The sequence below is a fragment of the Eurosta solidaginis genome, chromosome 1, assembly GCF_040869045.1.
Source record: "Eurosta solidaginis isolate ZX-2024a chromosome 1, ASM4086904v1, whole genome shotgun sequence".
Classification (NCBI taxonomy): domain Eukaryota; kingdom Metazoa; phylum Arthropoda; class Insecta; order Diptera; family Tephritidae; genus Eurosta; species Eurosta solidaginis.
The window spans coordinates 270,052,238-270,616,297 of NC_090319.1; the positions used below are offsets into that span (position 1 = coordinate 270,052,238).

At 37.7% G+C, this 564,060-nt stretch overlaps 10 protein-coding genes, 3 long non-coding RNA genes and 1 pseudogene across 39 annotated transcripts; 7 read left to right on the forward strand and 7 right to left on the reverse strand.

Moving 5' to 3' along the window:
* Positions 1-7,463: 7,463 nt before the first annotated feature.
* On the forward strand, positions 7,464-30,839 carry Hr96 (Nuclear hormone receptor HR96). Of its 3 annotated transcripts, XM_067760718.1 has the most exons (6): positions 7,464-7,813; positions 7,875-8,580; positions 8,644-9,848; positions 28,054-28,263; positions 29,757-29,966; positions 30,049-30,839. In XM_067760718.1, exons 2-6 carry the CDS (start codon positions 7,890-7,892, stop codon positions 30,247-30,249), a joined length of 2,517 nt encoding a protein of 838 aa, XP_067616819.1. In that variant the 5' UTR covers positions 7,464-7,813; positions 7,875-7,889; the 3' UTR covers positions 30,250-30,839. The 3 variants fall into 3 exon arrangements, with proteins under 3 accessions (XP_067616819.1, XP_067616818.1, XP_067616820.1); XM_067760717.1 differs by having other exon boundaries at positions 7,464-8,580; XM_067760719.1 differs by lacking the exons at positions 28,054-28,263; positions 29,757-29,966; positions 30,049-30,839 and adding an exon at positions 16,398-16,532 and having other exon boundaries at positions 7,464-8,580.
* On the reverse strand, positions 16,439-17,599 carry LOC137237284 (uncharacterized). The gene is made up of 3 exons (XR_010948894.1): positions 17,461-17,599; positions 17,068-17,291; positions 16,439-17,013 (listed from the first exon to the last, which is right to left on the reverse strand). It is a non-coding gene; the product is annotated as an uncharacterized lncRNA (long non-coding RNA).
* LOC137237283 (WD repeat-containing protein 91) lies at positions 30,428-33,055 on the reverse strand. 2 transcript variants are annotated; one of them, XM_067760721.1, is made up of 3 exons: positions 32,742-33,051; positions 32,009-32,149; positions 30,428-31,451 (listed from the first exon to the last, which is right to left on the reverse strand). In XM_067760721.1, the coding sequence occupies exons 1-3, from the start codon at positions 32,983-32,985 to the stop codon at positions 30,895-30,897; spliced, it is 942 nt and encodes a 313-aa protein (XP_067616822.1). In that variant the 5' UTR covers positions 32,986-33,051; the 3' UTR covers positions 30,428-30,894. The 2 variants fall into 2 exon arrangements, with proteins under 2 accessions (XP_067616822.1, XP_067616823.1); XM_067760722.1 differs by lacking the exon at positions 32,009-32,149 and having other exon boundaries at positions 32,742-33,055.
* A 28,411-nt stretch (positions 33,056-61,466) lies between these two features.
* LOC137243026 (uncharacterized) lies at positions 61,467-77,965 on the forward strand. The gene is made up of 2 exons (XM_067770206.1): positions 61,467-65,736; positions 77,881-77,965. The coding sequence occupies exon 1, from the start codon at positions 62,014-62,016 to the stop codon at positions 63,244-63,246; it is 1,233 nt and encodes a 410-aa protein (XP_067626307.1). The 5' UTR covers positions 61,467-62,013; the 3' UTR covers positions 63,247-65,736; positions 77,881-77,965.
* Positions 77,966-78,117: 152 nt separating this feature from the next.
* Positions 78,118-85,782, forward strand: Smg6 (Smg6 nonsense mediated mRNA decay factor). 2 transcript variants are annotated; one of them, XM_067760723.1, is made up of 14 exons: positions 78,118-78,553; positions 78,618-79,135; positions 79,196-79,723; positions 79,808-79,918; positions 79,972-80,184; positions 80,258-80,319; positions 80,415-80,560; positions 80,642-80,768; positions 80,828-80,923; positions 80,989-81,505; positions 81,571-81,721; positions 81,863-82,013; positions 84,179-84,315; positions 85,162-85,780. In XM_067760723.1, exons 1-14 carry the CDS (start codon positions 78,280-78,282, stop codon positions 85,296-85,298), a joined length of 3,168 nt encoding a protein of 1,055 aa, XP_067616824.1. In that variant the 5' UTR covers positions 78,118-78,279; the 3' UTR covers positions 85,299-85,780. The 2 variants fall into 2 exon arrangements, with proteins under 2 accessions (XP_067616824.1, XP_067616825.1); XM_067760724.1 differs by lacking the exon at positions 84,179-84,315 and having other exon boundaries at positions 85,162-85,782.
* Positions 85,783-101,399: 15,617 nt separating this feature from the next.
* gukh (GUK-holder) lies at positions 101,400-465,550 on the reverse strand. Of its 2 annotated transcripts, none has more exons than XM_067760725.1 (6): positions 464,466-465,550; positions 199,230-199,594; positions 175,326-175,633; positions 169,881-170,111; positions 144,962-148,395; positions 101,400-111,659 (listed from the first exon to the last, which is right to left on the reverse strand). In XM_067760725.1, the coding sequence occupies exons 1-6, from the start codon at positions 465,538-465,540 to the stop codon at positions 110,380-110,382; spliced, it is 6,693 nt and encodes a 2,230-aa protein (XP_067616826.1). In that variant the 5' UTR covers positions 465,541-465,550; the 3' UTR covers positions 101,400-110,379. The 2 variants fall into 2 exon arrangements, with proteins under 2 accessions (XP_067616826.1, XP_067616827.1); XM_067760726.1 differs by lacking the exon at positions 101,400-111,659 and adding an exon at positions 125,074-125,247.
* Positions 465,551-466,016: 466 nt separating this feature from the next.
* On the reverse strand, positions 466,017-476,080 carry LOC137237288 (uncharacterized). Of its 19 annotated transcripts, XM_067760733.1 has the most exons (4): positions 475,119-475,375; positions 472,220-472,239; positions 470,401-472,087; positions 466,017-466,152 (listed from the first exon to the last, which is right to left on the reverse strand). In XM_067760733.1, the coding sequence occupies exons 3-4, from the start codon at positions 471,473-471,475 to the stop codon at positions 466,145-466,147; spliced, it is 1,083 nt and encodes a 360-aa protein (XP_067616834.1). In that variant the 5' UTR covers positions 471,476-472,087; positions 472,220-472,239; positions 475,119-475,375; the 3' UTR covers positions 466,017-466,144. The 19 variants fall into 19 exon arrangements, with proteins under 19 accessions (XP_067616834.1, XP_067616842.1, XP_067616844.1 ...); XM_067760741.1 differs by lacking the exons at positions 472,220-472,239; positions 475,119-475,375 and adding an exon at positions 475,932-476,080 and having other exon boundaries at positions 470,401-471,809; XM_067760743.1 differs by lacking the exons at positions 472,220-472,239; positions 475,119-475,375 and adding an exon at positions 475,932-476,080 and having other exon boundaries at positions 470,401-471,972.
* Positions 476,081-479,935: 3,855 nt separating this feature from the next.
* LOC137237291 (uncharacterized) lies at positions 479,936-483,528 on the forward strand. Its single transcript, XR_010948895.1, has 4 exons — positions 479,936-479,966; positions 480,073-480,109; positions 480,768-480,845; positions 483,401-483,528. It is a non-coding gene; the product is annotated as an uncharacterized lncRNA (long non-coding RNA).
* Positions 483,529-487,436: 3,908 nt separating this feature from the next.
* LOC137240484 (kinesin-like protein Klp61F) lies at positions 487,437-492,032 on the reverse strand (annotated as a pseudogene).
* A 549-nt stretch (positions 492,033-492,581) lies between these two features.
* On the forward strand, positions 492,582-493,547 carry Arl2 (ADP ribosylation factor-like 2). The gene is made up of 3 exons (XM_067760750.1): positions 492,582-492,774; positions 492,854-493,208; positions 493,283-493,547. The coding sequence occupies exons 1-3, from the start codon at positions 492,710-492,712 to the stop codon at positions 493,415-493,417; spliced, it is 555 nt and encodes a 184-aa protein (XP_067616851.1). The 5' UTR covers positions 492,582-492,709; the 3' UTR covers positions 493,418-493,547.
* On the reverse strand, positions 493,450-497,598 carry PNKP (Polynucleotide kinase 3'-phosphatase). 3 transcript variants are annotated; one of them, XM_067760727.1, is made up of 3 exons: positions 497,463-497,598; positions 496,183-497,397; positions 493,450-493,935 (listed from the first exon to the last, which is right to left on the reverse strand). In XM_067760727.1, exons 2-3 carry the CDS (start codon positions 497,369-497,371, stop codon positions 493,493-493,495), a joined length of 1,632 nt encoding a protein of 543 aa, XP_067616828.1. In that variant the 5' UTR covers positions 497,372-497,397; positions 497,463-497,598; the 3' UTR covers positions 493,450-493,492. The 3 variants fall into 3 exon arrangements, with proteins under 3 accessions (XP_067616828.1, XP_067616829.1, XP_067616830.1); XM_067760728.1 differs by having other exon boundaries at positions 497,494-497,597; XM_067760729.1 differs by having other exon boundaries at positions 497,469-497,522.
* Positions 497,599-499,458: 1,860 nt separating this feature from the next.
* On the forward strand, positions 499,459-500,470 carry LOC137243041 (uncharacterized). Its single transcript, XR_010950431.1, has 3 exons — positions 499,459-499,692; positions 500,086-500,259; positions 500,332-500,470. It is a non-coding gene; the product is annotated as an uncharacterized lncRNA (long non-coding RNA).
* Positions 500,471-526,382: 25,912 nt separating this feature from the next.
* Positions 526,383-531,415, forward strand: Tti1 (Telo2 interacting protein 1). 2 transcript variants are annotated; one of them, XM_067770218.1, is made up of 10 exons: positions 526,383-526,602; positions 526,662-526,982; positions 527,571-527,748; positions 527,822-528,925; positions 529,004-529,106; positions 529,691-529,846; positions 529,942-530,084; positions 530,156-530,859; positions 530,928-530,999; positions 531,100-531,415. In XM_067770218.1, the coding sequence occupies exons 1-10, from the start codon at positions 526,418-526,420 to the stop codon at positions 531,380-531,382; spliced, it is 3,249 nt and encodes a 1,082-aa protein (XP_067626319.1). In that variant the 5' UTR covers positions 526,383-526,417; the 3' UTR covers positions 531,383-531,415. The 2 variants fall into 2 exon arrangements, with proteins under 2 accessions (XP_067626319.1, XP_067626325.1); XM_067770224.1 differs by lacking the exon at positions 529,691-529,846.
* A 10,969-nt stretch (positions 531,416-542,384) lies between these two features.
* Positions 542,385-552,491, reverse strand: LOC137240487 (proline-rich protein 36). The gene is made up of 8 exons (XM_067766822.1): positions 552,459-552,491; positions 549,891-550,437; positions 548,005-548,065; positions 547,734-547,927; positions 545,557-547,084; positions 543,983-545,493; positions 543,081-543,952; positions 542,385-542,993 (listed from the first exon to the last, which is right to left on the reverse strand). Exons 1-8 carry the CDS (start codon positions 552,489-552,491, stop codon positions 542,493-542,495), a joined length of 5,247 nt encoding a protein of 1,748 aa, XP_067622923.1. The 3' UTR covers positions 542,385-542,492.
* Between the last annotated feature and the right edge of the window lie 11,569 nt (positions 552,492-564,060).

Below are 564,060 nucleotides of genomic sequence, written 5' to 3' on the forward strand. Positions count from 1 at the left end.
ATTGGTCTGATGAAACATTGCAGGCATTTGAGAAAGTAAAAGAGAGTTTTGCTAAGAAAACATTGTTAACACATTTCAACAGTGAAGCAATTCTTTCTGTTGCTGTAGACGCATCAAATAGGGCTATTGGAGGAGTTCTTCAACAGGAAATCAACAATACTAAAGAACCGTTAGCTTTCTTCTCTAAGAAACTTAGTCCGTCTGAATGTAAATATAGTACTTTTGATAGAGAGTTACTCGCTATTTATTTAACTATTAAACACTTTAAACATTGGTTGGAAGGTAGATCTTTTACGGTTTATACGGATCATAAGCCACTTACATTTGCATTGAATTCAAAGGTGGATCGAAGTCCAAGACAGACAAGACATTTGGAGTTCATATCCCAATTTACTAGTGACATTAAATACATAAAAGGGAAATTAAACTGTGTTGCAGATGCGTTGTCAAGGATACCCGAAGTTTTAACGTTAGAAACCATTGATATAAATTTAAAAGAGTTATTTATTGAACAAGGAAAAGATGGTGAAATAAAATCATTAGTAGAAAATCTAAATTGTAGACATAAATTAGAACTAATATCAGTTCCATTTTTAAATATTCAAATTTGGTGTGAGACATCACTTAATTTAACAAGGCCATATATACCTCAAGTGTTAAGAAAATTAGTGTTTGAGAAATTACATGGTATAGCCCACGTTGGTATTAAAGCAACACGCCGGTTAATCACTAATAGATACTTTTGGCCAGGAATGAACAAAGATGTAAACCAGTGGGCGAAAGAGTGCATTAATTGTCAAAAAAGTAAAATTTATAGACATACAAAATCGCAAGTTTCGAAAATACCAATTCCAAAAGGACGTTTTGAACATGTACATTTAGATATCGTTGGACCTCTTCCTCCATCACATGATTTTAGGTATATATTAACTTTAATAGATAGGAATTCTCGTTGGCCAGAAGCATATCCTCTTCAAAATATTTCCGCGAAAAATGTGGCAGAAACTTTCTTTCGTGAGTATATATCACGATTTGGAGTTCCGTTGACAATTACAACTGATCAGGGAGCGCAATTTACATCGCAGGTTTTTACAGAGCTCTCAAAACTATTAGGAAGTCATAAAATCATAACCACTGCTTATCATCCGCAAGCTAATGGAATAGTTGAACGCTTTCATAGGCAACTTAAAGCTTCAATTATGGCAAGTGGAAGTGCAGCTGAATGGTATGAGGAGTTACCTATAGTGTTGTTAGGTTTGCGATCATCCTATAAAGAAGACATTCAATCTACAGCTGCAGAGATGGTATATGGAGAAAATCTAAAGACTTCCTTCGCAAATGGTAGTTCGATCTGAAAATAACTTTGACTCATCTGATGTTCTGTTAAAATTAAAACAAAATTTAAAGAATTGTGCATCAAACATATCTCATCATAAAAATTCACTAGTTTATGTTCCAAAAGATTTATATGATTGCAAGTTTGTATTAGTTAGAGTTGATAGAAAGAGAACTGGATTACAAGAGCCATATGAAGGACCATTTGAGGTAATAGAGAAAACACCAAAGTGGTTCAAAATTAATTATTATAATAAATTCATGAATATTTCTATAGACAGAATTAAACCTGCATATTTGGATGCGAGTAAATATAATTGTTTGAATAAAACAAAAAGAGTTACATTTAATTTGTTAAATATGGAACAATTTGGAAGAGGGGAGTAGTGTAGGGATTTACTACACGTTGTTATGAAATACTTGTTGTTAAAACTTTAATTTTTCTTTAAAAATCGAGTTTCAAATTTTTATATTTCATGTTATATTTGATGTGTAAATTTTTATATTACTTTACTTTTGAATTTATCATTAAACGAATATATAATTAAAATGTATCGTGATTTGTTGAACAATTATAGATACCAGATGAGTTGAATATTCCATAATAACATATCCTGAATATCCAGATGAGTTGAATATCCATAATAACATATCCTGAATATCCATAATAACACATCCATAAAAGACATCACAATCATCGACACTAGCAAACTCAAGAGGACCAGAATCAACATTAGCGCGAATACAATAATTGTCAGCACATATATTGTCAGTTGAGATTGGCAGATTTACAAAATTTATATTTATCTCGTTAATGTCTACATCAGGAAGGACAGAAATATCACATTTGGATTTTCCGATACCAATATCTTTAATCGACTTCCAGGTTTCCTTCGAAATTAGATCAAAGTTGTCAGGGTGATGCACGTCTCTCTGGGGAGTCTGCTTTCCACAACGACGAGCTTCGGGTATTGGACGTTGCGGCGTGTATAATACATTGATATTTGTAAAAGGATTACCCTCGGGTATGTGGGACGGACAATTGGGTTGCGGAAGCTATAAAGCTTTCGCTTATCAACCCTTTGAATGATGAAGCCGAAAACTTCTTAGTTTAAGTGGGATTCAAGGGGTTGTGTAGCGCAATATATAGCTTCTCCAACCCAATTGTCAACCTCACCTTCGAGCGGCGAATCCCGTTTCACTAACAGACGTGGCTCTGGCGACCCCAAGCTCCTCATGGAACTTGGGGGTGGGGAGGGAGGGATAGCGTGAAGATTTAATGAGGCTATATAAACCATTCCCTATATGGTCGGGCTAGTACCTTAATGGTGCTGTGTTACCGGGGCGTACCGGATCTGTATCCGACAAAGGACCATCACACGATAACGCTCCCCTCGCCTTCGGGGAGTAACCTTATCGCTACAACAACAACAATTTAGTTTAAGTAGAGTTATTAGGTCTATATACATAAGATATTTATAATGAATTTTATTTACATATTCACACTATTCGAGAATATAAAATATATTAAAAATGTGACGCGTTATAAATTTAGCCATTTAATTATCCACTTCCTTTTTCCAAAGCTTGCTCAATTTTCTCTTCCTGCTCATGTATAGCATTTTTAAGCAATTGAGCTTCCGTTTCAAGCTCAAGTTTTATAGATTCTAATTTATGTTCATATGCTTTGATTTCAGCACTCAGCAATTTTAATTTTTCTTGATCAGCTACTGCTTGTTCAAAACGTGTCCACCAATCCAGGTGTTGGCCATCGGCATTGGCTTGATGCCGTCTAGAGGGCACTGTATTCAAATCTACGTGAAATGTTTTAAGATCTTCCAGTATTTCTTCTACCGTGGGTGGGGTAGGTAGTGGCGGCAACTTCGGATTTCTAGATTTTTTTAACATTTTATTCGTACGAAGTAAACAAACAATACGCCAATAAATATAATCAGCTGTAATTTTTGCAGGATTTGTGTATCATCGATTTCCATAGTCGATAGACTGGTATAAAAATCGATAGCATAGGTATAGCTGACCTCCACCACAAATCACTTAAGAAGATTGCGCATGTAAACATTAGATCAACTGTTTTTTATGACGTCTCAAATGACTCTTCCCTTAGCTCTTTTTTTCTCGCTCTTTTTTTGTTCGCTCAAGAGTCAACTATGACGTAAGTGCGCAGAACGAAGCACTTTTTCACCCGTGAATGCGCAATCTGGTTATGTGATTTGCGATAGCTAACATATTTCGGAACCACAAAAACTTCCAAAAACGTATCAGTCTGTTCTAATTTATACATACACATTCACAAGCCAATCTAATATAAACGCACGCCAGTCATTTTCTATCAAAAATGTCTCATGTCCATGCAACTTGTATGAGAGCAACCGAAATTGAATTTGCTGCGTGAAAACCTAACTCGATTTCCAATTTTTGTTCTGCGGTTTTCGCAGTACGTTTTGCTATCTGCTTTCGTATCCACCACCTTGAAATAGGTGAATTCGAAGAAATGTCAAAAAAAGGCAACGAACAGAAAAGAAGCTTTTGTATCTATTCTCTTTGCTTCTGCACATTTATCCAATTTTTGTTAAGCAAATTTACATTTGAACAATCACTTAACAATTTTAAAATTCATTTTGTAAAATTTTATTATCCACAGCAGCGCAAAATCATGATCGATCCATTGATTAAAAATCACTGTTTTTATTGGATAACCAAAATAAACTACATCGCTTCCCAGGGCCGTCGGTTCTATGTACCGGAGTGACTCGGGATTTTTCCCGACCAAGGATTGCCATTTCAGTGTAACCCCATTTAATTTGTTGCGTCACTCCCACAAATTGTCATCCTCCCAGAAGCTCCTTGCAGCGGGACTTTTCAATATTCTCTTGCTCCGGGAAGGTGTCGAGCCCAATCCGGGTCCGTATCCTGGCCCCTGTCCTGAGAAATGGTTTTTCTGCATCTGATGAAAAGAATCTTTTTAGGACGGTCATACTCTTGTCAGTGTCTCGTGTAAGGGATGGTTGCATCGGACAGGGCTAGACCCCAAAACCAGACGTCCACGTAACTTTTATAAATCTTTTGTGGCTCCTTGCTGTTCACGTCCTAGGACGTCCCGTAGTCTGCGCCTCAGCAACCCCCCTCCCCCCCCCCAGTGGATAACGCCCTGAAATCAGCGGCGTACTCACTGGAAACAATCGCATTATCTTAGGCGATTTCAATGCCCATCACGATCTATGGCATTCAAACTTGCGGGTGGACAGTAGGGTGAGATGTTAGCGGATCAAATAGAAGAAACGACGTTCTGCACTATAAACCGAGACGCCCCCATACGTATGGTAGGAAGCTGTCACAGTTCGCCGGATATTTCAATCGTGAGCGCAGAACTCGTAAACTGCGTCAACTGGCAGCCGATGGTAACATTGGCATCCGACCACCTGCCTATACTTATTTCGCTCGAGCGTCTCGCCGACTTCATCGTAGCAGAAAAACGCACTTTCATTAACTTTAAAAAGGTAAGTGGGACGAATACAAGACAGCCTATACAGACAGCCGCTTTGCTGCCCTCCCTATCCCAACTGATGCCCGCCAAGGGGAGCGTGCTTTCCGTAAGGTCGTTGAACCCGCCTTGGCTCGTTTCATTCCCGCCGGGAGAATACGCGAAATGCGGCCCCACTTCCCGGTAGAGGCCGCAAGTTTAGCGAGAGAACGTGACCTTATAAGACAGCTCGAACCCGGCGACCCCCAAATAAGGGATATAAAACAACGCATCAGATTGCTTATGGATGAACACAAGCGGGCGAAATGGGAGGAGCACCTAAGCGGTTGTAACCTCTCTACCAGTGTAGGTAAACTTTGGTCCACTGTAAGGTCCCTATGGAATCCGTCTAGGCACAATGACAAAGTTTCCATCGCCTTTGGCGACAAAGTGCTGTCGGATGCGAAAAAATGCGCGAGCGGTTTCTGCCGACAATACATAATGCATTCTACGGTCGACAAAAATAGGCGGAAGGCCAACAGACACGCACGTAAACATAAGTTCAGCGCGTCACCAATTACCATCACCGCCAAAGAGGTTGAGGATGCCATCGGTCATGCTAACTATCCAAAGCAGTGGGCCCAGACGGCATAGCCATGCCGATGCTTAAAAGCCTAGGGAAAGAGGGTTTCAAATATTTAGCACATGTCTTCAACTTGTCTCTTTCCACCTTTATCATACCCGAAAAATGGAAAATGGCCAAGGTGGTCCCGCTACTAAAGCCTGGGAAACCACCTAACATAGGAGAGTCATATCGCCCTATATCTCTCCTATCGCCAGAAGCCGCTTGATGCCATTTTGCCCCCCCCCCCCTCCACCGCCACCAACTACAAAGCAAATTTGCAGCTAGCCTGTCATCAGCATGGCTTTAGAAAACTCCATAGAACAGTACTCGTAGCGCTAGACCTGTCAAAAGCTTTTGATACGGTCAACCATGGCACGTTACTCCAAGACTTGGAAGGGTATACCCTTCCCCCATGTTTTAAAAGGTGGACCGCAAATTATCTGGGTGGTCGGCAGGCATCGGTGCAATTCAAAGCCAAGAATAATTAAACAATGGGTGCCTCAGGGTTGTGTCCTATCCCCACTTTTGTTTAATTTTTACATATCAAAACTACCTTCGCCACCAAAGGAGTTACTATCGTTTCTTACGCCGATGACTGCACAATAATGGCCACAGGCCCGGGCCCAAAGATCGATGAGCTTTGCAACAAAATAAACAGCTACCTCCCTGATCTCTCCAGTTTTTTCGCCTCGCGAAACCTGGCATTATCACCGACTAAATTATCCGCGACCCTATTTACAACCTGGACGTCCCAAATGTCGACCATTTTGAACATCCACGTCGATGGCACTACGCTACCGACTGTCCTACACCCAAAAATCTTGGGTGTGACGTTTGATCAGGATCTACATTTTGGTGAGCACCCAGCCGCAATTGTTCCGAAAATCCAGAGCCGTAATAAAATCCTCAAATCCCTTGCCGACAGTACTTGGGAAAAAGACAAAGAAAAAAAAAAGACAAAAAAAAAAAAAAAAATACTGCTCTCAGAATTGCCACGGGCTGTCTTCTTATGTCCCCAGAACACCATCTGCATAATGAGGTGAGAATACTCCCCATCAGGGAGAGAAATGAGATGCTAACCAAACAGTTCCTGTTGAATACCCAGAAACTTGGGCATCCCAACAGGCATCTGATTGATGAGCGAGCACCGCCTAGGGCCTTAAGGAGTCATCTCCGTAAGCATTTTGAGGAAATACGGCACCTGAGAACTCAGCCGTATGAAGCAAAAAAACACAAGCAGGTCCTTGATGAACTCCATAAACAGACGTCAGAACTTTTTTGCCGGTAATTGCCCGGTGAATCCAGTACTCGGGGAACAGTACCCAAAACTTGCGGAAGAGGAACGCATACTCCCCAGGGAAACGCAAGTCACTCTGGCTCAACTTCGTTCTGGATACTGTAATAGGTTAAACTCTTACATATCCAGAATCAACCCCGACATACAAAATGTATGCCCCGCTTGCAATGTGTCCCCACATGACACCAACCATCTCTTTAATTGTAATGTGGAAACAACGCCTCTAACACCCCTTTCATTATGGTCCACCCCTGTCGAAACAGCAAGTTCCTTGGACTCCCTTTAGAGGATATTGATGACAATTTGTGATCAATCGTAGCTATTAGGTGGAGCGAAACATTGCTACAACAACAACAACAACATAATTAAGAACAAAAACAAACGAATCTGTCAAAAATAGTCACGCGCCACGAATAAAGCAAGCAACAAATGAAAATGGCAGGCCAGCCTGGTGCGGACAGAATAAAAAAACCTGTGGTGAACTCCTAATCTTGATTTTCTAGAGGAACACCAACCTGTTTAAGCGCCATGTACAAACTCTCAGTGCGCCCTCTTGTATATCTATTCTCTTTGCCTCAGCCGAAATGAGTGTGCGTTGCTCCTTGGTATGGGCGTATGACAGAAAATTGCCGCAATGCGTTTTAATGATGTGTGCCTACAACTTGCTTTGCAAACGGGCCTTTAAAATTTATTTTTATCGTTCTGTGGCAACGTCCCTAGTTTTGACAATCTGTTATTGTTTTTTTTTTATTGCATCTGAATTACTGCAAAGATTTTAGAGATTATTACCAAAATTTTGCGAAACACTCGTGGCTTCATGGTTTATTTACAATTCATTATGGCTCGAGGACAGGTAGTGAGCATAAGAAGTTAGAAACCAAACGACTCTAAGGAACCTAACGCATAAACCTAGTGCAGCTAAAAAAAAACTTCGAGGAGTAGTAATACAATTGGTCAAAACCGCTAAGTTAATTGACGCGCCGAGCAAATAAATACTACATATTCACGACTTACGTACATAAGAAGCCTGGACAAGTAGTGCAAGGGATGGTCAGAATTTAATTTATGGAAAAATGTAAAAATTTTAATGAATTTGTTCTCGGGCCAATTATTACCTTTATAATATCTTTGAATAGAACCAAAGCAAGTTTATGGAAATGTCACCGCCAAAACGGTGTGCTGTTTGTGGCGATAAGGCACTTGGTTACAATTTCAATGCTGTTACTTGTGAAAGTTGCAAGGCATTCTTTCGCCGAAATGCGCTGTCTAAAAAAGAGTTTACCTGTCCTTTTAGTCAGAATTGTGAGATCACTGTGGTTACTAGGCGGTTTTGTCAAAGATGCCGCCTAAAAAAATGTTTAGACATTGGTATGAAGAGTGAAAACATAATGTCCGAGGAGGATAAAGTAATAAAAAGGCGTAAAATTGAAAGTAATAGAGCTAAAAGACGATTAAACGAAGAAGGAAAAACAGGATCAACAACTAGGGGAGAGAACAATGCCTTTGATACAGCTTCGCATGATTCTGAGAGTTCATATGATAGTGGAAAAGGTACTGCAAGTAATAATAGTGTGCCTGCTGCATTGACTAATTTGACATCACCAATAAATGTCAATGTGCCCGTTAATTCGCCATTGTTGTCCGAAGTTGATGCTGAAACAAAACATGAACTAATGACAAGCGAAGAAATAGTAGAATTTATTGTTGGAGATCCCGATCGTGCATCACAGGCAATTAGTAAGTTAATGCGTACGAAGGATGATGCACTATCTATTGTCGAGAAGATTCTTACATCGCAAAAAGACGCTTTGCGACTCGTATCACATCTAATTGCATTCCCAGGTTAGCTTATAGGAGAGAAAACTAAACAATTTAAATCTTTAAGTTTTTTACTTCTTTGTACAGGTGATGCACTAAAAATTATAAGTAAAATAATGAATTCACCATTTGACGCACTTACAGTGTTCACAAAGTTCATGAGTTCACCTACTGATGCGTTAGAAATTATATCAAAAATTGTTAGTTCACCTCAAGATGTTGTTCAGTTCATCAGAAGTCTAATGGAATGCCCAGAAGACGCGCTCGATATAATGCATAAATTTATGAATACACCAGCGGAAGCCTTGAGAATAATAAATAAAATATTTAATAAATTAAATCCCCCAAGCGACGAACTACATAAATTACTGATAGATGCATCAAAAGATAGTAAAGATTCAACATTCCAAGCAGCGCAGGCGCTGCGGATGGATGAAATATCAGAAGCAGGAAATGATTTGCTACAGTCAATACTTGATAATAGTCCAATTATGACACCACAAATGACAAACGAATTACCTCCACCAAATTCACAACAGGAGCAACAATCAATATTTGCCAACTCAAATATGATAGAAGGAACGCATATGAATATACCAACAACAGCAATCGGTGTTGGAACGGAAACATCCGGCCAATCAATATTACTATCTTCAGTTAATGAACTATCAATTTCAACATGTTTAGTTTCTTCAGCACAAGCAATGTCAATTAGTTCGCCATCATCTGTTGACGGTGCCACACAAGCAGACAGTATACAACAGTATAATTCGCCTGCAAGCATACATCATGAAATTGAATTTCCAAGCACCTCAGCTGCTCTTATGAATACGAAATCAGCAAGAAGTATGACACATGACAATACTGGTTATTGTAGAGATAATTTCGATATGAAAACATTCTTACAACAATCATATGCTGAAAATATAGTTGGTGAAGGAAAAGATAGCTTAAATTCATTGGAGTCAGTTCTATCAGAGGTAATACGAATCGAGTTTCAGGCATTTAGTAATTTGGCACCAGAGTCGCGGGTCAAAGAAGAACAACTTCAATCTAAATCAAATAATTTGCAAATGCCTGATTTCGAAGAACAACGAAAAAAGGCCTGCTTTAATGTTTGTAATACACAAATACAGCAACCGGTTTTTGCACCATCTAATGTAATGTGTGGGCGCGAGTTAAATGAGGCAGAGCAATTAAAATTGCGTGAATTAAAATTGGCCAGTGAAGCATTATATTATCCAATGGACAATGACTTATCTATACTTATGATGGGCGATGAAAGAATGAAAGTGAGTATATTTAGTAATAAGTAAAAGTAGAAAAACATAGACATATCTTATAGGTACAGTTGCTCGGGGGTCTGTCAACCAACGTTAACCGGTTATTGAGAATACTAAGAGCGTATTTTTGAGATTTATTGAGGCGGTTATCGCTTATGACTGTAGTTTTGTATATTTTCAATATTTTGACATAGCCACCTATTTACAAATTGCAAAAATACCAAAATTAAAGAAAGAATATTAAAAGAAAGAATACATAAGTTTATCTACTCTTCGTAAAATTCAAACGACATCTGATAGGCGGTATTGTGGTTTTGCAAATTTTGTCTCAATTGTATTGTGTGTATTGATACTCGAGAAAATTGCAAAGTTTCATGACATGTTTCTGAATTTCACTTCTTCATCAGCTAGCTTCTCGGGAGATGAGTATACAACTCGAAATCTCCAACATTCATACTTTATACTTGTGTAAAGGCAGATAGATGCCTTTAACCACTCAGCCATATGAATGCCCCGCTGTTCGCTTTGCAATTAGTCTCTAAGTATTGCCTTTTTGTATGTATTTTTTATTATTCTACAGTTTTCAAGCGGAAACCTTATCAGCTCAGATTAAGTTGAACATATAAAAAGTTTAACACCTGTTAGCCAAAATTGTAGTCTAAACGGACATACATAATCGTGTACGTTTAAACGTCATGAACTTTGTATTTACTTGGGAAAACCGATGTAGATCTTATTTATGTATTAACATATAAATGTTTAAAATAAAAAGTAAGATCTTATATACCCCAAACATCGCTTTATATTTGTTATGTTAGAAGTAGGGAGAAATCGTTATATAATAAAGTATGATCTTAGAATCACATTTTCCATGCAAATATTGTTGTTTACATCAAGCGCTATTTTCATTATCAAAAACTACCAATTACGCGTAGACAAGCGCTATATATAGCCCAAATTTATCACCTTTGTATGTACATATATGCGTACGCACTTAAATTTTTTTGATAGTATCCCTTACGTATATTTTATTTTAACCGTATTTCGTGCTGCTTACTCGGTACATGCAATCATGGAAATAAAATTTGTTTGGACATCGGTTTTCAGACCTGGTGCGGTCCAGCTTAAAGATAATCCAAGACGTAAGTTAAATCGAAAAACTTATGATTGAGTGACCCGGCATCAGTATTCTACAATACTGAGCATGCTTCATAGTGCTTAAGAATATTTGCAGACGCTATAGTTCTCCTCGACGGTTGACTCTCCTATTACCTTTGGTGCGTTGACTATTACCATTAATTAGATTAGATTATTTATTTATTACGGTCAGAAGCCTAATTCGTAAATTTGAAAATATTACAGTTTTTTATCTTATAGCTAAGGTTTTACAATATTCATATAATTTTGTTTTAAATACTGTTATTTGGTTGCAACTTTTTATATCCATAGGCAGATCATTGTAACTTTTCAGACCCTTGTAGAAAATGTTCTGTTGATCAATTTCAGTTCTAAAAAACGGCAATTTGAAATTATGTTTGCTCCTCGTATTTATGTTGTGAGTTTGCTCAACTAATGCTATATTTTTATTTAAATACTCAGGTACATTTCCATGTTTAATATTAAATATGAATTTCATGGAGTGGAAAAAATCTTTTGTTTCACACTTAACCAGTCTAAAGTCTTCAACATGTCAGCCGTTCGTGTATCTCTAGGTTTCTGAAGAATAAATCTCATGCATCTATTTTGAAGCTTTTGGAGCTTGTCTACTTCTTTATCCGATATTATGAATAGAATGGACGGGCAGTACACGAAGTGCGGTTCTATAACTGATTTATATAAGATTATTTTGTACTTTTTCTGAATGAATTTCGTTGTTCTCTGCATCACTCCTATTTTATTAGCAACTTTTTTAATTGTATAATTTATATGATCTTCAAATTTGAGTTTATTATCAATTATTATTCCTAAGTATTTTATACTGTTAACTCTTTGTATGATTTCATCATTTATTTTTAGCTCGGCTAAATCCTCCTCATTCATATTACTCCTTGTTATTATCATATATTTAGTTTTATTTATGTTTAGTTTCAGTCTATTACCACACAACCATTTATACAAGTTATTTATTTCATGTTGCATTTTGGCGAGTGCAGTATTAATATTATTTTCACTTATCATAATTAATGCATCATCCGCAAAAAGTCGAATTTCACAACCTTCGATAGCATTGACTATGTCATTTATGTATATAAGAAATAATATATGTGCCAATACTGAGCCTTGAGGTAACCCTATGGGTACCTCTAATTCATCCGACGTCACAGCCTTTATAACTGTTTTCTGCTTTCTCTGCTTCAAATAGTTGCGGAACCAAAGGAACTACAAACATAAAATCACCCCCATGCCGCCTCTCTGCTTTTAGTAACCGTAAGTAATTTATTCAATTCTGATTTCTAAATTGGCCTGTTTGGCCTTCCATTCAATATTTATACCTTGGCTAGAAGTGTACCTTCACCAGCGGAACTATGTCTTAGTAATAGACAATACTCATTCTAGCTTGTATTTTATAGCAACCTCCCTGGTGCCATAAGGTTTCCAATAAATACTTTTTGTAGTTTTTATAAACGACATTTTCCCCTGCTTGCAGCACTTTTTGTTAAAAGCCGATGACCTAGAGATTTTCATCATTTGAAATTCCTCTGATTCGGATACTATCGTATCTAATCTGGACAATGTGGTCCAAAGCCAATAATGATCTTTTGTAGTGCCAATAATCTGCCCCTGAATGTTGGACTTGTTACTTTCTCTAAATCTCGTTGCAATATCTCCACTCTCGAAATTTTGCTTCGATTTTTCTTGTTATATCGGCCTACTGATTTGTAAGATCGTTGGTTCGGAATCGGAATCAAGGCCTAACAATAATTATTTTATCATTATTATTGTAATGATACATTTTTTCTTAAATGAAAAAATGTTTAAATTATAATAGAAGAAAGAAAAAATTTAGACAACAGCCAAAGCCCGTTGTATAGATCCATTTCGGGATCGTTTATGTTCCGCTGCTATAACCATTCAGCTATCACAGCGGCTGTTTGTTTGTCTTCATTATTTCTTCTTCTATTCTTATTGTTGTTGTTGTAGCGATAATGTTGCTCCCCGAAGGCTTTGGGGAGTGTTATCCATGTAATGGTCCTTTGCCGGATACAGATCCGTACGCTCCGGTACCACATCACCATTAAGGTGCTAGCCCGACCATCTCGAGAACGATTTATGTGGCCACATTCAACCTTCAGGCCATCGTCTCCCTCCCCACCCCGAAGTTTTTGTCGTATTTGGTATAAAATTATGGCATTTTTTTCATTTTTCGATATCGATAAAGTAGGCGTGGTCATAGTGGGATTTCGCCCATTTTTAATACCAATATAAAGTGAGTTCAGATAAGTATGTGAAGTTCAGTAAAGATATATCGATTTTTGTTCAAGTTATCGTGTTAACGGCCGACCGGAAGGACAGACGGTCGACTGTGTATAACAACTGGGCGTGGCTTCAACCGATTTCGCCCATTTTCACAGAAAACAGTTATCGTCATAGAAGCTATTCCCTTAAAAAATTTCACAAGGATTGGTAAATTTTTAAAAGTATTCTAGACAAATTATGTGAAAAAGGGCGGAGTCACGCCCATTTTGAAATTTTCCGTTAATTTTGTATTCTGTTGCACCATATCATTACTGGCGTTGAATGTTGATATAATTTACTTATGTATATACTGTAAAATTATTTAATTTTTGTTAAAATTTGACTGCAAAATTTTTATTTTAAAGAGTTGGCGTGATCGTCATCCGATTTCTAATTCTTATTTAGAACACATATAGTAATAGGAGTAACGTTCCACCAAATTTAATCATGATATCTTAAACGACTGCCAAATTACAGCTTGCAAAGTTGTTAAATTACCTTCTTTTAAAAGTGGGCGATGTCACGTCCATTGTCCAAAATTTTGCTAATTTTCTATTCTGTGTCATAAGGTCAACCCATCTACCAAGTTCCATCGCTTTATCCGTCTTTGGTAGTGAATTATCGCACTTTTTCGGTTTTTCGAAATTTTCGATATCGAAAAAGTGGGCGTGGTTATAGTCCGATTTCGTTAATTTTAAATAGCGATCTGAGATGAGTGCCCAGGAACTTACGTACCAAATTTCATCAAGATAGCTCAAAATTTACTCAAGTTATCGTGTTTATGGACGGACTGACGGACATGGCTAAATGAATTTCTTTTTTCACCTAGATCATTTTGATATGTAGAGGTCTATATCTATATCGATTAGTTTATGCCGTTACAGGTTATGCGAACAAAATTAATATACTATGTGAGCTTTGCTCAGCTGAGAATAAAAACTGTGAATGAAAATTTTAACGGCCTTGCCTCCTCGAGAGCAATTGATTCTATTGCCGCTCATTGCCGAGTCGCGGGCAAAGAAACAATATTTTCTAAGTGGGATCGCCCCCTGGTTCGGCAAACACTCCGAGTGTTTTTCTGGTATTGAAAGCTTCGCAGAGAAAATACGTCTGCTTACAGCTGCCGTTCGAAGTCGGCGTAAAACATGTAGGCCCCGTTGAAAAATTAAAAAGGAGTACGACCCGAATAAGGAGAGAAGCTCCGCTTAATCTCCTCGGGAGGTAAATCGCGTCTAATATTTGTTTTTTTTATGTACTTAGTTTATTTTTATAAATCAATATTGTAACGAATTTTTAAATAACTCAAATATTCAGTATAGCAATATCTCCCTTATTATAAGTTTTTATTTACTTTCACTTGGCTGTTGTATGTAATGAAATCTTGCACGTTAAATTTGATACATTTCCCGTTGTCCGATTGAGCTGAAATTTGGCACACATGTATAACTCCGATGACAATGCAATATTACTTTGCGAGAATGCGATAAATTAATCGATAACAGATTTATCGGTAAAGATTTGTATTCACAAGGGAATAACAGCCTAATGCGGCAGTTACCCACCGACGTGTGCCGTACGTAAGGACGTTTGTCGTACGAAGCACGTTTGACCGAACTCTCAAGCCCGTAGGAATCAATGTGTGCGTCCGTGTACATGTACATAACATATTTGTGTGTGTATTGTTTACAGATAAGCACTGTTGCCACTGACCATTTTGCATGTATGCTTATGGAAACATCAACTTTTTCCAATTTAATTTTTGATATTGTAAAAGGCCGAAATACATATTAAATAAGTATAAATAGATTAAATATTTATAATCAGCACTTTTACATAATTATTTCGAATTATTTCCACAATTTTTCAAACTTTAATTAGGCGTTTTTGCATAAAATTGCAAACGGTCAAAAATTAGCGCACAAAAGTTTACTAGGCAACTCTGTCTAGTGAGAGAGCGATCAGCTGACACGTTCTTACGGAAAAAATCAAAATTGTTTTGATTTCTACGTTCCGGGCTACGTACGTACGGGCGTTGCACGTCGGTGAGTTTTCGTTTACATTGCACACTCATAAGATAGGTCGTGTCAGCTGACACGTTTTTCTACGTACGTTCGTGGGTAACTGCCGCATAAGTCGTCAAGAATGCAGGTAACTTCGCTTTGTTTGTGTATGCAACAAACGTAGAATTCCTCAATGTTGCATACTTTTTTTTACATACTTTTCTGCGCACTTGATTTTGTTTTACAGATTTTTGGCGATCACGGTTGCCACTTTGCGTCCATTTGGTCCAAAAATGGTCCCTTCCAACCCCATTTGGTCCACTGGTCCATTTTCTTCAATTTCCTTTTTAGGCAGTTGCCATGATTTTGGTACTTTTCTTTCTTTTTCACTCAGGTGAAAGTTCACAATATTGCCCAAAAAATTTGCAGCACATTCGTTAACCCACATATAATTTTGAATTTACTTGAATGGATTTCTCATCACAAAAAGTTGCTCAGTCAATAAAAATGTACGAGAACAGTGACATTTCACCTAGGAAATAATTTAGGCGACCCTGCAAAAATTGTTGGATTACGTGTTCCATTTTCTTCATGTTGGAGTACTCTAACAATACTCCTTTGCAATGCGTTTGCGGACCACCATCAGCCGATCATTGCTCGTTTTTTAACGACCGTGATCACAACACGATGACGATCGAACAGAGTTGCCAAAAGTAAAATATTGCATACAAATAACTGATAATAAAATTTTACTTTGGCAACTCTGATAAAATGCAATAGCGCACTGGTTTTATGTATACATACTATAGTATAGAGAAATATTCACCCCTATTCTGCATTTCGACTTGGATTGGAATTTTTTCGATTTGGCAATTTTGGTATTCTGTGTTCCAATCTCTTTCGATCCAACTTCGAATCGTTCGATTTTGTGTATTCTGCATTTCGATCGTAGTTCCGTTTTTCTAAGTTGCAAATTAGTTGGCGGAAAATATTTTTTTTTTATTTTTTTATTAATTTATAACAGAATTTTAACAAAAATGTAAGTAAAACTTGTTAAGAAACGTAAAAGGCTTGATGATGACTGTTTTTTATATGTTTCCAGGTCAAAAACAACATGTCGATGTCGCATATTGGGGACGAACCTTTCAAAACCACCTACATATCACAAATATTAACCGATTTTAATAATTTTTGTACAGAAATTTTTGTAATTGAATTCTGAAGAGACTTACATCGCCTGATTTTTAAAATTAATTAGAAAATAAAAATAAAAAAAAAACAATTTTGCAAAATGTTCTTTAAAAAATTGTTTAAACAAATTAATTTTGCAAAACGTATGTCAATTAGCAATACCTACTGTCTCTTAAAGTGTATATTATTCTCTTAAGTATTGAGCAAAAATTGTATGTCACGAAAATGATACATAAATACGTATTATAATATAAAGTTCTGCAAAGAATAGGCTATTTTGCAACAAATTGTTTAATAAACTAATTAATTTGAATAATCAAGCGATGTGAGTCTCTTCAGAATTCAATTACGAAAATTTCTGAGTAAACATTGTTGCAATCGGTTGATTTTTCGCACCTGTAAGTGGTTTTGAATGAAATTAGTGCTTAATCCCCAATGTGTGTCGAAGTCCTTGGACGTATTTGCCCCGCAAAAGTATCTAACACATACTTGAAAGCATCCTTATTAAGTCGAAAGGTTTTTTTAACCTAAATAAGAAAATAAGTCAGTAAACTTTACCACTTTTAAGTTAAATTTCTTACAATTCGGCACTCATCTCAAATGGATTACACAAATCTCGCAATATTTGCCTTTCCATTCTTGCCTGGCCATTTTCGTATGCGTTGCTTTCCAACTCCACAAATAATGCCGCGGCTATTGTTCCATTATAATAGACAGCTATAATTTGTGTGTGTTCGTTGGGTCCAGTTATATGTCAAAGCAAGTTGCCGGAGTAGAGGAAGGTGAAGCGAAAACGTAAACAATCCTTGCGGAAAGAATAAGTAAATCTTTATAAAGTATTTTAGGCCAGTGTAATGAAATTAGCATCCATAAAATTCAGAAAATGTCAACTATATTCATGCAGGAATCCGTTTTAACAAAACTTGGTGGCCGCGGCAGGGAATTGGCCAAAAGAACGACAAAAACACACTTACAATTATGAAAGCACTTCATTCAAAAAAATATAACACAGCGGCAATATATTATATTGCTTTTCTTTGTACAAAATGGCTTGGATAATAAAATATAAACGTTTTTCAGTGTTTTTACAAATTTTCCTCAATTTATTTTGTTCCAATGTTCACACATTCCGTACCAACAGCTGATTTCGAAAAATCATTTGCTCTTCCTCTTCTCTTTACGATTCCGTCGTAATGCAGAATACCAAACTTCGATTGAAGCGGAGCGTAGAACGGGAACGTAATCGAAATGCAGAATAGGGGTGATTAGTTTCTTTATTCACGCAAATGCTAAATAACATAAGAATATTCGTAGTATAAAATATAAAAGTTGTATTTCCCCTCTTCATTTACTTTCATTTTAAATTAAATTCACTCCGATAATTCTTTCCGACAACAGAATTCCTCTTTAGTACTTTGGCATATGATCCTCCGTGGGTGCTCCATGGAGTACTACAGTGAAAGTACTTTGGAATGTACTCTCACGTATGTACTCTATGGAATACTCACAAACAAAGCGATAGTGGGATCACCTACTCCTCCGTTAATTGGAGCACATTTTTTGTATGAATACAGATTAGATTTGGAGCAGTCCTATACTCCCAAAGGAGTATTCCTTGCGTTATTTATAGAGTACTCGCGTTTTTTGAAGGTGAGGCATTAAAAAGAAAAGTGTTGGCAAAAACACTGTCGTTAAATGTTGATGAAACAGCCGACTTATGAAAAAAACTCCTGTTTAATATTGTTACGAATATTAGCAAAACTAAGGGGTGCTGCCATCTCTAGGCCGATGTTAAGCAGTGACGTGAATTCACATCAATAATTCAATCTTTATGTATCTACATAAACGAATCAATAATTACGTCTACACATATGTACGAATATGAGCAGCGGAGCGGAAATGCACAAACACATGCATATATCTTATCTGAGTTGTCACAAGAGAGGGCAATAATTTGTGCAAGTATTACTCAAATGAGAAATTATACATCTGTAGTTGTAGTGGAGATATTTATAACTAACTAAGTAAAATTCTGGAAGCGCCTAGAAGATGCCACGAGGAAATCACAAAGTATAAAAGCATCAGCGGTAGAGGCGCTATGGGCAGTTTCGATTAAGACGCTATCTAGCGAGCAATAGCAGTATTATTTTGAAAGTCAGTTTCATTTAAGCTATCAGTTTGGTTATTAAGCCAGCTAGTTGCAAAGTATAAGTGTTATTGTGAAGTACTTTAATAAAGGCCATTTTTCCATTATTCAATATTGGAGTTATTTATTCAACAGTTTAGTGATACGAACGTTGGCAGAAGATTGCAAATAAGAGGATTTGCAAGTAAATTCGTTACAATTGGTGTCAGAAGAGGAATTGTTGAATAAATTCCGAAGATTGGGAATACAACTTGACATGGCAAAGTTGAGTAAATTGAGGATCCAGCAACTGAAAAAGGAGTTGGAGAACCGTGGATTGAATACAACCGACAATAAGATCGAACTTCAAGCACGGCTACGAGAGGTAATGGAGTCGCAAGGAATCGATGTGGACGAGTATGTCTTTTATCCTGATGGGGACGAGACAACAACAAAAATTGAAGAGAAGAACGAAACATCGCAGACAGTTACCAGCACAGACTTGAACACGATTTTGGCTGCAATATCTGCACAAACATCGACAGTAACATCCAAGATTGAAGCACAGGAGACACGCATAACAGAAATGTCATCACAAATATCCACAAATATGTCAGCACAGCTCGAAGAGCAGAAGACATATATGGCATCCCAACTGGAATCACAGGAGGCACGCATATCAGAAATGACGTCGCAAGTGTCATCACAACTGGAAGACCAAAAGACATATATGGCATCTCAATTGGAAGCGCAAGAGGCCCGTATATCTGAAATGTCGGCAGAAATTTTGGAACAGGTATCACCAAAACTCGAAGCGCGTATGGACGAGAAAATAACGCAGTTTGAGGAAAAATCGAATCCGAGGTGGATGCTTTGAGAGGTCGTGTACAGGAGTTGCAATTACATCGCCCAGCTGTTTCAGCGAGTAATCCAAAGGTAAAGACACCATCCTTTGATGGTTCTGTTCCTTTTCAGGTCTTTTAACTACAGTTTGAGAAGACCGCAGCAGTGAACCACTGGAATGCTGAAGATAAAGTTGCAGCTCTGTTCGTGGCACTGAAAGGGCCTGCCGCGGAAATCTTACAGACTATTCCAGAGTACGAACGGAACAGTTATGACGCATTGATAGCTGCTGTAGAACGAAGGTACGGAAGCGAACACAGGAAGCAGATACACCAAATAGAGTTGCAAAACCGCTACCAGAAAGCAAATGAGACATTGCAGGAGTTTGCTTCAGATATTGAAAGATTGGCTCATCTTGCAAATGCGGACGCACCCGTGGAATACACTGAAAGGGTAAAAATCCAGAGTTTCATAAATGGCATACGAGATGTGGGAACGAAGCGGGCTACATATGCGAACCCAAAGCCAACATTCGCAGAAACGGTGTTGTTGTTGTTGTTGTTGTAGCAGTTCTCGCCCCACCTAATAGCCGCGACCGATCACAAATTGTCATCAATATCCTCTAACGGGAGTCCAAGGAAACTTGCCGTTTCAACAGGGGTGGACCATAAGGAAAGGGGTGTTAGAGGCGTTGGTTCCACATTACAATTAAAGAGATGGTTGGTGTCATGTGGGGACACATTGCAAGCAGGGCATACATTTTGTATGTCGGGGTTGATTCTGGATAGGTAAGAGTTTAACCTGTTACAGTATCCAGAACGAAGTTGAGCAAGAGTGACACGCGTTTCCCTGGGGAGTATGCGTTCCTCTTCTGCGAGTTCTGGATATTTTTCTTCAAGTACTGGATTCACCGGGCAATTCCCGACATAAAGGTCCGACGCCTGTCTATGGAGTTCACCAAGGACCTGCTTGTGTTTTTCCGCTTCATAAGGCTGGGTTCTCAGGTGCCGTATTTCCTCAAAATGCTTACGGAGATGACTCCTTAGGCCCCTAGGCGGTGCTGGTTCGTCAATCAGATGTCTGTTGGGATGCCCAGGTTTCTGGGTATTCAACAGAAACTGTTTTGTCAGCATCTCATTTCTCTCCCTGATGGGGAGTATTCTCGCCTCATTATGCAGATGGTGTTCTGGGGACATAAGAAGACAGCCAGTGGCGATTCTGAGAGCAGTATTTTGGCAGGCCTGTAGTTTCTTCCAGTGGGTGGTTTTCTGCTTGGCGACCATATGGGTGACGCCTAGCACGTAATCGGCTGGCTAATTGCTTTGTATGTGGTCAAGAGCGTTTCTTTATCTTTTCCCCAGGTACTGCCAGCAAGGGATTTGAGGATTTTTTTACGGCTCTGAATTCTTGGAACAATTGCGGTTTCGTGCGCACCAAAATGTAGATCCTGATCAACCGTCACACCCAAGATTTTGGGGTGTAGGACAGTCGGTAGCGTAGTGCCATCGACGTGGATGTTCAATATGGTCGACATTTGGGGCGTCCATGTTGTAAATAAGGTCGCGGAAGATTTAGTCGGTGACAATGCCAGGTCTCGCGAGGCGAAAAAACTGGAGAGATCAGGGAGATAGCCGTTTATTTTATTGCATAGCTCATCGATCTTTGGGCCTGGGCCTGTGGCCATTATTGTGCAGTCATCGGCGTAGGAAACGATTGTGACTCCTTCCGGTGGTGAAGGTAGCTTAGATATGTATAAATTAAACAAAAGCGGGGATAGGACACCACCCTGTGGCACCCCTTGTTTAATTCTCCTTTGTTTTGATGTTTCATTTCTGAATTGCACCGATGCCTGCCGACCACCCAGATAATTTGCGGTCCACCTTTTAAGACATGGGGGAAGGGTAGACCCTTCCAGGTCTTGCAGTAACGAGCCATGGTTGACCGTATCAAAAGCTTTTGATAGGTCTAACGCTACGAGTACTGTTCTATGGTGGGGATATTGATTCAAACCGCAATTTATCTGGGTGCTAATGACATTTAGCGCGGAGGTAGTGCTATGGAGTTTTCTGAAGCCATGCTGATAAGGGGCTAGCTGCAAATGTGCTTGGAAATAAGGGAGCAAAATGGCTTCAAGCGTCTTTGCCACTGGCGATAGGAGAGATATCGGACGATATGACTCACCTACGTTAGCTGGTTTCCCAGGCTTAAGTAGCGGGACCACCTTGGCCATTTTCTATTTCTCGGGTATGACAAAGGTGGAAAGAGACAGGTTGAAGACATGCGCTAAATATTTGAAACCCTCTTTCCCTAGGTTTTTAAGCATCGGCATGGCTATGCCGTCTGGGCCCACTGCTTTGGATGGTTTAGCGCGACCAATGGCGTCCTCAGCCTCTCTAGCGGTGATGGTAATTGGTGACGCGCTGAGTTTGTGTTTATGTGCGTGTCTATTGGCTCTCCGTCTATCTTTGTCGACCGTAGGATGCATTATATATTGTCGGCAGAAAGCGCTCGCGCATTTTTTCACATCCGACAGCACCTTATCGCCAAAGGCGATGGAAACTTTGTCTTTGTGCTTAGTCGGATTCGATAGGGACTTTACGGTGGACCAAAGTTTACCTAGACCGGTAGAGAGGTTACAACCTCTTAGGTGCTCTTCCCATTTCGCCCGCTTGTGTTCGTCCACAAGCAATCTGATGCGTTGGTTTATATCCCTTATTTGGGGGTCGCCTGGATCAAGCTGTCTTATAAGGTCGCGTTCTCTCGCTAAGGTCGCGGCCTCCGCCGGGAAGTGGGCCGGATTTCGGGAATTCTCCCGGCGGGAATGAAATGTGCCGAGGCGGATTCAATGACCTTACGGAAGGCACGCTCCCCTTGGCGGGCATCAGTCGGGATAGGGAGGGCAGCAAAGCTGCTGTCTGTTGCAGATTTATATTCTTCCCACTTTCCTTTTTTGAAGTTTATGAAAGTGCGTTTTTCGGTGACGATGAGGTCGGCGGTACGCTCGAACGAAATAAGTATGGGCAGGTGGTCGGATGCCAATGTTACCATCGGCTGCCAGTTGACGCAGTTTACGAGTTCTGCGCTCACGATTGAGATATCTGGCGAGCTATGACAGCTTCCTACCATACGTGTGGGGGCGTCTCCGTTTATTGTGCAGAACGTCGTTTCGTCTATTTGATCCGCCAACATCTCACCCCTACTGTCCGCCCGCAAGTTTGAATGCCATAGGTCGTGATGGGCATTGAAATCGCCTAAGATAATGCGATTGTTGCCAGTGAGTAAGGCCTCGATATTAGGGCGGTATCCACTGGGGCAACAGGTGACAGGAGGGATGTAGATGTTGATGATTTCTAGATTTGCACGCCTGACCGGACAGATAGGCCTTGACGTTCTAAGACATTGTCACTGCGGTCGATGCCAGGATCAAATATATGATATTGCACAGAGTGGTGTATAATAAACGCGAGGCCGCCTCCATTTCCGCTCTCGCGGTCTTTCCTGTGGACATTATAACCAGAGCAGGTCTGCAATGCAGATCTTGCTGTGAGTTTAGTCTCTTGAATCGCAGCAATGCGGATGTTGTGCCGCTTCATGAAATCGACTATCTCCGTAATCTTCCCAGTTAGTCCATTACAGTTGAACTGCAGAATTCTGAAGTGCATGAGGGGTGACGCCGCCACTCTAGGGGTAAGTGAGGGGTGACTACGCCTAGGTTGTGGAAGGCCAGGACGCAATTGCTGTTGTGGCCTTGGGACTGGGCGCCCTTGGGCAAGCATTGGGGTACCCGGATGATTTGGGTTTGCGACCTGGCAACATAGCGCGATGAAACCCGTCGAGGGGTTGCCGTCGCGGAGACCAGAACATCTAGGAAAGTGGCAAATCCCAAGGCAGGAGCTGCATTGAGCGGATGTCGCAAACCTATATATTCTGTGCTGGCAGACGGTGCAAACGGAGGCAGGGACTAAGAGTCTGTTTCCCTGACCTGCACGATTGCTGCCAGAAAAGAGGGGGAGGGGGGGGGGGGGGGGGGGGAGAAGAAGACGGGGGCAGGGGCTGATGCTCAGCATTGCTACCAGCTCTACTACGAAGGTAGTAGTTATGAGTGGTATCAGCTGTTTGAGTTGTTGGCGCCGTGGGGCGCGAGCAGCAGCGGGTACTTGTTGTGGCTTGCTGAGCAGCGAAGCTGCAGGAAGGTAGTGGGGATACGCTTAGGCGTAGACTACGGGACGCCCTTGGGCGTGAGCAGCAAGGAGCCACAAAAGATTTATAAAAGTTACGTGGACGTCGGGTTTTGGGATCAAGCCCAGAACAACCTGTCCGATGCAACCATCCCTTGCACGAGACACACTGAACAGAGTATGACCGTCCTAAAAAGATTCTTTTCTGGCAAATGCAGCAAAACCATTTCTCAGGACCGGGGTCAGGAGACGGACCCGGATTGGGTTCGATACCTTCCCGGAGTAAGAGAATATGTAGCAGTCCTGCTGCAAGGAGCTGCTGGGAGGATGACAATTTGTGGGAGGGACGAAAAAAAATACAATGGGGTCACACTGAAATGACAGTCCTTGGTCGGGAAAAATCCCGAGTCGCTCCGGTACATAGAACCGACTGCCTTGGGAAACGGCAGAAACGGTGTCACAAGCTCTGATTCAGGAAACAGCGTCGCTTCTGTGTAAGCCAGTTTTCAAAGCACGCCGTGTGGAAGTAGAAAGGCCAGAATGGGTAGACGCAATATTGGAGGCGCTGAAAGGATCGCAAAAGCGGAGTGAAAACGTTATCAAATGCTTCAAACGCGGGAAGTCCGGTCACATTGCACGTCATTGCGATCTTGGTCCTGGTAGTTACAACTTGGGTGGCCGTAAACGCAAAGCTGGAGGAGATGAGCAAGAGCGTGCCAGATGGAAAAATCGAGGGCTAGCTCCAGCTATTGAATGTCCTGTGATATCTGTGTCGCAAATTGGAAGGAAATCAAGCAGTCTTACCGTCAGAGGGAATGTGGATGGCAAGGAGCGTGTACTGACTGTAGATACGGGCGCATCTCATTCCTTTATTCGATCTGATTTAGTCAACAGGAGAGTAAAACCATTACCTGGAGCGAGGTTGCGTACGGTCACTGGCGAGTATAACCAAGTCCGGGGAGAAGTGATCTGTGAAGTCTTAATTGGGAAGGTCATGGTTTTACACAAATTCGTTGTGGCGGAGATTGTTGATGAAGTTATATTGGGAGTGGATTTCTTGGTTGACCATGACATCAAGATCGATATACAGAGAAGGGTGATGCGTTATGAGAACCAAGATGTGCCACTTAACTTCAGTTTGGAAAAAGGGTTCAGCAGTAAGCGAGTGTTGGTGGAAGAGATTCGACAGAGACCACGAAAGTCAAGGAAAGTAGATCGAGCAAAGTTTGATGGATCGAATGGGCCAAATAAAGCGAAATCAATAGTACCTGCGAGAAAAACACTGACATTGACAAACCCTAATGGACGCACTAAAACGACTGAAAGAATTTTCCAGAAAGAATGCAAGGGTGGTTTCAAGCCAGCGCGCACTACTGTTGTGGAACGTCAAGATGACACTGATGATGCAAAGTCAATCCTTCAAGATCAAGCTCTGCGAAGTAGTTCTTCATTGGCCAAGCAACAGAGTGTGAGGGAACGATCCAGGATAATGAGTAGTAAGATGAAACACAGGTACGACAAGGAAAATAATTCGGAAGGTTTCCGGGAGGGAGATTTGGTACTGCTATACAACCCTCACCGTCGGAAAGGTGTTCCATCCAAATATCGGTGCAGTTGGGAAGGCCCGTACAGAGTTGTGAAGACGATCAGTGATCTCATCTACCGCATACAAGCAATTGGGGAATCACGAAATAGAAGAGTGGTACATTTGGCGATGCTCGCAGCGTTTAGATCGAGAGATTTGTCTGATCGGGACGATCAGACTTAGGTGGAGGGCAGTGTTACGAATATTAGCAAAACTAAGGGGTGCTGCCATCTCTTGGCCGATGCTAAGCAGTGACGTGTATTCACATCAATAATTTAATACATAAACGAATCAATAATTGCGTCTACACATATGTACGTATACGAGCAGCGGAGCGGCAATGCACAAACACATGCATATATCTTATCTGAGTTGTCACAAGAGAGGGCAATAATTTATGCAAGTATTACTCAAATGAGATGTTATACATCTGTAGTTGTAGTGGAGATATTTATATCTAACTAAGTAAAATTCTGGAAGCGCCTAGAAGATGCCACGAGGAAATCACAGAGTATAAAAGCATCAGCGGTAGAGGCGCTATGGGCAGTTTCGATTAAGACGCTATCTAGCGAGCAATAGCAGTATTGTTTTGAAAGTCAGTTTCATTTAAGCTATCAGTTTGGTTATTAAGCCAGCTAGTTGCAAAGTATAAGTGTTATTGTGAAGTACATTAATAAAGGCCATTTTTCTATTATTCAATATTGGAGTTATTTATTCAACAGTTTAGTCATACGAACGTTGGCAGAAGATTGCAAATAAGAGGATTTGCAAGTAAATTCGTTACATTATTTATAATAATAATGACTAGATATTTCCATCGTTTATTAAACACTTAGTGAAAGACTTTTGTCACTAGTAGAGCTAAAAGTATGTATTTCAAATGCACTTGCGCTTCTAAGAAATTTGACAAGGCTTGCAACTGATGAAGCGTGGAGTTTAATGAATTGAAAACTAAGTAAAAGAATGAAACTAATTTATTTTGTATTAAGTGTACTTGCCACTTACTTAATTCAAGCCTACCGAGAGATATTGAGAGTTTGTGAAGGCACGTCGATATTTAAATCTTTTTTACCCAGCACAAGAAATATTTTAACTGGAAGGCAGAAATACTTCTCGAAGGCGATAACTTTAAAAATGTACAACGAATGCGATTAAAAAAAATTATTTTTATATTTAGCTTTTGAAGCAAATGCAAAAGAGATTTGGTTTTGGAAGAAATATTTTGTGTAAAATTATCCCCGTAGGTGCTAGCATTAACCCCTGATGCCAGGTATCAAAACTCACACTTACTGAATCTAGGCTATGATATAAAGTTTAAACGTTAAGAGAAAAAGTAAGCATCTATAGAAATAGAACTAACAAAATTGCTTAGTCTCATTTATGCTCTATTGAGTTTGCCACATAGTTCGACCAGAACGCAAATTTTTGAACTCTTCCTTACTAAAACTTAACTGCGCTATACATTTTATTTCATTGCAACCAACAACATAATATAACTAAGAACATTCAGGACCTCCTTTTCTTGCTATCACAATGTAACACGCTTTTATTAGAACTGTGATATAAACTGTAAGATTTAGTAATTTAGGTGTAAAGTTTTAATGTTAAAAATATATAATTATGTACAATATGGAACTTTTTTGTCGCAGACGAAAAAGCCTAATTATCGTTAAAGGTTACAATGAACTTATAAAGTGTTATATTTCCTTACAGTCAATTTATTTTTTACTTTTTAGTTAATTTTATTAACCAATAATAAAAGCTTATTTTTAAAAGTTTTTGTTTTTGTTTAATTTTATTTACAACTCTACTATAGTAGTAGTATTTCGCAATTACAATACTCGCGGACTTTGCCAAAACCGTATTAAACTCAAACTGATCCATTATTCCTCAGTTTGCACTGCTTTTATACTCTCTGTTGCCTCGTTCGCATATTTCTCCTAAGGTCTACACTTTTCACGAACATGCCTTCAGGAACAGTTGTATCTCATACTTGGTTATTTAGCTATATGCGTATGTATGTGTGCGTAACAACTTCTGCTCTTAGCTCATGGCAACGTGATGTGTGATTGTTTCTCTTTCTTCTTTACTCTTATCTGCTGACTACATATGTATGTGTATGTCAAATAATCACTCTGCTGGTAATGTGTATGGAATATTCTTCGTTGCCTTGTACATAAGTGTGGCTGCTTGCTTTAATGTGTACATGTACATAAGTGCGGCTGCTTGCTTTTTGTTGTTGTGATTACTTACTAACAGCATAGTGATGTTAGAAATGCTAATATTCGCCACAATATATTAAAGTTAAGGTCTGAAATACCATGGACTGAAATAAATAAAGATAATATTCCTTTTTCGGTTTCGATTCCGACTTCGATTATGGTTTCAGTCATGCAACCAAGGAAAATAAACTTGTTCGCGAACCGACCTAGGGTTGACCTCCCGTTTAGGCTCGGTTTCGGTTATTTATTTATCTCGATTGTCTTTCCTGTCCTTTCCTCCCCTATGGAACTGAGGGATGTGGGCGCGATGGTCTAGAAGGTTCAATGTTCATATTAAATCGTTCCCGAGGTGGTCGGGCTTGTATCTTAATGGTGCTTGTTACCGCATCTATCTATCTATCGATAACACCCCCCAAAAACTAGTGGCAGTGACTTTTTCGCTTCAACAACAACTAAAACATGGGTTATTAAGCCTAATTAAGAAAATTCTTAGAATGATAAAAAAATAAGAAACTTCGGGGGACTATAGTTTATAATTAGCATTTAGTATTATGAGTGAGTATATAAAATGCAATTAGCAATGTTTTAATATGTTATCGCTGCTCTTTTTCTAGCCCGGGGAAACTAACCAGGATCCAAAGCTTTTGCAAGTTATTAATTTGACGGCAGTGGCCATAAAACGTTTAATTAAAATGGCCAAAAAGATCGGAGCGTTTCGTGATATGTGTCAGGAAGATCAGGTAGCCTTATTAAAAGGTGGCTGCACTGAAATGATGATAATGCGCTCTGTGCTAACATACGACAATAATTGCAATATGTGGAAGGTAAGATGTAGTGAGGTTGCAGTCAAACCTTCTTATAATAAATTTTAATGTAGCCTTTGCTGTATTCATTACCACAAAATTGTTGTTACAACTTGGCTTAATTTAAAGCTGATTCTATTCGAATAAATCCTCAAGACCTTACCAAATGGCTACCGCGGATTAAGGCATAAAATATTTATTGGAAGTATCGAAATATGAATATATAATTGGGTTGCCAGGTATAAGTAGAAAGCAACGCCTCAACACCCCTTTCCCTCTGGTTCACCCTGTTAAACTGTTAGTTACCTTTGACTTTCGTTAGAGGACTTTGATGACAATTTGTTGTTGACAAATTGGAGCGATGCACTGTTAACACAACCACAAAAACAATTCATCCAGCATCAAGCCTTAATATAAAGCCGAAACATTTCCGAAATGGTCCCGAAGACCACGCCAAGGCGTTCCAACATAGTCCCGATAACTATTTCGAAGCAGCACGCAAATGATACTAAAATTACCAAAACATCCCTGAAATTATCAAGAGATAATCTATTTCATGAAACAATTCTGAAATTATTTTAAAATGATCCTGAAATAGTCCCGAAACTATCCTTTAAAGACCGAAAAAAGGCCCTGTTCCCAGGCTGGTGTCAAAGGGTATGAGGTATGGGCACTGCCCGCTTTTTTAAAATCGATCTCGATTGATATGACCCATAGACTTCAACCTCGACTGTCAATGTGCTTAAAGTTATAACGATTTAAAAATAATTAAGAAGTAACTGTTCCCAGAAGCAGTGGAGGTGCCAATAAATGCTTACAGACTATGTTTGCTAAATTTCATCCAAATCTGTTCGGCCGTTTTGAACAGACATCCAAAATTTCACAAATGTGGTCGTCCTCTTCAAAACGCAACGCTTACAAAATTTGAAATATTTTACCTTTTATTACATATCCCTTCCACTTACAGATATCTATCGAAATCTCGAATGGCGAACATGAAAAATGCAACCAAGTCTTCATTACGTTGACTTGAAACCATCATGTATACCTATTTCTCACAAGTTTCCAATCAAAGTATAGATTTAAACTATTTGTTTACTAAGGTTTTATGACCCAACTACCAAATTCGCTAATATGGATGTTAAATAATTTTTGCAACAATTTTACTTTTTCGTATTTGTATGGAGATTCATATAAAACGACACATTTACATGGTGGTCGCGCCAAATATAATAATAGCTAATAACGGCTAAAGGGACATGTTAATCTAAAATACAAGTAACCGCTTCGTTTTATGCTTATTAAAGCAAACTTTCACCATGTAAAAAACCCAACTTTCGTTTGGTATCAATGGTAAAATAAATTTAACCAATTTTCTCGAAACTACTTATGATATAAATATTTCATTTTATTGTGGACCTCCACATATATAATATATAATAAGGTTATGACGTTTGTTTGCACTCATTTACATAGAACTATTTACTTACTAAAAATGTACATCAAATTTTCAGCTACCCCATGTTTCTAATTCAGCACATATACGCGCCGATATATTGAAACAAGCTAAAGGCAACATATATGAAGAAATTTTAAAATTTGTTAGTAACTTCGATGAAAAATTGCGCACAGATGAGAATGTCATATTGATTATGTGCGCCATAGTGCTGTTCACACCGACACGTAAGCGCATTATACATTCGGACGTCATACGACTAGAGCAGGTAGACAAAGCTTACTTGCTTTGATTAATTAAAATAAATCTTTGCTTACTTAATTTCATATTTTCGTTTTAAACTCTTTCAGAACTCTTATTTTTATCTTTTACGCCGTTATTTGGAGAGCGTTTATTCTGGCTGTGAAGCTAGATCAGCGTTTATTGGATTGATACAAAAAATTTCAGAAATTGGTCATCTCAATGATTTTGTAATTGGTGTTTATTTGAATGTGAATCCATCTCAAGTGGAACCGTTATTAAGAGAAATATTTGATTTGAAAAATCATTAGTATGCTGCCGAGAAATGTCTGGTGATTGACTTTCTAAAGTAGGAACAGTGTATCACTGCAAACTAGCATACGCTTGTTGTAGGTCTAAAAAGCCAGTCTGTTGTTTTTCATAAATATTTTTGAAGCCAGTGCTTTTAAATCTTTTAAATACTTTATCTTTTCATAATAAAACAAACTGTTGAATGTAAAGCGCAAGCCCTTATATGTATATTGATATATATGTATGAGTAAATGTATGGTTATTATGTTGTATTATATGACACGTTGAAATTGTATCAACTCGGGTACATGTGATAAATGTACAACACTGTTTAGATGTTTAGAAAAGCTTAAAGTTATGCTATTTTATAATATATTAAGTAAAACGTGTTAATTACATAAATATGTAAAAACAATTTTTTAAATTAAAATTAGCTAAGCTTACATCACCTGTTTGCTGTTACTGTAGATGCAACATACACGTTGATTGTTAAAATGTGCAATATCTAATATGTAGATTCAGTTAAAAACAATGTTAATAAATAGTCTATTTTGTATAATAATGCAATGAAAGAATAGCTTTATTACTTCTTGAATTTGGAATGAAAGACGCATACAACTGCTAAATATTTTTTAAAAGAGTTATTTATGCACAAAAATTCTAGCCTATATCCAATTACGTCCTACACTTCCAGAGCGCCGTTTATTTGATTTTTCATTATTCCCACCATTGCTAGCATCCTTACGCCCACCAGTATCTGGGGAGCCACCTGAACCAATATTGCGTATAAGCATTCGTAGACCACGCGCTTGTGCATCGCTTGCTTGAGCTACAATATTGACTTCTGAAGAAATAACTGAAAAATCATCAACTAAATGTCCGGGTGGGCTAACGTCAAAGGGTAAAATATCGCTAAGGCTCTGGTGTGGCTTATATGATGCACGACGTCGATTACTACTTGCTTCACTAGTAGCTGCATTTAGATTTTGGTTGCTATCAGATGTTATTTGTTGTAAACGTGTCTTCAATAAAGCATTCTCCTCTTGCAAACGCCTTATGTGTGCAGCTTCATATTCAGCGTGTACAAATGTTGGTTGTGGCAAGCATTGATATATTGTGGTAAGAAAATTACGTAAGGATAATTGTAATGTATCTTGCCATTGCTTCGAAAAGTATAATGCGAAAGTAGGAGACTCTTCTGCGTTTCTGCAAAATGGAAAGTCTAAAGGTACGATTTGTTAGTAAGTTTCCCTAAGAATATAACACCTCCTGTGTGAAATATTGTTTTTTCGTAGAAGTACATAATTTTAAATTATTGAGACAAATAAGCAAATTTTTATGAAAGGATATTTCGTTCAAGTAATTCAATAACTTGCTTAGTGCCGGATATAGTTGGCCAAACTAAAAACTGATATACGACAATATTTAACACGTTAGAGTACATATATTTGTCTAGGATGCGGCTACTCGCACATGGACATACTTGTGCAGGTAAGTAAAAATACCCGCGGCATAGGCCGTATTTTAAATAAATAATACTGACCTATACAAAGGGGGTACACAATCTAGTTACGACGGAAAGGTCTAGCCAGTTCAGCAGCAGGTACTCAATATTTAGTTTCCTTGTGCTGAAAACCTTTCGTCGTGGTATAAGAAATACCCCTGCCTATTTCTACACAATCACGCACTTGTACAAATCTACACCCAATACAGGATCAATAATAGCAATATGGCCGTGTGCGAATAGTTACTACCATTTTTTGATTATTATGAACTTACAAAACCAGTCCTTCCATTCACTTTGTTGCTGCAAGTCTGCTGCTAACTTTGAGAAAAATTCATTTATTTTATCAGCCCTGTTTTGTGCATAAGCAGTCACTAGGTAAAGCTTTAACAAACTGTTCTCTAACTTCTTCACAGCTATTAAAAGTGAAATACAAACAAAAAATGGTAATAGTCTAGTTGAGGGGTCGACTGCTAATACGCTACGAAAAATATCGAGAGAGGTGTCAAACGACGCGTCTTGACATCAGTATTAATAATCCGAAGGCGGAAAATAAAAATTTTAAAGCGTTCAAAAGATATTAACGAATAACCGAAAAGGGACCCGCGGGTACCCCCGAAACCGGGGGTCGGATCCATAGTATTTTTGCGCAGAACACCATTCTGCGTTGTCGAGCTTCGGCCGCGCTTATAAAAAATAACCCTGGGCTACGCCATGCCAAGTCCGGGTGTGTGGTTAACCGTGGCTACCGCCACGGTGATGCATAATTTTTTTTGTGGGTACGAACACAACAACCTCATGGAAATCGCCAACTTCAACTGCAAATATCTCCGGACAGAGATAAAATTTTTCTTTTCCGCCTTCAGATTATTGTTCTCGAGATTAATACGCGACACCTCAGTCGATATTTTTGGTAGCGTATTAGCAGTCGACCCCTCAACTAGACTATTACCCAAAAAATATTGAACTATTTAATGGTAAAGTAAGGTAGTAAGCAATTAAATTCACCTGTGGCATAGGTGTGCTCCAATTTGCTAAATAGATTACTGTCGAGATGCGTCCATAGCGAACGTAACGCAACCAAGTCATGACTTTGTATGGACTGGTTGAAGCTCTCTAACAATTTTTCAGCACGAAAGCTTTGATCCTTCTCCGTTTTTTGTTCTTGATCTAAAGTTTTTAATGTAGATGAAAATCCTCGAAACACCAAATATTCCTTTAAAAGATTGTCCAAAAACGCCACCTGTGACATATTTTTGCAATACAATTATTAACTTCGGAAAGTAGTGAAAATCGATTGAAGAATAAATTTACAGCTGATTTTGACATCATTGAAGAGAAAAATTTTTTTATTTATTTTTTATCGCATTTAAAGGCCCCATTACTTATACTTAGCATAGACTTGACTTGACTTGACTTGGCGTAAACTTGGCAACTTAGCCTTGATTATACTCCACTTAGCGCATACAATCTGGCATCATAATCAATAAATGTCAATTTGTATGACAAAATGTCAAAATGAAATGGAAACAAACAAATGGCATCTCAAAATGTAAACGTCACTTAGAACTTACATAGAAAATCAAAATTCAACAGACTTCTAAGTCAAGTTAAGTGTTGCTAAGTTTTGGGTAATCAGTAACATGCAATGTTCATTTAACAGAACTGTAAGTGACAGTTCTCAATCCAAGTCAAGTCTATGCTAAGTATCAGTAATGGGGCCTAAAGCTGGAGACATTGGTGCTTTATCGGTAACCGTATCGGTAACCTTATAACAGCTGATTCGACCAACCTTATGAGAATCAATGCAATCGATTATTGGTGCCGCTAAGATCGTAACCGTATCGTAGCCAACCAATTGGTTTTTGGTTTACCGTCGTAACGATAAACAGCTGATTACTGATAGGGATACGGATACAGCGATACGACATAAGCTGAAGTCATTGGTGCCGTATGTCGTATCGCTGTATCCGTATCCCTAACGTAATCAGCTGTTTATCGTTACGACGGTAAACCAAAACCCAATTGGTTGGCTACGATACGGTAACGACCTTAGCGGCACCAATAATCGATTGCATTGATTCTCATAAGATTGGTAGAATCAGCTGTTATAAGGTTACCGATACGGTTACCGATAAAGCACCAATGTCTCCAGCTATACGGCACCAATGACTCCAGCTTAACTTGACTTGACTTGACTTGGCGTAAACTTGGCAACTTAGCCTTGATCATGGTACAATTACCAGGTAAAAGCATCAGAGTTGCATTTTACATGATTTTTCATTCGAAGGTGGTCATAAAATGTCAAACTTTGTTTATGTTTACATTTTTTGTTTATTTACTTTTGATGTGAAAATTTCTTGATACGCAGTGGTTTTTAAATGTTTTGCAAATTTTTGTAAAGAAAGAAAACAGAATTTACTTGTGTTTTGTGCATATTTAAATATGGGAAAGTGTTGTCTGTGAAATATTAGAAGGGAGAAAGCGGGTGTGAAGCTTTTCACAGTCCCGCAAGATCCAAGGAAGATACAAAATTGGGAAAAGGCCTGTGGCGTTAAGTTTCCGCAAAACGGCTTCATTTGCTTGCTCCATTTTCAAGCCTCTGACCTAATTGTGGGAGCGCAGAGAGTAAATTTGATGCCCAACTCCACTCCGTCGCTATATTTACCGGCTTTTATGTAAGTATTCAGTTTCCCGATTGGTGCAAGATAAAAAATGAAATATAATTGTACCATGGCCTTGATTATACTACACTTAGCGCATACAATCTGGCATCATAATCAATAAATGTCAATTTGTATGACAAAATGTCAAAATGAAATGGAAACAAACAAATGGCATCTCAAAATGTAAACGTCACTTAGACGGCACATACATGACACAAAAGCCATGCGCAAATATAAAACGACGGAATTTGTGCAAATGAAAATTTTGACGTACACGGCTCAAAAACACTGCGCAATATTCATTTTTAATGTAGCGCAACAAATGAAACATGTGTTTAATTATATAAAAAAGGCCCTAATCGTATAAAAAAACACTATTTATTTTCCACAGTGCTGGTAATTCACAGTATAAGTCGAAAAACTCGCACCAGAAGCGTTTATTTTCCATTGTATTTATAATATATATATTTTAGTTGCAAGACCATCTCAACTCATTGCAGCACTGCGCAATATTCATTTTTCAACTAGTGCAACAAATGAAACATGTATTCTAATTGTATAAAAAATTATTATCAGACCAATTCTAAATATTCTCGCGGAATTTTGTTCTCGCGGATTTTTTTATTCCCGCGGAAAAATTCCTCCAATTCTGTTCTCCTAGGGAGAACAATAATTGGGGAATAGGAATTTCGAATTTTCGAAGTCAGCTGTTTTGTCAATTGAAATTTCGTTGCACATTTCTTATTTTGTTTAAAAAATTGAAAAGTTTAATTTTTGTTGCAAATTTGTTGGAAATTAAGAAATAAAATGTAAACATTGCACAGTATTTATTGCATTTCATGTGGTATTCACTGAAATGAGTAATGAATTGGTGCCACAGCAACATCAGCAGCGGAACATAAGAAGAAGACGGCCGCATAACACAAATCTGCCGGAGTTGCCTGCTTTCATTCAGCAAAGCAATTTTCTGGCGGCCAAGTTGAGTTGAATTCGTCCTTCATCATATGCCAAAATCTATTTAAGCCTTATTAAAAAATCCTTGCGCAATTTCTGGATGGCTGCATCAAATTTGTATACCAAGAGCTCTACCGTTGCTTATGATATACTTTTCAACTTAAAATAAAGAATATTGTGGTTGTAGTTGTTGTTGTTTTAGAAGTGAGAATATTGTGGTAGAATATAAATACATCTTTTAGCACAAATTTGTACAAATAAGTGTTCTTTCTTAAAATAACCAATTTCCTTTAACTATTTTGATGCATTCCCTTTAATTTAACAAGTGAAAAAACTGTCACGTACACCTACTTTCGGCTCTTTGGGGTACCCTTTACTAGCTCAGTATAACAATGGGTAGTGGTCCTTAACCCTACCCCCCAAAGAGCCAGACGGACACATATTCATATCTCCTCTTCGTTCATTTTTACCCACACACCTTCAAACCCCAAGAAGCCCACCCAACCTTGGACCGCTCGCCTCATTTTTGCGGTCACCCTAATGCCATGCTCCACCCACCTCTACTTACCTCTTCATCCTGCCATCCTCACACCCCGCCCAAAAAGAAATCAGCAAGCCATACTACTGCTCTTTTCAGTTCAATGACGTATTTTAATAATTAACATGATCTTCAACTCTACACACGAAGGAAATAAAATCTTACTCACAAAGACACAAGCTTCGTTTAAATTAAACAATATTTTCCTTCAAACACTTAACTTCCATATACATACATGCAAATTTGAATTTACCACATCTGGGTTTTTTGCTTTATCTCGCAAAAAAAAAACGTACATATATAAATTTACACAGATTTATAGGAGCAGAAAAAATAAACGTATGGAAACTGTATTTCTAACGTATACAAATTTTATAATAAACCAAAAAAATCACAATGTACATGTAAATTCCGTATATTATAAAAATATCTATGATCAATATCCTTTTGGGACTATGTTCCCGGGTCTTTCCGTCACCAAAAAATACCAAACTCTTGTCTAACCAGCTGGAGTTATGAGAAAAAAGGAATAGTTTTAAAACACACCCTAATGCCTACCTAAAAGAGCTCTTTTATGTGGGGATTGGGGGGCTTGTTGATGCAGGGTTCATAACCTCTGCCATAAAAAAAAAAGGTAAAACAAAAAAAAACAGTCTAAATCGTTTCGGTATCTATTGTGACTGACAGACACCTTACAATTTTCTAGAATTTCCGATATACTAGGAACATTATGTTTAAGACTAAAACGGACTATTGACTCGGACGCATGCCAAGGCACATCCAGATGATATTCAGATTTTTACAGCAAGTACAATTTGGGATACAAAAAGAACAATTTTAAGATTACCCTGACTTGTTTATTAATCCCTATCTCACCTAAAAAGCTTTTATACAAATTACACTATGGTAAACTTTTATGCTGCGTGCTATAACGAGGTAGGTCGCTCCAACGTTAAGGTGAATGGCGAGACGAACAAATAAATCCAATTGGATGCAGCTTTCCGAGATGCAAGATTTGTTGTAGGGTTTTGAATAAATCGGCGATCGAATGTGTAGCGGATTTGCCCGCAATAACGCCGAGTACGTATAAAAATGACGTCGACTACGTAGAACGAATAGGGACTTTGCATCAAAAAATGGTGTTGAATTTTCTCAAAAGGTTGATACTCGCAACACTTTGACGTCGAAGTTGCACAAAGAATTGTTGTATTTTAAAAAATTTTTGATGCCGAATTCGTGGAAATTCGTAGCTTCGTAAAATTGGATTTTTGTACGATACGTGATTCGCAAAGAGTTGTGATTTGCAAAAAATTCGTGATTTGTAGAAAATTCGTGGTGCGCAAAAAAACTGTGATTCGCAAAAATGTGATTCCCTGGCGCTTCCAGAAGGCTTCACTGGCCACTTCCGGTTCCCACTACGAGAATAAAATCTCAATTAGCGCCACTTAAAACAAATTTCCTTTTCTTTTTTCTCACTACGGCTCCCAAACACGATTTGGCGTTCACGCGCCTTATGTCCCACATGCATCACTGTTATATTGCCCTCATACCTACGCGCAATATGACATGAATGCATCCACAAAAATTTATTATTTTGTTCAAAAAAAAATCAAAGCGATAATAAATTCTAGAGTTTGGGATTATGCAAACGAAAACAATGCTTGAGTGGGAATCTTCACCCAAGAGAATCCGTGCGTGCGGATTTAATGAGGAGGCTGGTGACCGAAGTCAAAATTGAGGTCGCGTGAACCCCAAACGGCGCGGAAGTCCAGATGACAAAAAAAATCCTTTTACATTTACGGACTCACCTGCTTATTAATTATTCCACCTCTCTCTGCCGCGATGAATCCTATCCTGGTAGTTGGGTTTTGTGTTGCCCTTCTCCCTCCCGATTATCGACCGAAACCGCGTTCAGAACCGAAGGCACTTTGTCTTATGTCCAAACTACCGAATTGTTATTCTCGGCACTACACTGACCCTTTCTGGGTCTTCGCGCACAGGGAATGTTAAAAAAACTTAAACCACACACAAATTTTTCGAGTATATCTTACAAAAAAGCGGCGCGCGCACTTCAGCTTGATATGCTGCTATACTTTACTTTATTTTTGTTCTCCTTCAGTTACCCCCTTTTATACCATCCGAACCGCTGAAAAGAACCGTTTCCTTATGCCGTTTCCCACGGTCTTTCTTTTGTCTATTCCAATCCTGACCACCCTATATCCATCCCTCTCCTTATTCTCACCATATCAAGCACGCCCATCTGGCAATCTTCCAAATGAAGCTTTTTTCATCATTGTGAACTTATGTGAGTTCACCATGGTGTTGTATTTTGGGACATTTCATTTGACATTTCTCGTGTTTACATTTTTTGTAAACACAATTTTATAAAATTTTGTTAAAGTTTTGAGTTTAGGTGCGAGGTCGACTGCTACCTAGAAGGTCGAAAGAGGTGTCCCACGACGCGTATTAATCTCGCGGACAATATACCCAAGGCGGAAATTAAAAATTGTATCTCTATCCGGAGATATTTGCGGTGAAAGTTTGTGCTCTTCAGGTGCTTGTTGTTAAGTACCCACCAAAAAAACTGTGAACATAAGTGTGTTGTGCGGATATAGTTTTGGTCTCCAAACCGGTGTTGGCACCACCCAGGGTACTACTTTCTACGCGCGGCCGTAGGCCACCAACGTAGAGAGGTGTTCTGCGCAAACCTACTGTGGATACCACCCCTGGTTTAGGAGGGGGACCCGAGGGTAAATCTTTGGTTTATTTGTTCATATATTTTGAACAAGGAAAACTTTAATTCAATCTTGCTGTTTTTACCAGCGTACTCCACCTCGACATGCGAAGCTCCCTACATCCAAGCGGGCCAAGGTGTGAGTGAAGCCCAACGCGGGGACGACCCACGACCTGACACTGTCTCCTGCTTCGCGAGCTATGCCGGGCATTGTGTATATTCTGGATATTGGATCTCTCCGGACGACTTGACCCTCATCGCCGGAGATAGATTTACGGGAAGTATTATTGTCTCTACACTTCACATATAAGCGAGTTACTTTGTGGATACTTTGTTTATCCTTCTTTCAGGTTGGCCGACATCATCGATCGGTTGTTGCTCTCCGGACGACTTGACCCTCATCGCCGGAGATACATCAAAATGGACAGGAGCCTATTGTTTTAAGTCTTTGGCGTGCCAGGCGCCTAAACTACGTCCAGAAAGTGTTTCTAACAGGTACATGTTCTTCCCGAGTGCTTTCGTTATCCTGCATTTCGTAAATTTTTTACAAAATTTCGCGTTAATATTATTTTTGAAGTCGCTTAGCACAAAATTCCGTTTGTATACTTCCTGCCCGGGTACGAAACGCGTTTCGCGAATCCTTTTATTATACCGTGTCGCATTTGTTCTATATGCCTCATGTAAGTTATCCTTAATTTTATCCCGCATAATCCGAAGTCGATCAGTATTGTTCAGCGATAGCAATTCGTGGTCATCAAGTGAACTCAGTTTTCGGGCCAAAGCATAATCGGCACCACTGGTGAACATGTGCATTCCGAATAGGGCAAAGTAGGGCGATACACCCGTGGCCGAATGCACTGCGCTTCGCAATGCGCATTCAATTTCCGGTAGGTAGATATCCCAATCTCGGTGGTCTGTTTTCAAGTATGCGCGGATTGCGGCCAAAACCGATTGGTTGACCCTCTCCGCTGCATTAGACTGAGGCGAATAAAAGGCGGTTTTTAGGTGTTTGATGCAATACGTCTCTACCATTTGGGTAAATTGCTTTGACGTGAACTGCTTCCCATTGTCAGAATGTATTGTTTCCGGTACCCCGAACTTGTAGAAGATTTCTTCGGTCAGGAATTTCACGACGTTGGCCGCCGTTGCTTCACGCATTGCCTTTAAAAAGGTAAATTTAGAGAAATGATCCACAACTATAAAAATATACGTGTTCCCACTCTTAGATCTGGGGTACTTTCCTAAAAAATCTACATAAATCTTTTGGAAAGGTCGTTCCGTGATAACCTCTGACCCTATACCTGGCTTCAAAGTTACATTGCTAGGCTTACTTTCCTTGCAGACCTGGCAGTCACGGACAAAATTCCGGACTTGTACGACCATGTTAGGCCAGTAGTACATGCGCCTCAAACGATGCAAGGTTTTGGTCATTCCTCCATGTGCGGCTGTTTCAGCACAATGCGCGTTTTCAATTAGCGTCGATGTTAATGACGCCGGTACCCATAGCTTCCACTGGCTTTCTTCAAACTCGATATCCCTAGCTAGCATTTTCTTAAAAACAAAACCGTCCTCTACTTTTAGATCGGGGAATCTCTCAGCATTTTTCTCAATCGTGCCTATTAACCCTAAGTATTCCTCAGATTCGAATTCTATCGTATCCATGCCTGCTATTAACGATTGCGATATATCTTCTATACAGCGAGATAGCGTGTCAGCAACTATGTTTTCCGACCCTTTTCGATGTTCGATTTTGAAATTAAATGCCTGCAGATGCAGGGACCACCTCGCTAGCCTGCCGCTCAGATCTTTAAGTGACATGAGCCACTTTAGACTGGCATGATCCGTCACTACGGTAAATGGCATAAGTTCAATGTACGATCGAAATCTTCGCACTGCCATCACCGCCGCGAGACATTCCTTTTCGGTTGTGCTATATTTCCGTTGACACTCGTTTAACTTCTGAGAGAAGTACGCGATGGGATTTTCAGCATTATCATCCGTCTTTTGATACAGCACCGCGCCAACGCCATAGTCAGAGGCGTCACATTGGACCCAAAAACGTTTTGTGAAATCCGGGTGCTTTAGTACAGGTGCGCTCGTTAGTGCTTTTTTCAAATTATTAAAGCCCTCTATGGCTTGCGATGTCATTTGGAACTTATTCGATTTTTTTAAGGTATCAGTCAGTGGTGCAGCCATCATTGCAAAATCCTTTATAAATCGACGGTACCACCCAGCTGTTCCCAGAAAACTTCTAACTTGTTTCACCGTTTTCGGTAAGGGGATATTTAGGATAGCCTTCACCTTTTCAGGATCCGTCTTTAACATACCTCCGCCTACAATATAACCTAAATATGGCAATTCTTTGAAACAAAACATTGACTTTTCTAACCCAATAGTTAACCCTGCTCCTTTTAGACAACCAGCCACTTCTTCCAAAGTTTTCAAATGCGCGTCGAAATCTGGAGCAATGATGAGCAAATCATCCAGATATATAAAAACGTTGGACTTTAACCTCTGCGGTATGACGCGGTCCATCAATCGGCACAACCGCTGTGCCGCATTGCATAAGCCGAATGGCATAACTACAAATTGGTACAGGGGACGTCCCGGGACGGTGAAAGCAGTGTATGGTTTGCATTTATCCTCCAATTCTATTTGCCAAAAGGCGAACTTTAGGTCTACGCTGCTGATGTAATGCGTATCATCGATGCGACTGATTATGCCTTCTATGTTCTGTAACGGGTAGGCGTCTTTAACGGTCAAGGCATTCAACTTCCGCGCGTCTAAACAAAATCGGTTTTTTCCAGGTTTTCGAACAACAGTCGTTCTGTTACTCCAGGGACTTTCGCTTTCTTCGATTACTCCTAGTTCTAACATTTTGTCTATTTCAGCATATACAATGGCTTGCATGGCCGGCGACAATGGATAGTGACGATCTTTCACAGGCACGGCTTCGTCAACTAACTTAATGGAATGTTTTTCGAGCGGCGTGCGACCAAGTCCATCCTGTTCAAACGTCTTAAAACTATCTTTGACTTCTTGCAACCGTTTTTGTTGTTCAGCGGTTAAGTCATGCAATATGCGACGCTCGTGTCTATCCTCCACTGTCACCATCTGTTGTTCTAATCGCGAAAAATCAATCTCATCGATCCCTATAATGCTCGGAGCTAACTGAAATACACGCCAAAAGTCAATCCCCAGATATATATTTTGCTCGAGGTATGGACATAGATAGAATGTAATGTTGTTTTCTAAATTATTGTATCTTACAGGTACGGTTAGCTTTCCCAGTACCGTATGTGCGCCACCTCCCGCCGTCGTTACACTTGAGATAAACCTTTCAATAGGTACCCCTACCTTGCTGACTAGCTCGCGGCATCCCCGTCCTAGAATACTCACCGATGCCCCCGTATCCAACAATCCGCGCAATTTCATCCCCTTTACCTCTATATCAGCGTATACTCGCGGGTCATTTCGCTCTGCTCTCTTAACCGTGGCCACAACTTCCCGACGCACAAGCTTTCTTCGTTGAAACCGTTCTCTGGCCTTTTGTATCCTGCGCGATGCCACCCGTCGACCCAGCAACACGCTGTCGGCAAAAATTCGTTCGCGAGCTTCTCGATACCTTCGCAAACGCTCCTCAAGCGAAAGCGTAACTGGACGGTTAAGGGTATTTTTGTTGTTTCCATTTTTCTGTCTATCAGGGTTTTGATTAATTTTAAAGTTTTCTGCGACCTGTTCATTTTCACCTCTGGCGTCTTCACAATCTGTGGGTGTGTTGGTTGACTTATCTATTCTTGCGGGGATTGTGTGGAGCGCGACACCCCCGTCGTCATCGCGTTCCGTTTCGCGTTTCCCGTCACATTACATACGGGACATTTAGGTGTTATAACATCCGACTTTCCGCATTTAAAGCAAAATATACGTCGCTGTAGGGACATGCACTCAGTGAACAAATGACCCTCAATTCCACAATTCCAACATACTATTTTACGGCTGGTCTGGTCGCGCGCTGGAGGGTGTTTCATTACGCGCTGATATCGGACTTCCTCCACAGAGACTTGCCCCTCGTCTCTGGGAGCTTCCTGATCATCACTCTGTGTGAGTGTGACCTCGTTTACCTGATAAGATCGGGGCACGTATCCGCCTTGCGGCATACGTTCGCGACGGGGGAAACACCTCTCCACCTCCTTACATTCCATCCGCAACTGCTCAACGGAGTACACCGCGATGGGGTAAACCATTTTCGCCAACGATTCTCTTAAATTCCCCTTGACCAGACGTACCATTTCGTATTCGGGTATTTGGTTCCTTAGCCGAGAACGAAGTACCCCTATAGCATGAAAATATTCGTCAATTGTTTCTCCGGGCTTTTGTTTCCTTTCATTGATTTCCCTCATTAGTTCAAAATCTGTGAGTTGGGAGGCGAATTGTCGCTGTAACGCAAATTGCAAAGTTGGCCAATCTACGCTTCGGTTTGTACGAATGTACAACCAATACCACTCTCGTGCTTCGCCCCCCAGCAGACGATGGAAATCACGCAAAATATCTCCCCATGAACACCCATATTTTTCCTTTAAATATTCCAATCTAAATAGAAAATCCTCAATAGTCATGGAATCCCGGAATCCTTGAAAACTAATTCCCCACTTTTCTATGTTAAGTTCAGATCTACCAACTGCCGTTCTAACTTGACTTTCGACTGGGACGCTTTCCGAGAATGAATCCTGCCTAGCTGGCTGTGCTGCTTGGATCTGACGATGATGTATTTGCCCTGTAAACGCCGGCAAGGGACCCACCGCAGGCCTTACATGGTTAAGGGTGTCCCTATTATCTCTATTGCCATTGCTATTGACATTTTCATCGGCAATTCCATTTCGAGGAATCGACCGCCTCGACTCCATGGACTCACTGCTAATGTTGTGCCTCCTTCGCTTGTATGGAACACGCGATCTATTTCCTCCCCCAACAGCTCCCCCCTCACCGTTTGAGTTTCGCAAACTATTCATCATCTCCTGCATGTTGGTTCTCATTTCCCCTAAAAGGGCCTCTTTCGCTTCACCCATCATTTCTTTAATCATAGGTGCAACTTCGTCACGAATGTGCTGGGTTTTAGATCGCTGGGCTGTGGCGTGATTCGAAAAATTATGGAGGGGTGGCGGGCGCGGGAAAGATAATACGGGTGGCCGTACGAGCACGGATTGAGTTACCTGTGCTCCGGTGTTCTGCTTGGGCATCGTCCCGGTTATACTGCCTGTCATAGGTGTCGCACTGCTGGTTCCCTCCTTGTCCCTTTTCTCTCCCGTTTTATCCCCACTACTCTTCGCCCCTCCAAAACGACCTGACAAATCTATGAATGAGGCATCCTCTTCAACCGCGGTGTTCGCGTTTGTGTCATTAGATTCCATGGCTGCAATCTTTGTTTTGGCTCGAGTGTTATGTGCTGGTGGTGTATTACTCATATACAAGAAATTATTTTCCGTGTATCTCAAAACAGAATAATAGAAATTTTACCGACTATGGACCCCTATATTCTAGCTAACATTTGTATAAAAAACTAGAATATCTATGGTCGCCTATATGTGCTAAACGGCACGCCTCGTTCTCAAATATTTTAAAAGAAAAAACTCAAATATAAGTAGGACTAATCTTTCATAAATTCAAATCTATAACAATGTGCTAATTTGCGGGAGTTTGGATAGCATGACACCCGAAAAGGTTTTCCAATCGGAGGGTTTGGAGCATAGATTAACGTTCCTGGGTTATGTAGTGTGTGGCTATTTATCAACAAAAAATTTTAGGCATCACATCCTCTGCATGTTACCGCATGGTTGTGGTCACTAAACAACTTTGTATGTGTGCTTATGTATGAAGCATCACAAACTTAATTTCCAGTTTCGGTCTTCATACACAAGGACTAAACTGCAGACTCAAATTATCCAACTATGATAAAAAAATTGAAATCTAAATATGTATTGTATTATGGCGGTGCAAATAGGTTAATGTGCCGGTAGATACCTATGTCACCGATTGACTATTGTTGGGAGGACAGATGAGTTGACCCCGACGCACTAGGGCAATTGAACTTTAGCAAAAGAAAACGCTTAAGCAAGTCACCTGGCTCGACAGGATGACAGCTTCCATCCACCCCATTGCAATGAACGATTTGGATAAAAAGGTTTAAATAAAATTTGTTTGAAAAGCAAGGAGTAATAATTTAAAAAAATGTGTTTATATATACCTAAGGCATACTGCTTAGGATTATAATTGCTTTGTTCATGGGCGCCAATTTAACCCCTTTCAGCGCTGATTTCATTTTAAAAAGGACTAAGTGCTACTCAGCAGCACACTCGCGAAGTTTGCGTTTTAGTTTGGGCGCCATATAAATATTGTCACGTACACCTACTTTCGGCTCTTTGGGGTACCCTTTACTAGCTCAGTATAACAATGGGTAGTGGTCCTTAACCCTACCCCCCAAAGAGCCAGACGGACACATATTCATATCTCCTCTTCGTTCATTTTTACCCACACACCTTCAAACCCCAAGAAGCCCACCCAACCTTGGACCGCTCGCCTCATTTTTGCGGTCACCCTAATGCCATGCTCCACCCACCTCTACTTACCTCTTCATCCTGCCATCCTCACACCCCGCCCAAAAAGAAATCAGCAAGCCATACTACTGCTCTTTTCAGTTCAATGACGTATTTTAATAATTAACATGATCTTCAACTCTACACACGAAGGAAATAAAATCTTACTCACAAAGACACAAGCTTCGTTTAAATTAAACAATATTTTCCTTCAAACACTTAACTTCCATATACATACATGCAAATTTGAATTTACCACATCTGGGTTTTTTGCTTTATCTCGCAAAAAAAAAAACGTACATATATAAATTTACACAGATTTATAGGAGCAGAAAAAATAAACGTATGGAAACTGTATTTCTAACGTATACAAATTTTATAATAAACCAAAAAAATCACAATGTACATGTAAATTCCGTATATTATAAAAATATCTATGATCAATATCCTTTTGGGACTATGTTCCCGGGTCTTTCCGTCACCAAAAAAATACCAAACTCTTGTCTAACCAGCTGGAGTTATGAGAAAAAAGGAATAGTTTTAAAACACACCCTAATGCCTACCTAAAAGAGCTCTTTTATGTGGGGATTGGGGGGCTTGTTGATGCAGGGTTCATAACCTCTGCCATAAAAAAAAAAGGTAAAACAAAAAAAAACAGTCTAAATCGTTTCGGTATCTATTGTGACTGACAGACACCTTACAATTTTCTAGAATTTCCGATATACTAGGAACATTATGTTTAAGACTAAAACGGACTATTGACTCGGACGCATGCCAAGGCACATCCAGATGATATTCAGATTTTTACAGCAAGTACAATTTGGGATACAAAAAGAACAATTTTAAGATTACCCTGACTTGTTTATTAATCCCTATCTCACCTAAAAAGCTTTTATACAAATTACACTATGGTAAACTTTTATGCTGCGTGCTATAACGAGGTAGGTCGCTCCAACGTTAAGGTGAATGGCGAGACGAACAAATAAATCCAATTGGATGCAGCTTTCCGAGATGCAAGATTTGTTGTAGGGTTTTGAATAAATCGGCGATCGAATGTGTAGCGGATTTGCCCGCAATAACGCCGAGTACGTATAAAAATGACGTCGACTACGTAGAACGAATAGGGACTTTGCATCAAAAAATGGTGTTGAATTTTCTCAAAAGGTTGATACTCGCAACACTTTGACGTCGAAGTTGCACAAAGAATTGTTGTATTTTAAAAAATTTTTGATGCCGAATTCGTGGAAATTCGTAGCTTCGTTGTTGCTTTTTGTACGATACGTGATTCGCAAAGAGTTGTGATTTGCAAAAAATTCGTGATTTGTAGAAAATTCGTGGTGCGCAAAAAAACTGTGATTCGCAAAAATGTGATTCCCTGGCGCTTCCAGAAGGCTTCACTGGCCACTTCCGGTTCCCACTACGAGAATAAAATCTCAATTAGCGCCACTTAAAACAAATTTCCTTTTCTTTTTTCTCACTACGGCTCCCAAACACGATTTGGCGTTCACGCGCCTTATGTCCCACATGCATCACTGTTATATTGCCCTCATACCTACGCGCAATATGACATGAATGCATCCACAAAAATTTATTATTTTGTTCAAAAAAAAATCAAAGCGATAATAAATTCTAGAGTTTGGGATTATGCAAACGAAAACAATGCTTGAGTGGGAATCTTCACCCAAGAGAATCCGTGCCTGCGGATTTAATGAGGAGGCTGGTGACCGAAGTCAAAATTGAGGTCGCGTGAACCCCAAACGGCGCGGAAGTCCAGATGACAAAAAAAATCCTTTTACATTTACGGACTCACCTGCTTATTAATTATTCCACCTCTCTCTGCCGCGATGAATCCTATCCTGGTAGTTGGGTTTTGTGTTGCCCTTCTCCCTCCCGATTATCGACCGAAACCGCGTTCAGAACCGAAGGCACTTTGTCTTATGTCCAAACTACCGAATTGTTATTCTCGGCACTACACTGACCCTTTCTGGGTCTCCGCGCACAGGGAATGTTAAAAAAACTTAAACCACACACAAATTTTTCGAGTATATCTTACAAAAAAGCGGCGCGCGCACTTCAGCTTGATATGCTGCTATACTTTACTTTATTTTTGTTCTCCTTCAGTTACCCCCTTTTATACCATCCGAACCGCTGAAAAGAACCGTTTCCTTATGCCGTTTCCCACGGTCTTTCTTTTGTCTATTCCAATCCTGACCACCCTATATCCATCCCTCTCCTTATTCTCACCATATCAAGCACGCCCATCTGGCAATCTTCCAAATGAAGCTTTTTTCATCATTGTGAACTTATGTGAGTTCACCATGGTGTTGTATTTTGGGACATTTCATTTGACATTTCTCGTGTTTACATTTTTTGTAAACACAATTTTATAAAATTTTGTTAAAGTTTTGAGTTTAGGTGCGAGGTCGACTGCTACCTAGAAGGTCGAAAGAGGTGTCCCACGACGCGTATTAATCTCGCGGACAATATACCCAAGGCGGAAATTAAAAATTGTATCTCTATCCGGAGATATTTGCGGTGAAAGTTTGTGCTCTTCAGGTGCTTGTTGCTAAGTACCCACCAAAAAAACTGTGAACATAAGTGTGTTGTGCGGATATAGTTTTGGTCTCCAAACCGGTGTTGGCACCACCCAGGGTACTACTTTCTACGCGCGGCCGTAGGCCACCAACGTAGAGAGGTGTTCTGCGCAAACCTACTGTGGATACCACCCCTGGTTTAGGAGGGGGACCCGAGGGTAAATCTTTGGTTTATTTGTTCATATATTTTGAACAAGGAAAACTTTAATTCAATCTTGCTGTTTTTACCAGCGTACTCCACCTCGACATGCGAAGCTCCCTACATCCAAGCGGGCCAAGGTGTGAGTGAAGCCCAACGCGGGGACGACCCACGACCTGACAAAACTCCTATGAAATGGCAGATAAATCTGCCTCTCCCTCACATTCATAATAACTACTTTTCTCCCATAACCGGTTTCCGCTTTTTCGAACATTGTTCAGAATAGGAGGAAAGGGAGAAGTGAAAAAACTCACAAGGAATTTTTATTTAGAATACGAGGAATGGGAGAAGGGAGAAAACTCGAACGGAATTTTCGTTTAGAATTGGGCTGTATGTATTATTGAATTTGTGTAAATTCCTGTTACAAACTAGAGATGGTCCTTACGCCTTCGATGTTAACATTTTTAAGCAACAATTACTGATATTATATTATCAGAAACCAAAGGTAAACTGTGTAACATTCACCACACACGAAGAAAAAAGCATGTGCAATATTTGCAGACATGCGTAAATATCTCAATCGTTTTGATTTTAGCGCAGCTCTACGCAAATAGCGCAACCAGTGCACACACCAGGCAAATCCTTGTCCAAATTGGTAATTGGCACAAGGATACTTGAGCCGTGTAATTGGCGTATTAGAACTTACCCTGTTATGGTTAACGCATTTACAAGGGAAGCAGTAAGGAAGGCGGTCGGCATGATGTTGTGGTGCACAGTGGCTAGTCATTGTCGGCTGGGGTGGGTCCTTGCCAACCTTACTGTTCCTGCGCCATAAACAGAAAAAAGGTCATATCATGCCTATCAAAACGAGCAGCTGTCAAATTCAAAACAAACTGACAGAAGCGCAGAGACCGACTCAAAACGCTTATAAATTCAAAACAAAACAACATCCGGCCGAACCGGATGTCACGGACAGACCGTTGACATTCAAAGATTTAAAAATTCAAAAATTCAAATTCGGAAAATAAGAACTCAAAATAAACTAAACGCAAAAAAAAACTAACCGAACCGGAAACGACCGGTTACTAACTGCTGAAATAAAAAAAGCTGAAAAGTAAAAATAAAAAGGTGAAAAACAAAAAGGGCCGAATATATAGAGGGGCGCCGCGGGTGTTGTTTCGACGCCCGGTGCTATGCCCACCCTCAAAATCCATGGCCACCGTCGCACCTAAAATTCCGGTGGCCCCTTACCTGTGTGCCCTAAGTGCCTTCTAAACAAGTAAGGAAGTCAGCATTCTCATATTGTCAACAAATTTATTCAATGCTCATTATTACTACTAACATAGATTTCTCTTTTGTTTTCTCTTACTTCTTACTACACGGGTTTTGGAACCTATTAAAGCTTATAAACAAATTTTTTTGAAAAGAGTTTATAGCAATCAAAAAGGCTATATATGTACTAAAATGAAAATATACTATACATGTAATGAAAGAAAATCTTTTTTTTTTGTAGAACTTTGGTCAAATGCCCTTTTTTTCTCCTTTTTTTGTTTTTTACAAATCTATCTTAGGGCTGTACAGTTTGGATACAACTTCTGCTAATTGGGGCCCCCTTACAAAATGAATAGTTGTTGTATTAAAATTACTTTGAGTTTAACTAAACATCAATTCGGTATTACACATAGTATAATGACAGTAATATGTACTATGCGCTGAGAAATTAGTCATAAACGCACCTAGGACTAAACTTGGGGTAAATCCTACCCCTCAAAAAATATTGTTTCACAAGCTCAAGCAAAACGTAAGCTTTTAGCTTCATGGAAAAATTACCGAAGTCATTCACCTGTTTAGGTAAAACATGAACCTTTTAAACTTATAGTACAATTACTGAAATCGTTTTACTTGTTCAAGTGAAACGTAAACTGTTTTACAAGTAAGTGTTAGGGTTGGTATTGTTTCGGGTTTAGTTCGACTCAGTCACCCAAAAAAAAATATATACAACAAAAAGTTTTGTTTTGCTAGCGCAAGCCAACCCGCATTACTTGTTATTTGCGTCTCTTAATATAGAGTTAATGCATTTTACTGATAATGCAACTGAGTTGAATTACCAATAAAACTTTATTCCTTACCGAAACAATATCAACACCTTTGCTCACTCCAAAATCATATTCGCCACGATGGCATCAATAAAAAAAAATGTTTTAGTAAAATTTTACCACAACGCAAAGCAGATTTTAATACCTGAAACACCTTTTTCTTTGTTTCACAGGCAGTATAAATTGCACACCCATGACCATTAAAATATGCTTTGTTTTTTTGTTGGTTAAAATTTTTTCTTGTAGAAAAAAGGCAATTTACTATGACTTAAACATTACATAGATATATACTCGAATATGGTTTTTTTTTTCTTTTAATTAGCTTTATACCCTTTTTTGCAACACTAAATAGTTACGTTAAATTGATCTTCGTGGTTTTTAGTTATAGGACATAAACTTTACATTACTATCAATCTTGAGTTGTTTTTATGCCTTTTTAATATTAGTGCCTTTAACTACAGGGAATTCATTTTTCCATTTTTCTACCAAATTGCAATTCTATTTACAGTGCAAAGGTATTTAGCACATTGGTCTTTGTGTTTTATATAAACAATTCACTTTTAATTTAGTTGTGGTTACATTAACATTATATAATGTTGCGGAGTCAAAAATATAATTTAAAAAAAAAGGTTAAGGCTACAAATACATAATTTTAGTTCAGTAGTGGAACGAACTCACCGCTTTAACCGCTGATGTTCGTTATCGCAATTGGAATGCCCGCAGGCCTATATTCGCCGTCCTGTGATTGTCATTGTAGCAGGTTTATTGTAGCCCAATCTGGTCGTAGTTGGTAAGGGTTGCGCTAGTAGTGTTAGTGCCGGTATGGACGCAGTTAATAAAGATGCGCTAGTAGTTTCATTGCCGGCATGAGCGCGGCTAGCAAGGATGCGGCTGGTATTATTGCCGGTATGAGCGCGGTTAATAAAGGTGCGCTAGTCTTGGGGTCGGTGGAACCGCCTGTTGTTGGTGTTAACCTTAATGGCCTCAAGCCTATGTACGTGGCCCCGCTACGTGCGTTGCAACTGGTGTGGCGGTACGTCTGATGGTTGTTGCGCTCGTGGTTGCGCTTATGAAGGAGTTGGGGGAGGTACTACCGATGGTGATGCCCGTGGTAATAGTAGGCACCGTTGGTGGTGGTTGGCGCGGTGGTCCGAGGTGAACAAAAGACCCAGGTGGCGATAAAGCTTCGTGCTGGCCTTTACGCCGGTGGTAGTGTCCTCCTAGGTTAAGATATATTACCACCCAGTTCCCCCCTTTTTTTATTTCTGCGCAGCATACAATTGCCACTTGAACATGCCTAATGGTTGATAGGTTAAAATACAGATCTAATTCTGGCGTTGTTTCATTGATGGGAAAATGTTCACGTTGTAAGTCCCAATAATCATTTAAAAACACCATCGGTGAATACGTTTTACCACCATCATCTAATTTGGTGTCGATTTCGCCGGCAACTCGGCGATTTTTCTTGATTTAGTTTCCCTTACCAAATTTTTTCTTTCCTTATTTGTATACGGCGGAAACACAATCTTTAAAGAGCCGATTTTTTTCGTAGTGATGGCCGGTCTGTCTTTTTCTTGTTTTTTCGATATCTTTTTATCGCAACTTTCGCCACGTCGCTAGGTGTGTTCGCGTGAACACGCTCCCAAGTGGATCGTAGCCGTAGACCGCAGCAGCAGACCGTAACAAACCTGCTTCGCTTTGAAGACCTGACGATGAAGCGAACAGGAAGCCGGATCATCTGTGGTAAGCTATTGCCAGGGATCTCCGACGACAAGCAACGTGGGGCACGACTCACCCCTGAGATAAGAGTCTCAAAGTCCTACTACGAAGCCAGCCGGGCAACATAGGTCTATCAAAAAAAAATTTAAGTCAAGTTGGGAATATTTCTGTTTCCTAGTTAAAAGGGCTTTGCGGCAATTAGACATTTGTTATGGAGAACTCGTCAAAACTCCGAAAGATGATTCCTAGTGGGTATCGCTCCCACAGGAATGCAAAATGAAAAAAATGTAGACATTTTGATATGGAGAACTCGTCAAAACTCCCCGTCCCCGACCGCCAAAACGCCCAGACAAAAAAAAAGGTCCAATTGGTGGGTATAGAAATAAAAACAAATTGTAAATTGGCAAAAGAAACGCCCTTGTTGGTTCATTGCGGACGAATATCCGAAGCATGGAAGCGACCTATCAATTTCCCGTTTAGGTCCTCGAGATCATACAATGCATTGCCTATTTTTCGAAGCACGCGACACTTCAGGTATTTGGGTAGGAATTTGGCGTTAATGCCCTGTTTAAAGTTACTTAAGGCAAAGTTTCTTCGGAAAACTTCCTGACCTTCCTTGTAGTTGACTTGTCTAGAGCGCTTGTTATAGGTGGTTACTCCCCTATCCTTAGCCTGATCTAAATTTTTACGGATTTGCTCACGGATATTAGTCAACTTGTCAGTTCTGCTTACTACCGTAACCTGGTCTTCCCGAAGGCTGCCGAGTTTCCCTAAAATGTTGTACGTTGAGGCATGTTGGACCATATTTTGGCCATATAATGCAAAGTATGGAGAACACTGAATCGCCGTATGAAAATCACTTCTCAAAACTGACAAAATCTCGGGTATATGCTTATCCCAATCGGTATGGTCAGGTTTATCTTTCAGGAAAATCCTAATCTTCGAAACAATTTCTCTATTAACGCGCTCGGATGCGTTTGCTTGAGGAGAATATAACCCCGTCCTCACGTGCGTCACCCCGTAATTTGCAAAAAATTGGCTCATTTCCTTCGAGATAAACTGTTTACCATTGTCACTGTGAATAAACTCAGGGACCCCTACAGCTGGAAAAATTGCTGAAGCGAAGTAATTTATAACGTTAACAGTGGTGGCTCTCTGCATGGGCTTTAGCCAAACGTATTTTGAAAAATGGTCTAGTACTATGAAAAGAAATTGATTTCGCCGCATAGATCTCGGATACGGCCCTAGAAAGTCGCAATATAACCGCTGAAATGGCCTTTCGGATTCAAAGGTACTCCCTATAGGTGGTCTCGACTGCTGATTGGTGGGTTTTACCGTTTTGCAGGTGTCACAACGCTGGACGTAGTCTCTGACGTCCTTAGCCTGCTGCGGCCAGAAGTTCTTCTGCCTAACACGTTCTAAGGTTTTCTGCCATCCGCCATGGTAACTCCGGTTAGCGTCATGTGCTAATCTCACTGCTTCCTCAGTCAACCCTTTTGGCAACCATAAACGCCACAACGAGTCTTCTTCCCCTTCCATCCCCTTACGAAACTTAACTCTTTTGAAAATTACACCGTCCACAACTCGTAAATCCGGAAGTGATTCCTCGTTTTCGGTGACGGTCCGAATTAAGTCTAAATACTCGTTGCTGCTAAATTCGGGAGAGACTAAATCTATTTCTCCGGGTGTGGTAGTGAAAGACAACTCATCGGCATCAAAACGCGACAGCGCGTCTGGTACTACATTCAGGGTGCCTTTACGATGTTCCATTCTAAAGTCGTATATTTGCAGTAAGAGTGACCATCTCGCTAACCTCCCGCTTAAGTCTTTCTGTGTCATCAATCACTTGAGACTGGAGTGGTCCGTAATAATCCGAAAAGGTAATCCTTCGACATAGGGTCGGAAGCGCTTCACGCTGATTATTGCTGCAAGACATTCCAGCTCGGTTACTGCATAATTGCGTTGAGCATTATTCAGCTTTTTCGACACGAATGCGATTGGATGCTCAGCGCCCTCATCATCGACCTGGAACAACACTCCGCCAACACCTACTTTGGAAGCGTCGCATTGTATTACGAATTCCCTTGAAAAGTCTGGTTGGGCCAAAACAGGGGCGGAACTCAAAGCTACTTTTAGCTTTTTGAAGGCCTCTATAGCTTCAGAGGTAAGCTTGAACGGGCCTGCTGACTTACGAAGACAGTCGGTCAAGGGACCTGCCAAGTCAGCAAACTTGGTAATAAACGCCCTGTACTAATTCGCCATGCCCACAAACCTACGCACTTGCCGAGGGGATTTAGGGATCGGGAAGTTTTGCATTGCTTCTACTTTTCCCGGATCCACTTTCAGACACCCGCTGCCTATCAAGTATCCTAAGTAGCGTATTTCCTTCTGACAAAATTTACTTTTTTCCACATTGATTGTCAGCCCTGCGTCTCTCAAACATTGGGCCACTTCCGCTAGCAATTTCAGGTGATCCTCAAAATTAGTGCTAGATACCATCAGATCGTCCAGGTAGACAAAGACGTTCTCTCGCAGACGCGAAGGGATTGCCTTGTCCATCAGCCTACTCATAGTCTGCGGTCCATTGCACAGACCAAATGGCATTACTTTGAAGTGGTACAGAGTCCTCCCCGGAACTGTGAATGCTGTTTTTTCCTTAGAGGACTCTGTCAATTTGATCTGGAATAACGCGTCCTTCAGATCAATGCCACTAATAAAATGCGTATCTTTCAGTCTGCTCAATAAGCCGTTGATATGAGGCAGGGGGTACGAGTCCTTCTTAGTCACCGCGTTGACCTTCCTCGAATCTATGCACAGCCTAACTTTACTTGGTTTCCGGACCAGTACTACAGGACTACACCACGGGGAGTTGGATTCTTCTATAACTCCTAGTTCGAGTAACCTGTCTAGTTCTCTAAAAGCTTCGGCTTGCCTCGGTGGCGAAAGAGGGAAATGTTTGCTTTTTATAGGTACAGCATCACCGGTGTCGATGTGATGCTCCACTAATTTGGTTTGTCCTAGGCCTAACTTCTCGTACGAAGGGAACGTCTCGATGACCTTTTGCAATTCTAATTTTTTTGTTGGTGACAATTCGTGCAGGTTAAGTTCTTCTTCCTTCTCAAGTCTAACCTCTAAACACTCTACGCTTGGGAATATTTCGGGAGCTAACGCAAATGCTCTCCAAAAATCTACCCCGAAGTAAGCTTCTTGGAGCAATGAGGGAACAAGATAAAAACGAATAACCTTTGTGATGTTTTTGAAGGTGACTGGTAGGGATACTGAGCCAAAAATTTTTTGCTTGTTGCCGCCCGCGGTATATACGAACGCGTGTAAGGGCTGATATTCGAAGCCGTCATCCTCTAAGAATTCTACTCCATTTTTCCCTAAGATGGAGACGTTGGCTCCCGAGTCCAACAATCCTACAAGGAAACTGTCTTTAATTTTAGCCTTAATTAAAGGCCTTTCATCCTCGGTAAGCGTTAACGTGGTGGCTTGCAGCAGTCTACGCTCCTGTACTCTCCTGTGGTATCTCTTCCTACACTTCAAAATATTGTCCGATACCGGATATTGTTCAAAAATGGTATGTCTTATTTGTTTATACCTATGTTCTTTTTCTTCTAGGTTTGGTGAAAGTTGCGTTTGGCAAGCGACATCCCTATGCTGGTGTCGCAGAATTCTAATCGGCTCGCCCATCACGGATGAAGACGTTTGACTCTCGGCTTCAGAACTATTCGAATTGTCAGTACTGTCAGGGAAGGTTATTATTACGTTTGAGGGTTCTTCCGCCAGGGTACTACTGCACCTCGGAAGCTCACCATCTCCATGCAGAGGTTCGCCCTCTGGTTCGGTGCCTGGGACGACGCCTCGAGCACCGGCTGGTGTGGGAGCTATGAAGCCGAACGAGGTTTCCCCATCTTCTCGCTCGGGTACTGGTTTCCCTGCCTACGATGGTCCCTAGGGCATTTAGGAGTAAATACCCCCTTATACCCACATTTGAAACAAAAAGGATTTTTTATGGGTTCCTCACAATATATATAGGAGTGCCCATTCCCTGGCAATTCCAGCATTGGATTCCCGAATAATCCGGTCTTCTGCTGCGTCGATATTCCAGCGCCTCTATCTGCGGATCCGTCTCGCCGTCTTCGTTTTCCATCCTCATGTCCGGGGTTGTCACGCGTGCTTCGTTTACATGCCGTCCTGGGTAAGTAGCTCCCAACAGCTTGCTTTCTTTCAGCACTTGTTCACCTCTGCGTGCTACATCCCGTAGATCATGAAGGTTCCTTACATCTGCGTTGACAAGCATCAGCTTAAGGCTACTGTTGACGTTTCTTTTTATTATGTCAATCAGTAGAAGCTCCGACATTGGCTCTCTTAAGCGCGCGTTCAAGGAGATTATGTCCGTGTGAAACACGTCATAGCACTCACTTGCTTTCTGCTTTCGCATGGAGATCTCCATCATGATCTCGTGGTCAGTTTTCAAAGTGCCAAACTCTCTTTTCAATGAGTAGCACAAAAAGGCATATGTCGCATTAGGGTTTTGTTTTGTGAACAGCCAGTACCATTCTTCGGCCCACCCGGAAAGAAACAGGTGGAGACTAGCCATTATTTGTTCGTCAGGGCATTGTTTGCGCTCACACAAGGTGTTCAGTTTGAAGAGGAAATCGGCTACGCTCCCAGTGCCGTCAAATGAGATTTTCCACTCCTGCGGTTTTACTGCTGTGCTGCTTGGAGTCGGGTACATTGGTGGTACTCCCTTTGGAAATGGGTTACGGTCCATCCTACTTGCGTTCCTATTTTGCTGATTCGCTTGCTGCGTGGATTCGAGAGTGGCGTTGAGCTGGGCCATATTGGCTCTAATTGAGCCCATCTCTCTCCGCATTTCCTCCTGCGAAGCCTGGAACAGTTGGTGTAGCACGTCCACCCACGAGCCTCCACGAGTGGCTTCGTCCTGCATTCCTAAGGTATTCGCCCGATCACTTGTAGCGTCTCCGAAATTTCCAATCTCCTGATTTGGTGGTAAAGCACCAGCTCCTTCTGGTGCGTAGATCTGCACATTGGGCATTAGCCCCGAGATATCGTGCACGTTCACGTGACTGGTGCGTACAGGTCCGTCCAGTTTCTCGCGAGGGTCATTCAGGTCCGAGCCCATGTTTATTAACGCGGGGTCTCCATATTGTCCGCCTACTGGGGTGTGCACCACCAAGGGACGCCTGGCCTGAGAGAAGGCCCTTCTATTTTTACTGCCCCGGTTCTGGTTTCCCCGGTAATTCCCTGCACTCCCAAACGGGGTATTCCGGCCCGGTTGCCCGAACGACTGGTCGCGCGACATATTAAAAAAAAATGGTCAGTTATAGGTCAAAAAACTTTTGCCACGTAAGGCAGTTAAGAATTCAAAAAAAGGTTTGGGTATATAAATTTCTACACAACAAAAAAAATAAGTAAAACTTTCAAAAGCTGAAAAAAACAGAAGCGACGAAGCAATTCAAATGTGTCGTGCAATCAATGGGAATGCTGGCATCCCTTCCCGAAGGCACTCGGGCTACAGGCGAGAAAAAAAATTACATAGACTCATTCATGCTTGTCCCTAGTGCTCCTAACCGCAGTGCGAGGGGGTTTTAAGGCCCCCCTCCGAGACTGGTTGGGGTCACTAGGGTCACTCCAGGCACACACGGGTGGGTCTCAACAAGCCCAGCCGCAACGCAGGGGCAGTATCCAGGGGCTTGCCCCTGGGACTGGTTGGGGGTGTTGAGGCCTCCCGTCCATTCTCGCTGGACACCCCTCCTGCCTCCGCCGCAATGGGTGGAGCGGTTTCGGAACCGCTCCCCCAGTCTGGTGGGACAGGAAGGAGTGCCACTCTGAATCCCAGCTCAACCCGTCACAATCCAGGTGGCACTATGCGTTGCCACCTGAGACGTGGGATGAGCTGGGGTTCTATCAACACATACACACACTCCAGACAACACAAAACAAAACAAATTCGGCATAAAAAAAAATTTATTGAAAAAAAAAAATTTTAACATAAAAAAAAAAATTGAAACCCAAGTTAGCGGACATATTATTACCAAACCGACTAACGGACAACATTCCGGAAACACAAAACCCCACTTACAAAAAAATCAAGTGCGTTTAGCACTGCCTCACTGGGTGAAATAATAAAAAAAAATCCGGAGACTGACGTAAAGTCCGTGGCTCCTTCGGCCACTGCCTCCGATGACCAGCCCGGACAACCTGATCCGTCCAACCGTCCCACCGCAACGTAGGTGGCAGCTCTGTGGCTGCTCACTCGGACTGGTGGGATGGTCAACTTCACGGGTTGACCCGACTGACCCTCGCGGCCAGCGCCTTAGTTGCCACGTTGGGCGCCATCTGTTATGGCGCCCTCAGCAACTGTCATCGATGATCATTCTGGACAACTTGATCCGTCCAACCATCCCACCGCAACGCAGGCGGCTGCTCCTGCGGCTGCACACCTCGGATTGGTGGGATGGTCAACTTCACAAGTTGACCAAAATGACCAGCGCGACAGCGCCTCAGGCACCAAATCACGTTGGGCGCCATCTGTTATGGAGTTGCATTTACTATGGAAGCAGTAAGGAAGGCGGTCGGCATGATGTTGTGGTGCACAGTGTCTAGTCATTGTCGGCTGGGGTGGGTCCTTGCCAACCTTACTGTTCCTGCGCCATAAACAGAAAAAAGGTCATATCATGCCTATCAAAACGAGCAGCTGTCAAATTCAAAACAAACTGACAGAAGCGCAGAGACCGACTCAAAACGCTTATAAATGCAAAATAAAACAACATCCGGCCGAACCGGATGTCACGGACAGACCGTTGACATTCAAAGATTTAAAAATTCAAAAATTCAAATTCGAAAAAAAAGAACTCAAAATAAACTAAACGCAAAAAAAAACTAACCGAACCGGAAACGACCGGTTACTAACTGCTGAAATAAAAAAAGCTGAAAAGTAAAAATAAAAAGGTGAAAAACAAAAAGGGCCGAATATATAGAGGGGCGCCGCGGGTGTTGTTGCGACGCCCGGTGCTATGCCCACCCTCAAAATCCATGGCCACCGTCGCACCTAAAATTCCGGTGGCCCCTTACCTGTGTGCCCTAAGTGCCTTCTAAACAAGTAAGGAAGTCAGCATTCCCATATTGTCAACAAATTTATTCAATGCTCATTATTACTACTAACATAGATTTCTCTTTTGTTTTCTCTTACTTCTTACTACACGGGTTTTGGAACCTATTTAAGCTTATAAACAAATTTTTTTGAAAAGAGTTTATAGCAATCAAAAAGGCTATTTATGTACTAAAATAAAATTATACTATATATGTAATGAAAGAAAATCTTTTTTTTTTTGTAGAACTTTGGTCTAATGCCCTTTTTTTCTCCTTTTTTTGTTTTTTTACAAATCTATCTTAGGGCTGTACAGTTTGGATACAACTTCTGCTAATTGGGGCCCCCTTACAAAATTAATAGTTGTTGTATTAAAATTACTTTGAGTTTAACTAAACATCAATTCGGTATTACACATAGTATAATGACAGTAATATGTACTATGCGCTGAGAAATTAGTCATAAACGCAACTAGGACTAAACTTGGGGTAAATCCTACCCCTCAAAAAATATTGTTTCACAAGCTCAAGCAAAACGTAAGCTTTTAGCTTCATGGAAAAATTACCGAAGTCATTCACCTGTTTAGTAAAACATGAACCTTTTAAACTTATAGTACAATTACTGAAATCGTTTTACTTGTTCAAGTGAAACGTAAACTGTTTTACAAGTAAGTGTTAGGGTTGGTATTGTTTCGGGTTTAGTTCGACTCAGTCACCCAAAAAAAACTGTATACAACAAAAAGTTTTGTTTTGCTAGCGCAAGCCAACCCGCATTACTTGTTATTTGCGTCTCTTAATATAGAGTTAATGCATTTTACTGATAATGCAACTGAGCTTGAATTACCAATAAAACTTTATTCCTTACCGAAACAATATCAACACTTTTGCTCACTCCAAAATCATATTCGCCACGATGGCATCAATAAAAAAAAATGTATTAGTAAAATTTTACCACAACGCAAAGCAGATTTTAATACCTGAAACACCTTTTTCTTTGTTTCACAGGCAGTATAAATTGCACACCCATGACCATTAAAATATGCTTTGTTTTTTTGTTGGTTAAAATTTTTTCTTGTAGAAAAAAGGCAATTTACTATGACTTAAACATTACATTGATATATACTCGAATATGGTTTTTTTTTCTTTTAATTAGCTTTATACCCTTTTTTGCAACACTAAATAGTTACGTTAAATTGATCTTCGTGGTTTTTAGTTATAGGACATAAACTTTACATTACTATCAATCTTGAGTTGTTTTTATGCTTTTTTAATATTAGTTCCTTTAACTACAGGGAATTCATTTTTCCATTTTTCTACCAAATTGCAATCCTATTTACAGTGCAAAGGTATTTAGCACATTGGTCTTTGTGTTTTATATAAACAATTCACTTTTAATTTAGTTGTGGTTACATTAACATTATATAATGTTGCGGAGTCAAAAATATAATTTAAAAAAAAGGTTAAGGCTACAAATACATAATTTTAGTTCAGTAGTGGAACGAACTCACCGCTTTAACCGATGATGTTCGTTATCGCAATTGGAATGCCCGCAGGCCTATATTCGCTGTGATTGTCATTGTAGCAGGTTTATTGTAGCCCAATCTGGTCGTAGTTGGTAAGGGTAGCGCTAGTAGTGTTAGTGCCGGTATGGACGCAGTTAATAAAGATGCGCTAGTAGTGTCATTGCCGGCATGAGCGCGGCTAGCAAGGATGCGGCTGGTATTATTGCCGGTATGAGCGCAGTTAATAAAGGTGCGCTAGTCTTGGGGTCGGTGGAACCGCCTGTTGTTGGTGTTAACCTTAATGGCCTCAAGCCTATGTACGTGGCCCCACTACGTGCGTTGCAACTGGTGTGGCAGCACGTCTGATGGTTGTTGCGCTCGTGGTTGCGCTTATGAAGGAGTTGGGGGAGGTACTACCGATGGTGATGCCCGTGGTAATAGTAGGCACCGTTGGTGGTGGTTGGCGCGGTGGTCCGAGGTGAACAAAAGACCCAGGTGGCGATAAAGCTTCGTGCTGGCCTTTACGCCGGTGGTAGTGTCCTCCTAGGTTAAGATATATTACCACCCAATTCCCCCCTTTTTTTTTATTTCTGCGCAGCATACAATTGCCACTTGAACATGCCTAATGGTTGATAGGTTAAAATGCAGATCTAATTCTGGCGTTGTTTCATTGATGGGAAAATGTTCACGTTGTAAGTCCCAATAATCATTTAAAAACACCATCGGTGAATACGTTTTACCACCATCATCTAATTTGGTGTCGATTTGGCCGGCAACTCGGCGATTTTTCTTGATTTAGTTTCCCTTACCAAACTTTTTCTTTCCTTATGTGTATACGGCGGAAACTCAATCTTCAAAAAGAGCCGATTTTTTTTCGTAGTGATGGCCGGTCTGTCTTTTTCTTGTTTTTTCGATATCTTTTTATCGCAACTTTCGCCACATCGTTAGGTGTGTTCGCGTGAACACGCTCCCAAGTGGATCGTAGCCGTAGACCGTAGCAGCAGACCGTAACAACCCTTCAAAAAACGCGAGTACTCTGTACGAGATTGAGTCGGTGCAGTTCGATTAGTATGTGCTGACCGCCTTATGTATTACCGTCTACTCAAAGTATCATCTCTATGTGTTTTTCATTGTCATAACAGAATAATAATCATACGATTGTGCCGTTGTTTTCTTTGCGTATAAAAGGCCGGTTGGCTACAATAAAGTGTTCAGTTATCTTTTTATCTTGTCTAATTCGCTTCTTTGGATTTATCATACATTTTTTGGTGTCTCCTGTGAGGAGTGCAAACGCGTTAATTGTTTTCAGTATTTTTAAAATCGTATATGTTTGTATAGTCGCGTTTAGTTTACTTGTTTAATTTAATTAAAATTTGCGAACTACCAAATTTGCAAGCGTACAACCATGGCAGCAATCAACATAAGGAAATCCGCAAGGAGCAGTATTTTGCGCATCAAAGCAGAGGTGGACGCTAAAGGGTATAGCCCGGACGATGTACAGGTAGAACACACAATCACTAGGTTGGCAAGCCATTACAATCGCTTTATGGAAAACCACATGATTTTAGTGGGAGAAGCCACCTCAGAAGAGCTTGATGCACATGAGCAGCTACTGGCGCAGATGGAGACCATATGTGGCAGCATAGTTACAAAACTGCAGCGTATTCGTGTTGCTGCAATACAACAACAAACTTTGCGTCTAGTCGTTGCCAAATGGACCACCGGCTCGATCCTGTGAAGCTACCTACATTCGATGGTAAGCAGGAAAACTGGCTGATGTTTAAAGACGTTTTCGAATCAATGGTGCACAATCGTACTGAGCTAGACGATACCTACAAACTCAGCCGGTTGAGACAGTGCGTGGATGCCCAGGCCGTGCCTATGGTTGGTGGCGTATACACTGGAGGTTATGAACAGCTATGGGCAGAGTTGAAGCGGCGGTACGACAATCCAAGGCGGTTGGTTGAGTCTCATGTGAATCGTTTATTAGACTTGCCAGATCATCCAGCTCTAACGCAACGTAATATTCGAAATGTTATCGACGTTGTACGAAGCACGCTGCGTGCAATAAATGTGCTGGGATTGGCAACAGATCAATGGGTTGCCGTCGTATATCTCATTGTTCTCCGAAAGTTACCCACATCAGCGGCGACTCACTGGACTGTCCTCTACCACTCAGATACGCTTCCACAGTTACAGAAAATGCTAGAAGAGATCGAGACATGTGCTGACACATTGAGGATGAGCTCCACTGCGCCGTTAAGACATTCTGCAGCTAACCGTTCTGTACAGTCACATGTGATGACACCGAAATCTTCAACTGCCAATATGCGCTCTACGTGCCCACGGTGCTCCGAGTCACATCGCCTATTCAAGTGCCCTCAATTTCGAGCATTAAGTCTGGATCAACGCCTACAAATGGTACGTTATCGCTTTGCTTTAATTGCTTGGGATCAGGTCACTCAGTCAGGGATTGTACCTCGGGCAATTGCAACAATTGCAAGCAGAAACACAACACATTGCTTTGTAAGGGCAAGCGAGCGGGCACCAACAAACACAAGTACGGTATTACAATCATCATCGGGTGCCGGCACCACCGCTCAAGTACTACCCCGTATTGACGCTGTTCAGTCCCTCCTGGCACATTCCGAGGGAATCGTTCTTCTGGCAACTGCAAAAGCCTTAGTGGTAGATAGCGTGGGAGAAGAGGTGGAGTGCCGCGTCTTATGCGACATGGGCTCTCAGGTAAGCTTCATTACGGAGTCATTTTTTAAGACGATCCAAACTCATTGTGGAGGGTATCGGTTCACAGAGCTCCACTACATCGTGTGGACAGACGACTTTGATTATGCGTTCTTATCATGATGCGAAGTTCGAGTGCTGCTTTGAGGCACACATCTTCCCGGACATTACTTCAACTATTCCATCGTCACCAATAGACATTAGCCAGTACAAGCATTTACATGGTATTCCACTTGCGGATCCGGCATTTCACACACCAGGTATCATCGATGTGCTCATTGGAGCTGATATTTTGGCTATGCTTCTCCTGAGTGATACTATCATCGGTGGGCCCAAGGAGCCATGTGCTCTTCACACGCGTCTTGGTTGGGTCATTTGCGGACCTACGTCACCACGCTGTTCGCCACTTGTAGCCTTGGACAGCCAGTCCGAATTTAGTATATCGGAAGAGCGGCTTGATGAGCTTCTACAACGCTTCTGGGAACTGGAGGAAGCACCTCGTCCCAAAGCCACAGAAACCATCTGCGAAGAGATTTTTCAACAGACCGTATCACGTAAACCTGATGGTCGCTATAGTGTTCAGATACCGTTCGCTCCAAATGCGCCACGACTCGGGGAGTAGTACATCAATGCAATTTGTAGTATTTTCAATCTTGAGCGGCGTCTGGGCAAAGATGAGCAATTAAGAAGTAAATATGTAGAGTTTACGATCAGGAAGAATCCCACACATTCGACAACGTAGAGCAACAGGTACACAATTCTGAGCTGAGACCAATTCGAGCACTCCTCTGCACTACCACAACTCCGACAATACAGGTTCGGTATGCCAACCATTCTTCAGCCTTCATTCCACTTGTTGACCGGTTTAGCACACTACAGCGAGTTTTGCACACAACAGCCTATGTATTACGATTTCGACCAGCTGGTAGATCCCATTGGCGTACACCAGTGATATTAGCAGAAGAGATTCGCCAAGCATTGCTGCTGTTCGTTCGCGAGGCACAAGGTAAATATTACATGTCAGAAATTAATCGTTTGCGAGCTTCTTCAAGTGTTTCTGCCTCAAGCAAGTTGCTCCCTCTGAATCCCATGCTGGGTGACGATGAAGTTCTACGTGTTGGTGGTCGACTGAGAAACGCAGATCTCCCCTACGAGCAGCGTCACCCCATAATTTTGCCAAAGGAATGCACATTGGCTACCCTCTTGGTGCGCAACGCACACAACGTAACTATGCATGGTGGTATACGAGAGATGCTACAGTATCTTCGTCGGGAATTATGGATTGTGCACGTGAGAGCTCTGGTAAAGCGTTGTATACATCAGTGTAAAGTTTGCAGGTTACATCAACGGGCTATGCAACAACAAAAATGGCTGACCTTCCTCGTTCCCGCGTGTTAGTTGCTCCACCATTTTCCAACAGTGGGTTGGAATACGCTGGGCCTTTTCTAGTCCGTCATGGCGGCAAACGCTCTAAGACTACCACAAAGACGTATGCAGCGATTTTCGTATGCATGTGTAGCAAGGCTGTGCACATTGAATTGGCAGAGGACCTAAGCACCAGAGCATTTCTTGATGTCTTCGATAGGTTTGTCAGTCGCCGAGGTTATTGTACCAATCTCTATAGTGACAATGGCAGTCAATTTGTCGGTGCAAATCGTCTACTCCAATCTGACTTGGCGAACTGGAACAACACGTATTCCAAACAACGACTGTCGGATGCCGGTGTCCATTAGCATTTCATAACTCCCTCAGCGCCACATCAAGGAGGTTTATGGGAGGCTGCGGTCCGCTCCGCCAAGAAGCATCTTAAGCGCGTCACTGGTGACACAGTACTCCCCTACTCTCAGCTTAGTACATTGCTGAAGCGCATCGAGGCATGCCTCAATTCAAGACCGATTATCGCTGTCCATGACGATCCTGAAGGTGCTGTTGCGCTATCGCCTGGGGATTTCCTTATCGGTCGTCCATTGAATTCACGACCAGAAGCCAGTGATTCAGATGCACCTGACAACCGTCTCAAGTATTATCAGCGACTGCAGCGCATGCTCCAACATTTTTGGCAACGGTGGAAGGAGGAGTACTTGGTACAGCTGCAGGTTCGTAGCAAATGGGCGCGACCTACCCCTAATATGCAGGTTGGTGACATCGTAGCTATTCAAAATGAGCAACTACCACCTTCCCGTTGGCGAATTGGTCGCATTACTGAGGTACATCCGGGGAGCGAGGGATTGGTACGTGTGGTCACCATAGAGTTTAGCACATTCGAAAGAGGTTTACATCGCAAACATGTGTGTCAGCGCCCAGTCCAGCGGGTATGCCGCATTGTCGAATCTAGCGAAGGAATCCTAAGTCCACAGGACTCAGCCGGAGAGGATGTACGAGATTGAGTCGGTGCAGTTCGATTAGTATGTGCTGACCGCCTTATGTATTACCGTCTACTCAAAGTATCATCTCTATGTGTGTTTCATTGTCATAACAGAATAATAATCATACGATTGTGCCGTTGTTTTCTTTGCGTATAAAAGGCCGGTTGGCTACAATAAAGTGTTCAGTTATCTTTTTATCTTGTCTAATTCGCTTCTTTGGATTTATCATACATACTCTATAAATAATGTAAGGAATACTCCTTTGGGAGTATAGGACTGCTCCAAATCTAATCTGTATTCATACAAAAAATGTGCTCCAATTAACATTGCGATGTCCTAGGAGAGGAGTAGGTGATCCCACTCTCGCTTTGTTTGTGAGTATTCCATAGAGTACATACGTGAGAGTACTTTCACTGTAGTACTCCATGAAGCACCCACAGAGGATCATATGCCAAAGTACTAATGAGGAATTGTGTCGGAAAGAATTATCGAAGTGAATTTAACAATTGTTTTTGTTTTTGTCGGCCTATTGATAAATTATTCAAGGTTCGAATCGAGCTCAAGGCCAGAACAAAAAATAACAATAATTATCATTAGAAAAAAATTATTGTTCTGGCCTTGAGCTCGATTCGAACCTTGAATGATTTATCAATAGGCCGATAAAAACAAAAACAATTGTTACCCCTGTTGTCCACCCCTGTCGAAACAGCAAGTTTCTTGGACTCCCGTTAGAGGATATTGATGACAATTTGTGATCGGTTGCAGCTATTAGGTGGGGCGAAACGTTGCTGCAACAACAAAAACCACATGAACATCGCCAACTTCAACTGCAAATATCTCCGGACAGAGATACAATTTTTCTTTTCCGCCCTCTGATTATTGTTGTCTAGGTCAATACGCGTCTTTTGACACCTCTCTCGATATTTTTGGTAGCGTATTAGCAGTCGACCCCTCAACTAGGCTTTTACCCCGATTTTATTTTAACTATGACGATGTGCCTTAGTTTTTAAGGACAAAATCCAAATTAGCGGCCGCCGCGGTGTGATGCATAGTGTACCTATACAAGTGTGTCAACTAAGCGATAAACGTCAAAACTACAAACAGCCTCGCTCACCTGATGCAAATCTCAGGTCTAGAGTTACATAAGAGTACCTCAAACTGAGTTGCATTTGATAGTTTCCTAAAACTTTGTAGTATTCACAGATGAAATAGTTGCATATATTTCCGCGGAAATAAGAATACCCTGCAAAAATTGTTGGATTACGTGTTCCATTTTCTTCATGTTGGAGTACTCTACCAATACTCCTTTGCAATGCGTTTGCGGAGCACCATCAGCCGGACATAGCTCGTTTTTTAACGACAGTGATCACGACACGATGACGATCGAACATACGCCCCTATTATGAGACAAATTCGATCTTCGACTGTGGTCGAAAGAGCTGATCGAACGAACCTTCATTCGGTATTATGACGCGCGTTCGATGAAGGCAAGCGTTATTGTGAATTTCGATAAATTCAAAAGTTCACAATAGCACATTTGCTAGCACAGTGAGGGATGCTTCAAATCCTTTGGAAATGAATTCCACCACGTAAGTGTAGCTTTCTAAATAAGTTGTTAAATTGTTGAAATTATAAGTTTTGTTTATAGATTTATTCAAAACTTCAGACTGTCCAAAGAAAGGTTCATGGACTTGTTGTCCAGTACAGATGGACAGCTGCAGCAATGCACAAGGGCCAAGTCTATGCCTAATATCCTAAAATTGGCAAGAGTTCTCCGATTTTGTGCTCATGGATCCTACCATTTGGGCATTGGAAACGAAAATGCACTCGTACTTGCCCGCCCGACTGTATCTGTGGTACTATCAGAGGTTTTGAATGCCTTGGAAAATTTTATTTGTGAAAGATGGATAAAACTGAATTACGAGGAGGCTGAGCTGCATCAAGCCAAGTTGCATTTCTATAAGGTGCAAGTTCTTTTTGCTATATGGGGATTTTGTTCCATAATTGAAAGCAGTCTTTGAAGCTGTTGCTTTGTACTCACGACCTTGGACCTATATAAAATTAATTCAAATAGTTTAAAATTACTACTAGGTTGTAAGAAAGTAGAATATAAATACAAAAAACTTACATTTTAAACAATTATTTTTCTATTCGATACAGCGTCGACAACACGTTTCTATTCGCTTGAAAATTAGATACAAAACGAAAATTTCGACAGAGATGAGGTGTTATAATACCAATTTCAAATTCAATTTTCGATGTTCGATAGCCAGCGAAGACCGAAGATCGAATAAAGCTCATAATAGGGGCCATAGTTGCCAAAAGTAAAATATTGCATGCAAATAACTAATAATAAAATTTTACTTTGGTAACTCTGATAAAATGCAACAGCGCACTGGTTTTATGTATACATACTATAGTATGTATAGAGCAATATTAGTTTCTTTATTCACGCAAATGCTAAATAACATAAGAATATTCGTAGTATAAAATATAAAAGTTGTATTGCCCCTCTTCATTTACTTTCATTTTAAATTAAATTCACTTCAAGGTTCGAATCGAGCTCAAGGCCAGAACAATCATTTTTTCTAATGATAATTATTGTTATTTTTTAATTTTTCTAAATTTGAAAAATTGTATTTTGTTTTTGGAATATTAAGTAGAAAAATGTTTCAGACAACTTGCCATAGCTGCGCAGATGGATCCATTTCGAAGGGTGCTAAGCCTTCGTCATCAGTACGCTTTAAGCTGGAGACATTGGTGCTTTATCGGTAACCGTATCGGTAACCTTATAGCTGGAGACATTGGTGCTTTATCGGTAACCGTATCGGTAACCTTATAACAGCTGATTCGACCAATCTTATGAGAATCAATGCAATAGATTATTGGTGCCGCTAAGGTCGTAACCGTATCGTAGCCAACCAATTGGGTTTTGGTTTACCGTCGTAACGATAAACAGCTGATTACGTTAGGGATACGGATACAGCGATACGACATACGGCACCAATGACTCCAGCTTATAACAGCTGATTCGACCAACCTTATGAGAATCAATGCAATCGATTATTGGTGCCGCTAAGGTCGTAACCGTATCGTAGCCAACCAATTGGGTTTTGGTTTACCGTCGTAACGATAAACAGCTGATTACGTTAGGGATACGGATACGACATACGGCACCAATGACTCCAGCTTTAGGCATGCTGCGTTAACCATTTAGCTATACAGCGGTGGTTTGTTTGACTGGCAAATTTGCTACTTCTATTCCTTTTTACCAACTATATTTATTCAGTGTTGCGCCATCTGGTGCAAATCACTGATAATGCTGGATTTTTGTTTATTTTCAATTACTTTGTTTGACATTCCCAAGTGCTCATGGTTTATTAACAATTGTTTTTGTTTTTATCGGCCTATTGATAAATCATTCAAGGTTCGAATCGAGCTCAAGACCAGAACAATAATTTTTTTCTAATGATAATTATTGTTATTTTTTTAATTTTTCTAAACTTGAAAAATTGTATTTTGTTTTTGGAATAGTAAGTAGAAAAATTTTTCAGACAACCTGCCATAGCTGCGCAGATAGATCCATTTCGAAGGGTGCTAAGCCTTCATCATCAGTACGCTTTAGGCATGCTGCGCTAACGATTTAGCTATACAGCGGTGGTTTGTTTGACTGGCAAATTTGCTACTTCTATTCCTTTTTACCAACTATATTTATTCAGTGTTGCGCCATCTGGTGCAAATCACTGATAATGCTGGATTTTGGTTTATTGTCAATTACTTTGTTTGACATTCCCAAGTGCTCATGGTTTATTAACAATTGTTTTTGTTTTTATCGGCCTATTGATAAATCATTCAAGGTTCGAATCGAGCTCAAGGCCAGAACAAAAAATAACAATAATTATCATTAGAAAAAAATTATTGTTCTGGCCTTGAGCTCGATTCGAACCTTGAATGATTTATCAATAGGCCGATAAAAACAAAAACAATTGTTAATAAACCATGAGCACTTGGGAATGTCAAACAAAGTAATTGACAATAAACCAAAATCCAGCATTATCAGTGATTTGCACCAGATGGCGCAACACTGAATAAATATAGTTGGTAAAAAGGAATAGAAGTAGCAAATTTGCCAGTCAAACAAACCACCGCTGTATAGCTAAATCGTTAGCGCAGCATGCCTAAAGCGTACTGATGATGAAGGCTTAGCACCCTTCGAAATGGATCTATCTGCGCAGCTATGGCAGTTTGTCTGAAAAATTTTTCTACTTACTATTCCAAAAACAAAATACAATTTTTCAAATTTAGAAAAATTAAAAAAATAACAAAAATTATCATTAGAAAAAAATTATTGTTCTGGTCTTGAGCTCGATTCGAACCTTGAATGATTTATCAATAGGCCGATAAAAACAAAAACAATTGTTAATAAACCATGAGCACTTGGGAATGTCAAACAAAGTAATTGAAAATAAACAAAAATCCAGCATTATCAGTGATTTGCACCAGATGGCGCAACACTGAATAAATATAGTTGGTAAAAAGGAATAGAAGTAGCAAATTTGCCAGTCAAACAAACCACCGCTGTATAGCTAAATGGTTAACGCAGCATGCCTAAAGCTGGAGTCATTGGTGCCGTATGTCGTATCCGTATCCCTAACGTAATCAGCTGTTTATCGTTACGACGGTAAACCAAAACCCAATTGGTTGGCTACGATACGGTTACGACCTTAGCGGCACCAATAATCGATTGCATTGATTCTCATAAGTTTGGTCGAATCAGCTGTTATAAGCTGGAGTCATTGGTGCCGTATGTCGTATCGCTGTATCCGTATCCCTAACGTAATCAGCTGTTTATCGTTACGACGGTAAACCAAAACCCAATTGGTTGGCTACGATACGGTTACGACCTTAGCGGCACCAATAATCTATTGCATTGATTCTCATAAGATTGGTCGAATCAGCTGTTATAAGGTTACCGATACGGTTACCGATAAAGCACCAATGTCTCCAGCTATAAGGTTACCGATACGGTTACCGATAAAGCACCAATGTCTCCAGCTTAAAGCGTACTGATGACGAAGGCTTAGCACCCTTCGAAATGGATCCATCTGCGCAGCTATGGCAAGTTGTCTGAAACATTTTTCTACTTAATATTCCAAAAACAAAATACAATTTTTCAAATTTAGAAAAATTAAAAAATAACAATAATTATCATTAGAAAAAATGATTGTTCTGGCCTTGAGCTCGATTCGAACCTTGAAGTGAATTTAATTTAAAATGAAAGTAAATGAAGAGGGGCAATACAACTTTTATATTTTATACTACGAATATTCTTATGTTATTTAGCATTTGCGTGAATAAAGAAACTAATATTTCTCTATACATACTATAGTATGTATACATAAAACCAGTGCGCTGTTGCATTTTATCAGAGTTACCAAAGTAAAATTTTATTATTAGTTATTTGCATGCAATATTTTACTTTTGGCAACTATGGCCCCTATTATGAGCTTTATTCGATCTTCGGTCTTCGCTGGCATAGTGTACCTATACAAGTGTGTTCACTAAGCGATAAACGTCAAAACTACAAACAGCCTCGCTCACCTGATGGAAATCTCAGGTCTAGAGTCGCATTTTTGGTCTCAACGACAACATTTTTGTCTACCAATCGTCTCGACTTTTTCAATTTTTCATTCATTCGGCGCATTCGGTAATGGTATCCATTTTGAATTCGCTGTCATGCCGAATCCAGCGAGTGCCTGTCAGAATGCTTGACAGATAAGTCAACACACTTGTACTTGTACACTATGTTCGCTGGCTATCGAACATCGAAAATTGAATTTGAAATTGGTATTATAACACCTCATTTCTGTCGAAATTTTCGTTTTGTATCTAATTTTCAAGCGAATAGAAATGTGTTGTCGACGCTGTATCGAATAGAAAAATAATTGTTTAAAATGTAAGTTTTTTGTATTTATATTCTACTTTCTTACAACCTAGTAGTAATTTTAAACTATTTGAATTAATTTTATATAGGTCCAAGGTCGTGAGTACAAAGCAACAGCTTCAAAGACTGCTTTCAATTATGGAACAAAATCCCCATATAGCAAAAAGAACTTGCACCTTATAGAAATGCAACTTGGCTTGATGCAGCTCAGCCTCCTCGTAATTCAGTTTTATCCATCTTTCACAAATAAAATTTTCCAAGACATTCAAAACCTCTGATAGTACCACAGATACAGTCGGGCGGGCAAGTACGAGTGCATTTTCGTTTCCAATGCCCAAATGGTAGGATCCATGAGCACAAAATCGGAGAACTCTTGCCAATTTTAGGATATTAGGCATAGACTTGGCCCTTGTGCATTGCTGCAGCTGTCCATCTGTACTGGACAACAAGTCCATGAACCTTTCTTTGGACAGTCTGAAGTTTTGAATAAATCTATAAACAAAACTTATAATTTCAACAATTTAACAACTTATTTAGAAAGCTACACTTACGTGGTGGAATTCATTTCCAAAGGATTTGAAGCATCCCTCACTGTGCTAGCAAATGTGCTATTGTGAACTTTTGAATTTATCGAAATTCACAATAACGCTTGCCTTCATCGAACGCGCGTCATAATACCGAATGAAGGTTCGTTCGATCAGCTCTTTCGACCACAGTCGAAGATCGAATTTGTCTCATAATAGGGGCGTATGTTCGATCGTCATCGTGTCGTGATCACTGTCGTTAAAAAACGAGCTATGTCCGGCTGATGGTGCTCCGCAAACGCATTGCAAAGGAGTATTGGTAGAGTACTCCAACATGAAGAAAATGGAACACGTAATCCAACAATTTTTGCAGGGTATTCTTATTTCCGCGGAAATATATGCAACTATTTCATCTGTGAATACTACAAAGTTTTAGGAAACTATCAAATGCAACTCAGTTTGAGGTACTCTTATGTAACTCTAGACCTGAGATTTGCATCAGGTGAGCGAGGCTGTTTGTAGTTTTGACGTTTATCGCTTAGTTGACACACTTGTATAGGTACACTATGCATCACACCGCGGCGGCCGCCAATTTGGATTTTGTCCTTAAAAACTAAGGCACATCGTCATAGTTAAAATAAAATCGGGGTAAAAGCCTAGTTGAGGGGTCGACTGCTAATACGCTACCAAAAATATCGAGAGAGGTGTCAAAAGACGCGTATTGACCTAGACAACAATAATCAGAGGGCGGAAAAGAAAAATTGTATCTCTGTCCGGAGATATTTGCAGTTGAAGTTGGCGATGTTCATGTGGTTTTTGTTGTTGCAGCAACGTTTCGCCCCACCTAATAGCTGCAACCGATCACAAATTGTCATCAATATCCTCTAACGGGAGTCCAAGAAACTTGCTGTTTCGACAGGGGTGGACCATAATGAAAGGGGTGTTAGAGTCGTTGTTTCCACATTACAATTAAAGAGATGGTTGGTGTCATGTGGGGACACATTGCAAGCGGGGCATACATTTTGTATGTCGGGGTTGATTCTGGATATGTAAGAGTTTAACCTATTACAGTATCCAGAACGAAGTTGAGCTAGAGTTACTTGCGTTTCCCTGGGGAGTATGCGTTCCTCTTCCGCAAGTTTTGGGTACTGTTTCCCGAGTACTGGATTCACCGGGCAATTCCCGGCATAAAAGTCCGACGCCTGTTTGTGGAGTTCACCAAGAACCTGCTTGTGTTTTTTTGCTTCATTCGGCTGAGTTATCATGTGCCGTATTTCCTCAAAATGCTTACGGAGGTGACTCCTTAAGGCCCTAGGCGGTGCTGGCTCATCAATCAGATATCTGTTGGGATGCCCAGGTTTCTGGGTATTCAACAGGAACTGTTTGGTTAGCATCTCATTTCTCTCCCTGATGTGGAGTATTCTCACCTCATTATGTAGATGGTGTTCTGGGGACATAAGAAGACAGCACGTGCCGGTTCTGAGCGCAATATTTTGGCAGGCCTGTAGCTTCTTCCAGTGGGTAGTTTTTAGGCTTGCCAACCACATAGGGGACGCGTAGCACGCAAACGGCTGGCCAATTGCTTTGTATGTGGTAATGAGCGTTTCTTTGTCCTTTCCCCAAGTACTGCCAGCAAGGGATTTGAGGATTTTATTACGGCTCTGGATTTTCGGAACGATTGCGGCTGCGTGCTCACCAAAATGTAGATCCTGATCAAACGTCACACCCAAGATTTTGGGGTGTAGGACAGTCGGAAGCGTAGTGCCATCGACGTGGATATTCAAAATGGTCGAAATTTGGGACGTCCAAGTTGTAAATAGGGTCGCGAGGCGAAAAACTGGAGAGATCAGGTAGGTAGCCGTTTATTCTGTTGCAAAGCTCATCAATCTATAGGCCCGAGCCTGTGGTCATTATTATGCAGTCACCGGCGTAAGAAACGATAGTAACTCCTTCTGGTGGCGAAGATAGTTTTGATATGTAAAAATTAAACAAAAGTGGGGATAGGACACCACCCTGAGGCACCCTTGTTTAATTCTTCTTGGCTTTGATATTTCGTTTCTGAATTGCACTGATGCCTGCCGACCACCCAGATAATTTGCGGTCCACCTTTTAAGACATGGGGGAAGGGTAGACCCTTCCAAGTCTTGCAGTAACGTGCCATGGTTGACTGTATTAAAAGCTTTTGATAGGTCTAGCGCTACGAGTACTGTTCTATGGTGGGGCTTCTGATTTGAACCACAATTTATCTGGGTGCTAATGGCATTTAGCGCGGTGGTGGTCCTATGGAGTTTTCTAAAGCCATGCTGATGACAGGCTAGCTGCAAATTTGCTTTGAAGTGGGGGAGCAAAATGGCTTCAAGCGTCTTGGCTACTGCCGATAGGAGCGATATCGGGCGATATGACTCTCCTATGTTAGCTGGTTTCGCAGGCTTTAGTAGCGGGACCACCTTGGCCATTTTCCATTTTTCGGGTCTGACAAAGGTGGAAAGAGACAAGTGCTAAATATTTGAAACCCTCTTTCCCTAGGCTTTTAAGCATCGGCATGGCTATGCCGTCTGGGCCCACTGCTTTGGATGGTTTAGCATGACCGATGGCATCATCAACCTCTTTGGCGGTGATGGTAATTGGTGACGCGCTAAACTTATGTTTACGTGCGTGTCTGTTGGCCCTCCGTCTATTTTGGTCGACAGTAGAATGCGTTATGTATTGTCGGCAGAAAGCGCTCGCGCATTTTTTCGCACCCGACAGCACTTTGTCGCCAAAGGCGATGGAAACTTTGTCTTTGTGCTTAGTCGGATTCGATAGGGACTTTACGGTGGACCAAAGTTTACCCACGCCGGTAGAGAGGTTACAACCTCTTAGGTGCTCCTCCCATTTCGCCCGCCTGTGTTCGTCCACAAGCAATCTGATGCGTTGGTTTATATCCCTTATTTGCGGGTCGCCTGGGTCAAGCTGTCTTATAAGGTCACGTTCTCTCGCTAAGTTTGCGGCCTCCGCCGGGAAGTGGGGCCGGATTTCGGGAATTCTCCCGGCGGGAATGAAACGTGCCGAGGCGGATTCAATGACCTTACGGAAGGCACGCTCTCCTTGGCTGGCATCAGTCGGATAGGGGCAGCAAAGACGTTGCCTGTAAAAGATTTATATTCTTCCCACTTTCCTTTTTTGAAGTTTATGAAAGTGCATTTTTTGGTGACGATGAAGTCGGCGGTACGCTCGAGCGAAATAAGTATAGGCAGGTGGTCGGATGCCAATGTTACCATCGGCTGCCAGTTGACGCAGTTTACTAGTTCTGCGCTCACGATTTAGATATCTGGCGAACTGTGACAGCTTCCTACCATACGTGTGGGGCGTCTCCGTTTATTGTACAGAACGTCGTTTCTTCTATTTGATCCGCCAACATCTCACCCCTACTGTCCGCCCGCAAGTTTGAGTGCCATAGATCGTGATGGGCATTGAAATCGCCTAAGATGATGCGATTGTTGCCAGTAAGGCTCTGATATTAGGGCGGTATCCACTGGGGCAACAGGTGGCAGGAGGGATGTAGATGTTGATGATTTCTAGATTGGCATCGCCCGACCGGACAGATAATCCTTGAGGTTCAAGACACTGTCCCTGCGGTCGATGTCGGGATCAAATATATGATATTGCACAGTGTGGTGTATGATAAACGCGAGGCCGCCTCCATTTCCGCTCTCGCGATCTTTTCTGTGGACGTTATACCTAGAAAAGGTCTGCAATTCAGATCTTGCTGTGAGTTGCCGTCGCGGAGACCAGAACATCTAGGAAAGTGGCACCGTCCATGGCAGGAGCTGCAATGGACGGATGTCGCAAACGTATATATTCTGTGCTGGCAAACGGTGCAAAGGGAGGTAGGGAATAAGAGTCTGTTTCCCTGACCTACAAAATTGCTGCCGGAAAAGAGGGGGGAAGAAGACGGGGCAGGGGCTGATGCTCGGCATTGCTCCCGACTCTACTACGGAGATATTAGGTGTGAGTGGGAGCAGCCGTGTGAGTTGGTGGCGCCGTGGGGAGCGAGCAACAGCCGGTACTTTGTGTGGCTTGCTGAACAGCGGGGCTGCTGGAATTTAGCGGGGGCGCTAAGGCGCAGACTACGGGACGTCCTAGGACGTGAACAGCAAGGAGCCACAAAAGATTTATAGAAGTTACGTCGACGTCTGGTTTTGGGGTTTAGCCCAGAACAACCTGTCCGATGCAACCATCCCTTACGCGAGACACACTGACAAGAGTATGACCGTCCTAAAAATATTCTTTTCCGGCAGATGCAGCAAAACCATTTCTCAGGACCGGGGTCAGGAGATGGACCCGGATTGTGTTCGATACCTTCCCGGAGCAAGAGAATATGGAGCAGTCCCGCTGCAAGGAGCTGCTGGGAGGATGACAATTTGTGGGAGGGACGCAACAAATTAAATGGGGTTACACTGAAATGGCAGTCCTTGGGAAGCGATGTAGATGTTGTAATGTTGTGTACCCACAAAAAAAAATTGTGAACATAAGAGCTTTGCGCGGATATAGTTTTGGTCTCCAAACCGGTGTTGGACCCACCCGGGGTAATTTTTTATAAGCGCGGCCGAAGGCCTCCAATGCAGAAAGGTGTTCTGCGCAAAAATACTATGGATCCCACCCACGGTATCGGAAGGACCCGCGGGTAATTTTTCGGGTTTTCGTTAATATCTTTTGAACGAGTTAGAATTTGTATTTTCCGCCTTCGGATTATTAATACTGATGTCAAGACGCGTCGTTTGACACCTCTCGATATTTTTGGACGCGCATTAGCAGTCGACCCCTCAACTAGACTATTTGATCCCAGGACCACGAATCCGAAAGCGGAAATTCAAAATTTTATTTCTGTCAAAAGATATTTCCAAAAAACCGAAAAATGGGCCCGGAGCGCTCCGAAACCGGGGGTGCGATCCATAGTATTTTTGCGCAGAACCCCTTTCTGCATTCGCGGTAGGCCGCGCTTATAAAAAATTACCCTGTGTAGGTCCAACACCGGTTTGGAGACAAAAACTATATCCGCGCAAAACACTTTTACCCACAGTTTTTCTTGTGGGTACAACAAAATCATCAAAATTAAAACAACCACATAAAAATTTTCAATTTTGTTTCGTGATCCTGGGTCCAAAGCGCGCCTTTTGTGAGCTAAAGTAAAGAATTACCGCGAAGTTTACCTACCACAAGTCATGTGTATCAAAATATCACGAACTTTTCTTCTGAAGCCTTCCAATGACCTGCATTGAGCATTCCCGTGAGAATTGAACTTGATACCATAGGTGAATGGATTTGCAACTCTTTGTTTCGAGAGAGCGCTGTCAAAATGCACATGTTTTATAACATTTATCAATGATGCCACTCCAAACATAAATGAATAGATCTGAATATGGGTATTTTTGGCAAACAATGCGGCGATTAAAGTTTCAATCATTTAATAAAAGGATAGTCGTAAAATATTTATTTCTTCAAACCTTTTTTACAATAAAACGACTAGTTAGAGATAAATATAAACAAATCCAAGTACAATTTACATTTTGGTTAATTTAATTAGTCAAATATTGTAACGCATTTAAATCGCAGTGAAAACCATATATTCTTTTGAAATTTCAGTATATCGGACCTACGATATAATAGTTAACATCATTTAATGGAGGGCTTATCCTACATGTGTGACGTTCCAGGTTCTGTGATCAAAATGGGCTGGTTGCATCGGGACTTCATATTTACAAAACCAATTTTTAGTGATAACTTTTGAATGGGAAATAATATTTACCCTCCGCCATCGAACTAATAATATTTACACTAAAACAAATAATTTTATCCTTTTTCCCATAATTTTTGAACGCTATTCTACAGTTGTAGGTCAAACTAAAGTTTATCGAAATTGTTGGCCCGTTTTTCGTTTTAGCTTGCACATTTTTTGTTTTGGAACCCGCTTGAGCTGGCGCGAGGGATTTATGTGTGATTGTTGCCAACACAAATTTCAGATAAATCCCTCATGAGAGCGGAAAAAATGAGAGTGTCAACAAATGTTTCGTATCAAGTCATCTTTGCTGCTAGTATTCTTGCAGGGTTTAATGAGCCTCCTCACCTCTAGCTCAATTCATCTATCGATTAACCAACGATAATTACATCGCTATCATAATTATTTGACATTTTATTATGTGCGCATACATTTTTTGCCATTTGCAAATTTCGTATGAACGCGTGGAATTGTTTCGAAAAAAATTTGCTTTTTCATACCTAAATTGGTCGCAAATAAAGCCAAAATAAATGCAGCGGTTGGTAGAAACTTTTAAATTAAAATATGAATCGAAAGGGAACACGAGAACAAAATGATATATCGATAATACGGAATCTGCCCAAACGTCTGCAAAGGAGGATCGTTGAAGATGTTGGCGAAAACTCGTTGGTAACAGTTGTTGACACAGTTTACACACAAAATGATAGCGGACGACCTTCGACCTCGACGGATGGAAAAGTGGTGGCTGCGCACACAATGGCGAAAAAACATGAAGACGGAAGTTCTATTGAACAACTTGCGCAAAAACAGCAAACACCAACAAAAGGGATTGGGGAAGGTAAGTAAACAAATTAACATATGGCAAAGATATATCTCAATAATCATACATAAAAACTATTTAGGGGTAGGAGGCAGAGCAGCAAACGTTACGCACATTGGTTATTTCTTGCAGAAGAGTTCACTAGCTGTGAATGATGTTAGTAGTTTATACAAAAGCAGCTGCAAAGGAGAAGCCGAGCCCGTTTTGGAAACCAGCGGGAACGCTGCTAACAGTAGCATTACAGTAAAAATGAAATACGACGCAAGGAGCAGTAACCAAACAGAAGGGAATGTGGCTATACCAGGTATTCTGCGTTTAAATAACGTTAATCAAGTGCAATTGATTGCGGTAGAAAAAAATAAGAACTTGAATGAGAAAACTGATCGGGAGAACGATAAGAAACTGATAATGCGTTTTCCACAATTCAATGATCACTTTCCGAAAGTCAGTGGTATTCTAACAACACCCGTACGCCAAACACAACAACAACTAAAGCCACCCCCTTGGTTCGAGTTGCTTACTGATGTACAATATGCCCGAAGTCTACCAATACTTTATGAAAATGTTACTTTGATGATGCAGCAAAATTTAGTAGTCGAAGTAGGTTAATTTCGTCCCTATAGTAATAAATTGTTTTATTATATTTTTTCTTCAACTTAGCAATGGTCCGAATTTACCACAGCACGCCATGAACTCGAACGGATATTTGTAAAATTGCTACTGCAACAGCTAAAATTGTGCTGTGAACAAAAGATCGATACTTTCTTCTGGAAATTGCTATTTTACAATGTACGAGAATATTTTATATCAAAATGTAAATCCACTTGTGATGATGCACAAACACACTTGCTTGCGCTTTTTGACGAAGGTTTACATTTTTATACTAAGCTGCATATGCAATTGGATGCAAAATACATCGACATCCAACAGCAACATCACGAACAAAAAACAAATAATATCACTCAAGAAAAAATATCAACACAACGCCCAACGCACAAATTTGAATTTATTGCCAAGGTGGCCGCTCAAAAGCTACTTATTTGTTTGGGTGACCTTTGCCGTTATAAAGCGAAAGAGCTAAAATCCAATGATTACAATGATGCAGCTAAATATTATCAGCAGGCACAAACACTAATACCTACAAATGGTATACCCTACAATCAATTGGCAATAGTAGCTATTAATGCGGTTGGTGAAATGCTTTAACACAAAGTTATAGAAAAAACTGTATTTGTTAATTAAATCGAAATTTTGTTTGATTTATATTCCTAGCGCAAGAAATTTGATGCAGTTTATTTTCATATGCGTAGCCTAATGTCCTCAAATGCGATATATTCAGCACGCGAGAGCCTTTTAGTAATGTTTGATGAGATTCGTAAGAAGGTAAATTTAAATAAATTATTATTCGTAGTTCAAGCTGTTTCGATTTATTTTAGTATGAAGAAACTGAATTAAAGACATCACCGCTACATCAACATAGTCCACGACATAATAATTCAAGTACTTCCAAGTCGATGCGTAAAGAAGTGTGGATACATGTAGATGGTGTACGCCGACTACATCGTGCTTCCGAGTCTGAAGACAACAATAGAAGTAAAAACATTTTAATAAAAGAGGAAAAACGTTTAAATGAGCTGGATGATGAAGAAGTGAGTATATTGTTGTAGTTGAATATACTTAAAATTTACGGAATGCTTCTTGATTAATGTTGGCTTATTTTAGCTGGTTCGACGCTTTAAATCACTCTATTTATATGTTATTGGAAAAGTCTATACAGGCATAGGGTAAATACAATTTTACTACATATGACCCCTTCACTATTTGTTATTTTATATAGTTTATGCTAATTGTAATTTCGATTTCTTGGTATAACCTTTAGAATGGAAACAGTAATTGAACACCAAGGGAAACTTTTAGTACAACTAAATGTTTTGCTTAAGCGAAGCACATTGACCATAAAACGTTCTCGTCTACTCAGAATCGTAGCTTTAAATATATTTATACTTGAGCAAAATATGCACAAAGGTTAGTAAGCTAGTTGGGTTTTGATTTTTTGTAAATGTATTATCAGGTATTAATCACGTTATATATTTTAAACTACTGCAGAATCACGAAGAGAAATCCGTTATTACGCGTTTAACTTTTGCAATCAATTTTTCGGTCTGTTGTTAAGCAAATGTAATACATTATTTACAACATTCAATTCGGATGTTCTTGGCGAACAAGCTAAGAAGTAAGATTTATTATTTTATATAAAAGTATTTAGCATATACTATCAATATCGCTTTCTAGTCACACGGACCTGAATACTTTTCTACAATACATAAATATTTATACTGATTGGTTGGGACGCAACGTGGAAATATGGGAACCATTGCGAAATGAAGAGTTAGTGTTAATAATTTTATGTAATTGTTCACTGCATAATAATATATATGTACGTTTAATTAAAGGCACGTCATCATCGACACCTGGTCGGAGTGGGAATGCCTTTACGTATGGCTTAAGCATTTACTTAATAAATCAACAAGTGGCTTACCAGATAATATGCTAGAAGAAGAAATATACTTACTTGGATTCACGCCAATAATGTCAAGCAGAAATATGCATAATGCAAAAGCTCACGAAATCGTAGAAAGGAAAGATGATGGTGAACAATTTTTCGCACGCATTTTTAAAATATCTACGTTCAATGATTGTTATGCAAAGAACAAAAGTTTGCTTGCCAGTGATGATGCATTTACTTTGGAAGAGTTAAACGGCGCTATGGAGAAAATGTTATGTGTGGTACATAACGATGAAGATGATAACAGTGAAAATGTTTTTGTAAATGGTACAAATTCAGTTGGTTGCTCCAACGACACTAAAACCACAAGTTGCGAAGATATACAAATATCGCAATTAACGCAGAGAAGAAAGGAATTAGAAGCAAGAACAAATGTAAAGAAGCAATATAATGCGAAATTGGATGTAAGTTAAATTTGTGCTAAGTTTTACATTTTTTGTTTATTTAATATTTTTTTTGTGATTACTAGCAAATCCTGAAATTCGTAGATACGAAATTATATATTGAAGTGCGTCCCAGATATCTAATGCCTGATACCAACTGCTTTATTGATTGCCTGGATGATTTTCAAAAACTCATACAACAATATAAACGGTACATACTTGTTATACCATTGACAGGTAATTTTTGATAGATATAAAGGTGTCGTATATTTGAGCGCATAAAGGCTTTTTATTTTGACTTTTGAATGTTCTCAATTACCGTGCACGCGCTCTTATTTAAAACTCATTGCACTTACTAATTTTTACATAACATTTTAGTCGTCAAGGAATTAGATGGCCTCTCGAAAGGTGTCAAAGTGGATTCGTATCAGAATTCTTTACAAATGCATCGCATACATCACTATGATGACGTATCTACATGCGCTAAACGTTCTTTGGATTTTATACGTAGCGCAAAGAATAATGTGAAGTAAGTCAAACATTTAATTTTTTATTCGAAGGACTGTGGCTCTAAGAAAATGATCTCTTAAATGGTTTTTCTGGATGAAAATTATAAAAAGCAAAAACAATAAAAAAAATTACATTTGGGACATGATTCAATCACAAGAGGTTTGCTCGACAGACACATTTTTTGACAATTGCAGCCATTTTGCTCCCAAATCGAATTGGCAACCGTTAACTGTGTTGTTTCTTTGCGAATTTTCGAAAAATATTAGTAGTAGAAATAGGAAGCAATCAGTTTACAAATACCCGATAAGTTCTTAACTGCATAATTCCTTAGAACATTTATTTTAATTTTATGATGAATTTATTAACTATGCCACGATCTATTAGTGTGGCTGAACATAGGTTTTATGAAAAGTACGGACACCAAGGTATCGTGCACTTTCGTAAACCTGTGAACATACGAAACCTAAACCAATTCAAAATTCATCGTTCAACGTCAAAACCTCGACTATTAAATCGATTCACGTAAAAATGTCATTAGTAAATAATGGAGATGCCATAACGAAATGTACTCATTGGGCATGTTAACTTATTCAGGTAAAAGTCTAAAACAGGACTGCTAATACGCGTCCAAAAATATCGAGATAGGTGACCTCGACAACAATAATCCTAAGGCGGAAAAGGAAAATTGTATCTCTGTCCCGAGATATGTGCAGTTGAAGTTGGCAATTTTCATGTGTTTGTTGTAATGTTTTTGTGCACTGAAAAAGATGTTGTGTACAAAGGGAATTTTCACGCATTTAATTTTGATCCGACCTCATTGGTGGACCGGCCAGGGTAATTTTTTATAAGCTCGGCTGAAGGCCGTCAACGAAACCCGGGGTAATTTTCGGTTTTTCGAAAATATCTTTTGAACGAGCTAGAATCTTTATTTCCGCCCTCGAATATTGTTATCGAGGTCAATACGCGTCTTTGACACTTCTCTCGATATTTTTGGGCGCGTATTAAAAGTCGACCTTCTGATCTATTAATTCCGTATGTTCGGAACATCCGTCTCCATTTAAGAGGAGAATCTGTTTATATTTGGAATATTAAGTATATTCGGATCTCGTGAGGTAGTATCAAATGAACATATTCCGAATATTCTAAATTAACGGTTTGTCCGAAAAGCTTCCATGAATACTTAACGGAAAAGAGCTTTCCGAAATTTCAGAATAAAAAGGTGAATACTCCCTGTGTAGCGGCAGGACCGCACAAAAGCTTAACTCTTCTGTCAAAGTCAAGGTAGGAATATAAAGTTCTAAGACAATTAGCCATTTTCTTTTACTTTTGTTTTTGTCAGTTCATTGCGGCTGCTGAGTAGCGTATCACCCCATGTGGGCTGCCTGTTCAAAATCATGCTATCCCAAAATATTTTTCAAAAATTTCACAATTCAGGATTTGTCACAAAACCGCCCTATATTAGAGTTAAATTGAAGAACGCTTCATCTCAGAATGCTTTTCATTAACTCCCTCTTATAACAAAATGCATTGAACTTATGCTCATGTAGGGAGTTTTGGAAACAAATTTTGAGATAGTGCATTATTGAATAAAATTCTAACGTACGGCATTGTTCAAACAATTTCTGAAAGAATGATCAAACCAACATAACTTTATCAATTCACGAAATATTTCGTAGGAAATGAATTATTTTCCCAAAAAATTTTGGCATTTACAAATTTATTATCACTACTATTATCTACCAAAGATACTTGTCTACTACAATTTCACTGAAGGGGATTGAATTATTCCCCGTTTTCCTTACTTCGTAAAAGCAACCCGTCCAGATTTTTCAAGTTGGGAGTGTCAAAGATCTGTCATCATTGAAGAACAAACCTAGTAATTGAATCATGCATTTGGGATATTCACGTCAGCTCGTTATCAATTTACCTGTTTAAAAATTATTTGTTTCCAGTGTATTTTACTTTTGCAAACTATTAAAAATGTTACCACAGATAAGCTGTTAATCAGGATTACATGAATACTTTAATTATTTTAATTATTTTTAAAATCCGTGAATACTGATTATTTTTCCCAGAGCTAGATTTATTTTTATTGATCTAAAGAATGGTCAATCTGCAACGAAGTCCCTTATATTTATGTGGTATAAGAGCTTATACTTTTATAAACAAAACTTTCATTAACAGGTGTGCCACAACAAAAGGCTCATTTATTAATTCATCGCTGTTTGCATTGGCCGAAGAGGAGCACGTCTCGAATGATGATAAAATATTGGCAACTGCCATCGCACTTTCGAAAACCATGAGCACTGAAACCAGCAAAGGTACAAATGCTAAAGGGTTTTTATAATCAATACTTACCACCATGGTATTTTGCTAAAAAAGGACTTCCACAAATATTCGTTGAACGAAAGGTGTTGTTGTTGTTGTTGTTGTAGCGATTAGTTACTCCCCGAAGGCTTTGGGGAGTGTTATCGATGTGATGGTCCTTTGTCGGATACAGATCCGATACGCTCCGGTAACACAGCACCATTAAGGTGCTGGCCCGACCATCTCGGGAACGATTTATATGGCCACATTAAACCTTCAGGCCATCCCTCCCTCCCCACACCCAAGTTCCATGAGGAGCTTGGGGTCGCCAGAGCCTCGTCTGTTAGTGAAACGGGATTCGCCGCTCGAAGGTGAGGTTGACAATTGGGTTGGAGTAGCTATATATTGCGCTACACAACCCCTTGAATCCCACCACGAAAGACGATAGTGTTTCTTATATAAAGAAAGATTTTTCATTCTATTACTATTAACCGCCACTATAATTCCTGCCAGTATTTTGTGTATGGGTCATGCGTACATAATTTTTAGCAATATGTTGCATCAACATGATAATTTATGATGCTTTGAGAAAAATGCTCAAAAATTAATTTATTAAATAAGTGCAAAGAGAAAAATAACTGTTCTCTTCTAGAAAATACCATAATTACTTTATAACGAAACTGTTCAGTTTCAATTAGCAAACAAAAATAATAATTGAATATACAAATAGTATAAACCAGTGTTAAGCTTATGAATTCTTTAATACTAAGTAAAATTAAACACACCAATAAACATATAAACACAAAACTGCTTCACTACTTACAGTGCTATTAAATAAATAATTATTATTTTTTTTACAGATGGCAAATGCTTTATACAAACTGAATTGGTACTTATCACAACCGATCGCAATTTACGTGTAAAAGCATTAGCGCGTAATTTGACTGTTAGTGAAATGGGAGAATTTCTGCTATGGGCCAAGGGCTGTAATACTTAATGCTATATTATTATCGTTTACGTTTTATATATACATATATATATATATAATTATATTTTACTTTTGGACGATTATACTATTATTTACACAAGTAGCGTATATACGGATGTGTTTATGCATTTTTATAGTGAATGAAAAAACTGTTTTGCCGGCGTTTACATACGCAAGAAATTGTCTACATATACACACATTTATCTACTTACCTATATACAAAATTATATATCTCATTGTTAATTCATATAAACATATACAGATATACATATATTTGGTCAATACGGTGCTTTTATATAAACATATATGTACTTTCTATTTTGCAGTTAAATTCACTTACCTTCCACTACCCTCTAAGATATTTGAATTGTATAGTCTTATACATGCAATGTATTGTATGCTAAACTTTCATAAACATGTATTTGGTGCGGTTTAGTAAGTAATCTTCTATAAAACTTTTCTGTAGTGTGACATTTTATGACTTCCAATAAATGCAATTTTGCTAACAAATTTCATTTCATTTCATTTATTTGGGAATTATTAGTACAATAAGACCATCTTCCGGTCTTTTATAGTACAACACATTACTAAATGAAAATTTTTATAAACTTTTAAGTAAACAGGAAAAAAAATTTAAATCTTAATATTAACAGCCTTCAAAGAAGAAGAAGCACATAACATGATTATATCAGCAAATATAGATAAATAAAAATAAAGAAAAAGATATATAAATACTACAATATTACAATAGGTGGCCAATTCAGGTCGACTATGAGGAAAAAAAAATTATAAATAACTTGCCTATAATTTCTTTCGTTTATACAGTTTCTTACAGTAGCTGGAATAGAGTTCCAAGTGCGTATGGTGTTAACAAAAAACAGTCGAGTTGATGGAGCAAAGTTGAAATTTGGAACAAAGATTGTTTAAACGGTTAAATCCACTTCGTTTTGTGACGTAGCGTCAAGTTCGGTTTTCCCTACAACTCAACCGCGTGTTATAAAGGGACTATTCATGCGGTTGAGAATAAAATGGCGGATAGTGCGCGAATCGAAATGACAAAAAATTTAATTAAAAACATTTAAGTGCGCGTTATCAGTTCGTAAAAATATGCAAATTGTGCCAAAAAATCAATCGCTACCGGGCAAAAATCTTAAAAAATATTAAAATAAAAATACGTATTTTCTGCAAAAATATACATATGATTGCTATCGGGCAAAATCAAATTAACATTAAAATGTTAATAAATACATTCAACATATAAACGTCAATTATAATTATGTGAAGTTTTGTAACATAAGTAAAACTCTCGTTTTACATACATAAGCTCATAACTCTTTAATATCGTCGCCGAAGTTAAAAGAAATACATAACGGGTTAAAAAATTAACCCTATATATTAATTAAATTACAATACGAGTCGATGGCCATAGCTGCTAGTACTCTATATATAATTAAGTTTTATATTTGTATATATTAATAAATAAAAATAATAATAATAAATTACAATACATAATGCCACCGAGGACGATCAAATAACGGGATAGCAATTGCCCATTAACATAAATATACAGGTAGATACATATACCACCTAAACAAATAAAAAAAAAATTTTTTGCTAACAAATATTGGGAAAAATACCAAAAAATTTTATTAAAAAATGACAAATAAATATCAACAATTAATCGAAAATTAAAATTGAATATAACCTGGCGTGGTGCCATGAAAAAACCAACCCTAATTGAAAATACGAACAATTACAATAATTAATACCAAATTGCAAGCTGCTACACATGGTTCTGGCCACCTTGGTACTACCATTGTGGATTAGTGGAGCTAAAATTACATATACATAAAAATAAAATAAATGTAAGGCGCGATAACCTCCGAAGAGATCTAAGGCCGAGCTTCTCTTCCAATTTGCGTCGTGCTCCTCTTGATTTTTCCCTACAAATTGGCCGGACGGGACCTACATGTTTTCTGCCGACTCCGAACGGCATCTGCAAGGCAGATGAGTTTTCACTGAGAGCTTTTCATGGCAGAAATAAAATCGGAGCGCTTGCCAGACACTGCCGAGGGGCGACCCCGCTTAGAAAAATTTTCTTCTAATTGAAAAATCTTATTTCTAAAATTTTTGATGTTGCTTTGCCCGGGAGTTGAACCCAGGGCATACGGCGTGATAGGCGGAGCACGCTACCATCACACCACGGTGGCCGCCACATACATATACAGCAATCTGAAAAAAAGAACCATCCGACATACAACCTGGCGTTATGGACTAGCGTCCGTGCCATTCAACCAAACAAAAAAAAAAAAAACAGATAGATCTAGGAAACATAAGTTTATCGTATAAGTAGGATGGTGTTTTTGTGCAAATTAGTTTTACACGAAAAATACAACTCTTAGCCTTCAAGTAATTATGGATATCACAGCCCAGAAGCAATGACTTCCAAGCAGAAACATGGTCAAACTTACTTAGACCGTATACATAGCGTATTATATGATTGAAGGCTATATCAATTTTATGGGCAGAACAAGAATCTAGCTTATTGTATATTATAGAATACGTTGACACGGCAAAAAATCTAGGTATAGTTTTTAACAAAACCCTGACATGGAAAGATCACATCTTCCGCACAGTGGGAAAAGTGTATGGGATGCTTCGTACACTCTGGCTTACACAATATTTTACTCCGTTACATATTCGTCTACTAATAGCAAAAGCGTACTTAATACCTACGCTCCTTTATGGTTGTGAGGTTTACTCCAATTGTGACTATGTATGTAATAGGAAACTTAATGTTGTGTATAACAACATTGCTAGATACGTCTATGGGTTGAAAAGACTTGACCACGTCTCTCAACATGCTTACAGGTTGCTAAACATTTCTTTCGATAACCTTATTAAACTTAAAACGCTCACTACGCTACATAAATTAATATATATGAAGGAACCTGACTATCGGTATCGGAGGCTAAATTTTCTCCAGTCGTCTAGATCTGTTCTCCTTACCCACTTCAGACATCGTATGCTAATATCTGATCACCAGTTCTTCATTAATTCCATACGTCTTTGGAACTCGCTCCCTTCTAGAGTTAGGCTTATAAGCAATGCTCTGCTCTTCAATAAAGAATTAACAAGTTTCTATCATAACCTAGACAATTAAAATACTGATTCCTTCTAAGCAAATGTACTCTATCATTCCTTTATTTATCTATTTACTATTTATTAAATATATTATTTGTTGTAACCTTTTCTTAGCCATAGTCATTAGCTTTAAGTTTCAAGATTAGATTGGTCCTATTTTATGCCTTTTACCGACTAGCACTGTAAAATAATTTTTGTCAAATTGTTGTGCTGGGATGAATTGCCTAATAAATACAAATACAAAAAATATTAACTCTGAATAAGTGATTATCGGCAGCAGTAGCTGATGGGCCATTTTTTTTACGTATAACGGCTGGTGTAAACATTGACGATTGCCTTAAATTGCGTAGAGTGCCGTATACCCACCCTTCCATTAAATTAATATGATCTGTGCATGTAAAGCTAGAATTTACCATAAAGCCAAGATTTTTTACTTTGTTAAATATTTTTATCAAATTCTTATCAATATATATGGCTGGAATTACGCCCAATTACGCCCTTCCTTCTAGAGATTGGCAAAACATAAAGCTGGAGACATTGGTGCTTTATCGGTAACCGTATCGGTAACCTTTTAACAGCTGATTCGACCAACCTTATGAGAATCAATGCAATCGATTATTGGTGCCGCTAAGGTCGTAACCGTATCGTAGCCAACCAATTGGGTTTTGGTTTACCGTCGTAACGATAAACAGCTGATTACGTTAGGGATACGGATACAGCGATACGACATACGGCACCAATGACTCCAGCTTAACAGCTGAATTCAGTAAGCCGTCTCTAGTCACTATTAGAGACTATTTGGGGTGAAAATCACTTTTGAGACAATTTGCCATTCTGTAAACTGTCTCGTGTCTCCAGCCTCACAAAAGCAATCACTAATTTGTGAGCTGGGCCGGGGCAGATCACAAACGTGAAAATTTCAGAACAAGTATGAAAATTATTTGCGAAAAACGCTTCAAATATATTTTTTTATTCCTCAAATTAAAATAAGCATAGAAAAAATTAAAAAACTGAAAATACTTGAAAAAAAAAACATCGAACTCCATGTAGCGCCGCTGAGATTCGAACCTACACCCTTTGGGATTTTCTATAAAAATTCTGAATAGTTATCGAGCCCAGCCACAATAACACCTAACGTTATGCTGACAAAATGCAATGCTATAGTATTTGTTCAATGTATGAGTAAATTGTCATTTTGGTGAATTTCGTTGATATGGTGAATTGTTTTTGTGACTTTCGTTTACTGAATACCGAAATCATCTCAAGTCACAAAAATTGTCTCTAAAGGAAAATCTCAAATTTAGAGACTTGAGATGAGACTGAATTACAGAATTCAGCTGTAAGATTTATTAAGGTTGAGGCAAAGACCATTTTTAATAGCCCTGCGAGAAATAGTAATTCAGCATTTAATTTAGAGCATAAGTCATTGGTCCTGCTAAAATTATCAGCCAAGTACATTTGTACATCATCAGCATAGGCATGCAAGCTAACGTGGTTGCACTATAGAAAAATGTCGTTAATAAACAAGCTGAATAATAGGGGTCCAAGGATAGAATCCTGTGGAACTCCCATGGTCAATGGTTTTGGCTGAGATAAATCGTAGCCCGTGTCCACTCGCTGATATCTGCCGGTCAGATAGCTACTCATAATTTGTACTGCATTTTCACCAAATCCAAAATATTTTCTTAATTTGCTGCATAGTAAAATGTGATTAACGGAGTCAAAAGCTTTCGAGAAGTCTAAGAGGCAAAGCAATGTTAGCTCATTTTTATCAAAGGACAACCGTATACCATCTAAAATTTTTAACAACGCAGTTGAGAAACTGTGTTGGGGCCTGACTACCGATTGATAGGGGGGAAGTATTTTCTTATTTTGGACATACAGGGTAATTTGTTCCGAGAGTAGACTTTCAAAAATCTTTGACAGCGCAGGTAAAATACTTATGGGACGAAATCATTTGGTAAACTTGCATCTCTATTTTCAGGCACACACAGGCCAGGGAAGCATGATGTTGTAATACAGTGGTAAGGCAGCTTAATATATATGGCAAAATAATTTTAACACATTTCAATGAAATACCGCTCCAACCACTGCATTGGATCTTATTTTAAATATGCATCTAGCAACATCACTCTCAGATACAGTTGAAAACTCAAAGGATGTGTCTGAGTAGCACATAGATATAGAGGCCGTGAAATTATCAGGCACATTAGTTCGTGGAGTCCTGACAAACTCGTCATTTAGCACATCAGCATTTAGTTTACAGTCCACATTTTTCTTGCCACATACACGTAGGTTTTTCAGATTACGCCACAAAGTATTACAGGGGAGTGATGGATCAAGTTTAGACATAAAGTATTTACGCTTTTTTTTTCCTGTTTTGGGAATTGAATCTTTCAATTCCAATAAATGGCAAGAGGACCTTTAAATTGCCTCTTAAATCGCCAGGTTAACAAACGTATAAGGGTAATATACTTGCAACATTTAGACGTGCATAAGCAGCTAACATATGACGCACAGTAAAATCCCGTAGCACAAATTTTTTCCTTGTACTTATTAAATATATGACTTTTTGCCATGTGCTTTATCAAGATTTGTAAATCTTCATGAATTATATTTTTATGTCGGTACTATCATTTCTTTTGGGTAATTCCCAGTGATGACTTGTTTTCTTTATGTAGATTATTAAATTTTTAATTGTAATTTCAATTGTAGACTTATTTTTGTAGATGTATATTCGTCATATCAGGTATCGTATTTTCATAAATTTATATTCATTCCAATAATTTTCATTTTACAGTTTTGTAACTCCGTTATATCACGAACTTATGATAATTTTACCGCTTTGTCACTCCATTTTATCATACAATTATGATCATAGAAATTATATTTATTTGTATTTTTGTCCAATTTAATTTGTTTATATTTTCCATAGATATAAAGTCTTTTAATTAACCATTTAGCTTCATGCAAAGACTGGGAAGTTAAAATAAATTTTGTATTCATAAGTTATGTTGCAGTGCCAATATTTTTGTTTCACTTTCCATTATTCACCGTGTCTCCGAAATTTAGTTAAGTCCTTAATTTTTCCTTTAATTTACGTCGTATCATAGATTTTAAGTTTGGTAATTTTAGGTTATATAGTCATATGTTAATTTAATTTTTTGTTAAAATAAGTATAATGCATGTGCATGTACATCAGCTCATGTTTGTGATTACTAATGTCCTTTTGATTTATTAAATACTAGCTGGTGTCATTATTTATGTCGATTAATAATTTTTATAAAATATTTAATGTACTTATTTTACGTATTGTATTAAATGTTGCATATCTATTAATCACTTAATTTATTTTTCTTCCATTTTGATTGCTCCGTTAGTCATCCAATAATTTTCATTTTACAGTTTTGTAGCTCCGTTATATCATGAAATTATGATAATTTTACCGCTTTTCATGTACTTATGATAATTTTACCGCTTTGCATCTTCATTTTATCATACAATTATGCTAGTAGCTTTAGAGTAAATTTGATTTTAATATTTCACATAATTAAATTTTCTATTTTGTTATTCAACCACTAATATTCATTTTACAGTTATGTTTCTCCGTTATATCATGATTTTACCGCTTATTTCTCCATTATATCATACGATTATGATATTAGCAAAGTAAATTTGATTTCAATCTTTCACATAATTACAAAATTTTTTTATTAATAAACGAAAGTTTATTTAAATATCTAAAACATAATTCGGTAATAGTCTAGTTGAGGGGTCGACTGCTAATACGCTACCAAAAATATCGAGAGAGGTGTCAAACGACTCGTCTTGACATCAGTATTAATAATCCGAAGGCGGAAAATAAACGCGTTCAAAAGATATTAACGAAAAACCGAAAAAGACCCGCGGGTACCTCCAAAACCGGAGGTCGGATCCATAGTATTTTTGCGCAGAACACCTTTCTGCCATCGGATTATTGTTCTCGAGATTAATACGCGTCGTTTGACACCTCTCTCGATATTTTTGGTAGCGTATTAGCAGTCGACCCCTCAACTAGACTATTACCCATAATTCTTTAATCTAACACAAAACATATTTTCTTTACACGACACTACTACATAAAACTAATATGTACTTATTACGCGGACATTTCTAAAAAAACATGTATTTACGCTTTTGAAATCGAACAGTTCTGGTTGCAGTGTTCCTGGCAATTTTGAATAAATTCCAGTTATGCTCAGTCCTATTCGTTTTCCACTATCGATATGCCTTGTTGCTTTTCATTACTGTCAAAATTACTCTACTGTTATACCACGCACAAGAGATAGACTTACGGCTGAATTCTGTAATTCAAGCTGGAGACATTGGTGCTTTATCGGTAACCGTATCGTTAACCTTATAACAGCTGATTCGACCAACCTTATGAGAATCAATGCAAACGATTATTGGTGCCGCTAAGGTCGTAACCGTATCGTAGCCAACCAATTGGGTTTTGGTTTACCGTCGTAACGATAAACAGCTGATTACGTTAGGGATACGGATACAGCGATACGACATACGGCACCAATGACTCCGGCTTCAGTCTCATCTCAAGTCTCTAAATTTGAGATTTTCCTTTAGAGACAATTTTTGTGACTTGAGATGATTTCGGTATTCAGTAAACAGAAGTCACAAAAACAATTCACCATATCAACGAAATTCACCAAAATGACAATTAACTCATACATTGAACAAATAATATAGCATTGCATTTTGTCAACATAACGTTACGTGGTATTGTGGCTGAGCTTGCTAAGATACCGTTCACAACTTTTATAGAAAATCCCAAGGTGTGTAGGTTCGAATCTCAGCGGCGCCACATAGAGTTCGATGTTTTCTTTAAGTATTTTCTGTTTTTTTTTAATTTTTTCTATGCTTATTTTAATTTGAGGAATAAAAAAAATATATTTAAAGCGTTTTTCGCAAATAATTTTCATACTTTTTCTGAAATTTTCACGTTTGTGATCTACCCCGGCCCAGCTCACAAATTAGTGATTGCTTTTGTGAGGCTGGAGACGCGAGACAGCTTACAGAATGGCAATTGTCTCAAAAGTGATTTTCACCCCAAATAGGCTCAAATAGTGACTAGAGACGGCTTACTGAATTCAGCTGTTAGACTTACTTCGACATTCGGGAACATGGTTATTATACGCTTTTAGGATTTCCGTGTTTAAAAAACTTAGCTTATCATTAGCAGTAGCATAATACCAACATTGGTACCAGTATATATATAGTTTTTTGAAGTATATAAGTAGATTTTGAAAGCCCATAATTGTGTTTTGGAGGCGAACTTGGAAGAACGGATATATTACTTTTTTATTTATTATTTATTTATGGCTCAATTTCTTAAAAAGAAATTGATTTGGATCAATAACCAAGCGGGTGCTGTACAGTGTTATAATATAGTGAAGTGCTTACCTACATTTGTATTTTCTAAAAAATAGGACAACAATATAAGATTTTCGTTTATTATTTATATATTATTTTTATTGTATATTTGCTTAATATTCCTCTTTTACGCATTGCTTTATTTACTCTTATATTAATAATTTATAATTTGATCAACTTTTAAAAAAATATTTACTAAAATATGAAACCCGTTTATATATATTATTAACTTATATGTAGGTGCATATGAATTATAAATAGCAATAAATTATTAGGTTAAATCAAAGCAGCGCCATGAAAAGGCTGAACATCTATAATTTGTTAGAATAAAAACTTGCCATAGTGCCAATTTTCTCACAATGGAAATTCTGTTGCTTTGAGTTACAGCTTAATTTGTTAATAAAACTGTATGTATTTATATGTAAAAGCATATATGCAGTGTTAATTATTGTAAGCTCTTTGTATGTATGTAAATAAAATTTTTGTATTGTTTTTAAAATATTATATTTATTTTTTGTTAGCCAAAATTTTGTACGTCATCATATAACTAAGTTATTGCTAGAATATTTATTAATTTTGCAATTTGTATTTTTTTTTTATAACTGAAGAGAGAAAAGGCAATCATTGCAGCTTTTAATAGAATTTTTTTTTTCAACTAAAAAATAGAATACAATAAATATACTATGTATTTGTACAATATACATACATTTAAATAAATAGATGAATTAAATAGTTTCGGCCAGCGATGCAAACACATACATACATAGATTAAGGGCCAGTTATATTGATTTATTATTCTTTTGACACATAATATTCAAATTTTTTTTTAAATTTCCAAAATCAGCGCACTTCAAAAATCGAAGCTAACATGTTAGAAAGTTAGTTCAAGTATATATATGTTTTTTTTAAATTCATATCTAGTTTTTCTAAATTTTACGATTATTTCATGATTTTTGGCGTTTTCATTTTGTCTTACATTAAATATGCATGTTATATGTATGTAAATAGGTTTGTGTGTGGGCCCAGAGTATGAAAATAAACAAAACTATACGCGTTTTTATGGGAAGGCTGTGTGTTCGCCACGATGGTAGAGCTTCATGCGCGCGATTTTATTGTCCCATTGCTATTTGTCAAAAAATTTTTCGGTTAAATTTGCAAAAATAATCAGCTCAAAATTCTTGAATGAAACATGTTTTATCTAAATACATTCCAAATAACGGCACAATAAGATTTCTACATTTTTTGCAACTTTTTTAGGCTTTTTAGCACTTAAGTTTTCTTTCACATTAACTTTTCAATTTCGGACGCGGTTTCCTCCTATTCATAAATTTTTTTTGTTATATCTAATTTCTCAAAACATTATGCCACACTCAGAAATTTCTTCTTTTAATCGAATTAAGATATCGTAACGAATTTTGTGAAATTCCGCCTATTTGCAACTTTCTGCTTACGTGCGTGTTGCTGAACTGTGGAATAAATAACTCCAATATTCAATAATGCAAAGTGGTCTTCATTAGACTACTTTGAAAATACTTCGCAATTACACTTCACTTCGCGACTGATAGCGTGCTTAAATCAAAACTGATTGCTGATTACTCAGATTGCGCTGCTTTTATACTCTCTGCTGCTTCATTCGCATATTTCTACTACAGTCTAGACGTTTCGCCCGCTAGAACTGCTGTACATATCTCCTACCTAGCTATATACATGTATATTTGAAGTTTATGCGTTTCTCATAGTCATATGCGTGTATATGTGTAGGAACTCTTCGCTGATGACTACAAGTGTGTGCCCGTAATATCTCTTCGTGCCTTATATATATGGGTGTAACGATGATTGATGTGTTTATGTACACAGTGTGGCTCGCTTCAATGTTTTTGTGTTGGGAGTTTATTACTAGTGATGGTAATATTCGTCACAATATCATTTCCTTGCTATTGGAATAATTTTCTTTACAATGTAGACAATTTCATTAAAATAATCAATGTAACTGTAACGGCAGTAGTTTTCCAGTTGTTGTTGTTGTTGTAACTATAAGGGCATTACCCGAGTGTTTTTGGGAATGTTATCGATGTTGATGGTCCTTTGTCGGATGCAGATCCGATACATTCCGGTAACAATCCCATTAAAGGACTAGCCCGACCATCTCGGGAATGATTATGTATAACCTCATGAAACCTTCTGGCCAAACCCGCCTTCCCACCCCCTACATCCATGAGGAACTTGGGGTAGCCAGAGCCTCGGCTGTTAAAGATATAGAGTTCGCCACGGGTAGGCGAGGTTGACAAATGGGTTGGAGAAGCTATACATTGCGCTGGCCACCCCTTGAGGGGTTGCGCTATACAACCCCTTGAATCAGTTTGGTATTTTAGTCGCCGCTTAATTTTCCAGTCATTGTGTTCAATTATCACAGTCAAGAGCTTTTACCCACAGAGCTAACTCGCACATGTAAATATGGTGAGAATTATTCACACAAGCGTTCTTGCTAGAAGATCGCGCATGGCTCAAAGCTGATAGGTCACTTGTGTACAGATAAGTTCTAATTTTTTCCTCTTTGAAGGGTTAGTGATGGACTCTTATATTGTAGGTTAACCTATACATTGTGAATGATAACCAAGTGTGATATCTTCTGCATATACGTCAAAATTCCAAAGTGATTGGATCACCTCATTTGTATTTGACTATCGCTGTCTCATTATGTATCTCTTTCTATCACCCGCTAAAGATAGGCGCCGCCATATTGAACACCCTGTCAAAACGCTAAAAAGTAAACATATTGAACATCCTGTCAGGCATTTGACAGATAAGATATCACACTTATACTGTTTTCACACAGAAACTTAATGATCTCATTTCACCTTCTAATGAAATCGTAAATTTTTGCTTTCACACAGAAGTAACTGCTCGATTAGTATGAAGGATGAAATGTCAAGCGAATAAAATGACAATGCTATATGACAGACAAACATGGCGGAACGATACAAGGTGGCAGCATGGTGACATACCTACAAACAAAAAAAATTCCATGTATTTGTAAATTCGATGGAAAAATGTCAAAATCGTACTGCGCCGGTAGTTGATGTATCAAATCAAATAAAAAAGGTTATAATCAGCTGTTCGATGCGACCACCTTGTATCGTTCCGCCATGCAGACAGTGACATTTACTTTGACAAATGACATTTTTAAGCACTGAACACACCAAAACCTAAGAAGCGGAACGCGGCCAGCAGAGTTGCATTGTGCTTTTGACTTCATTAGGCATTCGATTAGCTACTAATGAAATAATTATAGATTCGAATTTTGTAGGGAAGATTGAGCTCAATAAGCGTCTTAATGTAGAAAACTGCCTTTATTATTCAATAAGCCGTCTGTGTGAAAATAGTATTAGTTATCATTCACAACGAATCTATATGTGGGTATATTGCAAAAACAAAAACCTTGTCATACGGCTTGGTTCAAGAGATACGCACAAATCGACAGCAGCTATCGATAAGCCGATTAACCTACATAAAGCCGCGGACATTGGTACGATATCGGTAAGCTTATAACTGCTGATTCGACCAACCTTAAGCGCCAAATACACGACACGAACATTTCCGCGAACATTCCGCAATCTTGTTCGCAGCTTTGGCCATACACCATACGAACTTTTGGCCGAACATTAGTTCTCTTTCAGACAGCGATGAATACGGACAACAATTGTGCTGCAGCAATATTGCTCGCTGTTAAGCGTAAAAAAAAGAGAGAAGATCGCAAAAAAAGAATTTGGTGCAAAGAATGGTTTAAAAAACGAGCAGTTCTTGGACAAAGTGAGCTTATTAAAGAACTGGAATTCACGTCACAAAATGATTTTAAAAATTACGGTCGTATGAGCAAGGCTCAGGATCTACTTCTTTTAATTTTTCGATTAAAGTCGCATAATCATTATTCTTTTTAATTCTATTACAATAATCTTTGCTTTTTACTTGCCACAATGATGGCAAAGATTTATACATTTCAATAAATTCACTCAGAAATTTTTTATTGTCCATTTTACTTTTCCGCGCACGTCTGTTCCGTTCAGAAATTACTACGATTATGAGCTATTTCGCCATACACGCACGAACAGTTCGCGCAAATGTTCGCCAAAAATTAAAATATTTTGATTTTTGGCGAATATTTGCGCGAACTGGCAAACACCACCATACACGACAGAAAAGGTCGCAGAAACATGACATAACGGGAATGTTCGCGGAAATGTTCGTGTCGTGTATTTGGCGCTTTATGGGAATCAATAGCCGAGTTTTCGTTTGCGCGTGAAAAAAAAAACGCCTATCCTCACTTAGATAATGCTTAGGAGACCCATCTAGCGGCTATGGTTAAACAACTAGCTACAGCAACAGGGTGTACCGAAAAGCGAAGACACAACGATCTGATGGCCATAGGGTATAGCATATAGCTGAATCAGTTGCGATGAATTGTGGACACACATAGAATACATAGAATTAGTGTAGAGGGTGAAACAAAGACACATATTTCAGTTACATCTGAGTATAATGCGTATTGAAATTTAGTAGGACAAAATTTATGCGCAGCAATTTCAGAGGTGTATTTAAAGTTTGTCGCTTAGCAGTCCATATCAAGTTTAAGCGTAAACGGATATACGCGTGTTAAAAAACACGGCTAATGTAATCGATTATTGGTGCCATATCGTAACCGTATCTTAGCCAACCAATTGGTTTTTGGTTTTTCGCCATATCCATAACCTAAAAATATTTGAGTTGGTGAATTTAATAACTGTTTGTAGATTTTATTCTTTGTTTTGGATACGTTATGACTAGGAGTCTTATTTTGGTGGAATATGTTTGTAATTTTTTGCGTTTTATAATATGATAATTTTACCGCTTTGTCACTCCATTTTATCATACAATTATGATCATAGAAATTATATTTATTTGTATTTTTGTCCAATTTAATTTGTTTATATTTTCCATAGATATAAAGTCTTTTAATTAACCATTTAGCTTCATGCAAAGACTGGGAAGTTAAAATAAATTTTGTATTCATAAGTTATGTTGCAGTGCCAATATTTTTGTTTCACTTTCCATTATTCACCGTGTCTCCGAAATTTAGTTAAGTCCTTAATTTTTCCTTTAATTTACGTCGTATCATAGATTTTAAGTTTGGTAATTTTAGGTTATATAGTCATATGTTAATTTAATTTTTTGTTAAAATAAGTATAATGCATGTGCATGTACATCAGCTCATGTTTGTGATTACTAATGTCCTTTTGATTTATTAAATACTAGCTGGTGTCATTATTTATGTCGATTAATAATTTTTATAAAATATTTAATGTACTTATTTTACGTATTGTATTAAATGTTGCATATCTATTAATCACTTAATTTATTTTTCTTCCATTTTGATTGCTCCGTTAGTCATCCAATAATTTTCATTTTACAGTTTTGTAGCTCCGTTATATCATGAAATTATGATAATTTTACCGCTTTTCATGTACTTATGATAATTTTACCGCTTTGCATCTTCATTTTATCATACAATTATGCTAGTAGCTTTAGAGTAAATTTGATTTTAATATTTCACATAATTAAATTTTCTATTTTGTTATTCAACCACTAATATTCATTTTACAGTTATGTTTCTCCGTTATATCATGATTTTACCGCTTATTTCTCCATTATATCATACGATTATGATATTAGCAAAGTAAATTTGATTTCAATCTTTCACATAATTACAAAATTTTTTTATTAATAAACGAAAGTTTATTTAAATATCTAAAACATAATTCGGTAATAGTCTAGTTGAGGGGTCGACTGCTAATACGCTACCAAAAATATCGAGAGAGGTGTCAAACGACTCGTCTTGACATCAGTATTAATAATCCGAAGGCGGAAAATAAACGCGTTCAAAAGATATTAACGAAAAACCGAAAAAGACCCGCGGGTACCTCCAAAACCGGAGGTCGGATCCATAGTATTTTTGCGCAGAACACCTTTCTGCCATCGGATTATTGTTCTCGAGATTAATACGCGTCGTTTGACACCTCTCTCGATATTTTTGGTAGCGTATTAGCAGTCGACCCCTCAACTAGACTATTACCCATAATTCTTTAATCTAACACAAAACATATTTTCTTTACACGACACTACTACATAAAACTAATATGTACTTATTACGCGGACATTTCTAAAAAAACATGTATTTACGCTTTTGAAATCGAACAGTTCTGGTTGCAGTGTTCCTGGCAATTTTGAATAAATTCCAGTTATGCTCAGTCCTATTCGTTTTCCACTATCGATATGCCTTGTTGCTTTTCATTACTGTCAAAATTACTCTACTGTTATACCACGCACAAGAGATAGACTTACGGCTGAATTCTGTAATTCAAGCTGGAGACATTGGTGCTTTATCGGTAACCGTATCGTTAACCTTATAACAGCTGATTCGACCAACCTTATGAGAATCAATGCAAACGATTATTGGTGCCGCTAAGGTCGTAACCGTATCGTAGCCAACCAATTGGGTTTTGGTTTACCGTCGTAACGATAAACAGCTGATTACGTTAGGGATACGGATACAGCGATACGACATACGGCACCAATGACTCCGGCTTCAGTCTCATCTCAAGTCTCTAAATTTGAGATTTTCCTTTAGAGACAATTTTTGTGACTTGAGATGATTTCGGTATTCAGTAAACAGAAGTCACAAAAACAATTCACCATATCAACGAAATTCACCAAAATGACAATTAACTCATACATTGAACAAATAATATAGCATTGCATTTTGTCAACATAACGTTACGTGGTATTGTGGCTGAGCTTGCTAAGATGCCGTTCACAACTTTTATAGAAAATCCCAAGGTGTGTAGGTTCGAATCTCAGCGGCGCCACATAGAGTTCGATGTTTTCTTTAAGTATTTTCTGTTTTTTTTTAATTTTTTCTATGCTTATTTTAATTTGAGGAATAAAAAAAATATATTTAAAGCGTTTTTCGCAAATAATTTTCATACTTTTTCTGAAATTTTCACGTTTGTGATCTACCCCGGCCCAGCTCACAAATTAGTGATTGCTTTTGTGAGGCTGGAGACGCGAGACAGCTTACAGAATGGCAATTGTCTCAAAAGTGATTTTCACCCCAAATAGGCTCAAATAGTGACTAGAGACGGCTTACTGAATTCAGCTGTTAGACTTACTTCGACATTCGGGAACATGGTTATTATACGCTTTTAGGATTTCCGTGTTTAAAAAACTTAGCTTATCATTAGCAGTAGCATAATACCAACATTGGTACCAGTATATATATAGTTTTTTGAAGTATATAAGTAGATTTTGAAAGCCCATAATTGTGTTTTGGAGGCGAACTTGGAAGAACGGATATATTACTTTTTTATTTATTATTTATTTATGGCTCAATTTCTTAAAAAGAAATTGATTTGGATCAATAACCAAGCGGGTGCTGTACAGTGTTATAATATAGTGAAGTGCTTACCTACATTTGTATTTTCTAAAAAATAGGACAACAATATAAGATTTTCGTTTATTATTTATATATTATTTTTATTGTATATTTGCTTAATATTCCTCTTTTACGCATTGCTTTATTTACTCTTATATTAATAATTTATAATTTGATCAACTTTTAAAAAAATATTTACTAAAATATGAAACCCGTTTATATATATTATTAACTTATATGTAGGTGCATATGAATTATAAATAGCAATAAATTATTAGGTTAAATCAAAGCAGCGCCATGAAAAGGCTGAACATCTATAATTTGTTAGAATAAAAACTTGCCATAGTGCCAATTTTCTCACAATGGAAATTCTGTTGCTTTGAGTTACAGCTTAATTTGTTAATAAAACTGTATGTATTTATATGTAAAAGCATATATGCAGTGTTAATTATTGTAAGCTCTTTGTATGTATGTAAATAAAATTTTTGTATTGTTTTTAAAATATTATATTTATTTTTTGTTAGCCAAAATTTTGTACGTCATCATATAACTAAGTTATTGCTAGAATATTTATTAATTTTGCAATTTGTATTTTTTTTTTATAACTGAAGAGAGAAAAGGCAATCATTGCAGCTTTTAATAGAATTTTTTTTTTCAACTAAAAAATAGAATACAATAAATATACTATGTATTTGTACAATATACATACATTTAAATAAATAGATGAATTAAATAGTTTCGGCCAGCGATGCAAACACATACATACATAGATTAAGGGCCAGTTATATTGATTTATTATTCTTTTGACACATAATATTCAAATTTTTTTTTAAATTTCCAAAATCAGCGCACTTCAAAAATCGAAGCTAACATGTTAGAAAGTTAGTTCAAGTATATATATGTTTTTTTTTAATTCATATCTAGTTTTTCTAAATTTTACGATTATTTCATGATTTTTGGCGTTTTCATTTTGTCTTACATTAAATATGCATGTTATATGTATGTAAATAGGTTTGTGTGTGGGCCCAGAGTATGAAAATAAACAAAACTATACGCGTTTTTATGGGAAGGCTGTGTGTTCGCCACGATGGTAGAGCTTCATGCGCGCGATTTTATTGTCCCATTGCTATTTGTCAAAAAATTTTTCGGTTAAATTTGCAAAAATAATCAGCTCAAAATTCTTGAATGAAACATGTTTTATCTAAATACATTCCAAATAACGGCACAATAAGATTTCTACATTTTTTGCAACTTTTTTAGGCTTTTTAGCACTTAAGTTTTCTTTCACATTAACTTTTCAATTTCGGACGCGGTTTCCTCCTATTCATAAATTTTTTTTGTTATATCTAATTTCTCAAAACATTATGCCACACTCAGAAATTTCTTCTTTTAATCGAATTAAGATATCGTAACGAATTTTGTGAAATTCCGCCTATTTGCAACTTTCTGCTTACGTGCGTGTTGCTGAACTGTGGAATAAATAACTCCAATATTCAATAATGCAAAGTGGTCTTCATTAGACTACTTTGAAAATACTTCGCAATTACACTTCACTTCGCGACTGATAGCGTGCTTAAATCAAAACTGATTGCTGATTACTCAGATTGCGCTGCTTTTATACTCTCTGCTGCTTCATTCGCATATTTCTACTACAGTCTAGACGTTTCGCCCGTTAGAACTGCTGTACATATCTCCTACCTAGCTATATACATGTATATTTGAAGTTTATGCGTTTCTCATAGTCATATGCGTGTATATGTGTAGGAACTCTTCGCTGATGACTACAAGTGTGTGCCCGTAATATCTCTTCGTGCCTTATATATATGGGTGTAACGATGATTGATGTGTTTATGTACACAGTGTGGCTCGCTTCAATGTTTTTGTGTTGGGAGTTTATTACTAGTGATGGTAATATTCGTCACAATATCATTTCCTTGCTATTGGAATAATTTTCTTTACAATGTAGACAATTTCATTAAAATAATCAATGTAACTGTAACGGCAGTAGTTTTCCAGTTGTTGTTGTTGTTGTAACTATAAGGGCCTTACCCGAGTGTTTTTGGGAATGTTATCGATGTTGATGGTCCTTTGTCGGATGCAGATCCGATACATTCCGGTAACAATCCCATTAAAGGACTAGCCCGACCATCTCGGGAATGATTATGTATAACCTCATGAAACCTTCTGGCCAAACCCGCCTTCCCACCCCCTACATCCATGAGGAACTTGGGGTAGCCAGAGCCTCGGCTGTTAAAGATATAGAGTTCGCCACGGGTAGGCGAGGTTGACAAATGGGTTGGAGAAGCTATACATTGCGCTGGCCACCCCTTGAGGGGTTGCGCTATACAACCCCTTGAATCAGTTTGGTATTTTAGTCGCCGCTTAATTTTCCAGTCATTGTGTTCAATTATCACAGTCAAGAGCTTTTACCCACAGAGCTAACTCGCACATGTAAATATGGTGAGAATTATTCACACAAGCGTTCTTGCTAGAAGATCGCGCATGGCTCAAAGCTGATAGGTCACTTGTGTACAGATAAGTTCTAATTTTTTCCTCTTTGAAGGGTTAGTGATGGACTCTTATATTGTAGGTTAACCTATACATTGTGAATGATAACCAAGTGTGATATCTTCTGCATATACGTCAAAATTCCAAAGTGATTGGATCACCTCATTTGTATTTGACTATCGCTGTCTCATTATGTATCTCTTTCTATCACCCGCTAAAGATAGGCGCCGCCATATTGAACACCCTGTCAAAACGCTAAAAAGTAAACATATTGAACATCCTGTCAGGCATTTGACAGATAAGATATCACACTTATACTGTTTTCACACAGAAACTTAATGATCTCATTTCACCTTCTAATGAAATCGTAAATTTTTGCTTTCACACAGAAGTAACTGCTCGATTAGTATGAAGGATGAAATGTCAAGCGAATAAAATGACAATGCTATATGACAGACAAACATGGCGGAACGATACAAGGTGGCAGCATGGTGACATACCTACAAACAAAAAAAATTCCATGTATTTGTAAATTCGATGGAAAAATGGCAAAATCGTACTGCGCCGGTAGTTGATGTATCAAATCAAATAAAAAAGGTTATAATCAGCTGTTCGATGCGACCACCTTGTATCGTTCCGCCATGCAGACAGTGACATTTACTTTGACAAATGACATTTTTAAGCACTGAACACACCAAAACCTAAGAAGCGGAACGCGGCCAGCAGAGTTGCATTGTGCTTTTGACTTCATTAGGCATTCGATTAGCTACTAATGAAATAATTATAGATTCGAATTTTGTAGGGAAGATTGAGCTCAATAAGCGTCTTAATGTAGAAAACTGCCTTTATTATTCAATAAGCCGTCTGTGTGAAAATAGTATTAGTTATCATTCACAACGAATCTATATGTGGGTATATTGCAAAAACAAAAACCTTGTCATACGGCTTGGTTCAAGAGATACGCACAAATCGACAGCAGCTATCGATAAGCCGATTAACCTACATAAAGCCGCGGACATTGGTACGATATCGGTAAGCTTATAACTGCTGATTCGACCAACCTTAAGCGCCAAATACACGACACGAACATTTCCGCGAACATTCCGCAATCTTGTTCGCAGCTTTGGCCATACACCATACGAACTTTTGGCCGAACATTAGTTCTCTTTCAGACAGCGATGAATACGGACAACAATTGTGCTGCAGCAATATTGCTCGCTGTTAAGCGTAAAAAAAAGAGAGAAGATCGCAAAAAAAGAATTTGGTGCAAAGAATGGTTTAAAAAACGAGCAGTTCTTGGACAAAGTGAGCTTATTAAAGAACTGGAATTCACGTCACAAAATGATTTTAAAAATTACGGTCGTATGAGCAAGGCTCAGGATCTACTTCTTTTAATTTTTCGATTAAAGTCGCATAATCATTATTCTTTTTAATTCTATTACAATAATCTTTGCTTTTTACTTGCCACAATGATGGCAAAGATTTATACATTTCAATAAATTCACTCAGAAATTTTTTATTGTCCATTTTACTTTTCCGCGCACGTCTGTTCCGTTCAGAAATTACTACGATTATGAGCTATTTCGCCATACACGCACGAACAGTTCGCGCAAATGTTCGCCAAAAATTAAAATATTTTGATTTTTGGCGAACATTTGCGCGAACTGGCAAACACCACCATACACGACAGAAAAGGTCGCAGAAACATGACATAACGGGAATGTTCGCGGAAATGTTCGTGTCGTGTATTTGGCGCTTTATGGGAATCAATAGCCGAGTTTTCGTTTGCGCGTGAAAAAAAAAACGCCTATCCTCACTTAGATAATGCTTAGGAGACCCATCTAGCGGCTATGGTTAAACAACTAGCTACAGCAACAGGGTGTACCGAAAAGCGAAGACACAACGATCTGATGGCCATAGGGTATAGCATATAGCTGAATCAGTTGCGATGAATTGTGGACACACATAGAATACATAGAATTAGTGTAGAGGGTGAAACAAAGACACATATTTCAGTTACATCTGAGTATAATGCGTATTGAAATTTAGTAGGACAAAATTTATGCGCAGCAATTTCAGAGGTGTATTTAAAGTTTGTCGCTTAGCAGTCCATATCAAGTTTAAGCGTAAACGGATATACGCGTGTTAAAAAACACGGCTAATGTAATCGATTATTGGTGCCATATCGTAACCGTATCTTAGCCAACCAATTGGTTTTTGGTTTTTCGCCATATCCATAACCTAAAAATATTTGAGTTGGTGAATTTAATAACTGTTTGTAGATTTTATTCTTTGTTTTGGATACGTTATGACTAGGAGTCTTATTTTGGTGGAATATGTTTGTAATTTTTTGCGTTTTCTTCGTTTTTATGAAATTTTCACGATTTTTAGGTTAATGCACCATTTATTGATTCGGATAAGATATCACACTTGTTTTATCCACAATGCTAGAGGTCGTTTTCAACAACTTCAGTTTCGCTACTTTATTTGACAGAAAACTTTCGATGATCTGTCATGTAGAGTATTAGGTAATGTTTTCAGCATGGTTCAATTATATGGTTGGCTCATTTCATCAGCTGATTTTATTTATTTCATTGCATGGTCGATGGGATTGTCAAAAGGAGATGGCAAACTCAAAATGAAAATAACACATTGGCAACATTTTCTTATACATACAAAAACTGCTAAGTTTTTCAACAGATATATTTGTTATTGTACAGATGAGCCGACCATATAGTTGAACCATGGTTTTCAGGTTCTTTCTTCTATTAAACTATTTCAACCTTGATTGAAAATATTTCATAATAATAATTGAACGTCAAAAGTTGGACAAACATTGTTTATCGAAAAACTGACGTATACCCATGGTACAGGGAAACAAGATTACTCCACTATAACGTATTTGGTATACACTGTGTTAGTTATCAGAGATATGTACAATTTATCAAATTATGAAAAATCATTGGCCCTCAAAAAAATAATGTTTTGGAAATATAAAATTTTTGTATATGATATTTTTTTTTCAACTACCAAAACCTAAAGGATAGATATTAAGAGAGCTGCTAAAGGGTATGAATTGGCTTAAGCTGCAGACATTTGTGCTTTATCGGTAACCGTATCGGTAACCTTATAACAGCTGATTCGACCAACCTTATGGGAATCAATACAATCGATTATTGGTGCCGCTAAGGTCGTAACCGTATCGTAGCCAACCAATTGGTTTTTGGTTACCGTCGCAACGATAAACAGCTGATTACGTTAGGGATACGACTACAGCGATACGACATACGGCACCAATGACTCCCGCTTTAATTACAACTAAAATGCCGCATCCAAAAAGTAAAGACATATCAGTATTCTTCTTTAAGCAGAATAGTGGTCCTTAAACTTTGACCTTATAAGTGGGAAAATCACCCTGCAAACCATTTCTAAACAAATTGTTTGTCCCCCTCCAACATTTCGGTCACTGTGACTACGTCTTCTTTATGCTCTGGGCACAACATATACTCTGTCTCTTTGCTTATTAAGAGGACGGATATATGCTGAGAACGAACTAGCTGTCTAAACTTTAACCAAAATCGGTGATGTCAAATCAATTGATAGATTGAGCTGGCATGGAAAGCTTCGTATATAAAAACAATAAAATATTTACAACAAGTCCCTATAGGCAAACCCAATAAAAACGCACTGCGTCTTTTCAATGCACGAATATGTACGAAGTTTTCTTGCCCTAACCGAAATGAACATGCCTTGTATCAATGTAAGCAAACGTCAAGCTGAAATGTCACGCAGAACAAAAATTTGTACGCAGTAAATTCAATTTCGGTTGATATCCAAGGCGAATTCAGTACCAGGTGTTGTTATCCCAACAGCTGACTGCTTCTTCTTGATTATTTTCCATACAACGTCTTGTACTTTAATATGTCAGTCAAGGCGAATTAAAAACCAGGTGTTACACAACGCCTTGTACAACAATATGTCAGTTAATCTAGATCAATGAAAATTTTCTTTTAACTTGAATTCTTCTGCACGGCGAATTGGTTGAATTCGCTTTGCTATCACCATTGTGAATTCATACAAGTGAAAAATCTTTCTATTCCTCCATTGCCATACCTACCTGTCAAATAATAACTGACAGGGAGAACGGCTGTCGCGAATGGCCAGAGAATGGAAGAAAGGCTTGTTTTTTGCTCGCGGTTATTAAATTGAAGAGAAATTAATTGCTCATTTGTGTTTCAAATCAGCTTTTCGTTTAAATGTGTATACAGAAAATCAGACTACATATTAATATTAATTTCTAAAATTTGGTTAATAAATTAAATGTGAGCAGCCAGTTCAGCAAACATTTTAAAATATGTAAATAATCCAATGAACCAATCGTTTACAAAAATGTTTGAAAAACATTATTGAGTAAATGATCTAAGTAATCGCACAGCGATTGAACAGGTGATCGAGGCTGTTTACTATTGTGAAAGTTTTTATCAAACATTCGCCACTTGTATGAATTCACAATGGCCAGCACCATGGATTAGCCTTGATGTCAGTTAATCGAAATCAATAAAAATTTTCTTTTCACTTGACATTCTTCTGCACGTTGAATTCGCCTTGCCACCACCTGGAATCAATTTGTATCTGCATGAGACATTTTTGACAAAAAACTGCCGCAGTGCTTTTTTATTAGTTTGTTCGGTTTGTCTCAAATTGCCAAATTAATCCCTTTTCGTATACCATTGTTCAATAATAATTCACAACTAATTTCTGTTGCGTTTGAGTTGGGTAAATTATAAATTTGGCGATTCATGTGATTAAAGTCCATACAAAGCATATTCCAACTTGACTAACTGTAGCGAATATGCTACAAATATGATTGAGTAGATAGAAAGTCTCGCAAAACGGGAACGCTCTGGTCAGTTTTTTGGCAAAGCTTAACTACATAACGTTAGCTTAATTCACAAAGGCCCTAACCAACAGATTTTTCGAAACTGTAAAATCGCGAGTTTGAATCGAGCTCAAGGCCTAACAATAATTATTTTATCATTATTATTGTTATAATATATCTTTTCTTAATTGAAAAAATGTTAAATTAGAATAGAAGAAAGAATAAATTTAGACAACTGCCAAAGCGATCTTACAAATCAGTAGGCCGATATAACAACAAAAATTGTTAATACATCCAAGAGCACGGGGAAAAATTGTCAATGAAATATGACACTATGGCATCATCGCCATAAACAAAGTCAAATTTTCACAACTATTCTGTAACAGACATGGTTCAATTATGTACAGGTTGGCTCATCTCATCAGCTGATTTTATTTATGTCATTGCATGGTCGAAGGGATTGTCAAAAGGAGATGGCAAACTCAAAATGAAACCAACACATTGGCAACATTCTACTTACACATACAAAAACTGCTAAGTTTTATGTTTCCATTCCATACCATTCGCACCAACACCAATACACAGATTTTGACAATTTGAACAGACATATTTTGTTGCTTTACAGATGAGCCAACCTGTATATAGTTGAACCATGGTAACAGATGTCGCAGTGCTGTGAATATCAATTGGCAAGAACCAGAATTGAAGTAGGAATAATGAAGACAAACAAAAAACCGCTGTGGTGGCAGCGGCGCCTAAACGTTGCCGATGAAGGAATTTAGCAGTTCCCGAAATGGATCTATACAACGAGCTTTGGCAGTTGTCTAAATTTTTCTTTCTTCTATTCTAATTTAAAATTTTTTCAATTAAGAAAAAAATATATTATAACAATAATAACGATAAAATAATTATTGTTAGGCCTTGAGCTCGATTCAAACTCGCGATCTTACAAATCAGTAGGCCGATATAACAACAGAAACTGTAAAATTTTAAATTTGTTGGTTAGGGCTTTGTGAATTAAGCTAACGATATGTATGTAACCAAGAAGAAACGTTCGTTTTATTTGCATACTCTGTATACGCCCAACGTGCTTTAATTGTTTCGTATTTAGTGCTGTCGAACGCCTAAATGTATGCTTTGCTCAATTCATTTACTTATGACTTCTGCATACACTTATGTGCATATTATTTGTGTAAGCATGTATACGTATGTGTAAATAAATGCATCCACGCAAAATGCTACTAATCTCTAAAAAGAGTAGTCACGAAAACGTATGAGTCTTACTTAACATGTGCGCTGTTAATCGTAAACGTTTGACGCAGTTTCGTTTTTTTTCTTATTTTTTTGCAAGTATGCAATTGGCAGCATATATGTAAATGTGTGTGTAGATGTTTATAAAATGCGTTTCATAATTTAAAAAAATTGGCATCAAGCGTCTCGCGGTTATCTATACGCCTACAGCTGATCTCATCCTCTTTTTTTCCGCGTTTAAATATTTGCCTCTAAATTCCATTCTCAATATTCGTTAATTGATTTCGAAATTCCTTTTCATTTGTGTTACATAGCCAGATAGTCAGTCAATGCAGGCATAACGGAAATTATTTATGCTATACAAAACAATCTCTCTCTCTCTCTTTCTCTCGCTTACCTAACAGTTTATAATACACTTAAAGTGCCGTCTCCAATGCTGGAATTGGTGTTACAGCTGCTGTCGCTACTGTTGGTAGTGTGGCAGTTAGTTTCGGTGATTGTACGCCATAATGACGATTGACTTCCGTAATAGAACGTAAGGGGCTGCTGTTAGCACTCAACAATTCTCCACTAACATATTTATTACACAACAAAGCTGTACCAGCAGCCATTGGCACTGAGTTTGTGGGTGATGAGCACGTCGTCGTAGTTGCATTATTTCTGCCGAATGGCGTTTTCATCTCGCCACGCATAAAGTTATTTTCCTCTGTTTGCAAGAAAAAATTACGCTTTAAATCGTACGATCGACTTATGTCGTTTTCCGCTGCCTCGGTGGCTCTACCAAGCGCTGACTTCAACTCATTGCCATCCTTCGAGCTATTTGTGCTAGATGCCGAGCTGGAGTGATCTTCTTCACTATTGACTTCTGGTATTGTCGTTGATATTATATTGGTACGTTGCACTGTACTCGATAAGCCAATCGGAGAGGAGTTCTTCAATTTGGGTGCAAAACTCTTGGATGGTGAACCGAATTGTCCTTGACGTAGCATACGACGATTTGCGAATGTTTTAGGCGAACCGCTTAGTTCGAGCAATTTCATGCTGCTATTAAGCGTTGGTGAGCTGCTGGCAGGCAATGGTTTATTGGTATTTAAAGTATCTGTTGAGTTGGTTGTAACATTTACCGGATTCGTCTTCTTTAGCAACTCCACGGCGGAGAGCTTTCTTTGCACTGGACTCGTTTTAGCGGATTTCGCTAGTAACAACTTTTTGAAATCCATCAGACTTGTTTTACTATGACCAATACGATCAGAGCAGGTATTAAAACGCTCTGGTGAATTATCGTTAGCCCAACTCGGATTACGGCTAAGTGGCTGTTTGCACGGCGAGTTGCTTAGATTGACTTGTGTTGCGTCATCGCCTCGTGAAGGTGTGGATGTTTGAAATCCATTACGATTACGTGGCACTATCGGTGATACATTTGTCGTAGCATCAACAATATTCATGCCATTTTGCGTTGCTGCTGCTGCGCGTGCTATACGCTCCGACCTCTTAATAGGTGTGGCATACAGATCATCGCGGCATGTCACTTTGCTTGGCGGTGACTTTTGCTGCCGACGATTCTGCAACGTCCAATAAACGGGCGTGTTCCGTTGGAATGGTGACGTCGTTTCCATTTGTGACTTTGTATCCGTTTGAACGGGCGGTTTTGGCAGTGGTTGTTGCTGATCACGCGTTCTATAGAAACGTTGAAAGCCTGCGAATGGTATAAATAAGGAGAAAGAGAAGGGTCAAATATGAAGGGAACATAACGTGAAATAGCTATAGATAATAAGTTAATAGATCTGTAGAAACAAAGTGGGAAGATAATATTAAAAAAAGCAGGTTGAACTTGCAAAAATTACATTGTTACGAAGGAACTACATGTGAACGAGTGTGGTAAGGGAAACACAAAGCAATGGTAAAATTAAAAAGTGTACGTACCGTAGTTAAGGTTGGCAATCATCCTCGGTTATATATGCGTGCTGGATTTACAAAGCTATAATGAGTGCTTTGGGTGAAGTGTGCTCAACCTACCTAAGTGCATTGTGAACTTTTGATTTATTTACAATGGTAGTGAGTGTGCCTAAAAAACTTTGTATGTATTGATGCGATGATACATATGTACAACCGGATTTCAATGACGCGATTGTTCGGTAGGTCAAATCAATAGAAAAAATCTATTTTAGGTTATGTAGCTCGGCAGCATGGTTCTATAAAAACGTCTACTAGGAAAGTTGCGTCGACGAAGTTCTGCACTGGTATACGGAACACACCCTGTGTGTAGGCTACGACTTTAAGATCTTGTTTCATTTGATACGTGTGCCGGAAAGAAGAGAAACGCGGTAGCGACTGGTGCTCGGGATTGCACCAGTTCGACCTTCGCAGAATTTATCTCTTCAAAAGAGACGTAAAAACTGGAGGCGCCCTTGGTGCAAGCAACAGCGCGAATTTTGTCTGGCTATCGGAGTAGGATTGGTATTATATGTTAAAACTGTGCCACGAGAGTTATGAAACTTGCTATACCTTGTTTTTAAGAAATCGCGCCGACGACGAATAATAGGGGTTAGCCCAGAACATCTCTTTCTGTACGCTTTGTTCCAGACATACAGACCAACAAGTGTCTGTTTTAAGTATATGTATTTTTTCGGAAGACGCGGCAGTACCAATCTCTAGGACTGACGGAAGAACAGTCCCCTCGCAAGAAGTTATTCCTTAGATGACACTTTTTGAATGATTCGCGCGAAATTAAATCGCGTTAAATTGAAATTTCAGCACTTGGTCCTGGAAAAAACCTCGAGCTACTCTTTTATATAGAACCGGATACCTTGAGAGGTCCAAAATGGTAAAAACGTCGATTTTTTCAAATACACATAAACTAAACCTCATCTTGTTGGAAGGCCATAACCGTTTAAACGGTTAAGCGCCAATTAAGTAAGTAAGCAAACCTCTTCTGAATATCACTTTTTTTAAATAAGAAAAGCAAATTATTTATGATACGCCGGCGTCGCCGTTACCCTACGAACCCTTCGCCGCCGCCGCTGAAAATGTTTTCTGTGCTAAAACCGTAGCTGATATCTTCAAGAGATGGCCCAACAAAATCGTGTACATCTCACACGTTGTGGCAGCGCACTGCCCTCAAGTGGCCCGATGAAACCAGGCTAATCCTGTTTTTTTTTTGTTTTTGTTTGTATTTTTTTTGTACTCTAATTCTTATTTATGTGTTATTTATAATTTTTTTGTTACCGAGTCTTTGAGAGGCAGTGGCTTCTTAAGCGCCGAGATCTAAAACCGCTCAGCTACAGAGAAACTCATCAGCTGAGAAATATAGATTCACAAAATACAATAGACTAAAAGTATAAATATAATTTTTTAATTATTAAGAGAAGATAGAACCGTCTTTTTTATGGCAAAGAGCGAGTCCGAAACATCAATTATACTCGAGTGAGAGTTATAATCTTCACACAAACATAGAAAAGGTTCGTGTAGTTGGAAATTGCTTCTGCATTGTTTAAGAATTATAGGTTTATAATGCCTTGAAACCCGGCATGGAACATTCAAGTTTACTTCGTTCAATAGAAATGGGCTTGAAATCGATCCATTTAAATGTCTAGCCATAAATAGTACACCTAGCATTTCTCTACGACTTGCAAGGGTAGAAAGATTTATTAGTTTTAATCGATTAGTGTAAGGAGGAAGATTATACGGAGAGTCCCATTAAAGATTTCTAAAGGCGAAAAGTAAAAACTGTTTTTGAATTGATTCTAGTCTATCCACATGAACTTGATAACGCGGATTCCAAATTATCGATCCATATTCTAATATCGGTCTCACCAATGATGTAAAAAGGGTTTTTGTAACGTAAGGATCACTAAACTCCTTTGCCCATCTTTTCACAAATGCTAAAACTCCTCTCGCTTTATTCACTGTGGCATTAATATGAGGGTTGAAACTAAGTTTGCAATTCATTGTAACTCCCAAGTCGACAAAAACATCAACGCTTTCCAGAGTTTGGCCATTAATTGTGTAGGAAGCTGGCTGTATTTTCCCAAGTGAAAAACACATGGATTTACATTATTCTATGTTGAGAGGCATAAAATTCGCATTACACCAAGTAACTAAACGATTTAAATCCGCCTGGAGTACAGAACGTTCTTCAACCGACGCGTATGACTTAAAAAGTTTTACGTCGTCGGCATACATTAAAATTTTAGAATATTTTATAGTTGTGGAAACATCGTTTATAAAGATCAAAAACAGAATAGGACCGAGATGGCTGCCTGAGGCACACCGGAGGGAACATCGATGACATTCGAACAAATGTTTTTGAAAATGACTCTTTGAGTTCTACCGCAGAGATAGGAGGATATCCAGCGAGTTAGGCCAGGTTGGAAACCAAGCAATTCGAGTTTATAAACAAGTAATGAGTGGCGTGCTTTGTCGAATGCTTTGCTGAAATCAGTGTATATAACGTCGGTATGATGATTGTTTCTAAACCCATTAAAGACGTGAGTTGTAAATTCAAGCAAATTGGTTGTGGTTGATTTGGCTCTACAAAAGCCATGCTGAGAACTATCTATCAATGTAGATATCGAAAATGTAAGGTGATTAGTAACGATTGCTTCGAAAAGCTTAGGGATAGCGGAGAGCTTTGCTATTCCGCGATAGTTTTCAATAGACGACTTGCTTCCTTTTTTATGGAGTGGGATAAGACAAGTTTCTTTCCAAGCCATCGGGAAAATGCCATTTTTTAAAGAGAGGTTAAACAGATCAGTAAGGGGCTGGTAAATGTATTCCGCACATTTTTTAAGAAAACATGTTGGCATCAAATCGGTATCGTATTTGAAGGATTCTTTTAGGGTCTTTAGATATAGTAGAACATCTTCAGGCAGCAAATGTGGGGCATATATTGAGTTACTAGAATGGAGCTCATACGGATAATTTGTAGGTGATGAATCAACCACAGCAGAGTAATTAGAGTGAAAGAATTGAGCGAAGAAGTTTGCAATCTCTTGATCGTCGCTGGAAATGCTATTTCTAAACTTCATGGCAGAAGGAAACCCGTTAGTTTTGCGTTTATAATTTACGAAATCATAAAAAGACTTCTGGTGGCAAATAACGTTTCTTATAATTTTACATATGTAAGCTTTATAACACTTTTTATTAAGTTCTAAATACTTATGACGGAAAATAGCGTACTGTGCATAATGAGAATGTAAACCGGTTCTCTTATATAATTTGAATAAACGTGATTTCTTATTTTTTAAAGCTTTTAAATCTTTAGTAAACCAGGCTTGCACTGGTTCAATGTACGAGCATGTGCGTTTGGGCACATGTTTTTCAAATAAAGTATAAATGGTTTTATTAAAATGTAAAACGTTTTCCTCTACATCCTCTTTATATCGAGGCCACGTTATCTCAGAAAGCTCTTTATTTAAATTGTTGTAATTAGTTTTGGAAAAATCAAAGCATCAGGTAGAGACACGTGTTTTGTTAGTGCAGCCGACTTCGTTGCTTATGATTTCGTAAGTTATCTCAAGAGAAGGATGGTAAACGTCTTCTGGCAAAACAAGAGGTTCACACCGATTTATAGAGAATATGAAGATATGTCGTCAACAAATGCTAAGTCTAAGAATTTTCCATACTTATTCGGAAAGAAGTTGATCTGATTAAGGCAAAGATCAGTAATTCCATCCAAAAAGTCATTGTTACGCATCTTGGATGATACGGGGACAATATTGTGATCAACGGTATTCCAAGATATATGTGGCAGGTTAAAGTCGCCTAAAATAATCATTGAGTCCGTGGGCTTTATCATCGAATTGACTGATTGTAACAGTGAAATATGGTGCATATACACTGATAGATCAGAATACGGTGGAATATAGCAAACGGCTAAGTAAATATGACCCCGGCCTAGTAAGATTCGGATGCATTTAAACTCGATGGAATCAACTTCGGCTAAATTAACATCTTCAGATGGAATTGAAGAATGTACACCTAGCAAGACACCACCTCCGGTCCTATTTAAGCGATCATTTCTATAGGTCTGATACTCACCGCACAAAATTTCGGAATTTAAAACATTGGGTTTCAGCCATGTTTCGGTAAAAGCAATAATATTATAGTTACAGTGAATGGTTTTCAAATATAAGTCAGTTAATTTAGTATTTAAGCCTCTAACGTTTTGATAGTAAATGCTTAAGCAAGATATTAAATTAAGTTTTTTGGATCGAAACTTTGAGGAGGAATTTTTGCTACATTTTGAGTAATTTCAATAGTCTTATGCACAAATTCGCGAAAAAAAGCCCCTGGCGGCCAAAATGCGCTGTCCAAAAGTTTATCAAAATCTTTTGAGTAGACATCAATTCTAAATGATGAAATGTTTCTTTCGTAATTAAATTTAAATTTTCTTAAAGTCATGCCGTCAGCCTTAATTTTCGAAGTGACATAAGACTTGATATCCTCAACGGAAGTGTCTTTGTCAAAGCGAGATACAAAAATCGATTTTTTGAGGGGGCTTACAACCAGCTTCTTAGCCGGTGCTACTGAATAAGAAGTCACGGATTGAGAAGTTACAGTTTCGAAAGTTACAGTTTAAGAAGTTACAGTTTGAGACTCTAAGGTTTTTTCCGCGGCCTTAGAAGTGGATGGAACCACAGCTTGCAGATTAGGGGAAGCCAAGTCTATGAGCTCCACTTGCGGAATATTAATGTTCTGAGCAGGATTAAGATTCAAAGCGTTAGGTGAGTCTGTGTTTTTGATTATCATCGCGATTGTCTTTATTTCTATTTAAACAATGCGGTAACTCATCCAAACACTTGAAGGATTTGAACAAGCTATCGTATTGATTGAACTTTTCCGTGATTATGCAAAACTCTTTAGCAATTTCAGAAAACGCATTTCGTGTTTGTCTAAACAGTTTAAATAGGTCAACCTCAGTTGATCTGCATTTAATGCATGACCAACGTACTCCCTTCTCCCCATCATTGACAGTGTCAACAACTCTAGCCGTCAGTCCCGCGCACTTTCCATGGGCGAGCCCATCGCAAAGCCAGCAAGAGACAAAACGTTCGGATTCGCTTTTCACCTGACAGTTTTTGAAAATGCAAGTCATTTTTTATAGAAAGGTGAAAATAGACTAGTATAAGAATATAGAAATGGTAAAGATATGTTTGTAAATTACAAAGAAAAAACAGTTGAAATAGCACTGAGAACGAGAAAGGTTATATATAAAGCAACTCTGAAAGTTTGGGAGCTTAGCGGTAGCCAGCAGTTTTAGAGTCACTGCCACTTGACACTTAAAAAGCGACGCAAAACAGCTGCGAAGACAGTAAATTGCGAGAAAAGCAAAAAGTGTGCGCACAAAAACAATTGCAAGGTGAAAAGGTGCCAATCAAAATTGCAACAAAAACACAAATGCACAATGACTCGGCAAACACAAAATGAATAATAAGAAATTGATTAAAAACTTTAAAAATTCACAAAATCTTAACTTTTCAAAGCAAACCAATTGTACTAAAATGAACTCTAGTTTTTCGCACTTATTTTTGTCACAAACTAGTATTACAATTTAGATATTATAATTTAAAATTCGCAAAATAAACACAGCAAAATAAAATACAACTTCACAGCTATAATGACGTTGCGTCATTTCTGGCGAACTTGCTAGATACGACCAAGCAGATTCTTCCTAACAAAAAACGCTTAGGTATACCCTTGGCCACACGCAAGACAATGTTAAAAAAGGATATCTAGAACAACTATGTAAGGCTGGGCAAACTGGGACCTTAAGATATCCGCACTTTTACTGTTGGAGTTGTAAAGATGACGGAAAGGTGGAAACGGTGGACGACCTCATCTGCAACTGCCCGGTGTTAAATAGCTACATATAGCACTGCCAGGGAATCCCCTTTCTTTATAATCTACGCCAGGTCGTGGTGTATGACACCAAGGTTTTGTTAGCCTTTATCAAGTATTCAAAATGATTCGAAGCGAAGGGGTAGCGGTGTCCTTTTTTATAACAACGGGCCTCCTGCCACTAGCCTATGTGTGCTTCTGCGGCTGACTCTTCAACCTAACCAAATCCATCTGGGAAAGCAAGGGAGAACTTAAATATTATACCGGCATGTAAAACCAATGAACGGGAATTAATATTTTAACCGTTTGAAGGACATAGTCAATGCAAAAGTTATAAATGGCCGATATACGAGGCACGCAAATGACACTGGAAATACATGTAAGACCAGCTTAGTACATTCGTTTAATTTCTGACTTTATTTTGCTCTGAATATTTTCTGGGATGAGGTCTTCTGAAGAGACCGACATACATGAAAAATTTTAAAGGCTGAAATATGATCATATAGCAAGCTGTTATGTTCGATCTCCTAAAAATTGTGAACGATGTTAGGGCTCTTCTTTTCTATAGACTATTCGGCTAGTCTCTTAGTCCTTTGGCGGGAAGATGGATTGAGCAGGTGTTACCGCGGCGATTACGATACGCCTCTGAAAATCGTATTTAAATATTCTTTCCGGAGTTCGATAAGTTTAGATTAAAGCTATTTACATGGCCAATTGGTGTCTTATATGACTCCTAATCAGTATTTTATGAAATCAAAAAGAGGAAGAAAGGGAAACGTATATATTATTGACATGAAGGCTTTGATCAAGACTGACGTCTCTGCCTCTTTTATGACACAGCATATTTACGTTGAAGCAACACTTCAACCGAATAAGTGAAAATTGCACCAAACTCCAAACTTCATAAATTAAACCCAAATTTTTGATGAAATGAATGTGTGATTTCTTTTTTATTATTTTATTTTAAAGCATTGGCAAGTAAAATGGCAAACAATTGAATAAATGAATGTACTTACGTATTTTATTTGTAATTTTTAAAATTTTTTTGAAAAGGTGATATCCCCATGGCGGAACCATACAAGGAGGCAGCAGAGTGCCATATAGACAAACAAATATTTAAATACCGTGCATTTTGTTTTTGCAACTCAATGGCCTTACGCCCAAATAGTTGAAATGTCGCAGAAGTTGAAATCTCAAATCAGATTAAAAAAAGTATCAATAAGCTGATTTCTGGCCCGTCACCTGTGTGGCTCCTCCGTGGTTATCCCATCAGCTGATTGCTTATTCTTGATAATTTAAATTGTGAATCCATACAAGTGAAAGTCTTTCTATTCCTCCGTTGCCATACCTACCTGTAAAATAATAGCTGACAGGGAGAATGGCTGTCGCGCATGGCCAGAGAATGGAAGAAAGTTTTTTTTTTTGCTCGCCGTTATTAAATTGAAGTGCCATGAATCGCCCATTTGTGTTCCAAATCAGCTTTTATTTTAATTGTGTATATACAGAAAGTCAGACGAAATATTGACTTAAATTTCTAAAATCTAGTTATTGGATAAAATATGAGCAGCCAGTTCAGCAAGAATTTTAAAATATACCAGTCGTTTACAAAAATGTTTAGCAAAAGGTTTAAGTAATCGAACAGCGATGGAACAGCTGATCGAGGCTGTTTACTATTGTACACGTTTTTTTTTTTAAACATTCGCCACTTGTATGAATTCACAATGATAATTTCCATACAACGTGTTTGTACAACAATATGTCAGTTAATAGAAATCGATGCTAAGTTTTTTTTTGACTTTGTATTCTTCTACTCGGCGAATTTAATTGAATTCGCTTTGCCATCACCTTGTATAGATTCGCCTTGGCTGCGAATCGTCACACAAGGCGATTCCATACAAGGTGAAGGCAACGCGAATTCTGCCAATTCGTCGTGCAGAGAAATGTCAAGTCAAAAGAAAATGTTCATTGATTTCGATTAACTGACATATTGTTGTACAAGGCGTTGTATAGAAAATAATCAGGAAGAAGCAATCAGGTGTTAGGATAACAACATCTGGTACTGAATTCACCTTGACTTGCAGCAATGACAAGTCATTTCGAACATAAAGTTTTAACTTAGAAATAGTAAACAAACAAACAAAAAAGCAAAAACTAGCTTTGCAAACAGAATTGCAATTTCTATCGAATTTTGTCAATTGATTTTTTTTATATTTTTGCATTTAAAGAAAAAACATTTGTGAAGTTTGTAGCTGAAACTATGCAAACCAATCTCAAAAATGCTTTTGGAAAAACTTGAAAATCCCAGAAAATTATTCGAAAATTTCGAACTTTTTTTTTTTTAGTTTCCCGAAGTTTTTTGAGTATGCAGTGTTACAGTTCAATTAGTTTTAGTCTAACAAGGTATTTTTGGCAATTGTTTTCTAAAGGGTGTTTAGATTTTCTTAAATAAAAAAAGAATCACACTTTGTATGGAAAAAAATCGAAAGCACCAATCGAAAAAAAAAATTGGCAAACATCAATGCGAGATACTTAAGGTTCACGATGGGCATACTGACTGGACACTGTCTTCTGGCGTCACATGCATATAAGTTAGGCCTCGTCAGTAACACCAAGTTCAGGAAGTGTGAGCTGCTGGAAGAAACGGTTGAGCACTTTCTGTGGCTGCAGCTATTAGCGTCGACAGAGTTGCCAGATCTCGAGGCAGCAATTAAGCTGGGTCTTAGAAAACTGCTAGTATTTGCCAAGAGGGCGGAGTTATTCTATAACGTATGTTCTGGCACCTGATTGGGGTTCTTCCGTTTGGTCGTCAAACAAATTCTGGTAACACTATGCACATATTCAGTCTATGTAAGGTCTTTATTGGCCGGCCAGTTCAACCTAACCTAACCTAATGCGAGAGACATATAAATTGTAGCTTGGTAGACTTAAATTCATTGAGTTACAATATTGCATACTCGAATAAAATTCAGAGAACTCCAAAAAATAAGGTACGATATTTTCGTAAAATTTTTTTCAAACTTTCCAGTTTTTTCAAAAACTTTTTTGAGATTAGTTTGCATGGTTTCAATTACAAAATTCATAAACGTTTTTTCTTAAAACATTAAAAATAAAAAAACGAAGAATTTAATCGACGAAATATTTAATTGAATAAATATTGCTGCTGCTATTTTTTTGTTCGCTACTATAAGTACATATGCACATGCAGTAAATTGTATATATGTACATAATGTGCAAACATAGTTTTATATAAAAATAAAAGAAAAATAAATACAAATCAAATTACAACAACATATTATGCACTATTAGTACAACAAACACAAACATAATTATAACATTGCTTAGCGAGGGATTGACACTAATTTTTCAAGCTACCAAAATGTATGTTAAAACAAATTTTTTTATTAGGGAAATTAGTAAAAGGGCTAAATACAACGAATGTTTTATTTTTTATTTATTTATTTACAAGTGTGAGGGTGTGCAAAAGGTGAAAAAAGAAAAAAAGCCAACTACTACCACACAAACACATACATACATATATACATAGCGTGTGATGTACATACATACATACATGCATGAAGTAATAGAAGTCTTTTGCACAATTTATTTGATATGAAATTAGAGGCAAACAAAAACAAAAATAACTGGCACTTGAAAAATTAGTGCCCATTATATGAAAATCTTAAATTTAAATGTTATACTTTTGTAATAAAAATTATTTACTTAATTTGTTTTTTATTTTTTTTTTTTTTTTTCACAATTTCAATGCCAGCAAAACATAAACTCAAAGCTTTGACAATTCGTGTTTACCCAAAAATGCTTAATTCACATAAAATAACAGTGCAAAAAACTTTAAAAATGTAATATGGTTTTAAATACATATGCAGTTATAATTTTTATTTATTTCGATATTTATAGATACGGTTATTTATTATTTGTTAGATGGAGGTATTGGATAAAAATACGTTAAACACATTTTTTTAATTGAGCGTATTAGTTACAATTCTTATTATTAAATGAATGTAATTTTTTTGACATAATGCGTGGATACTAAACGCAAATCATCGCTGGGTAAAATATTATCCTTATGCCTAGAATAGATAGATATGCAAAACTTCGGCGCAAAGAAATTGCCGCTGCATGCAAAGTCTGACGTGTTCCAACAAAATTTGCTGCATAGTTTTAGTGTTGGGTAACAAAAAATCCTCAACAATCACGAACAAGCATAAAAGCCCCGTCATATAAGGTTTTTGATGCAGCATCGTGCGCTGACAGATGAGAAAATTTCAAATTTGTATATGCATGGAGAGCGACAGATAGGGTATCATGTATTTTGGCTAAAGTTCTTTCAAATGTTGCAAGTGTAATTATTTTTTCCACTAGTTGATACCATTGCAGCATATTTGACAATTAAAAACTGCATCTTAACTAATGAACAGGATACAAAATATATTAGCAAGTATTTTTCCCGTATAGTGGGAATGTTTATAAAAGTTTTCGAGAAATTTTTTATGTGAATGAGCAAGTTGAAAAAGTTTCAACTGCTAAGTCTGAAGTTCTTTTATATTTACAAACGTAATATCTTGCGCGATTGTGACGTGTGTCCACAAAACAACGAAGCAGAACTAGCAAACAATGCTGCACATGTGTTTTGGGGGTCAATTTTTTTTATAAGAAGTGTTGGTTAACGGAAACCCAAACAGTCGTGAACAAGCACAGAAAAGTGCCAAATTTACTGAGTTTAAAATATATCATTGCACTGCGACCTTTATTTCGATCTTCGATGTGTTTGGCCCATAACCGTATGTGAAGGCTTTTAATGTATCTAAGTATTTCTTTAGGCTTTCTATTCCATATCACGAGAAGATTAAGAGTATCTATCTTGCCAGAGCGACGCAATAAAAATAATGTGAACCGGCGTTTCATTCTAAAGCTCACAGAAGCGACAGATTTGTGTATCGGATAGATTTCACTTACTTAGGTGATCCCGTCGACTACAGTGTCTCGTATAAAACAAAGTGAGAGTGTGTTCTTAAGACCTCTCTGCTTAGATTATTTTCTCGTTGCTGGGATTATAAATAATTTGGCCAGTCTTTGCCCTGAGCAGTCAATCCAGTGTGGTCCGAACTGCTTTGTTTCCCAGTTACTTATGGTTTCCGCAGTGTGTGCCTTTGTAGTCCACAGAAGGGCTCTGGACTATAGCTTGGATAGGTAGTCTGCCTGATCCTAACCTTAGTGTTCGTGATGCCCGGGAACCTGTCCTACCAAAACATTTTTTTGGCTCCCAGAGATCGTTTGCATTCATCCACTAGCTTAGACGTAATTGTGTAATACTGCAAGGCTGGCTGACATAATGAGGAGACTCCTCGAGGATTAGCCGCTCCGTAGACTCCCTTTATTTTATTTCTTGAAATTCGAGTCATCGATAGAAAATACCAGTAAAATTCGTATGCTTGTGAAAGGGTCATACATTTGAGAAGCAAACTTAAAAAGTGTTCCAAAGCTTGACAATTCAAATAAAAATTAAGTAGACTTGTTCCTCTTACTAGGTTTGACACCTTGTCGATGGTGGGAATATGGGCCTAAGTGGCTAAGAAGCCGGAAACTATGGCGCTACGCCCCATAGAAGGTGCGAATTGGATGGTTTACAGCCAGGAGGTATATGCGGCTGTAATTGTATGCAGCGTTATCGACGTTGATGTTGCGGACGGGGTTTCTTCCACATATTTACTATTTGACAGCTGAGTCCGCCCTGTCGTGCAGGGGAATATGAATTTGGCGTTTACTACAAAATCCGTAGGAAGGGTAAGGACGGCAGACATGGCAAGGGAAGACATATACTCGTGTATGCTATCAAATTTTAGCACTGAAGACCTAGTGGAAGAACACACATATACTTATCCTAGCACCATGTTACACAGCTTTAATCATGGAGTTCCCATCAGAAGAGTTCAAAAGGCTGGTGGCTGAAAGAGACGAATTCTTTTTGGGTTATATACATCAAAATATTTCACTAATTGTCAACCTCATCTACGCGAGGTGAGTCCTGTTACATGAATGTATAATATACATATTTAGCAGTTGAAGCTGTGGCGACCCCAAGTTTAGTGAAGTGGGGGTGGAATGACCTCAAAGATTTAATGCTGTCATAGCAAATCGTTTCCGAGGTGGTCGGTCTATTACCTAATGATGCTAGTTACTGGATTATACAGGATTTGGATCCAGCAAACGACCCTTAATATTGATAACACTCCCCACAACCATCAGGCAGTGTCTTTGTCATTGCACACACATCATGAGGAGTACTTCTACACCTGTTGGGCCATTATAAAGTGTGTGCTTGATATATGTAACATTGAGCTGCGATTATGTGATATCAACATAGGACGGAAAGGTGCCTGATAGACTACCATAATCGGATAATGTATACTATATCAACTTCAGTATCCATCTAAGAAAGGCGAAGAAAGGCAAAGCCTTAAGAAACCCTAGAGTAACAAACTGAACTGAATTTCACTTTTTTACGGAATTGAAGTCCGTGATGAGACTTGAGATAATGACAGCTAACGATTTTACCCTTATTTGAAATCATCATCGGTTGGCTAATGAAGAATTGATAATTCAGAAATATAGTTTTGTAACTTTTAAAATATTGAAACTCTCTGGCTTTAAATAAAACTAAACCAAAAAGTTTAAACGAATTTCTATTTGATTTGAAGAACAAAATAAAATAGATTTTTTTTATTTTATTCAGTTTTTTCTTGATTTCTACATACATACATATGTATATGCCAATAAAATGCGCTTGTGCACTAATTATAGCTACTTTATTGACCAGAGGAGGATGATTCGACTGCGGTGGTGGCCGATCAATAGTTGAAAGATGCAGTGATGGTATTAAATAGATTGGCGTTAACGCTGACGGAATAAAAAATTAGATCTTTGATTTTCAACGCTGGTTCAGATTAAGCAGTTATGTATGTATGTGGTTCTCAATGCCCGCACCGCTTCCCTAAAATTAGTTATTTGGGGCATTACCAATGTACCCGTGTTCAACTTGAGATGGAAGCAATTAGGCGGAGGCGCTGCATTTCTTGTTCTGAGATCTAAGGATACTTTTCCTCCCATGAACTCTGTCCTGCAGAAGCATGTGTTCCTGATTAAACTACAGTTTTGTATTGTTTGTATAGACAAACAGCAATTAGTTGTCAAATGAACTCGCACACATTTGACAGTTTTTTTCCCAAAATGTTGCAGTGCTGGAAAGTTCCAGTGGAATATTAGCTTAGGTACCTAAAATTTAGGTCAACTCGCAATTTGATTCGTGAAAACTTTTTTAGGCGGTTCAAAACTGTCGAGAGCACGAAAAAGATGTCCGATTCGAATATATCGCTTTCTAAGTAAATACTAGATTAGATATTGATTAATGTTGCCATCCCCAGATATCTCTGGAATAATAAATTAGATAATGAAGTTCGTGTTATATGAGTTGTTCCGAAAGTCATGAAATGTGATATGCGACAATTTTTACCCAGGTGATTGAATTAAGTATGTGTAGGTAAATGATATGCAAATACGGTTAATTAAATATTACATACAAACAGTGAGATGTCATATGCACACAAATATATTTAGCAGGTCTTAATAGCGAGGACTAAAAGCAAAAGTTTTGTTCTTAATTAGTTTCAGAGCCTTTAAATTGTAAATTATGTAATTTAAGTAGACTCTTTCAATTAGTGCTCTCTACTATTTAGTTGTTAATTAGTTATATGACATTGTGTGAATGCTATATTAGGTAAAACATGAAATATAAAATTTGCGCATAAATTTTTTTATTAACTGTGCTTAAAACTACATTAATTGAGTGTTTTTGAGATTAAATTTTAAATAAATTTGCTTATTTATTTTTAATAAAATTTTTTTGAACAATTATGTACAGTGGCTGTCAGCTGATACAAAACAGTCGTAAATTAAATAAATTGTATGTTCTATGCAGTCCAAACAAGTTGTAATTCAGAGAAATAAGCGAAGTGTTTGAGTATTATTATTGTGACGAATATTAGCATCACTAAGCGGTACTAGCATCACTAAGCTGATACTAAGTAGCCACTCGTATGTACGTAAACAAATCAATCATCATTTACACACATACATACAAGGCAGCGGAGAGATACTAACAAATGCATGTCATCATCAGCTGAAGTAGTACTCACATATACACACGCATATGGCTATAAACTACAAATATACATGTATATGGCTGGTAACCAAGCATGAAGTTCGCGAAATTACAGGACCTTAGGAGAAATGAGTGAACGAGGAAACCGAGACTATCAAAGCAGCGCAAGCTGACGCATGACTAATCAGTTTGATTTAAACGCGCAATTAGTTGTGAAGTATAAGTGTTATTGTGAAGTACTCTTAAAGTAGTCTAATAAAAACCATTTTGCATTACTGAATATTGGAGTTATTTTTTCGATAATTTAGCGATCAGAACGTTTGCAGAAGGTTTCAAATAAGCGGAATTTCCCAAAATTCGATATATTATTTTGCCATAATAGTGTGAATACCCCAAATGTGTAGCAGCGAACACGAAGCGATACCCAAGCCATCAATATCTGATGCTAAAACCGACATGGTAGTATACTTATTAGTTTAGTTTAGGTTGAACTGCTGCTTCTAGATCTGTTAGTGTATCACTCTGCAGTCTTAGCCTGATGAACGCAAGGCATGCTCTCAAAAAGTGCTCGGCCGTTTCCTCCTCCAACCCGCACACCTTACAGTCCTCTCTTTTTAATGGTAAGAGTGACTCTGTTAGTCTAAGGTTTTATAACCCGCACCTGATCTTCGACACATTGCAGCCCCGCGCTTGTTTTCACACCTTTCTTGCTTAGGCGATTATGTGCAGCTCTCACCTTTTTCTAATCTCGCTCAATCTGATTGGGAAGTCTACGGTATAAGCTTCGAGGGATTGCCCCTTTTTTAGCTAGCTCATACGCTTTTTCATTCCCATCTATTCGCATATGTACTGGGACCCTATCCCGATTCATTCCAGGGGTTACTTACACCCTAATATACTTTAGATGTGGTGCTATTCCAGATTATTGGCTTAATTGCTGCTTGGTTGTCGATATAAAAGTTGACGTAACTGCGCTTTAATCTTCCTAAAATATATTTTACATCTGTGTGTGTGTTTGTGAGTGAACACCTCCTAAACGACTGGACCGATTTAAGAATGCTTTAAATTTACAAGTTGGTAGACGAGGGACCGACCTCTTCTAAAAAATTCATAGTGCGACTTGATTGAAATTCGGTACATTGGTGTATGTTTATGTAGCTTAATATTTGAGAAGCACTTCTTCCGGAAAGTTGACCAGGATCCGAGTTATTGTATATTTTCTTATTTATGATGCGATTGGTTCATATAGAAGGCAACAGTGTGAGCGCGTAAGGACACAAACAATAGTTAAGTGGCAAGAACGGTGACAGGCCTCCAGTAAATGGAATGAGCGGAAGCACGGCGAACTGAACTACCATCTCACGCAGATACTGAGTGGACATGGCGGTTTCAAAAAGTATTTATGGAAGCGTAGGATAGCGGAATATCCTCTTTGCCCAAGGTATACCACGGAGTTAGAAAATGCAGAACACGTAAAGTTCCACTGCCCCCGTCATCTTGCATAGAGTTTTTGGGGAGGAACCTACCACGAGAAACTTAGTATCACAAATGCGTAACAGGAAGGAATGCTGGGCTGCAGGGAAAAAAATAGCATTTGTAGTCATGACACGTCTGATGGATGCTAAGAGGGAGCGCAGATAAATGCGTAGGCGAAGCAGTGGCGATTAAATCGACACTCAGAGCAAATATCGGGAACATGGAGAGAGAAATATGGAACGCCGCCCTGATGTAATGTGAAAGTGGTATCGGGGTGGGCGACGGTTCCAAAACTGGGGTTGTTTTTTAGCCTACGGACACACTGCGACGACAGCAATTATGGTGCATTAGGCGTTGTTCAAAACAAGAGCGCATAAGAGCTCAGACGTTATTATACATACATGTAAAGAACACCTAGAAGTGCAGAAGTTACTCACACACATACAAGCATATAACTACAATGAAAACGTGAATATAAGATACAGACATGAGGAATAAAAAAGCAACTATTCGAGAAGGCTGTTCGTGAAAAGTCTAAGACTCTAGGAGAAAAAGGCGAACAAGGCAACTGAGACTATAAAAGCAGCGCAAGCTGAGGAATAATCAATCAGTTTGATTAAAGATTAAGATTTTGTAAGTGAAGTACGCGAGTAATTAAATATGAAGCACTATTACCATAGTAGTGTTGTAAATAAAGATCATTTAGCTATACTGAATATTTGAGTTATTTATTCACAGTTTAGCGATTCGAACTATAACACACGGTGCATAAATTGGGAATTTCTCAAAATCCGCTACAATATAGAAGTCGATCGGTGAGGTTTAGCAAAAAAAGATTACATATAAGAGGAAATTGAGGGAAGTTCAGCGATTTGAACTATAACAGAAGGGGTAGAATAATCACGAATCATATATGTATATTAATTATAATTGCGGGTTTTATGTACGGGTCCCTTTTTCGCTCTTATTTAGAATCCAAATCTATAAATAAAGATTTGGTTGTAAAGATGGGGATTTGGGCTGTTGTTGTTGTTGTTGCTTCGCCCCACCTAACAGCAGCGACCGATCACAAATTGTCATCAATATCCTCTAACGGGAGTCCAAGGAAACTTGCTGTTTCAACAGGGGTGGACCATAAGGAAAGGGATGTTAGAGGCGTTGGTTCCACATTACAATTAAAGAGATGGTTGGTGTCATGTGGGGACACATTGCAAGCGGGGCATACATTTTGTATGTCGGGGTTGAATCTGGATAGGTAAGAGTTTAACCTGTTACAGTATCCAGAACGAAGTTGAGCAAGAGTGACACGCGTTTCCCTGGGGAGTATGCGTTCCTCTTCCGCGAGTTTTGGATACTTTTCTTTGAGTACTGGATTCACCGGGCAATTCCCGGCATAAAGGTCCGACGCCTGTTTACGGAGTTCACCAAGGACCTGCTTGTGTTTTTTCGCTTCATACGGCTGGGTTTTCAGGTGCCGTATTTCATCAAAATGCTTACGGAGATGACCCCTTAAGCCCCTAGGCGGTGCTGGTTCATCAATCAGATGCCTGTTGGGATGCTCAGGTTTCTGGGTATTCAACAGGAACTGTTTGGTCAGCATCTCATTTCTCTCCCTGATGGGGAGTATTCTCGCCTCATTATGCAGATGATGTTCTGGGGACATAAGAAGACAGCCCGTGGCAATTCTGAGAGCAGTATTTTGGCAGGCGTGTAGCTTCTTCCAGTGGGTAATTTTTAGGCTTGGCGACCATATAGGTGACGCGTAGCACGTAATCGGCTGGCGAATTGCTGTGTATGTAGTAATGAGCGTTTCTTTATCTTTTTCCCAGGTACTGCCAGCGAGGGATTTGAGGATTTTGTTACGGCTCTGAATTCTCGGAACAATTGCGGCTGCGTGCACACCAAAATGTAGATCCTGATCAAACGCCACACCCAAGATTTTGGGGTGTAGGGCAGTCGGTAGCGTAGTGCCATCGACGTGGATGTTCAAAATGGTCGACATTTGGGACGTCCATGTTGTAAATAAGGTCGCGGAAGATTTAGTCGGTGATAATGCCAGGTTTCGCGAGGCGAAAAAACTGGGGAGATCAGGGAGGTAGCCGTTTATTTTATTACATAGCTCATCGATCTTTGGGCCTGGGCCTGTGGCCATTATTGTGCAGTCATCGGCGTAGGAAACGATTGTGACTCCTTCCGGTGGTGAAGGTAGCTTAGATATGTAGAAATTAAACAAAAGTGGGATAGGACACCATCCTGTGGCACCCCTTGTTTAATTATCCTTGGTTTTGATTTTTCGTTTCTAAATTGCACAGATGCCTGCCGACCACCCACATAATTTGCGGTCCACCTTTTAAGACATGGGGGAAGGGTAGACCCTTCCAGGTCTTGCAGTAACGAGCCATGGTTGACCGTATCAAAAGCTTTTGATAGGTCTAGCGCTACGAGTACTGTTCTATGGTGGGGGTATTGATTTAAACCGCAATTTATCTGGGTGCTAATGGCATTTAGCGCGGTGGTAGTGCTATGGAGTTTTCTGAAGCCATGCTGAAGAGAGGCTAGCTGCAAATTTGCTTGGAAATAAGGGAGCAAAATGGCTTCAAGCGTCTTTGCTACTGGCGATAGGAGATATATCGGACGATACGACTCTCCTATGTTAGCTGGTTTCCCAGGGTTTAGTAGCGGGACCACCTTGGCTATTTTCCATTTCTCAATTATGACAAAGGTGGAAAGAGACAGGTTGAAGACATGCGCTAAATATTTGAAACACTCTTTCCCTAGGCTTTTAAGCATCGGCATGGCTATTCCGTCTGGGCCCACTGCTTTTGATGGTTTAGCGCGAGCAATGGCGTCCTCAACCTCTTTAGCGGTGATGGCCATTGGTGACGCGCTGAATTTGTGTTTATGTGCGTGTCTATTGGCCCTCCGTCTATCTTTGTCGACCGCAGAATGCATTATATTGTCGGCAGAAAGCGCTCGCGCATTTTTTCGCATCCGACAGCACTTTGTCGCCAAAGGCGATGGAAACTTTGTCTTTGTGCTTAGTCGGATTCGATAGGGACTTTACGGTGGACCAAAGTTTACCCACGCCGGTAGAGAGGTTACAACCTCTTAGGTGCTCCTCCCATTTCGCCCGCCTGTGTTCGTCCACAAGCAATCTGATGCGTTGGTTTATATCCCTTATTTGCGGGTCGCCTGGATCAAGCTGTCTTATAAGGTCACGTTCTCTCGCTAAGTTTGCGGCCTCCGCCGGGATGTGGGGCCGGATTTCGGGAATTCTCCCGGTGGGAATGAAACGTGCCGAGCCGGATTCAATGACCTTACGGAAGCCACGCTCTCCTTGGCTCGCATCAGTCGGGATAGGGAGGGCAGCAAAGACGTTGTCTGTAAAAGATTTATATTCTTCCCACTTTCCTTTTTTGAAGTTTATGAAAGTGCATTTTTCGGTGACGATGAAGTCGGCGGTACGCTCGAGCGAAATAAGTATAGGCAGGTGGTCGGATGCCAATGTTACCATCGGCTGCCAGTTGACGCAGTTTACTAGTTCTGCGCTCACGATTGAGATATCTGGCGAACTGTGACAGCTTCCTACCATACGTGTGGGCGTCTCCGTTTATTGTGCAGGACGTCGTTTCTTCTATTTGATCCGCCAACATCTCACCCCTACTGTCCGCCCGCAAGTTTGAGTGCCATAGATCGTGATGGGCATTGAAATCGCCTAAGATGATGCGATTGTTGCCAGTGAGTAAGGCTCTGATATTAGGGCGGTATCCACTGGGGCAACAGGTGGCAGGAGGGATGTAGATGTTGATGATTTCTAGGTTTGCATCGCCTGACCGGACAGATAGGCCTTGACGTTTTAAGACATTGTCCCTACGGTCGATGCCAGGATCAAATATATAATATTGCACAGAGTGGTGTATGATAAACGCGAGGCCGCCTCCATTTCCGCTCTCGCGGTCTTTCCTGTGGACATTATACCCGGAGCAGGTCTGCAATGCAGATCTTGCTGTGAGTTTAGTCTCTTGAATCGCAGCAATGCGGATGTTGTGCCGCTTCATGAAATCGACTATCTCCGTAATCTTCCCAGTTAGTCCATTACAGTTTAACTGCAGAATTCTGAAGTGCATGAGGGGTGACGCAGCCACTCTAGGGGTAAGTGAGGGGTGACTACGCCTAGGTTGTGGAAGGCCAGGACGCAATTGCTGTTGTGGCCTTGGGACTGGGCGCCCTTGGGCAAGCATTGGGGTACCCGGATGATTTGGGTTTGCGACCTGGCAACATGGCGCGATGAAACCCGTCGGGGGGTTGCCGTCGCGGAGACCAGAACATCTAGGAAAGTGGTACCACCCAAGGCAGGAGCTGCATTGGGCGGATGTCGCAAACATATATATTCTGTGCTGGCAAACGGTGCAAACGGAGGTAGGGGCTAAGAGTCTGTTTCCCTGACCTACACGATTGCTGCCGGAAAATAGGGGGGAGAAGACGGGGGCAGGGGCTGATGATCAGCATTGCTACCGACTCTACTACGAAGGTAGTAGTTATGAGTGGTAGCAGCTGTTTGAGTTGTTGGCACCGTGGGGCGTGAGCAGCAGCGGGTACTTGTTGTGGCTTGCTGAGCAACGGGGCTGATGAAAGGTAGTGGGGGGGGGGGGCGCTTAGGCGTAGACTACGGAACGCCCTTGGGCGTGAACAGCAAGTAGCCCCAAAAGAGATTCGGGCTATTAGCGAGCTTTGGGTAATTTCGGTCGTAGTTTTTTTGTTTAGCTATATTTTATTAAAACAATTTGTTAAAAATAAACGATTGTGAGCACACAAAGAAATCGATTTGTACTATGGCACTATTGTGAATATTTGCACTGTATTACCGGCAGTTGCTACCGTACGCCAGATGACAGCTGTAAGTTTTAATTTATTGATAGAAAAGCTGATTTATGTTGATATTTGATAAGAGACTTTTATATTGGTTGCGCAAGATGCAAACGGCTTGTTTCTCAAAATTTGCCACAATATTGAAATCTGTCCGTGAGGTGAAGCAAAAAGAGATTCGAAATTTGAGGAAGTTGAGGAAAGAGAAGTAGATGGAAGCGGAGTGGGAATGAGAGTGAGACTAGGAGTGGCAGTGGGGTAGGAGTGGTAGTGGCAGTTGAAGTGGGATATTTGTATGAACTGCGAAATCAACAGCTTACATTCATGTACACATAATAACTAAGCTAAACTTTCGTAGGTATGAATGTGTGTACCACCATTATTATAAAAAGCAAACAAATTAATCACGTTCTGCACAAACGCCTTCAGCAGATATCCAAGAGGTGAGCATTCAATGGCCAGGAGAAGGTCTTTCAAGTCATATTGTTGTTCCTATGCGACATAATGTTTATGATGCGCCTACTCGAGCCGGGATAGTTACTGACATATAAACATTATTGTATCCATACTCATAGTACATACATATGTATATGTATATGTATGTAAATAATCTTTTCATGAATTGACAAATAAATTATCTTCGTATGAAAAAGTGTACTTGTATGACAAACGTGCGAGAGGCTTTTTACTTTTTTGCTGTGAAAAAAAAAAACACTTTTTTTAATATGCGCTAGAAGTGCCGGTCTTGGAACTTTGACAGTACCGAATTTAGTCAATATCATAAACATTTGCGTATTCGAAAAAATCGCTGAAAGAAATTGGGTTAGGGAAAGTGATATGGATTGGGTTAGGGATAGGGAGAGAGAGAGAGTAAGACGAAAAAGGGCGGCGGAGAGAGAGGGAATGAGCTAGGAGAAAAAATAGAAGTTGATTGAAATGGGAAATGGAACAAAGAGAGGAAAAGAAAGAAGTGGATGAGAGAGCTATCCAATATTTGGTTGTAAGATCCTTTACGTAGGTGAGCCTACTACTCACATCCTGGGGCAAGGAACATCAAACATTAAAATTCTTCAGAAAAACGGTTAGTGATAGGGAAAGTGAGAGAGGTGAAGATGAAGATTGGTGGCGGTCGGAAGGGGAGAAGGGGGGGGGAGGGTGGAAGAGGAAGAATATGGAGAGCTAAAGGTAGAGATATAAGTTGATTCTGGGGAATGGAAGAAAGAGAGGCAGTTAAAGAAAGCCAGGGAGCATGGGGTGGGGTCTGGCGCAAGGAACATCAGGCATAATATTTTAATTTGGAAAAACGAAGTTGACCTGCCAGCGGTCTTCGCCTCCTTGGTGGTAAGTATATCTCTTAGAAAGGGTAGAGGGAAAAGCAGAGAAAGGAGAAGGGAAGCTGGAGATGGGAAGATAGAAGGAAGGGAAATATATGTATCAGGTCTGCTTTTTTTCTTCTTCTTCTTGTATCAGTACTTCGCCCCATCCAAGGAGAGGAATCATTCACAAATTGTCAGGGATATACTCTAACGGAAGTCAAAAGAAAGTTTGCAGATTCAATAAAAGTGGACCAAAGAGACACGGGTGGTAGAGGAGTTGGCTCCACATTTGAACTGAAAACCAAGCATTGTCATGTGGAGACATGGGGCATACAATGCTTAGGTCAGGGTTGATTTTGGATAAGGAAGAGTTTAATTTATTAGAGCATTTGGCGGGCACGGGATTTGCTGGACATTTTTCGGCATATTGCTTTGCCGACTCTTTGTGAATGACTCTGAGGGCCTTACGCTATACCAGTTTTATCAGTATTTAAACGCCTATGGGTAAGCTAGAGGAGATACTAGCGGCCTGATCCCACAACAATTGGGAGTCGAATTCGACCGAAACATGGCTGTTATTTAAAGTCTAAACTCGAAATTTATATTGTGCAAGCTCCGTACTTGCCCGCCATCATTTCTTATAGTCTAGGCAACGTTTGATAACTTTGTGTAAGATACTGATAACAGATTGTTGTGTTCAGTCTTTAGCTATATAATACGTACATTTGTAATTTTCTTAATATTTATAAGAGCCCACTTAGGTGTCATGTAAATTGAAAAAAGAACAAGTAAGGAAGGCTAAGTTCGGGTGTAACCGAACATTACATACTCAGTTGAGAGCTATGGAGACAAATTAAGGAAAATCACCATGTAGGAAAATGAACCTAGGGTAACCCTGGAATGTGGTTGTATGACATGTGTATCAAATGGAAGGTGTTAAAGAGAGAGTAGGTCATAGTTCTATGGATGGACGCCATTTAGGGATATCGCCATAAAGGTGGACCAGGGCTGACTCTAGAATGTGTTTGTACGATATGGGTATCAAATGAAAGGTGATAATTCGTATTTTAAAAGGGAATGGGCTTTAGTTCTATAGGTGAACGCCTTTTCGAGAAATCCCCATAAAGGTGGACCAGGGGTGACTCTAGAATATGTTTGTACGATATGGGTATCAAATGAAAGCTGTTAATGAGTATTTTGAAAAGGAGTGATCCTTAGTTCCCTAGGTGGACGCCGTTTCGAGATATCGCCATAAAGGTGGACCAGGGGTGTCTCTAGTTGTACGATATGGGAATCAAATGAAAGGTGTTACTGAGCATTTTAAGAGGGAGTGGGAATTAGGTCTATAGGTGGACGCCTTTTCGAAATGTCGCCATTAGGGTGGGCCAGGGGTGACTCTAGAATGTGTTTGTATGATATGGGTATCAAATGAAAGATGGTAATGGGTATTTTAAAAGGGAGTAATCCTTAGTTCTATAGGTGGACGCCTTTTCGAGATATCGCGATAAAGGTGGACCAAGGGTGACTCTAGAATGGTTGTACGATATGGGTATCAAACGAAAGGTGTTACTGAGCATTTTAAGAGGGAGTGGGCATTAGGTCTATAGGTGGACGCCTTTTCGAGATATCGTCATTAGGGTGGGCCAGGGGTGACTCTAGAATGTGTTTGTACGATATGTGTATCAAATGAAAGGTGGTAATGAGTATTTTAAAAGGGAGTAATCCTCAGTTCTCTAGGTGGACGCCTTTTCGAGATATCGCCATAAAGGTAGACCAAGGGTGACTCTAGAATGTTTGTACGATATGGGTATCAAACGAAAGGTGTTACTGAGCATTTTAAGAGGGAGTAGGCATTAGGTCTATAGGTGGACGCCTTTTCGAGATATCGCCATTAGGGTGGGCCAGGGGTGACTCTAGAATGTTTGTACGATATGGGTATCAAACGAAAGGTGTTACTGAGCATTTTAAGAGGGAGTGGGCATTAGGTCTATAGGTGGACGCCTTTTCGAGATATCGCCATTAGGGTGGGCCAGGGTGACTCTAGAATGTGTTTGTACGATATGTGTATCAAATGAAAGGTGGTAATGAGTATTTTAAAAGGGAGTAATCCTCAGTTCTCTAGGTGGACGCCTTTTCGAGATATCGCCATAAAGGTGGACCAAGGGTGACTCTAGAATGTTTGGGTATCAAACGAAAGGTGTTACTGAGCATTTTAAGAGGGAGTGGGCATTAGGTCTATAGGTGGACGCCTTTTCGAGATATCGCCATTAGGGTGGGCCAGGGGTGACTCTAGAATGTTTGTACGATATGGGTATCAAACGAAAGGTGTTACTGAGCATTTTAAGAGGGAGTGGGCATTAGGTCTATAGGTGGACGCCTTTTCGAGATATCGCCATTAGGGTGGGCCAGGGTGACTCTAGAATGTGTTTGTACGATATGTGTATCAAATGAAAGGTGGTAATGAGTATTTTAAAAGGGAGTAATCCTCAGTTCTCTAGGTGGACGCCTTTTCGAGATATCGCCATAAAGGTGGACCAAGGGTGACTCTAGAATGTTTGGGTATCAAACGAAAGGTGTTACTGAGCATTTTAAGAGGGAGTGGGCATTAGGTCTATAGGTGGACGCCTTTTCGAGATATCGCCATTAGGGTGGGCCAGGGGTGACTCTAGAATGTTTGTACGATATGGGTATCAAACGAAAGGTGTTACTGAGCATTTTAAGAGGGAGTGGACATTAGGTCTATAGGTGGACGCCTTTTCGAGATATCGCCATTAGGGTGAGCCAGGGGTGACTCTAGAATGTTTTTACGATATGGGTATCAAACGAAAGGTGTTACTGAGCATTTTAAGAGGGAGTGGGCATTAGGTCTATAGGTGCACGCCTTTTCGAGATATCGCCATTAGGGTGGGCCAGGGGTGACTCTAGAATGTGTTTGTACGATATGGATATCAAATTAAAGGCATTAATGAGGGTTTTAAAAGCGAGTGGCCCTTAGATGTATATGTGAAGGCGTTCTCGCGATATCGACCAAATGTGGACCAGGTGATCCAGAAAATCATCTGTCGGGTACTGCAAATTTATTTATATATTCAATACCACTAACAGTATTCCTGCCAAGATTCCAAGGGCTGTTGATTTCGCCTTGTAGAACTTTTTCATTTTCTTCTACTTAATATGGTAGGTGTCACACCCATTTTACAAAGTTTTTTCCAAAGTTATATTTTGCGTCAATAAACCAATCCAGTTACCATGTTTCATCCATTTTTTCGTATTTGGTATAGAATTATGGCATTTTATTCATTTTTCGTAATTTTTGATATCGATAAAGTGGGCGTGGTTATGGTCGGATTTCGGCCATTTTTTATACCAAGATAAAGTGAGTTCAGATAAGTACGTGGGCTAAGTTTAGTAAAGATATATCGGTTTTTGCTCAAGTTATTGTGTTAACGGCCGAGCGGAAGGACAGACGGTGGACTGTGTATAAAAACTGGGCGTGGCTTCCACCGATTTCGCCCATTTTCACAGAGAACAGTTACCGTTATAGAATCTATGCTCCTACCAAATTTCAAAAGGATTGCCAAATTTTTGTTCGACTTATGGCATTAAAAGTATTCTAGACAAACTAAATGAAAATGGGCGGAGCCACGCCCATTTTGAAATTTTCTTTTATTTTTGTATTTTATTGCATCATATCATTACTGGAGTTGAATTTTGACTTAATTTACTTATATACAGTAAAGATATTAAATTTTTTGTTAAAATTTGAATTTAAAAAAATTTTTTTTTAAAAAGTGGGCGTGTTCTTCATCCAATTTTGCTAATATTTATTTAGCACATATATAGTAATAGTAGTAACGTTCCTGCCAAATTGCATCATGATATCTTCAACGACTGCCAAATTACAGCTTGCAAAACTTTTAAATTACCTTCTTGTAAAAGTGGGTGGTGCCACGCCCATTGTCCAAAATCTTACTAATTTTCTATTCCGCGTCATAACGTCAACCCATCTACCAAGTTTCATCGCTTTAACCGCCTTTGGCAATGAATTATCGCATTTTTTCGGTTTTTCGAAATTTTCGATATCGAAAAAGTGGGCGTGGTTATAGTCCGATATCGTTCATTTTAAATAGCGATCTGAGATGAGTGCTCAGGAACCTGCATACCAAATTTCATCAAGACACCTCAAAATTTACTCAAGTTATCGTGTTAACGGACGGACGGACATGGCTCAATCAAATTTTTTTTGGATCCTGATTATTTTGATATATGGAAGTCTATATCTATCTCGATTTCTTTATATATGTACAACCAACCGTTATCCAATCAAACTTAATATAATCTGTGAGCTCTGCTCAACTGAGTATAAAAACAGAGCTAACAAAGTTAAAAGAAGAAATCAAGAAAGACAAAGTACAACAAGAGAGGGTTTCATACACATCAACACTACATACCATGTACATATATGTACATAAGTGTATGTGTGTATAATGAAGACGATTAACCAGATATTCCTTTTTGTGGCAGTGACAAAAAGGTCAAGTTTAGAAGATACTCTCTTGAAGGCCCAGCACGACAGACGATTAAATAGCGTAGGCAAAGTGTGAAAAGAAAACATTGCATGAAAGGAAGACGAAAAGGCGACAATTTTGTAAGTTCGCTAATTGCATCATAAAGCTATTTGAATGTGTGTGTCATCGTAATTATGTATGACACAATGTTGTTTTTGTCTTAGCCTTGCAACCAATATCATAGGGCTGACTTGTTAAAAGTGCTAGAGCCTACTATTGTGGGAGGGCACGTACATGAACGCACTTAGCTATATTTTTAAATGGATATCATTGTGTGGTTGGGTGTGAGAGTTTCCGCTTATAACGGGTTCATTGTGCATAGAAAGGTAATTAAAGAAGTTAAATATTAAAGATACTTAAGAAATAGATAGGACTTAAACCTGTTTAGCCTTTTTTAGGATTATCTGGGTTTAAGTTGTAGGCACTTCGAGAAGATAGTAGTATACGTTTGGTGTGGCTGTAAATATGTTTTTATACTCAGCTGAGCAGAGCTCACAGAGTATATTAATTTTGTTCGTATAACGGTACCCCGTAACGACATAAACTAATAGAGATAGATATAGACTTCTATATATCAAAATGAAGAAAGAAATCCATTTAGCCATGACCGTCCGTCCGTCCGTCCGTCTGTCTGTCCGTGAACACGATAACTTGAGTAAATTTTGAGGTATCTTGATGAAATTTGGTATGTAGGTTCTTGGGAACTCATCTCAGATCGCTATTTAAAATGAACGAAATCGGACTATAACCACGCCCACTTTTTCGATATCGAAAATTTCGAAAAACCGAAAAAGTGCGATAATTCATTACCAAAGACGGATAGAGCGATGAAACTTGGTATGTGGGTTGACCTTATGACGCAGAATAGAAAATTAGTAAACCTTTGGATAATGGGCGTGGCACCGCCCACTTTTAAAAGAAGGTAATCTAAAAGTTTTGCAAGTTGTAATTTGGCAGTCGTTACAGATATCATGGTGAAATTTGGCTGGAACGTTACTCCTATTACTATATGTGCGCCGAATAAAAATTAGCAACATCGGATGACGAACACGCCCACTTTAAAAAAAAAAAATTTTAAGTCAAATGTTAACATAAAATTGAATATCTTTACAGTATATAAGCAAATTATGTCAAAATTAAACTCCAGCAACAAAATACAAAAATAAAAGGAAATTTCAAAATGGGCGTGGCTTCCCCCTTTTTCATTTAATTTGTCTAGAATACTTTTAGTGCCATAAGTCGAACAAAAATTTACCAATCCTTGTGAAATTTGGTAGGTGCATAGATTCTATGCCGGTAACTGTTTTCTGTGAAAATGGGCGAAATCGGTTGAAGCCACGCCCAGATTTTATACACAGTCGACCGTCTGTACTTCCTCTTGGCCGTTAACACGATAGCTTGAGCAAAAATCGATACATCTTTACTAAACTTAGTTCACGTACTTATCTGAACTCACTTTATCTTGGTATTAAAAATGGGCGAAATTCGACTATGACTACGCCCACTTTTTCGATATCGTAAAATGAAAAAAATGCCATAATTCTATACCAATACGAAAGGAGGGATGAAACATGGTGATTGGATTGATTTTTTGACGCAAAGTATACATAACTTTAGAAAAAACTTAGTAAAATGGGTGTGACACCTACCATATTAATTAGAAGAAAATGAAAATGTTCTGCAGGGCGAAATCAAAAGCCCTTTGAATCATGGCAGGAATACTGTTCGTGGTATTACATATATAAATAAATTAGCGGTAGCCGACAGATGATGTTCTGGGTCACCCTGGTCCACATTTTGGTCGATATCTCTGAAACGTCTTCACATATAAGATTAGTGGTCACTCCCTTTTAAAATACTCATTAACACCTTTCGTTTGATACCCATATTGTACAAACACATTATAGAGTCACCCCTGGTCCACCTTTATGGCGATATCTCCAAAATGGCCCACTCCTTTTTAAAAAACTCTTTAATACCTTCCATTTGACACCCATGTCATACAAACACATTCCATGGTTACCCTAGGTTCATTTCCTACATGTTGATTTTCCCATATTGTGTTTCCAAAGCTCTCAGCTGAGTATGTAATGTTCGGTTACACTCGAACTTAGCCTTCTTTACTTGTTTAATAGAGTCTTAGTTACCAATTTATCGACAGGCATATGTTCCGCCATTCTCTCTCTACACAAGCGTAGAGAAATTAAACAAATTGATGCGAGTAGTACCAGGCTACGTTAGGTTGAACTGACCGGCCCCTGAGCACCTCACATATACTGAATACCAGAAGGTCCACGAGTTCTGTCTAGTTTGCTAGGTATAATTTCGAGAAAATCCTTCCCTATAGTAGGTCAACGGAGTTTTGATTTTCGTAACAAAGTTTTATGGGAATACAAGTCGACACTTCTGTGGTAAAAATTAGTGATATGTCAGGACGGACAAATTGAGTTGATGGCACAATCGTTCCAACGATCTTTAGCATAGAGGGAACGAAGAATGAATAAAAAATTGTGTCATAGGCTGGCGTCCTTTACCACTATTAATTACATTTATCCAATAGAGGGAGTTACCATAGTTTCAAAAGCAAACAACTATACCCTAACGTCTACGGATGTGGGGATGCCAATTCAATAATTTTCATCTAAGGGACTCAATCACTCCAGAATGGCTGGTGGGATTTTTAATGGACTATGGCATAATAATAGTCAATGCCTTTGAAAAGATCTACTGGCTAACACAAAGCAAAAGAAACCTGTTTATGGACGTCAGTCTATCCACAATTGTGTACGGCTCCGAACTGTGAGCAAACACACTTCGGAAGAGTAATCGTTGAAAGCCTTTTACAGCATATTTGAGAGTAGCCTGCGCTTAGCGCGATATATCAGGACCAGCCGTACAAGTTATTACCGGAACAGTCCGCACCAACCTAATAGCGCTGGAAAGAAGGTATGGAAAATAAAAAAAGCAGAGCGATTATTAGCGCATGAAGGCCATTGGTAAAGAGAGCAGATAATAAACGTTTAGATGTGAAGACAAGGACGGGAAAATGAACAAAGAGGCAATGACCAACGAAACTATTGACAGATGTTGAAGGATGGAGCACCAGAATCTTTAGTGAGGTAAATTAATACGTTATCCAAAAGTTTCCAGAGAAACGGGTAAATAGTCGGAAAAATCACTGTAGATAATGTAACACCAAAATGCTGAGCGGCCCAGAAGAGAAGTGAAAACAAATCAGCACTCGGGGTAGAAAGGCGGATGTGGACGCAGGAACCATCATCGCAGGCTCTTTAAAAACGAGAAATTTGGAATGCCACCCTCAAGTAAGGCAACAGCGGTCTCACGAGGGGCGATGGTTCCAAAACAGATAGTTTTTACTCCACAAACACACGGTTCCACGACGGCAGTAATAATGGTGCATTAGCTATTTTCTATGATATATATTTTTGAAAAAGGAGATGGGGGGGGGGGGGGGAGGGGATTCTGCTACCCTGGTTGTAGTTACTTTTCAATCGTTTTTGTGCCTCTATCATCCAAGAACGTTTTAACGAATATAGATGACTTAGTCAATTTAACCAATTGTTTACTAAAAAGGGGGTAGAGGGTCTTACACCCCCTGGGAGCAGTTACATTTTCATTACCTTTATATATAAAAATCACGTGTCACTATGTTTGTCCGCGATGGACTCCTAAACCACTCAACCGATTTTGAATTTGCACCCCGTGTGTAGTTTCATTGTGATATTCGATTTAGTCGCATCAACCTGGCAAAACTGATAAATATGCAATCGAAGCCGAAATAAGGACATGAATTAATAATACCCACAAGCCTATTTACATACGTCCTATGCGATCTGCCTGAAATTTGGTATATAAATTCGCCTGTATTAGTATTTACGACCCTTTTTTCCGGGAAGTAGACCGGAAACGGACTGGGACTAGAACAAAATACGTACCACTCTCTGGGACAGGCAATAAGGGATGAAGAAGAATGAGAAGACCTTGAGAGAAGAGAAAAGAGAGAAGGAGGAGACTGAGAAAGAGATAGAAAGAGACGAAGATGGAGATAGATGAAGCGAAAAAGACGGAGGGAGGAGTGGATAAAAGGATTAGGAAAAAGTGAAGAGGGGGGAGGGTAGAGTTAGACGGAAAAAGCTTATTAAAATTTATGCATATAGGCCAAATTTAGGGAAGAACAACGTCTGCCGGGTCTGCTAGTATATGGATTATTATCGTGAAGAATTCGGAACTATTTGGTAATAGTTCGATATTTTTTTTTTTCGAAACAACTGGGGTCTATTTTGGGGCTGTTTTTTGGCTACATTCAGGATTATCATGTTTGTGATTATTTCTTGACTATATCCGAAAAACTTTTATCTATCTCTGGAACATTATAGAATTGTTTTGGGATCACTTTGGAACGATTTTGAGGTTATTTCAGGATTGTTTTTGGATCGTTTAGTGTAAATATCTGGAATACTTCGGGACTGTTATCGAATCGTTTCTAGACTATTTCTTGATTATTTTGGGAGTGCTTTTCGTGATTGTTTTCAGAATAATTTTGTAGGAGATTAATTCTATACTATTTCGTGATTGTTTGGATTCTTTCTCATTTTCATTGTAATTTTTAGATTTTTGCCTCCTTATTTTGTACTGTTTTCAGGACAATTTGGGGATTGTTTTAAGATTTATGTACATTCAAATTTGAGTACGTTTTTTTTTCTTGCAATTTAAAACTTAAAGCTTAATCGACTATGAATATATGTTTAAATATTGGGCATGTGTGTGTCATACATAGATTGAGGTCCAGGCAATTTTGAAAGCTGAGTGGAATATGATCCGATCTTGGCTGCCGTTTTAAAAACGCAGAGTATGGGAGCTCGGTTGAAGTACGCTGTATATGAGTTTGAAACAAATCTTAAAATAGGGTGTTTTTCAAAAATAGTCTCAGGGGGGGGGGGGGGGGGCGTTTTCGAAAGGCAGCCGTGATAGAGTGATCTACTCAGCTGTCGAAAAAATATTGAACCACTAATTCATCGAAATTTTAAAAATTTTTTAGTGCCTGCGGGGGCGTTGCTTGAGGATATTAATAATGAAGCCTAAATTGACAATAAATTTAAAACTAAAGAAATATTTCAAGTTGGTAAGAATCAGCTCAAATATATTAAGGAACAAATATAATGAAAACAAAGCATCATAACATAAAATAGATAAAACTTAAAGAAACGGACGAAAACGAAATTTTAGGTTCTTTTAATCTACCAAATTTCGGTTACCTCGAACTTTTGCAGAATTCTACGACGCCTCAAGTCATTCTCATCAGTTGGCCTTATCACTTTAAATGGTTTCAATAAGACATTTTCCACAAACGACTTATGAAACTTGGTATGCGCCGGTGGAGGCGACAATTCATTTTCCCACTCACTCTCATTATCGGAGTCCTCACCATCACCACCTTTTGGCTGCATTTTGTGTTCACCAATATTATTATTTAATACAAGAATTTATGGTGAATCATCGAAATCCTCCAATGATTTATTACGTAAATACGAAGAATCAATTGAGGTGGTGGACAATGAAAACTCATCCTCTAAACGTTCAAAAGATTTCGTAATTTTACGCTGGCCATTGGCCTTTTCGACGCCGCCCTCATTGTCTGGCAATTTCGAATGCAAATTGTTGGAATTTTTACTGTTCTTCATGGCACCTGATGAATGCGGTAGTGTATGGGAATTAATACTCTGTGTGGTACTGGTTTGTGTATTTGGTTGAATTTTGTTGTTATGCTGTGATGTTGCAGTGGTGGTGGTGAGTGGGAGGAAAGTATCTTTTGTTAGCTTAAGCGAACTATTGTCTTCAGCATAAATGAGCAGATTCTCTTTGTTCATTTCCAACTTAACTTCATCGTTGGCAAGACGATAGCTGTTATTGCGTTTTAGAGGACGGCTTTGCATAGAAGGGGTAGGGGTGGATCTGTTAATGGAAGGAGAGCTCGTGATAGAGTTGGAAGTTTGACGCAAAGTGGATGTTGTCATAAAGGTAGTTGTAGAAGTGGCATTCAATGACAGTGCCATTGCTGACTGTGCAATTAGACTCGTACATGTGGGCGAGGGCAGAGGTGGAGGTGCTGGTGGCGTTTCAGTCGAAATGGAAAACTGCCTTGTTGCAGTAATTCGGTCAACAGTTGTAGAAATCGATATTACTTTACTATTCACATTCGTTACGCCAACGAAACAAACGTCATCATTACCACCCACCCCACTTGTGGCTGAGGAATTACAACCACGCTGTATTGGCAGCAGCAGAGGCGTGTGCCTACTTTTTGCTTGCGAGGACGTCACATCAACAGACGGCAACGCATTACAAGTATCTGTTATGCCGTTACGAATATGTTGTGGTGCCCTTCCTCTGGGCGGTAATGGTGGTGGTGGTGGGAGCATCATTTCCTTTAGCAGTTTGGGTGTCGTGGGGGATGTCATTGATTCGTAATATTCCACCACCGTAATCTTGGGTACATCATAGTGGTTGGGTGTTTGTGCTACTAAGGGTTGACTATGTGAAGCTGAATTTGCACCAGGTACACTGTATGCTTCTGTTAAGGGAAAATCTACTAAACTTTCGCTTATTTTCTGCGTTACATCTTGCACGGTACGAATACTGTCTGTTGTTGTTGGATTGTTTGTTTTTTGGGTGGGTGCAAAAGCATTTTGGGCTTTAGTAAGATTTTTACAATTATTATCATACATAATTTGCTTACCTTCTTCCTTATTGGAGGATGCACTCGATGTGCCACTAGTACTGGTGTTCGTTGATGCACTCGACGATATTGTGGAGCCCGTGGACGAAGTGGACTTTGCGGATGGTGAGGGCATCATTAAAAGCGCCGGTTTCGCAGCTGTCGCAGCCAAAGGTGTTGCAGCAGTAATGATATTTTGAGTTTGGAAGAATGGAGTCGTATTGTTAGCTAAAAGATTTTTGTTATCCTGATAGCTGCTGACCATTTGTGCGACCGTATGCGGTTCCTCATACAAGCCAGACGACAAAGACATATTTGTTGGTGAATTGGTTGAATGCCCAACACGAAAATGTTGTTGTTGTAACGATTGCTGTTGCTGCTGCTCCCGCTGTTGCTGTCTGGCTAGCGTTAAAGGTGATGCTGCCACAATAGGACGCACATTCGCAATTTTACGTGTGGCCGCTACACCACCATTAAGTACAAGTAATTTGGCAGCAGTTGTTGTTGGCAGTGTTGTTGTTTTACTCAATAACGAATTATTCGCTTTCGTTATATTAACACTTTCACTACACAATTGTGACTGCGTTTGAGTTTGTGCTTGCACTTGCTGCACCACCGAGCGTTCTACGTCTGTTGTTGGTGCTCTGGCACTTGTAATTTCAGCCGACGAACCGAGTGCACTTTCAGTTTCTTTTACATACGGTCCAGGTGCGAATGTTGTATGCGCACCTTTGCGTCGCTTCAGACTATCCGAATCGTAAATTATTTTTCCTTGCGAATTTAGACGCACGCGAGCACCCTTATTTTGCAATGCTTGCGGAGACACTAAAGACTGTTGCTCTCGCACTTCGCTAATTTCAGCATACATGGGTACGGCGGTCGTCTCGACGTGTACAGCAAATGCTTTTTTGCTTTGTTGTGTGGATTCTGCGCAGTTTGCACCAGTTTTGTTGTCTACAGTTTCTTGTGTCGAAACAACATCGTGGGCTGTAATTTCATTGTTGGCTGTTGAACTTAAAGCCACACTACTGCTATAGATGCTATCGCCCACTTTACGCAAATGCTGTGGCAGCTCATTCAAAGAGACATACTCGGTTGTAGAGGATGTGGGGGCTTCACGCCTTCGTGTTGCACTAGCCGACGTAGTAGACTCCTTCTTCGTAGCCGTTGTTGCATTACCGGAAGTGGAAACGGGCGCAGCAATGTCGAGCTTGCGTCGAACTATGTCATTGGAATAATAAATTCCAAGGCAGCTAGCACCCACCGCCTTTGGTGTAGGTAGTTGATTGTGTCGATTGTTGTTGCTTATATCTGCAATAGTGACATACTCACCCGCCGTATCGTACAGCTCATCATCATCTTCGACTACGTGCTGTTGCAAGCTTTTAGTCGGTGAGCGTTTTATACTAGGCAAAGCTACTTTGAGCTTTTCGAACATATTCATTGCATAATTCGAATTACGTTTGAGCACATTTAAATTGTGGTCCTTGCTAGCTGCTTTTGTGGGCGTAAGTGGTGGTTCAGCCACTTTCGACGCTTCGTCTACACTCACAGTGCAGTAACTAGTAACTTCATTCCCTTCTACTTTAAGGGTTGTTTCAGCTGAGCACATAGCTTTTGTAGAACATGGCGAGCTTTGTGGCGTTAAAGTACGGTCTGGATCGTAAGCTTCATCGTCGTCCACATCGTTATCACCACAGCCATCTTTGCTTTGGTTCTCGTCGTCGCTAGTTGTAGGCGTTATAATACACATGGATGGTATGCGCTTGACATTGATGGCAGTCTTCTGTTTAATGCGCTCAATACGTTCCACGCCTTCCAAGTCGGAGCTTTCAGACACATCCACCTCCGACATTGCGAGCATTGCTGGTAATGGTTGCGCCGAACGTCGTCGTATACGTTTTTCAAAATCGAATTCATCTTCCTGCGATTCTGGCGTTTCGAAGCTACCTTTGACGCCATCAATATCTTCGTTACCACAACCGCCGTTGGTTGTATTCAATTTAAGCGCCGCTGCATTCAAATTACGTTTTATGGTGCCAGTGCGTTCTACTGTGCTACCTATAGTGCTGCTAGAGTAACTGCGTTCAAGTGTGCTGGTGCTTTCACTATTACTGTGATTATTCTTATTTAGCTTACCCAATGAGCTTATGCGTTCAGGCACATCTGGTCCTACGCCACTATTTAGGCTACTTTGTTCGCCACTCACGAGCAGTGTTGTGCACACTGTGCCCGCTGAACTTGTCGTTGTTGAAGTGGAACCCTTACCGAAGAGTTCATACTCATTTTCGGCAGTTAGCACAGTTTGATTGGATTGATTACCAAACGAGTAGTTGCTCGTGTGTAGCATTTGATTGTGTTGTAGCGGTGTCATTGGCGGGTCTTCCTCTTTGAGCGTGCGCAAACCACTATCCATGTGAAATGATGTGTAATAGCCTTCTGTGTCGCAAGAATAAGCCGAACTTGTCTCATCATCCAAATGATTTGGGTAGGAACCATCGGCGACTTGCAAGTCAGGTGTGGCGGTACCCTCACTTGTAACACTACTCGAGGCGGATGTATTCAAGAAACGTCGCCGACTCATCATTGACGATGGCGGTCCACTACCCGGATGAAAGCTCGATACGTTGAGCGATGTATTTGAAGCGCTTGATTTGGGTTGGATTGTAATTTCGCTGCCAATGGAAGCACGCCCTGATTCCGAGCTTGCACTCCAGTTACCGCTCGACGAATGCGGTTGTTCTTCTTTACCCCCGCTCAATGCACCGTTATCCGTAATACCAATACGTCGTTGACGATTCAACGATGATGTATCACGCAGCTTCACCACATTACCACAGGTCGCGAGATGCAGTTTACCTTTAAGGTGTCCACCGCTGCTCACACTCATGCTCTTCTCCGATGACGAATATGACGGTTTTCGTTCATGCGAAAATCGTCCTTCGTTCTTTTGGCTCACCAACTCATGCACTACACATTCATCGTCAATGTCGCCTGTTGTTGTTGCATTGCTGCGCGTTGTTTGATTTGTTTTGGTTGTGCCACTACTAGTCGTTGCGCCATTATTACTGTTACTCGTTTCCGTTATTCGCTCACCTACGGCGCTCTCTCGCTGTTGCGAACTGTTACTGCTGCTACTTGTTGTTGTCATATCATGCGCGCCACTATCACTGCTTGTAGTTGGCGCTGTCGCTTCGGTGCGTTGCATAAATTTGAAACGATTACGTCCCCATTGTTTGAGTGAATTTAGGCGTGTCAAAGTGTTCTTGCCCTTATCGTATGGCAAGGCAACAGCATCTTTTTTTAAGATATCGCTAGATTTGCTTCGTCCAAATTTTTTCGATTTATCGCCACGTCGCGCATCTTCTTCGGCGCCGTCGTCGGCTGAATTAGTTTTGGTGGCGGCGGCGGTGCCTAATGCATTTTTAATCTCACCGCTTGTTGCTGTCGAGTCACTATATTTTAAAATTTTTAATTTTGTTTTCATTCGTCGAACAAAAAATGAACCAAAAATGTGTGGAAAAAGAAAAAAATAATGTTTGGTTTATGTTAGTTTTTTGCTTTGTAAGAAAAGAGCTCAGCGTGATTACGATGATGATGATGAAAGATTTCAGTATTACAGTTTGTACTATGTATGTATGTATGTTTGTATGCATGTACTTATGTTTTTTTATGGGAAAATCATTCTAAATTAAAAATACCCTACACTTGGTAGTAAGAAAGGCCTTTGGAAGGTGAAAATATATTAAAATTTGTCCCACATTTTCTTATGTGACCTCAGACCTTTAGAACTCCCATACTCTCAATTTAAGATCGTCGGTTTAAAAAAAACCGTCTCGTGAAGTTCCGACGCGTCGAAATTGAAGATGGGTTACATCACTAGTTGAAAGCATACGTCATAAGACCGTTTCGAGAAACCTCTAACTTGCAATGAGTACACCCTGAAAGGCTCCCTCGACAACGAAGGTGCCTGTTATAATGCCAAAACAGAGCCCATATGCGCGACATGGAACTCAAGGCTCTGTAGCGACAAATACACTCCCAGAAGGTTATGATAAAGCTGTAGCTGCCAGTCTCAGTGATATGGCCAGAATGATAAGGGACGAACAAAATACATTCGATAAGATGTAACAGTAATACGATAATAAGAGCTGTAGAATAGTTAAACTTCAGCGCATATAATCCATGGCACGTACAACACAGTCATTCGACAGATACTAATAGGTGGAAGGAACTGTTGTGTGGTGCACGGCGTTAGACGAAACAATCAACATAGGGTTGGGAAGGTGCAACTGCTAGCACGCCTAAGAATGTCAGGCGCAGTGAGCAGCGCACCTTAGGAAGTGTTAAGCGTAATCCTTCACTTGATGCTTCTACAAGTTCTGGTGCTTTATGACTAGGAGAGTCTTGCATTAGAGATATCTCAAGTTCCTTATGGCCATATTTGGTTCGGAAAGGAACCAGCTTCCTTCTCAAGTTAAACAAATATGCAGTGAGCTTATTCACGGGTGCCATCACAGGACACTACGCTTTTGTACCGATGCTCGGACGATGGCGCATACCAACTAGCTCCATCTGTAGAAGCCGTCAGGATGAGGATAAAGAGAAGTCGATTCATCACTTTCTTTGCCCATGGCCAGGACTACAAACCATACAACTCAGATTTGTTGTTTTTGTAGCTGTGCTTAGCCTCATCCACTACAACTAACAAATTGGCATTAATATCCTCTAGCGGGAATCTGAGGAAACTTGCAGTTTCAACAGGGGTGAACCAGAGAGAAAGGGGTGTTAGAGGCGTTGGTTCCACATTGTAATTCAAAAGATGATTGGCGTCATGTGGGGACACGTTACAAGCAGGACATACATAATGTATGACGGGGTTGGTTATGTATTTTAGATTTTTTGGCGATGGAGTTTAGAGCTAGCGAAGGTTGGGATTCGGGGGCAGATCGAATTTGAGCTAAAGTGACGCGCGTATCCCTGGGGAGGTAGCTTTCCTCTACTGCGAGTTTAGGGTATTTGCCTTAAGAACGGGGTCCACCGGACAAATTCTGGCATAGAGGGCCAACGGCCTTTTGGATATATCACTACCAGGACCTCTTTGTGTTTTTCTGACTTCTTAAGTCCCTGGGAGACGGGGCCTCTTCAATCAGATGTCTTTTGGGATGCTCAGGTTTCTGGGTATTCAGCAGAAACGATTTGTTCACCATTTCATTTCTCTCCTTATGGGGAGTACTCTCACCTCACTCTGTAGATGGTGCATTCGGGACATACGAAGACAACCCGTAACAGTTCTGAAAGCGGTGTTTTGATAGGCCTGTAGTTTCTTGCAGTGTGTATCCGTCAGGCTGGGTGACCATATTGGGGACGTGTAGCATTCGAGCGGCCGGCGAATTGCTTTGTAAGCGGTAATGAGTGTTTTTTATCACCAAGTATTTTTAGATGTAAGACAGTCGGTAACGTTGTGCCATCAACGTGGACATTTGAATATGGTCGACATCTGTTTTGTCCATGTTGTGAAAAAGGTCGCCGAGGATTTGGTTGGTGACAATGTCAGGTTTCGCGAAGCGAAGAAACTGGAGAGACTAGGGAGGTATGTATGTGGTTGTTTATTTTATTGTATAGCTCATCAATGGGTGGGCCGGTACCTGTTGCCATTGTCGTACAGTCATCGGCATAGGATACAATAGCAACTCCTTCAGCTGGCGAAGACTGCTTCGATATATAGAAATTAAACAAAAGCGGGGATAGGACACCACTCTGTAGTACACCTTGTTTAGTTCTTGTGGGTCTAGATGTAACGTTCCTGAATTGTTACGCTGCATGCCGTCGAGACTAAGATTTCTGGGCGCACGGGTTTTCGACAGTCTGAAAGTGGTTGGGAATGTGTATTTTTCGCTCCTACTTGAGGACTACTAGGAAGTAATCTAGTTGGACGAATGTGCCGCAAACCGGTATTTAGGGATGGTACTCACAATTGGCAAAAATATCTCCTTCACAACCTAACCTTAACAAGCTAACACCGCAGCGCCCAAGCGATCACTATCCAATGAATGCATCGCAAAGGTCGCACTCTTTATAATGGAAATGCCCAAATGTATAGTTAAAATGGCGACATTTGGACATTTAAGTAAAACTAATTTATTTAATTGAAACACAGATTATTTTATATTAAGAATCCCTCTCGACAGTATTCCAAAGGCTCTTTAAATTATGTAAGTGTAAAACGTGTGCTTTGCTTAATTCTGCAAATACTTAAGGGTCAATTCAAGGATAAACTAAAATGTACCTTTCAACCGATGAAATTATTGTGATCTTAATTTGTATTCATTTCTTAAATTATCTTTTCATTCTTTCTTTCTTCATTGCTTAAAATACATATATAGTTTTTATATTTCGGGTTTGTTTCGTTATTTTTCCTATTTGGATTTTGTCAATAAATTTGTTGCTGTTGTTATTACAATCCCAATTTACTTAATACATTTTTAAATAGCATTCTTATCGAGAAAATTTGTCTGGAATTGCAGCTGACAAATGCAATAACATCTTCCCTCGAATGATTATCAAAAAAAAAAGTACAAAGACAAAACAAAATATGGAGAATCGTCAACGACAAAAGCAATAACAACAACGCCATTATTATACATACGTAGTAAATGCATTTACAAAAAAGGAAACAATTTATACACGAGAGCTTACGTACAAGAACAGACGCCAAACATTTTCATTTTCATTTGTTTTCAAAAATTAATTAACAACAAAGTTCACAGATTAATTTGGTGTATTATGTATTTTTACATTTGTTTTCATTTCATTTGCAGTTCGAAGTTGTTTTTATCATTACAAGTTTTTTTGTTTTTATATAGCATGTAGTAGACATTTTCGTGGAACATAGTTTTAAGCAGATTACAATTTTGTTCCATAACAAAAAAAAAACGAGTAATGACGGGACTATCTTCCGCTGTGTCCCTGTGAGATTTGACGCTTCTGGCTGTTAAAATCAAGAAGAAATTACGAAAAGCTTATCTGAACAAATGATTGAATGGGATTTATACTATATATACAACCTATCTCTATGACTCTTCCAGACAACGCCAAATGCCGTATAATTAAGCATTTAGTGAAATTTGAAGTTTGCAGCTGTCAGAATAGGGCAGACAATACGAAAAGCTTATTATCTGAACATTCGGTTGTATGGGATATATACTCTATACGACCGATCTCTACGATTTCGGATCGGACAAAAATATGTGCCACATACTAGAGCATCTGGTGAAATTTGAAGCTTTTATCTGTGAAACTGAGAAAGATATGACAAAAACAGAAACTCGCTATTGTGGTCCGATTTGGTCGGTTCCGACAATCGGGGACTTAAATCAAGACACCTCCAAAATTTAGGGACTAGTATGCGTTCAAAACTGATATATTGAACTTTACTTCTTTGTAACTTTCGAACATATGCTATTTTAAATTGAAAAGCAGTATCTTGGACTAATTTGGATGTGGTCTTTCTATTTATGCCAAAAAAGATCTAATTTGAATTCCTTATACACGAATTTGGCGCCTTTGTAAATGACTTATGTTCGAAAGAAAAATGAAGATACCCACATTCTTTATTAGGAAGGCAGTATACCAAGTATTGGTTATATGGAATATTTCAAAGATAAAGCGAATTACACTTTTTCTCGGAAACGGGCGTGGTCATGACGTAATAAAACCAGGCAGGTGATCTCAGTAGTACAATAACAAAAAATTGACGGCCCTCATAATCCGGTCATGACTCTTTTCCAAACATTGCTTTCCTAAAGTACTAAAAAAGTAGCAAAATAGTAGCAAAAAAATGTTCTCTTCTTACTTATTTTATTGGCGCTTTACCATTTAAACGGTTTTTAAATTCATGACCGGATTATGACGGCCGTAAAATGTGTGTTGTTATACTACTGAGATCACCTGGCTGGATTTATTGTGTCCTGACCACGCCCGTTTCCGAGAAAAAGTGTAATTTGCTTTATCTTCGATATATTCCATATAGCTAATACTTGGTATACTGCCGACCTAATGAAGAATGTGGGTATCTTAATTTTTCTTTCGAACATAGAAAGTAGAGTAAGTTGGAGGGTAGTGGGAAAGTAAAGAGATCAAGAGAAAGATGGAGAGTGAGTGTCAAAGTAAGAAAAAGGGCAATGGTTTGAGAGAAAGTGGAAAAGGTTTAAATTAAGAGTAAGAATAATATAAGCATAAGATTAAGAGTATTAGTGATAGATAGACTTGGTTGAGAGCAAGAGCAGGAAGAGTAAGAGGAAAATTGGGAAGATTTACGGAACAACGAAAGGAATAGGAAAGTTGAATGGGTAAGGTAAACTGGAAAATGCAGAGTGGAGAGGAAATAAGAGAGAATAAAAGGGTTAGCCAGAGGAGAGGCAGGTGGATAGATAGAGAAAGTCGGAACCATGTTTGTCGGGTTTGATCATACCGCTATTTCATGTTTCTCTAAACGCGTCCAGGGTCAGGCAGAGCTGTTAAAAATAAAGTTTTGAGAAGCCACATATTTATTTTTACCCATCAATTAATTTTTATAAGCTCTGATTTTTTTAAGCACCGCTGCATAAAACCTCTGCCGCTTTATATTTTTACCCCGGCCACCATTATCTGTTCAATGAACCAACCCCTTAACGCTTCGTTTACATAGATAAATGTTGGGTCTCGTGTACCATCGATTCCTGGCTTTCGTATTATAATCCTTAAAGATACTCTTCCGTGATTTCATGACATTGTTCCAGGCCGTCAAACATTTCATATTGACGTCAAAATTCTGTTAACATATTCCCTACTTGTAAGTCCTCTGAAGATCCAGCTATTCAGTTGCGTTGACTAAAACTTTTCCATTTCCCCTCAGCGGAAAAAAATTATATAATGTCTGCTAATGCCGAATAAATCTACTACATAAAAACAGCACTTCACAGCATGCTCTCCAACCAAATTAAGGGAATGCCCGGAACAGGGAACGAAGATCGCATTCTCATTCAAACTCAATATTCTTGCTTGCACACTTTTATACTTCCTGGACATGTTTAATGCGTTGTTATATTATTGTCCTCTACAATTTTGAATATCTCAACCACAGTCTTCAGTAAGAAACTTTAAAGTTTGATTCGCTAGACTTCCAACTGAAGAAAAGTTATAAACCTCTTTTTATTATTCAATATAATCTCCTTTCACTTCGATACACTTCGTTGCACGCTCAAACAATTTGTCAAATGAGTCGGAAATGTCCTTTTTAGGAACCTTGTCTAGTTTGTCGGTCGTCGCCTTTTGAATGTGGTCAATTGAGGTTTATTTCTTTGAGTAAAATTTATTTTCAGTTCTGATTATATTGTTTTTAACTCTCTAGAATTTTATGTCTGTAAGAAATTTTTGGAAGTCTTTTTAATTTTGTATTTACTGCCTATTCTGCCTACCTGTTAATCCGGCCCTAAGTGCTACCCTTCTAATTTAAAATATTTTCGCTTTTTGCCCTGTTATACCTCTTCCTACTTTTTTTTCAACAATTGCTCTCAGCAGACTAAATTTCATAACAATTTAACGTCCCTGACTCTGATTTTTTATTCTTTTTCTGTATGTACATTCGGCAAAACTTCGAGCATTTGCTATCATAATTAACTAAGTCCCATCCCGAAATCATTTAATCGTTAAAACGCATCGAAACTGATTGCCCTAGTAGTTCATTGAATTCTCACTTGCCTACTTGTAAAACTTTATCATTTATGAAAGGCATCAAAAATCATTTACATGTTACGAACTAAATATTTTCGGTGTAAAAGGGGAGTGAATTTATTGTCGTTGGCGATGTCACTACAGCATTTAAGGCCGCGGCACAATTAAATTTTTCATATAGACGCGTTTAACACAAGCTTGTGCATTCCAGTAACATCGCTACAATCAACCAAGATGTTGCGTTTATAAATATGAAGGAACTTCAGACTTGGCAATTTAAGTTTATTTCGCCTTGCCCATTCACATACAAAATTTCGCGAAGCACTGTTATAAACATTTTCTCTATACAACAAAAATACTTGGTAACATATTTTGTGTCGTATTCATTTGTTATATTGCAGTTTTTATTTGCGAAAAATGTTAGAAATGTTACCAACGAGTGGTAAAAATAATTTCACTTGCAAAGTGTGTCAGCACCCTTAGACAAAGCAAATGCCAAATTCGTCTTCTTATGCTTTGCTTCCCTGCCAAAATCGTTGCATCATGTGGTCCACTGGAGTACTTACCATTATACTCCACTCTAATGCAACAATGGTCCAACTCATGCATTGTTTACTATATAGTTTGGCAACTTAAACAGTGGTTATGTTGCGAATAGAGTGGAAGGCAGTGGACTAGGCAGTCGAATGTCATAAAATGAAGGAATGGTGTTCGGAGTTTTTTCAAAATTAAAAAAAAAAATTGATAAAAGCTTTATTAAAAATAAAACTACTGTTTTAATAACAACAAAAATGCCTTATATATTCTATGTACATAAATTCGTAAAGATTATCTCACTTTAAAATTTGAGTTAAATAATCTAAAGTTTTGTTTTGAAACTGAGTCGAGAACTGTTCGTGTGAATGTGCGAATTTTCACCGATCAGCTGTTAGTTGCGCTACTTGGTAAAATTTACAATGAACTCATGTTTCTACACGAACATATTGTAAGCCGATCATTGCTCGTTTTTAACGATTGTAATCACTACACGATGGTTATTGGACTGTGGGTACTCCATGGATTACTTTGATGTAATAAGGAACTGGAGTATATGGTCCAGTCCTAGGACATCGCAATGTTAATTTCACCATATATTTTGTATGAATTGTGGTTAATTTTGGAGCACTCGGTTGGTCCATAGCGAGTACTCCAAACATGCATACATGGAGTACTCGCAGTTTTTGCAGGGTTGCAGCAAAAGATGCAAGTTGGCTACTTTTTCATTTCAGATGGCGCCAGTGTCGCTCAATCTATTTTCTCCATAAAAATATGTGTAATCTACTAATAATGCATAAGATTGAGTACAACGCATCTACATATATGAAAAACTGCTTATGTGACGGGTCTTTTACACGTAACTTTATTGTTTTTAGTTGATGCAGAAAAGAACATCGCATTGCATTGTTGCTGCTTTGAAAGAATCACAGATTCACATCGACATTTGATTAGATTTGAAATAATGAGGCTTTTACACTCCCAATTTCGTTTTATGATAAGAGCACTTAAGTAAATTAAAAAGTTGTATAAGCATATCAACATGAGAACTTAAAGTACATTTGTTAAATAATTAAAATAGATCATAAATATGTCGCTTTTTGGACAAATATGACAACTTTTATGAAATATGTGAATGCACAATTCGTTAAGGTCAAGGTGATTGGTGTGTTGGTTTATTATATACGAAATTAATGCTCTTACTTACATATTTAAGTATGTAACAAGAAATTGTGTAATAAAATTGTGTGAGCATACATATGTAGCTCTCAATATATATTGGAATCAAAGTTATGAGTATGAAGATCACTCGATCGCATGAAGCGGAGATAAATATTTGCCATAGTCATGGTCAAACTAAATTGTTTGTATTTAAATTGTCTTTAACATTTAATCCATCCACTAAGTCAGTTCACAAAAGTCTCATAAAGTCTTGAGCTGTTGCCATTGTTTCCAATATTAAAACTTCATTGAAACATAGCATATATGACGTATAGGATACTTAGCGCATTGCCTAACATTTAAAGTCCACTACCCAGCAAACACAATTTCTTGCGTTAGAGAAATATTGTAATTATACCCAGCTGTACTTGTACACAGGGTATTATAACTTTGATTAGAAAACGGTTGGCTGTACTGTTATAAAGGAATCGAGGTAGATATAGACTTCCATATATTAAAATCATCAGTATCGAAAGCAAATTTGATTAAGCCATGTCCTTCCGTCCGTCCGTGAGCCTGTCCGTCCGTTAACACGATAACTTAAGCAAATATTGAGATATCTGCACCAATACGGGATTATCTGGACCCAGAATAGATTGGTGTTGAAAATGAGCGAAATCGAACGATAACCACGTCCACTTATCGAAAATTTAGAAAAATAGAAAAATGAGTTTATTCAAAAACGAATGTCGCTAAGCTAATGAAATTTGGAAGGTGGATTGGTTTTATGACGAAAAATATAAATTCAAAGAAATGTTGGAATGTGGGCGTGGCACCACCCACATTTAGAAGAAGAATATTTGGAAGTTTAACAAGCCGTGAATCAAAACCTGTTAAAGATATAACATTGAATTTGGCATAGCCACAGAGACACCCTTGCTAAATTTTATAGACTGAGTGAAGATAATCAAAATCAGTTAAAGAGCACGCCCACTTTTCCTAAAGGTCTAACTTCAACAAAGTTTGCAATAACTCTATGGTATTTTTTTGTTACTCTTTCCAAAACACTTTTATTGCCATAAGTCGAACACAAATCTAAATCAAAATGTTGGTATGCTATTGGACTGCCATCATGAGAAAAACGTGCTGAAGGAATAAGTGACAGCGAAGATTTCGTTAAGGTTAGGCTTTGAATTATTTTAAGAAGCCTTTGAAATATATTCCTATCAATTATATAAGCTTATAACCCATTGAAAGTTTTTGATATAATAAAACAATGTAAATTGAATTTATTTGAAATACATCATTACATTTACTTGCCCTTCAATGGAAAATTCACAAACTAGAAATTGACGTTAGAATCTGACTAGAATTCTAACTCTTTTCTCGATACCGAGAACAAAGTCCCCTTTTTGTCGAAAAAGCCATAATTCTCGACAGTTTTGCAAATGGTATTCAACCTTCGAGAAATACATTCGAACTTGATTCGTTTTCTAATCGCTCTCTAACATAAATGTTTGTTGGGTAACTACACTAGTTGGTGTATGCAAATAACGGTTAGCTGCGTTAACCGATATTTTAGATATATCCATTATCAAGGTTCTGGGTTATTGGGGTGGCGAAGGAAGTGCGATGGCTGATGAGCTGGTACGTAGGTGCTCAGCGGAAGGAAAGGAGGAAATAATCAGCGTCGAAGAAGGCACACACCTGGAAGCAGCCAAGAGGAAAAATTCGAAATGTTCAAAAATGTAAAAAAAGCTCAACAAGCTTGTGGTAAGTTTTCTGAATATCAAGAGCTACATGGTCAGACGACAATCAAAGATAGACAGGGAGTCTACTATTGCAGGCACCCATAAAATTTAAAGCGGTATTTACCGCTCATTGAACTTAAGGAACGCATGCGAAAACGATGAGCGTTCCGAATAATAAACACAGCAGAAGTTATGGAGACGTAACTACTACAGATAGTCTTGAGAAATTTCTGTGTACATACACAGATCTTACCAGAACACATCTAAGATACTTCAGAAGAAATAGGGATTCCAAATATTCTTGATTTTATAAACATTTCGGTCTGGTTGTAAAAACAATTGGTATAGCTTTTAGGAGGTTCAAATGAGCTTTATGACATCCAAATATTTTTTCATTAGACGCTTGTACGACCTGGGTAGCGGCAATTATACCTACCTACCTATATTAGGAGCGCAAAATATGTAATTCCATTTCGAAAGAGCCAAGTAAAGAGTTCACTTTTCTTATATTTTAAGAAATTGTATTTGATGTAGCCTTCCCACGAGGAGTAAGGTCTAAGAAAACAATATACTAGTAAACCCTCCTCGCTTCGCTGCGGTAAAAAAAAAACTACAAAACAATCTAAATAAGACATTGCATACTACTATTTCCCTCAGCCGATTTCGCTTCATCTTTATCTCGTTTTTCCTTGTAGACTTATACTTGCTCTTGCTCCTACTCTGTGTCTTTTATTTGTCGTCTTCCTCTTATTGTTCTTTTCCTCATTGTCCTCCACTGTCTTTTTGCTTCCTTCCCCCGTTTTTTGTTCTACCATTATTGTTTAATGTTCCATAATTTTCCACATAAGTCCTACTTTTTGTTTTCCATTCCTGTTCCTCAAACCCTTACTTTCCATTCGTTTTTTTGGTTGTTCCTCTTCGTTCCATTATCTCTTTCACTACCTGTTCTCATCCTTGTTCATATCCGAATTCGAATTCCGGGCGCTGACCAAAGCTGATCACAATCGGCTAACTAGTTTATAGTTCTTTATATATAAGATATACATAGTGATTGGATCATATCTGTTCTAAATGTTTAATAGAATAGGAAATAGGAAATAACACCTGTACACAAGCTTCATGAACACGATACAATGGGTTGTATTAAAGATATACATATGCCATAGTGGATGAGGTCTGGTCTCAAAGCGATCAAACAGACAGACTAACAGATCGACGGATGGACATTGCTAAATCAATTCAGTCTGTCATCCTGATCGTTTCGGTGATATTGTTGGTGGGTCTATCGCTTCTCCTTTAAGGACTTAAAATTTCGAGATTGTGAAGAAACTTAATATATCATTTAATGAGAGGTTAAACCCATGCTCCAGCGGGTTAGGGGGCTTAGAATATACCCGCGGCAGGTATGCCTGTCGTAAGAGGCGACTAAAATACCAAATTGATTCAAGGGATTGTGTAGCGCAACCCTTTCAAGGGGTTGCCAGCGCAATATATAGCTTCTCCAATACAATTTACTCTGGGAAAACAAGTTCTGCAAGTGGACCTTGGTCTGGGTAAATTTTTTAATCGACGTTTTTTAATATAATTTTTGAGATCGAATTTCTCAATTTTTCCATAGTATAAGTCCATGTTTATTAAAATTTTGCATATAAGTCAACGAACTCGCGAAATGGAACAAAAAATATAAATGTGTGTGTAAAAATTTAATGCACACAATACATTATATTCAATTTTATGAGATTTTTCGATATTTGAAACCAGAAAGTATGTCGGTTGATATGTATGAAATATGCAATGTTTGTAGAGCCAACAATTAAAAGGAATATGCTGAATTGGTGAGTGGTGAAATATTACAAAAAAAAAAAATGAATAGCAAAAAGTTTAAAATAAAAACGAAATGAAAAAATTAAGACTTTAACTTTTGCTTTCAGAGCTTGAAATGGTTTCAAGTTGCATCAAAAAAGGCAAGCAAAAACCTTACGTTACTTCGGAACACTATCCACTAGTATTTATACAGGGTGCGACAGGTATTCGAACATATGTATTTAAACAAGTAAAGGCGTCTAAGTTCGGGTGTAACCGACCATTATATACTCAGCGTGAGCTTCAATTGCACATTTCATTTCAGATAAATTACTTTTCTACATAACACGTGGCACCGCCCGTTTAAAAGAAAAATGTCTCCCCATTTCCTCTTACAGCAAAACTTGATAAGTGAAATATCACTGATTCAAAACTATTTTTTGCTAAGTTATAGCTTATTATTCTAGTCTACGACCCTTTTAAACTTGTTTTATATAAAAGTGGTTGTGGTTTTTAACAGTTCCTGTCCATTTTTACTAGAAATATTTTGTGCTATAACGAAAATATGTGTACATAATTACATTACGATATGTTAATTTTTCTTCGAGTTATGGCTCCCGAAACATAGAAAATTGCTTAGTCATAAAAGGGGCGGTGCCACACCCATTTTCAAAAATTTTAGTGTTTTCCAATTTAATGTTATAATTCAATTTAGAAAGTAAAATTCTATTGACACAAAGCTCTTTTTCGCTAAGATATAGGTTATTATTTTCGTCTACGACCCTTTTAAAAATCCTTTATATAAAAGTTAGCGTGGTCTGTAATCGATCTCGTCCATTTTTCCTAGAAATATTTCCTGTTATAGGGAAAATTTGTGTACGCAATTTTAATACGTTCTTCGAGTTATGGCTCCCGAAACATAGAAAATTGCTCAGTCATAAAAGGAACGGTGCCACGCCCATTTTTTTAAATTTGAAGTTTTTCCTATTTATTGTTATAAATCTACTTGGGAAATGAAATACCATTGATATAAAGTTCTTTTTTGCAAAGATATTGTTTTTTTTTTTTCGTCCACGACCCTTTTTAAAATCTTTTATATAAAAGTGGGCGTGGTCCGTCACCGATTTCGTTAATTTTTCTTCAAATCATTCCTTATAGTAAAGGCAACCTCTCTGCCGAATTTTCTTACGATAGGTTTAACGATTTTTTATTTATGATTAAAAATATTTGTAAAATTGATTTTATCATAAGTGGGCGGTGCCACGCCCATTTTGAAAAATTTTTCAAAATTTTTATCGAGTCTCAGTATCAGTCCACATATCAAACTTCAACATTCTAGGTGTATTGTTTACTAAATTATCAGGTTTTTTGTGTTTTCCAAAATTTTATATATATAAAAAGTGGGCGTGGTTATCATCCGATTTCGCTCATTTTCAATACCAATCTATTCTGGGTCCAGAAAAGCTCGTGTACCAAATTTAGTGAAGATATCTCAATATTTACTCTAAGTTATCGTGTTAACGGACAGACGGACGGACGGACATGGCTCAATCAAATTTTTTTTCAATACTGATGATTTTGATATATGGAAGTCTATATCTATCTCGATTTCTTTATACCTGTACAACCAACCGTTATCCAATCAAAGTTAATATGCTCTGTATGCAAAGCACGCTGAGTATAAAAAAAGTGTAACATTCGCAAGGGAAAGAAATAATTGGGATTTCCGAGAAGTTTCTATAATAAATTTACATTTTTGTTTTTCATCAAGTTGCTGTAATAGTTTGCTAAACCTCTTGCAATGCTAGTGTGTTATAATTTTTGAAAGTCTTATCACAATATTTCCCACAGACTAAGATTATTTTGAAAAGGAGCGAATTAAAATATTCTAAAAAATGGCCCCAGCAAAGAAACTTGAAGAAAATGATAAATATGAGATTACCAAGCTATTTATAAAAATAATAATAAATTTGGGATCTATTGAATACTCGTTGAATCTAATTCACATATTTCAGGGCAATAACCGCACATAGACTAAATATGTCAAAAGTGTTAGGTTAGGTTGAACTGGCCGGTCCATGAGGACCTCACATAGACTGAATAAGTCAAAAGTGTTACAAGCATTTGTTTGGAGCTCAACCGTTTCTTCAAACAGCTCGCAAATCTGCTGTTACTGTCGAGGCCTAACTAAAAAGTATGTGTCCAGTTAGTATGGATATCGTAAGCCTTAAGTTTTCTCGTTAGAGGTATGAGCAACTTTGTGAGTGTAACGTCGTATGATTTGTACATGATTCTAGAAATTTCGCAGCTCCTCGCTTCTGTGTTAACGCCTTTTCTGCTTGATGGATCATGTGTAACTCCTGTCCTCTTTTAATTTCTCCCAAATGGATTGGGAAGTCTAGCGCCGATTCATCCACTATGCCCAATCTTTTGCCAACACATCGGCCTTTTCGTTACCTTCTATCTCTTTATGATATGGAGCCTAGTATTGATGTAGGGCCCGAAAAACATTTCTTGCTTTGCAGGAGAAAGTGACGAAGTAATTTGCAACCTAAGGCCAACCTATCCGAGAATGTTCTACAGGAATGTAATAATGAAATTCGGGTTACCCTTTGATTAAGCCATGACCATGTAAGATAATCCTAAACCAATGGCTATTTTGAGTGACCACACGCTATCAAATCCCTAAAACACCCTGTATATATCTAAAAAAAACTATGTATATATGTGCCAAGCTCCAATCGAAGAGAATCTGTGAATAAAATGCAGTAAGCACATAAAACCAGTGAATTGGAATAACTTCATTTGGGACAAATATTGGATCTACAACACAAGTAGCGGTAGGCGGTGGTAGAGCAAGGGATCATATCTCAACAATTATGGTTGCGAAACAAAAAACAAAAACCAAAAATCAAAAAAAAAAGGAAATGGTGTGGACAGATTTATGGGCATTTGGTGAAGTGAGAGCCGAATTGCCGCAGTAACCATAATAAAGGAATGTAAAATATGTGAAGTAAATCATATAAATATGTAGATATGTATGTTGCGATTTTATTTAAGTTCGACCAAACGTACATGCATAAATATGTATTCACTGTATATTAAGTGGTGTTTGATGCTGTTTTTTTAAGTGTCACTGTAGTACTGAAATCCTTACGTTGATTTATGATTTTGTTATGCATTATGTGCTATTGTTACTTTTAAAGTTTAACGTTCTGTTTATTTTTAATAAAAATATTTATGTATGTGTTATTTTGTTACTGAAAGACGTGTGTAGATATGTATGTAAGACAATGTTTATGAATTTGAAATTTTTGTTGTTAAAAATGATGTAACAATGCAGCTGTTTTCAGTGTTTACTGGCAATGAAATTGTTTAAAATTGACTTTAGGCGCAAAATAGTTGTGGTTGTATATGTGAAACTATGTATATCATAGTATGTTGTTGTGGGTGGGAGCGTCGCTATAAATATTTTCAGTTATTTGTGCAGGGATATGCGAGCGAAAAGTTTGCGAGTATGTATTTAAAATACCTAGCACAGTTGAACAATGCGACAGACCGGCGATTAGTTATTTCTAATTAAATTGGGTGCGATATGGTGAAAATTTTGAAAAGCTTTTCAAATTCAGGACCAAATTTTTTCAAGTGAGGACTTGTATACTAATTACTTAGTACTGCCTCTGACTTTTTCAGTTAGATAATACACTGTGCAACAGCCGGCTGGGTATTGGACCAAAATGAAATGGAAACCGGTAATATTAACATCAATATCACTATACGACAAAATCAACTTTCTTTCTGGGTATTGGACCAAACCCACTTTTTTGTAGAAATTAGTGCTTATGTAGACAAAGTATTATCTGCGTTTTTCGAAGTTAGCCTCCAAAAAATAGATATCGGCTTTCGAAGTTCAAAATTTTACATTTCGCAATTTTATTTATTTTGTTAACGCGTTCAGCAAATTAAAAAAGTAAACATGTGGTCGTAGACCGCCTTTTTCTTTTATTTGAATGGCTGAATTATTTTTTTGAAAAATTACAGTACGAGCAATTCCAGTGCAGATTATGTGCAGACATGAAAGTAGTAGCCACTATCATGGGACTATCTGACTTTTCACCTCGTATAACAGCTGTTATACTAAAGTTCTTATAAAAAGAATTCAACCCTTCCAATAAGGGAAAGGAGCGGACCATGACCACATTTTTACTTTTTTAATTTGCTCAACGCGTTAACAAAAAAAATTAAATTTCGAAATGTAAAATTTTGAGCTTCGAAAGCCTATATCTATTTTTTGGAGGCTAACTTCGAAAAACGGAGATAGTACTTTGTCTACTTAAGCCTCAATCTCTACAAAAAAGTGGGTTTGGTCCAATACCCAGAAAAAAGTTGATTTTGTCGCATAGTGATATTGATGTTAATATTACCGGTTTCAAAATTAAGTACCCGGTTCTAAAAAAGGATTAGATTTCAAAAAATTATTAGCTGTGTCTTGTTTTACATGTACATACATCAACATTAAGATAATATTTGGGAGACCCATCTAGCGCAATTATTAAAGACTCGCGGCAGTGGTTAAATAGCGCGCTACAAAACGGGTTGTGCTAAATAGCGATGATACGCATCTGTGTTGGTCATAAGCCATCATCCCGTCGCAAAGATCCTGAGCCAGATAAATAATTTTGCATGTAAATGCAACAACAACGATCTGAGCCAGATAAATCCCGATAGAGGTCTGGTTCTTAGTTTGGCAACGCTGCCTTTCTTAAACCTCCTTTTTCAAAAATAGATGTCGCTTCAAAAAAAAGTAACCGGCTCATATAAATTACCGGTACAAAAAAGTAAAAAGGTAATCGGGTGAAAAAATGTTATAGCTTTAAAAAAGCAACTTGTTCAAAACAAGTAGCCGACTCAAGGAAGGTAGCCGATAATAATAATAAAAATTTCCGGCGCAGGCATAGCCAACTACCATTTTGTTCAGGTTCTCTCATTCTGAGATTTTTGCTGAAAAGTGGTTCTCTGATAAGAATATAAAAGAACTAAGATTTGTACTCCTGGCCCGAAACTGATATCAACGACAAAGCTAAGGAGTCCTGAATTAGTGATGTTTTTTTTTTATAAAATTATTAGAAGGTTTATAAGAAAATATCTAAAAAAGCGGTTTTTATCCAAACTGCTTAGCCAAGTCTTCAAAGTAAGCAAAAATATTGCAGATCTACCACTTAAGTAATGATACACCGAGCGCCGACGCCTGCTAAGGGAAGATATCTGTGGTAATCACAGTTTCATATACACTAAGGGATCAGCTTTGGCGTTGGTTTACTTTGATATATTAAATCTGTTACATGTCTTCTTTATTCACCCTAATTATCTAGAAAAAAAATTAGAATACAATTACACCATTTTCAGCTGTACACCAGAAAGCGTAGTCTTTCAGAATTGTCAATTGTCCTTCAGAAACCGTAAAATTTATTTAAGAATAAACAATTGTACTTCATAATAAAATAATAAATTTTACTTCAGAAACGGGAAATCGTACTTCAGAAACAATACATTTTATTCAGAATAGTCTAGTTTACTTCACCATAAAATGTGTTTCAGAATGAATAGCATTTTCAGATTCTGAAGTACATTATAAAACTTTTGAAGTGGAACTGAAGCACAATAAGTGGTTTCTTAAGTACATTTTCTACGGTTTCTGAAGTTCAATTGACTAATATGAAGTACAATTAACGGTTTCTGAAAAACAGTTTATTTTTAATAGTTAATTTTTTATATTCTGAAATACATATTACGTTTTCTAAAGTACACATGACTACTCTAAAGTACATTTTACGACTTTTGAAGTGCATTTGACTATTCTGAAGTCCAATTTATCGTTTCTGAATTTCAAATGATTAATGCAAGTACATTTTACACAAGTAAAGGTGTAGAGCAGTGTCATTATTGTTATAAAATCCTATTTAAAAAAACTTTTTTGCATTCATAAACTTGTTTAACAATAAATATTAGTATATATCAACTGGTCGTAAGTAATTTCTTAGGCTCATTTTGTAGGTGATTTTTTTAAAGTATTTTTTTAAAATTACTTTTTAATTAGTTTTTGTTTAATTTTATTTAAATTAGTTTTAGTTCTTAATGTATTTGGTTGCATTTTAGTAAAAACATTTTTACAAATAAACTTTACAACGTTTATAAAAAACAAAAACAACAATTGATTGTACAACCCATACGAAAAAAGCCGAAATAAAGTTGTGAGAGTAAGAGCTTCAAATTTAGCTTTGAACAAAAACGATATATAACATTGGTATTTAAATATTTACATCAAGCATGCGATGGTCTTTTAAAGCCAACTTAATAAAAATATTTAGTCATATTTGTTTTTGCATTACATATAAAACTAACACACAACAACAAATATTAATTGAAGAGCTATCATTTTAAAAAACATACTTTGTTTATATATAAAAAATTATTTTGTTTTCAACTGTTTTGTTGAAAAAGAAAAAACAATCATTCAATATTAAAAACAGCAAACAAAACGAAAAAAAAAAATTGTTAAAATAATTAAAATCACAATAATTTCAACTATGTATGTAACTGTGTATGTCTGTATGTAAAAATGTGTTATAATATCGATTAAGAAAGAGTAATTTACACACATACACAGTAATAAAAGTGTTTATGTGTAGGTAAGTAAATAAATACATACATACATACATCTATAAATGTAATGTTATGCATATATATGCCTAAGTTTGTTTTTAATTGTTATTTATATACAATGGGATGGATGCAATCGAGTTTATATTGATTATTGTATGTGTTATTAAATGCAATGATGATATTTACAACTAAATAAATATTTGCTTTAAATTTCAGCATTAAAAACTTTTGTTTTGTTTCTCAATTATTCTTTTTATTATTAACTTATAATCATACAAAAATTTGATTTTTTACATCGATAAATAAATAATGATTGCAATCGTACACATTTTACACATTTAGGACTATATATGCATTACGTAGTACATATGTACATGTAAATTTAAATATAAATTCAATTTAAAATTAAAAATTTTTTAATTTTTGGTGGCTAAACTGCAATTGAAATACAAAAATAATATGGCACAAAAATCTTTGGTTAATAGTACATAATTTTGATTTGAAAATAAAAAAAAATTTGTTCGCTTAAATTTTTTGTTGAATTCTTTCCTTTGTTGAATTTCTTATTAAATTTTTTATATTCAACTTTTTTTAATTCGATTGATTGTTTTCAAGAAAATTTCAACATTCTGAGAAAAAATATTTCTATGGCGAAAATATTCATATTTGGATAGAATATTTTTTGAATAAATAGATTTTCCTATATTTTATTATCCTTAATGTTTCAGTTGAGTTCCTTTCTTTTTGGCGCTAAGATTTTTTAATAATTTTTTTTTTAATTTCTTTTCGATTTGAATATTTTTATATTTCATACTTTTTTTGATTTTTTTTTAACTTGATTTATTTATTTTTTTAGCTTTCAGAGCAATTTCATTTTTTCGCGAAAAAAATTTTCTATGGCGAAAATTCTTCACATTTTGAGGAAAACAAGTACAGCGAGAAAGCTCTTAAGAATATTTCATAGAACTAAAGAGCTCTTCCAGTCGTTTGCTAATTTTGTTTTTACTTTACTCGATTTACTCCCCGTTTATTTTATTTACAATTTTTTTTGTAATTACATGTTTTATATTTTTTTTTTGATTTGTAAGTTTTTTTTTGTTTACTTTTATTTTAAACATTTTTTAATTCGCTTTTTACTTCACTTTTATTATTGTTTTTCATTTATTTGCTTTTGTTTTACTATATTTCATCTTTATTGTATTTTCTTTGCTGATTTTAGCTTTATGGATTTTACTTTTTTATTTATTTTTTTTTTTGTGTTTATTCGATTTGATTATTTCGAATTTCATTATATATTATTTTGATTTTTCTTTATTCGATTTATTTTTCGTTTTTTATTAGTTAAGATTTTTTAATTAAAAATATTTGTATTTTATTAGATTTGCTTTCAGTAGTTGGTTGGATTAAACTTTTATTTATTTTATAATTTTTTTCATTTGCTTTCGATGATTTGTAGAATTTTTTTACATTCATTATTCGAACCTTGAATCATTCATTATTTTGGTTAACATTTTTATTTAATTTCCTTGTTTTTATTTGATTTTGTTTTTGTCTCTTATTTTGACTATTTTTTAAAATTTTTAGTTTAACAATTAATGAATTAAAAAATTTTTTTTTGTTAATTTGCTTTTGCTTTATTTAAAATAAGTTTTTATTTTTATTTTTAATACACTTTTTTAAACTAGATATATAATTTTTTAATTTATTATATTTTCTTTCAGTAGTTTGTTGCATTAAATTTTGTTAATTTTATAATTTTTAGTTTTTGTTTGTATCGGCTTGATTAGGTTTATTTTTATTTTTTGATTTTTTTTGAAAGCTTTTTTATTTATGCTTTTTAAGTAAAATTTTTAAAAATTTTTTTAATTTATTTTCAATATTATTTTAACATTTTTTTTTAATTTGCTTTAACTTTTGTTCGATTTGATCAGGTTTTATTTTTCATTTTTTGTTTGATTTTATTTTTTAAGGTATTTTGTTTCCATATTTTTTAAAATATTTATTTTTTTACTTATGTTTATAAAAATCTCATTATTTTATATTTCATTAGATTTCTTACCGTGATTTGTAGATTTTTTTTCAAGTTCATCATTTTCCTTATAATTTTAATTTAATCAATTTAGTTTTTATTTGATTTAATTAAATTTAGCTTTTACATTTTTTATCTTGACAATTTGTTTTAATATTTTATTTTTATAAATATTATTTTTAAAATTCTATATTTTTTATATTTTTTAAATTTGCTTCTGAAAATTTTTGGATCAATATCAATAAACATTATTCGTATTTTTTATTCGATTTTATTTCATTTTATAATTTTTTTTTTGATTTTAAGCTCTTATGTTTTGCTGAATTTAGTTTTAATTAAAATATTTATTACATCAAATCATCATCATCAAATTGACAAGGGAACACCGAAAATCATTCCAAAATAATTTTAACTCCTGCCCTGTTGGAAAAATCATCAACATAGAATTATTATTTGTTTTATTTCTTTTAATTTTTGTTTTTTTCTCTATTTTTCAGAATTGCATGCTTTATTTGCTATTTGTTGAGGTAAAATTTAATAATTTTAGGATGAATTTTGTTTGATTTGATTAGGTTTAATTTAAATAAATTTTTTTTTTAATATTCATCTTCGTTTTTGTTTTTCATACATTTTTGTGAACTTTTCATAATTTTATTATTATCAAAAGACTGAATGTATTTTTGTTATTGGTATTAGAGAGAAATTACAAAATTTGCACACGGCAACGGTGCATGTTTCCGAATTTCACTACTTCATGAGCTGGCTTTTTGGCAGCTGAGTTTTGAACTCGAAATTTCCAACATTCATACTTCATACTGGTGTAAAGGCAGATGCCTCTATCCACTCAGCTACACGCTTTGTAAGTTGTCTCTTAGTATTGCTTTATTAAGTATACATAATATACTATACTATATACTATATTTTATGTTTTTAAGTCAAATTGTGTGGAATATTTTCAGGCACGTTCAGTAGAACTAAGTAACAATGGATTTTTAGAAGAGCGTTGAAGCAACAAATTCATTTTTAATTTATGTCTTTTTTTAATTTTATAAGAAAACAACTGAATTAAATAACTTAATTTAATTCTTTCTTAATTTTTATGTTGAACGCTTTCATGAACAATTTCACAAAGCACTGTATATGTATATTGTTTTCCTTAAATATATTTTTTTTATTTACTAATCCAACAATTACAGATTAGCCACCAATGTCGACCATAACTCGACAATCTTAAAAACAGGAAAACTTAAAGCAGCTAAACCATGATAAGACAACAACAACATACCCATTTGCCGCATCTTGAATTTCTTTCTGATCGGTGCCGGCGATTGTATTACGTCGTTTACCCCGTACACGTCTTGAACGTGATCGTCGGCTCACCGTTTGTACGTCATCGTTTAAATTGTTCGTCTCGGCCATGTTGCCGGTATAGCAACCGGTTGTAGATTTGCGCGCCGCACACATGCGCTGAAAACGTTTGCCCGATGTGTCCACCGATATAACTTCGGCGGGATACCTGATGAAGAAAAAAAAAACATAAAAAATAACAAGTAAAGGTGTCTAAGTTCGGGTGTAACCGAACATTGTATACTCAGCGTGAGCTTTCAATTGCACATCTCATTTCAGATAAATTACTTTTCTACATAACACGTGGCACCGCCCGTTTAAAAAAAAATGTCTCTCCATTTCCTATTACAATAAAACTTGATAAGTGAAATATCATTGATTCAAAATTATTTATTGCTAAGTTATAGCTTATTATTCTAGTCTACGACCTTCTTAAACTTGCTTTATATCTAAGTTTCCGTGGTCTTTAACCGATCCCGTCCATTTATACTAGAAATATTTCCTGCTATAGGGAAAATCTGTGTACACAATTTTATTACGATCCGTTAATTTTTCTTCGAGTTATGGCTCCCGAAACATAGAAAATTGCTTAGTCGCAAAAGGGGCGGTGCCAGGCCCATTTTTTAAAATTTGCAGTTTTTCCTATTTATTGTTATAAATCTACTTGGGAAATGGAATACCATTGTTATAAAGCTCTTTTTTGCAAAGATATAGCTTATTTTATTCGTCCACGACCCTTTTAACAATCTTTTATATAAAAGTAGGCGTGGTCCTTAACCGATTTCGTTAATTTTTAAAAAAATTTTTATCAAAAGTCTCAATGTGAGTCCACATGTCAAATTTCAGCATTCTAGGTGCATTATTTACTAAATAATCAGGTTTTTTGTGTTTTCCAAAATGTTATATATATAAAAAGTGGGCGTGGTTATCATCCGATTTCGCTAATTTTCAATACCAATCTATTCTGGGTCCAGATAAGCTCGTGTACCAAATTTAGTGAAGATATCTCAATATTTACTCAAAGTTATCGTGTTAACGGACAGACGGACGGACGGACATGGCTCAATCAAATTATTTTTCGATACTGATGATTTTGAAGTCTATATCTATCTCGATTTCTTTATACCTGTACTACCAACCGTTATCCAATCAAAGTTAATATACTCTGTGTGCAAAGCACGCTGAGTATAAAAATAAGATTGTAAGAAAGTTGCTGGCACATTTAATAGCAGATCACAAGGTTCTCTTTCGTGTCTGTGTGTGTGTGTGTGCTAGTAAGATGTGGGCAACTTTAATTGAATAAACAATAAAATTGCATTGTAAATAGTCGATCAAAGGGGCGGTATTGTGGTGGTAATGAATGCGGTAGCTGAGTTCAGTAATAGTGAACGAGTAGGAAGGAATCTTTTACGAGGTAGATTGTAGTAGCTTTTAGTTTGTATAGGTTCTCATCGTATTGGCTTAGTTTTTAGAGTTGTTGTTGTTTACCATGACTTTTTTGTTTTTTCTTCTATCCAAATTGGAATGGATAATTTAGAGGTTAATTGCATTCAATGCCATTACTAGCGATCACGAAGTTATCTTATTAATTTTTATTAGGCCAAACGATAATCTCGAACAACGTTGTACATTCTCATGTACCTAAGAAATATCAAAACATATGTAATTTTTTTTGCTTAAGGAAAAAATAGGAAATAAGTTCTTGTGGCTCGTCAGAAACACATTCGCGACCATCTAGCATAGTAAGTTTTTATGATAATTTTATTGGCTTATGAAGCCTATTGAACACCACTGCTGAGCAGCTGAAAGCACAATTCAAACGAAAACTTAATTACTTGTACATCACGTTCAATCATATATCTCTATACATCAACACGGATTTGTACCCTCGAGATCAACTTGCTCAAATCTGGTCTTAATTACAAACAAAATAGTTAACACCTTTGAGAGCCAAGCACAGTTAGATGTAGTTTACACTGACTTTTCTAAGGCATTCGACAAGGTAGACCACTCCATTCTCTTGGAAAAACTCAAAGCATTCGGCATTAACGGAAACCTTCTAGATTTTTTCTCAAGTTTTCTTATGGGACGAAAACTTTTCGTCCAAATGGAATCCGCTAGATCTCAAACTTACATACATGCTTGGTCAGGTATCCCCCTAGGTACACATCTTGGGCCTCTCCTCTTTTTACTATTTGATAATGACCTTCCTTATCAATTTTCAACTGCGGATTGTCTTATGTTTGCGGATGATGTTAAATTATTCCTAAAAATTCAAAATACAATTGACTGTTCTAGTCTTCAGTCTGATCTAAATAATCTTTCTAATTGGTGTATATTAAATCATCTCCATCTAAATGTTAGTAAATGTTGCGTCATCACGTTTGCTAAAAAGTCTAAGACAGTGACTTGCGACTATATACTAAATGGACAAAAATTGTGCCGTAAAGATACTATTAAGAATCCAGGGGTTATTTTCGACTCTAGGTTGACCTTTTCCAACCATGTAGACCATGTGGTGTCGAAGTCTTTTTCTATGATTGGTTTTATACGCAGAAACACTGTGGATTTTGTTGACCCACTTACTCTCAAAGCGCTGTACATATCTTTAGAGCGTAGTCAATTGGACTATGCTCTATAATTTGGAACCCTTACTATCAAAATCTTACTTCTATAATTGAAAAGGTGCAAAGGGTGTTCACTAGAATGGCTTTGCGTCCTCGGTCATGGCCTGATGGGCTTCCAAACTATACTGGCAGACGCAAGTTCTAGGTCTACAAAGTTTGGAAGAGAGAAGGTCTTATTTTTCTATTATTTTTGTGTATAATGTGATGAATTCTAGAATCAACTGTGAACTCATTTCTAATTTAATACATGTTCACTCATCAAGTCTTAATTTAAGGACAACTCGTTTATTCGATGTAATTTTTCATGCAACCAATTATGGTTTCAATGAGCCACTCACAAGATGCGTTCGAATATGCAATTCATATGCTAAAAATTTGAATTTCAGTTTAGAGATAAGTAGCTTTAAGACTAGTCTCTTTATACTTTTTAATTAATGAGTCTGTTAGAACTATTCGATAGACAATAATAAATAAATAAATAAATAAATAATTAAGTAACTTATCTCATTAACTAATTTAAATGTCTAAATGACAAGGACCCTCTTGATTGCTTTCGCTGAAGCTTTTTGAGAACAGATTCGTCGGATTCTTAACGGTAACCAATGATAACGAAAGGTATTGTTTTATTATTGACATGTTATCGATGACGAATTATTACCGTCGAGTTATCGGTTGTTTATCGGATTGTTATCGTACAGTCTTCGGCTTCTTATTGGTTCCTCACGGACTTATTATCGACGGTTTAGAGATGTGTCATCGTTTTTACATTAAACTCTTATCGGTATCTGTATCATAACAAATGGGCGAACCGTCGATAACAAATTGGTAGCACTCCGATAAGAAATCCATAGCTTGCGATATAAAATCGATAATTTTTTATAACAAAACGATAACGGGGCGCGGTGCACTAGCTATATACATACATACATACGTAATATGTGACCCGGCCTATGAAAAGGTGGCTTATGACTCAAAAAAAAAAAAAACAGCCGTTAACAGCTGTTTCTCGCAAAAAAATGCGAGCTCTACAACTCATATAGCTTCGACGGAGGTAGGGAGTTGCTACGTGGCAATTATTAAATAACTGAAAACCGTTAGTTAATGTAGTATCACATTGCATCCTAAAACACAGCGGTATTGAAGGGAATGAACTTGCAGATGAGATGGCTGGGAAAGGTTCCGATTTGGACAAAAGTGAAGTGGACAGCTCCGTCCGACCACCGCTGGGTATCTCCTGCGGAGAATCGAGGAATAAGAGAACAGGGCAACGGACTTGCTATTGACCAACAGGTTTGACTGCTAAGTCTCAAGGTCCTTATGGCCATGCATGGATAGGCAAGGCACCAGCTTCCTTCTCAAACTGAACAAATCCGCGGTGAGGGTACTTACGGGTGTCATCACAGGTCATTGAGCTATCGCACCAATGCTCCGACGGTGGCGAATACCAACAAACTCCCTCTGTAGAAGCTGTCAGGACGAGGAGGAAGAGGAGTCGATCTACCACTTTCACTGCCGATGTCCGGGGCTTCAAAGAGGAAGGCTCAGATTTCTGGGCGCACGGTTCTTCGATAGCCTGGCAGAGATTGGGAAGGCGGATGTCTCGCTTCTTCTTAGGTTCATACGGGAAAGCAAGTGGTTCGTTGAGGACGACTAGGAGGTAATGGGGTTAAACGAATGCGCCGCCACACTGCACTTACTGAGGGCACTCACAATGACACAAATGCTTCCGGATGGAAGCCTGGGTAATACAAACGCACGCCCGCTTAAACTAACCTTACCTAAGATATTTTATACAGTTGGGACAGCGTTCAATAATTGTATACTATTCGTAGCCAGCACTGAACTAATCTGTAGAACAAAAGAATTAACAGAAAAAGTTGGGTTAGATTAGGTTGAACTGGTCCATCCGCGAGGAACTCATGTAGACTGAATGAATCCACTGACAGGAATTATTTGATGCCAGAAGGTCCAGTCAGAATACCCCTTACGAGCCACAGTAATGATAATAGTCACTTTGTATAGCGCTTGGTTCCACGCCTTTCTTGCAAGGTTCATCATGTGCTACTCTCGCCTTCTCTTAATCTCGCCTTGTCAGATTGGGACGATAACGGTAAAACCTTCGCAGGATTCGCCTTTCCTAGTTAGCTCTTCCGCTCTTTCATTGCCATCTATTTCCATATGGTCAGGGACACACGAGCAAATATTTCCAAGAGCCAAAGAAAACAAATTATACTATTGCTAAGTTCCTTCGTTGCTTGAATGCTTCATCTATTAAAAATCTTTTCTCTAATCTCCATCCATTGTTTTGGTTTTTGGAAACATCATAGCGCTAACTGTTTTCAAAACATACATATCTCATCGATGTATCAGATAACAATTAGTCAAATAAACTCCCACTGCTTCGCTTTGTAGAAATAAGAATTGGAGAAAGGTTATTAATTATGTAATGAAGTAATTAGGCAAAAAATGAATTTGACAACAAAAACAACTGTATTTAAAGCCATACATAAAATCCCACAAACATCATTTATCATCTACATTTCTCTTGTGTACTTAAAATGCGCTCCCTTTCACCTTTTGCCTTTGATCTTAGACCGAACAACTCATTATTCTAATGCTTATTAGCCATTTACCAATAATACTGTTTTGACAATTACTAGTCATTAGCGAATACAAAAGGGATAACGCTCAGCGTATATTTATGCAATCACAAAACCAAACAAGCATTTTAACTCTTCACTTCACTTTCAACTCACCTTAAAGCTATTATTTTACATTGTTCCTCGGGTGAAGGCAGTCGATGATTCAAAGGCACATCTTTATTTATATCATTAGGCAGTTGCGTATTGTCGCCAATTTGGCTGACATTTATGGCGTAAAGTGCGTCGACCGCATCGGCAGACAACACGGACGGAGATAGGGCGGGTGTCAATACCCCATTATCGCCAATCACCATCGAGGTGCTAATGGACGTGTCAACGTGATGCATACAATCGGGCGTGACTGTCACATCACCTAACGCTTCGCTGGAGGTCCATTTGCGTAGGTCTTCTATGGCGGCGGGCTATAACAAACAGAAGAAAAGAATTGTAATACATATTAATGTTAATAAGTTATGGGAAAATGCAAGATAACTAATTAAACAAAATATGAGATTTTTTTATTCGGGAAAATTAAGTGTGTACCCTGCCAAACCTAACCTATGGGAAATTTTCAGTTAGAGAGGAGCAACTATGCATTTTTATTTATGGCATTTCGGCATAAGTGTGAGAAGGATGCAAGATCATACGTACACGACTCGTTCAAGTGGAAAGTGGATAAAATCCGCACACTGCCTATACAAAATTATCCAATTTTTGAGCCACTTTTTTACTCGTGCATTATCCAGTTTTTTGGTTGGCAGCGTAGTAGGGATAGTATTCATATCACACATACAATTGCCAGAAAAAATACTAATTCTTGATACAGTATTTTTTCAATTTTAGTGGAAAAATTTTGATGATTGAAACTGAATCTTAAAAAAAAAATTGTAAAAGGTTTGCAAAACCAGTGTATTGTGTTCTTCTTGACTTATCTTTTTCCATCAGCTTTTTGTTATACTCAGCTGAGCAGAGCTCACAGAGTATATTAACTTTGTTCGCATAACGGTAATCCGTAACGGCATAAACTAATCGAGATAGATATAGTCTTCTATATATCAAAATGATCTGGGTGAAAAAAGAAATTCATTTAGCCATGCCCGTCCGTCCGTCCGTCTGTAAACACGATAACTTGAGTAAATTTTGAGGTATCTTGATGAAATTTGGTGCGTAGGTTCCTGGGCGCTCATCTTAGATCGCTATTTAAAATGAACGAAATTGGACTACAACACGCCCACTTTTTCGATATCGAAAATTTCGAAAAACCGAAAAAATGCGATAATTCATTACCAAAGACGGATAAAGCGATGAAACTTGGTACGTGCGTTGACCTTATGACGCAAAATAGAAAATTAGAAAAATTTTGGACAATGGGCGTGGCACCGCCCACTTTTAAAAGAAGGTAATTTAAAAGTTTTGCAAGCTGTAATTTGGCAGTCGTTGAAGATATCATGATGAAATTTGGTAGGCACGTTACCCCTATTACTATATGTGTGTTAAATAAAAATTAGCAAAATCGGATGACGAACACGCCCACTTTAAAAAAAATTTTTTTTAAGTCTAATTTTAACAAAAAATTTAATATCTTTACTGTATAAGAGTAAATTATGTCAACATTCGACTCCAGTAATGATATGGTGCAACAAAATACAAAGATAAAAGAAAATTTCAAAATGGGCGTAACTCCGCCCTTTTTCATTTAATTCGTCTAGAATACTTTTAATGCCATAAGTCGAACAAAAATTTACCAATCCTTGTGAAATTTGGTAGGGGCATAGATTCTATGACGGTAACTGTTTTCTGTGAAAATAACCGAAATCGGTTGAACGGCCAGTTTTTATACACAGTCGACCGTCTGTCCTTCCGCTCGGCCGTTAACACGATAAATTGCGCAAAAAGCGATATATATCTGAAGTCGCTTTATCTTGGTATAAAATATGGCCGAAATCCGACTATGACCACGCCCACTTTTCCGATATCGAAAATTACGAAAAATGAAAAAAAATGCCATAATTCTGTACCAAATATGAAAAAAGGATTGAAACATGGTAATTCGATTGGTTTATTGACGCAAAATATAACTTTAGAAAAAACTTTGTAAAATGGTTGTGACACCTACCATATAAAGTAGAAGAAAATGAAAAAGTTCTGCAGAGCGAAATCAAAAGCCCTTGGAATCTTGGCAGGAATACTGTTCGTGGTATGACATATATAAATAAATTAGCGGTACTCGACAGAAGCTGTTCTGGGTCACCCTGGTCCACATTTTGGTCGATATCTCGAAAACGCCTTCACATATACAATTGAGGGCTACTCCCTTTTAAAACCCTCATTAATACTTTTAATTTGATACCCATATTGTACAAACAAATTCTAGAGTAACCCCTGGTCCACCCTTATTGCGATATCTCGAAAAGGCGTCCACCTATAGAACTAAGGCGCACTATGTTTTAAATAACACCTTTTTTTTTAAATTAACACCTTTCATTTGATACACATGTCATACAAACACATTCCAGGGTTACCCTAGGTTCATTTTGCTAAATGGTGATTTTCCCTTACTTTGTTTCCAACGCTCTCAGCTGAGTATGTAATGTTCGGTTACACCCGAACCTAGCCTTCCTTACTTGTTTTACTTTGTAGTTTTGCCATTGCTGTTACTTTTTACTCTCTCTTTGCTTTTCCCTTCTTTTCCTCTATCACACTCCAATGTCCATTTTTACTTCATTCTTCTCAGTACGTTTTTCTCTTTCATTTTCACTCCTTCCCCTGTACCTATTCCACTACTCTTCCTATCTAAAACTAAATTTAACTTACGTGAAGCTTTCACATTTTTTCGAAAAATAGAGATATATTTTTGAAAATTTGTAAAAAAAAATATAAAAAAAATTTTACCGAATATAAAGGTAAATAAAAAAATTAGTGTAAGGCGCGAAAACCTCCGAAGAGATTTTAGGCCGAGCTTCTCATCTAGTTTGCGCCGTGCTCCTTTTCATTGAGAAATTCATGGCAGAAACACACGCGGAGTGCTTACCAAACACTGCCGAGGGGCGACCCAGCTTAAAAAATGTTTCTTCTAATTGAAAAAAATTGTTTCCAAAACTTTGATGTTGTTTTGCCATAGGCGTGGACCCAAAATCTTCAGTGCGGTAGGCGGTGCACGCTACCATCACACCACGGCAGCCGCCGATATTTCCAATTTATTTTTAGCTTTGGAAAATAAAAAAAAATTTTTTCGTAATTTTGCAAAACTTTATTTCTAGTTCTCAGTAACTTTGGAAACTATTCAAAACCTATTTGGAATAGAAAAAAAAAGGGTTTTTATACTTATATTATTTTTTAGTTTAAACAATTTTTTTTTTAAATCGGCGTAAATTTACAAAGCTTTCTTACTCCATATGTGTATGTGAGAGGAAATGCGATGAAAGCTGTTAAATACACAGAACTTTCTTCAAATTCGGAAGTACATTTTTTCAGGAACTACTTCTTTAAAAATTGTTTCATGTTCGACTTCTGTTTGTAGTAATAAATACACTTCCGGAAGGTTTTGAGGAGCATTAATGATGATGACTATGTTTCAGAAATCAGCACCATTACGGTACAAGTCCGAGCATCACAGGAACGATTTGATATGACCGTGTCGAATCTTCTAGGTCTATGAATTTTAGTCGCCTCTTACAGTAGGCATGTCTACCGCGGGAGTATTCTAAACCCTTTTGCTCGGTGGGTGGCAAAGCTTTCTTTCATTTCGTTTTGTATGCCAACTTAGCAGGCATAACATTTTCAGGGTATACGGGTTTGAAAAATTAGTACACTTTCGACTTAAACAATACTTCGTAAGCCTACGCAACGGTTTTCGATTCGTATAAAAATAAAAAAACATAAATAGTTTAAGCTTTGCGACCATATGAAATGCTTTTAATCATCGCAATTCGAGAGCCAATACGATTTTATCATTTTGCATTTTCTAATGCGTTTTAATATAACAGCGGTACTTCATATTTCATGGCACTTTATACACTTTATGTATATAAAATGTAGAGCTTTTTATACCGAGAAATATATATGTAACTTTTATTGTTTTTTGTTTTTTTTTTTAATTTGCGTGGGCTTATAAAAAGTCAATCAAGCAAATTAAAACAATAAAATTCTGTTCGCAATAAAAAGCTTACATTAAATTGAATTAAAAACCACTGAAAACAAATAATCAAAATAAAAGCGAAAAAATAAGAATAAGAACAATAGAAAAGTCTCATAGATAATCAAATAAAATGAATAAAGAAAACAATTTTGTGACAGTCAATTTAAGGAAGCGAGGTCCAAAAAATAAAGGGCCAATTGTCCAGTAGCTGAACATTGCGCTTTTATAGAAGAGAGGGTGCTAAAGTTTTCTATTTAACACATCTACAATCTAGAAATGAATGAGCAGCACATAGAATAGCGAAAATACAACTTGCTCTATTTTTTTTTACTCGCACACAAATTTATTCATTGCTTTTCGCGTGCAAAGCACAAACAAAAAAGTTAAATAGAAAACATGATGGAAAAAATATGGAAATAATGCTTAAGGTTATCCACTAAAGTTTGGACACGGATGGATTCGTAAAAGTATAAGTATGGAACTGCATGCCCAGTACGAATTAAAAGGCATGAGTTCGATGTGCGTCATGAATTCGATGTGCGACAATACAGGTGTATGTCTAGGGAACTAATGTTTTTAAATTAACTAGAGCTTGCCTATGGGTTAAAGTTAAACCACAACAGTAACTTTACAATAAACAAATCTGTGGCTTCCCGGCAAAACCAAAAAATCGCTTTTTTTGTTTAAATTGAGTTAGTGCGTGATTCGATGTCTGCAAATGTTAATCTTTCCAGAAAATATCACGGTGAAGTGTAAAAAATCATTTAAGAAGTCCTTTTCCTTAAAATTTAAGGATATTTATTTCATCTGGCAACTCAACTGCAATTTTATTTAATTTAATTTAGTTCAATGTAATTAAATTAAATTAAATTAAATTTTATTTTATTTTAAGGTAAATGTCCCTAATTTCGTGGTAGTACGTTATTTCGTGGCATTTCGATTTTTTCTTCCAAACAAGGAATTGGGGGAGTGTTTCTTTAAACTGAAAATTTCATAATAAAGATTGGTTTTTACTGTATAATAATTGACATTTTACTAAATTTTAATATTAAACCTAATATTAAATATTAAGCGATATAAAGTTGGAAGCTCGGAAAATGAGCCTGTTGTAAGGAGGCCTCTTAAGTAAACTGTTAAGGAGTCCAGTGTATTTTGTTAAGCCTGTAAAAATTGTATCGGTAAATTTTGTTTATAATGATAATTTTTTGGTATTTAGTGAACATTTCTTAAACCTTTCTATTACTGCAAAACACATTCCAATAATTTTTTTAACTTTTTTTTTAATATTTCTAACCCACGAAATTAGGGACACACTTTTTTTGTGATGGAACTAATTTCGTGGTACCCACGAAATTAGGGTAATATAATACTTTATGTTTTTCATATTTTCTTTAACATTTCATAAGAAACCCTATTTTATAAGTATTGTGATTATTAAATAAACCCTCGAGGAAGATTTTGATGTAATTTCGTGGCACACTTTTATTAATCTATTCGTCCATATTTTAATCAAAAAGCTCTGCGAAGCACAATATTTTAACGAAATAATGGCATTATAGAACTTTTGTTTATTCAATAATTAAAAAAATTTATCAAGATTTCAACTTCTTTACTATTGTTTTCAATGAATATTGATAATAGAAAAAAAAATTTGAATATAAACCTCAAATTACCGCTTAAAGCAATACCACGAATTTACGTACACCAAATTTAGTGCATGCTCCTAATTTCGTGATATACTGCGCATTTACATTTCAGCAGGAAAGCACACATTTTTGGAGTGGAGTTATTTATGCGCGTATTTTTTCAAATAAGTTTAAGAAATCTGCCTCAAACTTAGTTCGATCTATATTCGCTGATTATTGGGTTAATAACTTAATTTTATAGAAAAAATGGTAAAAGCTCGTTACACAAAAGAAGATTTGACAGAAGCGCTTAATGGTGTCACTAATGAAAAAATAAAAAACAAAAATAACAAAAAACAAATTTTAGTAATCATAAATAAAAGTAATTTTTAGAAAAGTCATCAATTGAATAAATTTTTTTTATTGTTTATCTTTGTTTTAAACCTTTTTCATTTAATGTTACTTATTTCATATCAATAATGTCTAAAGTTCTAAGAAATATTAGATTTAATAAAAAAATATAAAAAAAAAACAAACAAAAAATAAAAATAAAAAGTTTTTGAAAAGTACGTACGTTAAACTAATTTTTTTTACTTATTTATTTTGGTCTTGAAACTCTTTCTTTTCACAAATAAAATAACAATAAAAAAAAATAGTTTTAAATTTTAAATTTCTGAATATGAATTTCAGTAAATCAATTTGCGTGTCTTTAGGAATTTGCCTTTGAAATCAATTATAACTATTTTTTTTAATAAAAACATCACACAGTGAACGCCAATTACATTACAACCGAGAAAGGTGATACAATTTATAAATCAATGACATATATCCCAGGAGTGCCTGAAAGAATCAAGGGTTCAAATTTATATGATAGAGAGAAATATGAAATCGCGTTTGCTTACAACAACACTCTACGACCATTTTATAGTAATTTAAAGGACAAAACACCAAATCATGAGAAATCCAACGTGGTGTACAAAATTCCATGCAACGGCGATGGGTCCCACGTATGCGAACAAGTATATGTAGGGACAACTAAACTTAAACTAAAGACGAGGCTTTCCGCCCACAATTCGAATATTAAATTGAGAAATAATAATCCAGAAAACAAGACAGCATTGGCTGCGCACTGCAAAGACACGGGACACTATCCAGATTTTGAAAACGTAACAATTCTGGAACATGAAAAACATTATAATAAGCGCTTCATTTTGGAAACCTTACACATTTTGAACACCCCTAATGATATAAAAATGAATTTTAAATCAGATGTAGACCACTGTGCACAAACCTATAAAAATTAAGTCTTAAAACAACAACATCACGATGCTGTCAGTTAAGCACACTCACTAAACTTAAGCTGGAACAATAACTCTCGCAATGCTGAGAGCATAACATTCATTAAATACGTACATACATACATACATACATATATATATTTTTAACTTTTGTTGACACATTTTTTATTGTATACATATGATTTTTGTTTACACTTGCGGTACATCAAATTGTTTATATTCGCGGGAGATTTTTGATTTATCTTTATTTATATTTTTCGCTCTTTTGTTTCTACTAAAATTAACTTGTCATAATTTCTGTTTAGTCGATCATACATATCCATATGTGTAAGTCGTATTTTTCCTACGGAAATATATGATTAAAAGTGTTAATTGTTTTCTTTTCGTAGATTCTTGATGATGACTTCAGGTTGAAGTCGAAATATCGAACAAATAAATATATTTTGAATACTACTAAAAAAAGAAGTTTCATTCAATAATCTGGCCTAAAGCTCAATTAAAATTATCAAATGATAATAAAATTAGAGTTTAACTAAATACCACGAAATTAGGTACATCAGAAAATTTTTTCCACGAAATTAGGTACATTTGAGGTACTCACACATTTTGATTTATATAAATTAAAACATTTGTTAGTTTTGTTTGAAAGTAGGTGGAAACTTATCTTAATTGATCAACAAAAGGGAAAAATTTACCTTTTTAGTTTTCCTTCATTTTTTTTAACGCAAGAGAGGTAGAAAGTCAGAAAAATCCTTAGTACCACGAAATTAGGGACACTTACCTTATTTTATTTCATATTTCTCTCTTTTATTTTATTTTATGCTATTTAATTTAATTTCGTTTTATTTAGTTTAATTTACTTTCAGTTAATTTTATTTTAATGATTTAACTTTTTTCTTTGTTTTAAATTTTTTTTAACATAAATACAACCAAATAATGTGCAAAAATTTTAGAACCAATAAACCCACGTGCTTTGTTTTTGTAAGGACTTTCTGTGTCAATAATTAAAATCACACATTTGCCACCAAACGGCAGTGTATAATCTCTTCATGCACTTACATGTATACAAATTGGTTACCCACAGTTACTCACAAAAGTAAGAGTAAGTTAGAAATAGCTCAAAATTTTTCCTGAATTTTCAGATTTTTTTTTTTTGGCGAGGGTGTTGAGCAATTTCCCACATACATCGCATGGACAAAAATGTATTTTTATTGTTTTTCAATTTTTTTCAGCATAAACCAAGTGTGTACTTACTTTTGCGAGTAACCGTATATGCTCAAGATTTTCATCCATATTGTGGCGAATATTACCATCACTATGCTGTTAGTAAATAATCACAACAACGAAAACAGCAAGCAGCCACACTTAGGTACATGCACACATTAAGGCAAGCAACACTTACGTACATAGAAGGCGACGAAGAATATGTCACATACACATATACATGTTGTCATCAGCTAAGAGAAGAAGTAATTATTCACACATACCCACGCATATGGCTAGAAGAAAAGCATAAACTACAAATATACATGTATGTAACTGGGTAACCAAGCATGAGGTGCAGCTATTCTAGAACACATGGTCGTGAAACTATTAGACATTAGGATAATTGGCAAACGAGATAACCGAGAGTATAAAAGCAGCACAAGCTGAGGAATCAGTAATCAGTTTGATTTAAACACGCTCTTGTGAAGTATGTGATATTGAAGTATAATTTTACTACTCCCAAAGTAGTGCAAATTAAGCCCATTATGCAATACTGAATATTGGAGTTAATTATTCGACAGTTCAGCGAATTGAACGTTAGGTGAATAATTATCAGAAAGCCCCAGAATTCGTTACAATATATACGTGACGTCTTTGCATTTAGTTGCTGTGTGGATCATATCAGCTCTAAAGTCAATACTTATGCTTACATTCTGTACTACCTCTTACAGTATACCAATAGCACACACTACGCTTACACATTCTGTAGTATCTATATAGTACACCAATGCCTCGAACTACGCATCCCCTACATAGCATAGCACTAACGCTCACGCTTACACCCTATGCTTACATCCAGGATTCCCTCCATATCGCACAGATGCTTACACATAAATAAAAAAAGGATATGTTCAAAGCGACATCAAATCATCCAATTTCCTAATGGGTATTAGATAACGTACATATATGTTTCATTATATATCAATGATATCTACATAAGTGTATGCTTCAATGTCGGATGGCTTGCGTCGTCTCTCATCTGTGGTCATAAATAATGTGCTTAATATCTTTGAAACTTTCATAGGAACTTTGTGATGTGTGGTCCAGCAAAAACTGCAATAAAAACATGAGCAACTAATGGCACATGCAACAACTACGGCGATTGATGTAACGTATTAACTTATTTGCTGGAAGCATTGCGGTGTTGCTAATGTTGCCTTTTGCCTTATACATACATACATATGTAAATATATATAAGGAAATTATGACGATGTTGGCATTGCAGATAGTTGACATTGAAGATTGTGACTAGACTCAGAGCAGATGATTTGGATAACAAATGATTGTACTGTATATACAAATGCATTAAGTATATACACATAAATGCAACTACATATGTACATATACATATGTATATGTCTGCTTGTATATATAATTACAATAACATAACTTCAGCATTCAAAGCCAGAAGACACAATAAAAACAGTTTGAAAGAGTTGCTGAACTTGTCGATTTCAAAAAATTTTTAAAAATCATAAAATTTATACATGTAGGTTAAACTAAATAAGGTTTACAGTTAGTCTTGGCCCTTATATTCGCATAATTTTAATAAGAATACAAGCAAGAATTCTCTCAACATTATGAGATCAATGCTAAATTAATTTATTGATAGTAAAAAAAAATAACTGTATGAACTAATGATTTACATCTGAATGGAAGTCAATGAGGTCTATAATACTTTCTTGTATAATTCTTTGCGTCCAACCCATCAGCTTCTCCACTGTCAGTGCTACCAAAGCTCCACAGGCCCAAAACTTAAATGGTACATTTCATTAATTTAAAGGTATTAAAAAAATTGATATGTTATCGAAAATTTATCGACTTTTAATCGGAAAGTTATCGACATGTTACTGAAAAAATAGCTATCGAGTTGTTATCTTGTTACACTTCGAAAATCAATCGGTAACTTTTCGATAATTAATTGGTAACTTTTCGATGAAAAATGTCGATAACAAGCCGATAATAAGGCCATAATAATAACTGAAATGATTTAAAAACAAGTACTTAAGGAAGGCTAAGTTCGGGTGTGAACATTACATACTCAGCTGCCAAATTACAGCTTGCATAACTTTTAAATTACCTTCTTTTAAAAGTGTGCGGCGCCATGCCCATTGTCCAAAATTTTACTAATTTTCTAATCTGCGTCATAAGGTCAACCCACCTACTAAGTTTCATCGCTCTGTCCGGTAATGAATTATCACACTTTTTCGGTTTTTCGAAATTTTCGATATCGAAAAATTGGGCGTGGTTTCCGAGTTCGTTCATTTTAAATAGCGATCTGAGATGAGTGCCCAGGAACTTACATACCAAATTTCATTAAGATACCTCAAAATTTACTCAAGTTATCGTGTTTACGAACAGGCGGACGGACGGACGGACGGACGGTGGGACGGACATGGCTAAATGAATTTATTTTTTCGCCCAGATCATTGTGATATATAGAAGTCTATATGTATCTCGATTAGTTTATGCCGTTACGGGTACCGTTATGCGAACAAAATTAATATACCCTGTGTGCTCTACTCGGCTGAGTATAAAAACTCTTTAGCAATAAATCACATTAAACGATCTCAGTGATAGTGAGAAAACACTTGAAAAAAACTAATCACTGAAAAATCGGAAAAATAAAAAAAAAAATTTGGAAATCGGTTGTTGTCCGAGTTAGGTTAGGTTGAAATGTCTGGTCCGTGAGGACCTTACATAAACTGCATGAGTCCATAGCGTTGCCGAAGTTTGCTCGATCGATTTCTCCTGCAACCGGTACTTAGTACACCTGCTATCACTGACGAGGCCTAATTTAAAAGCGTGTGACGGAAGAAGGCAGTGTACGGTCGGAATACTTATCATGAGCCTACAGTGCGCTCTTTTTAGTGATAACACCTAAGTACCGCTATTTTGCAGAGAGGGTTTGTGGGACCTCTACTTTAACCTGGATTGACTCCGCATTCGATAACATCCATCTCATATGCTGTGAAGTAGTGAGTCGGATTAAAGCCACATGTAAATTTGTGCTTACGAATACTCGAGTTTTCCTCAATGAGCTTCGAAACTGGTATGTAGACAGCATTGTAAATTTTACCAAGTAGCGCAACTAACAGCTGATCGGTGAAAATTCGCACATTCACACGCACAGTTCTCGACTCAGTTTCAAAACAAAACTTTAGATTATTTAATTCAAATTTTCAAGTGAGATAATACTTACAAATTTATGTATACAGAATATATATGGCATTTTTGTTCTTATTAAAACAATATTTTCATTTATATTAAAGCTTTTATCATTTTTTTTTTTAACTTTGAAAAATCTCCGAACACCATTCCTTCATTATATGACATTCGACTGCCTAGTCCACTGCCTTCCACTCTATTCGCAACATAACCTCTACTTAAGCTGCCAAACTATATAGTAAACAATGGTAGACAGCTTATTGCATTGGTCGGACCATGGACCGATCTATCTTTATTATTTATGATGCGGTTTGTTGTTCTTGGGTAGGTTTTTTTCTAGATTTACATAAATACTTGCTGGATGTTGTTTTTTATCGGAGAAACCGACTATTCACTGAGAAAACATTAAGGTGCGATTTGTTTAAGACAGATGGAGAGCGAAACAGTAAGGAAGAAGGGGAAATATAAGCACAGAGCGATCGAGAGAGATATACCGAGGAAATACGAGCAAAACGAAAGAGGAATGAGAGATGAGAGGTTAGCGTGAGAGAAAATTGGAGAAAGAGAGAAAAGAGGAATCAGAAGAGGTGGATGAAAAAATATGAACGCGAAGAGTAGACGGCAAAGTAGAACAGTAGATAAGAAGAAAACTGAGCATTACATTTTTTTTTAAATAGGAAGGTGAAATAAAGTTCGGTAAGTTTGATGGTTTCGTACTTATTATGAATAACAAATAATGCGTTTCCGGTTCTTTGAAGCGATGCCATCCCTCGTTGTGGATTATGTCCACTCCTATGACTCTAAATAGATATTTGAGCTAGTATCAACTAAACCATATAGTTAGAATCGACATTGGTTACCCAACTTCGAAATTTTAAAAACTGTATGCAGTTCTGTAGAGCTTAAACCACTGTGAGCCGTCTTTGGGTTGCTTGGCTAGGCAATTAGTCGATTTTGGTAACACTATTAAGATTGTTGCTCCCATAGCTTGTTGGCTTGAAGCATGCAATTTTCAGTTGTGCATATGCAATTTAATCCCAACACTTGGTTCATGTTTACTTTGATCTCCATTTCTATTCATTTACATACCTAATAGCGTAGTCTAATACGGGGTCGTAAATGTGTAAACAAATTAGGCGCTGCTAATTTAAATACATTTTGGTAAAATCAATAAGCAAAGTACTGATTAACTACGTAAAATACTGAACTCATATTCAAATATGTTTTACATATATTGTAAATTCCGCTAATAGATTTGCTGAGGAGGTATTCACATGATTTTTTTCCTATCTAAGCACAGTTTATCTATTTCTAATAGTCGCATGCTAATTCTACATGTTAAACTCCTGTGCTGGTGTAATTTATATCATATTTTGCATGCCTTCCTTTCTTTTTGCAAAGCCTAAACCAAATTAGCCATTAGTGTTGCTATAGCCTTCGCTAGCTTTCTTGCGACATTCACTTGACACTCGTTTACCTATCTATCTCCAGCTGAGACCGAATGACTTTTAATCCTTCTCATATTTACGCATCATGTTAGTTAAAAGCCTTTCAATGATCCACTTACGACTAATGGCCAATACGTACAGGTAATGCGAAGCTAAGGTGGAAATAAACTAGTTGGCGGCCTTTCTTCTCCATTAACTCTTAATCCTATAACTTCTGTATCAGTTTCTTGAAATGAATGTAAAGATATGTGTGTTTGTATGGCCACATATCTACTTTACGACCAGCGCAAATTAAAAGCATTTGTTGGTGGACGAGTTGGTCATTGCGATGTGCTTTGCATGCGGGTATGAAGACCATTTACTACGAGAAAAGCTTTGTACACTGTATAACTGGTAACCATTGTGGCAAAGTCGGTATTCTGATGTAAGATATTTGGGTTCGATTTGTAATCGAATTATTATTGGCGTGTTATCGAACTGTTAAATATTGCCGGTTTACTATAGACGAGTTATCGGTATTTGTCAGTTTGTAATAGTTGGAAAACCTATAATTAGTCGATAGACGTTTTAATCTATAACAAACCTATAACCTACCTAAAACAAACCGATAACTCATCGATAACCGATCAGTAACAAATCGATTACACTTAGCGTATCTTACTAAGATGTAAGATATTTGTTATGGATCGTTGTCGAAATTTTTTCTGTTTGCTTTGTACGATTATCGGGATTTTTCGGTTCGTTATCGTTGAAAAACTGATAGCTAGTTGATAACTGTTGTTATCGAAAACAAACATTAAACAAATCGATAACACTTCGACATAAAATCAATAATCGGTACTGCTCTTTATTCAGATGTAATATATTTAGGTTCAATTTGTTATCGGCGAGTTATCGAAATGTTATCAATATGATTTCGATGAGTTATAGGTTTTTTATCATTGAAAAAAGCAATAACTTATCGATCTCCATTTTAAGTCATAAAAAACCTATAAACAACCTAAAACGAACCGATAACTTTAAGATAGAAAACCGATAACACTTTGAAAAAACTCGTATAATTATCGACAACATAGCGTGTAACATGCCTATAATGGTTGTTATCGATAACAAAGTCATATCTCAAAGATAAAGAATCGATAATATGCCGATAACAAATCGAATCCTGCCTATGCTCATTTTGATCTATAAATAAGTGATAAATCAATGAAAAGAAATCAATAACAACCCGATAAAGATTCAATAAAAAAAAAAACGAAATTCATCGATAACATGCCCAGTAACCGTCGATAATAAAAAATAACACTTCAATAAAAACCCTACAGCAAATCCATTAACGCTGATAATATTTCGATAACATGCTCATGATCAGTCGATAACAAAACGTTAGCACTTCCATAACATGCGGTATACACGCCGGTAACACTTCGACACTTTGGCAAACACTGGGGGCAATACTAGTTCACTTGCTTGATGTTATGGTGCTCAAACCGGGTAATTTCTATGAGGCCCTAGTCCAACATCCATTCCAGAATTAATTGCATTGTCGAACTTCTTTGATTTGATATTGATATTTGGAAAAGTGTAATCTGTCAAGAGATCACAGCCGTAAGTTGAGGCTGCCCATCACTGCTTACACGCGGAGAAACCCGCTTTTAGACTCACCACAGCTAATCTTCTCATCTTGATTGGCAATTGGCAGTCACCTCATGCTCTGTTCAGCCGCTACGTGCTTCATCCGTAACTATATCTTTCGGTTCGGTAAATAGCTGGAAGCTAGAGTCAGCGAATAATTGCTTGCATGTGGTTTTGTCACAGCATCTGAAGGATCGCAGTTAGTGGCACTGACAACTTGGAAGAAATCACTGCCACCGCGGCAGGTTTGCCTGTCGTAAGAGGCGACTAAAATATAAAATTATTTATAACAAGTAAGGAAGGCTAAGTTCGGGTGTAACCGAACATCACATACTCAGTTGAGAGCTGTGGAGACAAAATAAGGAAAATCACCATGTAGGAAAATGAACCTAGGGTAACCCTGGAATATGGTTGTATGACATGTGTATCAAATGGAAGGTATTAAAGAGTATTTTAAGAGAGAGTAGGCCATAGTTCTATGGATGGACGCCATTTACGGATATCGCCATAGTTCTATGGATGGACGCCATTTAGGGATATCGCCATAAAGGTGGACCAGGGCTGACTCTAGAATTTGTTAGTACGATATGGGTATCAAATGAAAGGTGGTAATGAGTATTTTAAAATGGAATGGGCTTTAGTTCTATAGGTGATCGCCTTTTCGAGAAATCGCCATAAAGGTGGACCAGGGGTGACTCTAGAATATGTTTGTACGATATGGATATCAAATGAAAGGTGGTCATGAGTATTTTCAAAGGGAGTGATCCTTAGTTCCATAGGTGGACGCCGTTTCGAGATATCGCCATAAAGGTGGACCAGGGGTGACTCTAGAATGTGTTTGTACGATATGGGAATCAAATGAAAGGTGTTACTGAGCATTTTAAGAGGGAGTGGGCATTAGGTCTATAGGTGGACGCCTTTTTGAGATATCGCCATTAGGGTGGACCAGGGGTGACTCTAGAATGTTTGTACGATATGGGTATCAAACGAAAGGTGTTACTGAGCATTTTAAGTGGGAGTGGGCATTAAGTCTATACGTGGACGCCTTTTCGAGATATCGCAATTAGGGTGGGCCAGGGGTGACTCTAGAATGTGTTTGTACGATATGGGTATCAAACGAAAGGTGTTACTGAGCATTTTAAGAGGGAGTGGGCATTAGACCTATAGGTGGACGCCTTTTCGAAATATCGCCATTAGGGTGGGCCAGGGGTGACTCTAGAATGTGTTTGTACGATATGGATATCAAATGAAAGGTGGTTATGAGTATTTTAAAAGGGAGTAATCCTTAGTTCTATAGGTGGACGCCTTTTCGAGATATCGCCATAAAGGTGGACCAAAGGTGACTCTAGAATGTTTGTACGATATGGGTATCAAATGAAAGGTGTTACTGAGCATTTTAAGAGGGAGTGGGCATTAAGTCTATACGTGGACGCCTTTTCGAGATATCGCAATTAGGGTGGGCCAGGGGTGACTCTAGAATGTGTTTGTACGATATGGGTATCAAACGAAAGGTGTTACTGAGCATTTTAAGAGGGAGTGGGCATTAGGTCTATAGGTGGACGCCTTTTCGAGATATCGCCATTAGGGCGGGCCAGGGGTGACTCTAGAATGTTTGTACGATATGGGTATCAAACGAAAGGTGTTACTGAGCATTTTAAGAGGGAGTGGGAATTAGGTCTATAGGTGGACGCCTTTTCGAGTTATCACCATTAGGGTGGACCAGGGGTGACTCTAGAATGTGTTTGTACGATATGGGTATCAAATGAAAGGTGGTAATGAGTATTTTAAAAGGGAGTAATCCTTAGTTCTATAGGTGGACGCCTTTTCGAGATATCGCCATAAAGGTGGACCAAGGGTGTCTCTAGAATGTTTGTACGATATGGGTATCAAACGAAAGGTGTTACTGAGCATTTTAAGAGGGAGTGGGCATTATGTCTATAGGTGGACGCCTTTTCGAGATATCGCCATTAGGGTGGGCCAGGGTGACTCTAGAATGTGTTTGTACGATATGGGTATCAAATGAAAGGTGGTAATGAGTATTTTAAAAGGGAGTAATCCTTAGTTCTATAGGTGGACGCCTTTTCGAGATATCGACATAAAGGTGGACCAAGGGTGACTCTAGAATGTTTGTACGATATGGGTATCAAACGAAAGGTGTAACTGAGCATTTTAAGAGGGAGTGGGCATTAGGTCTATAGGTGGACGCCTTTTCGAGATATCGCCATTAGGGTGGGCCAGGGGTGACTCTAGAATGTTTGTACGATATGGGTATCAAACGAAAGGTGTTACTGAACATTTTAAGTGGGAGTGGGCATTAGGTCTATAGGTGGACGCCTTTTCGAGATATCGCCATTAGGGTGGGCCAGGGGTGACTCTAGAATGTTTGTACGATATGGGTATCAAACGAAAGTTGTTACTGAGTATTTTAAGAGGGAGTGGGCATTAGGTCTATAGGTGGACGCCTTTTCGAGATATCGCCATTAGGGTGGGCCAGGGGTGACTCTAGAATGTTTGTACGATATGGGTATCAAACGAAAGGTGTTACTGAGCATTTTAATAGGGAGTGGGCATTAGGTCTATAGGTGGACGCCTTTTCGAGATATCGCCATTAGGGTGGGCCAGGGGTGACTCTAGAATGTGTTTGTACGATATGGATATCAAATTAAAGGTATTAATGAGGGTTTTAAAAGCGAGTGGCCCTTAGATGTATATGTGAAGGCGTTTTCGCGATATCGACCAAAATGTGGACCAGGTGATTCAGAAAATCATCTGTCGGGTACTGCTAATTTATGTATATATGCAATACCACTAACAGTATTCCTGCCAAGATTCCAAGGGCTGTTGATTTCGCCTTGTAGAACTTTTTCATTTTCTTCTACTTAATGTGGTAGGTGTCACACCCATTTTACAAAGTTTTTTCCAAAGTTATATTTTGCGTCAATAAACCAATGCAATTACCATGTTTCATCCCTTTTTTCGTATTTGGTATAGAATTATGGCATTTTTTTCATTTTTCGTAATTTTCGATATCGATAAAGTGGGCGTGGTTATGGTCGGATTTCGGCCATTTTTTATACCAAGATAAAGTGAGTTCAGATAAGTACGTGGACTAAGTTTAGTAAAGATATATCGGTTTTTGCTCAAGTTATTGTGTTAACGGCCGAGCGGACGGACAGACGGTGGACTGTGTATAAAAACTGGGCGTGGCTTCCACCGATTTCGCCCGTTTTCACAGAAAACAGTTACCGTCATAGAATCTATGCCCCAACCAAATTTAAGAAGAATTGGTAAATTTTTGTTCGACTTATGGCATTAAAAGTATTCTAGACAAACTAAATGAAAATGGGCGGAGCCACGCCCATTTTGAAATTTTCTTTTATTTTTGTATTTTGTTGCATCACATCATTACTGGAGTTGAATTTTGACTTAACTTACTTATATACAGTAAAGATATTAAATTTTTTGTTAAAATTTGAATTTAAAAAAAATTTTTTTTAAAAAGTGGGCGTGTTCTTCATCCAATTTTGCTATTTTTTATTTAGCACATATATAGTAATAGTAGTAACGTTCCTGCCAAATTTCATCATGATATCTTCAACGACTGCCAAATTACAGCTTGCAAAACTTTTAAATAACCTTCTTGTAAAAGTGGGCGGTGCCACGCCCATTGTCCAAAATCTTACTAATTTTCGCATTTTTTAGGTTTTTCGAAATTTTCGATATCGAAAAAGTGGGCGTGGTTATAGTTCGATATCGTTAATTTTAAATAGCGATCTGAGATGAGTGCCCAGGAATCTACATACCAAATTTCATCAAGATACCTCAAAATTTACTCAAGTTTTCGTGTTAACGGACAGACGGACGGACGGACGGACATGGCTCAATCAAATTTTTTTTCGATACTGATGACTTTGATATATGGAAGTCTATATCTATCTCGATTCCTTTATACCTGTACAACCAACCGTTATCCAATCAAAGTTAATATACTCTGTGAGCTCTGCTCAACTGAGTATAATAATAACGTGTCTTTAGGAGTGAACTGCCACAGTAAATAAAATTTTCTATCACTATTCTGTCACAGTTACGAATAAAAATCGATGCGACTGAAAAGATCATGGAGAGCCTCAAAAATCGAGAGATCTGTCTATCCTGTTGTCAAAATCACTAATAATACGGTATCAAAAGTATGTTACCTCGCTTAAGATTACACCTTTTGATATCCTGCAAGCTTCTAAACATAAGATCAAGGAGTTGACATGGATTTCTCTACTCTACAGGTCCCTTCCTTGAAAGCAAACTGCACTATTGCATCGTTCCAACCTTAAAACTGAAAACAAAACACATGAAATTGTAGCATTATTTCTGCCTAATTCTGAAATGGAAACCAAACACATCAATGAAGTTATTGTTTTTGCTACCGTGGCAAACTACTCGCTGTCTTGGCTTCTAAGCTCAAAAGAGGAGTTGCCTCTTAAATTACATTAAGTACTACACATTGGCGACATTTATGTTTGCAAGGGTAAGGTAATGGCGCTCTACACAGCCCAGCAATGTACGACATACATACGACTTGTAATGTGAATATTACTTACAACGCGAATAACTTCAGGATTAAGGATTCACTCAATAGTTATGATTGTCTTGGGAATTAAAGAAGTTTGTGCGTCAAGTTTTCTGGTTTTTGTTTAACTACACAAGAATCATAAAAGATGTTTATATACGTAAGTACTCATAGCGGACGGTATCAAAGCTATTATGTTCTGGATTATATATAAGAATTATAAGTAATAGAAGAACTTAAGAACTATTATGCTCAAGGATAAATTGACAAGAGAAAGGAATGTGCCTCACGTTTTTATGTGATATACCTACAAAAATATTACAGAAAGAGGAATTGTGGTCGTGTTTGAAGTTGATGATGGAACTTTAGTGTAAAGTGATATCAATCTAAGAATGATATTATTAATCCTTGAAATCTCTTTAAATGAAGAATGACTTTTTGAAAATAGCTTGAGCCGATGAGCTGGCAATTCTTTTTAGGGGCATTTCCGAATACACTGAGGGACCGTTAGAGGGTTACTTGGGTTTCGTGACGAGGTGGCCCGAATCATGCGCATAAGCTGCAAACTCTAGAAAAACTGACCTCTTCTAGTTTACACGGAGGTAAGAAGTTCCTGAACTTAGGCAACTCTCAATTGAGGGACTACCGCTGGTGATATCTGTGAGCTTATTCTTGACAGTAAGCTGTCATGGAAGCTTAGTGTAGAGAACATGGGTAGGAAGCAGGGCCGTAGAGAGGAAATCCGGGCCCGGGACTAAACAATTTACGGGCCCCCCAGAAAAAATCCACTAATACATTTGATTAACTTGAATTAATGACGTCTCATCCATGAATCATTATTGATGGATTACATAAAAAAAATGTTTGAAACATCAACTAAATCATTTTTAAGACTAAGAGCTGACAATAAAATTAACACAGAATATTTACTATTTATATTGTTTTACTGTAACGTAGAAATAAAATTCTCTTTTGACAGCCACATATTGTTTCAAATAATCTTTTCTAGTTATTTGGTAACATTTTAATACATATCTGATAAATTTAACGATGATAATAAATTTTAATTATTCAATATAGAAAGTTCGGATATCAAAGAGTGGCTTTACTTGCTTTTTCGCTGCAAAATTTGTATAATAATATCAAAATTTAACTGTCTTACCAGAACGGATTCAACACAAAGCGTGGCAAGTCCTGAAACTCGCTCTTGAGATGAACACGATCTATGAAAGTTTTTGATTCTTGAAAGGACGCTGAAGGAACGTTCTGCACTAGCTACAGTGACAGGTATAGCGCAAAAGATACGCAAATCAACACAAATATTGTAGAAAATCGTATACAGATTTTGAACATATGTAGATGGCATTTAGCAAATCCAATGGTGACAGACCTTTATCAAAATTTGCTTCGTAAATGTGTTTCAAGTGAATTATTTCGAATTGTAAGCTTTAAGAAATGTACGACTTGTATTTTTCGACAAATTTTGCTGCGCTCGCCCGACCCGTAGTTTCATCCATGTATTCAAATTGCCAAAAAACGCCTCGCTAAAATTTCTCATAGCTGCAATCGTTCAGTAATGCCAGTGATTACCGAATCAACGATCATTGTTTTTAAAATCAGACTCTGAATCATCCGTAATCATCTCATTTAAATTATCTTCAGGGAGATGTTCAATTGAATAGCAATTGTTTTGCATTCGTTTAAAATTGTTTCCCATTGGTTCCTGATCAACTTCAAATCAGCTAATAAGGCATCTAGATGTCGGACCTCAACATCTATGGTGGCGTTTCTAGCTTGGAGGACCACGTTTCTTTCATTAGTGGTAGTCAGTATTTTGAACCAAATTGAGGACAGCAAGATACATTCGAACTTGTTGATGTAATTCAGAATGCCGGTAACATCCGTCGTATACTTGCGCAGTCAAATTTGGCTTTTGGCTGAAAGACTATGAAGAGAGCTCGGTACATTTTTTTTGAGGATGTCCTATCGTTGTGGAGTGCTGCTGAAAATAGTAAAATATTTCTGTACAACTCCGAAGAAAGAAATTGCAGACGTACAACATTCTGCAGCATCAACACCACATAAATTGAGACTGTGTGTTGCACAAAGCGAGTAATCAGCATTCGAGTTTTTGTCGAGAATGTGACGTAGTGCTCCGTTGTAAGCTCCTTTCATATTCGCGCCGTTATCATACCCTTGTGCATGACAATCTTCAATCAAGTATGGCAAATTAGATCAGCGATTTTCTGACCAGTGTTTTGGTTACAATCCACGAAAGCCAAAAACCGTTCTTGAATTGTAAAACTTGTTGCTTTCGAATTGAAATGGATGTAGCGTAAAATGAACGTAGTCAACGTGACTAGCATCAGGCATAGCATCAACGGTAATAGCAAAATACTTGGCTTTCTTGCCTTGATCTAGTATAGTTTCCCTCACGTGCTTTGCACAAATTTCTATAAACTCGTTCTGAATGTCTGGGGAAAGATAGTGAACTTGTAAACGTTTGTGCTGCTGTTGTTGTCCTAACTTTCTCCAAATGATCTCTAAGTATAGGATCATAATGGCTTATGAGATCTTAGATGCCCAAAAAATGTCCATCGTTTCTTTCACCAAGATATATACTTTCGCCTTTGAAAGCTAGGCCTCTTTCACCCAAAAATAAAATAGTGTCCAAATTCTATATAAAATTTCTTTCCACTTTTGAGTTTCAGTGATTAGCTGTTCATTGATAAGTGCATCAATTGAAGCCTCCTTTTGAATTAAATTTTGTAAAGATCGCCAATGAATATAACATTTAATGTGATCTTGAGTATTTTCGTGTGCTGGCAGTTTATCGTATAGCTTCTTCCATACCTGGAATTTCGAATATCCGCATAACAAATTTTAGGTCGATTTAAAGCATTGCTACTGGCACTCCACACGAACAAGTCACGCTCCACTTTCTCTCCATTTGGCAAGATTCTGTTTAACAACGAGGTAGGAATTGCCTCGTCATGACAATTACGTGGAAAAATAACAGGACCCTTTTGATGACCTCGACGAATTATTTCGTTAGTTTTTCAGATCGCAAAAACGCATTATTCACGGTACCGATATCGAAGTCGTTTAAATAATCTGGACTTTGATACAGAGTTGGTGGTATTGTTGGAGACTTTATGAAGATGAACCTCCATCAGTGTCACCACGAAAACATTACGACTTCGGATCCATGTAAACATACATTTTTGTTTAATGTTTTTATTGTCTCCTCAGGCCCAGGCAAAAAATTATTATCAATATTCGTTGCTTTTGAAATTCGGCTTAAAATTTGTACATGGAGCAACTAAAGACCCTCCTGAATTAAAAAAAATGTCTTAGTACCTCTAAATCGCGGGTCCCGCTGAGAAACCCCGGGCCCGGGGGAATTTAACATCTACTCATATAGTAAGGCACGGTCAACGGGATAAGCTTTGCTAGCGTGAGGCTGTGGTCTACGGGGTATTGCTTGCTGTCACTTGCGGTCGCATTTAACTATTTTTTAATAGAAATTATCTGTATATCAGGGCATTCGGATATCCTTGCCAACTGTCAGGCTGATCTTTTGATTGATGGGGAATTGAAAGTGTCTGTCAATTGAGACTTCAGGATTCTGCTGACCACTTGCTCTCTGCTTCTGGTGGTCCTCGAGAAAGCTAACCAAATGCTAGCTGACACCACCTCTTGCCGTGTGTCGAAGCCTTTGTGGCCCGTAGCTGACTCCTCGCGTCGGTGGAGCTATAAGGGTTTAAAAAAGCAAGGCTAATGAAATGTTAGCAGGAAAAAACCGATAGCACTTCGACACTGGGGGCTCTCTGCAATAGTTGTTAACTCGCTTGAAGCTATGGTGCTCAAGCCGGTTATTTTATGTGAGGCTTTAGTCAAGGATCACATCGTACAACATCCATTCTGGAATTAATTGCATTTGTTAACTATTTGTTTGGTATTTGGGGTTGGAGCTGCTTCTTTAAACAGGCGAACCACAAATCACTCAGTCACCTGACGGATTCCACTCTCCTACATCGATGTTTGCCTGATTTGTAGCTTCTGGGAACAAACTAGTGAGGCCTAAACTTTCAGACCATCTAAAGCTGAAGTGCTTAGGGGGTTATTGGTGTAATGCAAAAGTACCGCCCAAAAGTATAGATGAGTTGTCACAGATATGGATAGTACTTTGCCGGGTATGAACACAGTACAGTACAAAGGTACTAGCATTCCCGACCGCTACAGAAAATATTTTTGGAACGCGCCCCGTCGCGGGTATATGCTAAGCTCTTCAAATCGCTGTGACGCAGGGTGGGAAATTTAAAGTGTGCGTCCTATTCGAATAGCTGATATGTGGCTGTGGCCTCCTATCCAATCATCTTACTACAATCCAAATACAGCTTCTAACTTACAATACAGCTATTCAAATATGTAGCGATTTACGATTTGGCGTACGAACGTTTCAATCAAGTTAAGAACATGCCCATTTCGAATACAAACCAATTCGTAGAGATTACAACATTGCAATAACAAAGCGCTTTTACGAGCGAAATGACAGCCGATTAGAAGGCAACATTAGACATTACCAGATACGTAAGAGTACAGACATGGCAAAAACTCGCGAAATACCGTTGTAGCAGCAACAAATCAGGCCGCCATATATGTATGTAAAAAACGTACTTATATAACAATCGAGTATTTGTAAGGTGGCAACTACTAAAAAAGGTAATGCAACCGTTAATAGTAGTCATGTGAGTCTATGCTAGATGGGACACAATAGTTATGTGTGAGAATGAGTAAGTCACGGTGCACATTGCATACTTGTAGATAAAGATATATAAACATGCATACACACATGTATTTAATTACAACTTACCAATCTTATTTCAATTTCAGCATCAATTCTGGTGTGCATCTTGCGATTGGTTTTACCAAACACGGGCGTACAAACCAGTTCGTCATCACATGTGTCCAACGCCACACCATCCAACAGCGCACCATCGGCAGCAGTGGTGCCATCGGCATTACATACCACCAAACCATCGGCTGATGTAAATGAGCGAGGTGAATGAGGCGAGGGATAGGCTAAAGAGTAAGCTGTTGGTCTCACTATAGCCGCCTCCTCGTAAAGCACACGAACGCTGGGCGGACGTGTGGAGGCGGTGAAGAGCTCCTTACGTATTGACTTGTCGCACAAGAAATGCGTTTTACGCTGCGCAAAAGTTAAGAGGTCGCTCTCAGCTGAAAGTAGATAAGAGATACAGATAGGGAAAATTGAGGTTAATATTATTTTAGATATGTAAAAATTGATATGGCAAATATGGTGCAAATTGGCTTAGTTACTACTAAATATGAAATCACTTGGGTGAATTTACTAAAAATTACTTTAAAATATTCAGAAGTCTTTAATATTCAGTTCAAGAGTGCAGTATGCTTTATGAATCTGGAATATCTGTGGCAATTTGGAAAAACAACCTAATTCGAGTTAGGATAATGGGGATACATAGACCTTTATCTGAAAAGCTAGAAACAATCCACCATTGTAACTTCCTATATTTTGTAGCAGCCATTTGGCGCTAGGGCTATGAGTAAGTAACAAAGGGTGATCTATAATGGATTTCTGTTAAGAAGCCAGAATATCACTTTTATCCCAACTCGAATTAGGTTGTTTTTTCAAATTGCCGCTGATATGGAATAAGATTTCGGGATGGGAGATAACTTCGCGGAATTCTATCGATACCAAATAATTATCGTCAAGTTATCGATTTGTTATCGGCTGCTTTTTGGTTTATTTTTGGCTTGTTATCTAAGGGTGACAGTTGTGTCATCGATTTAATATTGCTGATTAATCGGCATCTGTTTCATTAACCGATAAGTCGTTGTAACGAACCAGTAAAACTTCGGTAACAAATTATTAGTTTGCCGTAAAAAAACTGGCAATTATCTAATAATAAATCGATAGCATATTGATGTAGTTGATAAAATGTTGATAATAAATCGATAACATATCGATAGCAAACAAAACATTTTCGATAGCAAATCGATATGTTTTTGATAACTAATCGATCACTTTTCAATAAAAATAAAAACGCTGATAAAAAATGGTAACACTCTGATAACAAATCGACAACTTTTCATGAAGAAAGATATAGCATTTTGATAACAACGATGCATTTTCTATAAATATCGAAAGCGTTCGATAGTAATTTGATAACTTTTGGATAAGAAATCGATAACTTTTCGATAACAACAATAACTTTCCTGTAACAAGCCGATAAAATTTCTTTATTTTTGCCGATTTCAGTTAAAATTAATGTTTGAGATAAAATTTCCGTTTTGGTTTCTGTGTTGGGCTCGGTTCCGGATCAAGTTTTGGTTTCGGGTCCTGTTTTGGTATCGGCTCCATTTTCGGTTGCGACTTTGATTCATTTCCGGTATCAGTACTACATTTTTTTCAGTGAGCAAAGCTGAAACTTTCCATTAAGATTAAAAAAAACCTTCGAAAAAATTGTACAATTATTGAGATGTTTTTTATTGCTTTCCAGAGATAGTCTATACTCACAGCATTATTTGTTCTTGTAAAATATTTTCAAAAGCATGTTCAAGTCAATATCGTCACGTGACATCAAAATAATTTCTACTGTGACACATACAGTGCTTGTCATAACTATATCAACACCAACTTTCGGCTATTCATTTACAAAAGAAAAGCCTTAGAAAAGCCTTCACTGAAATCTACTTTAGCTTACAGAAAGTTAGGCGTCATATACCAGCTAAATTCGAGCTTAAAGTGCTATAGTGATATAGATGGTGCTGTAGAACTCTTTCTTACAGGGTGACACTATTACACCGCGATAGCTTCAGCTGGGGTGGAAATTCTGTAATATCCTTGAATTTGGCTGTTATAACTGCTGAAGGCAAATAGAGAAGAAAAGGAAAATACAGAGTGGGAAGTAAAGCAAAAGAAGTAGGGCTATATAGTAAGGCAGAAGAGACACAAGAAGAGGAGAAAAAAGAAGAAGAAATTAGAAGGAAGGGTGGGGTAAAAACGTCTTGGAATTTCCTTCAAAACTAGTAAACAACAAAAACAAACCAAAGTTCGAGCAGGAATAGGAAAATATTTAGCGTTTTTTTCTAAAGGTAAACATTTTTTTCTGCTCGCTTAAAAAAACTTCAATTGAAAAGCAAATCCAAATTAAACAACTCTCTCAACACAAAACATATACAACTGCGCGAACAAAAAAAAAAAGCATTGGAAATTTTCCAATATATTCTTTTATTTATTTTCAATATTTAAAAAACTTCCATGAATTTTGTAACTGAAACTATGAGAAATATTATCAAAACCGTTCTCGAAAAATTGTCAAATTTGGTTTGGAGACAAACCGGTTTCGTTGTTGCGTCACCTGCAGTGTCATTTCCTTCGAAAAACTTCGAACATTCGGGAAAGTTTTACGAAAATACCTTACTTTTTATTTGGAGATTCTCGAACTTTTTTAAGTATGAGGTTTTGTATCCCAATCAATTTTAATCAAGCAAGGTACAAGTTATAGATCCCTTGAAATTCGCATTGATTTTTGACATTTTTTCCATATAAAAAAAATCAAATAACAAAATAGAAATTTTAGTAAAATTTCCTTGATTTTTTTCGAAAATAGGCATACATAGAAGACTAGCTGAGAAAGGATACAAAAATGAAAGAGGAGTACTGGCGTGAGACGATCGGGCTTTGCCATGCAAAAGCTATGATAGGAGCTTACATCACTAAAATAAACAAATCATTATACAACCTATTCTAGACTAACTTTAGGTTAATAACTAAACGTTTCACAGGCCACTGCAGAGTCTAGGTCCATATGCATGAGACAGTATGCACACTATAGAGACTGTTTCTGAAAAGTCCAACAAATTTCGGACTACCGAAACTAGGATATAGGCACATATATCAAGGGAAGCCAACCCCATGTCTCTACTTGTTGAAAGGGATCTGGTGCTCTGATTGTGAATTATACAGTATTTTCAGGTCGTACGGATACGTTGGCGTGTAATTGGTTGGTTTTTAATGGAATAGTTATAAAAAGCACTGTATCATTCCTATCTCTTGATCTATCTTGTATTGATCATTTAACATCCAGATGTTCAATTTAATTACAAAATATGCTTTTTCATTACCATAAATTGCGCAGAATCTATTTTATTTTTTTATAAATAAGTAAAGGCACAACAAAGGCGTTGGTCAATGCTCCGACACATGAAGTGTACTTTTATTTATGTACTTCTTTTGACTTTTTATTTCAACATTTGAATGTTTTATTCTGCTATATTACATCAGGAGCAAATAAACAATAACAAATTATACATTTTTGTTATTATTACTTTTTTGGCTGCTTTTGCTATTGAACAAAGGCCGATTTATGATGTAGCAATATAATGACTGTTTAATTTCAAAGTCAAACACGCAATTGTACATTCATACCTTCGAACCGAAAAGGAATGAGTGCCATTGAAACCATTACACATTTTCTACTTCTGCATTCAATCGCTTACATTTACAAAGAATTATTGCCGGAGCTGGCTTTAAGGGTATTCACAAACATTTGTATCTTAACTCGCGAATAAGAGTCAAGGCAAAGTAAAAATATGAGAATTTACAATTTTTTTTAATTTCTCGATCATTGCTAACATCAAGGACAAAGGTCTGTAAGAAAGGTCCACACAACCGAGACTATCGGCTTGTTATCGATAGTGAATTATTATTGCTGAGTTATCGGTTTGTTACCAGCTTATATTCGGCTTGTTATTAGTTTCTTATCGGCTCATCGACAAATTTTCAATAACAAACCGATACCATATCGATAAAAATACATAACTTATCGACTCATTTTCCACAAATATTCGATACATATTCGAACAATAATCCATATAATTTCAATAACAAACCGATATCTCGTCGATAAAAAGTCGGGAGCACATTGACAACTTGTTATCGACAGCAAATTCCTAACACTTCGAAAACAAATCGATAATTCGTTTTTACTTCACCGATGAAACACCTATACCAAAGGGATAATTCGCCGATAAGAAATTGATAACCCACCGTCCGGTATGGTTCCGGCTTCGGGTTTGACTTCTAATCATTCACTTCCTCTCCCTTCCTTTTATTTTCCCTTCCCTTTCCGCCTTTTTGCTTTCCCTTTCTTTCCGTCCCTTTCCTTTCCTACCCTTGTTGTTGATGCAAGGACTACGTACATAGCCGTAAGCCATGGTGTTCGACTATGATACCAAGTGGTTTCGTTGCCTGCACCTACGCTCGGCAAAGGAGCGGAACCTAAGTCCAAATAGAGAAGAAGACTGGGGACGGGTACGAGGCAGATAAAGTGAAAAAGCCATCACGACGTAAGCTTTCTTGGCCTGTAGAAAGGGAGCTTATAGTATTATGATCAGGAGTAAAATATTTCCAGCAGGTTGTTAAAATGGTGTTAGGATGACAAAGTACAACGATATCGCGATCTTGAGATGCCTACAGCGGGTGGTTAAAGGACGGATACCGATGATGTATGTAAAATTAGGAAATACGATACTTCTTCTGCAGCTTTAGAATTGGAATTGGAAGGTAGTTTTCGTGTCTCGCCCTACGGTGGTGGCCTCAGGGAGGTGGGTATGCACTAGAGATATACGCCGCCGATAAACGCCGCCGCCGCCGCCCATTTTGGTCGTTTTTCGCACGCCGCCGCCGAATGTCAAAAATATCGGCGTGGCGGCGCGGCGTCCGGCGCGTTACTATATTTTCTACTCGTTTAAGACTGTTTAGGCCATTTATTGTTCATGTCGAAAATTGGTCGGATATTGTCGAAAGTGGTATCAACGGATGCGCATCACTGCCAGTTATAAGAAACTAATTGCGAAATTTAACTCTTTATAACTATTCAAAAGTTATTTAAAATAACAGGCGCTTTCGATGTCAGCTTAACACGGACTTTCCATCACCCAATTCAGCAAGTTATTAAAACAAAATACTAAAAGAAAAGTTATATAATAAATTTATATGCTAACTTTGCATTTTTGAAAAAATTAATAATGAACAATTAATTCAAATAAAATGACCCAAGGCGAACATGTTTTTAAACTGTCTTCAAGAATAAGCGAAATCAGTGATGCAAAATCCTTTAGTAGGTTCTAGGGGCATAAACACTCCTTTGAAATGATTCTTACCTCATACTTAAGTTGAGGATATATGTACATATGAGAAGGATTTGAAAAATCACTTCGGCTTACATTCAAACATTTTTTGTGTTAATTTAAATTTTGATTTTCACACTTCATCCTTCAACACCCAAGTCTCCCGGTTTGATATTTCCTAAAGTTGGCGGCCCTTTCCAAAACTAGTCCCTTGGAGTGAATCATATTGATTATAGCCTATCAACCAAGTTTAAATATCACCTACACGTTACGGCTCCTTTTACAATTGTGAATACGTAGGCACATATATCTACCAGGTGAGGCTTCGTCCTTCGCAAGAACACTCAAAGTGGTGAAGCAAAAGCTTTCCCAAGACAGTGGAACTAATGACCGTGTGTGATACTACCCTAACGTAGTGGACAGTCGAACTTGTCTGAAAACTGAAGCTACGCGGTCATCCATAATGAGCTCCTATATCGTAAGGCCGGAAAACAGTAGTTAACAACTTTCAACTTAAAATCCGTCGACTTTCATTCTAAATTTGATTTAACGAAGACTATATTGTGAACACAAACGTCTTCAATCTTTGGTCTACATTTTAAAAATTTTATCCAGGGTCCTTGTAAAATTTTAATTATGTAGATGCGCCGAGGATTATACGGATTTTCACCCGTGACGCAATGACATCGACTTAGACTGCTTATGATTTCGAGGGCGGCATCTTTGGCCGAATAGTCACTCCCTAACGTTTCAAAGTGTAGCATAGCGCAACAAAAGCATCCGTTGGAAAGTCTTCGGAGCTACACCTAGAGCTTCTAGGAAAGTGACGTCGACGAAGGTATGAGTTCGAAGTCGCAGTCGTATAGCTTCTGTACTGGCATATGGTGTGAGGCTCAGGAGGCGTGGTAGCTACTGGTGGTAGTGATTCCTACTGTTCGCACATCGGAAATTTTAGCTCTTAAAAACAGCCGAAAAAACTGGAGGCGCCCAGTACCACGATAGTCATTAGTATTAATGTCGCCCGTTAGTTCTATATAGATTTAATGTAAAATTAAGCACTTAATATGCGTAAGAATATCTGTTATCTTATACACCTTAAGGACGCCTTAATTGAACGCCCTTGGCAGTGAATCGACAATTTTAAAAGTGAATTTACATAAATGCATTTTTACGGCAATTGTCCAGTGTAATCCAACGTAAAAATGATTTTTTTTATTTTTGCTAGGAAGCTACAAGTTCCACACAACTCTCCGAACAATGTTATATATAAAACGCAAATGAGATAAAGAGTGCAAAGGGGTTGCCTTAACGTAAAAAAAGAAAAATAAATAAAACGAGTTAAACAATTTAAAAATCACAAACCAAAACACTTGGTAATGCAATTGACATGAGAAAATTCAAAAGTAAACGCAACACAGCGCAGCATAAAGGGGAAAAACAAAGAAAACCACAGTAGTAACTAAAAGTCATATTACATTCGAATGACACTGGCGCAGGCACAGTCTAACAATAGCACAAGCCACGCGTTAGTCAGATTCGTAGTACAGCAGAAGAGTCAGTAGAAAGCCGACAACTGACAATCAACAGCCCATTCCAGTGCCACACACTTGTGCGAATATGTATGAACATAGGGAATGATCTCATATCCAACTCTGGCTAGGCCTTCACAATCTCAAAAAAATAACAACAGAAATTGTTTCCGCCGTGGAATACTATTCTGAATTTGCTTTCAATATATAAATATTTATGTAGATATATTTAGTAGGAGCGCACTTGTATGACCAGCCACTCGTTGCGCCAGTTAGCCGATATGCGTCTGCCTAGTTCACTGTCTGCAGCCGTTGGCGTAATTTTATGGAGCCATTACATTTGGCAATTGCATGAACGCCTCACATGTCACATGCTGAGATTCCAACATAATTTGAAGTATTTGCGTATGCATTTAAGTTTAATTTATTCTAGTACGGCGATTCTGTTCGAAACTAGTTTTCACTTCGGTCTATTTATTATGTTTATATATTGCTTTAGGCTATTATTAACTAAGTCAATTTTCAAACGGACCCCATATGGTTTATTACATGCATTCATTATCTACATATTTAACTGCTACTAAATACAGCATCAGTTTCCCAAAATTCGCCGTGATTGTCAAACCGTGATAATTTCTGCATTTGGTTTGCAAACCCACCAACCAGCGTTGGCAGTACCAGATACAATCACAGCATTCGTCAAGGAAAAATTAGATGTGAGAGGAACCAATGAGCCTGTGATGTGTGATGCGACTAAGTGACGGTAAAGCTTTCTGCGACACTTTTTAGTTGATCAGTACTCTACACAGTTATGTGAATTCATTATGTTGCAGCTATGAGGAGAGCTATGACCTGGTTCTGTTTATTACTTATATATCACAGTCACAAATCACGTTGTCCCTGAAAAATTCCGGGGTCTGCCAAGTCTACCAGCTACCAGCATATCACTGCCGATGTGAATTGAGAGAACCAAGGGTGAAACAGTATTTTTCAACTCCTTCTTTCAACACAGTGAATGTCTATCCGGATTAAAGCACTCCGACTGAGAAGTCACTGTCACACACTAAGTTATTCCCAAAAAATCTGTGGATCTGCACACTCTACACCACTAATGGGACCACAATGAATGATCAAGACTTCCTCTTCATATTTCTGCCAACTAACTGAAAGCCTTCCCGTATAAAAAATCGCTTCGGCTGAGAAGTTACAGTGTCAAGTCACGTCATTACTTAAAATTCTCAACCCTGGAATGTGTCAACCCTGCCGTCTAGCAGAAAAAAATTGGGAGCACAAGGTGCGATTACACTTTTTCCTTCCCCCAGCGGGCTAGGAGGCTTAGAATATACCCGCGGCAGGTATGCCTGTCGTAAGAGGCCACTAAAATACCAAAATGATTCCAAAACTTTGGGGAGTGTCTTCACGCTACAACAACAGCAATAAAACAGTGCAGCTCTACCCAGACATTAACAAGTAGCGTTGTTCCTGAAAAATATCGCGATCTGCCAACTTTCAAGCGGAAAATCATTTCTGCTGCGAGTTGGGAGCACGATCTCCCTTTCCAACATGAAGTATTTCTTCCCACTAAGTTGAGGTTTTTCCTTCTTCCCTTGCTAAATTTAGGAGTCAAAAGGAATACTTTGTGAGACGGAGCGCCTTCATACCTTATCATAACATATCCTGGCCAGCTACACATTAGGGTTTTAAGTTGTTTCGCATAAATGCTCAAAGCTGCATGCCGTTGGCATCACGGGAAGGACCATACATCTAATGGAAAACTCTTTGCTCGAATAGTCAAAGCACTATTTCAAATCTTCTCGACACCGTCCACGCGGCCGAGTTAAAAGTCAGCTAGTTATGGTGAGGGACTTATAGATTGTGATTTTGTTCTACGCGTGGTTCTCTGCTGGGCTCCAAGGCTGAGAGATGATTCTTAAATAGACACAAGTCCTTCCTACGCGCTTTACAATAAGTGGGTTAATGCAAAAAAAATGTATTATGGCCTATATCAACTTTTACTACTGGGTTCATATAAATAGGCACACATATCTCTGTGTGTATGTACATATGTATGTAAATGACCGCCACAAATAAATCGCGCTACTACGTCTGTTATGTTTTCGGGCCCACTCATTCCATCAGCTCATGCTTCAGTATCATCATCGTCATTACCGTCATCTCGTCGCGCACTTAATATAATTCCAATTTCAAGTTCGCAATGCCACAGAGTGGGAATGTTACATAACATACATATCTACAAACATATAAACATACGTGTTACATATTTACTTAGGTGCTGATATGTTTGCCTATATGAGGATATGGGTGTGACAGACACGATAGTTAATCTTATATATGTAGTTAATTAAAATGCTTAGAGCTGAGCTAATAAGCGCTTGGCACGAAATTTTTGTCATAATAAGGCGACAAACTGTAAAAATGGTTGATGTTACGTACTATCAGTTATTTAATTTTTACATCATATTAGCCGTGTTTTTTAACACGCGTATATCCGTTTACGCTTAAACTTTATATTGACTGCTAAGCGACAAACTATAAATACACCTCTGAAATTGCTGCGCATAAATTTTGTCCTACTAAATTTCAATACGCATTATACTCAGATGTAACTGAAATATGTGTCTTTGTTTCACCCTCTACACTAATTCTATGTATTCTATGTGTGCCCACAATTCATCGCAACTGATTCAGCTATATGTTATACCCTATGGCCATCAGAGCGTTGCGTCTTCGCTTTTCGGTACACCCTGTTGCTGTAGCTAGTTGTTTAACCACAGCCGCTAGATGGGTCTCCTAAGCATTATCTAAGCGAGGATAGGCGTTTTTTTACACGCGCAAACGAAACGTATACGCACGTGTTAAACAACACGGCTATTATAAGAACAACTACAATTTCTTATTCCAAGCTAAGGCGTAAACGTACTAGAATTATGGGAGCCCAAATAAAATTTTCTAATCCGTAAAGAGCAGAGTTTCTGTAAAATGTATAGCTTCAAAACCGAAACTGCACTCAAATTGCAATAACTGGCGAACTCAACGAGAACACGTCTCTGTACAAAATAGTACTCGGAGCTTCTCGGCCTTGCCAAAAACCCTCGATCATCAATCATACTCAAAGATCGACAAGGATCACATCTCCCCACATTCTAAAGGGTGAACGGCAAACTAAGTATATGAATGATCAGCTAAAGAATGACAGTCACAGGGTGATGTCATATCTCTTTTCTTGCTTAATTACTACACATCGAAGCACCAAAAAGGGTAAACATTTTTTTTAATACAGACTACTGCACAATCTGCCCAATTACATATATGAGCTATGCTACAAAATAGTTATCTCCTAGCCTTGTCAGTGTTTTCATTGCACGGCTACCATATTCATGTCACGAAAGGAGCAGATAACACAAGTTTTGGAGTCACGTAACTACTCTGGCGTCTTGTTAACAAACATATTTGGCATGACGTCCGATAATAGTCTTAGTTTTTGCACATGAACCCCAATTGCACCTAGAGAGCCTAGAAAAAAATCTCAAGTCATTTGGTGGTAACACTGTGATGGAGCATAATGAAATCTATCCCAGCAGGCAGCTGCTTGATACAGCCTCACCTCGCTGATATGTATGAAGAGGAATACCTCCGTAAGCACTATGTGATGATTGGTTATCTTCCAACGCAGGATGCCTTATCCACACATAGTGGAAGCCACTCTCACAGCTGACGGTCGCTATACGGATGTTAGGAGTGTACAGTGGCTAATGATCTGAAGGTTGTTTACCCTCAGTTCGAAGTCGTACAGAAGCCCACATAGGGTAATGTCCATCAGCAGCTTCGTATTATTTCGATTGGCTCCTCGAAGTTTGTAATCAGCATGCGTAGCAACGTTTCCTTTCGTGTCAAATGCCGGCTACAAAAGTAAAGTGACCCATACAGCGTTTAAAAGTTACAGACACATCAAGTTTAGTCTAAACTATATCGAGCGCATATCAGTAAAGTCATAATATTTGATATGGAAAAATTTTGCAGTTATAAAAGAAAGAAACGCCATGACATATCTTTCGCGCTAAAATTTTTTAATTAAAAAGCAACCAACTCGGCATGTGACAAAAAACAGGAAAACTACGCATAATAATGAAGTAAAGAAAATAAATAATTAAATGCAGCAATGTCCCATATACAGCATGCCACATGTGGAAATAGACCCGACAAAAAATTTACACAATATATGTAAAGCTTAAGTATTCCATTCGATATAAAGACTTAAGGGTCTAGAATTTTCTGAGGGAGAAGGGCTAACTGACCTTGTAAAATTAGAATTAAAGGCTAACAAACCAACATAAGATTTTGTACGTTTTATGAAATGAGTAAAATGATCGGATAAGGGAGTCTAAGTTCGGATGGAACCTAACTTTATATACTAAGCTTTGAGCTATTACGGTAAAATTAATTTAAAAAATTTAAAAAATGACAATGATAGTACCTAAAAAAATAAATAAAATAAAATAAAATAAAATGAAGTAAAACAAAATAAAATATAATAATCTTCTTAATATATAAAAAACACGTGTCATAACATTTTCGGCTGCGATGGACTCCTAAACTACTGAACCGATTTTGAATTTGTTTTGCACCCCGTGTGTAGTTTGATCTAACTTGAGACATAGGATAGGTTATATCTCAGTTTATAGTCGTATGGATATCAAATGAAAGCTGTTGATGAGTGCTTTAGTACACAGTAATATATTATCCAGAGACGGACTAGGATTGGGATTAGGACTAGGACTGGGACAGGGACTGTGACTGGAATAAAATACATACCACCTTCTGGGACAGACAATAAGGGATGCAGAAGAATGAGAAGAAATTGAGAGAAGAGAAAAGAGAGAAGAAGAAGGAGATTGAGAAAGAGATAGAACAGAATAAAATAAAATAGAATAAAATAAAATAAAGCAAAATTAAATGAAATAAAATGAAGTAGAATCAAATAAATATACAATAAAATTAAAAACAAAAACGAAATAAAATAATATAAAACTTAATAAGGTAATAAAAAAAAAACAAATAAATAATAAGATAACAGAAAATAATATAAAAAACTATGATCTAATAAAATAAAATAAAAAGTAAAATAAAACAAATAAAAACAAAACGCAGAAATAATAAAGAAAATGAACTGAGAAAAAAGCAAAAAGTAAAAAATAAAATAGAACGAAATAAATAAAAAGTAATATAAAATATAATAAAGTAAACTTAAATAAAATAAAGTAATATAAAACAATATAAAATTAAATAAAGTAAAATAAAAATGTAAAAAATAATAAACAAATTTAAATTAAACGGGTTTATTGAAAACAATACTTACATTAAGGAATAATAATACTAAAAGTTAGAAATTAATTAGGTAGGTCCTATGTACTAGTCATCACACTCCTCATCAATCTAGGGCGTTGATCAGACGATTAAACTAAAGTGTTGGGCGCGTTAAATTTCTATTTATAGTCATAAGTAAGACCAACTGAACCTTAATCAGGTTATGCTACACCTCACATTTTTAGAAATTTCACGCGCACAACGCTTTTATTTAATTGTCTGGTCAACGCCCTAGATTGATGGAGAGTGTGAAGACTAGTACATAGGACCTACCTAATTTCTAACTTTTAATATTATTATTACTTAATGTAAGTATTGTTTTCAATAAAACCGTTTAACTTAAACATTTTTTTAAATTATTTTATTTTCAAGTTTTTAGTAAATTTAATTGCCTATTATTTCTCATTCTGTTTAGTTCATTTAGTGACTCATTATTACAAGGAATCTTTCCTGACAATTTGCTGCAATCTAAGTCCTCAATACATAATCCTTCCAAAGGCTTTACTCGACTCGCGGCGGCGAGAGTTTTTTTCTTATTATTGCATTGTTATCGGGTTCTGAAATATATTCTAAGTTCCAAGCTTGTAGCTTATCGGGAAGTTACTTAAATTTTAATTACAAAATTCGTTCACAAGGGCCGGCCGGCCTGCCGCTCGCTACACATAGTCAAGCTAAATAAAACCGTTTTAAAAATAATGAAATAATACAAAATAATATCAAAAATAAGTTCAAGAAAATAAAGTAATATAAAAATTGTATTGTTATAAGAAACAATAATAAGAAAAATAAAAAAAAAATTTAATAATATAACATAAAATAAAACGCATATGATAAAGTGAAATAAAGTAAGTTTAAAGTATAAGTTGGGATTATAATTATCATGGAAAAAGCTTTATTCGTCCTTCAAGCAAACAGCGTTGCTGCTGTGGTATCATATCCAACAATCGCTTATAAGATTTTTTTGTGGGAATTCAAACGACTAACACTTGTTGCTTTCATCCAGAGAGAGCGTAGCAAAATATTGCAAACTCATTGCTAACAGTATAATGCCACAAGCAATTATCAATTACAAATGCCGACATGTCGCAATATGCCGGTAAAAATAAAAAGAAATACAATTTTTAATGAAAAAACTAACAAAATTGGAAAATTTGTGTTGCTCGTATGTCAAACAGAGTTGCATTTAGTGCAGTTAGAGTCAAGGCTAGCATTGCTGTTGTTGTTAATTTATTTTTATTTACTGCCATACCAAAGCCATACATTATCACGCTTTTGTGGGATTTCTTCTTATTTGTTGTTGTTGTCACCATTGTCCACTTTTTGCATGCTAAATATAAATTCATTCACTTGCATCGGCAATTTATGCACATTTGGCTGACTTAGGTAGATTATTGCTTTGCAAATATTTTTTATGTTCAAAAAAGAATATTGCAAAAATCAAAAAAAAAAAGGAAAATGGGAACGAAAAAAAATGCATATTGTTTGCGATAAATTGGCTTAGCGCTTAAAAATAATGTTTATATGAAGTATGAAAAATGGAGATTCACAACCCAAGCGCATGTAGTAATTTTTCAATATTTTTTGGCAATTCAATAAATTTGAGCAATTTATGTGTAAATAACTGAGCAATGCTGAATATTTATTGTTTGTTATGAAGTTAAATTATTTTATTGATATTAGAGAAATATTAAAAAGTTCATAAACGGCGATGCTTAGGTTAGGCTGAACTGGCCAATCCATGAGGACCTCACATAAATGAGTCCGTACTGTTACTAGAAGATTGTTTTAACGACCAAACTGAAACCCCCTATCAAAAACCAAGACCTATGTTATAAAATAACCCCGTCCTCTTGGCAAATACCAGAAGTTTCCTAGGACTTAAGCCACTTGCTGCTTCTAGATCTGACAGCTGTATCACTCCTAATATCTGGAGTCTTAGCCTGGCAAGCGCAGGGCACGAGCACAGAACGTGCTCGATCGTTTCTTCCTCCAACCTGCACTCGAACCAATTTGAACTCGAAATCTCCAACATTCATACTTTATACTGGTGTAAAGGTTCAAGGGATAGCAACAAAAAGGCAAGCCTTAGAGTCCAATTGCAAAGCGAGCAGCGGGGCATTCATAAGGCTGAGTGGATAAAGGCTGCCTTTAAAAAGTGTACTTGGCACCCTATCTCTTCTGCTATGGCTCCTGACAAGCTCCCTCTTCTTTTCTTTCTTCCAATTTTGCTTCCTTTCCTCTTCCTATGCTCTTGTTCTTCCCTTTCATCTACCCTAAGCTGCTGCTCTGTATCTTCATATCACCATACCTCTAACTCTTACTTCTCCTCTTCCTATTTATACCTTTTTACTTCTTTCTATACCTCGTCCTTTTCCCTTTTCTCTTCTTATTCTCATCCCTACCCCTGTGCATATTCATTACTTTACCTATTCCAATTCCAATTTCTAATAACTTCTGTTTCACATTTCGTTTCGTTTCCGTTTCGTTTCGCTTCCATTTCCCCTACATTTTTTCCAATTAACTTTCCGCCCCAAATACCTTTCCCATTTCTTTTTTCATTCTCTTTCTCTTCCTCTTTCCTTTGCCCCTTTATTTTACTTTCCAACCCCTTTACTTTTACTCTTGGGAATACTTAAAGTTTTCTGGTTTTTATCTACATCTCGCGACAGAAATTGCATTAATTCTCCAAAAGCGGCGAAAGGCTTTCACAGCATTCCCAAGAACCTCTCCCCAACTAGTCTCTTCTCGTCGCTGTAAAAAACCAGAACGGCTGTCGACATAGCAATGTACCCAATGCAAAGGCAGCTATCCAGAAACGGTTATTTATTCGTTAACGCAACTGAGTGGCCTCCTCTATTCGAGTGGAAAAAATACTGGGCATATTTCTTAACATCGAATAAATTTCAAAAAAATTAAGATAGCGCCACACAAAAAAGCTCTAACAGCATTGAAAGGCGAATCGACTCTGATTATATTTAATAACAAACTGCTGCACGTCCTAAGGTTCTGAGAAGTGTTATAGAATTTGAACGTTCTTTGCAGGATGTAGAATAGGCACGTTTCGAAGCTCGTACTTTCTAGTTTACATCTGGGTGGATAGGTCACTAGTCAGTTAATCAAGGACTGGGCTGACCACCCCTCTTGAAGATATCTTTCTGCTAAAGTTTAATAAGGCTTATCTATCATGTATATTTGAGTGTTTCGCGCCATAACACAATGATACAGTTCCCTGGTACGATGAGGGCCCATGCGGTAGGGCTGAAATATTTTAGAATAACCTATCCTATGTTGGTTGTATGGGGAATCATGAAGTAACTACATGCTCAACTGCCTAGCTTTTTATCTCTTCTAGTTATTAGCTCTGCTTAGGGAGAGCCCGGCGATTCTCTCAACATTGGGGCCGCAGTGTGCATTCTTATTTGTCGGACTTTTTTCAAGATTATGCTATTTTTGCGAATTGCACCGAAAGTTACATTTTTGGATGAAATTGCTAATTAATGATCATAATCTATAACATTTCAATGCAAACAAACGTCAGACATGAAACTCAAAATATTTAACTTTTATGCCAAAAAGGCTTTAACACATGGTTATGAGTGACGTATTCAGTAGTGCATGCACAGACAGCAGCGAACAAAAAAAAAAGAGCAGTAGGAATTTTCAAAAAATATCGATTTTTAAGTAACTTCTTATTGAGCTACAAACGTGAAACTTTACACATAGGTTAGAAAACCGTGACAATGCAACAAATGGAAAAAAATCCGTTAGGTGGCGCACGGATCGAAATAATTAGATAAGAATTTGAAAATTTACAAACAAGCTTTTAAGTAACTTCTCGATGAGCTAGAGACTTGAAATTTCAAACTTAATTCAGAGGTCGATGACAGCCGACGACATGATACAAAACGATTTGTTAGGGAGCGCATGGGATGAGATATTTAGAAAAATCGTACGAACCGGAGGGAATTTTGGGATTGATTTTTATGTAAGTTCTCATTGAGCTACAACTGTAAAACTTTACAGATAGGATAAGACGGCGAGAAAATTTAAGAAAAGGAGAAAAATTCCGTTAGGTGGAGCACGGATCAAAATATTTAGATAAGAATTTGGAAATTTGATGTTTTGAGATCGATTTTAAAGTAACTTCTCATTGAGCTTCAAACATGAAACCTTAGAGGCAGGTTAAGACACCGTTACAAAGGAACAAAAGGAGAAAAAAAATTTGAAACCGGGTTTTAAGTAACTTCTCGATGAGCTAGAGGCAAAAATTTAAAGCTTAATTGAGAGGGCGATGACAGCCGATGACAAAATATAAAGTTTCGCTAGGGGGCGCACGGACTGAAATATTTAGAAAAATTAAACGGAACGGAGGGAATTTTGGGATTGATTTTTTGTAAGTTCTCATTAAGCTACAAGCGTAAAACTTAACAGATAGGTTAAGACACCGAGGAAATGTAAGAAAAGGAGAAAATGAATATAAAATAAAGCAATTTTAAGCACTACCTTTAAATAAATGGACAAAAATCAGCGAAAAATTTCTCCTTATATAAAGACATATTCTTGCTAAAGTTTAGTTTTTAAATTTTGACATAGAAATTGCAAAAATATTTATGAGAAGTAAAAATATAAAGGTGGAGCGCAATTGATTGACTAATAATGTCTCCTTTCCTACCAACTTTCCAATCCAAGTGCGCTCCACTTTTATATTTTTACTTCTCATAAATATTTTTGCAATTTCTAAGTCAAAATTTAAAAATCAAAGTTTAGCAAGAATATGTCTTTATATGGGGGGACATTTTTCGATGATTCTTGTTCATTTATTTAAAGGAAGTGCTTAAAATTTTTTATTTTATTTAAATTTTTTTTTTGCATATTTAAGAAAAAAACTTCTGTGCAACTTGTAACTGAAGCTATGCAAGCCAGTTTTCGAAAATATTTGAAAATTCGAGATAAATTTAGGAAAGTATCGAAATTTTATTTTGTAATTCTCAAAATGTTCTTGAGTATGCAGTTTTGTAGTTCAATGAATTTTAGTCTGCAATTTATAGGTCTTGCATTGAACTTTGAAAATTTCTTTTCGAAGGGTCTCTTAGATTTTTTTCGATACAAAGAGAACTACAAAGAAAAAAGTTCGATATTTCCGTAAAGTTTTCTCGAACTCTCGAGCTTTTTCGCAACCGGTTTTGTAATTTTTTAGCATAATTTGAAATAAAAAACGTCATAGAAAGTTTATAAATTGCCACTGCTATTTTTCTGTTCGCTGCTGTATGTATGGTATGACACGTACGTAAGTATGAAACTGCTGCCGCGTCACTACTTGGCGTTTGTGTGAGCCATTAAAGGCAATGGCACTGAAATTGATGGCGCATACCGATGGCGACTTAACCGATGACAGATGTGTTGTTACTTATGTACTTGTTGTATGTATAACGTTCCCACTTCAAGTTAATGTGGTAAGTGCAGTGATATAAATTTACGTTACTACCATATAACCATATTTGCAACACATACGCGCAAACGGGTTTGACATTCATGCAACATTACAGCCGCAAGCCAACACAGCTCAAGTCATATCAATATTTCATTTATGGAACGGTAGATTTTCTGGTATAAAATGTAAAATTCAATTAGTTGGTGCATCTAACAGATTTGCGAAATTTTTAGCCAAAAAATGGGATGTTTGTTTGTGGATGTGTGAATTGTCAGGAAGGAGAAATACTAACGCTCAATCAGGGATGCACCTTAACGTTAAGCTAATCGTTTATCAAAAAATTTCCACCGTTTCCGTTGAAACACTTCGAAATATTATCGATAAAGAAATTATCAAGATAAATTGTATCTCGTTTTTAACCGAAACGAAAAGCTTTCGTTAACGTTAAAAACGTTAACAAAAACGTGATACTTTATGTTTGAATTGTGCTGGCAATGCTATAGCCATGGTGAAGCCGTAAGGTGGCAACAACGAGCGCACATATACACACAAACTCCATGTAATTTGTTTGTGTAATTCGTTGGTGGTAATGTCAAAAATACTCTGAGAAATGTTCGTACTGTCAAAATTCATGAGAAAAGTTGCAATCAGCCTGGCTAATGCTTTCACCTTTAATGACTTCGCCATCAATCAGCTTTGCCAGCATAGTTTGAAAATAATAATCAACATAAACGATTTGATTTCGTTTTGATATGGCAGACAACGAAACGAAATCACTTCGTTAATTTGACGATCTTAACGTTAATAAACGAAACGAAATGACTTCGTTTCGTTTATTAACGTTGATTATCGTAACGAAATGATATCGTTTCGTTGGTTAAGCATGCCTGCGCTCAATGATGTGCCTTAGTACTTAACCTGCTCACTTACATACATACATATGTATCTGAAGTTGCATTGTGACTTTGACTGTTAGTTTGTGTGATTGTTTCAATTGGTTGGTTGCGGATTGGTTTCATCAGATATAGCACAGATCTGCTGATACCAGTTTGCTATTGGCATAGCGATTTTAGAAGCACAGAACGGATTGTGTAGTGTCATCGTACTTAGTCTATGCCATTATTGGTTGATACATACAAACTATATAATCAATATAAATTTCTATCAGTAAAATGTCAACAGATCAGTCTATTACAAGTTTATAATAGTCGATGATAAGGTATATATCCGCATCTAGCTTTAGAAATAAAAATAAGATTTGTAGCAAACCAACAACGCAGCGAGCATTATGGTCATTAAAGTTACTGCCGAACTCGTGCCTAGGCATATAATCGACTACTCATAGCCAAATGAACATCTGTATATGATAATTGTGTGCAGAGTCATGTAAACTATCCGTCGACCATAATAAAACGAAACTCGTTCTTTACACAAGTAGTTATGTATCAGATATCTGCTTTCAGACTGTCCTCCACTGTGGACCAGCCGCTGGTGGCAATCAGTTGAAATATTCTGCGTTATACTGGCCATGAGCTGTCCTCACAACTTAACGTGAAGGATAAGGCAAGTAAAGCCTCTACAGTCTCATACAGTTGCTGGTGGTAGAGGGGTAGAAAGTGATGCATCGCGAAAGGACCTATAACCAAAATTGTAGACAAGTTGTATGAAATGTTTTGAGGAACGCATTGGATTCACATAGCGCTTTGAGTAGAGTCTCCTCAACGTACATCTCTGATTCTTATACCAAGAAACCTTGGGCTGTGTGCTTACAGACCATGGGCACCAGCATTCTTGGCCATTGGCCAATGGCTGGCTTCCACACCTTTATTTCCATGATAATAGAGGAATGCGGTGGAAGTAGTTTTTCAGGGGCTGTTGATTGTAAGATTGAGAGGGGATACAGATTTTTCTGGAAGCCTGGGAGTACCAGAATTTGCTCTCGATCGTCTCACATAATCTTAGGATATATATCGTCTACATTTCGGGAAATAACAGCATTCTGCTCAATTGAGACATGAATATATTGCCTTAAATGGTTACCAGACTGGCTAGCCTTCATCATGGGTCATACCTCCTTTTAAAAGCAGGCATATCGCCTTCAGCGGATAACTTCCTCTTCATTAAAGTCGATACCTATTTGTCTTCATATCGCTTCCATAGAGGCTTCCTCCGAGCAAAGATCATATCAGCGAACTGTCTTCGATCTGTCTGTAATGCCTCACGAATCGATGCAAGGTGCTCGTTCTTAAGGTCGATTGTATCGACCACGGGACCGAAGTCCTGAACTGAACCTAATGCTGTCTGGCACTACAAGAGGGCTCTCTAACTTGGTCTGCCTCGTTTCCCTCTTCGCACTATTTCTCGCCTGTCACTCTGTAATATGACTTTCCACGGGAGTGCATACGTGCAACTACTAAGCAACTCCGTCACATACTTCGACGCTACAGAGTCTTTCGTTTAATTGCATTAAATTATCAATAAAAGCAATCAATGTCAGGATTTTCACTTCTGTGGTATGAAAGTCAACAAAAATGTCTTATACTAGTTTACACACACATACAGAAACATATACAGCATATAATCAATACATGCTTTGTTGTATACTGGCTTAAACTCAATTCTTTAATAACCAACCAGCCCAAGTATTGTCATTGTGGCCACAGGCATAAATAATTCAGAACAAACATACATAGCTCGGCCAAAGAATATAGACGACGACCACGACGACATTGTAGAGATGTAAGCAATTGCCTCAGATGTTGATGTTAGCATTAAAAATCGTCAGCGTCATACACAACACCAACATTATATTAGCCGCTAGCTGCTGCTGGTTGGTTGTATTATTGCTGTTGTGGCTTTTGTCGTTGTGGTTGTTAGCATTGACGATGCCAATACCGATGTCATTCCTGTTGTTTGCGGCCGATACTAACTGTGGTGATCAGCGCGAGGATGACAAGGAAGAAAAATTAAACCGCACAACAGCCACAGGTCACAACAATGCCAATTTCACATACATCTGCAGAGAGACTGCCCTCGTCGGTGAGAATGTTATATATTGCGACAGCAGCAGCTAGACGCACTAACAACAACAAATAGTTACAATAGTAGTTGTAGTAGCTGTAACTTTAAAGGTAGTTTGAAATGAATGCCAATCACGCAATTTACTGTATACATCCATTTTATATGACAGATATGTACCTATGCATGTTTATTGCATAGCAAAGATGTGTTAGTATTGTTGGCTCATGCAGCAACATTGCTCATCACAATAACAACGAAAACAACATTTCATATATTGTTAGTGTAAGCAAGTCACATCTTGGGTAAGGCCATACATATATGGATATGTAGATTTATGAATATTAGGGCATTAAAGTGCATGATCTAAATTCTATATTTTCAGGGAGTCTGAACATTTCCATACTTATAAAGCTCGAGAAGATACAGCAACGACTAGGAAATAGCAGTGGCAATTTTTATCAAATTTCATCAACTGAAGTTTTCTTCTTTTATTCTCGAAGTATTAAGAAAAAATAATTTAAAAAACTTTTAAGTTAAACGGTTTTATTGAAAACAATACTTACATTAAGTAATAATAATACTAAAAGCTAGAAAATAATTACGTAGGTCCTAGGTACTAATCATCACACTCCTCATCAATCTAAGGCGTTGATCAGCCAATTAAATAAAAGTGTTGGGCGCGTGAAATTTCTAAAAATGAGAGGCGTAGCATAACCTGATTAGGGTTCAGTTGGTCTTACTTATTTAGTTCATTTAGTGACTCATTATTACAAGAACTCTTTCTTGACAATTTGTTACAATCTAGGTCACATAATACTTCCAAAGACTCTCCTCTACTAGGTGCCACGCATGCTTGTCCTCCTCGAACTCCAAATTATTTTGATGTCACTTCTACCGGATTGTATGGAATATTTGTTCCAAATCTGAGACAAATTGGATGACCTAGCGGGATTTTTTCATGTGTCGCTTTCTTATCATGTATGTAATATATGCTCCAAATATGAGCCAAATCGAACCACAAATACGATTTTTTTAAATATTTCGATCAATGCGTCACCTATCGGATTTTTTTTCATATTATTGCATTGTCATCGGATTCTGAACTATATTCCAAGTTTCAAGCTTGTAGCTTATCGGCAAGTTACTTAAATTTTAATTACAAAAATCCTTCACAACGGCCGTGCGGCCGGCCGGCCTGCAAGTCAAGCTAAATAAAACCGTTTAAAAACTTCTATAAATTTTATATCTGAAACTGTGCAAATCAATGTCAAAAAGCGAATAATAGCTCCTGCAATATTGTATAACATTTTCCTGTAGATTGTTGATGCAACATGCTGATAAATATTTGTTAGTTGGCTGGCTCGAGGTTATACTGCTAAATATTTCTCAGCCTTCCGCCCTCTCGGAAAAATTTAGGGTAAAATAATTGGTGGCGGAGCCAAGTAATATTCTTTCGTTCCCTCAATATCATTTCACATTTTCTTGAACATTTTCATAACATTGCAGGCTTTTGTAGTAACATGTTGCAAATGATTTACTCAGCTTTGCTTCTTCTCGGGAGAGAAAAATTCTTCAGAGTTTTGTACATATAGTCCAAACACCGATTGCGATCTCCTTAGCCTTTAAGTTCAATTAAAAAAAAACTCAGAAATGCTGGATTTATACAATAAAGGTATCAAAGACACGTCTTAACCACTAAGGAAATCTCAAAATTTCATATACAAAGAGCGAAAGAAATAAAAGTAAAAAAAGAAATACAATAACAAAAAAAAGTTTTGCAAAATTAAACGGTTTAGACGGTTTAGAGAGTAAATTCGAAAAGTGCCCCATAGATGGCGCTGTGCTGTAATCAATTTTTTTAACGTTAAATTTTATACTTTTATTCTTTATTCGCAAGGTCACTGATTACAGTGAAGGCTATGAAGGAAAGGTGGGCGTTACGACGCCCCAAGGAAAGTCACAGGAAAAACACCAAATGTGCTCTATCTTCTTACCTGCCCAAGGCATAGCTCTGGTTTTTATTGCAGTGATCATTGCTGTATCAAGAAAATAGAATAGGAGCGGAAAAGTGAGTGGGTATGGAATGAAAGTGAAAGTGGGAATGGAGAAGAAGAAGAATGAAAGGCGTGAAAAGTACATGACAGTTAGGGAAATATTTAAGAACATACATGAAACCCAAATTTTCGCGATAACAAAATTTGTCGGATACAGGCGTGAGTATCAAGTGCTCGTGAAGTTCGATCTGTAAACAAACAGGTGTACGTCTGGAAAATAAATCTTTTTGGTAAACTGCTCGCTCGGCACCGGTTTCTTAGTATTTGTTCTATTTTTATTTTAAAGCAAAAAAAACAAAAAAATACAAAACAGTATTTAGAACGTTGTACTAGAATTTACAATATTATAAAATCGGTAAGAATTTTCGTATTGGGGGAAGGAGGCCTTCCTTGGCGATTCTTCCCGGACTCTTTCTATACTAATCAGAAATTTTTTCAGGGATACCACTTCCAAAGACTATGCTTACATTTACCGTATATTATACGTATACGTTTTCCAGCTGCAAAGAATGGATTCAAGGGGTTGTGTAGCGCAACCCTCTCAAGGGGCTGCCAGCGCAATATATAGCTTCTCCAACCCAATTGTCAACCTCACCTACCCGCGGCGAATCCTGTTTCATTAACAGACGAGGCTCTAGCGACACCAAGCTCCTCATGGAACTAGGGGTGGGGAGGTAGGGATGGCCTTGAAGAATGTGGTCATATAAATCGTTCACGAGATGGTCGGGCTAGTACTTTAATGGTGCTTTGTTACCGGAACGTAGCGGATCTATATCCGGCAAAGGACCATCAACATCGATAACACTCCCCAAAGCCTTCGGGGAGTATCTTTATGGTTAATACAACAACAACAACAACAGATGCAAAGAAACCGCCATTAATTGCAGCCAATCTAAGCGGTTCGCTTCAAAACAAATGTAAGTGCTGCCACATTATTTGTTCTTGCACCGGCTGTGCAACACAATCTCATACACCCGCACAAAACTACAGATAAGACACCAAAATTATCTTAATGCAAATATAAAATGTTGCTGCAACCAACGAGCCTTACCAGCAACATGAATGTGCTTATACGCACACATACACAGATATCTGTTGTTGTATGGATATTTGTATATTGCATGCATTGAATGACAACTGAATTGTCTGGGTTGAAGTGTAGTTGCATTTTGAATGGAGTCAAACTGTATTGAGCTAATATCTTCTAGACGAACGCTTTATGCTTAAGTAAGCAAAAAAAATCTATACAAACTTAGCAACACATACAGATCTATGTAAAAGAGTATATGTAGTCATATAGACTGGAATCAGCTGAAGAAGCAAAACTGGAAATATTCAGCGTTGTAGCCAACGAAGCAGCAAAAATTTAAGACCACAAAACAATAATAAACAATAATGATAACAAAAACAAATAATAATAATGTAATAAAATAAAAGCAAAGCCAATCGCATAAATGATGAAATTGCATAAATATGTATGTATGTATGTATGTATGTACTTATATGACTTAGCAGGAAAAATACAATTTACAGTTTAATTAGTTGGATTTTCCTATTATGGACAGTTCAATGTACCTTAAAACATTCTATCCGGTCGTCAGTTGATTCAACTCCTTCTTGAGCAACTCAAGAACAACAACAACAAGCATAATTGAATTTAATGTAGATATGTTTATACGTAAGTACTTTTAAATTATGCTTATGTCGCAAAATTGTTGTTGAAAGCAGAAGATCTAGCAACAGCTGAGTTGCATGAATGTGGTGTTATAAAAGGAAATGAATTTTGTGGACGGATGTCAAAGACGAAGAAGCAAGCAAAGGGGGAACAGGAAGACAATAAGTTGAGTAATCAAAATATTTAAATATTTTTTTATGTGATAATGAACGAGAGAAAAAAAAAATTAAAAAAAAATTGCTAAAAAAATGAAGCATAAAGTTTTCCAAAATCCAAGCTAAGAAGAAAGAAGGTATATACAGCAGCGAATGAGAAAGTCGGAAGACTCTTCCAAACTAGATAAATCTGTTTTTCTCCGGTCCGAAGTATCAAGCTTCAAAAGAGAAGTACAGCAGCAAACAGAAAGATAGCCGTGCATTTTCTATAAAATTGCTTTATTAAATTCTTCTTTTATTTTCTATATTTTAATAATATACTTCTGCGAATTTTGTAACTAAAGCTATTCAAACCGATATCAAAAACGTTTTCGAAAAAATTCCGCAATTCGAGAAAATTTTACGAAAATTTCGAACTTTTTATTTGCAATTCTCTGAATTTTTTTTAAGTATGCAGCTTTGTAGCCAAATCAATTTTAGTCTAACAAAGTACAAGTTATAGGTCTCTCAAAAGTTTTATTGATTTTCCTCCATTCAAACATTTTTTTATGTGGAAGCAAATTTCAAATACTCTTTGGAAAAAAACATGTCAAAAAGCAATTCGAATTTTGAAAGACCTGTAACTTGTATTTTGAAAATATTGCTCCCTGTACAAAGCTTAACATTTCACACTAACACTTCATTCATCCACAATAAGTTCTTTTATAGTTTTCTTTACCCCAAAAGTAAAATTGCCAATTAAGTCTTTAGCAACATGTTGCAACAGCACTTAGCACCTTTCTTAATTCGTTGGGAAAAACGGCAAAAAGTGGTGGAAGAGAAGTATTGGAATTTCGAAGTATTTGCATGAAATGTTACTTATTTTATTTAATGATTTGGGAAAAATTTAAACAACGTGACATCAGCACGAACAAGGTGACATCTGTTTCGATTATACCTTGTAAATATCTTCAAAGCCTTTTGTCCCCGGGAGTGGGATTTGAACCCGCACTCCTACGAAGGTTGAAGTGTTACAAACGCATTCAGCCACGTCATGCTTTAGTTGTTGTAAACATTATCCCAATTGCCTTCTTTGCATATTATTCTTTATTCAAAGTCCCAACTTCGTATGGCATCATGTGGTAAAGTTATGCGTTGATAAGGCGATTTCAAAGAAACTTGGCGTCGTTCCTTTTTGTTCTATTTATAGAACTACAACGAATTGGCCAATGTTGTCTATTTTTATGAGTTTTAAGCAGGGATTACCCTTATTGCTTTAAATGTATGAAAACATTTATTTGAAGCAATTTTTCATTTTATAATTTATTTAATGAATCGTTACTTATTTTATATGTACTAACATTCGTCAGTACTCTGCAATATTCTTTAGGATTGTTCTCTTCAGGATTCTGCATTCATTGCCGAAGGACACCGTGTGATCAGTTAAGCCTTTGAATGCAATACAAACGTAGATGAAAGAAGTTGTACAGTAAGTTTGTTAAACAAAAATTATTTGTGCGATGCCGCCTTTCATCAAAATACAATGGTAAAAAAAAAACACAAAAAAAATATGCGATATACCTTCGAAGAGATTTAGGCCGAATTTTTCTTCCAATTTGCGTGGTGCTTCTTTAAATTTTTCCTACAAATTGGCGGGGCGTGACCTACATGTTTTACGCCGACTCCGATCTGAAGACTAAGAAGCTTTTCGTGGCAGAAATACACTCGGAGTGACGAAGGGCGACCGCGCTTAAAGAACTTTTTTCTAATTGAAAATTCTAGTTTATAACTTTCTTATGTTGCTTTGCCCGGGAATTGAAGCCAGGATCTTCGGTGTGGTAGGAGAAGCGCTCTTCCACTACAGCACGGCGTTCACCATTCGGATGCGTAGACTCAAAAAGGCCTGAGGATCTTTAAAAGTCGGATAGATCGGTAACCACGTAATGGACCGGAAGAGTATAAGAAATATTGAATATGTTCTGGCACACGGTTAATTTTTCAAATTGAAATCGCGAAATTTTTCGGGATCAGAACCTGATTCATAGTTAACATTTCAATTAACATTTCATTATAACATTTTGATACGCCACTATTTCTCGCCCCATCACTTTCTCACTTTTTTCCAATCAAATGTCACTTTTTTCAAATCTAATTTAAATTTTTCAAGTCTTATAAAACATTTTTTAAATCAAATGAAACTTTTTCAAATAAAATGAAAATTTTTCCAAATTAAATGAAACTTTATTCAAATCAGATGAAACTTTTTTCAAATCCAATGAAATTTTTCAAGTTTAGTGAAACATTTTTCTTACCAAAAAAAAAAACTTTTTCAAATCAAATGAAAATTTGTCCAAATAAAATGAAACATTTTCCAAATAGTTGAAACTTTGTTGAGTCAAATTTAAATTTTTTAAATCAAGTGAAGCTTTTCTCAAATCATATGGAACTTTTTTTTAAATCACATGAAATTTTTCAAATCAAATGAAACTTTTTTTAAATCAAATGAAAACTTTTTGAAGTCCAATTAAATTTTTTTCATTTCAATTAAAAACATTTTTCAAATCAAATGAAAATTTTTTCGTATCAAATGAAACTTTTTTCAAACCAAATGAAACTTTTATCAAATCAAACGAAACTTTTTCAAGTCAAATTTTGTTGACGCAACATGTTGCAAATAATTCACTTAACGTTTTTTATTCCCGAAAATAAGTAAAGGATTGATGTTTCCGGGTCACAGTGTTATTATGAGATGCTAATCTTTTTACAATGATCAATATATTCCTACCCGTTAAAGCAGCAACTCTTTAAAATCTGGCATAAAGAAAAACTTATATAAAATCAAAGGCAATCTTAAATTGTTTAACGTTTGGTTTTTTCCACATAATTTTTTTATTTCTAATTTCTTACATTAAGTAAACCTCTTAAAACTTTGGGTTCGCAACTAATTTAAATTTGGCAACCAAGCAACTGACAACGCATCGCCGGACAATTGAAGACGGCACATGCCACACAAAATATTTTTTTCTTTATTTTGGTTGCAAACAGCAAAGCGAACAACCCGAAGACATGCCACATTTAAATCAAGTGAATATGCTAAGGCTGTTTAATTTAGGCTATACATGAAAGCATGCAAATCCTTATACAAAAAAATAAATATAAATTTATTTAAAAAAAAATATATGTATGCATCACATGAGCTTCATTGTTTGCAGCAACGGGTGGCAAGTAAGGCCATTTGTTTGGAGTAATGACCATGCTCTCCATACGCGCTGTGAGTAAATTGGCCACCAGCCAACTTGTCTGAGTTTGAGGGTCTCGTTCATCAACAAGACTGCTGCCTCCATGCGACACAAATTACATACCCATACATATGTATGTGGCAAACAAACCAAAAAGTAATACATACATATGTGACAACCTTATAAATGTCAAAATGTTGCAGAGTATGTTTGGCTAACTAAGCGCAACATTCGTAACATATATTTATATATGATATATGTTGGCTTGTGTGTATTTTATAAGCTCTTGGACCTTCTTCCCTGCTGTGGAAGTGTCATAATTGCAATTTAAGCAATTAAGCTTTAATTTTGGCAAATGCCACAAATACACGTATACACGCATATATCTACATCTACCGACCCCTACTGCTGCGTCAATGTTGCTAGTTGCGTATCGCTGTTGTCGTTGCATTTGCTTGCTGTTGCAACTGCATTTACCACAAGAGTGAAAGTTAATTAGTGTAACGCAGCGTGAATGAAAATAAATGAGTACGGATTAATATTACTTTTATGTTTTTTGGGGAAATATGCTTCATCGGCTAAATGAAGATGACGGTATTTATTTCTTTCTCATATTTATTGTAATTGATATTTGTACAGAGGGAAACTTTTGTTCCAAAGTTAAAGTAATAACTTGGCCCATCGAAAATAATGCGAACTAAGCGTATTTTCATTACTTCATTAACAAAAGTTATTTGCAGATTAATATCATAACGCCAACTATCCCTGTTTGGCGTGAACTGATGCCAAGGGAGGTAAGGTCTTTATCCACCTGCCTCGCCCAACTCTCAGGCCTCCCCCTTCCACTGCTTCGAAATAGCGGTGTCGATTGAAATTCTTTCTTGGCCGGAGCGTCTTTGTCCATTCGCATAGCATGACCTAGCCAGCGAAACTTTTGAACTTTTATTCTCTGCACTATCTTAATATCTGCGTAAATCTCATACAGCTCATCATTCAACCACCTTCAAAACTCGTCGATGGCGTCACGGACAGGGCCGTAAGTCTTCCGGAGAAATGTTCTCTCGCATACTGTAATATTAATATGCTTTTGGAAATATGTATAATTGAAAATATCATTTTAGGATAGTCTTTTTGAGTTGCAGAAGGTGTGTTTTACCACTAAGAATCTGTAAGGATCATCCTGAAGATCATTATTAACCAGTTCAATTGCCCCGGGGGAGCAATTGTCATAATGTTTTTTTTTTTGCTTCAGTTTTCGGGTTCCATCATTGGGTCAGTTCCTTCACTTTCCTGAATAATAATATTTATAACGCATTTCACCTCTCTGACCCAAAATATTTAATAAAGTACAAGAAAGCAATAGATAGGTCAAATAAAACTTTTTTCAAATCATATGAAACTTTTTTTAAATCAAGTTAAACTTTTTTCAAATTAAATTAAAATTTTTTCAAATTAAGTGAAACTTTTTCAAATCAAACAAAGCTTTTTTCCAAATCAAATTAAACTTTTTTCAAGTCAAATTAAACTTTTTTCGAATCAAATTAAACTTTTTCCAAATCAAGTGAAACTTTTTTCGAATCAAAAGAAACGTTTTTCCAAATCAAATTAAGCTTTTTTCAAGTCAAATTAAACTTTTTTCAAGTCAAATGAAACTATTTTCAAATCAAGTGAAACTATACAAGGTGGCAGCATGGTGACATACCTACAAACATAAATAAAAGTTCCATGTACTTTGTTTTTGTAAATTCGATGGACAAATGTCAAAATCGTACTGCGCCGGAAGTTGAGGTATCAAATCAATTAAAAAAAGTTTATAATCAGATGTCCCGTGCTGCCCCTTGTATTGTTCCGCCATGGAAATATGGCACTCTTCGTAAAAATTATTTGATTTGAAAAAACTTTCATTTGACTTGGAAAAAACTTATATTTTTTGGTAAAATTTTCATTTGACTTGATGTGAAGACGCTCCGCCACAGAAATTAATTCTATTCCACTTATGTATATATATTCTCCCACTGAGTTAAAGGAGATGTGTGCATGAAGACTTGATCCTACCTAAGCGGTTTATTGCAGATTCGAGGTTTCAAGTAACTGTTGACATTTTTCAACTTTAAATTAAAATAAAATAAATTGTTGTTTCAGCATGTTTGCAATTTCTGTTTATGTGAGTATACATGTATTTCAAAACGCTACAAGTAATCGTAAATATGTAAATTATTTACATCATCAACACTAAAATGTAAGCAAATGATCCACTTCTCCCGCGCATATGCAAGATATTTATTTAATGGCGCTAATAATACCTCATTATTAATATTCGATGAAGGTCGTTTATCATTTCAGGGAATTGGCACACTAAGCAGGAAGGAGATGTGAACGAAGAATTGTATGTTTGTATTTGCATTAACATTTGCGGATGAAAAACATGAACGTTAACATCTTACTAGACACAACATACATACATATGTACATATGTATGTAGACATGTGTTTGTTCAAGTCAAAATACATTTATTTATTTATAAAAGTTTTGCCGAACATCCGAGATGTTATGACCAGTTTCAGGGATTATCAGTTAAGCATTACAACAAGTTTTTGCACACATGACTGATGATTTATGCTGCTTAAGCATTCGAATGATAAAAACAACACCAATGACACATGCAGCTTTTAACAGTAGTGAACACAATACATTAGAGTGGGTCGAAAAGCTCGCATGTAAAGTTTAAGTTTATGTTGGGTATAAGAACATAATTTTGTTTTGGATGCAGCCGAAATTGTTTCTTATTCAACTTGGCTTTTTTGACATAATTTTTTAAATAAATATAAATATTTTTGTTTTGAGAAGCTGTATATTTCCTCCGAATGCACTTTTGAGCTGTGAAGTCGTTTTCATATTGTTTTGTCTGTTAAACCAGTTAAAGCCTTTTAAAGTATGCACACTGTTTCACTCCGCTTTTATTATTGATGAAAATAAATCCGAATTGATCCCGCTAGCAACCCCTGAGTTGTCCTAAAAATAATCCCGAAACGGTCCTGAAATATTTTTGAACTGATCCTGAAACTGCTCCAGGATGATTCTGTATAGAGCCTAAAATGTAGCCGAAGTGGTTTCGAAGCAGACCCCGCGTAGTCCTAAAAACAATACCGAAAGAATCGCGAATTGATACCGAAATGAAACCAAAACTGTGCTGAAATAATCTCGAAATGGTCAAAGAGCGATTCAGGGAACAATGCCAAATTCTGAAATAGTTTCAAATTGACTCCGAAAAAATTCCAAAACTATTCTGTCTTCATCCTGAAATTAGTTGTGAAGTACTCACGAATTAGTTCCGAAATTATAAAAAAATATTCCCAAACGACCCTGCATTGACCCCGCAAAATAGTCCCGAAAACAAGTACACCAAAATGGTCCTGAACTGATAACGAATTAGTCCCAGTGTAGCCCAAAAACAATACCTAAATAGTTGCGAAATATTACTAAATTATTCCCGATATAAAACCCAAACTGCCCTGAAATTATCTCGAAATAGTCAACTAGTTATTAAAAAACAATGATGAAAACGAAATGATCCTGAAATAGCTTCAAACTTATTTCGAATTAGTTCCGAAAAAAATTTCGAAATTATTTTGAATTCGTCCTGACATTAGTAGTGAAGTGATTCCGATATAGTCTCGAAATTATCCCGAAATTAAAATTTTCAGAAAAGTCGAAAAATAAAACTAACTTTAGAATAATGTGGCGAGTATTAACATCACTATGCTGCTATTAAATAAATGCATAACAACAATAAAGCGAGCAGCCACACTTATGTACAAGGCAACGAAGAATATTCCACACATATAATCAGCGACTCGAAGCGAAGAGATATTTCACATACACATAGGTAGTCATCAGGTAAGAGCAGAAGTTGTTACTCACACATACACACGCATGTAGCTACATAACCAAGTATAAAATACAACTGTTCCAGAAGGCAACATCGTGAAAAGTGTAGACCTTAGGAGAAATATGCGAACGAGGCAATAGAGGGTATAAAATCAGCGCAAGCTGAGGAATAACGAATCAGTTTGATTTAAACACGTTTTTAGTGAAGTATAATTGTGAAGTACTACTCCCAAAGTAGTATAATAAAGACCATTTCGCAATACTGAATTTAGGAGTTATTTATTCGACAGTTCAGCGATTCGAACGTTAGCAGAAGGTGTATAATTATAAGGAATTTCCCAAAATTCGTCGTTACCATAATATTCCTTAGCTTACAAACCTTAATGTATTCCAATATCAAGTTAATACATTTTTCAATCTGAATTAAAATAGATATTAAGTGTTTTGAGACCATCGCTCCTTGCACTATTACTAATAAAACCTACTTTGAGAGACTTTTAATAGTTTTTTTTCCTTTTAACAAAAGTGCTTGATGCACAATTTACTTTTTTTGTCAACCCTGCTCATATGCGCAAATATCATAAGCATCATGCGGAATCAAAAATTAAAAAATTTAATCAGCAGAAGTTCGCTATAATGAATCAGACCCTCAGGCATTTGTACGTTATTTTTGAAATAAATAAACCAAACAAATATTTGCAACAAATGAGATGAAAGTCAGAGGAGTAAAGAAATAAAAAAAATACAAATAAAGAAACTAAAAATCTGCTCAAGTGTGTTTGATGCGATTGCATAAGAATTTGTATACTCAGCGTGCTTTGCACACAGAGTATATTAACTTTTATTGGATAACGGTTGGTTCTACAGGTATAAAGGAATCGAGACAGATATAGACTTCCATATATCACAATCATCAGTATCGAAAAAAAATTTGATTGAGCCATGTTCGTCCGTCCGTCTGTCCGTTAACACGATAACTTGAGTAAATTTTGAGGTATCTTGATGAAGTTTGGTATGTAGGTTCCTGGGCACTCATCTCAGATCGCTATTTAAAATGAACGAAATCGGACTATAACCACGCCCACTTTTTCGATATCGAAAATTTCGAAAAACCGAAAAAGTGCGATAATTCATTACCAAAGACGGATAAAGCGATGAAACTTGGTAGGTGGGTTGACCTTATGACGCAGAATAGAAAATTAGTAAAATTTTGGACAATGGGTGTGGCACCGCCCACTTTTAAAAGAAGGTAATTTAAAAGTGTTGCAAGTTGTAATTTGGCAGCCGTTGAAGATATCATGATGAAATTTGGCAGGAACGTTACTCCTATTAATATATGTGAGCTAAATAAAAATTAGCAAAATCGGGTGACGAGCACGCCCACTTAAAACAAATTAAAATTTTTGAGTAAAATTTTAACAAAAAGTGTAATTTCTTTACTGCATATAAGTAAATTATATCAACATTCAACTCCAGTAATGATATGGTGCAACAAAATAAAAAAATAAAAAAACTTTCAAAATGGGCGTGGCTCCGCCCTTTTTGATTAAATTCGCCTAGAATACTTTTAATGCCATAAGTCGAAAAAAATGTACCAATCCTTGTGAATGTTGGTAAAGGCATAGCTTCTATGACGATAACTGTTTTGTGTAAAAATGGGCGAAATCGGTTGAAGTGACGCCCAGTTTTTATACACAGCCGACCGTCTGTCCTTCCGCTCGGCCGTTAACACGATAACTTGACCAAATATCGATATATCTTTACTAAACTTAGTTCACGTACTTATCTGAACTATCTCTATTTGGTATAAAAAATGGCCGAAATCCGACCATGAAAAATTAAAAAAATGCCATAAATCTATACAAATATGAAAAAAGGGATGAAACATGGTAATTGGATTGGTTTATTGATGCAAAATATAACTTTAAAAAAACTTTGTAAAATGGGTGTGACACCTACCATATTAAGTAGAAGAAAATGAAAAAGTCCTGCAGGGCTCTTGGAATCTTGGCAGGAATAATGTTCGTGGTATTACATATATAAATAAACTAGCGGTACTCGACAGATGATTTTCTGGGTCACCCTGGTCTACATTTTGATCGATATCTCGAAAACGCCTTCACATATAAACCTAAGGGCCACTCCCTTTTAAAACCCCCATTAATACCTTTGATTTGATAGCCATATCGTACAAACACATTCTTGAGTCACCCCTGGTCCACCTTTATGGAGATATCCCGAAATGGCGTCCAACTATAGAACTACGGCCCACTCCTTTTTAAAATACTCTTTAATACCTTCCATCTGAAACCCATGTCATACAAACACATTCCAGGGTTACCCTAGGTTCATTTTGCTAAATGGTGATTTTCCCATATTTTGTCTCCAAAGCTCTCAGCTGAGTATGTAATGTTCGGTTACACCCGAACTTAGCCTTTCTTACTTGTTTGTTTTAAATTTTAGGGCGTAGTCATACAAACGGGTAAAGCAAGCAGACGCTCACTATAAATACAGGGTGATAGGTTAAATATTATTTGCAAAATAAATTTAAAATATTTACAGAATACAACGATAGCGTTGCTCGTATAAAACCGTCCTAGGCGTCTCTAAAAGAAAGCCTATAGTTATCTCGTTAGAAAAGGGTCGTCTCAACATAGTGGAAAACTTTGTCTGTGGCATCTGCATGGAGGATGAGAGGTGGTGTCATCCAGTCACTTCATGCCTGAAAATTCAGCTTTTGCTTTCAGAAGGAAGTCAAACAAAAGGGTTTTGCATTTTGTCCCGCTGACAAACACCCTGTCTATATAAATAGTACAAAAGTGAATACTTTTAGATACATTTATAGTGAGCACCGCTGCTTTGCTATGCTGCGGTATGTTGTGTGGTGTGGCACATTGCGTGCGATAAACATTTTTCTTCTACAATTTACGCGCGCCTGACGGCGCCAGCTGGTGAATTAACCACAAATAAAATCTGCATGAGTAGCGAAACGAATGTTGCTCGGCTAAAGAATCTAGCCAAAAAATTCGAACAAAAAAAAATTGCAAAGGGGACGTGCCTTATTGCTGCCAGAGGGCATTGAGGGTAGATAACGACGACAAACGTATGCGGCATGTGGTATGCCACATCGTTTGGCACGGCTGACATTGTTGACGTTTTGTGACAGCCAGCCGCGTTCGTACACAAGCGGTATTGAGAGGCAGTAATCACGCCTGAATTGCCACCAAGCTGATAATGCGTCAGTGGTATGCATTGATTTGTCTCTAATATGAGTAGTAAGCACACTCGAACTCTGGGTTTTATCACTCTGGTACGCAAAAAAATAAACACAATGATTTGCAGCAGAATGTATGTTTAATAGTATCCCAACGCGGCCCCCGTTTTCCTATTCAATCTCACTGTGTTTTTTATTGTTTATTAGCCACTGTCATTTATGGATGCTCACGTTTTAGGTTTTTTGGCTTTTTACCCAATGCAGTTCATGCCATGGGTTTTATTATGTTGTTATTGTTTGGTTGTCATTAAAGAAAGCAAAACTTTCTTTATTTTGCCGGACAACAAACGCTTGCCACAATTTGTTGCAAGTAGCTCCCTACATAAATATGTGTACGTGATTGTGAACCAAAATTGAAAACCAGTAGTCCGTAACTGCGTATGCTATGCGGGATTTTTCTCTGCCTTAGTGCTGTCAAGCTGTTGATACGATTAAAAGTGATTTATGTCACATTCAATTAAATAGATTTTGGATAGAAACAACTTAGAGGGACCGCAACATAAAATGCAATAAAGTGAAAAAAATTGACATTTTATGCTTTGGCTTCGCCATATATGCCGATATGAATATACCCAACAAACCAAATTTGAATACGACGAGCTTTTAATAGCTATATTCATACATATGTAGATACAGTAGCGAACACGAAAATAGCAGTGGAAATTTGTGTCAAATGTGTTCTTTTATTATGTAAATGAATCATTACAAAACAACGTCAATCGCATTTCACGAAAATTAGAAAAAAATTTTACGAAAATGTCGAAATTTTTATTTAAAATTTTCAAAATTATTTTGGGCATGCAGTTTTGTAGCCTCATCAATTTTAGAACAAGTTATAGTTCGCTAGAAATTTGCATTGATATTTAAAAATTTTTTTATTGAAAGGTGTTTAAGATTTTCCTCGATACAAAAAGTAGGTTTCATACCTTGTATGAAGGAATATCTTAAACACCCTTCAGAAAAAAAAAATTTCAAAAATCAATGCGAATTTTTAGAGAACTACAACTTCTACTTTGTTATACTAAAATTGATTGGCCTACAAAATTGCATATTCGAAAAAATTCTAAAAAAAAAAAATCGAAATTTCCGTTAAACTTTCAAATTTTTTCCAAAAGATTTTTGAGATTGGTTTGCATAGTTTCAGTTACAAAATTAATACACATTTTTTGTTTAAATATCTAAAATTAAAAAAGGTTCTAGCTAACATTTGATAAAAATTGCCACTGCAATTTTTCTGTACGCCACTGTATGTATATCATTGCAGCACTCAGTTCCTAATTGCTAAACTTGACCATGGCTTTGATCTTCACGACATTTTTGTCGTTCAGATGGTAAGTAATAGGCCATCTATCAGCAATGGAACCCATTTGAGGGTGCCGGTGATGGGATAGGTTGAGTTTGATAGTCGCTAGTGCGCTAACTTGAACCACATGCAGATCTCGATTTTGCGTAAAACCTTGGTAGATCGGAGCAAGTCGAGATCGAAGCACACCTTTTAATTCACACACTTTTTAATAGAATGGGCTGTTAAGCACAAATGCACTCGAGTATTCTACCTAATTATGCCTCATGCAGCTGTAGTAGGTACGGTTTTCCTGCATGTTAACATGTACCGCATGGACTGCCATTGGATAGTGGCCTCAGTAAATTCGACATACCGAACCTATCCACTTTCGGGTAAAAAGTATCAATTTGGCACAATAGCGCTACGCGGCAGTTTTCAGGGATTCCCTTTGCCACGGGGCCTAGAACTTAGGTCAGACATTCCCAAATCACCCTAGATATAGCTAAACACGGGACATAACTCGACACATAGCTACACGAGTAAACATTAAGTTCCCTAAATTTCGTAGCACCGTATGCTTAATCTGCTTGGAAAACTATGTAGGAAGCTCGCGATCCGATTGTGATGTGCAACACGATGGGTGATTTACGGATATGAGGCCTTCATTTCCCACTAAAATCAGAGATAGGGTTTAGGGAGTTTTATGGATGTTGATGGGTCTTTGCCGGATATTGATCTCGTACGTTCTGGAAAGTAGCCTTATACCTTCTTCTTCCGTGAGGAACTTAACAGTTGCACTTGAGTACCACGGGTACAGTTAGTATAAGAAGGTTAGGTTACTATACCGCCCATAATGACCACCGCCGATTGGAGTTTTATAAACGTTACTGAAAGCGAATGTGGTATAACGGCATCATACACTGTATTGCAGCAAACACCCTTATATGTGTAAATATTTCTCTAAATTCCCCCCGAGATTCCATTGCCTAGGTTGTGCGTTGTGTTTCGGATACACAAGATTAACAACACCTGGAGGGCTTCACAGCAAAGTCTCGTAAAAATCTACTGTTTTGATGATAACTACGCAAAACGTACTAATAATTTGGCGGCCACCGTGGTGTGATGGTAGCGTGCTCCGCCTACCACACCGTATGCCTTGGGTTCACACCCCGGACAAAGCAACATCAAAATTTTAGAAATAAGGTTTTTCAATTAGAAGAAAATTTTTCTAAGCGGGGTCGCCCCTCGGCAGTGTTTGGCAAGTGCTCCGGGTGTATTTCTGCCATGAAAAGCTCTCAGTGAAAACTCATCTGCCTTGCAGATGCCGTTCGGAGTCGGCATAAAACATGTAGGTCCCGTCCGACCAATTTGTAGGGAAAATCAAGAGGAGCATGACGTAAATTGGAAGAGAAGCTCGGCCTTAGATCTCTTCGGAGGTTATCGCGTCTTACATTTATTTTTATTAATTTAATTTGGTAGGTACTGGCATTATATAAGCCCTTAATATGGAAGAGGTTTCTGCCATCACCATCACACATTAAATGCGGTGAACTGCAAACAAGACTTGGAAATCAATTGGATTACAATGTTTAAGGTAGAAAAAAGAAAGGGGACAGCTGCAATGTATGCTTGGTAAAAGTCAACGTCAGGATAGGCAAGTAAGGTCGTGACTTTGGCCCTGCAGTCCAAAAATTCAGCATAAATTTAACGGCTACCAACAGATGGAAGTTGATTCACTTCACAGCGGCTTAAATTATAGTTACCATTGCAATAGGCTCAAGTATTAAGAGATCTACCATGCAATCTGCCTGCCTATTGAATGAAAACGGAAGGAAAAAACACGAAACCCATTAGTAATATATAGTAGGCACAGCTCCACGACACTGATAGGCGCCTTAACGTCGATACGATTTTGGCAATCTCGCAACAAACGGTGTCTATTATCTCTTTTCTCACCAGCCCGCAGCCTTTTTTCATATTATTCTTTTACTGCTCTCTGCACCCTTCACTCTTTTTCAGATTTATTCTTTCTGTCCCACTCCCCATTCCTCTCATTCTGTTTAGCCCTCCTTTTCGCCTTCCCACATTATATCTCTCTCTTTCTGCTCCTGCTCCAGCTTCTGCTTCTCGTTTTTATTTTTATCTTCATCTTTATCTATATCTATATATATAACTTTATCTATATCTATATCTATATCTTTATCTCACACACCCATAAATGTGGTTTTTATATAGTTAGCCATCGTATATTGTTTTTGTTTTGTCACTTGGGTATGCGTGACACACCCACTATCCCACTACTACACACACACTAATGTATTACTAAACGCATTCAATTGACTTGTCGATTAGTGGACCACCACATTATTTTTCAGTTGGCTTATTAACCCTATTAATATCAAATGGGTGGACATTTTGGTATTTTTCAATTTTCGATAACGACTTTAGCTTAGTAAATGTGAAAGGCCTCTAAGTTGAAGTCAGAGATGGCAGGCTCGCTCTGTGTGATATTACTGACCTACTAAATACTGAAAACAGTCAAGTATGCAATCGCATGTATTTGGCATTTTAAAGAGACCTATTGAACTAAAGCCAGTGTCAACGCAGCGTCAAGTGACTTTCGCATCGCGTTCCAAAGATTACTCCAACACTTACTGGTTGTATTTTTTTTTTTTTAATTATCTGCATACAATTAAGCTTCAGAATATGTCGGCCGATTCGTATAATATAATTTCTTGGACGCGCTGTATAGCAAACTTCAATTAGCTTAGGTTTTAGTGACTAACTGTTATTTTGCGAAATATAGCTACGTACCGTAAAAGACAATTTAAAATTCAAATTAATTGACCCAAAGTCGTAGTTTCGTGCATCACTGCCGCGGCAATTACTTTAAATTCAATTAAGATTCGTGCCGCATGAAATGATGGCTGCGTTAAGTGCGCCAATTTAATTAAACTTCCGTCTGGTGTTAATGGTGCGTTCATCTGCATATATACATAAAATACATTTACTTTTATACATTGTCATTCATAAATGATATGCATAAACAAGCACACATAAGTATGTATAAATAAGTTGTTTTATGACTATAGCATCACATCGCCTTCATCGACATCATAAAACTTACGGTACGTGTAATTTTGTATCTATTTGTTTATTTTTAGTAGCCACAATAATAGATACAGTAGTAAAGCGATGACAGCTGTCAATTTGTGCGCGGGCGTTGACTCTTACTTTCGTGGGTGCAATGGGAAGTGGGTGGTTGAAGAAATAATTAATGAGGCATGTTTGAGATAATTGTAGATATGTACTCTGTGATGCAAGGCTAGGCTCGAACTTCGAAGCTAAATAGAGAATGGAATTGACGCTTAATTTCAGTTGGAGGAAAACTTGAATTTTTTTATGCACAAGGTTAAGGTATACAGAGATTCCACCATTACATATTAGATTTCGTGGATGTAAGGTCAGGTAGAATTGGTCGATCAATAAAGACCAGAGGTGTTCATTCTGTTAACAGAACTTATTCGATGACCACACAGAAACTTAGGTTAAAAAAAGCTCCGTCTTTTTGCAAGAAACTGAAACAGCATACATTTATTTCACAGTGCGGGATCAGCGCGGAGGTTTCTCTGCCCTCTCCTCCACATGGAGTTCCTCTTTTAAATTTGCTTTTAAGCACGATTCATTGATATTTTGTGCTGGGTTCACGCTGGGCCTGTACCAAATCAGTATTTCCTTGCAAACAATATCGAATCCATTTTTTCGAATTGGCTGTTAAAACGGCGGCAGATGCACACACATGTACATCACAAAGCACCTGAACTATTAGAGAGGTTATTGTTTGAAGACCTTTTTCATTTATGATAACTACAACGCCATCTGCTGACGCCGTGAGTTTTCGCTTAAACTATTGGTCGATGACCAACTTCTTCTGCAGCGATTTTGTGGTCTCAAACTTGTTTCAATTTGTTAACTCTAGATGTACTTCAATCGAAATGGCTGCCCGTCTCAAAACATCATTGAAAGCCGCAAAATTTCCAGAGAGACAACAAGAGCATATTTCTGGTATTCCAGGGTTTTCTCTTTGTTCATGACCACCCCACTTGCTCTAGGCTCACGCCTGTTGAGCTGATAAAAGTAAAACAAAAATACTTTCTCTTTCAATTCGCGTCGTGCTGATTTTTTTGATTTTTCACTACAAACTGGCGGAATGGGAGCTACATGGGCTATGTCGATTCAGAAAAGCAGCTGCCTTCTAATTAAAAAAAAAAATTTAGTTGAAAAAAAAATTTAAATTTTTGATGTTGCTTGGCCCGAGACTTGAACCCAGTACCTTCGGTGCGGTAGGCGAAGCACGCTACCACCACTTCACGGGGGCCACCTGAGCCTTGTGCTCAAAGGTAATAAGCTGTAACGCATGTACCTCGTACCCGCCATGATTGATAAAAATTGTTGCCGCGAGAAACATCAATTGACCTTATGCTCACTGTAGATCCCAGTGGGTTAAGGGGCTTAGAATATACCCGCGGCAGGTATGCCTGTCGTAAGAGGCCAAATGATTTAAGTGGTTGTGTAGCGCAACCCCTTCAAGGGGATACCAGCGCAATTTATAGCTTCTCCAGCCCAATTGTCAACCTTGCGAATCCTTTTTTTCTCAGCAGCCGAGGCTCTGGCGACCCTTAGTTCCATGGAAATAGGGGGTGGGGGAGGGATTGCAGCCTAGAAGGTTCAATGTTGTGGTATTAAATCTCTTTCGAGATAGTCGGGCTTGTACCTTACTGGTACTTGTTATCGGAACGTGCCGGATCTACATCCGGCAAAGGACCATCAACATCGATAACACTTCCCAAAACATGCTACAATAACAACAACAACACGCTCACTGTATTGTAGAAAAGAAGGGACATTATTGCACCGGTTTCAGAAAAGTTCCATTTATTAATTGTGAAAAATTTATGAGCGGGCAAACCAATCTCTAACACTTTTTCAAAAATTATTGGATAGACCGAGAAAGTTTTACGAAAAGTTCGCGGTTTTTATTCATAGCTTTCAAAAAATTTTTTGAGTAAGTATGTATGTAGCTTTGTTACCCAATGAAGTTCAGTCATGTTATAGGTCTCTATATCAACATTCAAGTTGATATTTAAAAAACCTTTTATTTTGATTTTGTTTTTAAAAATTTATATTTTGTTTATTTTTAAGTTTAGATATTTTCTAACTAATTAGAATTTTCTTTTTTTGAAGTTATTCAAAATTTTAAGTTAACACGAAAACTCAATTAAAATTATTTTAAAAATTAAAGTAAAGAGTACAAAGTAGTTAACACTATAGTCTCTCAAAAGTCGCATTAATTTTCGATAATATTTTTTCCGAAGGGGGTTTTTGATTTTCCTCTATACGAAGCACGTTAGGTTTATTTCTTATGTAGAATAAAATCTGAAATTGGAAAATTATTGTCAAAAACAATTTTGAGAGACCTAAACTGAACTAAACTTTGTTCGAATTAAACAGATTGGGCCAAGAAAGTGCACTGCAAAAAATTCAGATCACTCTAAATAAAAAATTCGAAATTTTTGAAAAGTTTTCGAATTTTTTCGAAAAGTTTTTATATTGGTTCGCATAGTTTTAGTTAAAAAATTCATAAGTTTCTTTTTTTGAATTACCGAAAATAAAAAAAGAGATGAATTTAATTTTGGAATTTTGATAAATTGGTACTGCTATTTTTGTGTTCACTACTGTACATACTAGGTAGTTAGTTGACCTATGTCATCTATCATCGTACTAAAAAGATTTGCATGTCAGCTAATATTTATTATGAAATATAGCTGTTAATGAAAACTATTAAACATATTTTTTACGCATTTCAGTTTTAGTAGAAAAAAAAAGAAACTTAAATCTTTTAATGGAAGTAAACGCTTACAATACATACTTTAGAGATTAAAGCAATTAAAATGGAAAAAATTTAAAACTGAAAAAAAAAAAATGAAATAAAAAAATGCCAGCATATTTGTCTCAAAATCAATGAGAAAAACGCACGCACATACAAAAAAGAGGAAATGGATGTCGTAAAATGCTAAGCACTGCAAGAGAAGAAGGAAATTGTCAAAAAATAAAATGACAGAAGAGGGTAAAGAGCAAATGCATAATGCACTGCAGATGCAGAGGATGTTTGTAAAAGTAAACGAAAGTACAACAGCAACAACAACTGCAGCTAAAGTGACAAAATCGGAAATTTGTGCATTTTCCCAAGTTAATGGCTTCATCCGTTAGAGCGCGTTTGGTGACGGTATGAGATAATTGATGCTTCAGACATCAAGCGAGGAGAGGAGCGGATAGGAGAAGCGTACTAATATACAGTGGGTATTTTGGCGTTTACTTTTTACTAGAAGTAATAGTTTTCTAAGCGTAAGCCATATTCCAGCTATGTTAACGCAATGAGTGTGGAATATTTTTTGGCGCGCTCAACAAAACTGCTGAGTAATATAGGTTTTATTTAATGCTAAGCTGGAAAGAACCATCATGCAAGGCTAGTCCTAACTTACTTACTTACTTAGTTCTAACAACTTCGTATTTTATTTCGGTGTTCAGAGCAAAACTTGTTTAAAACGAATTCGGGGAGTGAGCCAGGTATGAGAGGTCTTCGCCGAATTTAACTCCAGTTAATAGTGCTATCTGATCTGACGGAAATGCAAGATATTGATGGTGAGATGAGAAAGACGTCCAATCACTAGATCGACCATTGAATTATAGCTATTTATCTTTTGCGAAAAGGGTAACGGGTCCTGAAACTATTTGACGTTGTTAAAAGGGTATTGATGGGTAATAGGTTTCTGAAATTAGAGCGGAGCTACGCATAGGTTAATATCAAGTATTTCCTATAAAGTAAAGCATCTCAGGCACACCTGTTGTTCAGTCTTTAAAAACCGAGGCGACCAACACGACGCTTGACATACAAAGTCAATCAATTATTCGGTGAAATCGCGCACCGTGAACGCTGTTATCAAACCTAAAGTAACACCCATAGCACAAAGAGAAAAGCGACTATCTGCTGTGAAGGAGGCCTGTCGTAAGAGACTACCCAAACCTCATTAGAAGGGTGAAAAACTAGCGGCAGTCGTCTAGGTATCAGACAGTGCTGGGGTACCGGACCGTATCGGATATATAACCAGCAAAAAACTGGCCGCGTCTGCAACACATCCATTAACCGTAGCGGAGTATATTTGCGGTTAAAAAATAAAACAACTGTCTGCAATTTACATAGTTACCTGCCCTGAAGGGCCCTGACCTTAAAATATTCGAAATATTGCATCTCCCCAAATCAATCGCTAGATTTTTGTCTCATATTTTCTTTGTAAATTTCTGTAAAACCCCCTAAATTTACTTCCGTTCTATAAGCTGATTGAGCAATTACATACATGCGGCAATCCACTGTGCACTACTCTGGTCATGCATTTCGGCCTCTAATAAACCGCTGAGCCATTCTGTGCAATATCTCCAATATACACTTGGGCAGCATTGAGTTTGAAAGTCTCAAAACCCCAACATAACTAAGTATTACATAGTCATGTACATACATCCTTCTGCACAAGTGTCTTTGCACTACATATGAATTTATACAAGAAAAGGGGGAGAAGTCAGCATATAAAATTTACTAAAATTCTTGTATTACAATTTTGTCAACGTGCTGCAATGGAAAATTGTTAAAAATAACAATTTTTGGAAAAATGAAAAAGCAGCAATTGAAAGCAGCTGCGGGCGGGGGTGTTAAACACGCACGATCACTACGCACACATAGATATGAGCATATGAACTTATGGAAATTGTCTTTTCAAGTATTGCACTACAGGAGCTGCGGATGCTGGAGTGCGTGTTTGTTTATTTGTATGCGACACTACCGACAAATTCAATTGGTGGAGAGACGAAGAAGGGGGAATTCGGAAAATTCGGTGCTAAGACCTACATTTACTGCTTTGAAGCAAAGCAAGGTGAATCGCGGGGGCAGGAAATGGATGTCGTACGCGCGCTTCATGGCTGCCATATATTTTTAACATTTATATATACATTTTTTCTAAGTATTTGTATGTATTAATGCATATTAAGGTGGGCCAAAAAAAATCCAAGTTTATTTTTCCTGAATGCGCTACAGAAAAACTTTTGCTAGGCGGCTTTAAAGGAGGGGTGACATGGGGTCATGACCATTTGAAGGCATGAGGCCAATCGATCTTATGGCCACAATCAATTTAATTGATTCAGGGGTATAATATTTAGAGTTATGGTAATTTTAAAATAATTGCAAAGTTACTATTTCTCTGGTTTCATAAATGCTAAAAGAACAGGAACGCACGCATAGAACCAGTGTCTTGGATGAGCGCAGTCTACGAGGCCTGAATATCGATTCGAACCATTACCTTGTGGCACGCACACGCTTTTGTGGCATACTTCGGAAAATGCCTGCAGTGTCACAAGAAAAGTTCTCAATCGCATGCAAAAGATATTTGCTCACTCGCCTCGCATATCTACTCACTGAGAGCAAACTTCGAACTAACGGTGTAGCCGAACAGTGAGGGAGCATGCCCTTCCCACTAGATACCGCAGTTTTGGACATGACAAGATTCCCGCTAGTCCAAAAAACATATAGTACCATGAGGAATATCGTGCTGGCTCAGAAAACAAGAACGATGCTTTACAGGGCAACAATGAGAGATATGCCTACGTAGAAGAAAGAGACGCGAGGCCAAGATGCATGATGGCAAGGAGCTTCAGGTGGTGGATGCTGCGATAAATACACGAAAACTCTACCAGAAAGTTAGGCGGATGACGACAGGTTTCCTGAACGAGGTATATTTCTGCATGAATGATAACAGCGAGCTGGTAACCAACATATAGAAAGTACTTAAGTAATGATGGGAGCACTTCTCCTCATTGCTAGATAGCGCGGGAGATGACGATAGCCCAATTTCTGAAAATTGTATAAACGTTTCGGCAACCGACTACGAGAAAGCGAGAATGGCAATATTTTGGCGCCGTGTAACGACGGAGTTGTTCAAAAATAGAAGCAAAGAGTTAATAAACAGCATGCATCCATTCTCCCAAAATGCGCCTCTAGAATGGAAGTCGCGCTTAATACCGCAATACCAGCCTGCTCAATATGGCATGTGAGGTTCTACCTAGCGTATTAAGTGAAATACTGAAACCCAAGTTCAACTAACTGATGGGAGGTTTAAGGCCCTATGAGTAAAAGGAAGAATAAAATTTTGCTCTTTGATGCTACGTTTTGGTACTATTTGTACCTTCTTCAGGAGACTCTGTTTTTACCTCTAATTAAACGATCTTGGAGATCCTCAAAAATACCGGAAACTTCGACATTTATTAGCCCACCCTAATGAACGTACAATTCCGTAAGTCTAACAATGCATTTTCCTTTCCTTCAGGCGGATGTGTCACTGAATTGAGGGGGATGGATGAGCGTTGTAAATATTTGGTTGTTGTTCTGCTGCATTTGATGCTGCCGATGTATTGGTACTTACAGCCCTCAAGAGCACGCCATACAAAAAATATTGAGTTCAATGTAAATAAACAACAAAAACAAATCAAGCGACAAAATAATTCACATAAAAATGATATCAACAAAATCATCAACATACGACAAAAACGATTTGCTGCTGATCACTCGGCAATATAATTGAACATGCGTTTTTGAGATTAGGGTAGACGCCACTCTGGGCTAACGGCAGACATCACACAAAAACTGATGTGCAACATCGATAACACAAACAATTCCAACGAGTGTTGCCATGTCATTGCATGTGTTAGGATTTTTCGTAAATATCGAAACGCTAAAATTCTGGAAAATTTTATTAGCCCATAGAGTTATGCATACCAAATCTCCCGGTATTTAGCTGCCTTCATGAGTGTGCGCATTTTAAGTTAAAATCGTATTGTAATTAAAAATTGAGAATTGAAAAGTGGAAAGCGTCAAATCATTAAAATTTATAGTTTCTGTGGTTGTTGCATTTGACAGCCGCTGCCGTAGGGCTACACTAACAACCTACTACGTCTGACTAGAGTGCTTCAAGCAGTTAGCTTAGACGCATGCAACTTAGAGTTCCGAGCGACTGTGGCTATGTTTAGCATTTTCAACAGTTGTAAAATCGATTGATAAATTAATGTTTCCAAATGGCCTTTACGAATGATGATTTTAAACAATTTCAATTAATGGTTGATAGTTTATGGTAGTTTTAGTTGATTGGAAAGAATAAGTCGCTATGACCAGCAAATATTCTACTTTGGGGTGTTGCAGTTTTAGTGCTGCAGCGTGGGCGGGTTGATCTAAGAGTGTTCAAACTTCTACAATGCATATGCTGATGTCTAGATAACTTTAATTATGATGTTTGACTTTGAAAAGATGAATACATATAGTATATGTATGTACATTAGACGAAGTCCATTTCCATAGGAAGAAAAACAACAACAAAATTAATTGGTGTTTGACAGCCTAAGCGATTTTGGTCATTACGTAGCAAGTCACGTCAGTTAACACGACTTCGCGATATACGATGTCAATTGGACTTCGCGTTTTATGCTAGATAGAATTTTAAAGGCGGAACTGAATAGGCTGATTACCTGACGGAATTGGGTTTCTTGAGAAGAAGAGCACACATAAATTGTAAGTTGAAAGGCATGCTCTCGTCCAACTATATTTTGCATATTAGTTGGTGCATGCTCTTCACCAGCTCTTCGTCTACTGTTTGAAAAGCTCGTCGGATAGTACGTCGATACTTCACTTACGAAGTGATGGTGAACCGCCCATTTCTAAAAATGTTTATTTTATTCTCTGCTGTTGGCGACCACAATGTTAGTTAAAATGATCGAACTCGCTATCTTGCAATGAAAAGATGTGTCCTCCACAACTTAAGCACACTCTTTATGTGGTTTACCAGGTAGCCAAAGTCATTCGTGTAGAAAGATGTTCTGGTCAGGAAACCTCTGGTCATCCAGCAACTGAGGCTCCTCGCACTTGCGCCGTTCTGTCTCAAGTTTCTTCCCAATCTTGCATCTTTCTTCCCGTCACTATACCACTCCCTTAACTGTACCAGTGCTTTTCTTTTTGGGCACGCTGGAAACAAATGGTCAAGTACTCTAAGGAGTGTCCCTTTTTACACCGAAAGTATGAGGAATGTGGAGTGTATCGGATGGGTGTATAACTTAATCCCGACTTACAAAATCCCGAAACATTAAATCCCGAAACACATAATCCCGACACGACCAAATCCTGACAACTCATAATCCCGACACGACCAAATGCCGACAAAAATCCCGACAACATGTATATTGGGGACTTTAACATTTTTTATATATTTTGTCAGTATTTTTGAATAAGCTGGATTCAGTTTTCACTCAGTGATAAAACGATGCCATAAAAAATACACATCTTCGGTATTATTCTATTATTTTAGGCACCCCTTTTGCGTAGGCTACTCATAAAAATAATCCTTAGCCGATCCAATCCGGCCGCGCCATGCACAGTAATTCTGTGTAGAACACCTTTCTGCATAGGCGGCCTTTGGCCGCGCTTATAAAAAATAACCCTGGGCTACGCCATGCCAAGTCCGGGTGTGTGGTATAACCGTGGCTACCGCCACGGTGATGTCCTTCTTAGAAATAATAATCATTTTATAATTTTCTATTATTCTTCTTCTTGGCGGCCACCGTGGTGTGATGGTAGCGTGCTCCGCCTATCACACCGTATGCCCTGGGTTCAACTCCCGGACAAAGCAACATCAAAATTTTAGAAATAAGATTTTTCAATTAGAAGAAAATTTTTCTAAGCGGGGTCGCCCCTCGGCAGTGTTTGGCAAGCACTCCGGGTGTATTTCTGCCATGAAAAGCTCTCAGTGAAAACTCATCTGCTTTGCAGATGCCGTTCGGAGTCGGCATAAAACATGTAGGTCCCGTCCGGCCAATTTGTAGGGAAAATCAAGAGGAGCACGACGCAAATTGGAAGAGAAGCTCGGCCTTAGATCTCTTCGGAGGTTATCGCGCCTTACATTTATTTTTATTTTTTATTATTCTTCTAACAATTTTAACTAAAATTTGCTTAATAACGAAATTTTAGAAAATTTGTCTGGATTATGTGCTGTCGGGATTTTGAGTTGTCGGGATATTGTGTTGTCGGGATTTCGTTATGTCGGGATTTTGTTATGCCTGGATTGTGTCTTGTCGGGATTATGAGTTGTCGGGATTTTGAAAGTCGGGATTATGAGGTGCACCCGTACCGGATATGGGTTGAAGTTTTTTGGATATGAATCCAATACTAGCACCTTCTAGTAACTACTAAACTGACTACCTCTAGAACGATTTTTTACCCCTCGACGATCGTTTCTGTTGATTTTAGTCACCTCTTATCGGCAGGCACGCTTACTGTGGAAATACTCGAAAGCAGTTCGAAAGTCACTTCGAGATTGATAAAGTCCTACTTACTTACTTAACTGGCGCTTAACCGTTTAAACGGTTATGTCCGTCCAACAAGGCTGCGCTCTGTAACTAGCGCTAATTGGTCACACCAAGAGAGCTTAAATCGTTTTCCACCTGGTCCTTCCAGCGGAGTGGGACCGCCCTCTTCCTCTGCTTCTATAGGTGTATTCCGATAAAAATACTTTCTTAGCCGGAGCGTCATCTTTCATTTGCATAACCTGGCCTAGCCAGCATAGCCGCTGCGTTTTAATTCGTTGGACTATATTGATGTCTGCGTCTAGCTCGTACTGCTCATCATTAAATGTTCTTCGGTAAATAAATCTTTCGAAGAACTTTTCTCTGGAACACTCCCCGAGACGCTTCATTTGATGTTGTCTTGGACCAAGCTTCTGCGTCATATAGCAGGACGGGTACGAAAAGTGACTTGTAGAGCATGATTTTCGTTTGCCCAGAGACGACTTTACTTTTCAATTGCCAGCTAGTACCATACATACATGCTTACATATAAGTATTTCCACTTCCTCTTTACACATTTTCCTTCCTTCTTTATTATGTAGTGCTTATAACTGCTGCTCTTATATTGCTTTTGTTGTATTGTCTTTGCAAAGGAGCATGGGAACTGAAAGCTCAGCATTTTATAGACTTTTTTTGTTTTTTTTTTTTGTTTTAGTATAAATAATTTTTTTTGCATGTGATTGTCAAAAACTACATTAATAATGATCAGCTGAAATGAGCACATGATCTTGAAAAATTAGTAAGTGAATGAATTATATGAAAGCGCACATAAGTGCTTCCGGATGGTTAAGGGTATTGAAAAATTATTTTTATATCACAAATAAACTACAGATACCCTTGGGTAGTTACAAACGCATCTAAATCTTTAGCTCACAGCTTCTTCCCCTCTTTCAATATTATAAAGTCACCACTCAGTATGTGACATTCCTTCAAGAAGTCACCTCTATAAAATACACCTAATTTTAACAACCACTGATATTTATACTTCGGCCACTTTAGATACGCGCTACGTAAATACCATGGCGAAAGTCACTTGTTCCTCCGAACTAGCGCAGAACTATGTATCTCAATAAGAGACGGCACTAGTTCTAATTCCCCTCGCAGCGCTTTCAACTGACGCATTAGAAATTGTCTCAGATGTCAGCGCTATAGGTACAAGTGTGGCTACCAACTATCCCGTTCTGCATCCGCCAAGCACCAGTTCGGAGGTAGTCATTAAGCCTGTAGTGCGAAACCGGTGCTTTGCGTTATTGTCTCCAACTTTCGCCTGGGGGGTATATAAAGCACCATGCACCTTGCTTTAAGTTGCCTAAGTGTCATCTGTATTATTCCTGTAAGTGCTGTCACTTTACAGTGTTTGTCATTCCTCACTACTTTTCATATTTGTTTCCTTTTTTGTTTATTTATCTTCATTTTTGTCATATTTTTTTGCATTTATGAAGGATACTTACACCTCTACGAACTAAAATTGTAATGCAAACTGCATTTTCTCGCCAACAACCATACATATCCCTAAGGACAATCATATCCCATGCTACATTTCTTTACTTTTTCAGTTTCTTTCTTTAATATTCATTTTCTCACAAAAGTGCATACAAATATACCTACTTTCCTACCTTTTTCTCTTCATGTGACAAGTAAATTGCAGCAGTAAGTTGATACTTATATATATATATATATATATATATATGTGTGTGTTTGGTTACGAGTATTTAACAGCTGAGCTATGCCATGTAATGCCATACCATGCCGTCGATGTGGTGTTGTGTTGTCTAGTGTAATAATTTCTTAAGTAAGCTGCTTGACGTGGCACTTGGAGAGTACTTTATTTTTTGTGTATGAAAGCAATTTGAACTTGTTAAAGTGGAAAGAATTGGGAGAAAGTGTTTATTGCACTGAACAGAGCGGAAAATGTGAAAAGTGGCAGTTTCGTTGGCAAATTAGTTAAAAACGAAATTTAAAAAATTCGTTTAATTTGAAGTATACTTTGAGATCTTAGGCCGATTACTAGGAAAAAAACCGAAGTTCTTCCTCTAAGGGAGCCTTCTATGTCTAGCAAATTTTAATAATCGCTCTTAAGCTCGAAAAATACACAGGCATATTATTTGTAATTAAAATATATGTTTATACATATTTTATGTTTAATAAAAATTTATGTTAACGTTTATTTTGCCGACTTTTTCAAATTTTTATTTTGTCAGTAGTTTGGACAAATTTTTTGCTAAAACAGTTTAATAAAAACATTGAGATTTAATTTTGGATACGGAATAGCATAAGCCTGTGCCCTAGTCAACGGAAAACTGTTAATGCTATTCCAACACCGAAGTCGAAGTCTTCGAGTTCTTAACAAGAGTTCGATAAGAAACCACAGCCTTCGTTTTAAAAACCAATGGAACATCACACGCTTTTTGTCAATGGAAAACGGACTGTGTTATTCCGCTTACTACAAGAGTTTAGACTAATGAGTAGCCTCTGGCCTGTTTTACTTTGGATGTACAATAGGGGATTAGCAAGGGACAATCGGGATTCCGGGATAGCATAAGTGTCCTTGACCATGCTAAAGCTTCTTAACAACGAACATTCAGTAGAACCCCTCAAAATAATATACGAAAAAAGAACAAAATACAGACAGCTGACACGAGCATAAAATCACGAAATTAACCCTAGAAGACAAAAAAATTAAATTCACTAACTTCTACCTGCAAACGAATCGCACGCAGTTATACACCAAACACTATCTTAACCGCATTTCACGAATACCTACGAACTGACTACCTTCTATGTGCACACAACATACTTTAATGAACCGTTCTCTGCAATAAAAGAATAAAGGCTACAACTAAAAATGATCACGACTCTACGAAATTGAACACTGAATATGGCACAACGCTGAAACCGGTTTGTTTTCATTCCAAAACTGATCAGGGACGCGGAAAATAATTTGAAAATAATTTAAAATCATACAGTCTATTATACAAATCGAGAGATATTTTCATAAAATTTTGAATAAAAAGAGGGTTCAGTGAGGGAAGCGGAAAAGGAGATGTTTGCGAGAACATAATTTGAAAATATTCCATTATTTACTTAAGAGATCGGAAAAACTCTGTCATTCCGTGTAAAACAATCAAAGCTAGTATGATACACTGCAGGTCTCAATTCCAGACGCATCGCGGACTAATCGCGTTTCTTCAGCGTATGCAAGGACATATCTATGTACACATACGTGTCTGTCTATGACCACACGAACAATCTTTGTAGCCATAAGCCGCTGGTAATAGCGATGGAATTCAATTTTGCACATTATCCTTACATCTCACCGCACGCAACGCGTTTCCTTATGCTCATTAGAGACGGTTCGGCATACAAACATATATACAAAGGATACACATATTTGAGGAAACAACAGCCGCTCATTGCAATGCGCTGGTATTGTGTTGTGAATGAGCTGCACGGAATTATAATTTTCTTGCAACATGATTTTTATGGTTTCCTGTCGCAGAGGCGAAGACCGCAACAACAACAAATTAAATACAAAACCAGTAGCTAAAACAAAAGCAAAGAAGAAAACAATGCGAACTCGTCAAGTAAGGACTAAATTTATGTATGACCATTTAGGGATGAGTAGGATGCAGATTATAACAAACGAGTATATGTGTAGGAGGCATTCCACTCATATTAAAAACGAATTTTGCATCATCGATTTCACTGAAATTTGCGCACAATTTTGTAATGATTTATCAACGATTTTTTTATCTTCCAACCAACCTGCAGATATAAAGTTTTGGAAATTTTAGATTTGTCTTAGTATTTACATTTTTTTTAATAAATATAAAAAACGTTTTTCTTTAGTATTTTTTATTCATTTTCTTAAAAGCTTGGTGAAAATTTTGATTTGAGTAATTAAAACTTTTTTTCAATAAATTTCTAAAAAATAAAAAAAAAAACATTTTATTAAAAGTGTATTGTGTTATTTGAGTGTCTTTCAATTCTAAGCTTAAAAAAATTTTTAACGTACATATGTTATTTGCCTAAATATTTTTTTAAATTCTCAAATATTACTAATAACGTAAACATAATTTTAAGCCTAGTCTCACAACTGTATATTGTAGTTTGCAATAGTTTTGGAAAATTATTTAAAAGAAAAAAATAGTATCCCTCACCAGCATTACAACATTGTGTAATATTTTTTAAAAAATTTTATAAAAAATTTAAGGACAAAAATAATTTTAAAATCGCATATTTTTCTTTTTAATTTTAAAAAGATTAAAATCATATTTGTTATCTAATTAAAGCACAAAAATAATTTTAAAATCGCATATTTTTCTTTTTAATTTTAAAAAGATTAAAATCATATTTGTTAACGGATGGGTTTGTCTAATTTTTTTAGAAAATACGTAAAAAAAAAATTAAACAAACGATATGAGCCGGAAAGTTTTCACCAAAATTATTAAAAACAAAAAATAAAAATACAAATTTATTTACAAAATTATTGTTTTTTGTTGGAAGACTCTAATCAAAAATTCGTTTACCAAGTTATTTAAAACAAAATTTTATTTTATTAAAAAAATTAAAAAAAATATAATCATATGTATTTAATTATCGAGCTTTGCTCATATTGCTTTATACAATGGTTTTTGTAATTGATATTAGAGAAAAAGAAAGGCAACCCTTAGAGACCAATTGTACAGCGAACAACGGGACATTCATATGGCTTAGCAGCTAAAGGCTTGCATTGATATGAATATTGGAGATTCGAGTTCAACGCTCAGCTCCCGAAAAGCTAGCTGATGAAGAAGTGAAATTCAGAATCATGTCCTAGTAACCATCGCCGTTTGTAAACTTACAATTTTCCTCTAATATCAATTAAAAAAAATATATATATAAACATTTATCATCGGCACAAAACCAAATGTAAAATCCATGTTTAACCTTTTAGTAACTTCAAAATAAATAAATTAATAATAAATTTGTGTTATGAAATTTTTTTGTTTGCAAAATTGTTTCAAAAAATTTATAAAAACAGAACATCAATACGCTATTAAAAAATAAGTTAGGTAATTTGAAAACTCGAAATACTAAAATACTTTATCTTTTCTTAACTCTAATATAAAATATCAAAACATTAACATTTGCAATGAAATGTTTGTCATATTAAAAAAAAAAAAAAAGAAATAATAAAACCAAAAATTAAATAAATGACCCAAGGCGGATAGTTCAAAAAGTATTAAAGAAAAAAATTCCCTAATTTAAAAACTAGGAGAAATATATTTCCGTTTTGAATTAGTTAAAAAAAAAAACATCTTTTGAAAAACTTGAAAAAATTACGTTTCCATAAAAACACAATCCACGTTTTCAAATTTTAACTTAAACCATTTAAATTGTTTATGAAGTTTTTTTTGCATAGTTTCATAGAAAAAAATTTACAATAAATTTAATAAGCTTTAAACTAAACATTTTTGTAACTTTAAGATAAAAAACTTTAAAATTAAATATATTTTTTATTGAACTAGTATGAAAACAAGAAAATAATATTTTTAGATAATCATCGTGGGCAAAAAGAAAATCATAAAATCCACGATTTCAATTCAGAAAATTCATTCAGAAACAGTTAGGTTAGGTTAGGTGGTAGCTGCCCTGATAAGGAAAGCTCACTTGGACAACACGAAGGTCCGTATGCAGAAACAGTACATTAAGAAAAACTACCAGAGCAAAAAAAAAAGAAAATTATCGTTTTTATGCCGGCAAACTTATAATCTTTTAAGTTTATATTTTTTGTTACTAAAAGATAAAAAATAAAAAAACATTGAAATTTGTAATGAATTTTTTTTTTGCACATGAATAAAAGATATGTATAAAAAAGTTTAAAAAACGACAGTTAAAAAGAAAATAATAATAATAATGAAGAGCAAAAATTGCAATTTTTTAAAAATATTTAATAAAAATCATAGAAAAGATTTCGAGGGGTCCAAAAAAGGTGACCAACTTGAGCGAAATCGTTGATTCCAAAAACCATCCATATGATGAGTTGACATCGAATGCCCCACAAATAAGTAATGTCCCATACACAAGTAAGCAAGCAAGTGAACGAAGGATGAGGTTTATGTATGATATACCGACAAGCAAATTGACAAACAACAGACACGGATGATGAGCAAGGAATGATGTGAGGAACGTACATAAACCAACTCAAATGAAATATACAAGAAATGAAGAAGCCGGTTAAGAGTGGAGTATGAGTGAAGTTGTATAGAAGTGTATGGAGTACGGAAGCCTTACGCGTCAAATTCCTTAAAGGATTCACCGAAGACATCAGCCAGGCCGTAAGACGAACTACTTGCATTTCATTCACTAACTTAGTTGACTGTTTAAGCAATTTATATGCACACATGCGGCTGTGTGTGTGCAAATTCATTTGCATTTCCTCCACCCCAGCATGCTCGTCTCTTGCTTCAGCCAACGGCTTTGTCGCCGTTTCTGTTGGCAATTGCCCGTTGCAAATATTACTTTGCACCTTCATTTAAAACTGTTGGCTACTGGACATTTTTTTATTTTCGTCTTCATCAAGGAATATTTCAGTGAAAGCATACATGTTACATATACATATATACATACATACATGTATATCACTTATGTGAGAATAAAGACTTATAAAAATGTCAAGCATAGATTAAATTACAAGAAAAATAGCTACAGGCAACAAACATAAAGTAAATATAATGCTAATGAAAAAAAAAAATATTTGCATAAGTAAACTAAATAGTTGCATATAAAATTTTTCAGAGAAATGCAAAAAAAATTTAAAGCAGCTGATCTCATGCAGTGTGAATTTGCACGATATGAGTACTAAATGAAAAGTATCGAGTAACATTCGAGTATTTTGTACTCGATACTTTTCATTTAGTACTCATATCGGGCAAATTCACACTGCATGAGATCAGCTGCTTTAAATTTTTTTTGCATTTCTCTGAAAAATTTTATATGCAAATATTTAGTTTACTTATGCAAATATTTTTTTCTTTCATTAGCATTATATTTACTTTATGTTTGTTGCCTGTAGCTATTTTTCTTGTAATTTAACATTCGAGTATTTTGTACTCGATAGTTTTAAGTAAGTATTAAGTGAAGTATCGAACGCTCTACAGTAGTGTAATGAGTATACCGAAAGCTTAGTGGGAGATCATCGTATCTCGGCAGCCGGTTCAAGCACACTATATCTCAGCAAAATATAGCAGAATGCCTTTACTCAAAATTTGTTTCAAACAGGCCCAGCTTTTTTTTAAACAGCAATCTCTATGCAAATTTATTGCATTTTCAGTTACAATAGTCCGGTTAAACAATCCGCGTTCAACTTTAACTCTCAACTTCTTTGGAACTCGATATTCATTTGCCAAGTATTATTGGTATGGGTTGAATAAACTCACGGCTATTATGATTAAAAAAAAACTGTTCCCAAGGAGAAACAATAATTCAGAAATAATTCTGAAATAGTCCCAATATAATCCCTAAACGGCCCCTAAAACTCTTTCTGTTTAATTCCAAAATAAGCACAGAACAGACCTAAAATTGTTACAAAAAAAATCCCGAAACTATACGAAAATAGTTATAAAATAGTCTTTAAATAAACTTCAAAACAATTCCAATAGTGCAGCAATAGTCCCTTTGTGATCTTCAAAACAGTTTCGAAACCGTGTTTAAACTATTCCGAAAGCCACAGCGAACTTATCTTCAAATAGAAAGGTAATTCACGTTTAATCTTGATTTGAAGAAGTCCCTAATTGATATAGAAATGGTCACGAAGTGATCCCGAAACACTGCTGTCACTGCTCACTTTTCCAATGTTGCTTAGATTTCGATAATAATGACCCATACACTGAATAGTATTGTATAAGACTCACAGACTAAGAGTAATAATGACCTAAGACTACTGTTCCCAAAAACAACAAGGAGCTACTCTAAGGTTTCGTTGGCTAGGTTATGTTATGCGAATGGACGAAGACGCACCGGCTGAGAAAGTATTTCAGTCGACACCGCAATTTGGAAGTAGAAAAAAGGCAGATGGAGGAAGAATTGACCTCCCTTGGTGCTCTTAATTGGCGTCAGTTATAGCGAAACAAAGATAGCTGGCGTGACTTGTTACGAAACAGCCAAAATCGCTTAGGCTGTTAAGCGCCAATTAATGATAATGACTATCCTCTTAAGGCTTGGTTTCCTCTAAAGCGGTGCCGCTATATAGCGGTAACATAGCGGTAAAATACCTTGTCAAAAATTAGCAATGTAAAAGTAATTAGGTGGAAGCTAAGAAGACGGCAAAAGTTCTCCGTAACGTATTATTTCAAAACGAAAAATAATTTCGGCTTTTTAATATGCTTTAAAATGATAACAAAAACTAAAAAAAATAAAAATACGGAAAACCTTCAAAAACGTGCCAAATGAGCTGAAAAAGCTGGACACAAATCCTTTATAAAGGCGGGGTAAGTTTACAATAGCTGTGTTTTTTTCACGTCTATATACGTTTACGCTTAAACTTTATATGGAATGCTAAGCGACAAACTTTAAATACACCTCTGAAATTGCTATGCATAAAATTAGTACTACTAAATTTCAATACGCATTATACTCAGATGTAACTGAAATATGTGTCCATGTTTCACCCTCTGCACTAATTCCATGTATTCTATGCGCGTCCACTATCTATCACAACTGATTCAGCTATATGTTATACACATAAATACAACAGAGGGTTGTGTCTCCGCTTTTCGGTACACCCTGTGCTAGTTGCTAGTTGTTTAACCACTGCCGCTAGATGGGTCTCCTAAGTATTATCTAAGCGAGGATAGGCGTTTTTTTCACGGGCAAACGAAACGTATTCGCGTGTAAAAAAAACACGGCTAATATAGCAGTAGCTGTGTTTTTTTTTACACGCGTACACGTTTCGTTTGCGCATGAAAAAAACGCCTATCCTCACTTAGATAATGCTTAGGAGACCCATCTAGCGGCTGTGGTTAAACAACTAGCTACAGCAATAGGGTGTACCGAAAAGCGGAGACAAAACGCTCGGATGGCCATAGGGTATAACATATAGCTGAATCAGTTGCGATGAATTGTGGACACACATAGAATTAGTGTAGAAGGTGAAACAAAAACACATATTTCAGTTACATCTGAGTATAATGCGTATTGAAATTTAGTAGGACAACATTTATGCGCAGCAATTTCAGAGGTGTATTTAAAGTTTGTCGCTTAGCAATCCATATAAAGTTTAACCGTAAACGGATATACGCGTGTTAAAAACACGGCTAGTGTCGCTGATGACGGTGAATATTTAGGCCGCTATTTAGCGGTCGCAATATAGCGGCACTGTTTTCCGAAGAAACCAAGTCTTTAGAAACTGTCACTCTGATAGCCAAATATCATTTAAATCTGTACAGACGTTGTTGCATTATTTAGTCAAACTAATTTGAAAGCAACTTTCATTGAAATCTGGACTTCAAGACATCTAATTTTCATATAGGTATACATATGTATGTATAATATAAATTAATTATTCCTTTGTATACACCCAGCAGAAATGTCGACAAGCTCAGTTAAGCGTAGCAATGAACTATTTGTCGATAGCCCTACTTCTAACTTAATTCACAAGCATTTTTTAAATGCGATGTCATTGGCTGGGGCAATTTTCGCTCAGAGCCTTAGTTCGAAGCTCGCTCTTAACAACAGTATTCGGGAACTTTCGCTATGGCTAGTTTCTCAACCTGTGCTTATCGATATCCGATAATGTTAAATAACTTTAACTTTAATTTTAGTAGCCTGTACAAGACTTAGTACATCTATATAGATAAAGTTAAAAAGACAAACTTAGTTCTATAATGGATGCAGGGATGGAAAATAATATTTTTTTTTCGGAGTTGAAAAAGTCCGGGTCAAAAAATTGTCCCAGGTGAAAATATTTGATTTCTCAGGTATCCCTATAGCAATATCATGTCGAATCATGCATCCTTTTTATTTTTCGAACTTTTTCCATAAAAGTCCACATACAAAAGTAAAATCTGTATTTTTATTTATAATAAAAATCCGAAAATAATTTTTATTTTGATCCAAATATATTAAAAGTCCAAAATTAATAGTTTTGCAAGGAATTATATTGTAAAAGGAATAACAGTTTCCGCCCCTGAATAGATGTACTTACTGCTAATTTTTATTAAATGTAATATGTAGATCAACATTTGATGCTTCGGGTGTACTTACCTAAAAAGAAAAGAGAGAAAATGTTTCGTTAAAAAAATTTATAAATGTAGGTACGAGAACTTCAATACTTTTAACTAATATGAGTATATCTATCGATACTTTTGCCAAGTATATTGAATGAGCACTGATATCAATATTTCTTTTGAAAGTTTTAACACTAAAATCGCTTTTCCTTGCAAACGGTGCACCGATTGCACGGAATGCATGGATTGCACGGATAGTAAACAACGAAACACACGCAAAAAATTATATGCAATCCGTTCAATTTGTAGTAAGTGAGCTCAGGATTTTGTGCAAATGATCTAGCATCATTACATTTGCCAACTGATCTGGTATTTTTACACAAAACGCCAAACAACGGCTATGCATATGCTACGTCATGGCAAATACCTAACATCAAAAACCATAGCTTATTTCTTCAATATTGAATAATAAATCAGCAACTGTCAAAGCAAACCAAAATGTGAAAAGAAACATTTTAAAACAAGTAAGGAAGGCTAAGTTCGGGTGTAACCGAACATTACATACTCAGCTGAGAGCGTTGGAAACAAAATAAGGGAAAATCACCATTTAGGAAAATGAACCTAGGACAGCCCTGGAATGTGTTTGTATGACATGGGTATTAAATGGAAAGTATTAAAGAGTATTTTAAAAGGGAGTGGGCCATAATTCTATACGTGGACCCCATTTCGGGATATCGTCATAAAGGTGCACCAAGGGTCACTCTAGAATGTGTTTGTACGATATGGGTATCAAATAAAAGGTGGTAATGAGTATTTTAAAAGGAGGTGGGCCTTAGTTCTATAGGTGGACGCCTTTTCGAGATATCGTCATAAAGGTGGACTAGGGCTGAGTCTAGAAAGTGTTTGTACGATCGATGGGTATCAAATTCAAGGTATTAATGAGGGTTTTAAAATGGAGTGGCTCCTAGTCGTAAATGTGAAGGCGTTTTCGTGATATCAACCAAAATCTGGACCAGGGTGACCCAGAACATCATCTGTCGGGTATCGCTAATTTATTAACAATTATTATTTACAATACCACGAACAGTATTCCTGCCATGATTCCAAGGGCTTTTGATTTCGCCCTGCAGAAATTTTACAATTTCCTCTAATTAATATGGGAGATGTCACACCCATTTTACAAAGTTTTCTCTAAAGTTATATTTTGCGCCAAAAAACCAAACCAATCACAATCTTTCGTCCGTTTTTTCGTATTTGGTAGATAATTATGGCTTTTTTCATTTTTCGAAATTTTCGATATCGAAAAAGTGGGCGTGGTCATAGTCGGATTTCGCCCATTGTTAATACCAAGATAAAGTGAGTTCAGATAAGTGCGTGAACTAAGTTCAGTAAAGATATATCGGTGTTTGCTCAGTTATCGTGTTAACGGCCGAGCGGAAGGACAGACGGCCGACTGTGTATAAAACTGGGCGTGGCTTCAACCGATTTCGCCTATTTTCACAGAAAACAGTTACCGTCATAGAAGCTATGCCCTTACCGAATTTCACAAGGATTGGTAAATTTTTGTTAGACTTGTGGCATTAAAAGTATTCTAGACAAATTAAATGAAAAAGGGCGGAGCCATTCCCATTTTGTAATTTTCTTTTATTTTTGTATTTTTTTGCACCATATCATTACTGGAGTTAAATTTTGACATAATTTACTTATATATTGTAAAGATATTAAATTTTTTGTTAAAATTTGACTTAAATTTTTTTTTTTTTTAAAGTGGGCGTGTTCGTCATCAGATTTTGCTAATTTTTATTTAGCACACATATAGTAACGGGAGTAACGTTCCTGCCAAACTTCATCATCATATCTTCAATGACTGCCAAATTTCAGTTTGCAAAACTTTTAAATTACCTTCTTTTAAAAGTGGGCGGTGTCACGCCCATTGTACAAAATTTTACTAGTTTTCTATTCTGCGTCATAAGGTCAACCCACCTACCAAGTTTCATCGCTTTATCCATCTTTGGTAATGAATTATCGAACTTTTTCCGTTTTTCGAAATTTTCGATATCGAAAAAGTGAGCGTGGTTATAGTCCGATTTCGTTCATTTTAAATAGCGATCTCAGATGAGTGCCCTACATACCAAATTTCATCAAGATACCTCAAAATTTACTCAAGTTATCGTGTTCACGGACAGACAGACGGACGGACGGACGGACGGACATGGCTAAATGAATTTCTTTTTTTGCCCAGATCATTTTGATATATAGAAGTCTATATCTATATATATATATATATATGTAGGATATAGTTGTTATGAGTGCCATCTCAAATTTAATTAACTTATTTTATTCATTATTTGTGTGATTTCTTGCTAAGGTGGGAAGAAGAAAACTATACTATGATGTAAAAAATGAACTGCTTCTGCTATCAGACTTAAAAAGAAAATATACTCTTCCAAGCCTTACATTCTTAATCATTGATAGAATGAAATAAGTGGGGCAATCGTTCACTGTAAATTTTGACAGCTCTGCAGCACATCGGTATCTATTGATAAAATCAGCTATCTGCTAACATTTTGTTTCGAAAACTGTCTTCCTAGAAGCATACATAATATTTAAAGACACAACTTGAGTATTCGCATCAAATCAAAGATCATCTCCTGGGCAGTATAATAGATAGCTTATGAAGAGCCAGCGAACAAGAAGCACATCTATTCTGATTACGAGACAAATTTTTGTATGGTTCTGTCATAGACAATCAAGTAACTATGAAGTAGTGACTTCACAAATCCCATAAATGCAAATACTCCTTTCAAACTCTTTATCTTTTAACGAAACGTAAATGACAGTTTGGCTCACGATTTCTTCAGAATTAGAGTTAAAATATCCTAAATAAGAAGCTAAATAAATTCTCACACTATTTTATTTTGTTTAAATTTGCCTTGGTAAATATAACTTAGTCTCGAAATTGAAACACAATTCAAGCCTCTTTAAAATATCCTAAATTGCTTTCAACACCTTGGAATAGAAGTTGTGCGGTGTGTATACAGCAAACATATGACGAGTTTCTAAGATAAGATAAACAAAAATACTAGCATCATATCTTATCCTCTTGAGTCGCACATTCAATCTAAATGTAAACTAATATATAGCATAATAAAACAAACATGTGACTGATATTAGACTGCTCCAGTCCTCACAATAATAAAAAATTCGATACTTTTTCAAACAATTAAACATACTACTAGATATTCCGTTATCATTTCGAGACTCGCGTGAGCAAGGCTAATTGAAAAATTAAATGCTTAGAATATCTCTCGGAGGATAAGGTTTAGGAAAATTTGAATAAGGCCGCTTATAATTTTATCAATTGTGTTGCATAGAAAAAACTGTGTCAAATCAATATTGTTTACATCGAGGGTTCGAATTGTCGTTATTATCGTTATGATACATTCTTTCTTAATTGAAACGATTTTTTTTAATTTGAATAGAGAAAGAAAATTTTAAGACAGTCATAGCTCGTTGTATAGATCCATTTCGTGAGTTGGTAAACTCCTACATCGGCAACATTTTGGTACCACTGTTCGTTATATATTCGTTCGTTGTTATATTCATAATACTATATCTATTCTGCTCCTTGTCTATTAATTTTCACAGTGCTGCTACATCTATCGAAGAATCACTATGAACATTGGGCTTATTTGTATGGCAATGCTGCCACACTGCCATATTTATAGGCATTTTTTCCGTTCTCAGGGATATGTTAACAATTTTGTTGGTACTTTATCGGCATTTGATTTGTAAGATCATGGGCTTAAATCCGCTGCCTCTTAAGCCCAGTTCTATTCTCTTTGTACTTAAATGACCTAATTGTGCGGGGTGTCAGGGTTAAGAACATTAATGTGAAGGTGCTTATGTACGCAGATGATCTGGTTTATTTGGACTCAAAGCTGGTGGATGCTAAAAACACTATTAACGCAACGTGGCTGAACTATATTAATAACCCTCACATCTGTTTGTCGCAGAAAATAAAAATCTTCGAGGCTGCTTCCAGGTCCATTATGTTTTACGTCCCACAGGTATGGGGCGTTAACTAATTCGGCCAAGTTGAGAAACTTCTTAGATTATTCGTAAAGAAACTGATCTTCCTTCCCTCTAATACGCTAAACCACATGTAGCATCTGGAAACAGGCTTGCAGGCTCTATGTTAACATACGCTTCGCCTGCACATGCTCTATATCACTCGATGCTTTAGCCTATCACATGACAGACTTCCGCGTATTCTAGCAGAGGAGACTGCCAACCTGGGGATTTCTTGGATAAACACTTGGAAAGAACTTGCTAATACCGTCAATCTACCTTTCATTATGCAATTGCCATCAGCTAATATACAGACCTTCACTTCCTCGCTTTTATAACGCTTAGCTGAGTATAATACAAGTAGTTTCCTCGAAATGGCTCGGAAGTATACTACCCACGACCTTTACCCGGCCCTAGTGCCGTTGGAGAGTTTGTATTTTACTGATGATTACAGTGCATATGCAGTCAGTCTGATTCTCCGGGCAGGGGATGTTTGTTGAATCTAAACGCAAGAATCTATAAAAACATATTGTCTCCACATTGCACAGTATGTAACTTGCAGGAGCCAGAAGACGTTTTTGACTTTATTGGCCGATATACATACAACATTAGTGCCCTTTACTTTGGTGAAAAAACTTTAGATATGGCCAAGGTGGTTGCCAGTTTAAATGGATTTAACTTCGAGGCTCTGGCAAAGTTTCTCGCGGTGAGGTTTAAAATTAGGGACTTACTATTAAATGAATTTTTGTAGCTCGATAGTATTTCATTTAACACGTGGTGCGACACAACATACTCTGTTATTGTCGCTAGCATCTACGTTAATTTATTTATTTAAGTGTTTCGATGTACGCAAAAGCATAAGTCATAGTCTGAATCTGTATCATGGGTTTAAATCGAGCTAGGGCTTTAACAATAATTTTTGTGATATATTTTTTCTTAGTTGAAAGTTTTTATATATCATAACCATGATTCAATTACTAGAGGTTCAAGGGGTTGCCAGCGCAATATATAGTTTCTCCAAGCCAAGTGTCAACCTCATCTACCCGTGGAGAAATCTTTGACAGCCGAGGCTCTGGCTACCCCCATTGCCTTATGGATCTAGGGGGTGGGTGGGCGGTATGGCTTAGAAGGTTTCATGTGGTCATACCAAATCGTTCCCGATATGGTCGGCCTAGTACCTTAATGGTGCTTGTTACCGGAACGTACCGAAAAACCCCCAAAATAATAAAAAAAATTTATTTTCGCTGCATTTGCGGCAAAAGATTATATGGATTATTCAAAAATAGGCACATATTTGGTTAGGTGCAAAATCTATAAATTTAATTTTAATTGCTTAAGTAGTTAAGGCTGCTGTCCATGTTCACCATTTTTTGTAAAAGCGTATTTTTTTTGGGGGCTGCTGACGGATGTTCGCTTAATGAAGCTAGTGGCCTTGTGTGAAAAGGAAAACAAAATTGTTATTCGATTAAGTTTCTGTGTGAAATTACTATTATATTTTTCATAAATTTGCATCAGTTAATCGATGTCAATTCGTTTGGGAAGCAAGATGGCTGCAATTGTCAAAATTTGGGTAAACTTTTTGTGATTGAATCGCGTATCATAACATTAATAACGACAAATAAAATTAAAGAAAAAAAATACTTTTTTAAAAATGAGCTTTTATTATTGGTTAATAAAATTAACTAAAAAGTAAAAAATAAACTGACTAAAAAAAAAAAATATACCACTTTATAAGAATATTGTAACCTTTAACGATAATTAGACTTCTTCGTCTGCGACAAAAAAATTCCATATTGTACATATTTATATATTTTTAACATTAAAACTTTACACCTAAATTATTAAATCGTGCAGTTTATATCACAGTCCTAATTGTTCAAATAAAAAGCGTGTTAAATTTTGATAGTATAATTAAGATCATTTAGGACCTCATTTTCTTGCTATTAACAAGTAATAAAAGCTTGACTTCGAAAAGCTTTTTTCTTAAATTAATTTCAAATATCAATTTTTTTAAATTTTTAGTAGGGTAAAATATTGTTTAAATTAGTTATGTAATCTATACTTAGTTATTTGTAACGTTCCTCATTCTATCCATTTCTTTTAATGCATCAACATTACAAGGGATCTTCGAAGTCAACTTTGAACAGTCAAGTTCTTCGATTCGAGTGTTAACTAACTTAAAATCATATTTTATTGTGACTTTGCCTATGTCGCGTTCAGTTTACAACTATTCATTGCAGATCTCTGCTCTGTTTTAAAATAAAATTCCAACTTTCGTTTAGCTCAAATTCCATCGCCAAAAATCTGTAAAACAAAATCAAGTGCGCAAAAAAGTATGCAACATTTAGCGACAACAGCCTAACCGCGTTAGCGTTCGTTGTATCAGAGAATTTTTACATATGAAAATGACGGCTGTTATGTTTGCAAGGTTGCATTCCTTTGAGTTTATCGCGTTTACACGATGAAGTGTGCGCGTAAATGATTTTTCGTACAAAATTTGACATTTCGTTTACGCACTAGATAAATTTATACGTTTACACACTTTATAAGGTTAAATGAGTCCCCTAACGAGAAGGAGTTTTTTTTTTGACATCCACTGCTTATGATCCATTTGCATGTGAAACGTCTTGCGACTCACCATGTTTCCCCAAATGCATGTTAACTTAACATGCGCAAGACGTCACAGAAAATCATATTAAAACATATATTAAAACAAGTAAGGAAGGCTAAGTTCGGGTGTAACCGAACATTACATACTAATCTGAGAGCTTTGGAGACAAAATAAGGGAAAATCACCATTTAGTAAAATGAACCTATGGTAACCCTGGAATGTGTTTGTATGACATGGGTATCAAATGAAAGGTGTTAATGAGTATTTTAAAACGTAGTGGGCCTTAGTTCTATAGGTGGACGCCTTTTCGAGATATCACAATAAGGGTGGACCAGGGGTGACTCTAGAATGTGTTTGTACGATATGGATATCAAATTAAAAGTATTAATGAGGGTTTTAAAAGGGATTAGCCTAGTTGTATATGTGAAGGCGTTTTCGAAATATCGACCAAAATGTGGACCAGGGTGACCCAGAACATCTTCGTCAGGTACCGCTAATTTATTTATATATGTCATACCACGAACATTATTCCTGCCAAGATTCCAAGAGCCCTGCAGGACTTTTTCAGTTTCTTCTACTTAATATGGTAGGTGTCACCCCCATTTTACAAAGTTTTTTCTAAAGTTATATTTTGCGTCAATAAACCAATGCAATTACCATGTTTCATCTCTTTTTTCATATTTGGTACAGAATTATGGCATTTTTTTCATTTTTCGTAATTTTCGATATCGGAAAAGTGGGCGTGGTCATAGTCGGATTACTGCCATATTTTATACGAAGATAAAGTGACTTCAGATAAGTACGTGAACTAAGTTTAGTTAAGATATATCGTTTTCTTCTCAAGTTATTGTGTTAACGGCCGCGCGGAAGGACAGACGGTCGACTGTGTATAACAACTGGGCGTGGCTTCACCGAATTCGCCCATTTTCACAGAAAACAGTTATCGTCATAGAATCTATGCACCTACCAAATTTCACAAGGATTGGTAAATTTTTGTTCGACTTATGGCCTTAAAAGTATTCTAGACGAATAAAATGAAAAAGGGCGGAGCCACGCCCATTTTGAAATTTTGTTTTATTTTTGTATTTTGTTGCACCATATCATTACTGGAGTTGAATTGACATAATTTACTTATGTACGTAAAGATTTTCAATTTTTTGATAAAATTTGGCTTTATAAAATTTTTTTTTTTAAAAGTGGGCGTGTTCGTCATCCGATTTTGCTAATTTTTATTTAGCATACATATAGTAATAGGAGTAACGTGCCTGCCAAACTTCATCATCATATCTTCAACGACTGCGAAGTTACAGCTTGCAAAACTTTTAAATTACCTTCTTTTAAAAGTGGGCGGTGCCACGCCCATTGTCCAAAAGTTTACTAATTTTCTATTTTGCATCATAAGGTCAACGCGTCTACCAATTTTCATCGCTTCATCCGGCTTTGGTAATGAATTACCGCACTTTTTCGGTTTTTCGAAATTTTCGATATCGAAAAAGTGGGCGTGGTTGTAGTCCGATTTCGTTCATTATAAATAGCGGTATGAGATGAGCGGCGGCCGGCCACCGTGGTGTGATGGTAGCGTGCTCCGCCTACCACACCGTATGCCCTGGGTTCACACCCCGGGCAAAGCAACATCAAAAATTTAGAAATAAGGTTTTTCAATTAGAAGAAAATTTTTCTAAGCGGGGTCACCCCTCGGCAGTGTTTGGCAAGCGCTCCGGGTGTATTTCTGCCATGAAAAGCTTTCAGTGAAAACTCATCTGCCTTGCAGATGCCGCTCGGAGTCGGCATAAAACATGTAGGTCCCGTCCGGCCAATTTGTAGGGAAAATCAAGAGGAGCACGACGCAAATTGGAAGAGATGCTCGGCCCTAGATCTCTTCGGAGGTTATCGCGTCTTACATTTATTTGGTTTTTGTATGAGATGAGCGCTCATGAACCTACGTACCAAATTTCATCAAGATACCTCAAAATTTACTCAAGTTATCGTGTTTACAGACGGACGGACATGGCTAAATGAATTTTTTTTTTCACCCAGATCATTTTATATGTAGAAGTCTATATCTATCTCGATTAGTTAATGCCGTTACGGATTACCATTATGCGAACAAAGTTAATATATTCTGTGAGCTCTGCTCAGCTGAGTATAAAAATAAAATTTTAATATATTAATCCTACTAAATACCTATATTCCCACAAAGAAATCATCTTAAGAGAAAATAATCAAAAAATGTTAACACCAGTTGAAACTGTTAACAGGTTAACATTGAAATTGGAAGGTGTGTGGTGAGTCGCGAGACGTGTTCACATGCAAAAAAGTTGGAATCTAGAAAAAACGCCTTCTCATTGTGTAAAAATTCTCTGGTTGTATACACAAACAAAGCGAAGTTACCTCGTTCTTGAGCCGCTGTAGGTTATTCACCATCCCTCTAAACAAATATATAAATAAATGTAAGGCGCGATAATCTCCGAAGAGATCTAAGGCCGAGCTTCTCTTCCAATTTGCGTCGTGCTCCTCTTGATTTTCCTTACAAATTGGCCGGACGGGACCTACATGTTTTATGCCGAGTCCGAACGGCATCTGCAAGGCAGATGAGTTTTCACAGAGAGCTTTTCATGGCAGAAATACACCCGGAGCGCTTGCCAAACACTGCCGAGGGGCGAACCCGCTTAGAAAAATTTTCTTCTAATTTAAAAACATTATTTCTAAAATTTTGATGTTGCTTTGCCCGGGGTTCGAACCCAGGGCATACGGTGTGGTAGGCGGAGCACGCTACCATCACACCACGGTGGCCTCTAAACAAAGGACTTAGCTTTTATTCCCTTGTGAACACAAATCTTTACCGATAACTATGTTATCGATTTATTTATTGAATTCTCGCAAAGTAATATTGCATTGTCATCGGAGTTATACATGTGTGCAAAATTTCAGCTCAATCGGACAACGGGAAGTGTATCAAATTTAACTTGCAAGATTTGATTACAGACAACAGCCAAGTGAAAGTAAATAAAAGCTTATAATAAAATAGAACCCATGAACTCACAGCTTAATAGGCCGATAAAACAACAACATTTCACATTTTCCAAAAAAAAAAAACATATTTCAAGAGTTCATGGTTTGCATACTTTACCAAAGCTATTGGAAAAACTGTAACTCAAATTAGTGAGCCACCCTAATATGCATACCTTCGCACATATGTCAGTTATCGGAAAATATATTGGCTTGTAGGTGGTTTGTACGTGAGCAAATTACGATTATAAGATATGACTTTATATATCATTTTTGTAAGTATATTTACATAGGTATATGTATGTATATTGACTTTGTAGACATTTTTTCATAATACGTGCCATATCAAAAAAAAATTTCTTTGCTTAACTATTTGCTTGTCAAATACTCGTGCATGCCTAAAGCATTATGGGCATTGTGGGCATTGCGGTGGGTCAGCTCAAGTAAACCCAATAAGAAAAGCGGTATATTTATCAATGATTCCTTAAGCAATACATTTTCGGAGAATTAACATTCTACGAAGGCTAAGCAAATCAATACAAATAATAATAAAATATATATTTACTCTGTGTGTTAAGATAATTCAAATATCAGTAATTACTAATAAGACAATTAATATGCATCTGGTATTTATGTATGTAAATCTGCTAATTAAGCAACATTATGGTTAATGTAGTTAGCTTATGCATTTGTGTCAAGTAATATATGTACGTATAATTATAATATTTTTGTCTGCTTAAATAGTTCATACAATAGTCTTATTTACTTATGATAATAACAATTAGATTAAGAGTTTCTGTAATCACTACGAGCACCAAATTACTTCACATTGGGCGCTTTCAGCGAACACAATTTTTATAGATACGTTGCAAACATGTTTCCGTCAGTTGAGTGATTGAGTTGAGCCGACTGCCAAACGAAGTAATTATCCTTAAAAATTGTATTTCTAATGAATATTTCAAAATATCAAAGTACTGTCAGACAGCCGAATATAGAGAAAACAAGTAAGGAAGGTTAAGTTCGGGTGTAACCGAACATTACATACTCAGTTGAGAGCTATGGTGACAACATAAGGGAAAATAACCATGTAGGAAAATGAACCGAGGGAAACCCTGGAATGTGTTCGTATGACATGCGTATCAAATGAAAGGCATTAAAGAGTATTTTATGAGGGAGTGGGCCATAGTTCTATAGGTGGACGCCATAGTTCTATAGGTGGACGCCATTTAGGGATATAGCCATAAAGGTGGATCAGAGTTGACTCTAGAATGCGTTTGTACGATATGGGTATCAAATGAAAGGTGTTAATGAGGGTTTTAAAAGGGAGTGGTGGTTGTTGTATAGGTGGTCGCCTTTTCGAGATATCGCCATAAAGGTGGACCAGGGGTGACTCTAGAATGTGTTTGTACGATATGGGTATCAAATGAAAGATGTTAATGAGTATTTTAAAAGGGAGTACTCCTTAGTTCCATAGGTGGACGCCGTTTCGAGATATCGCCATAAAGGTGGACCAGGGGTGACCCTAGAATTTGTTTGTACAATATGGGTATCAAAAGAAAGGTGTTAATGAGTATTTTAAAAGGGAGTAATCCTTAGTTCCATAGGTGGATGCCGTTTCGAGATATCGCCATAAAGGTGGACCAGGGGTGACCCTAGAATATGTTTGTACAATATGGGCATCAAACGAAAGGTGTTAAGAGTATTTTAAAAGGGAGTGGGCCTTAGTTCTATAGGTGGACGCCGTTTCGAAATATCGCCACAAAGGTGGACCAGGGGTGACTCTAGAATGTGTTTGTACGATATGGGTATCAAATTAAAGGTATTAATGAGGGTTTTAAAAGGAAGTAATCCTTAGTTCCATAGGCGGACGCCGTTTCGAGATATTGCCATAAAGGTGGGCCAGGGGTGACTCTAGAATTCGTTTGTGCGATATGGGTATCAAATGAAAGGTGTTAATGAGTATTTTTAAAAGGGAGTGGTCCTTCGTTCTATAGGTGTTCGCCTTTTCGAGATAGCGCCATAAAGGTGGACCAGGGGTGACTTTAGAATATGTTTGTACGATATGGGTATCAAATGAAAGGTGTTAATGAGTATTTTAAAAGGGCGTGGGGCTTAGTTCTATAGGTGGACGCCTTTTCGAGATATCGCCATAAAGGTGGACCAGGGGTGACTCTAGAATGAGTTTGTACGATATGGGTATCAAATTAAAGGCATTAATGACAGTTTTAAAAGGGAGTGGCGGTAGTTGTATATGTGAAGGCGTTTTCCAGATATCGACCAAAATGTGGACCAGGGTGACCCAGAACATTATCTGTTGGATACCGCTAATTTATTTATATATGTAATACCTGCCAAGATTTTAAGGGTTTTTTATTTCGCCCTGCAGAACTTTTTCATTTTCTTCTACATAATATGGTAGGTGTCACAACCATTTTATAAAGTTTTTTCTAAAGTTATATTTCGCGTCAATAAAACAATTAAATTACCTTACCATGCTTGATCCCTTTTTTCGTATTTGGTATAGAATTATGGCATTTTTTTCATTTTTCGTAATTTTCGATATCGAAAAAGTGGGCGTGGTCAACGTCGGATTTCGTTCATTTTTCATACTAAGATAAAGTGAGTTCAAGTAAGCACGTGAACTAAGTTCATTAAAGATATGTCGATTTTTGCTCAAGTTATCGTGTTAACGGCCATGCGGAAGGACAGCCGGAAGACTGTGTATAAAAACTGGGCGTGGCATCAACCGATTCCGCCCATTTTCACAGAAAACGGTTAGCGTCATAAAATCTATGCCCCTACCAAATTTCAAAAGGATTGGTTAATTTTTGTTCGACTTATGGCGTTAAAAGTATCCTAGACAAATTAAATGAAAAAGGGCGGAGCCACGCCCATTTTGAAATTTTCTTTTATTTTTGTATTTTGTTGCACTATATCATTACTGGAGTTGAATTTTGACATAATTTACTTATATACTGTAAAGATATTAAATTTTTTGTTAAAATTTTACTTTAAAAATTTTTTTTTTAAAAGTGGGCGTGGTCCTTCTCCGATTTTGCTAATTTTTATTAAGCGTACATATAGTAATAGGAGTAACGTTCCTGCTAAATTTCATTATGATATCTTCAACGACTGCCAAATTACAGCTTGCAAAAGTTTTAAATTACCTTCTTTTAAAAGTGGGCGGTGCCACGCCCATTGTCCAAAATTTTACTAATTTTCTATTCTGCATCATAAGTTCAACTCATCTACCAAGTTTCGTCGCTTTATCTGTCTTTTGTAATGAATTATCGCACTTTTTCGGTTTTTCGAATTTTTCGATATCGAAAAAGTGGGCGTGGTTATAGTCCGATATCGTTCATTTTAAATAGCGATCTGAGATGAGTGCTCAGAAATCTACATACCAAATTTCATCAAGATACCTCAAAATTTACTCAAGTTATCGTGTTAACGGACGGACGGACGGACGGACATGGCTGAATCAAATTTTTTTTTCGATCCTGATTATTTTGATATATGGAAGTCTATATCTATCTCGATTCCTTTATATATGTACAACCAACCGTTATCCAATCAAACTTAATATACTCTGTGAGCTCTGCTCAACTGAGTATAAAAATTTATGCTCAGTAATTTGACGTTAAATCCCAGCCGTCGAGTGGATTAAATATACTCAACGGTGCGTTCTGCAAACACAACTGGTAATCAATCGTTGAGAGATAATATTTTTGCACTACGAGGGGAAAATAATTTCACTTGCAAAGTGTGCCAGTACCCTTAGCCAAAGCAAATGTCAAATTCTTCTTCTTATGCTTTTTCTTGCAACAAAATTTTCAAGCTGGCTACTTTTTCATGTCAGATGGCGCCAGTGTAGCTCAATCTACCGTTCTCCATAAAAATACGTGCAATCTACTCTTAATGCATAATATTGAGTTAAACTCATCTATATGAAAAACTGCTTATGTGACGGGGCTTTAACTTTACATAATTTCTGCAATATTTAAGTATAAAAGATGTTGCCAATAGAGTAAAAGTGAAAAAAACACTTAGAAGTGTCTATTGGCCTTTTGCTGTTTTAAATTTTTTGCACGTTTAACAATTTGCATAAAAGCCAATAAATTGACAGAGAAAAAGGAGTTTTGTGTTTTAACTTTCTCCTGTCAATTTATTTGTGTATGACCATGCTCGCAAATATATGGCAGCATCAGTCACAGAGCAGCTGAGGCCACTTTGGCATGCACAATAGATGACAAAAATGGATAAGAACTGAACGACCGCCAGACAGACAAACACGAATATAGTCAAAGTGTATTAAAAGTCAAGCAAGGTACATGCAAAGTAGTTACAAAAAGCAAAGCATTATACTAAGTAACTTAACAACTGAGGTACAAACTACACGAGCTTGAGTGATATTAGAATAGGTCATAGGGGTAAAAGCATGGATATATGCAGAGACAATAGACAAGGTAGATATTTTAAAAAACACTTTCAACTACGCGCGCATACAAATGGTATTCAAATTTGGTGCTACACAACAAACTGGAAAGCAAAGAAAGGAACACACAAAAAAAAAAAAAACGAAAACGCTGTGAACACATTATGTTGCGCATGTTGTACAATAAGTAACATTTAGCTGATATGCATCAAGATGTAAACGATATAAAATTTGCAAAAAAAAAACAAAACGATGTAAAAACTTTAACGTTTGTTAAGTAAAGCTACCGAGCTTGTAAGTAAAAATTTTTATACCTTTCATGAAAATGAAATGGTATATTAATTTCGTTACGAAACCCAAAACTGTAATTCCTTAAACGAAAATAGATAGACCCACCATTAAGTATACCGAAATAATCAGGATGAAGAGCTGAGTTGATTTAGCCATGACCTTCTGTCCGTCTGTCTGTTTGTATGCAAACTAGTTTCAAAGTAAATTTGTGTAGATACTGCTGTTAGCTACTGGCTTTAGCAACATGTTGCAGCTTATTATTGTTGGGTGATTTTTTATACTCAGCCGAACAGAGCTCACAGAGTATATTAACTTTGTTCGCATAACGGTAATCTGTAACGACATAAACTAATCGAGATAGATATAGACTTCTATATACTCATCTCAGATCGCTATTTAAAATGAACGAAATCGGACTACAACCACGCCCACTTTTTCTGTATCGAAAATTTCGAAAAACCGAAAAAGTGCGATAATTCATTACCAAAGAAGGATAAAGCGATGAAACTTGGTAGGTGCGTTGACCTTATGCCGCGAAATAGAAAATTAGAAACATTTTGGACAATGGGCGTGGCAGAAGGTAATTTAAAAGTTTTGCAAGCTGTAATTGGGCAGTCGTTGAAGATATCACGATGAAATTTGGTAGGCACGTTACCCCTATTACTGTATGTGTGCTAAATAAAAATTAGCGAAATCGGATTACGAACACGCCCACTTTAAAAAAAAAAAATTTAAGTCAAATTTTAACAAAAAGTTCAATATCTTTACAGTATAAAAGTAAATTATGTCAACATTCGACTCCAGTAATGATATGGTGCAACAAAATACAAAGATAAAAGAAAATTTCAAAATGGGCGTAACTCCGCCCTTTTTCATTAAATTCGTCTAGAATACTTTTAATGCCATAAGTCGAACAAAAATTTACCAATCCTTGTGAAATTTGGTAGAGACATAGACTCTACGACGATAACTATTTTGTGTGAAAATGGGCGATATCGGTTGAAGCCACGCCCAGTTTTTATACACAGTCGACCGTCTGTCCTTCCGCTCGGCCGGTAACACGATAACTTGCGCAAAAACGATATATCTTAACTAAACTTAGTTCACGTACTTATCTGAAATCACTTTATCTTGGTATAAAATATGGCCGAAATCCGACTATGACCACGCACACTTTTCCGATATCGAAAATTACGAAAAATGAAAAAAATTCCATAATTCTGTACCAAATATGAAAAAAGAGATGAAACATGGTTATTGGATTGGTTTTTTGACGCAAAATATAACTTTAGAAAAAACTTTGTAAAATGGTTTTGACACCTACCATATTAAGTAGAAGAAAATGAAAAAGTTCTGCAGGGCGAAATCAAAAGCCCTTGGAATCTTGGCAGGAATACTGTTCGTGGTATGACATATATAAATAAATTAGCGGTACCCGACAGAAGATGTTCTGCGTCACCCTGGTCCACATTTTGGTCGATATCTCGAAAACGCTTTCACATATACAACTAAGGGCGACTCCCTTTTAAAAACCTCATTAACACCTTTCATTTGATACCCATATCGTACAAAAACATTCGAGTCACTCCTGGTCCACCCTCATTGCGATATCTCGAAAAGCGTCCACCTATAGAACTAAGGCCCACTACGTTTTAAATAATCATTAACACCTTTCATTTGATACACATCTCATACAAACATGTTCCAGGGTTACCATAGGTTCATTTTGCTAAATGGTGATTTTCCCTTATTTTGTCTCCAAAGCTCTCAGCTGAGCATGTAATGTTCGGCTACACCCGAACTTAGCTTTCCTTACTTGTTTTTAGTTTCTAAACGACTGCAAATAAAAGTTTCTGAGCAAAAAGAAAAAATCTTATTTTTCGAAAGTTATTTTCTGAGCGAATAGAAAAGTTTAAAAATAAATACTATTTTACGAGCGATTTAAAAATTACATAAAAGTAACAGTTATTTTTGAAACGAAATAAAAACTCAAAAAAATGCTATTTTTCAAACGGAATAAAAAACTTCAAAAATAAATGTTATTTTTCGAGTTAAATTCATAAACCCACAACATAACAATTATTTTTAGGGTGAAATATAAAGCTCAAAAGAATAACAGTTATAGCCCGAGTGAAATACAAAACTCAAAAAAAAAACAAGTAAGGAAGGTTAAGTTCGGGTGTAACCGAACATTACATACTCAGTTGAGAGCTATGAAGACAAAATAAGGGAAAATCACCATGTAGGAAAATGAACCTAGGATAACCCTGGAATGTGTTTGTATGCCATGTGTATCAAATGAAAGGTATTAAAGAGTATTTTAAGAGGGAGTGGGCCATAGTTCTATAGGTGGACGCCATTTAGGGATATCGCCATTTAGGTGGATCAGGGGTGACTCTAGAATTTTTTGTACTATATGGGTATCAAATGAAAGGTGTTAATGAGTATTTTAAAAGGGAGTGGGCCTTAGTTCTATAGGTGGATGCCTTTTCGGAATATCGTTATAAAAGTGGACCAGGGTTGACTCTAGAATGCGTTTGTACAATATGGGTATCAAACGAAAGGTGTTAATAAGTGTTTTAAAAGGGAGTGGGCCTTAGTTCTATGGGTGGACACCTTTTCGGGATATCGCCATAAACGTGGACCAGGGTTGACTCTAGAATGCGTTTGTACAATATGGGTATCAAACGAAAGGTGTTAATAAGCGTTTTAAAAGGGAGTGGGCCTTAGTTCTATGGGTGGACGCCTTTTCGGGATATCGCCATAAACGTGGACCAGGGGTGACTCTAGAATGCGTTGGTACAATATGGGTATCAAATGAAAGGTGTTAATGAGTATTTTAAAAGGGCGTGGGCCTTAGTTCTATGGCTGGACGCCTTTTCGGGATATCGCCATAAACGTGGACCAGGGTTGACTCTAGAATGCGTTTGTACAATATGGGTATCAAACGAAAGGTGTTAATAAGCGTTTTAAAAGGGAGTGGGCCTTAGTTCTATGGGTGGGCGCCTTTTCGGGATATCGCCATAAACGTGGACCAGGGGTGACTCTAGAATGCGTTTGTACAATATGGGTATCAAATAAAAGGTGTTAATGAGTATTTTAAAAGAGCGTGGGCCTTAGTTCTATAGGTGGACGCCTTTTCGAGATATCGCCATAAAGGTGGACCAGGGGTGACTCTAGAATTTGTTTGTACGATATGGGTATCAAATGAAAGGTGTTAATGGGTATTTTAAAAGGCAGTGGGCCTTAGTTCCATAGGTGGATGCTTTTTCGAGATATCGCCATAAACGTGGGCCAGGGGTGACTCTAGAATTTTTTTGTACGATATGGATATCAAATGAAAGGTGTTAATGAGAATTTTAAAAAGGAGTGGGCCTTAGTTCTATATGTGGACGCCTTTTCGAGATATCGCCATAAACGTGGACCAGGGGTGACTCTTGAATGTGTTTGTACGATATGGGTATCAAATTTAAGGTATTAATGAGGGTTTTAAAAGGGAGTGGCCCTTAGTTGTATATGTGAAGGCGTTTTCGAGATATCGACCAAAATGTGGACCAGGGTGATCCAGAACTTCATCTGGGGTACCGCTAATTTATTTATATATGTAATACCACGAACAGTATTCCTTCCAATATTCCTAGGGCTTTTTATTTCGCCCTGCAAAACTTTTTCATTTTCTTCTACTTAATATGGTAGGTGTCACACCCATTTTACCAAGTTTTTTTCTAAAGTTATATTTTGCGTCAATAGACCAATACAATTACCATGTTTCATCCCTTTTTTCGTATTTGGTATATAATTATGGCATTTTTTTCATTTTTCGTAATTTTCGATATCGAAAAAGTGGGCGTGGTCAATCAAAGCGAGTTCAGATAAGTACGTGAACTGAGTTTAGTAAAGATATATCGATTTTTGCTCAAGTTATCGTGTTAAAGGCCGAGCGGAAGGACAGACGGTCGACTGTGTATAAAAACTGGGCGCGGCTTCAAACGAGTTCGCCCTTTTTCACAGAAAACAGTTATCGTCCTAGAATCTAAGCCGCTACCAAATTTCACAAGGATTGGTAACTTTTTGGTCAACTTATGGCATTAAAAGTATCCTAGGCAAATTAAACGAAAAAGGGCGGAGCCACGCCCATTTTGAAATTTTCTTTTATTTTTGTATTTTGGTGCACCATATCATTACTGGAGTTGAATGTTGGCATAATTTACTTATATACTGTAAAGATATTAACTTTTCTTTTAAAATTCGAATTAAAAAAATTTTTTTTTTAAAAAGTGGGCGTGGTCGTTCTCCGATTTTACAAATTTTTAGTAAGCAGACATATAGTAATAAGAGTAACATTCCTGCCAAATTTCATCATGATATCTTCAACGACTGCCAAATAACAGCTTGCAAAACTTCTAAATTACCTTCTTTTAAAAGTAGGCGGTGCCACGCCCATTGTCCAAAATTTTACTAGTTTTCTATTCTGCGTCATAAGTTCAACTAACTTACCAAGTTTCATCGCTTAATCCGTATTTGGTAATGAATTATCGCACTTTTTCGATTTTTCGAAATTTTCGATATCGAAAAAGTGGGCGTGGTTATTGTCCGATATCGTTCATTTTAAACAGCGATCTGAGATGAGTACCCAGGAACCTACATACCAAATATCATCAAGATACCTCAAAATTTACTCAAGTTATCGTGTTAACGGACAGGCGGACGGACGGACGGACGGACATGGCTCAATCGAATTTTTTTTCGATACTGATGATTTTGATATATGGAAGTCTATATCTATCTCGATTCCTTTATACCTGTACAACCAACCGTTATCCAATCAAAGTTAATATACTCTGTGAGCTCTGCTCAACTGAGTATAAAACAAGTAAGGAAGGCTAAGTTCGGGTGTAACCGAACATTACATACTCAGTTGAGAGCTGTGGAGACAAAGTAAGGGAAAATCACCATGTTGTAAAAAGAACCTAGGGTAACCCTGGAATGTGTTTGTATGACATGTGTACCAAATGGAAGGTATTAAAGAGTATTTTAAGAGGAAGTGGGCCATAGTTCTATAGATGGACGCCATTTAGGGATATCGCCATAAAGGTGGACCAGGGGTGACTCTAGAATTTATTTTGTACGATATGGGTATCAAATGAAAGGTATTAATGAGTATTTTAAAAGGGTGTGGTCCTAAGTTCTATAGATGGACGCCTTTTCGAGATATCGCCATAAAGATGGACCAGGGGTGACTCTAGAATTTGTTTGTACGATATGAGTATCAAATGAAAGGTGTTAATGAGTATTTTAAGAGGGCGTTGGCCTTAGTTCTAGATGTGGACGCCTTTTCGAGATATCGCCATAAACGTGGACCAGGGGTGACCCTATAATGCGTTTGTACAATATGGGTATCAAAAGAAAGGTGTTAATGAGGGTTTTAAAAGGGAGTGGCCCATAGTTGTATATGCGAAGGCGTTTTCCAGATATCGACCAAAATGGGGACCAGGGTGATCCAGAACATCATCTGTCGGGTACCGCTAATTTATTTATATATGTAATACAGTATTCCTTCCAAGATTCCAAGGGCTTTTGATTTCGCGCTGCAAAACTTTTTCATTTTCTTCTACTTAATATGGTAGGTGTCACACTAATTTTACCAAGTTTTTTTCTAAAGTTATATTTTGCGTCAATAGACCAATACAATTGCCATGTTTCATCCCTTTTTTCGTATTTGGTGTATAATTATGGCATTTTTTTCATTTTTCGTAAGTTTCGATATCGAAAAAGTGGGCGTGGTCTTAGTCGGATGCCGGCCATTTTTTACACCAATACAAAGTGAGTTCAGATAAGTACGTGAACTGAGTTTAGTAAAGATATATCGATTTTTGCTCAAGTTATCGTGTTAACGGCCGAGCGGAAGGACAGACGGTCGACTGTGTATAAAAACTGGGCGTGGCTTCAACCGATTTCGCCCTTTTTCACAGAAAACAGTTATCGTCCTAGAATCTAAGCCTCTACCAAATTTCACAAGGATTGGTAAATTTTTGTTCGACTTATGGCATTAAAGGTATCCTATACAAATTAAATAAAAAAGGGCGGAGCCACGCCCATTTTGAAATTTTCTTTTATTTTTGTATTTTGTTGCACCATATCATTACTGGAGTTGAATGTTGACATAATTTACTTATATACTGTAAAGATATTAACTTTTCTTTTAAAATTTGAATTTAAAAAAAAAATTTTTTTAAAAAGTGGGCGTGGTCATTCTCCGATTTTGCTAATTTGCTAATTAAGCAGACATATAGTAATATAAGTAACGTTCCTGCCAAATTTCATCATGATATCTTCAACGACTGCCAAATTACAGCTTGCAAAACTTCTAAATTACCTTCTTTTAAAAGTGGGCGGTGCCACGCCCATTGTCCAAAATTTTCCTAGTTTTCAGTTCTGCGTCATAATTTCAACTCATCTACCAAGTTTCATCGCTTAATTCGTATTTGGTAATGAATTATCGCACTTTTTCGATTTTTCGAAATTTTCGATATCGAAAAAGTGGGCGTGGTTATTGTCCGATATCGTTCATTTTAAATAGCGATCTGAGATGAGTGCCCAGGTACCTACATACCAAATTTCATCAAGATACCTCATAATTTACTCAAGTTATCGTGTTAACGGACGGACGGACGGACGGACATGGCTCAATCAAATTTTTTTTCGATCCTGATGATTTTGATATATGGAAGTCTATATCTATCTCGATTCCTTTATACCTGTACAACCAGCCGTTATCCAATCAAAGTTAATATACTCTGTGAGCTCTGCTCAACTGAGTATAAATATACGTTATTAGCCAAACGAAGTCAAAAGCTCCAAAATATTTTTAAGCGATATAGACGCTTCGTCAATGGAGGATAATTTTAGGGTCCATTTTGATACCACTTGAGAAAGACGTTGTGTAGCAAAAATTTTGATATAAATAAGATAGAACTCGACCCTGTGCAAGCCCATCGTAGATTCGAGTGAGTTAAGCCGCAATACTTTCGCCTATATCTTAAAAATGCTAGACCTTCAAGAATAAGTGTCCTGATGAATCCACCTCGTCATTTTTCATGCAGCTGCAGCAAGTGGTTTCTAGTATGTTGAGTCGTACCAGACGGACTTCCATTGTAAAGTGACATGTCAAAACTCCAATCACCATTGATAGATGGGCTTGGTGTACCCAATTATTTAATCAAAATACTTTTGGCCAAAAGGATTTCGCTGCCCTGCAAGAGGTTGTGAACACCCAGCATTTGCTTAGTTGGCTACCGTCCCCATCTATGGAGTAGCAGATCATAGATGGCTAGGGATAATTGGTATACGATACAGTCATCTGTATTCGGTTTTGTTGCACCCATGCACGCTAGAAAGTCCGCGTGACAATTGCCAGGTGTATTGCTGTGCCCCGGTACGAACGTTATTCTTCCAATAGAACTTTTTCTGAAAGTGGGAGTCTTGTATAAAAAGAACCATTTTTGGTTCAGCCCAACTAGTGCAGTCTGTGGAATGCCGATGCATACCTTCCTCTCGATTGTGGCATCTCCTCACTACGCTGCGACAATTCTGTTTCACAGAAGTTTGTTACAAAATTCAACCACAGCCCGTTCCTAGGCCAATCGGGGCATTACAAACAAACCAGGCAGGATATTGCTAAACGCGCGTTCAATGTCAGAAAAGACGCGAAGGGCATGTGTTCTAGAGGGGTCATTTGCTTTAATATCGAAAGGAGAGTCGTTTCTGTTGACCTGCCGTTGCAATAAGTATGCTGCGATAGCGATATTAGCCCCTGAGGAATTATGTCCCATATGTACGAGTATATAAGCTGCTACAACTTTTTGGGGTAAACAAAGAGAGGCTAAGTGGTCTGCAGACCTTAGGCGATACGCGAAGGCTCTTACCGGCAAAACCGAGCGATGTAAGAAACTCAAAAAATAACTGTTATTATGAGAGTAAAATGAAGTACCCAACAAATAACCAATTTCGTCGAGCGAAATAAAAAATTCAAAAAATTACTGTTATAGTCCGAGAGAAAAAATAACAGTTAAAGTCTGAGTGAAAAAACTTAAAGAATAGCAATTATTTTCCGAGCATAGTAAACAACTTGGCGATAGTCTGTGTAACAAGGCACGTATTGGCATTTTTCTTATGTACGTGGCTTTACTCTTTAAGTCTGGTTTTCGTGGCTTAAATCTCATGTTCTTCCTTTTGCTGCAACATTTTTCACATCTCAGCAATTTCATTTCAGTTAAAAAGTTTTGGTGCTTTGCAAGTTAGCGGTAAGTGGTTGTGGCATGCGAACGTTGCATTTACAGTGCCATATTTTTAATGGTTGGAACATAAAAAAAAAAAAACAAAATACTTAAAAATGTGTAATGCGCTGAATGGCGGCCGCATGCAAGAAGAGAATAGCAAAATTCGTTCTAAGTGACCAAAAGTACTTGGTGAGAGATGAAAGCGATACGGTGGCACAACATGTGAATGTGCTGCAACACCACAGAAGTGCCAAAGAAAAATAAACACATTCATTACTCAAACAATAACTTGTGTTAAATTCCACGAATATTTTTTTCTTTTATATAAAAAAAAAAAATCAAGAATATTTTTTACATGCAATATGAGCAACTAGTTGCAGCCACAAATTTGTTGCACCTTCGCATGCTAACTGCAGTTGTAGTTAGTGGCAGCAGAAAGAAAAAATTCACAAATTGTATTTGGCGCATTGGTCAATAACACATTCCTCTGTATATAGCAGCAACAACAACAATATGTGGATAGTTAGCAGAATTACAATAGCAATACAAATAATAAATGCTGCAGGCACAGCACATTGAGCATAAAAGTGCCTGGGAAGAAAAATTAACAGCACCAACAAGGTACAACAACAACACAAACAACAAGATAACAAGAGCTTAATGAATATCTCGGTTGGTCCATAGCGAGTACTCCTTACATGCATGCATGGAGTACTCGCGATTTTTGCAGGGTATATTCTGTGAGTTCTGCTCAGCTGAGTATAAAAACGCTTTAGTATGACTTGAATGAAAATTTGATGAGCGCTGCCTTTAAAATGGCCTTGAAACTCCTATGCCTCTTTTATGTAAATTTATCACTTATTCGGCTTTGTTCAAAATCCGTTTATTTTTGCTCCGAGTGAAGTTTCTTAAAATGTTGCTTATGAACAATGACACTGTTTCAGGCAGTATTGTCCGCAGGGCTTTTGGGTAGATTTGTAGTTTACATTGTCAAAGCTTCTAATATTCCGCACTTCAACATCTTCTCTTCTTCTTTTTGCAGCAGTGCCTTCGCCTCATACAATAGGTGCGATACCCACTTGGTCGCGGCCCACTTCAGGTTTGGCACATAAAGATGCGATCTCTAAGATATTTAGCTCCTGTTGACTCATTGTAGGACGCATGCGATTTAAAATAATTGCTCTAAAGCGGTCAGCAAGTCTTCTCACTTCTTTTCTTCTATTGAAAGCGTTTCTTACGTTAAAAGACAAAAGTACGGCAACTGGAATATATTTCGTATTACTTTGATGAACTGCTTTTACTCTGGTGAGGACATTTTCGATCACACCTGCAGGGCATTTTCCAGATCTGAAACCATGCTGCCTGGGATATAGTTCTCTTGTTTTATGGCGACAGCAATACGTGATTCTAGCAGCCTTTCAAAAAGTTTTCCGGCTGTGTCGAGCATGCATAATGGCTGGTATGGTGACGACGAGATTGTGTACCTTAAACAGCTCTGTGTGAGCCTGGGGCCTTATTTTTCTTTTCACTTCTTACTGAAGAATGTCACTCTGCTGTGGTAAATAGCGGAGGTTTTTCAAGGGTGCCAGTCTTCAATATATTTCGTGAGCAGGGAAGAATGGGTTTACCACACCATTCATTACGGTTTTATTTAGCTCCAGTGTCGGAATCTTGAACTAAATCCCTTTTTAGCCCTATTTATAGCCCATGCACCATAGTCACGCTAGTGCCTTAATGGTGCTATTTTCCGGAACATACCAAATCAATGTGCGACAAAAGACCATCTACATCGATAAAACTCCCCAAAATCTGCGGCATTTTCCTTATCGCTAAAAGAAGAAGATAAGCACCGCTTAGCCTGTAAGCCAAATTAAAAATTGGTATCGCCAACAGGGACTCACTGTGCTTCACTAGAATGCGGAAATGTCTTGTAAATAGTTATTGTTGTTGTTGTGCATGTTATTGTTGATTTTTACCATTTTGCGCCTGCTGTTGCAGGTGCTGAATGAACCAACGAAGCATGGTGTCGTTGCAGGTTTGGTTATGCCACAACGTGCACACATCCATCAAGATTCTGGCGTGCAAAAGTAGCAACAACAACAGCAACATAAGCAATATAACACGGCACAAATGAATCTGCAAAACCGTGGTCAACTATTCGCTCCAAACAGAAGGCAAACAATAATCAGCCGCGCAGTAGCCAACAATTTACTGCTGTTGTTGTTGTCGTAGTTGTTTAGAGCTATGCTGTTGTTGTTGTTGCACACGTCTATTTACTTGTTTACTGTGACTACTGGGTGTTGCTGCACATTTTATCCGGCAGTGTTGCGGCATGATTTTACTGTGCTGTGCATGACGAGCACCCGCTTTGGAAGTATTTGTTGCTCTGCACAACATCATCATCATTAGTTTGGTGAATTATGAAGATTAAATGACGTTGGATTATTCCAATTAAAAATAAATGGTGGCAAACACAAAAAAAGAAGCAAGACAGCTATTTTCCATTGCCTTTTGGACTTCTTGTTAATTTGACGCATCAGCGCTATACAAAGTATTTTCGCCTCCAGCTGACGTAGCTAATAAACTCTTGCGGCCACAAGTCACCGCTGCTTTCTTGCAAATTTTTAACGCCCCCTCTTACTCCAATCACACAATGAAATGCCCGAAAACCACAACAATCGCAAAAGAGTTTGTTCGTACATCTAAATGCGGTTGCCTTATTGTATTTCATTTTATTATTTTAGACTTAGCTTTGCTGTTGTTGTTTTGTTAGTTATTGTTGCAACTAAAGTTTCCTAAAGAGTACACTACTCTCGTAATTTGATTAAGATGCGTTTGTTTGTTTGTATTTTAATAGAGTTTGTGGCATTACTGTGCGTGCCACGCATTCAACTTAGATTTAACTGTAAAATGAGCTTTGCCACACTGATTAGCATAGCCATTCTCTGTTTGCCTTATTGTTGTACTAAGTGCATTGCTCTTTTATTGTTTCATAGTTTTGTTGTTGCTGTTGTAATGCATTTTTCTTTTCTAATTAACTATTTTAACCAACAAAAAGCTATGCAGTTGAGTTTTTAAGTGTTGTTGCTGTTTTTGTTGTGTAATTAAATGCTTTGCAATCTTGTGCTACTCATATGTCGCACTATGGGATATTTTGAAGAAAGTTACAAACAAATTTGTCGACAACGCACAGTGGTCGGTCTTATATGGAGTTGGTGGCCAAAAATACTTCCAGCAGAGATATCAACGTGAAACTTTGGAACCGGCTTTACAAATATGTGAGAATTATTTTTCCATAAAATTGGTGCGGGGGATACCTTCATACCGACCCACAACCACCCACTTTCACCGCATGCATAAACAAGTGAGTAGATGTGGGGGGAAAAGTGATAAGATGTGTCTATCACAAATACAATGTTTAATAGGATTAAATAAAGAAATTAAAGTTATTAAAAGATCTTGCATACATAACAATAACAAAACAACAAACACACACAAAAGTTTACATTTGCATATCGTCGACTGGATATAATAATGTCGTATGTTACATGTGAGCACCTATAACATACGACAATAATTTATCAGGGTCACGCAATCAGAAAACTGTCGCAAAACATACTTCGTGGCATAAAGTGGGAGCTCACATTAACACTTTAGAATCTTAAAACTTTGACTAATAATAAGATATAAGCCCCAACGTGAGGATCGGTGAGGAATCTAACTAAAACTTTAGCTGAATTTGAAATATTTGTGCAAATAAACACTAATAATGGTACTGGTGAAATTTTAAATAACAAAAAAAAGCACAACAAGCTAAGAACACTGGAATTACATCCAAATGAAGTAAATACCTTTGATTTCAATATTAATTTTTATTTATTGCAATACAATGATATTTTATGTATTTTTGAATAGCTTAAACTTGCACTTTATTTTTAACTTGCTCACACTGCAAAAGCCAACTAATACCATAACCATACATTTGGTAAACAACTTTTCACTTTGATTTTTTATTTTTGGCCTATAGCAACGGTTGAAGTTAGAGTATATATTAAAAAATTGCGTAAAGGCTCGAGTTATTTGCTAATATAAGCAACAAGAAAGAAAGACTAAGGACTAGTAGATCCCAGCTGTAGATTTTCAACAAAAACATTTAATAAAGTTCTGTGTAATAACAAAAAAGTTATAAGTAAATCAAAAGAGTGTTGTATTCATTGTAAAGGCTTATGTTTCAAGCTACTTCAATGGTCTCCAATTTGGACGTGGCTTTCCAAAATCGACTTCGCGTTTCTTTGTTATTGTCTTCACTAAAACTTAAGATAGCTTCTTCCTACTGTTAAGCAAAAAACCCACTCTAACCAACAAGCTGAATAAGACATATGCTTTAAAAATTTTCGTACGGTCCGACCTCTAAAGCACAGATAAGTAAAAAGTGGGCGTGGTCATCAATGGATCTTGATAATGATTCGTTTTGTTTTGTTGATTTTCCGACAAGGTGCATAATCGATGTATATTCCAGCGATTTTCCATCATACCTTCGAGAAAGAAAAATTACACTACACCGCTTTGCCTCCAAACCAAAGTTCGGCTAGTGATGACGGATAATCGTTCCAATATATATCGATCTTAATAATCTTTATGCAGTCTATAATAGCAAGACAGAAATATTTCTGTCAACATTTCACATGATATTTTCAACCGGCTTGCGTATTCTTGCGTATCTATATCTTTACCTCTATCTTTTTTTTCTACTAAATAATAAATAAATAATTGGTGCGACTTAAATCCGAGAAGATAAAGGCTGAGCTTCTCTTCCTACTGGCGTCGTGGTCTTTTAAGGCAGATGCATTGTGGCTGAGAAACTTTTGATGGCAGAAATACACTCAAAGTGACTTCCGAGAGCTACCCGATTAGAAATGTTTTTGTCTAATTGAAATAACTTTGTTTTAAATTTTGATGTTACTTTGCCTGGGAGTTGAACCCAGGACCCTCGTTCTGGTAGGCGGAGCACACTATCACCACACCTTTATTTTAAACGGCGGGTTTTCTGCCTACAGACACCAGGTATGGGGCTGGGATGTTTCCTCTGAGAACTACGTTTCCATCCGAACACACACTTTTCTTTTCACGAGTCACGTCCTTATAAAACCGTCTTTGGGAATGCCAGACGAACCAACTGCGAATTTTATGGTCTTAAATTGGTACTTTGGAAAGGCTTACTGCGACGGGGCGACGCTGCTGGATAAGGAGGCTATGCTGGATAAGTTCACTCTGGCAAGTAATAGTGTGTTTTATTACTCCTTTCCACTGAAAAGTTACGGTGGCAGGTCAGGAGACGTAAAATACACTCAGACTTTGAGTGTTTTCCAAAGGGCGGTCACGCTTAGAAAACCTTTTTTCTCATTTAAAACAACTTTTTTCAAAATTGTTGGTGTTACTTTGCCCGGAATTTAAACCCAATATTAATTTAAATTGTTTTGCCTCGCCTTTTGTAAGCTGGGAATTTCGTGTTTGGGAATTTCAAGACGCTCTCATGGAGGGCACCTCCCAGACAAGCCAAATATTCAATATCACACACATATTTTCGGAAACATTAGTGGCAACTCCAAAGCTTTATATCCAATTTCAAAGTTCACACTAAAGTACCTTATTCCCTGACCATTTTATAGGACAATACTTAGTTCGGGAGCTAAACCAGATACCGATATATAAAGAACATATAATTTAAGACTCAATTGTCTGGAAATTGGTGCTTAGGTAGCCCATCGTCTAGGTTATTATTTGAGATGCCTTTTCTCTGTGAAATGAACTAGAATTAGGCCCGTTTGCTAAAATATTCTTAAAGATGATGAAATTTGAAAAAAAAGGTTAGTGAGCCTGAGGGGGTATAAATTGAACCGTACAAGCAAAGAGAGACGAAGGGAAATAGAGATAAAAAGGGACGGGATGAACATCATCATGGATCAGGGAAGAGACTTGGGCGAAGAAGAGACGAAGGAGAAGAAAAATAAAGAGACGAAAAGATGGATATAAAAAGACTCCTTGATTAAGATGCATAAAAAGCATTGAAACGCGTAGGAGAATAGAAAAAATTTGGAAAATTATTAGAAATTATGCACTAACTTAGCCCTTAATCATCAATAAAGATTTAACATTTTTTTTTTAATTTGGATTCTAGATTCGAATTCGAGCTCAAGGCTGTTTGATATTTATTTTTTTCATAAGCTTTCTATAGTTGAAAACATATTTTTTAATTTGGAACGGAATATAGAAAATTTTGACTTTATTTTTTTTTGTAATTTTTTTTTAGATTTTGTGTATTTTTTGTTTTGCTACCTTCTTTATTATACTCCATACAGGAAAAAGAGTTCTTTCATTTCAAAAATATGACATCACTGAATTCTCAAAATTTAAAAGAAAGCCTGTTTTTGAAAAAATATTGAATAATGGTAATGAAGACGACGGCGCAGAAGATGTTGAAGGAGCGAGGACAAGAGCAAGGCGAAAATGAAAAAGTGTACCTGTTATGACCGCCGTGGTGTGGTGGTAGCGCGCTAAACAAATTTGTTTCATCAAAACACCCCACTGTATAACGCAGTGCGTCGGTTGTTGACTGTGAAATTAATAAATAAAAAAATAAACTTACACACTTTTTATTCACAAACTCAATTAGTTTTACAACTTTCCTTTCTTTCCTGTTGGCTTTTGTGGTCAAATGCATAATTAGTTAAAAACAACAAAAAAGTTACGATTTTGATGCCTTTGAAAATAGATGCAGAGATGCAGATCTATTTGATAAAAGGTTCTACTGAAGTAATATTTGAGCTAAAACAATTTTCCCTAATAATGTTAACATAAATAAATATCTGATATTAAAGTTCGTAAAGCTCTTAAAAACGTTTTTTTTTTTTTATCTACACTCTCATGCTTATCAGTTTATTGACTGTCAGTCCTCTGCTGCCAGCAGCTGAGTCTATGTACGTACAAATTTTTGAGTCATTACTTTGAAACTAGAGTACCCACAGTATATGGATGTTGGGCCACCAACGCTGCCAGTCGATTCATCATCAATCAAAAACTATTTTGCTTTCACATTTTCATGCTCGACAACATTCATTTACAATAGCATTGACGTTTAAGAGAAATTATTATTACCAAGTCTCTGAATATGATCAATACAGTTATAAATTATTAAATTCATAGTAGTTGCTTAACTGTTTTTAAAGCGGGTTTGACATGAGTGAATTTCTTTTGTTTAAAGTACAGTTTAATGTAAATGAGTTAAGATCGTTAAGGACGCGGTTTGAAAAAAAAAAATAAAAAATAATTGTCAGAAAATTTGCTGCTAATTGGCGGAAAAAAGTTTATTGCAGATTTTTGTCGGTAGTCATATCCGTATAAGCGACAACGTAAACGCAACTGTAGCCATACCCCTAACTGTAACTTTATTCTCATAATCATACCCATATCTGAAATATTCACAGTAAAAGCTGTAACGCCCACCATAAAAAATTCTGACCGTAGCATTTACCATAACTTTAATTATATTGTTCTATAAACATAACATAGCCATATCGGTAACGGTTACCTTATTTTATCTCATATTCATAACCATGGCTGAAGCCTTAACAGTAAAGCTGTTATGACGGTAACCGTAACCTGCGTTATAATTCTTATCCTAGCCTTTACCAAAACTTCTAATTAAAGCTATGTTGCATCTGTAACTATAGCCACCAACCAATAAGTAAAAACGAATGCATGAATCCAAAGATATTTACTTCATTTTGAAATAATTTTAGCGTCTTTAGCTTGTTGTGTTCTTTTTTGTTATTTAAAATTTCACCAGTGCCTTTATTAGTGTTTATTTGTACAAATATTTAAAATTCAGCTTAAGTTTTAGTTGAGTTCCCCATCGATCCTCACGTTGGGACTTATATCCTATTATTAGTCAAAGTATTAAGATTCTAAAGTGTTAATATCAGCTGCCACTTTCTGCCACTAACTATGCTTGCGACAGTTTTCTGATAGCGTCACCCTGATAAATAATTGTCGTATGTTATATGTGCTCACATGTAACATATGACATTATTATATCAAGTCGACGATATGCAAATGTAAACTTTTGTGTGTGTGTGTTGTTTTGTTATTGTTATGTATGCAAGATCTATTAATAACCTTATTTTTTTTATTTAATCCTATTAAACATTGTTATTGCGATAGAAATTTAAAAAGACCAAACGATTTCTTTTTTTGTTTTTTGTATGCATGCGGTGAAAGTGGGTGATTGTGGGTCGGTATGAAGGTATCATCCGCACCAATTTTATGAAAAAATAATTCTCACGTATTTGTAAAGCCGTGACCAAAGTTTCACGTTGATGTCTCAACTGGAAGTATTTTTGCCCACCAAATCCACGTAAGACCGACCAATGTGCATAGCTATATTCGTAAGATTAGCAGCAGTTGCATAGGTAAACCGTAGTAATCGTGGCGGTAAAAGTAGCCGTAGAGCTGGCGCCGGCATGCGCCTTTAACCATACCCTTAGCCGCAGTAACCACAGCCGTGACTGTAACCGTAAATGTAATTTTAACTCAAGATCAGACTGCTGGCATTACTCAGATCGTAGGCATAAGCCTGTGGTTAACCGTTTAAGCGGCTAAGTGCCAATTAAGTTAGTAGTTACTTCAAAATAAACTGAGGGCATTCATCCTTCATTTTCGAATTGGACTTTGTTTTCACTTTAATTTACATATTCTTTGACGTCTTCGTCTTCTCGTCATCATTATCACCATTATCTCGGTTGTAATGGCGTCGTATTTTCCCTCTTATTCCTCTTTTTGCTCTTTCCTCTTCTTCTACTTCTTTTAGCGATACAGGCACTACTCGAAGGTTTAGGACAGTGTCAACGATGTTAATGATCCTACGCCGGATATAGATTCGGTACGATCCGGTAACCAGCACCATTAAGTACTAGCCAGGCTATCTCGGGTCGAAATAATGTGATCACATGAAACCTTCTGAGCCGTCCCGCCCCTTAGTTCCCTTAGTTCCCTTAGTTGTCGTTAGATCACAATTAAAAATATTTTTGGTTGTGTAGGACACGCATATGTTGTGTATGCCTGAGATAGTTTAAGAAAAGTAAGAGATAACTTATTACAATATCAAAATTGAGATTTAGCCACAGTGATGCGAAAGTCCCTTTCAAGTCTGATTTTTTCTTCTGCAATCATTGTGTTTTGAACCCTGAGAACGGGGTTCACCGGGCGTGTTCTGATAGTGTCTGTTCGTTATTTTATTATGCTACTGTAGAAATAATCATTCTATTTCTTGGCGTAAAGTGCCGTCGTTGACTGTGTTAAATTTTATACTGCACAAACAGTATCTGAATACAATATCGATTCTTCAAATTTAAGCTCCAAATAACTGTACACAGCCCAAAAACAAATTCAAATGCAGTTCGATTCAGCGAAAAACACTGATTAACTACAAAAACTAAAATCAAATGGAACAAATTTTCCTAACAAAACTTCCGCTATAATTAAATTAATAAATTATTTTTTCACACCAAGAAAGAGGTGATTAATTAAAACAAAAAACCCTAAAGTGATTTACGGCGTTTGTAAGTATGCGGCTCACGGAATGAAAAAAAATCTCATGGAGAAGACACCAAACAGTCATTATTTTCTTTTCCGCCCAATTATGCATCGTTAAGCAAAAAGAGCAACAAAAACTTACAGCACAGCATAAAACTCTTCCGTTAGAAGGCTATAAAAAAGTGTTGAGGGGAGATCAAAAACAAAAAGGGGAGTACAAAACAAATGCAGCTTGCATGCAACAAGTAGAATTCGATCAAAGTGCGGCAGCGAACAAAAACATCAAAGCGAGTGCAATGAGCGCGTAACGAACGAAAAGCTCAGTAAAAAAGCAGAAATGTATAGTGAGAAGCTAAATACGACTGTTGGAGCATGATTTTTTGTATAGAATTTGTAAAAATTGTAACGAGGCTTGTTTGTAGCCACATAATATTAATTATGTCGTTTTGATTTATAAAATAAAATTTAAAAAAAGTTACATAAACAAATACATCAGCTGCGACTTTTTATAATTTGAACATTATTATTTCTTGTTTATTGATTTTTATCTTTAATAGAATGCTTTCCAACTTTATTAGTTGTTGTTGTTGTTGTAGCAGTGTACGCTGAAATGACAGCCCTTACTTACTTACTTAATTGGCGTTTAACCGTTAGGGTTATGGCCGTGGCGCCAATTGGTCACATCAAGGGAGTTTAAATCGTTTTCCACATGGTACTTCCAGCGGAGTGGGCCGCCCTCTTCCTCTGCTTCCATAGGCAGGTTTCGATAAAAAAAACTTTCTTAGCCTGAGCGTCATCTTTCATTTGCATAATATGGCCTAGCCAGCGTAGGCGCTGCGTTTTAATTCGCTGTACTATATTGATGTCTGCGTATAGCTCATACAGCTCCTCATTAAATGACAGCTCTTGGTGGGGAAAAATCCCCAGTCGCTCTAGTTCATAGAACCGGCTGCCTTGGGAAGCCTGTTGTATAGTAACTTAAAGTTCAAATGCGACAGATTAAAAAATTTAAATCTTTAAACAGTTTCAATCAAGGTTTTTAAAAAAAGTTGTATTTCTGCAAGCTGCGTTGAAAACATTTATTTCAAGTAAAGATTACTAGTTAAACACTTTGTAAACAATGAGAAATTAAAAAAAAAATGATGTGTATGTATGTTCACGGTCTATTAAATATATGTATGTATAAATTGTTCACATGTGAGTATATGTGAAAGTAACATACTTTAGAATAGCTGCAACGTACTCTTTCTGCAAGTTTTACATCATTTGAAAAGAAATGTACAGATAGTATTTAGATGTGAAACGAATATTAAAAGATGTTAAGTTTACAGAGAAGACCTGCGAATTCTACATATGTAGTCTGTGAACTTTACATGAAATAAAGTTTAAAAATAAGCAGATAATACATTATTTAGATGTAAAATTAAATTTATATGTTGTAAAATACACAGAAAAATCTGTAGTTCCATATACTTGGTATAAAAAATTTCCATTAATTAATGCAAAACAAAAAAAAAAACGGTATTCAAATGTGAAATTTAAATTAGATGATGTGGAACTGACAGACAAGATATGCGAGTTCTACATGTTTTATTTGTGAATTTTAACACTAATTTCAAATTGAAAAAGTCTGCAAAAAAAAAAACGCTATTTAGATATGAAATTTACACCATTCATGTAAAAAAAGAAGAATGGTTAGATTATACATTCTATAAAAGTAAAAATAACATTAAAGCATATAAAAGCTATAGATAAAATATGAAGAATTTGCAGCTTGACGATTGTTTTTATCAATTCCTTTTTTATTTATATTTGATTAGACAGCACATAAGGGGATTGAGAAAAAATATGTTGATATTTATCTGTTAAAATAACATATTAAACATGTTAAATTTCTATTTATAGATTAATTGTTATCAACATGTAAAAAGCATACTACAACTTTAAAATTTAAATTTAGAAACATTTTGTTAACTTAACATATTAAAAAATCTGCGACATTTACATATTTTATCCGTAACACGTGTATCGTATGTTCTGCTATCACCGCACCCTTACGCGAACTCTCTATCTCTACTGTGGCTTAAATAGCTAATAGGGTAATGCTTATATCCTTTTTTATAAGTGCCCATTGAAGAATTGACGTGGAGCTGCTGTACTTTCGACAAACGACCATCGAGAGCTACTTTTAAACTGAGTGATCTCTTAAGCTATAGCTATAGCTCTACAGCTATAGAGTAGTTGATATCAACATGTAAATAGCATGTATCTTTGATTTTTAAATTTAGAAAATATGTGGTTAATTTAACATATTTAAATGCAAGTATGACGTTTCACATTTAGATATACATATTGGAAAATTTGTGTATGGCTTTTATTCAGTAAATTTAAGGCTTTAAAGACTTGGACTACATATTTCATTGTAATATTTAGAAAATATCTTGTTAAGTTGACAAATTTGACTGTAAGTTTCACATTTCACATTTAGATATATATGACTTTTATTCAGGAAAGTCTTAAGCTCATAAGACATGGGTGTACAATATTTTCCCCTTACTTTAAATTAGAGATTGCGTTCGAGATCTTCTTGGTGCTGTTTCGGATCCGTTTGTGGATTGTTTTCGTAATAATATCGTCGTGAATTTTTGGGGACTAACTCCAAATAACTTCAAAATTGTTTTCGAAAGTATTTTACGATTGTTTAGGGAATCATATAGGAAGGACTGCCACCAAATAATTTTTAACTATCGAAATCTGTTCGTCGTTTTCGGAAATATTTCAGGATCATTTAAAAAAGAAAGTATTTCAGGGGAGTATTGGATCCTCCTTTTTTAAGAACTCCACTATATCCTTCCTTCTGCTTATCTTCGTGACTGTTAGTATTTCGCGATTTATTGGGACTATTTAAAAATTATTTTCGGGCCGGTCTCGGTACTATTTTCAAGATCATGACTTGGCATATTGTGCGGAGGCGGTTTTAGGCTAGTTTTACGAATATGTAAAAGATGAACAGACGTTTAAATCCACAACAAATTAATGTCTTATTAACACTTAACGAGAGATGTTGATTACGTCAGCCCATTCAAGTTCGACCAGTGTTATTGCTCAGAATTTCGTGCACTGCTCTCAAATCCAGTTTTGTGGCAGTATACCATAGAAACAATTAGCAGTTTGGAAACAGATAGAACTAATTAAGTATACTCTTTATACTTTTCTGTATTTATTCACTAAAAATGCGGTCATTGGACACATATCAATTTAATAACACAATTCGACTGTGCAAATATATATATATATATATCTAAAAAAAAATTAAGTACTACGAAATTTTCTTTTGAATAAGTCCAGCAAAATGTTTTGTCAAAGTCGATTTCATTTCATTTCACAGACATATGCGTAAATATGAATCTGTTTGTTTACCTAATTAAAAATTTACATTATAGTTATTAATTAAATATGCTTATTAGACTCCTATAACAGACAATTTTAGCAGGCACCTTCACCCAAAAATTTACACAAGCTATAATTGATCGAGGCGGCCGCAGTTGTTTTGTGGTAGCATGCTCCGCCTACCACACCGAGTTTCCTTGGTTCAACTTCCGGGCAGAGTAACATTAACAAGTAAGGAAGGTTAAGTTCGGGTGTAACCGAACATTACATACTCAGTTGAGAGCTATGGTGACAACATAAGGGAAAATAACCATGTAGGAAAATGAACCGAGGGAAACCCTGGAATGTGTTTATATGACATGTGTATCAAATGAAAGGCATTAAAGAGTATTTTATGAGCGAGTGGGCCATAGTTCTATAGGTGGACGCCATAGGTGGATCAGGGTTGACTCTAGAATGCGTTTGTACGATATGGGTATCAAATGAAAGGTGTTAATGAGTATTTTAAAAGGGAGTAATCCTTAGTTCCATAGGTGGACGCCGTTTCGAGATATTGCCACAAAGGTGGACCAGGGGTGACCCTAGAATTTGTTTGTACAATATGGGCATCAAACGACTGGTGTTAATGAGTATTTTAAAAGGGAGTGGGCCTTAGTTCTATAGGTGGATGCCGTTTCGAAATATCGCCATAAAGGTGGACCAGGGGTGACTCTAGAATGTGTTTGTACGATATGGGTATCAAATTAAAGGTATTAATGAGGGTTTTAAAAGGGAGTGGTGGTTGTTATATAGGTGGTCGCCTTTTCGAGATATCGCCTTAAAGGTGGACCAGGGGTGACTCTAGAATGCGTTTGTACGATATGGGTATCAAATGAAAGGTGTTAATGAGTATTCTAAAAGGGAGTAATCATTAGTTCCATAGGTGGACGCCGTTTCGAGATATCGCCATAAAGGTGGACCAGGGGTGACCCTAGAATTTGTTTGTACAATATGGGTATCAAAAGAAAGGTGTTAATGAGTATTTTAAAAGGGAGTGATCCTTAGTTCCATAGGTGGACGCCGTTTCGAGATATCGCCATAAAGGTGGGCCAGGGGTGACTCTAGAATTCGTTTGTGCAATATGGGTATCAAACGAAAGGAGTTAATGAGTATTTTAAAAGGGAGTGGGTCTTAGTTCTATAGGTGGACGCCTTTTCGGGGTATCGCAATAAAGGTGGACCAGGGTGACTCTAGACTTTGTTTGTACGATATGGGTATCAAATGAAAGGTGCTAATGAGTATTTTTAAAAGGGAGTGGGCCTTCGTTCTATAGGTGTTCGCCTTTTCGAGATATCGCCATAAAGGTGGACCAGGGGTGACTTTAGTATATGTTTGTACGATATGGGTATCAAATGAAAGGTGTTAATGAGTATTTTAAAAGGGCGTGGGGCTTAGTTCTATAGGTGGACGCCTTTTCGAGATATCGCCATAGAGGTGGATCAGGGGTGACTCTAGAATGAGTTTGTACGATATGGGTATAAAATTAAAGGTATTAGTGAGAGTTTTAAAAGGGAGTGGTGGTAGTTGTATATGTGAAGGCGTTTTCCAGATATCGACCAAAATGTGGACCAGGGTGACCCAGAACATCATCTGTTGGATACTGCTAATTTATTTATATATGTAATATCTGCCAAGATTTTAGGGGTTTTTTATTTCGCCCTGCAGAACTTTTTCATTTTCTTCTACTTAATATGGTAGGTGTTACAACCATTTTATAAAGTTTTTTCTAAAGTTATATTTTGCGTCAATAAACCAATCCAGTTACCATGTTTCATCCTTTTTTTCGTATTTGGTATAGAATTATGGCATTTTTTCATTTTTCGTAATTTTCGATATCGAAAAAGTGGGCGTGGTCATAGTCGGATTTCGTTCGTTTTTCATACCAAGATAAAGTGAGTTCAAGTAAGCACGTGAACTTAGTTCATTAAAGATATGTCGATTTTTGCTCAAGTTATCGTGTTAACGGCCATGCGGAAGGACAGACGGACGACTGTGGATAAAAACTGGGCGTGGCATCAACCGATTTCGCCCATTTTCACAGAAAACAGTTAACGTCATAAAATCTATGCCCCACCAAATTTCAAAAGGATTGGTTAATTTTTGTTCGACTTATGGCGTTAAAAGTTTCCTAGACAAATTAAATGAAAAAGGGCGGAGCCACGCCCATTTTGAAATTTTCTTTTATTTTTGTATTTTGTTGCACCATATCATTACTGCAGTTGAATGTTGACATAATTTACTTATATACTGTAAAAATATTAAATTTTTTGTTAAAATTTTACTTTAAAAAAAAAAATATTTTAAAAGTGGGCGTGGTCCTTCTCCGATTTTGCTAATTTTTATTAAGCGTACATATAGTAATAGGAGTAACGTTCCTGCCAAATTTCATCATGATATCTTCAACGACTGCCAAATTACAGCTTGCAAAAGTTTTAAATTACCTTCTTTTAAAAGTGGGCGGTGCCACGCCCATTGTCCAAAATTTTACAAATTTTCTATTCTGCGTTATAAGTTCAACCCATCTACCAAGTTTCGTCGCTTTATCTGTCTTTTGTAATGAATTATCGCACTTTTTCGGTTTTTCGAAATTTTCGATATCGAAAAAGTGGGCGTGGTTATAGTCCGATATCGTTCATTTTAAATAGCGATCTGAGATGAGTGCTCAGGAAACTACATACCTAATTTCATCAAGATACCTCAAAATTTACTCAAGTTATCGTGTTAACGGACGGACGGACATCAATCAAATTTTTTTTCGATCGTGATTATTTTGATATATGGAAGTCTATATCTATCTCGATTCCTTTATATATGTACAACCAACCGTTATCCAATCAAATTTAATATACTCTGTGAGCTCTGCTCAACTGAGTATAAAAATGAAGAAACAAGTTTTTTCAATTAGAAACAAGTTTTTTTTAATGGGGTCTCCTCTCGGAAGTGTCTAGCATACACTCCGAGTGTATTTATGCTATGAAAAGCTTCTCAGTGAAAACTCATCTGCCTTGCAGATGCCGTTCGGAGTACGCGTAAAAACATGTAGGTGTCTTCCCGCCAATTTGTGGGAAAAATTAAAAGATGCACGACGCAAATTCGAAGATAAGCTTGGCCTAAAATCTCTTCGGGGCTTATCGCGCCTGGCATTTATTTATTTATTTCATTTATAATGGGCCGAGTGAAAACAAACAAGATTTTTTGTTGTATAGCCATCACTTTAATTAAGATGTATTGTTGTTATTTAAATTCTTGAAATTTTGACTGAAAAGTTTTTGCTTATTTTTTATTCACGTGGCTCAGTTAGGTATAAATAGCGCCCACAAAATTAATCTCGGCGTAGTTTATACTTAAAAAGTTGTGCTAAAGTTCTTAAACTGAAATGAATTCAAGCATTCCTTTCGCGATCCTGTTCGTTGTTCTCAACTGCCTTCTGTCCAATACGAATGCGCAATTTCGCATCATAAATGGCGTAAATATAGAAATAGAGGACAGCCCACATTCGGTATCAATATTTATTTGTTCCGTGTATAAGTGCGTTGGTTCCTTAGTCACTTTGAAATCGGTGGTTACAGCTGGGCATTGTGTATTTAATCAACCAAGGGAAGATCTCGACGTTATAGCTGGTGTAGCCGATTTACGTGAAATAAACAGAAGAACAAAAAAACGCAAAGTGCGGAGTATTATTCATGATCGTGCTTATAATGAAGAATCATCATTTATGGATATTGCTGTGGTTAGATTGTATAGATCTTTTCCGAAGAGTGAGACAATAATACCAGTAAACCTTTGCGATTCCGTATTAGTACCGGGCATTTATATGCAAGTTAGTGGGTGGGGTTCGGTAACTTATTCTGATACGATTGATAATTCTCATCTCAAAGTTACTACAATGCCTATAATACAAAAGGACAAATGCCAGAACATTTATGAAAATATACCGGAACCGATGGTTCTATCAAACACAATCATTTGTGCTGGATGTAGTGGAAGTGATACAAGTTGTGGAGATTCTGGAGCAGGGGCGATTGTGAATAACCAACTTTGTGCGGTGGTACACGGTGGTTGTGATTGTCTCAGTGTTCCGTGTTTATTTACAGATATAACAAATGCAATAGTTTTAAACTTTTTAAGAACCCATATATCTTGAAGAATGTTGTTATAAATTCATTGTTGAGCGGAATATCACCCTTACTCGACAGAACACCGAATTTCGAAACATTTTGAGATAGGTCGTTTTCGAAACAGCAGTTGAGATATGGTGACATTCCACTCAGCAGTCGAAATGGCTATATTTTTTTCATATATCATGTACAAATAAAGTGTTGTTGTCGATTTCGAGTAAATAAATATTTTTGTTTGTATGCTATGAAAGTGGTGCACATTTAAATACCTTAAACTATGAAACCAAAGTTTGGGGATTCAAGGGGTTGTGTAGCGCAATATATAGCTTCTCCAACCCAATTGTCAACCTCACCTTCGAGCGGCGAATCCCGTTTCACTAACAGACGAGGCTCTGGCGACCCCAAGCTCCTCATGGAACTTGAGGGTGGGGAGGGAGGGATGGCCTGAAGGTTCAATGTGGCCATATAAATCGTTCCCGAGATGGTCGGGCCAGCACCTTAATGGTGCTGTGTTACCGGAGCGTATCGGATCTGTATCCGATAAAGGACCATCACATCGATAATACTCCCCAAAGCCTTCGGGGAGTAACCTAATCGCTACAACAACAACAACAACAACAAACCAAAGTTTGATGACGACTGTAAAGTACCCTCGTATATGAATAGATCATGAGATAAAAAGAAAATTGCGGAACAACTACTTTGGCAAACTCTGTGTAAAACAGCTGATCCCACCTACTCTATGGAAGTCAACGTAATCGGTTATTGAAGTCATAGAGTAACGCCTTAGTCATAACGATACCGTAGCCAACCGATTAGGTTTTGGTTTTCCCCTATACCCATAATCTATAAATTTTTGCGCTTGCGAATTTATACACATGTTGGAGATTATATTTTTCGTTTCGAAATTTTTTACATTTTCTATTTGATGAAGTTATCACATATTTTAGGGTAAAGCACCAATAACCGATGGCAGTATACATATTAGACTAGGTCGATTTATTAATCGATACCGGGCCATCGATTTTTCGATAGGATTTGAACTCAGGAAAAAAGTTCCACTACGCATACCCAAAAAAATAATTTTCAAGCCTGCGAAATCTCATTTTTTTTTTACTTTTTTCGACTTTGATTTTTAAGGTTTTTTTCATGACTAAAAAAATTTTCATTTGATTGTAAAATTTTCATGTACACCCTGTCCGACTGAAAGATGTTCGCTAAAAACATTGTCGATAACAGTTAAAAAAAAAAATATATATATATATATATTTAGTAGGTCATGAAAAAAACCTTAAAAATCAAAGTCGAAAAAAAGTAAAAAAAAAAATGAAATTTTGCAGGCTCGAGAATTATTTTTTTGGGTATGCGTAGTGGAACATTTTTTCCTGAGCCCAAATCCTATCGAAAAATCGATGGCGCGATATCGGTTAACTTTCGTCCATACAAATCGACCCACCCTAATACATATATCTATGGCTAAGTGCAAATATGTTAGGAATTGGGCGTTATGAATATGGAATGTTTTCCAGGGTTTTAAAGAGCTGATATTTTATAAAAATTTGATTTAACTTTGGCAAAAGGTGTCGCACTGATCAAACTGTTTTGAAAACTATCAGAAAGCGGAGCCGCTATTAAAACAAAATACTTGGCGCGATTTTTACCTTCGAGGATAGTCAGCCTAAACTTCTCTTCCAAGTTACGTTGTGCTCCTTTTTAGTTTTTCTTACAAATCGGAGACATGTAGGTCCCATGTTTAATGCCGACAGAAATACTCTCGAAATGTTTGCAAAACTATTGCCAAGGGGCGACACCACTTAGAAAGATTTGTTTTCTTATTGAAACAACGCTTTTCTTAGTTGTTGATGTTGCTTTGCGCGGGACTTTAACGCAAGACCTTCAGTGTGTTTGACGGATCACGCTACCACCATCCCAGCGAACACAGTATCTAACGTTAGAGAAATATTGTGGTTTTACATTAGAACTCTAATGTTGTTCTTTAGTGTATCTCTTATCGACTAGGTCAGAAACTAGGCCAGAGTACTTGGTTATAATTCGATTAGAGAACAATTAAGGAAACACATTAAAATGCGATGTGGTCACAGTTATCGATTATTCGTAGGACATGATAGGGCGAAAGTTGATCGAAAACAGTGGTAGCTGCAAAATCAGTTTTTAAACTCAGTTGAGCAGAGCTCACAGAGTATATTAAGTCTGATTGGATAACGGTTGGTTGTACATATATAAAGGAATCGAGATAGATATAGACTTCCATATATCAAAATAATCAGGATCGAAAAAAAATTTGATTGAGCCATGTCCGTCCGTCCGTCCTTTAACACGATAACTTGAGTAAATTTTGAGGTATCTTGATGAAATTTGGTATGTAGATTCCTGAGCACTCATCTCAGATCGCTATTTAAAATGAACGATATCGGACTATAACCACGCCCACTTTTTCGATATCGAAAATTTCGAAAAACCGAAAAAGTGCGATAATTCATTACAAAAGACAGATAAAGCGACGAAACTTGGAAGATGAGTTGAACTTATGACGCAGAATAGAAAATTATTAAAATTTTGGACAATGGGCGTGGCACCGCCCACTTTTAAAAGAAGGTAATTTAAAACTTTTGCAAGCTGTAATTTGGCATTCGTTGAAGATATCATGATGAAATTTGGCAGGAACGTTACTGCTATTACTATATTACGCTTAATAAAAATTAACAAAATCGGAGAAGGACCACGCCCACTTTTAAAAAAAAATTTTTTAAGTAAAATTTTCACAAAAAATTTAATATCTTTACAGTATATAAGTAAATATGTCAAACATTCAACTCCAGTAATGATATGGTGCAACAAAATACAAAAATAAAAGAAAATTTCAAAATGGGCGTGGCTCCGCCCTTTTTCATTTAATTTGTCTAGGATACTTTTAACGCCATAAGTCGAACAAAAATTAACCAATCCTTTTGAAATTTTGTAGGGGCATAGATTTTATGACGCTAACTGTTTTCTGTGAAAATGGGCGAAATCGAAACTTTATAAAATGGTTGTGACACCTACCATATTAAGTAGAAGAAAATGAAAAAGTTCTGCAGGGCGAAATAAAAAACCCTTAAAATCTTGGCAGGTACTACATATATAAATAAATTAGCGTTATCCAACAGATGATGTTTTGGGTCACCCTGTTCCACATTTTGGTCGATATCTTGAAAACGCCTTCACATATACAACTACCACCACTCCCTTTTAAAACTCTCATTAATACCTTTCATTTGATACACATGTCATACAAACACATTCCAGGGTTTCCCTCGGTTCATTTTCCTACATGGTTATTTTCCCTTATGCTGTCACCATAGCTCTCAACTTAGTATGTAATGTTCGGTTACACCCGAACTTAACCTTCCTTACTTGTTCATTTGTAATATTTAAAAGTAGTAAGAGAAAAAATAAAAGACGTTAAAGAGGAAAAGCGAGCTAAATGTTGGCATGCTATTTGACCGGCATTATGAGAAAAACGTGCCCTGGCCCATATTTCATATTAGCGCAGAGCTAAATACTGAAGGAATAAGTGATAGCAAAAATTTAGTTTAGTTAAGCCTTTGAATTATTATAAAAAGCATTTGAAATATATGGTGTCCTTCATAAATTCAGATACACATTTTTTCAGAAAAAATTGGTCAGAACCCTTTTTTCAGAAAGACAAAAAAAAAACTCAGAAATCTCAGATGTCTTATTTCAGAAGTCAAAATTCAAAAAGTAATCAGACGACATAAAAGACATTAAATTCTTCTCAAAATTTGTTTATTTATTTGGAAGGTATTAGGTATAAAGAAAAAGGAGTATACCTAATTTAAAATCTTGAAGTTTAATATAAAAAATCAAATTTCATAATTTTTTATATGTCCATATAATGTACATATGTATGTGTATGTTAGGTTAGGTTAGGTGGTAGCTGCCCTGATAAGGATAGCTCACTTGGACAACACGAAGGTCCGTTGTGATACCACATACACCAAAAATAACGGCGACTTAGATCTAGCTACTTATAGAATCGTTGGGTAGCAACGATAAAGCTCCGAATGATACCGATCTCAACTTTGAATAAATCCTCAGGAGATCCAAGTGAGTCGCGACCGAAGTACTTTCGCCTAGTTCTGGCAAAAGCTGGGCAATCAAGCATAAAGTCAATTGGTTATTCTACCTCATCATCCTCCATACAGCTGCAGCAGGATGGAGTTTCCAGTATATTGAGACGTACCGCTTGGATACTCATGGGACAGTGCCCTCCAAAACCCCAATGACCATTGATAGGTGAGCCTTAGTGAACCCAATCATTTCAGCAGACCTCCTGCCATCCACTTTCGGGCAGAAAGATCTTGCTACCCTGCAAGACGTGGTATCCGCCCAACGTTTGCTCAGCTGACTCGAGGCCTAGCTATGGAGGAAAAATCCACCGGTGGCCAGCGGAATCTCGAAATCCCCACAGCCATCTTCATCCGGTTCAGTTGTACCGATGCGGGCTAAGAGATCCGCTTGACAGTTACCCGGGATATCACTATGGCCCGGGACCCAGATAATCTGAATTGTAAAATAATTCGATGCAATCGCAAGTGAGGTCAGGCACTCCCAGACCACCCTCGATCGCACTGTAGTTGAGCTCAAGGCCTTTATAGCCGCTTGGCACTGGATAGCATTTCATCCACCGCATCCTTAATTGCAGCTATTTCCGCTTGGAATACACTGCAGTGATCAGCCAACTTAAACTTGCGGCTTAACCTTTCCGTCCAGCTTCGACCCATCTGTGAACAAGTTAACCGGTCCCATGCCCCAGATAATTCATCTTCCCCACTCCTCTCTCGGTGGAATGACTGGGGTGAAGGTTGTATAGGGAGCAGTTATCGGCATAAAATAGTTCGTTCTGTCCGGGATAAAGTCGAAACTGGTAAGAAGGCTAGAGTGTCCGAAGTAAGAAAGCCTATGTGTATGTTAAATAAACAAGATAGTTTCAGTTATTTATTTTACATAAGCAAAAATCAAAGATTTCAGTATGCTTCAAAATCAATTGCCCTATAACTGCGAAGTTAACATTTATAGTGTAGTAGTATATATTTATTTCTTCCAAAAAAATCAGACACATACTATGACTTATGCTTTTGCGTTCATCAAAACACTTAAATAAATAAATTAAGTTAGATGCTAGCGACAATAACAGAGTATGTTGTGTCGCACCACGTGTTAAATGAAATACTATCGAGCTACAAAAATTCACTTAATAATAAGTCGCTAATTTTAAAGCTATCCACGAGAAACTTGGCCAGAGCCTCGAAGTTAAATCCATTTCAACTGGCAACCACCTTGGCCACTTCTAAAGTTTTTTCACCAAAGTAAAGGGCACTAATGTTGTATGTATATCGGACATGTGCCAATAAGGTCAAAAACGTCTTCTGGCTCCTGCAAATTACATACTGTGCAAATTGGAGACAATATGTTTTTATAGATTCTTGCGTTTAGATTCAACAAACCTCCCGTGCCCGGAGAATCAGACTGACTGCATATGCTCTGTAATCATCAGTGGAATACAAACTCTCCAACGCCACTAGGGCCAGGCAAACGTCGCAGGTAGTAGATTTCCAAGCCATTTCGAGGAACCTATTTGTATTATACTCAGCTAAGCATTCTAAGAGCGACGAAGTGTAGGTCTGTATATTAGCCGATGGCAATTGCGTAAAGAAAGGTAGATTGACGGTGTTAGCAAGTTCTTTCCAAGGGTTTATCCAAGAAATCCCCAGGTTGGCAGTCTCCTCTGCTAGAATACGCGGAAGTCTGTCATGTGATAGGCTAAAGCATCGAGCGATATAGAGCATGTGCAGGCGAAGCGTATGTAAATATAGAGGCTGCAAGCCTGTTTCCAGATGCAACATGTAGTTTGGCGTATTAGAGGGAAGGAAGATCAGTTTCTTTACGAAATATCTAAGAATTTTCTCAACTTGGTCGAATTCGTTAACACCCCACACCTGCGCGCCGCAAAACGTAATGGATCTGGAAGCAACCTTGAATATTTTTATTTTCTGCGACAAACAGATGCGAGGGTTATTAATATAACTCAGTCATGTTTCGTTAATAGCATCCACTAGTTTTGAGTCCAAATGTTTGTTAAAAGATAGTTGACAGGTGAGAAGCGCAGCTAAGTATTTGTGTTCGTTAACTACTTCAATAACCTCGCTACCGTAGATCCATTTCCATGAGCCGGGGGCTCTACCACCTTGCCTAAATACCATGATTTTTGACTTGTTCAAGTTCACAGTTAGTGCCCATTGACTGCAATAGTTGTAAAGGGAGCTTATAAATTCCTGTAGCTGTTCAGGTGATTCCGCAAGCAAGACCAGATCATTTGCGTACATAAGCACCTTAACATTAATGTTATTAACCCTGACACCCCCGCATAAATAGTCATTTAGGTCCCTTAAGTACAAAGAGAATAGAACCGGGCTAAAGAAACCGCCTTGGCGCACACCGTGATTAACAGGGAAAGGCTCCGGCAGATTGCCATCAAACAGAACTTTGCAAGACGTATTAGCGTAAACTAATCTTAAAATTTCAATCATATGAGTTGAAAGACCATAGGAGGCTAGTTTATAAAAGAGCATGTTGCGGGGTATCGTATAAAAACACACGAGAAATCTACGAAAAAGGCAAAAGTTCGTTTATTGCGTGAAAAATTGAGTTGGGCAATGCTTGAAAGGACAAAGATATTGTCTATCGTCGAATAGCCTCTGCGAAAACTGGGCTGAGACTCACGTAAAATATTGTTACAATCGATCCAAGCATTTATGCGACCAAGTAAAAGCCCAGAAAAGATTTTACAAATAGTGTCTAGCAGAGACAGACCTCTGTCATTTGTAGTAGCGTTACGGTCACCTTTCTTAAAGAGGGCAATCAAGATGGAGGAACTGAAAGAGGAAGGAATCTGCTTTCTCAAATAAATACAGTTTAGAAGCGCCAGCAGTTCATTGAGGAAACATTGGGGCGCAAATTTGTAAAATTCATAACATACGCCATCCTGCCCAGGGGCTTTTTTGCATTTGGTACCATCAATAACCAATTGGAGTTCCTTGCAATCAAAAGGAGCATCAAGGAAGGGATCAGAAAGCTGGTGGATTGCCCAGTGCATGCACGTACCAATATTATTTCGGTATAGCAGATCTATGAAATGAAGATAGAAGGTACGGATCTTAAGGTTACAACTGACTTTACAACGAACGTTTTTAAGTGATTTTGCAAGCCGCCACCAGTCACTTGAATACCTAACGCTATTAAGCTGTTCAATTTTCTTACATCGCCACTCTAATTTCTTCCTGTTACAGAGCTTGACATATTTTTTACGAAGAGTGAGGTACTTAATCGTATCGCAATCTGTATTCCACTTTCTCAGCATATTTAAAGCGTTCATTAACTTCTAGCGTAAGTTTGAGCACTGGCGCATTTTTCGGTGAGAAAAGACACTTTCCTTTGGAGTGGTGTGCCGCTGTTTTAATTTTATCAGTAATTATATATACTTTTTAATCAATAGGGGCATCAGAGTATATATATTCGCTATCGGTGGACCTTGTAATGAGCTCCATGAATTTATTCGCGATATGGGGTTTCCATGAAAGTCTGGGAGAAAGTACATGTTTATTGGAGTCGGCACTACACGGACGACCGTTGAAATTAATAACAATAGGCATATGGTCGGAGAAGCATTTAGATTTTACATAAAATCCATAAATTAGACCAAGGAAATCAAAAGAGCAGTTAGCATAATAAATCACTGTGCGGCCAACTCCACCTCAAAAAGTCAATTCACCACTCAGATCCCCATCAACCCTTCCGTTTAAGTGTGCGTTTGGATGTGCGTGTGTCACGCACGCTCGCAAAGACAGATATCGTATCTTTTTGCACTACTTGAGATGAACCCATAAGGGCCTTGAGATCGCCAACAATGCAAAATGAGCTCGGTCTAAGATTGTCAAGGAAATGCTGGAGAGCTTCAAAATCAGCATTTCAGCGCGTACAGTTCAAATATTGCGGTAAAAAACAGAAGACGGCGTCATTTAAGCATACAGACAAGTATGTGCAACCATGTTTTGTAATAAATTTTAGAATATAGCGCGTTTCGATGCATTTTTTAAAGCCAAACAAGCAACCACCGCTAGCATGACCAGCCTTATGTGCTTTCGTTGCATCAATCCAGTGCAGTGCAGTACTCTTTAAAAATGTGAAAGAACTTCGATCTACCCTCAGCCAAAACATGCGTTTCAAATAAAAAGTATATATCAAACCTTTGAATGTAAGTAAATGCATCACCAAATTTAAATTTGCTATTCAAATTAGCTATATTGTACAATAGAACGGAAAGGTTTTCTTGTACTTCTCTAGGGCTCGATACAGTGTCATCATTTAAAACGCATGTCGGCAAGGGCTGATTTAAAGTGAAATACCTACTACATAAAAATCTTAGTTTTTTGTGGTAATCTTATTTAAGATGCTAACATATGTAATATCTACTTTACAAAGGTTTCCGCCACAGAGGATTCGAAGGAAAACCTCAGCTGATTCCCCATCGCACATTAAAACTCTGTCCGCGTTAAACGCCATCCATTTTTGACTGATGCACATTGCGTCGTTTCTTATTCTAATGTTATACGAACGATCCAGCTTCAGAAGACCCTTTTTCAATTGGAGCAGTACTTTTTTCTGCTGTTGCTTCTCTGCAGTTAGGTCCTTTTCTATATTGATTGATTTATAGTGTATATATTTCAACTAGGAGAAGTTGAAATTACAAAATTATGTATGACACTTCAACAGAAAGTCACTGTTGTTTTTACAGACCTTTTTTTTTTTGTTAATAAAAGAGAAATCTACCAATTTTTGTTTCTAATTTTTTTAAATCAATTTTCATAAATTTCTTTATTTAGTCTACATAATTTAAGCGTCCCAAATATGAAGTGCTTCAAAGTTGATAGCTATGCCGGACTGTGAAATGAGAAGTTTGTTTTTAAAATTTGTTAAATTAACAAAAATTTTTTTTTTTAATATTTTCTTTTACATATTTTATTCAAAAACTGAAATATTAGTATGTATGGTTTCTACATGTTGAAAGCAATTAATCTGTAATTGTGAATTTAACATTTTTAATCTGTTGTTTCCACAGAAAAATTTCATTGTTTTTACAGATTTTTTTTAAGTACGAATGAGGTATATTGGTTTTTACGATGAAGAAATATTTCTATAAAACATCAATACTTTTTTTTTAATAATTTTAAAATAATTATTTAGTTAGCATACAAAATTGAGGCCCTAAATTTCAAATGTCTCGAACTTTTACACAAAATTATGACCATGTTTAACTGTGAATGCAAAATTTAAATTAAAGTAAAAATGTAAAATATTTTCTTTACTTATTTTAATTAAAAATAAAAGATTTCAGTATTCTTTATTACAAGCTCAAATCAAATACAATGTAATTGTGAATTCAACATGTTTATTGTTGTTTCAACAAAAAATGTTGCAGTTATTTTTTAAGTTAAATATGAACGAAGTCTATGACTTTTTTGATAGTTCGATTTTTCTGTCGAATTTCAATACTTCCTTTTATTAATTTTCAAAAAGTTCTTTACTTAGCATGCATTATATAATTTTTATTTTTTGCACATGGAATCTCCGATTTACTTGTTATTTAATTTAAATAAGCACAAATTTCGCAAAATATTATCTCAACTTTATTTATGACAGCTTTTTCTTCAACTGTCTCATTTTTTCTATGAAGTACTGTGGCTTTTTGGATACCTCAAGGGTATGTACATATGAACAGGTTGTAATGTAAGCAAATCATAAAAAATGTGCCATATATACAAAATTTTAATTTCAGCTATTATTATAGTCGCCCCACTCTCTCGCTCTCACGCCCCTTTTCCTTTGGTACTATTTTCATTTTATCTACGCACTTGACAGACGACGAAGGCACAGACATTTGGGATGGCGGCCAAATTGTCCATTCGTCATAAACTGAAAAAGTTCAACAAAGTTCAAATTAATTTTCATACCAAACAATAAGCAATACTACAAAAGCAAATGCATTTTCATGTACAGTAGCGTACAGAAAAACAGCAATGACAATTTTTATCAAATTTCGCCTATTAAGTTTTTCAGTTTTTTACTTTCGATATTTTAAGAACAAACTTCATGAATTATGTAACTGAAACGATGCAAAAACGTTTTGAAACGAAATCGAAAATAACAAAAAATGTTTTGAAAATTTCGAGTTTTCTGTTTGAAATTCTCTCACTTTTTTGAATATTTAGTTTTGTAGCCCATCAATTTTAGTCAAACAAAGTACAACTTATATGTCTCTCAAAATTCACATTGATTTTGAACACTTTTTTCCGAAAGCTTTCTAGATTTAGCGGCCGCCGCTGTGTGCTGGTAGCGTGCTCCGCCTACCACATCGAAGATTCTGGGTTCACGTCTCGGGCAAGGCAACATCAAAATTTTAGAAACAAGTTTTTTCAATTTTTCTAAGCCCCTAAGGAGTGATTTGGCATTTGTGTGTGTTTCTGCCACGAAAAGCTTCTCAGTGAAAACTCATCTGCCTTGCAGATGCCGTTCGGAGTCGGCATAAAACAAGTAGGTGCCGTCCCGCCAGTTTATAGGAAAAATTAAAAAGAGCACGGCGCAAATTGAAAGACAAGCTCGGCCTAAAATCTCTTCTTGCAAGGTTTCCTATTGGCCGTATGTGTTATGCTTTTATAAAATTTTGTATATGAAACCATGGAAACAATTGAAATCTTAAACTTTACATGAATACGACACCCTTGTGAATTGCGAAAAAACAATTTGAATTTTAAGAGACATTTAGTTTGTAATTTGTTAGGATAAAATTAATTGGGCTACAAAACTGCATACTCAAAAAAATTCAGAAAACTCCAAAATGCGAATCGCAATTTTCATAAAATTTTCTTAAATTTTTAATTTCTTACAACACGTTTTTGAGATGGTGTTCCATAGTTTCAGGTTATTATAATAGATTTTCTTAAAATATCAAAAATGATAAGAAATAAAAATGTTTATAATGTAATTGATAAAAATTGTCACTGTTACTTTTCCTTCGCTGCTGTAAGTACGTTTGTTACTGTGTCGGTATGCATGCGAAAGAGCTATGAATGAGCAACTAAAGAATGAGGAACAAAAAAGTAACTAAATTTTCTACTCATTTATGTCCAAAGCCGTACATATTTTACTTTTTTAAAAACACATTAAATCTCTTAATGAATGAATGTGTCGCAAGCAAGTTTTAGTATTTGTTCCTTTGTATGTACTCATGTAATATATGCATGAGCTAGCTTTTATGTACATACATACATATTTAGTGCGTACATATGGAATTAATGACACACTTAATTTGACACACTGTAAAGTGGCGCATTTGTAGCTATGAAAAATAGCCAATGGAAAATATAAAGCAAAAACAAAAAATGTATCGCAAATATATGCAGTTTCTAAATGCAATGTGCTATTGTTGCGCCAATTGTGCACAACAATAAAAAAAAACAACACCATCTATACATAGGTCTATTTATGTCACTACACGGCCCACCTAGGCGTATACGCAACCTCAGCGAATGCTTATTTATTTACATCCGTATATACCCCGGTTATTGAACTCGCATGACATTTCTTGTGATATATATTTTCTCACACGTATGTGTGTATGCATATGTAAACATAACCATAAACATAAATTTTTAAGGCATACGACAGCAGCTAAAAGTACCAAAAGTCAACCACCCTTAAGAAATGTTTTGGATATTTTTAACTTTTGGAATTTTTTAAAATATAAAAGGGGGAGGGATTCATGCTTTGGCATGCATACTACTAAAGCACACATATGTACATACACATGCATAAATGTATGTATATGAGATCACAAGGAAATGATGCGAAACTGGTGTGAAATGAGGCATGCATCAGCTGAAGTAGATGGATATGGGAAACGCTAAAATCCAGAAGAGCCATAAAAAAAAGCTAAGGCAAAATAAGTATAATTTTTTGGAAATTTTAGGCAACGTACATATGTATAAGGAATATAAAAAGATGTAAGCAACAGCTGTGTACAAGCATTGATATATATAGATATGCATATATAGTATGTTTATTTACAAATTCTATTGCCTTTGAATATTTCACTTTTATAGCTTAAATCTTAATCAATCTTGCTCTTTGTTGTTTTGCGAGGGTCAAACAAACAAAAACGTAAAAAATTAAGCATTTTTAATATTGTAAGCTCACTTTGAGAGCAGTTTTCCTTAGGGAAGCGGGTGTGAGATGGAGCAATCTCGTATCCTGCTACCACACTAAGCTCGTGTGGCCTGAATGGGACGCGAGACGTACAAGAAGTCTCCTTCTCCTTAGAAGGGGGACATATCTCTGGTGGTTGGACTTATAACCGGCCACATAGCAATCGGGAAGCATGCACAACGGCTGGATGCTCCTTATAATGATTACTGCAGGAGCTGCAAAGACGAAGAGGAGATAGAAACAGCCAAGCATTTTCTGTGCGACTGTCCTGCGCTTTGGCGCAAGAGGAAGGAATCTCTGGGATTTCCCTTCACTGACGAACCTTGTGATCAGGCTAAGTTGGAACCTAAGAAATTCCTGACATTTGCTGAATCGACCTGTTGGTTTGAGTAGGGGAGAGATCCACGTGGTATCACAATGGGACCTTTTGGGACTAAGGGCACTGGTGCTTGCACCGGTGGCCACTCTAACCTAATCTAACCTAACCTAAATACTGTTTTAAATTTTTAATTTAAAAAAACGAATATAAAACTTGATTTTGTTTAATCTGTATCTGCTATATATGTATGCACATATGTAGATCCATATATCGACAGCTGAGTAGATTATCAGAAAAGTTTTTAAAAGCGCCCCACTTCAGAATTTAATTCACTATCTGAGCATAAATACAATACATTTTGACATGAGACAGGGCATTTTTCAAACGGATTCTGAGATAGAGCGATATTCTGAGATGGGGATGTATTGATTTGGCGGCCAAGATCAGGTGTTGCGTACACAGGCAAACTATTTCCTAAATTTGTTATACTTCAAGTCTATTACGTTCAAGTTAAAGATTTTTTTGGATATACACGTTTTATAGGTTATGTAGTATGCAGTTTTGGAAATGTGGGCGCTGCCAAGCCATTTTTGGGGAAATAACCATCTCCACAACTATTTTAAGCAAAGCAACCCGCTTTTGTGAAGGAAGAGAGCAGAAAGAACTGGCAATGCTACACCCTTTTCAAAAAGTATAGTTCAGTATATTTTCTAAAATGTTTCATATAAATGAACTGTCGGCGGTAAAAAGGCGATTTGTATTAAAAGTGTATAAAAGCGAAACTTGGAACAGTCCCAAAATGGTCTCGAAATAATCCCGCAATGATAACTGTAACAATTCAAAAATGGTAACGAAATAGCCCTGAAATTATTTCCAAAATTGTCCCGAAGTTAATCCGAAACGATCCAAAGCCGGTTTCGAAATGATCCTGTAGGTTCTCGTAATGATCCTTAACTTGTCCAAAGTGATACCTAAAATAATCCATGAGCCGATCCTGAAATTGTTCCAAATATGTTTTGGAATAGTCTCGAAGAAGTGATCTAAAATTGCCTAGAAATTGCTTCGAAATAGTTTCGAAATGATCCATGAAACAATTCTGAAGTGTTCCTGAAGTAGTCTCGAAATTTTCCCAAAACAGTTCCAAAAATGCCCTAAAGTAGTCCAATAATATACGATATAATGCAATACCCATAAAAATTTGATCGAAATACGTCAATCTGGACAAATGTGGCACTTAGCTCCATATAAGCTGATATCCACACAGAGAAGAACGGGTTGGGAGAGGGATAGTGTGAAGGTAAGAAAGAGATCCGTTAAGGGGCACAGGATGAGCAAGAATAAGAGGAAGAGAAAGCGTACTTGAAAGGAAAAGGAGTTCAAAAGGGCATACAAAGAAAAATAGTGAGAAAAAATTATGGGAAGGGAGAAAAGGGGAAGTAGAGGAAGAAGAAGAGGCAGAAGTGGAAGTAGAAGTAAAAGTAGACAACGAAAAAGAAGTGATTATTTATTAACAAATTTCACCAAGTCTTCTTCTCCAGTCGTCTCACTCACCACCTCACACCAAGTCTACTCCGTTACATTTATTCTTTTATTTCTACTAGCTCAACCACAGGGCCACGGAGAGCTCCACTTCCTAAAAAAAGTATCCCAAATATCAACCAAGCCGAAAAGCTAATCGTTCAACAAAGTTCAATCAATTCGCTTCATGAATAAGATCTATTGGAATAAGTGGGCCTAAAAAAATATTTATCATGATTTACCTTCGAAGAGATTTAGGACGAACTTCTCTCCCAATGCGAGTTATTGTTACTGTAGAGATAAAGACACTTCTCGAAGGCTTTGAGGAGTATTATCGACATACATAGTCATTTGCCGGATATAGATCTAGTACGTTGCGGCAGCATTAAGGTACAACCCCGACCATCCTGGGAACGATTTAGTATGACCATATTGAACCTTTTAGGTCACCCTGCCACCACCCTACAGTTTAATGAGAAACTTGGGTAGGTGAGGTTGACAAAAGAGTTCGCGAAGGTATAAATTGCGTTGGCAGCACCTTGAGAGGGATTTGCTACACAACCACTTGAATATTTTGGGTATTTAAGCCAGCTCTTATTACGACAGGTATACCTGCCACGAGTGTATTGTAAGCCTCGTTACCCAATGTGCATTTTAAAACTTTTTACGTTTCTCTACAAATTGGCGTAGCAGGATTTACATGATTATGCTGACTCCGAACGGCATCTGCAAGGCAGATGCATTTTCACTAAAAAGCTTTTAAAAAGCAGATGAATTTTTACTAAAAACTTGTTTCTTGAGCCCAAGACCTTCGGTGTGGTAGGCGGAGCACGATACCATCACACCACAGCGGCCGCCTGAAATATTAACCTATTGAAACGGCTGAATTAGAATAGAAAAGGCTATTTTAGAATAGGTCGGCCCCTAGCCCACTTGCCGCGAAGAATATTAATTCAAAGAGGAACTCCTGTACAAAATTTCAAGAAAATCGCACCATATATATGAATTTTTAAATAGGTCGGTAAAACTGACCACATTATAAATATAAGCCAGTGGTACGCATTCCATAACGCAATTTTGCTCTTGTTGCGTGTGCGAAAGGGCAATCACAATTTTTTGGAGAGCCATACATTCTCACATCCGTTCGACAAAAAATTTCTCCAAAATCGGTGCAGTCGTTAGGAGGAGTTCAGTGACATATACCCGTACACAAGAACTATATGTATTGTGGCGAATGTTGACATCACTAGGCTGTTAGTAAATAATGACGCAACAACAAAAAAATGAAGCAGCCACTATTATATACATGTTCACATTAAAGCTAGCAACACTTATGTAGAAGGCGAGGAAGAGATATCTCACACACACACACATGTAGTCATCAGGCGAAGTAGTTACTCACACATACACACGTATATGCTATAAACTACAAACATACACGTATATAGCTCGTAACCAAGCATGAGCTACAAGAGTTCTAGAAGGTGAAACTTCTAGGCCTTTGGAGAAATATGCGGACGAGACACAGAGAGTATAAAAGCAGCGCAAGCTGAGTAATGAGGAATTAGTTTTGATTTAAACACTCTATTGGCTGTGAAGTACTACTCTCAAAGTAAATAAAGACCAGTTTGCAATACTGAATACTGGAGTGATTTATGCAACAGTTTAGCGATTCGAACGTTAGCAGAAGGTGCATAAAAATCGGAATTCCCTAAATTCGTTACAGTATATATAAATATGAAGATTGAAAAACGCATAGTTAATAAGCATTGGTAATAAACTCATATAAAATCCTTATGATATCAGCAAAAGCAGATTATACTTTGATAGCAGACAACCTTTCAAATATACACACCTTGCAATAATGTTGCAGCAACATGTTGATGACTTAAGATAGCATACACATTTTACAAAAGTCTTTAAGTAAATCGTTCAGTATGTACAAACATATATTTATATAGGGATAGGATAGGTTAGGTGGTAGCTGCCCTGATAAGGATAGCTCACTTGGACAACACGAAGGTCCGTTGTGATACCACATACACCAAAAATAACGGTGACCTAGATCCAGCTACTTAGAGAATCGTTGGGTAGCAACGATAAAGCTCCGAATGATACCGATCTCAACTTTGGATATATCCTCGGGAGATCCAAGTGAGTCGCGACCGAAGTACTTTCGCCCAATTCTGGCAAAAGCTGGACAATCAAGCATAAAGTGATTTGGTGATTCCACCTCATCATCCTCCATACAGCTGCAGCAGGATGGAGTTTCCAGTATATTGAGACGTACCGCATGGATACCCATGGGACAGTGCCCTGTCAAAACCCCAATGACCATTGATAGGTGAGCCTTAGTGAACCCATTTATTTCAGCAGACCTCCTGCCATCCACTTTCGGCCAGAAAGATCTTGCTACCCTGCAAGACGTGGTATCCGCCCAACGTTTGCTGAGCTGATTCGAGGCCCAGCTATGGAGGAGCAATCCACAGGTGGCCAGCGGGATCCCGAAGTCCCTACAGCCATCTTCATCCGGTTCAGTTGTACCGATGCGGGCTAAGAGATCCGCTTGACAGTTACCCGGGATATCACTATGGCCCGGGACCCAGATAATCTTAATTGTAAAATAATTCGATGCAATCGCAAGCGAGGTCAGGCACTCCCAGACCACCCTCGATCGCACTGTAGTTGAGCTCAAGGCCTTGATAGCCGATTCGCTATCAGAGTAGATGTTAAATTCCCTAACCGTGGTAGCACTGGATAGCATTCCATCCACCGCATCCTTAATCGCAGCAATTTCCGCTTGGAATACACTGCAGTGATCAGCCAACTTAAACTTGCGGCTTAAATTTAGCTCTTGACAAAACACCCCCCCACCAACCTTTCCATCCAGCTTTGACCCATCCGTGAACAAGTTAACCGGTCCCATGCCCCAGATAATTCCTCTTCCCCAATCCTCTCTCTCTGGAATAACTGGGGTGAAGGTTGTATAGGGAGCTGTTATCGGCATACAGTAGTCCGTTCTGTCCGGGATGAAGTCGAAACTGGTAAGAAGGCTAGAGTGTCCGCGGTCAGAAAGTCTATATCCCATATCACGAAGCCTGACCAACGACCTTGCCGCGGCCGCCTTTCCCGCAATATCTACTGGGTATATGTTCAGCATGACGTTCAGTGCCAAGGTAGGCGTTGTTCTGAGAGCGCCACTGATACCGATCAGCGCCGTCCGTTGCACTGACACTAACATTTTGGAGGTGCTCGCCGTGTCCAGTGCTTTCCACCAGACCAGCACCCCATATAGCAGAATCGGTTTGACCACCATCTCATAAAGCCAGTGTACTATTCTTGGCGAGAGTCCCCATCTCTTTCCGATAGCTCCTCTGCAGCAGTACAAGGCAATGGCGGCCTTCCTGGCCCGATCTTCCACATTGGGTCTCCAGGACAGTTTCTTGTCCAAAACAATCCCCAAATATTTAACCCTATCAGAAAGTACCAACGGTACCCCTCCAATCGAGGGAGTTCTGAAATCGGGCACCTTATATCTTCTTGTGAAAAGGACCAATTCCGTTTTTCCCGGGTTGACCGCCAATCCACATGATTCAGCCCACCTAGCCACAGTATCCAGGTAGCCCTGAAGAACATCGCGCAGGGCGCCCAGAAATTTGCCTCTGACTAGGATAGCGAGGTCATCTGCATAGGCAACCACCCGACAACCATTGGCTTCCAGCTCCACAAGAAGCTCGTTGACTACCACAACCCAGAGGAGAGGAGATAGGACACCCCCCTGTGGCGTGCCCCTGCACACCTTCCTCTTAATTATGGCCCCTCCCCACACCGCTGCGACAATTCTGCCGCATAGAAGTTTGCTAATAAATTCAACCAGAGCCGCCTCGACTCCTAAACCCACCAGAGCTCTTTCGATTGACCCCAGTAAGACATTGTTAAAAGCTCCCTCGATGTCTAGAAAGGCACCCAGAGCATACTCTTTGTGTTCTAGGGACCCCTCTATTTGCTTTACAATCGAATGGAGAGCCGTTTCCGTCGATCTGCCCTTGCAGTACGCATGTTGTGAAGCCGACAGTAACCCCCGAGGTATCCTTTCCCGTAGGTACAGGTCAATCAACCGCTCAAACGTCTTAAGAAGAAACGACGAGAGACTGATTGGCCTGAAATCCTTAGGTGATACATGAGAGCTTCTGCCGGCCTTCGGAATGAAAATAACCCTAACCGTGTGCCAAGACTTCGGGATATAGTTAAGCCTGAGGCAGTTAGTATATATGATGGCCAACCAGCGGCAGGAAATCCCCAAAGACCTTTGAAGCTGCGCAGGAATGATTCCACATACATATGTATTTAAATAAACTCGCAGGTTGTTGTAAAATTATAGTGCAAGATTTTCAATTTGGCACTTTCATAATTCTTACAAAGCTCATTCGCAATACGGACAAAAATTTGCCTATCTTTGACTGCCAACGTCTGCCTAGTGGCAGGCTGCCTGTGGTGCATTCTTTTTATGCATGTAACGAAAATAAAGCACTGTTTCCTTTAATTTTTCTTATTTTTTATTTGCGGATTTATATTTTATTAGCGTCTGGTGCATTGTGCCGCGAACTTTTGTGTAAGCATGCTAAGCAAGGCTAAATGCCTCTATTTTCTCTCAATCACCATCTAATTGCGGTCAAAAGCTGGTTGGTGTTAATCGTTTCGCTTTGCCCAAAATCGAGAAAATTAAGAAATATGAAGGCATGCTAAATGAATCTGCCCGGGCACATGAATGTTTGCTTAAGCACAATTTCAGTTTGGTAAAATGCATAAATTAACAAACATATGCAAAAATCTTTGATTTAATGGGCCATTTGCGCTGCTTTAATAGCCAATAATTTTCACTCTGCATGTTTTCTTAGCAATTTTCAGCTTAAACTTGATTGTAATTTTAAATTTTTTTTTTTTACTTTCATAATTTTTGTGTGAAGAATCGAGCCATTGTGCATAGGAAGGCAAAAAATGTTTCACTCAAAAGCGTTACATTTCTTTCACCCTTTCTTTTGTTTCATAATTAGCGTTTGCTTGTGTTTGACCCGCAATCGTTCGCATTCGAAATCACCTAATGGCTATTTTACTTATGGACGTGCCTCACAAATTTGTCTCAATTTAAGTCGTTTTTTTAACCTTCTGCAATTGAACAGAAGAAATTGTTGCTACCAGTACGTATGAAAGCAGCGTTTTGTGCTGCCATGAAATTCCAGTAATAATTTCGGATGTCAATATTCATTAAATGAAAAATCATTGGAGCAACATGTTTTATGAAGCAGCAAATTACCGATATGTGAGAACGGACAAACACCCATAGCTCTTATTTTAAATTCGATATTTTTTTCAAAGGGTGATGAAATTGATAGTAATTGCTCAGAATTTTGTGCTTATTAAAATTTATTTAATGTATTTATTGAGATAGAGTTACTGAATTGTTGCTCACTTTAAAATCTGCATTTTGAAAGTCGAAAATGGGAATTAGGTTTGAACAACCAAGAAAGTTTAAGTTCGAGCGAAACTGAACATTATATACCCAGCGTGTGCTCTCATACAAATATTAAGAATACACTTAAAGAAAAATTACACGAACATTATATGTTATGAAAGCTGGAACACGCAAACTATACATAAGCAAATATCGTAGAAAGCTATAAAACATATACTGTTCTATTAATATTGTAACGAATTTTAGGAAATTCCGCTTATTTGAAACCTTCTGCTACCGATGGAATCGCTAAACTGTTGAATAAATCACTCCAATATTCTGTATTGCAAACTGGTCTTTATTTAGATTACTTTGGGAATAGTACAATTATACTTCACAAATATACTTCACTTCGCAACTGATAGCGTGTTTAAATCAAACTGATTAGTTATTACTCAGCTTGCTCTGCTTTTATACTCTCTGTTGCCTCGTCCGCATATTTCTCCAAAGGTCTACACGTTTCACCTTTTAGAACTCTTGTATCTCATGCTTGGTAATTATTTATATGCGTGTGTATATGTGAGTAAGGACTTCGGCTGATGATGAGATATATCTACTTTGATATTAAAAAATGTGTGAACAGCATTCTTGAAAGAAGCCTACCAGGACAATTTACATTTTCCAAAATGTTACCAAATTTAAATTTTGTGTTAAAAATTAATCCACTCGCCATGTTTCTTCATTTTGCCAGTGTTTCTACTTTTCCAATTTTCGATTTCGAAATTTTCTATAAAAATGATTTCGCCGAATTTCAATAAAAATACATTTTGAGCTCAGATAAACCCGTGTATTTAATTTGGTGAAGTATCTAAATTTTTGATCGTCTTGATAACGGGCTGAAGGGAATGGGTACAAAAAGCCATGCCTCATTTCCACGTTATATCTTGAATTGCTTCCAAATCTTTCACAACTGTTTCATTTTTCGCACTTTTGATATCAATTTTTTCAAGTGGGCTTTTCTGAATTTTAGTAAGGTGTATACATACATATATATAGTGGCAAGGACAACCTCCATGCCAAATTTCAACACGACATCTGCAACGGTCTTTGATTTACAGTTTGAAAAACATTCAAATTTTCTTCTAAATGTGGGCAGTGACATGCCAATTTTCGAAATTTTTTCAAATTTTTGTTTTTTATCATAAAGTCAACTCACATATCAAGTTTCGTTACTTTATCCCTCTTTGGTTAAGAATTATCACCAAATTTCCATTTTTCGAACATTTCGACATCGAAAAAGTTGTTGTAGCGATTAAGACACTCCCCGAAGGTTTTGGGAAGTGTTATCGATGTTGAAGGTCCTTTGCCGGATATATATCCGGTACCTTCCTGTAACAAGCACCCTGAAGGTACAAGCCCGACCAATTCGAGAACGATTTAATATAACCACATTGAACCTTCTAGGCTATTCCATGAGGAATTTGGAGTCGCCAGAGCCTCAGCTGCTAAAGAAACAGGATTCGCCACAAGTATGTGAGGTTGACAATTGGGTTGGAGAAGCTATTAATTGCGCTGCCAACCCCTTGAATCATTTGGCTATTTTAGTCGCCTCTTACGACAGGCATACCTGCGGTGGGTATATTCTAAGCCCCCTAGCCCGCTGGAGGTGTATCGAAAAAGTGAGTGTGGTTATCGTTCCATTTCGCCGTTTTAACATTTTTCTTGCAAGCGCCGTTGGGAGTCAGGATAAAACAAGGTGTCATCCTGCCAATTTGCAGGAAAAATAAAAAAGGAGCACGGCGTAAATTGAAAGATAAGCTTGGCCTAAACCCCCTCGTAGGTAAATCGTTCGAAGTATTAATTTTTTTTAATCGGGTATTTGCATACCTTAATTGAGTAACATGACAAAAACAGATATTTAAACATTAAAGATTTTCATGCAGATTTAAGTAGAGAATAGATTTTAAAAATAATATAAAAAAGTAATGCACATTTTATTGCGACCAGGTTAGGGCCGATCTTATTATGCAAATTTGTTTGAAGTTGATGATTTATTTTACACGTAAAATAGTAACAACAATTAATGATTTCTCTCATTGCCTTCTCTAAATCTCATGACTATTTCATAAAAAGCATTTACTTTGCAATTTTTAAAATCTCTTCGACTATCGAACACGAGCTCTCTTGCATATGACTCTAAGATAAACACTCTAATCAAAAGCGCTCATCTCGCTTAAATTAAAATCTGCAATTAATTACCGCAACCAACGTTGGGCGCATAATTAAATGTAACTAAATAATAGAAATTATTATCAAGCATAATTGCCAAATAGACAAAAGTACTGATTCGACTATGAAAATTTAATTATTTTAAGGCTATTGTGTCAATAACTATACTTACATGTATGAGCACAACAACAATACGCTAACAAAAAACTATTGACAATTTTAGCGAACTGCATAAACGATCGAGATATAAATGGCATGAATAAAAATGATTGTGCAATTTTCAGGCAAAAAAATAAAAATGTGTGACTCAAATTAATGATTACACACAAGACTCGGTGAGGGAGCGTGAATTGAGGAAGTCTAATCGAAATTAAATTGCAACATTCTATTTGGAGTGCAGTGAAATTTTTAATTTTACCTGAACGAAGTCTACTTTGATTTACCATGTCATTAGGTTCTATTGACAAACGCTGTGTGTTTGTGACTCTTTTTACATTTGAAAAGTGCTTGCATGCTATTGAATCACCCCACCCAATTTTTTGTTTATTTATTTTTTTGTTACCTTTTTCGGTGAGTTACTTTTGACAATTATGCGCCTATTGTTGCGAATGAGCCACAGCAACATGTTTACAAGAAAGGGTATTAACATATACATACAAACATACAAGTTTAAGGTAGATGCATATGTACATACAGTGTTGGGCAATAAAATTGTAATGCAACATGATTACTACATATTTTTCAGTTTGAATTTGGAACATTTCAATTTGAAATCAGAAAAAATTCAGAGAATTCAATCCAATTTCAGAATTTCCATTTTAAGTTTTGAATCTAACGAATATTTTAGCTCAAATCAAGAATTTTTAATTAAAATTTACAGACATTTTAATTCAACTTTAGAGAATTTATTGGAAATTCAGAAAATTGTAACTCAAATTCAGAAAATTCCAATTTAAATTCAAGTTTGCAATTCAAGTTTGGAAAATCACAATTCCAATTCGAAAAATATCAAATTTCGAAAACTATAATTTTAATAATTAATAAAAATATCAAATCTAATTCAGAATTTTTATTTAAAAAATTATAATTCAAATTCATATAATTTCAATTAAAATTCTGAAATTACATTTAAGTTCAGAAAGTTCAAAATTCAAATTCAGAAAGTTCAGTCTAAATTCAGAATTTCCATTAATTTTGAAAAGTTGAAGTTCTAATGCAGAATATTTTATTAAAAAATTCAAAGTTTCCTTTTGACGTTTAGAAAACTAAAATTCTCTTTAGAACTTTTGTTTAAAGTTTAGAATGTTAAATTTCAAATTCAATAATAATTTCGAAAACTATGGTTAAAATTCAGAAAACTTCAAATTAAATTAAAAATTAATAATTTTCTTTTATAATTTCGATTGTCATATATTGAGAAAATTATAATTCAAATTCACAAAGTTTCCATTCATAATCAGAACTTTCATTAAAAATTCAAAAAGTTAGAATTTTCAATAAATAAAAAAAAAACTATAACTCATATTCACGAAATTCCAATTCAAATTTAGAATTTTAATAAAAAGGTTATCATCTCTATTTAATTAGTGAGACTTGCTCATATTGCTTAATACAATTGTTTTGGTATTGATATTAGAGAAAAATTGCAAAGTTTACATACGGCGATGGTTACTAGGACATGTTTCTGAATTTCACTTCTTCATCAGCTATTCCAACACCATTAGGATTAAACAGCATATAGATTAATATGTACCTAAAATGGTGAATAAAAGGAATAGCAACAAAGGCAATACTTAGAGCCCAATTGCAAATCGAGCAGTGGGGCATTCATATGGCTGAGTGGTAAAGGTATCTGCCTCTACACTGGTATGAATGTTGGAGATTCGAGTTTAATACTCAGCTCCCGAGAAGCTAGCTGATGAAGAAGTGATATTCAGAAACATGTCCTAGTAACCATCGCCATTTGTAAACTTTGCAATTTTTCTCTAATATCAATTTTAATAAAAAGTTTAAAATTTTACAATTCAAATTCCGAAAATATCAATACAAATTCAGAATTTTCAATTAAGAACAATTGCTAAGATTCATAAACTTTCAAGCGAAATTCAGAATTGATATTTTAAGTTCAGAAAATGGTCAAATTTTCAATTCAAATTCAAAACTTCAGTTTAAAATTTACAATATTATAATTGAACTTTAGAATTTTTATTCAAAGTTTATAAAATTATAACTCAACTTCATAATTTTACAATTAAGTTCAGAATATTCATTTTATATTTAGAAAATTATAATTCATGAATTTTGATTTAAAATTTAGAAAAATATAATTCAGATTCCGAAAAATCTAATTTAAATTCAGAATATTTACTTAAAATTTCGAACATTATAATTCAATTTCAGAAATTTTCAATTCGAGTTCGGAGTTTTGATTAAAAATTAAGAAAAATGTAATTCAAATTCAGGATGTTTTAATTCTAATTCAGAACTTTCACCTAAAATTTCGAAAACTATAATTGAGATTCACAAATCAGATTATCAATTCAAATTCTAAGTTTCCATTTAAAATTCAGAAGGTTTCAATACAAATTTAGACAATTTCAAATCAAATTCTGAACGTCAATTTAAAGTTTGAACAGTTGCAATTAAAAATCAGAAAACCCTGATTCAAGTAGAGAATTTCAAATTTAGAACATTTTACCACATAAAATTTCAAACAAAATTGAGAACTTCCAATACAAATTGAGAAACTCAAATCAAGTTCAGAAATTTCGTTTTTTGTTTCAAAAATTACAATATAAGTTAAAAAATGTAAATACAAATTGAAATAATAAATTTAAATTCAGAATGTAAATACAAATTGAAATAATAAATTTAAATTTAGAAAGTGACAACTTAAATTTAGTATCCTTTTTTCAAACTCAGAAAATTTTAATTCAAACTCAGAAATTTCCAAAATTTCTATTTTAAACTTAGAAAAATGAAGTGCCAGCTTAGAAAATTGCAAGCCAAATTCGAAAAATTTCAAACCGAGTGACTTTTTTGCTCAACTTAATACATTAATGATGGACAAACAGACGAATGTGAAATTTTTCTCAGCACTTATATATATTTTTTTGGCTTCAAGTCTTGATAGCTGGTTGATGTGTATTGAAACAATTTTTTAATTCTCGAAGAAGAACACACAAGATGGCAAACCGCCGAAACCGGTTTTTCTATAAACCAAATTAAAATTTTTTGTTTAAAAAGACAAGAGATGACGAAAAATCTTTCCAATATGCATCAACTATCTAGCCCGTCGGAATATCAATAAAACAAATGAACCGGCCCCCACCGGTTCTTCCCCCACCCAGTTATCAACCTGGCGATCCCAAGTACTGCTGGAGGCGGGATTGCATAGAAGGTCCAATCGTTCTCGATATGGTCGGTTTAATACCTCAATAGTACCTCTCACCGGAACCTATCGGTTCTATATCCGGCAAAGGACCAACAAACCTCCCTAAAACCTCCAAGAAGTCTTTTTATTACTACAAGAAGAATAAGATAATTTCTTTTTTTTTTGCATGCTAATGTACATTCGCTCACATACGTTACAAATTCGACAAAAAAATGCGTACGTCCTTTTCAATGATCAACACAAACTCACAAAATTTCAAGCACCGGATATATGAATGCTCATGTGTCATATAATAAAAAGAAATTGTTCTACCTCAATATAAATGCTTGACTGAATGAGTGAATAATTGCACAAAAGCCAAAAAAAAACCAGAAGTCATAGAGATATCAAGCAGCTGAGAGCGTCCGACCAACCCTCAAATTTCTTTTATGTTTTCGCTTTATTGAGTTGATGCAATTTATTTTGCGTTTTGTTACCTGGTCTAGGGCGATGTTGCAGCACTACAATTAAATAGAATGCAAATAAATGGCATATGATTTAGTGAATCAGGAAGTGAGCCTGTGTGGAGAAGTAATGTTTCTCATACACGCACGCAACGTTTTTATTTTTCGAAATCATTCGAATGCCTTTTAACAGTTATTATCGAGTACTCTGACAGCTGAGCGTGCATATTCTGGTTTTTGTTAGCCAAGCATTGCCAGAACACTCCCCTCCTTGCTGCCAAACACCCTATTTCAACATCCTGCTGTCAGCAGTGTATTCAAATATTTTTCTAAACATTATTTTGCGTATGGCTGAGAGTAGTATTCAAATTAGGTACAAAAATAGATTTCAGCAAAATATTTTGTGACAGACGCACAATTCGTAATCTGCAAGCGCCATGTGGTCTATTTTTTCAGCGATGTTTAACACAATGTAATTTAAATTTTTTTTATGATTTTAATAATCGGGGATTGCCCATATTGCTTTTTCAAATGTATGAAAACATTTATTTGAAGCAATTTTTTAATTTTATAATTTATTTAATAATTTGGGAAAAATTTAAACAACGTGACATCAGGACGGACAAGGCGACAGCTGTTTCGATTATACCTTGTAAATCTCTTCAAAGCCTTTTCTCCCGGGAGTGGGAGTCGAACTCGCACTCCTACGATAGTTGAAATGGTTGTAAACGCATTCAGCTACGTCATGCCTGTTGTAGTTCTATAAATAGAACGAAAACAGCAACAAAAACCAAAGTTTCTTTGAAAACCGCCGTACCAAGCATAGCTTTACCACATAATTGCATACGAAGTATGCAATGTGTAAAAGATTAAAATATGCAAAAAAGAAGGCAATTGGGAAGAACTACACAACAGGCATGACGTAGCTGAATGCGTTTACAACCATTTCAACTATCGTAGGAGTGCGAGTTCGACTCCCACTCCCGGGAGAAAAGGCTTTGAAGAGATTTACAAGGTATAATCGAAACAGCTGTCGCCTTGTCCGTCCTGATGTCACGTTGTTTAAATTTTTCCCAAATTATTAAAAGAAATTTTTTTTATTTTTTTTAGTTCAAGCGCCTGTTCGCATAATTAGTGTATTTGAGTAAGTATTTTTTTATACCACAGAACGATTTAACAGGATTTTGTTTTTGGTTGCACGCCTCAATAAATCTAAGCTTGAGCACTTAACTAAACGAAATTCATTGGAAATTGTTTTTGTTTTCATAACTGTCATTACTCAAGCTCAGAGAGTCGATAGTAAGGATATGATATGGACGATGCTGTATTCAGCGTTTGGATCTAGCATCGGGTAAAAAGTAAACAGAACTATTGGTGTTTTAATATAAGCTAAGCCAATCGCTAAGAAGTACTCCGCAAACTATGTATTAGCTACTAAAGTATGGAAACCGATTAGAGAGAAATTACACAACGAGTAGCAAGACGGTCAAATAGCTGAGTGGATAGGAAGGCCTGGTTAGATTTAAATTTATTGATTGGATGGCCTATGTAGTCATTAAATCGTTCCCGAGATGGTCGTGGTAGTGCCTAGTTATATACTTGTTCCTTCTAACAGAGTAGAGTTCTCCTTCTGCTTCTATAGGAAGGTTCCAATAAGAATATTTTCTGAGGCAGATTACATACCTCCTTTCGCGAAACATGCGTAAAGTTTATACAGCTGATCATGAAATCGCCTTTGGCACTTGCCGTCACGAAGACGTTTTTAAGAATTTCTCAGCACTTTTATCTCGAACACTTTTAGAGCTTCTGCATATAATGTTGGCAGCGTGTATGCTTTTCCACCTTACAGCAGGGCACACGAGAAAAGTGGCCTTTAGAGCTTTCGCCTACAACATCGCCTACACAATCCAAAATAGCATTTCATGGAAAGAGTATGTCTTCGCTTAATTTCTAGGCTATAATTATTGTCTGTGTTATTAGTTTTCTGACTAGTTGACTCCGAATTTAACTCAGTGTAGAAGTAGTTAACAGCACCAGCTAGATTGTTTGACTGCCGAGGCTTTATTCAACAAAACTCCAAAATATACAAGCCTATGCAAGCTCGAACATTTAACTAGCTGACCTATTTTATGTCATGCGAATCTTTAATTTGTATGTAGCGCATCCAATCATTACACTACAAAACTCTAACAATTAGGCGAAAAAGCATGTTTTCATGTGTTTATACTGTAGCGAATGCAAGAATAGCAGTGACTATTTTTTGTCAAACGTCGTCAACTAAAATCTTCTTTTTTTACTTTCAATCATTTAGAAAAACTGTCTATGAATTTCGTAACTGAAAAACTATGCAAATTAATCTCAAAAAAGTTTGTCGAAAACTTTCGAATAATTCGAAACAGTTTTACAAAAATTTCGAACTTTTTATAGAGAATGTGCTGAATTTTTTTCGAGTATGCAGTATTGCTGCACAAACTATTTTAGGTATTTCCAAATTCACAATGAATTTTCGAATTTTTTCTGAACGGAAAAGCTTTAAGCTTAAAGCCTTGCGTCTATCGCAAGGAAGAGAATATAAAACACCCTACGGAATTTTTTTTTACAAATTAATAAAAACCTTAATAGGGCTATAACTGATACTTTATTAGACTAAAATTAATTGGACTACAAAACTGCATACTTTAGAAAATTAAAAATTTCAAACTGAAAATTTTCAAATTTCGTAACGTTTCTCGAATTTTTTCGAAATTGTTTTTGAGATTGATTTATATATCTAATATATATTATAAATGGGAAAGTTTGGATGTTTAGATGTTTGGATGTTTGGATGTTTGGATGTTTGTCCAGACGTTTGTCTTTGTGACTCAATCACGCAAGAACCGCATGGTCCGATTTGGATGAAATTTTGCACACATATAGCCAATAGTCTAGAAGGATCTACTAGCTATATATTTTTGAAAAGGGGCGTGGTCCCCGCCCCCTAGGAACAGTTATAATTTAATTATTATATTTTTTCGTCTTTGCGACTGAATCACTCCAGAATGGCTACACGGATTTTGATGAAATTTGGGACACAGACAGTAGTCTACTAGCGAAATTTTTTTCCAACATGGAAAGAGGGGTGGGGGTCCCACGACCTCCTCGAGCAATTACTTTTTAATAATTTTTACACATTATAACTTTACGTATACTGGCCTTCACCAATATCACAGACTCAAGGGGTCAAATAAGTCGAGGGCTTACAAAGTAAGCAGTGACACCCTCCGCCCCTCCCCCCTTTATCACCCACTCTGGTATAAAATCTATAAATTGTTATAACTCAATATAAATTTTCTCCTAAATCAATAGTTTTTGGTATCTGGCACATACAGATCGAGATCTAGACAATCTTGGAGGAACGATCAGTGGTCCTCTCCTTTTACTCCCGCCATCCGCCCTCCTACAATTGTTTTTATTAGCACGCTTTTATTAGCTTTACCTGTATGTTTCTATGTAACTTTTCATTCGCTCCAATGCGCCTGCTGCCTTATTAACATGGTTTTATAATTAGCTTCACCTCATATGTAGACCCTTCCGGGATCATTTCTGGATGGTTTTCGGGATCGGTCCGGGATCCCGCCGGGGTAATTTCGGGACTTTTTCGGGACTATTTCGGGATCATTTTGGGACCCTTCCGGGATCATTTCTGTATAGTTTTCGGGATCCGTCCGGGATCCCGTCGGGGTTATTTTGGGACATTCTCGGGACTATTCCGGAATCATTTCGGGATTATTTCGCGATCATTTGGGGACCCTTCCGGTATCATTTCTGGATGGTTTTCGGAATCCGTCCGGGATCCCGTCGGGGTACTTTCGGGATCATTTGCGTACCTTCGAGAGATAAATTCTTGGTGGTTGCCGGGATCATTACGGGACTTTTTCGGGGTTATTTTGGGTCCCTTAAGGCATCATTTCTGGATGGTCTTCGGGATTCGTCCGGGATCTCGTCGGGGTCATTTGTGGACTTTTTCGGGATCATTTGGGGGCTCTTCCGGCATCATTTCTGGATGGTTTTCGGGATCCGTCCGGGATCTCGTCGGGGTAATTTGGGAACTTTTTCGGGATCATTTGGGGGTCTTTCGGCATCATTTCTGGATGGTTTTCGGGATCCGTCCGGGATCTCGTCGGGGTCATTTGGCGACTTTTTCGGGATCATTTGGGGGCTCTTCCGGCATCCTTTCTGGATGGTTTTCGGGATCCGTCCGTGATCCCGTCGGGGTCATTCCGGGACTTTTTCGCGCCTAATACGGGATCATTTGGGGACCCTTTCGGCATCATTTCTGGATGGTTTTCGCGGTCATTTCGGGACTTTTTCGCGACTAATACGGGATCATTTGGGAACCCTTTCGGCATCATTTCTGGATGGTTTTCGGGATCCGTCCGGGATCCCATCAGGGTAATATCGGGACTATTAGGGGATCATTTGGGGACCTTTCCGGCATCGTTTCTGGATAATTTTCGGGATCCGTCCGGGATGCCGACGAGGTCATTTCGGGACTATTTCGGGATCATTTGGGATACCTACCGGCATCATTTCTGGATGGTTTTTGGGATTCGTCCGGGATTCCGTCGAGGCCATTTCGGGACTTTTTCGGCAACATTTAAGATTGGTTTTCAGGATTCGTCCGGGATCCCGTCAGCGTAATTTCTGGACTTTTCCGAGACTATTTCGTGATCATTTTGGGACCCTCCCAAGATCATTTCTGGATGGATTTCGGGATCTGTCCGGGATGCCGTCAGGGTAATTTTGGGACTATTAGGTGATCATTTGAGGACCTTTCCGGCATCACTTCTGCATGGTTTTCGGTATCCGTTCAGGATACCGTCGGAATAATTGCGGGACTTTTTCGGGATCATTTGGGGTCCCTTCCGGCATCATTACTGTATGGTTTTTGGGATTCGTCCGGCATCCCGTCGGGGTCATTTCGGGACTTTTTCTCGACTAATACGGGATCATTTGCGGGCCCTTTCGGCATCATTTCTAGATGGTTGTCGGGATCCGTTCGGGATCCCGTCAGGGTCTTTTCGGAACTATTAGGAGATCATTGTAATTTCTGGACTTTTCTGAGACTATTTCGGGATCATTTTGGGACCTTCCCAAGATCATTTCTGGATGGATTTCGGGATCAGTCCGGGATGCCGTCAGGGTCATTTTGGGACTATTAGGTGATCACTTGAGGCCTTTCCGGCATCACTTCTGGATGGTTTTCGGTATCCGTTCAGGATCCCGTCGGATTCATTGCGGGACTTTTTCGGGATCATTTGGGGTCCCTCCCAAGATCATATCTGGATAGATTTCGGGATATGTCCTGGATCCCGTCAGGGTCATTTAGGGATGCGTTCGAGATCCCGTCAGGGTCCTTTCGGGACTTCTTCGGAACTATATCGGGATCATTTCTGGATGGTTTACGGGATCCGTCCAGGATCCCTTAAGGGTCATTTCGGGACTATTAGGTGATCATTTGAGGACCTTTCCGGCATCACTTCTGGATGATTTTCGGTATCCGTTCGGGATCCCGTCGGAATCATTGCGGGACTTTTTCGGAATCATTTGGGATCCCTTCCGGCATCATTTCTGGATGGTTTTTGGGATTCGTCCGGCATCCCGTCGGGGTCATTTCGGGACTTTTTCTCGACTAATACGGGATCATTTGCGGGCCCTTTCGGAATCATTTCTAGATAGTTGTCGGGATCCGTTCGGGAACCCGTCAGGGTCCCAGGGATGGCTTTCAGGATTCGTCCGGGAACCCGTCAGGGTAATTTCTGGACTTTTCCGAGACTATTTCGGGATCATTTTGGGACCTTCCCAAGATCATTTCTGGATGGATTTCGGGATCAGTCCGGGATGCCGTCAGGGTCATTTTGGGACTATTAGGTGATCACTTGAGGCCTTTCCGGCATCACTTCTGGATGGTTTTCGGTATCCGTTCAGGATCCCGTCGGATTCATTGCGGGACTTTTTCGGGATCATTTGGGGTCCCTCCCAAGATCATATCTGGATAGATTTCGGGATATGTCCGGGATCCCGTCAGGGTCATTTAGGGATGCGTTCGAGATCCCGTCAGGGTCCTTTCGGGACTTCTTCGGAACTATATCGGGATCATTTCTGGATGGTTTACGGGATCCGTCCAGGATCCCTTAAGGGTCACTTCGGGACTATTAGGTGATCATTTGAGGACCTTTCCGGCATCACTTCTGGATGATTTTCGGTATCCGTTCGGGATCCCGTCGGAATCATTGCGGGACTTTTTCGGAATCATTTGGGATCCCTTCCGGCATCATTTCTGGATGGTTTTCGGGATTTGTCCGGGATCACGTCGGGGTTATTTCGGGACCTTTTCGGGGCTAATAGGGTATCATTTGGGGATCCTCTATGGGCCGTTTCGTGACTTTTTCTGTTTTATTTCGGGATCATTTGGGGACCCTTCCGGCATAATTTCTTGATGGTTTGAGGGATCCATCAGGGTCATTTCGGGACCATTTTGGGATCATTTGGGGACCCTTCCGAGATCATTTCTGGATCCGTCCGGGATGCCGTAGGAGCCATTTCGGGATTTTTTGTTACTTTTCCGGGATAGTTTTTGGACCCTTCCGGGATCATTTCTGGATCTGTGCGGGATCCCATCTGGGTCAATTCCGCACTATTTCGGGATCATTTTGGGAGCCTTCCGGAATCATTTCTGTATGGTTTTCGCGATCCGTCGTGGATCCCCTCGGAGCCATTTCGGAACTTTTTCTGGAGTATGTTGGGATCATTTGGGGACTTTTTCGGGATCATTTGGGGGCTCTTCCGGCATCATTTCTGGATGGTTTTCGGGATCCGTCCGGTATCCCGTCGTGGTCATTTCGGGACTTTTTCTCGACTAATACGCGATCATTTGGGGACCCTTTTGACGTCATTTCTGGATAGTTTTCGGGATCCGTCCGGGGTAATTTCGGGACTATTTCGGGATCATTTGGGATCCCTTCCGGCATCATTTCTGGATGGTTTTCGGGATTTGTCCGGGATCACGTCGGGGTTACTTCGGGACCTTTTCGGGGCTAATACGGGATCATTTGGGGATCCTCTATGGGTCGTTTCGGGACTTTTTCTGTTTTATTTCAGGATCATTTGGGGACCCTTCCGGCATAATTTCTTGATGGTTTGCCGGATCCATCAGGGTCATTTCGGGACCCTTCCGAGATCATTTCTGGATCCGTCCGGGATGCCGTAGGAGCCATTTCGGGATTTTTTGTTACTTTTCCGGGATAGTTTTTGGACCCTTCCGGGATCATTTCTGGATCTGTGCGGGATACCATCTGGGTCAATTCCGCACTATTTCGGGATCATTTTGGGATCCTTCCGGAATCATTTCTGTATGGTTTTCGCGATCCGTCGTGGATCCCCTCGGAGCCATTTCGGAACTTTTTCTGGAGTATATTGGGGTCATTTGGGGACTTTTTCGGGATCATTTGGGGGCTCTTCCGGCATCATTTCTGGATGGTTTTCGGTATCCGTCCGGGATCTCGTCGGAGTCATTTGGTGACCTTTTCGGGGCTAATACGGGATCATTTGAGGATCCTCTAGGGGTCGTTTCGTGACTTTTTCTGTATTATTTCGGGATCATTTGGGGACCCTTCCGGCATAATTTCTTGATGGTTTGCCGGATCCATCAGTGTCATTTCGGGACCATTTTGGGATCATTTGGGGACCTCTCAGAGATCATTTCTGGATCCGTCCGGGATGCCGTAGGAGCCATTTCGGGATTTTTTGTTACTCTGGGTCAATTCCGCACTATTTCGGGATCATTTTGGGATCCTTCCGGAATCATTTCTATATGGTTTTCGCAATCCGTCGTGGATCCCCTCGGAGCCATTTCAGAACTTTTTCTGGAGTATGTTGGGGTCATTTGGGGACTTTTTCGGTATCATTTGGGGGCTCTTCCGGCATCATTTCCTCGGGGTCATTTCGGAACATTTTCTGGACTATGTCGGGATAATTTAGGAACCCTTCCTGGATATTTTCTTGATGGTTTTTGAGATCCGTCCGGGAGCCCATCATGGTCATTTCGGAACTCTTCCGGGACTATTTCGGGATCATTTTGGTACCCTTCAGGGATCATTTCTGTGTGGTTCTCTGGATAAGTCTAGAATCGTGTCGTTGTCATTTCGGGTTTTTTGGGACTATTCCGGGAACTTTTGAAGAACCTTCAGGGGCATTTCTGGATGGTTTTCGGGATCCGACCGCGATATCGTCGGGGTCATTTCGGAGATTTTTCTGCACAATTTCGGGATCATTTGGGGATCCTATCGGGTTATCAGCTCATTTAGATCTTTTTTTACTCAATTACAAAAATTAAATGCATTAGACAGAAAAAAAACTTTAAACAGATAACTTGATTAGCCTGCTTATTTCATTTTCTCCTTGCGGACGGGGCCGCGGGTAAGGGCTAGTGATATATATATTGATTTTATAAAAAATGTATGCTATTTTCGTGCTCGCTGCTGTACATACATAAATGAATGTTTGCGCATTAATATATTTAAATATATTAGTCACATAACATTATTGTAGTATCTGCATTCATCATTGCTTTTCTTATCAAACGGAGATGCAGTGCAGCATCTGCACAGAGCAAAGGAAACTAGGCGCCTAACAAACAAGTGTTGAGAAACTATTTTTATACTCAGTTGAGCAGAGCTCACAGAGTATATTAACTTTGATTGGATAACGGTTGGTTGTACAGGTATAAAGGAATCGAGATAGATATAGACTTCCATGTATCAAAATCATCGGTATCGAAAAAAAATTTGATTGAGCCATGTCCGTCCGTCCGTCCGTCCGTCCGTCCGACCGTTAACACGATAACTTGAGTAAATTTTGAGGTATCTTGACGAAATTTGGTATATAGATTCCTGGGCACTCATCTCAGATCGCTATTTAAAATGAACGATATCGGACTATAACCACGCCCACTTTTTCGATATCGAAAATTTACAAAAACCGAAAAAATGCGATAATTCATTTCCAAAGGCGGTTAAAGCGATGAAACTTGGTAGATGGGTTGACGTTATGACGCAGAATAGAAAATTAGTAAGATTTTGGAGAATGGGCGTGGCACTGCCCACTTTTACAAGAAGGTAATTTAAAAGTTTTGCAAGCTGTAATTTGGCAGTCGTTGAAGATATCATGATGAAATTTGGCAGGAACGTTACTACTATTACTATATATGTGCTAAATAAAAATTAGCATAATTAGATGAAGAACACGCCCACTTTTTAAAAAAAAATTTTTTTTAATTCAAATTTTAACAAAAAATTTAATATCTCTACTTTATATAAGTAAATTAAGTCAAAATTCAACTCCGCCCATTTTCATTTAGTTTGTCTAGAATACTTTTAATGCCATAAGTCGAACAAAAATTTACCAATCCTTCTCAAATTTGGTAGGGGCATAGATTCTATGACGGTAACTGTTCTCTGTGAAAATGGGCGAAATCGGTGGAAGCCACGCCCAGTTTTTATACACAGTCCACCGTCTGTCCTTCCGCTCGGCCGTTAACACAATAACTTGAGCAAAAACCGATATATCTTTACTAAACTTAGCCCACGTATTTATCTGAACTCACTTTATCTTATATATATATATAAAAAATGGCCGAAATCCGACCATAACCACGCCCACTTTATCGATATCGAAAATTACGAAAAATGAAAAAAATGCCATAATTCTATACCAAATACGAAAAAAGGGATGAAACATGGTAACTAGATTGGTTTATTGACACAAAATATAACTTTGGAAAAAACTTTGTAAAATGGGTGTGACACCTACCATATTAAGTAGAAGAAAATGAAAAAGTTCTACAAGCCGAAATCAACAGCCCTTGGAATCTTGGCAGGAATACTGTTAGTGGTATTGCATATATAAATAAATTAGCAGTACCCGACAGATGATTTTCTGGATCACCTGGTCCACATTTTGGTCGATATCGCGAGAACGCCTTCACATATACATCTAAGGGCCCCTCGCTTTTAAAACCCTCATTAATACCTTTAATTTGATATCCATATCGTACAAACCCATTCTAGAGTCACCCCTGGCCCACCCTAATGGCGATATCTCGAAAAGGCGTCCACCTATAGACCTAATGCCCACTCCCTCTTAAAATGCTCAGTAACACCTTTCGGTTGATACCCATATCGTACAAACATTCTAGAGTCACCCCTGGCCCACCCTAATGGCGATATCTCGAAAAGGCGTCCACCTATAGACCTAATGTCCACTCCATCTTAAAATGCTCAGTAACACCTTTCGTTTGATACCCATATCGTACAAACATTCTAGAGTCAACCCTGGCCCACCCTAATGGCGATATCTCGAAAAGGCGTCCACCTATAGACCTAATGCCCACTCCCTCTTGAAATGCTCATTAACACCTTTCGTTTGATACCCATATCGTACAAACATTCTAGAGTCACCCCTGGCCCACCCTAATGGCGATATCTCGAAAAGGCGTCCACCTATAGACCTAATGCCCACTCCCTCTTAAAATGCTCAGTAACACCTTTCGTTTGATACCCATATCGTACAAACATTCTAGAGTCACCCTTGGTCCACCTTTATGGAGATATCTCGAAAAGGCGTCCACCTATAGAACTAAGGATTACTCCCTTTTAAAATACTCATTACCACCTTTCATTTGATACCCATATCGTACAAACACATTCTAGAGTCACCCTGGCCCACCCTAATGGCGATATCTCGAAAAGGCGTCCACCTATAGACCTAATGCCCACTCCCTCTTAAAATGCTCAGTAACACCTTTCGTTTGATACCCATATCGTACAAACATTCTAGAGTCACCCCTGGCCCACCTTTATGGCGATATCTCGAAAAGGCGTCCACCTATAGAACTAAGGATTACTCCCTTTTAAAATATTCATTACCACCTTTCATTTGATGCCCATATCGTACAAACACATTCTAGAGTCACCCCTGGCCCACCCTAATGGCGATATCTGGAAAAGGCGTCCACCTATAGACCTAATGCCCACTCCCTCTTAAATTGCTCAGTAACACCTTTCGTTTGATACCCATATCGTACAAACACATTCTACAGTCACCCCTGGCCCACCCTAATGGCGATATCTCGAAAAGGCGTCCACCTATAGACCTAATGCCCACTCCCTCTTAAAATGCTCAGTAACACCTTTCGTTTGATACCCATATCGTACAAACATTCTAGAGTCACCCTTGGTCCACCTTTATGGCGATATCTCGAAAAGGCGTCCACCTATAGAACTAAGGATTACTCCCTTTTAAAATACTCATTACCATCTTTCATTTGATACCCATATCATACAAACACATTCTAGAGTCACCCCTGGCCCACCCTAATGGCGACATTTCGAAAAGGCGTCCACCTATAGACCTAATGCCCACTCCCTCTTAAAATGCTCAGTAACACTTTTCGTTTGATTCCCATATCGTACAAACACATTCTAGAGACACCCCTGGTCCACCTTTATGGCGATATCTCGAAACGGCGTCCACCGATAGACCTAAGGCCCACTCCCTCTTAAAATGCTCAGTAACACCTTTCATTTGATTCCCATATCGTACAAAACATTCTAGAGTAAACCATGGCTCACCCTAATTGCGATATCTCGAAAAGGCGTCCACCTATAGACCTAATGCCCACTCCCTCTTAAAATGCTCAGTAACACCTTTCATTTGATACCCATATCGTACAAACACATTCTAGAGTCACCCCTGGTCCACCTTAATGGCGATATCTCGAAAAGACGTCCACCGATAGACCTAAGGCCCACTCCCTCTTAAAATGCTCAGTAACACCTTTCATTTGATTCCCATATCGTACAAAACATTCTAGAGTAAACCATGGCTCACCCTAATTGCGATATCTCGAAAAGGCGTCCACCTATAGACCTAATGCCCACTCCCTCTTAAAATGCTCAGTAACACCTTTCATTTGATTCCCATATCGTACAAACAAATTCTAGAGTCAGCCCTGGTCCACCTTTATGGCGATATCCCTAAACGGCGTCCATCCATAGAACTATGGCCTACTCTCTCTTAAAATACTCTTTAATACCTTCCATTTGATACACATGTCATACAACCACATTCCAGGGTTACCCTAGGTTCATTTTCCTACATGGTGATTTTCCTTATTTTGTCTCCATAGCTCTCAACTGAGTATTTAATGTTCGGTTTCACCCGAACTTAGCCTTCCTTACTTGTTAGATTTCGAACGGCACTCGGTTATCTGGTCAAACGTAAGCACACATCAACACATGCAATTTGGAAATGTGCATCAGCGAAGTGCGACAGGTTTTGCAAGTGTTTATGACCGGTGCCACACGATTTTACTGCAGCAAATTTCAGCTAGCTCTGAATTATTTGGAGCTAGCCAAAAGCAGCTGCGGCAAATTTGAGTCACTTTAACACTGCTGTAATGCGAAACTATTAAATATTTAGTAACAGCAGAGCTGCGAAGCTGCAGGCAACGTGTGTGTTGTAAATGTAGTTTTACTTATAACTAGTATTATAGCCTACACATATGGTATCTTAATGCAAATTAGCTACCTAGTTGGGTTTGACTTGAGAATTGAAGGTGGATAATCCCATTTAAAGTTCTGCAGCACACTTCCAAGGTGTAAGGAGAACTTTTAGTAAAAAGAATGCATATGCCTTTATTATTTAATTCGAATAGAAGGTTTAGCAAGTTCGGTTTAGTGTTGCAGTTAAGTGTGTTTAGTTTTGACGTCTGTCTACCCTTTAAGTTACCAACTGGACTCATAATCTCGCCCATACACACTCATATGTAAATGCAGTTAAATCCGTAAATCATCCGTCCGTAACAAAAAAAACATAATAAGAACAAGTAAGGAAGGCTAAGTTCGGGTGTAACCGAACATTACATACTCAGTTGAGAGCTATGGAGACAAAATAAGGGAAAATAACCATGTAGGAAAATGAACCTAGGGTAACCCTGGAATGTGTTTGTATGGCATGTGTATCAAATGGAAGGTATTAAAGAGTATTTTAAAAGGGAGTGGGCCTTAGTTCTATAGGTGGACGCCTTTTCAAGATATCGCCATAAAGGTTGACCAGGGGTGACTCTATAATGTGTTTGTACGATATGGGTATCAAATTAAAGGTATTAATGAGGGTTTTAAAAGGGAGTGGTGGTAGTTGTATATGTGGAGGCGTTTTCGAGATATCGACCAAAAGGTGGACCAGGGTGACCCAGAACATCATCTGTCGGGTACCGCTAATTTATTTTTATATGTAATACCACGAACGGTATTCCTGCCAAGACTCAAAGCTCTTGATTTCGCCCTGCAGAACTCTTTCATTTACTTCTACTTAATATGGTAGGTGTCACACCCATTTTACAAAGTTTTTTTCTAAAGTTATATTTTGCGTCAATAAACCAATCCATTTACCATGTTTCATCCCTTTTTTCGTATTTAAAATAAATAAAAATAAATGTAAGTCGCGATAACCTCCGAAGAGATCTAAGGCCGAGCTTTTCTTCGAATTTGCGTCGTGCTCCTCTTGATTTTCCCTACAAATTGGCCGGACGGGACCTACATGATTTTATGCCGACTTCGAACGGCATCTGCAAGGCAGATGAGTTTTCACTGAGAGCTTTTCATGGCAGATATACACCCGGAGCGCTTGCCAAACACTGCCGAGGGGCGACCCCACTTAAAAGTTATTGGTATAGAATTATGGCATTTTTTTAATTTTTCGTAACTTTCGAAAGTGGGCGTGGTCATAGTCGGATTTCGTCCATTTTTTACACCAATACAAAGTGAGTTCAGATAAGTACGAGAACTGAGTTTAGTAAAGATATATCGATTTTTGCTCAAGTTACAGGTTTTAATCGAGCTTTGTTTATGGCAGCATATAAATTAAAGAAAGAGAAACACTACAAATATTTATGGTTAGGGAAATCGAGCTTCCTATTAAAAAGAGCAGAAAATGAGAGGGTTATCAACATCAGAACTTTTGAAGACATAACATTTATTGTTGATTAGCTACTCTGTAGCTATACTCTTTGTTCTTTTTTTCTTCATTTATTTTTCTTCGATGTTTGTTGACGTTCTGATTGATGATAACCCAATCATCGCTAGCAAAAATTTTTTTCAAAAAGCGCCTTCAGTAAGTTCTAACGATATAAAAGTTGTGCATCAGAATATACGTAGCCTTAGGCAGAATTTTGATTTATTTTTAAGTCATATCGATGCATTAGGTTGCCTACCAGATATTATATTTTTAACTACAGCATACCTCATTTCAATTTTTATGCCAATGCGAATGATAGATACAGTGCGGGAGGTGTTGGAGCCTTTGTGCGCGATACTTATGAGTGTACCGCAGTAAGTAAAAATCTTTATAGTGCTGATATGCTACAACTTTCTCTTAATATAAAAGGCGAACAATTTGTTTTCCTAGGGGTATACAGACTACAATCTGTACCTATTTCTGTATTTATTCAAGAATACTCCAGTACTCTTTACTGGGCGTGGCTTCAACCGATTTCGCCCATTTTCACAGACAGCATTCACAAACAGTTATCGTCCTAGAATCTAAGCCCCTACCAAATTTCACAAGGATTGGTAAATTTTTGTTCGGCTTATGGCATTAAAAGTATCCTAGACAAATTAAATGAAAAAGGGCGGAGCCACGCCCATTTTGAAATTTTCTTTTATTTTTGTATTTTATTGCACAATATCATTACTGGAGTCGAATGTTGACATAATTTACTTATATACTGAAAAGATACTGAATTTTTTGTTAAAATTTTACTTTAAAAAAAATTTTTGTTTAAAGTGGGCGTGGTCGTTCTCCGATTTTGCTAATTTTTATTAAGCATACATATAGTAATAGGAGTAACGTTCCTGCTAAATTTAATCATGATATCTTCAACGACTGCCAAATTACAGCTTGCAGAACTTTTAAATTACCGTCTTTTAAAAGAGGGCCGTGCCACGCCCATTGTCCAAAATTTTACTAATTTTCTATTCTGCGTCATAAGGTCAACAAACCTACCAAGTTTCATCGCCTTGTCTGTCTTTGGCAATGAATTATCGCATTTTTTCTGGTTTTCGAAATTTTCGATATCGAAAAAGTGGGCGTGGTTATAGTCCGATATCGTTCATTTTAAACCTACATACCAAATTTCATCAAGATACCTCAAAATTTACTCAAGTTATCGTGTTAACGGACGGACGGACATGGCTCAATCAAATTTTTTTTCGATACTGAGGATTTTGATATATGGAAGTCTATATCTATCTCGATTCATTTATACCTGTACAACCAACCGTTATCCAATCAAAGTTAATATACTCTGTGAGCTCTGCTCAACTGAGTATAAAAATACTTCCATTTGGGTTTGCGACACATTCACGTCGTGCTGGTAATTGCTAGCTTTTGCCTTAAGCATATCGCATCGCATTTGGCATATGCACACAAACATACATATAAAGCTGTAGCTTTGCAATATGCAGTATAGTCGTCTTTAACATATTTGCAGTGTAAACTATTTTGTGTCATGCAAAATTTTCGCAATAACATAACTTGACTCGTGCCCTTTACGCTATTTCAATTTTTAAACACATGTGAACAGGACCGGATTTGTAATTTTGACACCATGACACCGAAAGTTTATGTGGTCTTTCAGTATGTTTTAAATTGTCAAATGCTAGGAAGAACAAGTAAGGAAGGTTAAGTTCGGGTGTAACCGAACATTACATACTCAGTTGAGAGCTATGGTGGCAACATAAGGGAAATTCACCATGTAGGAAAATGAACCTAGGGTAACCCTGGAATGTGTTTGTATGGCATGTGTATCAAATGAAAGGCATTAAAGAGTATTTTATGAGGGAGTGGGCCATAGTTCTATAGGTGGACGCCATTTAGGGATATAGCCATAAAGGTGGATCAGGGTTGACTCTAGAATGCGTTTGTACGTTATGGGTATCAAATGAAAGGTGTTAATGAGTATTTTAAAAGGGAGTAATCCTTAGTTCCATAGGTGGACGCCGTTTCGAGATATCGCCACAAAGGTGGACCAGGGGTGACCCTAGAATTTGTTTGTACAATATGGGCATCAAACGAATGGTGTTAATGAGTATTTTAAAAGGGAGTGGGCATTAGTTCTATAGGTGGATGCAGTTTCGAAATATCGCCATAAAGGTGGACCAGTGGTGACTCTAGAATGTGTTCGTACGATATGGGTATCAAATTAAAGGTATTAATGAGGGTTTTGAAAGGGAGTGGTGGTTGTTGTATAGGTGGACGCCATTTCGAGATATCGCCATAAAGGTGGACCAGGGGTGACCCTAGAATTTGTTTGTACAATATGGGTATCAAAAGAAAGGTGTTAATGAGTATTTTAAAAGTGAGTAATCCTTAGTTCCATAGGCGGACGCCATTTCGAGATATCGCCATAAAGGTGGACCAGGGGTGACCCTAGAATTTGTTTGTACAATATGGGCATCAAACGAATGGTGTTAATGAGTATTTTAAAAGGGAGTGGGCCTTAGTTCTATAGGTGGATGCCGTTTCGAAATATCGCCATAAAGGTGGACCAGTGGTGACTCTAGAATGTGTTCGTACGATATGGGTATCAAATTAAAGGTATTAATGAGGGTTTTGAAAGGGAGTGGTGGTTGTTATATAGGTGGTCGCCTTTTCGAGATATCGCCATAAAGGTGGACCAGGGGTGACCCTAGAATTTGTTTGTACAATATGGGCATCAAACGAAAGTTGTTAATGAGTATTTTAAAAGGGAGTGGGCCTTAGTTCTATAGGTGGACGCCGTTTCGAAATATCGCCATAAAGGTGGATCAGTGGTGACTCTAGAATGTGTTCGTACGATATGGGTATCAAATTAAAGGTATTAATGAGGGTTTTGAAAGGGAGTGGTGGTTGTTGTATAGGTGGACGCCATTTCGAGATATCGCCATAAAGGTGGACCAGGGGTGACCGTAGAATTTGTTTGTACAATATGGGTATCAAAAGAAAGGTGTTAATGAGTATTTTAAAAGTGAGTAATCCTTAGTACCATAGGCGGACGCCGTTTCGAGATATCGCCATAAAGGTGGACCAGGGGTGACCCTAGAATTTGTTTGTACAATATGGGCATCAAACGAATGGTGTTAATGAGTATTTTAAAAGGGAGTGGGCCTTAGTTCTATAGGTGGATGCCGTTTCGAAATATCGCCATAAAGGTGGACCAGTGGTGACTCTAGAATGTGTTCGTACGATATGGGTATCAAATTAAAGGTATTAATGAGGGTTTTGAAAGGGAGTGGTGGTTGTTGTATAGGTGGACGCCATTTCGAGATATCGCCATAAAGGTGGACCAGGGGTGACCCTAGAATTTGTTTGTACAATATGGGTATCAAAAGAAAGGTGTTAATGAGTATTTTAAAAGTGAGTAATCCTTAGTTCCATAGGCGGACGCCGTTTCGAGATATCGCCATAAAGGTGGACCAGGGGTGACCCTAGAATTTGTTTGTACAATATGGGTATCAAAAGAAAGGTGTTAATGAGTATTTTAAAAGTGAGTAATCTTTAGTACCATAGGCGGACGCCATTTCGAGATATCGCCATAAAGGTGAACCAGGGGTGACCCTAGAATTTGTTTGTACAATATGGGTATCAAAAGAAAGGTGTTAATGAGTATTTTAAAAGTGAGTAATCCTCAGTTCCATAGGCGGACGCCGTTTCGAGATATCGCCATAAAGGTGGACCAGGGGTGACCCTAGAATTTGTTTGTACAATATGGGCATCCAACGAAAGGTGTTAATGAGTATTTTAAAAGGGAGTAGGCCTTAGTTTTATGGGTGGACGCCGTTTCGAAATATCGCCATAAAGGTGGACCAGGGGTGACTCTAGAATGTGTTTGTACGATATGGGTATCAAATTAAAGGTATTAATGAGAGTTTTAAAAGGGAGTGGTGGCTGTTGTATAGGCGGTCGTATTTTCGAGATATCGCCATAAAGGTGGACCAGGGGAGACCCTAGAATTTGTTTGTACAATATGGGTATCAAAAGAAAGGTGTTAATGAGTATTTTAAAAGGGAGTAATCCTTAGTTCCATAGGCGGACGCCGTTTCGAGATATCGCCATAAAGGTGGACCAGGGGTGACCCTAGAATTTGTTTGTACAATATGGGGATCAAACGAAAGGTGTTAATGAGTATTTTAAAAGGGAGTGGGCCTTAGTTCTATAGGTGGACGCCGTTTCGAAATATCGCCATAAAGGTGGACCAGTGGTGACTCTAGAATGTGTTCGTACGATATGGGTATCAAATTAAAGGTATTAATGAGGGTTTTGAAAGGGAGTGGTGGTTGTTGTATAGGTGGACGCCATTTCGAGATATCGCCATAAAGGTGGACCAGGGGTGACCATAGAATTTGTTTGTACAATATGGGTATCAAAAGAAAGGTGTTAATGAGTATTTTAAAAGTGAGTAATCCTTAGTTCCATAGGCGGACGCCGTTTCGAGATATCGCCATAAAGGTGGACCAGGGGTGACCCTAGAATTTGTTTGTACAATATGGGCATCAAACGAATGGTGTTAATGAGTATTTTAAAAGGGAGTGGGCCTTAGTTCTATAGGTGGATGCCGTTTCGAAATATCGCCATAAAGGTGGACCAGTGGTGACTCTAGAATGTGTTCCTACGATATGGGTATCAAATTAAAGGTATTAATGAGGGTTTTGAAAGGGAGTGGTGGTTGTTGTATAGGTGGACGCCATTTCGAGATATCGCCATAAAGGTGGACCAGGGGTGACCCTAGAATTTGTTTGTACAATATGGGTATCAAAAGAAAGGTGTTAATGAGTATTTTAAAAGTGAGTAATCCTTAGTTCCATAGGCGGACGCCGTTTCGAGATATCGCCATAAAGGTGGACCAGGGGTGACCCTAGAATTTGTTTGTACAATATCAAAAAAAGGGTATCAAAAGAAAGGTGTTAATGAGTATTTTAAAAGTGAGTAATCCTTAGTTCCATAGGCGGACGCCGTTTCGAGATATCGCCATAAAGGTGGACCAGGGGTGACCCTAGAATTTGTTTGTACAATATGGGCATCCAACGAAAGGTGTTAATGAGTATTTTAAAAGGGAGTGGGCCTTAGTTCTATGGGTGGACGCCGTTTCGAAATATCGCCATAAAGGTGGACCTGGGGTGACTCTAGAATGTGTTTGTACGATATGGGTATCAAATTAAAGGTATTAATGAGAGTTTTAAAAGGGAGTGGTGGCTGTTGTATAGGCGGTCGTATTTTCGAGATATCGCCATAAAGGTGGACCAGTGGAGACCCTAGAATTTGTTTGTACAATATGGGTATCAAAAGAAAGGTGTTAATGAGTATTTTAAAAGGGAGTAATCCTTAGTTCCATAGGTGGACGCCGTTTCGAGATATCGCCATAAAGGTGGAGCAGGGGTGGCCCTAGAATTTGTTTGTACAATATGAGTATCAAAATAAAGGTGTTAATGAGTATTTTAAAAGGGAGTAATCCTTAGTTCAATAAGTGGACGCCGTTTCGAGATATCGCAATAAAGGTGGACCAGGGGTGACTTTAGAATATGTTTGTACGATATGGGTATCAAATGAAAGGTGTTAATGAGTATTTTAAAAGAGCGTGGGGCTTAGTTCTATAGGTGGACGCCTTTTCGGGATATCGCCATAAAGGTGGACCAGGGGTTGACTCTAGAATGAGTTTGTACGATATAGGTATCAAATTAAAGGTATTAATGAGAGTTTTAAAAGGGAGTGGTGTGAAGGCGTTTTCCAGATATCGACCAAAATGTAGACCAGGGTGACCCAGAACATCATCTGTTGGATACCGCTAATTTATTTATATATGTAATACCTGCCAATATTTTAAGGGTTTTTTATTTCGCCCTGCAGAACTTTTTCATTTTCTTCTACTTAATATGGTAGGTGTCACAACCATTTTATAAAGTTTTTTCTTAAGTTATATTTCGCGTCAATAAAACAATCCAATTACCTTACCATGTTTCATCCCTTTTTTCGTATTTGGTATAGAATTATGGCATTTTTTTTTCATTTTTCGTAATTTTCGATATCGAAAAAGTGGGCGTGGTCATAGTCGGATTTCGTTCATTTTTCATACCAAGATAAAGTGAGTTCAAGTAAGCACGTGAACTAAGTTCATTAAAGATATGTCGATTTTTGCTAAAGTTATCGTGTTAACGGCCATGCGGAAGGACAGACGGACGACTGTGTATAAAAACTGGGCGTGGCATCAACCGATTTCGCCCATTTTCACAGAAAACAGTTAGCGTCATAAAATCTATGCCCCTACCAAATTTCAAAAGGATTGGTTAATTTTTGTTCGACTTATGGCATTAAAAGTATCCTAGACAAATTAAATGAAAAGGGCGGAGCCACGCCCATTTTGAAATTTTCTTTTATTTTTGTATTTTTTTGCACCATATCATTACTGGAGTTAAATGTTGACATAATTTACTTATATACTGTAAAGATATTAAATTTTTTGTAAAAATTTTACTTTAAAAAAATTTTTTTTTTAAAAGTGGGCGTGATCCTTCTCCGATTTTGCTAATTTTTATTAAGCGTACATATAGTAATAGGAGTAACGTTCCTGCCAAATTTCATCATGATATCTTCAACGACTGCCAAATTACAGCTTGCAAAACTTTTAAATTACCTTCTTCTAAAAGTGGGCGGTGCCACGCCCATTGTCCAAAATTTTACTAGTTTTCTATTCTGCGTCATAAGTTAAACTCATTTACCAAGTTTCGTCGCTTTAGCTGTCTTTTGTAATGAATTATTGCACTTTTTCGGTTTTTCGAAATTTTCGATTTCGAAAAAGTGGGCGTGGTTATAGTCCGATATCGTTCATTTTAAATAGCGATCTGAGATGAGTGCTCAGGAACCTACGTACCAAATTTCATCAAGATACCTCAAAATTTACTCAAGTTATCGTGTTAACGGACGGACGGACGGACGGACATGGCTCAATCAAATTTTTTTTCGATCCTGATTATTTTGATATATGGAAGTCTATATCTATCTCGATTCCTTTATATATGTACAACCAACCGTTATCCAATCAAACTTAATATACTCTGTGAGCTCTGCTCACCTGAGTATAAAAATCTATAAGACAGTTGTGCATTTGCATATACTATACCGTACTATTTTGCAACTGTAATGGTTTAATTTCAAAATTTTTTCGAGATATTTTCTGCACTTTTTCGGGATTTGGGATCGATTCGGGATTAGTTCGAAACAGATTCGGTAATGTTTTCGATGTAGTTTCAGATTTGTTTCAGGAAATATTTCCGCCATATTTAGGCCTTCCTAACTTCAACGGCACTTTATGCATGTAAAAGAATGCTGGCGTGTACTTCGGGCTTATCGCTCTCTCTTTCTCATTGGGTTTTTACAGCGATTGTAAGCCCTATTCTATACTATGGAGTTCTTGTTTGGTGGAAAGCCACACAAAAAACAACCTACCTCAAAAAATTAGAGGGGTTATGCAGACTATCAATGCTTAGCATTACGGGAGCCCTGAAAATAACCCCGACGGCTGCACTGTATGTCATTCTGCACATTCCACCTGTAGACCTGGTAGCGTTAACAACTGCAACCAGGCTCGGTGCCACGGGGCAGCTTGAGCGCCGACCATACGGCCATAGTAGTATAGCGTCATCATTCACAAGACGAACAGACTACCTGATTCCCTATCTCCGCTTCGAGGGCGATCTTAAAGCCACAATAGAGGTGGATGGTTGGCGCAAGGGTGCTGAAATGCCGGAAGAGGCGATACATGTGTACACAGATGGTTCAAAATTAGTGGAAGGAGTAGGGTCTGCGGTATACTGTGCTGATCCGGAAATAAAGAGATCCTACAGGCTGCCGGATTACTGTAGCATTTTACAAGCGGAAATAGTAGCCGTAACCAAAGCAGTAGAAACCCTGGAAGAGAAGAGACTAAGCTGCAATCGTGTTAACTTTTATATTGACAGTCAAGCAGCAATTAAGGCAATAATCTCGCATAGAACAGCATCTAAATGCGTGTTATAGTGTAAGCAGTCCCTGGAGAGAATCGGGACAGGGAGAAGCATACATCTAAATTGGGTCCCAGGGCATATGGGAATAGATGGGAATGAAAAGGCGGATGAACTAGCTAAAAAGGGCGCATCCCTTGAAGCTTTCTCCGTAGACATCCCAATTAGACTGGGCGAGATTAAGGGAAGGCGAGAGGTGCACATGATCGACCAAGCAGGAAAGGCGTAGGTTCAAGCGCGGGGCTGTAAAGTGTCGAAGATTATGTGTAGGTCTTACAACTTTAGACTAACAAAGTTGCTCCCATCATTAAAAAGAGAGGACTGTAGACTCATGACGGGTATTCTGACTGGACACTGCCTTCTGGCGTCACATGCCTTTAAATTAGGCTTGTTCAGTGATAGCAGATGTAGGAAATGCGGTCTGGAGGAGGAAACGATCGAGCATGTTCTGTGCTCGTGCCCTGCGCTTTCCAGGCTAAGACTCCAGCTATTAGGAGTGATACAGCTGTCAGATCTAGAAGCAGCAAGTGGCTTAAGTCCTATAAAGCTTCTAAGTAGTATTTGCCAAGAGGACGGAGTTATTTTATAACATAGGTCCTAGTTTTTGATAGGGTTTTTCAGTTTGGTCGTTAAAACAAACTTTTGGTAACACCACGGACTTATTCAGTCTATGCGAGATCCTTATGGACCTAACCTAACCTCAACCTAACCTAACCTAGGACCTCCTAAAACGGACTACTTTGCAATAAGAAATATATTCGGGACTAATTCGAAACAGGTTCGTGATTGTTTTCGATATAGTTTCAGAATAGTTTTCAGGAGTATCGAGACTATTTCATAAACATTTGTATATTTTTCTCTCTAAGGAGCTTTAGTGAATTGCTTCGGAATTACTTTGGAATTATTTTCGGGACTAAATTATGTACGATAGAAACGGATCGATAAGGGATTAGTTAGAAACAGGTTCGGTATTGCTTTCTGTATTATTTAGGAGCTATATCGCGATGTTTTCCAAACTATTTTCGGAATCTTTTCCAGAGTACTTTAGGATACGTTAATTATTCGGGAATAGAAGTTGGAGATTTTTTCCGGATTTATTTCGGAATGGTTTTGAAGAGTTTCGAGACTATCGAAGCGGCATATTTTGGAGACTAATTCGAAACAGGTTTGGTATTCTTCCCGATATAATTTCAGAATTGTTCTCAGGAATAATTTCCGGACTATCTAAGAGATATTGCGCGATTATTTTTTTATTTTATTCGTATTATTTTTAAGTTTATTTCGGGATCATTTTACGGACCATTTGGAGATTGTTATGGGGCCTTTACAGAATAATACTGGAATTCTTATTTGTGGGTCGTTTTTGATATCATTTTTGCGACTGACTAGTGATAATTGCTTCTTTTGAGATTTTGGTTTTCACCGAAACAAAGTGACGTTGAATCGACAATTGTGAACATTTTGCAGAACAAATTGGAAAAATCTATTGTGAATGCACGAAAAATAGCCAAACAGCTGACTTTTGTTTACACTTTTGGTTTGCGTACTTAACTGTTAGTCGATGGTCCGCAGTGAGAAAACGAGAACGAACTGTCTAACGGCATATAAAGCGCACCTCTCAAAATTATATCAACCAAAAAATGCTCTCTTATATTTTGCACGATTTTAATCAGAGTTTTTATTTTGCTGTCCACTTTTTTTACTTTACAACTTATTCTTTTGTTAGTTTTTACTTCCCATGCCAACTGTCAGTTTGGCGATCGTTTTCGAGTTTAATGTCAGCGCAGTAATTGCATTTTTCTAACTATGAATTCGCTTATATAAGTATGTAAGTAAGCACATACGTGCATTTACCCAGTAGAGAATTGAAGAAAGTAGCACTTACCAAAGATGGTATTCAGGGACTAGAGATCCACACAAACTCAATACTTTCCGTTAATTATTTTTTGTATGAAATAACCCAATCCCAAGGCCTACAATTTTTTTTTTGTCGGAGGAATAGCTTATGGAAGGAGTTCGCTTGAAATGCATCACAAATACTTTGCCTTTCGCTTCCGAAGGAACAGCACACTTTCCCCAACAACTGCCAACCTGTTTCTCGGGAAGGAACGCAAAATGCACTCTCAGTGTGGATCTGCCTAGAAATGATTCCTCTTGCTTTTAATCTTTTCTGTAATCTATACATAGAAAAGGATGATTATATGCGGGCGTGTATGAACCCTGCGGCGAATCTCCCTGGCTCAGAACTACCGCAGAACTATTGCACTCAGAATCAGTACTAATTCTGGCTCCTTGCAAAGCTTTCAAGTGTAATTTTTTATGATATACTATGAAATGGCAACTACCCTTCTATTCAAACCTTTTGAACGCGTTCTCAACTGGTTTAGTCTTAAGTGGTTCTGAGATAGTCGCAGTTCTTGATTGATCAATTTAAGCTCTGTTGGTACAAGTGTGGCAGCCAACTTTCACGCCCTGAATCCAAATAGTATTGGTTCGGAGGTAGTCATTAGCCTTCCAAAACTACTCCGCTAGTTTTGATCAAATTCTCAAGAAAGCTTCAGGAAAGCCTCTTCTTTGAAGTAGACAAGGAACCTGATGATACTTATAGTGCAATTGTTTGAAATTTGTTGCAGGGGCACCTCTTCGCTTTCCAATATGTTGAGGAATGGGGACGTGTTGGGAGAAGTAGAGAAAGAGGTAGATGACATCCGAAGAGAGGGAAATAGATACGTTGAGGAAGAGAGAGAGAGAGAGAGAGATACGCGAAAAATGTAAGGAGAAGAGAGAAAGTGGGAGAGATAATGTAATGAAGAGTAAGTGGGAGAGTATAACATGAAATTTATTTATCTGCAGTGAAGATAACACGCGGCGGTAGAGCTAGTGCTTTATAAAAGTATGCGCTTGAACATTTTTCTTCTGGGTATGCATGCTCATTTTTTGTTTCAATTACTACATGCAGAACTTTTCGCTTGACTTGAAATAGTGACCCGCATAGGTTGCGGCTCACTGAATTTTCGCTCTGCAGGCGCGCTCAATGGCATACTTACACTTCCATTCTTGAGCTGACCACTTTAGTTTTTCGTTGTGCCGGTATTTGGCACAATCATTAATTTTATGTTCATTGCAATTCCATTTAAGTAAATTGGAAGCATAAAAAAAAAGTTGCAAATTTATAATTCGTGCCACTCCAAATTAATAGAAGTGCAAGCTTTCTTGACTACCCTCCCACACATTTGGCCACTCATCTTAACTTTTTGTTTTTGATTTTTCGCATGCTAAGGTTCTTGAAGAATGCTCTGCTGCATTCATTGATATTTTCTTATTACAATGCAATAATAATTTCACGATTTTGTTTGCCAACCATGGGAATTGTTGGCCATTTTAAGCGTTGCATATGGAGCATTCCACGGGTGGTACGGACAAATCATACGCACTTTTACAGTTGTCTAAATAAGTATGAAAACCTTGAAAAACTTGTATATGAGTATATGTGTGTGAAAAATCCAAAAAAACATGCGTTTGTACGGGACAGCAAAAAATCACCGGCTTTTGTGGTTACAGTGAGTCCGGCGAAGTTTCAGCCAAGCTTATAATATTTGAAAAAAAACAAAATTCTGCTTGGGTAGTACTTGAATAAGGATTTATTAAACCAAAAAAAAAAAACTCTAGAGTGTGTTTATTCCACTGTTATCCACTATAAGGTGAAATTTTAATTAAACATTTTTGAAAAAACCAAAACCCTTTCATCAAGGTTCGTTTATTCAAAAAAAAAAAAAGTTATGATTAAAAATTTAGTTGTTTGTATGGAACATTCGTTTTTGTATGGGAAACGTACGCAATTAAGTTTTTAAATTTTGATATTCTTATATCCTATGTAAAGAAATTGATGCAGTGGTTATCTAAAGCATTGTAAATTTACTACTGTTTACTTCTATTACGGGGGTTATCTTCCAAAATGATATAATGGACATTTAATACTGTTGTGAAGCTAGTAGTCACTTTAGTTAGATGCCCGGAGACCACGCAAAGGACAGCAATAACAAAATTAAGCAAACTACATCGACAAGTTTGTATTGGCATAACGGGTGCGGTACGTCCCCAGGCCTTGCACTTAGTGCCTTCCCTATTCTAATAGAGAGCGTGACAGCACTTGCTGCACTAAGAATGCAAAATATCTCTGAGTTAAAGAACGGAAATATGACAGGGTATATGAAAGTGATGATAAAATTCATTGGAAATCCCATGCAATAGAAGTTTGCGGTGGAGAATGTCTTCTAAGAGGCTTTTCCTCGATCTGGGAGCCAAAAATAAGTTTGTGTTAGTATGGGTTCCAGCGCATCAGGGACATGAAGGTAGTGATCAGGCAGACTACCTAGCCAAACATGGTGCTTTAACAGTATTCTTCGGTCCACAGCCAATCTGTGGACTCACAAACGCACACATCAGGGAAACCATAAGTAATTATGAAACAAGGCAGTCAAGACAACACTAAATTGAATGCCCAGGGCAAAAACTGGCCAAATTCTTTATACTCCTAGTAACGAGAGTGTAAGCCGAGCTCATTAATATAGGCAGAGAGGATCGGTTAACTCTCACTATACGGTCCACTGTGGTCTACGGGACTTTGTAGTCACCTGAGTAAGTTAAATCTATCCGATATACAAACTTGTAGCTTTTGTGAGCTGCAGAATGAAACGCCAGTTCACATTCTTTGCAAATGCACGCTTTCCTAAGGCAGAGACTCTCCAATCTAGGTGGCGTGACTCTTAATCCATTCGTGATATGGAGTAAAAAGCCTGAAAAGGTACTTAGAAATATTGAAAGCCTCTAAATACAGTAATGGGCTGAAATGTCAAGCACAATAGAGCTATATAAAGGTAGCAGGGCATCGAAGCCTATAATACTACTACTAATAATAGTTCGAAAACCGTCGAAAATGTACCATTTTCGGTGGAATGCTTGATATCATTCCTCCTTCTCAGTTAGTACATATTTTCAGTGGGTATGGCGATACCCGCTGTGTTCAATATTTTTTTCGCCGAACTCATTTTCATACTTTCAAAGTTTCATATTTCTTAGCTTGTGTTTTTTCCAACTTACAGGTGTTGAATACTTGACCAATAAAAGAAATCAAACTCCAACTGACAAATCCGCTTAAGTGACTGGCCACACATGCGCAAACGCTTTAATGACAACATAAATGGTTACATAAATGAAATTGCATACTTTGCGTAAGTACTCGGAAAGGATTACGGATTTGTAAACTTGCGGTGCCTTTCATATTTATTGACACATTTATAAATGAACTGTGGGTATTGAAAACTGAAATCTTCTTCAATAAAACGCCAAATAAAAACCCAACTTAACTTTTACTTTCTATGAAGCGCTTACCTCTACTTCATACTTTCCACTAAAACCCCTAATTACATATGTGGTGGTCATTATACCCAAAACATACACATTTTAAATAATAACGTAAGACGCCTATAAAATCATTAATTACACTTTTTAAGCGCATGCCATTCAAACCCTGTAAGTCATCAGTTGGTTACTTCAGTTGCAGCTAACTTCGGTTCGGCTACAAAAAAACTCGTTTTTGAATTTAATATACGAAACCACAATTATTCAGAAAAAATGTCCAAATGTGCACATTAACACCAAATGGTGGCCATAATAACTTTTTCTAGTAAACAAATTTGGTTTTGGCTTGAGAATTTTGCGTTTTACACATAATTAAGGTGTATTAAAGGATAACACAAAAAGAGAAAAGGAGAGTTAAAAGCAACGCAACCCTTAATTAAATGCGAATGCACAGGACAATAAAAAGCAGCTGACATACAATAAAACAACAAAATTTAAGGCAGAAATTATAGGCTAAATAAGTACATATACATATATATGTGAAAAGAGGGTTATTACATATGAAGTGCAGGATCAATGCTACAGATCAGAGGATTAGAATGAAGTGAGCCGATGAAGTAAGTGAAGGGAAAAGAAGTGGAGTGGATTGAAACGAATAGAAAATGTGGTGAAGTGGCATTTAGCAGTTTTTAGCAGCTGACTGAAATTGTTTCTGCTGACATTTAAACACACTAACAAGCATGTTTACAGATTTGTGCGAGAAAATAAGTCCAGTCATGGATTCTGGAAATCTTTATGAGAACGAAAGAATTTTTGAAATTTTTTTCTTGACATTAGCATTTGATGCACTTAAACCAAGGGTGCCTTTGCAATGGCTCGATTGACTCTCTATAGACCACAACAATATTAGCTTGCCTCTTTTTGGCCCCGTTTGGCTCACAATAACAAAACAATCGATTTCTGTTGAATAACACAAAAATTATCATAATGTGCTTTAGCCCTCGTTGCCTATACTATTTTTTTAATTTTTACTAACGTTGCAGTCGCATGGCTATGATAGCTTTGTCTCTGTTAGCTTTGGGCACTTTATTGCGTCTTCCCTTGTCAATGGTACGAGGGCTTAGCCGAACTCCATATCTCCCCCCCCCCCCCTACCTTGCTGTCCGGTCAAGAGCTTGCATCTACGCTGTTCCGTCTCATTAGAAGGCTGAGTGATGTCGGTGACCAAGAACTCCCAACCCCTCCGATGCCGATACTGTCGGAATGGGTGCTGCTACAGTGTTTTTTTTTTCCATACTTAATATAAGACCGTTGAACCGGCTTTGTCGAGCAGATCGATATGATTTAGTCAGAATATAATAATGAAGAAAAGGGGGACACAGGAAGAGGGATAAAGTCGCAAGACATAGAAAATGAAAGCCTAACAAGGGATAAGCTGAACTTGGCGGTGAGCATGCCTGTGGTAAGAGGGGCTTAAAAAAATAATTTCCGAAGCAGTCGAGGTAGTACCAGAAGTTGCTGGTACCGGAGTTTAAATGACGCATATCCGACAAAGGTTTGTCTATAGAATTGTTCAGCGCTTAGGATCGCTTTGGAGCTGTGAATATTTGAAACTTCCAAAGGTAAGATAAAAGCGTACGGTTTGAGGTAAGGAATAGAACGGTGATCTCCATGACACACAAAATGATGTACGCTCTTTCTTTTGCGGCTTTAGAATCAGAATACATATGATTGAAAATGCATGCCTCGCATATGATGGCGTAAGTAGACAGTTAAGCGGATGGAAGGCGGAGCATTTTTTGTACATGAAATTTGGAAAAGTGCCCTGTATCATGGGTAGTACTAGGAAGAAAAAACTTAGAGACAACAATCGAAACAAGCTAGAAGTAAGCGGGATAGAAAGGGACCTCGGGAACCTGTAAACACAGGGGCAAGAAGAAGATGTAGACGAGACGAAAACGTGTTAGAGGGCGAAAAGAGTGCAGAAAGGCCTTACCCTTAGGTCCTACAAATAGACTTCAACACAAAATAAAAGTTGGCTTAGAATATTTGATGAGTAGATCAAATTCAAAAAACTATAGTCACACAAAACTGGCGATTGCTGCTGATACGATACACCTACACTGAAAGAAAAAGGTTGGTAACATCAACCGAAATACGGGTCAATTCAACCAAAATTTCTGTAAATTTTTATCCATCGCAACAAGATGTTGAATCAACTGCGCACAAATCGTTGATTCGTAATTGACCGTTTTAGTAGTCAAATGAACAAAAAAAGTTGTTGCGACAGCTTTGTATGAAAGTACCTATGTTGCCATATAAATAAATAAATATAAGGCGCGTTAACCTCCGAAGAGATTTTAGGCCGAACTTCTCTTCCAATTTGCGTCGTGCTCCTTTTTAATTTTTCTTACAAATTGAAGGGACGCGACCTACTTGTTTTATGCCGACTTCGAACGGCATCTGCAAGGCATATGAGCTTTCACTGAGAGCATTTCATGGCAGAAATACACTCCGAGTGCTTGCCGAACACTGCCGAGTGGCGACTCCGCTTAGACAATTTTTCTTCTAATTGAAAAAGCTTGTTTCTAAAATTTTGATGTTGCTTTTCCCGGGGTTTGAACCCAGGGTCTTCGGTGTGGTAGGAGGAGCACGCTACCATCACGCCACGGCGGCCGCCATATAAATACGTAAATATGTGAAACATAACAACGCATGCTTGCTACATATACATACATATGAATATAGAAATGAAAATAGTAGTAACAAAACTGATTCTTAATTCTTTCAGTTGCAGCTCAGCTCATTCTCATTTCTTCTCTCGCATGTAGTTGCCACACTTGATTGTTTCGAACAAAAATTGTAGTATAAATGTTTGACGTAATATTTTAAAAAGAGAACTTGTAAGTTATAGTAAAGAATCAAATATCAGGAAGGTAATTAACCACTGGAGTAACTTTACATGTAATTCGGCAAGTTTAATTTTCGTAACACTTTAAGTTGAAATGATTCCAAAACAACTCAAACTTTTATTTTGCCGGAAACATCAACATTAAAAAAGGATGTTTTTTTATTATCTTATTAGCTTCGTTCGCGTGAGTGAAAATTCATAAAAACTTGAACAAAATGTTACTAAGTTTGGAAAAATCCTGTTCGCTCAAGCAAAACTTTTGGAACAAGAGGGCGCAATTTTGCATTTCGCTTGGACGAGAAGTTGCAAGATTGTACCCGATAAATAGATGTCCCGGTATTTCATAATTTTTTGCACAGTAAATTCAAAAAAGGGTTTTTTCGTTTTGTATTGATAACTGAAAAACTAGTTCTTTATTGTTTTCCCATTTTGTGTGTTTTTTCGATTTGATGGTTTTCTTATTTTGGTGTTTTTTTTTTAACAAGTTGCACCCTCGTCATAAGTACAAAGTAGAGAGCGCAGTGAGCGTAAAATTCTCTTTGAAATTTGCTCATGAATTGACTGTTGATCGCTGTTGAAATGACCAGTGAGATCAGTTGTATTAACAGAAAACTCAGTTAGATTGATTAGGAATCTGTAAATTTTACAAAATTTTGTTAACTTAAGAGTGACAATTTCTATTCTGTTGAAATGACTAAACGAATTTGTTCGCTTGACAAAGAACTCGGTCGAACTAACCATAATTCCATCAATTTCACCGAATCTCCGTTAAGTCAAGAACAACAGAATCGATTTGGTGATTTTAGTAGTACCATTTCTTTCAGTGTAAGATCTTACATTTCAGTGCAAAAAGCAAGTAAAGAAATTTTTATTGGAACAGGCAGTATGGGGGTTTCATTTAATTGCCCATTACTGCTTATAATATACCCACTTATAGGACCGACACATAACTTTTTTGAGGCAGATTGCATGTGTGTTTATGGAGGATGGCAAATCGAGCGACACTAGCGCCATCTGATGTACAAGTGTTGGGAATTTTTCAAGTTTTGCTGCATGCAAAGCATAAGAAGAAGCATTCCACATTTGTTTTGGCTAATAGTACGTTCAGACTTTGCAAGTTAAATTATTTTTCCCACTCGTTGGTACTGTTCCAACGTTTTTTTTTTTAATTAAAAACTGAATTATAAAACATGAATAGGAAACAAAATATGTTGGCGAGTATTTTTCTTGTAAGTGAGAATAAGTAAGTGAGAATAAGTTTCAACTGCTAAGTCTGAAGTTATGTTTATATTTACAAACGCAACATCTGTTGATGTTTTTCGCCTCTGCATCAAAACTCATGGGCATGAGAAAATCCAAGCTGACGGGGCCATAAGGTACTTAAACCAACTACATACAGATATGCCTAGTACTATTAGAGCATGTGCAGCAGACTTTACGAAACACAACAAGTTAAGGTCGAAAAGTAGTAAAGTGCTAGAAATGGAGTGTTTGTACAATACTACTACATAATAACGTATATACAATTTATTTCAATTTATACATACATATTTACAACTGCTAGCTCGAATAAAGTACACGCACAGTTGTAGTTTTTCGAAAGAAAGCAGAAAAAACCAATAATTAGTTACAGCAGTGCATAGAAAATTCCCAAACGCCTGTATGGCATATGCCACCACTTGGCGTAGCACAAATCGTGTAAAAATTCCCAAATTTTCAAATACAAAACTAATAAAGTAGTACTTACTCGTATATAGAAATTTTTTGTGACCTACCTACCTACGTATGATAGTTAGTAGGGCTCATAATGGGCAGGCGTAGGGTCAGACGCTGTGCGTTTACAATTTTACTACTTGTTGTCTATTTATGTGCACATGTGAAAACCAACAATGTGTTTGTGTAAATATTTTTTGTTGTAATTTACATTCATAGTCATAGCTGAATGCTCAAAATTAGGTGGAATTGAATTTTAACTAATGTTTGTTTTCCCCCATTTATTTTTATATTTATACGGTCACATTATTCTTGTGCGCATGTGTGTGTGTTTTTTTTTTATTTCTGAATTAAAAACGAATTTCCCAAAAAAAGAACAAATACAAATCAAGCCACCTGCTGAACTGAAAGAGCCACAACAGTTTATGAGCTTTTAACCCGGTTTTTCAGTACTAGTTCAACTCAGTTTGTCAGTTAAGCTATGCTTGAACTTATTCTGCACTTTTTCAGTCTTCTTTAACTGAAGTTTAAGCTAAGCTTAAGCGGCCGATCTTGCGGGGTTAAAGTCTAGTTAACCTATCGGTGATTTGCGTTCGTTCGAAATGGCGTCAAACATACCCAACAAGCATTTGGGCTTGAGTAGCATTAGAGCTCATGTTGATAACTACATAGCATACCTCTAAAATCTAAAGAGTTGTCACGAAACAGAGGCTAAACTTGAGAATTATAGTATGCTCAGCAAAAGAGGAAGTTTTTTATAAAGCGAAAAATGCTATTACTTAAGCTGAAAAATTATAATTCCCTACTTGTGGTTCTTTCACTGGACTCAAGTGTAGGATTCCAATACTACAACATTTTCACGAAAATAAAATAAAATATATGTAATTTATTTTTGATAAATTACGCTTCGTTACTGCTATCAACCAGGTGTTTATTTCTCACAATAAATAGCTGTTGGCTTTAGTGGTACCACCTTGGAGATATTTTTTCAACTTAACCTCAACTCGATATCCAACGTAGGATATCAATTGGAGAAATGTGTTGAACATTCATTTGAGAACTGTACATTTCTCAAACTCTCTAAAAGATTGGATAATAATTTGAAAATGCTAAAGACGTTGGAGATCAATTCGAGAACTATAAATTTTACAAAATTTCTCAAAGGTTGGATAGCGATTGGAGAATGAAGTTGAACTGTGCATTTCTCAAACTCTCTCAAAGATTGGATAATAATTTGAAAATGCTAATGACGTTGGATTTCAATTCGAGAACTATAAATTTTACAAAATTTCTCAAAGGTTGGATAGCGATTGGAGAATGAAGTTGGATACCAATTCGAGAACTATCTGGTTTAAGAATAACTAGATAATGATTTTGGATATCACCTCCAGAACTAGATATATATTACGCTGGAGAAATATCTTTTAAATGTTTATTGGGCAAACAAAATCCAGCTGGCGTCGTATCTACAAATTCTCTAGATAATAAAAAGCCAATGTTGAGGTACAAAAATGCCTGTGACTGAAAAACTGCTCAGTAGTTTAACTAGAATTTAAATTTGACTAGAGTTTAAGCTTAACTTAACCAACTACTGAAAAACCTGGCCTTATAAAGATATTAAAAGCCCTACAACACTTGCTTATACGCCGCTAAACAAATGTGAAGAGGGGACCATGCATCAAATGTGATATCTAAATTTTTCATAATTAATTTAAATTTTATTCTGGTTGATTACAATTTTAGTTTTATTTCGTAATCTAACCTGATGCGTCTGATTAATGTCTGCGACTAATGTTTTTATCATTTCTCTCTGACATTCCTCAGCTTGATTAAGAGTGTAGAAACTTTAATGATTTTTTTTTGGAAATGTCTTAATAGCTTAACCTCAATATAAAACAAAAGCCGTTTTAAAAAGTAAAGGTAAGGCATCAGGAACGATAATAGTATAATAAAAATATTGTTAGGCCGTATTATATTTTTGCGTTGTTTTTCAGGGATCGTAACAGTAATCAGCCTTATCGTAACATTCGCTTTTGAGTAACTATTTGTATAGCTTTTCATTTTTTAAATTTCGCTGAGAAAATAAAAGCTATTTTTGAGTTATTTATTTCGCCAAAAAAAATAAAGGTTATTTTATAAGTTTTTTACTTCGTTTGATAAATAAAATTTATATTTGGAGTTTTTAATTGCATTTGGAGATTTTTATTTTACTCGAAGAATAAATCTTATATTTTTAGTTTTTATTATCCCGCTAGCAGAATAAAAGTTATATTGTGCGTTTTTTACTTCGCTAGAAAATAAGAGTTATGGTTCTGTTTTCTATTTTGCTTGTAAAATAATAGCAATTTTTTTTTATTTCGGGTATGTCCTTCAAATTCAACTTTTTTAGGGATCTGGTTGAATTCATTAAAAAGTTACTGTGCAAATAAGTTGTCGCAGCTGAGTAGGGAGCGGTCACAATGGAGAGAAAGGTAAGCAGAAGCATGCCACGTGGGTGCTTAACAAGATGGCCGTTTTCATAGCCCCCTTGCTAGGAGGGGTAATCATCAAAATTGTACCCACCACAAGTGCATCAAACACGTTTTTAAAATTCTGACCATCGACTCACCTTCTCCACATTTTGTCTTCCATTGCAAACTCGGTTTTGGAACAATTCACAACACTTTCATAAAATTCATGCAGTTTATTGCATTTTTCAGCGTTGCATTCATTTTTGGGGAACAAAACACCGAAATTTTCGAAAATTAGTTAGTGTTTCATGGCACAGCTCTTGATATGAGTTATGAATGCATCAAGGAATGGAATATAGAATGCGATTCTATAACTTTACTGATGCGTGGTTTCTTGTATAGTGCAACTCTCTCAAGGGGTTGCCAGCGCATTATATAGCTTATCCAACCCAATTGTCAACCTCACCTACCCGTGGCGAATCCTGTTTCATTAACAGCCGAGGCTCTGGCGAACTCCTGATGGATCAACGGGGTGGGAGAGCGGTATGGCCTAGAAGGTTTCATGTGGTCATAGCAAATCGTTTCGCGAGATGGTTGGGCTGGTATCTTTGTTGTGCTTGTTACCAGAACATACCGGATATGCATCCGACAAAGGACCATCAACATCCATCACACTCCCCAAGGCCTTCGGGAAGTGTCCTTATCGCTACAACAACAACAGCAAACGTTTGGAATTGCACGCTAGAAATAGCAGCTTGAAACTGAGAAGCTTGTGCTGAAGTTTTGTCGTTTTTCCCTTCTGCTATCTCTTCAAAGGCTTCGAATATTGCTGGCTGACGTTCAATGTAAGTGTATACTGCTTAATGACATTGGCCCATCTTGTTGGGCAGACGCTTTGCAATTTTTGTCTTCGACTTTCTTTTTATACCCAGCTGTACTTGTACACAGGGTATTATAACTTTGATTGGATAATGGTTGGTTGTACAGGTATAAAGGAATAGAGATAGATAATCGGTTGAGGACCACGCCCACTTTTATGTAAAAGATTTTTAAAATGGTCAAGGACGAATAAAATAAGGTATATCTTTGCAAACAGAGCTTTATATCAATGGTATTTCATTTCCCGAGTGGATTTATAACAATAAATAGGAAAAACTTCAAATTTAAAAAAATGGGCCTGGCACAGCCCCTTTTATGACAATTTACTGGGAAACCCCCCCCTGCTGCAGCTGCATGGAATATGACGAAGTGGAATCATCGAGACACTTCGATTTCAGCTCACTATGATCTCCGAAAGACTTATCCAGGCTCCAGATCGGTCTTATTCGAAAGTACATCGATGCTACGCAACGGTTCTCTAAGCTTACGTTACCGTTATCTTATGTGGCGGGCTTTTACTTCTTATGTATGATTTTGAACTGGTTTAAAATTTAATTAATAGCAGTTATTTGCTATCCCTGTTTTTTTTTTACCGCACGCACTCTAAGCTTTGCATCAGGCATAGCATTTTTGTAGCAAAAATCTTACATGCTTATAGAGCGCTTTTTTATGATCAACATTTTTTTGTTCACCCACAAACTGCCCTCTTCGACCAGCATGATTTCACAAAATTTCTGTTAAGATTGTTCCTACATTCAACCAGCACATCGAAGCAAGTCGATCCCACGCACTTGTAAGTCTCAAACAAGTTTCGATGCCACGTTAACAACGCGTTTCCTGTTGCCACAAATTCACAAAAAAACAATAAAAAATAAAAAAAAAATTTTATAAATAAATAAAACTCTTACCATGCTGGCATATAACGAGACCAAGCCATTTAAGAAAACAAATAAACAAAACTCACTTACGGTTGGCCGCAATTTGGGTTTTGTTGCATGACTTTTGATTTTTTGTTTAATTGGCCGCAACACAAACTCGTTCTTTTAAAATATAAAATTAACAAAAACATCAACAAATAAAGCTTAAAAAAACTTTTATTTTAAAAAACAAGCTTAAATCGCCCGCATCTCAGTAGAAGTAAAAATTAAGCCGGTGTACCATAAATATGTATATTAGGTTTCTATTGACACTAAGGTGGGTCGTAAATTAAAAAAAAAGTTTTGTTTTGAATTCTAGTTTTCCTTTAGAGAGAACTCGGCTAACCATAACAAGCTTTTATTTTGACTAGCTTGCACCCAGTACCGTTTGAGAAATTGACTACTTAGAATGAAAGCGAGCTGTCTCTTTTAACATGCGAACTGCCTTGAGTTCTGCTTTCTCTGGATTAGATAAAGGGCAAAAAATGTGAGTCTTGCGGTACATGAGCACAAGGCGAAGTACTTACTGCCATCCAAGCAAAAATAGGCGTATTCGCGCCATGACAGCGACATCAATCTTGATATATACATCATTCGAGACTGTAACGGACTTCATCTATCTGGGAACCAGCAATAACAGGGAAAACTATGTCAGTTTAGAAATCAAACGAAGTTCTACTTTGAACTGAGTAGGCAACTGAAAAGTAAAATCCTCTTTGGACGAACAAAAATCAAGCTCTACAAGTCGTTCATTATACCTGTTCTGCTGCAGGATCGGAATTATGGCTGGTGTCAACAGAAGATGCGTTGGCTATTGGAGTGTTTGACAGAAATGTTCTACGGAATATTTATGGTCCTGTCTTTGATGCCGATGTCGAGTAATGAGGTAAAATTAGCTTTACGCAGATTTGAAGATAGTGCGACGAATAAAAGCCTAAACGATTTGCTGGCTAGGACATGTTATGCATGAAGACGCTCCGGCAAAGAAAGTATTTTAATCGACACCGCAGTTTGCAGGCAGAGAAAGGGGAGACCTCCACTGCGTTGGGGAAGGCAGTTGGACGAAGACTTCACCGCTCATGGAGCTCCCAATTAGCGTCATTTATCACCAAACAGGAAGAGCCTCCGTTACTTGTTACGAAACGATCAAAATCGCGTAGGCGGTTAAGCCCCAGTTAACGATGATGATGATGGCATTGGAGGTTGTTAGTCTCGTAATCCTCTGCATAACTTCTTTGCTGACTATAATCTAAACATTTTTGAGTATATTTCTTATTCTAAGCTGGACTAATATCCCATACGTGTTTTGACGAAGTTTAGCATCATCCTCAGTATTTAAAATTTAAAATAACGTTTTCGTATTTTTTAATAAATAAATCCCTAACGAAGACGCATCAAAAATTCATAGAATCTACCAAAAACAAACTTTAAACTATTGTTGTACCTGTGACTTTGTCACAGATCAAATATTAGTGATGATGTAAATGCAAAAGTAATGTCCTGGGTTCAAGACCCGGGCAAATGTTTAGAATCAATCAGACACAAGTTTTACTAAGCGGGATCGTCCCTCGGCAGGATTTGATAAGAGTGTATATCTGCCATAATAAGCCAGCCTTGCAGATGCCGTTCGGAGTCGGCGTAAAACATGTGGGGCCTTCGCGCCAATTTGTAGGCAAAGTTAAAAGGAGCACGACGCAAATTGGAAAATAAACACGGTCTAAACCTCCTCGGAGGTAAATCACGCTAAAGAATTTTTTAATTAAAAGGGAAAGATAAGAAGTGTTTATCATTATTGCTGCTCTTTTCGTTTTCACAGCTGGGTGGGAGCAAATTGTAAACATTTTTTTTAAGGGACCGACCCTATCTAATGCACGTACAATTGGGCATACATTCAGATTATTTTCTATAAAATACTTAAATCCTCAACTTACTCTTGACATATTCTCCAATGACGTTTTTAATGTTGCTTCATTTGCATGAATAAGTTCGACAGTGACGTGTGCAATTGTAGATATTCCTTATTTATTTTTTCAAACCAATTATTTTTTAATAACTGTAGATTAGAGTGGTCTTAAAAATTTGATTTCAGCAAAAAGATTGTACCGCCCCCTCAAATTATTCCTTTGCATGTTTTTTTTATGCTGTTTTACTTATAGTGTATTTATAAGAAGAAAATGTTCCAATGTTTCAGAGCCAATTGACGTATCAAGTCACATATTTCTCCCAAATTGGTTAAGGACCACGCCCATTTTATAAAAATTTTTTAAGGATCAAAGAGCAACTTATTTTCAAAATACCATTATAACAAAAAAATTAAGAAACTTAATGATTTGAAATTTGTGTTTCACCCCACCTTTTTCGACAATTCATTATTCTGTGTTTCGATATCCATTACTGGAAGAAGAATTGAAATATTGTAAAGAAAGTACTTATTCTTATTTTTTATAAGTATGAATATTACTAGTAAAATTGACCAAAATTATTTAATTTTATTTAATCGTCATTTACAAAAGTTAATATCTTTCGAAAAGTGACAGTACTTTTTTTGGTTCATGAAGTCTTCCAACACCGTCCTTATATTTATTGGTTAAAAAAAAACATTTATTATTTATTATAAAAATTGACTTTAGACCAGTGGTCATTAAAATTAAAGTTATGGCTGTGTTAGTAAGACTAAAATCATCGTAGTGGTAGTGGTTTAGTTGTTGTTAAAAAAGCAATGAGGTAGGGCGTTGTGTTTAACGAAATCTTATGCATTATGAGTAGATTGCACGTAGTTTTATGGAGAACGGCAGATCATGCGACACTGGCGCATCTGACATGAAAAAGTAGCCAAGTTCCAACTTTTATTACAAGCAAAGCATAAGAAGAAGAATTCGACATTTGCTTTGGATAAGTGTGCTTTCACATTCAGCAAGTGAAATTATTTTTCCCACTCGTTGGTTTTAAAATTTTTCACAGTTATTAAATATATAAATGCAAGGCACGAAATATGTTAGCAAATATGTATTTTTCTTGCATTGTGAGAATGTTTATAACAATGCTTTGTGAAATTTTGTATGTGAATGGGCAAGGCGAAATAAACTTCAATTGCTAAGTCTGACGTGCCTTTATATTTACAAACGCAACATCTTGCATGATTGTGGCGATTTTAATGACATGCAAAAGATTGCGTTGAACGCATCTACATGAAAAATTTGATTGTGGCTCGGCCATGAAGCTCGAATTGACGAAAACGCGCCATGGAGTGATTTAAAGTTTATTATTTGAATAAATGAAAGAAATGAGTATGGAAATAACGAAGGAGTTTTATAGATATTTTGAGATTCATTTAATTGATGTATATTGGAACGATTTTCCGTCATCCCTTGTCAAATTTGGTTTTGAGACAAACCGGTTTCGGCGTTGTGCCATCATCAGTGTCGATTTTCGTTCTGATCTGTTGTTGTCGTTTGTCCTGTATTTATAGTTCGTAGGTATATGAGCAGGTATTGTCAAATTGATGCTTGGGTATATTTAGTTATGTGTATGTGCTGTTTGTTCATTCAGAACTAATCGATTTGTGTGGCTGACTGGGGTAGGTAAAAATCTGTGATTTTAGTCGTTTGACCTTCTTTGTCGGTTTTTTTTTTTTGGTGTGTTAATTGTTTTGTATTTATTTGTTGTTGTGTGTTTGTCTGTTGTACCTGTGTGATTACGTTGTTTCCTGTAAACAAGTTTTAAAGGCTCGAATATTGTGTCAGAAATTGTGTTTATCTGTTCGTTTATTATTCTACCGTCGAATGTCTTCTGTTTGTAGATTTCCATGTTTTCGAGTACGTTGAGACGTCGGCCCTTTTCTTGTATGTGATGAACCCTAACTGTTTTATTGATGTTTGCTGGGGAACATTTATTCTCGACCATGTGATTCGTGAAGTTAGACTCGGGTATAATGTTTGGATTCCGTATTTTTTTGTTGTAATCTCTAATATGTTTTCTGAACCTCGTTCTTATTTGCCGTCCTGTTTGTCCTATGTAACTATGCTGGCATCCGCAGGTAAGCTTGTATACGCCGTGGCTGCTAAACGGATCCACTGAGTTAATGTTAGTTCTTAGTTTTCGCCCTAGATTGTTCGATGTTTTGAATGCTGTGTTAATGTTGTACTTTTTAAAGAAGCTTGCCAATTTATATGATGCTTTTCCAGTATATGTCGTAGTCGTCCAGCTATTATTTTCCTTTTCATTATTTCTTTTTGGTTCTCCATTTGTCCTTCTGAGCTTATCTACTAGTGCTTTTTTATATCCGTTGTTTGCAGCGATATTATATATGACCTCAAGTTCTCTTTTATATGCCTCTTGTGTAAGAGGTGTTCTTTCAAGTCTATGTACCAAGTGCCTTAATGCTGCATTTTTATGCTGTTGAGGGTGATTTGAGGTATTGTGTATTATTGTGTCGGTGGCCGTTGACTTTCTATATATGTCATAGTTAAATCTTTTGGCTTCTTTATCAATATTTATCGTGAGGTCTAGATAGCTGATTCCTCCGTCTTTTTCGGTTTCCATTGTAAATTTTATATTTCCGTGCTGCTTGTTGAGGTACTCCAGTACAAGCTCTTCGTTATTAGTAGTTAAAACGCATATTTAGTCATCCACGTATCTAGCATAAAATGGCACGCCTAATTTGGACTTCAGCTCCTGTATGTACTTTTATTCCAGATTTTGCATGAACACTTCCATAAGAATTGCTGATGTGGGGCTTCCCATTCCAAGACCGTTTGTTTGTCTATATATTTTATTGTTGAATTGAAAATAGTTTTGACGTAAAGTGGTTCTTAGCGTATTTGTGATTTGCATACTTTTCACTTTGTTTTTTGTGTTATGAACTATTGTTGAGCTAACTATGTCCAAAGTCTCCGATAGTGGTATAGATGTTTTTGGTATTCATCTGTGGGATCCTCTCTCATTCTACGACATTTCATTTCCTCTATGAGATCCTCGGTTTTGGATATATATTGCTCTTTTTCGATTAGCACAGTGGTGTTTCCTTTGTCCGCTTCCGTTGTGACAATATTGTTTTTCTTTAGTTTATGCCGTAGATTCTTTATTGTTTTCTACTCTGTATTCGATGTTTGTCCTTCCTGTGCTTTCACCTCCTTTTTTTAATTTTTATAAATACGCTTTAGAGGAGAAATATCATATTAACAACTTTGTGTAAGGTTTTGTCGGGCATGACTCGAACATTACAAAAACAATGGCAATGTGCCACGCCTTAACCTGAAGTTATCTGCCAAAGACTTTGAAAATGAATTACCTACATACAAAGGAATAATTTGAGGAGGCGGTACAGCATTTTTATAAACTTTTATTTTTTTTTCATACAAAATATGCCCAGTCTACTGTATATATTAGGGGTGCAAATCTGCGGATTCCGAAGCCCATGATTATTTAAGTTCTGCAAACACGAAATGACGTTTCGGGATACAAAATTTCTATTCAACATTTTCTGCATTTTTTATGGGATCATTATTTTCTTTAAAGTATCGAGGTAATAATTTTCCATAAGTCAGGCTTCAAATTTGACTTTTTTGGCTGTGTGATATTACGGGAAAGTTACCAAGTATAGAACATCACTATGGAACTCCGAAATTTCCGCATATAATAAAATAAACGCTGCTTCGAGAATGTGATTTGCGAATAATCCAGACAATTGAAAATGCTAACAAGTGAGAGATTGTCGCTATACATGCCTATAGAAGGGCCATGCTTACAAGGGATGCTGATATGTTTAATTTTAACTTTGCATGGACTTATTAGAGAAATATGTAAAATCGACTACAAACAATATATCGAGACATTATCAAATTACTCCCAATGTAGTAAGAGCAACGTGGATTAAATACAACCGGTATTAATTCTAAACATCAATCACGACAAAAGAAGGAGAACGTTAACGTGAAATATAAAATTTTAAGTTCTGCTATAAAACTAAATTATAAGTTCGAAGGGCCTGTAATTCTGATATTTAATAGCGAACTAGAGGTGCAATAGGCACTTCTTGAAATACGGAAGGGGCGTGTATCGCCGAGACTAGCACTGCAACTGAAGGAGCAAGTGGATGAGAAAATTTCACGATTGCAGAAGACTCCTCTTGGAAGACAAAATAAAATAGAGACCACGGTTGATACGTTCAAAAATTGTATCCAGGAATTGCAACTGCATAAACGAATATACCAAAGTTTAAAGCATCATCCTTCGACAGTGCTATTACCTTTCAAGTATTTATGGTCCATTGGAAGAAATTTGCGGTAGTGAATAAGTGTAGTGCTGAAGAAAAGCGCTGCATTTTTTGTGGCATTAAAAGCCTCTTCTATGGAGATCTTATAGATACTTTCCAAGGGAGAAGAAGTTGGGGCAAAAGAATTTACCTATCACTTGGTGATGCCAAATGCTAAGTCGGTTTTGTCATTTGCGAAGTAAGCAAACTTAGAATATAAACCGACAAGCAATGGATCCGCTTACTCCTGAAGAATGCGAAACATTTTGATGGTAACATTTACGGGTAGCTCAATCTCTCGTTTTGGGTCATTTGCACTTAAATCACCACTCAGGTACGATCCCGTCAACAAACCTCAAACACTTAAAGCCATAAAGGCTGTCTTTTGGTGTCACATGCTTATAAATTACGTCTCGGAAGTAGCAGTAGATATAGGAAGTGCGGCCTGCAAGAATAAACGGTCGAGCACGTTTTGTGTTCATATTCTGCGCTCACGAGAACAATGCTCCAGCTAAAGGGGGTGGCGAGGTTGTCAAATGCGAGGCAGCAATTAAGCTATAAAACTTCTAGTATTAAGTCCTATAAAACTTCTAGTATATGCCAATAGGTCGGAATTATTTTATAACATAAGTCCATGTACCTAATCACCCTTATCGTGAGTTTTATTTTCACCCAAAAATATACACAGTTTTTGTTCACCCTATCGCAGAGGGTGGCGAAAAAATGTTTCGTGTTCGAAAAAGATTTCACCTTATCGGCAACTCTTTGTTCGGGCGAAATGAATAGCGGGGAAACCCAAATTTATTCATTTATATTTTACAGGCGAACGAGAGAAAAACAAAATGTTTATAAGTAATTTTTTGTTTTGAAATTTGATATTCTTATCATTATACTAGCAGACCCGGCAGACTTTGTTCTGCCCTAAATTTGGCCTATCTGCATATATTTTAATAAGCTTTTTCCGTCTAACTCTGCCCTACCCCTCTACACTTTTTCCTAATCTTTTTATTCACTCCTCCCTCCGTCTTTTTCGCTTCATCTCCATCTTCGTCTCACTCTACCTCTTTCTCAGTCTCCTTCTTTCTTCTCTCAAGTTTTTCTCCTTCTTCTTCATCTCTTATTGCCAGTCCCAGAGGGTGGTATGTATTTTGTTCCAGTCCCATTCCGAGTCTCAGTCTCAGTCCCAGTCCTAGTCACAATCCCAGTCCCAGTCCGTCTCTGGTACACTTCCCGGAAAAAGCATCGTAAATACTAATATAGGCAAATTTATATACGAAATTTCAGGCAAATCGAATAGGTATGTAAATAGGTATGTGGGTATTATTAGTTCTTGTCTTTATTTCGGCTTCGCATGGATATTTATCAGTTTTGCCAGGTTGATGCGACTAAATCGAATATCACAATGAACTTTAGAGCTCTCAGCAACAGCTCTCATTTAATATCCATAATACACACATATTCTAAGGGTATCCGGGTCCACGTTTTGGCATATATCTCGCGACCATAGTCACTCAGCGGTGTAAAACTTACTCTGTATTATAGTACACATCAACAGCTTCAATTTCATACCCATAATATTCTATAATATAACAAGTAAGGAAGGTTAAGTTCGGGTGTAACCGAACATTACATACTCAGTTGAGAGCTATGGTGACAACATAAGGGAAAATAACCATGTAGGAAAATGAACCGAGGGAAACCCTGGAATGTGTTTGTATGACATGTGTATCAAATAAAAGGCATTAAAGAGTAATTTATGAAGGAGTGGGCCATAGTTCTATAGGTGGACGCCATTTAGGGATATCGCCATAAAGGTGGATCAGGGTTGACTCTAGAATTTGTTTGTACAATATGGGTATCAAATGAAAGGTGTTAAAGAGTATTTTATGAGGGAGTGGGCCATAGTTCTATAGGTGGACGCCATTTAGGGATATAGCCATAAAGGTGGATCAAGGTCGACTCTATAATGCGTTTGTACGATATGGGTATCAAATGAAAGGTGCTAATGAGTATTTTAAAAGGGAGTAATCCCTGGTTCCATAGGTGGACGCCGTTTCGAGATATCGCCACAAAGGTGGACCAGTGGTGACCCTAGAATTTGTTTGTACAATATAGGTATCAAATGAAAGGGGTTAATGAGGGTTTTAAAAGGGAGTGGTGGTAGTTGTATAGGTGGTCGCCTTTTCGAGATATCGCCATTAAGGTGGACCAGGGGTGACTCTAGAATGCGTTTGTACGATATGGGTATCAAATGAAAGGTGTTAATGACTATTTTAAAAGCGAGTAATCCTTAGTTCCATAGGTGGACGGCGTTTTGAAATATCGTCATAAAGGTGGACCAGGGGTGAGCCTAGAATTTGTTTGTACAATATGGGTATCAAAAGAAAGGTGTTAATAAGTATTTTAAAAGGGAGTAATCCTTAGGTCCATAGGTGGACGCCGTTTCGAGATATCGCCATAAAGGTGGACCAGGGGTGACTCTAGAATGCGTTTGTACGATATGGGTATCAAATGAAAGGTGTTAATGACTATTTTAAAAGCGAGTAATCCTTAGTACCATAGGTGGACGGCGTTTTGAAATATCGTCATAAAGGTGGATCAGGGGTGACCCTAGAATTTGTTTGTACAATATGGGCATCAAACGAAAGGTGTTAATGAGTATTTTAAAAGGGAGTGGGCCTTAGTTCTATAGGTGGACTCCGTTCCGAAATATTACCATAAAGGTGGACCAGGGGGACTCTAGAATGTGTTTGTACGATATGGGTACCAAATTAAAGGTATTAATGAGAGTTTTAAAAGGGAGTGGTGGTAGTTGTATATGTGAAGGCGTTTTCCAGATATCGACCAAAATGTGGACCAGGGTGACCCAGAACATCATCTCTTGGATACCGCTAATTTATTTATATATGTAATACCTGCCAAGATTTTAAGCGTTTTTATTTCGCCCTGCAGAACTTTTTCATTTTCTTCTACTTAATATGGTAGGTGTCACAACCATTTTATAAAGTTTTTTCTAAAGTTATATTTCGCGTCAATAAACCAATCCAATTACCTCACCATGTTTCATCCCTTGTTTCGTATTTGGTATAGAATTATGGCATTTTGTTCATTTTTCGTAATTTTCGATATCGAAAAAGTGGGCGTGGTCATTGTCGGATTTCGTTCATTTTTCATACCAAGATAAAGTGAGTTCAAGTAAGTACGTGAACTAAGTTCATTAAAGATATGTCGATTTTTGCTCAAGTTATCGTGTTAACGGCCATGCGGAAGGACAGACGGACGACTGTGTAGAAAAACTGGGCGTGGCATTAACCGATTTCGCCCGTTTTCACAGAAAACAGTTAACATCATAAAATCTATGCCCGTACCAAATTTCAAAAGGGTTGGTTAATTTTTGTTCGACTTATGGCGTTAAAAGTTTCCTAGACAAATTAAATGAAAAAGGGCGGAGCCACGCCCATTTTGAAATTTTCTTTTCTTTTTGTATTTTGTTGCAGCACATCATTACTGGAGTTGAATGTTGACATAATTTACTTATATACTGTAAAAATATTAATTTTTTTGTTAAAATTTTACTTTAAAAATTTTTTTTTTTAAAGTCGGCGTGGTCCTTCTCCGATTTTGCTAATTTCTATTAGGCGTACATATAGTAATAGGAGTGACGTCCCTGCCAAATTTCGTCATGATATCTTCACCGACTGACAAATTACAGCTTGCAAAAGTTTTAAATTACCTTCTTTTAAAAGTGGGCGGTGCCACGCCCATTGTCCAAAATTTTACTAGTTTTCTATTCTGCGTCATAAATTCAACTCATCTACCAAGTTTCGTCGCTTTATCTGTCTTTGGTAATGAATTATCGCACTTTTTTGGTTTTTCGAAATTTTCGATATCGAAAAAGTGGGCGTGGTTATAGTCCGATATCGTTCATTTTAAATAGCGATCTGAGATGAGTGCTCAGGAACCTACATACCAAATTTCATCAAGATACCTCAAAATTTACTCAAGTTATCGTGTTAACGGACGGACGGACGGACATGGCTCAATCAATGCCCCTATTACCGTTTACAACTCAACTCTGATTGGGTTGAAATTTCGCAATTTGGTATTACGGATTTCAACTCAACCTGTCAAAAAAATGTCGGTTGAGTTGTCTAGTCTAACAACTTTTTGTGTCATTACCGTTTACAACCTTGTGTTGGTGTAGTTGTCAAAGACGTCAAAATCTTACAACTGATTACTAGCAGTTGTCTCATACAATTTTACAGTTGTTTTGAAAAAATGTTAAGTTTTAGAAGACGGTTCACCACCTAATTTTTAACAAAAATTTTCAAAGTTGGTATCAAAAGACACGCTTCGACCTCCGATTTAAGAATCCGAAAACAAAAATTAAAATTTTTATTTCTGTCATATCATTTCGGTTCAAATTTTCATGTGGTTGTTGTATTATGCCAGATTTTTTGTACACACTAATGCAGAAAGGTGTTGGATCTACCCAGGGTTATTTTTACAAATCGCGGGCAAAGGCCGCCAACGCAGAAAGATGGTCTGTGCAAAAAAACTGTGCATCGGACCTCATATTTCGGAACCTCTCGGGCCATTTTGTGAGTTTTTGTAAACATCTTTCGACAGAAATAAAATTTTTAATTTCCGCTTTCGAATCCTAAAAACGGAGATCGAAATACGTCTTTTGGTACCACCTTTGCTAAGAGTTAAATGTATAATGCACGGTCTCATAAAACGTTACCTAATAAAAACAAAAAATTGAAAGCCGATAGTTAAACCTTTTTTAATCAAACAATAATATGGAAAAAACAACGTTTAAATGAAGGATTGCAGTTCGGATGCAGCCAAAATAGGTGAAATAATGCGAAAATGAGTCCCATTCATACTAATTACTACTCCTGGGAATCCTGTTTTAGAGTAAAATACAATTGTTGCTGTTTGGGTTTTAATCCACTTCGCACAAATATGCTCCTCAATAATATCTAAAACCAGTCCAACACCAAAATCATTTCCACAGCATATTTGATAGCTGCCGTCAGCAAGGAATCGGAGTGTGGCGCATAATTTTAAAATACGAAGGCGTATGCAGAAATGGTCCTTAATTTTGTTTAGTAATGAGCAAAATGCTTTCTTTCAAATCTGCAAAATAACTTCATGAGAAAGCTGATCATTTGTCACTTAAACATTTTCTTACTTGGTGCTTGGTAGTTCCAAGGGATTGGAATGATCACGCGAATGTTTTCCGCATTCGCGACATGTCAATCACCAACATTTTCGCCGTTATAAAATAGATTTTCATATAATCTCCGTTTTGCTTTTATTTCGTAAATGCTTAAATTTCCTCCACAAATTGATCAGCTGGTCATTTATCTGTCAAATCATCACTTTCTGAAGTTGGCAACTCAATTCAACTTCAACTGAAATAAGTTGTAATTCGTAATACCAAACAGGAGTTGAGTTGTCTAAAAGTTGAGTTGTTTTAATTACAACCCAACTAAGTTGAGTTGTTCACCGTAATAGGGGCACAAATTTTTTTTCGATCCTGATTATTTTGATATATGGAAGTATATATCTATCTCGATTCCTTTATATATGTACAACCAACCGTTATCCAATCAAACTTAATATACTCTGTGAGCTCTGCTCAACTGAGTATAAAAACACATTCTAGGTGTATCCGGATCCACGTTTTGTGCTGTATCTCGAGACCCTAGCCTCCCAGTTGTATGAAAATTATCCTGTACTATTGCACTCATCAACAGTTTTCATTTGATATCCATATTGTATAAACACATTCTAGGGGTACCCAGGGCCACGTTTTGGGCTATATCTCGAGACCCTAGCCTCCCAGTTGTATGAAAATTATCCTGTACTATAGCACTCATCAACGGCCTTCATTCGATATCCATATTGTATAAACACATTCTGGGGGTACCCGGGTCCACGTTTTGGGCTATATCTCGAGAACCTAGTCCCCATTTGTATGAAAACTATCCTGTACTATAGCACTCATCAACAGCTTTCATTTGATATCCATATTGTATAAACACATTCTAGGGGTACCCGGGTCCCACATTTTGATCTCAAGACCCTAGGCACGTAACGAAAAAAAAAGGTAGACGTTGGCCGATTCTCAGACCTACCCAATATGCTCACAAAATTTCATGAGGATCGGTTCAGCCGTTTCGGAGGAGTTAAGCCTCTAAAAGCGTGACAGAAGAATTTTATATATTAGAAGATGTACTTTTATTATTAGGAGTACATCAATAAATAATGCACAATCGGCAATCCTGCTTGACAAGATGATCGGGAAAAAATGCCGGACTTCTGGGAGCAGCTTACTTTATGTTTAAATAGCCTTGGACCACCCCCCGAGGGGGGTGAGAATATACCCGCGGTAGGTATGCCTGTCGTAAGAGGCGACTAAAATACCAGATTCAAGGGGCTGTGTAGCGCAACCCTTTCAGGTTGCCAGCGCAATATATAGCTTCTCCAAACCCAATTGTCAACCTTACCTATCCGCGGCGAATCCTGTTTTACTAACAGACGAGGCTCTGGCGACCCCAAGCTCTGCATGGAACTTGGGGGTGGGGAGAGAGGTAAGGCTTGAAGGTTTAATGTGGCCATATAAATCGTTCCCGAGATGGTCGGGCTAGCACTTTAATAGTGCTGTGTTACCGGAGCGTACCGGATCTGTATCCGGCAAAGGACCATCACATCGATAACACTCCCCAAATCCTTCGGGGAGAAACCTTATCGCTACAACAACAACAACAGTGAAGCTGAGTAAAATTCCTTTATTACTAAGTATTTAAATTCTATTTTTTATGGCAACGTATCTTTTTCTAGGTATGAAATGACCAAAAAAGATATGCACGAAATGTGTCGAAAACTACAATTTATGCGCAGGGGACAGGAGGCGGGCCCAACATCCTACAACTCCTAGTATTCCGAACTTTGTATAAAAAGCGTGTGCAGTTTGACGCTGCTCTTTTAAAGCCGGCCAAGTTATCCATTGCGGACAAAGCAACGGTTCCAAAATGTTCAGCACCTCTGAAAGTACTTCACTGAAACAAGATTGGATAAGACCCACCTCATGGTCCTTTCCAGCGCCTTGTTGATGTCCTCACTCTGCGAAAAAACGAAGACATGCGCTAAAATTTACAATTGTTGGAACTCCAAATTTTTGGTTCAACGGTGGCAAGGAGATGTTAAGAATATCTGGCAAATATTTGAATGTCGGCTTGTTTAGCCTGTATTATTGCCGAAAATTAATTGAAAAAAGCTAACTTTTGATTCAATAGTGCTGAAAATAGAAGTTTTTAACTTACAGTGGATCACTTAGCTCCAAAGTGTTAGAACAGTCCCTTAATTGCCTCCGAATCGCTTTCACATTTATATTCTCCTCGCGCTCAATCAATACCAACCTAAGTGCAATACTAAACATTTTTTATAAATTTTTTATCTCTATTTTTGCTGTTTTTAAGGAAATATGTGCTTCTTTACAAAATTTACAAAATTGCAAGTAAATTATTTGTTCGCTGCTAATTCACAATAGAGCATCAGCTGTTTCGAAGTAAACTTTTGTTCGCCCGAAATTGCCGATAGGCGAAAAAAGTTCACCCGAACAAAAAAAGTGAAGGTGAACACTTTTCCGTGTGAACTTCGCGATAAGGGTGAATATGTTTAGTCGTCAAACGAGTACTGGCAGGACTATGGACACATTCAGTTTACATGAGGTCTTTATTGACCGGCCATGTCAACCAAGCGTAAGCAATTAAAGTTTTCCATACAACACCTCTGGATTAAATATCCCAGTAGTTATTTTAAACCTTTTGTTACATTTTTGTTATTTTCTTTTGGGAGCTCTCGGCGTTGTTATTGCCATCACCTTTTATATTGGTTTAGTTAACTAGCAAACTTTTGGACAAAATCGGAGCGCACACACACAGCAGTCATGAAAATCGTGGCATTTTCGTGCGTGTTTTTCATTTCTTGTGTGTGTGTGTGTGTGCGTTTTGGTATGCAAATGAAGTGAAAGCGCCAAAAAAATCCCAGTCAAGTCAATGCGATGTTGCAGAGAAATGCCTTTACAGCCGATATTCAACCCATTTTTAACACTTTAAGCGACACCGCTAGGACTTATATATTTACATTAGATTTTGGACTATTTGCTTTTATATGCCCCCAAACAAAAGCAAGCGCGAATGTTGCTGCAATGCGGTCAACCGAAGGTTTAGCCACAAAATTAAAAGGAAAAAACTTTTAAAATAAAGCAACAAAATTTTTGTTCGTTTACAGCATACCGGATGTAAAGTGTATAATTTACAAAAGCTATGTAAATATTCGTACAATTACTTTTGGGGCCATAACAAAAGTATTTTTAACAACAATGAACAACGTGAGACACGTGAGGTCACAAAAAAATCGAAACTTTTCGTCGCTGTTGCGTGACTGTAGCGCGTCGCATTGCTTTTGCGGTGCCTTATCGGTTCATCGCACTAAATGCGCTACAAACAACCAAACAGGTAGATGATATTTAAAAGCCCCGTCACATAAGCGGTTTTTCATACAGATGCGTTTAACTCAATCCTATGCATTATGGATAGATTGCACGTATTTTTATGGAGAACGCTAGATTGAGCGACACTGGCGCCATCTGACATGAAAAGGTAGCCAACTTGCAACTTTTGTTGCAAGCAAAGCATAAGAAGCGGAATTTGACATTTGCTTTGGCTAAGGGTGCTTGCACACTCTGTAAGTAAAATTATTTTTCCCACTCGTTGGTTACTTTTATAACATATTTCGCAATTAAAACTGGAATATAACAAATGAATACAACAAAAAATATGTTAGCAAGTATTTTTGTTGCATGGGGAGAATGTTTAGAACATTGCTTCGCGAATGTGAATGTGCAAGGCGAAATAAACTTCAATTGCCAAATCTGAAGTTCCTTCATATTTATAAACGCAACATCTTGATTGATTGTGGCGATGTTACTGGAATGCAAAGCATGTGTTGAAGGCATCTATATGAAAAATTTCATTGTGCCGTGGCCTTAAGTATGTATGTTTATATTTACTTATATGTATTATTGTTTTTGTACTCCAAAATTGCCAAAAATGGTTGAGTTACGCTTTTGTTTTGGCACATTGCGCGTCGAATAAAAGAAAAATAAACGAATAAAAACTTGTGTAAATATTGTGGGCAATGAAAATGAAATGCTGCGAAAACATTAAAATGAACTTTACTTTAGAACATTGGCTACAATACAAAAAATTTACTTACAAATATGTACCTTTAAGCTTTGTATTTCATTTTTGAAATAATACGAGGAAGCCAAAAAACTTATGTGGGAGTGAGCCATGATTCAATTACTAGAGGTTTGTTCTCCAATGATGACAGATCTTTGACACTCCCATGTTGAAAAATCTCGACAGGTTGCTTTTACGGAGTAAGGAAAACGGGGAATAATTCAAAACCCTTCAGTGAAAATTGTAGTAGAAAAAGATATTTGGTAGTATATTAGTAGTGATAATAAATTTGTAAATGCCAACAGGTTTTGGGGGAAATAATTAATTATCTACTAAATATTTCGTGAATTGATAAAGTTATGTAGGTTTGGCCATTCTTCCAGAAATTGTTTGAAGAATGTCGTACGTTAGAATTTTATTCAAAAATGCACTATCTTAAAATTTGTTTCAAAAACTCCCTAAGTTCAAAGTTCAAAAAAAGGAGTTAATGAAAAGCTTTCTGAGATGAAGCGTTCTTCAATCTACCTCTGATATAGGGCGGATTTGTGACAAATCGGGAAATTTTTGAAAAATATTTTGAGATAGCACGATTTTGAACAGGCAGCCGTCATGGGGTGATACGCTACTCCGCAGCCGCAATGAACTGACAAAAACAAAAATAAAAGAAAATGGCTTATTGTCTTAGAACTTTATATTTTTACCTTGACTTTGAGAGAAGAGTTAAGCTTTTGTGCGGTCCTGCTACGCAGGGAGTATTCACCTTTCTATTCTGAAATTTCGGAAAGCTCTTTTCCGTTAAGTATTCATTGAAGCGTTCCGGATAAACCGTTAATTTAGAATATTCGGAATACGTTCATTTGATACAACCTCGCGAGCTCCGAATATATCAAATAAGTATATACATAATATTTCAAATATAAACCGATTCTCCAAATTCTTAAATGGAGACGAATATTCCGAACATACGGAATTAATAGAACAGAAGGTCGACTTTTAATACGCGCCCAAAAATATTCAGAGAAGTGTCAAAAGACGCGTATTGATCTCGGTAACAATAATTCGAAGGCGGAAATAAAAATTTTAGCCCGTTTAAAAGATATTGTCGAAAAACCGAAAAATGTCCCCGGGTTGCGTTGACGGCCTTCAGCCGAGCTTATAAAAAATTACCCTGGTCGGTTCACCAATGAGGTGGGTTCAAAATTAAATGTGTGCAAAATCCCTTTGTACACAAAATCTTTTTCAGTGCACAAAAACATTACAACAACCACATGAAAATTGCCAACTTCAACTGCAAATATCTCCGGACAGAGATACAATTTTTCTTTTCCGCCTTCGGATTATTGTTGTCGAGGTAACCTCTCTCGATATTTTTAGACGCGTATTAGCAGTAGATTCCTGTTCTACACTTTTACCTGAATAAGTTAACATGCCCAATGAGTACATTTGGTTATGGCATCTCCAATATCTACTAATGACATTTTTACGTGAATCGATTTAATAGTCGAGGTTTTGACACTAAACGATGAATTTTGAATTAGTTTAGGTTTCGTATATTCATAGGTTTACGAAAGTGCACGATTTCGTGGTGTCCTCACTATTCATAAAATTACCTATATTCAATGTTCAGCCATACTTATAGACGAGGCATAGTTAATAAATTCACAATAAAATTTAAAAAAAATTCTATGGAATTATGCAGTTCAGTACTTATCGGGCATTTGTAAACTGATTGCTTCCTATTTCTAATACTAATATTTTTCGAAGATTCGCAAAGAAACAACACAGTTAACGGATGTCAATTCGATTTGGGAGCAAAATGGCTGCAATTGTCAAAAAATGTGTCTGTCGAGCAAACCTCTTGTGATTGAATCATGGGAGTGAGCAAAGGAAAAAGTTCGCATAGGTAATAAAAAGTAAAACGGATGACATTTTGGCAAAAAATTCTATGGGAGGCCAGCAATAAGAGAGTAGGGAAACATTCGCAAAATAAAATACGACGCCATTAAAAGTTACACTTGAATGCATCTCCCACTTAGCAGTAACACTTGCAGAAAAAGCAATACATTAAGGTGCGGGTTTTCAGTAGTTGGTTAAGCTAAGCATAAACTAGGTTTGCTTAAACTATAATCAAATTGAAATTCCACTAAAACTACATCGCAGTTTTTCAGTCACAATTTAATGCCGCTTTTGGGGTAGGCATTTTTGTACGGAAGGATTGGTTTTTTAAGCCCCGTCACATAAGCAGTTTCTCATATAGATGCGTTTAACTCAATCTTATGCACGATGAGTACATTGTACGTTTTTTTTATGCAGAACGGTAGATTGAGCGACACTGACGCAACTTTCGTTGCGAGCAAAGCATAAGAAGAAGAATTTGACATTTGTTTTGCTAATGGTGCTGGCACAATTTGCAAATGAATTATTTTTCCCATACGTTGGTAACTTTTCTAACATTTTTCGCAATTGAAAAGTGCAGTATAACATTGAATACGACACAAAATATGTTAGCAAGTATTTTTGTTGTATAGGGAGAATGTTTATAACAGTGCTTCGCGAAATATCACGTCAAAATTGTTACCTCAGAATATACACGCGGCAGGTATGCCTGTCGTAAGAGGCGACTAAAATAGTTTCAAGAGGTTGGCAGCGCAATTCATAGCTTCTCCAACCCAATTGTAAACCTCACCTAACCGTAGCGAATCCTGTTTCTTTAGCAGCCGAGGCTTTGGCGACCCCAAGTTCTTCATAGAATCGTTCGCGAGATGGTCAGGCTTATACCATAATGGTGCTTGTTGCCGGAACATACCGGGTCTATTCCGGCAAAGGACCATTAATATGGATATTACTGCACAAAACCTTCGCTGAGTGTCTTTATCGCTACAACAACAACTTCAATATTTCGTGCATTCGGATTGAAAATAAAAATTTAGTGATGCATATAAGGTAAACTCTGTATAGACTCCCGCGCTGTACCTGAAGTTGATGCTTTCAGGGATGCATACATAAATGGTCCAGACTATCTGCCAAATAAGGAATATACCACTACCGAGTGCCGACCCCGCTTGATCCAAGTTTAGATTAGTACCGACTTAAAATTCACTATTTTAATTTAAATGGCCAAAAATACAATACAAAGTAGCATAAGCCTAAACACTTTTTTTTTCACAGTACCCATTTGCTTGGATACATGGGTACAAAAAAACTTAAATCCTCGTAAGCATTTATGACCAACTTTTGGCATAAACATTTCGCATGCTGTTGATATTTTTTTTCATGTTTTCCCTTTAGAAAACTTTTTATGTTCCACCAAGAGTGGGTACTTGAGTGGGAACGTTTCCACATAAAAGCACAAAAGTCCATTAATATCTTTATGAACGATTTGGCAGCACTTTTTCAGGTCATTACACACACTGATTTTATATTTTGTTGTTGTGGAGAGCATCACCCCCTTAAATGAACACTTGGAGCTGTTGCTCAGTAATTGAAATGCATTGATAGCAGAGGAAAGGTAAGATGTTTTAAAGTTATGTTAGTACATTAAGCAATGATGGAAGGATGGTGAGGTAAGAATATTTAGCACAATGGAGACGTGTATATAGGGTGTTTGATTTTTGTGTGGACCAAGGATGTAACCGGCGAAAAGTATCGATGTGTCGGCAATTCGATACATTGGCAAAAATTGGATAGGCATGAAATAACCCACTGAGAGCTGATAAATAGGCCTCTAGTAGGTCAACCTCTCTGGCGTCTTGTAAAAAACACCAACAAGGAAGTGTCAAGTTTTTTTTTCAATTAGAGAAAAAGAGGTTCTAAGCGCGTTCGCCTCTCGCCTTGCCTTGCAGATGCCGTTCAGAGTCGGCGTAAAACAGGTAGGTTTGGTCCTGCCAATTTGTAGAAAAAACTAAAAGGAGCACCACAAAAATTGCAAGTGAAGCTCGCCTAAACGTTTTTCGGAGGTTATCACGCCTTGCATATATTTATTTTAGGAAAGCGTCAGTGAACCCCACAATATAAAAAGTGGCTGGTAGATAGACGAATATATTTTCTTCAGCTAGAGTATGTTGCGATCCGCAAAAATATGATTACGGGTATAACTAAGCCGAATATTTAAACATCGATATTTTTTTGACATCTCCTTAGTGTGGACCCATATTCTTTGTGTGTATGAAACAACAATAATTGCCGTCTTTCAGTGCGCTTTACAGCTCCGGCTCACGCTCAATTCTCACAGGAATACTCTGGATCATTCAGAGACTTGAGAAGCAGATGTCGTGAAATTTTCGCACACGTGAAATGTGATAGGCAGATGTCGCCGCTGTTTTTCATTTAACTCATACGGCGAAAGGCTAAGCAGCGACATCTATTTTTGAAAAAGTAGATATATTAAAGGCCGCGTTGCCAACCTAAAAAGAAGTAATTAACAAATTATTTGGCTCACAAATTGAACCAGACGTCTATCTGGATTTATCTGGCTCAAATCGTTGTTGTTGCATTTACATGCAAAATTATTTATCTGGCTCAGGATTTTGCCACCGGATGATAGCTAATATAAACAAGTAAGAAAGGCTAAGTTCGGGTGTAACCGAACATAACATACTCAGCTGAGAGCTTTGGAGACAAAATAGGGGAAAAGCACCATGTAGGAAAATTAACCTATGGTAACCCTGGAATGTGTTTGTAAGACATGGGTATCAAATGGTAGGTATTAAAGAGTATTTTAAAAGGCAGTGGGCCATAGTTCTATAGGTGGACGCCTTTTCGAGATATCGCCAGAAAAGTGGACCAGGGGTGACTCTACAATATGTTTGTACGATATGGGTATCAAATTAAAGGTATTAATGAGGGTTTTAAAAGGGAGTGGCCCTTAGTTGTATATGTGAAGGTTTTTTCGAGATATCAACCATGGACCAGGGTGACCCAGAATATCATCTGTCGGGTATTTCTAATTTATTTATATATGTAATACCACGAACAGTATTCCTGCCATGATTCCAAGGGCTTTTGATTTCGCCTTGCAGAACTTTTTCATTTTAATATGGTAGGTGTCACACCTATTTTATAAAGTTTTTTCTAAAGTTATATTTTGCGTCAAAAAACCAATCCAATCACCATGTTTCATCCCTTTTTTAGTATTTGGTATAGAATGATGGCATTTTTTTAATTTTTCGAAATTTTCGACATCGAAAATGTGGGCGTGGTCAAAGTCGAATTTCGCCCATTTTTAATACCAAGATAAAGTGTACGTGAACTAAGTTTAGTAAAGATATATCGATTTTTGCTCGTTATCGTGCTAACGGCCGAGCGGAAGGACAGACGGTCGACTGTGTATAAAAACTGGGCGTGGCTTCAACCTAATTTGCCCATTTTCACCGAAAACAGTTATCGTCATAGAAGCTATACCCTTACCAAATTTGACAAAGATTGGTTAATTTTTTTTCGACTTATGGCATTAAAGGTATTCTAGATAAATTAAATGAAAAAGGGCGGAGCCACGCCCACTTTGAAATTGTCTTTTATTTTTGTATTTTGTTGCACCATATCATTACTGGAGTTGAATATTGACATAATTTACTTATATGCTGTAAAGATATTCAATTGTTTCTTAAAATTTGACTTAAACAAATTTTTTTTAAGTAGGCGTGTCGTCATCCGATTTTGCTAATTTTTAATTAGCATACATATAGTAATAGGTAACGTTCCTGCCAAATTTCATCATGATATCCTCAACGACTGCCAAATTACAGCTTGCAAAACCTTGAAATTACCTTGTTTTAAGAGTGGGCGGTGCCACGCCCATTGTCCAAAATTTTACTAATTTTCTATTCTACGTCATAAGGTCAACCCACCTACCAAGTTTCATCGCTTTATTCGTCTTTGGTAATGAATTATCGCACTTTTTCCGTTTTTCGAAATTGTCGATATTGAAAAAGTGGGCGTGGTTGTAGTCCGATTTCGTTCATTTTAAATAGCGATCTGAAATGAGTGCCCAGGAACTTACATACCAAATTTCATTAAGATACCTCAAAATTTACTCAAGTTATCGTGTGTACGGATAAACGGACGGAAGGACGGACGGACTGACATGGCTAAATGAATTTTTGATACATATATAGAAGTCTATATCTATCTCGATTAGTTTATGCCGTTACGGGGTACCGTTATGCGAACAAAATTAATATACTCTGTGAGGTCTGCTCAGCTGAGTATAGAAGCAACGCAAATCATCTACTTTATAAAATCAATCGCCGGCAAAAACCACAAAATTCACTTTCTCTTAAAATCGTGTTAGCCGAAGGGAGAAATGGGAACATTGAACTGCATGCAGTATACGATTGTATGTATGTATGTTTGAAAAAATAAATATGCTTTTAAAATCACAGCATTATGCTTAACACACTTTATGTGGCACATCAAAAAAAAAAGAAAAATTCTTGAAGCTAAAAAGAAAGTAAAATCTGTTTTAGTAGAGACGTGGAGTATCAATACCCAAGAAACACACAAACGAGGATGATGTTTTTGCATAAGTGTTGAGTTTAAGGCAAGCTTGAGAAATTTAAACTGGTCATCTAACTTTGATAAGCGCCGCCTTTTATTAGTCTGTAGACTCTACAGTGTAGAGTGGCAATTTGTATAGATTGATGTCTCTACGCGTTTCTAGATGGTTTATGCATTATAGTGTCGCGTCGTCGGTCTTCTAATTATCTCTTATACATAAATACATGTGTTCTCCATATTTTGATGCTGTAGATGATGTCCTGGCGACAATAGAAGGCATCCCGTAGCAGTCTTAAGCATGGTGTTTTGACAGTGATGCAGCTCCCTTAAATATGAATATGTATCTTACATATTCGGCTGTAGGGATTCAATGTTTATAACTTCATAGCTTCCGCAACCCAATCGTCAAACATGAATGTATCATACACTTATTTAACAAGCCAGGTTCTGGTGATGTCAAGTTTCCTCATGGAACTAGGGAATGGGGGGGGGGGGGGGGGGGGGGGGGGGGGGGGGGCGGTATGACCTAGAAGGTTCCATGTGGTCATATTAAATCGTTCCCGTGATGGTCGAGCTAGTACCCCACTGGTGCTTGATACCGGAAAGTGCTGGATCTACATATATAAGACACAAGACCATTAACATCGACAAAACCTTCGCGAATTGTCTTTATCACTACAACAACAAAAACAACAACGCCTAGCACAGAGAGACAATTCTGACAACTATCGAAGAAGCTTTATTGGTAAGCAGTACGAGCTTTATTCACACATTAACAGAATCCAGCAAATTAAAACAGCGGCTATGCTGGCTAGGACATGTAAAGCGAATGAAAAGTGATGGTCCGGCCAAAAAGGGGTTTCTTACAGGAACGTCCCTATGGCAACAGATAAGAAAGCCGGGTCGCGCTTCGCTGGAAATGCCAAAAGGAAGATAATTTAAATTACCTTACTGTTAGCATTTGGCGCCAATTAGCACAGCAAAGAAGCGCTAGTCGCACGTCTTGTTAGGTGGTCATAACAGTTTAAACATTTAAGTGCCATTAAGTAAGTATTAAGCCCACAAGTGGCTGGCCAATTCTTTGATAAGTATGTAGCTATGAGCCTTTCTTTGTTTACGCCCCAAGTGCTGCTAAAAACTTAAGAAATTTCTTAGAGGTCTAAACTTTAGGTGCAATTTTTTGGGTGCCGAGGAGTAATGCCATCAACGTGGATGCCCGTGGTCCCAAAAACTTGGTCGAAGTTAGTGGCAAGTTACGCGAGGCGAAAAAACTGAATATAGAAGACTCGTTAATTTAACATCATAGCTCATCAATGTATGCGCCAGTACCTGTTGCCAATATCATGCAGTCATCGGCTTAGCAGACAGTAGAAACTCCTTCTGGTGGGGAATCGCGAAAACGAATCGCAATACGTTGTGCTTATTGGGTCCTCCTTAGCGGGTGCCTACATACTTTGGTTAAGACATAAATATATACCCATTGTAATAAGTCTTAATACATATGGGCACAAATTTTAAGGCATGAACAAGTCAAAACATGAGATTTGCTTTTCTTCGCACGTTTCTGATGCAAATTTAAAATATAGACTTTTTATGTTTTTCCCTCTTTTTTGTTTTTATTATTTTTATACTCAGTTGAGCAGAGCTCACAGAGTATATTAAGTTTGATTGGATAACGGTTGGTTGTACATATATAAAGGAATCGAGATAGATATAGACTTCCATATATCAAAATAATCAGGATCGAAAAAAAATTTGATTGAGCCATGTCCGTCCGTCCGTCCGTCCGTCCGTCCGTTAACACGATAACTTGAGTAAATTTTGAGGTATCTTGATGAAATTTGGTATGTAGGTTCCTGAGCACTCATCTCAGATCGCTATTTAAAATGAACGATATCGGACTATAACCACGCCCACTTTTTCGATATCGAAAATTTCGAAAAACCGAAAAAGTGCGATAACTCATTACAAAAGACAGATAAAGCGACGAAACTTGGTAGATGGGTTGAACTTATGACGCAGAATAGAAAATTAGTAAGATTTTGGACAATGGGCGTGGCACCGCCCACTTTTACAAGAAGGTAATTTAAAAGTTTTGCAAGCTGTAATTTGGCAGTCGTTGAAGATATCATGATGAAATTTGGCAGGAACGTTACTACTATTACTCTATATGTGCTAAATAAAAATTAGCAAAATTGGATGAAGAACACGCCCACTTTTTAAAAAAAAAATTTTTTAAATTCAAATTTTAACAAAAAATTTAATATCTTTAATGTATATAAGTAAATTAAGTCAAAATTCAACTCCAGTAATGATATGATGCAACAAAATACAAAAATAAAAGAAAATTTCAAAATGGGCGTGGCTCCGCCCATTTTCATTTAGTTTGTCTAGAATACTTTTATTGCCATAAGTCGAACAAAAATTTAGCAATCCTTCTCAAATTTGGTAGGAGCATAGATTCTATGACGGTAACTGTTCTCTGTGAAAATGGGCGAAATCGGTGGAAGCCACGCCCAGTTTTTATACACAGTCCACCGTCTGTCCTTCCGCTCGGCCATTAACACAATAACTTGAGCAAAATCCGATATATCTTTACTAAACTTAGCCCACGTACTTACCTGAGCTCACTTTTTCTTGGTATAAAAAATGGGCGAAATCTGACCATAACCACGCCCACTTTATCGATATCGAAAATTACGAAAAATGAAAAAAATGCCATAATTCTATACCAAACACGAAAAAAGGGATGAAACATGGTAACTGGATTGGTTTATTGACGCAAAATATAACTTTGGAAAAACCTTTGTAAAATGGGTGTGACACCTACCATATTAAGTAGAAGAAAATGAAAAAGTTCTACAAGGCGAAATCAACAGCCCTTGGAATCTTGGCAGGAATACTGTTAGTGGTATTGCATATATAAATAAATTAGCAGTACCCGACAGATGATTTTCTGGATCACCTGGTCCACATTTTGGTCGATATCGCGAGAAGCCTTCACATATACATCTAAGGGCCACTCGCTTTTAAAACCCTCATTAATACCTTTAATTTGATATCCATATCGTACAAAAACATACCAGAGTCCCCCTGTCCCACCCTAATGACGATATCTCGAAAAGGCGTCCACCTATAGACCTAATGCCCCTCCCTCTTAAAATGCTCAGTAACACCTTTCGTTTGATACCCATATCGTACAAACATTCTAGAGTCACCCCTGGCCCACCCTAATGGCGATATCTCGAAAAGGCGTCCACCTATAGACCTAGTGTCCACTCCCTCTTAAAATGCTCAGTAACACCTTTCGTTTGATACCCATATCGTACAAACATTCTAGAGTCACCCCTGGCCCACCCTAATGGCGATATCTCGAAAAGGCGTCCACCTATAGACCTAATGCCCACTCCCTCTTAAAATGCTCAGTAACAGCTTTCGTTTGATACCCATATCGTACAAACATTCTAGAGTCACACCTGGCCCACCCTAATGGCGATATTTCGAAAAGGCGTCCACCTATAGAACTAAGGATTACTCCCTTTTAAAATACTCATTACCACCTTTCATTTGATACCCATATCGTACAAACACATTCTAGAGTCACCCTGGCCCACCCTAATGGCGATATCTCGAAAAGGCGTCCACCTATAGACCTAATGTCCACTCCCTCTTAAAATGCTCAGTAACACCTTTCGTTTGATACCCATATCGTACAAACATTCTAGAGTCACCCCTGGCCCACCCTAATGGCGATATCTCGAAAAGGCGTCCACCTATAGACCTAATGTCCACTCCCTCTTAAAATGCTCAGTAACACCTTTCGTTTGATACCCATATCGTACAAACATTCTAGAGTCACCCCTGTCCCACCCTAATGGCGATATCTCGAAAAGGCGTCCACCTATAGACCTAATGCCCACTCCCTCTTAAAATGCTCAGTAACACCTTTCGTTTGATACCCATATCGTACAAACATTCTAGAGTCACACCTGGCCCACCCTAATGGCGATATCTCGAAAAGGCGTCCACCTATAGAACTAAGGATTACTCCCTTTTAAAATACTCATTACCACCTTTCATTTGATACCCATATCGTACAAACACATTCTAGAGTCACCCTGGCCCACCCTAATGACGATATCTCGAAAAGGCGTCCACCTATAGACCTAATGCCCACTCCCTCTTAAAATGCTCAGTAACACCTTTCGTTTGATACCCATACCGTACAAACATTCTAGAGTCACCCTTGGTCCAGCTTTATGGCGATATCTCGAAAAGGCGTCCACCTATAGAACTAAGGATTACTCCCTTTTAAAATACTCATTACCACCTTTCATTTGATACCCATATCGTACAAACACATTCTAGAGTCACCCCTGGCCCACCCTAATGGCGATATCTCGAAAAGGCGTCCACCTATAGACCTAATGCCCACTCCCTCTTAAAATGCTCAGTAACACCTTTCGTTTGATACCCATATCGTACAAACATTCTAGAGTCACCCCTGGCCCACCCTAATGGCGATATCTCGAAAGGGCGTCCACCTATAGACCTAATGCCCACTCCCTCTTAAAATGCTCAGTAACACCTTTCGTTTGATGCACATATCGTACAGACACCCCTGGTCCACCTTTATGGCGATATCTCGAAACGGCGTCCACCTATGGAACTAAGGATCACTCCTTTTCAAAATACTCATTAACAGCTTTCATTTGATACCCATATCGTACAAACACATTATAGAATCACCCCTGGTCCACCTTAATGGGGACATCTCGAAAAGGCGTCCACCGATAGACCTAAGGCCCACTCCCTCTTAAAATGCTCAGTAACACCTTTCATTTGATACCCATATCGTACAAACAAATTCTAGAGTCAGCCCTGGTCTACCTTTATGGCGATATCCCTAAATGGCGTTCATCCATAGAACTATGGCCTACTCTCTCTTAAAATACTCTTTAATACCTTTCATTTGATACACATGTTATATAACCACATTCCAGGGTTACCCCAGATTGATTTTCCTTATTTTGTCTCCATAGCTCTCAACTGAGTATGTTATGTTCGGTTACACCCGAACTTAGCCTTCCTTACTTGTTTTTTTTTTAGCATTTTGCTGGTGCTTTGTTTAGTTTGTTTTTATTATTTTTGCTATTTTAGCTACGTGTTTTGTTAATGTTTTTCTTGATTGTTGCTTTTTTTGTTGTTAACATGAAACGATAAGCATCGGAAACGTTGTCAGTGAAGCAATTCACTTGGCAGCCAACTTTGACTGCTTTCGTCGTCACAAACACGTTTCATTGCACGCAGGTTCTTTACTGCCTCTCCTTCTGCCACCGCTTTACTTAATTTTTCTGTCATTGGCTACTGCACCTTTTACAAACCTAAAATGTTGTACTATGCATTTGTATTTGTTATTTGTTGTTATTATTTTGTATTGCTGTTAGTTGATTTTAATGATTAAACTTGCTGTAACAGTGCACTATGGGCCAACATACCTAGTTTTGTGGTCATAAGCCGTTTACTACTCATGTTAGCTTAGGTTGTGTGGCATTTGTTCCAATTAAGTTAAAACAGCTCATTGGAACGCCTGAGCGGTTGGTCGTAATTCCACATTAACTAACCGTGTGATTGGTTTGTAATCATTAAAATTCTTTAACTCGGAATCTTTTTAACCTAGACCAGGGATTTCCTCAAGAGCTTCTGTGTGATTGTCTCTATAAAAAGATCAGATAACCTTACAATAGTTTCGTGCGACTAAAATATTGTTATGGAATTCGTATTGAAGAAAATATTTTGTTCTAAAAATGCCAGATATCAGCATGTTGGTAAATAAAACTGTGGTAAGTTTTTTAAAAAACGCGATAAATGAGGTAAAAAGAGAAATTTGACCAAACTGTAGTAGTGTATTATGGTAAAACAACTACACTGGCAATGAATCTGTTTTCGCTTGTACTTAAACAGTAAAGAGCCCACGTGAAAATTCTATGCTGAAATATTTTCACCATTCTTTTTGCACACACATACTGCAACAAAAAATTTTACGCTTGTATTCGATTGCATCTCTGACCTGAACCAATGATATTTGGTATATTGCTCATATTAATGGAGAAAGCAGGGCCAACTGCCGTTCCACTTCGGGATATTTCGGGAGTATTATAAGATTACTTGAGACCAGCTTTGGGATCACTCGCGATAATTTCGGTACGTTTTGAGTATTATTTCGGGACTAATTCGGTATACGGGGCCATTTTGAAATCTTTTCGGGTTAATTTCACGATTTGGTCTTTGGAGAGATTTCGGAATAGTTTTGCTGATTACTTTTGTTATCATTTCAAACTATTTGATGAATCTATTCAGGAATATTTCAAGATTATCTCAAATAGTTTTCGCATATATGTACAGCCAGGAAATTTTTATCACAAATTAACAATTAAGTTCTTTTTTTTCATTTTGGATAATTCAAGAAAAAACTTTTATGAACCATGCAAGCCTATCTAATAATGTTTTCGAAATAATCGAAAACTCGAGAAAATTTTCAGAAAATTTTGAATTCTAATTTAGAGTTTTCTCATATATGTATATATTGCTACAAAAGGCGAAGTACATTCCCAAACATCAGAGTGCCGATATATTGCTGTTTAAACGTTTTTCTTTTGTATTCAATAATCGAATGTACCTAAATTTAAATTTTTTCTTGTCACAGTTATGCTGCTACAATCAGAAAAATTGTATAGTCTGTCTTGTTTTGATTTCGAATTCAAACCACATTGCGAGCATTTTCTATTAGATATATAGGAGTATTACATATACATATGAGTTTTCTGAATTTTTTGAGTAAACAATCTACTTGAACAAAGTACAAGTTTTACATCTAATTTGCATTGAGCTTTTACATTTGTTTATCGAATGGCATTTTAGATTTCTTCCACGAAAGATATAAAGCTATAGGCTCTTCGGAAAACATCAATAGGAAGTTTGAGAGAGAGACTTGTTAGACCAAAATTCATTGGGCTACAAAACCGCATACCTTAAAAAATTTAGAAAAGTTTAAATAAAAAAATCGAATTTTTCGTAAAATTTTCTCGAATTTTCGAACTTATTTCGAAAACGTTTTTGAAATTGGTTTGCAATTTAAAAGTTCATATAAGTTTTTCTTAAGTTACTAAAAAACAAAAACAAAAGGATTAATTGACTAAATTTGATAACAACTATTACTGTTATTTTCGTGCTCACCCCATATAGATTTTCATCTAAGCAATTTTGGTAAAGCAGACAGCTTTCGGAACAACAAAAAAGTCATTTCGGTATAGTGTGTGAATTATGTCGGTATCTTTACAGAACTTTTTTTGGAACCATTCGTGGCTTTTTTGGATCATTTGGGGAGTTGTTATTGTAGTGGTGTTCATTTAAGGAGTATTTTGATATAGTTTCGGGCTTATTTCAAAATACTCAGGAAATGATCCAGAAAAGCCACGAAATGGACCCGAGATAACAAAAAAAGTTCTATAAATATTTTCGCACTTATTTTTAATATTCGATTCTGAGCCGTTTTGCGATTGTTTTAGGAATCATATCGGGGTGATTTCAACACCATCACTGGTACATTTTGGGTTAGTTTTCTGGATAACTTCGAGTTATTTTAAGACCATTTTCAAACCAACGGTGGATAATGAGGGGTAATATTTGGATTGTTTCGCGATTAAAAACGTCATTCTTTCGGCATAGTTTTACAATATATTTGGAGGCTGTGTTATTAGGGCTATATCGGAATCGCTTAATGTTTTAAATTCTTCGTGCATAACGAGTCGCAGATAAAGACTAGTATGTATATAAATCCCTAGTCGCAGTACTTACATAATTTATATAGCACTATATAAAAGTTTTGTATTTCGGATCTACTTACCTAAAAAGAGAAAAGAGAGGAAAATGTTTCGTTAGAATATTCAAATACAATAGTATGCCTTATAAGCTAGCAGATTTAAGATAGAAAAGTCCAATTAAAATTACAACAACGGTTTTCTTGGTATAACAAATATACAAATTTCCCGATCCTAAGCTATTTGACTTCAGCATGAACTTTCCTACCGGGTATGCTCATAAGAACATGTGCGTTTACTCATTTGTATGCTTACATGTATGTGTGCAAGAACAACTTTTGCAACATATGTACAACAAACAACATGTTGCAGCTAACTTTTTGCTGTAGCTCTTGCTATTCTTGGGCATTTTATGTATGCAATAATTACGTGACTTGACGTGCCCCTCTTACATATTCGACAGATGAAGTTTCTCAGCCTTGCAAGTGGTTGCTGTTTTAAAATTGTGTCAAATACTCAAGAGAAATAAAACATATTCAGTGTACAGGCTTTTAAATTGCTTTTTTTCTATCAAAAACGTTGTTCTTATTTACACAAAGTGCAAGTTGGAGCTTAAAAGGCGCGTTTGAAAATATCCAAATATCTTTTACCTCAGGGCAATGTGTGTAAATGATAAGGCAGTTGTTACTTACCGGATGGTAGCTCCCATAAGGCGCAAAGTTTTACTACTACCTTTATTTTAAACGGCGGTTTCTGTATCTGTCTGTATACACTCGGTATGGGGCTGGAGTATTCTCTCTTAGAACTATGTCACTGACCATCCAAATACACAATTTTCCTTTACGTCCCTATAAAACCTTCTTTGGGTATGCCAGATGAACGAACTGCAAATTTTATGGTTTTAAGGTGGAACTTCTGAAGGGCGTACTGAGGCGGGGCAATGTTGCTGCCGTGCTGGATAGGTTCGATCTGGCATGTAACAGTACGTTTTATTACTCTTGCTCCCTGAAAATTTAGTGGGGTAGAAGAAAACTCAGAAGTGGCAGAGTAGTAAACTACCCTGGCCCTGGGAGCTCTTCAAGGTGGGGTTGAGAATTTTAAAATATGAGATTGGGAGAGCCGAGCTGGCCGTTGGGTAAGCTTCTGCGGAAAATACAAAAATTAGACCTCGAGCCTCAGGAATATCTGCTAGGCGGATCCTATAATAGGAAACCTGAAAGATATGGATGAAAACTGGCGCGTGATCGGGTCTCAATGGACAATCATTTTACGGACGCCATCTTCTTTACTGGTGGCGATTTAGCGACATAAGAGGAATGCCTTTCAACCCGCTTTCAACGAGTAACTCTTTAACAAGAGTCCAAAGCAAGATGTCATAGTTCCTGCTCAACTTCAGAGATTTTTGGCTTCCCTGCAGTAGGTTGGCTTCCTATCGGAGGTCGGGCTATGTCCCCGAGTCTTGAAACGTGGTCAAAGTCTTTCTCATTCTAATGGCGGGTAAAAGGTCACACGTCTCTCCCAAACACTTAAGACCAATCAGCACCCGCTTTAAAAACGCTGAAATGCTTGATTGATCTATACGCAAGGTGCAGTATTCTGTTTTCGGCTTCTCAAAACAACTATTGTAAGAGTAGGTCTACAGAAACGAATCTTCATTCGGTTATAAAACTCGAGTCACTCTGACATCTGAGGAGCCTATTAGCTCTGGTAGTTCTATCGACACTGGTAGCATTCTTCAGCAAAGTGTTGTGTGGCCAAACTTTCGCGGCGGAGTAGGGGGAGCGACGGTTCAGAGAAAGGTGCGTAAGGGGTTCTCCACAAGAAGTATTCTTTCTCCCCTCATTTTGGTTGTGCTTTTGAACAACCTGTTTTATAATTTTGACAGTGGGATTGCCGAGTGGTGGCTCATGCTGATGACCTGCAGAAAACTTTGTAGAATGTGGAGGACATATCTAGGAAGGCAATTAACAAGCAATGGGGTCTCACACTAAATGTCGCACATTGGCTGTATATTATAACGGCAATGGCGTCTTTCTTCTGTACCAAAAGGTTGGAAGTGGTGGCTTTTTTTATGGACGTTGTGACAGCGCACTGCCCTCAAGTGGAATCAGGCTAAACCTGATGACAACGTCGGCATTGCCACACCGTGGGCAGCAATTACGCTTCGATATGTGGGATATCAGCTTGCGAATTACGGGAACTTCAGCATTCTGAATAGCTATGATTTCATTCTTGACAAGGCAGGCTACTATGGGCCAGATTTCGCTCCTGTTGCCGGTTTCACTACTTATATTATCTCAAGGGGGGAATGGGTTGGGTAATAAAAATGAGAGGAAAGTGTGATAAACTTACTTGCGGACGGATGAGGGGTTAAGGTAAAGTATTCTGCTAGTAGCTCGGTTTCAACCCGAAATTTAAGTTGCCCAAAAACTGATCGTTTTCCAGGTAGAAGACGTCGCTACTAAGAACGCGATAGATGGAATTCTATTCGCCCCACTGACCGTTGGGTTATATATTATTCGCTTAGTTAGTCCAGCGAACATTGAAGCGCTTAGGTCTTCCATCGGAAAGTTAAGGACTGTAATGGGTTGCTTTATCTAACCCGCTGTGGAATCAAACTATTAGTGTATCCCGGATATCGACGAATTTTGACAAGTGTTGTCTTCAAGTGGCCGGCGGAGATTTTGGGTTCAATAAAGTTTATCTAATTATGATAATGTAGAGTGTTAGAGTTAAAATTCTTGAAAGCTCCATCTGTGTTAGCTATCTAGCCTTTGCGAGGACTAGGCATAAAAATCTTTGTCGAGACGTATTTGACTGTCCGCATGAAATATCCAAGACCTATGTTCGTAGCTTTATCGTTGCCACACAGCCTCTCTAATAACTCACTAATTTTTTGTTAGACTCAAAGCAATAAAATACTATCTTTAGAGCATATTAGCGGATGTTTATTTGAATATTAACAAACATGCGTGAATACGTATTACCTAATTGCACGTTAATCAACAACTAAATCGCTACCACGAAGAAGACTTTAGTCTTACCAACACAGCCATAGTATCGTTGATATGTTTTTTTCATATATAATTATTGCTATCTCTATCATTTTATTGGGAATAAGTATAGGCATTCCTATCTCTATCTCTGTCCCTCTAACTGCCTAAACTTTCGAAGCTTCAGTTCTCCTAAAACAATGTTTTGATTTAGCTATGGAGTCTAACGTTAAAGGAAACAGGAGATGATAACGAGAAGTAGATCAGTCTCAACAACTTGACCGTCACTTTGGCCGAGCTTCGATTTACAAGTTGACTTTAGAATAGAGTCGTTCAGGTTTAATGCGCTTATCATGTTTCTTGAACGATTTCACTTATAATTCCAAAATAACTTGAGTAGATATTTACATCTTTTCCTGCTATTCACTAAAACTAAGCATCTCATTTTAAATCCGTCGCTGATTCAAGAGTGTTAAGCTCGTAAATTATATAAAAATCCTGTAATGCCTATTAATTTTCATGATTTTAAAAGCAGCACATAAAAACATTTAGTGAAAAGAATAGTTCTTATCGTTTAAGCGTTGACATTTTACGATTTCATATGCAGAGAAGTTCTTCTTGTTTACGCCAACTCTGCACGTCGCACAAAAGTTGTGTGTGATTCGTTACTGAACCTGATACCCATAATAATAATGCGTTAAAAGTGATTTGCATAAATATGTTAATAAGTTTCCACATCGAACTAAGTGAGCTTCAATCTAGGTTGTAAATCTATAAAAAGCATTTAATATGTAAAAACGACGATAGGCAGTGAAATTAATGAAGCGGCAACTATTCTTCAAGCGCTTTAGTAACACCAGCTATATAGAGACAGCAGGCTGCTAATGGAGGCTCCATCTCGAAGAAGCAAGTCGTAGCCAATTAAAAGACATAATAAATGGTTTGTCATTATTGGAAGAAGAGGCAAACGATTTTGGTTCATGGTAAGACAAGGCGCATGCGCATTTTATATTTGATTTCATACTAAATTTCATGGAATTTTAATTAAATTTTCAAAGGCAATGTCTATGGGGTCTTCCATCCCATTTCGACCAATTTTGAACCCGACCTCTTTAGAATTGGCTGAAAGTTTTTCTTCTTTTTCTAGCTTACGAAAGACGTTTTTCAGAATTTTTTCAAATTTTTTCATCCAACTCAAAAAAAGTTATGAATTTTAAAAAAAACACCGTTTTTGTTTTCAAAATGCTATAACTTTTTCAAAAATTTACCGTTTGGGATCCTTTTTTTTTTAAATTTGTTTTTAAATGTACTTTTCGGAAAAAATACAAAAAAATGTTTAAAGTTTTTTAATTTGTCAGTTTTTCGAAATTTTTCGAATTTCACCATTTTTTTTTTCTCATAAAAAACTTCAATCTACGATTAAAATGACTCGTTTTCGCTGTCCAACAACTACATTAGGCCGGATTACCATAATATATAAAGAAAAGAATACTTAAAAATCATTTTCTTACACTTTTTTGTTATATAAATAAAATAGATAAACAAAAAATTTTATTTTTGAAATTTTTTTTTCAATTAAATAAAAAAAAAAATATAAAAAAAAATTCGACCCACTCCGGGATTAGTGGGGATGATTGCGGAATTGATTGAAGTTTTTTGTGAGAAAAAAAATGGCAAAATTCGAAAAATCTCGAAAAACTGAAAAATTAAAAAAAAAAACTTAAAAAAATTTTTTGTATTTTTTCCGAAAAGTACATTTAAAAACAAATTTAAAAAAAAAAGATCCCAAACGGTCAATTTTTGAAAAGTTATAGCATTTTGAAAACAAAAACGCTGTTTTTTTTTAAATTCATAACTTTTTTTGAGTTGGATGAAAAAATTCTGAAAAACGTCTTTCGTAAGCTAGAAAAAGAAGAAAAACGTTCAGCCAATTCTAAAGGGGTCGGGTTCAAAATTGGTGGAAATGGGATGGAATACCCCCTATACTTGCTTAAAGACGTCAATGAAGTAAGCGAATGTTGTAAGAGGTTTGATTTATATACATATATAAATATGTATGTATGTATATGCTCATGTGTATGTAACGCTCAACTGTTTATATATGTACATCTAGGAAAATGTATTGAAGTTAAAGGATCGCTTTGAGTTGGCGTCATGTCGATGTTGCAACTTTGCAATTTACCCACTAAGCTAGCGCAGGCGAAATACGTTCAGTTGCGTTGGTGTTGCAAAGGTGGCTTGGCTTACAATTGCAATTGCCTACTCACGGTTCTCGTAGGCGCTAAGCAATAGCTTTATGATACATAACATATGTACATATATATATACGTGTTTGCTACAGCAATTGTTACGGTGTAACTTATGGATGTACAAAATGAAATTTTTTAGTAAAGAATGTTGCAAGTTGTTGCACAAGAAGATCTATCTACACAAACAATCTTTAACTAATGTAAAAGATATCTAACAAATGTGAAACAAAGTTTGTGAACAAAGGAAAGAAAGAAATGCACCGAGAAATAAGATGTAAGAATTTTTTTTCTCCATTAAGGAATTTAACAAAAGGCTTATGGACGTGTAATGTTTGAGCTTTTACGGGTTTCTTGCGTATTACATAGAAAGAAATGAGGTACACGCCGCGAGAAATTGCATTCAAAAATAAAGCACCAGCGGACTTAATCTTAATTTTTCATGCTCTTATTTTTCTGTTGTGGACAGATGTTAAGGCAGTATTCATACCATAAGCATAGAAACACGACAACTGCCCCCGTCGTATCGACCAATAAACCTCAGCTCTTTTTTTCTTAAGGGTATGGAGAAAATTGTGGGTCAGCATATTAGGGAGGTTAACCTAAACGAAGTCCTTCTTTGCAGGACTCAGTTTACCTATCAGCAAGGAAAATCCATGGAGACGGTATTCATAGCCTCGCGCAAAAAACTGAAAAGTCTTTGGAGTAAAAAATATATCCCTTTGAGCTTTTACTGAGATCTCGGGGCTTTCGACAACAAGACATATCAAGCTATCGAGAGGTGGTGTGATGCCAAAGGGTTGACTACAAGTCCTAACGAAACTGTCGTAGTGCCTTTAACCCGGAGAAGAAAACTATCCATGCCAGAACCATACCTGAATGGCACAAAAATCTGATTTTCAGTGGAAGGAAAATAGCTCGGCTGAGCAGAAGCCTCACGTGGAATGCTCATCTAGACACTATCTTAAACAAAGCAAAAAGTGCCATCTTCGCCTGCACTCGAGTCTAGGACGGAGTCTCCCAAATCAGTTCACTGGACATTTAATATTATTGTTACCATAATAGTCACCTATGCTCCCTTAGTATGTTGGCCGAAAACCACGCAAATAACGGCAACAAAATTAAGCAAACTACATCAAATATGTAGTTTGTATTGGTATAACGAGTGCAATAATAACGTCTCCTGCCGATGCGCTGAATGCCTTAGTGAGAATACCTCCCTTCCCTAATCACATAGAGAAAGAGGCAACAATTGCTGCAGTAGGACATCAAAACACCGGAAGAGCAGAAACATGAGAGGGCATATGAAAGTAATAAGAATATTCATAGGCAAGCCCGCTCAGATTATTATGAAATGTTGAGCTGATCATTCAGGACAGAAATCCTTGGAAAATAGGGAATCCATATACTGATCGTGACTCACAAGTCTGGTTCATGGGTGGATCAAAATATTATGACGATAAAACAGAAGCTGGCATCTGTGGGTCGAGCGTCAAGAAATCGATACCAATGGGAGCTACCACAGAAATCCATGCAATATGTTAGCGATAGATAATGTCTACCAAGGGGCTTAACTTCGAGAAGTATTAGCATTATGTCAGAAAACCGGCAGGCTTACGTGCGTTGTAGTCTTACACAACTACTTTTAATAAACAGGCAGACTACCTAGCCAAGCAAGGTGCTTTGGCAGGATTTTACTATTCAGAGCCCTGGACCTAGAAAAGCACACACACGGGAAACCATAAGTAACTGATAAACAAAGCCCACACGGCACTGAATTCTCAGGGCAAATAATCTAAGTTGAGAAGACCTACGAACTATGACTGGGTACAATACGGGAAACAGTAGTTCACGATATCACCTAAGTAAGATAAATCTATCCGATACCCAAATATTTTGTTTTGTGAGCTGGAGGATAAAGCGCCAATTAATATTCTTTGCGAATGCGTTGCTCTGATTTGTAACAAAAAGCGTCAAGAGGTACTTGAATGCATTGAAAGCCTCCACATAAAGTAATAGCCTTAGAGGTCAAGCACAACAGATCTATACCCACCCACAAATATTATCAATAACTAATTTTCTTAAAGAACATTTACTTAATATATGTAATTATATTGTTACAGTAAGCATTTACTTCTTCAAATATTTCTGAATGAAGCGTAATCCCTTACGCCGAACCGATCTGATGGCGACAGGCATCATCTGCAGAAGACCGTGCCATCTAAATGCCCAAAGAAGTATATATTTGCACGAACGCGATGATTATTATTGCGCTTTTGTTAGTTTATCTTTATTGTTAGTTTATTTAAGTTTATTGTGTACTTTCATGAATTTCCTTCAAGGTGAAGACAGACACCTGAACGGATGGCAGACATGTATACCTACAGATGCTTCATACGTTTATATGTTTGTGCAACTCTCCGAAAAACGGCGTTAATGACATAGACAAGTTTTAAGAAAATTGGACGGGCAGACAAGCAGTAGCAGTGAAATACTAAAGAGTATACAACAAAAGCAAAAAATGAAAAGAAAAGAAAAGAAAAGAAAAGAAAAGAAAAGAAAAGAAAAGAGCATATAGCGCAACACAGGCATGGGAGCAAATTGCTGCATTAGGGTGCCTAGTATAATTAGGACAGATGTAAATGCTTACGATCTAGCCTAACCCGAGTGGTTATGGAACTAAGATCTTAGAGTTTATACGATGAATCGAATGAACTGGAATTGAAATTACCTTTTCCGTGAGCTTTACTTGCTTTTCTAAATGTGTCCGTAGTGTTGCCAGAATTGGTTTGACGACCAAACGGAACACCCCCCTTTTGGTACCAGGACTTATGTTATAAAATAACTCCTTCCTCTTGGCAAATACTAGCAGTTTTCTAGGACCTAGCTTAATTGATTCCTTGAGATCTGGCAACAATGCGTCAATAGTAGCTGGAGCCTTGAATTTGTGAAAGAGTGAGGGAGGGACACGAAATATTGGGGTATATAGATCGAGAGATGAAAAACAAAAAAGGAAGTTATCGATAAAATCACAATAGCGAGGGGGATGCTTGCCGGAAAAGCCAAATAAACTCTGCGATGACCGACGGCACGAAATATTGCCCGACTGCGGCTAATTGATCGCAGCAATCTTTATAAGCAGATGTCTCCCAAAACGTGTATCTGAAACCTCATCACAGTAAAGTGACGTCGACCGAACTTCTCCTGACTTTTGTAGAAGGTTTTTTTTTTTAATGTGGCGCTGATCTAGGGGACATGGCTCTTATCATGAGGAAATGTTTGATTTGGTGACTGAAGTTCAACGTAAGAAAAAAAGAACATTTTGTGGCACACCAAATTGAACTTTAAAATTGAAAGCTAGGATCTCGTAAATTTATAGCCCAGCTTTGGAACTTCCGATTAATTGAGACATCTGATGCCGATTCAGACTATTTTGAAATCGGAGTTATTAAGGAAGTAGACCAGTTGCAAGGACCTTCGATTTAGAAAGTTTTGTCAGTTATGAGGATTTAATTTAACGTTCTCTCTCTGTACCACAAATAAGACGCAATCTAATGTACATACATACATGTTTCTATATACAAAACAAATAACCGGCGTATTGCACAGGAATCCATCGCACTTCTAGAGCCAGCTCAGTTAAACACTTCTGCCATTTCGACTGTGCTGACAGACAGACATCTGCATTTCTCAGAATTTTCCGCACTGAGATCATGTGGAAATTTTCCCAGCCGCAGTAGTTACTGCATATGTGCATGTATATGTGCAAGTACACTTTTAACTGCATACACATGTACATATGTATGTATGTATGTTTACAATCGAGTTCTAAATTTTCGGCAGATTTTCACAACTACGCCTTGCTTATATTTTTTTGTTTATCTTTTTTTGCCCAAAATGCTTGCACACCGATCAAATGGAATGTACTAGAGATATTACGGTGCTAGCTTCGATTCAGATTACGAAATGTCAGAACATCCAACTGAATTAGACTTCCGACTTCGAGCTGCGTTTAGACTACAGATCGCCGAAACCAGGAAAGGAACGGATAGGAAAGGATAGGAAAGGAAAGGAAAGGAAAGGAAAGGAAAGGAAAGGAAAGGAAAGGAAAGGAAAGGAAAGGAAAGGAAAGAAAAGGAAACTTTTCAATTTGTTAAAAATATGTAATTGCTATCGAAAAGTTATCGAAATAATATATATTTTGTATCGAAAATTTATCGATTTGTTATTGAAAAAATACCAATTTGTTTTCAAAGAAATGTCGATACCAAATTGTTATCAATGTGTTATCGAAAAATTCGATTTGCTTTTAAATGTTATCGAAAAAGTATTTATTAACGAAAAGTTATGGATTATGTTTTTTTCTGTAAAATATATATTTTTTTTTGATAAGTCGATATTTTTTCGACAATAAATGTATTTTTCTACAACCAATCTATATTCTTTCGATAACTCATCGATATTTTTTCAATAACAAAACGATTTATTTTTGATAAATAATTGATAATTTTTCGACATCAAATTAATAACTTTTCGTCAACAAATTGACATATTTTCGACAACGTTTTTATACCAATTTGAATTTCTTTTTGAAAACAAATCGATAAAAAATATGAAGCGCGATAGCCGCCGATTTGCGTCGTCCTTCTTTTAATTTCTCCTACAAATTGGGTGGACTGGACCTACTTGTTTTATGCCGACTCCGAGCGGCATCTGCAAGGCGAATGAGTTTTCACTGAGAAGCTTTTCATGGCAGAAATCGCTCGGACTGCTTCCCAAACACCGCCGAGGGATGACCCCGCTTAGAAAAATGTACATCTAGTTGAAAAAAAAAATTTTTCTAAAATTTTGATGTTTTTTTTTCCCGGGGCGTAAGCTCAGAATCTTTGGTATGTGTGACGGTGGCCGCGTGGTCGATTGATAACTTTTTTTATAATAAACCGATAGCATATCAATAATTCGCCGATAATATACCGACATCTCTACTCTTGCAATTGACTGTTCTCATTTCCATATGACGCTTCCGTATTTACAATTGACTTTTCTCATTTACAACTGACTGTTCTCAGTTACAATAGACGCTTCCGCATTTACATCTGACGCTTTCCCATTTACAATTGTAAATGGTGTAGATATGTATTTCTCATACCCTTCTTCTATTTAGGTCAGATTTCGATTTCGATTCCGTTAAAGAAAACTTAAAAAACCCGATTCCCGTTCCGGCTAACTCACTACCACACACATTTCTAGAATGTACCTTCATTCATATATCCGTACCCATTTTTCATCAGGGATATCTTTTGACTATTTAAGCATGAGGACACTGATAAATTCTACTCTTCCTTGAGCGTCTTATCTCTTCTCTACGCTGCTTGCCATAAAACTACGACTTTTTTTTAATTTGTTGCTGTTAAAAATGCTGCGTTGTAAATTAAAAGCAAGAAAAATATAACTAAACAGACTTCAGTGCATAACCTTCTCATCTCTGGCGTTACTTTTCACTTGTCTCCATGACTTTTGTACATTATTTTTGTTATTGTAAGAACCTATAGAACCTATACATACATACAAATACTATATTGGGATGCGTTGCACAATTGTGTTTACCTTTTTTTTCAGGTATCGAGGTTATTCATGTGTACACCTTAGATATGTTGAAATATATTTACATACATGATGCATTAAAAATTGGTATTTTTAAAGGCTTTTTATATCTCTGGTTACTTTGGTAATTAATCGGTTTGTATTAAATGTTTTTATGCGCCCCTTAAATGTGTGCGTTTAGTAAAGAAGATATTGAAAGCGTTGATTTACCATGAGCTGCTTAAAGATTTTTTATTTTTCTTTTGTTTTTTTATTCATTTGTTCAATTAGTTGTCGTCGTCACGTTAGTGACAGTTTACACGTAACCCTTTGACATTCCGCTAAACATTATTTATAATAGACACAAGACACTTTAACACACGACAAAGTTTTAGAAAAAAAAATTTTGGTATTGTGCTATTATTATCAGCGTTGACTAGACTTTGGATATAATAAAGGAACTTTCTGAGTAATTTCAAATATGAGCTCTTACAATGCGTCAGAGGTCACGCCTTAATTTAACCAATATAATACTTTTTACTTGAAGTAATCAGACCAATTCTAAATATTCTCGCGGAATTTTGTTCTCGCGGATTTTTTTATTCCCGCGGAAAAATTCCTCCAATTCTTTTCTCCTAGGGAGAAGAAAAATTGGGGAATAGGAATTTCGAATTTTCGAAGTCAGCTGTTTTGTCAATTGAAATTTCGTTGCGCATTTCTTATTTTGTTTAAAAAATTGAAAAGTTTAATTATTGTTACGAATTTGTTTGAAATTAAGAAATAAGGTATAAACAATGCACATTATTGCATTTCATGTGGTATTCACTGAAATGAGTAATGAATTGGTGCCACAGCAACATCAACAGAGGAGCATAAGAAGAAGACGGCGGGATAACACAAATCCGTCGGAGTTGCCTGCTTTCATTCTGCAAAGCAATTTTCTGGCGGCCACGTCGAGTTGAGTTCGCCTTTCGCCATATGCCAATCTAATTAAGCCTTAAAAAATCCTTGCGCAATTTCTGGATGGCTGCATCAAATATACAAAAGGCTCTTCCGTTGCTTATGATATACTTTTGGACTTAAAATAAAGAATATTGTGGTTGTTGTTGTATTAACAGTGAAAATATTGTGGTAGAATGTAAATACATATTTTAGCACAAATTTGTACAAATAAGTGTTCTTTCTTAAAATAACCAATTTCCTTTAACTATTTTGATGCATTCCCTTTAATTTAACTAGTGAAAAAACTCCTATGAAATGGCAGAGAAATCTCCCTCTCCCTCACATTCATAATACCTACTTTTCTCCCGTAACCGGTTTCCGCTTTTTCGAACATTGTTCAGAATAGGAGGAAAGGGAGAAGTGAAAAAACTCACAAGGAATTTTCATTTAGAATACAAGGAATGGGAGAAGGGAAAAACTCGCACGGAATTTTTGTTTAGAATCGGGCTGAATATTTCGGCTTAGAGTTGAAAAACGACCAATCTCAGGAATCGATTGAAGAATTTGGTCAACGAACGTTCCATCTTATAACCGCGTCTGTGAATTTGTTATAAAAATGCCAACTCTTAGCAGATGTATATAAAGGCTACATATATTGTTTCGAAAAAAAAAAGAACACTGAGATAGTAATTTGAGTTATGACATTTTTGGAAAAACATCCTGCTATAACAGATAAACTGACCTTTTCAAATCCAAATACATTTTGAGCCAAAATAACGCACGTCTACGTATTAAATCTGCGTTTCTCCTCCGCGTGGCCTACTGCTTTTATAAGTTCGGCTTTCTCGAAAGTTCCCTAACCTCTCAGTTCTTAAACTTCTCCAACTTCGGTTAGGAAATGAGGCAGAATTTACGTTGTTCTGAAAGAAGAAATAAAAATAGCTGAAGCAGAGTCGTTGACCTTGCGAACATGGTGCTCCCCTTTACGGAATGCAAACGGAATGGGTAAGGCGGCGAACGAACGCTTTGCAAGTACTTATAGCCGCCTCACTCAGCTTTTTCTGAGGTGAGTGAAACAACTGCGCTCAGAAGTAATGAAATTGCTTTGTCGTTTGTATGGGCGTATGGACAGGACGTCGATTGCTAGAGTAAGCATCGGCTGACAGTCAACGCAGTTATTCGTTCTGCACTGATGATGGGAACATCTGCCCAGATGTTACAATTTCCAGCCTGTAGTGAGGGGCGTCCCCTATGACTGAGCTGAACCTCGTTTTTTCTCTTTGTTCCCTAAACATCTCTCCGCTGTTATCGGCTGGTACATACATATTTTGTAATGCAAGAGGTCATGATGGCCGGTCTTAAGCGATTTTCGCTTCTTTCCCGCGTACTGATATCTGGACGACAGCCTCTAGGGTAACACGTGTCAGGAGGAATTTGCTTACGATTTTAACATTGGCATCGCCTGATCGAACAAAACTTTCTTTCAAATCTTCTATATGACCTAGCACGATGGAAATATAAGATGTTCAGGACATCTCCACAACAAATTAAATACTTGGGAAGAGATTCTAGAAAGACCTCAAAGGTCAGAACTATAAATAAAATTTTTCCAATAAACAAAGGAACGTGAGACACTACACAAATGTTAAATCTCAACATGATTCTTGGCGCTATTGAACACTTGAGGCTACCCGTTATTCAGGCTCGAATTTTCAACTGGTATACTATTTAAGAAGCTTTTGAGAGTGACATTTCGACCATTGGATAGGAATTAGCCTGGTTGTTGGACTACATAATCGGTATCTCGCCAGCAAACAACCCGACTGTCAACAGCAAGAGCAGCAAATTTTAGTCCATGTTGAGATGGTTTTGAGAAATAAGTATCTCTCAATTTGAGAAATGGTGAAAATCTCAATTTGAAAATTGGAGTTTTAGTTTGACAGCAGTATATGCGGCTTTTTGGGGGGCTTTTGAGAACAAATGCTTCAAATTTGAAAATAAGATTAGTTCCCGATGGCACCTCAATTTGAGATTGAAGAAAAATGCTTATTGGGATGCAAGCTTATAACAATCAAAACTTGTTCAAACAACCAAATTACGTTATAATGAATCTGGTTCAAGTTTTTCTGGCGTAGCAAGAAAACTGCAGCATTTTTTTAAGTTTCTGCATTTAATGACTGCCTAATACTGTTTTCACACAGACGGCTTATTGAATAATAAAGGCCGTTTTCTACATTAAGACGCTTATTGAGCTCAATCTTCCCTACAAAATTCGAATCTATAATTATTTCATTAGTGACTAATCGAGTGCCTAATGAAGTCAAAAGCACAATGCAACTCTGTAGGGAGCGTTCAGTTTCTTAGTTTTTGGTGTGTTCAGTGCTTAAAAATGTCATTTGTCAAAGTAAATATCATTGTCTGTCATATAGCATTGTCATTTTATTCGCTTGACATTTCATCCTTCATACTAATCGGGCAGTTACTTATGTGTGAAAGCAAAAAATTAACTATTTCATTAGAAGGTGAAATGAGATCATTAAGTTTCTGTGTGAAAACAGTATAACACTAATTACTTCATTTACAGCAAATCTTAGCCATGCACTAACTGGCAAAAAACGCTAAGCACGAATTTGCAAAAAAAATATTTAAAAACAAGTAACGAAGGTTAATTTCGGGTGTAACCGAACATTACATACTCAGTTGAGAGCTATGGTGACAACATAAGGGAAAATAACCATGTAGGAAAATGAACCGAGGGAAACCCTGGAATGTGTTTGTATGACATGTGTATCAAATGAAAGGCATTAAAGAGTATTTTAAGAGGGAGTGGGCCATAGTTCTATAGGTGGACGCCATTTAGGGATATCGCCATAAAGGTGGATCGGGGTTGACTCTAGAATTTGTTTGTACGATATGGGTATCAAGTGAAAGGTGTTAATGAGTATTTTAAAAGGGAGTAATCCTTAGTTCCATAGGTGCACGCCGTTTCGAGATATCTCCATAAAGGTGGACCAGGGGTGACTCTAGAATATGTTTGTACGATATGGGTATCAAATGAAAGGTGTTAATGAGTATTTTAAAAGGGAGTAATCCTTAGTTCCATAGGTGGACGCCGTTTCGAGATATCTCTATAAAGGTGGACCAGGGGTGACCCTAGAATTTGTTTGTACGATATGGGTATCAAATTAAAGGTATTAATGAGGGTTTTAAAAGGGAGTGGTGGTAGTTGTGTAGGTGGTCGCCTTTTCGAGATATCGCCATAAAGGTGGACCAGGGGTGACTCTATAATGCGTTTTTACAATATGGGTATCAAATGAAAGGTGTTAATGAGTATTTTAAAAGGGAGTGGGCCTTAATTCTATTGGTGGACGCCGTTTCGAAATATCGCCATAAAGGTGGACCAGGGGTGACTCTAGAATGTGTTTGTACGATATGGGTATCAAATTAAAGGTATTAATGAGGGTTTTAAAATGGAGTGGTGGTAGTTGTATAGGTGGTCGCCTTTTCGAAATATCGCCATAAAGGTGGACCAGGGGTGACTCTAGAATGTGTTTGTACGATATGGGTATCAAATTAAAGGTATTAATGAGGGTTTTAAAAGGGAGTGGTGGTAGTTGTATAGGTGGTCGCCTTTTCGAGATATCGCCATAAAGGTGGACTAGGGGTGACTCTAGAATACGTTTGTACAATATGGGTATCAAACGAAAGATGTTAATGAGTATTTTAAAAGAGAGTGGGCCTTAGTTCTATAGGTGGACGCCGTTTCGAAATATCGCCATAAAGGTGGACCAGGGGTGACTCTAGAATGTGTTTGTACGATATGGGTTTTTTAAATCAAGGTATTAATGAGGGCTTTAAAAGGAAGTGGTGGTAGTTGTATAGGTGGTCGCCTTTTCGAAATATCGCCATAAAGGTGCACCAGGGGTGACTCTAGACTTTGTTTGTACGATATGGGTATCAAATGAAAGGTGTTAATGAGTATTTTTAAAAGGGAGTGGGCCTTCGTTCTATAGCTGGTCGCCTTTTCGAGATATCGCCATAAAGGTGGACCAGGAGTGACTCTAGAATGTGTTTGTACGATATTGGTATCAAATTAAAGGTATTAATGAGAGTTTTAAAAGGGAGTGGTGGTAGTTGTATATGTGAAGTCGTTTTCCAGATATCGACCAAAATGTGGACCAGGGTGACCCAGAACATCATCTGTTGGATACCGCTAATTTATTTATATATGTAATACCTGCCAAGTTTTCAAGGGAGTTTTATTTCGCCCTGCAGAACTTTTTCATTTTCTTCTACTTCTAAAGTTATATTTCGCGTCAACAAACCAATCCAATTACCATGTTTCATCCCTTTTTTCGTATTTGGTATAGAATTATGGCATTTTTTTCATTTTTCGTAATTTTCGATATCGAAAAAGTGGCCGTGGTACATAGTCGGATTTCGTTCATTTTTTATACCGAGATAAAGTGAGTTCAGATAAGTACGTGAACTAAGTTCAGTAAAGATATGTCGATTTTTGCTCAACTTATCGTGTTAACGGCCATGCGGAAGGACAGACGGACGACTGTGTATAAAAACTGGGCGTGGCTTTAACCGATTTCGCCCATTTTCACAGAAAACAGTTACCGTCATAGAAGCTATGCGCTTACCAAATTTCAAAAGGATTGGGAAATTTTTGTTCGACTTATGGCAATAAAAGTATCCTAAACAAACTAAATGAAAAAGGGCGGAACCACGCCCATTTTGAAATTTTATTTATTTTTTGTATTTTGTTGCACCATATCATTACTAGAGTTGAATGTTGACATAATTTACTTATATACTGTAAAGATATTAAATTTTTTGTTAAAATTTTACTTTAAAAAAAAAAATTGTTTAAAAGTGGGCGTGGTCCTTCTCCGATTTTGCTAATTTTTATTAAGCGTACATATAGTAATAGGAGTAACGTTCCTGCCAAATTTCATCATGATATCTTCAACGACTGCCAAATTACAGCTTGCAAAAGTTTTAAATTACCTTCTTTTAAAAGTGGGCGGTGCCACGCCCATTGTCCAATTTTTTACAAATTTTCTATTCTTCGTCATAAGTTCAACTCACCTACCAAGCTTCATCGCTTTATCTGTCTTTGGTAATGAATTATTGCACTTTTTCGGTTTTTCGAAATTTTCGATATCGAAAAAGTGGGCGTGGTTATAGTCCGATATCGTTCATTTTAAATAGCGATCTGAGATGAGTGCTCAGGAACCTACATACCAAATTTCATCAAGATACCTCAAAATTTACTCAAGTTATCGTGTTAACGGACGGACGGACATGGCTCAATCAAATTTTTTTTCGATCCTGATGATTTTGATATATGGAAGTCTATATCTATCTCGATTCCTTTATACCTGTACAACCAACTGTGAGCTCTGCTCAACTGAGTATAAAAAAGACTGCAATAAGCAGACAAATTTTGCTTTCCATGTGCAAAAATTTGTGATATCATGCCAATCTTTTGCTGCCTGCCTGCCAATGTCACAGAACTCTACTTACACGCGAATTTATGAATAAAAATAAATGTAAGGCGCGATAACCTCCGAAGAGATCTAAGGCCGAGCTTCTCTTCCAATTTGCGTCGTGCTCCTCTTGATTTTTCCCTACAAATTGGCCGGACGGGACCTACATGTTTTATGCCGACTCCGAACGGCATCTGCAAGGCAGATGAGTTTTCACTGAGAGCTTTTCATGGCAGAAATACAATCGGAGCGCTTGCCAGACACTGCCGAGGGGCGACCCCGCTTAGAAAAATTTTCTTCTAATTGAAAAATCTTATTTCTAAAATTTTGATGTTGCTTTGCCCGGGAGTTGAACCCAGGGCATACGGTGTGATAGGCGGAGCACGCTACCATCACACCACGGTGGCCGCGAATTTATGAAACAAAAATTTATTTTCAATTGCAGCAAGTTTGTCGCCTGCCAGGCTGTCTGCTTGTTGTCTGTTCGCATTGTCGCTGTTTCCATCATCAACAACGCCGTTGTAGTCGTCACGGAAGCCGGCTGTTGGTTAAATTTCCGGGCGACTGATTGCATTTTTGCACACTAACTACAATACAAAGTTCGACAGAAGGACGAGTCGCAATGGAAAGCGTAAAGCTAAAAAAAAGGGAATTGAATGGAAAGATGAGTGGGTAAAATGCATTCCAATGTCAATGTGAAACACTACAAAAAAAGCTGTTACAAGAGTACAAACAAATTAATGTACATAGGTATGTATAGATATTGAAGACTTTAACCACTTTAAGACACTTCCACAAGCTACTCTCTCACCTGGCTGCAAACTCAAAAAACGAAAGAAAAAAATTGCCGCAAAAAAGCAAAGGTGTGCAATGAGTAAGTTGATATGCTTATAAGAAAATTAGACTGATTTAGAAAAAAATTGCTTTTTTTCATAACTACACGCACTTCGAAAAACTCATCAATTTTACAGGACAATATCTCGTGCTCAGCAAAGATTATCCACATAAATAGGATATCATTTCTAAATTTCTTACTGCAGGGATGCCTCTGCGGTTTCGGTATGGTGGGGTGGTTTGCATCTTTGGTTCATCGGCCTATTATTGGTTTGTTTTCGGCTTGTTATCGACGAGCTAAGATGTGTAATCAATTTTATATATTTTATCGGTATCTGTTTCATAACAAACCGATGAACTTTTATCGATAACTTTTCGATACCAAATCGGAAAAAATTTGTAACACTCCGATAACAAATCGATAACTTTTTGATAACATAAGGATAACTTTCTTATAGACAGTCGATAACTTTACGACACTAAATCGATATTTTTAAAACAAATCGATAATGTTTCAATTACAAATCGATTATTTAACGATAACAAAATGATAATACTTCGATAAAAGGTCGATAACTTTTTATAAATAATCGATATTTTTTTATTATAAATCGATATCTTTTCGGAAACCAATCGATAACTCATCCAGAACCTTTTTTATCGAAAACAAATTTATAAAACTTTACTTTATTCTGCTTTATTTGTCTTGCCTTGATTAGCTATCTGATCGTTTCGTCGTTTATCTTGTATCTATAGAACGTAGGTCCATGAGCCGGTATTGTCAAAATGGATATTTGTGTATGTGTATGTGCTGTGCATTTATTCAGAGCCGGGGGTTTTTACTTGTCGATTTGTGCGGCTGTCTGAGACAGGTAGAACTCAGTATTTCTAGTCGTTTAACCTACTTTATGTGTTTGTTGTTTTGGTGCGTTTATTGTTTTGTGTTTATTTGTTGTTGTACATGTTTGATTACATTGTTTCTTGCAAACAAGTTTTCAAGGATCAAATTGTATCAGAAATCGTGTTTGTCTGTTCTTTTATTATTCTACAGTCGAATGTTTTCTGTTTGTAGACGACTAGAATTACTTACTTCTACCTACCTCAGTCAGCTACACAAATCGATCCTAAAAACTACCCTTGGTTCTGAATGAACAACCAGCTCATACACAAACATCCATTTTGACAATACCAGCTAATGTACCTACGAACTATAAAAAGAAGGCAAACGACAACAATAGATCAGAATGAAAATTCATTCTGATGATGGCACAGCGCCGAAGCTGGTTTGACTCGAAAACATACTTGACAAGGAGGGAGGAAAATCGTTCCAATATACTTCAATTATCCACCCTGTCAGAAAATCAACAAAACAAAATTAGTCTTTTTCGCTCATATATACTCAAACACATAAATTGTTCCCACATTACGCTACAATGTTGTAGTCACTACACCGACTCTTACATTTTGTTTTTCCACGTACCGTTAGCAAAGATATTTAAAGATGTTTAAGCTTTAACAGATAGTCTAAAAAATAAGATAATAGATTAAATTTTAAGGAAAAAATTCTGAAATGATGATTAAAACAATCTCGAAAGAGGCCAGAAAATAAATCCAAAACTTTATTGGATTAATGCTGAACTGATTCAGAAAATCTATTGAAATGATCGCAAAATCCGGAAATGATCCTAAACGTAATTGGCAATGATCACAAATTCAACCCGTTAATAGCTCTGAAATAGTCTCAAAATTATCTGTTAAAAAATTCGGAAAAGATTCCAAATTATTCCCAAGCCATCCGGTTACTACACCGCAATAGTCCTGGAATGGAAATGATCCCAAAACAATAGTCCAGAAACTCAACCATGAACAAAGGATACAAAATATTCTCAAAGTTCACAAGTAAATGTCTGGATATTCCTAACCGCGGATAATTACAGATATGGCACTATAGTCGTGTTAAATAACCAATTCATTCAATCCAAACTAGGTCTATACCATTGTAACTGTACGGTGGTAATTGGCCACATCCATGATAAAATGTATGGCCTTTTTCATGTTATAGAACCGTCACCGGGGTAACAACTTTTAGTCGTGACCTGTTTGTTTTACTTCATGTACCAGACATTTTGCCTGCAGAGTTGAAATACCTTTATAGTTGGATTGCAAGTTTAAGAGCTCAATATAAGTGGAAAGAAGAAACCTAATTTTTTTCTGCAAACAATCTAATGTACTTAATATGATCGAAAAATTGGAGGGAAAATTACGTATTTTGCAGAGGCTTACACGAATTGTGGCAAAACGACAACCCTTCCTATTGTTGTTGTTAAGTAATGTTGGCGTGACTACCAGACGACCAGAAAAAGGCTTCCCGGCAAATGCATACATACCCTTACAAACATACATATATTCATATCTACATATGTATATGTATGTTGCATAGGTAATGGCCGGTGCTTTATAACTTTCAATATTTTTATGCTGCTGCATGGCGCGGATGGATAAAGAAAACAAGTTTTCAGCATAATTATTTTTTATTTTATTTTTTTTTTAAACATACCTTTGTATACATCTTTTATGTTAGGTAGATATGTTTGTTGCTTGTGACTTAAGGGTGCAGTATAGATTCTTTGAGGTTCATGCAGCTGCTGTTGATTATCATTTGGCAATTTACATATGAAAATTTGTTAGATTCTACGTTATTTTTCATAGAGCTAATTGAATCGTGCAGTGATATTTAAATTAATTACTAATCTTTAGATTGAATAGGTGTATACAGGGTGCATCACGTATTTTGCAGCATTCACACATTAACGTACAAGAGTTAAGTGCTTTTGATTCAACGAATGTATGATTACTAGAAAGCGATGAGTGGAGAGCCACTCGTGATCGTGTTTGTTTTCCGTCCTTTGCAAAGATCTGGCGTTAATCTCCATACATCAGTAAGGGGTTTAGAGCATATTTAGACGTACCACAATACATCCCATTGGACAGTGGCACTTCAGAACTCTAATCACCAACGATAAATGGGCCTTAGTGAACCTATTGATTTCGGTAGAACGACTGCCATCCACCCTTGGACAATAGATCTCGCAAACTTGCAAGAGGTAGTATCCGCCTATGTGGCTCGAGATCCATGACCACATTTGATCGCATCACAGTTCAGCTCGGAGCCTTAATTGTAGCTGGCTTTCCGCGTAAATGTTAAGTAATCTAAGCGTTGGAGTGCTGAATAGAATGACACCCAGATGCGCTGCTTTTTCTTGAAAACTCTACACTTCGTAATACGAATCTTCTCTTTTAATTTCGATCTTTCCGTGTACGATTTAACTGGCTTTCTCTTTCGAGTGACTGAAGGTGTTTAAACCCGAACAGAAGGCAGATATTGGCACACAATAGTCTGCATTGGGCGTGTCCAGTGCATATAGGCATATCGGCTTAGCTACTACTACTGAAAGCAGAAGTCTTTATCCTTTATATTCTTCTGTTGAATGCTTTATGAATATTCCCGATTTCCATGTTTTCAAAGTTGACCCTTTCCTTACTCGTTAAGAACCTTCACTGTTTTGTTGAGCTTTGCTGTGGTCCGACGGGCAGGCGCGTTCTTCATCAACAAACGCGACCAGAGTAAATTTTTTATGTATAATGAATTTTTCCACTGTGTCTACTACGTTCTGTAGTGCATGTCTCTGTGAAGTTCCCACTCAGATGCGCATAATGTGTAGCAGAAAAGGGGGAACTCATCAAGATGTTCGTTTATGTGAGAGGGACTTATAACCATTAAAATACTTGGCCAGGTTAAGTCTCCTCTTACCTACCTTAATTTTCCAGTATTGTGAGGAATCCATGCAGTGCAGATTTCCTTAAATTTCTTAACCAAATGTATCTGTAATATATTGGAGAGAATATCATCTACCCACATTGGTTTATATAGTGAAAAGCTTCTTATTTCCCAGACAAGTTTCTCCTTAGCTAGTACCCTAGGTGCCTCCCGATGTACTGTTTCAGCTACTAGCGCTAGCTTCCCGCCCTTGTTCGAAAACTTAGCTATCTTTAAGGATGTCAAGAGTCTCAGCGGCTGATCCTGCTCATTTTTAATTAGAGCGCTTTACAAAGCGCCTTAATCAACTTTTAGGAAATTTTTTTCGTAATGCGTATGGCATTTTTATGTTCTCTCTGGCCTGCTCTTTATTATTGAAAGTCATTCATTAAGCAGCAGTCGATACAGATCTTCCTGAGATTTTACTGTAGTGCTCATTGTGTGGCTGATTAGATGGTCGAAAGTCTTCAACAAAGAAACGTGCTTAATCTGAATATTTTTAAGTCTCTCTCTCAGGTTAGGCACCGAAAAGATATAATTTTTGTTAGTTAACGCTTTCATAACTTGGGACTGCTCTCTAGGAGTTAAACTTATCTAATAGATTTATCTTCGAATACCTGCTGCACCCTATATAAACTTTTGGACACTTTCATACGTAAAGCGTAAGTGGTTAAATATTTTCACATGCTGTAAAGCAATATGCAATTATCTAAAGTTTTGAAGACAACAAACATGGCACACACTAATTTCTGTTCGATACGCCCCTATTCCGGTACTAAATTTAGATGCCATATACAGCAGAGAACAGGAAAATAGCAGTGGAAAGTTTCTCAAATTTCTCAATTTAATTTTTTTTTATTTTCTATCTTTTAAGAAAAAAAAATTCTAGGAATCTTGTAACTGGAAGTATGCAAACAAGTCTTAAAAATGTCTCGAAAAATGTCGAAAATCCGAGAAAATTTTAAAAATATTTATAGAAGTTTTTCTTAAAATATCGAAAATAAACAAAAGAAGAAAAATTGTATAGAGTAATACGATCCTGTCTAGATAATAAAATAAATATGTATACGTAAATAATAGCTGTGTTTTTTTTTACATCTATAGACGTTTCCGCTTAAACTTTATATGGACTGATAAGCGTCAAACTTTAAATACACCTCTGAAATTGCTGAGCATAAAATGTGTACTACTAAATTTCAATACGCATTATACTCAGATGTAACTGAAATATGTGTCTATGTTTCACCCTCTACACTAATTCTATGTATTCTATGCGTGTCCACTATTCATCGCAACTGATTCTGCTATATGTTATACATTATGGCCACCAGAGGTATGTGTCTCCGATTTTAGGTACACCCTGTTCTGTAGCTAGTTATTTAACCACTGCCGCTAGATGGGTCTCCTAAGCATTATCTAAGCAGCTTTTTTTTCTTTGCGCGCAAACGTAAACGTACACGCTTGTAAAAAAAAACGGCTAGTAATTATATACTAGCGAACAGCGGAAGCTTTTCGAATAATGCACTGCTCGAAAATCCAGTGTCACTAATCAAGTTCCGTTGAACGAGCCAAAAAATATTCTACACAGTTTGGACTAAAAATAAAGTATGTATGCATAATATTGTAACGAATTTACTTGCAAATCCTTTTATTTGCAACCCTCTGCTAAGTTCGTATCGCTAAACTGTTGAATAAATAACTCCAATATTGAATAATGGAAAAATGGCCTTTATTAAAATACTTCACAATAACACTTATACTTTGCTTAACAACCAAAGTGATTGATAGCTCAAATGAACTCTACTATTCAAAATAATACTGACATAGCTCGCTAGATAGCGCTTAATCGAACTGCTTGACGGTTCAAATCAACTGAATTACTTCTTACTCGCCTACCCCGCTTTTATAGTTTACGCTGCATACTTCTAGGCTCTTCGATTTCCAGAACTTACTAGTTAGTTTCGGCTACAAAATCGCCAGCCACAACTACGTGCACAAATTATTGCTCTCTCTTGTGACAATTCAGATAAGATATATGCATGTGTTTGTGCATTGCCGCTCCGCTGCTCGTATACGTACATACATATGTGTAGACGCAATTATTTATTCGTTTATACTATGTTCAAACAGAAAAATAAATTGAGGCAATTTCGATTTAAATTGAGTGGTGTTCATACAACTCAATTTAGCTTACACAATAGCAATTTCATAGCTGGTTGGCTCATCTCTACACCAACAACATACCTTTGTTCAGACTGTCAAAATGTGCGTGTTGGTATTAGGCGAATGGAATGGAATGAAAACATAAAACTTTGAAATTTTTGTGTGTTGTAAGAAAATGTGTTCAATGTTTTGGTTTAATTTTGAGTTTGCCATCTTCTTTTGAAAATCCCTACTCCAGTGAAATGAAAAACATAAAATCAGCTGATTAGATGAGCCAACCATATAGTTGAGCCATGCGCAACCGACGTTTAAATCTACTCAATAAACACACTTTACGAGGTTGTATTTGTAGTTTGAAACAATTTATTAGGCAATTTTTTTTAAATTGGCAATTTATTATTACAATTTATTATATGATAAATTGCGTAAGAAATTGCCTAAATTGCATAAATTGCCAATTTGGAGGGTGTTTGTACCTAGTATTATGTAGATACTTAATGATTGAATTATTGATGTGAATTCACGTCACTGCTTAACATCGCTTCGAGACAATAGCATAGCTTAGTGCTGCTAACATTCGTTACAATATATACCTAATTGTCTATGAAAGGAATAGCAACAAAAAGCTAATACTGAGAGACAAATTACAAATCGTGCAGCGGGGCATTCATATGGAGTGAATAGAGGCATCTGTCTTTACACCAGTATGAAAGTAGAAGATTTCGAGATCAAAACTTAGCTCCCGTAAAGCTAGCTAAAGAAAAAGTGAAATTCACATGTGTCATATTTCGTAATTTTTCTCTATTATCAATTGAAAAAAGAAGAATTTAATTGACGAAATTTGATAAAAATTGTCAATGCTATTTTTCTGTTCGCTGCTGTATGTATTAAGGCTACATAAAAGCTACGTGTACACAAAAAAGCTACGTCTACACAAAATTTCTTCAGGTGTTGTTGTGTTGCAGCTAAAATTAAATTTTTCAATTTCACGCTATTAATTGATGTAATTTATGGATCACATTTTGTTAATGCGCAGCACTTCTGTGGCTACTCCACACATTGCATTGTAAGAATAAAAAATGCAGCTTCATTAATTTGAAAACTTTTGGGCATAACTCCAAGCTCTTTTGGTTTTCTTATACTTTGATTGCATCAACTTGACGTCAATTGTATATAATTTTCGTTAATTTTTAATGCATTGTTTGCTTACACGATACAACAGACAAAAGTTCATAATACATGTACAAAAGTTTTCTTTCTTTTTGTTGAAAAACTAAAATGATTAACAGAAGTTTGTTATCCACTAAAATAGCTCTTTCTGGCCGTTGAGGCATATCAATAAACAAAAACTTCAAAATGCATCGACATATTGACAGCGCAGCGCAAGAACGAACTGACAGCAGAGCGCAAGAACGAAGATAAACGTAGATAGTTTTTAAACATCAATGCTTCGTTGCATTTTAGCCACAAAAATCAATTTAAAAAGGAAATGGCCACAAGTTCAATGACACACAAGCTAACAAACCTAGAAGTATTATGGAAGTGCTAAGTATGGGTACGAGTACAGTGGTGGGCAAAATTACAAGAACTGAATTTTTTATCTAAAAAAAAAAAATGTAAGGCGCGACAACCTACGAAGAGATTTTAGGCCGAGCTTCTATTCCAATTTGCGTCGTCCTCCCTTTTAATTTTTCCTACAAATTCGCCGGACGGGACCTACTTGTTTTATGCCGACTCCGAACGGCATCTGCGAGGCAGATGAGTTTTCACTGAGATCTTTTCATGGCAGAAATTCACTCGGAGTGCTTGCCAAATACTGCCGAGGGGCGACCACACTTACAAAAAACGTTCTTCTAATTGAAAAACCTTATTTCTAAAATTTTGATGTTGCTTTGCCCGGGGTGTGAACCCAGAGCATTCGGTGTGGTAGGCGGAGCACGCTACCATCAAACCACGGTGGCCGCCGAATTTTTTATCTAGCATACAGAAATTTAGTCAAATGTCATGAATGTATTTACCATACTGTGGCGAGTATTAGCAGTTCTTATACATCACTATGCTGCTACTAAATAAATGCACACCAACAATAATAGCTCCGTCACATAAGCAGTGTTTCATATAGATGAGTTTAACACAAGCTTATGCATTATGACTAGATTTCACGTATTTTTATGGAGAACGGTAGATTGAGCGACGAGCGCCACTGGCGCCATCTGATATGGAAAAGTAGCCAACTCCCAAATTTTGTTGCAAGCAAATCGTAAGAAGAAGAATTTGACATTTGCTTTGGCTAAGGGTGTTGGCACACGTTGCAAGTGAAATTATTTTTTCCACTGGTTCATAACATTTGTAACATTTTTCACAATTAAAAACTGCAATATAACAATCAAATTCGACACAAAATATGTTACAAAGTATTTTTGTTATATGGGGAGATTGTTTATAACATTTCTTTGCCAAATTTTGTATGTAATAAACTTCAATTGCCAAGTCTGAAGTTCCTTCATATTTACGAACCCAACATCTTGGTTGATTGTGGCGATGTTATTGTAATGCATATGCTCGAGTTAAACGCATCTATATGAAAAATGTCACTGTGCCGCGGCCTTAAAGCAAGCAGCCACACTTATGTACATAAACACATCAAAGCAAGCAGCCACACATACACATAACCAGCAGCTTAAATCAGAGAGATTATTTCACATACACATATGTAGTCAGCAGGTAAGAGTGAAGAAGAAAGAGAAACAATCTCACATCACGTTACCATCAGCTAAGAGCAGAAGTTGTTACTCACACATAGACGCGCATATAGCTAAATAACCAAGTATAAGATACAACTGTTCCATTTGGTGAAAAGTCTAGACCTTAGGAGAAATATGCGAACGAGGCAACAGAGAATATAAAAGCATCGCCATCACTTTGATTTTAAACACTATAATTGAAGAATGCGAGTATTGCAATTGTACTACTGCCACAGTAGAGTTGTAAATAAAGAAATGTTTGCCATTATAAATATTTGAGTTATTTATTCGACAGTTCAGCAATTCGAACGTTAACAGAAGGCGCATAATAATGGGAAATTCCTTCCAAAATTCGTAACAATACCTATATGCGAGCAAAAGTTCAATAGTAGCCACTTTTTTTGCAAGCTGGTGAAAATAAAACGCTAGGTAGATTAGCTAATTGCATAGAAAGCAACAACACAAAGTAAGTTAGTTGCATAGGGTAACCGGTTTGAAATGAAATCGCTTAAGCAACAGTCGTCCAAAAAAAAACGCACTATTGTGGACGAGCAAATGAAATGTACATACGAATGTGCATATAAATGACATGCATACAAATAAACACACGCATTCCATGTATTTTGTTTTTGTACTTCTATTGTTTACGCCCCGATTCTAGTGTGGTAACAACTTTCTTCACCACGGTAACGAAATCATGTGGCAACTTTTACACCCTTTTGGTATTCTACCCGCTAAAGTAGCCGGATAAATTTTTACCCACAAAAGCAGGTGGTTACATCGAAATAACCACACAACAGCTGTTGTTTAGAAAAAGGCAGAACTGAAAAATAAAGAATTGTAAGCGCAAATAAGTAAAGATAATAGTAAAAAAGTGTTGCCTCTTGCTATACATATTTGTTTACATTATGTACTTTCACAGAATATATTACAATATACTTATGTAGAAACTTATCATGCATAATATGCATATACACATCGTCACGTTTATTCGTTAACCTCGTATCTACAAGTGAGACATTTTCGGTAAAGCGAACACGGTTGCCATACCATGTTTTCATTTGGGACCAAAGTTCATCGAAAAAAAGGACCAAATTTTTGTTTTATTTTATTAGTATAAAATACAAAATTTTAGGATGTTTCCATATAAAATTTTACTGAACATAGTGAAGATTTTCCTTTAATTCAAGCTGAACAAACGAATATATGTGGATGCAACCAAAAATGGTACTATATTTTGACATAGGATAAGTATATGTCTTTCACAAACCAAACGTTGTGAACCAAGTTTTGGTCACAAAGCTCTTGGTTCTAGCATCATGTTTGATTGCAATGCAATAAAATGTATAGTGCAGTTTTAGTAAGAAATGGTTCAAAATTTGCGTTCTGTTGTTGCCGAACTATGTATGTGGAAAACTCAGTAAATCATAAATGAAACTAGGCAATTTTGTTAGTGCTATTTTTATAGATGATTTCTTTTTCCCTTAACGTTTAAACTTCATATCAGAGCCTAGATTCAGTAAGTATCAGTTTTAATACCAGGTCTCAGGAGTTCTGCCAGCACCTACGGGAATAATTTTATACAAAAAACTTCCGAAATCAAATCTCCTTTGCATTTGCTTCCTTCTGTCTTCGAGCTAAAATATTTCTTGTACCAAGATACTTAATTTTCAATTACCTTGCGTGGCTTAACACCACAATAGTCCTGAAATTCCTTGAACTCATTGAGCTGGGTGAGAAAGATTTAAATATCAACGTGCCAAACCAGAAGTAATGCATAGAATTTCCTTGTATAAGTTTTGAAAATGTTAGGCTCACGGTAGAGTGCTTGCTATAAGCTATGCTAGGCGAGAAGCAATTTTTATTTTCATATATTTACATAGTGCTTGATAACAGATCGAAATATCTAGCCGTTATTAATATTATTATGAAACAAGAGTTTTTTTGATTAGTCGGTTATTTTATCAACAATTAACGGCAATGTGTTTGCCAACACTTTTCTTTTTAATGCCTGGCATAAATTGTATCCTAGGTGAAATATTATTGTTCTGGTACATTTTATTGATATTTTATTATTATTTATAATTCAAAATTATATGGGAGCTAACGAAAGTGTGGCGAATTTTTGGGCAATATTGTGAATTTTTACCTGAGTGAAAAAGAAAGAAAAGTACCAATCGTGGCTACTGCCTAAAAAGGATAAAAAAAATTGAAGAAAAGGGACCAGCGGACCAAATGGCGATGGAAGGGACCATTTTTGGTCCAAATGGACCAAAGTGGCAACAGTGAAAGCGAAGAAAACTACCCTTCAAATTTCTCCACAGACACTGGTGAGTTTTTCGGTGACGACAGCGTTACCACTTGGGCCAGAATCGCGGATAAAAGAACTGGTAACGATATTCGGTTACATAATGTTCTGGGAACTATTTTACCGGTAACGTTCAGAATCGAGGCGTAAGTGTCAAAAACACACTGATGCGGCAGTTACTCACAAACGTACGTATCAAAAACGTATCAGCTGACACGACCTATCTTATGAGTGTGCAATGTAAACGAAAGCTCACCGACGTGCAACGCCCGTACGTACGTAGCCCGAAACGTAGAAATCAAAACAATTTTGATTTTTTCCGTAAGAACGTGTCAGCTGATCGCTCTGTCACTAGACAGAGTTGCCTAGTAAACTTTTGTGCGCTAATTTTTGACCGTTTGTAGTTTTATGCAAAAACACCTAATTAAAGTTTGAAAAATTGTGAAAATAATTCGAAATAATTATATAAAAGTGCAGATTATAAATATGTAATATATTTATATTTATTTAATATTAATTCCAGCCTTTTACAACATCAAAAATTAAATTGGAAAAAGTTGGATGTTTCCATTAGCATGCATGCAAAATGGTCAATGGCAACAGTGCTTATCTGTAAACAATACACACACAAATATGTTATGTACATGTACACAGACGCACACATTGATTCCTACGGTCTTGAGGATTCGGTCAAACGTGTTTCGTACGACAAACGTCCGTACGTACGGCACACGTCGGTGGGTAAAGGCTCCATTACTGATACTTAGAGCTGGAGACATTGGTGCTTTATCGGTAACCGTATCGGTAACCTTTTAACAGCTGATTCGACCAACCTTATGAGAATCAATGCAATCGATTATTGGTGCCGCTAAAGTCGTAACCGTATCGTAGCCAACCAATTGGGTTTTGGTTTACCGTCGTAACGATAAACAGCTGATTACGTTAGGGATACGGATACAGCGATACGACATACGGCACCAAAGACTCCAGCTTAGCATAGACTTGACTTGGCTTGCGAACTGTCAATTACAGTTCTGTTAAATTAACATTGCATGTTACTGATTACTCAAAACTTAACTTGACTTAGAAGTCTGTTGAATTTTGATTTTCTATGTAAGTTCTAAGTGACGTTTACATTTTGAGATGCCATTTGTTTGTTTCCATTTCATTTTGACATTTTGTCATACAAATTGACATTTATTTAAAAATAAATTTCAACGCTGATTATGATGCCAGATTTTATGCGCCAAGTGGAGTATAATCGTGGCTAGGTTGCCAAGTTTACGCCAAGTCAAGTCAAGTCTATGCTAAGTATCAGTAATGGAGTCTTAATTGCCGCTTGAGCCAGATGTAGAAATGTTACAGCAGCTAAAAAAGTACCAGTTAACTGATTTCCTTTCACTACCTTTATGGTTCCGCCATGATGCAACGATTTAGCTAGTTGAGGCGTTTTTTCAACCTCGCTTGAAAGAAAAAGCAGCTAGTATGACTAGTTGTGAACCAACTGTGAACAGAGCCTAACCTTCGTTCGTTCGTTCGCGTTGATTTGTTAAGCCGGAGTCATTGGTGCCGTATGTCGTATCGCTGTATCCGTATCCCTAACGTAATCAGCTGTTTATCGTTACGACGGTAAACCAAAACCCAATTGGTTGGCTACGATACGGTTACGACCTTAGCGGCACCAATAATCGATTGCATTGATTTTCATAAGTTTGGTCGAATCAGCTGTTAAAAGGTTACCGATACGGTTACCGATAAAGCACCAATGTCTCCAGCTTTATATTGTACGCACAAACTACCGACGGTTCTGCATGCTTGGTGGTGTTTTTGATACTTAAATGTATGTGTTATTGCAATCTCAATTAGATGTGAAACACCTGCATTTTCTTACCCAGGGCGGAAATTGAGCAGAGGAGTGTTTCATAAAAAAAATTAATCGGTGGACCCGATTCAAAGATACGTATGTATGTATAAGGTAACGATTGTTTCCAACAGTTCCTACTACAGTTTACTGTTCCACATCTCTCTTATTCAATCTTCCCGTATGGGCTTTTACCAAATTTACAAGCTTCTCTAAATCATTACCATCTGAAGCTAAAAAGTTAAACATCAAAAAAATCAAGTCACGAAAATTTTTAGTCAATTTGGGGATGAAGCTCAATCTTAATCTATTCAGAGATATACTAAAAAGTAGGAGTAACGATTGTGCGAAGTAGGGTCACGAATTTCGGTTCTCTTGCCACTCGATATCGGTATTTTCCACTGGATACTTTTACATCGAAAATTCTAAGGATGGAGTTTGCAAACTCTGACAAAGTTTCGAAATCATCAGATCACTTTTATATTGCCGTTTAAACAAAAATGTCGCAAAACCCGGATCCAAAAAACTATTCTTATGAGAGTGTCGAGAGCTTTATCAATAAAAGTCAGTAAATTTTTGTTCTGTTATGTAATAGTCACAAAATTAAGTGAATGAGAGGAATTTCGAAACTAACGAAAATATTTTCTACACTTACTGTGCTAGATAACGTCATCGTGAATTTATGAATTTACCAGTTCTTTCTCACAACCTGCTGCTGTTTGTTGGGGTAAAATCAAATGTATGTAGGTCCCTTTTTCTCGAAGAATCGTATGCTTAGTGCAGCCAGCCTTTCACAGCAACCAGTTATTTCACAGGATCTATCTGACAACACTGAACCCAACCATTTGTGACTTTTATAACAAATGGTTAACTTCTTTGGGACCGACTCTTTTTTTGAAACGGTTACTTTTCTTGTACCTGTTACAATTTTAGAACCCCTCAATTTTTTGGTACCGGTTAGTTTTTCAGAGCTATTAACATTTCGGAACTGGCTCATTTTTTGAAAACGATAACTTTTTCGTTAACGGTTACTTTTTGGAACAAGCTACTTTTTTGTTACCGGTTCTTTTTTTGTTACCGGCTGCTACATTGGAATCGGTTAGTTGTTTACAATCGGTAATTTTCTTGAATACGACGAATTGTCGGATATTTACTGAAAGTCTCGACTTTTTCGCGCTCGTAGCTGTTATGAAACCTTAACGTTTGCAAGAGCTAGTAAGTTTTTTTAACACGTTTCACCTTTTTGAAAATAGTAACTTAAACGTTAAACTATAATGCATTTGAACTTATCACTTTGGGATGTACCACTTTGGAATGCACCACTTTGGGATGTACAGCAGAACACCCCCTTTCAAACAAACTGCAAATTTCCATTCCAACTAACTATGCTACCAACTGAATCAGTCCCCTACTTAACTAAGCAATTTGTAGAAAGCAATCCTGACTGACTAGCCAACACTGTGTTGTAAAAACAGTTTAGTTTACAATCCCACTTTCTATTCAGACGGATGATATATTCTGCAGGAGGCAAGCTCCTTTTTTTGGGTAACTTCGGAACCATCCAGCCTAAAAAAGTTTATATTGTCTGATATTTGAAGAATGGTACATGGAATCAGATGCGTATCGCTACTACATTAGATATCGTGTCCCAGTGCAAAGCACCGTTAGCGTTCCTTTGAAGGAACTCTAGTTATGGCTGCATTCAATTTTATCTTTCAAATATGCCTCGTTTTTGAAATTTTCTTTTATAACCAGATTGTCAATCCAAATGTTCGATAAAGATAAATAAACCAAATACCACCAAATTAAAAGGGGTTACACTAAAATGACAGCCCTTGTCGGGAAAAATCCCGATTCGCTACGGTACATAGAACTGGCTGCCTTTGGAATTCCTGCCAAAATACTGCCCTCAGAACCGCTACGGGCTGTCTTCTTATGTACCCAGAACACCACCTACACAATGAGGCGAGAGTACTCCCCATTAGGGAGAGAAATGAAATGCTGAACAAACTGCTTCTGTTGAATACCCAGAAACCTGGGCATCGCAACAGACATCTGATTGATGAGGCTGCACTTCCCAGGGACCTAAGGGGTCATCTCCGTAAGCATTATGAGGAAATACGGCACCTGAGAACACAGCCGTATGAAGCAAAAAAGGACAAGAGTGATATCCACAAACAGGTGTCGGACCTTTATGCCAGGAATTGCCCTGTGAATCCTGTACTCAAAAAACAATACCCTAAACTTGCAGAGGAGGAAAGCACACTCCCTAGGGAAACGTGAGTCACTCTAGTTCAGCTTCGATCTGGATACTGTAACAGATTAAACTCTTACCTATCCAGAATCAACTACGGCATACAAAATGTATGCCCTGCTTGCAATGTGCCCCCACATGACACCAACCATCTCTTCAATTGTAATGTGGAACCAACGCCTCTAATACCCCTCCCACTATGGTCCACCTCTGTTGAAACTGCAAGTTTCCTTGGACTCCCGTTAGAGGACATTGATGACAATTTGTGATCGGTCGCACCTATTGGAGAGGAAGAAGCACTGCTACAACAACAACGAAATACCAATAATATCATTTCTTTTCTGAAGCTGATAATTTTGAGAAATAGAAATTTATATCCGCTCCTATATAACTATAATACCATGCTAAGTACAACTAGCTATAAATATTGGTGCAAGCATTTAATTTGAACGCCGCTACTGTAGTTTACTATTCGCCAGTAGAATTGTGCTTCAGAACTCACTAAAGGTGTGTATAGCCATTCTACTGTTTTGCTATTGCTATTGATCTCTATGCGGTTTTTTCAGTACCGCTGCTGTGAGGACTGACTTGTGGCGGCATCATAACACTTTTTTACATAATCTTATAAGAAAAACCTGAAACCACCGCATCGTTTAAGCACAAAATGAAATCCAGTTTTTTTCATAGTCATAATTTTTCATTTTATTGGTGAAGGAAAGCGCAATATAATGGATCATACAAAAATCCAATCAAGCTAGAAATAATATGGCTATCAATTATATTTCAAGCAGTTAGTATGCATACATTGTAGTATTGTGAAAGTAGAGATCGAGTTGCCTTGAAGAAAAGCAGAAAGAATTTAAAAACAACAACGTTACGGAAAACATTAAAATTTGCACGGAGCTTGGTGGACATACGATCCAGAGGATGGTAAATAGAGGCACTCCGCAAGGAGGTGTTCTCTCACAATTGCTCTGGGTGGTGACGGTCAACCAACTACTACAACTCATGGATCTGAGTGGTCAGAAGGTGATTGCCTACGCAGATGATATTTGTGTTGTTATGCGGGGCAAATTTCCTCAAACACTCTGCAATCTAATGGAGACTGCTCTATCAACCCCTTATAACTGGGCAAAACGCTCAGGGCGCGGGATAAATCCGGATAAAACTGAGCTTGTGCTCTTCATAAGAAGGTACAAAATGCCGAACCTCATACCTCCCAAGGTGTACGGCGTAAACCTAGCTTTCAGCAATAAGGTAAAGTATCTGGGAGTCATTCTGGAAAGGAAACTACTCTGGAGAGACAATATAGAGGACAGGGTAAAGAAAGCAACAACTGGGCAATTGGAGTCTCGTGGGGTTTCTCTCCAAAAGTAGTACATTGGATCTATACAGCCATTGTGCGCCTAATCCTATTGTATGGAGTTCTGGTCTGGTGGCCGGCGCTCACAACGGCTCAAACGCTTACAAAAAGTCCAGAGGAGTTCGGAGCTCTGTATTAGCGGCGCTCTTGTTTCCACTCCCACGGATGCACTCAACACTATTCTGCACCTGCCACCACTTGATTTGGTGGCTAAAGAAAAAGAAAAGAAAGACAAACTGGTGGCTGGAGGAATGGAGGTGGTGGCCACTCTAATATCTTGTACACTGAAGCCCCAGTTTCAGTACCAGTACTCACTGACTAATGCACTCCCTGCAACATTTTCACTAAGTATTACACAGTGTGCATTCCCACACGGCAAGAATGGATTAGCAAGCAGCATTCTGTTCGTGTTGCCATCAACATATTTACTGATGGCTCCAAGCTCGACGGGAAGGTGGGGGTGGTATCTTTTCACCGGACCTGGGACTGGATATATCCTTCCGGCTTCCTGACCATTGTAGCGTCTATCAAGCGGAAGTCTTAGCAATACGCAGTGCTGTAAATCAGCTGGCACTTGTGCCTAAAGACGGGAGAAGGGTGAAATTTTCTCGGACAGCCAGGCCGTGCTAAAGGCCTTGAACTCATGTGTCGACAACACAAGTCGATCACTGAATGCTGCAGAACTCTTAATGAGATGGCCCAGCAATTTAGGAGTATCCTTGTATGGGTACCTGGTCACAGGGGTATTGAAGGCAACTGTGTAGCGGACGAGCTGGTCAGGAAAGGTACGACCGCCCACATGCTTCCTGAAAATGACTCGTTAGGTATACCAATAGCCTCTTTTAAGTTCCGTGTGAATACGAACACTATAGGTAGGGCGAATATGCTCTGGTTAGCGCTTCCTACATGCGAGACACCAAAGTTGGTGTGGGCATCCTATGGTAAAGGTCGCACTAACACTCTCTAGACCCTGAATAAATCAGGACTTTCGACCCTGATAAGGATTCTTACCGGTCACTGCTTGATAGGTACTCACGCCGCTAAGATGGGCGTCGTATCGCACGATTATTGCCGCAGCTGCAGATGTTTTGAGGAGGAGGCAGCACCTGCTGTGCCACTGTGCGACACTGAGCAAAAGGAGGTTGGCCGCTTTCGGTCAACCATTTATCTCGTGGAGGTCTCCAGGCTCGATACTAGGGCGCTAGTTAAGTTTATTAATTCTACAAAGTGGTTTGAACCACAGTAGCTGATAGAGGAAGGGTTGATTAAACCGTTTCTAGGGCATCACAATGGGCCCATTGGTGGCCTAAGTGTTTGGCTGGGAAGAACTCTTCTTGGCCCGGTCCTTTTATCCTAGGGAAAACATTGGGTTTCTGACCATGGTTTTTTATTGGCGCATCAACTAATTTTAACTTCAACTGTGTTCTCCTATAAGAGAGGACTCAATATTAGAATGTATTGGTTTATTAAACAAACATAAGAATCTGTTAGATTTATGGTACAAAATAGGTTGTTTTGGAAGCTTTTATACCGTACTTAAAACTAAAACAAGCAACACATACACATACGCAACATCTATTTTCACAAAACCTGCTCATGCACCAACGAACTATAAAAAAGAGACAAACGACAACAACAGACCAGAACGCATATTGACACTGATGATAACAGAGCGCCAAAACCAGTTTGTCTCCAAACCAAATTTGACAACGGATGACGGAAAATCGTTCCAATATACATAAAACAAAATGTTTTTTTTCTTCTACGCGTTTGGGCATAATTTTGTCCCTTCATTAGGTAGTCTGCATTTTATTGTACTATTATTTTTATTAGGCTTCGATGCACTGCGAATTTTATTGTTCTTGACCTTTCAGCCTATGTACTGAAGGCTTTTAATGCATTCAAGTACCTCATCAGGTTTTTTACTTCATATCACGGAGGTATTAAGGTCACGCCACCTGGATGGGGGAGTCTCTACCTTACCAGAGCGTCGCACTCGCAGAGAATATTAACCGGCGCTTCATACTCCATTGATACTCTGACTGCTGGGAGTATACACAATTTATCATATCTTTGCCCAGGGCATTCAATCCAGTGTTGTCTGAACTGCTTTGTTTCCCAGTTACTTATGGTTTCCCTAGTGTGAGCCTTTGTGAGTCCACAGAAGGGCTCTTTACCATAAAATACTGCTATATTACCTTGCTTGGCTGGGTAGTCTGCCTGTTCATTACCTTTATTTCTCTGATGCCCGGGAATCCATCCTAATAAAACCTTGTTTTTGGCTCCTAAAACGTTTAGGACTTCAAGGTATTCATCTAATACATAAAAAATTATTGTAAAAGACTGCAAGGCACGTAGGCTGCCTGACTGTCTCACATAATACGAATATTCCTCGGGGATAAGCCTCTTCGTAGACATTCTCTAGCGCGAACTTCTGTTACATGAATATCTGGCTGAAAAATGAGGGATTAGCATCCCATTGGTATCTAAATTCTTGAAGTTCATAGATGCCATCTCCCGTTTTTCTTTCATCAAACTGTGATCCATCCGTGAACCATTTATATGAATCAGGGTCAGTATATGCATTCCCTGTCACCCAAAGAGTTCTACCCATAATGGATACCTCAAAGTTTCATGAGATTCTAAGCGTAGGAGCCATTGCATCACGTAGTTGATCTAGTTTTCTGAATTATCTTCATATCTCCTGTTATGTTTCCGATCTTTAGCTCAGAAATATTTTAAAGACTTACCAAGTGTTTCGTCTTTCCCTTTACGAATAGGAGAAGTATTCTTACTATGTCACTTAGTGTATCAGCAGGGGACAATTTGTTTTATTAGTAATTTGCACCACAGAGATGCACGAGAGAACAATCTCCAATTGCATGCAACTAGTGCTGAGAATCAGAAAAAGATGGCGTGATACCAAAGGACTTCCTATCAATCATAACAAAATTGTCGTAGTGCCTTTTACCCGGAGAATTATTACTAATAAAACAAGTTTTCACATATGCTTTCATGCATTTTGTTTAAAATTTAAGTATTCTACCACAAGTGTTTCCTTCAAATTTGCGTCGAAAAGATTACAACATTTAAATTGAACATAATTTTGCATAAGAATTGCCTATTTATTACCCCCAGCCTTTTATGATAAATCCCTCTAAGTAATTTCGGGATTATTAAATACATAAAACATACGCAATCGTTACCAAAAAAAAAAACACTTGTCGGTATTTTGACACCACTTGGCATTGAACACAAAAAAATGTTGCAAACGCCAGACCAAATTACGAGTAATAGTCATAAAATCAAATTGGCATGCAATAAAAATGGCTGCTGGGAAACTAACAACAATGGATGAAGAGCAAATAATATTTAGTAGGTATAGCTAAGAGTTCACAATACATATGATATGTATTTGCATATAAAGGGTGCACTTCGAAAGGCGACACCCAAAAATGAAACTGATGCTTCATGCTGTAAGCTGCCTAAGGAGGGAAGAAAGTGTCGGTGATCACTAATATTATTAGTTTTGGTGAAATAATTTCAAAGTTTAAATGGTTTAAAAACAAATTATTAAAAGTTTCTTCAAACTACTCGATATTACCCTGTCATTATAATTAGAGCTATAACGATTACTATAAAGTTACTATTACCAGGGGGCGTTAAAACTCTCCCACTTTTTTCATAGCAAATAGATTTTTGTACACTTTTGGCTATCCTTGTTATAGCCATTCTGATTGAGTCAAGAAGCTGGTTACAATCATTCCAGGGACATGGGGTTCTCCATTAAAAAGACTAGAAATGGTCCAAACATTTACATGCATAATACTACCTAGCTTTTACCAGCAACTCCGTCCGCAAGAAGAAAACCAACCATAAAATTACTGGCGATATATCTCCTATATGGGTCTTAAAACAGTTTCGAAACAGTCCAGAAAGTAATCTTGAAACTTTTCCGAAACGATATTGAAATGGTAACTCAAACAATCGTGAAAACCCGAAAAAACTTGAAATGATTCATAGATAGTTCCAAAATGACTTCAAAATAATACGAGATTATCCAGAAAACAATCCTAAAACGTAATGGTGATAGGGCCGAAATCGTCCCGAAATAGTGCCAAAATGTTACCAAATGGCCCCGAAATTGCCCCACAAAGAAACAAAAAGGGAATATATTTCGAAATAGTCCCGAAATGTTACTGTAATCATCTCGAAAACAATGTCGAAGCGATCCGAATGAGTCGAAATTATCTCTAAAACAATTAAGAAATTATGCGGAGTTAGCCCCGAAATGGTTAAAGAATCGTCTCGAAAATATTGCGATATTATTACAAAAACAACCAAGAAACTAATCCGACATAGCTTCGAAAAGATTCCGAACACTTAACGTTCTCGAACCGGTGCTATAGAATAATGAACCTTGAACTGGTCACTAATAACCTTGAAATAGCCACGAAATTGTCCTCAAAGTACCGAAACTATGCACAGGAACCATTGGTCCCGATATGATTTCAAAAACAATCCGAAAATTATCCCGAAATGATCCAATGCTTCGGATAAATTCGTGAAATGATTAGCAGATGGCATCGAAATAATCCCAAACAACAAATCCAACAACTCTAAAAAACAATTTTTGTCAAATTTATCAGTCACTCTTTATTTTAACATGTCTGCGCATATTTTTTAGTACATGTCTGCACATTTATTTGCAAATAGCGAACTATTTTGTGCAACAAAGCGATGCAGCATCATTTCATTGTATTGTATTAAATGTTGTACCTTGGGAAGGTTATTGAATATCGATGTCGAACAGGACCAAAGCAAAGCACAAAAGTAATAAAAAACCAAACCAGTATCAGTAGATCAGGGCTAACCACGCCGAGTTGGGCTGAACAAAGAAGCTGGAACGCTGTTCTTGATTCTAATTTGTTATTTCAAGTTGGCAAAGCATTGCAGCAAAAAAATGAAAAAAATAAACTTACAAAATGCCAAGGCCACAAAGTTGAAACATCGACACAGCGTTCAATGAACACAGAACGTTCGTTTATTGCCACATTCTTTGTGTCCAGTTTGCAGCAAATTCATTGCTTGTGCTTTATTATGTTCATTCACATTTGCTTTGACTTTAGTTCCAGCTTTAACTTTTTACATAAAAGAAAAACGGTGTACATATTTACACTTTTTGTTGTTGCATACCATTTTTCACAGCGATTGTTTTTGTGTGTGTTTATTCCACGTGTGTTTGTTTATTTAGAATTTTTTTTTATCAAAATGTCAACATTTGCCCACTTTTAACTCTGACTGCGATGGCGACTAGTTTCTTGTTGGTGTGGTGGCATGCACCTTATGCCAAGTAAACAGTGTAAGTTTTTTAATTGTATTTATTGTTTTTGTTATTGCAAGTGCTCTCGCCCTTTTTTTTTTTGAACTGCTGCTGTTGTTGCAAGGTATTGTGTGAAACGCTGTTGGAATTTTAGTTTGATTGCTGTGTCGATTTTCTGTATCTTTTTTCGGTGTTCTATGTGTGATTTTGTTTTTTTTTTTTGTGGTTTACTCTTCATATCCCACTTAAGATACACAGAGAAGCAGGTTTTAAGGCAATACCAGCATTACCATAGACAGTCAGTCACAATGCAAATAGAAAATATAAACCATGAATATTGACGCGATTTTCCGTCATATCTGGTCGAATTTGGTTTGGAGACAAACCAGTTCGGAGTTGTGTCATCCTCATTGTCATTTTTCTATCAGCTACATAAACTCTCGCTTTTACCCGCGATTCCGTCCACGTGAAGAAAAAAACATTCAGCTTCATTAAATTAAGGAACCAAAATTGCTCGGAACAGTCTCGAAATCCAGCTACATATGTTCCGGCGATGGTCATAAAATGATCCGCAGTTAGTTCGGAAATGTTCGCGAACGGTCCGAAAATAGTTGATTTACAACCCGTAGAACAATACCGAAATTGTTCTTATACTACTTCGATAACTATATTTGAGTCATCCTGAAAGAGTCTCGAAATAAAACAATACTAACATGGTTTCGAATCTATCCCCAAAACATTACCCAAGTAGTCGCAAATTACTCTAATATTGACTCGTTATAGTTTTAAAACTGTCCCGAAAACTATTTCGAAATAGTCCCAATCATACTTAAAACTGTTTCTTAATGGTCCCAAAGCAATATAGAAACAACCTTTAAGGCATTCACGATATAGAATAAAAATGGCGAACACAGTCCCAAAATAGTTTCAAAATGATCTCACAATTATAGTACTGACAAGATCCCGAAAAGATCCGATGAAAGTATCGAAATTTTATCGAAATTACAAAATAATCTCGAAATTCGTTTTCTCCAAAAATATCCGAAATTATCTCGAAAATTATTCTGAAATAATGATATAGTCACAAAGCCTGGACTGGAAATAGTCGCCATACAATCCCTAAAACAATATTGAAATAGTTCTAAAATCATCCCGGTAGGCATCCTTGAGAAATCCTGAAATTGTTTCGACAGCTTCAAACTTTTCCCGATTGTTCTCCCGAAATTATCCCAAAATTATAGTACTGACATGATCCGAAGATAGTCTCGGAATGAGATCGAATTCACAAAATAGTCTCAACATGGGTATTCCCCAAAAAAATCCGAAATGGCTTCGAAAGGTACGCCAAAATCATGATTAATTATCTCGAAATGCTCACAAAATAATTCCACAAACAATGGTGAAACCGTACCGGAATAATCCCGAAACCACTCCAAAGTCATCTTAATATAGTCGCGAAATAGTCCCGAAGCCCAATAGCCCCATAACTATCCCAATATAGTCCCAAAACAGTCCGGAAATGATCCAAATCCCAATATGATCCGGCGATAGTCCCAAAATAACTAATCCTGGAATAGGGGTGGTGATGTGGTACTACCCACTTTGAACCTGAAAATTTTTCAAATACACTAAGTATTGCGCAAAATAATTTAAGAAGTAGAGGCCGCCCCATTTTGTCTCTATACAACTGTAGAATCAAATTCTCATCAGCACCCAAATTGAATATTTCTTTTCACTCAGGTATATTCTGAGTAATATTTTTCTTTCGTCTTTACTCAACCCACTTTTCTTGTTGTATCTAAAATTTGAAGTTGTTGTAATTTTTATACTCAGTTGAGCAGAGCTCACAGAGTATATTAAGTTTGATTGGATAACGGTTGGTTGTACATATATAAAGGAATCGAGATAGATATTGTTACGAATATTAGCAAAACTAAGGAGTGCTGCCAGCTCTAAGCCGATCTAAGCAGTGACGTGAATGCACATCAATAATTCAATCATTATGTATCTACATAAACGAATAAATAATTGCGTCTACACATATGTACACATTCCGACGAGCAACATTTACATACAAGGCAGCAAGAGATGAGATGTCACACACCGATGAATTTACTTATACGCTTATGTGTGTGCGGGAGACTGTAAACTACAAACACATGCATATACCTTATCTGAGTTGTCACAAGAGAGAGCAATAATTTGTGCACGTAGTTGTGGCTGGCGATTTTGTAGCCGAAACAACTAGTAACTTCTGGAAATCGAAGAGCCTAGAAGTATGCAGCGTAAACTATAAAAGCGATGCAGGCGAGTAAGAAGAATTCAGTTTGATTTGAATTGTCAAGCAGTTACGAGTAAGACGATATCTAGCGAGCAATAGCACTATTATTTTGAAAGTCAGTTTCCTTTAAGATATCAGTTTGGTTATTAAGCTATTCGTTGCACAGTTTGAGTGTTATTGTGAAGTACTTAATAAAGGCCATTTTTTTTCCATCATTCAATATTGGAGTTATTTATTCAACAGTTTAGTGATTCGAACTTAGCAGAGGATTGCAAATAAGAGGATTTGCAAGTAAATTCGTTACAATTGGTGTCAGAAGAGGAATTGTTGAATAAATTCCGAAGATTGGGAATACAACTTGGACATGGCAAAGTTCAGTGAATTGAAGATCCAGCAACTGAAAAAGGAGTTGGAAAACCGGGGATTAAATACAACTGGGAATAAGATCGAACTTCAAGCACGGCTACGAGAGGTAATGGAATCGCAAGGAATTGATGTGGACGAGTTTGTCTTTTATCCTGATGGGGACGAAACAACAACAAAAATTGAAGAGAAAAACCAAACATCGCAGACAGTTACGAGCACAGACTTGAACATGATATTGGCTGCAATAACTGCTCAAACATCGACAGTGGCATCTCAGCTGGAATCGCAGGAGACACGTTTAACATCCAAGATGGAAGAACAGAAAACGTATATGTCATCTCAACTAGAAGAACAGAAAACGTATATGTCATCTCAACTAGAAGAACAGAAAACGTATATGTCATCACAGATGGAATCCCAAGAGACACGAATAACATCGAAGATTGAAGCACAGGAAACACAAATTTCTTCACAACTTGACGAACAGAAGACGTATATGGTATCCCAACTGGAATCGCAGGAAACCCGTATAACATCACAATTGGAAGAACAGAAGACACATTTGGCGTCTCAACTGGAAGCGCAAGAGGCACGTATATCTGCAATGTCGGCACAAATTTCGGAACAGGTATCATCGCAGCTCTTTGTGAAACTGGAAGAACAGGATGCAAAAATTTTACAACTCGAGGACAAAATTGATGCCGAAATAGAAGCGTTAAAAGGTCGTATGGAGCAGTTACAACTAAACCGCCCAGCTGTTTCAGCGAGTAATCCAAAGGTAAAGACACCATCCTTTGACGGTTCTGTTCCTTTTCAGGTCTTTAAGCTACAGTTTGAGAAGACCGCAGCAGTGAACCAATGGAATGCTGAAGATAAAGTTGCAGCTCTGTTCGTGGCACTAAAAGGGCCTGCCGCGGAAATCTTACAGACCATCCCAGAGTACGAGCGGAACCACTACGAAACATTGATGAGCGCTTTAGAGAGACGTTACGGAAGCGAGCATAGGAAACAGATATTCCAAATTGAGTTGCAAAACCGCTACCAAAAAGCAAATGAGACATTGCAGGAGTTTGCTTCAGATATTGAAAGGTTGGCTCATCTCGCAAATGCGGACGCACCCGTGGAATACACCGAGAGGGTAAAAATCCAGAGTTTTATAAATGGCATACGAGACGTAGAAACGAAGCGAGCTACATATGCGAATCCCAAACTAACATTTGCTGAAACGGTATCGCATGCTCTGATACAGGAAACAGCGTCGCTTCTGTGTAAGCCAGTTTTCAAAGCACGCCGTGTGGAAGTAGAAAGGCCAGAGTGGGTAGAAACAATTTTGGAAGCACTGAAGGGATCTCAACAGAAGAATGCCGGAGTTATTAAATGTTTCAAGTGCGGCAACCCAGGTCACATTGCACGTCATTGCGATCTTGGTCCTAATAGTTGCAACAATGTGGGTGGCCATAAACGCAAAGCTGGAGGAGATGAGCAAGAGCGAGTAAGAGGTAGAGAGCTAGACCGGGCTATTGAATGTCCTGTGATATCTGTGTCGCAAATTGGAGGGAAATCAAGCAGTCTTACCGTCAGAGGGAATGTGGATGGCAAGGAGCGTGTACTGACTGTAGATACGGGCGCATCTCATTCCTTGATCCGATCTGATTTGGTTAACAGGAAAGTAAAGCGGTTACCTGGAGCAAGGTTGCGTACGGTCACTGGCGAGTATAATCAAGTCCAGGGAGAAGTAATATGTGAAGTCTTAATTGGGAAGGTCATGGTTTTACACAAATTCGTTGTGGCGGAGATTGTTGATGAAGTTATATTGGGAGTGGATTTCTTGGTTGACCATGACATCAAGATCGATATGCGGAGAAGGGCGATGCATTATAAGAACCAGGATGTGCCAATTAACTTCAGTTTGGAAAAAGGTTTCAGCAGTAATAGAGTAGTACTGGTGGAGAAAAGTCGACAAAGGCCACGAAAGTCAAAGGTAAAGGTTGATGAAACGAATGGGCCAAATAAATCAAAATCAAAAGTACCTGCGAGAGAAACACTGGCATTGACAAAACCTAAAAGACGTAGGAAAATGAAGCAACGAATTTTCGAGAAGGAATGCGAGGGTAGTTTCAATCCAGAGCGCACTACTGTGGGGAAACGTGGGAACGATACTGATTATGCAAAGCAAATCCGTCCAGCGCAAGCTCTACGAAGTAGTTCATCGGCCAAACAACAGAGTGTAAAGGAACGAACCAGGGTATTGAGTGGTACGATGAAACACAGGTACCATGAGAACAATAATTCGAAAAGTTTCTTGGCGGGAGATTTGGTACTGTTATACAACCCTCACCGGCGGAAAGTTGTTCCATCCAAATTTCGGTGCAGTTGGGAAGGCCCGTACAAGATTGTGAAGAAGCTCAGTGATACCATCTACCGCATACAAAGCATTGAGAAACCACGGAGTAGAAGAGTGGTACATTTGGCGATGCTAGCAGCGTTTAGATCAAGAGATTTGTCTGATCGGGACGATCAGACTTAGGTGGAGGGCAGTGTTACGAATATTAGCAAAACTAAGGAGTGCTGCCAGCTCTAAGCCGATCTAAGCAGTGACGTGAATGCACATCAATAATTCAATCATTATGTATCTACATAAACGAATAAATAATTGCGTCTACACATATGTACACATTCCGACGAGCAACATTTACATACAAGGCAGCAAGAGATGAGATGTCACACACCGATGAATTTACTTATACGCTTATGTGTGTGCGGGAGACTGTAAACTACAAACACATGCATATACCTTATCTGAGTTGTCACAAGAGAGAGCAATAATTTGTGCACGTAGTTGTGGCTGGCGATTTTGTAGCCGAAACAACTAGTAACTTCTGGAAATCGAAGAGCCTAGAAGTATGCAGCGTAAACTATAAAAGCGATGCAGGCGAGTAAGAAGAATTCAGTTTGATTTGAATTGTCAAGCAGTTACGAGTAAGACGATATCTAGCGAGCAATAGCACTATTATTTTGAAAGTCAGTTTCCTTTAAGATATCAGTTTGGTTATTAAGCTATTCGTTGCACAGTTTGAGTGTTATTGTGAAGTACTTAATAAAGGCCATTTTTTTTCCATCATTCAATATTGGAGTTATTTATTCAACAGTTTAGTGATTCGAACTTAGCAGAGGATTGCAAATAAGAGGATTTGCAAGTAAATTCGTTACAATATAGACTTCCATATATCAAAATAATCAGGATCGAAAAAAAATTTGATTGAGCCATGTCCGTCCGTCCGTCCGTCCGTCCGTCCGTCCGTCCGTCCGTTAACACGATAACTTGAGTAAATTTTGAGGTATCTTGATGAAATTTGGTATGTAGGTTCCTGAGCACTCATCTCAGATCGCTATTTAAAATGAACGATATCGGACTATAACCACGCCCACTTTTTCGATATCGAAAATTTCGAAAAACCGAAAAAGTGCGATAACTCATTAAAAAAGACAGATAAAGCGACGAAACTTGGTAGATGGGTTGACGTTATGACGCAGAATAGAAAATTAGTAAGATTTTGGACAATGGGCGTGGCACCGCCCACTTTTACAAGAAGGTAATTTAAAAGTTTTGCAAGCTGTAATTTGGCAGTCGTTGAAGATATCATGATGACATTTGGCAGGAACGTTACTACTATTACTCTATATGTGCTAAATAAAAATTAGCAAAATTGGATGAAGAACACGCCCACTTTTTAAAAAAAAAATTTTTAAATTCAAATTTTAACATAAAATTTAATATCTTTACTGTATATAAGTAAATTAAGTCAAAATTCAACTCCTGTAATGATATGATGCAACAAAATACAAAAATAAAAGAAAATTTCAAAATGGGCGTGGCTCCGCCCATTTTCATTTAGTTTGTCTAGAATACTTTTATTGCCATAAGTCGAACAAAAATTTACCAATCCTTCTCAAATTTGGTAGGAGCATAGATTCTATGACGGTAACTGTTCTCTGTGAAAATGGGCGAAATCGGTGTAAGCCACGCCCAGTTTTTATACACAGTCCACCGTCTGTCCTTCCGCTCGGCCATTAACACAATAACTTGAGCAAAATCCGATATATCTTTACTAAACTTAGCCCACGTACTTACCTGAGCTCACTTTTTCTTGGTATAAAAAATGGGCGAAATCTGACCATAACCACGCCCACTTTATCGATATCGAAAATTACGAAAAATGAAAAAAATGCCATAATTCTATACCAAATACGAAAAAAGTGATGAAACATGGTAACTGGATTGGTTTATTGACGCAAAATATAACTTTGGAAAAAATTTTGTAAAATGGGTGTGACACCTACCATATTAAGTAGAAGAAAATGAAAAAGTTCTACAAGGCGAAATCAACAGCCCTTGGAATGTTGACAGGAATACTGTTAGTGGTATTGCATATATAAATAAATTAGCAGTACCCGACAGATGATTTTCTGGATCACCTGGTCCACATTTTGGTCGATATCGCGAGAACGCCTTCACATATACATCTAAGGGCCACTCGCTTTTAAAACCCTCATTAATACCTTTAATTTGATATCCATATCGTACAAAAACATACCAGTCACCCCTGTCCCACCCTAATGGCGATATCTCGAAAAGGCGTCCACCTATAGACCTAATGCCCCCTCCCTCTTAAAATGCTCAGTAACACCTTTCGTTTGATACCCATATCGTACAAACATTCTAGAGTCACCCCTGGCCCACCCTAATGGCGATATCTCGAAAAGGCGTCCACCTATAGACCTAGTGTCCACTCCCTCTTAAAATGCTCAGCAACACCTTTCGTTTGATACCCATATCGTACAAACATTCTAGAGTCACCCCTGGCCCACCCTAATGGCGATATCTCGAAAAGGCGTCCACCTATAGACCTAATGCCCACTCCCTCTTAAAATGCTCAGTAACAGCTTTCGTTTGATACCCATATCGTACAAACATTCTAGAGTCACACCTGGCCCACCCTAATGGCGATATTTCGAAAAGGCGTCCACCTATAGAACTAAGGATTACTCCCTTTTAAAATACTCATTACCACGTTTCATTTGATACCCATATCGTACAAACACATTCTAGAGTCACCCTGGCCCACCCTAATGGCGATATCTCGAAAAGGCGTCCACCTATAGACCTAATGTCCACTCCCTCTTAAAATGCTCAGTAACACCTTTCGTTTGATACCCATATCGTACAAACATTCTAGAGTCACCCCTGGCCCAACCTAATGGCGATATCTCGAAAAGGCGTCCACCTATAGACCTAATGTCCACTCCCTCTTAAAATGCTCAGTAACACCTTTCGTTTGATACCCATATCGTACAAACATTCTAGAGTCACCCCTGTCCCACCCTAATGGCGATATCTCGAAAAGGCGTCCACCTATAGACCTAATGCCCACTCCCTCTTAAAATGCTCAGTAACACCTTTCGTTTGATACCCATATCGTACAAACATTCTAGAGTCACACCTGGCCCACCCTAATGGCGATATCTCGAAAAGGCGTCCACCTATAGAACTATGGATTACTCCCTTTTAAAATACTCATTACCACCTTTCATTTGATACCCATATCGTACAAACACATTCTAGAGTCACCCTGGCCCACCCTAATGGCGATATCTCGAAAAGGCGTCCACCTATAGACCTAATGCCCACTCCCTCTTTAAATGCTCAGTAACACCTTTCGTTTGATACCCATACCGTACAAACATTCTAGAGTCACCCTTGGTCCAGCTTTATGGCGATATCTCGAAAAGGCGTCCACCTATAGAACTAAGGATTACTCCCTTTTAAAATACTCATTACCACCTTTCATTTGATACCCATATCGTACAAACACATTCTAGAGTCACCCTGGCCCACCCTAATGGCGATATCTCGAAAAGGCGTCCACCTATAGACCTAATGCCCACTCCCTCTTAAAATGCTCAGTAACACCTTTCGTTTGATACCCATATCGTACAAAGATTCTAGAGTCACCCTTGGTCCACCTTTATGGCGATATCTCGAAAAGGCGTCCACCTATAGAACTAAGGATTACTCCCTTTTAAAATACTCCTTACCACCTTTCATTTGATACCCATATCGTACAAACACATTCTAGAGTCACCCCTGGCCCACCCTAATGGCGATATCTCGAAAAGGCGTCCACCTATAGACCTAATGCCCACTCCCTCTTAAAATGCTCAGTAACACCTTTCGTTTGATACCCATATCGTACAAACATTCTAGAGTCACCCATGGCCCACCCTAATGGCGATATCTCGAAAGGGCGTCCACCTATAGACCTAATGCCCACTCCCTCTTAAAATGCTCAGTAACACCTTTCGTTTGATGCACATATCGTACAAACACATTCTAGAGTCACCCCTGGCCCACCCTAATGACGATATCTCGAAAAGGCGTCCACCTATAGACCTCATGCCCACTCCCTCTTAAAATGCTCAGTAACACCTTTCGTTTGATACCCATACCGTACAAACATTCTAGAGTCACCCCTGGCCCACCCTAATGGCGATATCTCGAAAAGGCGTCCACCTATAGACCTAATGCCCACTCCCTCTTAAAATGCTCAGTAACACCTTTCGTTTGATACCCATACCGTACAAACATTCTAGAGTCACCCCTGGCCCACCCTAATGACGATATCTCGAAAAGGCGTCCACCTATAGACCTCATGCCCACTCCCTCTTAAAATGCTCAGTAACACCTTTCGTTTGATACCCATACCGTACAAACATTCTAGAGTCACCCCTGGTCCACCTTTATGGCGATATCTCGAAACGGCGTCCACCTATGGAACTAAGGATCACTCCTTTTCAAAATACTCATTAACAGCTTTCATTTGATACCCATATCGTACAAACACATTATAGAATCACCCCTGGTCCACCTTAATGGGGCCATCTCGAAAAGGCGTCCACCGATAGACCTAAGGCCCACTCCCTCTTAAAATGCTCAGTAACACCTTTCATTTGATACCCATATCGTACAAACAAATTCTAGAGTCAGCCCTGGTCTACCTTTATGGCGATATCCCTATGTTCGAGGGAGCAGCAGACCTTGGGCTCGTCCGCCGAAATAAATGAAGATTGAAAAAAATTGAGAATTAGATTCACGTTATAAAAATATTTTATTTAATTAATTAAATATACAAAAATTTTATTAACTACAATATGAAATTGTAATGTGTATGTGTATATGTACGTGTATATATGTGTATATTAATAATTTTATTTTCAACTTACGGAAATCGTGGTGGCTGCAGACTGCTGTTCCTTGGATGATCGCAAAAGAAGTGAAAGAGCCTTCTTTTGCATAAAATTCTCTAACTCGCGAAACGGTAAAATCGAACGATTATTGTAGTTAACTGTTTGACAAAAGTAGTCAAACAGTTGCTGTTAACATAAGGTTAACAGAATGCATACTAAGGCTGGCGAAAACATTTATGTTCCTAGAGCTGCCGCAAATATTTATGTTTTGGCTCGTAGGCATAAACACCCTAAATGGCGTTCATCCATAGAACTATGGCCTACTCTCTCTTAAAATACTCTTTAATACCTTTCATTTGATACACATGTTATACAACCACATTCCAGGGTTACCCCAGATTGATTTTCCTTATTTTGTCTCCATAGCTCTCAACTGAGTATGTTATGTTCGGTTACACCCGAACTTAGCCTTCCTTACTTGTTTTTTTTTTATTTGTCAGTTTAAAAAGTATTTTCTATTGATTTGTTTGTAGTTAGTACTTGGTTGCTTTTTTCATGGAATATTTTTGCCATTGTTGTAGCTGCGGATGTGTCTGCTGGGGTTTAGTGGTTTTGCGGTGTGGAGTGCTGACGCATGCTGCTTGTCTGCATGGCGCTCTGGAGCAGTGTCTAAGAATTTCTGAGGCATGCATTTACGTATGGAATTTTGGTATAGATTGCACGAAAATAAAAATATTCAATAGGCATCAAAAGTTTTGTTTTAGGGATTGTATGTATATGAATTCTTCCATTTTATAATTTAGTTATTTTTAATTTGTTAGTTGAACTCAATCTCAATAGCATGTATTGAAGGTTCGGTTTGATTTTATGGAAGGGACCAAATATGTATGATTTCCATTTCTTTAAGCCTGTTCAAAATTAGTCATAAGTGGGTGTATGATAAATCATCTCTTATAATATCAATATACTCAACTGTATTAAAACCAAAGACACATGTTTGCTTCGAACCCAAACTACTCGCTGATTTAAACTGAGGTTACTGACATTTCTTTTTAAGGCTGTTCGCAAAAACACGGCGAAAACCACAATTGCCACTTCGGACTCTGTTTGGTGCGCTGGTACCTTTTTGCCAATTTTGGTGCTTTTTAAGCAAGTAGCCACGATTTTGATATTTTTGTACTGCACAGCTTCAAAAATTGTTCAATCATTTAATTATAGCAGAACAAAGGCAATTCCGGCATATAAAGGAGTAATTCGGATTTTACAAAAAACAAATTTTGTAGATAGTTGATGAAGTTTTTGGTGGTTAGATATTTCGATCGATTAAATTAAAAATTTATTTCAAAATCACGTGTGCCCTCGTGGTAATTTTATAAAGCTTGCCATTGATGGAACCAATAAGATGGCCAGCGAAAAAATTAATTGAAAACAAAATTTTACATTTAGTGCATTCAAGCGAATCGACTTGAACTAGGTAACCTGTCAGACTGCAAAATGGCTGACTTTGCACCCCTTTTCAAATTCTGTAAGAAATATTGCCACGATTTTGTTATGCCACAATTTGTATGCTGACACGACTTTGTTATGAGAAATTATCTCATTAATTCTCATATATCAGATGATGTGATATTGAAATATTTTGGGTCAAGTTGCCTTTTACTTTTAGCTTTTGTTCTTAGTGGCAGCCACCGTGGTGTGATGGTAGCGTGTTTCGCCTATCACACCGAAATCCTGGGTTCATGCTCCGGACAAAGCTACATCAAAATTGTAGAAATAAGGTTTTTCAATTAGAGAAATTTTTTCTAAGCGGGGTCGCTCCTCGGCAGTGGTTGGCAAGCACTCCGAATGTATTTCTGCCATGAAAAGCTCTCAGTGAAAACTCATCTGCCTTGCAGATGCCGTTCGGAGTCGGCATAACAATAATAGGTTAAGTCTCGCCAATTTGTAGGAAAAATTAAAAAGGAGCACGACGCAAATTGGAAGAGAAGCTCGGCTTAAAATCCCTTCGGAGGTTATCGCGCCCTACCTTTTTTTGATATTTATTCTTATCTTTAAAAAATTTGATATTGCTTCTTTTAGCCTTTATTTTTTGTCTATATAGCCTTTTTTCTGCAAAGAAGTTCTGGCAACACTGCTCTAGTATTTTGACATGCGGTGAAAATTAAAACGAAAAGTGCTATCACATCGTCGTTGCCATGCCTTATCTAAATATAAATATGTAAGTTTGGATGTCTAGATGTTATCCCCACACCCAGACATCTGCCCTTGTGATAAAATGATGCCATATTAGCCCCCAGTTATAGGGAATGGTTCGAGATTATATTCGAAATCATTTTGCAACTATTTCGTGATCATTAGACTATCATTCGACTACTTCTGGAATCCTTTCAGTATTATTTCCCAAATCACTTAGGAACTAGCTTAGGATTGTTTGCAGAATCATTTGTGGTTATTCGACACCGTTTCGGGGTTCTTTCTAGAAATGTATTCAGCGTCAATTTTACATCCTTTGGTAACTGTTAAGGGGCATTTCGAGATTTTTTTCGGTGAAGTTGCAGTCTCTTCGGACTTTTTCGGAATCATTTTAGGATCGTGTACGGAATCAGTTAAGATCATTTGGAGATTATTTCGGTATAGTTTTCGGGACGGATTCATAATTGTTCTGAAATCATTTCAGGATTTGAGGACTATTTATGAACATTTCAGGATTGTTTTCTATATCTTTTTAGGAGAGTTTCAGGATCACTTGGGGACTTTTTCCGGACCAGCTTTAGACCATTTGGTGGCCATTTTGAAATGATTTTGGAATGGTTTTTTTGGAAATCCTTCAGAATTGTTTTCTGTAACAGTTTCAGTTTATTTGGGAACCATTAGAGGATCATTTTTGGGGTGTTTAAGCGGCCGATTCGAAACTATTTCCGAATCATTCTACGATTTCTTTCGGGGTCATTTAGATGCTATTTCTGAATCATCCCCAAGTATTCAGGACCATTTGTAATTTGTTATATGGATTAATTCGGGTCTGTTTCCTAATCATTGCATGATTGCTTTTGGTTTCATTTCACCGACGAAATTTAGTGTTTTATTTTCTTTGTGCGGATGAAGCCGGAGATAAGAGCTAGCTTGTACAGTATTTCAATTCGTATCGTCTCATTTAAGTACAAATCATACCAAATAAAATCATAATATACATATGTTGTAATATTATTTTGTTTAATTTCAACTTATTTTAATTAAAATTTCATTAAATTTTGTGTTATGTGCTCGCTTTTCTTTTTAAGTTTCACGTTTTATTTTTTCGTGAATTTGTTTATATTTTATTTTATTCCAACATAATCACCGGACAGAGCATATTAGTAAACATCTCCTGAAATACTACACTTGAACGAGCTTTAATAATCAACAATCATTTCAATTCTGTTTATTTATGCTGATGTGTTTATTATTTGCTTCTGCGACTCAGTCACGACTGACGGCTAACCATTGAGTGCAATGTCGATTGTTCGTGCAAACAAAGTACCTCTGGGACTTGTGGAAGTCGTCGTTACATGGTTGGATATATGATTTAATTACGTGATGGTTGGTTTTCGCACATATGTTGAACTTTAATTATTATATATAAAAACCGCTAACACTAATACTACTATTTGCAAGAACAGATGTTAGTATTGTAAATTTCGCAAGCCATAATATTTGTGAAATATATGTAGAAGAAAAAAAGTTGTAAAAATTTTGGAAATTATTTTCATTTCACTCAGAGCTTTAAGTACCTACAGAGTGAATAGTTTATAGCTGGTGGAGGATGGAAAAAAGTGTTATCATATTAGTGAACGTCTAAAAATGTATGCCAAAATATAACTACATACACAAATCAATAATTTAAATATTTTTTTTTTTGTTTGTGAAGTTAAAAAACCTCTCATAGTCCACTTATTACAAACACTACCATGCAGACATCACACTATTTGCCATAAAACATTTGGTACTTTGTTTCACACATACTTTCATATCATACAAGCAATAAGCGAAATAAAACTCAATAAATTTATGGTCCAGTTTAGTGTGCAGCAGCCAAAAATGGTTAGTCTTCAATTATTTTACAAAGCGGTTCAAGATTGCTTTTTGTGAAAAATATCTATTGAATGTAGCATGATGCTAGAGTCTGTATGTTTGTGTGCATGCATGATATATATTTATTATTGCGACAATGTCGTGTTACATGTTATGTCCTTTTACGCTTTTCTACACTTTTTTGGCAACGCAGACATATTTTAAAATTTTTTTTATTTTTTTGTCTGCTGAAAATCGAATTTTCCGTTGCGTGAGTGTAATGAATTTTCAGAAACTTGATTTATTGCCAGTTGGAAATTAAGTTTTTATTTTTCCCGATAAATGTTGCGGGTTGGATTTTGTTTGTATGTATGTTAGTTAGTAGTGTATATTTGGAGCAACGATTTGTAAGCCAAAAATGCAATAAACCATATGTTTTGAAGTATACAAATGCACGATTTACATCAAAATGTTTTAATGTGAGAGCACTATGCTTGTAAATACGTTTGTGAATGGTTTAAGGTCTCATGAAAGTATTTTTGATATAAAGCATACGCAAGGAAACTGTTGATGTGCTCCCCAGTAGTTAAGCTATGTTAAAATTATGTTGCTATGTTAAGATAATTGTTTGTTGTCATTTTACGTTATGATATACTTTGCTATGTTTTCCTTTAATGTTAATGTTTTTATTTTATTTTGTATTTTCCCTGTATTAGGTTATGTTATGCAGTGCTATGTTATGTTAAGTTATGTTATATTATTTTATTTTGCCTTATATTTTCTTGTATTTCATAATCTAATTAGATATGTCTATTTGCCCCGCACTTTTGTTCTTTTGTTTATTTGTGATAAGATTTATGCTGTTATGTTCTATTTATGTTATTGTAACGAATTTAGTTAAATTCCGCTTATTTCCAATCTTCTGCTAACGTTCGTATCGCTAAATCGTTGAATAAATAACTCCAATATTCAATAACGCAAGATGGTCTTTATTAGGCTACTTTGAAAGTACTTCACAATAACACTTAACTTCACAACCAATATAGTGCTTAAATCAAACTGAATACTGATTACTCAGCTGTCGCTGCTTTTAAACTCTCTGTTGCCTAGTCCACCCATTTCTCCTAAGGCCTAGTAAATTCGCAAATTTCATGCTTCATGCTTCACCAGCCATATATGTACATGTATATTTCTAGTTTGTAGCCTCTCGCATAGCCATATGCTTGTATATATGTGAGTACTACTTCGGCTGATGGTGAGTATCTCTCTGCTGCCTTGTATGTGCATGTGTAAATGATGATTGATTTGTTTACGTACATGCAAGTGTTGCAGCTTGCTTTATTGTTGTTGTGCCTTTATTTACTTAGTATCAGATTAGCGATGTGAGTACCACTTAGTGTTACTAATATTCGTCACATTATTTATAGATGCTGTGGTATTTTATGTTGATATAATGCATTATTATTATACACATGTTATGTTTTCTTTCTTTATAAAATGTTTTATTATAAACTTTTCTTTTTAGTTTTGTTTTGGTATGTTATGTTGTAATACCTTAGGATAGATATGTTTTCTTTTATTATGTTATGCATGCTAAGCTGTTACGGTAAAATGTTTTAACTCTGAAAGTCCTTTGTGGTTGATCGACAGGGTAAGAGTTAGAAATATTTTCGGACAATTTTTCGTTCATCTCTTGTCAGTTTTGGTATGGAGGCAAACGGATTGTTGCGTTGTGCCATCTTTAGTGTTTAATTTCAAAAGACTGAAGAAGAACACTGAAGTTAGCAGAACGCCGAATTCAAAACTGAAAGTCACAATACTTCAGGTAATGAAAGCAAACCCAAAGTGTGTTATGCTTAAACCGAACTTAGTATAAATGTACGAAACTTTTTGGTATTACTTATATACAAAATTTGAAGTTAGATTCAGCCTTAAACTGGAATGCTAAAAAATAATCTTTAGCAATATTAACAGCCAACTGACCCGACTGTATCGTAGAGATTCAGGTACTTCTTAAAGGCAGAAAAGATGGCCTTTCCAAAAACTGTAAAGGCATAACTACTGGAGAGGCGGTGGGGCATTTTCTGTTTGAATGGTCGGCTTTAGGAACACGCCTTAAAATTTTCGAAAGTCAATTTGTGTGAATCTGGGAAGGTTAACTAAAAGTTGAGATTCCAAATATTCCTGAATTAAAAAAATAATCAAAACATTATCTGAATAGATAAGTATGTGAAGAATAATTGGATTTACATCTGTTTTACTGTGACTTTCAGAAGTATCTTCTACCGACAACAGTGAGGTGACGAGGGCTCGAGCTTATTCGGCTATGATTGAAGATTTTATTGCGTTATGAAGAAAAGTTGGATTAGGCGAGAAAAGCTTCTGACTCTAAACCGAGCAGTTTTATGCCCACAACTCTGTATTCTTTTCTTCCTGGAAATAAAGAGACTTGTGGAATTTAATCATAAGATCGTTTGACTTATCACCTCTTTCACACGCTCAACATGTAGTATATAGTTGTGACGGATCAGCTGAATCTGTATTCCACTCCTTGGTATTTGCCATATTGCCACATCGTCTCATACAACGTTCTATACTCCTGGCATTCTTGGATATAGCAGGTTCTTTTACACTCAAAAAAAAAGAGATTCTATTAAATTTATAAATTAGGAAAAACCATTTTAAAATTGAACACAATTTTGTAGTAGTTATCGACAACACAATGGGCCCACCTTTGGTTTACCTGTGGTGGAAAAACCATATTTCGACTCCGTCTTTTCAACCTAACCTTAGCTTGAATTTTTTCTAGGTAGAGAAGTTTACTGTTTGCTTAAGATTTTGCTTCTGCGAGCTTTCAAAGGCTTTAAAGCGAACTAAGGTTTGGGGTATTTGAGCTTAGTATACGTGCCGATTGACGGGATTAGTACAGACCAGTGATCGTCACCCCATAAGCGCTTTCACGGAATTGTTTTTGTACAACGCTCAGGCAAGCGCCACCGCATAGGCAAGCACATCCCCGCGCTCACGCATTCTATCCTCTCCCCAACAACCGAATGTATTCTGCTGTGCCCATTAGGATCTAAACTGCTTTAATTTCGTGTAAAATGACTTTTGAAGTAATATTTTTGGTTCACCTGTACGATAACAATGAAGCTTTGCTTGATTTATTTAATAACTAAATGTTAAATTAAATTTTAATTGAACACATATAATAGTATTTTTAAATGTATTCAAGAAAACAATGCGATACGTTAATTTTGAAGGCTACCAAGTCCGACTGGGTTTGTGTGCGTGCTAGCGTCATTTCTGCTCGCTGATTGGTTGTCGCTATTAGAAACCAAAATGAAGAATAGACATGCACTGACAAAAATTTATTTCGTCTCACTTGAACTTAAAAATTGAATATGGAATATACATATTAGTGAAAAGTTTGAAGTAAGAAGATAATTTAAGATTATCACCCATTTATCTAATGGAATATAATAAATAATAGCCGTGTTTTATTTAGCTTGACTCTGTGTAGCGAACAGAATTTTGTAGTCGAAATTTAAGTAACTTCCCGATAAGCTACAACCTTGAAACTTGGAACATAGTTCACAACCCGATGGCAATGCAATAATAAGAAAAAAACTCCGAGAGGTGGCGCTTGGATCCAAATATTTTAAAAATCGTATTTGTGGTCCGATTTGTTTCATATTTGGATACATAATAGAAGGCGACCTATGAAAAAAAAGCGCCGTTAGGTGACGCATGGATCGATATATTCAAAAAAATTGTATTTGTGGTCCGATTTGGCTCACATTTGGTACACATAATACATACAAGAATAGAAGGAGACCTATGAAAAATTCGCCGCTAGGTGGCGCAAGGGTCGAGGAATTCAAAAAAAGCGTATTTGTAGTCCGATTTGGCTCATATTTGGAACACGTAATACATACATTAATAGGAAGCGACCTATGAAAAAATCGCCGCTAGGTGGCGCAAGGATCGAGATATTCAAAAAAATCCTATTTTATGAATATTCGAAGTTTTTACAGTGTACTTTTTACTAGGTCCGTCGCCATTTTTTTATTTTTGGATTTCAATGTATGTGTGGGCACGCTTCCATAAGAAGCTTTTGGCGATCCCTGGTACAGACCATTTTTTGTGTGCAGGTATATATAATATTTGTGGCGGAAATAGTACCAGATTTCTCAGGTGCAATGTTGGTTAATCAATGTTCTTTCATCCTATTATAAATAAAATCACCTACTTTCGTTCTCCAGAATGTCTGACTGCCAAGCCCGGAATCAACTGTTAATCGTTTATATATACTATATAAAACAATAAAAACAAAAGTCAAACAAGAAAATCTATATATATTTCTTGAACGAAAAGAGATAAAGAAATAAATATAAGATGGCGTTAGTAGAACTATTTGAGATCAAGAATACATTAAAGATAAAGGCAGATATGTCTGAATTAGCTTTGTCTTTTCATTCTCGAGATTTTAGATAGATTTTATTACGAAATAAAATGCAATTTCCCCACTGTCACAAGTAGACACTGGGAGTTGGTTATAAAAATAAAAATTTTAGTCATTAAACTTACAGTAAGATTTTTTTTTATTTTTTTAAGATTGAGGTCATGCAGCAGCAACTAACCAGATTAACTCTAATTTTATAGCTCAAGTTAAAGAAAAAAATTCCTTGAATTTACTTTTATACGATTTTACAGTTAAATAACGTCCAAAAAATGCAAATTAAATTCGATTACAATAACAAAGCATACTAGGTATTGTACAATTATTTTTGCGGCCATGGAGTAGACAACTCTATCATGCAACTATTTTAATGATTACTGCTGCCGTATTAGATACCTATATATACACATACAACAATACATAAGGGTGCACATAAACACACATTTACTTCTTTAAATACCCATATATTCCGTGGCACCCCCTCACTTTTTAAAAACTAAACTCAGTCAATCGTAACAAATACGCTCAGTTTGTGTGAGAAGTCTCAAAACACTGTTGCAAATAAAAACTAAAAATACCACATTGTATATTCGTATTACACTGAAAGAAAGGTAATGGTAAAAACAACCGAATAAACACTAAAAACTACAACTTTTGTAAATTCGTATTACACTGAAAGAAAAATAATGGTAAAAACAACCGAATAAACACTAAAAAATACAACTCTTGTATATTCGTATTACACTGAAAGAAAAATAATGGTTGAAATAACCGAATCACGGATCAGTTCAACCGATATTTCTGTTGAATCAACTTAGCACGAATTGTTGATTCTGAATTGAGTTCAAATTAACAAAAAAAAAGTTCATCAAATGTAAGCCACAGCTCTGTCTCCAAACCAAATTAGACAAGGGATGACGGAAAAGCGTTCCAATGTACATCATTTTGATATTTCTTTCTCCAGGCTTTTCCCAGGAACCCAGAAGGTAGCAAGGTAGCGAGTACCGTGAGCATAAGTTTCTCTTTTAAATTAGTTGATGCATTTGCAAAATGTTGACAGTTGCTCGCTGTTGAAATGACCGATGATTTAGAATCTGTCAATTTTATAAAATATTGTTAACTTGAAACCAACATTTTTGCTTCTGTTGAAACAACTAAACCAATTTGTTTTCTTCACAAAAAAATTCGGTTGAATTAATCATAATTCCATCAATTTTACTGAATATCCAGGGCCGAATTAACCTTCAACGGGTCCTTAGGCAACCATCAACTTGGGGGCCCTTTTTCACGTCCGTTCCCTTCTTTTTTCGATTAAAAAATACAAACAATGTAATAATATGAATAAAATTACTATCTACATTTTAAACATGTCGTTTTCTACATTTGTTTTCGGCAAATTCATCAATTATACCATTAATATCGATTTTGTTCAATAAATCTGACTCAATGCAAAGTATACCTAACATCTCGAGTCGCTCTTGCCGCGTTGTAGCTCTTTAAGCAGCTTTGATTCTTTTTAATTGCGAGAAGGATCGTTCGGCAGACCAATTTGTGATCATTAATGTTAAAAAAAAATCGAAAAGCTATTTCTGTGTTAGGAAATACATCGGCTAATTGATCTTCCATTAGAATCTTAAACAAATGACTATGAGTTTTTTGTGCATCCGTGTATCTGCAGCTCACGTAACTTTGGAATTGTTTCATTTCAATGAAAAATTCTTCCAAATCTCTAGATTAAAAATAACTAAGTTATTTATAGCTTCGTGGAGGTCTCCATCACTTAGGGAAAAGTTGATGAGAAATGCAAATCTCTCTGAAACTCCATATACTTTCACTGTGATGTTTTCGAGGAAACCTTTTGTCCTAAAACCATCGCGAGGCGAAAATCCTACTTCTGGAACATTTCCGTTATTAGATTTACGATTTCTGTATAACCTACACCAGGTAATAATTGTTTTGTATTTTCCTCGAAATCATTGAACTTTTCATGGAACGAAACTAAGCTCTCTTCTAATGATCCGTACAAAAAAGCACACGTTTGCAAATCTGCTTTTTCACTTTGCAATGACTTACTTGCTGAATGCATATCAGTCAAAATAGAGCTCAAGGCTTCTACACCCTCTGTTCCAAAAATAACCGAAATTTTTCAAAATAAAAACAACCAGTGAACATTTTGAGATAATTCTTTTTTATTATTCAATATACTCTCCTTTCTCTTCGATACACTTCTTTGCACGCTAATATAATTTGTCAAATGAGTTGGAAATGTCCTTTTTAGGAACCTTGTCTAGTTCGTCGGTCGTCGCCTTTTGAATGCGGTCAATTGAGTTTTATTTGTTTTCTTTCACTCTCTAGAGTTTTATGTTTGCAAGAAAATTTTAGAAGTCTTTTTCTATTTTCTGGGGCCCCCTAAAATCTGGGGCCCCAGGCAACTGCCTATTCTGCCTACTTGTTAATCCGACCCTATGAATATCTCTATTAACAAAGAACAACAAACATGATTTGTTGATATTACTAGCTTCATTTCTTTCGGTGTATCAACGTGTCGTATCTAAATTACTTTATTGTTAGTCAGCTGTCGAAAAGGTAGGTAGTTTAGGTTATATGTAGTGCCAATATAATTTTATATGTTGCAAGGGGTATGTGTAAAGGTAGGTAGTTGGCAAGCTTGTTGCGGGTAACGAATTTGTAACACGTCGCTGAGTTTTTCTGCGACCATCGGCGCTATTATAAATTATTGTACAGAAATTTGTATTTCAAACACACACAAAAAACACTAACCCGCAACCATGTTCACGTTTGTGCGGTAGTAAGTGGTCGCTGAGGGACATTAACGTTAAACAATTTTTTTTTACACAGAAGGCCAATAAAAATAGGAAATTAAATTTGAAGGGAATGCTTCTAAAATAAAAAACAGATCAAATTGAAATGTGAATGTACGCACAAAGTCGTACTAAAGTGGTGGCAGAATTTGTTCAAATTGTTCATTGTTCCTAACGGCTAAAAACCAATATTTTCTGCCATCAGTGTACAATGTACTATCTATTAAATTAAAGTTATAAGCGTTGCAATGTATTGAAAAGGCATAAATTAGCTTTGAAATTGAATTCGGTGGCGATGACATATGAAATATATTTGACGATGGGTAGCACAGGGTTTCGCACTCATATAATGTGGTCTACACATGGTGAGTCGCATACTCGAGTCATCTGAGAATGTATTGACTCGCCGTCAAAACTCTTTTTTATTGCAAATTCTTTTCAGTATTCTTCATTTTGGACGATAAAAAATTATTTTTTCTGAAAGAATAGCTACTTTTTATTTTCCAGACTGATGGCACTAAAGTCAGTTGATTGCTTGCATTCTTTAGTCTTAATTGTTGTTATTTACCTTAAGTATGTACATATATACATACATCTGAATAATATTAGTGTGCCACGTGTGGCATGCAACCAGCAAAACATTAAAATACAACACGCTAAGTTAACAAAGGATGAACCATCTGTTCCACTGGCTACCTGCTACTACTTCATAAGAAAATAAATACAAATTACAGTCTAACTTGCTGTTTGTGTATTGCCAATTGGCAGCTGCTGGCCGGCCTACCCTCACAGCTGACTTTGCTGCCGAATATGTAAAAACCAAGAATTTAAAGAATTTCTTTGTTTTTCATTTTGCAAATTTTAATATTGACATTACAGATATCGTTAGCTTAATATGAAAATGTGCTAAGTCAACTTTTACAAATTTTAGAGGAGACGAAAAAAAATGAAAAATTTTTGAAACAACCTTTTTTTTTAAACTGTGAATGAGGATACCTTAGTTGCAATACTTTTGAGTGTAGAAGATTTGAAAAAGATAAATAACAAGTAAGGAAGGTTAAGTTCGGGTGTAACCGAACATTACATACTCAATTGAGAGCTATGGTGGCAACATTAGGGAAAATAACCATGTAGGAAAATGAACCGAGGGTAACCCTGGAATGTGTTTGTATAACATGTGTATCAAATGAAAGGTATTGAAGAGTATTTTAAGAGGGAGTGGGCCATAGTTCTATAGGTGGACGCCATTTAGGGATATCGCCATAAAGGTGGATCAGGGTTGACTCTAGAATTTGTTTGTACGATATGGGTATCAAATGAAAGGTGTTAATGAGTATTTTAAAAGGGAGTGATCCTTATTTCCATAGGTGGACGCCGTTTCGAGATATCGCCATAAAGGTGGACCAGGGGTGACCCTAGAATTTGTTTGTACGATACAGTTATCAAATGAAAGGGGTTAATGAACATTTTAAAAGGGAGTGGGCCTTAGTTCTATAGGTGGACGCCTTTTCGATATATCGCCATAAAGGTGGACCAGGGGTGACTCTAGAATGCGTTTGTACAATATGGGTACCAAACGAAAGGTGTTAATGAGTATTTCAAAAGGGCGTAGGGTTTAGTTCTACAGGTGGACGCCTTTTCGATATATCGCCATAAAGGTGACCAGGGGTGACTCTAGAATGCGTTTGTACAATATGGGTACCAAACGAAAGGTGTTAATGAGTAGTTCAAAAGGGCGTAGGGTTTAGTTCTACAGGTGGACGCCTTTTCGAGATATCGCCATAAAGGTGGACCAGGGGTGACTCTGGAATGCGTTTGTACAATATGGGTATCAAACGAAAGGTGTTAATGAGTATTTTAAAAGGGCGTGGGGCTTAGTTCTATAGGTGGACGCCTTTTCGAGATATCGGCATAAAGGTGGACCAGGGGTGGCTCTAGAATGCGTTTGTACGATATGGGTATCAAATGAAAGGTGTTAATGAGTATTTTGAAAGGGCGTGAGGCTTAGTTCTATAGGTGGACGGCTTTTCGAGATATCGCCATAAAGGTGGACCAGGGGTGACTCTAGAATGCGTTTGTACAATATGGGTACCAAACGAAAGGTGTTAATGAGTATTTCAAAACGGCGTGGGGTTTAGTTCTATAGGTGGACGCCTTTTCGAGATATCGCCATAAAGGTGGACCAGGGGTGACTCTAGAATGTGTTTGTACGATATGGGTATCAAATTAAAGGTATTAATGAGGCTTTTAAAAGGGAGTGGTGGTGGTTGTATATGTGAAGGCGTTTTCCAGATATCGACCAAAATGTGGACCAGGGTGACCCAGAACATCATCTGTTGGATACCGCTAATTTATTTATATATATAATACCACGAACAGTATTCCTGCCAAGATTTCAAGGGTTTTTTATTTCGCCCTGCAGGACTTTTTCATTTCATTCTACTTAATATGGTAGGTGTCACACCCATTTTACAAAGTTTTTTCTAAAGTTATATTTTGTGTCAATAAACTAATCCAAATACCATGTTTCATCCCTTTTTTCGTATTTGGTATAGAATTATGGCATTTTTTCGTTTTTCGTAATTGTCGGTATCGAAAAAGTGGGCGTGGTCATAGTCCGATTTCGGCCATTTTTTATACCAATACAAAGTGAGTTCAGATAAGTACGTGAACTGAGTTTAGTAAAGATATATCGAAGTTTGCTCAAGTTATCGTGTTAAAGGCCGAGCGGAAGGACAGACGGCCGACTGTGTATAAAAACTGGGCGTGGCTTCAACCGATTTCGCCCTTTTTCACATAAAACAGTTATCGTTACAGAATCTATGTCCCTACCAAATTTCACAAGGATTGGTAAATTTTTAAAAGTATTCTAGACGAATTAAATGAAAAAGGGCGGAGTTACGCCCATTTTGAAATTTTCTTTTATCTTTGTATTTTGTTGCACCATATCATTACTGGAGTCGAATGTTGACATAATTTGCTTTTATACTGTAAAGATATTAAATTTTTTGTTAAAATTTGACTTAAAAAAAATTTTTTTTTTAAAAGTGGGCGTGTTCGTCATCCGATTTCGCTAATTTTTATTTAGCACACATATAGTAATACGAGTAACGTGCCTACGAAATTTCATCATGATATCTTCAACGACTGCCAAATTACAGCTTGTAAAACTTTTAAATTACCTTCTTTTAAAAGTGGGCGGTGCCACGCCCATTGTCCAAAATTTTACTAATTTTCTATTCCGCGTCATAAGTTCAACTCACCTACCAGGTTTCATAGCTTTATTCGTCTTTGGTAATGAATTATCGCACTTTTTCGGTTTTTCGAAATTTTCGATATCGAAAAAGTGGGCGTGGTTATAGTCCGATATTGTTCATTTTAAATAGCGATCTGAGATGAGTGCTCAGGAACCTACATACCATATTTCATCAAGATACCTCAAAATTTACTCAAGTTATCGTGTTAACGGACAGACGGACGGACGGACGGACATGGCCCAATCAAATTTTTTTCGATCCTGATGATTTTGATATATGGAAGTCTATATCTATCTCGATTCCTTTATACCTGTACAACCAACCGTTATCCAATCAAAGTTAATATACTCTGTGAGCTCTGCTCAACTGAGTATAAAAATCATGCATGCTAACCCAGCAGCTTTTTTATGACTAGCACAATTTCCATACTCAAAACAAATTTTTTCTCCTGACTTAGTACTTTTTATACTGAGCTGAGCAGAGGTCACAGAGTATATTAACTTTGTTCGCATAACGGTTATCCGTAACGGCATAAACTAATCGAGATAGATATAGACTTCTATATATCAAAATGATCTGGGTGAAAAAAGAAATTCATTTAGCCATGTCCGTCCGTCCGTCTGTAAACACGATAACTTGAGTAAATTATGAGGTATCTTGATGAAATTTGGTATGTAGGTTCCTGGGCGCTCATCTCAGATCGCTATTTAAAATGAACGAAATCGGACTACAACCATGCCCACTTTATCGATATCGAAAATTTCGAAAAACCGAAAAAGTGCGATAATTCATTACCAAAGACGGATAAAGCGATGAAACTTGGTAGGTGCGTTGACCTTATGACACAAAATAGAAAATTAGAAAAATGTTGGACAATGGGCGTGGCACCGCCCACTTTTAAAAGAAGGTAATTTAAAAGTTTCGCATGCTGTAATTTGGCAGTCGTTGAAGATATCATGATGAAATTTGGTAGGCACGTTACTCCTATTACTATATGTGTGCTAAATAAAAATTAGCGAAATTGGATGACGAGCACGCCCACTTTTAAAAAAAAAATTTTTAAAGTCAAATTTTAACAAAAAATTCAATATCTTTACAGTATAAAAGTAAATTATGTCAACATTCGACTCCAGTAATGATATGGTGCAACAAAATACAAAGATAAAAGAAAATTTCAAAATGGGCTTAACCCCGCCATTTTTCATTTAATTTGTCTAGAATACTTTTAATGCCATAAGTCGAACAAAAATTTACCAATCCTTGTGAAATTTGGCAGGGACATAGATTCTATGACGATAACTGTTTTCTGTGGAAATGGGCGAAATCGGTTGAAGCCACGCCCAGTTTTTATACAAAGTCGGCCGTCTGCCCTTCCGCTCGGCCGTTAACACGATATCTTGCGCAAAAAACGATATATCTTAACTAAACTTAGTTCACGCACTTATCTGAAGTCACTTTATCTTGGTATAAAATATGGCCGAAATCCGACTATGACCACGCCCACTTTTCAGATATCCAAAAGTACGAAAAATTAAAAAAATGCCATAATTCTGTACCAAATATGAAAAAAGAAATGAAACATGGTAATTGTATTGGTTTTTTGACGCAAAATATAACTTTAGAAAAAAACTTGGTAAAATGGGTGTGATACCTACCATATTAAGTAGAAGAAAATGAAAAAGTTCTGCAGGGCGAAATCAAAAGCCCTTGGAATATTGGTAGGAATACTGTTCGTGGTATGACATATATAAGTAAATTAGCGGTACCCGACAGAAGATGTTCTGGGTCACCCTGGTCCCCATTTTGGTTGATATCTCGAAAACGCCTTCACATATAAAACTAAGGGCTACTCCCTTTTAAAACCCTCATTAATATTTTTAATTTGATACCCATATCGTACAAACACATTCTAGAGTCACCCCTGGTCCACCCTTATTGCGATATCTCGAAAAGGCGTCCACCTATAGAACTAAGACCCACTACGTTTTAAATAATCATTAACACCTTTCATTTGATACACATGTCATACAAACACATTTCAGGGTTACCCTATGTTCATTTTGCTAAATGGTGATTTTCCCTTATTTTGTCTCCAAAGCTCTCAGTTGAGTATGTAATGTTCGGTTACACCCGAACTTAGCTTTCCTTACTTGTTACTCAATATGTTTCCCCACCACTCCTCACATTTAATGATTGAAATATAAGACTAAAACTATATATTTCCCAAAAAATAATATTTATTTGTCAAACTATTTCTAACGGTTCTGATCTGGACTCTTTTGCCGGATGGTGCTCAGACAATAATTTATTTTTAGATTCGAACAAATGCTGTTTTGTGCCGTATTCCAAAAAGACAACTGCCACATACTTTATCTACAAACTAAATGCTAAATCTCTTAATCGCTGTCAAGAGTGTAAAGACTTTGGTGTAATTTTTGACTCCAAGCTCTCTTTTTCTAATCACATTGACTTAGTTGTTTCAAAATTTGTTGCAATGGTTGGGTTCAGTAGACGTAACACCAGTGACTTTAAGAACCCTATGACGTTGAAGGCACTTTATATACCCTTGGTCAGAAGTGGTCTTGAATATTGCTCAATAATATGGAATCCTTTCTATGAATCTAACTCCTATAAAATTGAGAAAGTTCAAAAAATGTTTACGAAAATTGCTTTACGTATACTTCACCGGCCAGACGGCCTCCCGTCATATACCAACAGGCACAAATTGCTTGGTCTTCAGGCTTTGCATTACAGAAGAACTTTTATCTCACTCATGCTTGCCTATAATGTAACAAGCTTTAGCACGAATTGATCTGATTTATCTAATTTGTTCATTCCATATATTCCACTGCGTGATCTTCGGCATAATAGATTATTTATGGAAATAAGTCATAAAACGAATTATGCTATGAATGAACCTATAACTAGGACTATACATCTAGCAAATCGATTCAGTAGTGTTTTTAATTTTAATAACAGTTATAAGTTTAAGCTTGAATTGTTTTCTATTTTTAACTAGTCTGTAAGAAAGCATGTAGTTATCGACATGTAAGAAGTGAAGTAGATTATGATCAGCGCAAAGCATTTATCAAACACCAAAGGCATGTCTCAATTGGGTGAATCCAATTTCAAGGGGATGTGTTGCGCAACCCTCTCAAGGGGTTGCTAGCGCAATATATAGCTTCCCCAACCCAATTGTCAACCTCACCTACCCGTGGCGAATCCTGTTTCCTTCACAGCCGAGGCTCTGGCGACCCCAAGTTCCTCATGGAACTACAGGGTGGGGAGGGCGGGATGGCCGAGAAGGTTTAATGTGGTCATATAAATCGTTCCCGGGATGGTCGGGCTAGTACCTTAATAGTGCTTTGTTACTAAACGTACCGGATCTATATCCGGCAAAGGACCATCAACATCGGTAACACTCCCCACAGCCTTCGGTGAGTGTCTTCATCGATAATACAACAACAACAACAATAACAAAGCATGTAATTTTAGACTGAATGAATTAAATAAATAAATAAAATGCGCGCACAAAGAAATGACTAGTAATTCAGATTGGTATTATTGATAGGTTGATTTAACACATTCTTTTTAACAGCTGACGACTTAGCACAGTTACACATCATTGCCCACAGCACGTAAAAATGAAAAATAAAAATATTTTTTTTTTGTGATGTATTTTGAATTCAGTTTTAAAACTGCATTAAAATACAATTTTTCAAAAAAAGTGACAGCACATTTTCACATTAAGCTAACGATATATGCATGCACTCAATATATGCACTTATGTACCTACATTCATTTATCGAAAAAAAAGCAAAATTTGAAATGAGGCCAAACGAAAGAACTACTAGCCCAATTTTAATTCAAAAACAAATGTAAGCTATAATTTTTAGATTTCTTTTAAACAAAAAGAAAATATTTCCTAGCCAAAATTAATGCAAATTTGTTTGCTCTTTTCTTGTTTGCTTATATTATGTATAAAATTAGGTCTTGCCTATTTTTTTAGAACTACATTTACAGCATGGGATATGCATATAAAATATCTTCGTTGCAGTAGTTTCAGATTTTGCTATTTTTATACCCAGCTGTAGTTGTACACAGGGTATTATAACTTTGATTGGATAACGCTTGGTTGTACAGTTATAAAAGAATCGAGATAGATATAGATTTCCATATATAAAATTCATCACTTTGGAAAAAAATTTGATTGAGCCATGGCCGTCCGGCCGTCTGTCCTTCCATTGACACGATATAACTTGAGCAAATATTGAGATATCTTCACCAAATTCGGTATACGGGCTTATTTGGACCCAGAATAGATTACCCACTTTATAGATACGCCCACTTTTTCAATATAGAAGACTTGGAAAAATGGAAAAAATGAGATAATTCAAAAACGAGTACCGCTGAGCTAATAAAATTTTGTAGGTGGATTGGTTTTATGACGCAAAACACAAATTCCAAAAAATTTTGGAGTATGGGCACCACCCACAAGAAAATTTGGAAGTTTAGCAAGCCGTGAACGAAAAGCCGTTAAAGATATACTTTGAAATTCGGCAGAGATACTATCCTTGCCAAATTATATAGACTGAGTGAAGATAATCAGTTAAAGACCACGCTCACTTTTCCAAAAGGTCTAACCTTAACAAAGTTTGCAATAACTCTGAGTTAGTTACCAACAATTGATTGATATTTTACTTCGGTATTTGTATGGTTGAGCCAAGAACAAAAATTACACAAATTTTGAAAATGGGCGTAACTCGCCCCTTTTGTTGTTACTCTATCCAAAATACTTTTATTGCCAGAATAGAACCGTATATGTATTATTGCGTAGCCTAATAACACTATTAACCACACAAAGCAAACAACAATAGCGTTTCAAGTGCAAGATTCAAAAAGTAATTTTTTTGAGCGCAAGTAAAATAAAATATACTTGTTTTCCTAAATATTTACCGGATGGTTGAGAAATCCATCAATGAACGATCAATTTTTTCTAGGTTAAGTTAAGTTGAACTGATCTGCCCGTGAGAACCTCACATAGACTGAATGGGTCCATAGTATTCAAAAGTTTTTCAACGACCGAACTAAAAAAACCTATCAGAAACCAGTATATCTGTTATAAAATTACTCTGTCCCCTTAGCAAATACTAGAAGATTTCTAGGACTTATGCTACTTGCTGCTTTGAGAACTGATAGCTGTGCCACTCTTAATAGCTGGAGTCTTAGCCTTGCGAACGCAGGGCATGAGCACAAAACATGCTCGATAGTTTCCGTCTCCAGCTCACATTTTCTACATCTACTATCACTGACAAGGCTTAATATAAGGGTCCCTCGAAGCACAGATACGGAATCAGGTAGTCTGTTCGTTCTATTCTTTGCCACCAGGTTTACAGGTGGAATGTGCAGAATGACATACAGTGCAGCCGTCGGGTTGTTTTCAAAACTCCCGTAATGCTAAGTAATTATTAGCCTATATATCGTTTGTAATTTTTTGGCACAAGAAATATATATGAAATTTTTCTTAAGTATTTTCCTATGATGTGGATAACGCGCTTAAAAGCGGCAACGCATTAAAAACAATTTACTAAAATTAATATATTTGAAATGAAAATGCACATACGTTAAAAAGTATATACTAAACAATAGAAAAACAATATTTTTGCCCAAATATAATTGCGAATTCCATTCAATAGACTCGTAAATACAGTCACTGTTATCCCTGGCATTTAACCGGCTGTGTTCTTACAGGGTCGTTGTTCAAGAAATAATGCGAAGCACATATATTTCTGTGCGAAACCTGTGCGCGTTTGCTAAAAGATCTTTAGAAAAAGGTAGCAGATATCATATGAGTTTTTTGAGAGCTGAGTAATACTTGAGAAACGAAATTTGTCTTGAGCATTTCTTGAGCGTTTTTTTGTATGTAATTTGCTATCCTTGCTATGAAGATACCTCGCTTTAACTAAACAACAACTAACAAAATTGCATGGATATTTTTTAAAACGCCACATAATCTTTTGCTGCAAGTGCTGCAAAAATAAAATTTTGCATTTTTGGCGTTTTTTTTTATTTTTCGTAAATTATTGCAAAATCATTTATTTTTTACTGTCTTCATGTCAATTTAATAATGAAATCTGAAAGGCCAAGCAAAACTGACATTAGGCATTCAATAAAGCAATAATGAGATAATTAAGGATATGTATTTTGTATAGAAGATTTAGTTCAATTAGGGCATTAATGTAGAAAACTTCACTAATTAATTCATTAACCTTCTGTGTGAAATTGGTATAAAGTTTGTATTTATCATTTTAAAAGGCTTTATAAATTTTTTTGGTTTTTATATATATTATAGAAAACTGAAAAAACAAAAAAACATATTTGTATGAATTAAGCGGGTATTGCCTCCATCGCTTTTAAATATATGAAAACATTTACTTTAAGCAATTTTTAATTTATTTAATAATATGGGATACATTTAAACAACGTGACATCAGGGCGGAAAAGGCTCAAGCTGTTTCGATTATACCTTGTAAACCTCTTCCAAGCCTTTTCTCCCGGGAGTGGGATTTGAACCTGCACTCCTACGATGCTCGAAGTGTGAAAAACGCATTCAGCCACATCATACCTTCACCGGCTGATTTGATATTCATTTTGGCCCTGCCAAAGACACGCATCACACACAGACATTTTTGGTGCTATAAGCAATCAAAGGTTTTCGAATTCGAATCTCAGCTTGAGGAGTTGCTATTCCTTTATACTTAATTGAATGCCTTATTTCTAACAGAGTCTAAATACAAAAATTTCTGATGGGTGCGTTTGGCAGAATCGAAATTAATATCAAATATATCAAATTTTTTTATAAAAATCATATTATAATAACGGAATCGAAATTATTTTAAAAGGTTCAATTTCAGCCTTAGAATAAATAGTGAACTGGGAGTTCCGTACCTTAATTGATAACCAATTTCACACAGAAACTTAATCGAATCAGAATTTTATTTAATTTAATAATTTAGTTTTTCTTTTCACACAGTGTCACCTGCTTCATTAAGCGAACATCTGTCAGCAGCCCCAACAAATATGTATAGCAACAGCCCCTCTTTAACTACCCACCCAGCATTTTTTGAAATTATTAATCATATTAGAGTCTTTTTCGAGTCTCCAAATAAGCATATATCAAAATAAGCATATATGCGCTCATTTTCTGATCAGAAAAGACTCCCTCGTCGAGGGAAAATGGTACCCTACGCCGCGACTACCCTTGGTGAGCCTCTTTTAACCTATATTTCTAATAAGTATTTAGTCTTTTTCGAGTCATATTTACCATCATTTATGAGTCTTGTGGGAATAATTTTTAAGTGTGTTTTAAAGCTTTTGCGATTCTTTCTCGAGACATTTAAGAGTCTATTTGGAATCTTATTTTAATCATTTTTTGTGATCGCTTTACATTTTGTTGTTGCTTTTTCAATAAACCATATTTCACTCATAAGAGGGAGTCGATTTCGAGTTTTCTTTTGATCGCAGAATTGATTAAACAGTTTTTAGTCGTCAAAAGGAGTCGAAAATGTCTCATTGTGGTGATTTATACTTTAATGAATCTTCCATATGCTATGTGGGTATAAAGACAATCAAAATAAAATGCATGAGAGTGTGAACTACTCATGAATGTTGCACCTCGCCAAATATGTGCCCATTTTCGAAAAAGCCATATTATCTTTTACAGCAAACGCAGCGAAAATAAAATTTTGAATTTTTTTCGTGTTTTTTTTTCTATTTCATTAAGCCTCAGTGTGAAATTCGTATTTAATAAATTTTTATTTCCAACTTCCTAAAATTTCAATTACCATCCAACTTTTCAACACTAACATTGGTATTGTAACGCATTTTGGGGAGTTCCTGATAGTTATGCACCTTCTGCTAACGTTCGAATCGCTGAACTGTCGAATAAATAACTCCAATATTCAGTAAATGGTCTTTATTTAGACTACTTTGGGAGTAGTACAATTACACTTCACTGATAGCGTGTTTGATTCAAACTGACTAGTTATTCCTCAGCTTGTGCTGCTTTTATACTCTCTGTTGCCTCGTTCGCATGTTTCTCCTAAGGTCTAGACTTTTCACGAACATGCCTTCTAGAACAGTTGGTTCTCATACTTTACACATACAGCTATAGGTATGTGTATGTGTGAGTAACAACTTCTGCTCTTAGCTGATGACTACATATGTGTATGTGAAATAATCCCTTCGCTTCCAATTGCTGCTTATGTGTGTGGAATTTTCTTCGTTGCCTTTTACATAAGTGTGGCTGCTTGCTTTAATGTATACATGTACATAAGTGTGGCTGCTTGCTTTTTTTTTTGTTGTTGTGATTATTTACTAACATTATAGTGATGCTAATATTCGCCACAATATTCTTAGTGCAATAATTATTACCACTTGCTGGCAAACTAAAAATTTAATAATTAGTGTGATGTGGGCTGTGCGTTATGGCATTTGTGTGCTGTTCTGACATGAGCAATTTTTTTTGTTTTTTTTTTTTTGATTTTGCTTGCACGATTTTGCAAATGTTTTCTTCTTTGCATTTACCGCCTTTTTCTATAGTTTTCTTCTCAATTTTTTTTTTTGAATTGCTTCATTTCTATGGGCATTTATGTAAGATGGTGTTAATTTGTAATTTTCGAATCTTTGCGCAAAACGAAAACAAATAGACAAAGAAAAAATTGCAACAGAACTTGTAAGCAATTCGCACTGGGCCGATAGTTGGCCTGGTTTCATTAGCCATTAAGTTATTCTCACTTAAATGAGCCAACAATCAAGTAAATAGTGTTGTTGATAAAAAAAAAAGCGTTTGGGGTGGAGAAGTGGCGTAAATTGTTAATAGCGCTTAGTTATGAAAAAATTTAATTGAATCTTGTTTTGCGCTATTTTAACGTTGAGTATGCGATAAGATTCCACAATGAGTTACGTTTTCGCTCTTTTGTTATGAATTTGTGTCGCTAAATTTAGTATTTACTTCTTTGTGTGTCACAAGAGTGGTGCTCCAAAGAAATATTCAATCCTGACATAAAGGAAAGCAGGTCTCCCGAGACAACCGTGAGATGCAAAACCTTCACCCTAACTGCAGAAACGAAAGTTACAACTACATTACCTATCCCGTCTAGTAGAAGGTACTCCAGTTTCTTTCGCAGACGACTATTTTCAGAGAGCGTAATTTGGCAATGATCCCAACAAAATCCACAGCCCCCTTTGTTCGACGTAGACACCGCAGATGGATCAGCAAAGGATTTCACGCTGCCGACCAAAGCACAGAGCGGTACAAATATTCTCAAGGCAGTGGCTGGAAGCAACGGAGGAGTGATCATAGAATGAAAAAAAATGCAATCTTGGAGAATACAAAGTAATTCCGAAGAGGAAGTTCCTGTTGAATAGTAAGTGCCAGCAGAGATCTGCTGTAGTCCTCCAAGATAAATAACTATTACAGTTCAGGGTTTATTCAAATAAAAGAGACCACGAAGTTAATAACTTCCTCTGTAAATGGAATGCTGATAGGGTAACATTGCACTAAGCAATCGAAATTCAAATACTTAGGGCTTCATTCTGTATTGTGAACGATAGCTCAGACGAGCGATTCGCCTCCAAACGATTTCGTCTAGCAATGGTATTTTTTATCAGTTTTTTCGTTTCTTACTTTATTTCAAGCAGGAAGGTGAAAGCACTTGTCAAATGAAATTTTGCTATCGTTTAACATAGTTCAAATACACTAGCGATTCATCTCTGAGGCGAAACGAACGTTCTTTTCATCATAGAGAATGAGGCCCTTAATACTACAGCGGAATGTTATTCACCCCCACCTTCTTGATCTCGCCTTTTTACTTTAGCTGTGTTCTTTAATTATCCATAATTCGCCCAACGTAGCCCAAAACGGTGTTTTTTATGCTTATACATTTTTTTTAAACCCACCCAACGAGTGGAAATGTTTATATCACAATATTCGGCCATTGGAATAAAAATTTCAAATGGTGACAACAAATTCTCAACCAGTTTAAGATATTTTTCACTTCTAATGTTTCTCGATATTCTCTCATGCCTTGAATAAATTTAATTATTCCAAATTAAGTTTAGTCTCCAGAGAAATAACTCGGATAAAAACCTTAACAAATTAATAAAATATAAATACTAAAATAATACTTACGAACTGTGACCATCTTCGGATCATAGGCGGTGACGCGCTGCTCCACAGCAATCACTTTTCTTTGCACATTACGCGCGCGTTCACCAACAGACAACAACTCGCTTTGCAGCTCCTCAAATATATCGCTAGCTAATAACACCAAAGAAGCTAACTGGCGTAACGCGTTACTCAAAGTTAAATTGCTAATCGATTCGAATTCATGACCGGATACTATTTTCGCGGCTGTTGGCGATTGTGCACGCTTTAGCTGCAGTTGTTGTTGCTGGCGTTGACGCTGCAAATGCTGTCGTTGTTGATGCTGATGATGATGTTGCTGCTGATGTCCTAATATATCACCAGCGCAAGCGCTACGTGTGGGCGAAGGTGCAGTGGATAAAAATTCTACATGATGCTTGAGCTTCTTTAGAGAGAGCACCGGTGGTGCAGCCGGTGTGGATGTGGATGCAATAGAAATTTCTTCCTCTGTATCGGTAGCATAAGTAAAACTGCAAGTATAGCCGCCATTCGTATGATTGTGATAATTATGATTATGATGAAGTAAATTATGCTGATGTTGGAGTTGATGATGATGTGAAAAATCGTCACGAACATCACGCAATGGTGTTGTTGGTGCTGATGCAGCCAATTTGTTTGTTGTATAACCGAGCGTACTCGTTGCATCCCCACCACCACCGCCGTTTTGTTGGGAAACATGTATTATAGCTCTTGTGACAGTGGTAGTGGGCGTATGATTCATGCCAGCAGTGGGTGTTGCCGCCAGACTCCTTGAATGTTGTTGTTGCTGCTGTGAAATGTCCTTGGCATTCGCTATTGTCCTTGAATTCGTATCGCTAGCACCACCACCGCCGCTGCTGCTACTCTCAATACAAACAACATCATCCTTGCGCACGTGCTCGTTTTCTCCATTCACATGTTGTTGTTGTTGTTTTATTTGTGTAGTAGTTTGTTTATTAATGCAATTGTTGTTTTGACATTTACACGGCATGCAATGGAATTTGGCGCTTCGAGCTCTCTCATCAATTGCTGAAGCTAATGCCAGCCGCGTCGGTTGTACGACGCGCTGTACGAATGGCATCTTCGGTGGCTCTCAGGTTGCGCGGTTATTAGAAGAGGGTGTATGGGATCTTTTAAATTGTTTTTTTCTTATGATGCTTAATTTGTGGGCAAAATGTGTGGCTGACTTTGGGTGGTTTTAATGCAATTTTATATTGCAATTTCGCAAAAAAAAATTTAAAAATCAATCGGATGTTCCGACATTTTGTGATCGGATTTTTTCAGCTTTTTAGCAGTGTGGATTAAGTTGAGCACCATTTTTATTTTTTTTTATGACTTTGGAAGCACTATGAGGCTTTATTGGCACTAACACTTCCATATTTTATTATTATTTTTTTTTTTTTGAACAATAAAAACTGATTTGAACAAAATTTCATTTTTAAATTAAAAATACTTATTTATATTATGTTATCAATTTTTCAATTACATTTTTGTTAAAACTTAGTATGTGTTTTTGTTTTTATTTGTTTATTATTTAATCTTTTATTGTGTCGTAATCTTTTTGTTATCTCACCAGCGCTAATTATACTTTAATAATCGCCATTCTCACTTAGGCTTATTAAGCTTATTTAAGCTTGTATGAAATGCATAACGAATTATACGCAAAACATTTTCAAAAACGTCTTCTAAGGAACTCCAACATAAAGCAAAAAATATTTATCAATTCCGAAGACTTATTAATTTTCGAAATTTTTCCAAAACGTTTTAATCTCGAATTTGTTGCTTTTTTTCGAAAACTTTTTTGAAATATGTTTTTATAGTTTACTTTACAAAATTCATTAACGGCTTGTTTGAATTAACATATATATAAACAAAAAGAAAATAATTAATAAAATGCGTTAATAATTTTGCTGCTGTTTTCGTGCTAACAAGTGTATGTTAATTTTTTATGCCAGCGTGATTTAATACGAAAAAAAAACTGGAAACCCACTTTGATTGCACAGATTCGAATAAAAAGTCCCTAGCACAGTCATTGCTGCTCCTTCAGTTGCCAGCATGCAACACAAACAATCCTTTACTTCAACAATACTTCACTGGGTGGTCCAAAAGATAAAAACATACAAATTTTTCCTTTTCATATACAGTCCAATTCTAAACAACAATTCTATGCGAGTTTTTCCCCTTCTCCTATTCCTCGTATTCTAAATAAAAATTCCTTGAGTTTTTTCACTTCTCTCTTTTCCTCCTATTCTGAAGAATGTTCGAAAAAGCGCAAACCGGGGTTACGGGAGAAAAGTAGATATTATGAATGTGAGTGAGAGGGAGATTTCTCTGCCATTTCTTAGGAGTTTTTTCACTTGTTAAATTAAAGGGAATGCATCAAAATAATTAAGGAAATTTGCATAGATTTCGGCATATGATGAAACACAAATTCAACTCGACTTGGCCGCCAGGAAATTGCTTTGCTCAATGGAAGGAGGCAACTCAGGCGGATTTGTGTTATCCCGCCGTCTTCTTCTTATGCACCTCTGTTGATGTTGCTGTGGCACCAACTCATTACTCATTTCAGTGAATACCATATGAAATGCAATACTGTGCATTGTTTATATTTTATTTCTTAATTTCAAACAAACTTGCAACAATAATTAAACTTTTCCATTTTTTAAACAAAATAAGAAATGCGCAACGAAATTTCAATTCACAAAACAGCTGACTTCGAAAATTCGAAATTCCTATTCCCCATTATTGTTCTCCCTAGGAGAAAATAAGTGGGGAATTTTTCCGCAGGAATAAAAAAATCCGCGAGAACAAAATTCCGCGAGAATATTTAGAATTGTTCTGATAGCGAAAATATTACTTAGGACATCGAAAGAGTTTGCCAGTAAAAGTTTTTAATTTTAATGGTAAGAGCTACCTTTGGGCTCTGGCATGTAAAATGAAGATGAAAACTTTGTATAAAGTTAAGCAAAACTGAGAAATATGATAGATTTCAGAATATTTAGCCAGGGACCTTGTGATGTAACTCGATTCGAAAAAATAAGGGTGAAATGCGTCAGTGCGAGGAGCTTCATCTGCTATCCACCAGGAATAACGCCCGCAAATTTTTCCAAAAAATTCAGTGCCACACAACAAGTTTTAAGCCCGAGGCATACTCCTGTTAAAACAAAAACGGCGTCTTGGTAACCGATGACCAGCGAAAGCTCAGTTTATATGCTCCTAAATATAGAGAGCGATGAAACACACTCAGGGAAGATGATGAGCCCCAGTCCAATATCAGCGATGATGGAATTAATATGGGGAATATGACGAACTATGACGAAGTCAGAATAGCAATACCCAGATTAAAAAATAACAAGGCCGTGCGCATGCATCAACTTCTATGCAAAATATGGTCGGCATAGTGCATGGCTGACGAATTGAATCTAAATATTCTGTGCCCAGTCCAAAAAAAGGAGGATCCTGCAAACTATCGCGGAATTAGCCTTCCTAGTATCGCATTGTCAAGCGTAAAGCCCACCGTGAATCGGCTGATTGGATTCTATCAGAGTGGTTTCAGGCCTGGTAAGTCTATATGCGGCTATGTCTGAGTTTGGTTTCCCCTGTAAAACTTAAACGGCTATGCAAAATGACGTTGAGCATTACCATCAGTTCAACCAGAATTGGGAACGACCTCTACGAAGTCAGGCAGGCAGGTGACTCCCTATCGTGTAATTTCTTTAATTTGATGCTGGAGAAAATAGTACACACTGCAGAGCTTAACCTTTGTCACGGCCAAAAACATAATGCTCATTCAAGGCCTAGAGGAAAGTTCACTTCTCTCGAATCTAGAGAAACATAAAAACGCAAATCAAGAAAGATGAGATCTCTACTGATCTGTGAGAGATAGGCGTTAGTTATTTCGAAACAGAGATAGCTGGCGGGACTGGTTCCGCAATGACCAAAATTACCTTGGTGGTTAAGGGCCAATTAATGATGATTATTATGATGTCACTTATTTCTAATCATTAAGTAGATTTATATGTAGGAGGAGTATACTTCCGGAAAAAGTAAATATCGTCCCTCCTAATTTTCTCCGCAGATCCTTATACATCTACACCAAGATATTTATGACTTGTCATTGCAAAAGCTGAGCAGTTAAGCCTGAAGTGATGAGATGGCTTCACTTCCGTCTACCGCATCCTTCCGGTTGACTACGAGTTCGTGACAGGTATAAAGTGAGCAGCCGGGGCTGAAATTGGCGCACAGTAATCTGTCTTGCTCGGAATGAAGTTGAAGGTAGCAAGAAGCTAGATTTCCCATTTTCATAGCCTAATGGCAGTCTTGGCAGCGAAAGGCCTTCCAACAATGACCACTGCATACATATTTATCATTGCATTTATTTCTGCCCAAGAAACGTTTGATAACTAAGATCAGAGGCGATTTACTCCCGTCTATCTCTCTCAAGTACACCAAGAAAGCAGAATTGCACCCATTTATATTTTTGGGAACGCTTTTCGAGAATTTTCGCTTGGTTCTTCTTAATTCTGGCTTATAAATACTAGATCAAACCTTGTATGGTTTTGTTTTCAGTTTGAGGGTAGTTAGCTCCTCTTGTACTTGTTAACAATCCGTCTACTTAAAGCCCTAAGGTCATCTACGTAGGTTTTTGGGCCTTGATGTGAGTTTGCTTTCAACCAAGAAAATGACAATCTCAGATAATTTAGAATCTGTTAAGAGCGCAACCGGCAGCAATTCCTGCAGCTCATTAAAATAAGCAAAAATATTATACTCCAGTCACAAGAGTGGTGCTCCAAAGAAATATTCAATCCTGACATAAAGGAAAGCAGGTCTCCCGAGACAACCGTGAGATGCAAAACCTTCACCCTAACTGCAGAAACGAAAGTTACAACTACATTACCTATCCCGTCTAGTAGAAGGTACTCCAGTTTCTTTCGCAGACGACTATTTTCAGAGAGCGTAATTTGGCAATGATCCCAACAAAATCCACAGCCCCCTTTGTTCGACGTAGACACCGCAGATGGATCAGCAAAGGATTTCACGCTGCCGACCAAAGCACAGAGCGGTACAAATATTCTCAAGGCAGTGGCTGGAAGCAACGGAGGAGTGATCATAGAATGAAAAAAAATGCAATCTTGGAGAATACAAAGTAATTCCGAAGAGGAAGTTCCTGTTGAATAGTAAGTGCCAGCAGAGATCTGCTGTAGTCCTCCAAGATAAATAACTATTACAGTTCAGGGTTTATTCAAATAAAAGAGACCACGAAGTTAATAACTTCCTCTGTAAATGGAATGCTGATAGGGTAACATTGCACTAAGCAATCGAAATTCAAATACTTAGGGCTTCATTCTGTATTGTGAACGATAGCTCAGACGAGCGATTCGCCTCCAAACGATTTCGTCTAGCAATGGTATTTTTTATCAGTTTTTTCGTTTCTTACTTTATTTCAAGCAGGAAGGTGAAAGCACTTGTCAAATGAAATTTTGCTATCGTTTAACATAGTTCAAATACACTAGCGATTCATCTCTGAGGCGAAACGAACGTTCTTTTCATCATAGAGAATGAGGCCCTTAATACTACAGCGGAATGTTATTCACCCCCACCTTCTTGATCTCGCCTTTTTACTTTAGCTGTGTTCTTTAATTATCCATAATTCGCCCAACGTAGCCCAAAACGGTGTTTTTTATGCTTATACATTTTTTTTAAACCCACCCAACGAGTGGAAATGTTTATATCACAATATTCGGCCATTGGAATAAAAATTTCAAATGGTGACAACAAATTCTCAACCAGTTTAAGATATTTTTCACTTCTAATGTTTCTCGATATTCTCTCATGCCTTGAATAAATTTAATTATTCCAAATTAAGTTTAGTCTCCAGAGAAATAACTCGGATAAAAACCTTAACAAATTAATAAAATATAAATACTAAAATAATACTTACGAACTGTGACCATCTTCGGATCATAGGCGGTGACGCGCTGCTCCACAGCAATCACTTTTCTTTGCACATTACGCGCGCGTTCACCAACAGACAACAACTCGCTTTGCAGCTCCTCAAATATATCGCTAGCTAATAACACCAAAGAAGCTAACTGGCGTAACGCGTTACTCAAAGTTAAATTGCTAATCGATTCGAATTCATGACCGGATACTATTTTCGCGGCTGTTGGCGATTGTGCACGCTTTAGCTGCAGTTGTTGTTGCTGGCGTTGACGCTGCAAATGCTGTCGTTGTTGATGCTGATGATGATGTTGCTGCTGATGTCCTAATATATCACCAGCGCAAGCGCTACGTGTGGGCGAAGGTGCAGTGGATAAAAATTCTACATGATGCTTGAGCTTCTTTAGAGAGAGCACCGGTGGTGCAGCCGGTGTGGATGTGGATGCAATAGAAATTTCTTCCTCTGTATCGGTAGCATAAGTAAAACTGCAAGTATAGCCGCCATTCGTATGATTGTGATAATTATGATTATGATGAAGTAAATTATGCTGATGTTGGAGTTGATGATGATGTGAAAAATCGTCACGAACATCACGCAATGGTGTTGTTGGTGCTGATGCAGCCAATTTGTTTGTTGTATAACCGAGCGTACTCGTTGCATCCCCACCACCACCGCCGTTTTGTTGGGAAACATGTATTATAGCTCTTGTGACAGTGGTAGTGGGCGTATGATTCATGCCAGCAGTGGGTGTTGCCGCCAGACTCCTTGAATGTTGTTGTTGCTGCTGTGAAATGTCCTTGGCATTCGCTATTGTCCTTGAATTCGTATCGCTAGCACCACCACCGCCGCTGCTGCTACTCTCAATACAAACAACATCATCCTTGCGCACGTGCTCGTTTTCTCCATTCACATGTTGTTGTTGTTGTTTTATTTGTGTAGTAGTTTGTTTATTAATGCAATTGTTGTTTTGACATTTACACGGCATGCAATGGAATTTGGCGCTTCGAGCTCTCTCATCAATTGCTGAAGCTAATGCCAGCCGCGTCGGTTGTACGACGCGCTGTACGAATGGCATCTTCGGTGGCTCTCAGGTTGCGCGGTTATTAGAAGAGGGTGTATGGGATCTTTTAAATTGTTTTTTTCTTATGATGCTTAATTTGTGGGCAAAATGTGTGGCTGACTTTGGGTGGTTTTAATGCAATTTTATATTGCAATTTCGCAAAAAAAAATTTAAAAATCAATCGGATGTTCCGACATTTTGTGATCGGATTTTTTCAGCTTTTTAGCAGTGTGGATTAAGTTGAGCACCATTTTTATTTTTTTTTATGACTTTGGAAGCACTATGAGGCTTTATTGGCACTAACACTTCCATATTTTATTATTATTTTTTTTTTTTTGAACAATAAAAACTGATTTGAACAAAATTTCATTTTTAAATTAAAAATACTTATTTATATTATGTTATCAATTTTTCAATTACATTTTTGTTAAAACTTAGTATGTGTTTTTGTTTTTATTTGTTTATTATTTAATCTTTTATTGTGTCGTAATCTTTTTGTTATCTCACCAGCGCTAATTATACTTTAATAATCGCCATTCTCACTTAGGCTTATTAAGCTTATTTAAGCTTGTATGAAATGCATAACGAATTATACGCAAAACATTTTCAAAAACGTCTTCTAAGGAACTCCAACATAAAGCAAAAAATATTTATCAATTGCGAAGACTTATTAATTTTCGAAATTTTTCCAAAACGTTTTAATCTCGAATTTGTTGCTTTTTTTCGAAAACTTTTTTGAAATATGTTTTTATAGTTTACTTTACAAAATTCATTAACGGCTTGTTTGAATTAACATATATATAAACAAAAAGAAAATAATTAATAAAATGCGTTAATAATTTTGCTGCTGTTTTCGTGCTAACAAGTGTATGTTAATTTTTTATGCCAGCGTGATTTAATACGAAAAAAAAACTGGAAACCCACTTTGATTGCACAGATTCGAATAAAAAGTCCCTAGCACAGTCATTGCTGCTCCTTCAGTTGCCAGCATGCAACACAAACAATCCTTTACTTCAACAATACTTCACTGGGTGGTCCAAAAGATAAAAACATACAAATTTTTCCTTTTCATATACAGTCCAATTCTAAACAACAATTCTATGCGAGTTTTTCCCCTTCTCCTATTCCTCGTATTCTAAATAAAAATTCCTTGAGTTTTTTCACTTCTCTCTTTTCCTCCTATTCTGAAGAATGTTCGAAAAAGCGCAAACCGGGGTTACGGGAGAAAAGTAGATATTATGAATGTGAGTGAGAGGGAGATTTCTCTGCCATTTCTTAGGAGTTTTTTCACTTGTTAAATTAAAGGGAATGCATCAAAATAATTAAGGAAATTTGCATAGATTTCGGCATATGATGAAACACAAATTCAACTCGACTTGGCCGCCAGGAAATTGCTTTGCTCAATGGAAGGAGGCAACTCAGGCGGATTTGTGTTATCCCGCCGTCTTCTTCTTATGCACCTCTGTTGATGTTGCTGTGGCACCAACTCATTACTCATTTCAGTGAATACCATATGAAATGCAATACTGTGCATTGTTTATATTTTATTTCTTAATTTCAAACAAACTTGCAACAATAATTAAACTTTTCCATTTTTTAAACAAAATAAGAAATGCGCAACGAAATTTCAATTCACAAAACAGCTGACTTCGAAAATTCGAAATTCCTATTCCCCATTATTGTTCTCCCTAGGAGAAAATAAGTGGGGAATTTTTCCGCAGGAATAAAAAAATCCGCGAGAACAAAATTCCGCGAGAATATTTAGAATTGTTCTGATAGCGAAAATATTACTTAGGACATCGAAAGAGTTTGCCAGTAAAAGTTTTTAATTTTAATGGTAAGAGCTACCTTTGGGCTCTGGCATGTAAAATGAAGATGAAAACTTTGTATAAAGTTAAGCAAAACTGAGAAATATGATAGATTTCAGAATATTTAGCCAGGGACCTTGTGATGTAACTCGATTCGAAAAAATAAGGGTGAAATGCGTCAGTGCGAGGAGCTTCATCTGCTATCCACCAGGAATAACGCCCGCAAATTTTTCCAAAAAATTCAGTGCCACACAACAAGTTTTAAGCCCGAGGCATACTCCTGTTAAAACAAAAACGGCGTCTTGGTAACCGATGACCAGCGAAAGCTCAGTTTATATGCTCCTAAATATAGAGAGCGATGAAACACACTCAGGGAAGATGATGAGCCCCAGTCCAATATCAGCGATGATGGAATTAATATGGGGAATATGACGAACTATGACGAAGTCAGAATAGCAATACCCAGATTAAAAAATAACAAGGCCGTGCGCATGCATCAACTTCTATGCAAAATATGGTCGGCATAGTGCATGGCTGACGAATTGAATCTAAATATTCTGTGCCCAGTCCAAAAAAAGGAGGATCCTGCAAACTATCGCGGAATTAGCCTTCCTAGTATCGCATTGTCAAGCGTAAAGCCCACCGTGAATCGGCTGATTGGATTCTATCAGAGTGGTTTCAGGCCTGGTAAGTCTATATGCGGCTATGTCTGAGTTTGGTTTCCCCTGTAAAACTTAAACGGCTATGCAAAATGACGTTGAGCATTACCATCAGTTCAACCAGAATTGGGAACGACCTCTACGAAGTCAGGCAGGCAGGTGACTCCCTATCGTGTAATTTCTTTAATTTGATGCTGGAGAAAATAGTACACACTGCAGAGCTTAACCGCTCTGAAACAATATTCTATAAAAGCGTGAAATTATTAGCGTATGCTTTCTCTTTCTTGTCAATAAATGCTACTTTGCACTAGATAGGCAGTTGAAAAGTAAAGTTCTCCCTCGGCAAACGAAGACCATGCTCTACAAGTCACTTATCGCACCCGTCCTGCTATATGATACAGACTCGTTGACCATGGCAAGATCAAATGAGGCAGCTCTGGGAGTGTTCGAGAGAAAAGTAATGACGAGCTGTACGAGTTTTATGCAGACATCAACAAAGTGCAGCGAATTAAAACACAGCCGGTACGCTGGCGGCGAGGCCATGTATGCGAATGAAAGATTATGATCCGGATAAGAAAGTATTTTTTGCGGAAGTAGAGGAACAGGGCAGCACCCACTCCACCGGAAGGACCAGGTGGAAAGCGATTTAAATGTCTTTGGTGTTGACAATCGGCACCAGTTTAAACAACTAAGCGCCAATTAAGTAAGTCAGTTAGTTTACAGTGAATCAAATTTCGAATTTCGAAAACTCATCGTTATCTTTTGGAGGCTAACGTAGAAAAACTGAGAAACCACTTGGGTATGACTGGATCGAAAAAATTACTTTGGTCCAATAACCTCCTAGGTGCTGTACAGTGTTTTTGAAAGAACACTTTCTGCAAAGTTTGTAGAAAATTGTCGTAGCTGGATAACATTCGAATTACAATGTGAAGTTATTGTTCACTTTTCGCAGAAACAAATAAATTACCCAAAAGTCTTAATATTAAAAAAGACTTTTCACGGCGACATGTGGTACATTTAGCCTTAGTGCAATCGTTGCTAGAGGTTGTTAGTACGTTTTTTTAAAAAAAATTTTTGGATTTAAGCTTTGTTATTTTTTCTAAATTGTTGTTTTTTGTTTTATCAATTATGTTTTTATTAACTGTACATTTTTTTTTTTTCTATTTCACTTCCATGTATTCTCTCTTTTACCTCTTTCACAAAGCCCACCACAAAAACCACTTCACTCAATTTGATCATTAAAATTCGAGTTTACAACACTTTTAAATGACAATTGAATTATACATTTCAGTTGCTTATTTTACAGCCCACAACTTTATTTTCCTTCTATTATTATAAACACACAAACCAAATTTTAAACAATTGATTTGATAACTATTCCATTTCGCCGACAAAGCAGCATCTAACATTGTTACTAGGTACATACATATATATTATAGCTATTTGTTGTTGTTACGACTTTGCATCGCTTCTTTTACCTTCACATACCAGGTAAAGTACATGTTAAGATTCTTTAATAATTCAGCGGCTCATTGAGCTTATGTTGACCGGGCTGGCTGCTATGTAAAATGATATTTATGTGGTGGTTGCTGGTATTGGTTGCAAGGCGGTTTTACTGGTTTTCTTCTGCCATCAAACTTATCTATGTATATATCATATAGTAGTCACATAAATCTGATTCGTTGTTTGTTTGAAGTTGGAAGGCATGCAATAACTCCTTCAGCACATAAAAAAAAACTAATTTGAATTTAACGAACGTACAATGAGAATTTGCGAACTTATTCACAATGTTTTAAATATATTTATTAATTTAAGAAAATATTTATTTACACTTATACAAACTTTGTCAATTTAATGAATGTGTTTTGTTTTTTTTTTTTGTTACCACAACGTGTTTAAATTTTAAACCAACAAGTCACTCACTCACTTCAAAACCACATTGTTTTTTCTTTTTAATTTGAAAAAAAAAGCAATTAGTTATTACAGCAATAGTGATTTTATTACTTATTGGACGTTCAGCAACACTACAATTTGGCTATTTGATAAACAACCGTTTATGCTTCGAAAAACCGCCCCAGCTCATTCTAAAACACATTACTCAAGCACACCGGTTCAAAATCGACTGAAGCGCGCGCGTCGAATAATCATGAATGGCCTGCTGCCGGCTACTGCTGCTCGTCGTAATTGTGAAGGTAGTTTTTCGCCCTTTTAAATTTGGTGCCGTGTGTTGGGTACATTGTTGATAGAATTTCGAAATAAGTTTACCGAAAAGGGTGGCAGTGCAAAAAATTTTAAGCAGAAACAGTGTTGGAATTTTCGATGCAATTGCACTATTTCAATATAATGGCTGCCAAAATTAGCAATACAAAATTTTCATCACCATTTTAAGATTGTTTAGTTTAATGACCGGGTTTTCAGTGCGAGCTTAATTAAAATCCTGTTAAAGTTCAATAGTTTAACCTTGCCACTTTGTTCGAAACATAAAATTTTCCTGCTCATCTCAACGTGAGCGGCGAAGTGGCAGGGTTTAACTCTGGTCAACTTTAACTACACCTTTTCTGAACTTGAATTGTAATTTTCTGAACTTGAAATGAAAATTCTAACTTGAAATGAAAATTCTGAACTTGAATTGTAAATTTCTGAATTTAAATTGGAAATTCTAAACTTGAATTGTAATATTCTGAGTTTAAATTGGAAATTCTGAACTTGAATTGCAATTTTCTGAACTTGAATTGTACATTTCTGAACTTAAACTGGAAAAGGTGTAGAGTTTAAACTCGCACTGAAAAACCGAGCATAAGTCGCAACAGTAAACAAGTAGTACCTACAAATACTAGTTTATTCTGGTGTATTATTCCTGTATTCTTAAATTTCGGGTCTCCTCACCCCTACTACAGTTCCGGTATTGGTGCGAGTGTATAAACAGTATGACAAACAAACAAAAAAACTAAAGAAATATAAGAAATATAAGAAAAAAAATCAACTAGACTGGAAAACAAACGAGATCAGCAATTGGAAGGTTCTCAAATCAATTTATAATTTTTCTAATTCCATTATATTTATTTTTATTTCGTGAATCGATTAACATTGTGAACTCATACAAGTGGGGAATATTTGAAAAAAACGTTCAAAGTAGTAAACAGACCGATCATCCGTTAGATCACTGCTCGATTACTTGAATCATTTTGATTGCTGAATGGAATGTCACCTTACCTCGGCTACCGTTTCGTAAAAGCCCTGCTTTCGAAAACATTTAATTAACGCCTCTTTCAGAATTGGTTTCAAAACACCCTTTTTCAGAGTTCAGTCGAAGAACGCCCTATCTCAGAATTTTTTTCATCAATACCCCAGCTTATGTCAAAATATATTGAATTCGAGATCAGATAGGGCGTTTTTGTAAGAAATTCTGAGGTAGGTCGTTTTTCAACCAATTATGAAATTGGGCATTATTCAAACGTTTTCTTAGATGAGGCGTTTTCGCCACGGCAGCCGAGATATGGTGTTATTCCACTTAGCAGCCGATTCGCTCAATAATTGTATTCCAATATTTTTGTAAACAACCGTTATATTGAACTACATATTAACATATAAACAATAATGATAGAAATATTTGCAGTTCAAGTTGGCATTTTCATGTGGTTGTTGTAATCTTTGCACGGATTTAATTTTGATCCCACCCCATTGGATGACCGGCCAGGTTATTATTTTATAAGCGCCGAAGGACGCCAATGCAGAAAAGTGTCCTCGGTTTTGGAGGGGCCCGGGGTCATTTTCGGGTTTTCGCTAATATCTTTTGAACGAGCTAAAATTTTTATTAGGGGGACTCATGATAGCATATAAACTTATAAGGTGTAAAATTATATCCATTTACACACGCGGTTATATGAACGCACCTAGTAATACTCTTGATAAACTTGATTGTTTTTCAGCTGTATTATTTCCAAAAAAATTTTTTTGATTGTTATACAAATTAAAAAATACCAAGATTAAGTGAAAAATCAAAACTAAAACGCCTTTACTTGCTGATGTTGGAGATTTTTGATGAAAATGCCGTCTGTAATGTCTGCAAGGTTGCATTCCTTTGAGTTTACCGCGTTTACACAATGAAATGTGCGCGTAAATTTATACAAATTGTGTAAATGATTTTTCATACAAAATTTGACAGCTTGTGCGTAAACTAGATAAATTTATACGTTTACACACTTTATAAGGCATTTATACGGTTACATGAGTCCCCCTATTTTTCGCTTTCGGATTATTAATATTGGTATATTAGGACGCCTATTAGCAGTACATCCCTATTGTTGTGTTAATAGGCGACCCCTGTTCTAGACTATTACCGCAAATATCTCTGGGTCGAATTGTAAGTTTGACAACTCCCGATATTTTCAGACGAGTTTTAGCAGTTGTGAGCTAAAGTAAGGAATTACCAAAAGCACAGAGGCCTTTCTTTATTTTGAAATACAAAAATTCTTTAGATTGCCCTAAAAATGCAACACAGACCTTGTACCAAAATTATCAGCCCTGATATAATTGCTAAACCGAGTAATCGATAAATCCCCATCAGTATCAGTTTAGGCCATAGTGTACATGAACAAGTGTGTTGACTTATCTGTCAAGCATTCTGACAGGCACTCGCTAGATTCGGCAGACCGAAAATGACAGCGAATTCAAAATGGATACCATTACCGAATGCGCCGAATGATTGAAAAAGTCGAGACGATTGGTGGACTTCGGAAAAACATAACGGGAAATTCTGGGTTGTCGTCGTTGGTTTGGTTAAAAACGGCAAAAAAGTGTTTTGTGCAAAAACGCAAAACACTGAAACAGGGTTTATGTAGGCCCAAAAGTGTTGCTGTGTTGCACAATTTTTTCACTTTATTTCGTGGCGGAAAAATTTCACATGGAATTATTCACTCTTGTTCCTGAGGGTTTTTTTACTTTGCCTGCCATGGCTAATTTATATGGCTGGCTGCCGTGGTGGTAAAAAAAAATTATTTGTTAAACAATAATTTCACATCACTTTCAGTTATATGTTCAGTAAATGAATCTAGCATTGTGAATGATAACTAAGTGTGATATCTTCTGCATAGACGTCAAAATTTCAAAGTTTAATCAAATCACAATTCTATTTAATGAAATAATTAAGTTTCCCTTTTCATACAGGCACTTTTGTCTCATTAAGCGAACATCTGTGAACAGCCCCAAAAAATAATTCGTTTTTAGAAAAAATAGTTAAAATTGAAAGCAGCCGTTTTCTTTTTAACTATAAATACAATCAAAATAAAATGCATGCGGAACTACCCATAGATGTTGCTCCTAACCAAATATGTGACTAATTTCGAAAAAGCCATATTATCTTTTGCAGCAAATGCAGCGAAAATTAAATTTAGAATTTTTTCGTGCTTTTCTATTTTATGTAAATTATTGAAAATAATTTATTTTTGATTGTCATTTCTTACATTGACAATAAAATTCGAAGCTCTAAGCAAAACCGATTGAATTTTTCACTCGATTAGGTATTCAATAAATCAATAATGAGATAATTAAAAATTTGTATTTTGTATGGAAGATTGAGTTCAATTAGGTCTTTAATGTAGAAAACTTCATTAATTATTTCATTAAGCCTATGTGTGAAATTGGCATAACACCGACACATAAAACATAATTTCATGAAAAGCAAATAAAAATTAACATAAAATACATCAAACCGTTCTACATTTCTACAAATATGGCGATATTTAGAATTAGATATGCCGATATAAGAATTAAGAAAGTTATTTTGTCAAAACTTTTTATACAGAATATAAATATTTGAGTTGACAAGTTTCTAAATTTTTAGCGTTGAACCTTTTTGAAGCAACCCTGTTATGTGAATATGCACACATACATACACGAAATTTCAAAAATTTATTTCAACGTTTCTACCATAGTGTATAAGTGAGATTTAATTTATACATTATTATTGAATTTTAATAATATATTCCTTTATTTCTTTTCTTTTCCAGGTTTCTAGAGGCAACAAAGGAAACTTATTCGGTAGGTATTTGTATGAAGTGTTATATTATGTAGTTATTGTCTATTTCTAAAATGTACATTTTTGTAAGTTTATGTGTAATACTAATAATATTTCGTTTTATTTCAGATACCAACATTTTCCCCACAACAACAACAACAATTTGGTAAGTTTTAAACATAAATATCGTGGCCAGCATAGCCAGAAACATGGTTAATGCTTTACAGATAAAACTCCGTCCAAAAATGTCGAGAGTGTTGTTAGAAGACGAAGAACCATTTTTCTGGCGAGAGGCCGGCGATATGTAGATATTGTAAATTTGTGAAATAACTTATGGTAATTCTTTACTTTAGCTCACAACTGCTAAAACTCGTCCAAAAATATCGGGAGAGATGTCAAAAGACGCGCTTTGGACCCAGGATCACGAATCCGAAGGCGGAAATTCAAAGCTTTATTTCGTTTCGGAGATATTTGCAAACAAAATTGAAATTTTTAATATGGTTGTTGTAATTTTGATGATTTTGTAGTACCCACAAGAAAAACTGTGGGTAAAAGTGTTTTGCGCGTTATAGTTTTGGTCTCCAAACCGGTGTTGGACCCACCCAGAGTAATTTTTTATAAACGCGGTCGAAGGATCGCTTTCGGATTCGTGGTCCTGGGATCAAAACGCTTCTTTTGACACCTCTCCCGATATTTTTGGTCGAGTTTTAGCAGTTGTTAGCTAAAGTAAAGAATTACCATAAGTTATTTCACAAATGTACAAATATATGATGAAATTGTCTGGATTTTTAAGTTAATCTATTTATTTATTTTTCTTATTCCAGACAAATGGTTAATAGAGTATGCATCGGTGGATGTGGATTAGGAGTTCCACTACATGCCTTTCCATTGGAGGCAGAAATGTGAGTATACTATTAATGTTTAAATTTTTTCTATATGTTATACAAATTTTTACCGGTAAAAGTCTAGTTAAGGGGTCGACTGCTAATACGCGTGCAAAAATTTTGTGTACAAATAGATTTTGCACGCATTTAATTTTGATGCCACCCCATTGGTGGACCGGTCAGGGTAATTTTTTATAATCGCGGCCGCAGGCCTCCAATGCAAAAAGGTGTTCTTCGCAAAAATACTATGAATCCCACCCCCAGTTTAGGAGGGACTCTCGGGTCATTTTTCGTGTTTTTCTTTAATATCTTTTGAACTAGTTAAAATTTTCATTTTCCGCCTTTGGATTATTGTTGTCGAGGTCAATGCATGTGTTCTGATACCTTTCTGCTTTTTGATTCGACGCGTATTAGCAGTCGACACCTCAACTAGACTTACCTTTTTACCAAATATATTTTATAAATTGTCAATTAAATTCCATACCATACCATACCATAATACCTGTATGACACTACTTTATTTTGACTCGCCCTCTCAGCGTTTAAATGATTGAATTTTGAATTTCCTAACATATAAATACAATTTGATTACTCTTTCTAAATAAATAATGAGATATCATACAATTGAGCAAAAGAAATAATCAAATATGAATACTTTTGATGATCAAAAACTGAAAAGCATTTTTCGATCACTTTTTGGCATAATTTTTGAAGTCCTTTGATGATTAATTTTTAATATTTCATAAAAACCAACAAAAAGAGTAACCAAATATACTTACATTTAATGATAAAAAACTGAATATAGCTTTTCAGTCAAATTTTGGAAACATATTTGAATCAAATGTGTTTACTTTGGGTGATCAAAAATTTATAATCATTTTTAATTCAGCTTTCTGAATCTTTTCTGACTATATTTGTTGACCGAATAGTGAATTTTTTACTTGTTAAAATTTTAATTGTCATTGAAAATCTTGTTTCTTTCACATACACACATTTTTTCAATCATGAAGTTCAGAAAAAATGTGTATTTAAAAATTTTATTGTTAAGATATTCTTCAAGACAATATAATGCAAATGCTGCTCGTGGCCGAAGATTTCCCGAACCATTTCTCCACCTTCGGCTTTCCAGAAAATACATCTAATCTAATCTAATATAAATTATAAATGTTTGGATGTTTAGATGTTTGGATGTTTGTCCAAACGTTTGTCTTTGTGACTCAATCCAGCCGTTAGGACCGATTTGAATGAAATTTTGTACACATATAGCCAATAGTCTAGAAGAATCTACTAGCTATATATTTTTCAAAAGGGGCGTGTTTCCCGCCCCGTAGGAACAGTTATAATTTAATTATTATATTTTTTCGTCTTTGCGACTGACTCACGCCAGAATGGCTAGACGGATTTTGATGAAATTTGGGACACACAGTAGTCTACCAGCGAAATTTTTTTCGAACATGGAAAGAGGGGGGGGGGGGGGGGTCCCACCACCCCTTCAAGCAATTACTTTTTAATAATTTTTACACATTATAACTTTACGTATACTGGCCTTCACCAATATCACAGACTCAAGGGGTCAAATAAGTCGAGGACTTACAAAGTGAACAGTGACACTCTCCGCCCCCCTCTGGTGTAAAATCTATAAATTGTTATAACTCAATATAAATTTTCTCAATAGTTTTTGGTATCTGGAACATACAGATCGAGATCTAGACAATTTTGGAAAAAAGAGCAGCGGTCCTCCTCCCGCCATCGCCTTATTTGTAATCCCGTTAGGGTCATATCGAGACCCTTCCGGGATCATTTCTGGATGGTTTTCGGGATCCGTCCGTGATCATTTCGGGACTATTAGGGGATCATTTGAATACCTTTCCGGTATCATTTCTGCGTAGTTTCCGGAATCCGTCGGGGATCTCGACGGGGTCATTTCGGGACTATTTCGATATCATTTGGGGTACCTACCGGGATCACATCTGAATGGTTTTCGGTATCCGTCCGGGATCCCGTCGGGGTCATGTGTTTATAGAATGTGGATATGTGGAATGTGGGCAGTCAGGCGGAAAAGGCTTATTAAAATGTATGCAGATTGGCCAAATTTGGGGCAGGACAACGTCTGCCGGGTCTTCTAGTAGTAAATAATAATAAGTAAATAGTAATAAAACAATTAAAGCTCAATTGTAATGTTTTTAGATTGTAATTTCCTTGTATTTCGTTCGTTTTTGGGAATTTAGTTTACACACACCGGTCGTGAAATCGTATTAGGAGGGAAGGCGACAAAAATTATAATAGAAAAATACAGAGAAAATAAAGTAGTGTCATATAGGTATAAGGAGAATACCTAGTTCAAAACTAGTTCATTTCTACTACATTCTGAGCCACTAATAGTTTGCCATCTATCTATTTTTTTTTGCGTGATTTCAAATGGCGAATTTTACATGACCATGTGCTAGGCGGTGCAAATTGTCCCCGCTGCATTACTTTTTCACTAGTTCCTAACTATATCCAAATTTGCACTTTAGAACTAGTTCTTTATTGGCCCTTTTTCGATAGTTACTATGTAGTGTAAAATTGTACAGCTGATTTCTAGTTCATTCGTGGTACTATTTCATTGGCCCCGAACCGGAGCGAAAAAGCAGTTCCAGCTAATCATTCTCATCGAACAAGTAAGGATGTCTAACTTCGGGCGAGACTTAACATTATATACCCAACGTGAGTTCCCACTAACTTATTAAGCTACAGCTTAAATTGTGAAATGCTACCCATAATTTATATAAAATAATTCCGCTTTTTTGTTTGAATTGAACATTTATTTTTATTTTTAATGGTTAAAGGTTACCCACATTTAATAAAAAATAATTCCGCTTTTTTGTTTGCATATATTATTTTATTTTAATAACCTTGCTAGCTTCAATTATTTCTTTTGTTGCTCCCCACTAATTTTTAAAATCACTTTTATGCTTTGTTTTTTTTTGTTTGTTTACCTATTATTTTGTTTTGCTTTAACTAGGCGGAGTGAATGGTTGCGGCTGTTGGGGGTTTCTGGCCCGACCCCCAAATGCATTTTTGCTTGCCAAAGGCACTTTTCTCAAGGAATGAGAAAGGGGCGCCTTCTTATCAAATCAGCTTTGCCTGATAAGAATTTAAAAATTGTAGAGCCTAAAGTGATAGTTAAAGGGAAAAAGGATTTACTCTCTAAAGCTGAGAGTATGATAGTTTTAGGTGTAGAAGATTTTCAACCGAGAGGTATTTCGCCCATTGAGGCAGAAAGGGAGGAGGAGACCCACCAACCCCCTGTTGAGTTAAACTCTTCTTTAGATAGTTCTCTCATTGCAACATGGGCTAATAGTAGACAAACTCAAACAGATATTTACCTCACTGATGGAACTCCAAGGAAAAGAAAATACCAGGAAGTGTTGAGGGAAAAAGATGAGGAGCTGGGGCAGCTAAGGAAAAAAGTATTAGTTTTAGAAAAGAAGGTATTCAACTCCAGATCAGATCAGGTCATTCCAGATTTGACTGAAGCAAGGCAGGGCAGTCAAGTCGAAGAGCTATGCAAAATGTTACCCCCACATGTAGCACTATGTGTGAGGAATTGCCTAAAAAATACCCAGCGCAATGCACATGGGCATCGATTTGATAGGGAACTGAAAACGCTAGCTCTTGCAGTTAAGTTTATTGCCCCTGTAGCCTATAGGTATTTAAAGCCCTTATTAACGTGGCCATCCAGAACAACACTTGAACACTTTGTTCAAAGTTGGCCACGTAACCCTGGCTGCAACTACAGCAGCATAAAAGCTTTGGAGCTAAGAAGTCGTGGCTTCACAGATGCACAAAGGTATGTTTCCATCTGTTGTGATGAAATGTCCTTAAAAGTGTTTGTCCAATACGAAAGAAATAGGGACTTAATTATAGGGCTGGAGGATTATGGCGACGAAAATCGCACCTCTAGAGTAGCTTCAAGCGTTCTCGCTGTTCTTGTCCAAGGCGTCGGTGGAGAGTCTTGGACTCATCCTTTAGCTTATTTTTTTGTGAACAAATCATGCCCACGAGATGTTTTAAGAAAATATATTTTCGAAATAATAGGTCAGCTCCAGAGTATTGGACTCCACCCCTGCCAAATGGTAACCGATCAAGGGGCAAATTTTTTAGGTTTTGCAAATCTGGTAGGAGTTTCTATTGAAAGCCCCTTCTTCGAGGTTAACGGTCAGGAAATTATGTACTTCTTTGATCCTCCACACCTTATAAAAGGTACTAGAAATTGTTTGGAAAATGCGAAAAATCGCGTATATTTCCAAGAACGCCCCGTAGACTGGAAGGATATTGTGCATCTCTATGAACAAAGCTCTGTGTATGATATTTCCTGCACCTACAAACTTACCCCAAAACACATAAGACCGAAACATTGCGATAAAATGAGCGTACATTTAGCTACACAAGTTTTGAGTAATTCTGTGGCAAGTGCAATGTTCGCAATCTACAGCTCCGGGCAATTGAATAGTTCTAAATCTCCATCATTTTTTAACACTGCCGAGTTCGTCCTTTTCTTCGACAAACTGTTCAACATATTTAATAGTATCTACTTTGGAGATGTAGGTAATTTCAAACAACCATTTCAAGGTACTGCGGACCAATTAAATTTTCTTAAAGAGGCAGAACGGTTTTTAAAATCTATTAAAGTCTACGAGGACGATACTGATATCACCAACACATATAGGTTCATCAAAGGTTGGCTCCTCAATATCAGTAGTTTACGCCGTTTGTGGCGATTCTTGTCACATAAGGGATTCACTTTTTTATATACACGTAGACTTTGCCAAGATAAAATTGAGAATTTTTTTGGCCATATACGTAGAGGAGGGTCATTTGATTCGAAAATAACTCCGCAGCGTTTTTCGTATCTCTTTAGGCAAGCCTGGGGCACAGCTTATATTAAATGCGTCGATAGAGGGAACTGCGAACTCTTGCCTGAGGATAAGTGGGAAGATTTTTCCAATAACGCCATTATATCAGCTTGTAACGACGCTTTAGTAAGGGACACTTCTTGGCAGGAATTTCAAGGCCTACCTAGGCCAAAACCAGATAATTTTAAAGATGTCCAAATCGAAATTTCAGTTGATTTCGATGAAAGTAGTTTTTTACATCGTAGTGCATTTGTTTATTTTTGTGGATATATGTATTTCAAATATTCCAAACTTCATAAATGTTTAGTGCCTCTTCCAAGATTTGGATCTGAAATAACAGAGAAAGAATTCTTGTTCACTCAGGAGAAGCAATTTGCAAATTGTAACCTCGTGTGTCCTCCGTCCGAATTTGTCGATTTTATGTCCAAATTAGAAAAAAAGTTTTCGGAAAATTTTGACGCAACGTGCCATAGGGTTGGGTTTTCTCAAATTTTATTTGAAAAAATGGCAGAGGTAGAGCCGTACTATTGTTGCAGCAATTGCAACCCCGACACTGTAAAATGTGTTTTTATAAGAATTCGGACATATTTTCTACTAAATAGTTTTAATAAAAAATCGGCCCACATTAAAATTAAATATATACCATTTAGGCATTTAACTTATAAATAGTTATTTTCAAGTCCGGGTGTCTATCTGCATGTTCAAACATGTCCAATTAGATGTATTCTGTCGATTTGGGTGTCTTTAAAATAGACTTTCACATAGGTTGTACGCTCATTCTTTGTTCTTGACTTTCGCATTTCTTATCCTTTCTAAGGGCATACATGTTTTTTCTTTATATAAGTAAATTATTTTAGTTTAAAATATGCGCGTATCGTACTTTTCCAAGCAACTTGTACATTTAAATAGAGGCCCCTTCTCTCCACCATGTCAACTTGCGACCTAAGCTTTTTCTCCTGGACTATCACTGCGGGCGGATTTGTAAATATGTACATAAATATTTTTTATCAATTAGCCTGAATTGTAAAAGAGCAATGTATTATTTTTGATATTTTGTATATAGTATATGTATTTAGTATTGTCAAATATGTGCCTGAAGTTTTAACGTGCAATCTTTTATTTTTGTGTAGTATTGTTTAGTAATAATTATACTTTAAACTTTTATTTTTTTAATGTGTATGTATATATTATTTTCATATTCGTGCCTGAAGTTTTAACGTGCAATATTTTATTTTTGAGTAGTATTGTTTAGTACTCATAATAATTTTTTAAGTTTGTATGTATATGGGTGAAAATAGGCCTCCTGGGGAACCGAACACCCGAAAAAAATCGGTAACACGCCTATATTGCTACCTCACGGGTAGAGCTGTAAAATTAACTAAAATAAATCAATAATAAAATTGATAGTTTTGCAACTCTACACAAAGGTGGTGTGGAAAAGCAATAAAATAAAATAAAGTTAAATTTTTGCTATTAATCTTTATTTTTCCTTTATTTTCATTATTTACACAGAGGACAGGATGTCAATTTCAGAAGCGAAGCTAACCGGTGTAAAAGACGAATCAGAGCAATCGATCGCCTACTGCTCTTTATACTTGCTTTTCGGCATTGCACTTTTAGCAGTGAGTTTCAATCTTGTTCAAGAGGAATTTATCGCAAATGTTAAGGAGGTCGCACGTCGTTTGGGAATTTTAAAAGATGAAGAAGATGATTAAAATCAAATTTTTTTAGTTTTTTTTTATTGTGTTTTTCCATTTCCAAATCAGCAAACGATATACGAAACATAAGTATAATATTTACACAAAAAAATCTGATATGCAGTGTAATTAATTTGATATTGTATACATTACGAAATAATCATAAAAATAAACTACCAGTATCTAAATAAAATAAAATGAAATTATACCAAGAACATATAAGGACAATGGAAATACAGGAATATAATCAAAGTATTGGATGCAGATTTAATCTACTCATTTGAACAACATGAATTAGTTTTTAAAATGTATTCCTCATAAAGCTTATTCCTTTTCGTATGTAAATCGTTGACCCAATATTTCACATTCTTGCGGTATTATAACTGTACAAAAAGTGCTGCGAGACGTCCTTCAATCGTATTCACGTCAGTCTAGCTATCAAGTTGTCTGGTTAAACATTATTTCTTTCCAGTGTATTTTGTTTTTGTAAGCTGTGTAAAAAAATGTACCAGAACTAGATAAACAGCGTACATAAAAACACCAATAGTGTTCTTATGTAAAATTAAGTGCTGTTGCATTAAAATTCTTTGAAAAAAAGCGCAGTGAATAATTTATGATCGTTTCACTTTTGTCTATTCGTTTATGATAAATGTGTGATTCGATTTAGATTACACAGCTCCAATTATTGATATGCACCTCTGTCATTAATGACTTTAGTACGCATTAAATATACTGAAGCATTATGACATATTCTCCTTGTTTTCCTAAAAGACGAACATACTATGGAATTGAATTCAACTTATATTTTCAAATAATTACCGCTGCCACTGGTGCGGATGAGTTATGTGGTGGTGATGGCTTACGTGGCGAATAACCACTAGGCAATGAGTTATTGTTACGTAGCTGCTGCGAGAGCAGACCATTGCGCTTTTTGCCTCCCACACAATTTAGTTGCGGTGTTGGTACATTCGTTAAATCAATTGGTGTTGAATTTAACAAAATTTCAGTATTTGTGATATCCTGAACCGAGTTTTTTAAATCATGCTCATCTTCACTTCCCTGAATATGATTTAAAAAAAATTAGTTAGTAAATATACGTCATCTAATAATGCACATACTTCATCAATTGGCGCCGTAGTATCCAAATCCGACCAATCGTTCTCTTGTCGGAATCTTTTTACGATATCAATGTGGGGTGATGTGGCTACCAATGAGCGGGGATACACAAAGTTTCGTTTGGAGGGTGTAGCACCTAAAAGAAGAATATAATTTGATAACAAGTGTCATTTGCATTGCTTTTTATATTTATTCATTATTATTATTTTATATTTATTTTATTAAGTTCTTACCGGTTGGCGCATATGTCTTCAACTCACTCTCCCTAAATTTCTGTACATAATGTACACAAACATCCATTTTATCTTTATAGTTGTTGGCACAATTTCGAACGTTTTCCTGCAAATAATTTGTTAATCCGCACGAAACGACGACATGTTGCTTTAATTGTTGAGCATCATCAGAAAGACCCCTCTTCATAAGAGCGACTGCTTCTTCAATTTCTAATTCCCTCTTCGTGCGATTTTCTTTCACCTTATCAATATATTGCTCTACTACGTCCAGTGTGTGTTCAGCATGCGCAGCTGCTGTGGCAGTTAATACTTTAACGCGTTCTCTGCCATCATTCTCTATGTTGCGAAATTGTTCATTGAGTGATGAGTAGGCGTTATTTTGTTGTTCACCACATTCTAGTGCAGCTGAAGTATGTTTACCGAAGAGCTCTTGTGTTGATGAATTTAATTTACATGTGTCATTATAAAAGCTTTGTGCAGATGCTGAACACTGTTGTAGTTGTTCGCCATTTGTTTTTGTATTTTCCTCCAATTTTACTGTTAAGCTCTTAAAAGCGTTTGCTCGTGTGAGTCTGTTCGAATATGAATTTTCTTTAAGTGTACTCAATTTTTCAATAATGTCCTCCATAACTGAGCGTTCATTAACTGCAACAGCGCGCTCATTTTCTATTTCATCGTGCATTAGAGCCAAGTGTTGAACACTATCCTCTAAGACACGTTTAATTTCGTCAATGCGCTTAACCATTTGTGTTGTGTGATTTTGAAGATTATCGTTTTTTTCCTTCAAACTTTCTACAACAGTCTTGTGCATTTTTTCAGTGATAGCTTTTTGCTGATCCCATAAATTTTCCAAGTCGCTAAGCTTATCCTCCATTCGTTTGACTAGTTCAATTTGTTTGTTTTCCAGCTCTTTGAACAATAGAGTAAAATGGTTTTTATGGTCCAAGCTAGAATCGCGTATTACTTTTGACCATTTTTCAATTATTGTATTTGTGGATAAAAAAGATTCCTTGCATAAAGCATTGACTTTCTGGAGTTTTATGTCGCTGTCGCAAAATAATTTTTTTTTGCACGTTTGTCGTGTTAGCTATGAAGTAAAAATTTGTTACCTAATCAACTTTCAGTAACTAGAATGCAAATCCTACCAAATTCTTCTAGCAGCATTTGAGTATAGGTATGTTGTTGCTCTTGCATATCTTCTACGTTTTTATCCATTAAATCGAAGTTCTCCCGCATACGTTCATCAAATTGTTCGCATGCAGTTTGAATTTTAACATCGACATCTTTCCTGCGTTCTATTGTGCTCTTTAATAAGAGAAAAAATTAGATCATCAAAAGAATAACACTTAATAAATATTTACATGCAACTGATGCGTATCTTTAGTGGCAACATCGGCAACATCAGCAACATCCAATATTTGTCGCGCTTGATTCGTGAGTACTTCCTCAGTTTTTACGTGTGATTGCAGTAAAACTTTCTTTTCCTTATAGCGTCGATTTGTACAATTAAAAATCTACAAAATGGATAAGCAATTATTCATATTTATTAATGCTCTGTCATTTGATAAACGTTTACTCACCCTTTTAGTTTGCTGCAGCACACCTTGCGTTTGATTCAGATTTTGTTCCGTCCGTTTAAGCTACTCGGTTTTTTCAACCAAATTTAAGCTGACTTCATTAAAGATTATTTCTTTATTCTGCAGCTCATTTTTAAGCGCTTTCAAAAGCAACATTTTTTCATTTAGTTGTCGATTTTGTGAATCCATTTTTAAGGTCATTTCGATGTAAGTTTCTTGCGCCAAGTAAACACCATTTTTATATCGCGCTGCCATTTAATCACGTTTTAGTTTATCAATCTCTTCCGTATATTCTTTGAGCACAGTTTTCTTAATTAACTTTTGATTTACTTCTGGCTTATTTTGAATGTGTTTAGCGCGATGTGCATACTCTAAAGTGCTTAATGTTTCTTCAATGTCCTTATGACCGGGCGATATTGTGGCAATGATGGATGTTTTGGTGCGGCCACCTAAATAAAAAAAAACACTGCATTGGAATTAATTTAACTTTGAGAAATGTGTTTTGTTACCCAGTGATTCCTGAAGCAAACGTGTCAACTTAGATTCACGGTAGGGTATATGCGGCGTCCTTTCGACTAAAGCAGTGATAACCCGACCTAATGTTAATAAAACTTTGATTGATGTTAACAGTTTCTCTAGCGCGTATACCCTTCTCATTTCCCGCCTTAGTTACATTAGCTTCCAGCTAAGTCCACCAGATTAAGTTTGCCAATTTTTAACATTTCTTCGCCGTCAATGCCATTTTCGCGTATATGAACTAAAATAGAGAACACAGTATGTGAGCGCGAAGATTGCGCGTTCATTAATGTTGTAGCTGTTTTGCGTCTTTCCTTTCCTTTCTCGATGAGCTTATAAACATCGTCTTTACTATGCACTGGAATCTCTTCTAACCCTTGCATGATAACAGATCCTTTCTTTGTACTATCGTCGAAAATGCGTATCTTCACACTGTCATCGGATGAAAGCAAATCGCATAGTTCCTCATTGTACAATTCCAAATAGGAAATGCGCATTGAAAACTCCATTTCCAATAAACGCAGCTCATCAAAAAGATGACACAGAGCACGCGGTATAATACCTATGTCCGAATCCTAAAAATAGAATATATACAAGTTAGTTTTTTGGGAGGGTTTACCCTAGAACTCCGTATTCAGGTTGTTTCACTCCAATCTTGACTAATGAATGCCGTGTTCAATGATGCAATGATGCTCCACTAACCCAAAGATGCGCAGAAATACATCAATAACGTCACTAGGGCGCAACCCAATATGTGTGCCCACTAAGGATTCCAAGCAAAAGGCTAAGCTGCCACCTGAAAGAATTTTCCGCAAAATATGCATTTCTCGTCGTACATCCTATAAGTAAAAGTTAATGAATACATATAAATGGCATAGGATCTCTATTCTTACCTCCACTCTTTGCTGCGTATAAAAATTCACACTATATTTCAGTCTTTTGAAGCAGAAATCTCGATATATGTAACTGATCTGCTTCAATTTCTTCACAAGGCTGCTCCTCCAATTTACTATGCTTAAAACTGATGCCGGGAGTCCCACAAGTGTACCCAGCTCTCAGTGCAATAAAATTGGATTGCCTGTAATGTCCACGTCATTTAATATTTCTCCAATCTCCAAGTTTCACCAACCCATACATCCAATTCTGCTGGAAACTTGGATTTGTTCATAATTCAAATGACCGATTGTAGATTAGGGCAGTAAAATTGCTTGGCAAGAACCCCTTCGTTGATTTGGCGATCAATTTTCTTTTATGGAAAGCCTAAAAAAAATTAATTTGAACAAATAAGTAACATATAATGAAAAATGAATTACTTACCAAATAAAAAAGTATAAATAAATGTTTACAAAAATACGCCGTGTTGCATTTTCAAGTTGTTTTTATGCACATTGTTACATTTTGAAGTATCTTTTAAAATCTTTAAAACGTTAGTAAAACTTTTGCAAAAATAAATTGTAACCCGGGTAAAACTTAAGTTAAACTTTGAAAAATGTATTTATAATTATATAATTTATATTATAGACACTTATTTATTTGCTATTTTTAAAGTTTTTGAAAATATTCAGAATCATTTCACCTTTTAACATAACTTAATTATTTGTGACTATCGAATGCAACCCAGCGCAAATTTTTGTACTTGAGACCAAAAATGCGACTCTAGACCTGAGATTTCCATCAGGTGAGCGAGGCTGTTTGTAGTTTTGACGTTTATCGCTTAGTGAACACACTTGGTATAGGTACACTATGGTTTAGGCAAAATTAAACGTCACCGAGGTAGTAAACGAATATTCTGTCTGCATATGAAAATTTCAATACAAATTTTGTGATACAAACAAAGGCTACAAAATGGGGTTTCTTTCAGTATTAAAGAAAATGCGACAAAAAGAAAAAGAAATGCGCATACTGCTGCTGTAAGTAACAAATTTTATTTGGATATACAAAACAAAAAATTGCTTATGAATTTTTTGCACTATTGCTCTTCCACTACAGTGGATTGGACAATGCCGGTAAAACAACAATACTGAAAAGATTCAACGGTGAATCCATAGATACAATATCACCCACTTTGGGATTCAATATAAAGACATTGGAGCATAATGGGTACATGTTAAATTTATGGGATGTAGGTGGTCAAAAATCACTGCGCTCGTACTGGCGTAATTATTTCGAATCAACAGATGGACTTGTATGGGTAGTAGACAGTGCAGATCGTATGCGTCTTGAGTCGTGTAAACAAGAGCTCAGAGTATTGTTGCAAGAGGAACGGCTTGCTGGAGCGACACTGTTAGTGCTAGCAAACAAACAGGATTTACCTGGCGCACTGAGTGCTAATGATATCAAAGATGTAAGTTATGCGGAGCAATTACGGCTTATTTTTATCATAGAATTATATTGATATTGAATTTTCTATAATTTTAGATACTCGAGCTTGATGACATAACCACACATCATTGGTTAGTGGTAGGTGTTAGTGCTGTAACTGGTGAAAAATTGCTAGGGGCTATGGATTGGCTTATCGATGATATTGCAAAGCGTATATTTACCTTAGATTAATAAACATCCTTTCATATTTGAAAATAGGAGTATTTGATTGTTGTATTAAATTATTGGCTTTCTTTAGACTTGCATTTATTTCTCTAGTAAATATAATTTGTATAGTTTCTCTTCCGCTGTATTTTTAAAATTTGGTTTTAAATTAACTTTGATCGTTTGCGTAAAACCTTCGTCTTCTGTGGGATTTGTATACTTTTTCTTCATCATATTGAAAACCATGTCATTTATTTTCGAGTGAGTTTTATCTGTTAGATGTCTGTATTTAAGATTATGCCGTACTTGATCTATTGGAACATTCATTGTAAAGCAGCGACATGGCACATTATACTTTTTAGCGAGTTGTAAAAATTTTTTACGTGATTCTACATCAACATTTGTATTGTCAACAACACAGGACTTGCCTTCTTTTAATGCCTTTTCACATATACTAAGGCATGCTTTTGAACTGCCATCTTTATCTGCACTGGCGATGGTATAATTGTGTTGTTCTAGGTATTCGCGGCAGAAATGCGACTTTCCTGAAAAGAAAAAATTTGTTTTAACTGAAATTTCCTCGATAGCTCTATTACTGTACATCTACCTACTAGGATACGCCGCCGATAAACGCCGCCGCCGCCGCCGATTTTGGTAGTTCTTCGCACGCCGCCGCCGAATGTCAAAAATATCGGCGCGGCGTCGGCGCGTTACTATATTTTTTACGCGTTTAAGACTGTTTAGGCCATTTATTGTTCATGTCGAAAATTGGTCGGATATGGTCGAAAGTGGTATCAACGGATGCGTATCACTGCCAGTTATAAGAAACTAATTGCCAAATTTAACCCTTTATAACTATTCAAAAGTTATTTAAAATAACAGGCCTTTCGATGTGCATCAGGTTTCGTCCTTCGCAAGAACACTCAAAGTGGTGAAGCAAAAGCTTTCCCAAGACAGTGGAACTAATGACCGTGTGTCATACTACCCTAACGTAGTGGACAGTCGAACTTGTCTGAAAACTGAAGCTACATGGTCATCCATAATGAGCTCCTATATCGTAAGGCCGGAAAACAGTAGTTAACAACTTTCAACTTAAAATCCGTCGACTTTCGTTCTAAATTTAATTTAACGAAGACTAAATTGTGAACACAAACGTCTGCAATCTTTGGTCTACATTTTAAAAATTTTATCCAGGGTCCTTGTAAAATTTAAATTATGTAGATGCGCCGAGGATTATACGATTTTCACCCATGTCGCAATGACATCCACTTAGACTGCTTATGATTTCGAGGGCGGCATCCTTGGCCGAAAAGTCACTCCATAACGTTTCAAGGTGTTTCTCTGGTGTAGCTCGGCAGCATAGCGCGATAAAAGCATACGTTGGAAAGTCTTCGGAGCTACACCTAGAGCTTCTAGGAAAGTGACGTCGACGAAGGTATGAGTTCGAAGTCGCAGTCCTATAGGTTTGTACTGGCATATGGTATGAGGCTCAGGAGGCGTGGTAGCGACCGGTGGTAGGGATTCCTACTGTTCGCACATCGGGAATTGTAGCTCTAAAAAACAGCCGAAAAAACTGGAGGCGCCCTGTGCCACGAGAGTCATGAGTATTAATAGACCACTAATAGCAACCCTAAGTCGCCTTTATGCGTGACCGCCAAGGAGCGACAAATGATTTAAAGAAATTGTGTGCGACGATTATTAGGAGTTAACCATAGGTGAAACTACGCTTTGCACGAGATATACAGGCAAAAGTGTGACTATTTTATGTATCCCTATTTCTTTTCAGCAGACGCAGCAGCACCAATTCCAAAGACCGGGGTTAGGTTCGAAGCCTCTCTGGAGCAAGCGAACGAGGGACAATCCCTTCGCAAGGAGCTACTCCTGAAAATGTTTGAATGGTCTGCGAGATTTTGATGCAAAACCACCGGGTATTTCCGAAATGGCCAACACGTTGATTTCCTTAAATACATATAAACAAAACCTTTCCTAAATATTATTTTTTAAATAGAAAAATGAAGCTTTTAAAGTAAGAACACCGGCGCACGCCGGCGCGCCGCCTGCGCCGCCGCCGCCGGTATATAATAGAGCCTACGCAGCCGCCGACGATAAAGTAATCGGCGTAAACCTCTACTACCTACTGATTTTAACCTATTTCCAGGCATTTCTTTCATTATCGGTCCACTATCCAAAGGTTAAGGGGTTTGTTAGGAATTGAGAAGTACTTCGCCTGGTATGAATACTGGACGAGGGTGCCCTAGAAGTTCAGACTTATTAAATTGATTCCGGGAGGTCAAAGTACTACCTTGATGGCTAGATTCCTAAAGATAAATAAATAGAAGGAGTGATAAACTCTAAAGGGATTTAAGGCCGAGCTTCTCTTCCAATTGGCGTCGTGTTTCTTCTAATTATTTCCACAAATTGGCGGGACGGTATCTAATTGTGATTTGTCGCACCTATTGGATGGGGCGAAGCACTGCTACAACAACAACGGTACCTAAGCAAGAAATTTAAAATTTTGCAGTTAAAGCAAACAATTTTTTTTTTCCACATACACCTCGTGCAGAAATTGCTTTTTAATAGTGGCGTAACTCCCCTGTTATTAGTTCGAACACTAACATTTTTCCTGGGGGTGTAATATATCACAGTAAAAGCTGCGAAATCCACAGATTCTAAAAATCTGTTGGTTAGAGCTTTCGTGAAGTATGGCTATGTAAGATATTGTATGCAGGAGAGCCATTCATAACAGCAAAGTTATAGAAATCAAAATTGATTAATGTACTTGTTTAACTCACCTGAACCGGGTAAGCCGACCATAATTATCATTTCGCAGCCATCAGCAGGTAGTTTAACAGCATCTGGTTCCAATAAAGGAATATGTGTATTTTTTATAATCGCGCTTGGCTCGTAATCCGGTTTAATCCATTGCTCTGTCGGTTTAGCTAGAAAATGTTCTTCAGGCGTATAAAAAGATATACCTATATTGGCAGCAAATCGACGATCTACCAAAGAATGATCTTTTTTACGTTTAGCTTTGCCACTACCGCTTTCCGGGCGACCAGCAGCGTCACCTACATAAAAACTTTTTGCCAAATCTATTTCAATATTATCATTTTTATGTTCATTCAAATACTGCCACATGCCAAGCAATGGTTTTCTATAGTGACCCTCTTCAACCGCAATAAAAACTTGCACAGCAACGCCTAATTTTTCGAGAATGTCCTTAATTTTTCTTTTAAAATCATCCAACGTTATCTTGCCACTACCAATACCGCCTTGATTTGTAAAAAAGCACAATTTATAACCACTTTGCTGCAGCAGCTTCATTTTTTTTGGAACTTCTGGATAGAGAATCTGCCAATCATCAGTATGTTTGGGAAATACATTGCCCGATTTTGTAGTAATTATGGTACCATCAATATCATAGCCAGCTACTTTGTCTGATGCCTTTACTGTGGCAGCGGTATAAACTATCATTGCGCCATTTCCAATAGATTCCCATTGTCCTGTAGAACTTACTGTGTTTTCATTGTTAATGCTTGACATATTGATGTTATTTTCTAATTCTTGGTTTAGCTTAGATTCATCTTTCGTTTTAGTTACTGCTGCAGATAATGGTGGTGGCGGTTTGAACTGAAGCTCATACTGATGTCTGCCATAAACGAGCTCTAGCACATCACCATGCTCCAGTTGACATTCCGTATTTTGCATTACCATTAAGCCATTAACGCTACAAGGATTAACGCCAATCACTCGCAGTTTGGCTCGCGCATTTTCCATATCTACGTCTAACTCCAGTTGCCGCTTAGAACAGCGTACATCTTTTATACCAGTCTCACGTGATCGTCCGATCATATTTTTACCGCTATTTAAATCTATTGTAGTGTATTCAGATTCCATTGGTTTAAGTACACATGATGGCTTGGTTGAACTTGACCCACCTTTGTTAGTCAGCGATTTGTTGAACGTTTTTGCAATCGACATTACTCTACGGAAATACGTGATGAAATCTGTGAAGACAAGAACACCTCTGAATTATATTTTTGATGAACTCAAAGCCATAGTACAAGTTAACCTTTACAATGCTCAAAGCTTTTTCAATTTACCGTCTGCAAAATAACCACTAAGTTGCTTAAAATAAAATTTTATCAGTTGATTCTACCGAATTTGACATCGCTCGCCGATAAGTCAAGAAAATTAATCGATCTTACTGTGACCATACCAATTCTAATTAGAATGTCGTTTTGACATCTTAATAAAGGGCCAATTAATGGTGACTTATACCTATAAAACCATAACCAGATAAAACAGCTGATCGAACCTACCTAATGGAAATCAATGTAATCGTTTAATGGTGCCATACCATAACGCTAACGCCATAACCATACCATAGCCAACTAATTGGTTTTTGGTTTCTCGACGTATCCATAACCTAAAAAAATTTGAGTTGGTGAATTTAATAACCTTTTGTAGATTTTATTCATTGTTTTGGATACGTTATGACTAAGAGACTTATTTTTTGTGGAATATGTTTGCAATTTTTTGCGTTTTCTTCATTTTTATGAATTTTTCACGATTTTTAGGTTAAACCACCATTAATCGATCACATTGGAGATGGTTATGGATATGGGTATGGTTACGACTATGGCGTTAGGGTTAATGAATTTTAATTAGCCCTTGATTTTATGCAAACTCGTTTCCATCATTCAAGTTTCAGAATCGGGTAGATTATATAAAATAAATATATGAGCCGTGCTTTTTTTGCACGCGTATACGTTTACGTTTTCACGTAAAAAAACGCTTATCCTCGCTTAGATAATGCTTTGGAGACCCATCTAGCGGCAGTGGTTAAATAACTACCTACAGAACAGAGTGCACCTAAAATTGGAGACACAAACCTCTGTTGGCCACAGTGTATAACATATAGCTGAATCGGTTGCGATGAATAGTGGACACACACCATTTTTAGAGGTGATACATAGATTTAGTGTAGAGATGAAACATAGACACATATTTCAGTTGAATCTGAGTATAATGCGTATTGAAATTTAGGTCCCTATTATGAGACGAATTCTATCTTCCACAGTGTCGAAAGAGTTGATCGAACGAATTTTCATTCGGTATTATGACAGTCATTCGATCAAGACTAGTGTCATTGATAATTCGATAAATTCAACCGTTCAGAAAAGCACATTCCCATCATCTGTCAAATAAAATAAAAGTAAAATTATTTATAGAGTTGTGCTTTTTCGTTCATTTCAGAGATTCGATTCTTTAGTTCTTTTTCTGATGAACGAACAGGTTGTTCTTTTTGTTCATCTGTTCTTTTTTGTTTTCAAGCAAATTTGTTCACTGGTGCTTGCACCCGCGAAAAAAGCCAACAAGTATAGATAAGGGTGTGTATGCAGTAATGCTTTTGTAGGTATATTTAAATGTGTTATGAATAAATAAGTTAATATATACATATATGTTTAATTAACTTCAAAAAAAGGAAATTGGAAGAGTACAGAAAAAAATAGTAAATATGATCTTTTTAAGTTTAATAAATGTAATTAATTTCTTACAAAAGATGTTTTTCATAATTAGGCCATACATATATTGTTCCCTACAAGACGGAGGTAACCAGTTCACCCACACATTCAAAGCTTTTTTCGCTCTCCACTAAAGGCCCCATTACTGATACTTAGCATAGACTTGACTTGGCTTGAGAACTGTCACTTACAGTTCTGTTAAATGAACATTGCATATTACTGATTACTCAAAACTTAGCAACACTTAACTTGACTTGGAAGTCTGTTGAATTTTGATTTTCTATGTAAGTTCTAAGTGACGTTTATATTTTGAGATGTCATTTGTTCGTTTCCATTTCATTTTGACATTTTGTCATACAAATTGACATTTATTGATAATGTTGCCAGGTTGTATGCGCTAAGTGGAGTATAATCGTGGCTAAGTTGCTAAGTTTACGCCAAGTCAAGTCAAGTCTATGCTAAGTATAAGTAATGGAGCCTTAACACATCGACGTTTCATGCTGTCATCGAAATGACAGTTCATTAATTATTCCCGAAAACATTGAAACGCAAAAAAAATATAAATTGTTTACAACGAAAAATATCTTGTGCTTTTAGTTGTGACATGTGACGGAAATTAAAAATTTTGTTGCAGAGAACACCTTTTTGCGTTGGCGACCTTCGCCCAAAATAACATTAAGTTAATTTGAGTTGTGACATGTGACGGAAATTAAGAATATTGCTGCAGAGACCATCTTTTTGCGTTGGCGGCCTTCGCCCAAAATAATATTAAGGGTAAAGTTTTACAAGACGGTACACCACCTAATTTAAAAATATTAAATAATAATAAAAACGGAGCTCGAGGCGCGCCTTTTGATTCCACGTTTGATAATTATTGATAAAAATTGGGTGGTGCACCGTCTTAAATCATTACCATATTAAGTTGTATAGAATCGACGGGATGGCCTACAAGGTTTTATGTCAACTAAATCTCTCCCGATATGGTCGGGCTAGTACCTTAATGGTTCCCGGAACGTACCCGATCTGCATACGGCAAAGGACCACCAAAGTCGATAACGGGGAGTGTCCTTATCGCTACAATAACAACAACATTATTTACTTTCTGATTTTCATTCATACGTATGTGCATTTTTAAATAATAAAAAAAATGTTATATTATTCTAATAGATAGCATCTCCGCCGGGTTGCGATTCAGCTCAGAATATGCCAAAATCAAAGGAAATCTACAAAAACAAGGTACTTTACAAGCAACATGCTTTGGAATACGGTACCAAACTGGTTGGATGTATTTCCCTAAAAAAGGGTGGAACTACGCATCTTGGTTTGCCAGTATTTGCTTCGGTAATTTATATTGATTTGTAGTGATTAAAAATTGCAATAGTAGATAATGTAATGTGAATTAAAATTGAATAGGTAGCCGGAGCAAAAAAGGCAACTGATCGGCATGCAACTGTTATTTATGTGGTGCCACCGGGAGCTGCTGCTGCTATCCTATAAGCATTAGAAGCAGAAATGTCTTTGATTTTTTGCATCACCAAAGTTGTGCCATAACATGATAGGGTTCGCGTTAAGCACGCTCTCTTAAGGCAAAAAAAATCGCGTCTAGTCAGGCCCGATTGTCCAGGAATCATCGCACCAGAAAGGGTAAGTAAATTGGCTACCATATTAAATATATAAGCAATATGTATGAATTTTTTAGTGATAATTTGTCATGCTTTTGTTGATAATCAACTGAAGAATGCAAATGCGACAGAGTTCGAAGTTCATGTGAAAACCAATTAATTTTTTTAATTAGCATTTGGAGAGAAAAATACATATGTATGTATGCATAGAACTGCATAGAAGGGGAGGAAAAATTAATTATTATTAGTAGATTTGCAAGATTTTTGTCATTTTCCCTGCATCGCAGATGTCATTATATTGCGTTAAGAGAGGACATCAACACCTTACTACCCACAGCCAGTTAAAATTATTGTAAATTTTGCTCTTTTCATCACTGTTTCAAAACGTGGAAAGTTATATATCGAGCATTACATGGAGAATGGTGCATTTTAGCAGACTTTCGCATTGCCGGCATTATTAATATTCAAACGTTGTTTCTCGTTGTATATCCTTTAATTCTAGAGTTAAATTGATAAATAACGTGTACGAATTTGTTTAACGCATTTGTTTTGGTTACTCGACGTCTCCGTTCTCGTGTAGCCTACATATTGCGTTTTTTTTTTAATTTGCTTACCGGGCTAAAGGTTAGCATGCTTAAAATACGTAAGTCGTTTTGTTCAACAAATTTAAGTAGATATCTCATCAGTTGTTTGCATCAGAGCGACAATTTTTGAGATAGTTATTAAAACTGTTTAAAGGTTGTCAAACGTTGTTTCTCGTTGTATATCCTTTAATTCTAGAGTTAAATTGATAAATAACGTGTACGAATTTGTTTAACGCATTTGTTTTGGTTACTCGACGTCTCCGTTCTCGTGTAGCCTACATATTGCGTTTTTTTTTTAATTTGCTTAACGGGCTAAAATGGTGCTTGTTACCGGAACGTAGATAGATAGATCATTTATTGAGGATTGCACAGTGACTTGCACATCTCCTTCACAGCACCTCATCCTAGCCGACTTCCTTGATGAACCCCAGCAGTGTTCTTTGTATGAGGGATTAAATGTGGGAATGCTCTGGCCATGATGAGCCCATAAACTTAGCCCTACGTCTTGAAATTGCGCCGCAATCTAGAAGGATATGGTCCACCGTCTGCTGATCCATCACAAAATCGGTATGTGTTGTTCGATACTATACCCAGCTTTTGCATGTGACTGTTCAGTCTACAGTGTCTTGTAAGAATAGCCGTTGGGGTTCTGAGGTTATCTTTTTGAGAGGCCTATTAATGCCCTATATCGAGTTGTGCGGTAACCCCCTAACAGTAACTTAGATTGACTCAGGCCTGGCATATTGCGCCAGTGTTCTCTCTTTTCCCTCCTTTTTGCTAATAAATGCCCCTGTAGACCAACTGGCAGGAACGGCTCGGGATCGATAGGTCATGCAGTTGCTGCCTCTCTTTCCGTGTTGTCCGCCTGCTGTTGTTGTTATAGCAGTGCTTCGTCCCATCCAATAGGTGCGACCGATCACAAATTGTCATCAATATCTTCTAACGGGAGTCCAAGGAAACTTTCTGTTTCAACAGGGGTGGACCATAATGGGAGGAGTGTTAGAGGCGTTGGTTCCACAATACAGTTAAAGAGATGGTTGGTGTCATGTGGGGACACAAGCAGGACAATGTTTTGTATGTTGGGGTTGATTCTGGATAGGTAAGAGTTTAACCTGTTACGTTATCCAGCTCGAAGTTGAGCTAGAGTGACTACTCTCGTTTCCCTAGGGAGAGTGCGTTCCTCCTCTGCTAGTTTTGTTCTTTGAGTACAGGAATCACCGGCATAGAGGTCCGACGCCTGTTTGTGGAGTTCACTGAAGACATGCTTGTGTTTTTTAGCTTCATACGGCTGTGTTCTCAGGTGCCGTATTTCCTCATAATGTAATGAGGCCGTGAATAACAAGAGCCACAAAAGATTTATAAAAGTTACGAGGAATCTAGCCCAGAGCAACCTGTCCGATGCAACCATCCCTTGCACGTGAAACACTGACAAGAGTATTTATTTTTTTAATTTAATTTATTTATTATTACGGCTGTTTAGGCCTAAAACTTAAACTACTAAGTGCAATTCATTGTTATAATCACTTATTACTATTGAATATGCTGTTGGAATGCCATGTGATTCCGATCAGCATATTTACTAGCGTGACAAAGGGACGAGTCTGGGAGCCAGTCATTTAAGGAAGGTCGGAAAGGACGCGTTTCCAATCCTCCAGTGCTCCCAGCTTAAGGCAACAAAATTTGGAACTTATATTTTTCAATTATATGTGTATTTTAAGCTTTCGGAATGTATTAGTCTCCGATCAATGCAGCTAAACATGTCTTTGGATGTTGGAAATTGAAAATAAGTGTATCCAATCACCCCTCAACTTTGTTTAGTAAAGACGCTGTCGGAATGCATGAAGATTCCGATTAGCACAGCTCAACTTATAATGGGAGGTTGAAAAGGACGTGTTTCCAATCCCCCTTGCTCCAACTTATATTTGGCCTTATTTTCGTTATTTTTGTTACACATTATATAATTTTATTGTTATATTTATGCTGTCGGAATGCGAATGATTCCGATCAGCAACAGTAAATACCAGCTGGAAATACCGAATTCCAGCGAAATTAGTTGTTGGAACTGTCTGGAGTTACAGGTGGCGACCGATTTTCTTTTCCTTAGGGCCGGATGCATTGTATTTTGCTGCTACCATTATTACCATTCCCTTTTCGCGCTCCAGTATCGGTATATCATGTAAAAAAATAAAAGAAAAAAAACTATCTTATTGGAAGGGTTTTACAATGCTCCAATAAACTTTTTTTAAAAGTATTGAAGTTATTACTACCATTTATGTGATTAGGAAGTTCATTGAAATATTTCAGGCCCTTATATATATGACCGTCCTAAAAAGATTCTTTTCCGGCAAACGCAGCAAACCCATTTCTCAGTACTGGGGTCAGGAGAAGGACCCGGATTGGGGTCGATACCTTCCCGGAATAGGAGAGTATGGCGCAGACCCGCTGCAAGGATCTGCTGGGGGGTTGACAATTTGTGGGAGCGACGCAACAAATTAAACATGGAGTCCGCCTGCTCATTGCCCTCCACTCCCCTGTGGCCTAGGACCCAGGCCAACAGTACTACGTTGTGTGCTCCTAATTGATTGAGCTTTTCTACGCACTGAAGGACAAGTGCTGACTTTATTTCGAACGCCGCAAGTGCCTTTAGTGGAACCTGACTGCCTGACTGAGTATGGCAATTGTTTCATTGGGGTATCAGCGCTGAAGGTTCAGCTTAGCGCACTAACTTATGGCGAATACTTCCGCTCGAAAATGCTCGGATGTGCTTTTAGAGTTACTGATATTTTGGTTCTGGGTCCGAAAACTCTGGCTCCAATCCCCTCTGGCGTCTTCGAGCCATCTATGTACCTTCCGATCTTGAGCCTAGTAATACATTGCACCCGCCTATACCTATACAGCCGTACCAAGAGACGGAGCAGCCCATTACATATTGGCACAACCGGAGCACTGCTGGACATCCATCCTATATGAAAGCTATGCATTCAAAAGTGTTTGTACCAGTGGCTGGTGCACACCGAACTGGACCAATGTATGCTATATTGAGGCCTGCACAAATACCAAGCTATGTTTATGTAAATAATGTTACTGCTAACGTCAATTTGCACGGTTGAGCACATACAGTACCTACGTTTATACAAGGTGGAACACCACACTACCTACATGGCGATGTAGCCATCGATCAGGTTGTTGTAAGAGATTAATTAAAATATGTTATTCATAAACACTGATTCTTATATTTTTATTATCATTAAACTGTAGACTAGACTCATGACGGGTATTCTTACTGGACACTGCCTTCTGGCGTCACATGCCTTTAAATTAGGCTTGGTCAGTGATAGCAGATGTAGGAAGTGCGAGTTGGAGGAGGAAACGATCGATTTCATTCTGTGCTCGTGACCTGCGCTTGCCGGGCTAAGACTCCAGCTGACAGATGTCAGATCTAGAAGCAGCAAGTGGCTTAAGTTCTAGGAAGCCGCTAACCCGCTGGAGCCATGAGAAGCGTGGGTGCACTTTGGGTGTCCCAAGACAAGTTCCGTACCTGCTCCGAATAATTTGATAGATAGATAGATTAGATAGGGATCTGTTCTAGGTCCAACTCTTTGGAATGCGGTGTATGGCGGGGTGCTACAAATCGACCTTCCCGGAGGCACGGAAATTGTCGGCTATGCAGATGATATTGTCGTAGTAGCAGTGGCCAAGAAACTTGATCTGCTCCAAGCATTATGTAATGACGCCATGGGAAGAATAACGGAATGGTTGACGAACACGGGGCTGGAGATGGCTAGCAATAAGACTGAAGTGGTTCTGATGAGCTCAAAGCGGACTATGGATGAGTTGGTCCTAACCATAGGAGATTTTCAAATAAATTCAAAGCCCTCCTTGAAATATCTAGGAGTAATCATTGACTCAAAACTAACTTTTAGGGGGCACTTCAGGGCGGTGGGGACAAAGTTTCTAGAGTTAGTGGAACCCTAACGCGAATAATGCCCAACATCGGCGGCCCAAGCGAAGCTACCCGTCAGCGATTATCCAACGTAACCAGCTCTATAATATTATATGCAGCACCAGTATGGCACAGGTCTAAAATGGTCCACCAAAAAGATATACTAGCAGCCTACCGCATTACTGCTATACGAATAGCATGTGCTGTTCCGACGACGCGATCCATGTTTTATCCAGGAAAATCCCAGTAGATCTACTCTCAGGTGAAATGGCCGATCTGTATGGCATTGGATTCAGCCGACCATCTGAAGATGCTAAGAAAAGCGCAAGGTCACGAACAATAGTTAGGTGGCAAGAACGGCGGGAAGATTCGAGAAAAGAGCGCTGAACCTTCATGCTAGTCCGGAATATAGCGGAATGGTACGAGCGAAAACACGGCAAACTAAATTACAATCTCACACAGATATTGAGCGGGCACTGTGGCTTGAAGTAATATCTACATAAGCGTGGGATAGAGGAGGATCCTTTCTGTCCAAGCTGTCCGTCCGAATTGGAAAGCGCAGAACATGTAATAGTTCACTGCCCTCGTTTTCACGGCGAAAGACTGTCTGCAAACAGAGTTTTTGGAGAGGAACCTTCCATTAGGAATTTAGTTCCACGAATTTGCGGACAAATAGATTGTTGGATTGCTGTGAGCAAGATGGCCTTTATAGTAATGACGAAATTGATGATGCATGCCGAAAGGGAGCGTAGCGCTTTACCAGGTCCTGATTCTAGTTATCTGAAATTTCTCTTGTGCCTTTGGAAAAGAGCTATGTGTGGACGCTTCCCAAGGCAGTCGGTTCTATGTACCGGAGAGGCTCGGGATTTTTCCCGACCAAGGACTGTCATTTCAGTGTGACCCCATTTAATTTGTTTCGTCCCTCCCACAAATTGTCATCCTCCCAGCAGCTCCTTGCAGCAGGACTGCTACATATTCTCTTACTCCGGGAAGGTATCGAACCCAATCCGGGTCCGTCTCCTGACCCCAGTCATGAGAAATGGTTTTGCTGCATTTGCCAGAAAAGAATCTATTTAGGACGGTCATACTCTGTTCAGTGTGTCTCGTGCAAGGGATGGTTGCATCGGACAGGTTGTTCTGGGCTTGATCCCAAAACCCGACGTCCACGTAACTTTTATAAATATTTTGTGGCTCCATGCTGCTCACGCCCAAGGGCGTCCCGTAGTCTACGCCTAAGCGTATCCCCACTACCTTCCAGCAGCTTCGCTGCTCAGCAAGCCACAACAAGTACCCGCTGCTGCTCGCGCCCCACGGCGCCAACAACTCAAACAGCTGATACCACTCATAACTACTACCTTCGTAGTAGAGCTGGTTGCAATGCTGAGCATCAGCCCCTGCCCCCGTCTTCTTCTCCCCCCCTCTTTTCTGGCAGCAATCGTGCAGGTCAGGGAAACAGACTCTTAGTCCCTGCCTCCGTTTGCACCGTCTGCCAGCACAGAATATATAGGTTTGCGACATCCGCTCATTGCAGCTCCTGCCTTGGGTGGTGCCACTTTCCTAGATGTTCTGGTCTCTGCGACGGCAACCCCCCGACGGGTTTCATCGCGCCATGTTGCCAGGTCGCAAACCCAAATCATCAGGGTACCCCAATGCTTGCCCAAGGGCGCCCAGTCCCAAGGCCACAACAGCAATTGCGTCCTGGCCTTCCACAACCTAGGCGTAGTCACCCCTCACTTACCCCTAGAGTGGCGGCGTCACCCCCATGCACTTCAGAATTCTGCAGTTCAACTGTAATGGACTAACTGGGAAGATTACGGAGATAGTCGATTTCATGAAGCGGCACAACATCCGCATTGCTGCGATTCAAGAGACTAAACTCACAACAAGATCTGCATTGCAGACCTGCTCTGGTTATAATGTCCACAGGAAAGACCGCGAGAGCGGAAATGGAGGCGGCCTCGCGTTTATTATACACCACTCTGTGCAATATCATATATTTGATCCTGGCATCGACCGCAGTGACAATGTCTTAGAACGTCAAGGCCTATCTGTCCGGTCAGGCGATGCAAATCTAGAAATCATCAACATCTACATCCCTCCTGTCACCTGTTGCCCCAGTGGATACCGCCCTAATATCGAGGCCTTACTCACTGGCAACAATCGCATTATCTTAGGCGATTTCAATGCCCATCACGACCTATGGCATTCAAACTTGCGGGCGGACAGTAGGGGTGAGATGTTGGCGGATCAAATAGACGAAACGACGTTCTGCACAATAAACGGAGACGCCCCCACACGTATGGTAGGAAGCTGTCATAGCTCGCCAGATATCTCAATCGTGAGCGCAGAACTCGTAAACTGCGTCAACTGGCAGCCGATGGTAACATTGGCATCCGACCACCTGCCCATACTTATTTCGTTCGAGCGTACCGCCGACTTCATCGTCACCGAAAAACGCACTTTCATAAACTTCAAAAAAGGAAAGTGGGAAGAATATAAATCTGCAACAGACAGCAGCTTTGCTGCCCTCCCTATCCCGACTGATGCCCGCCAAGGGGAGCGTGCCTTCCGTAAGGTCATTGAATCCGCCTCGGCACATTTCATTCCCGCCGGGAGAATTCCCGAAATCCGGCCCCACTTCCCGGCGGAGGCCGCGAGCTTAGCGAGGGAACGCGACCTTATAAGACAGCTCGATCCAGGCGACCCCCAAATAAGGGATATAAACCAACGCATCAGATTGCTTGTGGACGAACACAAGCGGGCGAAATGGGAAGAGCACCTAAGAGGTTGTAACCTCTCTACCGGTGTAGGTAAACTTTGGTCCACCGTAAAGTCCCTATCGAATCCGACTAAGCACAAAGACAAAGTTTCCATCGCCTTTGGCGATAAGGTGCTGTCGGATGCGAAAAAATGCGCGAGCGCTTTCTGCCGACAATATATAATGCATCCTACGGTCGACAAAGATAGACGGAGAGCCAATAGACACGCACATAAACACAAACTCAGCGCGTCACCAATTACCATCACCGCTAGAGAGGTTGAGGACGCCATTGGTCGCGCTAAACCATCCAAAGCAGTGGGCCCAGACGGCATAGCCATGCCGATGCTTAAAAACCTAGGGAAAGAGGGTTTCAAATATTTGGCACATGTCTTCAACCTGTCTCTTTCCACCTTTGTCATACCCGAGAAATGGAAAATGGCCAAGGTGGTCCCGCTACTAAAGCCTGGGAAACCAGCTAACGTAGGTGAGTCATATCGTCCGATATCTCTCCTATCGCCAGTGGCAAAGACGCTTGAAGCCATTTTGCTCCCTTATTTCCAAGCACATTTGCAGCTAGCCCCTCATCAGCATGGCTTCAGAAAACTCCATAGCACTACCTCCGCGCTAAATGTCATTAGCACCCAGATAAATTGCGGTTTGAATCAATATCCCCACCATAGAACAGTACTCGTAGCGTTAGACCTATCAAAAGCTTTTGATACGGTCAACCATGGCTCGTTCTGCAAGACCTGGAAGGGTCCACCCTTCCCCCATGTCTTAAAAGGTGCACCGCAAATTATCTGGGTGGTCGGCAGGCATCGGTGCAATTCAGAAACGAAACATCAAAACAAAGGAGAATTAAACAAGGGGTGCCGCAGGGTGGTGTCCTATCCCCGCTTTTGTTTAATTTCTACATATCTAAGCTACCTTCACCACCGGAAGGAGTCACAATCGTTTCCTACGCCGATGACTGCACAATAATGGCCACAGGCCCAGGCCCAAAGATCGATGAGCTATGCAATAAAATAAACGGCTATCTCCCTGATCTCTCCAGTTTTTTCACCTCGCGAAACCTGACATTGTCACCGACTAAATCTTCCGCGACCTTATTTACAACATGGTCGCCCCAAATGTCGACCATATTGAACATCCACGTCGATGGCACTACGCTACCGACTGTCCTACACCCCAAAATCTTGGGTGTGACGTTTGATCAGGATCTACATTTTGGTGCGCACGCAACCGCAATTGTTCCAAGAATTCAGAGCCGTAATAAAATCCTCAAATCCCTTGCTGGCAGTACCTGGGGAAAAGATAAAGAAACGCTCTTGACCACATACAAAGCAATTAGCCAGCCGATTACGTGCTACGCGTCACCCATATGGTCGCCAAGCCTAAAAACCACCCACTGGAAGAAACTACAGGCCTGCCAAAATACTGCTCTCAGAATCGCCACGGGCTGTCTTCTTATGTCCCCAGAACACCATCTGCATAATGAGGCGAGAATACTCCCCATCAGGGAGAGAAATGAGATGCTGACCAAACAGTTTCTGTTGAATACCCAGAAACCTGGGCATCCCAACAGACATCTGATTGACGAACCAGCACCGCCTAGGGGCCAAAGGAGTCATCTCCGTAAGCATTTTGAGGAAATACGGCACCTGAGAACCCAGCCGTATGAAGCGGTAAAACACAAGCAGGTCCTTGGTGAACTCCATAGACAGGCGTCGGACCTTTATGTCGGGAATTGCCCGGTGAATCCAGTACTTGAAGAAAAATATCCAGAACTCGCAGAAGAGGAACGCATACTCCCCAGGGAAACGCGTGTCACTCTTGTTCAACTTCGTTCTGGATACTGTAACAGGTTAAACTCTTACCTATCCAGAATCAACCCCGACATACAAAATGTATGCCCTGCTTGCAATGTGTCCCCACATGACACCAACCATCTCTTTAATTGTAATGTGGAACCAACGCCTCTAACACCCCTTTCCTTATGGTCCACCCCTGTTGAAACGGCAAGTTTCCTTGGACTCCCGTTAGAGGATATTGATGACAATTTGTGATCGGTCGCGGCTATTAGGTGGGGCGAGCATTGCTACAACAACAACAACAACAGCTATGTGTGGAGCCCTATTTATGGAACACTTTTCGGCTTATATTAAAAACTTTTAATCTATTCTTACTGATATGAGTTTCTTTTTCATTCTAGGTAATTTGATTTTGACGATGTGAGGATAGAAATATCCCAAATATTCCAGCTGTGGCTGTAAGAACATACATTTGCTCAAATTAGAAGAAAACTGCACGGTTGAGCACATCCAGTATCTACGTTTATACAAGGAGGAACACGACACTACTTTCACGGGGATGTAGCCACCGATCACGTTGTTGTAAGAGCTTATTTTAAATATGTTATTCATAAACACTGATTCTAATATTTTGTTTTGGTTTTTACTTTAAGAGTCAACCTGTTATATAAGCGATGTCAGCTATGCCTGTAACTTAAGCGCCTTCAGATGTAATAGTTACCGCGGACGCGGTCACAGGAGTAGCTCACTACGTGGGGATTACACTAATCAAGGACTTTCAATATCGGAAGGTTTTCCAGCACTATAACACACCAACAATATGTGCAATCACCCGAATAAATTGTACAACAAACGTTAACACCACATCATCAGCCAGCAACAACAACAACAAACGCAACAAGTTGAAACTTCTAAACAATTAATGACTAGTGAACCACCAACATATCCGCAATATGCGCAAACATCAACACCAACATGTGTCGCCTACTTTGCAACACGGTGAAGATGGCCAAGGCCATTCTGATTCTAATACTGATAAAGGCGAACCATTGGCAAATTTAAAAACTCAAACAGACCAAGAAAAATGTTGATGATGGTATTAATTCTAGTACGGATAGTAAAGAATTTAAACCTAGGAAAAAAGCTAAACTTGATAAAAACTTAACCGAAGATGACAACGTTTCTAATTCTAATACTAAGGAAGATGAACCTTTGATAAATATGAAGCTTAAAACAGAGTTATCAAAAAATGACGATGATGATAATGGTGTTGATGCAAAGTCTAATGTTGAAAATGATGAAAATTATGAAACAGAATCTGAAAATAGTATGAGTGTGGATTATAACCTGAACCAAAACTGTCATATCCGGTACGACCAGAATTAGATGTTAAGAAAAGAGCCTACATAAAGAGGCTCAATATATTTATGGAAAATTTATCATGAGACAATGCCCAATGTATGTATTTCAATTAAATTCAGCACATTGTTGGAAAAAGCATCTAAGCTTTATGCATCGTGTAGAGAAACCAGAACATTTACAATTTAAATATAACGAACGTGGTGCAAAATGTAAATTTTGTGATATTCAAGCAGCTACACCAAGCTTCAACAAATTATTGGACCATGAGATTTCTCATATGCCTAATAGTCATTATTTAAAATGTAAATTATGCGATTGGAAGACGAAAATACATTCAAGTATGAATTTTCATTTACGTGTACAACACGCTGAAACAATTGATGTAACAACGAAAAGTTTAGAATTGAATGTTTGTCCATATTGTAATCACAATGGTATTTACGCAAACACTTAATACATCTTTTCTATGTTTAGAATGTGGTGAATAATTTAGAACAAATACAAGTTTACGTGTGCACCACAAGATTTGAACGGAAATATCTTGAGGGTATGGTTACACCTATGTGGCATCTACAAGCTATTTATAATGACTAGTATGGAATGAATCCGGATATGGAAGAAAACGGAGGTGACGAAATGAATCACCATGCTTCTTTGGATTCTGGTGATACTCCTGACATGCTTCCTAATTTCCCTACGTCTGATGTTACTATACCTACCAAACTAATATGACTGCAAACTGATGAGCAACACTACCAGCGCAGGAAAAATAAGAACTTCAAAACAAGGTTTCGGAAAGGGCGCGACTATGAATAGACGTTAATGTATTTATATAGTTTATAAATATATAAAATTCACATATGTAAAGTTCGCTAGAGTAATAAGGCAATAATTTAAATTGTAAAAAAACATTGTATATATGAAAAATTTATAATTAAATATTATCTGAACATAAAGGACGCGTTTCATTCATAGAAAAAGCGATTTGACAGAAGGTAACCGATACGGGTAACCGATAGGCCAGTTACCCGTGTTGTTGTTGTTGCATATGTTTTGGTTAGCGATAACGAAAACATAACTGATGAAGTAACTTAAAAATGTAAATAACATCGAGCGAGAAGGAATGTCGAAAACACAATAGGTAAGAGCGAGAAAGCGAGTCACACGTACACTATTTTGAGAGAGCGCATGCGTTACCTTTTTCACGACAGCAATGTAAAAGTCATTAAGACGATAATTGGTGAACAAGTTATTGATGACGATTAAGTAATCGATTAGGGAACGGGTACCTGTCTTGTAGGGTTGTAGCAGTGCCACACACAAAATGACCACACATATCTTTAAGCTGGAGTCATTGGTGCCGTATGTCGTATCGCTGTATCCGTATCCCTAACGTAATCAGCTGTTTATCGTTACGACGGTTAACCAAAACCCAATTGGTTGGCTACGATACGGTTACGACTTTAGCGGCACCAATAATCGATTGCATTGATTCTCTTAAGGTTGGTCGAATCAGCTGTTAAAAGGTTACCGATACGGTTACCGATAAAGCACCAATGTCTCCAGCTTTAGTGTAAGTGGCATCATCGATATTCGTGCTCAGCGTATGTATGTATGAATTTACAATGTTCGCGAACGAGAAGTGAGAAAGAATAACATTAGATAAAACGAACTAAAGGAACAAATGAACTAAAAGGACAAATAGAACCGAAATCGAAGATCTAGTTCAGTTGTTCAGTTGAGAGACCCGATCAATTGAACAAGTTCAGAACGAAACGACCCAACTATATTATTTATTATGAAGAAAAAAGCTTAAGTACTGGAACTAGCCAGAAGTACAAAACGCTGAAATGATTTCAACCCGTAATTGTAGCTTTCTAAACATTGTAACTTTCTGAACATGTTCTTACACGTGTTAAAAACTAAACTTCATAATGACCATAGGAGCGTTCATGGACTTGCTATCCAGTAAAGATGAATGGCGCAACAATGCACAAGAGCCAAATTTATTCCAACCATTTTGAAATTGGCAACAATTCTCAAATTTTGCGCTAGTTATTGTCTCAACTGAGCATCGGGTACGAGAATGCATTTGGAATTTTTTCCACCTGATAGATAATTAATTGAGGATCGCACTGCGACCATTGGTCTATTGTGCCCTCAACTGGTTCACAGCACCTCATCCAAGCCCACTTCTCTGATGAACCTTAGCAGTTCACCTGGCTTGAGGGATTTGATGTGAGAATGCTCTGGCCATGGTGAGCCCATAAACTTAGCCCTACGTCTTGAGATAGCGCCACACTCCAGGAGTACATGTTCCGCCGTCTCCGCTGATCGATAGCAAAATCGGCATGTGTTGTTCGATAGTATACCCAGCTTCTGCATGTGGCTCTTCAGTCTACAATGTCCTGTAAGAATAGCTGTAAGGATCCTAAAGTCATTTTTCGAGAGGCCTATTAATGCCCTATAGCGAGTTTTGTTGTAGCCCCCTAACAGTAACTAAGATTGTCTCAGGCCTGGCATATTGCGCCAGTGTTCTTCCCTCTTTTCCCTTTCTTCTACTAGTACATTCCCTCTGATTTCCTGCGGGTCTACTGGCAGAAACGGCTCAGGACCAAGAGGTCGTGTCGTTGCTGCATTTCTTGCCAGTATGTCCGCCTGCTTATTACCCTCAACTCCCCTCCGGCCAGGAATCGCCCGAGTTGGTCTCGATGCCCAGGCTATCGAGCCATATGTTATGATAGGTTTTACTATCTAGGTATACATCCACCTTAGCACATGCGGGCTACAGTCCCATGATTTGCCTTCTAAACGTTTGCATACAATGATGGACCTCGTGGCCCTAGCTCTCATGGAGTCGAAGTGCTGTTTCCATAGGAAATTGGTGGCAAAAATGACCCCCAAGTATTTCACCGCGGTTCCATATTCTAGTGCCACGCCATCTATTGCTCTCAGGGCTTGTAGGGCCCTTCTTCTGGTGAAGGGGATGATGGTCGTTTTAGATGGGTTGATGTTATGCCCCACACTGGCGCACCATCCCTTTATAATATTCAATGCTATCTGTATTATGCCAGAGAGCGTACTCTCGAATTTACCCCTTGCAATTATGATGATGTCGTCAGCATATCCTTGGCATCTTATGCCACTGTCAGATAGATTTTGCAGGAGTTCATCCACTACTAAGCTGCACAGAAGGGGTGATAAAACATCTCCTTGAGGGCACCCCCTCTTAGTATTAACCTTAAGTGCGCTGTTGCCTACATGGACTTCAGCAATTCTTGTGCGGAGTAGATTTTCAATCCATCTCTGGATAGGCATCTGAATTTCTCTTCTCTGCAGTGTTATGCTTACGCTTTCGTGAGATGTGTTGCTTCCTAACTCAAGGAAAATTTTGTAGCGTCCTTATGTGCGTCCGTATTTATTCTATACTCGATTAAAAAAACAAAGAGAAAATTATCATATTTCATAAACCTACGAATAATAGTCATCTGTTCGCATTTATTAACATATATATTGTATATATATAAAAATCCTTAATTTGCTGAATTTTGTATATTTCTGAATGCGCCTAAAAAACTTCTATTTTTTGTCGCGTCCGTATCACTTTATAATTGTTTATAACTACGTACTTATTTGTAAAAGATCCTTTCCGCATATATTTAAATCTAGCGCTCCGTCAGCCCTTTAAAACAATATCAATATATATGTATAAACTTTTACTTTGTCTTCATTGTTTTGGACGCACTTAAAGCGTAAAGATGTCGCTTTCGTTACCGTGGAAATTCCCATATGAGGATGACATTGATATCATCGACCTAGACACCCGCGCCTTTAGTTCTGCTTACTCCAAACTGGAAAAAGAAGCGGTAAAGATGAGTTTGATGGTGAATGAAGACAAAACGAAATAGCTGCTGTCATCGACCAAAGAGTCAGCGTATATGCGCCTTGGCAACCACGCAACTGTTGGCAGCCATAATTTCGAAATAGGAAAAGACTTCGGTTATTTGGGAACCAGCAACAATACTAACAATAACATCATCTCTGAAATCCAGCGAAGAATCGCTCTTGCCAATAAATGCTACTTTGGACTAGGTAGGCAAATGAAAAGTAAAATCCTCTCTCGGCAAACGAAAATCATACTCTACAAATCACTTATCGTACCCGTCCTGCTATATGGTGCAGAAGCATGGACCATGACAACATCAGATGAGGCGGCTCTGGGAGTGTTCGAAAGAAAATTTCTTCGAAAGATTTATGGAACTCTTTTGGCGATGGCGAGTACCGAAGAAGGTTTAACGATGAGCTGTACGAGCTCTACGCAGCATTCAACATAGTCCAGCGAATTAAAACGCAGAGGCTGCGCTGGTTGGGCCATGTTATGATTATAAAAAATACGATCCGGAAAAGAAAGTGTTTCTATTGGAACTCGCCTATGTAAGCAGAAGTAGATGGCGGCCCCCACTCCGCTGGAAGGACCAGGTGGAAAACGATTTGAATTCCCTAGGTGTGACCAATTGGTTGGCGAATTAAGTAAGTAAGTAGTTCTGAAGAGTCTCTAAGAGTTTCAAATCCCTAGGTGTGACCAATGGGTTGGTGAATTAAGTAAGTAAGTAGTTCTGAAGAGTCTCTAAGAGTTTCAAATCCAGAAACTATTCGTAAAAAATTCGCTTCATATGGATGAGCCGTTTCATAGCTATGGAGCCGGATTTTTACTTGTCCTTAATAAATTAAAGACCGGATTTAAGTTTTATTTTGAAAAAAGGATTTTTTTGAAGAATGTCTGAAATATAAAAAGGGTGGATGATTCGTTATGAAAATGCTATGGATATCCCCGGGATCCCATAAACTTTCACCTAGGACAACTTTTTGACTAAATAAACTCTTAAAATGTGTCCCTGATTTTGGGAGATAGACCATGTTTTGCTATAGAGTAGAGTGCAGGCGATAAAAGCAAAAATAAAACAATGATCAGTTAAGAACGTAAGTCAATTTCTGTACACAGATTTGTCATCTAATTAAAAAGTTAATTTTATGACTCGTTTTGGAAAATTGATAAATAATTTAATAAGTAATGTATGTAAGTGCAAATAAATTAAATATGTATATACTCATTTATGCACTCATCCAATTGTTGCAAAATGCCAGTTAAGGCTTAAACAGAATAATGTTAGATATATTTCCCCCGACTAAAATAAGAGCACTCATTAAATACATACATACATACACACATACACCCATACATACATACATACATAAGTGCAATATCAAAAGTACTAAGTGATTCATGAGGCTTATGAAATCCAGAATATCGTCTATAAATATTAAAATTCATCACCAAAGAAATGGCGTTTTTTCCGCTGCAACAATATTTTTGGTTGCGCAACAACTCTAGAAGGATAAAACTAGGCACATATAAACTGAAAAGAAGGACATGAATACCTTTGCAATTTTATAAGGAATCATTTTTTAGCACTTAATAAAACATGATCGTTTTGGAGGCTTTTAGAAAAGTCCAGATAAAAACCCACTTTAAAATTTGCTTGTGGGTTAAAAATTATTCTCATCGAATCTAGCCAGGGGCCGCCCTTTTCTTGTACAAAGAACTCGTGGGTTGGGTTAGGTTGAACGGGCCGGACCATGAGGACCTCACATAGACTGAATTAGTCCCTAGTGTTACCAGTAGTTTGTTTAACGATCAAACTGAAAAAACCGTTTCGAAAACCAGGACCTATGTTAATAAATAACTCTGTCCTCTTGGCATATACTAGATGTTTTCCAGGACCTATGCCCCTTGCTGCTTCTAGATCTGACAGCCGTATCACTCCTAATAGCGACGGGTAATGACGGCCTACCCGCCGAGTGGTTAAAACATGGAGACCAAGAGTTGGCTGGCATCAACTTCTATGCAAAATATGGTCGGACGAACATATGTCTACAGATTGGAATTTAAGTGTGCTTAGCCCTAGTTTATTGCAGGATATACTTCCGAGCAGGGCTCCTCCTCGTAGACTGTGAGGACGAGAAATCGGTTAAGTGGCTCGTTGAAGTGATACCGACGCTTGAGGGATGGACAGGGCCACAATTATGCACGAGACGCGGGGATGAAGTACCGCCAACGCATAATGTGACTATGTTCCTCCCCAGAAGTGCTGAACGCCCCAAAGAGTTTGCGTTACGGCTCCTCGCCAACCAAAATGAGGGCCTCAGGACGCAGTGATGGCGCGTTTTAATTGTAGCGCAGAGGAAACAGGTCTACGTCTCGACGTGGGCATAGACGAGGAAGCGTATCAAATTATACGCAGAAACGGACTTAAGCTGCACTATAGGTACAGCCTGGTCCTAGTGAGACCCTGGAGGCAGAGGCAACCAGGGAATAATGAGCAGCCGGAGACAAGGCGAGGCAGAGGGCACCGACAGAGGCGAGCTGTCGGACGAGAATATGACGGACGCGAGCACCGATGCCATCAGAGCTCGCGAGACCATAAACCCTCCTGCTGCAGCAAGCAAGAAGGACACAATCGTGCAGCCTGGGGATGAAAGAGAAATCCCCACCACACAAGAGCTTATCGAGGGCTTCGACCTCCAGGAGCTGAATAGGCGGGACGAAAGCGAGAGCGGATTGTCCGATGACGATGATCCGATGAGGCCGGCCGGGCCAAAATGACCGGCACAAGCATAAAAATAGCCCAGATCAACCTCCATCACGCCATTGCAGCGTCGGCTGTACTGGTGAGGAGGTTCGCCTCGGATGATCTGGGCATCGCCCTCATACAAGAACCTTGGGCTTACAAGGGACAGGTGAGGGGCCTTAATGCGAGTAATAACAAAGTTATTTGGGATCTCTCACAGCAGAGACCAAGAGCATGTGTAATGCTTAAAGCAAATATTAATTATTTTTGCAATACAGAATTTTTAAGTCGGGATCTGGTGGCGGTGCAGATCGAGGCAAAGGTGAATGGAGACAACACCAGAATTGTGCTGGCCGCAGCCTACTTCCCGGAGGACGACAGCACAGTCCCTCCAGTTAACGTGCAGAAGCTAGTGGAGCACTGCAGAAGAGCGAAACTTCCATTGATCATAGGAGCGATGCTAACTCCCACAACACGGAGTGGGGCAGCAGTGATACCAACCAAAGGGGCGAGTGTTTACTAGAATATATAGTCAGCAACGATTTGAATATATATAACGTCGGGAGCAAACCGACGTTTGTTACGAGAGTCAGGGCAGAGGTCATAGATATAACACTTGGCAACAACCTAACTGAGAATATGATCTCGAAATGGGGAGTCTCAGAAGAACCCTCCCTATCGGATCACAGGATCATAAGGTTTGAGCTGGGTGCTGTATCGGGGCAATCCAGCCCTAAAAGAAATCCCAGGAAAACAGACTGGGGCAGCTACAAAAGTATCATAGAGGCTATCGCGGATAGTCTCAGAAATAAGAGCAGAAGCACTAACTGTACTGAGTTAGAGGGCAGAGTGGATAGAGCAAATCAGATAATGATAGATACCTACAACACCAGTTGCCGAGTCTCCCTAGTTGAGGATAAGAAGGCAACCCCTGGTGGTCGCATGACCTGACACTACTAAGAAAGAAAGTCAGGAAACTCTTTAACGGGCAAGAAGAACCGGCAATTGGGAGGAATACACTCAAAATCTAACAAAGTACAATAAAGAGATAAGGAAAGCTAAGAGGGAAAGTTTCAGAAATTTCTGTGAGGGAATTTCTAGCACACCTGCAGCGGCAAGGCTCCACAAGGCCCTAGCCAAAGAGCAGAGGGAGATTAACCTAGCCATTAGGCTCCCAGACGGTACCTATACCGGAACGGTGGAGGAGCGAGCGAGGGCCTGCGACAAACGCATTTTCCGGGTGCCTCTCCGCAAGTACCGGAACCTGTGTTACCCAGAGTGAAACCAACACCATCAGACTGGCAATTGGCCAACTCCCTCTTCAGTGAGGCAAGAGTCAGATGTGCAGTGGAATCCTTTGAGAAATACAAATCTCCGGGGGTGGATGGCATCTACCCGGCGCTAATGCAGCAAGGGACACATATTATCCCACATCTGGCCAGGATCATGAGAGATAGCCTGGCACTGGGATACATACCCATGATGTGGAGAAGAGCAAAAGTGGTTTTCATACCAAAAGTAGGAAAAAAGGACTATTCGCAGGCAAAGTCCTTCAGACCAATAAGTCTAACTTCCTTTGTCTTGTAGGCAATGGAAAAGATATTGGACCAAGAAATTAGGTCGAACATCCTCAAGAGCTGGCCCCTACATCATAGCCAGCAGGCGTACAGAGCGGGTAGGTCCACGGACACAGCTCTGTACCAATTAACATCTGAAATACAGAGAGCGTTCGAAACAGAGGAAACATTGATTTGCATTTTCCTTGACATCGAGGGTGCCTTTGACAACACATCTCCCGAAAGCGTAAACATAACACTGCAGAGAAGAGAAATTCATATGCCTATCCAGAGATGGATTGAAAATATACTCCGCACAAGAATCGCTGAAGTCCATGTAGGGACAGCGCAGTTAAGGTTAATACCACGAGGGGTGCCCTCAAGGAGGTGTTTTATCACCCCTTCTGTGGAGCCTAGTAGTGGATGAACTCCTGCAAAAGCTATCTGACAGTGGCATAAGATGCCAAGGATATGCTGACGACATCGTCATAATTGCAAGGGGTAAATTCGAGAGTACGCTCTCTGACATAATACAGAGAGCACTAAATATGGAACCGCGGTGAAATACTTGGGAGTAATTTTTGCCACCAAGCTCCTATGGAAACAGCACTTCGACTCCATGAGAGCTAGGGCCACGAGGTCCATCATTGTATACAAACGTTTGGAAGGCAAATCATGGGACTGTAGCCCGCATGTGCTAAGGTGGATGTATACCATGATAGTAAAACCTATCATAACATATGGCTCGATAGCCTGGGCATCGATACCAACTTGGGCGACGACGAGGCAAGCACTGTCAAAACTTCAGCGACTGGCATGTGTATGCATCACGGGAGCTATGCGCACATACCCTATAGCAGCGCTGGAGGCTATCCTCGATCTGACCCCGCTGCATATATCAATAGAGCAGTCAGCCAAGCGAACCCTCCTGAATACCGCTAAGGAGGGCTCGGGCATAAGTAAAGTCATATCGTCCCGAAACATGGAGGAATTGAGAGAGAAGATCCCAATATCTCAACTTCCGAGGGATGATATCCTCATGCAGATAGTCTATGACAACAAGTATAAAGTAGAACTGGGAGACGTGGGAGGAAAGCAGAATTGAGTACATTCATCAGCTAAATAGAATAGTATGGTATACCGATGGCTCGAAGACGCCAGAGGGGATTGGATCTGGAGTCGTTGGACCCAGGGCCAAGATATCAACACCTCTGGGAGCATACCCGAGCATTTTTCAAGCGGAAGTATTCGCTATAAGCCAGTTCGCTGACCTGAACCTTCAGCGCGAGTACTCCAATGAAACAATTGGCATACTTAGTGACAGTCTGGCCGCCCTCAAGGCGATCTCGGCGTCTGAAATAAAATCAGCACTAGTCTTTGAGTGCGTTGAAAATCTAAATCCACTAGGAGCACACCACGAACTGCTGTTGGCCTGGGTTCCTGGCCGCAGGGGAGTTGAGGGTAATAAGCAGGCGGACTGCCTGGCAAGAAAGGCAGCAACGACACGACCTCTTGTTCCTGAGCCTTTCCTGCCAGTAGACCCGAAGAAAATCAGAGGGCATCTACTAGTAGAAGAAGGGGAAAAGAGGGAGGAACACTGGCGCGATATGCCAGGCCTGAGACAATCTAAGTTACTGTTAGGGGGCTACAATAAAACTCGATATAGGGCATTAATAAGCCTCTCGAAAGATAACCTTAGGATCCTAACAGCTTTTCTTACAGGACATTGTAGACTGAACAGCCACATGCAGAAGCTGGGCATACTATCGAACAACACATGCCGATTTTGTGATCGATCAGCGGAGACGGCGGAACATGTACTCCTGGAGTGTGACGCAATCTCAAGACGTAGGGCTAAGTTTATGGGCTCACCATGGCCAGAGCATTCTCACATCAAATCCCTCAAGCCAGGTGAACTGCTAGGGTTCATCAGAGAAGTCGGCTTGGATGAAGTGCTGTGAACCAGTTGAGGGCACAATAGACCAATGGTCGCAGTGCGATCCTCAATTAATTATCTATCAGGTGGAAAAATTTCCGAATGCATTCTGTTACCCGTTGCTCAGTTGAGACAATCACTTGCGCAGAATATGAGAATTGTTGCCAATTTCAAAATGATTGGAATAGACTTGGCTCTTGTGCATTGTTGCGCCATTCATCTATACTGGATAGCAAGCCTATGAAAGCTTATATGGTCATTATGAAGTTTAGTTTTTAACACATGTAACAACATGTTCAGAAAGTTCCAATGTTTAGAAAGCTACAATTACGGGTTGAAATTCATTTCAGCGTTTAATACTTCTGGCTAGCTCCAATACTTAAGCTTTTTTCTTCATAATAAATAATTTTACTTTTATTTTATTTGAAAGATGATGGGAATGTGCTTTTCTGAACGGTAGAATTCATCGAATTATCGAACAATGACACTAGTCTTGATAAAATGAGTGTCATAATCATAGTAAATTTTTTTATAGTAAACAATGGTCATAATACCGAATGAAAATCGTTCGATCAGCTCTTTCGACCACAGTCAAAGATCGAATTTTTCTCATAATAGGGGCCTATATTTCAACAAGCCGTCCTGCTTCTATGAATATTGTATATTAGGCTATTTCGTTCAAAAAAGGAAAATGAAGATACAAAAGAAAATAAAATATTCCACATATCAAGAGCAATTGATTTCATTTTACTTTCAGCGAACAAAAATAAAGGTCCGTTTGTCGCACCATCTGTGGACCATGATACAAAAAAGAAGGTAGTTCCACTCAAAATTTTTTGACGTATTTGGGGATTTTTGAAGTTTCATAATGTTTGTTATTTTGCCAGAAGCATTGCCATACCGTTACTGTTTAAGGCGAAATTGTGGTTTTCGAGATGGAAATTTCCTTAAGGATGAAAACGCAATGGTCATCAGAGACAATAACAATATGCTTTAGCACGATTTATGTGCATATATATCGATTGAGAATACAGTAAAACATGCAATTTTATTAAATAGTGAATAATGACTCATACATTGGCTGATGACTCATATCTTTATGGCAGCTTGACCCCTAAACAGAAAAAAAAATACACGATAAATCCTGCTGTTCTAGCATGGCCTATTATCATGCCCCTACAATGAATATTTCTCAAGGCATGTTGAGAAAAAGTGTACCTCCAAAGTATGCACATCTATGTCAATGCTAAAAGGTCACAGAATGTGTATAGGCGGGGCTGGCCCAAGGTGACCCCTGGTAGAACAAGCAAAAACACTCTCATAACTAGTGGCTAAACTGCAGAGCAACAGGGTAATGTTCTCCCTAAAATATCGTTTAACAGTTCCCTCCTAAAGCGCAACGCTTGAATTATACAATAAATAAAACAAGTAAGGAAGGTTAAGTTCGGGTGTAACCGAACATTACATACTCAGTTGAGAGCTATGGTGACAACATAAGGGAAAATAACCATGTAGGAAAATCAACCGAAGGTAGCCCTGGAATGTGTTTGTATGACATGTGTATCAAATGAAAGGTATTAAAGAATATTTTATGAGGGAGTGGGCCATAGTTCTATAGGTGGACGCCATTTAGGGATATCGCCATAAAGGTGGACCAGGGCTGACTCTAGAATTTGTTTGTACGATATGGGTATCAAATGAAAGATGATAATGAGAATTTTAAAAAGAGTGGGCTTAGTTCTATGGGTGGACGCCTTTTCGAGATATCGCACATAAAGGTGGGTCGGGGGTGACCCTAGAATTTGTTTGTACGATATGGGTATCAAACGAAAGGGGTTAATGAGTATTTTAAAAGGGAGTGGGCCTTAGTTCTATAGGTGGACGCCTTTTCGAGATATCGCCATAAAGGTGGGCCAGGGGTGACTCTAGAATTTGTTTGTACGATATGGGTATCAAACGAAAGGTGTTAATGAGTATTTTAATAGCGAGTAGGCTTTAGTTCTATAGGTGGACGCCTTTTCGAGATATCGCCATAAAGGTGGACCTAGACTTTTTTTGTACGATATGGGTATCAAATTAAAGTTATTAATGAGGGTTTTAAAAGGGAGTGGTGGTAGTTGTATATGTGGAGACGTTTTCCAGATATCGACCAAAATGTGGACCAGGGTGACCCAGAACATCATCTGTTGGATACCGTTAATTTATTTATATATGTAATACCATCAACAGTATTCCTGCCAAGATTTCAAGGGTGTTTTATTTCGCCCTGCAGAACTTTTTCTTTTTATTCTATTTAATATGGCAGGTGTCACACCTATTTTACAAAGTTTTTTTCTAAAGTTATATTTTGCGTCAATAAACCAATCCAATTACCATGTTTCATCCCTTTTTTCGTATTTTGTATAGAATTATGTCATTTTTTTTATTTTTCGTAATTTTCGATATCGAAAAAATGGGCGTGGTCATAGTCGGATTTCGGCATGTTTTTATACCAATACAAAGTGAGTTCAGATAAGTACGTGAACTGAGTTTAGTAAAGATATTTCGATTTTTGCTCAAGTTATCGTGTTAATGGCCGAGCGGAAGAACAGACGGTCGACTGTGTATGAAAACTGGGCGTGGCTTCAACCGATTTCGCCCTTTTTTCATAGAAATAAATTATCGTCCTAAAATCTAGGCCCCTACAAAATTTCACAAAGGATTGGTAAATTTTTGTTCGACTTATGGCATTAAAAGTATCCTAGACAAATTAAATGAAAAAGGGCGGAGCCACGCCCATTTTGAAATTTTCTTTTATCTTTGTATTTTGTTGCACCGACGAACGGACGGACATGGCTCAATCCAATTTTTTTTTCGATCCTGATGATTTTGATATATGGAAGTCTATATCTATCTCGATTCCTTTATACTTGTACAACCAACCGTTATTCAAACAAAGTTAATATACTCTTTGAGCTCTGCTCAACTGAGTATAAAAAAATAAAAAATGTGGACTTGTAGCCAGTTTATCAAGAAATTGCGGTGTGGGTTTATAACAACCTCCTTTGAGCAAGCAATTGACAAACGTGTATGGTATGTTTTGTCAAAATGTTCTGAGAAAACGTACGGACACTTAAGAAGGCTATATTCACTTGCTTTGCATACTTCGCTCCATGTTTCTTCCACCAAAACAATTTTCGGGAGCTCGAAAAGCTTATTAAAAACCTTCTTTTCCATGCTGATATTTAGTATTAAAATATTTCCAAGGCATGGGCGCATTTTTTTTTCTTTTTTTTTTAAATAACTATGAAAGTAATTTAGTCGTATTCGTTAATATGAAATCCATCAAAATTGGAAAAAATTCGTAACCTTTCTCAATCTGGTAGGTTGTTTTTGGTGTACTTGTCATTGTCTCCGCAAAAGTTAAGTGGCTAACGTCACACTAAATGGAACTACCTCCATTTTTTTGTATCATGCTGTGGACGTATCTAATATTTGTATAGTGTCAGAGAAAGCTTTAAGACAAGTTCTCAAGGCATGCCCAATTGGAAATGCAAAATTAAGTTTAGTAAATACAATTTTTCAAAATACAAGTGGTACATTCTCTAATAGTATCATGGACGACCACATAGCCATCGAAAATTAATTTAGCAATGACATCACTAATAATCACCGGACACAGCTGTGTAAGGAAGAATAACCTTTTATTTGGATATTCGTTTGTTTTTTGAAACGAAAAAAGGACGGACGAAAAAGAGTATGTTAGAAAAAAATTTACAAAATTGATATTATTTCAACACCAATAGCAGCCAGTTAGTACTGGACTTATATTTTGTTTACCCATCAAAAATTTACATCATTAAAAAACTCAAAACGTTTAAAGAAATGCTTGTTGAGATGCATGTATAAGTATGTTTTTATACATGTACATTTGACATATTTACATATTTATGTAAATAATGTACTTTGTATGGCTGCAGCCCATGTTTAAATAATAAATACATCAAGCCTTGTATTGTATTTGTTGGCCTTTTCATTGCTTAATCGACTAAACTGAGATTTTATAACAATTAGTATGCAGAAGTTGGGTAAAGGGGATAGTGACCCGTTGTGACCCATTTAATACTTTTTGTACACACGCTACTACAATTCACTAACACCTAACACTAACAAAGACCGCGCATGCGCAGAACATACATTTGCACAGTTTCAGCAAATAATGATTGACAGAAAATTTGCACATTAGGAAGATAGGAAGGTATTGAAATAGAAGTATTATATATATGGGTTCATCTAGAATTTGGTTTAAATATAGTTCAGTAACTCTTACAAATATGATAATTTAAAAAAACACATTTATTACTCCTTTGATATGGTATCATTAAAATTTGAAACGTGGCTAGAAAGCTATAAAGTTTACCAGGAAAAGAGGGGTTTCCTGTGGTTTGAAATTTAAACTTAAAAATTTAAACCAATAAGAGATGTTTAAAATTCCAAAATGAGATCCCACAGAAAAACTCGAAATCTGGGGATTTATTTAAATGTAATCCCAGGTTTTCGGAGTGGCAAAATGGCTCGGAAAACCCGAGATTCAATATCGGGACTCCCGGGACTCGATGCTTCAGTGCCACCCAAACACACCCGATTGATGAGCAAATTTTCAGTTATCGATAGATAGATATGTAAGAGCCTCCTGCGATTTACAACCAGATTGACTGAATTTTGTGTGTGTTAGTGCAGTCGGGTGGCTTCGTGACACACGTATTTGTTGTCGGCTACACGTTGATGAAAATCAAAAATTCTTGATTTTTTCATTTGACGCTTGCTTATTTGATAGTCGCGGGGTGTGATTGACAAAACAGCAGTGTTGTAATAAGTTTGTGTCGACATTCAAAATGAACAAGTGCGCGAAAGAACAGCAATTCAAATTAAAATTTATTGAAAATTATAAATTTTTAGCAGCTTTATGGAATGTAAAGCTTTTATTATTATTTAATAAAATTTTTATTAATTTTTTTATTATTTAATAAAACTGCTGTAGTTGCAAGTAAAAAAAGTCATCATCCGATAACGGCATATTCACGTCCGAACGCTACGGTTTCTCAATGCAAATGTTGATAGATGGCTTTTTACTTGATAGTCGCGGAGTCAAGCGTCAACCCGACACGCACACATACAAAAATTCAGTCAATCTGGTTGTAAATCGCAGGAGGCTCTAATGCATCGACCTTGAGAACAGCTGATTGCCGATGAGAATTGTTTACTACACAAATAGCCGGCACTCACACTTCTTTACTGAAAAACTAATCAAAGATAATGGCATCTTTTGAGCAATTCGTTTTAAAAGTAAAACCAGCACTGGATATATTTCTGCGTGCACCAAGTCCTGAAAACCTGGAACGCCTACGAAATGAATTACAGCATTTTAATTTTCGTCAAATGAAAGTTTTTCATGCGCAAATATTGGCGCCACTTGTGCTTAAACTAGAAGAGCTAAATGGGTAAGTTGTGTGGAATATTTGTAGAAAAGGAAAGATTAAACTGACAAACTTCATTGCAGTGCCAATCAGGATTTAATGGCGGGCATCTTGGATTGTGTGCGCATTGTTATGTCCAAACTGTATTTAGAAGATGTCCAGGAGTTGCGCACTTTACTTGTAATTGTGCTAAAACAAATACGTGAATCTGGAGCAATCACCACACGACCCAACTTGAGTGAAGAATTAAAATTAATTTCAGTGCAATGTATTGCTGAAGCATTACGACGTTCAAATAGCGATGTTTTGGAAGTTTTCTACACGCAAACATCTGCAATGCTCTTAGGGCAAATATTGCTATCATTGGTCGAGTTTATTGAAAAGGAAAAATATCGTAAGCTAGTGTAAGTGCTTAGTAACGTAGAATTAACAAAATAAATACTCTTTATTACTTATTTGGGTAATAGTCTAGTTGAGGGGTCGACTGCTAATACGCTACCAAATATCGAGTGTGGTGTCAAAAGACGCGTATTAATCTCGAGAACAATAATCCGAAGGCGGAAAAGAAAAATTTTATCCCTATCCGGAGATATTTGCAGTTGAAGTTGGCGATTTCCATGTGGTTGTTGTTGTGTTATACCCACAAAAAAATTTGTGCATCACCGTGGCGGTAGCCACGGTTATACCACACACCCGGACTTGGCATGGCGTAGCCCAGGGTTATTTTTTTTAAGCGCGGCCGAAGGCCGCCAACGCAGAAAGGTGTTCTGCGCAAAAATACTATGGATCCGACCCCCGGTTTCGGAGGTACCCGTGGGTCTTTTTTCGGTTTTTCGTTAATAGCTTTTGAACGCGTTAAAATTTTTATTTTCCGCCATCGGATTATTAATACTGATGTCAAGACGCGTCGTTTGACACCTCTCTCGATATTTTTGGTAGCGTATTAGCAGTCGACCCCTCAACTAGACTATTACCCTTATTTGCTTTTCTAGAATAGGATCATTGGAGTGTTTAATGACGGTTTTCTATGTACATGACGAAGCTGAGTTCACAGATGTAGTACTTCGTTATCAAGTTGCTGATACAATTTTTATATTTTTGCCCAAAATTGTTACAGTCTTGTTGAAGACAAGTTTGGCCGATGAAAAGTTAGGCGATACACTGAAATCTGTAAGTTTATGCATATTATATTGTTATAAAATTTCTTTAAGTCTCATGCATTTCCACTTCTTATACCTCAAAGGCTGCCATTAAAGCATTGGGACGTGTACTTTGCATTATTTTCGATCAGTCGAATAATGCTGCAATCAAATGCACCTACGATAAGAACGATTTTAAAACCCTTATTGGCAATATTAAGCAATATAAAGGCGATTCATTAGAATCCGACGCTGATATATTTGGCAATAAAAAATCACAAGACCATATTGAAGAACGTTTGAAACGTATGCAGGGCAATGGCCGCTCGAAGCAATGGTTTAAAGCTACGTCAAAAAAACTGCGTACAATTTATGTGCAAACAAATATTCTACGTTCTCACGAATCTGTGCGTGTGCGGACGGAATATGCACGCATGTGCTGTACTCTCATTGATTCTTGTGCGCATAATCTTGAAGAAAATTTTCTACTTTTACTCGAAAGTGTTATAGCAATGACAGAGGATAGGGATATGAATATAAATAAAATGTGTCAGCGCACATTAAACCAATTACAACACTTAGGCAATGCCAACGAATGCATTTTTGATGATTACGCAGAAACATTATTCGATGAACATATAGCCAAATTACCACGTGTAATAAATCGTGGTGTTGATGTTGAACAATATGCGGAATTGATTTTCTTAAAAGGTTTCCTCACCAATTTGAGTACGGCACGTCTGCATTGTTTGTTTTTAGTGCCGAAAAATTTAGAAATGCTCTGTCACTGTTTACTAGCGGCTGTCGATATGAAAATGACCCGCGATCTATTAACCGCCGAATATGCTATAAGAGAAATTGTAGAAGCTGATTATGTTGAATGTGCTAAACTTAATTGGCGACAGTATAAATATTTAAATAGTGAACGTTGCGTCAATTTAGTAAAAGATATTTGCGGTATTTTGGGCAACTCCAAAGGTGTTAATCGTCTAATATATGATTTTTTGTTCGAACTCTTGGTGCAAAAGAATGAAGCTATGAATGAGATATTATTGCTTTTACTCTGGGTGGGCACAGCGGCTGATATAAAAGGAAATAAAAGTTTGGACATGGAATTGGTGGAATTGTTGATTGAAGAAATACTGAATGATAAGCATTGGTATTTAGCACTGCAACCAGATGCTAGTTGGCGTTTAAAAGTAGACAAGGTTAGTTAAAGTGTTATTTGTAAATGCGTAAAAATATAATTTTAAATTGTATAATTGTTTTTCCGCCCTATTATGTAGCCAACAGACTGGTTTGTGGACCGTACGCCTGGTCTATATGAATCAGCAGTAGAAATTCGTACGCAAGATGTGGACTTAGATGACGAAAGGGATGTCGCTGATGGTAAGAATCCAATCCATTGTACAATTATGGAATGAAGATACCGAAATGAATATCGATTTCGCCCTATTCGTTAGAAGAATTCATTCTGGAAGAGAAAAGTACGAAAATTTTAAGTACGAGTAGCCACTTCCTTTCTAAAAGGCGTCAGCAATGCTCGAAACTTTTTTGAAAACAATAACTCATAAAAACTAAAAACATTGTCTACGAACTGAAGCTTTGAAAATTATATATAGTTGTTTTTTGGATATGTCCCTATAATGTCGTTTCTGAACTCTGCGGTTGTTTTAATATACTCGTGTCTTCATAGTTTGGTGAAACGAGAAGCATATTTAAAGAGGCATAGTTTGATTTAACACACAAAACTTCAAAAAGGCGTTATAAATTTTTCTCAAGACCTAGTTAAGACAAATCAGTTTTACAAATCGGATTTTTAACAACCATACCATGAAATAAAAACTTGTCGACTCTATTTCGGAAGATAGAAAAATGCAAAATTGATTGGTCTTATTTATAACCAAAATAGCCCGCCGGTTTTTGTATAACTCGGAAAAGTTTAATTTGTGTTTCTTTCCTCATCTTTTTAGTGAATAAATCGCAACGTATTACAATTTTAGATGCACAATTCAATGTCTTATACACGTGTTTAGTTTTAGATGCCTTAGGACACTGTGCAACATTTTATGGTAGCAGATTCGATCGTTACACATTTCGTTGCCTGCACAAAGTACTCTTAAAAGTGGGTTAGTAGTACGGTTGTTGGTAGAATATTTATATATTGCCTAGTTAATTATAACATGCCTAATATTTGATATTCATTATTAAATATTTTTCACAGCAAGTAACAACACAATGGTCTATCAGGCAGCCAGTTTTTGTTTAGTGTCCATACAAAAAGCATTAAAATTTGCCGAAGTAAGCCATTTGATTGAAACGCACACAGATTACATTAGTTATCATCTTAATACAATATTAAAACGGGTACTTAATTTTAAATCTTGTAATTTCTATAATATATAATATTTAAAAATAATATATTTGACTTTATTTAGACCCCCGAGAGCTCCTCTGCTGTTGACATACTCACCGTTGTGCTACAACTTAGCAGTCGCAGAGCCTTACCGCATTTAGAAACCATATTCCAAACGATACAGGAAGAATGTAGTAAATCTCAACAAAATGAAAATATTAATGCTTTTTTGCGTGCTTTTCATGCATTTTTGAAACACATTACACAATGGCAAAATAGCAGCGATGCTGATGTTACAGCTGTGCCGATGCAAATTATAGATGATGCTATACAAAATGATGATCATTTGAAAAATTGGTTGCAAATACTAGAAAGTTCAAATAGTTTTATTGAAGATGGGGATGTAAATGTGGATAATGAAAATATAAAATATACAGAAATTGCAGAAAACTCTAGCGCTGATGTTGATATGATAGATGAAAGTGCAGATGTGAAGCCCCAATTGCCACGTCACATTGATATGGTTAAAAATATTTTAAATCAAACGCTCAAATTTGTTAGTTTTCGTGAAAATTCACAACAAATACTTGCGCTTGAGTGTTTAATTTGTGGCTTACCTTTGTTGCGTAACTATGAGGATGAACTTTTGCCTTTGGTGCATTTAATATGGTCACCTTTAGTGGAAAAATTTCGTAATGGCGACGTTATTGTTTTGAATCGTTGTTTTACATTAATGAATATTTTGGCTACATATGCTAAAGATTTTATATTGAAGCGTAGCTTAGAGTAAGTCGATATAATTTCTCAAACGCTCTCCCTAAAAGATAAAATTATATGTACTATCTTTTTTCTAGCGATGTTATACCATATCTGAAAAACTTCTTAATAAAAAGTGCTCATCATAGTAGGACGGAGAAGATTACAGCGTAAGATTTTGAAACACTCAGTGTTTTATCTCTTATTAGCTATACTTATGTATATTACTTGCTTTTATGTTTTTGTTTTGTTTTTTTTTGTTTCTTACAGCCAAACTCAAGAGCATAAACTTCAAGTGATACTTTTGAAAAGTTTTGCCAACTTAATTGAGAGCATACAAATTGATGGCAAGCATTTAAACGAAATTGTTGAAAGCGTTTCTTTATATCTGGCAAAAGAACAACCCAAAGACCTGCAAGCATTAGCTGTACAATTTTACGAAAGTTTATATAGTTATAATGGCCCGTTGGCATATATGACTTTAGTTAAGCGCGCGCATATAATTAATTATAAGGATAATGTGGATAAGGTGTTTAGGAACTGGTTGAAATAAGAGCCATTATAGTATTAAATAAATGTATTTACTTTAAAGAAATACGTAAACGTTTAAATTTAGTCAAGTATGCATGTTTATTACTGCGATTCACAAAAACATTCATTCGGATACGGACTTGGTTAGGGTTATGGAATCGCTTCTGGTTTCGATCCAGGTTCTGGTCCCTTAGCGGGTTAGGGGGTGAGAATATACCCGCGGTAGGTATGCCAGTTGTTGTTGTTGTAGCGATAAGGACACTCTCCGAAGGCCTTGGGGAGTGTTATCGATGTTGATAGTCCTTTGCCGGATGCAGATCCGGTACGTCCCGATACCAAGCCCGACAATCTCGGGAACGAGTTGTTATGACCACATGTGACCGTCTTGGCAATAGTGTAGGCCATGGAAACAGACTCTTATGGTGATTTCTTTTCTACACGGAAATGTCGCCACTTTCAACGGCAAACATTTTTAAGATTCTCACTTCGCCCTGTGAAATTATAGCCACTTAAAATGTTCAGTGCCCCCTGCATGACTTGAAAAGAACAAAAATTGTAACCATATTTACAAAAAAATGTAGTTCGTGTGGTTGTTCGTTGTCAACTGTGATCGCAAATTGCTTTTGAGTGAGGCATGATGCGACACATACGTACATATATAGCATTCGCTTCAGCTTCGTGTGATTCATCAGCAAATTGACAGGGCTGTTTTCTGCACTGTCAATGGCAGCCAGGGCAAATAATGTTGCATTTTTGGCCATTTTTAGGGGTTGGTTGTTGAGAAAAGATAATGATGTCCTCAATTGAAGCTAAGCTGGTTTTACAACAGAACACAACTTTTTGAAGGGTTGGCGTGAAGGCGACATTTTCGTGTAGAAAAGAAAGCACCATTAGTCCCTACCTCTTTGCACCGTTTGCCTGCACAGAATATATATGTTTGCGACATCCGCCCAATGCAGCTCCTGCCATGGACGGTGCCACTTTGCTAGATGTTCTGGTCTCCGCGACGGCAACCTCCCGCGGGTTTCATTGCGCGATGTTGCCAGGCCGCATACCAAAATACACCTGGTACCCAATGCTTACCCAAGGACGTCCAGTCCCAGGGCAACAACAGCAGTTGCGTCCTAGCGTTCCACAACCCAGCCGTAGTCACCCGTCACTTATTCCCAGAGTGACGACGTCTCCCCCGTTGCACTTCAGAATTCTGCAGTTACACTGTAATGGATTAACTGGGAAGATCACTGAGATAGTCGATTTCATGAAGTGGCACAACATCCGCATTGCTGCGATTCAAGAGATCAAACTCACAGCAAGATCTGCTCTGCATACCTGTTCTGGGTACAATGTCCACAGAAAAGATCGTAGGAGCGGAAATGGAGGCCTCGCGTTTATCATATATCACTCTGTTCAATATCATACATTTGATCCTGACATCGGCCGCAGGGCAGTGTCTTAGAACGCCAAGGCTTATCTGTCCGGTCAGGCGATGTAACCCTAGAAATCATCAACATCTACATCACTCCTGCCACCTGTTGCCCCAGTGGATACCGCTCTAATATCAGCGCCTTACTCACTGGCAATAATCGCATTATCTTAGGCGATTTCAATGCCCATTACGATCTATGGCATTCAAACATGCGAGCGGACAGTAGGGGTGAGATGTTAGCGGATCTAATAGAAGAAACGACGTTCTGCACAATAAACGGAGACGCCCCCACACGTATGGTAGGAAGCTGTCACAGTTCGCCGGATATATCAATCGTGAGCGCAGGACTCGTAACCTGCGTCAACTGGCAGCCGATGGTAACATTGGCATCCGACCACCTGCCTATACATATTTCGCTCGAGCGTACCGCCGACTTCATCGTCAGAGAAAAACGCACTTTCATAAACTTTAAATAAGGGATATAAACAAACGCATCAGATTGCTTGTGGATGAACACAAGCGGGCGAAATGGGAGGAGCACCTAAGCGGTTGTAACCTCTCTGCCGGTGTAGGTAAACTTTGGTCCACCGTAAAGTCCCTATCGAATCCGTCTAGGTACAATGACAGAGTTTCCATCGCCTTTGGCGATAAAGTGGTGTCGGATGCAAAAAAATGCGCGAGCGCTTTTTGCCGACAATATATAATGCATTCTACGGTCCACAAAGATAGACGGAGGGCCAACAGAGGTTGAGGATGCCATCGGTCATGCTAAACCATCCAAAGAAGTGGGCCCCAACGGCATAACCATGCCGATGCTTAAAAACCCAGGGAAAGGGGGTTTCAAATATTTAGCACATGTCTTCAACCTGTCTCTTGTCCACCTTTGTCATCCCCGAAAAATGGAAAATTGCCAAGGTGGTCCTGCTACTAAAGCCTGGGAAACCACCTAACAAAGCATAGTCATATCGCCCGATATCTCTCCTCTCGCCAGTAGCCAAGACGCTTGAAGGCATTCTGCTCCCCTACTTCAAAGCAAATTTGCAGCTGGCCAAGATAAATTGCGGTTTAAATCAAAACCTCCACCATAGAACAGTACTCGTTGCGCTAGACCTATCAAAAGCTTTTGATACGGTCAACCATGGCACGCTACTGCAAGACATGGAAGGGTCTACCCTTTCCCCATGTCTTAAAAGCTGGACCGCAAATTATCGAAACGAAATTAAACGAAACATCAAAACCAAGAAGAATTAAACAAGCCACAGGGTGGTGTCCTATCCCCACTTTTGTTTAATTTTGCCACCAGAAGGAGTTACTATCGTTTCCTACGCCAATGACTGTAGAATAATGGCCACAGGCCCAGGCCCACATCTCGATGAGCTTTGCAACAGAATAAACGGCTACCTCCCTGATCTCTCCAGTTTTTTCGCCTCGCGAAACTTGGCATTATCACCGACTAAATCCTTCGCGACCTTATTTACAACATGGACGTCCCAAATGTCGACCGTTTTGAACATCCACGTCGATGGCACTACGCTACCGACTGTCCTACACCCCAAAATCTTGGGTGTGACGTTTGATCAGGATCTACATTTTGGTGAGCATGTAGCCGCAATTGTACCGAAAATCCAGAGCCGTAATAAAATCCTCAAATCCCTTGCTGGCAGTACTTGGGGAAAAGACAAAGAAACGTTCATTACCACATACAAAGCAATTGGCCAGCCGATTGCATGAGACGCGTCCCCTATATGGTCGCCAAGCCTAAAAACTACTCACTGGAAGAAACTACAGGCCTGCCAAAATACTGCTCTCAGAACCGCCAAGGGCTGTCTTCTTATGTCCCCAGAACACCATCTACATAATGAGGCGAGAATACTCCCCATCAGGGAGAGAAATGAGATGCTAACCAAACAGTTCCTGTTGAATACCCAGAAACCTGGGCATCCCAACAGACATCTGATTGGTGAGCCAACACCGCCCAGGGGCTTAAGGAGTCATCTCCGTAAGCACTATGAGAAAGTACGGCACCTGAGAATTCAGCCCTTTGGAACCAAAAAACACGTCAGCGAACTCCACAGACAGGCGTCGGACCTTTATACCAGGAATTGTTCGGTGAATCCAGTACTCAAAGAACAGTACCCAAAACTAGCGGAAGAGGAACGCATACTCCCCAGGGAAACACGAGTCACTCTAGCTCAACTTCGATCTGGATACTGTAACAGGTTAAACTCTTACCTATCCAGAATCAACCCCGACATGCAAAATGTATGCCCCGCTTGCAATGTGTCCCCACATGACACCAACCATCTGTTGTTGTTGTAATGTGGAACCAACGCCTCTAACACCCCTCTCATTATGGTCCACCCCTGTTGAAACTGCAAGTTTCCTTGGACTCCCGTTAGAGGATATTGATGACAATTTGTGATCGGTCGCATCTATTGCATGGGGCGAAGCTCTGCTACAACAACAACAGCAAGGGGTTGTGTAGCGCAACCCTTTCAGGTTGGCAGCGCAGTATATAGCTTCTCCAAACCCAATTGCCAGCCTCACCTATCCGTGACAAATCCTGTTTAATTAACAGCCGAGGCTCTGGCGACCCCGAACTCCTCATGGATCTAGGGGTGGGACGGGGGTATGGCCTAGAAGGTCGCATGTGGTCATAACAAATCGTTTCTGAGATGGTCGGGCATGGTGCCGGAACGTACCGGATCTAAATCTGGCAAAGGACCATCAACATCGATAACACTCTCCAAGGCCTTCGGGGTGTGTCCTTATCGCTACAAGAACAACAACAACATGCAGATTCCGGTTTGGGGTTACCTGTTGTTGTTGTTGTTGTGGCAGTGCTTCACCCCACCTAACAGACGCGACCGATCACAAACTGTCATCAATATCCTCTAAAGGGAGTCCAAGGAAACTTGCTGTTTCAACAGGGGTGGACCATAGGGAAAGGGGTGTTGGAGGCGTTGGTTCCACATTACAATTAAAGATATGGTTGGTGTCATGTGGGGACACATTGCAAGCGGGGCATACATTTTGTATGTCGCCGTTGATTCTGGATAGGTAAGAGTTTAACCTGTTACAGTATCCAGAACGAAGTTGAGCCAGAGTGACACGCGTTTCCCTGGGGAGTATGCGTTCCTCTTCCGCAAGTTTTGGATACTTTACTTTGAGTACTGGATTCACCGGGCAATTCCCGGCATAAAGGTCCGACGCCTGTTTGTGGAGTTCACCAAGGACCTGCTTGTGTTTTTTCGCTTCATACGGCCGGGTTCTCAGGTGCCGTATTTCCTCAAAATGCTTACGGAGATGACTCCTTAAGCCCCTAGGCGATGCTGGCTCGTCAGTTAGATGTCTGTTGGGATGCCCAGGTTTCTGGGTATTCAACAGGAACTGTTTGGTCAGCATCTCGTTTCTTTCCCTGATGGGGAGTATTCTCGCCTCATTATGCAGATGTAGTTCTGGGGACATAAGAAGACAGCCCGTGGCAATTCTGAGAGCAGTATTTTGGCAGGCCTGTAGCTTCTTCCAGTGGGTAATTTTTAGGCTTGGCGACCATATGGGTGACGCGTAGCACGTAATCGGCTGGCTAATTGCTTTGTATGTAGTCATGAGCGTTTCTTCATCTTTTCCCCAGGTACTGCCAGCAAGGGATTTGAGGATTTTGTTACGGCTCTGAATTCTCGGAACAATTGCTGCTGCGTGCTCACCAAAATGTAGATCCTGATCAAACGTCACACCCAAGATTTTGGGGTGTAGGACAGTCGGTAGCGTAGAGCCATCGACGTGGATGTTCAAAATGGTCGACATTTGGGACGTCCATGTTGTAAATAAGGTCGCGGAAGATTTAGTCGGTGATAATGCCAGGTTTCGCGAGGCGAAAAAACTGGAGAGATCAGGGAGGTAGCCGTTTATTTTATTGCATAGCTCATCGATCTGTGGGCCTGGGCCTGTGGCCATTACTGTGCAGTCATCGGCGTAGGAAACGATTGTGACTCCTTCCGGTGGTGAAGGTAGCTTAGATATGTAGAAATTAAACAAAAGTGGGGATAGGACACCACCCTGTGGCACCCCTTGTTTAATTATCCTTGGCTTTGATGTTTCGTTTCTAAATTGCACCGATGCCTGCCGACCACCCAGATAATTTGCGGTCCACCTTTTAAGACATGGGGGAAGGGTAGACCCTTCCAGGTCTTGCAGTAACGCGCCATGGTTGACCGTATCAAAAGCTTTTAATAGGTCTAGCGCTACGAGTACTGTTCTATGGTGGGGGTTTGATTTAAACCGCAATTTATCTGGGTGCTAATGGCATTTAGCGCGGAGGTAGTGCTATGGAGTTTTCTGAAGCCATGCTGATGGGAGGCTAGCTGCAAATTTGCTTGGAAATAAGGGAGCAAAATGGCTTCGAGCGTCTTTGCTACTGGCGATAGGAGATATCGGACGATACGACTCTCCTATGTTAGCTGGTTTACCAGGCTTTAGTAGCGGGACCACCTTGGCCATTTTCGATTTCTCGGGTATGACAAAGGTGGAAAGAGACAGGTTGAAGATCTGCGCTAAATATTTGAAACCCTCTTTTACTAGGCTTTTAAGCATCGGCATGGCTATGCCGTCTGGGCCCACAACTTTGGATGGTTTAGCGCGACCAATGGCGTCCTCAACCACTTTAGCGGTGATGGTGATTGGTGACGCGCTGAATTTGTGTTTATGTGCGTGTCTGTTGGCCCTCCGTCTATCTTTGTCGACCGTAGAATGCATTATATATTGTCGGCAGAAAGCGCTCGCGCATTTTTTCGCATCCGACAGCACTTTGTCGCCAACGGCGATGGAAACTTTGTCTTTGTGCTAAGTCGGATTCGATAGGGACTTTACGGTGGACCAAAGTTTACCCACACGGGTAGAGAGGTTACAACCTCTTAGGTGCTCCTCCCTTTGGGGTTACCTCGATTCGACCTCTGGCTATGGATACGGTTGCAGTTTTCGGTTTCGATATCTCGGTCCTGGGTTTGGCAAAAATTTGGGCTTCAGTTGGACTTCTAGTTCGTCCCAGTCTGGGTTTGGTTCTGTTCCCGATTAGGTTCCCGTCGGAGTTCTGACTTCGGTTGCGGACTCCGTCCGTTTTCGGATCCGGGGTTGCGGTTAAGGTTTTTGGCCCCTGTTTCATTTTCTGTATGGTTTCGATTTCGGTTTTCGTAAAGGTTCTGGTTTTAGCTTCGGTTCAGATCGTATATCCGGTTTCGACTTTGATTTCGGTTCAGGCTTCTGTCCTGCTTTATTGAGTCTTCGGTTCGGTTTCATACCTTTCCTCTCCCTTACTTTTTTTTCTGTCTCTTATCTTATGTCAGTCTTATGCCCGGTTTTTCGGTGCGAGTTTAAACTTCAGATCAAGTTAAATAGAGTTTAACCTTGCCACTTTGTTCGATAACATAAAATGTTGCTGCTCATCTCAGCTTGAGCGGCCAAAGTGGCAGGGTTAAACTCTAGTCAACTTTAACTGTAGTTTAAACTCACACAGAAATATCGGGCCTTATTAATATAGAGTAATAAAGTTGCTTTTATCTCTTGAGAGAGGGGTTGTGAGACTCTTGATGCACGTTTTACCCAGCACTGTCTACTGCGGCCACATGCTTAAAATTAGGCCTCTTCAGTGACAGCAGACTGCTCAACGCACGTTCTGTGTCTGTTTCCTCCGCTGGCGAGGACAAGGTTCGGACTACATGGTTGGGCAGAGTTATATCTCATGACAACGAATAGCTCCATCGTCCCGGATGGGCGCGTTCTATTTGGTTTTAATATCGTCTCGGCCCCTCATAGTGTGGCAGCCTCTGTGTAGCAAAAAACTACCCACAGCATCGAAAACGAAATACGCCTCCTAAATGTATAGCTGATAATTGCTCTACAACACCTTCGAACTTGTTCTTCGAGAGCGATTTTCGACCTAGGTGGAGCAAGAGCCGGTAGGATTGGTGGAGGAAGCGGTTTAGCGGGCGTGTCGTAGATGGAATTTATTTCCAGTATCCTGACTCAATTTAACAAAGCGGTGGATTGATGTCCAATTACTTGGTGATTCGTTGGCCTATACAAAGCTGAACCCTTTATTTATTAGATGGCCTGGCCGCTTGACGGCGCAGTATACCCCCAGCGGGTTCGGTGGTTGGAATATACCCGCGGTAGGTATGCCTGTCGTAAGAGGCGACTAAAATACCAAATAGATTCAAGGGGTTGTGTAGCGCAACCTTTTCACGTTGCCAGCGCAATATATATCTTTTCCAAACCCAATTGTCCTGTTTCATTAACAGCCGAGGCTCTGGCGACAGCGAGCCCGTCATGGATCTAGGGGATGGGAGGTCGTGATGGCCTTTAAGGTCGCATGTGGTCATAACAAATCGTTACCGAGATGTTCGGGCTTGGTACCGGAACGTACCGGATCTGCATCCGGCAAAGGACCATCAACATCGATAACACTCCCCAAGGCCTTCGGAGAGTGTCCATATCGCTACAACCACCACCACCACCACGGCGCAGTATCTTCATTCCAATGCCTGCAAGTGTGTGCGAAGCAGTGTAGCTACAAGGGCGTTGTAACTTAGCCCCTTCAAGGAGTGTCTGGCGCAATTTATAGCTTCCACAACCCAATTGTCAATCTCAACCACCCGTGGCAGACGCTATTCATTTAGCATTCGAGGATCTAACGGCCCTAGTTTCCGACGGAAGGAGGGAGTTGCATGACCCTGATGGTACACTGTGGTCATATCGAATCATTAACGAGATGGTCGAGCTATCTAATGGTGCTGTTTAATGGAACGTTCCGAATCTGTATCCAACAAAGGGCCATTAACATAGATAAAACTCCCAAAAACATTAAGGGAATCTGCTTGTTACTACACAAACAAGAGCAATTCTTGTTATGCTACCACATGCAGATGGTAAGATCGAAAGGAGTAGGAGCGAGTGAGCGGATGACGGAAAATTTCATATAAAAGAGAACTTGAAACTATTGTACAATCGCACATGACAGTACAGTCCTCTATCTTTAAATATAGTAGCAACTTTATTACCAATATGCACATGATCTTAAAGATTATCAGCTTGATGACATGCTCTTCCTGCAGCTTGTTGGCATACTCTTCCTCTTCCGTTAATTATATATTTCTGGATTGCAGTAAAGTTTTTCCGTTTGATGTAGGGCTTATCTCCTAGAAGGAAATTATGGATCTAAAGCTCTATGGTCAGACTTATTCAATCAATAGCGTTTATCTTCTGCGCCTGGTAACGTTCTGGATGCAATGCTGTACCTACCGTATTTTATGGTATTTTATGGCCCCCAGCGGGTTAGGTGGTCAGAATATACCCGCGGTAGGTATACCTGTCGTAACAGGCGGCTAAAATACCAGATTCAAGGGGCTGTGTAGCGCACCTATTTCAGGTTGGCAGCGCAAGATATATCTTCTCCACACCCAACTGTCAACCTCATCTATCCGTGGCGAATCCAGTTTCACTAACAGACGAGGCTCTGGCGACCCCAAGCTCCTCATGGAATTTGGGGGTGGAGAGGGAGGGATGGCCTGAAGGTTTAATGTGGCCACATATATCGTTCCCGAGATGGTCGGGCTAGCACCTTAAGGGTGCTGTGTTACCGGAGCGTACCGGATCTGTATCCGGCAAAGGACCATCACATCGATAACACTCCCCAAAGCCTTCGGGGAGTAACCTTATCGCTACAATAACAGTATTTTTATGAGTGAAGGCCTTTAAGACCGGATGAAGGATAAACAAGACGGATGGTGGTACAACAAGGAGTGGGTTATACTGAGCCCGGTCTCACACATTAAGCAAATTATTAGCTGACGGCTCAAAAAGCTGACTTTGGCTATCGAAGCCCCGACCAGAAACTTTGTGAATGTTCCGCAAAGTCGAAACTGGGAGGCATCACTAAGCTATAGGTGGGCGAAATTCAGAGCGCCATCAATCTTAAAAGATCTCTCATTGAGCTGATGGGACTGCAAAGAACTTGTGGTATCGCTGACAGGTCACTTCAAATAGTATAAACCCGTGAATGTCATTAGGATATATGGCAACCAAAACTGCCCTTCTTGCCTTGAGGAAGATGAGACGGCATGGAATTTGTATGCTCCTGCCGAGCCTTCGCTAGAAATGGATATTGAACTTTTGGGATAGCTTTGTAGGGTTCTTATGATTTTTATTTAACTTTGTGTTTAAGTTACTTTGAACTTTGTAATTGTAATTTGTTCTATCAATATTTTAATTTTCAATATTGATTTTTTAATTTTCAAAATTTTCATGATTATTCAACTTTTTACATCAAGAAGATATAATCTACATATGTGAATATTCATGTTAATAAAAATAATAAAAAGATACTACAACTGGCGATCCTGCCAGGAGGACAATAAGAAAAGACAAACTAATTAGAAAATATCATAATATTTTTAAGTAAGTGTAGATGGTGTGTATTTTTTTTAAACAAGCCCAATATACACAAAAGCTAAATTATTGCTAAAAGAAGAGTAGCTTATACATAAAAGGAAGATTGAAAATAGCTATGTTTGGGCAAGTGACGACAATATCAAAAATTATATAAAAAATCTAAATCTGGGACACTTGAAAATGGCACCAAAAAAAATTTCAGCTTTTTGAAGTGCATTAATGAACTATTAAAAAAAAAATAAATAAATGTAAGGCGCGATAACCTCCGAAGAGATCTAAGGCCGAGCTTCTCTTCCAATTTGCGTCGTGCTCTTGATTTTCCCTACAAATTGGCCGGACGGGACCTACGACTCCGAACGGCATCTGCAAGGCAGATGAGTTTTCACTGAGAGCTTTTCATGGCAGAAATACACCCGGAGCGCTTGCCAAACACTGCCGAGGGGCGAGCCCGCTTAGAAAAATTTTCTTCTAATTAAAAAACCTTATTTCTAAAATTTTGATGTTGCTTTGCCCGGGGTGCGAACCCAGGGCATACGGTGTGGTAGGCGGAGCACGCTACCATCACACCACGGTGGCCGCCATGAACTATTAACAAAAAAAAAAAAGCAAATTTGCCAATGAACCGTCAAAGTAACTTAAACGCAAAGTTAAATGAAAATAATAAGAATCCTACATTATTCCCGCCTTAAACCTAAATTAACATTTACAAGTTTTTTTCCATATGTAAAAGTCGTTGAACCATTAGCTGCTGTTAAAATAATATCTGATGATTTTTTTGTACACGATAATTTCGAAGCTGGAAGCACAGAAAATTCTGCCCCACTATCAATCAAAAATTGTTAACTTGTTTTCTTTGTCAAATATAAATAATAAGAACCCTACAAGCTTATATCTCCTCCACATCATCTTCCGAAGGCAAGGGACTCTTCACTACCACATGATTACTCCCTGTTCTGTTCCTTTGTTGTCAGATCGTGGGCTATATCTCCTTAACAACGAAGTAGAGATTGAAATTCAATTAACAAATCCAAAAGCATTATCCATCTGTTCGGGTATATCTCGTTATAAGTAAACTAGGACTTATACAAATAACCGTAAAAGTAAACTAGAACTTTATATTATGATCGAATTTATTACCTAGTGTATTACAAGATGTGTTACAGAAGAAGGGGTTTATTCTTCTTTGCATTTTTACTATATTACATTTTTTTTATAACATTTCAGCTCGATTTCGTTGTTTCACCAATTATTTTTGTAACTTTCAACATGAACCATGTTTGCGTGTTCTATTCGAATTATTAAAACCAGCACATGGATCGCAATGATCAGAGGTGCTCTCAACATTTTGAACAGTTGGGCAGCAAGGACTACACGGATCACAAGGATGACAAGCGTTGAGAAGAGAATTAGTGCGCGAACGTATCTGCTCAAGAAATGGAGCATAATTCGCCAAACCGGATAAACCTCTAGAAGAGGTTGACCTATATTTTTCACCCGAGCTTCCCCTGCGGGAAGTCGAATCAATTGACGGTATAGTAGATGCAAACGATATCGGCGATATGTCGTCAACATTTTGTACTGATCTTTGTCTACTATTACGCGGTGATGAAGTGCCTCTTGTTGCATACATAGACGGTGGTCCTGAAGGCATTGATATATCTTCGATATTTTGGTTTGGTGATTGCGTTCTGTATTGCCGTGAACGTCCTGTTGTCGACATTCCCATGGAAGGTGGGCCCGAAGGCAAAGAAAAGTCTTCCAGGTTCTGAGTTCTACCACGCCGTGATGACCCTCTTGTTGTTGACATTGGCGTTGATTGTGCACCAGAAGACATTGATGTATCTACTATATTTTCACTTGGCAAGGACATACTACGCCTTCTCCTTTGTCCTACACTTGCGCCATCTTTAGCACCTTCAGGATATACACGTGTTATAGAATGTATTGAGGTCGCCATTTTCAGTTGCTCTTTTGCAGCATCGAACAAAGGTCCTTGCTGTCTACTCCGTTCCCCTTGATCCGTGACTGATGCGCTCTCTGCAGGCCTTACCTTATGTTCTTGTTCATATGTACCGCTTTGCTGTATTGTAGTGTGCGTTTGCTCCACAGTGGCCGGACCGATTTGACCGCTATTACCTCTACCTTCAGAACTGCTTCTAAAGGGAGAATCTCTCTGCCTGTTATCACTTCCTCTTCTTGAATCTGGTTGACTATAAGAAAGCCGACGTCTAGCTGAGCCTGGTCTAGGACTATCCGTTGTGTATGGAGTTGATGGCGTTCCCGGTAAAGTTGGCATACTTTCATCTGCCAACCTGGGGTCTAAGAGAAAGCGTCTATCCAGTGGTGATTCATATGAAACATCTGCAAAACTTGGCATGCTGATACTGGATATATGTTCGCTAGCTGGCGATCTATACGATGGCGCTGATATATTTCCCAACATTTCACTTGGTAAGCTGGAAGGTATGCGTGGAGTTAGAGGTGGTGGAGTTCTTTCATACGATGGCTGACTAATATCGTCCAGTCTTTCACTGGGTAGATTTGAAGGCATAGGTCTTCTTTGTAATGAAGCTCTGGGTGGAGAGCTGAAGTACGCGGGCTCACTTATGTCCGTCAATTGCTCGTTAGGTAAATTTGTTGCCAACGGACGTCGAGGTGGCGATCCAACTGGTGTTGGCGAATGCAATGAAAATTGTGGTGCTGGTGGATACGGACTTTCAGCTGGCGGAAGTCCTGGTGACGATGGCGGACGATGAGCAAATCTTCGCGGTGAAGGAGCGGACGGATCATCTTGTCTTGTGGAACCTATAGTTTTATATGAATCCTGTGCATATCGAGAAGGTGTGGAACTTAGCATTCTAAGCTGGGCATAAGGAGTTTGCCAGTATGGGCTTTGTTGTTGGGGAATGCCCTGTGATCGCGGTGGCGACGCACCGTATGATGAGGCAAAAGTTGGTGGACTCTCGTCCGCAAGCCTAGAATCCAGCAGAAACCGCCTGTCCAATGGTGAACCACAAGAAGCATTTTCGAAAGAGGGCATCGACATTGCGTCCAGCCTTTCGCTGGGATATGAAATCGATGGAGTCGGTGGTGTACGATATGATGGTGCTGAAATATTCATTAGCTGTTCCTGTGGTATGCTCGACAAATTTTGCAACATATTTTCTGTATCCATAGATGGCAATTCATCATCACATGGTAAGCTCATGTCGGCCAAATTTTCATTCGGCATATCTGAAAGGTTAAAGCTCAATCGTCTACGAACGGAATTACGTAAATTTTCTATATGTGCCCCAGGTCTAGGAGTTTGAGTGAGTACTCCAGAATCCGCTGAAGGTGGAAGTAGTCGTTGGGGAGTAGGTTGCGGGAACTGCGTTTTAACTTCCTTAGTGTGTGTTCTTATGGAGCCGCATGGATCGACCGTAACGACGATGTGTTGAGTTGTACTCTCAAGTTGTCCATTCTCGTTTTCTGTACGCTCTACAACAGTTTCTCTAATGCATTCGCCTGCTTGATCACTGCCTTCGCCAGGGCTAGATTGTCCAGGGGAACTTGTGGCCTGGGGGCTATTTATTTTACATTTCAATGAATTAAATCTTGCAAGAATTTCGCAATATGTTTGGTCAAAGCTCGGCTCTTCTCCTCCATTAGACACATAAGGGCTTCTAGGAGTAGGTGATGGTGAACGCGAAGACACCATAGAAGGCATGCTTTCGTCTGCCAAACAGGGGTCCAACAAAAATCGACGATCCAAAGGTGAACCACACGAAGTGTCCGCAAATGAAGGCATTGATTCGCCTGATAGATGCTCACTGGCTGGAGATTGATACATTGGTTGACTCATGTCGCATATCATGTCCGAAGGCAGATCATGCGGCAACGAAGGTGTTCTGGGAGGTGGAGTCATTTCATAAGATGGCGCGCTTATATCAGCTAAACACTCATTTGTCATACTTGAAAATGACCTACGTGTAGGCGAGGGTCTTGGCGGGCTATTGAAATACGCCGGCTCACTTACATTCATCAGGCATTCATCTGGAAGCTCTGCTTGCATTGCACGTCTTGTTGGTGGTCCAATGGGAGAAGGAGAGCATAAGGAAAAACGTGGAGCAGGTGGATACACAGGAGATGGTGTTTGTATGCGCTGGCCTCTCGGTGATGGTGAAAAGCATGGAGCTGGTAATGTTCGCTGAAGTGGAGCAGATCTAGAACGTACACATTGTGATTGAGGATATGGTGATGATTGACGCGCATTCGGACATCTATGCGAAGGGGATGGCGTTTGGGAGGAAACCATTGATGGCATGCTTTCGTCTTCCAAGTACTGTGAAGGTGTTCTGCATGGCGATGAACCGCGTGGTGATGATGCCAAAGATGAAGCGAAAGTTGGTGGACTTTCATCCATTAGTCTGCGATCTAACAAGAAGCGCCTATCCAACGGTGATCCACACGATGTGTCTTCAAACGAAGGCATCGACATGCTAGCCAAATGCTCGCTAGCTGGCGACTGATACAGCGGTGGAGTCATATCGCATAACTGTTTGGACGTCAAATCATGTGGTAGCGAGGGCGTGCGTGCAGGTGGTGTCATCTGAAATGACGGTTCACTTATATCTCCCAAACACTCACTCGGTAAGTTTTGAGGAATGCAAGGAGGGGAAGTACGTGGAGGACCGCTAAAATATGCTGGCTCACTGATATCTGTTAAACGTTCACTCGGCAAGTCAATGGGCATGGGATGACCGCCTACAGGCATGGGTGAATACATAGAAACTTGTGGTGCTGGAGGTGTGGGTGTACATGGACTTGGGGCACGTGAAGGTGTACAATTCGGTGAGCGTTGTGACATTAGCTCTGCTAAATTAAATCGGCGTTGTGGCCTCCTACGTTGTGGGGTAGGCTCATAAGACTGTTGAGCAGAACTGGCTAACCGAGGTGTCGGAAACACGCGCTGAGCTGATGAGCTTACCCGAGCAGGAGAAGGCGATGGTGGCCTGCATGGTGTACTTAAACGTCTCGATGGTGCTGACGGGCCAGATGAAGTAAATGACGGTGGACTCTCATCTGCTAATCTTGAATCTAATAGAAAACGTCTGTCTAAAGGCGAACCGCAGGAGGCATTCTCAAACGAAGGCATCGTCAACTCGTCCAACATTTCGCTGGGAAAAGAGATCGAAGGCGTTGGAGGTGACCGAAACGATGGCATACTAACATCACGTAGCATATCCGATGGCAAATTCTGTGGTGTCTGCACTCTTGCGGGTGAAGGTGGTGTGGGCACATCGCATGGCGAAGCAGGATATGAGGGCACCGAAACATCTTCTAAATGTTCACTAGGATAGCGCACAGGTGAAGGTTGAAATCTGATGGGAGAAAAGTATGGCGGTGGCGTTGGCGTTTGTGGTGTTGGCACGCATATATCTGGTGTATTCATAAGCTGTATGGGGGAATAATGGAATTGTGGTGTTGGTGTTCCAATTGGACTTTCATACATTGGCGCCGACTCATCATCCAAACATTCATCTGGGTATGATTCTTGTTGCATCTGTTGTTGTTGTCTTCTTGGCGACTGCGAACGTCTTTGCGGCGTACGTTCAGGCCAAGGTGCAGCATCGGAGACATCACAAAAGTCCGGTGCAGAGATATCACTTATATTGGGAATTTGGTGCTGCTGTTGTTGTTGTTGTTGCTGCTGAGAACAAACGTTACATTCTTCGCCACTAAATTGCGGATCCGAAAAATCCTCCAATTGCTGCGATGGTAGATCAGAAATGTTGAAGCGTGGTTGTTGTTGATAACGTGGTCTGGCATTTTGTGCTCGCATGGCCTCCAAAGCTGCGGCATCCGTTTTATCTAATTTAAATGAATTTGGAATAAGTTCATACATAACAGTAATTCTAACGTATTGTTTTTGTAACAACAATTAATTTAGTGAATAGATGGCTCCAATCCTGGGGCATCAAGGTTTCAAATAGGTGGTAGGAGCCTACTCTAGGGCTGAGAAGGAAAAAGAAAAGTTCTGGCGAAATGGGCGGTGGGATCCTTTGCTTCAAATCTTGAGGAGTGCACCATATCTATTGGGCATTTCTACAGCTCGGAAACAAAATTATCCCACATCTGACGGAGATTAAGAGGAACAGTTTACCGCTGAACTACAAACTCGACAGTCTGGAAGCGAGCCGAAGGGGTTTTTATACCCAAGTCTTGAAAATAGTACTACTAAGGTTCGAAATCGCTCAAGCCCTTTAGTGTAGCCTTCTTCGCTCTTAAAGAAAATTATTGAAAATGAGATTAGATGAAATATCCTGATGAAACAGAGAGACATCCCTTGGTTCTCCCAATTGGCGTCAGTTATCGCGAAACAAGGATAGCTGGCGTGACTTGTTACAAAACGCCAAAATCGCCTTGGCGGTTAAGCGCCAACTAATGATGATGCAAGACTTCTCGAAAATGACCCGTATGTTACAAAAACAACTCTAACGGTATAACTTGGCATACATACATGACAGATTCCCAAACATGCGCGGATGTTGAAATTGCTCATCCTCACACAAATCAAATTCTTCGGGTGCATACTGTCGTGGCGAAGGTGGAAAGCGATCCTGCTGTTGGGGTTGTCTCGCACGATCTTGTTGCGCTGGCTCGCAGCCACTAACCCGTTCCTCATTGATCTCATGCATGCTATTAAAATGGGTTCTTTTGGGAAAAATTAAACGATATTGTTATCTCTAATTAAAAAAAGAAAATACCATAAGCAAGTCAGAATTGCATACCTTCGATTTTCAAAATAAGTTCTTGCATTCGAATCGTCACTAAAATTCAAAAATACTGCATCTTTAATAATTACCAGTTTTTATTTTAAGGAGCATTAGAAACCATCACCTCATTTTGCTGCAAAGATTTGAAAGGTTTCAGTGTTACAACTTCATCAACGCTTCGTCCAAGGAAAGGAGAAATTATATATGACCACGAATAGTTTATTGAATTTTTATCTTTTGTTCTAAATCTTGTTCCAAATATTTAATTAGTTGATTTTGTAGTTTTTTACGTAAACCGAAGAACTGAAAAATTTTGAAATTGGTCTGCTCGAAAAATTTTGTTACAAAAATGATTTGTGTATTAGAAATAGATGAAATGTTTTTGACGGAATTTTATTTTGTGGTTTTGAAAATACAGAATTAAAGTAATTGTAAAACAAAAGGCAAACGCCAGTAGGGAGCTAAATAAATGTAGCCAGATTGTATGAATGCAATGTGTATATTTCAAAACTCACACTGACTGCATACCGCCCCAGAACGACAACAGGGCGTTGAGGCGTCTACCGCAGTGGCTGATAGGAGGAAAAGATACACCTACTTAAATAATGTCCCACAATTATGGCAACCAAAAAAAAAACACAAACCCGGATGAGGGTATACTTCTCATGAATGCTAGATAGCGAGGTAGATGGCGAGTCCGATACCTTAATCTCTGGCGACAGAATATACGCTCCGCCACCAGACTATGATGAAGTAAGTAAGGAAATAAGCTATATATTTATATCTGGCAAGACTGGTTTCTTTGAGATACGTAAAGTGCTGGAAGAGAGTAACGATACCAGAATCGGAACACCACACTTTTGTGGTCTTCAAACAGATTTTGTATGGTCGAAAAGCACTTCCTTGTATGCTGTTATATTTGAATTTGGTTTACTAGGTAAGCTTACAAGGCTTTGCCAAATTATGTCGATCAACGCTATCTGAACCGTAAAGGTTCGGGAGGGCTTCTTCTAACCATTCGAAACCAAGCGAGGCTTAAGACAAAGCGACTTTATCCTACTTGCAGATCTAAGCCGTAGTAACAATCTATTCTAAGAACGTAAAATTATCCAAAGAAGACGGATTGAAAGATGGAAAAGTGGTGCTGGGGCAGAACAAGGGAAGACGAATTGCTCACTGCAGCGGGTTAGTGGGCTTAGAATATGCACGTGGTAGGTATGTCTGTCGTAAGAGGCGACTAAAATACCAAATAGATTCAAAGGGGTTGTGTAGCGCAACCCTTTCAAAGGTTTGTCAGCGCAATATATGGCTTCTCCAAACCCAATTGTCAACCTCACCTATCCGTGGCGAATCCTGTTCTATTAACAGCCGAGGCTCTGGCGACCCCGAAGCCCCCATGTATCTAGGGGCGGGATGGCCTAGAAGGTTGTTGTTGTTGTTGTAGCAGTGCTTCCCCCCATTCGTGACCGATCACAAATTGTCACCAATATCCCCTAACGGGAGTCCAAGGAAACTTACTGTTTCAACAGGGGTGGACCATAATAAGAGGGGTGTTAGAGGCGTTGGTTTCACATTACATTTGAAGAGATGGTTGGTGTCATGTGGGGACACATTGCAAGCAGGGCATACATTTTGTATGCCTGGGTTGATTCTGGATAGGTAAGAGTTTAACCTGTTACAGTATCCAGATCGATGTTGAGCTAGAGTGACTCGCGTTTCCCTTGGGAGTGTGCGTTCCTCTTCTGCAAGTTTAGGGTACTGTTCTTTGAGTACTGGATTCACCGGGAAATACCTGGCATAAAGGTTCGACGCCTGTTTGTGGAGTGCACCAAGGACCTGCTTGTGTTTTTTGGCTTCAAACGGCTGAGTACTCAGGTGCCGTATTTCCTCATAATGCCTACGGAGATGACTCCTTAAGCCCCTGGGCGGTGTTGGCTGATGGGGTCTTTTCGCTTCATTATGTAGATGCTGTTCTGGGGACATAAGAAGACAACCCGTGGCGGTTCTCAGGGCAGTATTTTGGCAGGCCTGTACCTTCTTCCAGAGGGCAGTCTTTAGGCTTGGCGACCATATCTGGGACGCGTAGCATGCAATCGGCTGGCCAATAGCTTTGTAAGTGGTAAAGAGCCTCTCTTTATCTTTTCCCCAAGTACTGCCAGCAAAATATTTGAAGATTTTATTACGGCTCTGTATTTTCGGTACAATTGCGGCTGCATGCTTACCAAAATTTAGATCCTGATCGAACGTCATAACCAAGATTTTGGGGTGTAAGACAGTTTGTAGTGTAATGCCATTGTCGTGGATATTCAAAGTGGTCGAAATTTGGGACCTCCATGTTGTAAATAAGGTCGCCGGTGATTTAGTCGGTGCTAATGTCAGGTTTCGTGAGGTGAAAAAACTGGAGAGATCAGGGAAGTAGCCGTTTATTTTGTTGCAAAGCTCATCGATCTGTGGGCCTGGGTCTGTGGCCATTATTGTGCAGCCATCGGCATAGGAAACGATAGAAACTCCTTCTGGTGGCGAAGGTAGCTTTGATATGTAGAAGTTAAACAAAAGTGGGGATAGGACACCGCCCTGGGGCACCCCTTGTTTAATTCTTATTGGTTTTGATGTTGCATTTCTAAATTGCACCGATGACTGCCGGCCACCCAGATAATTTGCGGTCCACCTTTTAATACTTGGGGGAAGGGTAGACCGTTCCAGGTCTTGCAGTAACGTGCCATGGTTGACCGTATCAAAACTTTTGAAAGGTCTAGCGCAACGAGTACTGTTCTATGGTGGGGGTTTTGATTTAAACCGCAATTTATCTGGGTGCTAATGGCATTTAGCGCGATTGTTGTGATATTAAGTTTTCTGAAGCCATGCTGATGGCAGGCTAGTTGCAAATTTGCTTTGAAATAGGGGGGCAAAATGGCTACAAGCATCTTGGCTACTGGCGATAGGAGAGATATCGGGCGATATGACTCTCCTATGTTAACTGGTTTCCCAGGCTTTAGTAGCGGGACCACCTTGGCCATTTTCGGGAATGACAAAGGTGGAAAGGGACAGGTTGAAGACATGTGCTATATATTTGAAACCCTCTTTTCCTAGGCTTTTAAGCATCGGCATGGCTATATCGTCTGGGCCCACTGCTTTGGATGCTTTAGATATGAAAGTGCCTTTTTCGGTGACGATGAAGTCGGCGGTACGCTCGAGCAGGTGGTCGGATGCCAATGTTACCATTGGCTGCCAGTTGACGTGTTTACGAGTCCTGCGCTCACCATTGATATATCTGGCGAACTGTGACAGCTTCCTACCATACGAGTGGGGGCGTCTCCGTTTATTGTGCAGAACGTCGTTTCTTCTATTTCATCCACCCACATCTCATCCCTACTGTCCGCCCGCAAGTTTGAATGCCATAGATCGTGATGGGCATTGCAATCGCCTAAGATAATGCGATTATCGCCAGTGAGTAAGGCGCTAATATTAGGGCGGTATCCACTGGGGCAGCAGGTGGCACGAGGGATGTTGATGTTGATAATTTCTAGGTTCGCATCGCCTGACCGGACAGATAATCCCTGACGTTCTAAGACACTGACCCCGCGGCCCATGTCGGGATCAAATATATGATATTGAACTGAGTGGTGTATGATAAACGCGAGACCGCATCCATTTCCGCTCTCGCGATCTTTTCTGTGGACATTATACCCAGAACAAGTCTGCAGAGCAGATCTTGCTGTGAGTTTAGTCTCTTGGACGTCCCTGGGTAAGCATTGGGGTCCCCGTGTATTTGGCTTTGCGGCCTGGCAACATGGCGCAATGAAGGCTGTGGGGGTTCACGTCGCGGAGACCAGAACATATAGGAAAGTGGCACCGTCCAGGGCAGGAGCTGCATTGGGCGGATTTCGCAAACATATATATTCTGTGCTGGCAAACGGTATAAAAGGTGGTAGGGGCTAAGAATCAGTTTCCCTGACCTACACGATTGCTGCCGAAACAGAGGGAGGAAGAAGACGGGGGCGGGGGCTGATACTCGGCATTGCTACCCACTCTACTACGGAGATTGTAGTTATAAGTGGGAGCGGCCGTATGAGCTGGTGGCGCCGTAGGGCGCGAGCAGCAGCGGGTACTTGTTGTGGCTTGCTGAGCAGCAGAGCTGCTTCAATAGTGGGGGGGGGGAGGGGGGCTGGGGGCTAAGGCGTAGTGTAGCAGTATGCGTCATATCCATCTATGTAATACACTTGCGGCATTACGCATCATGAACCTCCATGCCAAATATATTTTAATAGCAATCATATTACAATATTATACAACATAAATTATTGAACTAACCCATACGGTTAACTAACATCAATGGAATGCCGAATATGAAACCCGTGTCCGTTCACAGCTAATAAATTTTGCTTATTATTTAAATACAACCAATTATGGGAACTATCCAAATTCCCGCATTGATCTGCTTAGGTTGCGAGACAGGCATACAAACTTACATGTATGCCTAACATTAACCAAAGTACTTGCATTGATCTGCTGACGTTGCTAACAATGTATACAAACCTACATGTATGGAGTCATGCATACAATTCTACATGCATACAAAGACTGTATGCAAACTTACATATATGCATACCCTATTACCAATGTACATATTTTTAGTTTATTAGTATTAAGATTATTATGAATGTATAGGTTAAGTAAATTACTATAAAAGAGAAAGCAATTATTTAATAAAGAAGATTCATGTTTTGACTACGAACGTCTTAGCTTCTTTCATTTTTAAAATTAAACACTTTTCATGGCGATCCTGCCAGCCTGATCTCAAATTAGCTGAAAATTTGCTCATTGCTGGACAGATAGATATCCTGCCAAGTTTTAATTTTTTCCGAAATTAAAATTAGCTAGATCTCGCCAGATCCTGCTAAAGATCTGGCAGATCCTGAAATAGTAAAAAGTATAAATAACCAACATAAAACAGTCCTGAGAAAAAGGTGGTACATTTTATAAATGGATCAAAGGATAAAAAGGGATTAAACAAACACATCAATGATCTTGGCAAACGAATTGAAGGCTAGAGAAGATTAGACGAGCACATGCTACTAAAAATTTAGATATCAAAACAAAATCGTTAATTCGTACAAAATTACTATGAGCATAAGGCGAAGTGGAATATGCGGACTCAAACGACATGTTACAAACAGCAATATTCTGAAGGATCATCCAAAGGATAAAAAAAAAAAACAATATCGGAGGCGTAACCCCAGACGCAATTAATATAAGTATACAAAATTTTAGAATCAATTGAGCGGCCTTTATGGACGCTAAACCATTAGCAAAAACGAAAGTTTTTGCTTAGGATTTTTTTTTCTCTCTTCTCTAAAATTGGAATTAAAATAATTAAGGAAAATTAGTTGAAAATTTTTTTTTAATAAAATATATAATATATTAAACTAATTTGTTAAAAGTTGAAATAAAATTCTTGTAGAAAAAGAAGAAGCGAAAAAGTAAAAATTTCTTATTCAAAAAAAAAAAAAAAAAACTAAAATGCTAAAAATTTTAAATTAAACTTTTATACGAAAAAAAAAAAATTCAAGTAAATTGGAATGTTTAGAAGACTTCTGTAAAATAGTAAATCAACTTCGGGCAGTTAACCTATCCTCTAAGAAAGGCCATAGAACAATTTAATAAGGGTTAAAAATCAAAATCACCATAACTACTAAAATGCAAAGAAACTCCTCAGATCTTCCTCTCTATTGGTGGGACGAAAATACCCGACACACTAGGGACCTACCCAAAGAGTTAGGAGGTTTAAAGAAATTGTGGAAGATAATAGGTATGGAAAGGGAACCCACAATTGAGGACATTATAAACCCCACTACCAGGGAGGAGGAAATAATTAGAATGATGAGGAGAGTGTTCCCTGAAAATTCTAAATGTTAAGCTATAGTAGCGCCTAATAATTTTTTTTCCTCTGAAAATTTAAATTAATTTTAAGATTTTTTTTTATAAACTATATTACGCTAATAAACCTAATAAAAAACATAGGATAAATAATAAAAACCAAATTTTATTAAAAATTAAACAATTGTTTTTGTTTTGAATGATTAAAAATTAAAGTTAGTTCATTTCTCAGAAAGATATTTATATAAAATTTTCAGCATGGCTTGGTGGACAAAAATAGCCCAAGGCATACTGATAGCGATAGCTGGCTATGAATTCGGTAAAGAAACCTCTGAAGAGGAAATAGTTGACAACAAATTGATAAAATATGAGCCACAAGCCCAAGTGGACACAAAACCTACAGACATTTGGCTAGGTGCTTTAATATGCACGATAGTGCTATTAATCATAGCGATTGCTGCTATACTTAAAACCTATATGAAATTTAAATATAGGCAAATGAATAACGTGCAACAGCGCGTCTAATATTTTTTTCTTCTACCCAAATTTCCAAACTCAAAGCTGAGGAAGAGCAATAAACAATTCAAGTAAAATCTCAAATAGTAAGTCTCAAAATGTCAAAATCGACAGTAAAGGCAACCCTGCCTAAAGCGAACAGCAAATCAAAAATTTGCATAACACCTCTGAATGCTCCTGACAAAGATGGTCAGGAAGCAATAGGAAAGTCTAGGACAGTGGAAGTAAGCAAAACCTAATAAAAAAAAAACAAATATTTTTTTCAACCAGCCCATAACAACAAAAGAAAAAATGAAGAAAAGTTGTTACGGTCTGCTGTTATGGTCTACGGTTACGGTCCACTTGGGAGCGTTTTCGTGCGAACACACCTAGTGACTGGTGATGTGGCGAAAGTTGCGATACAAAAGTATCGAAAAACAAGAAAGAAAGACCGGCGATCACTAGCGAAAAATGCCATGAGTTTCCGACAAGACAAAAAGGAGGAAGGTTGGTAAAATGCTTGAGCAAAATTTTTGGCGGCCCTGCAATTATATATAAGGGATCATATAACACTTAAGGACACAACTTCAACAGCAAAGGCGTCAAGCTCAGTTAATATACTGCTTCAGTAGCTTTATTGCTCACTTCAACTGCGCCTCCCCAACGATACTCAACTAATCACAAAACACCCTCGCCGGCTGTGCGCGTAAGCAGGTAAATGTCCAGAAACTAGGAAAGAGTCGATAGCACAAAGTACCGAAGCCGTTCTTTCCGACAAATCTCGTTTCTACGCGTCTATTTTGGGTGGTAATAAACCTTACACCGGTTGTGTTGTGTGGACACAAGATCCAGTTGAAGTAGGTCGGCGTTCGCAGTCACACCTAGTGAGATAAACCCCTTCCTCTACGTTTACGAAGAACACTACCACCTGCGGAAAAGCGTCCGACACCACCTCCGCCTTCAGGGCCAGCAGTACGCTGCGGCGTAATACAACTAACGTCAAAATGGCCAAGCCATCCGGCTCGTAAAGGGCAGCACGAACCTTATCGCCACCCGGTTCATTCGGTTACCTCGGTCCGAAGCGCCAACCACCACCAACGGCGCCTACTATTATCACGGGCATCACCATCGGTAGTACCTCCCCCAACCCCTTCATTAGCGCCAACCACGAGCGCAACAACCACCAGACGTACCGCCACCACCAGTTGCAACGCACGTAGCAGGGCCGCGAACATAGGCCTGCGGCCACTAATGTTAACACTGACAACAGGCGGTACCACCGACAACAATACTAGCCGCAACCTTATCAGCTACGACCATACGGGCTACAACAATACCAGCGAAACAATACCAGCTACAATAACCACCGCAGGGCAGCGAACATAGGCCTGCGGCCATCCCAATTACGACAACGAATATCAGCGGTTAAAGCGGTGAGTTCGTTCCGATACTGACTAAATATACGTATTTGTAGCCTCAACCTTGTTCTTTAATTTTTTTTTGTGACTGCAACAACATGTAGTATTAATATACTGTCACGGATATTAGCATCACTAAATTATCCCATCACTAAGGCGATGCTAAGGCCATGCCAAGCAGTATTTACGTTAATAATTAAATCAAGTATACACATATATAGGGCAGCCCAGAGAGATGTCACACACAGATGCATTTACTTATATGCCTATGGGCGCGCGAGAGATTGTAAACTACAAACATTCACATCAATAATTCAATCTTTATGTATCTACATAAACGAATAAATAATTGCGTCTACACATATGTACGTATACGAGCAGCGGAGCGGAAATGCACAAACACATGCATATATCTTATCTGAGTTGTCACAAGAGAGAGCAATAATTTGTGCACGTAGTTGTGGCTGGCGATTTTGTAGCCGAAACAACTAGTAAGTTCTGGAAATCGAAGAGCCTAGAAGTATGCAGCGTAAACTATAAAAGCGGGGCAAGCGAGTAAGAAGTAATTCAGTTTGATTTGAGATTTGGATTAAGCGCTATCTAGCGAGCTATAGCAGTATTATTTTGAATAGTAAAGCTTCATTTGAGCTGTCAATCAGTTTGGTTATTAAGTAAGCTATTCGTTGCAAAGTACAAGTGTTATTGTGAAGTACTTGAATAAAGGCCATTTTGTATTATTCAATATTGGAGTTATTTATTCAACAGTTTAGCGATACGAACTTAGCAGAGGGTTGCAAATAAGAAGATTTGCAGCAAATTCGTTACAATACAAACATATTCAAATTTAAGGCTACAACCCTAGTATAGAATCTTAACATGTAATGCATACATACATCCATATACCTAAGTTAAAGAGATCAAGCAGCATCCACTTGTAGTAAAGTAAAAAGAGTAGACGTAACGTAAAGTTAAGTTAAAGAGGTTTAATTAACTTAGACGCAAGAAAAAAAAACAAAACAATACCACCACTGACTGGTAAATGCAAAACAGTTTACGTTTTACTTGAACATGTAAAACGATTTCGTTAATTTTACTATAAATTTAAAAGTTCACGTTTTACCTGAACATGTAAAACGATTTCGTTAATTTTACTATAAATTTAAAAGTTCACGTTTTACCTGAACATGTAAAACGATTCCGTTAATTTTACTATAAATTCAAAAGTTTACGTTTTACTCCAATACGTAAAACGATTTCGTTGATGAGTATGTTTTGCTATGAATTTAAAAGTTTACGTTTTACTTGAATATGTGAAACGATTTCTTCGAGGAGTATGATTTACCCCAAATTTAATCTTAATTGCTTTTATAACAAATTTTCTTAGTACATATTACATATTAGTGTCATTATGCTATGCGTTATACCAATTTGCTATTTTGTTAAACTCAAAATAAGTTCTACTACAATAACATAATAATTTTGTAAGGGGCCTCAATTATCGGAATTTTTATCCAAACTTTATAGTCCTAAAATATGTTTTGTGAATAAAAAAAAAAGTAGTATATCTACTATTCATAAGCACATTTAATTATTATTTTTTTTTCTCACACCAAGCGTTATAACCCCCCCCCCCCCCTTATCAAAACAAAAGGGGGTGACATAAATATAGGTATACCTTGAAATATTACGAGCAAAAGTAAGAGAAAAGAAAGGAACCCCCAACAGGACAAACTTAGCCAAACTTAAATATTCATATTAGATTTCGTTTTCAATTTCGACCCAATGGAGTGGGAACTGTTGGATCATTTTTTTTCTCTCCCTTTATATACTACACGCACTTACATACATTTTCATAGCGTAATTAGCTGCTCGTAGTTCAACATTTTTTTTCCTCGTTCTGAAGTTGTCATGGGACGATGCTATAAGCAGCCTTGTTTTGGCTTTGGAGCCTAGGCGGTAGCCCTAGTTAAGAAACCTGTACTATCAAAAATTTTTTTTGTAGCATACATACGCTAATAATAATGAAATTTGAATAAACTTTGTAAATAATATGGGAATGCTGGTGTTCTGAATCATTTGGAAGGCACGTAGGGTTACCAGGAAAGGGGCCACCGAAAATTTAGGTGCATCGGTTGCCATGGATTTTGAGGGTGGGCATAGCACCGGGCGTCGCAACACCACCCGCGGCACCCCCTATGTATATTCGGCCCTTTTTGTTTATTTTCCCTTCTCTTTCTTTTATTTCTATTTTCAGCGCTTTTTTTTTTATTTTAAATTTTACCCGTTAGTAACCGGTCATTTCCGGTTCGGTTAGCTTTGTCTTCCTTCGCGTTAAATTTTTTTTTGAGTTTTTTTGAATTTAAATTTTTTGGAAGTTTGTACGGTCTGTCCGTGGCATCCGGTTCGACCGGATGTCGTTTCGTTTAGAATTTCAAGTGCTTTGAATTTGTTCTGCGCTTCTGTCAGTTTTTTTTTTTTTTGAATCTGACAGTTGAGTTTTGAATAGGCATGATAGGAACTTTTCTCTGTTTATGGCGCAGGAACAGTAAGGTTGGCAAGGACCCGCCCCAGCCGACAATGACTAGCCACTGTGCACCAACACATCATGCCGACCGCCTTCCTTACTGCTTCCATCAAAGATGCGATTCCATAACAAAGTCACAAAGAGAACCTATAAAAATATAAGTGAAGCGCTACATAAATTTGCAGCAATAAGACATGTCGCGCTCCTAAAATGGTAGCGAAAAAAATACAAGAAACCTGATTGTAGATGATAAAATTGAATTAGGACAATCACTTATCAGGCTGTTCACACGTTGTACAAATGCCGCCTGTTGGCAACCCTTAATTGTAGATTAAATTCCGAAAATGTTCACTTGTCAAATGTATTTGTATAAGTATCTACTATTGTATTGTGCCGTTCATTTAAATATGTATGTGACATCGCTAATGTATAAATAAGTGTCAAAGGACATAACGTGACATATTCCTTTTCTGTCTGCCGAACATCCAACAACTGGTAATTAAATACGCGGTAAGACTTTATATATTTATTTGTTTTTTATGTAAATATGACCTGTAAATTGTATGTTATTTTATGTTTAATAAAGATTGAGCTACGGCTAACACCCGACAAACATAACAGTGGCGACGAGATAAAAGGCTCTTAATAAAAGCAGTACCAAAATGACAAACCCATTGGAGCAAGTGGTAGCAACACTTCTGGCGCGGCAACAAGAAAACGCAGATCAACAAAAACAACTATTGGAGCGGTTGATCGCTGCAACATTTACAAATGAGCAAAATGGTAGGAATGCAACACAAGGCACAACGGGCAGTTCCGCGGCTATTATGGAAACAATTTCGAAAGGTATTCGTGAATTTTGCTATGATGCGGAAGAAGGACAAACCTTTGCCAAATGGTATGTGCGCTATGAAGATAACTTCACAGTTGATGCTGCATTATTAGACAATGCTGCTAAGGTACGTTTGCTTTTACGCAAGGTAAGCACAAATGTGTTCGATAAATACCGGGACTACATTTTGCCTGCACAGCCACGCGATTTAAATTTTGAAGACACAATTGCTACATTAAAAAAATTGTTTGGTAAGAAAGAATCACAATTTAGTACGAGAGTAAAATGTATGCGAAATGTGCGCGAAGAAAATGAAGACATTGTGACGTATGCAGCTCGAGTAAATAGGTTATGTGAAAATTTCTCGCTACAGAATTGCACGGCTGATAATTTTAAATGCTTGATGTTCGTTCAGGGTATTTAATCGACACGTGATGGAGATTTTCGCGCTCGACTCTGAAACTGTAGATAGACCACTAACACTAGATAATTTAGTCGCGGAAATTCAGCGGTCATAGCTGAACAGCAATCCAAGGCTCAAGCAGTTTCACAAGCTCAGCATAAACAAAGTAAATTACCTAGCAAGTCAACTCCAAGTAGACCTTGTTGGCAATGCGGAGGTATGCATTTCGTGCGTGATTGTAATTTCAGTAACCACAAATGTACTCAATGCGGTAAAGTCGGACATAAAGAAGGGTATTGCACGTGCTTTTCGGAACGTAAAACGAAGAATGCTAGTACGAAGAAAAAGAGTAAGAAAACGCGTAAATCAATCAAAAGCGTATTTACAATGTGTGGTAATGGTGCTAAAAATCGACGTTTCGTGGCAATACAAATTAACAACACAACAGTTAAATTGCAACACGATACCGGGTCGGATATCACCATTATTTCCAAACAAAACTGGGCCAGCATAGGCAGTCCACAATTACGTTCGGTTAGAAAACCAATTCGCGACGCTTCAGCAAATCCACTTTCAATTGCTGGCGAATTTGATGCGAATGTCGTGGTGAATGGAAAAAACAAGCGAGCAACCACAGTTTCTACTAACCTAAATTTGTTAGGCACGGACATAATTTCTCTGCTTGATCTTTGGGACACTCCCATCACTGATTACACTTCATGCAGAAGCATCCAAACTAGCAGTCGATTAGTCGAACCGAATTTACGTCAGATGTTTCCAACTGTTTTCAGAGATGAAATAGGTCACTGTATGGCATACAAAGTTCACTTACAGCTTAAGCCTCAAGCGGTGCCGGTGTTTCGCCCAAAAAGACCAATACCTTATGCAGCAAGGGAACAAGTCGAGAGGGAATTGAAAAGATTAGAAGATGACGGTATTATTACTCCAGTCAATTTCTCCGAATGGTCAGCTCCAATCGTGGTAGTCAAAAAAGCTTCAGGTAATATTCGTATCTGTGGTGACTATTCTACAGGCCTCAACGCACAGCTTGAGCCTCACACATTTCCATTGCCACTACCAGACGAAATTTGTGTTAATTTCAACGGCTGTTCATATTTTTCTATAGTCGATTTAAAAAATGCTTATATGCAAATAGAAGTAGACGAGGAAACAAAAAAACTTCTCGTAATCAACACACATCGCGGGTTATATACATTCAATCGTTTAGCACCAGGAGTTAAATCTGCACCCGGAGCGTTTCAGCTTGTTATGGAATCATTACTTTCGGGACTCTCTGGAGTATTTCCCTATTTAGATGATGTTGTTGTAGCTACTAAAACTAAAGAAGAAAATATAAGCGCACTAATTAAACTTTTTGAACGTTTTAAACTACACAACATTACGGTCAATTTCAATAAATGTAAATTCTTTCAACAATCTTGTACGTATTTGGGATATCACATCGATCAGAAAGGCGTAAGGCCAGATAAGAATAAAATCAGAAAAATTTTGGAACTTCCACCACCGAAAGATGTCAGCGAATTAAGATCGTTTTTAGGTGCCATACATTATTACGGAAAGTTTATCCGAGGGATGCGCGTTTTTAGGAACCCTTTGGATAATTTACTAAAAACGAATGCAAAGTGCAACTGGTCCACACAATGCCAGAATAACTTCGATAAATTTAAAAAAACTTCTTTCATCAGATCTCTTACTAACACACTACGATCCCAAACTGCCAATCAAGGTAGCAGCGGACGCTTCTAACGTGGGTATAGGTGCATATATTTGTCACTTGTACGCAGATGGTAGTGAAAAAGCAATCGCGCATACTGCAAGAGCTCTGACACAAGCTGAGAAGAATTATTCGCAAATTGAAAAAGAAGGCTTGGCTTTGGTATTTGCAGTGGTAAAGTTTCATAAGTACCTGTATGGAAGAAAATTTTATTTACATACAGATCATAAGCCATTAATTGCCATATTTGGTAATAAGAAGGGGATTCCTGCACACTCTACAAACCGCCTTCAGCGATGGGCCTTAACGTTGATGTCATATGATTTTATTTTAGAATATGTACCTACCAATGAATTTGGTGCAGCTGATGTACTTTCACGTCTTATTAGAAGCACATCAAAACCTAATGAAGAAACAGTCATAGCAAGTTGCCAGCTTGAACGTGATATTAAGCAAATTACAATTGATGCCATAGAATTTCTGCCAATTACTTTTCAGATGGTACAAAAAGCGACAATGCAAGACGCATTTTTACAAGATGTTACAAAACACGTTAAGACTGGTAAGTGGCCGAACACAATCAGCAACGATTTACGTAGTTTCTATACACATCGTGATAGCCTGAGTATGGTTGAACATTGCATCATGCTAAAAGATCGTCTAGTTATTCCCAAGTGTTTTCGCAATCGAATCCTAAAGCAACTGCATAAAGGTCATCAAGGAATTGAACGCACAAAAGCGCTAGCACGAAGTTATGTATACTGGCAGGGTATAGATGAGGATATAAAGCAGTATATTCAATCATGTGAAAAATGTGCAACTGTTGCTAAAACATTACCAAAAACAACTCTTTCTTCATGGCGTAATGCAGAGCATCCGATGCAACGCATTCATATTGATATTGCAGGTCCGGTTAATCAAATTTACTATTTGGTAATAATCGACGCATACTCGAAATGGCCTCAAATATATCAAAGTAAGGATCACATCATTTAAGATTTTAGAGTGCATTTCAGATTTTACATCACAGTTTGGAAATCCTGAGCTAATTGTCAGCAATAGTGGTACACAATTTTCCAGTGAAATGTTTGCGGATTTTTGCAAAAGTCATGGTATCGCTCATACATTCACAGCGCCGTATCACCCGCAGTCGAACGGTCAAGCGGAACGGTTTGTGGACACACTTAAGCGAGCTTTAAAGAAATTGGAGGACGCGGGAACGCCAACCCAAATTTTACAAACGTTTTTGCAAACATATCGCACCACACCCAATCGCAATGCACCGCAAGGGAAATCGCCAGCTGAATTATTCGTTGGGAGAAGACTACGTACAGAGTTCGACATGCTTAAAATTTCGAAGCCATCCAATGAGTCACGTAACGAACACATGGAACAACAGTTTAATAAGCGACATGGAGCTAAAGAAAGAAATTATGAAGTTGGAGATCTAGTTTACGCAAAGTTATATAAACTTAACCAATCTTATTGGGCACCCGGAACAATCATAAAGGTTCTAGGCAAAGTTAACTACGAGGTTAAAATCGAAAACTTTGACATATTTAGAGCGGTAAAATCTCATTCAAACCAGCTTCGACCAAGATTCGTAAAAACACCAAACAACACATTGGATATTTTATATGATTATTTTGAGCTTCCACCTAAGCCAACAACTTCGAATTCCGATTCAACCAATTCAAGAGTTCAAGAAAGTGACATTGCCACAGGGCAAGAGTCAACGCTAAGTAATCCAGCCGAGGAACAGACACAGTCTCCGAATATAGAAATTCCTGTTAACGAATCATTAACAGCAGTTAGCAATGATACACCTACAGATGCTCGAGAGTCAACTACTGAACCACCTGCAGTTTCTCAAGAGTTAAGAAGATCAAATAGACGCAAGAGACCTACATCTTGGACTCCAGATTACCATCTAACTAAAAGAAAAAGGGATGTTGGCAACCCTTAATTGTAGATTAAATTCCGAAAATGTTCACTTGTCAAATGTATTTGTATAAGTATCTACTATTGTATTGTGCCGTTCATTTAAATATGTATGTGACATCGCTAATGTATAAATAAGTGTCAAAGGACATAACGTGACATATTCCTTTTCTGTCTGCCGAACATAAAGATTGAGCTACGGCTAACACCCGACAAACATAACAAAAGAGAAAGCAATTATTTAATAAAGAAGATTCATGTTTTGACTACGAACGTCTTAGCTTCTTTCATTTTTAAAATTAAACACTTTTCAGTAGACTACGGGACGCCCTTGGGCGTGAACAGCAAGGAGCCACAAAAGATTTATGAAAGTTACGAGGACGTCTGGTTTTGGGATCTAGACCAGAACAACCTGTCCGATGCAACCATCCCTTGCACGTGATACACTGACAAGAGTATAACCGTCCTAAAAAGATCATTTTCCGGCAAACGCAGCAAAACCATTTCTCAGGACCGGGGTCAGGAGGTTCGATACCTTCTCGGAGGAGAATATGGCGCAGTCCCGCTGCAAGGAGCTGCTGGGAGGATGACAATTTGTGGGAGGCACACAACAAATTAAATGGGGTTTCACTGAAATGACAGTCCTTGGTCGGGAAAATCCCGAGTGGCTCCAGTACATAGAACCGACTACCTTGGGAAGCGTAATAGGCTCCTACCTACATGGCTTAGAAGGTCGCATGTGGTCATACCAAATCGTTTCCGAGATAGTCGTGCTTGGTACCGGAACTGCATCCGGCAAAGGACCACCAACATCGATAACACTCCCCAAGGTCTGCCGGGAGTGTC

What these genes read in the sequence shown, in the direction of transcription:
- Hr96 (XM_067760717.1), top strand. Translation starts at nt 7,890, where the DNA reads ATGGAAATGTCACCGCCAAAACGGTGTGCTGTTTGTGGCGATAAGGCA. An exon ending in TGGGCGATGAAAGAATGAAA is followed by an intron (nt 9,849 to 28,053) that starts GTGAGTATATTT and finishes CTCTTTTTCTAG; the next exon opens with CCCGGGGAAACTAACCAGGA. An exon ending in ATAATTGCAATATGTGGAAG is followed by an intron (nt 28,264 to 29,756) that starts GTAAGATGTAGT and finishes TCAAATTTTCAG; the next exon opens with CTACCCCATGTTTCTAATTC.
- LOC137237283 (XM_067760721.1), bottom strand. Translation starts at nt 32,985, where the DNA reads ATGTCACAGGTGGCGTTTTTGGACAATCTTTTAAAGGAATATTTGGTG. An exon ending in GGAGCACACCTATGCCACAG is followed by an intron (nt 32,150 to 32,741) that starts GTGAATTTAATT and finishes CACTTTTAATAG; the next exon opens with CTGTGAAGAAGTTAGAGAAC. An exon ending in TGAATGGAAGGACTGGTTTT is followed by an intron (nt 31,452 to 32,008) that starts GTAAGTTCATAA and finishes TCGTACCTTTAG; the next exon opens with ACTTTCCATTTTGCAGAAAC.
- LOC137243026 (XM_067770206.1), top strand. Translation starts at nt 62,014, where the DNA reads ATGTGGCAGCATAGTTACAAAACTGCAGCGTATTCGTGTTGCTGCAAT.
- Smg6 (XM_067760723.1), top strand. Translation starts at nt 78,280, where the DNA reads ATGAATCGAAAGGGAACACGAGAACAAAATGATATATCGATAATACGG. An exon ending in ATGAGCTGGATGATGAAGAA is followed by an intron (nt 80,185 to 80,257) that starts GTGAGTATATTG and finishes GGCTTATTTTAG; the next exon opens with CTGGTTCGACGCTTTAAATC. An exon ending in TGAGCAAAATATGCACAAAG is followed by an intron (nt 80,561 to 80,641) that starts GTTAGTAAGCTA and finishes AAACTACTGCAG; the next exon opens with AATCACGAAGAGAAATCCGT.
- gukh (XM_067760725.1), bottom strand. Translation starts at nt 465,540, where the DNA reads ATGCCATTCGTACAGCGCGTCGTACAACCGACGCGGCTGGCATTAGCT. An exon ending in TCCGAAGATGGTCACAGTTC is followed by an intron (nt 199,595 to 464,465) that starts GTAAGTATTATT and finishes ATCTACTTTCAG; the next exon opens with CTGAGAGCGACCTCTTAACT. An exon ending in ATCCTCCAATAAGGAAGAAG is followed by an intron (nt 111,660 to 144,961) that starts GTAAGCAAATTA and finishes TACCATTCGCAG; the next exon opens with GCTTTCAACGTTTCTATAGA.
- LOC137237288 (XM_067760741.1), bottom strand. Translation starts at nt 471,475, where the DNA reads ATGCCATTCGTACAGCGCGTCGTACAACCGACGCGGCTGGCATTAGCT.
- Arl2 (XM_067760750.1), top strand. Translation starts at nt 492,710, where the DNA reads ATGGGGTTTCTTTCAGTATTAAAGAAAATGCGACAAAAAGAAAAAGAA. An exon ending in GAAATGCGCATACTGCTGCT is followed by an intron (nt 492,775 to 492,853) that starts GTAAGTAACAAA and finishes CTTCCACTACAG; the next exon opens with TGGATTGGACAATGCCGGTA. An exon ending in GTGCTAATGATATCAAAGAT is followed by an intron (nt 493,209 to 493,282) that starts GTAAGTTATGCG and finishes CTATAATTTTAG; the next exon opens with ATACTCGAGCTTGATGACAT.
- PNKP (XM_067760727.1), bottom strand. Translation starts at nt 497,371, where the DNA reads ATGTCGATTGCAAAAACGTTCAACAAATCGCTGACTAACAAAGGTGGG. An exon ending in GGTCGGCTTACCCGGTTCAG is followed by an intron (nt 493,936 to 496,182) that starts GTGAGTTAAACA and finishes TTTTCTTTTCAG; the next exon opens with GAAAGTCGCATTTCTGCCGC.
- Tti1 (XM_067770218.1), top strand. Translation starts at nt 526,418, where the DNA reads ATGGCATCTTTTGAGCAATTCGTTTTAAAAGTAAAACCAGCACTGGAT. An exon ending in GAAAAATATCGTAAGCTAGT is followed by an intron (nt 526,983 to 527,570) that starts GTAAGTGCTTAG and finishes TTGCTTTTCTAG; the next exon opens with AATAGGATCATTGGAGTGTT. An exon ending in GGCGTTTAAAAGTAGACAAG is followed by an intron (nt 528,926 to 529,003) that starts GTTAGTTAAAGT and finishes CCTATTATGTAG; the next exon opens with CCAACAGACTGGTTTGTGGA.
- LOC137240487 (XM_067766822.1), bottom strand. Translation starts at nt 552,491, where the DNA reads ATGCAAGTACTTTGGTTAATGTTAGGCATACAT. An exon ending in GGGCTTAAGGAGTCATCTCC is followed by an intron (nt 548,066 to 549,890) that starts GTAGGCATTATG and finishes TAATTATTAAAG; the next exon opens with ATGCAGTATTTTTGAATTTT. An exon ending in CATGTTTGGGAATCTGTCAT is followed by an intron (nt 547,085 to 547,733) that starts GTATGTATGCCA and finishes CATTTAAATTAG; the next exon opens with ATAAAACGGATGCCGCAGCT.